This window comes from Crocodylus siamensis, chromosome 1, assembly GCF_052110815.1.
Source record: "Crocodylus siamensis isolate JL-2025a chromosome 1, ASM5211081v1, whole genome shotgun sequence".
Lineage (NCBI taxonomy): Eukaryota > Metazoa > Chordata > Crocodylia > Crocodylidae > Crocodylus > Crocodylus siamensis.
Window position 1 is genome coordinate 321,149,559 of NC_143395.1, and position 576,716 is coordinate 321,726,274.

The 576,716-nt window shown below is 42.8% G+C and overlaps 3 protein-coding genes and 1 long non-coding RNA gene across 15 annotated transcripts; 3 read left to right on the forward strand and 1 right to left on the reverse strand.

Annotated features, from left to right (window-relative positions):
• Positions 1-11,050: 11,050 nt before the first annotated feature.
• DZIP1 (DAZ interacting zinc finger protein 1) lies at positions 11,051-94,035 on the forward strand. Of its 9 annotated transcripts, XM_090023398.1 has the most exons (21): positions 11,051-11,208; positions 13,013-13,084; positions 13,852-13,916; positions 18,465-18,553; positions 18,677-19,171; positions 29,369-29,453; positions 31,710-31,837; positions 41,049-41,210; positions 42,210-42,347; positions 48,465-48,527; positions 49,990-50,130; positions 58,047-58,095; positions 59,540-59,596; positions 74,123-74,268; positions 77,783-77,981; positions 78,385-78,514; positions 78,798-78,851; positions 81,850-82,055; positions 86,579-86,709; positions 91,604-91,778; positions 92,780-94,035. In XM_090023398.1, exons 4-21 carry the CDS (start codon positions 18,551-18,553, stop codon positions 92,860-92,862), a joined length of 2,445 nt encoding a protein of 814 aa, XP_089879524.1. In that variant the 5' UTR covers positions 11,051-11,208; positions 13,013-13,084; positions 13,852-13,916; positions 18,465-18,550; the 3' UTR covers positions 92,863-94,035. The 9 variants fall into 9 exon arrangements, with proteins under 9 accessions (XP_089879524.1, XP_089879542.1, XP_089879533.1 ...); XM_090023416.1 differs by lacking the exon at positions 13,852-13,916; XM_090023407.1 differs by lacking the exon at positions 13,013-13,084.
• Positions 94,036-94,173: 138 nt separating this feature from the next.
• On the reverse strand, positions 94,174-198,477 carry CLDN10 (claudin 10). Of its 2 annotated transcripts, none has more exons than XM_090023487.1 (5): positions 198,221-198,477; positions 100,731-100,892; positions 100,478-100,559; positions 96,361-96,468; positions 94,174-95,566 (listed from the first exon to the last, which is right to left on the reverse strand). In XM_090023487.1, exons 1-5 carry the CDS (start codon positions 198,432-198,434, stop codon positions 95,440-95,442), a joined length of 693 nt encoding a protein of 230 aa, XP_089879613.1. In that variant the 5' UTR covers positions 198,435-198,477; the 3' UTR covers positions 94,174-95,439. The 2 variants fall into 2 exon arrangements, with proteins under 2 accessions (XP_089879613.1, XP_089879602.1); XM_090023476.1 differs by lacking the exon at positions 198,221-198,477 and adding an exon at positions 110,744-111,010.
• A 7,143-nt stretch (positions 198,478-205,620) lies between these two features.
• LOC149874817 (uncharacterized) lies at positions 205,621-219,336 on the forward strand. The gene is made up of 3 exons (XR_016439968.1): positions 205,621-205,717; positions 211,698-211,751; positions 218,912-219,336. It is a non-coding gene; the product is annotated as an uncharacterized LOC149874817 (long non-coding RNA).
• Positions 219,337-251,079: 31,743 nt separating this feature from the next.
• On the forward strand, positions 251,080-471,745 carry ABCC4 (ATP binding cassette subfamily C member 4 (PEL blood group)). Of its 3 annotated transcripts, XM_090023501.1 has the most exons (31): positions 251,080-251,460; positions 275,591-275,701; positions 280,332-280,452; positions 280,856-281,080; positions 284,295-284,384; positions 287,670-287,833; positions 293,718-293,843; positions 296,944-297,193; positions 301,779-301,883; positions 305,920-306,009; positions 306,622-306,813; positions 318,592-318,686; positions 318,826-318,912; positions 326,299-326,395; positions 326,702-326,917; positions 328,419-328,559; positions 330,699-330,736; positions 331,088-331,188; positions 333,079-333,225; positions 365,360-365,439; positions 385,188-385,338; positions 386,457-386,576; positions 388,669-388,779; positions 391,112-391,212; positions 392,121-392,312; positions 397,914-398,069; positions 415,438-415,527; positions 415,981-416,153; positions 425,043-425,148; positions 456,773-456,907; positions 466,841-471,745. In XM_090023501.1, exons 1-31 carry the CDS (start codon positions 251,387-251,389, stop codon positions 466,946-466,948), a joined length of 3,993 nt encoding a protein of 1,330 aa, XP_089879627.1. In that variant the 5' UTR covers positions 251,080-251,386; the 3' UTR covers positions 466,949-471,745. The 3 variants fall into 3 exon arrangements, with proteins under 3 accessions (XP_089879627.1, XP_089879644.1, XP_089879635.1); XM_090023518.1 differs by lacking the exon at positions 306,622-306,813; XM_090023509.1 differs by lacking the exon at positions 275,591-275,701.
• The last annotated feature ends 104,971 nt before the right edge of the window (positions 471,746-576,716 follow it).

Here is a 576,716-nt window from a genome sequence, read left to right on the forward strand (position 1 = left end):
ACAACGTTTCAACTTACGACACGGTTTTCAGGACCCAATTACGCCATAAGTCAGAGGACTGCCTGTATTAAACTTGGCTACAGTTCACAGGGGATGGAGCTGGATGGGGGCAGGGGACAGCTGCTTCTAGCCACCCCTGGGATAGACCACTGCATCCTGGGATACTGGAAGATTTCAATTTGAGTAATACATCTGTGTGGAGTGGCCACACCTTATAGAAGAGGAGCTGGGTTGTGTGGATCAGAGATAATCCCGCCTGGAGTAGCATAACTTTGAGCTGTGTAACGACTGCTTTAAACTACTTCAAGGTGTTAATGTATGGACAATCCAGGGTTAAAAACTCCAGAAGCCACCCGAAATTACTTCCTCTGCTCCCTTCCCTGCCTTCCACTTTGAAGACAACACTGGAGCTGGGAAAGGGGAGGGGCAGGGCTAGGGGAGAGCAGGGGCAGACATGCACTCGCTCCAAACTGGAGCTCAATCCCCCAACCTCCTGGACCCAACAGCCAACTTCTGCAGGGTTCTGGGGAATGCTGTAACTCATAGCACTTCCTGTAAAGTACCATGAGTTATAGCAGGGAGCTGCACATCTGTCAGCATCCTGTGTTCTATTCACTACTGATCCAAACTATGCCACTTACAGAAAACCTTGTAACTTAGACTGATTCTGCCTCGGGCTTTTTGAACATCTGTACCTAGCCTTATAGGGCACCTATACATGTGACTGACCTCTACTCCAACCCATGCTAATTAGCATGCATCAGAGCATACTTGATTAATCAAGTCTGCTACAAGTCTGCTGGCGCATGCCAATTAGTGTGTTCCAGCAGCCATTGCATTGCATGTATTCAGTGTCTCTACTTTCAAAATGGCAGCGGGGGCGCTTTAACTAAAGCTTATCCAATGAGCTTTAGTTAAAGCACCCCTGCCACCATTTTGAAGCACGTGACACTGAATACACGTGATGCTACAGGGACTTTAATTAGAGTGGTTCTCAGAGCCACTCTAATTAAAACACACCCCCTTTCCACCCAGAAACACATGTACAAATGCCCATAGTCAGCAGGAGATGGAACAGGATGGATAAACATCTGGTGAATCACTAAATGACACAAATATTAGACCTACCTTGCTCTTCCTGTTTTAAATTTCTGTCATTTAAAACCACTCTTGCAGATGATGTCAGGAAGTTAACAGGTAGCGATCTCAATATGAAGGTATGCCCAAGAAATCAAAAGGCTTCATAATCAATCTTGCTCTCAGTCCCCACATTCTAGCTGACTTGCAGGGTCCTCATGAGTGAACCTCTTTTACTGCACTCATAATAATTTCTAGATGTAAAGTAAAAAATTAAAACTTATAACTAGGTACCCACCAAACATGGTGAAGAATAAACAGGGACCAAAATGCCTGGAAAAGGGGGAAGGTAACTGAGCTTTACTGTTAAAGCAAAAAGGTTTGTTAGCTGAAGCCTTACAAGAAGATTAGTCTCCTCTGAGGAGCTTATAGCTGGAGAGAAACCTGAATACGAAGCGGCCAATCTAAGAGAATGAAACCGGTTACACTATGTAACATATCTTCTCTTTAAAGAGACTAATTGCTTTGCTATTTGTCTGTAAAGTTTATATAGGTAAATATATCTAAGAATGCATGGAAGCCATTGAGACAAACCCTGAGAGACAAGTTCATCTGTATGTTTTCTCTGGTATAAGTGAAGGAGTTATGCTTCCCTGAGTAGAAAAATATACTGTAGTAGATGCACTCTCCCAATGCAGGTGATAAAGAGACTGAAAGAATAAACTAGTTATAGTTGTTAACAATGCAAAGTGTGTGGTAAGGAAATTGCTGGGAAGAAAAGGATTAAATAAATTGCAGTCTCACTAGACTACTATATCTGTGGTGAGCTATACTGCTTAAACCTGCAACAAAAATTAGTAACTGTTGTTAGAAATCACTAGAATTTCTGTGTTTGAGAGTCCATTTTTTAAAAATGTGCTATTGCTGCACATTCAGTACAGAAACAGCTCAAAATAACTTTCTCAGTCTCCTCCAAGTGAGAATAACACACCATAAGAAAATATCCTCCTCTGCAGTAAAATGTACATTTTTCTTGGTCATCCCCTTGCATTGCAAAAAATACTTTCCATTGCTATCTTCAAAATAAATACTTAGGACGCATCCAGATGAGCGCACACATGAATTTCCCCAAAGACAAACAGCAGCAGCACAACATGTGCCACTACTGCTTGTCCCTGGTGAATGCATGTGCACTCTGGTGTGCGGCAAGTTACCTTGGTTTGGGTACTGGAAGCTGGGGCCAGCACCTGGGCTCACCTCAGTAGCCTTACCTGGGGCTCTGGGTGCCTCCTGGGACTCCAGCAGCAACAATCTGGCAGCAGAGAGCCTGGCTGGCAGCTGGAGCACGGCTGATTTTGGGAAGTGCACTCTGCTGCCATGTGCGCTGCCCTGTTTTTTTTCAGGAGTAGGTGTTTTGACACTAGCATCTGCTGATGTCAAAAAATACCCCCACACTGCAAATTAGCAATGTGGGGGATGCCTGCATGTGTGGCATGTAGCACCATGGATGAGTCTGCAGTGCCACATACTGCACGTGTGCACTTGTTTGGACATGCCCCTAAAGTCCTGAATACCACCACAAACTACCCACAACCCTTACTCACCTTCTTTAGTATCCATCTTTCCCAGTGTTCTCCAGCTGAAAATATCCACTTCAAACCTCACAAATAATTCCTTAATTATTTCCTCACTTAGTTACCCCAGAAAAGCAAACAAACTTCCGCACTCCCACCTACAGAATCAATTATGTGAACCTTCTTTTTATTATATTTCTCCTCCACACAAATGAGCACAAATATTCAACATTTCAAAATTAGAGAATGGGCAAAACCTTTCAGAACAGATAACCCAAAACAATTTAACAAACTGTTAATGCTCTTACTTAGTCACTAGGGGTCACTGAAACCAGCCACATCTGCATAATTTGATACCTTCAATATCAAAATGCTGGTGAGTAGCTTTGCTACATCTGCTCCAAATGGTTGGCTGAGAAATGTAGTGTTGGGGTAAGCAGTGATGACACCTACTAACTAGAGTGCAGAAGCGTACATAGACTATGAAGGGAAAGGTAAGGGAATAAGGGAAAGGAAACAGGTGATGATGGAGCTCAGTACTAGAGCCACAAAAGATCTTATGTGCCTCAGCCCAAAGTTTAGATCAGTGATTCTCAGCCAGGGGGATGCAAGAGGCTTCTAAGAGTGTTGTGGAGTCCTACGTAATACTGGCACCGTTAGATGTGACAACATCTCTACAGAATTCACAAGATAAACCCAGAGATTTCAAAGAGGAATCCAGAGTGTGAAAATATTCTGACCTGCTGTGGTCTTTCTGAGTTCTTTCCAACAAAGAAGTGTCTCTAATGTTTTGTCATAGTCAAGAAACAAGTGAAAGCTAAGAACTGGCACTTCCTGAGTGGCTCCTTGAGTCTAAAAAGGTTGATAACCTCTCAGTTCAATCACAGGTGGCCAACCTGTGGCATAGGTGGCATGGGCAGCCTGCATATGGTGAATTTGGAAGGAGACAGGCAACACAGTGAGAGATGGTGCAAAAAGCAAATGACAGAGCAGTAGATTGGGAAGGGAGCACAGAGCAGAGAACAGATCTAGCAGAGGAGAAAATAAGAGTGGCACTTGGGCAGGGTGCAGAATTTAATTTGTGGCACATCTATCAAAAAAGTTGGCCCACACTAGTTTATATCCTCAACACTCCCCAGTCAACTGCCACCTAACCCTGGAAGTGCTTCATGGCCATTGGTGTCTACATTTTTAATACAGTGGCATCTATAGTTTCATTTTGAGCAGACCCAGAGGTGCCTCAGTTTTGACAGGGCTGGGCAGCTCAGGGTCTGCCTCAGAGCTATCCAATTGATAGCTCACAATGAGTTTAAATTGCAAATCCAGGCCCGTACCCAGCTGCTGCTCCCCGCATTGTTCTGGCTGCAAGAGCAGCCAGGGGCTCCAGGCTTCCCTTCCCTCTGACTTCCCTTCCTGCCTCTGCCCCGGGGACAGCATAGTGCACCCTGCACTGCCAGGGGAGACCAAAGCTAGCAATATGCGAGTAGTATGGTGCAGCAAGGGAACTTATGCCTGGAAAGCTGAGGGTGAGTCAGGGTGCCTGGGTGCATGGTTCAGGAGGGCAGGGATGGGGAAGGAGCACCAGAGTCAAGGAGTGGGGAACAGCAGGGAGGTGGGGGAACCAGCGGCGGGGAGCCATGCAGAGCAGCGCAGGGGGTAGCATGGTACACTGGGTAGGTACCCTGCATGCAGTGGCAGAGGTGCCTGGGCAGGGGATACAGCAACTGAGGCGGGGGGTAAGTTCCACAAAACAGTGTTGTGACCACTTCCTTTTGTAAGGCAGGCAGAGCAGGAGGTGGTGCCAGTGTCCCTGTTCCCCATCTAATCACTAATCACCAGTGGTTAGATACAGGGCACCTGTCAAATTCCTGCCAGTGTCCAGGGGGATTCAAATCCACCATCCCATCTTCCTGAATAATATATTTATTATTTACTTATTGATTACATTTATATGCCCTCCTTCCCAACAAAAGCTCAGGGAGGCTTACTCATTCCTTTCTTGCCAAGCAGTACACCTTCAACAGAAGGAAGGAAGAGTGTTTCCCACCAGGCTGTACACTATGGGCAGCTATACACATGCTGGGTGTCTGCTCCGACACATGATAATTAGCACGTCAGAGTGGACGTGCTAATGAATCGGCTAATTAATATGCTCTGGCAGTCTCTGCATCACATGTATTCAATGTCCCTGTGCTTCAAAATACTGTAGGGGCAGGGGTACTTTAACTAAAGCTGGTCGAACAAACTTTAGTTAAAGTGTCCCCGTTGCCATTTTGAAGTGTGAATACGTGTGATGTTGTGGGCACTTTAATTAGAGCTCCCCTCCCTCCACCCTGGAGCACGTGTAAAAAAGCCCTTTGCAGGCTATGGTACTGAGATTCAGTGGGTCACAGACAGAAAATAAGTGCGAGTGTCTAGCTTAATACTGGTGGCAACTCTCCTAACTCACCCTGCTCAGAGAGGTAGAGACTTGGGTTACAGTCCCCATTCTCTGAAAGTCTCTACCCATTTCATGCAGTGACGGCAGAAAACAAAGCAGCATTGGAACAGGAACCCTAGCTCAGGTCACTTATATGCACCCAAAGTAAGTGCCCTAAGCACACACCTAGAAAGACATGCTCACTCTCCCATTAGTAAATCTTTTATTCTTTTCTGTAAAGTAGGATAACTTCAGCAGGAAAGGTTAAGAAAGCCCACAGTGGAGCTAATAGCCCTGTTAGTGCAATCTTCTGGAGATGTGGGTTTGAGTCTCTTTAGGTATGGAAAAGACTTGAACCCAGATCTGTCACATCTTAATTGGGTGCTCTAAGCACTAAACTACTGCAAGAATTGGGATGTTTTGTAAAGAAGATGTAAATAAGGGGAAAAAAGACTGACCCTGGCTCAGTTTTTGAAAGAAAGGGCAGAAGCTCCTACCTTCAGAAGAAGATTCAGAACTCTGAATCTCAAACAAAGGGCAACATAGGGGAAAGATGTAAGCCCTGGATAGGACTGGTTTAAAGACACATCTGTCTTTGTGGTTTCCTCTTGGCTAGCTGATGCAGTTCTCTCCTTAGCCTCACTGTCCATTCAAAATTCTCATTTCACAAAGATGACAGAGAAATTAACTTGCAGGAAACTACAATTCTCAGCATAGCACTCCAACAATTTTAAGGCTACATAAATGCATCCAGAATGAAAGGGAAAATTAAAGTATACATTTATACAGGGGTGCGGGTTGTGACTGTGTTGGTCTAAGGACATAGGCAGACAAGGCACCTGTAAACAGTCTCCATACAAAATACACTTTGGCAACTGCTGGCAGGATGACTCCGCTAAAAAAGGTCATGAGGGCATTTGCAGGTACTCACGCTGCGTCTGTGCAGATTCCATCCTGACATTTTTGCTTTGGTTGGAGTGACTGATGCTTTTCTTTAGGTTTATCTTCCACTTCGGACTCTGAGTTTTGTTGAATTTTGGTGGAGCCTGGTGTAGTCTGGGGTCTGCCAAACTCTGCCAAAAGTTTGCACTGCAAACAAACCAAAGAGGGAGCAGAGCAGAGTGGGCCAGATTTGGAACCCCATTAATAGCCTTTAGATTTCATTTTGTGAGGGAGTTTGGAGAAAAGGCTCCAGTGGTTGGCCTCTTACTGACTGGGATAGACAAGAAGTACTGTGCACCCAAGCTGCTGGCACAGAAATGGAGTGTGCACTGGTCAGAGCCCTCTGAAGCAAGATGACAAAGATGCTCCGATTATTCATATCATCCAGCTGCAGAGATCAGGCCTGTGGACTGGGCTGTGAATGATTAAATTAGACCTGAGCTTTCAAGAGGCTCCCAGCAGGAAGGGAACGCCACTGGTGCCAGCATCTGCTCCCTGCTGTCATGCAAATTTGCACTGCTATTAGCATTAAGGGATGAGATAGAGGAACTGATTTTGCTTTGCAGACAAAGCTCTTTGGGTAGATGTGATATTTTTTATTAGACCAACTAAATAGTCAGAAAAATTGTTCTTTGCAAGCTTTCAGGCACAAATGCCCTTCTTCAGGCACAGACTTTCCCTATGTCTGAGGGAGGACATTTGTGCCCAATAACTTACAAAGAACAAGTTTTCCAACTCTTTAGTTGGTTTAATAAAAGATATCACATCTACCCAAAGAACCGTGTCTACCTGTGTCCTCAGACCAACACAGTTACAACTAACGCTCTTTGCTTTGCAGGCTCTTGATCTGGGGAGGAGGTTCTTCTCAGCCAGACTGGCTGACCTGCTCCACCGGGCTTTAAACTAAGCCTGCCGGGGGATGTGGGGGCTACTGCCACTGCTGGCCCGCTGAGCAACCCTTGCAAAGCCAGCAGGCCAAGGCACTTAAGGGAACCCACCCCTGCCCCAGCCCTGGAACGAATTGCAGGCAATGCTAGGGCCCCCAAGGGGACACTTGTGTGCCTATACACAAATGCCAGGAGCTTGGGGAACAAACAGGAGGAACTTGTCCTTCTGCTAAACGCAAATAACTGTGATGTCACTGGGATAATGGAGACCTAGTAGGACTCCACCCATGACTGGGCCACAGGTATAGACAGCTATACCCTGTATAGGAAGGATCCAGTGGACAGAAGGGGCAGAGGTGTAGCTCTCTATGTCAAGGAAAGCTACACATCCCTGCAAGCTGACACTGGCACCCATGGCGGACAACTTGAGACCCTCTGGGTTAAAACCTGTGGGGAACACGGCACAGGGGATACTATGGTGGGTGTCTACTACAGATCCTGTATCCAGGGTCAAGACCTTGGAGTTTGCTAGGGAACTGGCTGAGGCTGCACGCTCCTGGTGTATGGTTGTCATGGGAGACTTTAACTACCAAGACATCTCATGGGAGGAGCGCTCAGTCAAATCCGAGCGGTCACAAAGCTTTCTCTCATGTGTGGATAAGCTCTATGTGATGCAGGAAGTGTATGGGCTGACGAGAGGTAAGGCGCTGCTCAACTTGGTACTGGCAACTGGGGACAACCTAATCAGAGACCTATAGATCGATGGGAAGCTGGGTGACAGTGACCACGAGCTGATCATCTTCACCATCCAATGTAAAGCTGGCAAGTCCATCAGTAATTCAAAAGTTCTTGACTTCAGGAAAGCTGACTTTGACAAGCTCAGGAGGCTTGTCAGTGAGGCCCTAAGGGACCACAACTAAAAGGGGGGGGGGGGGGAGGGGAGTTCAAGACGAGTGGTTGCTTCTCAATCCTGGATGCACAAGCAAAGGCTATTCCGTCTCGGAGGAAAGGCAGCAAAAGGGCACAGCAGCCCACTTGGCTCTCCAGGGAACTAGTGGACCTCCTGCGTCTTAAAAGGAAGACCTATAAAGGATGGAGGATTGGAACCACCACCAAGGAGGAATACTCTGCTCTGGTCCAGACCTGCAGAGAGCAAACCAGGAAAGCCAAGGCTGAGACGGAACTCAAGCTAGCTACAAATATCAAAGACAATAAAAAATCCTTTTTCAGATATGTGGGGAGCTGGAGGAAGAGCAAGGGCAACATTGGACCCCTGCTAAACCAGAATGGACAACCGATGCCCATTAAAAAGCAAACTTGCTTAATGGGTACTTTGCATAAGTTTTTCCACCAGGCCCATGGGACAGCCCTGCCCACTGTGGGTCAGAGAGGCCAGGGTGAAGGAGATTCCTTACCCTCCATCAAAGCTGACACCGTGAAGGAACACCTTGACAGCCTGGATACCTTTAGGTCATCTGGCCCTGATGGGTTATACCCCAGGGTACTCAAGGAGCTGGCCAGCATCATAGCTCAGCCCCTGGCATGGATCTTTGGAGCTCTGGTGAAGTGCCTGAACATTGGAAGAAGGCCAATGTGGTGTCTGTCTTCAAGAAAGGGAGGAAAGTAGATCTGGCAAACTACTACAGGCCCATCAGCCTGACTGCTATCCTGGGGAAGGTCTTGGAAAAGATTATCAAAGAGACCATCCTCAACAGACTAGCTGATGGCAATATCCTGAGGGATAGCCAGCAGGGGTTTGTTGTGGGGAGGTCTTGCCTGACCAATCTCATTTCCTTTTACGACCAGGTGATCTATCACCTGGACAAGGGGGAAGAGATTGATGTCATATATCTTGACTTTAAAGAAGCCTTTGATCTGGTATCCCATGATCACCTCTTGGCAAAACTGGCTAACTGCGGCCTTGGCTTCGCCACGATCCACTGGATGGGGAATTGGCTCTGTGGTAGGACCCAGAGGGTGGTAGTTGACGGAAGTCAATTGTCTTGGTGCACTGTGACCAGTGGGGTCCCTCAAGGCTCTGCCCTACGACCTATACTTTTTAACATCTTCATCAATGATGTAGACATTAGTATCAGAAGTGGGCTGGCCAAGTTCGCCAATGACACCAAACTCTGGGGTAAAGCATCCACACCTGAGGACAGGAGGGCGATCCAGACTGACCTGGACAGGCTCAGCAAATGGGCAGATGAGAACCTGATGGTGTTTAACACTGAAAAATGCAAGGTTCTCCACCTTGGGAGGAAAAACCTGCAGCATCCTTATAGGCTTGACAGTGCTACGCTGGTTAGTACTACAGATGAAAGGGACTTGGGGGTCACGACTGACCACAAGATGAACATGAGCCTTCAATGTGATGCTGCAGCTAGTAAAGCAAGCAAAGCGCTGGCTTGCATCCATAGATGCTTCTCAAGCAAATCCCAGGACGTCATTCTCCCATTGTACTTGGCCTTGGTGAGGTCGCAGATTTCATAGACATCATAGACATCAGGGCTGGAAGGGACCTCAGGAGATCATCGAGTCCAGATGAAGTACTGTGTCCAGTTTTGGGGTCCATGATTCAAAAAGGATGTGGAGAAGCTTGAGAAGAGCCACGCGCATGATCAAAGGTCAGGAAAACAGACCTTATGATGACAGACAGGGTGAGAGCCATGGGACTCTAGGCTAAGGGGCGATCTGGTGGCCACCTATAAGTTTATCAGGGAAGTTCACCAGGATCTGAGGTAACGTCTGTTCACCAGAGCACCCCAACGGATGACATGATCAAATGGTCACAAACTCTGCCGTGAACGATTCAGGCTAGACATAAGGAAGAACTTCTTCATGGCCGAAGCCCCCAAGGTTTGGAATAGACTGCTGCCAGAGGTGGTTCAAGCACCTACTTTGAACGCCTTCAAGATACATTTGGATGTTTATCTTGCTGGGATCCTATGATCCCTGCTGACTTCTGCCCCTGGGGCAGGGGGCTGGACTCAATGATCCTTCAGGGTCCCTTCCAGCCCCAATGTCTACGAAAATCTATGATATCTGCAGACTCTGCTTGTCCTCCTTGTATTGCTGCTGCTTTCTCTTTCTACAAGCGCCTTGATCCTTGTTCCTCGGGCACCCATCGGCACCTGTGACAGAAGGGAAGATTGGCCCACAACTCCTGGCTTCCACCACAGGCCAAATGACAGGCGCTCCAGCAACAATAGAGCTCAGCCCAGCTCCTGCGTGAAACCCAAGCAAGGCAGCCCCCCCCCCCCCGGGTCCCACCCTGGCAGCACACATTATTTGGGGTGGGAGTGGGGGGAATTTTTTGTTTTCCAGGTTGGATTAGCCAAATCAGTTCCAAATCCTTTTGACTGAGCAAAACTCAATTATTCAAACACCCATGTGGCACTAAACTAGCAACTATCCTCCATCCCAAACTTTTCAGCCTGGGGTTTCAGATACAGTACTCTCAAATCCACTGGTGATGCGTAGGGGGTGCACATGCACCCCGAGCCTGGCAGTGCACCGCCTGCAAAAAATGCTGTTGATGCTGCCAGCGGTGCTGTTGGCGCTTCCCACCCCCCACCAACATGGCTGCAGCCACCTGCAGGAGCTCTCTGCTAGGCCTGCCCCAGCGACCGGCTGCCTGTGGGAGTTTCCCAGTTGCCGCCAACACATCCCTGCTGCCTGCGGGCAGTCGCCGTGCCCCACCAGCCTCCGGGGGCACGTGGCGTTCATGTCCAAATCCATTGGCGGGCATTGAAGGTGCAGGCCCAAGCCTGGCTGTTTAGGGTTCGGATGCCCCCAAGTCTCACTTGCCCTTACTCAACGGCCACAGGAGCAAGCTAGGGAGTAGCCCACCGCATTTCTATCAAGGAGGCAACGGAAATCCTCCCGCTAATTGCCGGACTTGCAGGGCGCCTCGCCCGCAGTGCATTGCACAGGGGTTCACCCTCCTTTTTTCTTTTTTTTTTCACTGGAAAATGTTTCGTGTCCCAAGTCAAATCAGCCTTATCACTTCCAAACCTGCGTGAATCCGTCAAGAGCCATATGTGGCCCTGAGACCAGCAAGCATCCTCCACCGCGGCTGGGGCTTGGGCAAGAGCCCGAAGGCTGAGGAGCGCTGCCAAGGGCCGCGCCGCTCCGCCCCCTCCCTCCCCCGCCCGGCGGCGGCAGCTCTGCCCGGACGCGTCCCGCGGGCGGGGGCGGGCGCGCGGGAAGGGGCCGCGGGCCCCGCGTGCTTGGCGCAGCCGCAGCGTCCTGGATTCTCGCGGCTGCCGCAGCTGCATCGGAGCCGCTTGGCTGAGGAGAGCCCGAGGTGAGAGCAGCGGGGCCGGGGCTGCATCGCCGCCACCCTGTTGCGCCGCCCCCTTCCCGCTGTAGCCCGGCCGCGGCAGGGGGCCCCGCCCGGCCTGGCTTAGCGCCGGGTCCCCCCTCCCCGGCCCAGGGCGGCCCGGGACATCCTGGGTCGGGGCCCGCTTTGTCCTGCGGCCCTGCAGCCCGGCGCGCGCGTGTGGTGAGGCGTGCGCGCGCCTGCACACGCGTCTGGTTCTGAGCATGGGCGCGCGTGTGTTTGCGAGTGCGTGTCTGGTCCCCTGCGTACCTGGGTCTGGTTTTGTGTGTTTGCATGTGTCAGTGGTTCTGTGGGTGTGGGTGCGTGGGTCTGGTTTTGTGTGCCTGTAGATAGGCGATGCGTAGGGGGTGTGCGCGGGTGCACACGCACCCCCTGAGATTGCCTGCCACCTGCGGGCAGTCACCGCTTGCCACCCCCCTCACAGCCCGCACTGCCGCGGCCACCTGCGGGAGCTCCCTGCCACCAACAGTGCTGCCACCGCCTGCGGGCGGTCACCGTACCCCGCCAGCCTCAGGAGGTACACCATGTTTATGTGTGTATGTGCATTTACATGAGTGTCTGCTTCTCTGTGTGTTTGTGCACCCGTGTCTGGTTCCCTATGTTTGCGCACATCTGGTTATGTCTGTGCACATGAGCGCCTGTGTCTGGTTCTCTGTGCGTGTGTGTGTCTGGCTATGTGAGTCAGGGCACCCATGTGTGTCTTTCTGCCTGGCCCCTCTGCAAAGAGGTGACCACTGTAATAAATCAATTGAGTCCTGAAACGGGGCACACTCAATTCACAGACGTTGTGGAGGGGTGTCCAAGGAAGGGGCACCTCCAGTCTAAGGAGGGTGGGAACTACTGGTCTGTATAAGGTGCAAATCTGCCCAGCCTTCTGTTTGACTTAAGACTATGCCCCTCAGCTTGGCAGCCTGGACAGATACCAAATCAGCTCCTGATGTCATCCTTGGAACATGCTAGACTTTGCCCTAATTCCAAGATGCACTTCTCAAATCCATTTAAAACAGATTTAGTGAAACCAGCACAAAATGCAGCCTGGATATGCCTACTTAAACATGGTTTAATAGCCATTTAACAAATTGAATCATGTCTCTGCAGAGTCTGATTTAACAACAGTTGCTTTAAAATCACACTGTGTGCGTAAGATGAACACTTAGTGACTCAAGCTCTTTCCTGGCCTTTGTATCCTTATTGCAGTGCAGGACAGAAATATGCAGCTCAGAGATCTGCATATTTTCTGTGTAGTAGAGGTCCCATGTTAGATGCGTTGAAGATCAGGAAATAATCTCAAGGATCCTTGAGAGCTGGCTTACTTTCTCATATGTTTTAAGAACATCTTTGAATGAAAAACCTTCCTAACTTATAGCTATTTCATGTTGTTCTAAGGCATTGAAAACATGGACATTTTAGATGTTATTTTTTTATTCAGCTATGATTTCCTTCAGTCTAGTGATCTCTGAGTAGAGTGCATGTTATAAAAATGGAATCAGTCCTCAATACAGCATCAAAAAGAGTACCAGTTTTATAGGAAGTTGGCCTTTTATTTTTGAAATGTTTGAGTTGACAGAATAACATGACGTATGTAGTTCAGTGATACCTAGGAGGAACTTGATTTCATGTTTCTAAAGAGTTAAAGTTTCTATTAGAGGTGCACCGATACATTGGTCCGATATTGCATCGGTACCAATATAAAGAAAATTGACTGTATCAGAAAGTGTCCACATCAGGCAAAAATGACAATAATTTGGCTGATAAATGCCCTGTGCAGGTGTGCAGTAGCAGTGCAGTATGTAGGTGACAAGGAGAACAGCCTGGCAGCTTGGAGAGCTGCATCCAACTGGTAAGTCTGTTGTGATGGAACGGGAAGGAGGGGAAAGGGATGGGGGTGGGGAGCAGAAGGCCCCTGCAGTGAAGGAGGGAGTGGGGCTGGGGCTGGGGCTGGGGCTGGGACAGGCTCTGCCCAGCTGATGCAGGGCACGGGATAAAGCCTCAGCTCATGGCGGGGGCTCCCACTTCTGCACACACCCTGGGAGGGCATGGGGGGGGCATGTGCCCCCAGATCTGTACAGAGGATGTGGGTGGGCTATAGCTGTGGGCAGGGTTCTTTCCAGTAGGGGCTGGGCTGTGCTCAGAGCACATAATGACAGCTCTGGGAAGGGGCTACAGGGGGCTTGCAGCCTCTCCAAAATTCACCGAAGCCCTCCCCAGTGCCCCCTCCTAGCGCCACCGTCCACCCTGCACGCAGCCCTGGCCCCAGCCCACAGGTTGCCGCGTCCTGAGGAGATCCAGGGGCACATGCGCGATGCGCTGTCCCCTCCCACCCCCAGTGCCTGCCAGGGTGTGTGCAGCAGCAGGAGCCACCCCCCCCTTGCCTCTGGAAGAGCTGCAGCTCTGTCCTGCGTCCCGTCCTGCCCCAGCTGGGCAACACCTGCCCCAGCCCCAGCAAGCTTGTGGTCACAAACACCCTTCGAATTGGAACAATCTTTCCAACTGTTTAGTTGGTCTGATAAAAGGTATCACATCTACTGAAGAACACCATAGATAGCAGCATTTGTTGAGGACCTCTTGTTGGGAAATTCAGAAGCAAGACTATCTTTTTTGTTGCAGGCATAGACTGCAGTGTTATGAATATATAGTAGGCAACTATCGATTCTCTGGATCATGGTGTACATGTAAGTGGTCTAATCAAATTCCTGATGAATCCATTTATGGCTGACAAGCCCAGTGTGAGAGCAACGCTGCTTATTGCGAGTCTCACAGATCCATATGTTGTCTCAGTTGGAGTACAAGTTAAGAGCATGCTGCTTTCTTTTTTCTCATTTTGCTTCCATGCTCTGGATGAAAGCTGCTTCATATTAAGCTGCACCCAGTGTCAGGTATTCCCTCTGGATCACATAGGATTTTGCACGCTTCTCCCAGCTTTCCATGTTGATGTTGAATGATTTTATATAATTTTTATGCACATCATGGTACCTCTGTAGAGGGTGACTGGTTTCTAGAGCCACCTCGAATCTCGCTATACAAAATATTCTTGGCGATATAATCCTCTTCCATTATCCTGTCATAGTGAATCCATCACAACCTCCTCCTCTTGGTAGTGGCATCTAAGTGTGTCAGTCCTGTGCGCTTCAGCACCTCTGTGTTTGGTATTCTTTCATCCCACTTTATTTTCAGGCTCTTCTGCAGACAACTCACGTGGAAGCTGTTCAGCCTTTTGATATACTTAGCATATGTAGTCCACGTTTCTGAACTCTAAAGCAGGGATGACGGCTCAAAAGTCCTGTAGATTTGTATCTTCACCTTAGCTGATAGTTTGCTGTTATTCCATGCATGTTTCTGTAATAGCCAAAATTCTTAGGTGCTTTTCTGATTCTGTTAGTTCAGTCTGAAGGTCAAGATTCCTGCTGGTTGTAGAATCCAAGTAGCAAAAACTTTCAATAACACCAAGAGATTTATCTGTCAGAATGATGTCAGGTATCGGTTCTTTCGCCACCAGTACATGATCACAGTTTTCTTGAGACTAATTGCCATCCTGAAGCTCTTGCATGATTCAGAAAATCTGCCCAAGAGATTTTGCGGGGAATATTCACTGTGGACACCCAAGCCCATATCGTAACCAAACAGGAAGTCTCTCAGAACCAGTTTTTTCACCTTGGCTTTCACTCTGAATCTTGTGATATAGAACAAACCGCTATCTAATCTTGTTTGACGATAAATGCTATCGTTACTGCCCTTGAATGCGTGAAGAAGCAGAAATGTAAACGTTATAAAGCATGGGAGCTAAGACATACCCCCGTTTGTTGATGTACTATTGATGTCTTGTCTGTTGACTGTACGAAGGCCATTGTTGGATCAGTGAAGGCTATGTACACTGGTATTTGTTTTTTTCCACACTCCTTGCAGTTGTTTGACCAAAAATATCGTATCAATGGTAGAGCAAAAGCCATGTTACCTTTCAGGATAGATTCTTTCACCTAGAGATTGCAGACTAGAGAGCGTGATGCAAGTGACAATTTTTCTGAGTCTGTTCTACAGGGAGATACCTCTACAGTTGTCATAGGTGGTTTTATCTCCCTTTGTTTATGTATAATTGTACAAACAGAGTATCTTTGAAATCTTGTGGTAGCACTGCCTCTTTCCAACAGAGCAGCATATCTTTATGAAGCCTTTGAAGTAATTCGTCATTGGCACATTTGTAGGTTTCAGTAGGCAAACAGTCATTTCCAGATAGCTTGTTCCCAGGAATTGATTTAATGACTTTTTGCAAATTTGCTAATGTAGGCTTGTCTAAATCCATTGTAACTTCCAACCGTGGTAATCCTCCAAGCTTTTTGTATTGGATTTCATCTCACTAGAGTATATAGTTCTATAATGTGCAATCCAACTCTCAAGTTGTTTGTGTTTATCAGTAAAGACACTTCTATTTAAGTCTTTCAGCAGAGTTGTTTTCTTCTCAATTGGACCACTTGCTCATCTGATGCCTTCGTACATTCTGTGGCTATTGCCTGCATCAGTTACTTCCTGAACATCATCACAGTTTTAGCCAAAAATCTTGGGCACACCTCTTAGCTTCCTTTTGCATTTCTCTTCAAGCCTTTCTCAGATTTTCTAGGGTTATGGTCTTGGGAGATTCCTTATAGTTGGTTAATGCTGTCCTTTTGTTCTCAACCAGTGGTAGAAGGGTTTCAGAGTGCTTTTCAATCCAGTCTGCATTTTTCTTGCACTGTTTTGCCAAATATTGTTATAGGAGCATTGTACATGTTTGCTTTTAAGCCTTCCCAAGCCTCAGTGGCTGAGTTGTTAAGTAAACTTGCGTTTGCAACTTTTTTGTTGAATAGTCTGCATTTTTCTGTCTGGTTTGGCTGATGCCTATCTGAGAGTGACTGGTCGCCTTGCTGTGGTGGATCTTTTTGACATAGTTTGCTTCAAAGTCAGAATCAAAGGCATGGTCAGTGTCATAGTCAGCACTGAGATAAGACCTCATATGTAGAATTTCTTTCAGGTGGCTATACTTGGTCAGTACAAGATCTAACTGATCTTGGATGCTTCCACCATGTCCTTCTTGAGATTTGCCAGCGAAGCAGATGTTAGTAATACGGGTTTTAATTTGCACAAAATTCTAACACTCGTTGTCCATTTTCATTCATACTACCAGTTCTGTAATTGCCCAGAATACCAGGCCAATTCTTAAAATTACATCCAACTCTTGCATTGAAGTTGCCAAGCATTATAATGATCTTATTTCTGTGAGTTTTCTCAATCTCTTCTTCAAGCTGTTGGTAGAAAACATTCTTGTCTTTGTTGCTAGTTTGAAGGATAGGTGCATAGCCACTAAACAGTGTGATTGAAGGTGTTCTGTGTAGGCATGCTGAGTGTGATTAATTGAATAGATATAGCAATGAGGGTTTCACAGAGGGATAGGAAGCTGTTACTAATAGCAGAGTCTACTCCCTGCTCGCTCCTTTCTCCTGCTGGTTTCACAGGCCAGAATATGATGTAATCATTCTCTTGGATAGAACCTGTTTATGAGAGCCAAGTTTCTGATAATGTCAATTCTGAGTGTAACCAATTCATGGTTTAGTAGTGCTGTGTTCTTTAAGTCTGAGTCTGAATCAGACCCAAGGGTCAGAGCCTGAACATTCCAGCATGTGAGTTACGTTATCATTTTTAGCTAGTATAGATCACACCAAGACTTTCAGTGCATATGCCTAGGCAGGAGTATGGATGAGTAGAGGCTGCTCTAGATCTATCATCCCTCCTTTGGCCCGTTAAGATAGTCCAAAGGCCAGACCAAGTTGTTCGGTGTCTTGATGTAGCTCAAAAGTAGGCAAAAATAGAGCTTGTGGGCCAGATCTAGCCTGCCAATGGATTGGATTTGGCCTGCAGGGTACACCTGCCAATTGATTGGATCTGGCCCACAGCTGACCCCATGGTGCTCCATATGGGGCTGAATCCCACCCAGAGCAGTCATCAGTCACCTATCCTCCAGCCCCAGTCCTAGACAGCTGTTCCCAGTGTGGCTACAGCTGTCCTGATGCTGCTCAGCTCCCCTCGTCTCCAGCGGTGACTCCTGCTCCTGCCCCTGCCCCTGCTTTGCTGCTTTGGGCGAGGAGGAAGCGGCAGTGGCTCTTGCTCCAGCAGGTGGGGTTCCAGCTCTCAGCTGCTTTCCATCCACTACACTCGCCCAGAAAAATGAGCACCCACCTGCAGGCAGCTGAGTGGATGGAAAGCAGCTGGGAGCAGTAATGTAGTGGGGGTTCAGTGATGCCATGGGGTAGTGTGTGGAAGTGCAAGCATGTGGTCATGTTAGTACTGCAGTAGGTGAGGCTGGAGAGGTTTGCTGGTGTAGTAAGGGGAGCCTGTGTAGGGAGCAGGCAAGATAAGGCAGTGTTTCTTAACTTTATAAACTTTAGGCGCACTTGGATAGACTTGAGGAACCCCGCAGAAAATTCCAGCTCTTAAGTTTCATTTGTTTTTTTGGCTACAGAAATGTTACGGGGCATTTCTTTTGTTGCAAAGAACTCAAAAAGACCACAACAGGTCAGAATGGTTTTAATGTTATGGATTCCTGCTTTAAAACTCTGGGTTTATGATGTGAATCATGTTTGTACATCTAACAGTGCTAACACTGCATGGTGCCCTACAGCACCCTTGAAAGGATCTCAGGGCACCCCAGGGTTCCTCATCTCCCTGGTTGAGAATCACTGGGCTAGGGCAACATGCATGGAGGTGCCTGGTGAAGCAAGAAGTGTGTTTGTGGGTGAATTACTTGGGGATGAGGTGCTACAGCAATAGGGAGGTACAGAGGTACCCAGTGAGAGCTGTACTGTTAGGGCATGGTGAGGTGAGGAGGGGCTCATTGGTCCTGGGAGACAGCATGTGGATGGATGGGCAAAGCAGGCAGTATAGGGTGGTACTATACCTTGAGGGGGAGGAGTATAAAACCATTGCTAGAAGAGGTGTCTGGAAGGATGCTGGGGGTGGGGGGCTGTAAAGAGGCAGTGAAGTAGGGACGGACTGTATTTGTGGGGTGAGGAGCTTGGTGGCTGGGCTGGGAGCTGCAGTGAGGCCTGGGGTACAACAGCACAGTGGGGAGAGGGGAGGCATGGGGTCAGAGGAGGGCAAAGCAGGGGTATTGCTGCACTCATGGGTTTGTGTGTCTGTGTGTGTGTGATGCTCCCACATGCTCGTTCTCTCTCTCTCTCTTTCTCCCCCACCAGGCACCTCAGCGGCTTTAGCCTGCAGGCAGTGGTAGCTGTAGCAACGTGGGCCCCACATAGCCAGTGAGAGTGGAGGCCAGCTGGGCATGGTAAGAGGCTGCAGCTGGGCAGGGGAATGCAGAGGAGGGCAGTCCCTGTCCTCAGTCCACTCTAAGCCCTTCTCACTCTCTAGACACACTAAACCACGTCTTTCTCTCTCTGTGTGCGTGCAGCCATTTCGGGAGCATGTGTACTACCCACTGGATGCAGCCATGGCCGCCCCAGCCCCAGCGGTGCCGACCTTTGGTTTTCGGGCGCGGCAGGGCAGCCCAGACTGGCGGCGCCTAAGTGCAGTGGACGTGGAGCGGGTGGAGCGTGAGCGGGATGTGGCACTGCTACAGGAGCACCTGGCGCACGTCACCTTCTGCAGCGCGGAGCGGGAGCGCTGCCCACACTGCCGTGGCCCTACTGACCCGCTCCTGCTCAAGCTGCTGCGGCTGGCACAGCTGGCCACGGAGTACCTACTGCACTGCCAGGATGGTCTGGCTGCTCAACTCCACACCCTCGAGCAGGCTCTGGAGGCAGCCCGGACAGAGCGTGACCAGCTGGGTGAGGAGGCGGCACGGCATGGGCGGGAGGCGCAGCGGCTGCAGGAGGAGTGCCGGCGGCGCAAAAGAATGATCAGTGCCCTGCAGAGGATGCTGGAGGCTGGAGCCAGCTGCCACCAGGTAGGCAGGCCCACTTCCCCCTCTATGAGGCATGTGCAAATGCGTGTACAGACACATATACATGCGCAGGTGTGTGCCCTTGTTGCCTGTGCTTGCCAGTCCCATGGCATAGCCCCTGGGCAGCTCACCCAGACAGGCTTTCACACATGCACTCAGGGGTACACATGTACAGATGCACATGTATAGGCATTTGCTTTTGTTGCTGGTGGGGCACACCTTACTTTGAGAGTATGCTTGACTTCCTGCTCCACCAGGTTCACACACACTCAGGAGCATGCATGTACAGACAGACACTCATGTGCAGGTGTTTGCCTTTACTGTCCATGTTTGCCACTCCCCTGGTGCATTCCCTGTGCAGGTAGGGCATACCTTGCTTGATCCCACATCCCTCCCAAATTGACACCTTTTTCCTTGCAAATAACCACTGCTTTTCAGTATGCAGTAGTTTCATACTCAGGCTTTTGGGCAAGAACCTCACACTGCTTGAGAGGAGAAGGAATTATTTAGTTTCCCCACAGATTTCTTTGTTGGCTGATGGACTCTTTCCATACTAGTATCCATTTTACTGTACTGTAGGGCGTATTTGAAGGAGGGAATTAGCACCGGTCACTTTCAAGGCTTCTAAAATAGTCCTTTGACAGCTGTTTCCCTTTCACCATTTCATTTCAGTTATTTTACTAGACCACAACTGCATTACAAAGTAGGCAGTAGGGCTGGAAGATGCTTCACATTGAAATGGCTTATGCATGTGACCAACAGACAGGTAATCAGAGTTTGGTCCATTGTAAACAGGAAGTAGTTGAATGGGGCTGGCGTCCTGTTTTGCAGTTAAGTAAATCATGCACTTACCCAGTAGGCACATAAATGGTGTTCGTATGAAACTAAGGATTACACAAGGTGGAAAGCCAGCAATGAAAAAGTTGGCCCATGAAGTCGTAGAGTAGCAAAGTGCCCAATAAAAAATGGAACTTCAGTACATCTTTCCAAAATTGAAATCTTGAAAATTCTCCTCCAACTTTGAAGCCATCTTGAAATGTCCTGCCCAGCTGCTCCTGGCTACATGCACCTAACCTAGAAATACAATGTTGGTCACTCTCACATACTGAAGATATAGAAGATTTCATAGACGTTAGTGGCTGGGAGAGACCTCGTAAGATCATTGGGTCCAGTTCCCTACCCAAGAGGCAGGAAGTCAGCTAGAGTCAAAGGATCCCAGCAAGATAAGCATCCAAATGTTTCTTGAAAGTGTCCAAAGTAGGTGCTTGCACCACTTCTGGGGGTCGTCTGTTCCAGGCCTTGGGGACTTGGACAGTAAAGAAGTTTTTCCTTATGTCCAGCTTAAAACGTTCTTGCAGGAATTTATGACATTGGACCTTGTCATCCCTCGTGGTGCTCTGGTGAACAGTCACTTCCCCAGATGATAATGCACACCCCTTATGTACTTAAATGGCTGCCATCAAGTCACCCCTGAGCCTGCGCTTTTCCAAGCTGAAGAGTCCCATGGCTCGCAGCCTCTCTTCATAAGGCCTGTTCTCTTGCCCTCTGATCATGCATGTGGCTCTCCTCTGGACTCTTTCAAGCTTCTCCACATCCTTCCTAAATTGTGGAGTCCAGAATTGGATGCAGTACTCCAGCTGTTGTCTCAGCAAGGTCGAGTACAATGGGAGGATGACATCCTGGATCTTGCTCGAGATACATTGGTTGATGGAAGCCAGAGTTTTGTTCGCTTTGCCAGCTGAAATATCACATTTGTGGCTCATGTTCATCTTGTGGTCAATCATGACCCCCAAGTCTCTTTCGGTCATGGTGCTAGTGATTGTAGCACTGCCAAATATACAAGTGTGCTGCGGGTTTTTTTTCTTCCCGAGGTGGAGCACCTTGCATTTCTCCATATTGAATGCCATCAGGTTTTTATATGTCCACCTTGCAAGCCTACTGAGGTCAGCCTGAGTCACCAGCCTATCCTCAAGTGTGGACACTCTTCCCCAAAGTTTGGTGTTCTCAGTGAAGTTAGTCATTCTGTTTCTGACAGCAGTGTCCCAATCATTTATGAAGACATTAAAGAGTACAGGTCTGAGAGCAGAGCCTTGGGAGACACCACTAGTCACTGAGTGCTGTGTTGATTCGGTTCCATCAACTATCACCCTCTAGATTCAACCTCGGAGCTAGTTCCCCAGCCATCAGGCCAAGGCTGTGGTTGCCCAATTCTTCCATGAGGGCATCGTGGGATGCCAGGTCAATGCCTTTTTTAAAGTCCAAATAATTATATCAACTTCTTCCCTTTTGTCCAGGTGATATGTCACCTGATCATAGAAGGAAATGAGGTCGCTCAGGCAAGACCTACCCGCAACAACCTTGTGCTGGCTATCCCTCAGAATGTTACCTTCTGTTAGTCTGTCAAGAATGGTTTCTCTGATAATTTTTTCCAAAGTCTTCCCAGGGATTGAGGTCAAACTGATTTGGCCTGTGGTTTCCCAGGTCTTTGTTCCTTCCTTTCTTGAAGATGGGCACCACATTGGCCCTCTTCCAATCTTTAGGTACTTCGCCTGAGCACCACGAGTTCTCAAATATCCTTGCCAGTGGCCGTGCTATTTCATAGATTTCATAGACATTAGGGCTGGAAGGGACCTTGGAAGATCACAGAGTCCAACCCCCTGTCCAAAGGGCAGGAAGTCAGCTGAGGTCATAGGGTACCAGCAAGATGAGCATCCAATTTTTTCTTGAAGGTGTTCAATGTAGGTGCTTGAACCACCTCCGATGGCAGGCTATTCCAGACCTTGGGGGCTCAGATAGTAAAGAAATTCTTCCGTATGTCCAGCCTGAAATGGTCTTGCAGGAGTTTATAACCATTCGACCTCGTCATCCCTTGGGACACTCTGGTGACCAAATGTTCCTCCAGATACTGGTGGTCACCCCTGATAAACTTATAGGTGGCCATCAGATCACTCCTGAGCCTGCGCTTTTCCAGGCTAAAGAGCTCCATAGCTCTCAGCCTGTCGTTGTAAGGTCTGTTTTCCTGACCTGATCATGCGCGTGGCTCTCCTCTGGACTCTCTCAAGCTTCTCCACATCCTTTTTGAATTGTGGGGCCCAAAACTAGATGCAGTACTCCAATTGCGGCCTCACCAAGGTCAAGTATGAGGGGAGAATGATGTCCTGGGATTTGCTTGAGAAGCATCTATGGATGCAAGCCAGTGTTTTGGTCGCTTTATTAGCTGCAGCATCACATTGCAGGCTCACATTCATCTTGTGGTCAATGATGACCCCCAAGTCTCTTTCTTCCATAGTGCTAGCCAGCGTAGCACTGCAAAGCCTTTAAGGATGCTGCAGGTTTTTCCTCCCAAGCTGGAGAACCTTGCATTTTTCAGTGCTAAACACCATCAGGTTCTCGTCCGCCCATATGCTGAGCCTGTCCAGGTCAGCCTGGATCACCCTCCTGTCTTCAGGAATGGATGATTTGCCCTAAAGTTTGGTGTCATCAGTGAACTTGGCCAGTACGCTCCTGACTCCAATGTTCACATCATTAATGAAGATGTTGAACAATATGGGGGACCCCACTGGTCACAGGGCACCATGATGATTGACTTCTGTCAATTACTACCTTCTGGGTCTGACCATGGAGCCAATTTCCCAGCCAGTGGATCATGGTGGACCCAAGGACACAATTGGCCAGTTTCGCCAAGAGATGATCATGGGATACCAGATCAAAAGCTTTTTTGAAGTCAAGATACATGACGTCAATTTATTCTCCCTTGTCCAGGTGATAGGTCACCTGGTCATAGAAGAAAATGAGATTGGTCAAGCAAGACCTTCCTGCAACAAACCCGTGCTGGCTATCCCTCAGGATGTTGGCGTCGGCCAGTCCATTAAGGATGGCCTTTTTAATTAACTTTTCTAATACCTTCCCCAGGATAGAGGTCAGGCTGATGGGCCTGTAGTTTGCTTGATCCACTTTCCTCCCTTTTCTTGAAGATAGGCACCACGTTGGCCTTCTTCCAGTCTTTGGGTACTACACCAGAGCACCAGGAGTTCTCAAAGATCTGTGCCAGGGGCTGGGCTATGCTCACCAGCTCCTTGAGTACACTGGAGTGTAGATTGTCAGGGCGGGCTGACTTGAAGGTGTTCCTTCACAAGGTCAGCATTGATGGAGGGCAGGGAGTCTGCGTCACCCGGACCTCCCTGTCCTGTAGTGGGCACAGGCATCCCATTGGACTGATGAAAGACCGACGCAGAGTACCCATTTAATAGGTTGACTTTTTCCTGAGTGTCAGTTGTCCCATCTGGTTTAGCAGGGGTCCAATGTTTTACTTGCTTTTCCTCTGGCTCTGCTGATGTCTGCCGGTTGCTTTAGCACTCTTGGGTGCAATCTATCTAGATCAGCTGACTTGTGGGGGTCCAGCCTCTCAGGATGCTTCCTCACAAGATCCACACCAGTGGGCATATATTCACTCCCACCCTGGTCATCCCACATCATGTTAGGCAGGGTGGTCCCTTTGGGCTGGTGAAAAACTGACACAAAGTAATCATTAAGCAGATTGGCTTTTTCCTAGGTGTTAATAGTCAGCTGCCCCAGCTGGTTTAGTAGGGGTTCAATGTTGTCCTTGTTTTTCTTTCAGCTTCCCACATATCTGAAGACTTTTAATTTTCCTTGATTCATGTAGCCAGTTAAAGTTCAGTTGCAGCCTTGGCTTTCCTAGTGTGCTCCCTGCAAGTGTGAACCAACACAGAATATTCCTCCTTAGTGGTGTTTCCTGTCTTGCATCCTTTATAAGCCTCTCTTTAGAGATATTGGAGATCCATGGGTTAGCTCCCTGTTGAGCCAAGGGAGTTGTTGAGCCTTTTTACCACCTTTCCTATGGGTTGGGAATGGACTCCCCTAGTGCTTCTAGGATCTTTTCATCATGAACTCCCTTCCCTGTGAAATCTGTCAGGACCTCAAAACAAGCCCCCTGAGCTTATGAAAGTTAGCTTTCCTGAAGTCGAGGACTGCTATACTGCTGGCTGACTTGCTAGCTTTGCGATGGATACCGAAAGTGATCAACTTGTGGTCACTGTCACGCAGCTTCCCTTCAATTCTTAGTTCACAGATTATATCATCCCCTTTGGCCAGTACCAGATCCAGCAGCATCTTCCTTTTTGTTGGTCCATAAACTTGAGACAGGTAGAGCTCATCAACATGTGTAAGGAAACTTTGAAACCAGTCAGATCTGGCTGAGTGCTCATCCCATGAGATGTCCCAGTACTTGAAGTTTCCTATGACATCCATGCATCAAGAGCATGCAGCCTTGACCAGCTCCATGGCAAATTCTTGGTCAAGTTCTTGTTTCTGGTTTGGAGGTCTGTAGTAGACTCCTACCACTGTATCTCCTTCACATCAGGGCATGCTAGGGGACTATGTATTATCAGGGCATGCTAGGGACTATGTATTTGTGGCAGCAGGTGGAAAGTGGTATAGATATACCCTAACTTTACTAGGGTACTTCCATTTCAGTGTTAAAGTTCTCCAGGTGCCTCAAGTTCTGTTTCTGTACTGGCCCAGAAATACCCCAGCAGCCCATACCTCAGACTGACCATGATACGTAAAACAAGGCATTCTTTCTGACTTGAGGGGCCTGATCTAATGGAGTTCCTAATGCTTAACACTGTGGTGCTTATGTTCCTTTTTGAATCTAGGCCTTAGGGCCCCTCTACACATGCAGGTAAAGGCATGATGGGATCCAATGCGCAAGCTGTGCAGTTGTGCCTGGGAAGAGGCGTGATTTGGCATTGTGAATCGGATCCCATCACACTATTGCCGGTGCAGGGGGAGCTCAAGATAGGGCTCCCCCTGCATCAGCGAGAAACAGGCTCCCGTGGCTAAGGGGTGCGATCTTCAAGCTGCAGATGTGCTCCTGATCAGCTGATGGCACTCCCAGCCACAGGGGCCCCTGGCCACGTGTTAAATTAATAGAGTGATAAGAAGCAGCTGCAGTTATTCCACGTGTGCTTTTTTGTCTTTGTGTGTGTGTAAAGTTCATGTGGAGCATGTCTCCTGATTGGAGTGGGTCCAAGCACATCTCACCCACCCATGCTTTCACACACTCTCCAAACTTGGAAGCACACTTGTGAAGTGGTTCTAGGGTCATCCCTAATAGTGCATTGGAAAGCAAGATCTCGGGACTGGCTACAGAGTGATGTCTCAGAACATCTTCACCAGCACAGTTTTGGGTTTGGAGTGTATGTGCAGCAGTAAGTGGGCAGGGTGTGGTTTGGGCTCTCCTAGCCTCGATACTTGGTCATTATATAGTAGACATGCCCTTTGTTCGAATTAACTTGACAGCCTTGAATGTCAAAGCCCTATGTACAGAATGGATACAGCATAATTAAGAACGGGGTATGCTTTCCCAAATGGTGCCACCAGTGGCTTTTGACCCACATTGCAGTGGCCACCAATGTATCATGGTTGTCATGATGCTAGGGGAAATTTCATTCTAAGGTCTCTTGACTCAGGATAACTTATACCTCCCTTAATCCAATAAATAAACGAATATTTTTCCCAAATTACCTTATTTTTAATGATAAGCCATCGTATTTGTCACGTTTTACATTTGTGTCCCAATTGTTCAGTTATATCCTAGTGGATGGACTTCATTGGAATATAGTGCAGGTGCAAAAGGCTCCCCCGTGGACTCAGCTGAAGAATAAGGGCCTTTAAGGCGAACAGTTTATGTACTTTGCGTTTAGCAGCCTCTGGATGCTTTGATTGACCAAAGTATTTGATTTGGGGTGACACTGAAAACCAATCACTTATATTGCTTTTCTGCAAATGCAGCTGAAAAACAAATAATCCTCCTATTGCATTTAGAATGCAAATATAACTAGATCTGTGCATATAGACTTCAAGTGGCTGAGTGAAACCAGAAAATTATATACTGGACTTGACTTGCAATTGATTACATAATTTTTTATTTTTTATTTAATACTGTAAAGCATAGTTTGAGGAATCTTGTCACACATTTTGTCAGTAACAGGAACAGAGAATTACTATTCTATGTGTTGATCCTGTCTTGAAGTAAGAGCTTGCTTCTGCTATATCCAAGTCGGACTGACATGAGTTTTGTGCTTGAATGAATAATAGTATTTCACAGCCAATTTGATACCATAAATCATGCGTAATCTGTTACAGTGTAAGAGATCCCTGATGGGTCTTTGCTTTGTTATTGTACTATATCTTCTCTATCTAGACTTTATATTAGGACTTGCATTTATGCAACAAAATGTAGCTTAATAATTCATGGCCTTGGTGGGAGTCCCAAGACATTTATATTTAATAGTATACTGGCTATCAGTAAAAGAATTTAAATACTAGATGAGAGCTGGGAATTTGACTAAAATGATGACGTCTTCAATCTGCTGAATGAGTTTTAAATTATCTTTTACTCATCATTGTGATAGTCTAGTTCTGGCTTTTTGAAGGATATTTCTGTGTTTTGAAAAATATGCTGGCCTTCTAGACTGGTCAGTCATCTAGAAATGGGATACTTTGATTCCCAGTGAGTCAGTACACTTCAACACCTGTACATTTCGCTCATGCTGTAGACCACAATATCTTTTTATATTATTCTTAACACAGAATATTCTTTAAAGTTGAATTGGAAAAAAAACCTTATAGAATTGAAATTTAATAAACATTACAAATATGAGTGTAAAGTAGCAACAGTGTTAATAGGCAGAATCAGGTATAAAAAAAAATGAATTTTTTTTCTTTTGTGTGTGTACATATAGACATATATTTACATGCATATGTATGCACAACTTGCACACCCACACGTGTGTGTGTGTGTGTGTGTGTGTGTGTGTGTGTATTATACACACACTTTAAATGAAGCCTGTAATACAACCATTCCTGATTGCCTCTATTGATTCCCCCCCCCCCCCACAAAAGGTGAGAGAGGAGCTAGGTTTTGTGCAGATGAAGTGTGCAGCTTGGTGCTGTACCACTTAGTAGGTTTCTGCTTTACTTTTCATTTATTGTGATTTCTAATACGCAGTGCTTTTATTATTTCTCAGCTCTCCCTTCTTCGTGCTATCTGCCCTCCCAAGAGCTTAAGAGAGAGTGTAAAGATGTTCTTCCTTTTCTTCCATTTATATTTTTCCTTTCTCTCCTGCTTTCTCTTTTTTTTTTTCCTCCTGGATACCTTCCATGCATACCCCAGGAGGTGTGTACCCAAGTTTGAGAAACAATAATCAGTGTGTGACATGGGATACCAGGCAAGATGGATCTATGGGGTCTGACCCAGTAAATGGCAATTCTTATGTCTTTAATGGAGTATGTCTCTTATTAAAAGTGGCAGTAGAAGCTATGGTAAAACAAGACTGAACAACACAGCAATTGACCTGTGCTCCAGGATCCACTAGCTGACCTAAGAGGCTATGTTTAGATTCCACTTTCCATCTCTAGATTTTATAATGTTGCCCCCACCTCCCACCCCCCCAACTGCTGTCTGGCCTTGCCACTTGTCCTTCTATGCCTGTGCCTGCCTCCAGCTGCCTGTTCCCCACCCCTTGTGCTTCTGTGGCTGTCTCTGCCCACCACTCCCTGCTTCCTTCCTGCAGCCTGCCTTCGACCTGCTGCACACTGTGCATGCAACACCTTATCTTCTGATGCAGCTTTACTCTTCTGGGGCAGTCAGCAGCAGCATGGCCCTGGCCTGTCCAGAGAAAAGCAGTGGTAGTTCCAGGCAGGGCCTAGTTGGAGCTGGCGTGACTGAAGCCAGAATAGAAAGTAGTGGGGCAGGGGGACAAAGGGTGGAGAGGAAGACACAGGCAAAGGGGAAGCCTGCAGGTTCCCCCCTTACCCCGTGGTTTCCCCCTACACTACCTCCAGCCGCATGCCACCAAATGAGCCATTCCAGCTCAGGGCAGGCAGTGGTTTAGCTCTGATTTTGGCTCCAAGCTCAAGCTAAAACTGGAGCCTAGCCACTGCTGTTGCTACCTGTCCCAGGCAGGTACTCTAATCCAAGATGAGGCGTTTTATTCCTCTGTGCTGGTTGGGGGGAATAAAACCTCATCTTGGATTCAAGTAAATATGGTGTATATGTATTAATGGAGGGAGAAAAACTGACCATATATTTAAGAATGAAAGAAGCATGCATTTTTCTTTTCAGCCTGTTTTAACTCCAGATGGAGCTTTGTTATGTTTAATTTTATTTTAACCTAAAATAGTAACTTTGAGGCCAGATGGATGTTTTGTTTTAAAAGTGTGATAAATAATAGGGGCTATTATTTGAACTACTTTCCAACTTTCACTGTAATATCCAAAATTATATAGCATGCTACTAAATTCATTTATATTTTCCCACACCATGGGCTTACATTGCCATCACCTCGATGCAGTTGTCAAACATTCGCAAATATCTGTGATCTAGTTACTTGCTACTGATTTCATCTTACAGAGGAATTCATCCTGATGTTTCTATTTTAAAGTTTTAATTAAACGAATGCTTAATTAGTTATCTCTAGTGTGATCTCCTTTGCCATGATTCTTACAAAAATCTTGGCAATGGTTATGACTATTGTTGTGCTGAGACTACAGTTTGCTGATCAGTATTGCCACTTTGCTTCCTTGTCTCCTATTGTCTGTATACATCAGTTGTTTCTTTTTTTATACTTAAATCCTGTCCAAAATAACTTAAAATCTATATTATTGGTCTATTTTGCACAGTGTTGAGCACACTGGAGTTTTTATCTGTGACTGTGGTTCCTAGGTGCCAACACTTTTAGTAATAATTTCAGTAAGATAATATTTGAATTCAGGGGGACAGAATTTGGATGTACTAGAATATAACACTCCTGGCATTAAATGTCTGGATGAAATATAATTACAAATATTACCTTGTAATTGTTTAGGCGCATCTACATGTGCATTAACCCACTTTTGTTAATGTGCATTAAATCTAATACCTCCATTGTGAGGTATGAGGAAAATGCATGTTTGCCTGCCTTAATGTGCATTAACTAAAGAGCATGTTTTTTTAAAATGATGCTTAATGTGCATTAGCCTGTTTTAATGCATATTAACTAAATAGCCTGCTTTTTAGTGATGCTTTAGTATGCATTAAAATAGGTTAACTAACGGGCATTAAAACACACACGTAGACACCCCCAAAAGCTGTTATTGTTGATATGTACATATCAAGTATTTTTCTGTATTTTCTAGTGCCGATTTTGTGAGAAGGCTTTTATGAACTATTCCTTTCTACAAAGTCATATGCAGCGACGCCATCCAGAGGAATCTCACACTGGTATGTACTTTCATGCTGTCAAAAAGTTAAAATAGTATGGAAATGTAGAACATGAATTTAGGCTTGTAACTCAAGATTTTGTGTAATGTAGAAGAAGCTCATTTGACTTAGAGATCCCAGGGCAAGTTTTTATATCTGACCATTAGATTTATTTCTTTGCATGTAAGGATATCAAATGTGATTATATAAATTACTGGACAATAATAAGCATAGATTTTTATGCCGTGTTTAGAGTTACTTTTCAAACCAAAATCTTACAAAACACTTTGCCAGTGGGAGAATTCAGAGCAATGGTTTTCTTTGCGTAAATAAAATTTGCCATATTACAAAAATATGGGTAGCATAAATAGCTGGCATTATGGGCGGAAAAAACTTTACTGATATGCATTGAGTTATCACTAGGACCAGTCCAGTTCCATTGAAGTCAGTGAGAGTTGGATCATGTTTGTAATGAATTACTCCTGAGTATATGATACAACTATAAGAAAGAATTCTATTACTGAGCAACCATTTCATCTAGCTTCCCCTGAGATGGTGTTACATTATTTTCATCTTATTTTAAAATAATGTCTTGTAAACAACATTCCTGACCAGGAAGTAAAGTTATCTCAGGATACGTTAACTTCAAGTAGTTGAAGGTGCTTGGCTTTTGTCTTTGTAACTGTAAACATTCTTAGAACACAGCACAGAACATAGGTGCTGATGCATTGGTAGCATCATTTTTCCTAAAGGACAAGATGCATATATGAAACATGGGTTTTTTTAATTGGTAATATGAACGATAGATTTGTGGAATGTATTATTTGGTGCCTTCCCAGCCATCCTAGAAACAAATATACAGTTTGAAAGACATTCCTCACATATTTGCTTCATTTGCCCCTACAAACATAAATAATAATTTTCACACTGTTAAACTGAGGTTAACAGATGATTCATTTGCTGCTGGGAGCTGGAATCCTTCACCATGGGAGAAATGTCAGTGAAGGACAAGTAGATATGCTGAGCAAGAGAAGCTGATAGCAGTGAAGACAAAGTAGCTTGGGAAGAGTTGGTTAGAAAGGAAGAGCAGCTGGGATCAAAAGAAATGGGAGTAAGGAGGTACAAATAGTGGGTTAGCAGCAGGGTATGAACTGTAGTTTGAGAGACCAGATAAAATAGCAGAAACCGTGAGGAGGGAGTATAAGAAGGCATTGGTAAATCATTGGATGAAAGAAACTCTTTCATGCTTTGTAGCAGGTTGGAAAGAGAAGATAACAGGAGGAACTGCAGAGCCAGGCAGCCAGGACTGATTTTGTACTAGCAACTGCTGTGTGAAAGGGGTTCTCCAACTCTTCAGGGGTAATCCTGGATGGCCTGCTTTGTGCTAAGATACTCCTGTGACAAGCAAGAGAAGGCTGAGAGGGGGTCTTGTGGCTGTTTACAAATTCATCGGTGGGGACAGTAAGGGATAGGAGATGCTCCATTTACCAGGGCACCCTTTGGAGTAACTAGAAATAACAGCCACAAACTAACAGAGAGTAGAGTCAGGTTAGACATTAGAAAGAACTTCTTTACGGTAAGGGTTGTCAGAATCTGGAATAGGCTTCCAAGGGAGGTGGTTCTCTCCCCTACTTTAAGAAGAGACTGGACAAGCACCTGGCTGGGTCATCTGACCCCAGTGCTCTTTCCTGCTGTGATCTCTTCCGACCCCAATATTTATGAACTTTATAAAAATGATATAGGTAGGTAGAGTGGCACATTAAGATTAAAGGCTACACTTTTGAGCGTACATTGTAAACTAATTTTTTGACAGTGATCCTTCAAATGAAACTTGGAAATGGAAGTTCCACCAAACTCTCCCTAAAGAAGCTAGACATTTACTGATAAAAGAATCTGCCTATATTAAATGTTAAATTTACCAAAATAAATCTTACAGAAACCCCACTTCATTCCTTTTTGAACCTGTGCTGTAAGTGAAATTGGATTTTATAACACTTACCAAGTATTTTAAATTCTAAAAGATACTAGAATTTTTACATGTTGCATTTTTGGTAAGATTGTGGTGTTCAATCTGTGGAATGCATCCTACTAGTCGGGAAAATGTTTTATTTCAAGAACTAAGTGTTTGGGGTGGGGTGACATCAGGGAAAGAGCTGGTCTAGGAGAGTTCTGGTCCACAGAATTTAAAGGTGATGAAGCACTGGAGAAAGGCCTTTGCAGGAAGTCACATTTCCCAAAAATATAACTAACATTTTGCAAATGTATGTTTCTTTCAAGCAGAGCAAAAGAAGAAAGCACAGACAGATAAATTACAGGATGAGATCAATAAGTTGAAGGAGCAGTTACAGCTCACCAAGTCTGAGCTAGAGGCCGAGCAACATGCTAATATGGTCAGATTTTCTAAGGTAGTATACACTAAGTATTACCAACCTCTTACAAGAATCTGTATTCTGGGCTGTGATCACAGACCTCGTAACTTTTGTGTAAAATTTAATTTTAGCAGAATTTTAACAGGAAGGATATAGAATGCCCTGCCCTTCCCATTTTATAACCTGGTATTTAAGGCACTATCTTGGAAAGTGGGAAATACAGGTTTGAGCTTCTCTGAGCCAAACTCAGTGTTCCCAGCATGCCTAATGAGTCCCGTCCCTGCTGGGACTTAGAAGCTTCCCTAACTCCAGTGTCAATCACAGTAAATGGTAGGTGGGGGAAAGTGCATAGGGGATCAAACTGCATTGCTCTGAGCATGCTGCTCAGAAGTCTGGGTACCTAGGGAATTCTGTAGTCCAAAATAGATATCATCTTAATTTGAGTATCTGCTGAGTTTTGTGACTGTGAAGTGGGACCAGTCTGGATTGCTCTTTGGGCCTTGGACACCTATATTCTACCTAGGTCCCATTTAGGTGCCTGTGTGGCTAAAATGGGTCTAGGCCTTAATGTATAGATACTGTGCTGATTTGCTATGTAGCTACGGCACTGTAAATGCACGTAGTGGTCAAAAATATTCCTAGTCATGAAAAACTTACTGTCTACCACATGAGATAATGGTTTAGGGAGGAATGACAAGAGGCAAGGGCTATTACTTCAGCTTTTATGTTAGATTTGAACCCTATGTGATCATCAGGGATCCTGGTTTTCTCTGATTTAAAAAAAAAACTCCCCAATTTCCAGATTTATAAAGTAACCCCAAATCCACATTTTTCTTTTCTTTTTTTTATACATATATTATCTATATTAGTGCTTCATTAATGTGGATTTTGGGTCACATTTCTTAATCTGAAAATTGGGTATTTTTTTTTTAATTGGAGAAAACCAGGAGCTCTAGTAACCAGTCTACAAGAGGACTTGAGTGGCCTTAAAGCAGTACGTCGTCTCAGCCACTGGTGAGGTTCAATGAGAGATGAAACAAAAGTTTAGAGTGAAATAATTTAAAAACAATAACAGTGTAATGGTACTGTGATGGCAATTATAGGCAGGGGCTTTACTTTGATTGTTGTTATTATTACAGTAATACAACAATAACAATGTGATTCTTGTTTGTTGTTGTAATAACATTATGATCCTCCTGGTAAGAGAGGATGCAAAACAAAAATAAGGCTTCTGTAGTTATATTAAGCTGCTGCACATCTTGATCATTTTGAATCATAGAATTTTTATTATTATTTAAATACAGTCAACAGTCTTGGAGGTGGATTGTAGGAAAAATTATAGAGGAGAGAGTAGAGGTCTCGGAGATTATTTTGGCAATGAAATTCTACACATAAGAGACATCCTGGAAATATTTTTCTGATCACAAAACAGACAGTCTGTTCCTGTTCTCTGTTTCATTCAGCTTTCCCCAAGCTCTGGTATTTAGTCAAAGAATGGGATGGGGAGGGTGGGAACAGTCTTTTTGTCAGAAAGATATTGTTTGAAACACCTGTCCAGAACATCCCATGGAAAAGAGACAAAAGTATTCATTTAACTGAACCGATTAAAACCAACTAAACACTCAGGAAAGGTGTCTAAAATAGACTGTCTGGCTTTTGGGGAAACATGCTGCCCCCAGTGTTTCCAGATTGCTAACATAACCTTTTTTCTTATAGCAAGTTTCTCTCCACATGCTTGTAAATATCTAGTCATTCAGGCAGCTCTAACTATTCTCTTTCAAGGGACCAGCAGAACTTTTCAAACATCACATTGACTTACTCTGCTGCTGACTGTTAATTTTGAAAGAATCACTCAACATTTATTTTAATCAGAATAAACATAACTCTAGCTGTCTAATCCTCTTCTTCTTTACTGCCAAGGAAAACCCAATTTCACACGAAGCATGCGGTATTTCTGTTTCTGCTTAGCCCCTCTCCTGCTTGAAGTCTACATGTTCCTTTCCTTTCATAACCAACCCACCTGTTTTTCACACTCTCCAATCCATCAGCTATCCAAAAGAGATGGTGATAGTTTATCAGAGTCCACTTAGCAGTAGTTATTCTTTTTGTGTGTAGTCATTACCATATCTGTCTAAACAGTATGCTGTCTTCTCCTTTTATGAATTGAAATACATTTTTAAATTGCTTTGTAATTTTCCCATCTCCTTCAGCTTTTTGATAATTTTCTCGTACAGTCATCGTCATAAACTTCCCTTAACTTTTACTGGTAATCTTACACTAAAAGCCATTGTTTTTTCTGTTAAGAGGCAGCAAAGGAAGGACTTAACCCATGCTTACCTGACAATTATTTTTCTGGCCAGACTGCATGTTTCAGCTGATGCTGAAAAAAGACCTATTGCTAATAGAAGACCCAGGTAGAGTATTACTTGTGGTTCTGAAAGGACTTCAGGAAGCTGTGGAAAGATGCTGCTATGATTGTTTTTAGCATTGATTCACATTACCTGAGCTTCCTGTCCCTGCCTGTTCCTTCATACTGGGGAGTTAATGGCCCTTCTTTCTGTAGCAGCGTAACAGAACCAGTGAAACAGATGCTTGGAAGTTTATTCAGCTGAAGTGGATTTCTCTATGCCTGCTTACATTCCCCATTCATTCATAGCAGCTGTGAGTCCCTTTGGTGTTCTGGGTTTGTGTTGAGTTTTTTTTGCTTAATTCCTTATGCAGGCTCCTTAAGGCTGTGATTATTTCCCTCTGCTCATAGATCTTTGTTTGGGAAGAAATCTTCTAATATCAAGGGCTCCCTTGGTTCTTCAGTGTTCTGTAGCTACGTTTGATCCCATTAAAGGAAACCACATAAAGAGCTACTTTTTGTTATCAGAAGGGGAAAGAAAATCATCCCTGGCAGTGAGGAAAAATCAAGATTAGCCAAATATGTTGTAATATAAGATGATGTTGTAAATAAGACTTCTTAACTATACCCTTAAAATCAGACAAAATGTAGTCTTTAACTATCTCTTAACCTCCAATTTTTAGAAGTAAGATTCAAAATAATCTGTTTCAGAGCAGCTATGATATTTAGTTCTTTTTTACTGAGAAATCTCCTTGGGGACAATACTTATTGTTACCCATCATTTAATATGAATCTCTGGTGCACATCTTCCTGTCTGTACTAGCCTGGGTCTCTAGGTCAAACGCTAATGGAAATGAAAAGCATTGCCTCAGCCTTGCAGCCAGTAGTATGCCAGTGGGAAGCTAAGATATTTTGGAACCTGTTAGCTCTAAAAAAAAAAAATAATGAAAGCTGTGAAAAAACTCTAGTAGAGTGTGGTCCTAGTTCTCAGAAAGGTGACGCTTCGATCCTAAGTTGTTGTTGAAGAAAGAATCTTATGCCAGCCCTTGAAATTCCAGCTGCATGATAGACATCTTTTGAAGCTACACACTGATCTTAGCAGGGGTTTTGCAACTGCTAGGGAGCTCTTGGAAAAATTTGGAAGCTGCTTCGTGGTGTCATGCAACAGAAAGCTTCTGGAGCTTCTGTCTAGTTCTTTCCCCTGCTGGGATTCAATCTGTCTAGGTAAGATCCTAGGGGTGGGGTTGCAAAAGACTGACAGAAATACGAAGAAATTGGCTCTCTGAAACCAGCCTCTTGTGACTGACTGACTCCTGCTATCGTATCAGATCTCCTTTCTTTAGTCAAAGACCAGAGAAGAGTAACTCTCCTTCCCGTCCTTCTGGGAAAACTATTCTTGGCCTCCTGGAGTTGTTTGGGGTCAGGATTCTCATGCTCCCAGTTCCTATCTCATGCAGACAGTCCCATTTTCTTATTACATTCCCAGAGCTCAGTGTTGGGTACAATATAAACAGAATTTAAAGTGAGAGCAGAGACTGAGACAATATGTGTAGTCTGGGCAATAAAGCTGAGAGTGTTAACAATTTAAGAACATGAGAACAGGAGGGCTGGGCAAATGGGTCTGTGTGTATGGAAGTGAGCGAGAATAAGAGTATGCGAATATCAGTTAACCTTTTTCTTATGCAGGTAGATACCTTTAATAAGAGAATGTGAACCTCTTTAGAGCCTGATGTGGGCCTTGCTTTTCCACTTTTCCTCAACCCCACCATTTTTTCCTCATTAGTTCAGTCTGTTGGTAAGATAAATACAAACACCAAACTGAACAAAGAGTATTATTCTAGTAGTAAAACCTGGTATTTACAGGGGAAAAAAAATCAGTATTTAAAAATAAAGGCTAAAGAGAGAAGAAAACTGAGAAGGAAAACAGGAAGGCCTTGCTGAAAAGAAACAGAGTTGGGGCCGCTTTTTCCAGTGTTAGCATTTAAATCCTGACTTTTTCATGCTTAATTTTGCTCATGAAAAGACTATACCAATGATTCTGAACACCTTATGCTACTCGTAATGATGGTAATCCTATGATTCGCCTTTCTTGTCCACTTGGGGTAGGAATATTTCCAGAGGTTACCAAGTATCCAGTGAAGATTTTAGTCAGGAGTACCACTGGTGGACCGAGGACCCTGGCAGACAGTATACTTATCAATTATGTGATTAACATGTTAATCGTGATAAATTGAAACACACCACGCTGTCAGCCAATGTGTGGTATAATAAAATGGCAAACCAGCCACACAGTGGTTTCACATTTAACTTGAAACATCTTTGTGACTGGTTAGTATCCCACTTTAGTTTGAGAGTGTGGCATGCAGCCCAACATCAAGGTGTATGGTATGTTTTAAATGTCTTGGCATGGAGACCTTATGGATTCTCCCTGGGTGGAACAGTTTAAGGCTGTGCCATGTAGTCCAATGCTGAGTTGACAGGACTGCGGAGAGCTCTTTGGTCCTGAGCTGCATGCGCACCCCTTCAGGGTACACGCTTGCATGTGTGCTAGGGATTGGGGAGCTCCCCATCCATAGCTCTTCATGCCCTGGCACACATGCAGCCAGCTGCACACCCTGGCAAACGTGTGATGGGGTCTGAGGAATTTTATCCCAGATCCCAACAATTGCATGTCTTGCCATGTCAGGCCTTCAATGTCTGGCATGGCAGCATATGTGATTGTTGGGATTCAGGTTGAAATTCCTCAATTTTTATGTCTGCTGGGGACCTGAAACAGGTAACCCACATATGAAAGGCTCTCATACCAACTTTTTGAACTATCTATTCTTCAGTAGTTAATTCATATGTTTGCATTTTTAATTGTCTATTTTTTCACAAAGTGTTGGTAATGAATTCATTACTTTTACATTTATGTAATAGGTTACCCTGTACACTTCCAAGATTTTACAGATGCACTGTTTGCTACAAAAGGTCATAAAGACTTTAAGCTTTCAAGTTCTTCCCTGATCCCCTACAAAAAACAACTTTAACCTTTTCATTGCCATTGAACTTTTTAATTTAAGTGTCCAACTGTGGTGGTAAGGCTTCCTGAGCCTGCAGGCTCAAATGATTACTTTTAGAGTGGTGGCAATTGCTTTACTCAGTTCTGAAACCCTATGACAGCTGTCTGAAACAGTCTTATGAACTGTTTCTTACAATCATATATTTATCTCACAATCCCAAACTATTTTCTTTGCCTTGCTGAGTGCCAAAATCACCACGTGTCTTTCTTTAACATTTGTTTTCCTTTGTAACTTCTAGAATGTAGTTTTGTGTGTTTAATACAAACGCTGCATTGTGTAGAAAAATCATTATTTTAGAGCATAACATAAACTCATTTTAATACCAAGTTATACTGATTAGTTGGTTTGGGTATGTTTCCATACTTACTAAAAAAACCCCCCATGTTTTAAAAAAATAATCTACTTGAAGCTGCAGCACAGTAGGTAGTCGGTCATATCAGAATATTTCAGAAGTAAGTAGATTTTTCTGCAGAACTTAGTTCAAGTTTACTGGAGAATACATGGGACTTTGCTTTTAAAAATGCTTCTGATATGCACTGGATTACATGCTGTCATTTGCTTAGATCAATTTTTTCACTAACCATAAGAAACCCCACAAATATTAACTGTTCAGTCCTCTGTGCATTGCTCTGAAGCAATGGCAAGTATGCTGAGTAATCCAATAAAAACATGTTTGTGTGTAAAACACAGGGAAATTGAGTCAAGTAAAGAAAAACCTGATTTGTGAATAACTTCATATCACTGCAAGAAAGTCCATTCAGCTGCATCCACAAAGCACCTGGAAACCTTTCTCTTGACAGAAGCAGTAGGAGTTAAGCCTGCACAAATAGGGAAGTATTCGATTCAGATTTGAATCTGGCCAATTCAGAGGACAGTGATTCAATTGGGAGATTCAGATCACTGCCCTGAATCAATTTGGCCAAATCGTCTTCAGAAGATTCGGCGCTGCTTTGGAGAGAGTTGATGGCTTGGATCAGCCGGGGAGAGGCAGGCACAGCCAGGTGGCTGCAGGTTCTTCCACAGCTCCAGCTGTGTCTGCCTCTCCCCGGGCAGGGGAGCTGCAGGAAAAGCCCCCATGGCTGCCCTACCTGACCCATCCCCTTCCTAGTCCTGGCACTTCCTTTTTCCCTTTTTTTCCTTAAGCCCCATACTCACAGCTGCAGCAGCATCAATTGGAGGCCCTGGGTGTTTGTGGGAGAGCCCCCTGCACAGTGGGGGGCAGCGGGGATTGCCCCCCCAACTGGCACCCATACAACAGCTGCCCCATGGTGCAGGTGCAGCACAGCCCGGCAGGGTGCTGTGCACTGCCTGGAAGCCAGGGCCTCTGGGGCTGAGCTTGCCAGGCTCCAGCTGACACGTGGAGCCACCCCAGCTTCCAGATGGTGCACAGCATCCTGTTGAGCCATGCTGTACCCACGCCATGGGGCAGCTGCTGTGCCGGTGCCTGGGGGGGGTGGATTTCCACCGCCCCGCACAGTGGGAGGGGGACTCTGCCATGAGCCGTCAGAAGCCTGAATGGCCAGTAAGTGCGGGGCCTTTTTTTAAAGTGCCAGAAGGCTGGGCTGTGCAGGGGATGGGGCTGGATAGGGCAGCCATGGGGGCTTCTCCCATGGCTCCTCTGGCTGTGCCTGCCTCTGCCCCGGTGGGGGGAACCACAGTGGCTATGCCTTGCTGCTGCTTGCCAAGCCGGCAGGGGGGGGAGGGGGGTGCAATGGAAGCGCAGCTCACTCCGGGTGGCAGCAGGGCATAGCACTGGCTCCCAGTGCTGTTGCGCCTGCATCAGTGCTGGGAGTGAGAGCTCTGCCCTGTTGCCTCTTGCCAGCTGGCATGGGATGCAGGCATGGCAGCGCTGGGAGCATGGGCTCTGCCCTGCTGCTGCTTGCCCCCTTCCTCCTGGAGCGAGCTTCGCCCGCATCCTGCCCCCTCCCCCTGCCTCAGCTGGGCAAGCAGCAGCAAGGCAGAGCCCCTGCTCCCAGTGCTGCCACACCCATATCCCACAGCCCCCTATGCTCCCCTCCCTGAGTAATGCACCCTGCCCTGGCTGGGCAGCTTGCCCCAGCCCCAACAGGCTTACCAGCTGGAGGCAGCTGTGTCAGCTGCCTGTTTAGTCTATGGCCAAATCTCCAAAGCGGATGAATCTTTTCCGAAACTTTTCCAAATCAATGTGGATGTTTTGAATTGATTCAGAGCTCTTAATTGGTCTCCCAATTTGATTTGGATTTGGAGATTTAGTCCCCAAATTGGGCCGAATCTTCTCCAAATTGAATCGGCTACTGAAGCTTCGCACATCCCTAGTAGGAATAGTCTGTTGTGAGAGGTTCAGCTTTATTTCCTATAGGTGACAGTATCTTTTCTGTGTTGATGTATGTACCCAGCCTGTATCATCTCTGCTGTCAGTTTGGCAGACGAGAACCAATATAGAAGGAAGGTTATGGCTCGGCCAACTCCTGCAAGCTGGCAGTCAGTTTCCCACTCTCTAATGGTGTCATTGCACCTGGCTCCTTTGTTCTTTAATAACAATTAAGTTATTTTGAGACAAGTTATTCTGGCCATTTCAAGGCACCATACTTTACATACAGCAGGACAAGCTGTAGGAAAAGGTTAAAACTGTCAGTGGAGTGAGGCAAGAAGTCTTCCTGGGCAATGCCACTGTTGCCTGCAGGGGAGGGTTATGTCCTGCTTGCTGTCCCTCTCCCACTCTCTGGGTAATCCTGACCAAGTGGCAAAAGAAGTGACTCTGCTGGAGGCTTGTGCGGGGGGGTGGGGGGCTACTAATAGCAAGGGAATAACCTGAGGCCTTCTAGCATCATTCAGATCTCATGAAGGAAGAAGTAGAGGATCTTACTTCTGAGGAGAAGCTCCAGGATGACATCTGCCAGAAGGCAGGGGATGTCCAATCCTTTTGGGGTTTTCCTCCATTTCATCTGGATCTAACAAGTCCTTGGGAGGTGGTACAAAAATATCAGCAGCTGCTCTACTGGCAGGACCCTTGTGCTAACATTGATGCTGATGTGTGCGCCGCAGCCAAGCAAGCAGCACCCAGTTACACGTCTGTTTAGAAGCATGTGTTAAGCACATTTGTTCACTGGCACATACTGGTAGTTGAGCCTGCCAGCTTATTTCAATATATATTAAGCGCTGAACAACAAGTAGATGACAACTACTACTTCCTTGATGCTGTATTCAAAACAATGATACTAACAAGAGTGAACCTTCAAGACCCTTTTTCTTGTCCATTTATATGAGGGGCAGCGTGCCCTGTTTAGCTTAGTCTTTTAAAATTGCTGGGTTTTTTTCCAGAAATTTTTGAGTGACTTGTTGCAGTCCATGCTGGATTGATTACATGCTTCCCTACTTTTTCATTAGGATAGTGGATTGCACTTTGCTTCATTATCACATTAATAATCTGAACTGTGCAGTGTGACCATGTCGTAAGAGTTGTGTATATGATGAAACTTGGTTAGACTTGTTGCCTTACATTGTTCTTTTTTTCTAATTCTTACATGCTGACAGTTTTTAGGTAGAACTTCCCATTACTTTACTCTGATATATTAAAGACAGTAGTAGTAACATATATAAAACAAGAAATTAGAGGTTGAACATTAACAGATGAATATGGTGCAAGCAAAATTTTATTTTTTTGAACAAGCATGTGGGGTTTTTTGTGGGGTTTTTTTAGAAAACAACTGATTCCAGTGGGAAAGTTTTTTGTTTAAAAATGGATGTTGCGGTTAAACAGTAATATTTGGAGAATAAGTATAATTGTTTCCTCTTTCAAGATTTGCATTTGTATTTTATGTGAGACAGTTCTTCAAGTAACATTTTAAAATAATTTCAGGAATGCGAGCAACAAAAATCAAAAGAAGAAGAAATACTGCAAGCGTTTTATAAATGGAAAGAGGAAGAAAAAGAAAAATTGGCTAATGAAATAGAGAAAGTGAAAGAGATGTTTATGCAGGAGTTCAAAGAACTAGCTTCAAGAAATACAAGCTTAGAACACGTAAGTAATTTAAATATGGATTTTTTTGTAAATGTGAACTGGGATGCAGTGATCTTGGTTCATCTGAAACCTACTATATGCCCTAGTTTGCTCTGAAACTTTTAAATTTATTAGGTGACTTAGGTATGGTTATAATCTCTATCAGGGGTCTAATCTCTAAGCAGGTGGGGGCTGCATGCCTGTGAGATACGCCAGTGCAAGCCACTAGCCTTCAAAGGCACACCGCTTCCCCTGCTACGCTGTGCATACAGATAACCTGGGTTTACCTTCAGCTCCCTAGCCTCAGGATTCTCTAGTACACTGTGCTACTTGGGAACCCCACGCCATGCGCTCATATCCATGGCACTATGGGCTGTGGTGCACCATACCATTCTGTCCTCTGGGATCAGGGCGGGAAGAGGAAGTCAGAGGAGAGAGTGGAAGAGCAGAGACCCCTGGTGCTACTGCAGTCGGGTGTGTGGGGGAGGGGCAGGGGGAGGATTGGGTGTGAACCCAAGGCCCTCAAATTAACTCTTAACAAGCTGCATGTGGCCCACAGGCTGCCACTTGGACTGCCAGATCTACAAATAGTATTCCCTTCTGCCCTGACCTCTGAGTTCTTGTTTTGGCATTGGTTAATAACATATTATTTGTGTCTATTTTGGCATCTACCAAAATAAAGAGAGCATAAGCTTCAGTGAAAAGGAATCGCCTTCCTAGGAAAGTCCTAAAGGAGTAGAATGACGGAATGCTTTCCTTAGTATCAAAAGAAGTATTTCCTGGAGTTTTGTCTAGAGGAAAAATTGTGAGAATATAGTTAAATCAGAAAAGTAATGCACATGAAAGAGCTGTTTTCTTTTGCATCCCTACACTCACAGTATATCTGTTATTTAGAAGTGTTTATAAGGAGAATCTGTACAGTTCTTTTTAAAGTAAACTGCATATTAAATAGCAACTTACAGTAACATTTTTTATTATGTACTGGCGCTGGCCTTTAACAGACATTTCCCCCTCTCTTAGCAGCTCTTAGAGTTACAGCAGTCCAATATGCAGCTGAAATCCAATCTAGGCACTTTAAAAGACAGCCAAGAATTTACAGAAGAGAAATCTCAGAATACTCAGGATTATCAAAATATGATGCGACTTCTTGAAAAACAGGTAGCGGTCTAATACTATGAGGTTCGCTAATTATTTAGTCTCTGTTTGTATTTCAACAAGTAAGATTGGAAAATTTCTGTAATTCTTATTTCTAAAGTAGTTGTTTCTTTTCTGATTTACGGCTATCTGCTAAGTACCATTAATAATTTCTGTAATGAAAATGTTTCTTATCATGGCATGAAGAGGGCATTAGACACATCTGATGCGGATACTAAGCTGTGACCAATATACTCTGAAAGAAATGTAGTGGTACAAGCCATATAAAACACTTGCATCTGCCTCTAGAGGCTGGTTTGTTAAAATACATTTAAAAATTGAAAAATGAGAAGTAGCCATAATGATCAAAACATGATGAAAAACGAGTTGTATTCTAACACAGGGGTTTCAACAGTGGGTTACAACATTTTGGCCCCAAAGGCCAGATGAATGGTTTTGCACACCAAGATTGAGCCCTGGGGGCCCTGCACCTTCTCTGCCTGCCAGGATTGGCTCTAAGGTCCCATGCCACCTCTGCCCACTGGGATTGGGTTCTGAGTCCTCATGCTAGCTCCATCTAGCTCTCCATGCTAGAATTGGGAGCCTGTGCTACCCAGTTCCATGTGCTAGGATCAGGGTCTAGAGCCCTGTTACCGTTCCTGCTTGGCCCCGCATGCTATGGTTGGGTTCTGGGGTCCTGCACCTACCCCAGCCAACTCTCCACACTGGGGTCTGGTCCTGTGAATAGGGTATTAGTGCAAGAAGCAGGAGATCCAGGTTTTAGGGTTTGAACCAGAAATGTGGGTTTTCTGGAAAATGTTTAATTCCAATAGAGCGTGATCTGATTTAGCATGTTTATTTGACTTGTATTTAGTAAAAAAACCCCAACTAAATAAGTACACCCATGTTAATTTTGTGTCTCTATAGCCACAAGTATTTGAACTGAAATATATGACTAGGAAAAAAATTAAATACAGCACACTTAATGTGGTTTAAATGTTATATTCAAAGCTTTATGTTGAAAGAAATTATTTTTATTGGAATACTTGTAAAAATTTAAATACAATACACAGTAGCATGTACTTCCCGTACATTGTTTGTTTAAATTTGAGAAAAAAATGAAGGCACTGAAAACTGTTGGTACACTAATTTTAGCACACCCCAAAGGTCTGTGCATGATATGCTGTGGCTGTCCACTCATCTACTTCAACAGAGTTTAACTCCTTTCCACTGAGGTCATTGCACCACCTCCAGTTTCACTGTCGCTATCTGTAGAATCACTTGTACTATTTATGACTTCCGTTCCAGAATCAGACTGAGGCAAATTGAAGCACATTCTCTTTCGCTAAAGGATGGTTTTACCAATGAATCTATGAGAAAGGGCAACTTATCATCACGCTGCATCATCTTCGCTAATTGTGCTTCTTACTGATTCTCCAGAAGCAAGAAATTTTAAGAAACAGAAACAAGCTTAGCAGTGCATTCATTTCTTACTGTATTCCTCCTTTTTGTCTTAATTGAGCTGAAAGCCTTCCAGTTCTGTTTGCAAGAAGTCACTGTTGATGGAATGCTTAGGGTCCTTAGAGCAATCCTGGACAACAGTCGGGTGGGTGTTACAGTATCCCTTCCACCTTGTGAGAGGAAACATATTCTCTGCTGCCCGCCAAATAATGTCTTTGCTCTGAAGTTTTTCTTTTGCGTGGCACTCAACAATGTCTGTCATCACTTGAGAGCGTGCAGAGAAGAGCCACGTGCATGATCAGAGGTCAGGAAAATAGACCTTACGATGAGAGGCTGAGAGCCATGGGACTCTTTAGCCTAGAAAAGTGCAGCCTCAGGGGTGATCTGGTGGCCACCTATAAGTTTATCAGGGGTGCTCATCAGGATCTGGGGGAAAATCTGTTCACCAGAGCACCCCAAAGGATGACAAGATTGAACGGTCACAAACTCTGCCACGTCTGATTCAGGCTGGACATAAGGAAGAACTTCTTTACTGTCTGAGCCCCTAAGGTCTGGAATAGACTGCCACCAGAGGCGGTTCAAGCACCCACTTTGAATGCCTTCAAGACACATTTGGATGCTTATTTTGCTGGGATCCTATGATCCCTGTTGACTTCCTGCCCCTGGGGCACACGGCTGGACTCGATGATCCACCAGGGTCCATTCCAGCCCTAATGGCTATGAAATCTATGAAATCACAGCTATTTTGTCGATATTGTGGACATTCTTAGCTACTTCCATAATTGTATCAAGAGCAGTAGATAATTCATCTTCTGATAAATGTTGTCCTCTGTGTTAAGGTGGAAAAGGTTTTGTTACTAGATGAACTGGATGAGAGCAAAACTCAGATCTCTTAATAAACATTTGTTTTACATCTTCATTTTTGAATAGAGGTAAAGGAGGCAAAAGCTCAAGTATATTTTCATTCATTCATACCCCTGCTTCTCTTTCTGTAATTTCTTCAAAGTCTGATTAACAAAATGATGATTGTTGAATACCTTCACAATCGCTTTGCAGTGTGCCAATATTGTCTTCATTGTATTCACTATGTCCTTTGCCAGACAAGCAACCCATGAGCAAGACAGCCAAATACCATTAAATGAAGATACTTTTCTTTTAATATTTGCCATGCAGCTTTTGTGTTACTCGCATTATCAGTTACAAGGGCTTGTACCCTGGAGGAACCTGCACTTTCAGTCTCTTCACTCAGTAATTTGCTGTGTATTCACTTGTATATGACAAGAAAGTTTTGGTAGCAATTGCTTTCAGGAATATTGGTTCAGGTGTTGCTAACATAATGTTCAATAAAGAGTTTCCTTGTATATCAGTTCATCCATCTGACGTCAGAGTCAGTGATTCTGCTTGACCAATTCTTTGAATAACCATTGTTTGAACTCTGTTGTACTCTCCATCTAAGAGAGAATGTGATAAGTGGTGACGTGACAGTAACTTATATGACGGGCGAATTAGTTTGTAATGTTCCTTCCAGTATTGATTTTCAGTTATGGAAAGAGGTGTATGCCACTTGCAAATATAGATCAAGCTAATGTCTCCTCTGCATTTTCTTTATCTTCTTTTGACATTTTGTCCACAAAGCTTGAGAAAAAGGTTGACTGTCTTGAACAGCTACTCATGGTGGATCACATATCTGGTGACAGTGATCTTGAAAGCAAGGATCCTGCTTCTTCTTCCCCCCAGACCTGGCAGCTCAACATTTTCATTTTCCATTTTTTGCAAATCTGCTATTTCATTTGAGCTATCAAGTTCCTGCAACAAAATGGGGGGGAAAGATTTTTATTTTACCCTATTCTAGTCTGGCCTCATCCATCAGAAGGAGAAGGAGAAGCAGCAGGGAGCTTACTTCTCCCCTCCCTGCCAGAAAGAGTACTTTGCTGCTCAACTTGCTGCTCAGTTCCCCTGGGGCTGCAGAGCCAAAGAGAAGTATAGTCTGGCCTCTGCCATCAGCCAGAGGACTAAGCTCGCTCTGCTGGGTTGAAATAGTTAACTATTTATCTATTATGTAATTTAAAAAATATATATTGTTAAGCTTAAGTCACTTTGGGTGCTTAATGCAAGCAGAAGAACAGGATACAAATATTTTAAATAAATAAATAAATAATAGTTCAGAGTTGCATTATAATTTTAAAAGTTGTTAATGTTTCAAAACAATATAGATGCTAGTCTGTACTGTCTGTTGTTTAACATATTAATTTGTTTACTTCCATAGGATTCCTGAAGTAGACTTTTCTCAGATGTTGTTGCTCCACCAGTTTGTATTAGCTTTCTGTGTATGGCTTCTACTCTTTCAGGACAGTTTCTACATGTTTTTAAATGTTTCTCCTTTCTTGTTACGTTGTTAGCATACTCTTGCCTGCAGTATTTACATCTACCAGCTTTCTTCCTTCCTTCGATAGCTTGAACTTCACTATAATGATGCCATGCACTAGTGTTTTTCTGATTAGACATGACTATGACTCTTTCAAACCAAAAGCACTAAAAAACTAACAGATCTTATACAAACACTTCCAACTTCCCCCAGCTCAAGAAAAGAAATAAGACACTACTCTGTGTGCTTGCTGAACTGAAAGTGAAACAAAAATTAATCACAGGTTTAGTTTTGGTTTTCCTTTCGCTTGCAGCCTGAGATGAAATAAGAATTTTAGCTTTGGTTTTGATTTGACCTGTGCAGCCAATTAGGTGAATTCATACCTTGATTTTTGGTTTGGATTATAATGTGAGTGTATTTACCCTCCTGTTTACAGATCAATAAAAGATATATGTACTCTTTCTCTCTCTCACTTCCTAGGGATAAGTATCTGAAAAACATTACTTACAACTTTGAAACTGCCAAGCTTGCCTAATATTGTATTTGCATCCATTCATTGTTACTAATGAATTCTTTGAAACAATGGCTTTTTTAGAAATGGAAAATTTCCCACAGAAAAATAAAGCACTGGAAAACTTTCTGCCCCACACTTCTGATCTGAACCAGAAAAGATTTGAACCTGTGTCTTTTGTTTCCTAGCTAAGTGGTCTAACCAGGGAGCTATAGGTTAGGCTTTGCTGAGATACCTCTCTCTAACTCTATTCTTGAAGCTGGCCTGATGCACCTTGCATTTATTATTCTTTAGGTAAAATGGCTAAACAGCACTGTGAAAGTTTCTGTTGAATTGGTATCAGGGACCCAGGCGAGAAACCAGTACCCTTTCCCCTCCAAGGCAGCATCTATCTCACTGGGTGCATCTAGATACAGAGCAATAAACTCGGGAGGAATTTGAACAAGAGTAAACTACTCCTGGGTGCAGAACCTACACATGCACCCGGGATGGCACCAATTTGGGCTAGGGCAGAGCAAGAATGGGCTAGCAGGGGGCACAGCACCAGGCTTTGGGTGGCAGTGGTGGAGGGGGTGCCTGAGGCACAAGGGTGCTGAAAATATGAAGCTGTGGCTAGATGGCAGGTAGTAGTCTGGCCTGCTGCTGGCTGGGCTAACCTGGTGCAGTTTATGCCCATGGTCAGCACCTACATATGTGTTTAATTGCACTTTAATTACCTCAGCTAAGACAGTACTGTCCCCAACAGTACTGTCTTGCTGCGGTATAGATTAGTTTACTATGGCCTAATACTATCACATGTATAGACAATAGGCGTGTCTACACGTGCAGTTAATTTGAAGTAGGCTTACTTCACACTAAGCCTACTGGGGAGCACATCTACATGTGCTCCCTCTTGGGAGCAGATTTGCTCCCACCCTGCTCTGCCTCCCTGCAGCAGCCAAAGAGAGCTCCAGGCTTTCCCTGGGTGCTAGCCTTGAGGCTGGCAGGGAGCACAGAGCCAGGAGATGGGGTCCTGATGTGCACAGGTTGAGAGAGCTGCTGCTGCAGAGCTCTCCTGCCCCATGCACATGGGGACAAGCTCTATGCCCAAAGGGCTGGCCAGGACCTGTACCCATCTGAGGCAGGTCCCAGCCAGCTCCAAGCTTTGCCCCTTCCCCTCAGCTCTTTCCCAGCCTCATGACTGGGGCACAGGGCTGAGAAAAGTCCCCTCCCCTGGAAATTCTGCCCTTTGCTGTTTGCTTCCAGTCTGCCGTCTACACGTGCCTTACTGTTCAGTAACTACTCCACAGTTAATTTGCTACCTGCACTTGTAAATAGCAAACTAACCAAGGAGTAGACCAATATACTGTGAAGTAAACATCTGCACATGTAGACGTTGATGCTTATTGCCCAGTAAATTGGTTTACTGTGCAGTAAAGTGTCTCATGTAGACGCATCTGGTAATGCTTTACTCCACAGTCAATAGTCTACTCTGCGGTAAAACACGTGTATATGTGGCCACTGAGACATGCAGCTTCTGGCTTGTTCTCCTCCTGGCTCCACATAGTCTCCCCTTTTTGGCTGCCCAAATATGCAAATCAAGGTTACTATGAACAAATATAATAATACTTCCAGGATGTTTAATAACCTAATGACACTAAAACATGTGAGGCACTTCAGTGCTGTTTTAAGTAATGAATAAGCATTTACTGAATTTTAAAAAATTTTAGTCTTGTTTCAAGCACATTCTCTACTTTAAGGTTGTTATTAACCAATATTTATACAAATACAGTTGTGAAAATTGACATTGATTTCCTTCATATAGGAGAGTAAATGGACTTCTAGAGTCCAAACCCTTCATCAGGAGCATGAAAAGGAAAAGGGCCAGGTAAGAGCACCCCTATTGCTGTACCTAATGGCACAGGAGGACAGTGTAGCAAGCTGTAACTTCCAGCTGCTCGACTCCTCAGCTTGTATGACTAAGTAACCATTTATACGTAGTTTGACTGGGGGAGGTGGAATCCTTTAGCTTAAGTCCACAGCAGGGTTTGAATTCATGCATCTGGAGCCATACCAAAACACCTTAACTGCTCTGCTATCATGCCTTGAGACTGCATAGCAATATTCTTAAAATAACATGCATGTTTTTCACATTTTTAAGCAAACAGAATAAAGGTGTTTCATGGATGGAACGTATGCAGTTAGCTTACAATACCTCCTGGATTAGACAATGCAGATATTTATAATTTATGTTCAGAGTAAGTCCTATGAGTAGGCAGAGTTGTTCACTTTTCTATGTGTTTATTTAGTGGCAGCACCCAGAAGATAACAGTCAAGATCAGGGAACTATTCTAACTGTAAAAGAGTTTGTGTATATACATGCCTGAAGAGTATATAATATTTTCACAAGTGTATAAAGTGGTGGTACACAATATATTTTCATACTTATTATAGATATGATGATTAGTTAAATATAACATCGTCTGAGAATGCAAATGTTCATCTAATTGGGACCTGCAGTAGGAAGCTTCTTCTAGTGCAGGACCCTCAAGCCCTAACCCTTTTTTTTTTTTTAAAGCTGTTCTGACTATTTAGCACAGTATCTTTGAGTCCTAGGAAAAAACACCATCACAGAATGTCAAGTTTGCATTAATTCATGTATTTTACTTTCCATCCTTCTCTTCCTTAACCTTTTTAATATCTGAGGCTTTCTCCGTTATAGTCATATCTCCTTCCTTTTCTGAGTTTCTTTCTCTTTTTCTTTCTCCTTTCATTTCCTCTTGATCTGTATGTCAAAGTAGGAACTGTCAAAATTACAACTGAAATAGATCAGAGGCTACATGGGCAATACCACTCTTCCCTTGGTAAGGGCTGGGAAGAGCCACCGAACCCCCTCAGAAGGCATGTACTTAATTTATCTCATTAATGCTGATCCCCAGTACTCATTAAGCCTAAATGGACAAACAAGCCAATTGTATACATTGGCCAAATTCTGATGCATTTTCCCTAAAATAGTGTCATTTGGCAACAGTGGAAATGTAAATTTTGATATAAATATACGTTTTTCTGTATGTCCTACTCTCAGACTATGTTCACACTCTATATGTACATCTTTTTCTATGTGCTATAATTTTGTATAGTCTCCGTGAAAATGAAAAGTCATCAAGACCAAGGTTCAGGAAGCACTATAGTACGTTCATGTGAAGTGACACATTGCTAAATACTTTTCTGGATTATGTTCCTAGAGAGAAGGATTTAAACCAAAATTCTGTTTATTTGAAAAAATAAAATATTAAAACATTTTATGCACTCTTTTTACCAACCTATTTTTCCCACTACTTGTTTTTTAGCTTCTGTTGCAGCTTGAGAAGCTTAAATCATCGATGACAGAGGATCTGAATAAAAGTAATACCTTTTATAAGAAGAGGATAGAGGAGCTAGGGCAGAGACTTCAGGAACAGAATGAGCTAATTCTTACTCAGAAAAAGCAGGTTTGTTTTTAAAATATATTTTGGGTATGAAGACATAACAAAAGGTTTTTAAAAGCAATTGTTTTTTGATAAAGTTTCAGTCCCATAAAGCATAATGAGATCCAGTGATTGAAGTTACACATTTGTACTAGGAATGAGATGCAACTTACAACTCATTGGGCATGTCTGCATGTAATTTCATAGTACGTAAGGTTGGGGGGGACCTGAGCTGATCATCAAGTCCGACCTCCTGGACAGGAAAGAATGCTGGAGTAAAGTGACCCTGGTTAGGTGATTATCTAACCTCCTTTTCCAAGACCCCCAGGGTAGGAGCAAGCACCACTTTCTTTGGAAATTGGTTCCAGAACCTAGCTGCCCTGACTGTGACGTAGTGCCTCCTGATATCTAGCCTGAATCTACTCTTGGTCAACTTATGGCCATTATTCCTCGTTACTCCTGGTAGCCCTATGGGAACAGGGACTCTCCCATAGCCTGCTGGTCCCCCTTGGTCAGTTTGTAGACAGCCACCAGATCCCCTCTCAGCCTTCTCTTGTGGAGGATGAACAGGTTCAGGTCCTGTAGCCTCTGCTTGTATGGCCTGCCTTGCAGGGCCCTGATCATGCGAGTGGCCCTCCTCTGGACCCTCTCAAGGCTGTCCACATCCCTCCTGAAGTGCGGTGCCCAGAACTGGACACAGTACTCCAACTGCGGCCTGACCAGTGTCGCATAGAGGGGGAGGATCACCTCCTTGGACCTGTCCATGATGCATCTGTAGACACATGACAAGGTGTGGTTAGCCTTCCTGACCGTGTCCCTGCATCAGCGGCCCATGTTCATTTTGGAATCAGTAATGACACCAAGGTCCATTTTTGCCTCTGTGCTGACTAGAAAGGAGTTCCCCAGCCTGTAGGTATGCTGCTGATTCTTCCTTCCTAGGTGCAACCTTGCATCTCGAGCAGGTCCAAGGAGGTGATCCTCCCCCTCTATGCGGCACTGGTCAGGCCGCAGCTGGAGTATTGCGTCCAATTCTGGGCGCCGTACTTCAAGAGTGATGTGGACAGCATGGAGAGGGTCCAGAGGAGGCCACTCGCATGATCAGGGGACAACAGGGCAGGCCCTATGAGGACAGGCTGCGGGACCTGTACCTGTTCAGCCTCGGAAAGAGAAGGCTATGGGGGGATCTTGTGGCCTGTTATAAACTAGTCAGGGGGGGTCAGCAGGCATTGGGAAAGTCACTGTTTCCCCGAGCACCGCCAGAAGTGACCAGGAATAACGGTCACAAGCTGGCAGAGGGTAGATTTAGGTTAGATATCAGGAGGCGCTACTTCAGTCAGGGCGGCTAGGGTCTGGAACCAACTTCCAAGAGAAGTGGTGCAGGCTCCTACCCTGGGGGTGTTTAAGAGGAGGTTAGATGAACATCTTGCTGGGGTCATTTGACCCCAGTATTCTTTCCTGCCATGGCAGGGGGTCGGACTAGATGATCTGCTCAGGTCCCTTCCGACCCTACAAACTATGAAACTATGAAACACGTTGCACTTGTTAGCATTGAATCCCATCCTGTTCTCATCCACCCACCCCTGTAACCTGTCTAGATCTAGTTGCAGCCTGTCCCTCTCCTCCCTCATGCCCACTTCTCTCCACATCTTAGTGTCATCCACAAATTTGAACAGGGTGTTTTTCACCCCCTTGTCCAAGTTGCTGATGAAGATGTTGAACAGTGCGGCCCAAGGACTGAGCCCTGGGGGAGCCCACTGCCCACATCCCTCCAGGTCAAAAAAGACCCATCAACCATCACTTTCTGGGTGCGGCCTTCCAGCCAATTTGTGTCCCATCTGACTGTGTAGGCATCGATGCCACAGTCACCTAATTTCTTAATGAGAATGGGGTGAGAGACGGTGTCAAAGGCCTTCCTAAAGTCCAGAAAGACTACATCCACCATGACACTTGTGTCCAAGGATTTTGTGACCTGGTTGTAGAAAGCCACCAGGTTGGTCTGACAGGACCTGCCTCGAATTAACCCATGTTGGTTGCCCCTAAGCATGATCTTGCCTGCTGGTCCCTCGCAGATGTGCTCCTGGATAATTTTCTCAAAGAGCTTTCCCAGGACTGAGGTAAGACTAATGGGCCTGTAGTTTCCTGGGTCCTCCTTCCTCCCTTTTTTGAAAATGGGGACCACATTGGCCCTTTTCCAGTCCTCTGGCACCTTGCCAGAGCACCATGAGTGCTCATAAAGCTGTGCCAGGAGTCCTGCCGTGACCTCTGCTAATTTCCTCAGGACTCTGGGGTGGAGAGTGTCAGGACCTGTTGACTTGAACACGTCTAGACCCACCAGGAGTTTCCTGACCAGGTTCTCACTGATCCTGGGCCTGGCAGTGCCTCCCTTGGGTCCATCGGGGATCCAAGTGTGGGGGATGCCCTGGTCTCTGCTCAAAAAGATGTAGGCAAAGAAATTGTTAAAGAGATTAGCTTTGTCGTCTGGTATGACCACCAGATTTCCTAGCGTATCCTGCAGAGTCCCTGCGTTACCCAGTACCTTCTTTTTACCCCCTATGTATTTAAAAAAGGACTTTTTGTTATCCTTGATCTGGGTTGCTAGTCCAAGTTCCATCTTTGCCTTTAGCCTCCTAAAACCCCCCCTACAATCTCGGGCAATGGAGGTATAATCCTCCTTAGTGTTGTCCCCTGATCATGCGAGTGGCCTCCTCTGGACCCCTCCCTGCCATTGGGTGTACGCGTCCTTTTTAGCTTTGAGACATTTGTGGATGCTTTTGGTGAGCCATGGGGGCTTTTGAACACTCGTGCCCCCTTTGATCCGTGTGGGAATTGTCACCCTTTGGGCTTGGAGGATTGTCTCCTCATTACATGTACATTAATGTGCTGTAGGTACTGTGTATTAGGTTTAGTACCTGTAATAACAAAAACTAACAGAATGCACAGTAACCAGTGCCACTGCCTAATAGCACTGACACATGCCTTCTTAGTGACACTAATGTGCAGTAGACTAATTCTAATGTGCATTAGCACAATAGCATGGCTTTTGCTGTGACTGCACATTTAACACCTCATATTAACATGCCCAGTATAAAGGTAATTAATTAAATTACCTGGGAAGGTGGTGGATTTTCTGTCACTTGAACTGATCTTCCTAGAAGAGATGATGCTGTTAAAACAAAGTTTGTTATTCAGTAAATCAGATTAGAACATTGTTGTAGTCCTTTCTTTAAAATGTACTGATTTATTGATTTAGTAAATGTTGCACATTTACAACAAAGGTTTGACTTAAAATTTACCACTTGCACATATATATTAAGCATACACATAAGCATTTACAGAATTGAAGCCAAGGTTGGGGAGAGCTGATTAGTAAGTTAGAACTTTTCTGTCTTCCATAAGAAAAGTAGCAGCTGAACCTCAAATTAACTGAGCAGTAAGCAAAAGACAATAAATCTGAGTTTGCTCATGGAACAGAAGAAGCTTAGTCTCAGAAATATTTCTTACAATAAAGTGATACCTATAAAAAAAATTGCATTACTTGAAATGTAAAATAGCTACCAAAGGTTCCCATGTTTACTGTTTGTGAAAGGCAGTTATGAAAGTCGAAGTTTTCAATACTGGACAATATTGGCAATGCATAAGGGGCACACGCAGGTGCATGTTCGCCCCCTGAAATTGGCGGTGCACCTGCTGGGAGAAGCGCCGTTGTCGGCGGTGCCCACGGGCAGTCGTCACTCGCCACTCCACTGCCGCCACCCCTGCCAACACCACCGCTGGCATCTGCCGGTGGTCACTGATCACTGCTGGTCACCGCCAACACTGCTGGCGGCATCTGTGGGTTGTTGCCCCCCTCCCCCCTCGCGCCGCTGGCACCGCTGCAACCCCCTGCAACAGCTCCCCGCTCACCACTGCCATGCTGCCGCCTGCGGGCAGTCACCATGTCACCCCAGCCTCCAGGGGCACGTGTTGTTTGTGCTGGATGAGTTCAAGAGAAAAAATGTTTTTGTCATATGAAGAAGAGTTTGGAAGCCAAAATGGAGAAATCAGAAAAAGTGTTACCACCAGGAGACACACTTCAGTTAGGATATTTGGGCTACTATACACATGCAGGGAGGCTGCTCCAACATGCTGTAATTACACAATGAATGGAGTCTCTTGGAGTGTGGTAATTACCACTTTCCAGCAAACTTTAATGTCACATGTATCAACATCTCCACACTGAAAACTGGTGGCAGGGGTACTTGAAGTTCATTCAACATGCTTTAGTTAGACTACCCCCACCAGTATTTTTCAGTGTGGGGACACTAATGCACGTGACACATGCTTTAGTTAGTGCTTTAATTAGCTCTTGCAGCCATGCTAACCAGAGCTGTTCCCCTCCTCCCCCAACTCCGCCTCCTGGAGCACATTTATAAATGCCCTTTGAGAGAGAGGAATGGACAAAAGTGTCTTCAGAGAAATTAACATTATAATAGCTTATAAGATTTTAAGATATGTCAATATAATTAACAAGTGAAATGCATTAAAATGTCATAGATTTCATACACATTAGGGCTGGAAGGGACCTCGGAAGATCATTGAGTCTAGCCCCCTGCCCCAGGGGCAGGAAGTCAGCTGGGGTCATAGGATCCCAGCAAGATAAGCATCCAGGTTTCTCCTGAAGGCATTCAAAGTAGGTGCTTGAACCACCTCCAGCAGCAGGCTGTTCCAGACCTTGGGGGCTCGGACAGTGAAGAAATTCTTTCTTATGTCCAGCCTGAAACAGTCTCGGAGGAGTTTATAACCTTTCAACCTTGTCATCCCTTGGGGTGCTCTGGTGAACAAACGTTCCCCCAGATCCTGGTGAACACCCCTGATAAACTTATAGGTGGCCATCAGATCACCCCTGAGCCTGCGCTTTTCCAGGCTGCAGAGTCCCATAGCTCTCAGCCCCTCGTCATAAGGTCTGTTTTCCTGACCTCTGATCATGCATGTGGCGCTTCTCTGGACTCTTTCAAACTTCTCCACATCCTTTTTGAATTGTGGAGCCCAAAACTGAACACAGTACTCCAACTACAGCCTCACCAAGGTTGAGTACAATGGGAGAATGATGTCCTGGGATTTGCTTGAAAAGCATCTATGTATGCAAGCCAGGGTTTTGCTTTACTAACTGCAGCATCACATTGAAGGCTCATGTTCATCTTATGGTCAATCCTGACCCCCAAGTCCCTCTCGTCCACAGTGCTAGTCAACATAGCACTGCTGAGCCTATAAACGTGCCGCAGGTTTTTCCTCCCAAGGTGGAGAACCTTGTATTTTTCGGTGTCAAACAACATCATGTTCTCATCCGCCTGTTTCCTGAGCCTGTCCAGATCAGCCTGGATTACCTCTCTGTCCTCAGCGTGGATGCTTTACCCCAAAGTTTGGCATCATTTGCGAATTTGGCCAGTCCACTTCTGACAAACCTGTGCTGGCTGTCCCTCAGGATGTTGTCATTGGCCAGTCTGTTAAGAATGGCCTCTTTGATAATCTTTTCATGGATTTCATAGACTTTCCTTCCTTTCTTGAAGATAGGCACCACATTGGCCTTCTTCCAATCTTTGGGCACTTCACCAGAGCACCGGGAGCTCTCAAAGATCCATGCCAGGGCCTGAGTTATGATGCAGGCCGGCTCTTTAAGTACTCTGGAGTGTAAATTGTCCGGGCCGGCTGACGTGAAGGTATCCAGCCTGTCAAGGCGTTCCTTCACGAGGTCAGCGTATATGGAGAGCAAGGAACCACCCTCACTCAGGCATCCCTGCCCTTTAATGGGCAGAGGCGTCCCATTGGACTTGTGAAAAACTGACACAAGGTACCCATTTACTGAGTTGGCTTTTTCCTGGACGTCAGTCATCAGTTCTCCCATCTGGTTTAGCAGGGGTCCAATGTTGCCCTTGCTTTTCCTCCAGCTTCCCACATATCTAAAAAAGGACTTTTTATTGTCCTTGATACTTGTAACCAATTGGAGTTCCATCGCAGCCTTGGCTTTCCTGGTTCGCTCCCTGCAGGTCCGGACCAGTGCAGTATATTCCTCCATGGAGGTGTGGATCAAGTCCTCCATGCTTTGTAGGTCTGTCTTTTTAGGTGCAGGAGGTCCACTGATTCCTTGTTAAGTCAAGGAGGCTGCTGTGCCCTTTTGCAGCCTTTCCTCCGAAATGCAATAGCCTTAGCTTGTGAAACTAGGATCTCTCCCTTGAGGAACGACCACTCTCCCTGGACTCCCCTCCCCTTGGGACCGTGGTCCCTTAGGGCCTCACTGACAATTCTCCTTAGCTTGTCAAAGTCAGCCCTCCTGAAGTCGAGGAGCTCTGTACTGCTGACTGACCTGACAGCTTTTCAGTGGATGGTGAAGCTGATCAGGTCATGGTCGCTGTCACCCAGCTTCCCTCAGTAAATATAAATATTTATCGATAAATATAATATTTATCGATAAATTTATTTATCGATAAATATGTACATTTATAAGCAATATCTAGAAACCACATTGGGGTGAAGAGAACTGAGTATGATACCAATATCTTAAAAGGATTAAGTAAAATTTTGAGGAACAGCAACATTTAAGTCTGACCCCTCATTTAAAAAGTTTATTAAGGATGTAGTAAAAGCACTGTTTTATATGTACAGATTATTCAAAATAAAAAAGAATTTATATGGGAGTGTAACGACGAATATAACAAATATTTCTGAGGGAATTAAATAGTCTGATTTCAGAAAGAAATGGACATAATATAAATATAGTTAAAAAATTTACTTGTAGTCCTGCTTTGTTGAACAATAAAAGTACAAGCTATTTCTGCTGTCTAGAAATGTATTTTAATTTTTACTTATTTTAGGAACCAAAGAAGCCACTTGCAAATACTATATTGCAAGAATTTCAGGTTGCAGAATTAAGCCATTGAAAGTGAAAAATCACTATATTGAAGCTTCTTTAAGCATTTTTTGCATTTTCCTTTTATAGGGATAAATTAGCAGTGTGAAATATGTTGAATCTATCTTAGAACTCTTGTTACAGCTTTATTGTTTACAACCTTTTTTTTACCTAAGCATTTAAATCTGTCCACTGATACTTATTCATTAAATATGACATATTTTGTATTTATTGAATTGGAGCTGGGGGAACTGAGAGTGAGCCTGGGATTATTCAGGCATTCCGTGCAGTGATAAACAGAGGTGGGGCCTGTGCAGGTGCACAGTGCAGCAGCTGGGGGAGGAGCCAGGGGGTGCAGGTACAAGCTGCTGGTGCAGGGAGACGGGGAGGATAGCATCAGTGTGGATGCAGCCCAAAGGGCCCACAGCTTACTTTAGTATGGGATGCAGTTGTGTGGCCGTGACCCACAAGGTGTTTGGTTTGGCCACCAGCTGCTGACATATTTGTCATTCCCAGTCTGTAGGGTAAGTACTGAGTGAGGCAGAATTGTGTTGAGAATTAGGCGGAGAAGCAGAGAAAGTCAGTGGAATTGCTCACAGACCTGAAATTAAGCAGGAACACAAAATAGTCCAATAGACTGGGGCTAGACTTGCAAGACTGAAGATCCTCTGCTAAGTTGAAAGTACAACCTACAGGAAATGAAGCAGGGCTCATAAGATCACTGACTATTTCTCTGTATATAGACTATATTGTGTTTAATGTGTCAGGCAGGAGATCACACAGAAGACAAGCATAAAAAGCATTTTGAATTTACAGCTTGCTCACTGAAAGATTCAAGGATACAATGAAAACAATATGTCTTTATTTATGAAGAAGCTATAATTTTGCAATGAAGTGTTAGATTTAATATAGTTCAATAATGTTTATCGTTTGAGGCTTCTCAATTTTAAGATCACTCTTTTATCCATTGTATGACTTACTGCATATACATTCTTAGATATTTGTAGTATTCTTATTTAAGTGTCTTCATCTCACTTTATTTTTTCTTTTATTTTAGATAAGGGAATTATCCACAAAATCAGTAGCAAACATCAAACCATATGATGGTAAGTGCAGGAAAAGACTATACATTAATTCCGTTTCAGAATCAAAATCTAACATTCTAATACTAAATATTAAATTTAACACAGTTATCCCAGTACAAATATGGCAGTACATTTAAAAAAACAGAGACATGGAGAATTTAATTTTGAAAGCCAAGGAGTACTTGCAGTTTAACTGTGCTTCCTATTATGATAGTGGCACTGCTTCCTTGTCTGTTTTCTGTTGATTGTCCAAACTGATTTGGTTTGCAGCCATGAGCACTTGCTGGACACACAGCATATTTATCTTGAATAGTAAAGAAATATGAAAGCATTGGTATCTAATAATTTTATAAGTTAAAAAATAGAACTTCTGGCTTGGATTTAAAAAATGAACTATATATGTTTTTATTTTACTGTTGGGTGCCTAAAGGCAGCGTAAATTTCTTCTGAACATTTGCTTTTTGAGTACAGTGAGGGACAGATACTGAGAAAGCAGACAAAATGGAATAATTTATCCAAGTATTAACCATTGTAATACTGCTTTACACTTGCATCGCCTTGCATTGAAGAACTTAAGGACATATACACACAGTTAAATTTCACAACACGTGTAGAACAGGAAAGTGTTGCAAACTACACCTCCCCTCTTTGGCACTGTAGACACATTGCCTGTGGTTCCTACTTCTTTCTCTAGACATCTCATGTGTAGCAAGGATCTCAGGGGCTGATCTATTAAATCTTCACAATATAAAGTATTTATTTGGTACTTCCAGGCTCCAGCCCCTTCTTCCTTTGCCTTTTCAATTTATTCTTTTCCAGGGCTTGAGGCTGTGGCTTTTGCTATGGTGCATAGTTCCCTTTCTGATTTGGAAACCTTGGCAATCCTGTTCCAGCCTCTGGGTCTCTTTGGTGAGACTTTTCCCCAAGTCAGTTTCTGGCCTGGTTCCTGTGCTCCAATTCCTTCTTTCCTTGGGGCAGAATGTGCACCGCTCCCATTTTTGGGGTTGTACTTGAATCCTGACAGGCTTTCCTCCTCATCCAGCAAAGGAAGTCTTCCTTCCAAGTCCCTCCTGATCAACTGGGATCCTGCTTTTCTCTGATCTAAAAAAAAATCCTCAATTTTTGGATTAAAACCCCCCCCATCTACATTTTTCCATGATTAAAATGAAACACCACTAATACATAGATATTATATATCTCCTTATTGCACCAAGATTATGTCCATCCACTGACATCAGCCATTAGATACAATATTGTCCCCATTGTATAATGCAGCTTTCTGCTACTTGGGCAACTCTGTTGTATACAATTTAGTTTGTTCATTAAAGAAACAGATTTTGTATTTTATAAATGTGTTTGAAGAACGTATTTTCTGTGTTGATGTCTGTAACAAGATAAAGTTGCTGTTGTTACCATAAAACATTTGTTGGTATCTTTTTCTTTTTCTTTTTTTTTGCTGTTTTAGTGAACAGTCTGGCACATCAAGTAGTAGAACCTAAATCAAGTCTACCAGGTATGCATGGTAAGTTTCTATAATAGATTCAGTTCCAGTGCCCACAGCTCTAACACTCAGTCTTCACAAATTCATAATCTATGGGATTAGTTCTGTAATAATAAATTAAACAGAATTCAACATGATTAATTTTGCTATAATCCTCACGTGACATGTATATGTAAAACAGCAGTGCAAATGTGAGTATAACAATGTTTTAACAGTGATTCCTACCAGGTGGATGGCTTATTACCTACCTAGTATATTATGTTTTGTAATTCATTTTTCAGCTAAACTTGATAACTAACAGTGGAGAGGAAGCAAAATTGTGAGTTTCTAGTTGACAAATGTTGAACAAACTGGTATATACATAAACAGAGCAAGTGAATAGTTTACTGTGAATCTTGTAGTTTCAATCATTGTCAGGGAAAAGCAACAAAAATTATCTAAACATTATATAGTCATCCAATCTGGATGGTTCTGTATGTACTGTAAATCAGTAGTTAGGGTTCTTAAGCCATAGCTTTGTGATACTATTAGATATTAGCAAAAATATGTTGTCATTGTCTTTAATTATCCCATGTTTGGGATAATACTGCAAAGACACCTTATTCTTTTTTTCTTGTTTATTACTAAAGGCTGGAAAGTATTTTCCCTATTAGGCCTCTAAGTGTGATTGTTTCATCCTGCTCAAGTCCACGAAAAAAAGTTGTTTATTTTGATAATATGCCATCATTTTAAGAGTAAGTCACAAAAAGCAGAAAGCAGGAGGAACACCTATCCATTATTTGGTTTTCAGGTCATGAAAATTTACTTAAAAAGCTGCTCTTTTCATTCAAACACGTTCTAATGGACCAAAATGGTGATGTGGCTGGTAATAAAGAAACCTGCCCTCGAAAGTAGTTTAACTATGAATTCATAGTTCAAGGATCTAGAGTTCATGAAGCAGGTGTGCTTCTTCAGTTACAGCTCTAGGGTGTTCATTCTCCAAATCTGTAAAACATTGCGTGTTCATGTTTTTGTCCTGGTGCGGCAGAAACAGTTTTGTTACTGGTAATCATTTTCACTACCCTGCCTTAGTGAGGTCTGCTTATTTCTGATTTATTTCCTTCATTCTTTGTGTTCCTGCTGTGGATTCTGGGGTGTTTTCTGAGACTGAAAAAAAAAAGATTGCTTTTGCTTATTAGTATACAAAAGTCCAATATTAGTTTATTAATGGTATTTTGCTTGGATGATTTTGCTGATGGTTATTTTACTTATGTCTTCAGGTTTCGTTTTGCCTCTCCCTTTTCTTTCCTCCGTGTAGATATTTTTGCTCCTTAGTTTTCCAAATTTGTGGATATACAAGTTAGCAGAAACAGGAGAGTTGTCCTAAATTGCCAAAGATTTTCATGAGCTTTAGCTGGATCTCCAGTAGGTGGAGTATGAGGGTATCTGACTCTTTGAAAACCTAAGGATTTGTCCATCATTTGAAAAATACCAGTCATCTTTCAGTATTAGTATGTCTGTAAAATAAGAAGGTTTTTAGCTTTTCTGCAAAACAGTTTCCTATGGCAGGAGTATCCAGATTATTCCTTTTTATTTTGGATAGAATTACTTTTGGAAAATATAAACCTGGATGTACTGTCTATGGTACCTAAGCAGGTCTGATATCTCTATGTAGCACTTCATTGTGCCATGGAGACATGTCCTAAGTCTTATTTTCAAAAATGACTTGGGAATGTAGGTGTATAAAGGGCTTGTCTGTACTGCAGTATGTCCACACGCTAGAGGGCATGAGCAAGGCCTGCCTCTTTAAGGCCACTGACTTGTTCCAGATACGGGAGTCCTCTTGCAAGGCTGTTCTTGCCTGTCCCCACACTCATTCTTGAGTCCTTTATTCCTGCAGAGACCCCAGAATCTGTGTGCACAAATCCTGGTCTCTTCCCAGAGGTATGCAAGAGGCAGGGAGCATTTTTTTCATGACTCCATCTGTCCCAGGGAACCCCAGGATGAGTTGAGCCCTTCCACCTTTGCTCTTGCACAACTTCAGGGTGACTAAATGCTCAGAACAAAAGGCAGAGGTGCAGGAGCTCAAATCCTCCTGGGACTCCCCCAGACAGGGGGGAAGAGAGAGGCAAGGGAAAGGGTAGACCCTCAATCATCTGGCCCTCCTACAGGTGGTGGGGAGGGAACTCAAAGCTTAGTGAGCTTGGCAAGGCTGAAGCTGGCCTGCTTTGGATGAAGAGCTTGCCTTTGAGGCATCTGTATAGGTGTTCCAGTCTCCTGGCTAAAGAGCTGTACGCCCCATCCCCAACTTATTTATTCAGCATTAAGAATTTCTTAGCCCTGGAACTGAATGCCAACTCCTAGCTTAAATCTACATGAATTTAGGCATTATTCAAACATGTGCCTTTGACACAATTCAAGAACATTAATTTAAAAATGACCAGCTTATAAGCATGTATGTATATTGTGTAAGTGCATTGCATGATTTTTCCATTAATTTATTGGCAGTGAATTGATATACATCTATTTAAAGTGTTCATGCATCACAGAGCAGCTGATACCTCTTTGAGCGCAAAATCTGGTTTGAATGCATTAAATAGTTGAGACCAAATGTGTTTAGCTTTTCTGTGCACAGTGATAAAATTATATGATAATCCAGAATCAGCACAGAACACAACTAATTGATGTAATAGGTGGTTTATGATTCCTTAATTAACTTTTACTCATTGACATAAGATATAACATTGACATATTTCCTTTCTTACAGATTCCAGAGTATCGATAGATATTAGAAAACATTATAGGGTTGGCTTTTGAATATTTCCTGGGATTGTATTTCAGTTTACAGCAATAGATTTTAGATTTTACACTTCCATTTCATCTTTATTTTGGGTAAAATCAAAAGCTGTCTAGAACAGCTGCTTTCTTAGCATTGTGTTGTATTCAGTGTAGCATAATGGAGACCAGATTCATTACTAAAGGTGTTAGGCACCATCCCAATATAGATAACAAACTAATAGTAAAATGATACCCCTACTCACACTGAAAGTACTTTATTGTTGTGTTTTAAGGCCCCTAGTAGATGTTCAATGAACGGCCCCATTGGATCTGATGTGCAGTCTCAACAGTTGCACTTCCTGCAAGGCAACATGTGTATGGCAGGAGGCACAATTGTAGGATCATGGATCAACTCCCAATCATGCCATCAGTGCAGGGGTAGCCTGGCATCATAGTCAACAGCAAGTAGGAAGCTAGTCAGCTGTTCTGTGCTCCCATCCTTGGGACCATATTGGAGTTAAGGTCTCTGGTACATCTCCAAGGCTAGAAGCTCTGATCAGCTGACTGCTGCTCCCAGCCTCCAGGCCACAGTGGAGTCTTTGACTACAGTATGTCCCTGAAGCTAGGAGTGGCAGTCAGCTGTTCTGTGCTCTCAGCTTCAGAAACACATTGGAGTCAAGGGCTTTGATGTGCTCCTGAGCCTGGGAGACGCAATCAGCTGATGCCTGCCCGCAGGTGCAATTTAAGTTGCATAGGGAACCAGTCAAAAAGTTATTACAAAAATATATGTAATAACTTTGTGGCTTATTCCTTGTTTTATTGCATCATTAATTAGATTAACATCTGGATGGGTTACTACTTAAGGTGTGATTGACTGGTTAATTGTGTCAAAAGTGTAATGTCTGCCAGGGGCCTAACACTCATAAGTCCATGGGACTGCTGGTTTACATTTCAGCAAAAGAATTTCTCTAATGGCACAGGGCCCATTAACACTGTGTTACCATTTGGGCTGTTTGCGGACTCAAATTCAGCATATATTGAATTATCAGCATCTCTTCCTTAATCATTTTGGTTTTTCTCCTTGAAGGATCTCCTTTTCTTTGATCAGATTCTGGCTAGTTATGTTATAAGATCTGATGCTGCCATGGCACAAGATGGTGTAAGTGCAGATCAACTGAAGTTGTTTGATACTGCTAGTTTAAACTGCAAATGTAACTTTTCTTATTATTTTAAATGGAACTACACTCCCAGCTTTGTGGAGCAGAGCCAATGACTGGGAGGCTATGATTCCTAATCATCTGTCACTCCCAACCTTTGCGGCGCCATGAACCAGACTAAGTACTGACTGATGGCCTCCGAACATAAATGTCTTATATTTTACATTGTGTTGATTTGAAGCCTGTTAAACAAAAAATTCATATCCATTTGCATATGATTTTTTTGCATATATTGCTGGAGGTTAGTTATTTTATGAAGCATGATAGGGAAAATGTGTATCCCTTATTTTCTTTAACTAATACAATTCTCCAGTGAAGAGATTTAGGTAATCTACATACCTGGTACACCCTGCCCTGCACATTCCCCTCCAAATTAAGCCTGGAAGAAGGCATTTGGGAGGATGTGAAGAAACAGTTATAATCTAAGGGTGGATTTATTTGTCAATCAGGAAGTTGCTTGGCATGCCCAGTACTTGGCTTCCAGATGGCTGTGAAAGTCCTATGTTGCTCCACAGTGATGGAGGAACTAGAAGTAACTACAAAAACCTAGTTTTGTATTATGGTGCAAATCAAGGTGATATGCAAAGCTCAGAATTCTTGTTTCTATGACATCACCTTTTTCTTCATGTTTCCTCTTGAGCAATGAAAATGTTTTGGAATACTCTTACTGGTAGGCAACACATTTAAAATGCTGGGAAGAATGCCAGAGAGGATGTTTTCAGTAGTGGGGAGGGTTCTTGACTACAGATTCCTTTATCCATGAGTCCTACAGAGACTTCAAGACCATACTTCACAAATGTTACTCATTCTTTTGTCTTAGTGAATGGAGAGGGAGGAGAGAAGGAGAGAGGAGTTTTATTTTTGTTTGGGGGGTTTTTTAGTTCACCTTTAATCTGCTACTTACATTTCACTTGTTTGTGTCTTTAAAGCTGGTGATGTATGCATTTTATAAGTTAGAAAATAACTGTTTCCATCAAGGGATATTATTTCTCTTGCCTTTTTGCTCTTTCTGTGTCCATACGTGCATGCCTATGTGTATGCATATTCATAAAGAGAAAACAAGCCCATCTGAAGTTCTGTAAATTGAGGTACTAGAAGGTGTTCAATTTAAGTTTCAAAACTTGATGCAATAGATTCCTGACAGATCACCTAATGTGCCACTTGCAACTCAGGTAATATAAGAAGGAGAGCAGGTATACAATGGAGGAGAGCAGGTATACAAGATTGTCTATGCAGGTGTTAGTCACAACAGTGTTTTTAGGAATACTGTTGTGAACTCCTTATAGGCATACTATAAGCAGCTCTGGAATTACTCTTTCAGTGCATGTACAAGCATGTGGATACGTTGACAGGCTGTAACATGAAAGGTAACTGCTTTTGGGTAGTGATAGTGCTTCATTCTGCTTCAAATTGTACTTGCCTAACTTCAGGTGATTCAACAAGTACTTACATTAACAGACTATTTTTGTGATTAGTGTATGGAGACAAGGATGGTAAAGAACTAAGTCAGCTACTTCTATGACAAACACTTGTAATTGTTGAGCAAAATATTGAGAGACAAGGGGAGAAACAACACCCAGAAGGTTAATACTGTCTTTAGATTTCACACAGTTGAACAGGGTGTGTAACTTGGAGATGAGAGGTAAGGGGCCCAATCAAGCAGTTAGAGAAAACCTTGGGCACCCCAGGAAACCATTTTCATCCCATAGTTGCCCAGAGGGGAAAGGCTTCTGAGGGGCCCTGTGTGTTGGAACAGGGGTGTCCAACTTCAGAGTGGCCAGGTGGCACATGCTGCAAGAGATCACATCAGCAGGGGTTGCACATGGGGGGCATGGGCCTCCTAAGTTGCATGCATATGTGGGTGAGCATTCCCCCTGCCCTTGCTGTATTATGAGTGCAGGCAGGCAGACACTCTCCCACCCCACTGCACCGCACACAGGTGGGTGGATGCTCCCCTGTGTGGTGCAGCACCCACACCTTCAGCTCCCTGCGGGTTCCCCTGTGGTATTGCACTGAACAGGCGCTTCAGGCTGCTGGCACTGTGACCTGTGTCATGCTGTGCTGCACTGCACCTCCTGCTGGGGCATGGATCTGCAGCAAAACCTGTGGGGATCCCCAAAACCCTGGCTGCTGCTGCTGCAGCTGAAGACACGGGGGCACTGGATGGGAGATCAAGGGCCTCATGTAAACCCCTCACAAACCTGCATTTGGATGGCCCTGTGTTAGAAGCTTGAGCTGTAAACTGAGTGGTGCTTTCTTATATTAGATTCTGTTTCGGGGAAAGAAAATTTTTTTATTCTAGGGGCCAAGAGATGACTAACTCCATTAGAAAGACATTGTTGTTAGTGGTGTTGAGTCTTACCCCACTGCTCATTCCACTACCTTGCCAGGTTTGATATCAGCTGTCACTTATGCATGCACAAGGTTTCTGTGAATGGCACAGTTACTTGTATGGTTTCCACTGCTATTATCATTGCATTGTTTTTAATTCCTAATTTTTCTACTATACTTAAGGGGGAGAAGCATGTGACAATATGATGCATTATCAGATTATTTTAAATCCTGGATTCTGGGTGTTGGGATTTTCCTGTTACCAGAAAACTTCTTAACAAGGACTTTTGTGTGATGACCAAATACACTTAAGTAGATGGTTTTAAGGAACATGTAAACAAGGTTAGGGATAAACTAAATGCAGTTACGTAACAACTGGCTTAGTGATAGATTCCTGCTGATTCTAGCCAGCAAAGCAGTCTCCTGGTCAGTCAGTCTCTGAGTCCTGCTTTTAATTACTCTGTAATAAATGAGATATGGTAAACCATGTTAGCATTCTCTCTGATGATATAGCTTGTAAGAAGCATTCTCAAAGCTTCTCAAAGCTTCTAATGTATTTTAAATTATATGTGAGCCAAATTAAGACTTAATTATTAAGTCAGGGGTTGAGCAATCCTTTAGAGGTGGGCGCGGAGAGAAAGTAACTAACCTTCTGAAGTTTCTGAAGAAGTAGTAGAGAGGTTCTTATTTTTTAATTGAAATAAGAATGTTGTTTATGCAATGTGGATGTTTTTTAAACTTCTAGATAAGCCTCTTCATATCCCCCTTCTTGATCAAAAAATATAATAATTTAAAAATATAGTAAAAGAATGAAAAGAAACCACCATAGTATCAGTCATATAAAACTCTAATGAAGTCAGGTCAATGTGTATTAAACTTGTTGGTCTTTGGAAAAATCATTTGATTGGTTTGCAGAAGCTACATTTTCAGCAGGGGTGATGAGAGCACTTCATACATTTATTGGAGCAGGGACAGTGTAATCCTGACTGCACTGAAATAGGATTTTTTTCATTAATTTTAGTGGGTCTTGGATTTTAACTTCTGTCTTCTTAGTTATTTATAAAGCATGATCCTACAATAAGTGCACAACATCCCAAAATGATAATTCTCCAGTTTAATACCTTCACTTATTTATGGGGTTTACCTTAAGTTTTTGAGATCTTCTGTAGCCTACCATTTCATTTAATTTTTAAACTCTTAATCCCAAACTGCAAATACACTTCAATTTTTTTGCAATATTTTAAATTTTACCTTGAAAATGAAAACTGAGCCCAATAAGAAATTAATATTGCTTATAGATGTTGAAAAAAGACTAAATAAAAAAGGTCGCTTTAAATTCATCACACCCCCACCAAGTGCAGCACATGCCCAGAAGAGGCATTGCATTCTTTGGACCCAGCTCACCCAGCATCTGTATAGATCAGGCATTTCAGTAGGGCTTTTTGGTGCTTTTGTCTAAGCTCTTTGAATCATCAGCTTTAGATAGAAATGCCAAAAAGCCCTGTTGAAGCACCCGATCTATATAGACACTGCAGATCTGGGTCAAACTAATGTGCTATCTCTTCCGATTTAAAGCACTGTTTTGTTTTGTCTTTTTCACATGTGTAAGCAAGCTGCGTGATTACTGTAGTCTTCAGCCTTCTGCTACCAAGTGTGCTTCTGCTTACTACTTCTGCTTGCTACTATGAATAGTTGCCCTGAATTTGGGTTTTTGGATTTGTGCAGTAAGTTAGCAGCAGCGGTGGGTGGGAGAAGAAATACTAGGATGACATCAGTATGTGTTCTTTGGCATAACTTTTCTACTCTGGACCTTGACTTTCTTCTGTCCTGTTTGTCTGCTATTCCTATTTTTCCTCATTAATAGAGCAGACAGTCTTGATACATATGCTGGAGCCCATAGAGGAGCTTTCAGAGGAGGAAAAAGGTAACAGTGGGTTCAGTCCAAAATGTAGTGACATTAAATTTTATTTTATTTGGAAATAAAAATTGAAAACTTTGTTTGATACCTAGGCCATGGACAGGCATTACATCTCACCAAAAATGTATGCCCTTTTAGTGCTGCAGAAAGTGAGCGTGCAGCCATTCAGGCAGAAAAAACATGGTAATTGCACAACAAAATGTTAGCTCTTGCCAGTAGCAACTTCTTAGCCATGCAGTGATTTCCAGCACCATGTGTAATACCTGTACAGTTATGTGTAGCACAGCAAGGTGTGCCTTGGTCCTCTTAGCATCCCAGGAAGCTTTGTTCCTTGCCGTGCCCACCCTACCCCTCCAAGGAGTCTTTCTTGCACCCCATACTCTACTGCCCCAGGGAGGCAGAACTGGACTTACAGGTTGCTGCTCAGCCCTATCTTTGTGAGTAGGATAAACTCCTTCTTGCCCAAAAAAGCACAGCAGGAATATACCTCCCAAATTTTCTGGCCATGCAAAAAATTCCTGCTCCTGTCAAGGACACCAAGCAGGTCCTCATAGGTGGTTGAGCTTCTGATCAGGTACTTCAGAAAAATCAGCTTTTGAAAATGCCAGGGCTGGTGGGAAGAGGAGAATCTTCGGTGCTTTTCCTGAAGGGGAGGAAGTGTCAGAATAGGGGGTGCACGTGTGCTTTGCATAGTGGCTGGGTGCTGTATAATTCGTAAAGGTTGTGACTAGGGCAAACAGGAGACTCTTCATTGTCTCTTCTGAAGCAGAGAAAGCATCAGAGCCCTGTGAGGGATGGTGCCATGGGCAGTGCAGTTGGGAGGTGCATGTATGTTTAGTGCAGTGAGTGGTTGTTGTAATTCACAAAGGCATTGCCCGGGGCAAAGGGGAGTCCCTACTACAACCCTCTTGAAGTAGAACCATGTCAGAGCCCTCTCCTTGCCACCGAACTCATGCAGGTTGACAAAACAGGTGAATTGTAGGGGCAGCACTCACTGGATAGCTAGGGATGCATCCCTCACTGCCTCTCCCACTGTGAACTTGCCTATTCTGAACTAGTTTGGCCATGCGGTCCCTGACTCCCTAAGTCTCAGTCATATCTGCATGGTCATATCTAGCTTGTACAGGAGCTGAGTGAGCTCTCTGGCAAAGCGGTAGCAGGATTTGACTGTGTGCCAGCAGAATGACACATAGAGGATCTGTTGGCCCTGCTAGATCAGAAGCTGCAGAGCATGTAGCTGTCGGGAATCTATTTGAAGCTGGGAGTGAAATTGTGAGCCTTTGGCAGTGGAAACTGAACTGGTGCGCTGTGGCTCTGCACTCCTAGTCTTAAGTACCAGGTAGTACCAGGTTTTAGGTGGTCTTGCCTAATGGTTTGGCCTTTGAGGGAAGACAGGTGCTAGCTCAGAGTTCAGGAGCCAAATTACCAGATCTGGAGGGAAATCTAGGGACTGAGTACACAACACAGGCCAAGGTCAGGGTCCAGGAATCAGATGCTAAGGATAATCCACAGGTTGAAATCTGAGAACAGCTAAGCAAGGTCAGGAAACCAAGAAATAGATCTATGGGGAAACCTGAAGCCGGAATATAGGAACAGAGCCAAATACAGGGAGTGCAGGGACCAAAAGCCACAAAGCAGGCCAGGGTCAAAACTGCTGGCTGGCCTAGAAGTCTACTTACTTCCACAGCAGAGGCTAAATAGATAGACCAGGTAGTTAACCCAGGCTGGGCTGCTTAATTAGAGTCCCCCACCCCAAGGGGGTGTCTTTCAGGCAGTGGCCCACATCTTTTCTATGTTCAAGTATTTTGCCCCCCTCTGATAGGCATGAAACTTCCATTGCTATATTTGGGTGACTTCCAAGGGGCAGGAACAAACCTTCCAGAGTTCTGGGCACGCAACAGGGTCAGGCCTTCAGAGCTCTGAAGGTGGAGCCAAGGTAAAACACTGGACAAATATTTCTGCAGCTCAAAGAGTCATTGCATACAGCCCCCTACCCTGTGGTGGAGCAATGCCAATACAGGCCCTTGCCATGCTCTGGCAAAAGCTTGAAGACCACAGACTTGAATGGCTATATACACATTTCATGCCACATTTTCATAGCACTACAAATTTCCTGGAATTTCTGAGCACTTCTAATGAGTGCCTGTCCATACCCCTAGAGTCTTCTTCAGTAGGATTGAGCATGCTTTGTGTAACTTACCCACGTTGTTCTCTTTTATGTATGAATGTCTGGTTTCTTGTTGGTGCCTGTAAAATATTATGGACAGTATATTCTAATGGAGATCTAAAAATGTGATGCAAGGTAACTTCTTAGGCCTATTAAATAAAGTGATCTATTTACACAAAGAATCTTGTCTGCCTATGTCCTTAAACCAGCACAGCTACAACCTATACCCCTGTTTATCTGGATGTTTTTATTTTACTCAGCAATGTCCAACTGGTGACTCGCAGGCTGCATGCAGCCCACAAACCGTGAACTCATGATACATGGGTTCCAATCCAGGTGCAAACCACACCGCCTGCATCATTCCCGCTGTTGCGACTGGGATCTTCAGGCTCCTGTTCCCTCCTTCAGCATCTGCTTCCTGCTTCTGTCCCGGGGGGCAGAGAACCTGCAGCCCATTTGGCAGGAGGGTCTAGGGTGGCCTGCTTGCACAAGGGGCCCATGGCCCACATTGCATGCAGCCCTTAGCCCTTCAGAAGTTGGATAGCCCTGATGTTACTTATGAGTATATTAGATGAGGCTTTTTTTAATATATCTGTAAAACAGTAATAGTAGCTAACCAGAAAAACAGAGTATCTGATTAGTTAACATAAAAGCATATGGTTAGATTCTTTGGTTTGCTAAGGACATTTTTTTCTGCATAAACTTAAAGGGTCCACGATGGTTCATGGAGAACACCCTTGTGTGGTGGAACTCTTCACAGGTTTAAACTAGGGGAGGTTGGCACCATTGCCACTAATACTTAATGCTCTTCCAACCCTTAGCATTAGAGGATGGAATATGGAGCAGAGCTCTGAAGCATCTAATTCTCTCTTACAATATCTAAGAAATGTTTTGCAAGTAGTTGTAAACTTGGGCTATCCCTAATTTGGATGTACAGAGACTATTATATTTACCACACCACAACAAAGATAATTAAATCACCTATTATGATATCCTGCCCATGTGACAGTGAGTAGTATCCAATATATCAGGTAGTGGCAATACCTGCTGTCCTACATCTATTGCATAGGTGGCTATACAGAATTACATATTGAAGTAAAAGTCCTTTCTGACCTTCATACAAAGTCAATTTAAACCCTAAGGGGAGAGCTGCCGATACCATTTTGAAATCTTAATAGTTCTGCAGACTATTTGAGTAAGAGAAATCTTCCCAAGGAAGAATCAGCTGTCTTAATCTATCTGTAATATAGCTTTCTTGCATTTCTACTCTAGTTCTATCAGTGCTTCTGTTTGCCATCTTCTGCCTTTATAGTTTATCTTCATTTCTCTAGTGTACCCAAAGATCCACTGTGTAGTGCAAAATAGAAATAAAGACTGCACTATATAAGCAGGCCAGAATATTCATTATCCATCACAAGCTGTTGTAAGGGAGAGTATAAATATTTCTGGGTCTGAAGACATCTTTTTGAGAAAACATTGGAATTGAAATACTGGATGAAATCCAAGGTCCATGTAGTCCAGCACCATGGCCAGTGCTAGAGGCTTTAATTCAGCAGTCAGCAACAGCTTCAGCTGGCAGGCTGAAATGAACCTGCTTGGGTCTGAGACAGCCAGCACAAAGACCCAGCTACTGGCACTTTTCCTAGCAATGGTGCAGGTATCTGCTCCCAAACTGCGGAGGTCCCTCACTGTCAAACGCTCCCCAGATCTCTCGGTTCTGGGCCAAGCCATCTCCAGTGGCTTAGTCTGTGGGTTGTTGACTCCTGCTTTAACTCAGTGATAGGCAGAATGGGATCTTCCTCCCATTTAAAGGCTAATCTTGTTCTCTACTAGAGAAAAAAGCTGGCTTAAATGCTATTCCTGTTTTTTAATTAGGATAAGTCTGGAAGTTTTATATATTATATATTTCTATATCTATATAGATATATATTATATCTATATATAGATGTTCAGTCATTTTTCTGTATCTCTGTGGAAGTTGCTGAAGCCAGTAACTCAGTGGCAATGAGGCTACAGAGAGGAAAATACCTGAAAAGGAAGCAGAGAAAAGGTTTAAATGAGAATCTATTTTTTTTCCTCCCCATTTACAGAGGTTTCCCATTCCCCAAATTATGTAGTGCACGTAAAAGATTATTTTAATGGTTTAGGAAAACTGCTTATTTTCTGACATAAAATACAATTCTATACAAATTCTAAATATTGTTAAGAATAGAGAAACAAGAAATTGAAAATCAGACAGCAATATTAATTGGATTATAAAAAAAGATGCAAAATTAAAACAGCAAGGTGTGTATAGGATATGTTGCTCTATCACATTGTAGCTCTTAAAAATTAATTTTCCGTTCTGGTTTTGACATTGGTTAATTCTGAATTTGGTCTTAATATAATAGTATTAAATGCATTGATTTTTTTTTTTTGTGGTCAAGCCTAGCATCTTAAAGCACTGGACTTTCAAAAGTGTTTAGCCCTAGCCTCCTAAAAGTCAGGCTTCTTTAAGGGTTCTCATATTGGGCAGTTACAAAGTACTAGCTGCCTATAAAATTTCAAAACCCAAATAAAGACCCAAACAGATATTGTCCTGTCCAGCGCTTTCTCAGTACTACATAAGAACTGTTTTTAAGATCCTCTCTTCTTTCAAAGTCATTAAAGAGATCTTCTCCCAGGCTTGCTTAGTAATAATCTCAAAACTCAACTAATCCATCATCTACCAACCTGAGGCTTACATTTCTTGTCCCACCTGAACACAATGTTAAGTTCCTTTTTTCTAGCAGATCAGCAACCCCCAATACTACCTCTTGCATCTTGTCCACATTTTTCAGAGCCAGTACCAGAGGGCTGGCTCTCCTTCCTGAACTACTTCTCTGCCTTGGGCTGTCTCCTAACTAAGCCCTATTTTAAAAGAAGGCTTAGTCCTCTATGGTTGTTCTTGCTTCCTCAAATAAATCCAGGTGAAGCCATGAACACTGACTACTCCAATTAAATCCTGCCCACATCTAGGTGAAGCCCTGAATGCTAACTGCTCCGGTTAAATTCTTCTCTGTAGTACTAACAAAACATTAATGCATTGTCACGTACTAATTGTAAAAGCAGAGGTTTTTGCTTGTGACTGTATTAGAAGTCAGTAAGCAAAGAAAACATTAAAGCTGAATTGAACTGCTTTTTAATAAGGCTTATCATGACCACATTTATTTTAAAAATCAGACAGTACTAAATCAGACATTATATAAAGAGCGCAGCCCAGAGCATGGATGGTACGTGGGGATGCTGCTCCAGAAAGAGCACTCGTAAGGATTAGTGCTGTACAGTTCTTTGTTGGCCTTTCAGAGAAAGGAGGTTTGGATTTACCATATCCCTTTCTGGGGTATTACATACTCCCACTCTATGCCCTGGTGATTAGAGAACAGAGGTAGGCATAATGGCCATGACTATTTGGTAAGAATTAAGGCAGATTCTGTAGTTTAGGAAGTGTTAAGAATCTTATCCCTCTTCTGCCCTTGTGTGGCCATGTAAGACCCAAGCCTAATTTATCTTTTATATTTTTACTTACCTATTAAGGATTTTGTATTATCGTGCAAGAGTTGATGATATCACAGATATTTAAAACAAGAAATAGAATTGACGTTACCTTCCCTGCTTTATGCATCTACACTCACACGAGGAAACTAAATCCTGTGGACCCTGGTAAAGCAGAAACTATGTCATTATTTTGGAACACATTTTAAGAGGAGGAGGAAAGTCACTTGCTTGCCATATATCTAATTAGGAGACATGAGCCAGAGTCCAGCTGTCTTGTTCCATACTAAATTAGTTATCACAGATAATTTTCCTTTCCCAAAAGCACACACAGTTCCCTCCATAATTCCATATTTATGCATATAACTTTTTGTTGTTGTAGCATGAAAAAAACATTGACACTCAAGGCAAGTGACTCTTTGGAGGTTATTTAAATGATGGATTCTGAGTGCTCTAATTATTGTAAGGTAGTGCTAGACATTTTTAAGAAAGGAGCAAGACTGAGCAAATACAATCCAACTAAAAAAATATTGACATGTTTATGCTGTTATAAAGAACTGCATGCTTAATTTAACTATAATACGTGTCCCATGTACTATGCATTTTAAATATTTTTTCAATTTGATTTTCATATCTTATTTCAGAAATAGAGAAAGGCGATCACAAAGTAGGCAGAAGTAATCAACATTTAGTAAGTGCTTTGAAGACACATCCTTCATTAACTAAAGAATTACGAGCTGTTTTGGAGCAGGCCCTGGAGGAAAAGTTGGAATCCTTGGGAATTAAAATGGTAAGGTGCTTTTAAATTAATAGAGGGAAATAGTCCTTTCTCCGACCTTTTCCCTTTCCCCTTCAGTTTCCATCACAGCACTCAAAGTTACTGTATCCTACTAAATCTTCTAAGTAGAAGTCCACTGTCATTATAAGCTAGAGAAGCTTGCTCAAGGGGATTGCTGAAACTCCCCAGGCCTTAGGATTTTATCTGTAATTCCCACTGACTAATTCTAATTATCTAATTCCCAAGGTAAGATTTTTCAGTAGTTCCTGCATGAAAAATATAGTGAGTTTTTGATACCCTTTTAATATATGCCTTCATCCATCTTTCCTCAGTACTGCTTCCCACAACCTTTTCCCCCCTAAGGTACAGCAAAATCAGAATCAATAAGTATGGATTAATAGTTTAAATCCATGGATATACAAATGTTATAAGCTGTGAGAGGCAAAGCTTCCAGCACAAACCAGGAAAAAGTCTCATTATAACTACTGTGTTCAAGCAGGCAAGCTGTGTTTGTTCCTGCAAATGGGTGTGCGCCACAAGTTGTGCTAGTAGCAGAAGCAGTTGGTATCAGGCCCCTGGCAGACATTACACTTAAGACGTGATTAACCAATTACTCACATTTTAAGTAGTAATCCAGCCACATGTTCATGCAGTTAATGGCGTGATAAAACATAGAATGTGTACTAACTTTGTGGTTGTTCCCCATCTCACTGGGGTCTTGAAGCATTCCTGTGCACTGTCAGAGCTGGGAGCATCAGTGAGCTGATTGCCACTCTCTGCTTTAGGGTACACCAGAGCCCTGCAAGACCCCAGTATGCTCCTGAGGCTGGGAACATCAGTCAGCTGATCATTGCTGCCAGCCTTGGGAGCACACCAGAGCCTTGAAGGACTTCTCTGAACTCCCTTGGCTGGTAGTACCAGTCAGCTGATTGGCATTTCCAGCCACAGGAGCACACTGGAGCCCTTCAAGACTCTGGTGCGCTCCTGTGGCTGGGAGAACCAGCCAGCTGCTGTATTACCGCTATAAGGGAAGCTCAGGATCAGTATCCTGAGCTCCCCCTGCAACAGGTAGCAGAGTGAGCTGATCAATATTCTCTAGTCACGATTGGCACACTAGTCAGCTGATCAGTATTTGCAGCCATGGGAGTGCATTGTAGCCCTTTGCTTTAGTGTGCTCTTGAGGCTGGAAGCTCAAGTCAGCTGATTGGCATTCCCAGCTACAGGAGTGCACTGATGTGAAGGGCTCCCATCCACCCCCATGGCTGGGAATGCCAATAAGTTGACTTGTGCTCCAGCCACAGCTGTACCGGGCACCTGGCTTGCTACTTGCCAGTATTATAAAGTACCTGCTTCAGCACAATGTGGGACACTTCAAGAAAGGTGCCTGGCTTCTGAGTGACAGCAGTGGAGAAAGTTCTGGGATTTACCTGGCACCTCTTTCTGAGAGCAATACAACACCACTTTCAATCTGTAAGGGCAGCAGCATTAGCGTTCCTTGTTGAAGTCTCCTTAAGCTATTACAAATCAGTTATGCCAGATTATAATGACGTATCTGGCTTCAGTTCCAAGCCTGCATTTTGCAGAGTCTTCAGCTGCAGGAATAAGTAGATGCATATTTTGCTACAGCAGACGTATTGTCAAAGGGTTGAACTGGACAGTTCTGTTATACAGCATGCTGTGGACCATTTTTTAACCTGTTGTGCAGACCTGCCAGAAGACGAGGTAGATGATGAACAAGGATGACTTGCTCTGGGACTATCTCCAGTCTTAGCTGCAGGTTTTAGATTTCGTAGATTTCGTAGACATTAGGGCTGGAAGGGACCTTGGAAGATCATCAGGGGCAGGAAGTCAGCTGGGGTCGTAGGATCCCAGCAAGATAAACATCCAAATTTCTCTTGAAATGTAGGTGCATGAGCCACCTCTGGTAGCAGGCTATTCCAGATCTTGGGGGCTGGGACAGTGAAAAAATTCTTCCTTATGTCTATCCTGAAACAGTCTTGCAGGAGTTTATAACCATTTGACCTTGTCATCCCTTAGGGTGCTCTGGTGAACAATCATTCCCTCAGATCCTGGTGAGCACCCCGATAAACTTATAGGTGGCCATCAGATCGCCCCTGAGCCTGCGCTTTTCCAGGCTAAAGAGTCCCATAGCTCTCAGCCTGTCATTGTAAGGTCTGTTTTCCTGACCTCTGATCGTGTGTGTGGCTCTTCTCTGGACTCTCTTGAGCTTCTCCACATCCTTTTTGAATTTAGGAGCCCAAAACTGGAGACAGCACTCCAGTTGCGGCCTCACCAAGGCCAAGTACAAGGGGAGAATGACGTCCTGGGATTTGCTTGAGAAGTACCTATGGATGCAAGCCAGCGTTTTGCTTGCTTTACTGGCTGCATAATCACATTGAAGGCTCATGTTCATCTTGTGGTCAATCATGATGCCCAAGTCCCTTTCATCCGTGGTGCTAACCAGCGTAGCGCTGCCGAGCCCATAAGGATGCTGCAGGTTTTTCCTCCCAAGGTGGAGGACCTTGCATTTTTCAGTGTTAAATACCATCAGGTTCTCATCCACCCATTTCCTGAGCTTATCAAGGTCAGCCTGGATCACCTTCCTGTCCTCAGGTGTGGATACTTTACTCCAGAGTTTGGTATTATTGGCAAACTTGGCCAGTCCACTTCTGACTCCAATGTCCACATCATTAATGAAGATGTGGAACAATATAGGTCCAAGGACAGAGCTTTGGGTGACCCCACTGGTCACAGGGCACCGCGATGATTGACTTCCATCAACCACCACCCTCTGGGTCTGACCACAGATCCAATTCCCCAGCCAGCAGATCATGGTGGACCCGAAACCGCAGTTGGCCAGTTTTGCCAAGAGGTGATCATGGGATACCAGATTCGAAGGCTTTTTTGAAGTACAGATATATGACATTAATCTCCTCTCCCTTGATACAGGAAAAAATGCAGACTGGTAGGGAGAGGATTGTGCTAGACCCATGGAATGATGAGCAGTGGCAGGAGTACATCAGAATATAGAAGGCCAGTGTCTTGGAAATCCATTCAAAGCTAATCCCAGGTCCCTTTTGTCAGGGGAGAAGCTGCTGGCAATAGCTATGTGGAAGTTGCAACCACTTTGGAGGGCTGAAGGCCAGGGCTGCCTGGTGTCAGGCTAGAGTAGGGCCGGGCAAAATACAGCCCACAGGCCAGATTCGGCCTGCAAGGCCATTCTATTCAGCCTGCTGGATCCCTAAAAAATTTAGAAAATATTTATCTGCTCCTGGCTGCCTGTCAAAAATGACAGGAGCCAGGGGCAGTAGGACCCAGGGGGAGCCTGCAACAGGAGGCAGGAGTCCAGCCCTGCCCCGCCCTTAGGCATGGTCCAGCACTACTCCCCAACCCCTGGAATTCATGCCATTTTGGCTGCCCAGTCTGCATTAAGTCCTTCCCCCAGCTTGCTGCCTCTGTTGATCAAGACAGGCTTAAGTATATTAAAAATGATGTACATGAAACAGCAATGTGTTATTTTCTGCAGGGTGTTCGTGGTATCCCGAGTGACCATTTAAATAGAATTTTACTTGCTATTGAATCTGCTAGAGAAGAGAAAGAGAAACAGATGCCTGACATGCAACTAATCCGGGAAAACCTTGAACGTCAGATCAGCTTCAGAATTGAAGAGAGATCATCATCATCTTGTAGTAGACTTGTTTCCATTCCCCATCGTTCTTCAGAAGGTTAGATAATTTTATTTTACTGCTATCAGGATTTTGTTTTTGTACTTGTTTTTGAAACCCAGTATAATTATAGTGCATATATTTCATTCTCAAAGTAAAGGGTCTATGTTATTAAGTAAGTAAGGGGTGTATAGTTATTTATGGCTACCCCATAAATGACTACCTTTATAATCTTTTATGCAGATCTTTCATGCTGTATTTTTGCTGCCTCTAAATGTCATTGCCTAAACAGTTCTATACTTTTCATTTATTTTCAGAAATGATCCTCTTTCTAAAACTGGGCAAAATTCATGGCTAGTTTTCAGAGAAATTTAATTTTTTCATCTTTTCCATAGGTGTATTCCACTTAAGTTCCTCGCTAACGATGACTTTCTAATGTTGAGATTGATATTTTATTTTGTAGATAAACAGAGGTTGATTCAGTTGGGAACTACCTTATCAACATCATTAGAAAAACCTGTAAAATGGACTTCTAAAACTGTACGCCCGGCTGGACAAAAAATGTCTGTTGCTGAAAACACATCTACACCAAAGTAAGATTTAGCATTTTCTTAGCACTTATGCCACAGATAACTCAAATATCATTCTCCTAAAAATATTACAAATTTGTTCTTTTCATGTACAAAAGAGCTGATATGCCTATTTCTGACTAACATTTATAACAGGCTACGAGATCCCCCCCTCAGCCTTCTCTTTTGGAGGCTGTTATATAGGAATTATCACAGAATGCCCATTCCTATATATAAAGGAATACAGTTCTCACTGCATGTATAGTGGACAAAGGAAGTTAAAAATAATTTGTTTTATTTCTTACAGACCCAGGAAGCATGTTCTTAGAGATGGAGTTTCCAGAAGAACATCTAGCATTGTGTAAGTTTTGCTCACTTCCAGTTTTGAAGAGAATGTTTTTTAGTGATCTGAGCTTGCTTAGATGCTGATAGATCTAGGTCGTGAAAACCTATTACTAAGCTAAAATCACAAGCATTTTATGAACCATATTTTTATAATTTATTCTAAAATACATTTCTTTCTGAGTTTGTTGTCATAATTGCTAATTCAACATTCTCATTTGATCTGGTATATCTATAGTACTTAATCTTTAGTGACAGGGACATAAATATAAGGTTTTTTTAGCCTGCCCAAGATTTTCTCTTGCCTTGTTAAAATCTTTATTTTTCATGACTATACTGCTATATAAATATGCACAGAATTAAACAATATTTCATGTTAGTCATGTGCAACATGTTACACCCATGTTCTATAAATTGTACTTTATGTTTTCCTGGGTGGCATTCAGGATATTAGTTTTATTTGTAAAATCATAAATTACTTGGGTACTCGTTATATTAGTAATGTTTTTTCATTATCACCAGCTGAACAAGTGGGATAGATTAGGAAGCTTCTGCAACTAGTCCCTAGATTTTTTTTTTTTTTTTTTTTAAGTAGCAGAATTTTTTTGTTAGGGTGTCTTGATTCTGGACTCTTGCTTTCCATCCTGATTCACAGAAGCTTACACTTGTTGATCTAAGTGGCTAATTTATTATTTGGCTTCTGTTATATAGGTAGAAGGTATAGTTTCATAGTTTGTAGGGTCAGAAGGGACCTGAGCAGATCATCTAGTCTGACCCCCGTGCCATGGCACGAAAGAGTACTGGGGTCAAACAACCCCAGCAAGATGTTCATCTAACCTCCTCTTAAAAACCCCCAGGGTAGGAGCCTGCACCACTTCTCTTGGAAGTTGGTTCCAGAACCTAGCCACCCTGACCGTGAAGTAGCGCCTCCTGATATCTAACCTAAACCTACCCTCTGCCAGCTTGTGACTGTTATTCCTGGTCACTCCTGACAGTGCTCGTGGGAACAGGGACTCCCCCAATGCCTGCTGATCCCCCCTGACTAGTTTATAACAGGCCACGAGATCCCCCCCTCAGCCTTCTCTTTTGGAGGCTGAACAGGTTCAGGTCCCGTAGCCTCTCCTCGTAGGGCCTGCCCTGCTGTCCCCTGATCATGCGAGTGGCCCTCCTCTGAACTCTTTCCATATCGTCCACGTCCCTCTTGAAGTGTGGCGCCCAGAACTGGACGCCGTACTCCAACTGCGGCCTGACCAGTGCCGCATAGAGGGGGAGGATCACCTCTCTGGACCTACTCGAGATGCATCTGTGGATGCATGACAAGGTGTGGTTGGCCTTCCTTACTGCCTCTCCACACTGCCGGCCCATGTTCATCTTGGAGTCAATTATGACTCCAAGATCCTTTTCCACCTCCGTGCTGACAAGAGGGAAGTTCCCCAACCTGTAGGTATGGTGCTGGTTGTTCCTCCCCAGGTGCATCACCTTGCACTTGTCTGTGTTGAATCCCATCCTATTCTCACCTGCCCACCGTTGTAACCTATCTAGGTCTGATTGTAGCCTGTTGCATCCTTCCAGTATGCCTACGTCCCCCCACATCTTAGTATCATCAGCAAATTTGAACAGGGTGCTTTTTACCCCCTCGTCCAAATCACTGATGAAGATGTTGAACAGTGCGGGCCTGGGGACCGAGCTCTGCGGAACCCCACTGCCCACATCCTTCCAGGTTGAAAAGGACCCATCTACTACCACCCTCTGGCTGCGGCCCTCCGGCCAGTTGGCGACCCATTTGACTGTGTGAGTGTCTACACCACAGCCCCCCAGTTTCTTAATGAGAACGGGATGAGAGACAGTGTTGAATGCCTTCCGGAAGTCCAGGAAGACTATATCCACTGCTGCCTCTGCATCTAATGACCTGGTGATCTGATCGTAAAAGGCCACCAGGTTGGTCTGACAGGACCTGCCACTGATGAACCCATGTTGGTTGCCCCTAAGCATGCAGTCCCCTGCTGGCCCCTCCTGGATGTGTGCCAGAATAATTTTCTCGAAGAGCTTGCCTAGGATCGAGGTAAGACTAACTGGCCTATAGTTTCCCAGGTCCTCCTTCCTCCCTTTTTTGAAGATGGGAACCACATTTGCCCTCTTCCAGTCCTCCAGCACCACACCAGAGCCCCACGAGTGCTCATAAAGCTGTGCCAGGGGTCCTGCAATGACCTCGGCCAATTCCTTTAGAACTCTAGGGTGGAGATCATCTGGGCCGGCTGACTTGAATACGTCCAACCCTTCCAGAAGCTCCCTAACTAAATCCTCGCTAACTCTTGGCCCAGGTGTGCCTCCCCTGGGGCCCGAGGGGGGCCCAGCAGGGAGGTGGCTGTTCTGGTCCCTATTTAGGAAGACGGAGGCAAAGAAATCGTTAAACATGTTAGCTTTGCCGTCTGATGTAATGACCAAATTTCCCAACACATCCTGCAAGGACCCCACATTATCCGGGACCTTCTTTTTTACCCCCTATGTATTTAAAAAAGGACTTCTTATTGTCCTTAATCTGGGAAGCTAGTCCCAGTTCCATCTCTGCCTTGGCCTTCCTAACTACCCCCCTACATCCCCAAGCAACTGCAGAATAGTCCTCCCTGGTGATGACCCCTTCTTTCCATTGGGTATAAGCCTCCTTTTTAGCAAGGAGACATTCCCGGATGCTTTTGGTGAGCCATTTTGTGTGCTCTCCTGCTCCCTTTGATCCTCGTTGGGATTACTTTCCTTTGGGCTTGGAGGATTGTCTCCTTAAGGAGTGACCACTCTCCTTGGACACCTGGCTCCCCTCCTTCAAAAGAGAGTTCATTTGAGATATCAGTTTATTAGTTATTTGAAGTTTCTTTAATATATTGTTTGTGCATTTTTAGGTGATATGATACACCATTATTTTCAAATAAAAAACATACATACATTTCCTAGGGAAAACCCAAAAAGCTCAAGATTTCAAAGTTCTTAAATAACCCATCTGTTGTTTTTTTTTGTTGTTTTAGAACACCTCCATTCAGTTCAGAGGATGAAGTGGATGATGATGATATTAAGCAGTCTTACATATCACCAGAACTTTTACAAACAAAGCCGTCCAGCAGCAGTGTAACTAATTGTGGCATGACCACAGACAAAAGTGCTATAGACTGGACAGAAGACAGTGAAAAGGAGGAGGAGGAGGAGATTGAAACTCCTTTTAAACCCTCCAAAGGTTTTTATTTTCATTATTTATGTGTATACAAGTAATATTCTTGGATAACGTTTTAATTTTAAAAAAAAGCCCTCATAGATGATAACATCAATGTGTTAAAAATGCTTCAAAGCTGAACTTTGTGGTAGAGACATGCCCCAGATCACATTAAACCAGTGGTTCTCAACCTTTTCAGATTCAAAGCCGCCTCGTTAGACTCAAGGTAACCTGTAGTAAATACCAGCTCTTAGCTTTCATTCATTTTTTGGCTACAGAAAATTATAGATCAGTTGTTTTGTTGCAAAGGACTCAGACCACACCAGGTCTGAATGTTTTTGACAGGTATGCGTTCCCATTCATAGTCTCTGGGCTTACATTGTAAGTCATGTATAGGTGCTTGCATACCTAACAGTGCTAGTATTGAGCAGCACCCCGTAGCATGCTTAAAAGGAGCTCATGACACACCAGGATGCCATAGCGTCTTGGTTGAGAATCATTGCGTTTGACACTACCTGTTGTTTTGTACAATCTCATTCTCAGATAGAGATAATCTCTGCCTTGGAGAGACGTCATTTTGAAATGAACAAAGAACTGGGGAGACAAACCAACAAGTACAACAATGAATGAATAAAGTTTACTGAGTTACATGATTGGTTGTTGATGGGGGTTTTGCATTTCGGCAATTGGTTTATAATTTTCAGAAATACATGTTTGAAGTTAGGTTCTTATTTAGGCACCGAAATACCCTTATTGTCAAAAATGGCAGGCACATAGAAGTACACTCAGCTGAACCAGAATTGCTGCTTCAAGTAGTTCAGAATGTCTTAGGCTCTAGTTTAAGCTCTGCAGCTACCTAAATATAGAGGTGGTGGGAAAATATGGGAACATTCTCATGAAGATTTTCCCTTTTAATATTCAGATATTTTTAAAGTTTCAACCATATTGTAAGGTGCTTGACAACATAAATGAAAAACAGTTCTACTAATACAAATTCCTAACTTTATGAACAAGTGTTTACAGGGTCAAGGATAAAATTAAATTTACTCTTTTCCACATTTGGACTATGATCTGTATCCTACAGTCAAAACATAAATGAATGATTCTGTCCAGAAAGTTTGGCTTAGTAACCAAACTTTGCTACATTTATTCTTCACAGTCATAGTGACAAAAACATGTTTTCACTCAGTTTTTATTTTAGTTTTTCTCTAAGGTCAGCTACAAAGAATAGAACTGACCTCTGATACTACTTTTGCATCTGCAGTATTTCAAAGATTTCATAGATTTCTAGAGTTGGAAGATTTCATAGATTTCATTAGGGCTGGAAGGGACCTCAGAAGATCGAGTCCAGCCCTCTGCCCCAGGGGCAGGAAGTCAGCAGGGATCATAGGATTCCAGCAAGATAAACATCCAAATGTGTCGTAAAGGCGTTCAGAGTAGGTGCTTGAACGACCTCCGGCGGCAGTCTATTCCAGACCTTGGAGGCTCGGACTGTAAAGAAGTTCTTCCTTATGTCCAGCCTGAAACAGTCATGGAGGAATTTGTGACTGTTTGACCTTGTCATCCCTTGGGGTGTTCTGGTGAATAGACATTCCCCCAGATCCTGGAGAACACCCCTGATAAACTTATAGGTGGTCACCAGATCACCCCTGAGCCTGCACTTTTCCAGGCTGAAGAGTCCCATGGCTCTCAGCCTCTCTTTGTAAGGTCTGTTTTCCTGACCTCTGATCATGCGTGGCTCTCCTTTGCACCCTCTCAAGCTTTTCCACATCCTTTTTGAATTGTGCAGCCCAAAACTGGATGCAGTACTCCACCTGCAGCCTCACCAAGGCCAAGTACAATGGGAGAATGATATCCTGGGATTTGCTCGAGAAGCATCTATGGATACGTGCCAACATTTTGCTTGCTTTACTAGCTGCAGCACCACATTAAAGGCTCATGTTCATCTTGTCATGACCCCAAGTCCCTTTCGCCCATAGTGCTAGCCAGCATAGCACTGCCGAGCACTACTTCACAGTCAGGGTGGCTAGGATCTGGAACCAACTTCCAATGGAAGTAGTGCTGGCTCCTAGCTTGGGGGTCTTTAGGAGGAGGCTTGATGATTACCTAGCTAGGGTCATTTGAGCCCAGTTTTCTCTTCTGCCAAAGGCAGGGGGTCAGACTAGAAGAACTGCAAGGTCCCTTCCAACCCTACATCTGTGAATCTATGACCCCCAAGTCCTTTTCATCCGTAGTGGTAGCCAGCGTAGCACTGCCAAGCCTATAAGCATGCTGCAGGTTTTTGCTCCCAAGATGGAGAACCTTGCATTTTTCAATATTAAACACCATCAAGTTCTCATCCACCCATTTCGTGAGCCTGTCACGGTCAGCTTGGCTTGCCCTCCTGTCCTCAGGTGTGGAAGCTTTTCCCCAGAGTTTGGTGTCGCCGGTGAATTTGGTCAGTCCACTTCTGACACCAGTGTCCATATCATTAATGAAGATGTTGAGTAGTATATGTCCAAGGACAGAGCCTTGTGGGAACCCACTGGTCACAGAACACCACAACGATTGACATCCATCAGCCATCACCCTCTGGGTCCAACCATGGAACAAATTCCCCAGCCAGCGGATCATGGTGGACCCGAGGCCACATTTGGCCAGTTTTGCCAAGAAGTGATCATGAGATACCAGATCAAAGGCTTTTTTGAAGTCAAGATATATGACATCAATCTCTTCCCCCTTGTCCAGGTGATGGGTCACCTGGTCGTAAAAGGAAATGAGATTGGTCAAGCAAGACCTACCCGCAACAAACCCATGCTGGCTATCCCTCAGGATGTTGCCGTTGGCCAGTCTATTAAGAATGGCCTCTTTGATAATCTTTTCCAAGACCTTCCCCAGGATAGAGGTCAGGCTGATGGGCCTATAGTTTGCTGGATGCACTTTCCTCCCCTTCTTGAAGATAGGCACCACATTGTCCTTCTTCCAATCTTCAGGCACTTCACCAAAGTGCCAGGAGCTCTCGAAGATCTGTGCCAGAGATGCTGGCCAGCTCCTTGAGTACCCTGGGGTGTAAACTGTCAGGGCCAGCTGACTTGAAGGAATCCAGCCTGTCGAGGTGTTCCTTCATGAGGTAAGCATTGATGGAGGGTAAGGAATCTCCCTTACCCGGGCCTCACTGTCCTGTAATGGGCAGGGTCATCCCATGGGACTGGTGAAAGACCGATGCAAAGTACTCATTTAGTAAGTTGGCTTTTTCTTGGATGTCGGTTGTCAGTTGTCCCATCTGGTTTAGCAGGGGTCCAATGTTGGCCTTGCTTTTCCTCCGGCTCCCCATATGTCCGAAAAAGGACTTTTTGTTGTCCTTGATACTTGTAGCCCGTTGGAGTTCCGTCGCAGTCTTGGCTTTTCTGGTTCGCTCCTTGCAGGTCTGGACCAGTGCAATATATTCCTCCTTGGAGGTGGATCCAGTCCTCAATCCTTTGTAGGTCTTTCTTTTTAGACATAAGAGGTCCACTAGTTCCCTGGAGAGCTGGGGTAGGGGGGCTGCTGTGCCCTTTTGCTGCCTTTCCTCCGAGATGGAATAGACTTTGCTTGTGCATCCAGGATTGCTCCTTTGATCATCGGGTCCAACCCCCTGCTCCAGGCAAGAAAGAGCGCTGGGGTTAGGTAACCCCAGCCAGATGCCTGTCTAATCTCCTCTTGAGCATCTCCATGTTGTTTGCTATATTTACTTAAAAACCAAATCATTTAGGGCATTTATACACGTGCTCTGGGGGTTGGGGGTGCACTTTAATTAGAGTGGCTCCAAGTGTTGCTCTAATTAAAGTGTGCAGAGTTTATCATGTATCAGCGTCCCCATGCTTCAAAATGGCGATGGAGGCACTTTATCTAAAGCTCGTTGGATTAGCTCTGGGCACTCTGGACTCATTAAATGAGCCTTAGATAAAGTGCCCCCACTGCCATTTTGAAGTGCAGGGATGCTGATACATGAGATGCTGGAGTGCGGTAATTACCACGCTCCAACAGACCCGATTAATCTGTAATTACAGCACATCCGAGCAGCCTCACTGCTCATGTATAGTCACCCTAAATTACAGGAGCAATTACCTACATTTGTGCAATCTCATAGAACAGAACAAGATCACAGAAAAATCACTGAACATATAATGTATCATATACTATTTTCACTAATTCTGATTAGTGTTTTACTGATTCTGATTTGTTAATCTACTATACTGATTTACTTATACAAATAGGATGGAATTGTTTTGACTTACATGACCCATCTTGAAGTTGCAGGCCAGCAGGCAAAAACAAAAATATTTTGAAACGGTGTGTTTTATATATTTAGAAACAACATATGTGGAACTTCACTTTAATTACCCTTCTGAATAGAAATACTAGTTTTTTTAAGTATGTATAAAATTAAAAAGGAAAACATAACTAATAAAAAGCACACTTACATTTTAATTATTTCATTTTTATTAATTATTAATGTCATAAGAGAAATTTTTTTATACCTTGCTCTGAAATGAACAGCATGTCTACTTTTTATAATGATCTTACAGGTGCAATTATCCAAAAACTGACTGAACAAGTTGAAAAGACTCTTTCTAACCATGGAAATAAAAATAAACCACCTGGAGGGCTTAATGTTGCAGAAGCATTTGTTAAAAAAGATGACATACAAGAACTGAAGGTATTTGTTGTTTTTGTTGTATGAAGTTTAATTAAACATATCTACGCTAGCTATGTTTTGGTTATTTTTGCTGTAATGGTTTGTATTCCAAGCTGAGAATAGTTTAGAAACAATGGAGAATTTATAATAAACCAAAAAATGGCCACAAGCTATGTATAGAAAATAAATTTGGTATACATTTATAATTTTTTGTTTCTTTGTACAATGGGACACCATATTAGGGAGCTGGAAGCAAATCAGATCTAGCTCAATAGTCCCCAGAACACATACTTCAAATTTTTTAAAAATATTTTTCTGTAGTATATTTTACATAAAGGGAATGTGCACAGAAGTGGTATGAAGGCTGTGAATTTGGGATGAGCTGCTTAACTCACTTTGGGCTTTTTTGTATCCTGGCTGTCCAAACAGCATTATACCAAACCATCCCATATTCTGTCTTCCCATATATATGTGAAAGTTTACATACATATGTTTACGTGTGCACAGCTAGTAAAGTTGCATTTTGGCTGAAGGTTTTAAGGTGCCCGTGGGATTTAGCCACCAAAGTGACCCTAACATTTGATTGTATGCCAAACTCCATTAAGGCTCCTCTGAAACTGCCGTTTACCAACACAATTTGGAGAAGGCTGCACTGATTAGGAATGACAAAGGTCATGCCAAGTGTGTGCTATAAAACTTACAAGGAGGTTGCTAGCCAGGTTCGTCTGAAGTCAGGCAGGAGATAGGGCAGGATGGCAGCTTTGACACCAACTGGTTGAGAGGCAACAACCTGTAATCCAATAGAATCTGACAAAGGAGGTTGTTACCTGTAAAATCTCATGCCTCTCTGAACCAGTAAGGTGTGACCATGCTTTTTATACTCTTACGTTATCATGTAATCTACTTGTGTCATATTTTTCAGGAATTATTGTAGAAAAACAATGTTGGCTTGAACTACTTTTATATCTCCCTTTGCCTATAGCTTCCTAACTACTGTGAGTTCAGCTGTGCTAATGTGTTACAGCTTTTGTTCGGTAGTGAATCCTTTAGTTAATATTGTGTAAGAGCTTTGATCATTGTCCTCTCTTTATATTTCATCTTAATTTTATTAAGAATTTTGCTTAGGGTCAGCATTTTTCTCTGCAAAGGTCTATTTCATTGTTAATTTTGTAACACTGTAATATATAATTGTTATTTTGGATATTTGAGGAAAATCCCCTGGCCATTATTTTTAATATATAGAAATATACCTCTCCCATTATTGCCACACCTTGCTTACACGGATAACTGAAAATTGCAAAACATTGAAACATGGAATGTTAATAATACAGCACAGCGAGCAAATCTGTCACTTCCTGACAAATATTGGTTTTCAGTTAACAAAGATATGAACTTTAAAAATGTATGAATGTTGCAATGTATGGCAGTTCCATCAATCTCTGCACTTTAGAAGAGACGTGCTGCGTATGCATACTTGTGGATTTTTATCACTGATGCACATATTGTCCAGTAGCTGCTGACTCTGCCTCCTAGCAAAAGTCACTGACCTCTGTAAGGAACTAAATTCTATGTCTCAGTTATGATAATAAAGTTCTCTCTAGCTAGTGTGAGAAACTCTTTCTCTGTATGCAGGTAATGCTCTCCAGTAACAGATAATTGAACCACAAAATTGCTAAGAAATTGAGAGAGAAGGAAGGTTTTTTTAGATGTTCCTACATATGAGACTGCCTGGCACAAGAAATATGATGATAATGGACTGCATTGTATTCAGATGAGCTCATTATGCAAATCCAACATGCAAATTAAAAAATACTCCTACCAGATGCTTTGAGCAAGAAAAAAATTGAATTCATGTTGTCCATATAGTTCTTGTAATGTTTTGTTTTGCTGTCTTTTTAATGCTTTGGAATTAGGAGTTCTTATCAGGTTGTTACTGATAAACAAGACAAGAGACAGGTGTACAGCCCTTTTTTTTTTTATTGATCACACCTAAATGATAAACTAGGCACTGGGGTAAGTGTGTATTGTGCTGCCAGTTATAGCAGAATACATATGCTTACTCACTTTTACTGGGGAAATTCAAGAAAGAAGAGGAGGAGGGCTTGTGTACTGGCAGTAGACTTTTTTGGATCCAAATGTTTCAACAGTTTGCAATATTTATACCTGCTTTTCCCTAACAACGTTAGTTCAGAAAGTCTTAGTCTTGTTGAGACTCTAGAAACAAGACTCAAGCAATATTTCCCTGGTCGTGCAAGGTGTCAGGTAGTCAAAATGTATTTCTGTGTGGAACTGAAGGGAGGATTTCTTCCTATTAATATTCTTTTTTTCTTTCTTTAATTTATGGTATTCTCTGCAAATCTGCTTTTGCTTTTAGAACTTATAAGAGAAGCTTAACAAAGGTGTACATACTATAGCATACGTTACATCTGACACATTGTGTTATATTGCCCATTATTTATACTAACATTCTCATGGAATTGCAATGTGCTGTATTATGGATTACTTATTTCAAGACTTTCGGGCAGGTTTTGTCTCCTGCCAGGTCTTTCATTAAATGACAGAGGACACATCTACACATGCATTTACTCTAGGGTGGGTTTACTCTAGAGTAAATTACTCTACAGTAAATACACCTATGGCAGGCATCTACCCAAGCAGGGGTGCAGGAGCTCCAGGATTCCCTGCCCAGCTGGGGGCTTGCTGCTAGCTGCCCCATTGGTGGATCAAGGCAGGGGACTGAGACCTGCCCCTCCCCTGCAGCACTTTCCAAGCCTTGTATCTTGATTGCCCAGTCAGGGCACAAAGCTGGGACTTGTCCCTGACCAGGACAGTTCCCAGCCCCCAATCTGTGACTGTGGGGTTGGAGCTAGGGAGCCTGTTCTCAGCCCCCGCTCTGCAATTATGGAGCTGCGGATGGAACAATCTGCCCAGTCCCTGCTCTGATAGTGGTTGGGTGGGAGCTCCCTGATGCCGGGGCATGGTCCCCATCCAGGCTCTGGTTTCCAGTTTGCTGCCCTAGGCTGCCCAGCTGTCCGGGATCAAGTTTGTTCCTGATCGGCCATCTACACATCCCATACGGCACAGTAAGTAATAATGAGTAAATTTGCTCCATGTATTTACAGGTAGCAAATTCATTTGTAATTAGAGCCAATTACTGTGCAGTAAGCATCTGCATGTGTAGACAGTGACCCTTACTACATAGTAATTAGCTCTAATCTTGAGTAAAGCATCTCATGTAGACACTCCCAGATTCCACTGTTTAGTTGTGCAGAGTAATGGCTTTGCACATTCAGCTAAACCTCCCACAAAAACAGTTTTGTGGGCCATAGTTCATGTCACTGTCCTGCAGCTCGGCCCAGTCCTCCTGAAAATGGCCAGTGCTGACAACAGTTACTATAAGGTTGGGTTCCATTTAAATAATTAGATACAGAAAGCTTTTATGATCATTTTGTTCCAAATATTTTCTATTCTTTTTTTTCATTTTCTCAACATACCTTTTTATCCCTTCTTTTATTTTCCCCCTTCATTCAAGGAACCTTACATATTAAAAATGGTTCGTGCAATATTAAAATTGCATAGTTGAAAATACAAGAAGTCGAGGAAAGAAAAAATGTTTTTGCCAGAGAACCTATATGGCCTGTTGTGTGTTAAGCTGTGTACACATATTCAAAGGACCTGGGAAAATTCTCCTGGTTTGAGTCTCCTGTTAGAAAACTTACCCTGAATAGACTCTTGAATAGACATTTCACTGCTGAGACCCTGAAGAGCAGAGAGCTTGCAGTGCAGTGCTGATGCTGCTCAGCCAGGTCTCTGTACACAAATCTCAGTGTACACAGATCTCACTGTGTTCTGTAGGCTCCCTCAGTCTGCCTGGTGACAGATGACAGATGGCTGCAGTGCACAGGACAGCCTTGATGGACTAACCCAAACTGCTCAGGGTCCATCTGTCTCTCCCTGTAGCACAGTATGGAATCATGAAGGGAACATGATCTCTCCCAGAAGTGTTTTAAACCAGGTTATTCCCAGGTTATTTTGCTCCTGGAACTGCTATTTTTGCTCTGGGAAAAAAATCCTGAATGCTTTTACACTCGTTCTCCTGAGAGAAAAGCGACTCTCTCATTAGAAACTGAGGGCACTTTTACACGTGCTCTGGGGGTGGTGTAAGCAGCATTTTAATTAGAGTGGCTCCAAGAGCAGCTCTAATTAAAGTGCCTCTCAGTTTCTCATGTATCAGTGTCCGTGCACTTCAAAATAGTGGTGGGGGCACTTGAACTAAAGCTTGTTTGACACTTATGTACAGACACTGAATGTCATGGCCTATATTCATTTTTTCTTAAACTGGTAATAAACTAATATGTAATCAAATCCTTTATAATACTGTAATGCGTAGAAACACCAGTCAAGGGCTGCAGATACCTTGTTAGGCAAAGTACACTATAACACACACATAGCATGCAGTGTATAGCTACATAAACATCATAGTGTGATCACTGGGTCAGGTCCTCAGCTGGTGTAAACCAATGTAGGGGAACTGCGCTGTTCAGTGGAACTGCACTGATTTCTACCAGCTAAATGTCTGGCTCTAACTTCTGCAGTTCCTGTCACTTTGTGGGGCTTTTTAAGAGTAAGAATCTGGCACTAAAGTAATTTATTGCATTCAGTGTGTGCAAAGGTTAAAAGCACGTAGGTAGTTTTTTAACAAATGAAGCATAAAAGTAAGGTGATATGCCATAGCACCACATAGCCTTCATACGATGTACACCAGAGTATCTTACTTTTTTAAATATTTCACTTCCAAACATTTCTAGTCTTCTCCTGTATGTCTTGTAAATAGATTTTCAAAAGAATCTACCTTTATAAGTTGAAGTCAGAAAATAGTTTTCCTTTTTAAAAGAAAAACTACTTTTTTTATCAGTTCACAGAAGTTGATGATGATGACTGGGATATATCTTCTGTGGAAGAAGAAAGTTTATTGGCAAAAGATGAAAGAGGTCAGAAGGGAACTGCAATTCAAAAAAGTAATGGACCCAGTACTATATCAATGGTTCAGGCCTGGGGTGCTCCTAAGGCGAATATGATAAAGGAGGAAGGTAACATGGAACACTATTCAAACCTTTACAGCATTTGAGGGAAAAATCAGGTGTAAATAGTTGATGATGTAATTAAAGGAGAACTTCAGTGTAATGTAAGATGTTATTATCACAGCATCTAATTAGAAAGAAAAGTCAAATATTTTTTAAAAATTAAGGTGGTTTAACTTTATAAGAACAGATGCTAAATGTATCTACGTTTCCCAAAGCTACAGCCAACCATTTTTTTAAGTAACTTGCCAGGAAAATATTCTTTGATTCCCGCTGAGAATGTTGTTTTTAAATTGCTTGAGCTCCAGAAACCAGAATCATGTTAATATGAGAATAATATTCATCCTTTGACCTGCTGACGTTTAAAATTTCTATCTGATGACTATTAGGCTCATCTAGAACTGTTTATACAGTTAGAAAGGAAACAGTCCCATCTTTCTTGTGAGGGACATACACAATTGCTTTTAGTTCTGAAGTTTCAAGATACTGTCCTTTACAGTGGTTTCATTTTTCTGCATAGAAGAGATACTTTGGGCATATCTGTACTACCTCAAGACCGCGTTGGAGAGCTCCAAAGTGAAGCATGCCATGCTTGCTCCATGTACACTATTCCCTGAAATGGGTATAATATGGCTGCCCTACTGCAGTGCTGGGTGCATTTCAATCCATTTGTGGGCACGGTGTTTGCAGATGGGTATGGCAGCATGCTTCATTTAGTTCTCTAGTATCCTCCTGAGGTAGTGTGGACATGTCCTGCAGGTTCTGGGAGGACTTATGCGCTAGTATCAGTGCCTCATTGTAATGACAAAGGCAAAATTCTTTTATAGATGCTATAATTTCCCTGGTGTAGGGGAACCCTAGCCCCGTTGAAATCAGTAGGGATTTTGTTATTGATTTTTCTTGAGCCAAGATTTCATTGTGTACAATCAATTGCCAGGAAAATAACCTCTCAAAAATAGGATTGAAAGTTGTTTTGGTATGATGTTGTTTTCTTCTTTCTTTATTAACAGGATTTCATGATGCTGATACAACAAGCACGTTAAAAAGCAGTTTAGTCACTGTAACCGACTGGAGCAATTCTTCAGATCTGTAACTATTGCATTCTAAATGGGAGGAGATTCTGTTACTGATTCAATTCGGGTTAAACGTCTTGTCTTAAGCAGGACTGTCCAACTTCTAAGTAGTTGCAGGCCACACTGGTTGGGGCCACCTGAGCCAGGGACGACACTAGTGTGAGCCACAGGCCCCTGGGTAGCACCTCCCACCTGCTGCTGAACCACTCCCCCACATAGACACCAATGAACCACACAGGCAGGCAGCTCCCTCAGCTCCCTTGCTGCATTGCACCAGAGCACTCCCAGCACTTCGGACTGTACCGCCCCACCTTGTCCTATGGGGCAGGAACCAAAGCTGACATATGGAGGGGGAATAGCAGCAGCAACCAGGGTAATAGGGGAAGTGCTGGCTGGGTCTAGGGACCCCTCACAGTTGGACAGTCCTGGTCTAAAGGATTCTGACTCCTGGGTTTTCTTTGTATGATACATTAACAGCCAGGAAGATTTGTTTACGAGAATCTGCTGGTGTTTAACCTTGAATTGTATGGAAGGATGTTTAAATATATGTGACTAGTCCTCACAGTTTAGAAACTTGGGAGAAATTCTTGATCCTGTTGACTCCTGTGCAGAATTTCCTGGGCCAAGCATTCACGTCTAACGTTTGCTTTTAAGACCAGCTGTTAAAGAAGCCCAGAAGTATTAGCCAATAGGCAGAGTTTATTGTAGTGTTACTAGATCAGCATTTTAAAGCATTTCTAAAATGTATTTTTTGTATTTTGTCCCAAGTTTTATATTTAAATGTAAGTATTTTAAATAAAGTTTTTCTTAAAATTAAAATGTTAACATTTTCCAACATGGTTTCCAGTGAGCATCAAAAGCTGAAAAATGACACAGTTTAGAGTTGTTTCTAGAGTATGCCTTAAAACTCAGTATTGGGAAGGTGTTTCTGCTTTAGTTGTTAGAATAGGTTTTTAATGTATATTCACAGTAAAACAAAATTTGCAAAAATATAACAGGCCAACTCAAACTAGAGCAAGAATGGTATGTGTGGCATGGAACACTTCTTTGTTTTTGTATTGTATTCAGTAAATATTTGCTCTTGCAGTTATACCAATTTACTGTTATTAGCTGCCTTCATTTAATAAAGACAACTGTTTATAACTTAAATAGAGAAAAGCACTAAATTAAAAGAAAAACTTTTGTGATCATTACTGTTGTAAAAAGCTTCTTATCTTTTATTTAACTGCAATATTGTATTTGCCTTTCTTTTCCTTTGCTAACTCAATAATGAGTAGAGGATATACTAAGCCAATAACGTGGATAAATTGAGCCAACATTGCATGCTACTTCAGTGAAACTGAGGGCTGCCTGTCCAAACTTCAAGAAGGATTTGGCTTTGATTCTGACCAGAAACTAATCCATTATAATGTCTCAGACCAAAACACATTCTGTGGTTATTCATAGACTCTAAATAAATCTGGATTATTATTTATATTGTAATCCGTGTGACATCCACGCATTTGGCAATCCTTTCAAGCATTCTTGTAGCCTTTCTGGAAATTTATGCAAACAGCAAGACTGCAGCAAGTGGCTAGTTTTTATTTCCTACAATGGCTTCTCCTGTTTGGGGTGTCACATGTCTGATGGCACCCAGCCTATCTGGAACAGGATTGAACAATTGCCAGAATAAGTGATTTGCCAGTTTGGGGTGAAGAGAAAAAGGGCAACCATGTTGTAGAGAGGGTAAGTATGAAAGAGTAGGCTGGAGGAAAACTAGGAGAAGGCTATAAATGGGAGCTTAAGTGGGTTAGAGGCAGAAAGGAGGAACCTATTCAAAACTATTGTGTTGTCCTTCACATAATATCTTCAGGTGAGAGAACTTTATGTGCTCTTACTCTGCTCTTCCTACCCTGACCCATTTTCTCCTCACACTCCCAACGCACTATTCTCCCATAGTCTGTGCCTGACGCAATTAGCCTGACCAGATCTGGTTGATCTAGGTTCCCTAGCCCGTCCCTAGTTCCCCTAGCTTGCTGTACCCAAACCCCTCCCCAGCCTGTTCCAGTGGTATGGGATTCATTATCTTCTTCTTTCTTTTACACCTTAGCCCTTTGCTCCATGGTATCTTAGCTCAAAAATTAAGACCAGATTGTCAGCAGTACAAAGCCCACTCAGCACCTCTTAACCTTCATTGGAGTTTCAAGGTAAGTTAGTAGTTCTGAAGCTGCACAAATGCACAAAACCTGATTGCTTTGTCCAGTACTTGACCTGTTTCAGAATTCATTTCTATGCTGCTACTCCAATGAATTGGAGATTACATACCTGATACCATACAAAGAATCTGACATACACTATCTGTAAATATCTTATTTATTTTTTTTATACAAGGCTACATCAGCAAGTGATTTACAGCTATTAATTTTATATATACCACCAATATAATTCTTAAAACACTGTATAAGAAAATTGATATCGACATGTAAAATCTTGCGAGTTAATATTTTAAAAATTCATTGTTCTGGTGGCGATTGCTTCAATACTCTTCTGGAAATCACTCTGTAAATAAACTATACAAACTGATTTAAAAATTGGCTCTGGTTCTTAGGATAGTACAGTTAAACATAAGCACTTTTATCAAAGTGCCGTGGAGAGTCTTTGTGCAGTTTAAAGTCTGCTGTACTACTGTGGGCCTTTGTCCGAGAGGAAATCACAGATGTGGCTCCTTTGTATGTGTACCCCATCCTGAAAGAGAACTATGCATTTACAACTCATACATAAAAATATGAAGCAGTGTGTGCTGCTGCCACATCCCCTCACCTGTGCTGGTGCCCTGCCCCCTCCCTATTCACTGTTGCCTTATCCCCCGAGCTGCTGTCCATCAAAAATGTGGGCCAGGGCATAGGGAACAGGTTGGGATGCGGCAGCAGTGTATCCGGAGATGGGACTGTAGCATCCATGGGGGATCTAGTCAGGGATGGGACAGCAGCCTGAGTGAGGGTTCAGGCAGCAGCAAGGGTTGGGAACTGAGTCGAGGAGACAGGCAGCAGGGACGCAGAGTGGGGGGTAACTGCCAGAGGGGAAAGGAAACAGGCACTGGGGGGGCAGAGGGGAGGCAAGCAGCAGGGGAGCAAAATGCAAGCTGACCCTGCTGCAGCTGAGGACAAATTTAGATGATCCTCCACTAATTAGATTCTATACCTAGAAAATATAACTTAATTTTCCATGTCTAGAATCTAATTACAGAAGAGGGTGTCTGAAATGTGACATAGTCTTGGATTCTGGTAAATACAGTACAAGTAATAGAAAACAATGGCTTTCTTTAACAATAGTACAGGCACTTTAAAAAAACTTGTTAACTTTAAATCCCAATTCTCTTTCCTTCATGCTGTTTTTTTGCCTAGTTTCATACTTCTTTTGGAGAGTAACTAAACTTCACCTATGTAATTTAAATTTACCTCTCTATGCATTAACAATTTGCCCGTTTGCCAGTAGTGGGGGTTTTTTGGGCAAAATTAGTGCAACCTTTTGTTCTGTACCTTGGGGTTCTGTTGTTTTCAGCTATTGAGAAGCAGAATATACTGCCACCAATTATACAAAGTGATGATCCAGCCCATCCAATGAACAAAGCTGCTCCTAACTCATACCTGTGGGAAAATGATAAATATGCATTTACTGGACTTATCATTTAGCTTCAGATTGGTTGTAATGTTCTTCCTGATGCATTGAGACCAACTAAAGAATTTCACATTTTGCTAAATAATTTTAGACGTGATATGTACATCATCGTAAAACCAACAATAATAAACCCACAAATGCTGTCTCTGTTTGCAGGCTTGAGCATTTTCAAACCTATGGTTTTCTTTTTGCAAGCCAAAATGAGTTGGTGGGGAGGCACGCTCTCTAGTATGCCTGTTGAAGTTGTTTCATTGCACTGCAAAATATATTTAAGATTAATTGTGCCAAAGAGAGGAAGAGAGAGCCTAGAGATTACTGGGTTCCAGTCCCTGCTCCAAAGACGTGGAAAAACTACAGCAAGATGCCTTGCAGCAGGGTTCATAACCTTGGTTTCTCCCCTCCCAGGAGAGTGCCATAAGCAGTTAGACCTGAAATAGTGATGAATACGACTAACCCAAAGTGTATTTTTTCCCAAATGCCATTATCTTTCTATTAAGCCCATTACATACTTTGCTAGCTCTTGGAAAAAAACCTGAAATGTTTCTCTTAGGAGCCCACACTGTGGGCTGAGAAGGGGATGCGTGGCCAGCACAAGGGTCCCAAGGAAAAGGCAGTACACCAGAGTGCCCCCAGCAGTGGTGGTGCCAGGGGAGCCTTGGGGGGCTATAGCCACCCCAGAATTCCCTGTAGCCCCCCCATAGCCACCCCTTCCAGTGCCGTCGCTGCCCACCTCACACAGCTGAGCCTCCCCTGCTCCCAGCCCAACCCCCACATTGAAATGTTTCTTTAAAAACAATTTTCTTCTCTCCTTCCATTTTTATTATTAAGAGTAGTTGCATGAAATAGGATCTAGGATCCTTAGAAACCTGCTCTAAAAAAGCCTTAGGATATTGATACTTGTACATTTGGAGCCATTTCAAAAAGAAGATTTCAAAAGGGAAGCAGCTATCTGTCCATGCCCAGACTCAGCTCCTACTGAAGTGACAGTGTTTCTATTGATTTCAGTGGGAGTCTGTTCAACGCAATGTAATAATGATGCTTGCTAAAAATCTGCAAGGTCAGTGAAAAATGTTAAAATGATTACAAATGTCAAGTCAAAGGTCCACCTGTACCTAACGGCCTATGGGGTTAGTGGGATTAAAGCACACCAGTTTCTGAAGCAAGTAGAGAATGATGTGGCTAACACCACAAGTGGCCGCCTTTGTAACTTGAATGACTAGGTGCTATAGCTGTGTAAACTGGGGATGGCCTTTGATATGAGTCCAGAGCAGGGCATGACCCATACTTACCTGCTCTACCGCCACACCCCCTAATAAAGGATTAGAATAAAAAAAAAGGCACTGCTTGACTCAATGAGTATAAATTATGCACAGTGAACCAAAAACCATCTAGAAGTGTTTGCACAGGATATGTGCCAAAAGAAGTAGATACCATATTTACTGAAACGAGATTCTAAAAATGGAAAAATTATAAATTTGTTATAATTTTCCAGGTATAGAACCTAATTATTGGAGGTTTGCCTTGAATTTGTCCCCCTCCCTGTGCTGCAACAGAGAAAATAAATGGGGGGGGGAGGGAGGGGGACAGGTAGCTCCCTTGCCCTCTGCCTCCTGTGAGCTTTTTCCCCTTGCAGCACTTTCTCTCTCTCCTCTTATTGTCAAGACCTGCTTTCTCAGAATTGGAGTACTTGGAAGAGAGAGGCAAATTTGAAACACTGACCTTGAAACAAACAGAGCGGTAGTAATTTGCATATAGTACCCATAGAATGGATTCACCCAGAATGTATGTATTTTACCCCTTTTTAAAACCACAGCAAGTTTCAACATAGGTACTCCATAAACAGACTTTTAAGCAGCATTGTTGTACCTATTTAAATATAGTACATTTTTTTTGGCTTAATGCTATATTAGTTCTGATTCCAAATCGACTGAGCTGAGCTCAACTGTTCACGTCTGCATGTGGTTCTACCACTGGGCAAGTCTCCTTCCTCCCAGACCCATCAGTCTGGGATTTCAGATACTCCTCAAATCCATGGCAGGCATCCTGTGTGCAGGCCCCACATTGGCGTTCAGATGCCCCCTAGTCATGCTGGCTCCTAGCCAGAAGGCTGAAAGAGCAAGCTAAGGGAAAGCACAAACGCAGTTTCCTGCATTTGAGAAACTCACAGAAGTCAACCTGCCCTGAGTGCAATGGACAGACCTCACCCTAGGAAAAACTGTTGATCATGGTATCTCCCCTGCCAAGTAAGTTCAGAGGCTGGCAAGACAGGTGAGGAAAGGCTCAGAGAACAGTTCATGATTTGTTTAGAGCAAAGAAGGCTGAGGACAGACAGACAGTTCCCTACAAATATGGAAAAAGAAGTTATACAAAGAATTAGATCAATTATTCTCTTTAGTCAATAAGAAGAGCCAAGTGAATACAGCTTACTGTACTGAGGAACAGATAGTGAATCCATCAGAAAAATCTTTATTAGCAGTAGTCATTCAGTAGAATAAGATGCCAGTACAAGTTTTGGAAACATCATTATTGTAGACAGAGAAAGATTGACTAGCTTAGGTACTCTTGTACTAGATATGCCTTAGGAATAGTTTAATCAGTCTTGCCTGCAAGATGATAGTTGCACCATCTTGTTCCAGTTAGTTGACATATATAAGGGGCAGGCTTTTACTGTCCTCTGGAGTTTATTTGGTAATGCAAATCTATCACAGCAGAACATACAACTCAGCATAAGATTAATCTTGAAACCTGCTCCGATGCACTATTACAGCATGTTGGAGCAGGCTTGATTAATCAAGTCTGCTAAAGCATGCTTATTAGTGCACTCCAGTGAGCCTCCACATCTCGTGTATCAGTGTCCCTGTGCTTCAAAATGAGCTTCAGTTCGATGAGTTTTAGTTTAAGCTCCCCTGCCGCCATTTTTGTGTGTGGGGCTGCTGATACACAAGATGCTGCAGGAGCTTTAGTTAGAGTGGTTCTTGGAGCTGCTCTAATTAAAGCATCCTTCCCAACCCAGAGCACATGTAAAAACCCCTGCTCTATCTAGACTGTTACTGCTAGCTCTTCCTATCTTTACTACTAATTTTCAGTGAGAGGCGCTTTATATCCGCCTCTCTGTCCTGGGAGAGTATAATCAATATACAGCAGAGAGAAGTAGGTAAAGGCTTGTCTGCAAAGCCACCTCACTTAAACTGTTGCAGAGGAAGAGGCATGCTATGCCTTTCATTACATGAAACAAATATATTGCTTGAAGTACAGTTCCCTATAATTAAAATCTGAAGTTCAAACTTTATTTTGGATTATTCTTTTGTACAGAGCAACTGGTTTGTGTGTTGACAGGTGTGCTAAGGTGGAATAAATGACAACTGAATCAGTGACAAATGTAGACCTAAAAATCAGCTTAGCTCAATTGAATTTATCCTCTGCAGTTGTTTTAGTACACAAAACATTATGCCTTTATATGGAGATTAAATATTAGTTACTTTATAAGTAATTTGCAAAGATTTTTGTCAGAAGTAATTGCTTTTGTTAGTTCATGAAATTCCTGAAGTATGTACAACTTGGTAGTTTAAGTTTGAATAATATAGTGAAACATAATTACAGACCTCATATTTGTCTCTTGTCCAGAGAAGGGGAGTAAAACACTGGCCTGGAGGCCAGATACAGCCCACAGAGACATTGTATCCTGCCTGCTGGACTACTGGAAATTGAAGGCATTGCCTGCTGCAGAATTCCAAGTCCCTGGACCCTACTGGGCATGATCATTGGCCCTACCACCAGACCTTGGACCCCTGGACCCTTGCTGCTACCACTACTGAACTTGGCACTGTTGCAGCCACTGGCCCTGTGGATCTGGCCACAGGTAAATGTGACAGCCCTGGTCTGGAGCATCCAATTCCTTTACAAATTTACTTCAGTATGTATTCTATGCAATCTACAATCTAATTTGTTTGAAAAATTAATGGGCGTAAAAGTACTTACTTCTGTGCAATAAAAGTAGGATCAAAGAATTCCGATGTGATTCTGTTTGCGTACAGGGAACAACCAGTCATAGAGCACAATCCTAAAACACATCAAATGAACAAGTTATTCATGGGCATCAGTATATTACTTTGCAGCCTGAACCTGCTGGCAGTTAAATCAGAGGGAGTTGTGCTATTGATTTAACTGGAAATAGAATCAGATCTGATAAGGTTTCAGACATGCAGATTTATAGTTATAGTTTCATATTTACCAGAAAGTATGAAAATCAGCCCAGCTAAACAAGCTATTTTAGCTTTAGTCTGATCTGAGCCTCCGACTTTTGTACACTTCATCCCAACCAGTCCAAATACGGAACCAAAGAATCCAAGACTGACAGCAGCTATCATGAGTCCTCTGCAGGCTTGTATATAACCTGTAATCACAATATTGAATGCTGATATTAGAATAGCATTAACTAACAGCTTTCATTGTAGGCTCTTTGATTCTACCCAAGGTGAACAGGAGTAACCCACAAGCAGAACCATGCTCCATACCAAGTGATCAGCTCCTTCATCCCTGTTACTCCTGATTCTATTGGATTAAATGGAAACAGTCTTATTTATTTCAGTGGACTTTTGATTAGGCTTTAAGGTCCTGATTCCACACACATTATATTTTCCAGTAGATAAGACATGTTTTCCTTGCAAAAAGGAGCTCTTAGAAAAAAAGAATAGATTACTGAAATTAGACACAGGCATCTTGAAGAAAAACCTGAAGAGTCCAGGACCAGGCTGGTGGTTGGGTGGACAGGAAGATACTGCCATCCTTCCCTCAGGTGGGTGTGTGGGAGCATGAAGGCACAAATTTATCTTTTGGTGGGTGGCTTCACTTATACACTGATGTATCTTGGACACCAGAAAATACGTGTCTAAATTGAAGCACATGGATATCCTGTTGACTTGAACAGAAGTACTCACATGCTTAAAAGTAAACATAAGGCTGTGATTCAACAAGGAATTTTCTTGCACAGGTGTTGAGGACACTCAAGAGTAGTGTCCTTGAACAAGAAATACTGAATACTTGGCACTTTGCATCTTCTGAAAGTAAAATCCTGTGATAACTGCAGCAAGGCTTATGAGTGAAATGATGCAATCTTTTAAAGCTGAGTTATTACCATAAAAGATTACTCTTCATGACTTGTTTGTTATATGTTAAATGAAAAGGTGCCTCCATTACTTTATTCATTAATTTCACTTTGATCTCTATTGAGCCATTTTCTGGCTGTACCACAATTGGAACGCCATGCTCTATTTTACCCATTCCCTCCCACTGTTAGTTATTTTGAGTAATAGACCTAACAAAGAGGAAAAAGTAGATACTCAGTGGAAAACAAATTAATCAGAATGTTTTAAAACACTAATGATTAAGGATACCACAATAGAGCAAAACGAGAAACAATTTTCATCGCGCAGCACCTGTACCATCTATTCTTCAGCACCATCAACCAGGATTCTATTAACTTGTAACATATCTGTTTTTACAGTGCTCCTGTTATCTCTCTGCTTAAAGCTCAAAATATTAAATTGAATGACTATAGCTGATGATGCATTACTTACATATGTGCAGTCACACCATAGGATTTCTACAGCCATATTTATACACATAGCTAAGGACATGGTAGAAAAAAATCAGTATAGCTGAGACTCTTTAGCTTGCCATCAGAGTTGATACACCAATATTACCAGGAAAGAGCCATGAGCTGGAAAAATATTCTAGCTATTTGAATGTAAATTAAATTTGGTTTAGTTTGCCTGTGTTGTGCAGAACATAATGCGTATTAATATAGAACAAGGTCTTCTGAAAACAAGACCTATATTGTTTTGTCTACCCTAAAAAGAAACCTTTTGGGAAAAACAATTATTGCTTCATGAAGGGGAAGAGGAGATGTTCTCTAAAACCTTGTGAAGCTTGAGGATAAGTGAAACAACTGGTTGCCAATACTGCAGGGGCTGTAACATCTGCAGAGAGAGCCAGCCCCTCTGTGGTGGACTCCAGACTTCCGTCTTTCCAGCAAGACAGCTGATTCAGAAGCCAGAGTACCATAACATCCCATCATTCAATTTTTCTCTATTTGCAGCAGAAGAGGAACACTTGGCTCAAAGTCACCATCTATGTCAAGGAGTTTAATTCTGCTAAGGTACATAAATAAAATGAAGATGAGGTGAACTGCAATTAAATTCCCATACACAACTCCATGTAGAGGAAAAATGTTTCCAGTTCAATCAGTGCTGAAGCACTGTAAAAAGAGCACAAAAGGGCCTTTATTTCTCCGTGTTTGGGAATAACCTAAATGGAAATGAAAAGTACACCTTTAAGGACTTGTGCACCTTAAATTTAAGTACTGCAGCACTCCAGCATGGAATTCATAACCCTGTGTTAGCTACTTAGGCTTTGTATAGACTGCATACATACAGAGAGTGCTAGGTGCCTCCAAATGGGACCCAACATGGCCAGCATACTGAACAGGGAGCTACCTAAAATGAGACAACAGAAAGCACTCTGGAATTCAGGCAACTGATCCGGGATGACAGGGAGATGTCTTGTTCCACTTGGCATCCACAACCTAGAACTCTCTCTTGAAGGTGTGTGTCTACACTCTTGCTTTTGTAGGTCTGAGCAGCACTCACTCTTTTAAAACATGCCTGGAAGAAGAGGGACCAACATGATCTACATTTTATATAGTAGCTTAGCTGTTAGAGCACTGGGTGAGAATGCAAGAGAACTGGTTTTAGTGCCCTTCTCAGCCTGAGCAGATTAAAATCCACAACTCCTACTGCCTAGGACAGTATTCTACCCACTACGTTAGAAGCTGTTCTGAGTTGGAAATAGGCATTCTTCATCCCTCCTGTTAATACTATGCTACTATGCAGAAAAAACTGAGGATAAATTGGGCCAAGAGTGACCTAGGGAGGTTGCTGGTTAAGGCACTCACCTAGGCTGGAGAGTCCTGGGTTGTTTTCTAGACTTTCTGCATTTAACTGAAAATTGCTATTGGATAAAATATAGAAACAAACTAGGGAGCAAGACTCCACCTGCCCAGGTGAGCACCATCGTGGTTCCTACTGCACTCTCCTGGCCCAATGAATAGTTAATTTGAAGACAAAAGTTTGGGTATGCTTACCAGTGAATAATTTCTAGATACTACACTCATGAACTGTAAAAGGTTTGCTCAATTCCAGGACTGCCTGTATAATGAAACTGACTTCACAGGTGATTAGAATAAACTGAAACTTCAGAATTATAGCCTCCAGAATTATAGTCCTCAGCTGACTCAGTTCCTGTTACAGTAATAGGGCATGTCTATATGTGCACATTTAATCTGCATTAGCCCAATTTAAGGCATATTAAGGGCATGCAAATACACGTGCACACCATTAATGCCCCCTAAAAATGATGATTTAAGGTATTTGAGCCTAAATTTGATATCTGCATAAAGATATCAAATTTATGCACTAAATGGCATTACTGGATGCATAAACGCACTAATGTGCATTAATGTGGTGTGTGTCCATTGACTTGGGACTAGCTTTTGTCCCAAATTGGTCCACACACCTGCACTAATGCATATTAGCGCATGTATATGTATACATGTGCCTAAATTGCCTTAATGTGCGTTAGGTTAATGTGCATTAGGCACATGTAAAAGCATGTGTAGACATGCCCATAGTGATCTTTCTATTTCTAGGACAAAAGCTGCACCTCTGCTCAATGTTTACTCAGATAAGCCTCCTAGCTGAGTCAAAAGGAGGGAAGTTTTAATAAGGAAGGATGCCAAAATTTGACCCTGGATTTCTAAGTCTATAATAAGCTATTTTCTTTTTTAATTTTAGCAACATGAATATCAGAACTTACTTCTACTTTCTTTGCTTTGGAAATATATTTGCCATACCATTTTGGTATAGTAGAAGATGAAAACTGGCGGAGGAAGCCATTATTTTTGACAGGTCAATTTACTGGCTCTGTTAGTAGCTAATTAGCACATTAAGGTGCTGAACCATGAACATATTTACCCATGGGTTCTTTAAACTTTATTTATGTCTAAGTTTCATAGGAGAAATAGTAAATATTCACCTCAACAAAAATATTTAGCCTATGCTATAAACAACATGGCTGAGATTTGTTTGTTACTGAAGGTCAAAGCATGCTTGTAAAATAATAGAGGCTAGTGTCACAGGAAGAAATAAATAACTCACTCAACTACAAAATAGTTTCAATTAGCAATACCATGACTTGGAATATCCGTGGCTTCTGTTGAATGAATAACTGTACTTGACCAATGTTTTACCAAGTTCAGTAGGCCAAACAAATTCTAAGCTCAGTTCCGTGTACTAAAAAAATTATCCAGTTAGGGCAGCATTTCCCAAACCTTGTGGGTTTGTGCCCCTCTCTATTAAAAGTTGGCCACTCTTGCACCCCACTTTTTCAGCTTCTACTTCCTCTGCTGCTGATTTCTTCCCTGGTAACAACAGATTGAAGGTGGGGGGGAATCAGTGGGAATAGGTGCCAGGGGAAGCAGTGATGACTGAAACAGGGGTGCACTGGTTCTTACAACTGTGATTCACTTACATCCCTCCCCAGACATGCAAGGGGAGTGAACCATAGTTTGGGGAACACGGCATTAGGCTGTTTTCTAATACAGAATTTAGAAATTAATACATTTATCATTTAAACCAAGAGGAGAAAAGAGCAGAAGGTACTAGGAGTACCTTCTAATTTACCTGAATAGCGCCTGCCTACCTACTATGTTGAGAGGCACTATAAAAATGCAGATGTATTAAGGTTCCTTTAAAAGGGTAATGAATATTTAACCAGATATGACTTTTGTTTGTCTTGAACAGTTAACATTTGTTACCTATGACTATTTTGTTAAATACAGTTTTAAATTTCCTTCCTACCACCTAGCTAATAGAAAAAATACAATAAAAAACAATAAAAGAGGAAAAAGCCAGGAATTCTTCAGTTTCTACTGGTGAATGAAATAAATATACTATTTCCTAACATGTTAAAAACATATTTGGACTGCAAGCTGTAGGAAAGTGGTTAATTGAACTATGCACCAATTGATCATTCCAATAAACAGTCAGAACAACTTAAAGTCACACATTTTAAACAGAGGAGAAAAATAAATTACTGAGAGAAACGAATATGTTTCAGCCACATTATATATGTTCAGCAGCATTCCAATCATGACCTACTTCAGTTTTGGTCTTTTGTTTTTAAACATGTTTTGTGCATTCAAAATAATCCTATTAGGTAATGAATAATACTGCCCTCATGTATGAAAAGTTCTGAGGAGCTGACATCCATTTATTATGATATAAAGAAAAAATGCATAATACTATAAGGACTGTCACTTCCGAAATGCATGTCTTATATGACATTGTCCACATTGCACCATGTGAAACAAATGAGATTGCTCTATAGACAGATTATTTCATAAAACACACACCCAGGATGTAAGCTTCCGTATAGTTTTCTTAACTCTTTTTTCCTTAAATGAACTATTTTTCAGATATCCTCTTAGCAAGTTATTGGATCCATTGGTGAAAAAACGGTGACTGAAATGTGCTAATTTTGTGTGGTGGCTTCATTATTAATATTGTGTCCTCGCGTAGCACTGCACAAAACTCAGAGATAAATTTATGACCTGTTTACTCAGGCAAAGCTCCCACAAATTTCACAAGAGTACTGTAAGCAGTGTGGTATTGGGCCCTGAATCAGAATGGGCTATATGGTGTGTAAGGCTATCAGGAAGTACAGGTTGTGGGAAAATCTCATGAAAATTGCCATGATTTCAAAAATACTGCAGTTCCTCATCGGCTTTTCATTAGGCACAAACCACATGCTTTCAGATATTTTTCACAAAAAACAGGTTGTGGGGAAAGGGGACCCCACCACAAGTACATAGGGAAACTCAGATTAAACCCCATACTTAAGAAGAACTTGAGCAAGGCAAAGCAACAACTTGAACTTGGGATTCTTTTTTTCTACTAAAGTGGCCTGATCTCCAACCTAGATGTATCATGTTGGAGCTGTTCCAGGGCTCAGAGAAACTGATTCTATCCCCTACAAGCCAAATCCATCCCAGAGAATCCCACTATCCAGCCCCCAGTGCTGCCCCTGGGTCTGTAGCTGACCTGCATGCAGCACCACAGGGTCTGAAACACACTGCACATGGCACCTGTTCTGCTGCCCTACTGCACCAGAGGGAATGGGTTGGGAGAGGGAAGGGGCTGGGGGGCCAGATTGAGACTGCGGGGGAGGAGTGTGTCTCTGTGCCTGCTCCTAAGAGCAGGGCCGGGAGTGGGGGTGAGGGCAGCAGTGCCCCTCTACAGGCCACACGCACTACCCGGATGACTGGTGGGGGTGGGGCTCGCATGCGGCAGCTGCCACCGCCCCACACCACCACTGTCGCACCACTTTCCCGTGGCCAGTCGCACGTGGCTCTGCAAGCTACTGAATGGCGGCACATGTGGTGCAAAGTGTGTTAGCGGCCCACAGAGCCACACATGTGACCAGCCGCAGGAAAGCAGCGCGGGGCATGGCAGCGGTGGCATGAGGCAGCAGCAGCCACCGTGTGCAAGCCCAGCTGGGCAGTGCATGTGCGGCCTGCAGAGGGGCACCGCTGCCCTCGGCCCTGCTCCTGGGAGTGGGCACAGAGAGCAAGCTGAAGTGTGGGGTGGGGAGATACTGCAGCGTGCTAAATGGGGCTGGCGGCACCCAGCACATCCTTCCCCCTCCCCTGGGTAAGAAGCAAAATATGGGAAGGTGCCAGGGGAGATGCCACATAAAGTGCCCCAGAGCGTGCTCTGTCCCCACTCATCCACGCGTACCCCCTATGTCCTTTCTAAGTACCCCTGGGGGTACATGTAGCCCCAGTTGAAAAACCCCTACGCTAGACAGTTGGCAACTTTGTTCTCACTTGCTCTTATTCCACACACCTATTCCAGTGGACCTGACCAGTTGTGCTTGCCAGCATATTGTGGTCTGAGTGTCGGGGAGATGGAACAATGGTTCTTGACTTTCCTTGAGGGACCCAATGGGCTAGATCTTATTCTACCTATTAGATGCATAAGTAGACTTTGACATCTAAGCACAATCATATTCCATCCTGCTTGAATTCCTGCAAATCCATTAATGTATCTATTTTTCCAACCTATATACATCTTATCTTTAAGACTAGATCACAAAAAAGCAGCAAGACAGAGGAGGATCCACACACCTTTCGTATTAACAGTTTCTCAGAGACTCAAGTGAAGTGGACCAAGATCTCACATAAACATGCAAATCTACGTATTCATCTAACAAGTAAAGTGGGATCTGGCCCCATATCTTTATTCAGGAGAGTAGTTAGGAAGAAAATTCTCACTACTCTGTATCTTAAAAAAGGGAATTCCCTGAGCCCTTAATACAGCTGGGCAAGAAAGAAGGGGAGGGAAGAGGGAAACTACATAAATGCCACACCGAATTCTTTATGTGCCTTAAGATGAGGGAGGTAGAAACCATCCTGAGCCATGCCCAGCATATCACACTGCAGCACACTTGACATTTATGTTCTGTGGCATCAGGTATGAGACAGGAAATATTCATAACACCATGTGACACAGGTTCATGGTAGGTTCTGCAGCAAGGGGAGTGATAATGTCAGTCTGACCATGGAATGCCTAATGAGACTCATCAGCTGCTAAATCTTAAGCTGATACAGCAGCCGACCAGTCACTCCATATCTTTCCTGTAGTTTTGGGGAACGTGTTACTGCCAACACACTCTGCATCATCTGACTGTGGCCAAGCCTAGTCATTCGGTCCCATATTAGAGATACTGACTGCATATATGCTCACACTGAAATTAGTTTTATGGGACCAAAAAAAAAAAAAAAAGTTAATTTCATAGTGAGGCTGATGAGGGAAGTCCTACCCCTGCTCCTATGTCTGGACCCTGCAGCCACCTGCCAGGTATGTCTTTGGAAAAGCCTGCCTCCCTCCTCCATCAACTCTGTTCTCCAGCATTCAGTCCAACCATCCCACCCACCCTTTTTGGCCCAGGGTGCAAAAAGACCTAGCTGCACCTTTGCTGGTAAGGAACTTTTTCTCTATCCATTATTTTTTCTTGCTGTTCTATTCTTATTCTCTTCAGAGTTCTAAATGCTCCTAATCTTACTAGCCTTATTGTTAACTTTGTTTTCTTTTTCAGAGCAAGTAAATCTTGGAGCCAACAAAAGGAAATGCTGTGATTTTTGAAAGAGGGCAGAGCGGAGCCAGTCACCATTTAGTTATGACTGGCTTTATACATTGCACCTGTTCAAGGGAATGGAAGCTCCTTAGCTGGTGAAATTGGCCTTAGCATCTCACAAGTCATTTGAAGTAGGAGAAATGACACTTTCCTGGGATCTGGCTCAGAGGGATTCCATGTCAATGCATTTGGTTTCCAACCCAGAACAGGCTGTAGATTGGGCAGAGGACTGAATTCTTATCCCCATAGGCACCAACTTTTATTTTTGGGTAGGAGGGGGCAAGGATGATGAATATGTGGAAACTTTTATGCATTTCAGGTGACTGCCCTCTTCCCAAGGGGGGCCAGAGTCCATGAACCCCTACGTACTCAGTACCTTTGCTTATGCTTATTTGTAAAGTGGAAGCAATTAAACAAGAACAATTGAAAGTCACCTACATGACCCTGCCACTGTACCTCTGCTCTGGCAGGCCCCTTGACTGGGATCAGTGAAAGGTTTCATATCTCACTACCACCCCTTTTTAATGATTCAGCTGCTAATTAGTTTTTTGTTTGCCTGTTTTTGGTTTTTTGTAGTCAAAAGTTTTTACACTAGAAATATTATTGCCTCTTGCCTCCTTTTTCAGCCACAGGTTGCAAAAAAAGGATTGCAAATAATATAAATATTATACATCCTATTGCACATCCTGCAGTTCACTCAACTACATCCACAGCTAGAAGTGATAAAAAATATATATTTCCCTTCCTGCCTCCCACATGTAAATGGTTCCTTTTAAAATTAGAAGAAAAACTATTTAGTTCTTTGCAATAACTCAATCTTTAGTTTCAAACACCAGAATAAAATCTCAGTTGCAGCACTGTATTTCTACTTGCTTCAAAACTAAGCAATGCACATCTTATTCGTGCATACCCAACTGTTGCAAATGTTTAAGTTGTCATTTATCAATAAAGTAATTACATCTGAGTTAGTACCACTTGGAAGCAAAAAAACATTCATTAAAATGGAATGATGTAAAGGTTCATTTCCTCCCCCCTCCCTCCAATCCTGGGCACGTTTGGCAAAAACATAAAGAGCTTAATGTCTCAATGGTTTAGAAACAATTAAGAGACAAGAAAAATTAGGTCCTGTTCTTTTCATGTCAGCTCCAAGTGAACTGCTTGGCATTCACATAGGAAATTAGCTACTGACAGCTGGAGAAGGTAGCGTGCAGAGTTACCTCCTGTGAACTGCCGAGTGTGGAATATATATCCCTGTTAATCTTTCAAATAAATTGAGGGTAGGAAGTTCCAAGTTAACTACATAATATTGAAAAACTTGGGAACACAAGAGGAAAAGCCAGCTCACTCATAGTGCCTGAGTGTCCAGGAAAGCAAGAGTGGGAAAGAATCAGTTCAATTTTAAAAAATGTTTCTGACCTGCACCTAAAACCACCCTGGCAAGCAAGTTTTGGATGAGAAGCCGTGTTTCATGCCCTGCTATTTTTGATCAGAAATGGATAAGGGGACAGAATGGAGCCGCTGGCATCTCGCTGCGACCACCTGTCAGCTGGCACATCCCTGCATCTACACAAAGCTGGACCCAAGTGGTGACATTGGATTTAGCCTCCCAAAAGTCGCCAGAGGTGGGAGAAAGCCCACAGTCCTAGGATGTGGCTCGGAGGGGTCCCCCGCCCCTGCCTCTTGTTTGCCCACAAGGCACAGGCTGTGCGTCTGACCTAGGCTTTCACGCGGGCATAGGAGTGGGATTAATGCGCAGCGCTCAGGCTTTGTGGCCAGCGCAAGGCAAGGAGCCTGGTTCGAGGTCTGACACCCGAATGCTTAAGTCTAAATCAGCTGTCGGGGAGACAGGTCCAGCAGCCCCTCTGCCCTCTCCCCCCCCCCCAACCTCGGGAAAAGAGGGGGGATGCCCGAGGAGCCCCGCAGTGCCCCTTCCAGCCCCCTCCCCGCCCCGCGGAGCAGCACAGTCAGGGAGGGGAAGGGGCCGGTGCAGACCGTCCAGGGCCAGCATGGAGGGGAAGTCCTTGCAGTTGGAGACGCCGGTGGAGTCGGTCACGCAGGTCTTCCACAGGTTGGCCCAGAAGGTGGCGGTGGTGATGACGCTGCCGTCGATGGACGAGACCTTCCAGTAGTCGGTGGGCAGCGTGGAGGACACCAGCACCCAGCCCGCCAGCGCCAGCGCCAGTGCCGCGATCTCCGCCGCTGTGCTCGCCATAGCCCCGCCGCCCGGCCTGGGCGACAAGGGACCGGCCCCGGCCCCGGCCCGGGAGGAGCCGCGCGCCCGCCCCGTCCTGCCCCGCCCCCCCCCGCCCCCGCCCCCGGCCCCCCAGGACACCAACGGGCCCGGCCCGGCACTGCCCTGCCCTGCGCCTGCAGCCGGGGCGGCGGGGCGTGTGAGAGACAGCGAGGGGCTGGGTGTTTGCATGAGACACGGGGTGTTTGTGGGAGTGTGTGTGGGAGAGAGAGGAGCCTGCGTGTGTGAGAGTGTGTGTGTGTGTGTAGGGGAGACAGTTTTTGTGAGTGTGTGAGGGAGGAACTGGGAGAGAGTGTGTGTGAGACTGTGTGTTTGCATGTGAGAGAGTATGTGTATGGAAGAGAGGGGCTGTGTTTTAGTGTGTGTGAGAGACACTGTGTGTGTGAGGGTATGCGAGAGAGTTTGTGTGTGACAGAAAGTATGGGTGAGATTTGTGTGCTTGTGAGAGAGTATGTGTGCACGTGTGGCAGACTGGGTGAAAGTATGTGTGAGAGACTGACAGTATGTGAGAGACTGTGGGAGATAGGGTATGTGTGCTTGTGTGTGAGTGTGAGTGTGTGTGAGTGTGAGACTTTGAGTGTGCTTGAGAAAGTGTGAGTGACAGACTGTAAGAGTGTGTGTGTTTTAGATTGTGTGTGAGAGAGAACATGCATGATTGTGTGAGTGTGCATGACTGCGTGTGCACTTTATTGTGTAAGAGAATGTGCGTGACTGTGTGAGAGTGTGTATGTAATTATGTGTATGTGAGAGACCATGTGTGATTTGTGTGGGGAGGGTGAGAGTGTATGATTACCCTCAATTTATGCATGTATACGTGTGAGGGAGAGAGCAGCTGTCCAATTTTGGCCCCAAAACAGCCCAAACCTATGACATGATCTAAAGAGGGAACGAGTGCTGCTTCTGTACACGAGCAGGGACAGTGCCACGAGAGCCTTTTAAAGGTCCCGCGCACGTTAGTGCTGCAAGGTGTGCAAACATTGGCTACAGATTCACTAGATAAGCCCAGAGGAACTCAGCATGCCCAAACCACACTGCCTTGCTGTGGCTTTCTGTGCTCTCTTGTAACAGAAGAATTGCTCTTGTTATGCTCTTGTTGTGGTCATAAATAATACCACATGAAATCAAAGAGCTGGGGTTTTTCAAGAGGTTCCTTGAGTCGACGGAGAGCTACCCAGCTCTGAAAAGGTTGTGAACTACTGCACCAGTGCAAATTGTCTCCTACAAACCGTGGTACAATGTAGCTATCCTTTGGGATCCGTTCCCTTACTTAAGTGTGAATGGGTGGACCCATGCTCCAGTTTACTCCTTAAGTTTGGGATTTATACAGCTTCTGCTGATCCAGCAGAATAAGCCAGATCTCACAGGATCACATTATTTATGGTCTGCACCAGCCTTGGGGCTTCTTAAGCTTTGTACAGTCCTTATCAATAGACAATGAGGGATGGAAGGGACCTCAGGAGGTCATGTAATCCCATTCGTCGGGCTGTTGTCATCCCTCTCCCCCCTGCTCAAAGCAGGACCATCACTTTGTCACTTTGTCTAGCAGGTCTTCAAAGCCTCCAAGGATTTACATATACATCTCTCCTATGAAAAGCAATAACTGGGATAATCTACCTAGCAGTGCCTTGCAGAGATTATTCTGAAATAGCTGTGCCAGTCAACTTTTCAGTGTAGGCAAGGCCTCAGAGGGGTTACACATAGCAGCAGCACTGGAACATTGTTGTCTCTCAAGTCTTTTAAGAGAAGCTCAAGTTAGAAAAAGGATAGGGCTAAAGTGCTATTTAAAACAATAAAAAACAGAACAAACTTTCTATGATTACATTTGGACTTCTTGCTTTTCGGAGAGTTCTTTTGAAGGTGCGGGGAGGAAATTGTCAGTAACAAGCATGCCCAAAAGAGGTCTGCCCAAGCCTGCTTTGGATACGGCAGGCCAGTTCTACAGCCAGTGGCACATGAGGGAAGGATGTAGGTATCATCATGTCTGCTTGCCCTTAATGTCCCATTCTGAATTACTAGGTTCCCAGCTATAGCGGGGTCAATGAGGGGTGGAGCAAAGTTCAGCGCATGCCTTTAGAGCCTAGTGAGATACCTTAACTACTCTACCATACTGCCCCAGCAGACCCAATGCCTGGAGGGGGTCTCCTGAAATTGTCTCAGCAGTAAATTTTCTCTGAGAGCCACTCGAATTCAAGTGCCGCAGCATCTCATGTATCCTTGTCCTCACACTTCGAAATGATGGCGGGGCACTTGAACTAAAACTCATTTGACGAGCTTTAGTTCAAGTGTCCCCCCCATTGCCATTATGAAGTGTGGCGATGCTGATACACGAGACATGGGAGGCTGCTGGAGCACAGTAATTACCATGCTCCAGCAGACTCGATTACATGAAGCAGCCTCTGTGCTCATGTACAGGCACCCCCAGATGCTCTGACCTTCTTCCCTCACTTCTAGTGCATCGAAAATCTTCTGGAAGTCTCAGGGACTTGCGAATGCAAAGACTGAAGACAGAGCACTGTGAATTCTAGAAGACTCAGTGGACCAGAAGTCAGGGAAGATGGCCAGAGCATAGGAATCAGTCACAACCTGAGAGTCTAGGTTAGGGATACTCGACCCCCAGCCTGCAGGATGGATGTGGCCTGTAGATCTGTGTCATCTGGTCCTTTGTCTCCCCTCAGGTTTGAAAATTTGATGGAAAGGAAGAATGGCAGTGTTAACCATTGCTCCTCTGCTGCTAAATTTCTGGCTGTGTGGGGCTGGCGGAGGTGGTGTGCTGCCTGCAGGGCTGGGTGGAGGTAGCGTAGGACCCAACATAGGTGTGCAGGACTGGGGCAGCACAGGGCCTGATCCAAGGAAGAGGGGCCCAATCCAGCCCACAGACCAGCTGCACACCACATATCTGGCCCATGGGACTGAAAGGTTGAATTGAACACCACTCGTCTAGACAGATGAAGCACCTGTACTACTTTAAAAAGCAGTGGGTGGAAGACTTACTTCAATTCAGCTGAATCCATGTTTACTGTTTTACCAGGCTGCTCCAAGCCCATGGTAAGTAGAGGTTAAATCAGACCAATTTACCCTTGAATGAGATAGGGCTGGGTTATTGATTTCACTTGCTGCAGGATAGGAGCAGACACAAAGAACAGTGAAATGGATCAGCTGAGGTGCAGTCACATGGTGTAGACCCCTTTACGTTAAATCAGAATAAATGCATAATTTCATAGATTTCATAGACATTAGGGCTGGAAGGGCCCTCGAAGGTCATCAAGTCCAGCCCCCTGCCCCAGGGGCAGGAAGTCAGCTGGGGTCATAGGATCCCAGCAGGATAAGCATCCAAGTGTTTCCTGAGTGAGTCCAGAGTAGGTGCCTGCACTAGTTCTGGAGGGAGTCTATTCCAGATCTTGGAGCTCGGACAGTAAAGAATTTTTTTCTTATGTCCAGCCTAAAATGGTCTTGGAGGAGTTCTTGTTTTTCCTTGGGGCGCTTTGGTGAACAGACGTTCTTCCAGATCCTGACGCACACCCCTTATGTACTTATAAGCAGCCACCAGGTCTCCCCTGAGCCTACACTTTTTCAGGCTGAAGAGTCCCATGGCTTTCAGCTTCTCTTCATAAGTCCTATTCTCTTGCCCTCTGATCATGCATGTGGCTCTCCTCTGGACTTTCTCAAGCTTCTCAACATCCTTCTTGAATTGTGGAGCCCAGAACTGGATGCGCTACTCCAGCTGCGGCCTCACCAAGTCTGAGTAAAGCAGGAGGATGACATCTTGATATTTACTTGAGAAGCATCTATGAATGCAAGCCAGGGTTTTGTTTGCTTTACCAGCTGCGACATCACATTGGTGGCTCATGTTTATCTTGTGGTCAATCATGTTCTCCAAGTCTCTATCAAGCGTAGCACTACCAAGCCTATAAGTATGCTGCAGGGGTTTTTTTCTGAGGTGGAGTATCTTACATTTATTGGTACTGAACGTCATCAGGTTTGTATCCGCCCGCTTACTGAGTTTATCCAAGTCAGCCTGGATCACTAGCCTCTCCTCAGGTGTGGACGTTATGCCCCAAAGTTTAGTGTCATCGTCGAACTTAGCCGGTACACTTCTGACACCAATGTCCACATAGTTGATAAAGATGTTAAAGAGAACTAGTCCAAGGACAGAGCTTGGGAGATGGCACTGGTCATGGAGCACCATAATGAGGCAACCCCCTTGGCTCAGCAGGGAACTTGAAAACCTCCTATGCCTCAAAAGAGAGACTTATAAAGGATGGAAGTCTCTTTGGTTGACTGCTTCAACCTGTCTCTCCCTCCTCAGCCCATGACCCACAACTGGGAGGAGCAAGGAAAAGACTGTCTATGCCCCCAACCCCCTAAACCCCACTCCCAGAGCCCTGTAGTCTCTCATGACCTGGCTGGGATTGTTTGTGTGTCCTTTACAAAATAAAGAATTTTAAGAAACTTTATTCTTAAATAAAGGGCCAGAATGAAAGACACATTTCTTTTGTGTTATTCTTTTTTCATGTCATGTACACTTGAACTGTTTTGGGAAGTGGATAGCTGGCTTTATGCCAATTACCTTCACTTGGAAATTGAATCACATTTTCCTTCCTCCACCCCTATGCAGGGAGAATGAATGAGATGAGATGGAATTAGCCGATTACTTTGTAGCTGTTAAAATTAATTTGGCATCTCAATCAAAATGCACTGGTTTGGATAATTTTTTTGATCCATGGGTACAAGGCATGCTCTTTCCTGCCAAGGCAGGGGGTCGGACTAGATGATCTACCTAGGTCCCTTCCGACTCTAGCTACTATGAAACTACTATGAAACTGTGAAACTATGAAGGCATGTGAAGGGGGCAAGCACGGGTCATTGTCTGTGTAAGTTTCAGCCTTCTTGTTCACTAGAGATATGAAAACATCTGGGGCCCTAGTGCATTGGGAACGTGTCTCTTCTACTGAAGTGAGGCCTGTAGTGAGAGAGTAGCCCCTTGTCTGGTGGAAGTTATCAGTGCTTCTTTGGACTTCTCTATGCTTACTTGAAGCAGTAGCAGAAAGTTTGGTGCCAGCCAGAAGCTGTCACTACTAAGCTGCCACCTTGGAAGGGGTTGATGGCTGCTGGCCGTAGACCAGAGGCATTTTCACACGCTTTCAGCTGACGGTCTAGGTGCACTTAAAGTTTCCTGGAGTCTCTGTAGACCTGACCTTTGTGTGAAGGTTTGGTTTGTTAGATGTGCTTCAAGGAGCACTAGAGAAACCTCCACCCAACAAATCAATTTTTGTTCCAGATGATCTCACCAACTACAGACTGGTATCAACCCTCCTGGTTTGGGTGGGGGTTAATCATTGTAGAAACAAGGATGAAGCAACTGTGGATATTATTGGCAGGATTTGGATTTCCTTAACTGGTGCAGGGCAGAAATTATAGGTACTGTTATATCCTCTTGTTTATAGATGATGAAGATAATGTGGGCTTGATTCTCATGAGCACTAGGGCAATATTATGTGTCTCTTCTAGAGTAAAGAGGGCTTAACGTGAGTGTAAATACAAGTTGTATACTGCCTTGTTGATTGCTAGAATTTTGTAAAGTGACCTTCATGTAAGTGAGAAGTAGGTCTATGCTGATTGCTCACATAAATGATTCTGAGGTGCTGAGTGCAGAAATGTGGTCCTACGCAGAACTACACCAAAGTAATTTTTGCTCCTGTTCATGTGAATGATTATAAGCAGGGATCCTGGTTTTCTCTGTTAAGTTCCCCCCCCACCAAATTTTCAGATTAAAAAAATAAACCCAAAATCCACATTTTCCATGCTTAAAAGGAAACACCACTACTATATATATATATATATGCATTTCAACTATGGGAAAGTGTGGATTTTGGGTTACTTTTTTTTGATCCGAAAATTAGGGATTTTTTTTATCAGAGAAAACTAGGATCCCTGATTATAAGCAATCTATTTATCTATCTTAAGTACTCTTCTATGGCAGAAAATGCAGTCTCTGCTTTGTTTCCCACCCTGTTTGGTCAGGTTATGTATAAGAGCTGTAGAAAGGCTAATAAAACTTTATAGGTGACATTGTTGTGGATCCCAACCTGCTGTAAATCCCTACTACAGCTGATCCCTTTTTTGCAAGGGAATGGATGACTCAATGTCCACAGAAACCTGGATCCTGAAAGAAGACCGACTGGCTGAGGATCAATTTGGGCAAGGCTGAGATAGCAGCAGTAGATTTTAGAAAGTACCTAAAAATGGACTAGAATTGTGCTGGCATGGCAGATTGACTGTCAGTAGCGTCTGATTATGTAACAATATAATATGGGCAATCTTCTTTGATTCATAGCTAGTAGTAGGTGTTCTGATAGCAGCCCTGAAGAGCATATATTTTTATGTGTGCCTTGTAAGGCATGTGAACTCTTAGTTCAAATGTGGTCCTTCGTGCATTCTTCCATGACTTTTGTCACTTTGTGATTATATTGCTGTTATATTGCCTGGATACAGCTGCTACTGGGGACCATTCAAACCCATATAATATGGTGCCTCAGTTACTGAATTTAATTTATGTTCTTTAGCAATAGTTTTCCCCTCTGTGGATTTATAACACGTGTAATTTATGTGTATTTTGTAAATAAATGTGTACCTTCCTTTTTAAAAATGCAGACCTTGCTACTAGTTTCTTGTCAAAAGTCTCATAGGCATTTAGGAGACCTAACATTATAGTTTTTAGAATTATCATTCTTATTATACACAGGATGCAAATGACCTTGAAACAGTTTGATAATCTTGTATAATATACAAAAATATATTACTTTGCATAAAGGAGTCCTGAAACGTTTTTGTTGCCGAGTCTGAAATACAATATATTATTTGAATATGTAGGGGTAAAATCACAAGCAGTCATCATTGCCTCATAAATTAAATCTTGGATGACAACATTATTTGTTCTTCAGCCAAAATAAATAGAACAGGGTCGTCATGCCTGTGTACTAGGTTCAGATTTCTTTTCATTTTATCATCAGTAGTAGGGCCACCTGAAATTCTTTCCTGGGTCTTTAGCGTCATGATTTTCAGGATGCAAAGAGCACCTGGCCACAGAAAACAGAAATCATTATTTGAGTAGTATTGAAGAATTAACTTCTTTGAGTCATAGAGTATTCCTGATAAATCACATATTGCAAACGGAAGTTAGAAATGGCCATCTCCAGAATAAAATGAAAAAGATGTAAGCAGGACATTCATCTCTGAATAAAATCAAGTAAAATGGATTCTTTCTTGATTTTATCTTTGCTATGCAACTTGGAAAAGATCTTTCACAGTAGGTGCACACTTCTTAATCCATAGTTCTTCTTTGACTTAGGAAATCGCAATTGTTTTTTAAGCTATCAACAATCAAGTTAATCTAAAAAAATGTTAAAGTAATCATCCAAATTAAAAAAAAATGTTAGGACAGGAATTTATAGTTCATGAGAATTATTTGACTTCAAAGGAAATGCTAACATACAAGATTTTTAAAACAGTGAAAAATGACATATCGTTGAAGAAATTTCCTCAGATCAATTCCCTACAGTCTTTTTGAAAATAAAGACCTTGGTTTTTGACACTGAGATTAATGATTTGTTTTCAGCTTTGCCCTATATATAGATATATTTTAAAAAGCCTAGGCTGTTCCTTGGAACATTTAAATACAATGCTTTTAAAAATAGATAACCTGTTTAACACACTGAACAGGAAATCTGCAAAATATATCTCTCACTTTACATTCCACTTGGCAAACAAAACAGGTATAGTTTTCGAAGGTTTTCTGAGCACAGAATTTGGTCTTGCTACACATGAGCAGATCAGAACCTATTTAGCAGAGATTACCATATTTTCTTGCATACAACGCTCCCCCAAATCAAACAAACAGCTTGCTTTTTTGGAAGGCAGAATGTAGAAAAATAAGAGGGTTTTTTCAGTTATACCCAACTGTATGACATATAGGCAAGAATTCTTGTAGGAGATATGTTTTATTTAATCATCTGTATGGTTGGCATAGACATAGGCAAGCTTTTAGATATCACTCTTCTGTGTGTGATACAGAGTGCCCACGAAGTGTCATCAGCTACCAGACTCAGACTGTCTCCTGGGATGCCATACTTCCTGGAGACTGTATTTCCAGGAGGAGTTACTCTGTGTCACACAAAGTTGGGCCCTGGACCCTTGCAAGGAGAATGTTAGTTCTTTACCGTATGTAGGTTTTTAATATAAGTTCCTGTCATGAATGCCGCATGCCCCTGGAAGCTGGGGGGCAGTGGTAGCACTGTCGGCAGCAGGAGCATGGTGGAGGCAAGTGGGGAGCTGCCACAGCACTGTTGGCAGTTTGTGGGGGGAGGGTGGCGAGCGCTGACCAGTGGTTGGCGACCACCTGTGAACACTGCTGGCAGTGGCGGCAGCGGCTGGCATCGAACACAGACCTCCTGCAGATGGTACCAGTGGTGTTGGCAGTGGGGGGCAAGTTGTGGGGGGCAGCGGTCACTGCCTGTGGTGCCTTTTGGCAGGGGTGCACTGCAATGCTCAGGGGATGCACATGCACATGCACCAATGGTTCCTGTAAATAAAGTGTTGTTTCTATATCACAAGCCTTATCAACATACTACCAGTAGCTCAATTGCTGCTTCATGCACAAGCTCCAGTGCACAGCTAATAGCTACAGCTGGGCAAGGGTTAACAAAAGACTTCCCTCATCTTGGCAGCCATCTAGGCAATTGCATGGCAGTTCTCTTTCCAGTGAAGAGAACAGCTTCCTCCAATTTGGGGGACCTGATTTTGGGAGAAAGCTGTGTATTGTATGTATGTGAGAAAATATGGTAAATTTATTCAGGCAAAGATTTTATTTATTGGTTGAGTTCTAAAATGTGTCCTATCTAACAAGGTGGAATGAGTGGACAAAATGTAATAATGCTTTTGCTTCATACAATGGAATAGAATGGAATTGTGCACTTCTGTAAAACAGCAATTGCCCTCAGTATGAAACAGCCTTCAGAATCATGAGATTGTCCTTAAAATGTGCCCTGAAAGTTGAATGATTTAAGCTATGCGTAAACATTACATTCATACTGGTAAATATGCCTGGAGAATTCGCCTTTGAAGCTTAGTAGCTCCCCAGCCAGGAGGCTGGAATGGCTGAATGCCTCACCCTGCCACCCCCACCATAGTGCAATATTTTTGTAGTGCTACAAAGTACCAAGACACTTCATAGCACTACAAATGAATACCTGCTCATACCTTTAGTTGCTGATCAGTACCTAGCTGAATTTCAGAGTCAATCCTAGATTTATTGTCTCGTGTGCCATAGCTAACCTCAACTGCCACTTCAGACTGTGTGCAGCTGTGGGATGCTAATAACCTGGTGCCTTTCCAGAGCTCCAAATTAGCTCTAAAAATTGAAATGATTTGCAAAGCAAAAACTACAGCTGGGAATGCCATTAGAGGTCTATCTTACAGGAATGCAGAACTATAACTCAGAATTCATGGTGCCATTTTAAAGAACTGAACTTCTACCAGATAACTTTTCATTGCTATTGATTCAGGGCAGCAGAATAAAGTAACCACTTGCTTTCATCACAGATGTTCTTCTTCAGACACATACCTAGGGCAATATATTCAAAGATACGTTTCTGTATCAAAAACTGAATTTAGACATGGTTTGATCATTGTTATTCCTTTTAAATTGGGCATAACAGGGGAACAATTCTTTTGAAAGGTAGCCATCCAATCTCCAAACAACACATTATACATCTTACTGCTTATTTTACACTTACCAGCAGTCTGTCACAGCTTTTAACACATGGAACTTTAAATACAGAGCTGCTCTTTAGAGAAAGGTCAGAACCAAATAGTGAAGGCTTTGAACCAAAGGTTGTCCTGAGAAAGATACTGGACCAGTCATCCCTGGTTGATTCAGCTACTTGATTAAACTCAAAGAAGTTGCACAAAGGATTGATTTGCCCCTTTATGTTTATATTTTAACTGGAAGCACACTTCAGGGAACTAATGGCTATAAAAGTAAAATGTGGATGTGCAGACCAGTAGGCATAGCTGCAGTAACACAAGGCTGTCACACTTGTGAGCATCTGGGGGCTGCATGCTGCACAAGTCACGGGCCCCTGAGGCCCACACTGTGCAGGCTGCATGCCGTGGAGGCCACATGCCACATGGGATCCCTACTGTTGCCATTGTGTAAGCAGTACAAACTCCCCCACTGCTGCTGATGCATGAGCAGGAAGATCAATGTGCCCCTTCCAGCTGTGCTGCCCTGTCCCAGAGACCCTAGCTACCAGAGCAACAAGAGCAATGGGGACAATGGTGGCCAGATGCCAGGGGCTTCATGTTAACCCTTCTGGGCTAGATAGAGCCTGCAGGCCACAAGTTGGATGGCCTTGTAGTAACAGATAATCCCAAATTTCCAGTTATTTAAGATATATGTCTATATCTATATAGAGAGATATAGATATATATCTATATATATCTATGTATGTGTGTGTGTGTGTGTGTGTGTGAGTATGTATGTATGTATGTATTTTCAGGTAAGCCTATGCTAATTTATAATAGTTCTAACAGGAATTTTGTACTTTTGGACCTTTCCTCCTTTTTTTGGCAATATTTTGGGATATGTTAAAAACATAAAAGGGACAATGGATCACTAAGGATTTTTGCCCTACAAATAGACTCAGGAAAAGTGTAGAATGGTTTATTTATTTATATATCAGGTGAGCATGAAAGTGTATCTAAAGGCCACCCTTATTTCAGCCATTAGTTTAAAGAGGTGGAAAGAAGGGCTGTGCAAAGCTTTGGTAGCTGATTTGATTTGGAGAAGATGTGGCCCAATTTGGCTGCCAGATCTCCAAATCTGAATCAAATCAGGAGACCCATTAAAAGGTCTGAATCAATTCGGAAGTTTCTGAATCAATTTGGAGATTTGGAAGGCTTGCAGGAAACATAAACTGAGAAGAGGGAGGGAGAAGAGTGGGGAAAGAGGGAAGAAGGAGCTGTGGAAGGCAGGTCTGCAGGTAGCCTTGCACTTCACCTTGGACATCTGGAGCAGCCAGGGTGGAGATCATGACTACCTCTCCCTCACAGGGCACTGGTGTGATCAGTCAAGGTATCAGTGGGCTCTCCTTCAAGCGGAGGTGATGGATGGGTCCCACACGGTGGGCATGAACTGCATGATGCAGGGATGGCTTGCTGGGCAGGGCGAGCTCACCTGTGGGTTCGTGGTCACCAACAACGGGGCTAATACGGTCAAGGCAGTGCATAATACCAATTGCGCTGTCACTATTGGCAAGCTTATTTTCATAGTTTCATAGTTAGTAGGGTCAGAAGGGACCTGAGCATATCATCAAGTCTGACCCCCTGTCATGGCAGGAAAGAATACTGGGGTCAAACGGTGATTGTCAAGCCTTGTCTTAACGACCCCCAGGGTAGGAGCCAGCATCACTTCGCTTGGAAGTTGGTTCCAGATCCTAGCCGCCCTGACAGTGAAGTAGCACCTCCTGATGTCTAGTCTGAATCTACCCTCTGTCAGCTTGTGACCATTATTCCTAGTCACTCCTGGTAGTGCTTGGGGGAACAGGGACTCCCCCAGTGCCTGCTGGTCCCCTCTGACTAGTTTGTAACAGGCCACTAGATCCTGCCTCAGCCTTCTCTTGTGGAGGCTGAACAGGTTCAGGTCCCGTAGCCTCTCCTCGTAGGGCCTGCCCTGCTGTGCCCTGATCATGTGAGTGGCCCTCCTCTGGACCCTCTCCATGCTGTCCACATCCCTCTTGAAGTGCAGCACTCAGAACTGGATGCAGTACTCCAGCTGCAGCCTGACCAGTGCTGCATAGAGGGGGAGGATCACCTCCCTGGACCTGCTTGAGATGCATCTGTGGATGCATGACAAGGTGCAGTTGGCCTTCCTGACTGCCTCCCCACACTGCCGACCCATATTCATCTTGGTATCAATGATGACTCCAAGATCCTTTTCTGCCTCTGTACGGACGAGAAGGGAGTTCCCTAACCTGTAGGTATGATGCTGATTGTTCCTCCCCAGGTGCATCACCTTGCACTTGTCAGTGTTGAATCCCATCCTATTCTCGTCCGCCCACCCCTGTAACCTGTCTAGGTCTGATTGTAGCCTTTTCCTTCCTTCTAACGTGCCCACATCCCCCCACATCTTAGTGTCATCAGCAAATTTGAACAGGGTGCTTTTTACCCCCTTGTCCAAGTCACTGATGAAGATGTTGAACAGTGCGGGCCCAAGGACTGAGCCCTGTGGAGCCCCACTGCCCACATCCCTCCAGGTCGAAAATGACCCAGCCACCACCACTCTCTGGGTGCAGCTCTCCAGCCAGTTAGCGACCCATTTGACTGTGTAGGTGTTGACACCACAGTCCCCCAGTTTCTTAATGAGAACTGGGTGAGAAACAGTGTCAAAGGCCTTCCGAAAGTCCAGAAAGACTAAGTCCACTGCTACCCCTGCATCTAAGGATTTGGTGACCTGGTCATAGAAGGCCACCAGGTTGGTCTGACAGGACCTGCCTCTAATGAACCCATGTTGGTTGCCCTTAAGCATAATCTCCCCTGCTGGCCCCTTGTTGACATGTGCCAGAATAATTCTCTCAAAAAGCTTACACAGGATCGAGGTAAGACTAACTGGCCTATAGTTCCCCAGGTCCTCCTTCCTCCCTTTTTTGAAGATGGGAACCACATTGGCCCTCTTCCAGTCCTCTGGCACCACACCAGAGCACCACGAGTGCTCATACAGCCGTGCCAGGGGTCCCGCAATGACCTCAGCTAATTCTGTCAGCACTCAGGGGTGGAGATCGTCCAGACCAGCTGATTTAAATACATTCAGTCCCTCCAGAAGTTCCCTGATTAGATCCTCCCTGACCCATGGCCTAGGTGCGCCTCCCCTGGGGCCTGAGGGGGGCCCAGTAGGGGGGCTGATCTGGTCCCTGCTCAAGAAAATGGAGGGAAAGAAGTCATTAAATAGGTTAGCTTTGTGATCTGGTGTGACGACCAAATTTCCTTGCGTGTCTTGCAGGGCCCCACGTTACCTGGTACCTTCTTTTTGCCCCCTATGTATTTAAAAAAGGACTTCTTGTTATCCTTGATCTGGGAAGCTAGTCCCATTTCCATCTCTGCCTTGGCCTTCCTGACTGCTCCCCTGCATCCCCAAGCAACTGCAGTATAAACCTCCCTGGCGATGGCCCCTCCCTTCCATTGGGTGTATGCCTCCCTTTTAGCTAGAAGATATTTGACAGCTATTTCCTTTCCCTGCCACACTCCCAAGGAAGAAGCACCTCCGGAAGTGCCCTCCACTGCAGAGTGGCAGACAGTCACCTCCAGAACCAGGGCTGCTCATAACACAGCAGTACGAGTTCCTCCAGTCCAGCTGGAGAACAGGTGTGAGGCCCTGGCAACACTGGAGGAGAAGGAGGGAGAGGAGGCAACCGGACAGGAGGCAACTCCACACCCTCCATGCTCCGAACAGGCTGAAGGAGCTAAGCAGTCCCGGAAGAGAAAGCATTGAGTGATTGTCATAGGTTGCTCCATCCTGAGAGGTACAGAGGGCCCCATCTGTCACCAGGACCCCTCAACATGCAAGGTCTACTGCCCACCCGGAGCAAAAGATTCATGACGTGATGGGGATGATCCAGGCTGTGATCCAGCCCACCGATTACCACCCCATGGTCCTAATCCATGTGGGTACTTATGATGCGGCCAGGAGAAGCCCTGATCACCTGATGGCAGACTACCACGCTCTGGGGGGCGTGCTGAAGGAGATAGGTGCACAGGTGGTATTCTCTTCTGTTCTACCAGTGAGCAAACGTGGAAGACGGCATGAGACGTGCATCGCAGAGACCAACTGATGGCTTTGGGAATTGTGTCTTGAGGTGTGCTTTGGCTTCCTTGAAAACGACCTGCACATCATGATGAGAGACATGCTTGGGTGGGTTGGGCTCCACCTTTCCCCTAAAGGTAAGCACGTGCTCTCTTCTAGGTTGGCGGATCTCTTCTGGTGGGCTTTAAACTAGGCTCTTTGGGGGAAGGGGAAGATGAGGGAGGAGGAAGCATTGGACCACTAAACCAAGCAGCACTCACAAGTACAGCCCAGCCTAGACCGATGAGCAGAACATATACAGAGGTAAGCAACAGGGGCCAGGGCAATGTGCCCTCCTGCTCCCTTTGATTCGTGTTGGGATTATCTCCCTTTGGGCTTGGAGGATCGTCTCCTTAAGGAGTGACCGCTCTCCTTGGACACCTGGCTCCCCTCCTCTCCCTTCTGGGACCTCAGTGCTTCCCTGACTATTCTCCTTAGCTCATTGAAGTCCGCCCTCCTGAAATCTACGGTTGCTGCTTTGCTGCAGGCCCTTGCCACCTTGTGCTGGATGGTGCAGGTGATGATCACTGTCACCCAGGTGGTCGAGCACCCACAGCCCCCTCACCAGGTCGTCACCCATGGCCAGCACCAGGTCCAACAAGGTATCTCCCTTGGTGCGGCTGTGCACCTCCTGGGTTACATGGGGGTCCTGCTTTTGGGCTAGGAACCTATGTGAGTGGTCAGACCTGACTGACTGCTCTTCCCAGCAGATGTATGGAAAGTTTAGGTCACCCATGATGACCACGTCCTTTGACCTAACTACCTCCGTGAGCTGACTTAAGAATTCCTGGTCTAGCTCTTCCCCTTGGTTGGGTGATCTGTAGTAGACCCCCACCGTTAAGTCTCTTTCCCCTCAACTGCCTTGTATTCTAACCCAGAGCACTTCCGTGTGCTCCTCCTATGACTCTGTGCTACCTGATGAGGATGTGTATTCCTCCTTAATGTAGAGCACCACACCCACGCCTTTCCCCCCGGTCTGTCCCTCCTGTAAAGCCTATAGCCCTTGACATTCACCGCCCAGTCATGCGTTGAGTCCAACCACTTTTCAGTGAGCCCCACTATGTCTGGGTTGGTGTCAGCTAGCAGGAGGGTAAGTTCCTCCTGCTTGTTTCCCATACTACGAGCATTTGTGTAGAGGCATTTGAGGCCTCCTGTGGATGTGTGCATTGGCCCCCTAATCACAGCATTGCCCTGGTCCCTGTTGCTTACCTGTGTATATGTTTCACTTGTCGGTCTAGGCTGTATTTGTGGGTGTTGCTTGGTTTGGCAGTCCTAGACTTCCTCCTCCCTCATCTTCCCCTTCCCCCAAAGAGCCTAGTTTAAAGCCCACTGGAGGAGATGCACCAACCTAGAAGAGAACACATGCTTACCTTTAGGGGAAAGGTGGAGTCCATCCCACCCAAGCATGTCTCTCGTTGTGATGTGCAGGTTGTTGTCAAGGAAGCCAAAGCCCGCCTCAAGACACCATTCCCAAAGCCACAAGTTGGTCTCTGCGATGCATGTCTCATGCTGTCTACCATGTCCACTCACTGGTAGAACAGAAGAGAATACCACCTGTGCACTTATCTCCTTCAGCATACCCCCCAGAGTGTGGTAGTTCACCATCAGGTGATTTTGAAATGCAGGAAGGTGAAAGGGTACTTCTAGTGGAGCAACAAGGGGGGCAAGATGCTGAGGGACAAACAGGCAGAGCTGAGCATCCTGCTGCATAAAATTATGCAGGATGTGGAGACTTGGTGGAACTCCACATACCTGATGCTTGAAAGGCTGGTCAAGCAACAGAAGGCCACTCATGAGATGACCTTGGTCGGGGATATTGGGATCAGTGGCCCCCTTAACAAAACAGAGTGGGATCCTACCCCTCAGATCTTGGTGGTCCTCAAGCTATTCCTCGTGGCAACTGAGAGCCTCAGCACTGGCAATACCCTCTTTAGCCAGGTCATCCTGTAGTGAAGGAGCTTGAGAATGAAATGGAGAAGTTCCAGGGGATCAGTGTCCCTGGCTGGGGCATGCTGCTTTCATTATAGGTGCAGGCACTGGTGAAGCAGCTGTCCACCAACCAGTGTTCCAAGTAAGAGGATGTTCAGCATTGCTGGGGATGTTGTAACACCCCCCGCACCTCCTTAGATCCTAGTTGGTGGAGCAGCTGGTCTTCCTGAAGGTGAATCTCCTGCTGCTGGGGTTCCCCAAGCTCCACGTGTAGACAGAGTGAGTGCCAGCCTCCTCACTCCGCACCTACTTGCTTTTTAAATTTGTTTTCAGAAACTTGAGGTGCACTTTCATGGAAACCCCTGCACCACTCTGCGTGAAACCAGGTGGGCCTCATACCTGCATGAGGGGCTACCATCCCTGCTGTTTTGATCCTGCTTTGCCTTAACACACTCAAGTGATACGAGTTTTGCTTTCAACAGTTTGCGGTGCACTTTCACAGTAACCCCTAAACCCATCTCCTTGAAACTTTGTAGGCCTCATGCCCTCAGAAGGGACTACCATTCCTTCTGTTTTCATCTTCATCTGCAAAAAAATGACAAATTTATAGGCATTTTAGTGATTCCCCTTTATAGTCTATGGCCAAATCTTTGAATCGGTGCCAAATCTCCAAATCCAAATCAAAGCAGGACAGTCATTTGAATCACCGAATCGAATTGCTGTCCCTCTGAATCAGCTGAATCTGAATCCAATCAAATACTTGCTGCTTCACACAGGCCTAGTGGAAAGGGTAAGTCATGGTGCCTGACATCCGACTCCCCAGGTACCTCTCCACTATTCAACCCCCTTCTCTCCCTCTGACCCAGCCTGTTTCTCACTCACTGACTCCTCAATTTACATCTTCACTGACTAACTATCTTGTATACATACCAACCCAGCCTCTGGCTTCTTTACTTTTCATTCCATCCAGGAAGAGTACACACCAACTGCAGAAATTTCCTCAGCCTGACAAAAGGTTTTTGAACCCGAAAGCTTGCTTAACATTTTTTTCCAACTAGTTAAGCTGGTCTAATAAAAGATATCAGATTCACCCATATAACCTCGTGTGCCCAATGGAGACTCACACCAGGGAACAGGAGTTTTATGGTCTGTCTGTCTAGGCTTACATGGGAGTGCTATGGGTATAGGCTGCTTGGGAAAGTGGCAGAATCAACATGTCCCCTGCCCATTCCTAAGCTGTCTGCTCCACTCTTGATGCCATCACATAAAGCAGCAATATCAAACTCAGATACTGCCCTAGGCTGGATCTGGGCTGAGGGGCTCTTTGCAAGCTGGATCCAGCCCAGGGCACAGGTTGGCATCTCCAGCTCCCGCCTGATGTGTGCAGTGGTGGTGGTGCAGCTGGTGCCACATGCTGCTTGCCAGAGCTGGAGCTGCTGAAGCTGGCATGCATTTCATGCTGGAGTAGCAGCTCTGGCTCTGAGACAGAGCACACAGCAGTGAAACCTCTAGCTGTAGCTGCAGGCTCAGTACAGGGCATATGGCAGCAGTGGCAGCAGCAGGGCTGGCAGCCGAGGTGCTGGGGCCACCACTGTGGTCATGAATGGCAGCTGGAGGGCCAGGGAGGCTGTGTCAACCTGCTGCCAATCACCATGTCCAGTAAGGCCCAAATGCCCTGGAGTCTGTGGAAAGCCACACCCCCTAACTTCCTGTGTTCTGCTGGTAGCCTGGTGGTTCAGATCCTGTGGCTCCCCAGGCATTATGTTTGACACTCGTCATCAGTTGTATAACTAGGGTGGAGCATATGGGGCAACTTCCCTGGGTGCTGACTGAGGGGGTAGCGACAAAAAATGCCTGCTGCTGGCAGACACTATCACAATCCAGGCCATGTAATCATTATCATGGCTGCAGTGTCAACCAGACATCACCACTGCCTCTGTGCCCTGGGGGCCTGGCTGCATTCCTATGCCGTTGCCTGTCATAAAGATTCAGATTTCCCCCCACAAGCAACAAAGTAAGGATATAAGCAGTTAGTGATGCTGCTCTCCCTCTTCAGATGACTTAGTGTTAGTGGATGCTGTCATTGTGACAGTGGGAACTGTAGCAGCTTTGAAATGAAATTGAGGCTAATCTATTTAATAAATAATTATGGTTAATATCAGTGAAGAATTAAAACGGCATCAAAGTTCAAGGAGTCAGGCTTTTTACCTGATTTTGTTCTCTATCACAATTTTATGATTCCTGGCCCCAGAAGCCTTTCTAAGAATATCAGGCTATGCAGATATTACCTATTCAACTAAACAGAGTACTTTGTAGACACTCTTCATTAGACATCTAATCCATCTATTATTTTTCTAAAGGAAACACAGCACCATTAGTGCATAATTGCGAGATCTGTATGACTTTGTAAGAGCAATTACTAAAAACTGGTTCAAGCTAGTCAAAAACTGCATTGATTTATAACCTATTGTTTTGCATTCTTTGAAAAACAGGAAAAGGCTGATAAACAAACTTGAACTAAATCAAATCTAAATTGATGAGCCAACAAAACTACATCTAAAAGACAAACTAAACAAATTACTGTACTGCCTATGATTTCTTTCAGCTTCTGGATGGGTTCTAAATGACCATATTTACTAAGCCCAGATCAAAATTTTCAAATAATTATGGAAGTGAAAAATAAATCTAAGTTCAGGCATTGTAAAAATGATAATGAAACCTATATATATAATAGTTTTTCAATGGGTTTCAAATACTGGCCCAGGCTCTGAAGTGGTTATCATGGTCCCATGTAGTCAACAATTCACCATTAGGAGCTAAGGCTCATCAGCAACATCATAATTCTATAAAGGTAATAATGTACTGCCCTGGTGGTACCACTTGCTGCCAATAGGAGCACCTGGGGGGACTTTGGCTAGCTCTCAGCCTTTGCAGAACACCAAGGGGATATACTGGTCCTGTGAATTTGTATGTAATTGGGAGCATGGCATATAGGAAGCTTCAAAGCCAAGCAGTGGAAGATTTCTAGTTGGAAGAAGACTGATTATGAACTTGGACAGTAGTGGGAATAAGGGTGGGACAATGGTTCCAAGCCTAAAGCTGTTGGGTGGGAGAGGATTCTGAGGCAGGTGGATCTGTGAAAAAGCAGAGTATGAAGAGAAGCAAGGATTTTTTGGAGTGATATATTTTATTGGGGATAAAGTTAAACAAGCTTTCAAATACAAGGCATTCTTCCTTGGATCTGAGGAAAAAAGCAGGAGGTGATACTCAAATCTTTGGACATGAATGGTAGGAATTTTTGAATAACTGGTGGCTGGGATGGACTTAGGATGGTTTTGAGTTGGGAAGATGGATGGGTCAGCTGGGCTCAATACAAGGTGGAGCATGGAGCTGATCAGTGCACAAGTTTGCGGGTGAATTGGTTGTTTGGATTGTGATAGAATGGGAGGACAAGAAGCAGCCTGAGGAAAAGGTCAGGGACAAAGCAGTGGGGTGATAAAGAGAAGAATGCTATTCTATGAAGCTCTACCTCTCATCATGTGCTCCACTGTTTCATTCTAAAGGGGAGAAGTAGAAGAAGCAAAAGCCTGAAGGGATGGAGTTTTTCTTCCTTCTTCACCACTGACCTTCCACATTTCCAAAAACTCTCTTCCCCATGGTCCCCTCCTTCACTAGCTTGACCACCAAGTCCTCATTTTTCATGCTCGTGGGCAGGGGTCTTACAGATGGCTTTCTTTTGCCCCACTTCTTGTTTGGGGCAGAGCCTGTCACAGTCTTTGATATAGGATGCTATTAAATCCAAGGCATTAAAACTAAAACTTTAAGCAGAATAGTTTCTGTAGTGTGACTTAATCTGAGTGTGGTCCAGCCGGGATCAGAAAAGGTCAGGGTGACAAATGAAAGTTAAAGCTTAAATCAACATGGGCAAGTAAAATAGAAACAAAAGAGAATAAGGAAATGCTGCAAAACAAAAGCATTAGTCATATGAGTCCAACATGGACTTCTAAAAAATAAATAACTAAGATTCCTTTGCAAGATAATGTACGTTTGGCCTTCAGCAATAAATGCTTTCTTGATCCTAGTATGTATTTAAATTTGATGAGTGTTTGTTAGAAACATAAGCAACTGATAGAGTAGATTTGTAGGTAAAACGGTAAAGATAGCACCAACAAAAGTTCTTTGATAAGGAAGGTAGGTTTAAAATCAGACTTGACGTAACAGGATGCAGGAAGTAGCAAGTTAATTTTGACCACAGGAATATGTGTGTTTAGACAAATGTGACGTCTGCAGTGCCACATACTGCACATTCAGCTGCTCTCTCTGCTGCAAGGTAGCAGTGTGGGGGTTTTTTTTTACTCTGGGAGATCCTGGAGTAAAAAAAAACTGTGCAAAAACAAAAGTGGAGTGGTGTGAATGGGGCAGCATGTATTGCCCAAAACCAGAGCCTGGGTGGCCAGAGCCAGCTGCCAACGAGACTCCAAAAGTCAGGATCACTGCTGCTGCAGCCCCAGGGGGCCCCCAGGAAGCCAGGTAAGGTTCCTGGGGTCAGCCTAGTGCTAGGCCCAGCCTCCCCTCCCCCACCTGGGGTAACCTGCTGTGCAGCCAAGGGCGCGTGCCACAGGCATTTCCCAGGGATAAGTAGCAGCGGCACAAGGTGTGTTGCTGCTTCTTGTCCCCAGGGAAACAAATATCCATGCTCATGTGGACGCAACCCTTTGGAGCAAGAACCAGAGAAAAACTCAGAAAAAGAGATGTGATTTGGGAGCATATGAGTTCTGAAAGGCACCTTCTCTTTCTTCTTCCCTTTGTCTTTATCAGGTTTTGACATTTTAAAGTGAGCATCACTTCAGTATACACACAACTCTTAATTGCTGCTTTTTATTCTTTTCAACTGCTGAAGTAGTAACTGGAATCACACCCCAGCAGAAGAATGCCCGGGGACTCCTGAAAATGGTTTTCTAGCATTGAGTTTGGTTAATTAAATACAATTTTATTTTAGAGGTAATTCATTTAAAACATTCTTTATTATCACAGTTACTTAGGTATAAGACATGTTTTTCCCCCCAGTCAACATAGGGAAAAAAGCTCCTTATCTTACATTTACATGCAAGGAAACCTCAGTAAATACATGTTTTATCATTAAACGCCTGCGAAAAGCAACATGTGCTCAGTAATGGAAACCAACCATGAAGCTGATTAAATATAGTTAACACTGAGCATGACTACAAAATACATGACCCACGTTGCAAACATAGGCAAACATATTGAGCTGTTCTCTCTACTGAAAGCCAGCAGTCTGCGCGCGTGTGTGTGTGTGGGGGGGTTGACTCTGGGAGATTCTGGGGTCAAAAAACCTGCACCAAAAAAGTGGCATCCTACATGCAAGCCCCTAACTAGGAAGTCTTGGGTTTCAGATGCCCCCTAGTCTCACTTGCTCCCTAAAATTGTGTAGTCAAGTTTGCTGCATTTGTGGAAACTTGCAGTGGTCAATCTGCATGGAGTACAATGGACAGATCTCACCCTGGGAGAGTGACCTTGGGGAAATCACAGGGGTCAGCTTTTCCAGACTGCAAGGGACAGGCCTCACCCTGAGAAACCCATTTTGGTGATCACAAGGGATCCTGATTTTCTCTGATTAAAAAAATCCCCAATTTTCAGATTATTTTTCTGTGATTAAGTTGAAACACCACTAATCAAGATCTCTCTCTCTCTCTCTCTCTCTTTCTCTCTCTCTATATATTAATGGTGTGTCATTACTCCAAGCAGGTTGAGTCCATTGTACTCCAGGCAGATATATATATAATTCTGATCATGGAAAAATGAAGATTTGGGGTTACTTTTTTAATTAAAAAATTGGGATTTTTTTATCAGAGAAAACCAGGATCCCTGCTGATGATCAAACATGCTGATGGAAACCTTTTTTTCCCTTTTTTTTGGCTCTTAAAAAAACAAACAACCAGGTGGGTGTTCCTGCTAGGGAACTAGCACTGGGCCTGGAGATACTGCAATACTAGACTGGCAATGGGAGGTCCAGAGCTAGCCCTGACATTCTCCCCTTGGTGACAAATATTCTGCTACAGTTGCTCTTAACCCAAAGGACAAGCTACTGTAGCCCATATGAATAAATTTCATAGATTTCATAGATTTCATAGACATTAGGACTGGAAGGGACCTCGGGAGATCATCGAGTCCAGCCCCCTGCCCAAAGGGCAGGAAGTCACCTGGGGTCATAGTTTCATAGTTTCATAGTAGCTAGAGTCGGAAGGGACCTAGGTAGATCATCTAGTCCGACCCCCTGCCTTGGCAGGAAAGAGCACCGGGGTCAGATGACCCCGGCAAGGTGCTCATCTAACTTCCTTTTAAAAATCCCCAGGCTAGGAGCCTGCACCACTTCCCCTGGAAGCTGGTTCCAGGCCCTAGCAGCCCTGACTGTGAAGTAGCGCCTCCTAATATCTAATCTAAACTTACCCTCCGCCAGCTTGTGACCGTTATTCCTGGTCACTCCTGGCAGCGCACGGGGGAACAGGGACTCCCCCAATACCTGCTGATCCCCCCTGACCAGTTTGTAGCAGGCCACAAGGTCCCCCCATAGGATCCCAGTAAGATAAGCATCCAATTTACTCTTGAAGGTGTTCAATGTAGGTGCTTGAACCACCTCCGCTGGCAGACTGTTCCAGACCTTGGGGGCTCAGACAATAAAGAAATTCTTCCTTATGTCCAGCCTGAAACGGTCTTGCAGGAGTTTGTGACCATTCGACCTCATCATCCCTTGGGGTGCTCTGGTGAACAGACATTCCCCCAGATCCTGGTGGTCACTCTTGATAAATTTATAGGTGGCCATCAGATCACCCCTGAGCCTACGCTTTTCCAGGCTAAAGAGTCCCATGGCTCTCAGCCTGTCATCGTAAGATCTGTTTTCCTGACCTCTGATCATGCGCGTGGCTCTCCTCTGGACTCTCTCAAGATTCTCCACATCCTTTTTGAATTGTGGAGCCCAAAACTGGACGCAGTACTCCAGCTGCGGCCTCACCAAGGCCGAGTACAAGGGGAGAATGACGTCCCGGGATTTGCTCGAGAAGCATCTATGGATGCAAGCCAGCATTTTGGTCACTTTACTAGCCGCAGCATCGCATTGGAGGCTCATGTTCATCTTGTGGTCAATGATGACCCCCAAGTCTCTTTCTTCTGTAGTGCTAACCAACGTAGCACTGCCGAGCCTATAAGGGTGCTGCAGGTTTTTCCTCCCAAGGTGGAGAACCTTGCATTTTTCGGTGTTAAACACCATGAGGTTCTCATCTGCCCATTTGCTGAGCTTGTCCAGGTCAGCCTGGATCACCCGCCTGTCCTCTGGCGTGGATGCTTTGCCCCAAAGTTTGGTGTCATCGGCGAACTTGGCCAGTCCACTCCTGACTCCAATGTCCACATCGTTAATGAAGATGTTGAACAGTATAGGTCCCAGGATAGAGCCTTGAGGGACCCCACTGCCATCAATCACAACCCTCTGGGTCCGACCACGGAGCCAATTTCCCAGCCAGCAGATCGTTGTGGAGCCAAGGCCACAACTGGACAGTCTGGCCAAGAGGTGATCATGGGATACCAGATCAAAAGCTTTTTTGAAGTCAAGATATATGACTTCAACCTCTTCTCCCTTGTCCAGGTGATAGGTCACCTGGTCATAGAAGGAAATGAGATTGGTCAAACAAGACCTACCCGCAACAAACCCGTACTGGCTATCCCTTAGAATGTTAGCCTGGGCCAGTCCATCAAGGATGGCCTCCTTAATAAACTTTTCTAAGCTCTTCCCCAGGATAGAAGTCAGGCTAATGGGCCTGTAGTTAGTCGGATCCACTCTCCTCCCTTTCTTCAAGATCGGCACCACATTGGCCTTCTTCCAGTCTTCAGGCACTACACCAGAGTGCCAGGAGTTTTCAAAGATCCGTGCCAGGGGCTGGGCTATGACGCTCGCCAGCTCCTTGAGTACCCTGGGGTGCAGATTGTCAGGACCGGCTGACTTGAAGGTATCCAGCTTCTCAAGGTGTTCCTTCACGAGGTCAGCATTTATGGAGGGTAGGGGATCCCCCTCACCCAGATTTCCCTGTCCCATAGCAGGCATGGGCATCCCATGTGACTGATGAAAGACTGACGCAAAGTACCTATTTAATAGGTTGGCTTTTTCCTGGGCGTCAGTTGTCAGTTGCCCCATCTGGTTTAGCAGGGGTCCAACATTGCCCTTGCTTTTCCTCCGGCTCCCCACATATCTGAAAAAGGACTTTTTGTTGTCCTTGATGCCTGAAGCTAGTTGGAGTTCAGTTGCAGCCTTGGCTTTCCTGGTTTGCTCCCTGCAGGACCGGACCAGCGTGGAGTAATCCTCCTTGGAGGTGAATCCCGTCCTCCATCCTTTGTAGGCTTTCCTTTTTAGCCACAGAAGCTCCGCTAGGTCCCTGGAGAGCCAGGGGGGCTGCTGTGCCTTCTTGCTGCCTTTCCTCCGTGTTGGGATAGATTTAGCTTGTGCATTGAGGATCGCTTCCTTGAGAAGCAACCACTCTTCTTGAACTCCCATCTCCCTGGGGTCATGGTCCCTGAGGGTGTGGTACTGCCCATTATATTCAGTCCCCCTCAGTGCTGACTCATTTCCAGGTCATGGTGAGCCACTACATTGAATACTGTTCAACTTCGGCCCCTCTAACAGCTCAGCTGCACCTTTCTTTTCCATTGTCAATGAGTCCTGTTTTTAAACTAGCCTTAAATGTCTGGCAAACATCACCAAATGGGGCCCCAAACAATTCACGCAGAATTCTTTTGTTGCCTTGTCTCGCAGCCTGCTGTGTATGATTAGTGTAGCCTTGACCTTCATGGGGTGGAGCCTGGCCTGTTTGTTCTGAGTCTCATCTCAAATCGTGAAATGGTGTACACAAGGGCTGTGTGAAATTTTGCCAGCTGTTTCATTTCAACGCTATTTGGACTCGTTTCGAGCTCAAAACAGCGAAATCAAAATGAATCGAAGGGCTTTGAAATGGCCTCAAAATGAAATGAGTCAAAGTGTTTCAAGACTTTTTTAACATTTCAAGTTTCAAAGCTGAATCTGGGCTTGCCTGTAGGGAAACAGAAAGTAAGGAGGGGGAGGGGGAAGAGGTGGGAAGGACTGTTCTGATATTGACTGTGACAGTTTGGCTGCATGAGATGCTGCTGGTGCTACTGTGCTACTTTCTAATTTATTACCTGTTGTCATTTAAAGTGGTGGACCGGGCTGAGGATGTAGGGTAGGAGAAGGCTTCATTGGAAAACACTACCATGTCACCTTAACACACACACAGTCACACATCACGAGTTTTGCTTCTTGGTAGTTTGAGGTACAGTTTCCCAGAAACCCCTGAACCTATCTCCTTGAAATCTGGGATTCATGGCCTCAGCAGGGGCTACCATCTCTGCAGTTTTCACTTCACTGCACCTTACACACACAGTCACACATGTCATGAGTTTTGCTTCTCAGCAGCCTAAGGTGCAGTTTCACAGAACCCCCTGCACTTACCTCCTTGAAAGCTGACAGGCTTCATGGCCTCATCAGGGGCTAGCATGCCTGCAGTTTTCACCCTGCTTCACCTTAACACACACACGTGACACAAGTTTTGTTTGTCAGCAGCTTGAGGTTCAGATTCCCAGAAACCCTACACCTATCTCCTTAAAATGTGGAAGGCTTCGTGGTCTCAGAAGGGGCTACCATCCCTGCAAGTTTCATTCAATCAGGCAAGAAATGACAAAGTTATAGGCAGTTTCATGCTCCCCCATTATAGCCTAAGCAGGAATTTAACTCTGAGTACAGAGAGTTGTGCCATAAACCTTCAATTAAAAAGTTACCATTGCACTATAATTTTCATGTACTGCTGATAATAATCTTTTATTGTTATAACAATGTTATTTTGCTAATATTCTTGAAAAGGAGCAAAAGCCTTTGTCATCCACAATAGATTTTCAGAACCATGCTTCATTTTTGCTCTTTTTGCCCTGATTCCTGACTGATAAAGTGTCATTCCTCAGATGAAAATTACTTTGAATGCAGATTTTCATTACTGGTTGGACTGATCATTCTGGAATGAGTTCTGACTTTCAAATTAAATTTAAGTGCAGATTTTGAAGAGACAGCCTGACATAGTAACACTTTCAGTGGATTTTGAAGTAATAGCAACTAAAACTTAACATATTTTTTGTGACTAAAATAGGCATCACAACTTATAAGGAAAACCTGCTTCATTAGTTTCTTCTCTATTTCAGGTTTGTAAAAAAGGGAGTAAAAATTTACAATATGACATGTATCTTCTAAATTTTTATGTGGTAACAGTCTTTCACTTGATTTTAAACATTTGATTATCATGCAATTTTTTAATGCAGCACTGGGCCTGAAATCAAGGAAGTAAAAAAATGCATTTACTTGTTAACAAACCTCTCTGTCAAGCTATTTCTACTTGTTTTCATCAGTAACAAATGTTACATATCCTTTCTTTTTTAGGAATTTTGAGTGTAGCAAGAAAGAATCTTGATACTGTTTGATAGATTACAGGAATCTTACAGTGTGCCCACATTGTGCAGGTTACAGACTTAGTAAAAGATGCAAATGTCAGTAGTTACCAAACAGTGAGATCTGAGGTGCCAATAGGTGTGTCTACATGAGATGCTACATTGCCATAGCAATGAGCTATGGCGACGTAGCATTGGCAGGCAAAAACCATGATGCCGCAGCTATGTCACCTAGATTGGTTTAGTGCATCACTATGGTGACATAGCAGCTAAAAATAACTGTGTGCCACTGGCATGGTGCAGAATGGGCTGTTACTGCACTCAGTAATAATGTTGCTGTAGGGGAATGTGTAGATGAACCCAGTGTTTCCCTTATACTTACCATAGTGCTTACCCTAGTCTCTAATAGCACCATGTGGTAAAATTGACATTTTCAATTATATCTGGTGTAGACTACTAGATATAAATTGAAAGCAGAGGTAAATCTGAGGACTGTTCTAAACTGTTGTTGGTCCTTAGGATGGGCCCATAACATTTCAGTAAGTTATTTATCATAGAATCATAGAGAAGTAGGAATGGAAGGAACCTCCATAGGTGATCTAGTCCAAAGGTGAAGCAGGATTGTCCCTATCCAAATCATCCTATACAAATCCATTGTCTAACCTCTTAGCAAGTCAATCCTGACACAACATAAGACATAACATGCTAATTTGCCACAGGTAACGTAGGGGGACCAAAGCTGCCAATGTCCTGTTGCTATAAAATTTTTCATACCAATCTGATTATGGGGTAAAATTCCTTTCTGACCCTAAATATGACAATCAACCTAACCGTGAGCAAAGGGGCAAGACCTCTAGTCAGGAATCCCAGGCTTTAAGTTCCAGCAGGAGCACTGGTACACCCTAGTCAAAATTCCCAGCCTTGGCTGCAGCCAACCCCCAATGCCTCAGAGGAAGGCTTAAAAACACCTTGGGCATGTTTATATGAGATGCTTAACTGCACAGTAGTATAGTTTACTGCGAAGTAAGCATGTGCATTGACACATGCACATGCTTACGAGGCAGTAAATCTCTCTAATCTCAAGTAAATTTGCTACCTGCAAATGCAAGTAGCAAATTTACTTTCAATTAGTAATGGTGCAGTAGTGCTCTTGTAGATGACTGACCAGGAGCAAATCTGTTCCTGGTCAGCCATTCACCAGGGGGTGGAAGATTGCTCCCTTCCCCTGGAAGCTGCCTGTTGCCAGGTTGGGCTCTGCCGCTGAAGCCTGGTCATGGACTACATCTCCTTGCCCCAGCAGCAGGAAGCTCCAAGCTCCCTGGTCCAAGATAGCAATTGGGGGGTGGGGGCTGAGACATCCTTATCTCCCAGCCCTCCCTCTGCCATTGTAATTAAGGAGCAGGAAGCTGGGATATCCATATCTCCAAGTGCTGGCCACGCAGTCACAGAGCTGGCGCTGAGAGGCAAGGATCTCCCAATGTCAGCCCCGCCACTGTGGAGCTGGCACTGGGAGTTAAGGGTATCCCAGCCCAAGTCCCACAACTGTGGAGCTCAGGCTGGGAGATAAGGATCTCCTAATGCTAACCCCACAATGCAGAGCTGGAGCTGGGAGCTTCCTGCTGGTGGAGGCTGGGGACCCTGTTCCCAGTTTGTTCATAACCCAGCTCCACACTTGCAGAGCTGAACAGGAAACAGGCTCCACCACACTTACGAGTTGGGGGATGGGAACTGTCCTGGTTAGGAGCAGGTCCTAGCCTTGTGCCCTGATCAGGTGATTGAGGCACAGGGCTTGGAAAAAGCTCCAGGGATGTGGTAGGTCCCAGCCCCCTACCCTGATCTGCTGGTGGGGCAGCTAGCAGCAAGTTAGCTGCTCACTGCCCTATTGGTGCATCAGGGCAGGGGGCTGGGACCTGACCCTCCCCTGCAGCTCTTTCCAAGTCCCTTGCCCCTGATCAGGGAGCCAGGGCCATGAGCTCCCTGCTGCTGGGGAAGGAGGACATTGTCCCCAACCTGGCAGCAGGCAGCCGCCGAGGACAGGGTGTTATGTCTCAGCCTCAGCCAGGAGACAGCTGTCTCCTGCCCAGTGCTTCCTGCCAGCTCCTGAACTAGCAACCAGGGGAAGCCTAGAGCTCCCCTTGGTGGTGGTAGGGGCCCATTGCAGGGCCCCAGGAAGCAGGACCCTTCCTTGCATGTGTAGACACCTGTCCAGGAGCATTTACTCGCAAGTCGTTTACTCATGAGTAAACTGATCCCAGATCAAATGCATGTGTAGATGTTCCCCTTCACATGCAGGAGTAGAAAAAATTCCTTCCCAGCCCCATGCAATGGCCAGTAAAGCCCAGAAACACAGAAAATATCCATAGTAGTACAGTAGCATAGCTACACCTATATTGTCCCTGATTAGTGGCTGTCCAAGTTTTTCTTGAACATCTCCAGTGATGAAAAGTCCACAACTTCCCTAGGCAGTCTAGTCCACTGCTTCACTGTTCTAACAGTGAATAAACTTTTCCTGATATCCAGTCTAAACCTACTTAGTTGTAGCTTCAAGCCATTGGTTCACGTCCTGCTCTCTTCAACAAGAAAGGAAAACTTTTTTTCTTGTTCTCTATGTCAGCCCTTCATGATTTGAAGACTGCTATCATGTCTTCTCTTTTCTGTAAGGTGCCTTTTCTGTAAGGTGAACACACTTATTTCCTTCAACCTCTCCTCATATGGTTTGCCTTCCAGACTCTTTACCATCTTTATCACCTGCCTCTGGACCCTCTCTAATTTTTCCATGTCCTTTTTAAAAGGTGAAGTTCCAAACTACCACAATATTCATTATGCATTCATGCTATACTATAGACAAAATGATTGTCTAAGTGTTTACTTTTACATTAGTTTCTCCAGTAAAAAAACCCTTAATTTGTAGGGCTAAATATTTGATGGAAAAGGAAGTACTTTAGGTCTCTCCTAGACTTATTCAGACTCTCATGGAAGGCACTGGAAATTCTCATGTTGACTGACTTCAAGTACATCAGTTTTACCATGTCACAATTAATTTCTTGTAAGAACTGCCTCTGAACTTCTGAACTTTAAGCTTACTGAGCTAAGCAACAGGGAAGATTTCTTTATATTAAAACCTAAAACCATGCCTAATGAGATGATTCATGCTAACATACTGATCATACCAAATACTTGTCCTGTGGGGCATGCATAATTAAATTTATTGAGCTAAATTATGGTCTTAAATGCAAGCATATTTGCTAAGAGTCATTAGGAGAGCATGTCTGTCACTTGGAGCAGGGTTTGGTTTGCAGACAATCAAAGAGCACGAAAAACAAATGACCAATTCTTTTTGAAAAACTCTCTAAACAGCCTTAGACCAAAACCCCATGGCTTCATCATATGACAAAGTTCTGGTAAGAGACTGATCTTTATTTCTCATGTTATGGGGTATAGATTGTAGCCATGTTGGTCTAAGGTTGCAGGCAGATAAGGTTCTTTGGGTAAATCTGAAGAATCTGAATAATTTTTCCAACTATTTGAGTTGGTCTAATAAAAGATATCAGATTTACCCAAAGAACCTTGTCTGTCTTTATTTCCTGCACACATTCAAGTGATCTAAACAAATGTTACGAGAAGGTTATTGGGTTTTTGGTTGTAGCCAAAGGACATAGGCAGACTAGTTTCTTTGGGTAGATGTGACATCTTTTATTAGACCAACTGAGTGGTTGGAAAAAAGTTCTTTGCAAGCTTTCGGGTATAATCACCCTACTTGAAGCATAGGGAGTCTCTGCTGTTCTGAGATCTCCAAGGAATGAAAGAAGCTAAAAGTGTGACAGGAGGTCAGGGAAAATGTAAATAGGTGGAAATTAGGAAAACAAAAGGTAGAAAAGGGAAGGGGGAAGAGTACGAGGGGGGGAAAAAGCTAAAGGTAAGTAAGGGAGACTCTATTGTAATAGTTTTCCAAGGTAGAAAAGAGACTGTCTGTGAAAAAGTAAATAGCTGGAAATTAGGAAGACAAAATGTGAAAAGGAGGGGATGGGAGGCAGGTGGGGGAAAGAGAAGTGTAAAAGTTCAGGTCTGGTAGGTACCTGGTGAATCAGATGTCAGGCAGGTTGTAATGTGTCATAAATCCACTGTCTATATTTCATGATTTCATCACAACACAGAGTCATGATCCACTCACTCCAGTGTCTGTTATTATAGTTTCCCTTTTAAAAAAAGGAAAATCAAATATGAATAAAGCACAATAACCAAGAACATCCACCATAAAGTGATATGTCTAATTAAAGTGGATTGAGAAAAAAAAGAGAGTGACACTTATGGATAGAGGAGGGAGATGAAACTTGACATGCCAAACCCCCTTGACAAGTGGAAAAAAGTGTCAATCTATAAGGCCATGTCCATATGGTCATTTTTTCTTCTCAGAATCTTTACTTTTGCAGTTACATTCACCAGCTGATGCTGGTCTGTCACTTAGCTCCCCTGTTTGCTGCCACTAGTGTATTTATTGTCTTTAAGTGGTAGGCTAGGTGTTACATGTGTCAGTATATAAGTGACGTAAGGAGCAGTCTGAAAGCCCTTACCAACAGAGAGATCATACTGTTTCTCCTGAAGGACTGCCACTAGATGTGGTTAAAGAACACGATCCTGATATGGTTAGGAGGTCTTATGCCAACTACTATGAAATCTGGCATTCTCTCTCACTAGCAAGAAGAAACCAAGATGTAACTGGTTAGTATTTTTATCATAGCATTTGTCTCTTCTATTGTCTCTTTTAATCTATTTTTTGTGATTGCTTAAGGGTTAATTGTCCATACGCTACATAGTTTCATAGTTTCTAGGGTGGGAAGGGACCTGAGCAGATCATCTAGTCCGACCCCCTGCCATGGCAGGAAAGAGTACTGGGGTCAAACGACCCCAGCAAGATGTTCATCTAACCTCCTCTTAAACACCCCCAGGGTAGGAGCCTGCACCACTTCTCTTGGAAGCTGGTTCCAGACTGTGAAGTAGCGCCTCCTGATATCTAACCTAAACCTACCCTCTGCCAGCTTGTGACCATTATTCCTGGTCACTCCTGGCGGTGCTCTGGGGAACACGGACTCCCCCAGTGCCTGCTGATCCCCCCTGACTAGTTTATAACAGGCCACAAGATCCCCCCTCAGCCTTCTCTTTTGGAGGCTGGACAGGTTCAGGTCCCGCAGCCTGTCCTCATAGGGCCTGCCCTGCTGCCCCCTGATCATACGAGTGGCCCTCCTCTGGATCCTCTCCATGCTGTTGACATGTATTGAGAAATTTTAACAATGCTAAATATGGACTGCTTCAATCCATAAGAGCTTTGATTTTATCAAGGTCTTTGCTATTTGCACTGACTTTTCTGTTAGTCTACTTGATTGTACATAATAAGAGATTGATGTAGTGTGCTTTATGTATCAAATCGTATTGTCAAAACAAGTCATTAGTGAATTGTGGGCTATTATGAGTTACTAAGTCATTTGGAATCCTTGAATTGCAGTTTATAATGTATTATTACATTTCTACTTACTTCAATTTTATAAAAAATGGAGTAGCAATCCACTAATAAGAGGTAATTTTTCCCACTTCGTTCCAATAAAACATCATCAGCCTTGACCCAAGAGGAATTTCACGTTGTTTCAGTAGGTTGTTAGCATTCTGTTACCAAAGTTTGCTTATGATTTCACATCTGGATATTTATCTTTGATGTCAATATTCATGGCTGACCAGAATAAGATATCTCAGGCTCTATTCTTACATTTCTCTATGTCCCAATGTACATTGTGAACTACGCTTAGCATTTCTGGATTTATAATGGGTTTGTTCTTTGTACAAAATTCCATGTATGCTGTCATTTATATCTGTTGTCTCAATACATTCTTATGCCTGGGCCTATTTGGTTTGGTCATCTAGAATTGTGCTCCTATAAGTTTAAGTAGTTTTGTTTTTTGTTTGAGTTTGTCAGAATTTGTTTTAGATATGGGCAGATGCCATATTTATTGTGTCTCAGAATATCTAGTGTTTGTTTAAATTCAAGTTACCAAAGTTATGGTATATTATGAGAATCTCAGGTCTCCTTTCTAAAAGCAGGGTTTTCATCCTCATGCCTATGAAGTGAAGCTTGAAAACATGGCCCAAATTTTACCCTGAATGCTCAACTACCAAAAGGGAAATAAAAATAACCTTGCAATTGTTTTTAATACAATTAATTTTAAACCAGTCTCAGGATTTCTTGTTCTGAGTCAATATGTTTGAATGCTTGATGTTGACAATAAAGTGGGGACTACTTAAGTTACATTTATTTCAAAACCCTCTTTCAGAAATGCCTACTTTCTCTATTTACTGGTGATTTTGAAATCATGCTTGCTGTTAAGAAGCTCTTTAGAAGATTTGTCTTTCACACAGGATAAGTAATTTTGCAAGTTAATTTTGGGTCTGGACTCGAAGATCTTCTGAGGTCCCTTCTAGCCCTGATGTCTATGAAATCTATGAAGTTGATTATCCCCTCTTGAAATCTAAATGTTGGTTTGTATACAGTCATTTTTATAATATGACTCCCAGCACATGCCCCCCCGAGATTGGCCCTCGCCAGGCGGGGAGTGGGGAGCACTGGCTGGTGCTCAGAAGTGCCAGCAGCATTTCCAGATTTGCTGCCAGTGCTTTTGGGGTCAACCCCCACCCACCCGCCCAGTCAGTGATTGGATGCTGGTGCCCCCCAAAGTCAAAAGGCATCAGAGACAAAAGGCAACTGGTGTTGCCTTAGTCAGGGGGGCACATGCCCCCCCCAGCAACCAGTCAGCGACTGGAAGGGATCCCCCAATTTCACTGACTGGGGGGTCCCCCCACGGCAGATCCTACCGATGGGCAGGGTGTTCTCCCACAGCCAATCACGAGGCAGCTGATTGCTGCGGCAGCTTCCAGTGCTTGTGGCGGGGGGGTACTGGATGTCTCACCTGCCCCCCCGCCCATCGCCTAAGGAGCGAGCATGGCCAGTCAGGGGGTGCACTGGTGCTCTCAGGGAGGCATGTGCACCCCCTACGCATTGCCACTGGCACCAGACACCCATGCTATGAGTGCTTCAATTGAAGCCTGGGCCTAAATCTGGGCCTCAGTGTGCCATCCTGAACCCCAAAGGAGTTTGGCATACCACACCTAGGCTTGCACCTTTCCACCCTGGAGCCTTGCCACTAGTCTGATTGGTCATGGAGCCCATGCCTGCTTCCATGTGTTGCGGTGAAAAAAAACATTTCTGGCACACCACTGTACAGGGGAGGATCTGGGCCCACACTCACACTTGAACTTACAACCTTCTGACTGTACCCAAAAGGGAAACCCCCAAGCCAGGGAGCAAGGGCAACTGCAGTAGCTTGCCACTGTTAGAAATATTATTAAAAATGCTTTATGAATAGTGTTGTTAGAACAGCACAGCTGGCAGCTCTCCCTGGCGGGAGGAGGAGGTAGAGGAGAAGCTACCAAGGGCTCTTTGTATTAAGGTATCACTCTCTTTGTTTTGCAAATTTACTATCTCTTTGTTACAGTAAAGCATATACTCCTTAGTTTTCTCATGCAGATAAGAGTAATTGCAATTTTTAATGATCCTGTCCTTGGGACAGAGAAAGTTTGAACTTTTGGTAACCTAAAGAGCTTTCTAAGCATGCGTAATCAGCTAATACATATAAGCCTATCCGCCCCGCATACTTAAGTAGTTAATTATAATGCACATGGGACGTATGAAGTGACGTATTTACATATATGTTTGTATGAACCGGAAATGAGTTGTAAGAGTTCCTGCTTCTGCACACGTGCTCAGGAGAGAGGGGATAAAGCCTGCTGAGAAGTTTTCCCCGCGGGCAGAGTGTGGTCTTTTGTCTTCGCTCTGACCCTATTTGCAAATATACCTTTTGTGTTGCTAATAGCGTGTGTCTGAGAGTTCTTTGCCTCCCGAGAAAACGAACTGCAGCAATTTCTGCAACACCACAGTCCCTGCCTACACCAGCACCACACTCACATGCAGATGTTTGCCCAACACCACGCCATACTAAAAAAAAAAAAAATTCAAACCCTTGATGGATGGCCCTGCCCCTTGCAAAAAGAGGGCAGAGGCAGCAACAAACATCCCCTTTTCCATGCCTGCATCATGCACAACCCCAAAGACACAACAAAAGCCTTGAGGGTTGATGGCTTCTTCGTTGTTGGGCATCAACTTTCTCAGCTGCTTCAAAATTCAAAAACAATAAAAAATGCCATTTTGTCACCACTATCTTCCCCTTCCTCAGAGACACTCCAAATGCTCTGACTGAAGCACAGGCCTAAATGTGGGCCTCAGTGTGGCATGCTGAACCTAAAGCGGGTTTGGCATGCCACTCCAAGGCCTGCACCTTTCCACCCCGGAGCCTGCCACTTTACCAATTGGTTCTGGGGTCCATGTGTCATGGTGAAAAAATACATAACCTTACATGCCCCTGTGCAAGACAGGCTTTGCGGCTGTACCCAGACTTGAGCTTACCACCTGTGTACTTTGTATACAATAGACAGCCCCCTAAACCAGAGAGCCAGGGCACATAGGAAAGCTTGCCACAGTCCCTGCCTACACTAGCACCACAGTCACATGCAGACATTTGCCCAACACCACCCCACACTAAAAAATAAAAAAAATAATCAAACCCTTGATGGATGGCCCTGTGCCCTGCAAGAAGAGGGTAGAGGCAGCCACAAACATCCCCCTTGTCCCTGTCTGTATCATGCACAGTGCCAGAGACACAACAAGAGCCTCCAGGGCTGGCTTCTTTGTGCTCAGGCCAAACTGTCTCAGCTGCCCCAAAATTCAAAAAGCCATTTTGCCCCCACCATCTTCCCCTTGCTCAGAGACACTCTTGAGTCATAGGTGATGGGGCAGGGGGCCCTTGCCATGGAGTGGGGAGCATTCGCCAGTGCCCGCCCTGAGAAGTGCCTGCAGCACTTCCAGTTTTCCCACAGGCACTTCTGCATTTACGTGCCTATGTACGGCTTAGGTGCCTCACAGGTAAAAGAGGATTTGGGCCTGAATGGGCATATCTACATGAGATGCCCACTGTGCAGTTGTTACTGAGCAGTTATTTAGTACTTGCATAACCAAGTACTAAATGACTGTGCAGTAACTGGCATTACTGAGCAGTATCATCTTGGCACAGTAGGTTGTTACTACTGCACTGTAGCACTGCATCACGGTTTGTGCCCGGTGACGCTACTGCAGAATAATAATGAGTGACTGCACAGTAAGTGTCTCATGTAGAAATGGCCAATGTTACCTTATTGCTCTGGTGTCGAAAATTAACCTTTGAGGCTTTATGTGGACACCAGAAAGAGACTGACTGGAGAAGACTGACAGTTTATAAAAATATTCATCACAATCATTCTTCAGTCAAAGAACAACTGAACCATAAGAACAAAATCTTCAAAAATCTGTCAGCATCTGTGGTTGAGGACTAGCTTTCGAAAATTACTGATGTTTTTATTTAGGTGCTGAAAGAAAGTGGCTAGAATTCTTTAAACTGCCCACGAATTTGAGAATGATGGTGATTTTCCATGCTTCATTCAAAAAACTGTTCTTGAAAATCTGCCTCTAAAGCTATAGTAGGTATTCAATGATAGTTTAGTAAACTGTCATTAATGTACCCTTTTGTGGCAGTAATTAAAATCAGTTTTTATAAATCAAAAAAGGCAGAGGACATATGATGTTTAATTTTCACTCCAGGATTTAAAAACAAAGCAGCAAACTGTTCTTCATGCTGTTTGCTAAATTCGAACATTTGCTGGTAGCAGTATCTTTCTTCAATATTAACACACATGAAATCTGCGCCCTCTCCTGGAAAAAATGGTTGGAACAGGTAAATACTTTGGAAACATTTAAACTCTTTTCTGTATTAGTATAACATAAATGTGGTTCCATCTTCATTTTACTGAAAAGTCTGTCACAATTAATTCCATATTAAATGTTTAGGGTCTTTATTAGCATTATGATGCTTTATGATTACTAGTGTTTTGCAAGCTTCAAACTAGCTATTTAACTGCTAATGATGTTGGCACTTTGTTTAGGATCTTAATGAGATTATCTATCTTGAGAGGAAATAATTGAAGCACAATCAACACAGACCTAAGGAAAAGGTAAATCATCTCCTACTTGCTTTGCAAGAAGAACAAAAGTAAAGATTTAAAGAAACAAATGACCAGAGGGGATTGGGATTAACACCACTGTTTTACAGGGATGAAACTCAATTGGCTTCTGCAATGTTAGTTTTAATTGCATAGGTGTGGGTTGATAATCAAAGCCTATACCTAATTAAAAGCAAATAAAAGGGCAATAATTTATTTCTATTGTTAGAGTAACTGTCACCTGTTGGTGTTATATATGTATTTATCTCTGAGAAACCAGCTGAAATATTGTAGCCATGGTCACTTTCTATAGAGCAATGCCAGGCAAAAAAAGTTGCTTGTTTTAATGATTCTGATTGCACGGTGGAATACTTTTGCAGTCAAGATGGAGAAGCTCCTGTGCTATCAAAACACTCAAGAGGGATGCCGTCTGGAGTTTTTTACTCTTGGTAAGGTCACTCATGGCAAAAAGGTCAAGAGTGAGGTTTCCAGACTAAAAGCAAGCCAAAAATAAAAATGGAAGTCCTCAGTGATAGAGCAGCCAGATGAAGAAGGAATACTTCACAGTGGCTGAAAAGGCAGATAAACGCTGCAGCAGAAGAGAAACCTAGGCTTTCCTTGCCATCAGATTAAGGTTTCTTTCTGTGAAGTAGCGTGAAGTTGCTGATGTGCAGTCTTATATTAAACAAACACACATGCAGGAGTCTTCTACCAAGAACAAGTCCTGCAGTGATGGGCAAGTGGTGATGGGGGGCAGGTGCTTGTGATTACCAGAAGCCCTTAGTCATTTATCTATACAGAGGCAATGATTGTATGATAGTCACTGTACCAGACAGGCCTGACCTCCCTGTAACTGAGTGGGAAAGCAGCCTAGCCAGGGAGATCTGCAAGCAGGCAGGCAGAGGGCAGCAGCTGCAGGTCGCCAGGGCAACTGGCTAATAAGATAATTAGCCAGCACCTGCAGGCAGTCAGATGATTGGATGCAGGCAAGGCCCGGTCTGCATATAAGGTCAGGGCTGAGGCTAGCAGGGTAGTCTTCCCCTGGCTGTCACCAGGAAAGGAGGGTTTGTCCAGGGGAGTCAAAGAAACTGGGTGAGTAAGTGTTTACATTCTTGCATGGATGGAAGGCTGCTACACTGGTGCTTGTTATAGCCCAGGGTGCTTGTATTTGTGTTATGTTGACCAGTGGTTTGCAGATAAGGCTATAGGGGAGGTGGAGACCTCATTATTGTCTGGGGTGGGGTGGGGACTTGACTGGGGCAGGCTCAGGGCTTGGGCACTTAGGGAGCCACAAAAGGGCTAGGGGCTTGGTGCCTAGAAAGGATAATAGAAGCTAGTGCCTTGAAGTCAGGTCCTATTCAGTGGGCCTAGGCTAGAAGGCCTAGCTAGATTAAAGGGGCAGAGGCCAGGGAGGCCAAAGCCCCTACAGAGTAGGGTGGCCATCATAGAGGACATTCTAGTTTTCTGCTACTCTATCCTCTATTGATATGAAAGCTGATATCTTTATGTCCTCTATTTTTCCCTTTAAGAAAAAAATGGAGGATGTCCTGTATTGATATGAAATCAAACACCTTGATAACTGGACTGTCATTTATGATAGCCACTTTACCACAGGGGCATCATACTGTAACACCCATTGGGCATGGTAAAAGGGTAATTTGGAGCTGCATAACTAGCCCATAAGGCTTTGGGTGCCCTGCTGGGCACAGTTGATCACTGAAGTCCAGCCAGGGGCCTCAGACCAGTGGAACCAAGGCCTACTAAAGTCTGGGAACAGCCTCCCTATTCACTTATAGTTCATCACGGCATGGCAGGTGAGACAGCGGGAGTGCACTAGGGGCAGAGCAGAGGATAGTTGCAGAGCTATCAAGGGTGATCACGGCCACACCTGGGACCCCAATGTGTTACAGTCCCTTTGTAGTTGGAACTGAGACAGGTGTGCAAGTTGGCAGCTGCAGTCATGACTGAGCAAACTTATTTAGGATCCATTCTACTCATCTCATATGGGAAGGGGGCTAGGAAAGATGTTCTAAACATAGTCTGTCTAACTTCACCTGACTAGAAGAGTGCGTCCAGTGGGATCACACTTTGTGGTGCAATATGGGCAGTTACTGTGCCGTGCTTTAGTATTTCCGAAAGGAAGTACTAAAGCACGGCACAGTATTAATGTCATTGTAGGTTAACATGTGATGTGCCCAGTGAGACTAGATGTGCAGGGGACTGGAAGTTTAGAGAGCCCAGTAATGACTACCTTTCTTTTGGAAAGGAAAAACTGAATAAAATGGGCACATCAAGACCAAGATTGTTATTCAGATGGTGGCATGTGTAATTGGCATCAACAAACATCTCATGATTCTTTATCTGCCCTGACCAACAGACAATCATTGGTGCTTATACCCCAATCCTTGATGCAGAATGATGAGAACAGAATTCTTCCTTTGGTTCAACTCAATCTGTCATCTCTCCCCAAAGAAGATTAGGTAATTCTTCTTGGTGATTTCAGTGCTAGAGTGGACAGGGACTCTGAGCGATGGGAAGGAACACTTAGAAAGAAAGCGATGTGAAAAGTTCATTCAAATAGAATTTTCTCCTGACCAAGTATTCAGAACATGATTTGACCATCACAAACTCCCTATTTCATCAAATGGAAGATATAGATATACCCCTACTCAAAACACAGACACCTGATTGATCTGACTGTCATAGTGCATGCCTGGGACTGTTGCAACACTTGTATTGCAAGCTATGGCCAGTGCAGATGATTGCTGGACTGATCATCACTTGATACCTTCTACCATGTCTATTTGTATTGCCCCACAATGGTGTAAGCAAAAAAAAAAAAAGCATTCAAGGAGGAGGCTCAGTATGGAGTGTCTGAAAGACTGCTAAAAGTGATAATTTCCAGAACTATATTAATGAGATTTTTTTTTTTTTTTAAACTTCCATTGATCACTGGGAAAGCCTCAAGAAAGGCATCCATAAGGTATGTGAAGAATCTCTAGGACTGGCTTGATAAGAATTATAAGGAAATTCAAGCTCTCATTGACAGAAAAAAGACAGTTTCCAAGTTTGGCAGAATGACATAACTCCAAAGAGAAGCAAAACACTTATTGCCACATTAAAGCAGAGACCCAGCAGCAAATTCAAGAGCAGAAGAACGGGGCTGGGATGACAAAGAAAAAGGTATTTGGTAGTTTGCTGACAGACAGGTAGCTTTGGTTGTGTTGAAGAAACTACCTGTGGGCCAGCACACAAGGAGCCATCCCTCTGGGCTAGGTATAGACATTCAAAAAGACTGAAGCAGAATTGATCCAAGTTACACACTTTTTCTGTAAGTGGCATAGTTTCACTTGGTAGTGAATAGAACACACATTCACAATCACCACCAGCACTGAAGCCATATTTATACAGCACCAGCTCCATAGGACCAGGATGTGTCTTAAGGATGTCTGACAACCAGCTCCCAAAGCGGGTCCTATAATCCCAACTCGCCAGTAGTCGCCACTCTAGAGGTGGGCAAAAGAAGAGGCTCAAGGACACTTTGAAGGCCAGTCTGAAGGAATGCTATATTAACATCACTACCTGGGGGACTTGAGCACTGAATAGTCCCCAGTGGTTCTGTGAAATGACAAGGCATCAACCATTTCAAACACACTTGCTTAACTATACAGGTGAATAGGCAAGAGTAAAAGAGGCTGATCTATAACTTGACATCACCAGCTTGACATCATCCCTTCTTCTGGAACTATATGCCATGTGTGGCAAGGTACCTTTGGTTCCTGACACTTTAAAGGCTTAAGCAGGCTGCAGATCCATCTGAAGATGGGAGCAGACCCAATTTGGGGGGGGGGGGCCGGTTTTACATAGCACCCAGAAGGCTGCCTGATTGGTGTAGGGCTAGGCAGTCAGGGTATAAGATGGGTCTTGAGAGCAGAGCCTGGCAGTTGCAACTGGAGAGTCAAAGGGTGAACATCTCCCTGGTAGAGTACTGCTGCTCCCTGAACACCTGGAGGGTTAAGGGTAGGAACTATGGGTATATGGGAAGTTCCTGGTCCCGGGGCATGTCCTGAAGCTACATCCTGCTGGGGCTGGATGGTGTGTTGGGGCTGTTTCCAGGTAATGCCACACCTGTGGCTGTTTAGTTAAAGGTGAGTCTGGGACACTGGAGAGCCTCAGCCCCCACTGCCTTGTGGGTAACCCCATGGCGGGGGGGGGGGGGGGGGAGGGTTGTGTGGAAGGCTAGGGGAGCACACCTCAGCAGAAAAGCATGGAACCAAGGCCCAGAGAGTGGGGCCTGAGGCCCATGGGCCATAAGGCCCCAAAGTCCTGGTGATGGGGTGGAGTGATGGCCCCAGTGAGGGGGTGGAGTGAGAGCTGAAGGTCGTGTAGAATAAATGGGGTCTACCCCATGGGGGGGACCTGAAGGACTAGGCATAAGCTGCTCAGAATGGAGGCCCAGTGAGGGGCAGAGAGCAAATGAGCCCTGTGAGGGCAGAAGAACAGGCCCAGGAGGGGTCCAGAGTAACTATATGGTCCACAAGCTCACAGAGCGAGAGAAGTATTTGGAGGGGCCCAAGTAGGCAGACCTGTATGGAAGAGAGGGCTTGCTGCTCAAGGTCCTACCCCGAGAACCTCAATTGGTCAATGCTGGGGCCAGGACCATGAGGGTCAAAGGGCCATAGTGCCCACCACGAGGGATGGCCAGAGCCAGCCAGCCACCTAGAATCCCAAGTGGCCTAGAGGTGAGGCCAGGGCCTGTGAAGCCAAAGGTCCTGGAGGGGGCCACTGCTCAGAAAGAAAGGGGTTTGCAGCCCGGACTGATGGTGGCGTTCAGGCTGCCTGAGTAGAAGGGATCCAGGGTAGGGTCTGAATGTCAGACTGGAATATAGTGAGGCCCAGTGTTGGGTTGGAGCTATATAGTGATGCCATCTGTGAGGCATGGGACATGATGTAGGGATGGCATGGACCTGTGTATTATGCCCTTGGCATCAGGGCATTAAATGGGCAGCCTCCTACCTAGGAACAAGTATTTAACTTGATTACAACCAAAATGTGGCAGGAGAGTTAGGTGGGTGGGCCAATGTTTGGACTGGCCTTGAGAGAGCCCCTTGTCACACCATGTGTGCAGCTGAACATGCAAATTTTGGATTATCATTAAGTCTGGAGATGACTGAAGAGGCTGACTTCTCTATCCACAGGAAGATTGTCATCCTCATATCAAAGGACTGCCAAAAATGGTGGTAATTTCAGCTATAAGAACTATTAAAATAGAACTTCCCCCAACCATTTTTTTTTTTTTTTTTTACAAGTGGCAAGGGGGTGGGGAGGACAGGGTTTGACTGTTTCCAGTAGCAATCTAAAAAGTCTTATTTTCAAAATTGACTTTGTCCTAATTATAGTTGCATGTTATCACTTTGTTAGAATCCATATTTAGATGGCAAACAATTGCAAATATTCATCGGAGCTGCTAGTTTGCATGACATCAAGTTTTTTATGGGTACTTTGTTTTCCCTACTGCTACTTAACCACTTATTGAAAGTGTTTGATCATTCAAATGCTTCACATGGCTAAGGAAATGGTCAACAAGTGAACTTATTGTACTTAAAAAAGCAAAGATGCCAAGCTACTCTTTGTATGTCTTATGGACCAGCAATATATATTGACACTAACTACTTGGCCAGAATCTTAGCTAATGGCCTGTAAAAGGTCACTGAAGTAATCAATCTATTCCTAGTCAATTTATATTTCAGTATGAAGAGAAACTTTTGCAGAAATAACTGAGATCTGTTTTGTGATGTTAACTCTTTCTTTACCTTTTTGTTTCCGTTTCTACCTTTTATACCAGTTAAGTGATAGGGATTTAGATGGATTTGCTTGTAAGTTTGGAATCTCTACACTAAAGCACTGAGTGAGAGATTCAACCACTGGATAAGGGAAGCATCAATGACCCAGTGCTGCATGAGTGGTCTTCCCAAGTGCAACAAAAATTGTTTGGCTTAGTTTGCCTATTGAAGCTATTGTAAACTTTCTACACATGCAAACATTGTGTTCAACAGTGATTTCACAGTGGTGTAACAGCCTGACTTTCCAGTGATGTGAAATGCATGCTCTGGGGAACTGAATTTTGTATAGTAATGTTGAGTCTGAAGAACTGACTGACTTAGTAAAGGGACTATAGTAAAAGTAGGTGGTAGATTCTTTTTTTTTTTTTTTTTTCCCCCCCCATGCTGCATAATTCTACATAGTAGCATATGGAAGAAGTAGAGGGATACAGAATTTCTTGCTGGGAGAGTCCAAATTCAGAGTGAAGGGGGAAGAGACATGGGGGGGAGAGAGGGTTGCAGTGGACAATGTATTAGGCCATAGAGAAATCTGAGATAAGGCCTTCCCCTATGGATCATATTGTGGACTGTAGTCTGGCTAGAGATGACATGAACATGAGACACAGAAATGAGCACCAAGAGAGTCGCATTCCTGGGAAAAGATTGTGCAAAAGAGAAATGATGCACTGTGCAGCAGCAGATATCTAGAGGGAGTATATTTACCCTGACTGGTCATCAAAAGGGCGGAATAGTAAATAAGTGCAGTTTAGTAGTATTGATATCGCATTTTAAATACATGTGTACCAAGAGAGTCTCAGCAAGTCCTGTGCTGGCATTTGGCTCCTTATTGCCCAATATTGCCATTATTGGCAATTTGAACAGTATTTACTATAAATTGTCCGCTTTAGGGAACTTCACTGTCCAGGTGACACTTCTGCCCATTGTTATGTGCAACCAGAATAATACAATGGAAATGGGATGCATAGTAATCTTGTAGCATAATCATATTTGCGCAGGTGTGTGCCACAGGTCTAGCAGCCTCAGATGTTTAAGGCAATAGTCTTCTCTTCTCAGTCACGCCTTACTCCAGAAATAGTGCTATTGGAATCAGTGGCAGTACTTGAAAAATAAGATGGAATATGGATAGGAGGAAATGACTTTCAGCAAATTTTTAGCAAAAAGGTATCATGCAGTGCTGGCCTCATCTCCCTGCTCTCTGGCACAATATAGATTTTAATGCAGTGGCTCTCGAGCTTTCTACTATCATGGCACCCCTTCATAATTTTTTCTGAATTTAGTGGCACCGCCATGGAGAACCGTAAGCATAATTGGCTATTTCTGCACCTTGGGCATGGAGTAGGATGGGGAAGGAATTGTGCTGACCCCAAAGTTGGGGGTCAGGGGCAGGCAGTTTTGTATGTTACAGTGTAGACTCATCCAGGGCTGCAGGGTCACAGTGGGGACCCAGAGCAGAGTCTCCTTGTTGGCTTCACTTACTCTCTCCCCTGTTAATCCTCTTACAAATGCCGGTGATCTATATGTAGATCATGGCTGTGAAAGCCTGAATTTGGTTGTGAGAGAGGGTTAACAACATAGCTGATGCTATGCAGTGCAAAGGGTATCTTGACTAGCCAGGCAGACCTCCATGGCCAGCACCTGTGGCTTATGTCCCAGTTGCCTTGCTACACGCAGGCAGCACAGTCTCTTGCACCTCTATTTTCAGGAGGGGGCATGCTGGGCAGACTAGGTAGGGCTGTGGCAGAGGAGCTCCTACTGCAGCTGGTTTTTGGTCTGCCTGGTGAGCCCCTCCTAGACGCAAAGCTATGTGGACAACTACATCTAGTAGTGGCAGCTCTGCAGCGCACCTCAATGTCTCGCAGCACTCCAGTTGAGAATTGCTGTCTTAATGAAATAATCATCCCACCCTCAGGATAGGTAGAATTTGTACCAGCTCCTATTCCACTACTGGATATCTAAGTGAACTTAGGTACCCAAGTGCAATTTTTTTGCATCCTGTTCAAGTCCTTTAAAATTCTACTAATGCATCTACTTTTTTAACACCCCATCACCTTACTGTTAAGACTGAACCACAAGAAAGGTTCAAGGAAGAGGGAGGATCTGCCTGCATACCTTTTTGTATTAATAGTTTTTCAGGGACTCAAGCAGGGCAAATCACAAGTGGATTTAGGCACCTACATGTTTCTAATAGGTAAAATAGGACTTGGCCTCTTCTGTGAACAGCAGTGGTTGTTCAGTCACCCTTAGCTTTTAGTAGTTTATGAAAATTTATGTTTAGGGTTTCCATGCATTGTTTGCCTTCTTACATGCTGGCTTTTTCCACACAGACCGTGCACAGAGCACTGGATAATCCCTTCATCCTTTAAGGCAGGTATCTTACAGACCTGCACTTCTCTGCAGAGGAACATTCTTGTCTGAGAGACACTTGGTCTCTGTGACAAGATGTGCTTTACTGGACCTCATAAAGTGACATACAAATCTACTGTGCTTGGTGATTTTATAATAATGAAAACGTACATCTAAGGGTAAAATTTTTGCTCTGCATTGCAGACTATGCTGTATGTTTCCCATGGCGGTGGAGCTGGTGAGACAGAAGATGGTGATTGACAGCAGTGACTAAAAGGACTGGGGAAGAGAAGGAGGGAGGGGGAATGGTAGGGTCAAGGTTGCATTGTTGTGATGGGCAAGGTTGGTAATAGACATGTAGGCTTGTGGACACATGGGTGAGCGGGTGTACAGTGCAGATATTGTGATGGGTATGCATACTGTGTAATTATAACTATGTGCTTTAGACTGTCATGTGAGCCACAGCAGCAACAGGACCGCATGGTAGCGGGGGGGGGGGGTGTGTGTCTATACACAGAGATGGGAATATGCTTCCCATGGCACTGCCACTCTGCTGCAGGTGTGGTTCTGTCTCATACTGCCAAGACCCTCTTCCCCCAAAATCTGGTTGTGAAAGCTCTTCCTTTCCCTGCTTATGGAGAGGGAGGGAAGGAGGAAATGATGAGAGGCTCCTTAAGATGGGAGCTAATTGGCACACTAAGCTACACACCTGGAATAGTTCTATTATTAGATCATTATACTGTAGCTTTAATTCTCCCTTAAATCTTATTAATACACTGCTATATTTATTTCAATTAAAGTACAGAAAGAAATACCAGAGTTACTTAAGCAGGTGGGTTCAGTGCATTTAAAGTCAGGCTTATGGATGTGTCTGGTTTGTTCTATTGTTGTTTTGAGGTTTAGCTAATGTAAAACTGTCAGTATATCATGCACAATTTTGTACTTGTAGGCTCCTCTCTTGCTGGCTTCCCTCAGGTATGACAGCCTTACCAAGGTAGGTGAAAGCCATGAAGGTATTCATGGCTGTTGTATTACCATATATGGAACATGCCATCATAATACCTTTTTGCCTGAAGTACCTCACTGTCTTTCACAAATGTTCATTTATTAAACCTCACAGCCTTTCTGGGGGAAGGTAAGAAATAGGCTGCTGACACTTGTTTTTATTGCAGTTTTTCAATTGTTTGATTTCCTTACTGATGTCTTTGCTCCTGTCCAGGATGCTTTTTATTTTCATGTAGATCTTTTTGCTTTTCCTAAGTAGCTTCCCTTCCTCTATTCTTAGCTTCAAGCCATTAAAAAGGATCTGTCTCCACCCCTGCTCTTATTGCTAGCTTGTTAAATTTGGTTTCACAACCTGATATTCCATTTCAAATCTAATAATCCACTTCTAATTCCATTTTCCACCCTAAACCATTCACCTTTCTTGTCTTGGGCCTTGTTACCCCTTATGCTGTGAGCTGCACAAATGTTGATTTGTGTTGGTGCTAGTTTGGAGCAGTCACACACTTAGTCTAGAAACCTTCTCTGACTGTCCCCAACCTGCATAGCTGTGACTTGCCACTAGAGGCCTGGTGAGCAGGGGCAGGACTAGGAGCTAGAGGGCTGGTGTGCCAAGACAAACTTGTATCCCTCCTCTACCAACAGGGGTGTGAGACCCCGGGATACTTGAGGATTTCAACTTGAGTGACACATCTGTGGGCAGTGGCTACATTTTAACGGAACAGGAGCTGAGTAGTGCAGATCAGAGATAATCTTGCCCTGGAGTAGTGTAACTTTGAGTTGCGTAATGAGTGCTTAAAATTAATTTAAGATGTTAATGTGCAGACAATCCAGGGATTAAGAGCTCCAGAAGCCACCCTTGGACTGCTATGTAACAAGGTCCTTGGACTGCAAATGTTGAAGTGTGTTATAGGCCTCAGATGTATTCTACTTGTCAGAGGGTTTCTGGAAGCCAAGATTCACATTCTTTAGGACTTATTTTGGGACCCATAGCCATAGTATCTAGCTACCTTTCATCACTAAAATCAGTAGCAGGACCTAATTCTCTAGTCAGAGGCTGGCAGCCTACAGCCCTCGGGCCAGATCCAGTCTGCAAAACCTAGACACCTGTGGCAATTCAGCAGCTGGGGGTGTCTCTGGCACTTCTGTGGGAGGTTGGAGCTATGGGGGCAACAGTCTGAGTAGGAGGGAGAAGTGTGTTACTATGGTGGAAAGGGAAAGCAACAGTGGCAGCACCAGGTAGGTCAGAAGTGGTGGCCTGCCTTTAGAGTTGGGTCCATTAAAGTGACCCACCTCTTCAAAAGGTTATGGACACCTGCCCTAGGTGGGTTTTTTCCTGAAGCCTCTAGCCATTCTCCTTATGAGATCTGAGCTCTGCTTGGTGCACATATCACTGCTGGTTTTTCTCCATTCATCATGAAATGCATAATCTGAGTGTCTGTATTTTAAAATCCCCAATTGGGCAGAAGGTAAGTTGGAGTGGCACCTGATACCCTATATTCTGCCTGACTTCAGACTAACATGGCTGACTACTTCTCTGCTTTTGGATACCCCTGACTGGCTACATCTTGCATTATCTTGCAAACTGCCTGCTTGTCAAATTCTCTAACACTCAATTCTAGGAGCCCATCTTTTAATTTTTTTTTATTCATAAAGTAATGAAGAGATAAAATTCAGCTCCATTCTCCAATGACCAGCCGTCCAAGAAGCAGTTCCCTAGAGGTTGTTGTTTTCAGAACAATTCAAAAATATTTCCGAGGAAGTTGCTGAGTCTGCAGCTTTTTCTGCACAGCAGATAAACATTTTCTTTCCTTCCTACCCTATTCTCCCATTCCTTTTTTTTTTTTTCCATATCTGAACCATAGTTGAAGCACACTTCAAAAACTTTTAATTTAAAAAAAAAAAAAAAAAAAAAAAAAGCATCTTTCAAATGAATTGCTTTCTATCAATTCACCTGCTTCTTTGTGTCCACAGTCAACAATATCTCCCACTTACTAGATTTTTATCAGGTCTCATCTGACCAAAAAACCTCATAGGTGCATCCAAGCCTTCATGGTTATGGCTACCAGTTTCAGTAGCCACTGGTATACAAGGGAGCAGGGATGCTAGGACTGGGCCCTGCTGCCTTTGACTCCCCTGCCCAAATGACTACCTACTTGCTCACAGCTGGGTTAACAGGGGTTGGGGTTGCTTTTGGTGAGGGGCTTGACTTCACACCTTAACAGCTCTGTTTAATGCAAAGGTGGGTGGGTTCTCATATTCCTTGCTGCACTTGCTGTTTGACTTGGGCCATGTGTAGGCATTATGTTTTCCCTGGGACAATCGCCACTGTTCTTGTAGAGATTACAAGTGTATGAATATTCTTTCAATTTCTCCCAGGAGAAACTTGACCCCAAATGAGATGAAACCTGTCATGAGAGAATGCTTGTACACTCATTTCCTAGTCTGGTATGAGGAAGTGAAGCAGTGGGCTAAAGCATCTCTACCCATTCCCCAGACCAGGGATCCCCATTCTGGGGACTGGGTAAGGAGTTGTCAACTGTGCCCTTGCTCTGCTCCCAGCAGTGGGAACAGAGCAGAGAAGCAGCCACTGCTTTCCCACTCCCCTCTCTTCCCCCTGGTCCCCAGACTGGGGTTTCTCTTCTGGGAAGAAGAGGGGCTTGTTTCGCTGTTCCAGTTCCCTCCTGGACCACTCTGGGTGGAGAGAGAGCCACTGTTTCCCCCACACCTTCCCCAGACCAGGGCATGTGTGTACTTCCTTCCATCCCAAAAAGACTTCTAGCGGTAGAAACTTTTTAACTGTTCTCAAAAATTTCCATTGCTAGATATGAATGCCTGTGCGTGTCCTTAGTTTTAAAGCTAAGATCATGGCATATTGCAAAAGTAGAAGAATTAATAGTTTTTTGTAGGGACTTGAAAAGGAGATTTGAATCATGCTTAGGCACATAAGTCTCCTGACAGATAAAATAGTATCTAGCTCAGGGTTTTGAAATTCTTTCTCCAAGCTACATATGCAGGAACCCCCATGTTTCAATAAAACCAGTTTATAACTCATTTGTCTATTTTCTTTTCCAAGATGGAATCCAATTGAAATTGTTTTATATATATATTCCTATGAATGACTTCTTCACCCAAAAAAAGTTCTTTTTCCATTGAAATATAAAGTTTCTCCATCATCTGCAGAAAGCACATAATGGTTTTGTTTTTTTTTTAAATAATACTTACCCTTATTCAGGAGATATCACATTACCCTGTATTGTTTTCTGTTCTAACAGAAGGTTATGTTGTTGGTTTTTTATGAATAGGTTGGACAGAGTTCTTGCAAAACTGGTTGTGTCTTACATGTTGAAGCTGTTCCAAAATACCTTTTGGCAAAAAATGCTGTATCACCCATATTGTACACTTTCTTTTCTATAAATTTAGGATGGTGTGTTACTTGCATGGCCCTTCTACCTTTGGACTATATCAAAAAGTGAGGGTGAATGAAGCAATACCCTCTAACAGGAGAGGCAGGTGCAGAAAGCTGCATTTATTTCTACTTGTGTAGGAGAGGTAGGGAGGCGAAGGAGGTCTTCCAGAAAAAGGGGCTCATGATTTAGGGATTCTGGTTTTCTGAGGTGTGTGGTGGTTTTAAATCTTCAATGTTTAAAAAGGTAACCCAAAATCCACACTTTTAAGATGAAACGCCACAAATAAATAAGCAAGCAGTGTTTCATTTTTGACCACAGAAAAATGTGGGGGGGGAACTGGGAATTTTTTTTTTTTTTTTTTATCAGAGATGACTAGGATCCCTGATAATGACTCTTAGCTAAAGCAAGAGAAAACTGTAAAATTGCAGGGGTGGTTCTTATTTGCTTTGGGTAACTGTAGAGTTACAAAGGACTTGTTCTCAGAAAATATATTGGGAATAGTCCTCAACAAAGCAATCATCACTAAACAAAAAGACAAAGTTTTAAGTCAGTTAACATACTGGATTAATTTAGCACTGTGTACTAAATTAAAGAATGTAATCTCCCTAGAACACTATGCTTGTGATAGCAAAGGGACCCACAAGCTGCCAGCAGTGATGTTCAGCCCCTGCTTTCGTGCAGCTCCAGAACCCAGGGGCTGCACAGCACTTCTGTTTTTCCCCCTCCTTTCCTCTGCTGCACTCAGGCAGGAGAGGAAGTGTGAAGAGCAGGTAAGTCTGGACTCCATAGCTGTTTGACGATGGGGACTCTGAGCACCCCATACCAGTCAACTGGTGAGAGCCCATAGTACCTGTGGGCTGTCCACAGCTAAAAGGAGGTGTGATCATGCTGCCTCACTCCCTCTTGCATCTGTCCAACCCCCATGCTAGGGTAATGCTTGGGGTGAGAGCACGTTGTTGTGTGCTCTGTTACCCTGGAGTAATGCATTAAAGACACTTGCTCTTCTACACATCAGCTATGGTGGAAATGAGGATTTGTCCTTAGCTTTGCAATGAGCTCCAGACCCAGCCTGGATTTTTGCTGGTATCCCTAGCTTACATGCAAGCTGTATGACATCACCTTGCTGTCTTGTCTCCTGCTTGCATGCTGGTGTGCTACAGAAAACCACCACTAGGGGCTAAGCCCTATTACTGTAGACCAGGGGTCAGCAATCCCTGGCACACATGTCAAGTGTGGTACGCAAGGCCATTTTGCTTGGCACACCACCACCAGCCCAGGCTCTAAGCAGCTGCTGCCAGCCAAGAGCCCAGGCTGCTTCCCAGTAGGCAGTTGGAAGGCTGCAAGCCCTGCTGTAAGCAGACTGGGCTCTCTGGGCCTGCTGCAGCCAGGAGGCTGCAAACAGCTGCTCTGGGCTCCGGCATGTTGGCACTCCAGCATCTTCCAAGACAGACACTGTAGTTTTTTTCTGGCACTCCAGACAAAAAAACACTGCCTACCTCTGCTGTAGACTGACACAGCTGCGTGAAAGATGAATATGACTTTATCAATAGGAGAATTATGTGCAAGACATGGAAACTGATAGTGTCTCTCTTTGGTTGGCATTGATTAGACCTCATCTAGAGCAGTTTTGGGCTCTATTTCTGGCACACTTTGAAGAGGACATTGGAGAAGGTCCAGAAGCAGGCAACAAAAAATAAAGGGCTCAGAAGGCATCACAGCATCTGATGAAGTGATCCTGGGCTTGTGAAGGCTTGTGTATCTTTCCTTCAGTTGATCAATAAGATGCATCTTTATCTTGCTTTCTGCCTGACTGCAGACTAAATCTCTCTGCTCTACAAGGCAAGCTCAACAAGGAGAGGTTGAAAGAAATGGAAAAGGTAATTAAGGGGGGATATGATAGAAGTCTTCAAATATTTGAAGGGCTGCCATAAAGTAGAGAAGAAATACCTCTTTTCCTTTGCAGAGACCAGGATATGGACCAGTTGGATATGAGGAGAAACTTTTTTTCACTGTTACAGCAGTGAGGAAGTGGATTATACTGCCTAATGAGGCTATGTAATCTCTGTTAGGCTTTCAAGAAAAGATCACAAACATTGAATAGGGATGATCTATGAGTAGCTGTGCCTGGAGCATGCTGTAAAGAGCAACACTTGGAAGTTGAGGAAGCCCCCTCCCCACTACAGGTCTTTGAGAGATCAAAAGAGCTCTGCAGCCTGGAGCAGGTGGCTGCCAGAGAGGACCATGATCAGCGGCAGGAGAGTGACGTAGAGCTCCAGAGCCAGCTTCATTACAAAAGAAGATTGAAGAAGTGGGGAATAAGTTTTATGGAGCGGATACAGAATGAGGAGTTCTAGCTGCCTAGCTAGAGGATGTGACATGTGGAGTTGTGCTTGCTGTCCTCGGGTTGCAGGGTATAATAAAGGGTGTCTGTTTTTTCTGTGCTTTGCTGATTTGCCATGTGGGGCTGGGGAGAAATTGTTTCCTTCTCCTCTTGCTACAGGTATTTGTTTTTTATTTTGCTTTCCTCAGAAACATTGGCTGTTGGCTGCAGCCAAGGCTGAGGATTGTGACCTGGGGAATTAGGGCATTTGCTGGGTCTAAAACCTGGAGGTTCAAAGTAAGAGGGTCTTCCTCCTCTGCTCAGGGTCAGCCTGATCACCACATTTGGCATCCTGAAATAATTTTACCCCATGGTCAGATTGGTATGGATGCTGAGGGATTTTACCTTCCTTGGTATCGGGGTGCACACTCTCATTCTTGGATCCCTCAAGTGCATTTTAACAATCCTTGCAGCTGTGAGATGCTGGTGGGCCTCATCCCCCTGCTTTACCTGTGGCAGGTTATGGTGCTCTTAGTATCTTTCAGCAATATTCTTTGTAGCTGTGTAACAGGGTTCAGTTTGTAGTTTTAGGTTAGACAATGACAGTTTGCATAGGGATGGTCCACCTTCAAGCAGGGGGAGGTGGACTAGATGACCTTTGGAGGTCTCTTGCGGCCCTGTCTATTCCCTCCCAGTACAAAGGACAAGTGAAGGGATAGAGAGGAATGTAAGAAAAGGACCAGGACCCCCCCAAAAACCATTAGACGGAGGCAACCAAAATGCTGAGAAGGATGCCCTTGAAGATGTCATTGAGGGCTCTGGCAGAAATTCCCTGAGATGTAGGTCTGTCCAAGCATTGGCAACCTGCTGCTGTGGTTCTTTTGACTAGTACAGGGAACAAGAGCAGGCCTACCTGTGATTGGGGGGGGGGGGGGGAGAATCGGAGGAAATTGCTCAAATGTGTTTGTTCTAAAATATGAAAAGCTTTATATAGATTACATTCTTGCTTTGGATGTATTGGGTAACATACATTTATTACCATATTTCCTAGCATACAATACATATCTTTCTCCTGCCTCCCATCATCAAAACAGATCTTACGATGACAGGCTGAGAGCCATGGGACTGTTTAGCCTGGAAAAACTCAGGCTCAGGGGTGATCTGATGGCCACCTCTAAGTTTATCAGGGGTGACCACCAGGATCTGGGGGAACGTTTGTTCACCAGAGTGCCCCAAGGGATGACGAGGTCAAACGGTCACAAACTCCTGCAAGACCGTTTCAGGCTGGACATGAGGAAGAATTTCTTTACTGTCCGAGCCCCCAAGGTCTGGAACAGTCTGCCAGCGGAGGTGGTTCAAGCACCTACATTTTACACCTTCAAGAGTAAATTGGATGCTTATCTTGCTGGGATCCTATGACCCCAGCTGACTTCCTGCCCTTTGGGCAGGGGGCTGGACTCGATCTCCCGAGGTCCCTTCCAGCCCTAATGTCTATGAAATCTCTCCAAAATTTGGGTGGATGTCTTAACTGGACACTAAAACAGAAACGGGGAGCTGCTGTGCTCTTATGGCTGCCAAAACCAGCTTCATTACAAAACGGTTCTCACTTTTTCTGGCTGAACAAACAGCAGGGACAGGATCCAGTGTTAACCCTTTCATAACCACTAATGACCTGAGCATTGTAGTTTGTGCCTGAAGCAGCAATTGAGCTGGCTCAGGGCAAGTGAGTTGCTATAATACAGACTAAATATCTTGATGAGACTTGTGGTATGGAAACAACTCTTAAAAAAAAATATTTAGAGGAACTTATATAAATAACTATTTACGGTAAAGAAGTAACAGTTGTTCTGGGGCCTAGTTTTATTGCTGTCCTTCCAGACCAGCTCCTAGACTGGTTCCTGGGGTGTCATGCTTCCTGGACACATGGTGTTTTCAAGAGGACTTGGTCTGTCACAATTGGCCATAACCACAGATGCTGGTTTTCTCCAATAAAAAATCCCAACTTTCTGTTTTAAAAAAAAAAAGTAGCCCCAGATCCACATTTTTCTGTGATCACAATGAAACACCACTATATATTTTAGCGGTGCTTCATTTTAATCGCAGAAAAATGTGGATGTTGGGTTACTTTTTTAATCTGAAAATTGTGGATTTTTTTGATCAGAAAAAACCAGGATCACCTGGTCATGACTCTGGAAAAACCTTTTTCTACATTCTGCTTTCCAAAAGCAAGGTGCATGCCTTATTTGGGGGGCATGTGGAATGCAAGGAAATATGGCACTATTAAAAATAGCACTAATGAATTTCAGAAAAATTAATTAATTACTGACCTTCTTAAAAATAAATTGTTTCCTCCACCTTCGCTCATGAAACTTAAGCAGATCATATTCTTAACTCTAGAATGGGATATAGCAAACATACAATTCTTGGTTTCATCTGCTAAATATATAACTGAGGAAATCTTTTTCCTTTAATGGGTGTAGGTGACTCCAATTGCTATTAGTGGAAAAAATGTGTTTTAAACAGAGCCTGATGTTTTGCTGTTGTAGGGTGTGACAGGAATGTGAGGTGAGCAGGAGGTTACTCTGAAGACTATTGTGTTTTGCTGATGATGAGGTTGCTGTAACAAGAGTCAGAAAGATCATCTAACTCAGCATAGCTACTTTAATGTAGCTATATACTCTAACTATCTTGTTGCAGGTCTTCTTTTTATGGGACTTCTGCTGAATGGGCTTTTCAACTACTTTTTTCCCTGTCCAACATGAACAGGTAGACAAATATGAGAGAAAGTTATCCAGCTTTCAGATTTTTCTTTTTCATTGAAAGAATTCAAAATTTTATTAAAACCCCTCATTAAAAAGAGTGACAACGGGACATCCATGAACTCGGTGTGTATGTGACAAACTTCATCTTCATCTGCCAAGCGGCTATGTGAAGAAACAAATTGTGTGCACATCTCCTAGTTTGCTTCTGCAAGTGATAACATAAAAATATCACAGCAGACAGTTGATCAAATTTTATAATAAAATGTGAGGTTGGTGCTTGGCAGTAAGTGTGCACAAAGCTTGTGTGGCTCATAAGGGGTTTTTGAAAAAAATGGCCCTTTAATTTATATATTCTTTTATTAATTCCATATAAAGTGTTTACTTCAGGTAGATCACTTATTTATGGGTAGTATTTGCAAAAGCACGTAATGGCTGGAGTTAGGTACTACACTCTACTTGCACTCGGAGTGGCTTCCTGAATTGTGTGGTAGGCACCTGTACACAGCACAGGGAGAGTCAGGTGCCCCAGGATGATACCCAGCACCAGTAAGAGCCACCATAGTCAGCATGCAGCTGCCTAGAGCAGGGGTGCTCAGTCCCTGGGACATATGGGCCACATCCAGGCCTGGCACCAGGTGATCTACCTTGTGTAATTTCCCATGAGTATGTGGGGAACCCTGTGGACTGTGGCTCTGCACACTAGATCAGGTATGCAGGACAGCACCAGACAAATCCTGGCATGGGGGACCAAGCAGAAGCAGTATGGGGCCCTGATCCCAATGTGTTGGGCCAGGCAGAGGTGATGTGGCATCCTGGGACCATGATCCTGGCATATGGGATCCATTCTGGCCTGTAGACTGTCCCTGTATTATTTATGTGACTTGTGGGGCCAAAATGTTGAGCACCCCTGGCGCAGGGGAAGCACTGGAGATACAGATGTGTCTGAAATCTTGTCCTCACTGGACTTTGCTCAGCTTGCTCCACAACAGGCAGACCCATCTGTCCTATTGGGATCCAGAGCACACTTTGTAAGATACTCGATAGGGATCACCCTCTCCTTCTGAAATCTATACTAAAAGAGGAGGAGAAGGAAGAGCTGATCCCATATGTAAGTGTCAGATGGTTAGGACACTTGCCTGGAAAAGTGGACCTCCATGGTTTGTTCCCTTTCCTGAAGGCTTTTTCTGTTTTTTATCCAATGACTGCTTAATATTAAATCCAGACAGTCCTGGGATCAGCGGCAAAGGCCCTGGACTCCGCTTTCCTGTTAGAGGTAGTGCCTAGATAACCTGGTAATTAGGCACTCAATCTCATTGCATCTTTTTGGGATTAATGAATGTGGATTTTTTTTTTTTTTTCTACCCAGTAGCCTGACTTCAACAAGAGGAGCGGAGTGCCTCCTACCCCAGAACAGCTTATAGTCTAGTGCTTAGGGCTGTCTTTGGAGAGAAATGCTGAAGGCATAAGAAGGGTACTTCCTAGTTTGAATACAAGACTGAGAATTAGGAGTACCTTAATTTCAAGACCAGTTCTGAAAAGGATTTCTTCCACCTTAGACAAATCAATTACTCATTTTGACCCAGTGTCATATTTATACATGCATGTCACCAAGAAAATTACTATTCTCTGCTAAACTCTATCAAAATCTATTACTTTAATGAACCTTCCTTCCTTTAATCTTGCTTAGAATAAATATTGGCATTTAAACCATCTATTTCTGTATTTGCCAGATCACATTTTAAAATTGATTTTAATCTTCCCCCCAACACCTCCACAAACAATACCCTGAAGGGTGAGACTTAATCAGCATTACCAGTTCCCAGACATGCATAGTACACAAAATGGCCTTTAGAGGGAAGCAGATCCAAAGGATCTATCTACCTACAGGGCAGAAAGAACATTATTTAAGAGGAAACTTCAGATCTTAAAAAACCTGAACAACAATAGCTGGCTTTTTTTGCTCCTTTACTATTTTGGTCGAACATGAGCACCTTCCTTACTCTCCTAGAATAAAAACCCTCATACAACAAAAGGATTTATTTTCTTTCTTCTTATTCTTTTATCTTAATTTGCAGGTGTAGGAAAAGCCGGTTGCATTATGTTTCAGGAAGTTTTCCTCCTCGCATCAAAACCTCTCAGGGAGGATTTTGGAGTAGTAAGCATGAATGCCACATGCCCCTGGAGGCTGGGGAGGCATGGTGCCTACCCACAGGCAGTGGTGGGGGTATAGCAGCAGGGAGCTCCTGCAGGCAGCCACGGCGGTGTTGGCAGCAGGCTGAGCAGGGAGTTCCCACAGGCAGCCACAGTGGTGTCAGCGAGGAGGGGGGGTGGCAACTGGCCAGCTCTGACTGGCAGCTAATGACCATTCACAGATGATGCTGGCAGTGGTGGCAACATTGGCAGGCTTCCTGAATTGTAGGAGGTGCACTGCCAATCTCAGGGGGTGCATGTACACCTGTGTGCAATCCCTATGCATCGCCAATGGTAGTAAGCCATGGGTTCATGTTTCTGGAGGATGATGGAGAATGTCGGGAAGCAGTGGAGACGCGTAGGACCACTGGTCTATTGCCAGTGGTTGATACTCTGAGATGGTGATTCTCAACTAGGGTCCCAAAGCACCCTGAGATCCCTTGAGATCACTGCAAGAGTGCCAGGCAATGTTGGTCCTGTTAGATGTGCAAACATGATTCATAAGATAAACTTGCAGATTTCAAACAGGGATTCACGGTGAAAACTAGGAGCTGGCATTTTCTAAGTGATGACTTTCATCTAAGAAGGTTGAGAATCACTGGTCTAAGACCTGTATAATTTACTTCCTGCAGCCAGCTAAGAAGGGGCAATTTGAAAGATAATCTACTAGTTGAAACATCCTGGCTATTTCTCATTCTCACAGGAAAAATCTTGTGAACGAGATTTTCTGTCCTGCTCATTATTTTATGCACTGCCCTTTGGCACAAAAACATGGCATCCAACTCCCCAGGAAATCACTCCCAGTCCAAAAGTAGTGGGCTACTGTGCTGTTTTCCTCACAGGTATTGTAGGAAGGCCTGGTCCTGCAGTAGCTTTTATAGTGCTCCTGCTTTGTCAATAAATTTGTGGAAGTAAAGATTTCAGCAGCATATCCCTAAGGCTGTGAAGGCTTTGGGATTGTTTGGGATGGAAAACACCATAAATGTATTCTAGTATAACAGCAGCATTTATCAGAGATTTTATGAGCAACTTGTTACAGGGAGACCCTGGCTGTGTGATAATGAAAGTGCCCATTATTCTTTTAGCTCTGGGTTATCTCCACTACCTCCATTCACCTTAGCATCCAAAGGAACACTTGGAATTCCCCCTAAGAACTCTCAACTTTTCATTTCAGGTTTTATAAATAACTAGCAAATTGAAAGTACTTTGACACTGGCAAGCCTGTCAAAAAGCTATTGCCACTATGCTGTGTTGAAATTCTTATAATTCTGCTTCATATCTTGGAATCCCTCCTAGAAAGGCCAAGGTCCTTTCTTAATGCAGCTCCTGTCTTTAGAGCAGTTTGATAGCACATGAAGTTTACTCTACCTTAGGGCTTTCAGGTTTATGAAAATAATTGCTAGTCTTAAGCAGCAGATTGAATGAGAGATCTTCTTGTCCAGAATTGCATAGAAATGGTTTCTTCATCATCAAGCACTATTTCAAGTTCAAGGAAGAGTGGTGCTTCAAAACGCTTTGCAATCCTAACCAGGGTTTCATTTTTTGTTTGGTTTTTCTTTGCTTTTGTACTGGACTTAGCATCTCATGCAAATAAAATTCTCACTGCAAACACCATTATCAGTGGTGCCAAATTAACTATTTCTTCTTGGAGAAACCTGCCTATATTTCATATTAGCCTTTTTTTTTTATCTTGATAGCTGTACTTGGTAAGAATGACACAGCATTATGTGGTTTGCTGGCTTTTCAATATTGCCAGCACCTCTTTGCATGGATTCACTGTTGCTTATATCAGTGCTCTGTACCTAGCTGAAGTGCAAACAGAGAAATAAATAAGGACAATTAAACTGTCTGATTGTGATGCAGGGATCACAAAGTGGTTACTTCTATAGATTAAAATCACATTTTTAACTCTGCCACTAAAGCAAACCCTGAGTTTGTCTCTGTTTGTTCTCCAGGTTACATGTTGTTTCCATGGCCCCTTTGCTCAGGTGTAACCAGCTGTAACAATAACTTCTGCCTCAGCACAGGTTAATGCATTTTATAACTACAAATGCAAGGCACAAGGGCTAGGGACAGACATTCAAAAAGCCTGAGCCTGAATTGATACAATCTTTGTAGGTTAGTCTAACCTGCAAAGCTTGAACCAATTTGGAAGTGGCTAGACATTCCCTATTCATTCCAGAAATGCAAGTACATGCCTGCAATGGCTTAGGCTAGAAGCCAGAGGGATGGGGTGCTATAGCAGCCCTCCTTCCCCTTCTACAGTACTGAGCGGAGGGGGGCTTGGCCAGGTCCCTGGAGGATACTCTGATTAGGGACCTCACCCCCCTTGCTAGTCAGAGGAGCAGCGAAGGGAGCCAGTATGGAGTTACACAGCATTTACTTACACAGCAGGGGGGTTGCACAGTGTTTATCACCCATCAGGAAAACAAAAGGCTCTCATTAGTTCAAGCTCTTCTTAAACAACTTTTTCCAAGAAAGAAATGGAGGAACATTACTGTCTATTTGTTGATTAGCTCCAAAGAGCTTTAAGATGACACTGTCCTGTCTACCTTTGTCCCATCTCCCAAAGCATGGATTGTAGCCAGTGTGGTATGCTAGCTAATAGTGAGAGGTCTGTGTAAAGCAGAGGGGAGGGAGGGGGGGAAACTCTGGTTGAGCAGGGAGCAGTGAGGGGATGGTAGGGAGCAGGAGGAAGGCCAGGCAGACCCTGTTGTACCTGCAGTCTCTGCTGCTAGGGACCAGAGGGCAGGGGCCAACCCTGATGTTCTGGAGCAGAGCCCTGCCCAGAGTTGCAAAGCATCTGGGATGCCGGAGGACTCTGATTTAACCAGGAAAGGGTCTGGGACAGACATTGCAGAAACCTGTTTGAGCCAAATCAGTTGTCTGATGCTACATTCAACCAGGTTTATCTCAAACTTGTTTCAGGCATTTTCAAACTGGTTTATGTGTACTGAACATCTGTCCTGTTACAGATTTAAACCAGTTTCTGATTGCTTAAACCAGTTTATGTGTAATGTCTGTCTCTAGCCAAGGCAAAGGAAATTCAGATCATACTTATTCTGAGTTCCAATACTTAGGACTGCAAATTACCTGGGTAAAATTTCCTATTGTATGGAAAGCGCAGATAAAACTTATGCATAGCTGAAGTTCCACTTAAATTGTGCATAGGTAAAGGTCTCTGAGTATAAATAGCAATGAGAAATGATAATGAAACAAGACTGGACTTGTATGCACTGTAACAGAGTAGTCTGGCAGCAAGCCCTGTTAAAGATGTTCAGCAATGGGGCATTCTGCTAATGAGACAGTGTCCCATTGGGAGCTTAAAACCTCAAAGGAGAGAGCAGGAGGCAGAATGTGAGGGAGTAGTTTGCAAGGAGAAGTCAGGCTACTGTGCTGGAAAAAAGCCAGAGTAGAAAGTGGCTTTTTTTTTTTTCTCCCCCTAATGTCCAGAGAGACAGAAGATTTGTTTGTTCTGTTTGTGTTGTTAGGAACTGAAATTTGTTTCATGGGAACTGAACTGCCTGAAAGGCTATCAGCAGAGCTAACTGGCCTCCAAAGGGCAGCAAAGTAAAGGACTGACTTACATGTATATTTTGCTGAAGGAAAGAAATTAATATATGAGAAATATTTCAAATTGTTCATCTTAAACAGAAGGGGTGCCAAATGTGGCCTGCTGGCTGCAAAGCTATGTTATCCAGCCTACAAGACTCCTGGAAGGACTACAAATTTGGGAGCAGGGCCCGTTGCCAAATTGGGGCTATAGAACACTGTTGGGGATGTACTTCAGCAGCAGTTGGGCAAAGCAACAGCTGTATGTAGTTCAGGCTAATGCCACTGCTGCTCACCTCATAGTCAATGGTGAGTCTGGATTTGGCCTGTGAGGAGCACTGGGGCTTAGATCCAGCCCAGGGGGCCAAATGAGTTTGATACCCCCTTTACAGAGTAAAATTTAAAATATTATTAAATATTTCATAGATTTCATTGACATCAGGGTTGGAAGGGACCTTGGGAGATCATCGAGTCCAGCCCCCTGCCCAAAGGGCAGGAAGTCAGCTGGGGTCATAGGATCCCAGTAAGATAAGCATCCAATCTACTCTTGAAGGTGTTCAATGTAGGTGTTTGAACCACCTCCGCTGGCAGACTGTTCCAGACCTTGGGGGCTCGGACAGTAAAGAAATTCTTCCTTATGTCCAGCCTGAAACGGTCTTGCAGGAGTTTGTGATCATTCGACCTAGTCATCCCTTGGGGTGCTCTGGTGAACAAACGTTTCCCCAGATCCTGGTGGTCACCCCTGATAAACTTATAGGTGGCCATCAGATAATTTAAATTTCTGTCTAAGAGAAATCAACCGAGAAGTTTTTGAACATCTATGAGGAATCTTTGCAGTCTTTACCCATAATATAAAGGCTCCCCTGTACAAACAGATGCTCTCTACACACAGTGAAACAACTTGGTCTTGATTACAGTATTCAAGCGACACACACTAAAGCCAACCTTCTTCCAACAACTTCTGCAAGATTACTGTTCTACCCCCAAGATTAGTTGGCCAGATTTTATTAATTTAAAAGCCAGTGTGAAAAGCATTAAGTCTCTACCTGCACCAGACCTGTTTCAACTGAAACAGGTTAATTTACATAGGTTGTATATTCAAATTGTTCTTTCTTTGAAGAACAGATAAAATGAGACAAAATAATAGGAATTGGTTTGTGGTGTGGAAGAAAAAGGCTACGTGATTTTAAAAAAAACCAAAAAACTTTTATGATTTTTTTTCACATATGGTTAGAACCAGGAAGTATTAAAAAGTTCACAAGAATTTCAGGATCAAATGTTGGATAAGCATCTGAAAGATGACTAACAGTATAGGTTTTTCCCTCACTATAATGCACTGGAATTATGTGTGTTCATTAGAACCTTGCAGTTAACTGAGACAACAACTACCAATACAATCCAGCCCTTCCATATGGCGGTATAAAGCCCTACTACTACATCATGACAGCCTTCACAGGCAAGTGACCTGTCAAAACCAAGGCTGGGCAGCATATCCTCTGTGACAGCGAACTGTTAATCCCCTGGATATGTTACTGTGCATATAGTTTCCTGTGTGGCAGTATTGATATTGCTAAAACCCCTGGCTCTCATCTGAGTGCGTCTCCTTCTCTAATCATATTTAGAGCACACTGACCAAATATGTAGGAACCCACTCCCTTTTGCTCTACCTTCTCTTCTCTGTGCTATTTATGAACTTTATTACTTAGAATTAGGGTCCATCATTTTTTTTTCTTTTTTTTCCATCTTTGTTTACTCAGTGCCTAGAATAATGGTAATAATCATGAGTCTCTGTCTTGGGTTTCTATGAACCATAATAATACTATTAAGTAATAACAAAAGTTCCAGTTTCAGTGCTGCAGTTCCCAATAAGTGCATTTTTGCTGTGTATGGAAAAGCATGTTTTTTTTGCTTCTCCTACAGAGCACTGCAAGAGAGAGATGTCATTGTCACTATAAAAGCGCCTCATCAACAAAAAGAGTGAAAATCCTTATACATCATGATGCCAAATGCACAAGAAACAAACTAAAGTAAGAGAGCTATTTCCTAAATTAATTGTTATTGATAAAAAGGTGCAGCATTTTCAGATGGTCAGGTTCAGATGGAAATATGCTTTCAACTTAACTTGCTCTCTTTAAGAAAAAGATGAGGAATGGTACAATTAGATAGAATTAAAATGTAGGAAAAATGGGTGATTGTGAAGAAGAATATGGCTATACAGAGTGATTTGTAAAGTAAACTGAATTTTTTTATGTATGCTGGTCAGTTTTTCAATATAGCTTATGAACAAATGTAGCTTGTGGTTCTTGTGCTTTTCCAACCCCCCCCCCCACCAAAATCAAAACAGATTTAGGGTTAAATATATTGCCCTTACTCATGATTTTAACAGGACTACCTGTGGAGATAAGGTACTGTTCAGCTGGTATATGCAGAGGTGACAATCTATTCCTTGAGCCTAGAACTGCCCTAGTTGTATTGCTTTGTTACTTTCATTTGATCCTATTGGACACAACTCCTGTGCATCCGCTCAGCATCAGCAGTGGAAAGGGAAAGCTAATGGGGCTTAGCTCCCACAAATGCGGGGGTAGCGGTAGGGCCACAAGGCAGCCCAGCTACAGGCTTCCAGCAGCTGCAGCAGGGGTGGGAAGGGAGCGAGTCTGGAGCTGAGGCAGGCATTGTGCAGCTGGCAGGGCACAGGACTGAGCCGCAAGCAGTTCACCCAGGGGGCACAGCTCCTGCTGCTACATGCACTCTGGGAGGAATGGTGGGGCATGTGCCTCATCTGGGCAGGGCAGGGCAGGGCAGGGCAGGCTGCTGCTCATTGTGGGCTGGGGCTGGAGTGGCACTGGGCTCTTCCCAGCAGGGGGAACTGGGCCAGGCTGTGCTCAGGGTACACGGCAGTGGTGTTGGGAGTGGAGCTATGGGAGGAGTTGAAGCCACCCCAATATTCACTATAGTCCCTGCTCCCAGCACCACCACCGCCTGGCCCACTCCCCTCTTTGGGAAGACCTGGTGCCACCCCAACCCCAGCCACAGCCTGCAGCTGCAGCCCACCCTGCCCCACGCCTCCTGGGGTGTGTGCAGTTGTGGGAGCCACCACCCCCTCCCCATGCCGGATGCCCCCTGGACCAGCCACTTGCAACTCCGTCCTGCGTCCCGCCCTGGTTGTGCAGAGCATGGCCTTGATCTGCCCCTCCCAGCCCTTTCCCCTCCCCCCATCCCTTCCTCTATAGACTTACCTGATGGGGGTGGGGGCATGCGTGTGTGCTCTGCCCCCTCTCAATTTTTTTTCTTCTTTGCCTATGTTGCTCAGTGATTTAAGTAAAAAAAGGTACAATAAGATACAATCTTATTCCTAGAAACTAATATCCATTGTACCCATCATGAGGACCTTTGAAAGATCAGTGAAATTGTGACAAAGCTCAAATGTATAGACATCTAGCTGCAAGATACAGATGCACATATAAATCAAGGTAGTCAGTGCAGAAATTCACAGGACCAGTTTGACAAAATTTAAATATGAAAAAATATTCCCTATATGCTTCAAAATGAAGGTACTCTATCCCCAGTTTCCTTTCAGGCCACTTTGCTTAAGGTCACAAGTTCTACTGCTATTGTTAAGTTGGAAGTTACTTGTTTTCATTTGCCGAATCACTGATCTAAGTGAATTTGAAGTCTAGTTGTACTTTAAAAGCATAAGGTTCAGTAACCTTACAAGGCAATTAGTACATTAACATTTCCAGAAGTTTTGGATAAAAGAGACTTTTGCTTCAAGTATGTTCTGGGTTAACGAGTGACAGTGACTTAGAGTGGCAGTACTCTCGCAAGCAAAATGCCCTTCAATTGAATTAATTTTGATAGTTCTTCTCCATTTTTCTGACTAACTTATTGCTCTTTTCTTTCTGCAGCTGGGGAAATAAAGAACTGGAATTGTTCTTCCTGAATAGGTGAGATTTGGGGTTTTTTTAGTTTCCTAAATTACTTTTCTGTTGGAGTTAAAAGTCAGAAGTCAGAGCTCATTCCTGAGGGGAGAAACATTTGTTCATGCTGGGAAACTGGTAGTCTTTTACTAAGTGATTAACTTCTGAGCAGTAGGGAGGTTCACAGTTAGATTTCATTGCAGACAGAGAATAGAAAGAGCCATGAGAAGATAAACAAGCTACCTAAGGAGGTAGTGAAATGTTAACTGGAAATTTTCAAGAAGAGTCAGAATTTTTCTGGTCTGATAACAGATCCTGCATTTGTGTAGATTGGGCTAGATGATCGATGAGGTCCTTCTAACCTTATGATTCTACAGGGTATGACTGATTCTACAGTAGATATTATCCTCAATAGTTTTACAGCACCACGTTTCCAGCATTGCTATTAGAAACACAATTCATTTATGGCAGCAACGGTCAGAATGCTTACTTAAGATAAGAGATTGAACACACTGTGGCAATTTTTTCTCACTAGAAAATGCTCTTTGGATGAAATTTGAAATGTTTTGTGAACTGCATTACCTGTGACAAAGCAGGACAGGGACTTGACCACGAGTGTGCCTAATGCTTGGCCTGGTCACTGCTCTAGACTTGCATTTTCTGCTGTCTGTCTGTTACCTTCTCCTGGACTTGAGAAATGTTGTTAAAAGTGATACAGTTCTACTAATCATTTCAACATAACAGCATTTTAAACAAGATTTTTTTCTGGATCACCTCCAAGGCGATTTTGCATGCTGGCTTAGAGCCAGGATTTGAACCTGGTTTTCACATCTCCCAGGCATGTGCCTTAAGCACTGGGTATTGACTATGCTGAGGGACATGCCTTCTTTTCTTCCTTGCTTCCCCCCTTTATTTGTCATAAACTTTCAAAATATATTGCCTTTGTTCTGCATCAGAATGGAAACAAACTCTAAAGCCACGAAAATTTCCATGAAACAGAACTATTGTTTTCTGAACAACCTTTGGAGGTGTACAGGTGGCCATTAATATTTTAATGGCTCTGCTATCTAACTCTACACGGAGCAAGTAAAAGTGACATGGTGGTTAAAATACGGATGCCTGCCAGCACTTTATCTATGCTATCACTCCCTTCATTGCCACTCCTAGAGACCTGGAAATTGTAATGGACAATTCAGTGGGCATGTAACAGGAATGCTAGTAAGGATGGTACAGTGATAAAAAGTGAATTGGTAGAAATAATGATAATGTAAAAAGGCTGAAAACTTAAATTTGATTAACAGTAGAAATGGAAGAAAATATCAGAGCCAGTATAAAAATCAACTAGACCTCAACAGGGAAACAATATTTTTAGAGCCAGTAGAAAATATTTATTTGTTCTTGGGAACATTGTTCAAGACTAGCTAACCAGTACATAGGCCTATATCTATGGGCAGGAGGGCTTAAAGCACTTAGCTAGAAAGGCTCTAAGGCCTTGTACCTGAGCAGAAAAATGGTACACGGACTACTCTGTGATCATACAATGCTGAGGGGTAGCTTGTTTGGCTAGCAAAAATTTCAAGACCCTTTCCTAATACCTGCTGTTAAATTTTATATCAAGGAGAAATATTCTAGCATGCATGGCAGGTGGTATTCAGCCCCAAAGTTTGCTGATGCACCATATAGATGAGGCTTCCTACTCTCTTGTCAGTATAGCAATGCTAAATAAGCCACGATATTGTCAAAGACAGTGAGATTTTATGCCAAAGTTTCTAAGTCAAGAGCCTGAAGTTAGGCAACTAGGACATGATTGTTACATAAACTAATACCACTTTGCAGCAAGCAAAGGACCTAAAGTAAGTATAAAGCACATTTATATCTATTTTACACTGCTACAGAAAGGTAAAGGCCTCAGTGGGCACATCCACATGTGCATTAAGTTTAATACCGGTAATAACTTAATGTGCCATCATTGTGGCTGTCTTTTAAGTTGTGCTAATGTGCAGTAGACTAAATCTACTGTAGATTAGCATGGCTTTCACTGTGACATGCTGTTGTGCCATAGAATTAGTCTACTGTGCTTCTAGTGACTCATGTAGATGTGCTCAGTGTCAATAACGTTGAGGCGTCTAATAAAGCCACCTTTAAATATCATCTGTGATAAGGTATCAGTTCTCAGAGGTGCCAAGCACTGAAGTCAATGGGAGCTATGGATTCTCTACACCTCTAGGGTCAGGCTGCTTGTAGATTTATGTATCTAACTGTAGGCACCTACAAATCTTGCAAATCTTGGCCTGAGTTTATGGACCCCAAAAAGTAAATACTATGTAAACAAGTGAAAAAATGACTAACCAAGAATTAGTTTGCCCAATTTCCTGCTTCTGGCCTGCAAACTGCAGATTCGTCAGATCATTACATCTTTTAGCAATGTTCTCACCCCCTATTGCTCTCCTCTTTGAACTTGTGGTCTCTTCCAGGCCATTTAAAGTGTATCACAAAGTGTACTGAAATCATTATTCTCACAAGTAGACTTTTAAATGTCACAAAGAATAGAAAAACAAAAATCTATAACTTATGCTCCAGAGCTGCTCTAATTAAAGCACCTGGAGCATTACACATACCAGTTTCCCTGCGCTGACAAATGGCACCCCTGTTGCCATTTGTCAGTGCAGGGAAACTGATACATATGATGCTGAAGTCTGCTGGAACGTGATAATTACCATGCTCCAGCAGACTTGATTAATCAAATCTGCTCTGACACATTGTAATTACAGTACGTCAGAGCAGCCTTGATGCACATGTATAAGCACTCTTAATAAGTAGTAAAATAGGCTACTGCACATTAAAGTGGACTTGTAGACATGCCCAGAGTGAAGTAGCTTTATATCTCGAAAGCCTGATTCACTCTCAGGAGTCAGCTGGTGTAACTTCCACAACATCAATAATGTTGATGTTTAGAATTGGCTTTAGAATTGGCTTAATTTAATGGTGACACAGCCCTGAATCTTTAAGAATGTCCATTCTCTACGAATGTGCCATGGGTTATGCAGAGGGAGCACTTAGAACCAGCAGTTCAGAAATTATCACATTATTAGATCCTTTTTTCTTTCTAAGATGGCAGTTTATCGTTGTGTATTCTTTCACTGCACACTCATATTAATATTAAAATTAAAATCATGCTTCAGTCGCATCAAGACATCTAAAATATTTGCTGATACTTTAGCTTTGCAACCTGGCCAAAAAAATCTGTTCATCTTGGTATCAATATTGTACAGGCCATCCTCAATTTACCACGTTTTGAGTTACAAACTTCCTTGGACACATTCTTGAAGAAAGCAGCCAAGACTCTAGAAGAGCCTGCAGCCAAGACTCCTGAGAAGACTCCAGCCAAGAACCCTTCAAAAGTCCAACCAAGAGCCTTTCAAAAAGTCCAGCAAAGTCACCTCAAAGAAGTCCTTCCTAATCAATATGATTGGTATTTACAATATAAATACATTAATGTAGCTATATTACTCATCTATAATTGATCAAGTACAAAATTCTGGAGTATTTTTAGTGAAAATAGGGTGTCAGGCCTTGGTTCAGAAATGAATCCCCCATTTATAACGTTGTTTCTTATGAGAAAATTGGTTCCAAGTTGCAATGTTTTGACTTAATTGGTTCCTGAAAACTGTGTCTTGTGTTGTAAGTCTGATGACTGCCTGTATCTACTATGGACAATGGACTCCTTTAGAAAAATTGTGTCAGGTTGTGGTATGCTTAAATGTTCCACCAAGAAGTCCACCCATTCTATACCCATATGTAGCAGGTTCATGGCCACAGGGATGGCTGTGATACCCCCTTGGTAGCCATAAGGGACCTGCCTGGCTCTCACTCTCATGTTGCCCTCTCTTGATTACTTGCCCACCACACCATGTTCTTGAAAGCTGAGTAAGGAAGGCTGCCTTAAAGAGTGAGCCTTAATTTCGGTTTTTCCCAAAAGGTGTCTCTCCTGGATCTCACCAGTCTAAGTCCCGCCCTCAGGTCTGATAGGTCCCTGTAAGCCTGTCTATGCCCCTGCAGGGTACTTGTAGCCTTAGGGCCAAATTGTGTGGCTCTGTTCTGCCTCTACACCATAACCCAAGCCTCAGAGGTATTATCACTTACGATGTTACCTTCATACACTCAGCCTCTTTGGGCCTTTGGACCCGTTGGTCCCTCACTCAGCCTTTCCTCTGAGCTCTTGGACCCTTGGTTCCACACACAGCACTTCTCTCAGGGCTCCTGGACTCCTGGTCCAGCTTGCATCCCCTCTTGGACTTGTGGACCTTAGTCCAGCTCTTGTCCCATCCCTGTGCCTATGGACCCTCTAGTCTGACTCTTAGCCAGTCACTAGCTCCTGAATCTTCAGGTCCCACATGCAGGCAATCTTCCTGTCTTTGGACCTTCTTTGGTCTCAATCTCTCAGCTCTGCTTTGTGCTCCTGAACCCGCTGATCGCCCTCCAAGCCCTTTTCTGGGCCTGGGGGTCATGGATCTCTGGATCCGTTACCCTCTAAGGATCTCTAAAGTCCTTGCAGTCTTTGCTGGATCAGCCACTCTTGGGCTGCCAGCCCTCTGACTAGGCCTTACCTGGCCTTTTAGGGCTCCAGGCTAAACAGCTAGTACAACATCACAATGAGCACCTGCACTCTGGCAGACGTTCAAACCTTCCTTAGGCTTAACATAAACCAGGGCCACCTGCCCATATAACTAAGCCCCTCTCTACCCCAGGTACCTTCCCTTGTTTTCTGCATTGGAGGGTGGCTTTCTTTCGGTACTCAGGAGCCCTGCTGCTAGGAACTCCTCATTTCATAGCTCCCAGAGCTGGACTGCCTGGCTGGCTCAGGCTCAGGCCTTTTATAGCTCCAGCCCAGCCTGCTGGTGGTCAGGTGAATCCTTAATTATCCCCTGCTCTCCCCCAACCTTTTTGCCCCTGCATGCAGCCCCTCAGGTTGCTTGCTCCCTTAAGGGAGGAGGCACACACCACAGTGCCCTCTACACCATAACTATGTCTACCCATCTTTAACCATCTATACTGCATCTAGTACTTCCTTCCATTACCTGCCTCTCCTGGTCAGTCTTTTTCCCCACTGTTCAGTACCATGACTACTACATGGTTCTCCTACTGGTCAGATGTTCTACACGAGGAGCTGTGAGGCGGTCATCAGCAGGGATCCTGGTTTTCTGTGATTTAAAAAAAAAAAATTCCCAATTTTTGAATTTTAAAAAAGTAACCAAAAAACCACATTTTTTCCATGATCAAAAATGAAAACACCTATTTATGTACTGATGAAATCAATATATAGCTATAGATAGTGGCCTTTTATTTTGATCATGGAAAAATGTGGATTTTGGGTTACTTTTTTTAACCTGAAAATTTGGAGATTTTTTTTTTTATCAGAGAAAACCAGGATCCTTGGTCATCAGCAGTTGCATAAATTGTCCTGTGACATTTGGCTATGAGAGGAGTTGGTCAGGTAGGCAACAAGTCCCACTCTGGTGTGTTTTGGATGGTGAAGCTAGTCAGAGAGAGCTTCAGCTTTGTGGTTCCCACTCTAATGCTACAACAGTTTGTCATACTGTACTACCATTTCCTCCTTCATGTGTGTTCCTGGAGTGGGAGGTAATAAAAAAAAAAAGGGAAAAAAGGTCCGACTGTGTGTCACCACAGTATTGGAATACCTCCCAGGAATAGAAATAGCAATAACAATTTCTTCCTTCTTGGCTTGTTTAAGAATCCATTTGATTAGTCTGTAGGGATTTGTATGCTTGTTTATGGCAAATGTGTTTGTGGAAAAGAAGTGTCACAGAAATGACCTTTGCATTTAGTCCTGGCAGAAGGTAGCATTATATCTTGCAGAAGTGAGCTACATAGTCTCTTCAATTCCTATCAAAAGATCTCTCCCCCACATTCATGGTCTTTGCCCTCCACTCTTGGTTGCTCATTTTGTTGTTACAGTGGATATACCCATCATGGGATGTGCGGAGAGGTAATCTCCTGGGTGTATAGTCCCAGTTCTTTTCAATGGAAATGCTCATCCATGATGAGATAATTCAGAGAGGGCAGCCCTATGGTGATAACCCATGTTGTTGAGCAGACAGGCTGTGGTGCTCTGTCCCAGGTGAAGCACCACAAAGGGAAGTCACTTATGTTCTAGATACAAGCTGTGACATTCAAGCATAAGGCTATTACTAGAGACCTACTGAAATTGAGATTTTTGCAGATTTCGTGCAACCTGGCATTACCTGTGGAATTGGACAAGGCCTGCAAAATCCATGGAAAAAAATACTTACTGAAAAGAAAATGTGGGCTCCCCAGAGGGAGCCTGCATTCTTCAGGGTGTTGCTGCAGCCTGCCAGGGAAGAGGGGAGGGAGGTCTGCCTGCTTGAAGGGCTGCTGCCCCACCTCTCACCACTGATTGGCTGTGAGGGCTGCCTGTCATGTGGCCCCACCCCTCTCCTCCAATCTGAGGCAAGGGGTGGAGCTTCATGATGGGCAGCCCTTGCAGCCTATCAGTGCTAGGGACAGAGTTCTAATAGAGGTTCTGCAAGGAGCCAGAGCTGGAATTGGAATAATCCCTGGGATGTTCCAGGCTACTGTATTCTGTTTATGATTGTCTGGAGTTAGTAAAACAAAGCAAAAAGATGTGTGAAGCAGCAAGTGTTATATATAAAACATATTGGGCTGTACCATATTTCACAATCACTAGGATGCTGCTCCCATTGCACTTTGAGAGTGTGGACATGGATTTCAACAGAGCAAGATTTCACTAACAGTTTTATCTAAAATCTTAAGGTTAAGTGAGAAGTTAGATCATTTTTAAAAGCTTCTGACATTTTCATTTATGAAGGAAATTCTAAAATTACTTGCAGAAATCAATCAAGGTATTTTTAGCATTTTTTCCCAAAATTGAGTCACTCTAGAAAGTTCCAAATAAAAATCTTGTTTCCAGCCCCTGAACTCCATGTTACCCACCTCCTAACATAGCACTTCAAGGCCATAGCATTTTTATTTTTTTTTGCCAGAAAAGTACACATCAAGGGTACGAGCTTGCAAATGAAAGAAATCATTTCAGGGCCTTGCTGGTGTCCCTTTAAAAGAGAGGAATTTGAAGAGCCTGTTTTCAAATGAGAATAATTTCTGCTATGTGTGAGTCACCCAAAGCTACTTCCTGAGCCAGAGAAATTACTGGCAAATTTCACTTCTCTCCATTAAGGAAAAGAAATAGTATTGTTCACCAAGAAGAAACAAAAGATGCACTTTCAGGTCTTTAAGTGCTTTGGTTCTTATTTCCTTTAATTTCCGTGATTAGCTATATTTTTTATTGGGGTATATACCTTATTTTCATTTCCTTTGATCCATGAAGCTGCGCACTAGCTACTACTATGCAGCTGGGTCCTCTATTGCTTAACCTATGCTAAAAGTTCCAAAAGCTAGTCCATGATGCCAAACTTCCCTTTTCTAAGTAAGGTAATCACTCAGACCTATAGCAAAAATTACTCCCCAGAGTGACTTGTTAGCTGCCACTGCCCTGGTGTCCATCAGACCAGCCACAAGCCTGTCCCACAAACAGCACAGCACAGCACAGCAGCATGGCACACAAAGAGCACTTAGTTGCTCTAATCTCCTCTTAATAGAGAAGGGGGAAGCATCAATATTCATCTTGTTGGGCCATTCTGTTCCCTTTGATGCTCCCTATTACCCTGACCCTCTTCCCTTACCTTCTTCCTTTATTATACCTTTACCCTCTCTGAGCATGTCTACATGAGATGTTTATTGCAGTTACCTAATTAGCTCTGCAATATGTGTCTCGGCTTCTATGTGTGTGGCCCTATGAGGTCTCAGGAAACTAATAAACCCTGCAGCAGGGTAATGCTCGTAAACATAAGTACTATCCTGCTGTGGATTTTTTTTCTCCACAACACCAGACGTGTAGATGCAGATGTGGCTGACTGGGGCACAAGTGTGCTTCATTGTGTGGGCTACCTGCTGGGTAGCTCCACCCTGGAGCACCCTCTTGCCCAGCCAACCCCTCTGCAACATGTTGAGCTGAGCTGGAACAGCCCCAAGGTGACAGGCTGACTTCCTTGGCCCCCTGCCAGCCACGGCTGCTCCAACCTGGCTCAATATTCTGTGATCCCGGGTGCACATTCAAACCACACCCCAAAGAGCAATACACTCCAGCATGATATACACTGGAATTTATTGCTGTGCATTAATTGCATGTGTAGATGCACCCTCTGACCCTCTGAGTCTTAATTCTGGGTTGATGCAGAGACCCACAAGCCCCCTGTCTGGACCTGCTCTATGCACTGTTCCCTACTTACTCCTATAATGGCTGAACTAATTTTCTCAGAAGCTCCATTTGTCTCTTTTTTTTTTTCCTAGTTTCTTAACGTCACCTCTTTACAAAGCTAGCCCAGTTTGCTTTGGTGTAGTTTCAGTGTCCATGCTCTTCTTGTTTCCTCTCAGTTTATTTTCTTCTGCACCTCTCACAAGGGAGAAACCTTCCTTGGATGGCAGTTCTACATCTTCCCAAAGATCCTATCCTGGGTTCCAGGCAAAGAGGAACAGAGTTAATGCTATCTTCTCCTTAAGTCCACTTCTGTCAGACCTAATTTCTACTGACAACAGCATTGGTAACTTGTACAGTATATGTAAGTGTATGGAAATGTGATCTGCGACTGACCTACACCTCACTCCTGCTCCCTACTTTTGGTTTTTCAGGCAACTTGGGAGGGAGAAATATTTCCACAATAACTCTACTGGGTCTCTGCAATCCATCATACATTGACCAGTGACCCTAAAGCCAGTATATTAACATTTGCTTAATTTTGCTGACATTCAAAACAAGAATATGTGAGGTAAATGGATGGTGCGATATCATTCTTTTCCTCACCAGCTCCCATAAATTTCCCCCTTAACTAATAGTGAATTGTGTAACAAGAGTGCAGGGATTTGCAGACAGGAAGGGTGAGGGAATGGGAAGTCTAGCCACTTATTTTCCCATTTGAACAAAACCACACATCTTAACACTAACTCAAGAAGGATGCAAAGCCTCTTGGCAAACAAACTTGTATTCGGTACCTTTGCTGGAAATGTTTATAGCTTTTCCTGTAAAACTTACCAAGAGTGTTGATAGGACAGCCTCGTGTTCAGATTGCACAAACTGAAGTGGGGGAGGAACAGGAAGATCTCTAGGAGGCTGTTGTGGAAAAATATCTGCTAGATGATGTATACTAGGGCATTGCTAAAGCAAAAAAAATAAATTCTTTAGAGGTCATTTATGAACCTTAGAGCCAGGGTAAGTTTGTCAGGGAAGAGATTATCTTCTATAGCTAAGCTAGGAAGCATCTTCTCTTTCCAGCATGCTCTTCTGAAAACTATCTATCTGATTTTAAGTTAATTCTTTCCATCTTAGACTCATTTGAAGCTGATACTGCCTCGTCTGGGAAGAAGGTCACTCAAAAAAAATGTTGTGTAGTCAAAGAGGGCAACAGGGTAGTGGTGTGAAAGTGCTAACCTCCCAGGCATTTGAACCACACCTAGGAGAGCTAAAGCCCAGTGAGAACACATGGTCATGTTTTGAACTCTTGTGTAAGCAGTGTCTCATTTTGGCTTTGCAAGTGGGTAGAAATTACTTTGAGAGTAAAGCTTGGAAGAGGTATTACTTTTTCCCTCCTATTGGGCCCTTCATGGAAATGAATCTTCATAGAATTGTGACAGTGCGTAAGAAATACATTGTCCTTAAAATAAGTGTATTATATTGTTTCCAGGGGGCAGATCTAGACCATATAACTTTAGGTGTTGTCAGTTGCCAAAGGGAGAGGCTTAATTTTAAGTTGCTTAAGTTTTGTGAACATTGGACAGAAGAAATTGTGGTGTTGGAGAGTGTTATATAATCTGAATACATTTAGTAGCTACTGAGCAGGGCCAGCCATATTTTGCTCCAAGATAAAGTGCTTACAGACACTAGCAGGACAGGAACAAAGGAACGAGACAAAGAGTGTGCAGCTCCCCCATTTGGCTGTACTGTGCATACACAGTGGGTACATACAGATGTTTGGGGAAGCTAGGAAGGGGTTAGATTATGATGTTTATCTGGTTGCTCATCTAGAGGGGAATCAGGGGGGCTAAAAAATAGCCCCTGGTTGAGGGGGAGAGTTCCTCCCATTCCCCCAATCCTCCCTAAGGACTCTGCTATCCCTTGTGATCCTGTCAAACCCTCCTAGTCCCTACCAATGCTCCTGCTAGTCTCCCCCGCCCCCTGCTCCACAATACTTCAACTCCCTGAAGACCCCACTTGCACCCCCAATCTCCTTTGTGGACACTGTTTGCCCCCCTGATTTCCCCAAGCCCCCCACAGACTCCGCTTGCTCCTCCTTGATCCACATCCCCAGCCACCCACAGACCCTGGTTGCTCCTGCTGATAACCCCAAGCTTCCCCACTAGGTTCCCCATCCTGACTTATCTTAGATCAGGTGGCCATTTTTAACTCAATCTAACCTCCCTACACCCCCAACTTCCCTGAATGTCTGTATGTATCCAGTGAGCTCTGACCTCACCAGTTTATTGGGGCAGGGTCTGGGAGAAGAACCTGCTTTTATATGGCTCTGGAGCTCAGGGAGCTCCAGCCAGACCCTGCACCAAGCTTATGTGCAGCCCAGCCAAAGATGGGTGGAACTGTGCTGATATATTCTCTCTAGATCCACCCCGGCTTAGAGATCTCTGGGTATGTGGAAATCTCTGTATATAATTGTAATTTATTAAACTGTTTCTCTCTGCACTTTGTACTGTATCTACAGTTGCAAATAGGGCTGACATTTTGATGTGTTAGCATGGGGTACCAGCCATAACTTGCTATTTGCTTGCCTAGTGCACATGTCTGGCCCTGAAATTGAGAAGGCTTATATCTCTTAGCAGACCCAGTCAGTCTAGTTAGTAGGCCAATTAATCAGGATGCTAAAATGTGTTCACTGAGTCACATTTCTTCGTGCCTACTATTTCTTGGTGCCTGGGTTTTGTTTTCCTGTAATTACTGTATACAGGATATGATATTAGTAAATGGGCTTTTATAATTTTCATTGTTTTATTATTTATGATTTCATTTACAGAGAGGAAAGGCAGTCTCCAAATGTCAGAATATTTTGGAACATTTCCATCTGCGAAAGGAAATCTGAAACTCCTGAGTTGTCATTTCCTTTGGAAATATGTATCACTTCACTACTTTGAACAAATGTACTATATAAAAAAGTAAGATTTAAAGTACATCTTATATCTTGTACTCATTTAGTATGAGGATATTCTTTTACAACTTAGCAATCAGATACATCATAGTTGGTCTTCCTTGAATATGAAAATACCTGTAAGCAGAGAGGTTGGTATCAGTGATGCCAGCAGAACAATAATATGTAATACTTCATCATGCTTTGCTGGAAACATTCATAGGATGCCTTTAGGATTAGAAGCATGAACATTTTGAGATTGAAAATGATGGATTAGAAATTAAATTCCAGCAGAAGAATTAAAAAGGTTATTATATAAATTGGATAAAATATCCCCTTTATTGCATAAAATAGTACGCCATGTGGAATGAAATCATAGGGAAGCTAGCAGGCTGTGGAGTGGATGTCTACACAGTCAGGTGGGTGGCCAGCTGGCTTAGGGACTGCACCCGGAGAGTGGTCGTTCTTGGCCTGGAAGGAGGTGGGCAATGGGGTCCTGCAGGGTTCGGTCCTTGGACCAGTGTTACTTAATATCTTCATCAGTGATTTGGACGAGGGTGTGGAGAGCACCCCTCCAAGTTTGAAGATGATACCAAGTTATGGGCAAAGTTAACACACTGGAGGACAGGGAGCAGATACAGGCCGACGTGGACAGGTTGGATCAATGGGTGGAACAAAATAGGATGCAATTCAACAAAGATAAATGTAAGGTACTCCACCTAGGATGGAGGAATCCCCAGAACACCTATAGGTTGGGGGATGACCTCCTCAGCAGCTCAGAGGCTGAGAGAGATCTTGGAGTCATAGTTGACTCCAAGATGAACATGAGCCTGCAGTATAATGAGGCCATCAACAAGGCCAATTGCACCTTGTCGTGTATTAGCAGATGCATGACCAACAGATCAAGGGAGGTGATGTTCCCCTTCTATGCAGCATTGGTCAGGCCGCAGCTGGAGTACTGTCTCCAGTTTTGGGCGTTGCACTTCAAGAGGGACACAGAATCTGGAGAGGGTTCAGAGGAGGACCACTCTCATGATTAGTGGCCTCCGTGAAAAATCCTACAAGGGGAGGTTGAGAGATCTGGATCTCTTCAGCCTTCACGAGAGACGGCTGAGGGGTGACCTTGTAGCCACCTATAAGTTTATCAAGGGAGGACAACAGGAATTGGTGATTCGCTATTTTCCAGAGCACCCCAGAGTGTAAATAGGAATAATGGGTGCAAACTAGTGGATAGTAGATTTAGGTTAGACATTAGGAAGAAATTTTTTACAGTAAGGGTGGCCAGAATCTGGAATGGGCTTCCAAGACGGGTAGTACTATCACCTAACTTGGAGGTCTTCAAGAGGAGGCTTGATAGTCACTTGGCTGGGGTCATTTGACCTCGGTCCTTTTTTCTGACAGGGGCAGGGGGTCGGACACGATGATGCATTGTGGTCTCTTCCAACACTACAATTTATGAATCTGTGAAAGACATACCAAGAGAATTTGCCATAGAAAAAGAATCATTGTTGCAAGTACTGTCTATGGAGTTTAGTATGGTACTTTTTAAAAAAAGGAACAAACCTTTTGGTTAGGGACAAATGACATCTAAGCCAGTATAAGTGATCAGAAACCAGTTCAAATCTGTAAGAACAGAAATTTGGTGCACATACATCACTTTCAAAATGGCCCAAACCAGTTTAAGATAAACCTGGATGGATGTATTATCAGACTTAACTGATTTAGGTTAAATTGGTTTATTGAACTTCTGTCCCAGATCCCCTCCAAATTCAATTCAATGCACAGTCCCCCAGCATCCCAGAATGCTTTGCAACTCCCCTGCAAACTCCCCTCACAGGGTGGGCAGGATAGCCTTGGCCCAACCTATCTGCTTCAGCCAACCAGGGAGGCATGCTTTGACATCCCTCGGCTTCTGGCCTTGGCCACTGCAGGCATTTCATTGCATTTCCAGAATCAAAAGTGAATGTCTATTTACTTGCTTATTGGTTTACTTGCTTATTGCTTATACTAACCTGCAAAGATTGAATTGATTCAGCCTCTGGCTTTTTGACTGTCTGTACTTAGCCTTTATCAAAAGCAAATTAAAGTTGCAAGCCTGTTATACCAAAAACCGGCTAATGCCCCAAACTAGGTACCAAACTTTGGAAAAAAAGGTATCCTTAAAAAGTGAACAAAAGGACAAATTTACATATGTAGAAAGTTAATGATACTTAGCAATATTCTATTAATTTGTTATTCTGACCATATACTTTTACAAATACTAAGGAACAAATATTTGGGTAAGCAGTGTAAACTGGGCAGGATGAAAAATGATTGGAGTAGCTTCCATGAGACTACTCACACGCTTAAAGGTAAGCATGTGCTTTGTGGACCGAGGGCCTAATTTGTTAATTTCCAGACTTTCTAGTACTTGGGTATGGTAGGATCTTGTCAAAGAATTCTTCCAGTTCTCTGTCGCAGGCACCACTATTGTTCTGAACGGTATGAAGGAGCCCCATTAAAGGAAAAATATGCTAAAAGAATATGCTAATACTTGCACAGAAAGGGATAAATTAGGGTGTGAGTGCGTCACATTGCAGCTTTAATATTATTTAAACATAAGTTTTAAAGGAAGCAAATTAATAAAAAACCCAGAAGCCTTGTCATCCTGTGTGTAATATGTGTAATGTCTGCACTGGGCACTTGATTAACTGTATTCTCTTTAATTAATTTATAACCAGGGATCCTGGTTTTCTCTGATTTTAAAAAAACCCTCAATTTTTGGATTAAAAAAGTAACCCAAAATCCACATTTTTTCCACAATGAAAATGAAACGCCACTAATATATAGATGTATCTATAGTGATGTTTCATTTTAATCATGGGAAAATGTGGATTTTTGAGATACTTTTTTGATCCCCAAAGTGGGGATTTTTTTTGAGAAAAAACCAGGATCCCTGCTTATAACACTTATATCCATCCATAAATGACTAGTTTAGTCCACATGGCTCTCTATTTTTGTCTCCATTCTCCTCCAGCCTCCCCATAAAATGTTCTGATAACTTTGATTCCCACTCCAAATTCCTTACTATCATTATATTACCCTTTTTCACAGAGATTTATTGTCCCAGAATCATGATAATTAGTTTCTGTCCCCAGCAGGTTTTCTTATCCGTTATCTCTAGAGGTCTGATTAGGAGACACATTAATAAGTTGGTCATGAGCTGTCAAATTCAGTGATGTGGACAGTTGAGAAGAACCCCATTTGCACAGCCATACTGAACTTATCAGGATGGAGAACTTTACCAAGGCCTGTCCAAAATTGCTGCTGAGAGGAGCTCTGCCATTATATATTAGGTGATGTAATATGCCAGTAATACAGCAGTATCAGGAGCTTTATATTACTCTTCCTGAGTACTGGCTGTCTGGTGTCATGTTGGTAAAAGCTTTCTTCACATGCTTGGAGATCAATACTGTCTTGCCTAACATTCCTTCAGATGTTTGCATCAGAAACTTAACACTTTATAGTTTTGTTTCTCTATAGTATCTATTGCCATTGCAGCAGCTTCTCACTCAAGCTGGCAGTTATGATAGAGAGAGAACATTTTAAAACTTTATTTCTTTACTGTGTGAAACCCTGTGACAATTGGCTTCACTTGCCATCCTCCTTCCCTGAACCTTTTGCTTCTCATTTTCCTTTCTTTCCCCCTTCCCCCCCACCCCCAAATGGACATTCCTTGCCTATTTCCCCATTCCCACTAGCAAAGGAGGATTAAAATTAAAACGCATTTCTAAGAAATATTTTTCTTAGAAATAATGAGAGAAGGTGCATTGCTTTCTAGTTATGTTAGTGCCCTCACTTTTAAGAACTCTAGAAGTGTTCAGGCTACAAACACATGCACAGCACACTAGCATTTTCAGGCACTATGATGCATTTGCATTGATACCAATTACTGCTGAATTCTACTAGTTTATCATTGCACTCTGTGATGAGATATGTTCATACTTAAGTTTATGAACACTAAGGTAAAACAGCCCTTTTACCATATTTATTCAAATAGAAGATGACCCTGATTACAAGATGACCCCCAATAATTAGCTTCTATATATGGGAAATTTATAAATTTGTTACAGTTTTCCAGGTATAGAATCTAATTTTTTGAGGTTTGCCTTGAATTTGTCCCCCTCCCACTGCTACAGCAAGGAAAGTAAATAGTGGGGAGGGGGGATGCAGTTAGCCCTTTCCCCTGGCAGTCCCTTTTTTTCCCCTCTCCTTACTGTCAGACCCTGCTCTCTCTGAGCACAGGGAAGTGAGGACTAACCTTGAAAACAATAACCGTGAAATTAAACATGGCTATAGCAATTTACATGTAGTACCTATGCACTTAGCTTATCTAGAATAGATGCCCCATACCTATTTTTCCCCCCTCCATGCTAATTAGGGAAAAATAACTCCTTCTGCATTCAAGTAAATATGATGATATTACTGAGGTAGTTTGTTTTCTTTATCACCAGCTGGAAGGTATTGTCTGGACAAATAGCAGTTGTTTCAAACCTTTCCAATATGCCCAGTGACATGGCCTGGAGTAGCATTCTTTGAAGTAAGGACTGCTTTCAGAGCTGCACATTCAGTTACTACCCTCTCCCCTTAAGAAAGTGAGAAGGACTTCTCCCTTCAAGCCCTCCACTCCACTCAAAGGGAAGGAGGATCCAAATGCCCATATTACAATCCCCAACTCATACCAGTGAAATTAAGTCACAATCAGTCATACAACCTCAATATTCCTTCATTTCTCCAAAATACATCAGGCCTATGAGAGAGTCTTCTGCATTGGACATGTCCAACCTTCAAATGGAACCACAGGGTGACATTTGGCATTCCAAACTCATGGGAAAATAAAACATTTTATAGTGGTTGGTATGGAGTCTAGGAGGAGTGGGACAATACTTAGAAATATTTTGTCTGATTTCTCTTCATACTTGTAACCATGCACAGAGAGGCATTATCAGACACAGACAACCTGTCAAACCTCAAGAAAGTTACAAGAGCAAAGGAAGTTCTGTTCCATGCGGCATTCAATCATCCCAGACTCAGTGAGCAACTGTTCACCAGGGTACCCAAGGGGAAAATCGGGAGCAATGGCCACAGACTCCTGAAAGATCAATTCAGACTCAACATTAGGAAAAACTTCTTCACAGTCAGGGTGTCTAGACTGTGACATAAGCGTCCTCCAGAGGTGGTGTAATCACCTACCCTGGAAACATTCAAGAGGAGACTAGACAGTCACCTTGCTGGGGTCACCTGACTCCCCATTATCTTTCCTGCTTGGTGCAAGGGGCTGGACACAATGATCTTCCAAGGTCCCTTCCAGCCTTACAATCTATGAATCCCCGAAGGACACAAAAACTTCAGTGTTACAGTGAAGGCTACTTGGAGCATTCTCCAAAGCTCAAGGCAGAGCACATTGCCCTGGTAAAGGACATGATACGGGCACTGCAGAGAAAAATGGGGGTGAAGTTATAGAGGTTTAATACTTTACTCCAACACTCCAGTGTCCTGCAAAATGTATAGAACACATGATGATGGTGCCACCATTTCAATCAGCCTTTCTAGAGGTCCTTCTCGCCACATTCTACCCTAAAGGAGAGGGGGGAAAAAAGAAAATCTTCGGAGTATGTCAACTTCAGGAGTTTGGGTGAGCACTCCTGACTGGGCCTAACTACTTAACTACTAGGGCTGTGTGAAATTTCAATAAGTGTTTTGTTTTAAAGCTGTTTCGATGCATTTTGAGCTCGAAACAGCAAAATTGAAATGAAACAAAAGGCTTTGGAACTGCTTCAAAAGTTCTGAAAATTCAAAGTTTTGAAGCAGCCTGGTGGCAGGAGGCAGGGGAAAGCCAGGGCTGCACTCTGCCTCCCACTGCTGGGCAGAGCTCTGTGGAGCTGGCAGAGCCAGTCGGAGTGCAGCCCTGGCTCTCCCCTGCTTCCGCCTCCTGCCACCGGGCTGCACTCCAACTGGCTTTGCCAGCCCCACAAAGCTCAGGCCAGCAGTGGGAGGCGGGGGAGAGCCAGGGCTGTGCTCTGCCTCCTGCTGCCATGATGAGCTCTGTGGGGCTGACAGAGCTGGTTGGAGCACAGCCCTGGCTCTCTCCCGCCTCTCCCACTGGGCAGCAGTGGAACTGCTGCCCCACAGAGCTGAGCCTGGAGGCAGGAAGCAGGGGAGAGCCATTGGCTAGGGCTGCACTCCAAGTGGCTCCACCACTGGCTGTCTTGCCACTTCCCACTGCCAGGCTGAGCTCCATGGGGCTGGCAGAGCTGCTTGGAGTGCAGCCTGTCAGTGGGAGGCAGGAAGAGCCAGGGCTGCACTCTGAGCAGCTCCGCCAGCCCCACGGAGCTTAACCTACCCGCCCAGAACTGCTGGACTTCTCCTGGGGGCACACGCCCCCAGATCTGCACACGGGATGACAGGAGGATGCTGCTGCTGCCTGAGGCCAGTGACAGTACCAGTCTTCCCAGTGCTGGGTGGAGGCTCCACTCAGTACCAGTCTCAGGTGGCAGGGGCAGCCTCCTGTCATCCAGAGTGCAGATCTGAGGGCCTGCACCCCCAGGAGGGGTCCAGCACATCCCCACAGCCCTCCCAGGGATGTCAGCCCCAAGAGCTGCAAACAGGATGACAAGAGGCTGTCGTGGCTACTTTGGGCCAGCAGCAGCAGTCTTCCCAGAGCTGGGCGCAGGCTGCGCCCAGTGCCGGTCCTAGGTGCCAGCGGCAGCCTCCTGTCATGCCAAACCCACACTCCCAGGAGGTGACCAGCACAACCCCACAGCTCTTCTGGGGGTGCGGGCCCCCAGATCAGCGCACAGGATGACAGGAGGCTGCCACTGCTGGCAAGTGACACAAGTTTTGCTTGTCAGCAACTTGGGGTGCAGTTCCCCAGAAACCCCAGTACCTATATCCTTGAAACTTGGCAGGCTTCATGCCCTCTGAAGGGGCTGTCATCTCTCCAATTTTCATCCAAATCAGGCAAGAAATGACAAAGGTATAAGCATTTTTATGATTCCCCATTATAGCGTATGGGCAAAACGTTGAAACGCGTCGAAGCAGCGAAACGGTTTTGACGCGAAACAAAGCAAACAATGCTTCAAAACGAAATGACAACATGAAACTCTGTCCCTTCGAAATGGTGAAACAGAAGTCAAAACAAAATGCTGCTGTTTTGCACAGCTCTATTAACTACCTATGTTTTTCAGTTAGTTCGGTATTCTCCTACATTTATCAGAGAAACATTGTTAGGAATGCTTTTTTAAAATCTATAAATGCATTTTCTATTAACTTGTTTATTCAGGTCCAGTTAAGCCCATAAACCAAAGAACACCAGTTACTCCAGGCTATTTACTTCTAATAAAAATAAACTAGAACACATTTGTCTGTTGATGGATCATTCATTGGCCAGCTACACTGTGGCTTTAAAGTCATAGACAATGCATATGTAACCCTGTTCCCCTGACCACTTGGGCCACTTTATGGTGCCCTCTCTGGGCATCCACCATTTTGAGAGAATCTCCTCCAGGACTTTTTACTTGGTCTCATAAAATTCAGCATGCATTGATCACACGAGGCACCATTGTGCTGAGAATCATTCCAGTCTTTTCAAAAGGCATTACTTTGCCTCTCCTTTCAGCTTTCCAGAAGCACAGTGTGCTGACATTCTGCAGCTGCCCAGAAAAATGTTAAACTCTTCTCATTTCTCAGTCCAACTGTCCAACAAAGCAGGGGCTTAGAGCACACAGTGTTTGAGTGCCCTTAATCATTCCAGCAAACAGACACGTTTCTGAAAATTCATAGCAGGACTTTCCCTGATCACTCCTAATTAGCATGTGTGTTTCTTCCACAGCGACCAGGTAAACTTTGTATTGTGATATGGATAGGCCTTTGGCTGTGCACCAGGGGTAAAGAATACACATTTTTGGCCATAGCTACAGGTCCAAAATGGCATAATTACAGTAAAGTGAATGGAGGCCAGGAAGGGATTTTTGGGATGTTTGACCACAAGTACAAGAATTCCTGTAGTTTCTGGTATGTATCCCACATGCACTGCATGAAAGACAAATCAAATCACAGAGCATAGAATGGAGTGGTGGAACTGGGTGGAACCAAATCCCAGTGCATTGTGGGATACCTGCCCAGAGTACTGAAGAGTTAATCTGCACAAACACAGAAATGTGGAGATGCAATTATTAACTGCTGTAACAGAGATCAGGGACTGATTTCAGTTCATTACAGTTAAATCTGGCACTCAAAGTGAACAAAGTGGATTGCTATAACATCACCAAGCAAACAAGGCCTGAATAAGTGAAACGTTCATGTGAAATCTAAAGTAGACCCTTGTGAAATTCCAAGGGTTCTAGGACTGTTAGAGTTTAAGAATGGCACTAAAGTAATTCATTTATCTGAGGGTTTCGGGCCCTGTAAATAAGAGCCATAAATTCCCTGCAAGATGTAGACTAAATTGTTTAGACCTCTCCCAGTACTGACAGAGATGTCCACAGTAGTTTCTAAGACTCATACAGGCTTTTCTAAAAGTAGATTTAGCAGACCAGGGCTGTGAAACAAAGGTACATCCACACTGCAGCTCACCTAAATAGTAGTATAATTAAGGGGTCCACCTGCCCTAGGTGCCAACTTTGGGGGAGAAGGAGAAGTCGCAAAAATAGCTGCCACTGCTGATGCTGGCCTGGTACTGTTATTGGTGGCAGTGACCTGGATACTGTCACTGCTTTGTGCACAGCTTGCCCCACAGGGAGCGCGTCTATACGAGATGCTAACTGTGCAGTAGGCGAATAATATTGTGCAGTAGCATGCCACAGCACAAACAGTGCTAGCACGTTACTGCGCATTATTATTAGGCTACTGTGCAGTAGCGTCACTGAAAAGGCATTTGCCAGTGCTACTGCACAGTAACTCTGTTTATTGCACTTTTATTTAGTATTTGACTATATAAATACTAAATAATACACAGTAAACACTGCACATAGCATCTCATATAGACATGCACGCAGGGTGTAGAACTGCCCAGCTTTGCCCCTGCATATGGATATACCTAAGGTAGCCTTAAATTAGCTGGCTTAGTTGCTGGTAGCAGAGGAACCATGCTAGAAAATACCACAGAACCGGGTGATCCTTTGAATTATTTAACCTTGTTTCTGGGCTGGGTATCACAGCCTGCTCTGAGGTTGGTGCTGCCGTAGGTACACAACTAACAGCACCTGAGCTTCTTAAATGAAAGCTAATTTGGGACTGTCCACAGGAACTGTAGACACTGTCATGACAGCAGTATAAATATACCCAAATCCTATACTTTACATTCAAAACAGACCTATCTCCTGTGTTATTGTTTCATGCAATTTCTGAAGTAGGAAAAAGCATCTGAAATTGTGATATATTCTGACATAGCTCCTTTCCACACAAAAGTCTAAACTGCATGAAAACATTAATACTCTAACCAGCCTTGATGCAAAAGAAATAATATCTCCCTATTATTCTTCATATTTTTGTAGGGGAGTTTAAAGACTAACAGTTACGCAGGAAGCAAAGAGCTGATGCAAGGAGGTTGTGATAAATTGCAAGAAGTTGTTACTGAATAAGTGGGCAATATTGAAGCTGTTTTCCTATCCTGGCCTACAGTCAGTAATAATGATGATATACTGAGGTTCCAGAAAACAAATAGACAACTTTGTTACTTTTTGAATAGCAGTGGTTTAATGTTTTACAAAAGACGACCCTGTGCTAGTTTTGTTTTGTTTTTTAAGATTAAGATGATGTATTCTGTAGTTTTTCAAAACAAAGCGTTAACACTTTTTTTAATGCTTGCTTCCCCCTGCATGTAACACTACACTGTGTTTGCACTGTTTGGTTAAAATTAGATTTCCTAAATGTCAGTTCAGCATATTGCTGCCATCTCATTTTAACAGGAGCATGTAGCTTGAAGCGTTTGTCAATTTCTTATCTGTGTTGTTATAGACCTCTAGTAAGCAAAAGCTAATTGGAATGTGCATACATTTGAGGATTTATGCATATTCATGGTAAATTTACTATTGTTGTGCCAAATTTAGTTAATCATTGATTAAATAGTTCTAAATAATACTAAAAAAAAGTTAGAGGACAAATGGAGCTATAATTTCATTCATTTTCACAGTACTATTTTGTTGGTCAATTTTATCTGTGTGGCTTTTAAATTTTCACACAGGTAAATTCTCTTTGCTGGAAAGGACAACACTTGCAGAAGTGTATTTAAGCCATAGGGTGTGTCTACACGTTGCCGTACGGCGACATAGCTATGTGCTACATCACTGTATGATGCTATGTAGCAATCGTTTGAGTCTACACATGATTGGTAGCTATGTTGTTGTAGTGGTGCACTCCCCTGGTATAGCATGCCACTATGGCGACATAGTGGTGAAACATAACCATGAGCTGTGCGCATGGTGCAGTATTGGTGGTTACTATGCTGTGCTTTAATATTTCCGAAAGGAAGTACTAAAGCATAGTGCTGTAACACATTGCTGTACAGCAACATTGACAAATTCCTCTTTTGTTAAACCTACAAAAACATTTCCAGTTTATTCAGTGGGACTATGATTTGACCTATCTAAAGGCCCCTTGTGAATTCTCCCCTAATTAACTTCTTTGCAGTTCTCCTGGAAGGTAGGAGCATAAGTAGAGGGGTGGATGAATGGCACTCGGGGCTGGTGCCCCAGCTTAGGAGGAGCTCCAAAATCACCCCTCACCATGTGGAGTCTAGTGCTGGTAGCAAAAACAGCCCGATGTTGCTCTTGCAGCACCAGCAGCTGGGTGCCTAGATGCCATGCTGTTGCTGTAAGAGCTACAGCTAGGGTTGGCAGACCACGTGGCAGTGGCTGCATCAGCAGCCACAGCCAGGGACTGTTTTAGAGTCCCCAACTCCACTTGTTACACCTCTTGCTGGAAAGCTTTGAGATGTTGGCTCTGGCCTGGATTTTTCCCCTGACTCCGTAACAAGACTTCTTAGGCAGAATCCTATTTCACGTTATGACCCAAAATGGCAGTGATCCATCTGTGTAAGTACTATTTTTGGCACTTACACACACTTGGTGATTGCATGTTACTGGTAGTGTGGATATGCAGCATGCTCTGTAGCCGAATGTTTGCCTATTCACACAACACATGGAACAGGATCAACAGCTGTGCACGAGTGCCAGAAATGGATTTATGTGGCTTATGGACAAAGCAGTATTCTGGTGTGTAAAGTGAAACAGGGTTTTGTCCATAAGTTCTCTTTGTACCTCAGTGCACCCCTTGGTGGGCTGCTCCCCTCTGTTTATTTGCCCCAGCCATGCAGGGGGGGTGCGGCTTTAGCGAGGTCTGTTGCCCCTAGGGTAGGAAGGAACACTGTTGCTTGCAGCTGAATAGTGCTGCTATGTAAATTAACATTTTAAAGAGCATCTTTTTTAGTATCTCAAAATATATCAGCAAGATACTTCTCTATACATACATAGGAAAAAAAAAACCTCATCACCGAAAAGACCTGAATCTAGTAGAAATTCCTGGTCAAAGGTAAACTGCTCACATTTCTTTTTTTACAGTTTTACAGATTACTCATGCATACTTACTCTATCTCGAACTCATACCATATATATTTAAATGTTAGTGCATACACCAGTGTTTAACTGATGCTGGCAAATTGCTTTATTGTACCGGTAAGCTTAAATTAAGCATTTGCTTCCCCTCCTTAGTTGTTGCAAGTGTTCTAAATCTTGTCATTGTTATTTACCTTTGTCATCCTGATGTATATGTAGTTTCATACTGAAAAGTAGACAGGAACAAGATGTAGGTCATCCAGCCCTCTGCCAGTCAGCAAAGCTTTGCTAGTGACAGTAATTTTGTCAAAGGTTTGATCAAGACACCTCTAATTGTCTTATAGTTCTGCTTTCACGTCCTTCAATGAGAGGCCCGCACATACAGCTATCAGGTAGTTATTTCTAATATTCTGTTGTTTTACATTCATACCATTACTTCTAGTCATATACACAAAAATGGTGACCTTCCTCCTTAGGCTTGCACCTTGAATTGCAGGTATTTGAAGACAGTACTTAAATGTCCTCCACTGATTGTTGTTGCTTGTGCCCTTAAGTTATAATAAGATCACATTTACTTACCTTCTAATTTGAAGATGGTGAAATGTGGTCTGCAGTGAAAAGCCCCCAGAGCGTTCCCTGCACAGTTCATCCAAAGACCCTGGAAAACCCAAGTTGCAGTGATAACTGAGGATGCTCTGCTAGTTACTTTCCACTCGTTTGATGCAGTGGCAGCAATAATAGCACCAATTCCACCAAAACAAAATATAAAAGCTACAATCTGTATTCCTAACATGCTTCTTGAATCTCACTGTATTCTGAGCAACTAGCAATGTCACTGTGTGGGCAGGGAGGTAGTATGTCAGTCATCTGGGCAAGCAAAAAAAAGGTACAACATAAGCAAATTACACTTAAGTGTAACAGAAAGTTAATGTGGATGCAAAACACTTTTTAAGCTTGAGTGATTAAGAATGATGCAGGTCCTAAAGAGATTTAGAAAGAAAAGATACTATTTTTAGAGGTCATTATCCATAGATACAAAAATGCATTAATGTGTAATGTAATTCTAAAAATTATTTTAATTGTTTTCATATTTTTCTCCTTTTTAGTATTCCAGTTAATGCTTAATTTTTAGTTAATTGGAAACTTAACAAACTTTGCATCTTGGAAAAAAAGTGCAGAGTCCAAATTGTAGAGTGCCATTTAATAGATTTAGAAACACATTTTTAGAAGATCAAATATGATTTGGAATGTATGATTTAAAAGCAGCTTTGAATTTAGCTGTAAATAGTTCAGCTGGTAGTTCTTTCTCCAGGGCTTTAATCTCTTAGGAACAGGGGCTGGAAAGATTTATGATTCTCTATTATTGTCTATGATTCTATGATTAAAGTCCATATGGCTGTGGTATAGCTGGAATGATGTATAGAAAAGGACCTCCATTATGAATAGGACCTTACTAGTCTTCTTCCTTGGTCAAGAGTCAGGATAGAAGCATTTCAGCTTATAAATTCTCTTAGGATCTCACTTTCCAGCCTCTCTCTTGGCTGGCCTTGTGCTCTAGTTTCTTTCTCCTCAGTTCTGTCAACCTTCTATGAAAGCATACCTTCTTCTGCACAATGAACACTTTCCACCCTTGCCCTACCTGCCTCCTCACCCCGCCGTAGCAGTCGCCTTGCTTTCCATTGAGCCAAGACCACAACCTGCTGGGATTTCTGACATAGTCATATCAGGAGATGGTAACAACACACTGTGACATTTGAACTTGAAATCTGTCTAATATCTGCTCCACAGGTGTTCTAATGTTTTTATTCCACTGAGCAGAGATGTCATTGCCACCACACTGCATGCTCATATCTCAGTCATCACACTCATGTGCCAATATCTCAAAGGAGGCTATAAAAGTTGCTGAAACACTACTGAAGTATTTTGCGAGGATGGCTTTCCCATGTTAGCTGGGCCTGGCACTGGTGCAATGGCTCTGAGAGGCAAAGTTATACAGAACCTACATTAAACTATGAGAAGGATTTCTTTTTTGGTCAATTAATTGATTCATCTACCACACTCCAAGTACAAATGGGAAGTATCTATTAATATACTTAAGACATGACAAACTGCTTTGCCAAAAAACATTGAACAGATATCACCATATGAAAGATTCTACAACCAGAATGATTATATTTAGGAAGCATCCAATTCCTCCCTATTGTCAGATACTACAGTAAGGTGCCTATGGCAAATAATCTTTCTTTCCATTAGCATTTTAATAGGATAGAAGAGAATAATTACAGTCTGGATAAAAGTAGCATAAAATGGATACATAACTTGTTGGATGATCATGATCCAAAAAGGCACAATTGAACTGGAGCTCTAAACAGCTCAATGTTTATTTGGGAGGAGGTATGTAGTGAGATTCCCCAGGGGTGCGCCCTGGGTCTGGTACTGTTTAGTGCCTTCATTAATGATTGAAGGATGGAATTGATACACACTTAGCAAATTTGCAGATGACAACAAACTGGGTATATTTGCAGACACTTTGGAGGATAGGATTAGGATTCAGAATAACCTTGTTAACCTGGAAAATAGTCTGCAACTAATACAATGAGATTCAGTAAAGAAAGAATAAAGTCCTACATTTATTGGATGGAACAATCACATGCAAAAATACAGATTGGGGAATAGCTTGCTAGGCTACAGTATTGCAGAGGGGATTTGGGAGTTATAGTGCAGTACAAACTGGATGTGAGTTGATAGTGTGTTCTTGCAAAAAAGGCTAAGAGCGTACTGGGTTGTATTCACAGAAGTGCCACTTGGGAGTCCAAAGAAGTGATTCTTCTGCTCTATTCAGCACTGAGACCTTATCTGGAGTACTGTGTCCAGTTTAAGGTATGAAACTTCATGAAAAATATGAGAAAATTGGAAGGAGCCCTGGGGAGAGAAACAAAAATGAATAAAGATCTAGAAAACATGACTTACAAGGAAAGGTTGGAGAATATTAGATTATTTATCCTGAATGAGAAAAAAATGAGAAGGGATTCAATAACAGTCTTCAAATTTTAGAGCAGTGATTATAAAGAGCATGGTGATAAACCATTTTCTTTGGCTGTAGACAAGACAAGAAATTAATTATCTTAGACTGTGACAAGGGAAATTTATGTTGGATATTAGGAAGAACTATGAAGATGGTTAGGCATTAAAATAGATTATCTAGAGAAGTTGTGGAATCTTCTTCCTCACACACTTATCTGTAGGGACCTACTCAAATCACGATTTCATGGATTTTGCGGAAGTTGCAAAATTGGGCAATGTCTGTAAAATCTTCAGAAAAAAACTTACTAAAAATAAAATGATGGCTTCCCAGTGGGAGCCAGCAGTCCTCCTGGTCATGCAGCTTGCTGGGAACAAGAGAGAAATAGGATAGGAGGGCACAAAAGGGAGTGGCCAAGATGGCTGTCACCCCTGTGCCTTGCTGCTGAGAAGGCTGCCTGTCATGCAGCTCTGCCCCTCTCTACCAATCAGCAACAAGGGGTGGGGCTGCATGAAAGAAAGACCTCTCTGCTAATCAGTGGTGGGGGGCCGGGCCATTGGGCCCTCTTGGCCAATTAGAGGCATAGGGATCCCCACTGTGATAAGCCTGTAAAAATGGCGGCCAGCCTCCTTGAACTGGGTAGATCCCTACTTATCTAGAATAGTTTAGACAGCAATGACAGTGCCTTGTGAAGGTTCCATCCCTATGATTGTATGTATGCCAACATTTAATAGGTTTGAAGGGGCAAGCATTACCTTTTTTGTTCTACCTATGCCAAATAAAATGGTTGGTGCTTTCCTTTTCCTTCAGAGCTACATTAATCTGTTCAGGAAGACCAGTGAGAAAATAAGGAGGAGCTAGGCAGCATATAGCTCCCGGATCTTACAGATCCTTTTCCTACTAAGCTAGCTATTTCATACTAATAGCTTCCTGCTTTTTAGTGAAGTAGGCTGTTGTCCTACATTATTTTAACTAGTAAAAAAGGCACAAATATGGATTTACTGTTGTAGTGGCAGTGATTCCTCATGGTTGAGGATGATCATTCTCACAGGTGAAGTTGAGGGTTATCAAAGAGTCAGTTGACAGCTAAGAAGGCCAATCCTAGAGCTGCAGATTCTCTGGCAAATGGCACAGATTGTGGTTAAAGGGCAGGATGGACCACAGATTTCTCCATCTTGTTTCCTTTCCTTCCATTTCTGTAACTTTTCTGCCTCCAGGGAGAGATAGTATTCCTCAAAGCAAGATGTACTTTGAGGAAAACCTTTCTGACAAGGCATCACTATGTATCCCAGTCCCATGCTAGTTTGTCCCAATTTATGGTGTCAGTGCCACATTTCTTAATGTTTGCATTGTGGGTGTCCTTGAAGCATTTCTTCTGGCCTCTGCGTGTCCTTTGTCCTTGGTGGAGTTGAGAGTAAAGCAGCTTTTTTGGTAAAATTACATCAGGCATGCTCACAAAATGTTGTGTCCACCACAGCTGATGAATAATCAATGGTTTCATAGTGGTGTTAGTGCTGGTGAGGACACTGGGAATTGTCCAATGATCCTCCCATTTTATGCCAAGGATCTTCCGGAGATAGTGCTGGTGATGGCATTCCAGGCTTTTCAGGTGGTCTCTGTAGGTTACCCAAGCTTCACAGCCATAAAGAAAAGTAGGAATTACCACAGCCTTAAATAGTAGGAGCTTTGTTTGAATCTGACGTCATGATTGTTGAACACATGATGATTCAGTCCAAAGGCTGAGCTGGCACATCAAATCCTATCCTGATCTTCAAATCATTGTTGGCCTTCTTTGAGAGATGGTTACTGAGGTATGCAAAATGTTCAATATTCTCCAGCTCCTGTTTGTTAATGAGGCTCTTTGATGGGCGAGTTGATTGGCTTGGAGCAGGCTGGTGTAGCATCTTTGTTTTTCTGATGTTAAGGGTTAGTCCCAGGCACTGAGAAGCAGTTAATGGCCATTTGTAGGTCTTCCTCCGTATGTGCAATTACAGCACAAGCATTGGCATACTGAAGTTTCACAATCGAGGGTGAAGTAACTTTGGTTTTGGCACATAGGCAGGAGAAATTTCATAGATTTCATAGACATTTGGGCTGGAAGGGACCCCAATGGATCATCGAGTCCAGCCCCCAGGGGCAGGAAGTCAGCAGAGATCATAGGATCCCAGCAAGATAAGCATCCAAATGCATTTTGAAGACGTTCAAATTGGGTGCTTGAACCTCCTCAGGTGGCAGTCTGCTCCAAACCTTGGGGGCTCAGACAGTGAAGAAGTTCTTTCTTATGTCCAGCCTGAAATGGTCACAGTGGAGTTTGTGACCGTTCGATCTTGTCATCCCTTGGGGGGTTCTGGTAAACAGTCATTCCCCCAGATCCTGATAAGCACCCCTGATAAGCTTATAGGTGGCCACCAGATCACCCCAAAGCCTGCCCTTTTCCAGGCTGAATAGCTCCATTGCTCTCAGCCTCTCATCATAAGGTTTGTTTTCCTGACCTCTGATCATGCGTGTGGCTCTCCTTTGCACTCTCTCAAGCTTCTCCACATCCTTTTCGAATTGCGGAGCCCAAAACTGGATGCAGTACTTCAGCTGCGGCCTCACCAAGGCCGAGTACAGTGAGAGAATGACGTCCTGGGATCTGCTTGAGAAGCATTTATGGTTGCAAGCCAGTGTTTTACCAGCTTTACTAGCCGCGGCATCACACTGAAGGCTCATGTTCATTTTCTGGTCAACAATTGAAATGGTTTCTATCCAACCTGTACTCAGTGTTGATGACATTTGGCAGACAGTCATGGATGAACATCTTGATGACCACAAGAAAGATGGGAAACAAAATTGGCATGATCATGCAGCTCTGCTTGATGCCAGTTCAAATGGCAAAGGGCTCCATAGTGGAGCCACTGTATAGGATGGAGGCAGTCATCTGGTTATAAAGGAGTCTTAGGATGCTGATAAATTTCCTTGGACAGCCAAACTTTGGTAAGATCTTCCACATAGCCTCATGGTTAACAGGGTCAAGGATTTTGGTTAAATCAATAAAGGCCATATACACTTCCTGGTGTTGTTCTCAGCATTTTTCCTTGATCTGTTGCACCGTAGAAATCATATCTATGGTGCCTCTCAATGGTCTGAAGCTACATTGAGACTCAGGAAGGATTTTCTTGGCAAGAGGGAGCAGTCAGTTCAGCAGAATTCAAGCAAGGATCTTCACAGTGATAGAGATAAGGGTGATACCTTGATAATTTCTGCAGTCAGACTTATCTTCCTTTTTAAAAATGGGGACAATATAAGTATTCGTTAGGTCAGTGGGAATTTTCGCTGTTCCAGATTTTGAGAAACAGTGTATGGGGCTTTTTAGTCATAGTTTCCCTGCCAGCTTTGAAGATCTCAGCTGGTATGCCATCAGAGCCAGATGCTTTGTGGTTCTTCATCTGTCTTATCACCTGGTAGACTTCTTCAGAGATTGGTGGACTGGCAAGTGCTTCCCCTACTGGATGCTCTGGAATGGATTCAGTGGTTTCATCAGCAGGGGTTCTGGTTTTCTATGATTAAAAAAAAATCCCCAATTTTCAGACCAGGAAAAATAACCCCAAATCCACACTTTCCCGTGATTAAAATGAAACTTGACTGTATAGATCTACATATTAGGGATGTTTCATTTTGATCACGGAAAAATGTGAATTTTGGGTTACTTTTTTACATCTGAAAACTGGGATTTTTTTTTTTATCAGAGAAAACCAGGATCCCTGTTCATCAGTCACTGCCAAGTCTTAGTTCAAGAGCTTTTGGTGTAGTGCTCCACTGTGCTTCCACTGATTCCTTCTTTGTCTTTGAGAAGTATATTGCCATCTTCAGGTCTAAGCTGGGTCAATCCACAAAAGCTTGGTTGCACACAGCCTTGATTGCACAGAAGAATGTCTTGACTGCATGTCTTGACTGTCAACAAATTCTTGGATTTCTTTTGCCTTCTCTTCCCACCATTTGTTTTTGATTTCTCAGATCTTCTTCTGGGCTTCAGCTTTAAGCCATCAAAAAGTTCTCTGCTTCTGACTGGATGTTGGATGGTTTTGCTAGTCACAGAAAACTTTTCTCTTCCAATTGAGAAGGGCTTTGATTTCAACATTGTTTTTGTCAGGTGATAAAGTCAAGGTGAACTGAAAAACCTTTGAGAATGATTTACTGTCCTTTTTATAGCCAGTTAATAGCATATCGGGGCTCTGTAAATACTTATTGATGAGTAAAAAGCTTGCTGTCTGATGAACTTGACCTACCTTAGTGGACCCAGCCCAAAACACATCTTATGCACCACTTAAATCTCAACTTGTAATCTAAGGGTGTCTTTACTTGTGCTCTAGGATGTGGGGGAGGGTACTTTAAATAGAGTAGCTCTCAGGAGCTGCTCTAATTAAAGTGCCCACAGTGTCTTTAGTGTCCTGTGCTTTAAAATGGTGGTAGGGGTGCTTTAACTAAAGCGTGTTCAATAAGCTTTAGTTAAAGTGCCCCTGCTGGCATTTTGATGCACAGGGATGCTGAATACATGTGACGCTGAGCCTGCTGGAACTTGCTAATTAACACGCTCCAGAAGACTCAATTAATTGAGTCTGTTGAAATGTTTAGTAATTAGCATGAGTTTGGAGCTGGTGTCTGGCATGTGTGAAGGTGTCCTAAGGGCTTAAGTAGTTTATAAGTGGTTTATAAGCCTAAAGCTAGTGGCAAACTTTACCCTTTTGTGAGTAATTCCATTGCATTCATTGAACTTCCCCTTGATTATGGGGTTCAGTTCTTTATTTGTGAGTTCTCAATAAATTAAACAGACACATAAGTGGTAAGAAATAAATAATCTTGTTTTGAGCCTTCATGTTTGAAGTCATAAACCATGAAGAAAAAAAGTTAATCAGTTGTGTAAGAAGGTCAAGGCCAAGTTAAAAGTTAATTTGACAGCAACGTATTTCACAATATTGAAGCTTCTTTTCTTTGTTACTGAACGGACAAAGGAGTGCTGGATAACAACTTTGTCCTGACAAGTTATAAGTTTTCAGGTGCTAAGGGAAGAAAAGGTAGGCATTGATTTGAACTTTTATTAAACTATCCATCCCAAACATCCCAATGTGATCTTATCCAATTTAACTGAAAAACATATGAACAACATGGGATAGACTGTTACTACTCTTACACTTTTATGAAATCTTTTCAGTGCTGGTTTCTAAAATATACTTGGCAATAGAAGCTGCTCTGCAGAAAATGATACAAGTTGGTATTGGCTAGTAGTACTTTCACTTTTACACTTCATGTTTTGCTTTAAACTAACCTATAAAATGGTTCAGTGAAACTTCCTATTGACTGTGCTGTGAGATGCACGGTCCAGATATTGGCAGTATTTGGTTACCTCATAAACGTGGATCCTAGTTTTCCCCGATTTAAAAAAATCTCCAATTTTTGGTCAAAAAAGTAACCTCAAATCCACATTTTTATGTGACTTCAATAAAACACCTCTAATATATAGATAGACATATAGCGGTGTTTCATTTTAATCATGAAAAATGTGGATTTGGGGTTACGTTTTTTTAACCAAAAATTGGTGATTTTTTTTAGTTAGAGAAAACCCAGATCCCTGCTCATAAAGATACCTACAACTTTGCAAGCAACTACCAGATGTTCAGACCTTATCAGCAGTACAATGCATAGATGGCCACTGTTGCACTAGAGCAGGGGTTGGCAATGTTTTTGGCCAGTGCCAAAAACACCCCAACCCTGACCTATGCTTTGATTTGGCATGCCAGGAGCGGACAGCAGGGAAGCCATAAGGGGCCTGATTCTTGACTGCAACCAGCTGCACAGGGATCTGGAGCCCTTGTCTGGGTTCTGTGGCAGTGTGGCTACATGAACACTTCTGGGAGGATGGCAGGGGAGGAGCTGGGGTTATGCTGCCCAGGTCATAGATTTAATAGATTTCATCATAGACATTAGGGCTGGAAGGGACCTCGCAAGATCATCGGGTCCAGCCCCCTACCCAAGAGGCAGGAAGTCAGCTGGAGTCAGATCACCCCAGCAAGATAAGCATCCAAGGTACCCTTCCACTGTTCACATGGAGGTGTACGTGCGTCTGCTGCTGTCATGGAGCCAGTGTTCGGGCTCCAGAGCCCTGTGCAACTGTTTGTAACATCCTGACTGCTGCTGGCCATGGGGCCCAGGCTGCTCAAAGTAGGTGGCTGGGAGACTGCAAACCCTGTGCCCCATGGTCAGCAGCAACTGAGAGTCGGGTGGCTGTGGCATACTGAGCAAAGTAGACTCACGTACCATGCTCTGGCATGTGTGCTGGGGGTTTCCAACCCCTGCACTAGAGTTTAAAAAGGCTTTGTGTGACAGTGACTATGAGACAGATTAGGTTAATGTCCAAGGAAAAGTTGGTTGAAACAGAAGCCAAATTGGATCTGAAGAAGTTAAAGAACAGCTCCGGGAAGGAAGAATACAAGATGACGCTTGAAGACACGGGAGACCGGTGCCGCCTTAGTCAGGGGGAACACATGCCCCCCCCCCCCCCCGCGGTGACTGGGGGATTCCCCCGTGGCCAATCCTGCCAACTGGGGCGGAGTCCCCCCATGATCTCACTGACTGGGGGGATTCCCCCATGGCTGGTCATGAGATGGCCAATCATTGCGACCAATTTCTGAAGCTGCTTCCGGCCAGCGCTTGTAGGGGGGACACCAGCACTCCCGCCTGCCCCCCCCGCCCACTGCCTAAGCAGTGAGTGCGACTGGTCAGGGGGTGCATTGGTGCTCTCAGGGGGTGCACATGCACCCCCTATGAGTCACCACTGCTTGAAGAGTTTTTCTGCACATTGATGTGTGAAAATGAAGATCTCTCCCTACAGACCAGATGGCAAATGCAAAGTGATACTAAGCACAGCAGAGGATGTTATTGGAAGGCATAAACAAACAAGGAAAAGCTGGAGGAATGGTGAGGCAAGGGAATTTACAGGACAAGCTAAGGCTGCCAGGAAAGTGGAAGAAATAAATGTGTTACATAAAGCAGTGCAGAAATCACTAAGACTAACCACACACAACCTTTGGAAAGAAGTTGTTGGCTTAACAAGTAGAAGGGGCATCAGAAGAACAACACAGGGAAACAATACACAAGAAGGACATGTCACATGGAAGTACAATAAGGCCAGCAATACAAGCGGGAAGAAATGGTACTGGTGACCCAGTAACTAATGCCAAAGAGTTAGAAGTATGAAAGAAGCACTTGGACAAATGCTGAACTCTGCTAATGCTGAACTCTGCTAAACATACTGGACGAACAGGGCAACTTACAAAACAACAAGTGTCAACTCTTCACCACCACAAGAAGAAATAGACCTGTGAAGCAAGTAAAATGGGAAAAGCTGTAGGAATGGACAGTAAGATGAACTGCTAAGAGCTATCTGGAAAAATGTGTCCAAACATTAAAAAACTTTATAAAGTCAGGGGATTAGATAAGCACCAATTGACTGGATAAAGACAGTGGATGTGCTGGTCCTATACAATGTAGATCCTCTCAATCCAAATATTGCAGCTTTTTATCAGTAATGGGAACAATCTTGATGAAAGTAATTGTCCACATTATAAGGTCAGTTTTAGAGGAAGTCATTCATAAAGAACAGTGTATCTTCAGACCAAAGCTACATCAATCAGTCAAGCTGACATTTGATAGGAAAAAATGTGCATTAAAACTATCTGCTGTTTTCAGTGGCCTTCAAAAACATTTGATTTGGTTTGGAGAAAAGCATTATGGAAAGCAGAGAAATCATACAGTGTCAGATAATTATCAGTTGGAAAACTCTGTATGAATATTCCTGCAGAGCAATAAGAATCATCATCATTACCAATCCTTCACAGTCGAGGATGATTGTCTCTTTCAAAGTCATCTTATCTGTGGGTCCAAAGATGGCTGACAAGGCCAATACAGGATTGACAGGCTCTCCTGCAACTTGGGTGTATGGCTAGGTGCAGGGTGGGTGGCTCTGGATTCCTGATTCAGTCCACAGTATGCTGTTTCTGCCACTTCCACTTTTCTGACTCCTATTGTTGTTGTGAGGTTTCAAAGTATAGGCCATCCTCGACTGACAATGTTTTGAGGTACAACATTTCGCACTTACAACGTTTCTAAATTGACACCCTGTTTTAATTGACACCCTGTTTTAACTTTCTGACATCAGTTTCGACTTCACAATGCTTGATCTGATGTGATGCCTGAGAAGACTCCAGCCAAGAACCCTTCAAAAAGTCCAGCCAAGAGCCCTTCAAAAAGTCCAGCAAAGTCACCTCAAAGAAATCCTCCCAAATCAATATGATTGCTATTTACAATATAAATATATTAATGTAGCTATATTACTCATGTATAGTTGATTGAGTACAAAATTCTGGGTTATTTTTGGTGAAAACAGGGTATTGGGCCTTGGTTCAGGAACCAATCCCCCATTTATAACATTGTTTCCTATGGGAAAATTGGTTCTAAGTTACAATGTTTCGACCTAAGATGCAATTTTCAGGAACCAATTGTATTGCATGTCCAAGGACTGTCTGTACTGAGATCCATCCAGGAAACTCTTCCTCTATTTGGGGTGATTCTGGATAGTAAGAATAGATGGGAAATTAGGGAACTGGTTCAAAATAAAAGGGTACAGAATCAATGTTATTCTTCATCATGTCCTTAAGATGGATTTGACGGATGTTAAATGGGTTGGGCAGTGTGATCTAGAGTTAGGCTTGTACCTACAAACGAATCTATATGTAGTGACCCTGAGCATTGCTAGGCCTATATGTTAGGCACTTGGCTCTAGAAGTCCAATCAACAGCCCCAAATTAGGTGCCTGAGTTCTCTGAACAATGAATGGGGAGAGTTTGGCCTAAGAACAGGATTCAGAGAAGCCAGCATATGGGGTGGCCACTAAGAACCCCAAAGAGAGGGATGCCTCTATCCTGCCTCCATCCTGCCATCATGAGTCAGGTGCTGATGTGAGACTGGGATTCACAGAGCCAAACCTCCTGCTAGACTAAAGTGCTAGACAAAATTCAGATGCATAAATTAGTCCCAAAACTGGTACGGAGGTAGAATTTAGGTTTCTATGTCCCCAAAAGTGATCCAGATCAACTCTCTCTGCCTGTGAACAGAAAATGCCTTAGGTGCCCAAATCCATTCTGTTTGTACATCTTGATCCTTAAAGAGGCTTAAATACCTAAACTTATGCTTATGCATGTGTATGGAAGCACCCCTTTCTGAAGACTGATGTGTCTAGCTCTCATTTAAACCTCATTGTGAATCAGGTGGGGGAAAATGGCACTCATTCCACCTAAGTATGAAAAAAAAACCCCAATCTGCAAGGCATTCTCAGAGCACACCTAATGGTCATTGAAGGGACAGTTCAGTACAAAGCACAGTATAAGTCACAGTCATTTTAACTTAAAACTATGGTGACAGCAGCAAGTAATACCCCTGCCTTTTGTATAATAGTTTTGGAGTCATAGTACTTGCCAAGGAAGTCGAAGAAGTTCAAGGCCCTCCTCGGCCTGAGAGGATTATAATGGAGCCTCTGCCCCATTACTGAGAGGGCAGGGAGCTCAGGGCCTGCTGGCCAGCCTAGCCCCTTGAATACAGTAAATGGGAAAAGGGGACCTTAAATAAGATATCCTCCCACCCCAGATGTAGGCTGTGATTGGCAGGCTTGGGGCAGAAGTAGAGGGTCAGGTGACCCAGGGAGAGCCTCAAAAGCCCAGGGCTTGGCCTAGAAAGGGCGGTCCACAGGAGGCAGAGCTCCAGGAAAGAGCCAGTCTGGACTGCCTGGAGGAAAGGACTTTACCACAGAGACTCTGCACTGTGAGCAGCATGAGATAAGTATTTTGAATCTTTTTTGTTTGTGCTACTGTACTTTTGATTTACATTTGAACCAGAGGGCTGGAGTGGATTGGAGGCCACTAGGGTGCAGCAGGAGCACCCAGCTCAGAGCGCTCTTGGGGCCCAGAACCCTGGGGTGTTGAGCACAAGCTGGAGTCCAAATATATTCAGAGGGAAGATTGTGGCATGTTAGAGGACTGCGTATCTGACAGCAAAGACTGGAGAGTGCAACTCTTTTGCCCACAAGGGGCCTACTTAGGGGTCAAATGGCCCAGATCCAGCTAGAGCTAGAGCCTGATGACCCATGGTCCTGGTATAATGGACCAGGCAGTGGGACCCAGGCAGATTAAAAGTGAGTCTAAGCTAGGAAAGGCATAAGTTCAGACAAAGGCCTATGCCAAAACCCACATTTGCCTCCTGGGGGTCACCTCCCTATGACACTACAATATCAAGTCATGGCAGATGATAGAACCATGGTGGGGGAGGAACCAGACAGTCCAGAAACAAGGGTGAAGAGGCTGGAGTCCAGTGGCAAGCTAGGCTGGGAGCTTGGTCATGCTAGCTTTGAACATTTGGCTATAAGGATTCAAACTCATGCTTCCCAGGAGACTGCCTAACCTCTAGCCTGGAGGTCAGAGTGGGGTGTATGCACTCTCCACCCACTCTGTTGAAGGCAGGCCATCATAAAGCCAAAAAATCAAGAGCCACAGGGCCTGAAGGAGAGCAAGCAACAGCCAGTCAGTCTCTGAATCCTGGTAAGAGGGTATTCCTGGAAGCAGGAGTCCTGGGTTCTGGTCTCTGCTTCCTGAGCTGCTTATGCACTTTACATTAGACCAATGATGCTCAACCAGGGAGCTGCAAGATCTTTTTAAGAGTCCAGTGGGGCATTGCACACTATTAGCACTTAGATATGCAAATATAGGAAAGAGAGAGACTTGATGGGGGAGGCACCTACAGATGATCACAAGAAAACACAGCAATTTTAATAACAATAAGTCAGAATGTTTTCACACTATGAATTTACGTTATGAATCCCAGTGTGGATTATGACCTGATTTTTACTTCAGTACCACCTCTCTTGATTCTGACCTCATCCCCACATTCACTATCACTAGAACAGGAGAAAAGTGCCAGACGATCATGTCCTTTATTATTGCATTTCAGATTCAATCAGTGTGGCTTGCCTTGATGGACATCCCAGACCTGTTTCCTGACCATGTATGTAGCTTAGTATTCAGGCCCTACTGACATTTAGTCTTACTTTTAAAGGGAACCCTGTTGCAATACTCAAAAAAACCTCTGTCTTGAGTACCTGTAATAATTTCCCTGTAATTTTAATATAATAAAAGGCTCTGTCTGTCCGTAACACTTCTAGCCAAGTGTGCATGCACCACTGAGAGGGTGGGCAGCCTGGGCTGCGTGGGCCCAAGTTTGCACTGCTGCTGGGGAAGTTTGGCAGTGGGAAACATGCCTCAGCCATCCCAGCTTCCCCCCTACCTCCCTGCCTCAGGGTAAAGGGGGGGATCACGGTAGCAGCACCCCCCAGAACATCAGTCAGGGAGGGGGAGGCAGCGGGCAGGAAGGGAGGGAGGGGACTGGGGAGGCAGGAGAATGTGAGCCAGGTGGATCCAAAGTGGTGGTGGGGGTGGAATAGGGTCAGACCCAAAATGGTGGGGGGCTAGGGGGAGCGGTGTTGGACCTGAAGTGGCAGGGGGGAGTAGGGGTGCAGCGGGGTCAGACCTGAAGCTGTGGGTAGGTGAGGGGGAGGAATGGGGTTGGACCTGATTTGTCGACGGGTTGGGGATGCATTGGGGTTGGAGCCAAATCAGTGAGGAGGAGAGGGGGTGCAGCAGGGCCAGACCCAAAGCTGTGGCGGGGAGGAAGGGAGTGGGTCTGAACCTGAAGCTGTGGGGGGGGGGAAGGGGGGTTGCAGCAGGGTCAAAACTGAAGGCCAGGGGAAGGCAGCGGGCATTCTTGATGGTCAATTTGCTAGTAATAATAATATGGATCTGGCCATGACTGGAGAAAGCAAGGTAGATTTGAACCTTAAAGACTAACCAAAGTAGATATATATAGTGCAAGCTTTTCATGAAGTTTACTTAATCAGAGGGTGTGAAATGATGGGCAGAAAGCCAAATATAAGAAGGAGAGAGCTTTGACTGGGGGAGCAGCTGGCTGCCAAATAAAACACCCATTCTGAAGGCACCACCCTGGGTATGCAGTTGAAGATAGCTATGTAGTTTATGCAAACTAATCTTCTTTGCTTCTGCTGTCCTTGCCAATTCCCACCAGCCTGCCAGATTTTTAGCAGTTAGTAGAAATACCTGTCTCTGGATCTAACTCAGTCTGCAAACAGACCTTCCTGGGTGCAGAAAAGTATGTGGGAAAGCCCTGTTTTTATTTTGCCAGGAAAAGTACTCTTGATCTGCTAGACAATCTGACATGAGGTCAGCAGGCATGCGTCCTCACTTCTGTCTACCTTGCTGTAAATAAAAATTCACATGGGGGTCCCACTACCCATGACTCATACAGCTGGTCTGGGAACTATTGATGGATCTAAAATTCTCTGAACTCCTATGAGTTAGAAAAGAGTCATCCAGGGACTTGGCTTCCCAATATAGCTTAGCCCTTGTGATTAAAAAAAAAAAATCAGCAGTTTCAGTAGTGCCTGAAGGGGTATCATGGCTAGAAGACTGCTTACTATGAACCGTGCTTTTAATTAGCAATTCTAATATTGTTTATAGCAGGGACAAAGAAGAATAACAGAAAGATCATTATTCTGTGCCCATCATTCACTAACTTCCTCGTATGAAGATACCGGCTCAAGTTATATTTATAAATTCAAAGGCCAGCAAGAACCATGGGACATTTTCCTAACTTCATACAGTGGAAGTATTCACATCAGTTGATAGCTTCCTGACTTTTCCAAATCTACATAGATGATTGTTTCCATTATTTCTGTTTCCTAGATTCAGCAATGGTTTTAGCAAGATGGCTTTTTTCATAAGGTTGCTTAGATGTGGAATAAGGGTTTAGAGTCTGACATGTACAGAAGCAGGGGTAGATATAGATGAGATGTAGTGGCATGGTTGCATCTTTTTTAACAGTGTAGTATACTTGCCAGTGGCTCCATTTCCTTGTGGCTACAAATGCCCAGATCTGCTGTGGAGACCAAAGCACAACTGGAGCCTGGAGCTGGTGGGGGATATCTGGTGAACCATGCAGGGAGCAGCTAAGGAACGGAGAGCTCACCCACTGCTGCTTCTGTCTCTTATCTGCCCAGAGGTCAGCTAGGGGACAGCTCTGCGCTGTGCTCCGGCTGGGGTGGGGGGAGGATTTCCACGAGTGGTTGTATGTGGTGCTAGACTTGGTGGCAGCAGGTCAGTGGGCAGATCTCAACTCCCTGTCCCCTCTCTTGAGTAACCCTTGATGCCCATGCCTGTTTCAGGCCAGCAGGGGACACCTGTGGGGGACTGGACATGTGCTGGGGTTAAGGACCACCCATCACCACTGAAGTCCCCAGCTGAGCCCAGAACCCCCACACAGCCACTCAGCAAAGCCCCAGGTGGAGCCGGGCAGTAGTGCCCCTGGGGGTCTCCCTGCCCCAGGTCAGCCAGGGACAGTGGTGGACAGATCTCACTCCTTCCTATGCCTGGGAGCAACACCTGGGTACTCCCTGCTGGAGAGGGGGAGGAGAGATCCCACTGAGCACTGGAGAGGAGGTAGTGCCCAAAACAAGGGTGGGGGAGTCATACCTGCTTCAGGGACTTAAAAGAGTCTTTAACAGCTGCTGCCATGGCACAGTCTGCCCACGGGTGGGGGGGAGGTAGGGTAGGAGAAGATAGTTGCAGTCACCCATGTGGTGCCAGTGGTATCTCCCACACCCTCCTTTTCAGAATCCTAAATCAGCCAGTGTATCCAAGTAGAGAAATAGGAAGTGCTCTACTGCCAGCTGTATGTCACAGTGGTTTCTGCTGAGCTATCGCATTTGAGACTGTTGTAAATTACTCAGGGACTAAACTTGTAAATCATAGAACCATAAGGGACCTGTAGGATCATCAAGTCCAGTCCCTGCCAAGGGCAGGAAGTTATTGGGCTCAGACAAGCTCAACAAGGTGCCTGTTCAGCCTCCTCTTGAATACCTCCAAGGATGGTGACTGCATCACCTCTGCTGGGAGTGTGTTCCAGATTCTGGCGACCCTTAGAGAGAAAGTTCTTTCTTATATTTAGCCTGAAATTACCCTCTATAAATGTATGCCCATTGGTTCTTGTCTTCCCTTGAGATGCCTTCCTGAAGAGTTGCTCGCCTAGATCTTGGTGTTCACCCCGATGTAGTTGTAGGTGGCTATCAAGTTACCTCTCAGCCTTCTCTTACTCAGACTGAATAGGCCCAATCATCAGAGTCTCTCCTCATAGGGCCTGTCCTCCATGCACTTGACTATGCGGTTGGCCCTTCTTTGTACCCTCTTGAGCTTATCCATGTCCTTCTTGAAGTGCAGTGCCCAGAACTGGACAGTACTTCAGCTGAGGCCTCACCAGTGCCGAATAGAGAGGGAGGAGCACTTCTCTGGATCTCTTGGCCATACATTGACTGATGCATACCAGAGTTCTATTTGGTTTCCTGGCAACCTCATGACACTGCTGACTCATATTCATTTTCCAGTTGATCATAACCCCCAGGTCTTATTTAGATTCTGAACCAGCCAGTGGACCACCACCCATCCTGTAGTTGTGGTTCTTCCTACCCAGACGAAGGACTTTGCACTTAATCCCTGTTAAACCTCATCTGATTCTGTTATGCCCATGAGTTCAGTCTCTCGAGTTCATCCTGGATCCTGATCCTATACTCCACAAACTTAATAATTGAAGTTTCCACCCCATCATCCAAGTAGTTAATGAATATATTAAAGAGCATGGGTTCAAGCACTGATACCTGGGGAACATCACTGGAGATGGCCCTCCAGGATGAGGCCATCCCATTAGTTTACCACCCTCTGGGAGCAGCCTTTAAGCCAATTGTCCACCCACCTCACTGTCAAGTCCTGCACCCTCAAGTTTGTTTGAGAGAATCCCATGGGGAAACAGAATCAAAGGCTTTACTCAAGTCTAAATAAATCATGTCCACCTCATGGCCGTCATCCAAATGGCTGGTTACCTGGTCATAGAAGAACACCAGGTTTGTCAGGCACGATCTACTCTTGACAAAGCCGTGCTGATTGCTTCTTAACATCCTGTCCTTTTCCAGCTTGCAAATGATGGCTTCCTTAATAAATTTATCAAAGATTTTACCCAGGACCAAGGTCAGACTCACCAGCCTGTAGTTTGCAGGGTCATCCTTCTTCCTTTTCTTGAAGATAGGCACCAGACTGGCCCTCTTCCAGTCATCTGGAACCACTCCCAAGTTCCGCTTAGCCAGATAGTTTGGGGTTGAGTGGTTTAATTTGAGTGGCTCCAAGAGCATGATTTTTTGTATCATCATGCCAATGCTTAAAAATGGTGGCGGGGGCACTTGAACTAAAGCTCATTCAAAGAGCTTTAGTTCAAGTGTCACCACAGCCATTTTTAACTGCGGGAACACTGATACACAAGCCACAGGAGGCTGCTGGAATGTGGCGATTGCCATGCTCCAGCAGATTCAATTAATCGTGCTGGAATTCCAGCACAGCAGCCTTCGTGCTTGTATATAGGCGCCCCGCAACACCAGGCCCCATTTGCAGCAAGCTCATCTCAAGGTGCTTATCATGGCGCAGTCTGTATCAAACAGGAAAATTTGCAACTTTCACAAATTGTAATTGGTGTCTGTCGTTGCTGCCTGGTGTACAGATGCGACTCTTGTTCCAACAAAGCCTCCAGGCAGCAAACCTGATTAACAGAAAGTGGTCACATGTTCTCTGCTAAAGAAGATGATTGTAACTCTGCTTTTTCTTCCATCTGCTCCTACAATCTACAAACTAATTTGGGTTTTTTACATTGAGTTTCAGCCAGTGAATTCTAAACCCATCCCCAGATCCTCTGCTCTTGATGGCTAAGATGATAAGCAGCATCAGCTGAGTCTCATGGAAAAGAGACATGGAGATGGAAAAACTGGAAAGACAGGCTGTGCTGAAGCCCTCACCCCCTTATCTCAGTCATCTTGCAGATAAATATAAATTTCCCTGATTTCCCTCATTAATATTATTTGATTTGTTGACAATTAAAAAGTTACATTGAGTGGATTTGCACTTTCATGAAATGATTGCAGATTTAATAATATTTTTGTACTTGTAAAACAGGAGCAAGACATCTATCCTGACTTGAATCAGTTTAGAACAGTGATTCTCAACCTGCTGTGGTCTTTCTGAGTTATAATTGCTCTATTTTTAATTTTTTTGTCATCAAAAAACAAGTGAAAACTAAGAGCTGGCATTTTCTGAGAGGTGTCTTGAGTCAAATGAGGAATGCCCTGAGTCTAAAAAAAAGTTGGAAGCCACTAGTTTAGAATTCATAGATTGTGAGGCCAGAAGGGACCAAAAAAGGTCACTGGGTCCAGCCCCCTGCACCAAGCAGGAAATATTTCTTTTTGTTCTTGCTGTCGGCAATGATCTTTCCCATAGTTCTGTATCTTCTGGGCATCGACAGATCTGTTAGCCATCATTTGCTTTCTGGCATTGCTTCTACCCTTTTAGCAGTTCTGTCTTTCATATGGCATAGACAGCTAATCAGGGAGATCAGAAAGTGTTTCCTGGAATGGTTATTTTACAACATGTTGGATAATCCCCCACTAAAGCCATTATTATTTTGTGCACAAATTCCAAGCATTCCTGAATCCCTCTAATGTGGCTTTAAACAGATTTACAATTAGCTCAGAGGCTGCTTGTTTTATATATGTAACCAGATATCCGTCAGATCCTGTTTTATACTAGTAAGAGGTATAATTCAGAAAATTACACAAATGCACAACGTATGGTCTTTACAAAGGAACATCGTTTGGTTTTAACTTCCATTTTTTGGTGTTTGGAGTTGTCCTTGTATTCTCTAAATTGACTAGTTCATGCTTAAAAGAAAAAAAATATCTGGCACATTCCCAGCTGTCTGACACCTTTTTCATGATTTATAATCTGCTTAAATGGCTAGTCTACTATGGTTGCACTGGAGTAAAACATGCAGATTTATAAAGAAGGATAATTAGTGTGTGATATAAGTAACTGCCACCTGATCAATACAATTTCAGTTATAACAGGAAAAAATATTCAATTTTTAAGGGTGGAATCACTTGTTATCATTTTCAATCCAGCAGAAGGCTGGGCAGGGTGGCATAGGAGTCTGTTGTTGGTCATCAGATTTCTCCTGAGACGACATTTTTTATTCTGGGATCCTACAGACAGACAAATCAAATTGTCTACTTTAAGTACCTGGGAAGTTTTCGAGATGGTATGTTTTGCTGTGACAACTGGGGCTTATTCGAGGTAACTGCCATCCAGGTTGCACATATAATTGCCATTGAAGCTCCTCTTTATGCCCCACTTCCTCTTCCTCTCACCTCCAGACCTTTTCACCCATTTTGATGGGAATCAAAGCCTGGAACAGTCAGACCTGAGAGAAACCCAACATCTGTTTTTACCTTAAGAGATTAAGTGGTTCAGAGGCAACACCCTCATAACATCTGATGTTGCTGATCATGATAGGGACCAGATATTCTTGGACACGGTGGCTGACATTTAAATAATCACTGACCCAACAAGGTTTGAAGCTATTTTAGGCACAATTTTGGCAAAAGAGCAGGATAGTACTGAGGAGAGCTGGTCACAGAAAGTAACTTTATGTCTAGTGATCATCAGTCACTTTGGTTTGTATAAGATTAATAGATAAATAATTCTAAGTTTATAGTTAAAGTTCTCTGTAACTTTAGAGCACAAACATTGTTAAATTAAGAGAAATAGTTACAGGCATACCTTGGAGATATTGCGGGTTTGGTTCCAGACCATCGCAATAAAGCAAATATCGCAATAAAGCGAATCACACGAATTTTTTGGTTTCCCAGTGCATATAAAAGTTATGTTTACACTATACTGTAGTCTATTAAGTGTGCAATAGCATTATGTCTAAAAAAAAATGTACATACCTTAATTAAAAAATACTTTATTGCTAAAAAATGCTAATCATCATCTGAGCCTTCAAGCGAGTCGTAATCTTTTTGCATTCACAACTTGGCTAACTGTTTGGCACAAGAGGCCTAGCTTTCGGCCTATCTCAGCTTTCGACATGCCTTCCTCACTAAGCTTAATCATTTCTAGCTTTTGATTTAAAGTGAGAGACGTGCGACTCTTCCTTTCACTTGAACACTTAGAGGCCATTGTAGGGTTATTAATTGGCCTAATTTCAATATTGTTGTGTCTCAGGGAACAGGGAGGCCCGAGGAGATGGAGAGAGACGGCGGAACGGACGGTCGGTGGAGCAGTCAGAACACACACAACTTTTATCGATTAAGTTCGCCGTCTTATATGGGCGCGGTTCGTGGCACCCCAAAACAATTACAATAGTAACATCAAAGATTACTGATCACAGATCACCATAACAAATAAATAATAATGAAAAAATTTGAAATATTGCGAGAATTACCAAAATGTGACACAGAGACACAAAGTGAGCAAGTGCTGTTGGAAAAATGGTACCGCTAGACTTGCTCAACGCAGGGTTGCCACAAACCTTCAATTTGTAAAAATGCAATATCTGCCAAGCGCAATAAAGTGAAGCACAATAAAACGAGGTATGCCTGTATTTAAGTCAGTAGGACTGAGGAGCTCAGAGATTGAATGTGGAGGAATGCTGGAATTTCTTTAAGTCAAAAAAGTGACAAAGCTATCACCAATTTATTCTATTATTATAAAAGCCTATGTTAGTCTGTTGGTCTATCTGTCTGTGACTCTTTATTCGTGCTCGTGATAAACAGCCAATCAGAATGCGAAGAAGCATTTTGACAGAAGGCAGCCTGTCACTGTGATGGTGGGGACACAGGGGATGAACCAGTGAGGGGGGCCCTGCTTCCTGGAGGCAGCAGCAGCAGAGTGGATGGAAGAGGGGGGTCTCCCTCTGCCCTGCTCCCTGCAGGTAATTGCAAGGGATGACAAAGTCAAATGGTCACAGACTCCTCCAAGACCATTTCAGGCTGGACATAAGGAAGAACTTCTTTACGTTCCAAGCCCCTAGGGCCTGGAACAGACTGGCGCCAGAGGTGGTGCAAGCACATGGGTGCAGCAGCAGCTGGGGGAGGGAAGGAGTGGGCCTCTTCCACACCTTGGGTCCTGGCCCATTCCTCCCCCTCCACACATCAGCCCCGAGCCTGATCTTTCCATCCCCGAATGGGCCCAACATGGGGGGGGGGGGGGGGGAGTAGCCATGCCGTGGCATCAGCGCTGACAGTGGGGCCAGGAGAGAACTGGGCCTGGGCCTCACATGGGGGAGGGGGAGCGAGCACAAGCTGGGGGAAAAGCTGGCCTGATGCAGCAGTTGGGGGTGGGGGGGGAAGGGGAAGTGGGCCCGGCCCAGCCCAGCCCAACACAGCAGCTGTGAGGGGAGGGGAGGAGCAAGGCTCCTCCTTCCATTGGGCCCAGTCCCACTCCTCCCTTATACCCGCTCCCCTGCGTTGGCTCTGAGCCTGCTCTTCTCATCCCCGTGCCACTGTTGAGTCAGTCTGGGCCTGCTGCTCCAGAGGGCAGCAGGCCCAGACCCCAAACAGCAGGAAGGAAGGGGGTGCAGCCCCAGATGCGTGGGGGGGCCAGGGCTCCGTCCTCGCCCACTCCCCTCCCCTCATCATTATTGATGGGCAACTGGCTAGTATATCAAAAAAGGCAAAAGAACTTGAAAGAGCTCCAAGGTAATGGAATGTGTACCACTTTAATAAGATTAATAGGAATAAGCAAAAAGTTTAAAAGGAATGGGAAAAAGAGCTTACCAGTGGAGAAAGCTGTGTGAGATGCCAGGAAGTGTAGGGATAAAGTGAGATTTGCCAAAGTCAAGTTGAGTTAGACTTTACAAGTGGCATTAAAACAAACAGTAAAAGGTTTCTCAGTTATATAAAAGGGTACCCAAAAAGCAGGCTTCTTAGTGAAGAAGGCTAGAGGCAGACATTCAAAAAGCCTAAGCCTGAATTGATTCAGTCTTTGCAGGTTAGTCTAACTTGGCTAGGCTAAACCAGTTTGTAATCACAGAGACATCCACTCTAGACTGAAAAAATGTAGGCAGATGCCTGCAGTGGCTCAGGTTAGAAGCCAGGGGGTGCTAGAGAAGCCCTCCTCTGCCCTCTCTTCTCTTCTGGAGTGCTGAGTTGAGGGGAGCATGGCCTGGTCCTGGTAGGATGCTCTGATTAGGGAGGGAGGGGTTCCCTCCCCCGCCACACTCCTGACCAGCCCAGCAGGGAATTGATAGCACAGTGTTTATCACCCATAACTCAGTATTTATCACCCCATTAAGAAAACAAAAGAGGGAAATTACCAGCTACGTGCTGGTTCTGCCTTTGTCCTGTCTGCCACAGCACCAACTGTAGCCAGCATGTGGCTAATGCCATGTGTCTGTAGAAGGCAGAGGGGACAGCGGGAGGGAGGGAAGCAGAAGCCGGGCAGACACCTACAGTCTCTGCTGATCTTGAGCCAGGGAGCAGAGGGGAGGAGCCAGCCCAGCCCAGAGAGCATGTCAGGATTCTGGGGGAGTCTGATTTAACTAGGACAGACATTGCATCAACTGGTTTGAGCCAAATCAGTTAAGTCTGATAGTTTTTTAAACCAGGTTTATCTCAAACCAGTTTCAGCCATTTTCAAGCTGGTTTATGTGCACTGAATATTTGTTCTTTTACAGGTTTAAACCAGTTTCTGATCACTTAAATCAGTTTATATGTAATGTCTGTTCCTAACTGAAAGGACAGACAGTAAGGATAATTTGTGTAGCTCTGAAACCAGAATACTTTGCCTTAATATCAACAAAGATAATGATGTTGATGAAATGGGCAAAAGCAAGATGGATGATAAGAATGAGGGTATGAAAAGAAATTATTACAAACATGGTGAAACCCAAACTCAAAAATCTTAAAGTGTTCAAGTTAGGGGGACTAGAGAATCTATCTAAGAATTCTGAAAGAACAGGCACGTAAGATAGTGGGTCTGACAGCAGATATTTTTAATAGATCTAGCAAGCTAAGGATTAGTGCCACTTAATAAGAAAATGGCAAAGCTACTACAGTACTTATATTTAAAGAAAGGGGGAAAGCAATCCATGCAACTTTTGGCCCATTATTTTGTCTTCAGAAGTCTGCAAGCCTTTTGAACAAATTTAAAAAAAAAGAATAGTTAATGATATAGTATGAGACAAAATCCAATGTGGGTTTACCAAAGATAGGTCATTCTGGACTAACTTGGTGGTTTCTTTTGATAAGATCAATTATTTTTAAATGGAAACAATGTAAAATATCTTGTCTGTGTTGACTTAAAGTATTTGATATGGAAGTATCTTGGAAGCTATTAGCGAAGCTGTTGAAGATGAATATTACTAGAGGGATTGCAAATTGGGAAGGAACCTGGCTTATAGGGGCAATTGTAAAGGGAAGTGTGAGGCTGGAAAGATGTTAATAGGAGAGTTCCCTGAGGATCAGACCTAGGATCTTTTGGTGAGTCTTCCTTGATGACTTTGGCTCAAAGTGTTAATGTATTGTTGAAATTTGTTGATGACACAAGGTCCTGGTAAGATTTCATCTGAAATACTGTATATAATTCTGAATAACTCAGGGTGTAACTCATGATCAAATAAGTTTTGCTCAACCTGCAGAGAGAGGCTACTCGGATGATCATTGGAATGAACAGTCTGTCACAGGAGAGGAGAAAACTACCAACGTTGGCCTGCTTAGTCTAGCAAAATAGGAAAGACTAAGACATTATATGATTCCTTTTCATAAATACACAGAAGGAAGATAAACACCGAGGGGGAAGATGTAATACTGGCAAAGAACAATGAATATAAAAATTCAATTAATAAATTTATACTGGAAATTGGAAGCAGGTTCCTAAATATTTGGAACATGGTGGTCTACCCCCTTAAAAGAGGGCAGCCAGCTTTGTTGAGTAGCTGTAGCTCTGGTGAAGCTGCTAATAAGGAAGTGATTCACTGTCAACTTAATAATCCAATATGGTTAGAAGGGAGAGCACAGGGAGATTGTGAAAGAAAAGTTTGGAGAGAAGGAGCCAAATATGAATAATCCGAATGGTCACAAAGTTTTCTCACATGCGTGGATGACCTCTATCTGACCCAAAAAGTCTATAGGCTGATGAGAGGTAAAGCACTGCTCGACCTGGTACTTGCAATGGGGGATGACCTTATCAGCGACCTAATGATAGAAGGGAACCTGGGTGACAGTGACCATGAGCTGATCACCTTCACCATCCACCATAAAGCTGGCAAATCAGTCAGCAATATAGAAGTCCTTGACTTCAGGAAAGCTAACTTTGACAAGCTCAGGAAGCTTGTCAGTGAGGCCAGGGCCTCAGCCAAAAGAGGAGGGGAGTTCAGGATGAGTGGTTGCTCCTCGAGAGAGCGATCCTCGATTCACAAGCAAAGCCTATCCCATCTTGGAGGAAAGGGAGCAAAAGGGCAAAGCAGCCCCGTTGGCTCTCCAGGGAACTAGCAGACCTCCTGCGTCTAAAAAAAAAAAAAAAGGCCTACAAAGGATGGAGGATGGGATCCACCTTCAAGGAGGAATATTCTGCACTGTAGAGACCAAACCAGGAAATCCAAGGCTGCAATGGAACTCCAACTGGTTACTAGTATCAGGGACATAAAGAGTTATTTTATAGGTTTGTTGGGAGCTGGAGAAAAAGCAAGGGCAACATTGGACCCCTGCTAAACCAGATGGGACAACTGACAACTGACACCCAGGAAAAAGACAACTTGCTAAATGGGTACTTTGCATCAGTCTTTCACCAGTCCCAAGGGACGCCCTTGCCCATTACAGGACAGGGAGGCCCAGGTGAGGGAGATTCCTTACCCTCCATCAATGTTGACCTTGTGAAGGAACACCTTGAGAGTCTGGACACCTTCAAGTCAGTGGGCCCTGACAGTTTACACCCCAGGGTACTCCAGGAGCTGGTGAGCATCATAGCTCAGCCCCTGGCATGGATCTTCGAGAACTCCTGGTGCTCTGGTGAAGTGCCTGAAGATTGGAAGAAGGCCAATGTGGTACCTATCTTCAAGAAGGGGAGGAAAGTGGATCCAGCAAACTACAGGCCCATCAGCCTGACCTCTGTCTTGGGGAAGGTCCTAGAAAAGATTATCAAAGAGACCATTCTCAACTGACTGGCTGATGGCAAAATCCTGAGGGGATAGACAGCATGGGTTTGTTGCAGGTAGGTCTTGCTTGACCAATCTTCTTTCCTTTTATGACCAGGTGACCTATCACCTGGACAAGGGGGAAGAGATTGATGTCATATATCTTGACTTTAAAAAAAGCTTTCGATCTGGTATTCCATGATCACCTTTTGGCAAAACTGGCCAACTGCGGCCTTGGCTTCTCCATGATCCACTGGCTGGGGAATTGGCTATGTGGTCAGACCCAGAGGGTGGTGATTGATGGAAGTCAATCATTGTGGTGCCCTGTGACCAGTGGGGTCCCTCAAGCCTCTGTCCTTGGGCCTATATTATTCAACATCTTCATTAATGATGTGGACATTGGCGTCAGAAGTGGAGTGGCCAAGTTTGCTGATGACACCAATCTTTGGTGTAAAGTATCCACACCTGAGGACAGGAGGGCTATCCAGGTTGCCCTTGACAGGCTCGAGAAATGGACAGATAAGAACCTGATGGTATTTAACACTGAAAAATACAAGGTTCTCCACCCATGGGAGGAAAAACCTTATAGGCTTGGCAGTGCTACACTGGCTAGCACTTCTGATGAAAGGGACTTGGGGGTCATGATTGACCACACGATGAACATGAGCCTTCAGTGTGATGCTGTGGCTAGTAAAGCCAGCAAAATGCTGGCTTGCATCCATAGATGCTTCTCAAGCAAATCCCGGGACGTCATTCTCCCCTTGAACTTGGCCTTGGTGAGGCCGCAGCTGGAGTACTGCATCCAGTTTTGGGCTCCGCAATTCACAAAGGATGTGGAGAAGCTTGAGAGAGTGCAGAGGAGAGCCACGTGCATGATCAGAGGTCAGGGAAACAGACCTTATGATGAGAGGCTGAGAGCCATGGGACTCTTCAGCCTGGAAAAGCGCAAGCTCAGGGGTGATCTGGTGGCCACCTATAAGTTTATCAGGGATGCTCATCAGGATCTGGGGGAATGTCTGTTCACCAGAGGGCCCCAAGGGATGACAAGATTGAATGGTCACAAACTCCTCTGTGACCGTTTCAGGCTGGACATAATGAAGAACTTCTTTACTGTCTGAGCCCCCAAGGTTTCGAATAGACTGCTGCTGAACTAAATTCAAGCACCTACCTTAAATGCCTTCAAGAGACATTTGGATGTCTATCTTGCTGGGATCCTATGACCCCAGCTGACTTCCTGCCCTGGGGCAGGGGGCTAGACTCGATGACCTTCTGAGGTCCCTTTCAGCCCTAATGTCTATGAAATCTACAAAATAAAACTGTTTCCTACAGTGACTGGTGTATCTTCTGTGCTAGGGGCCAGGGCCGAACAGGTTCTCTTTTGAGTGCCTGTAATGGGGCATCAGGGTTTGGTTTTGATGGCTTATTTGCCTATTGGTTTAAAGACTGTGTGAGAGTTTGGAGGAGTGGCTGAAAATCTCCTGAGGGTGCCAACCTGCCTGCCAGAGCCAGCAGGCTAAGCAACCTGTTGTACACCATAAGAATAATGAGGTTCTGGAACAGCCTTTCTATAGGGAAAGTGGGAGCAAAAGCAATAAGTGGTCCTATGATAGAAATGGATAAGTATATGAAGAGGATTATATGAAAAGCACATAAAATAGAAGGGACACATGAGGCCCTGTCCAGTTCTATATCCTGATGGATTTCTGGTCTTATTCTGATCCTATTACTGCTAAGTATATTGGACTTCTGGGTGCTTAATCTCTTTTATCTTTCTCCTCAACTATTGGAACATGTTCCAGGAAGGAGAACTGCTGAGAAAAGGAGTCCATCTGATGAAGACAAGGAAGAGCATTTTGTGATGCTAACTTACCAGCCTTGTAAGGTAGTTTTAAATGAGATTTGAAGGAAGTCAGTTATAAAAGCCATCGTACATTGGAACAAGAATAACAGTGACCTGGTCAAACATCTGAAGTCTGGGAGGTGAGGGGGAAATGTGCAACTGCAATAAGGCTAGAGGAGGGAGAATAATGGACCAATATGCCAAATATCTGAGTTGTCCGTGGGAAATTGCCCAGAGAAAGGGGGAAATAAACCAGAGGTCCTAGTACAAAACCTAAACTATAACAAACCTGGCATCAAAGAGATTTAGAAAGATAAATAACAGAACTGGAATACAGTCAAAGTAGCCCACAATGAATTTATTTAGTGGCCAGGAAGCTGACCAATATCCTGTGGTTGGATAATTGTAGAAGCCCACCAGCTGGCTGCCAGCTGGTAGCAGAAGCCTTGCTCTGCTCTGCAGAGGTGGAGTAACCTGGATAGAGAAGATTATGCTGCTTTTGAGGAGCTCTGAGTGTTCAAGTCTTTGCCAGCAGAATTTTGTGTGTAGCAGTGCTTAGTTGACAGCACAAACAGGAGTTAAGTGCCTTGTAGAGCTTCCAACTTTCAGTTTTAATAGTAGGTGCTCAGAATTTTAGCAAATCAGGCCTAAAGTTTAAAGGTATGCCCATGGGAAATGTGGAGAGCAGAAGTGACCATAAAAGAACCCTGTGGCAGAAAGAGTTAACAATTCTGTAGTGTTGTATTCAACTTTCTTAGTTATGAGACTGTACTTTTTCCTCCTACAGTTTTCATAAGGGTTTTTTTTTTAAATTATTGGGCTAGGGACAAACAGAAAAAAAAAACCGGAGCCTGAATTGATTAAATCTTTGCAGGTTAGCCTAACCTGCAAAGATTGAACTGATTTGCAAGTGCACAGACATTCATGTTTTATTCTGGAAATGGAGGCACCTGCCTGCAGTGTCTTAGGCTAGAAGTGGGGGGGCGGGGGAAAGGTAGCCTCCTGTCCCTTTGCAGAAGCCACAAGGCTGGAGGGAAACTGCTGGGGGTGTGGCCAGGCCCCCTGCAGGAGCTAATTATGATTGGGGAGGGGTTTAAACCTCCACCCTGGCCTGTAGGGACCCCAGCCAGGCTGTGCCTGGAGGGATAGGAGGGATGCAGCCCTTGCCAAGCTTGTCCCCAAGGACAGACATGGGCCAGGGCAGCACCTCAGGCAAAGTGGGGCAGGGGGTGGGGAATAAACTTCCCTGTCTCCAGACATGGTACCGCAGTTGGGGTCTGCCCAGCTTTCCCTCCTGTTCTTGCTTGGGCGGGGTGGGGGCCTGGCCAAAGCCAGCCAGCATTGCCCTGCTATGGCCCTACCCAGGGCTGGGGCTGAAGCTGTAGCTGGGGCTGCAGGCCTGAACCCAGCTAGCCTGTGGGTGTTGCTGATGGCAGAGGCAGGGGGCAGCCCAGGCTATGTAGCCAGATTGCTCCTGGTTCCCTGAGCCCAAGCCAGGTGGGGCTGTCACTGAGCCCCAGCCAACTGGGTAAGGCCCCATGGGGCTGGCCCTTGGGGACAGGACACTTCACAACCTGCTGCAGCTGCATGATGGCCCCATCTGGCAGTACAGGCAGGAGCTGGCTGGGGAGTGGGTTTCTCGGGCCAGCTCAGAGGTACCAGCAGGCCCTGAGCCTGGCAGTTGCTGTTGCTGCACTCCCTGTCTCATGCAGCACCTGGGACTACAGTCGGACAAACAGCTGTGGGCTGGCTGGCCTGACAGGGGGCAGGGCTGTTCTGCCCTCCTTGCCTTAGCTGCCACTTCCGTGACAGTGCCACGCCACTCTGGGTGGGGGGATGGGGGATGAGAAATTTCAGCCACATGGCTTCTGCCCAGCACGTGGAGCTCCAGCTCCAGCTCCAGCTGCTAGATGCCTTAGAAGGTGGAAGGTATCTGGGTGGAAGACATATGGGGGCTGCACCTGGAGCTCCATGCATGGGGCAGAAGCCACCAGGCTGAAGGTGCCCCCTGCTACCCCTCCCACCTCACCATCTCTCAGAGCAGCGCAGTAGTGGCAGGATTGGCATGGGGAGTAGCTGCTGAAGGCACATGGAAACTGGCTTGGCACAGCAGGGCTGTTTTTCTGCCCTTGCCTCCAGCTGTGGCTTCTGCTCCTATTGCACTGCGCAGTGCTGCTTCCTTCAGCCCGGCTGCTTCAGCCCAGCTCGTGGAGCTCTGACTCTAGCTCTTAGACATTTTCCATGCTCTCTGCCCACAGGGGCTGCTCATTACACCATGTGGCAGAGCAGATGGAAAGCAGCTGGAGCTGGAGCAAGAGCTCTATAAACTGGGCTGAAACCATGGGGCTGAAGCTCCCTCTGCCCTAAGCAGTGCTGCACGGTGCAGCAGGAGCAGCAGCCGCAGCTGTAGGTGAGTGGCGAAAAACAGCCCTGCTGAGCCAAGTCAGCTTCCCTTTATCTTCAGCAGCTAATCCTCTTTCCACTTCTGTCACTGCTGCACCACTCAGGGAGGTGGTGGGGTGGGGGGTGGGGAGAGCTTCAGTCCAGTGGCTTCTGCCCCACATGTGGAGCTCTAACTTCAGCCCGCACCTTCCACCTGGATGTCTTCCACCTTCCAAGATATCTGAGAGCTGTGCACAGAGCTGGAGATCCACATGCTGGACCATGGGCCCGAGTCTGGGGGGGGAAACAGATTGCCAACTGGTGACTGGTGAGGGAGGATACCCCAGGAGCCAATCATTGATGGGGGACTGTTCCTCAGCAGCCAATCGCCGAGCCCAAAATCACCAGCAGCAAAACCAGAAGTACACTTCCGGTTTTGCAGCTGGTGTTTCCAAGGGGTGCATGTGCACCCCCTATGCATTGCCGATGTGCTGGGTAGAGGCTGTGGGGCTGAAGCTTCCTAATTTTTCTCCCACCCAGAGTGGCACAGTCATGGCAGTAGCAGTTGGAGTTGAGGGGGCAGAACAGACCCCCCTCACTCCACCTCCCAGAGCAGGCAGCCCCTGCTGGTTATGCAGCTGCAGCCCCAGGTGCTGCAGAGGACAGGGTGTGCAGCGACAGTGGCTGCTGGACTTGGGGCCTGCTGGCACCTCCAAGCTAGCCCAGGAAGCCTACTACCCAGTCAGCCCCTGCCTGTGCTGCTTGGCTAGGATCCCATGCAGGGCCCTGGCCCCATAGGCTGGCCCTGTGGGGCCCTTCCATGCTGGCTGGGGCTCTATGACAGCCCCAATCAGCTTGGGTGCAGGGAGCTGCACAGGCCTCATGGCTCTGGCCCAAGCTGCAGCCTGCTGGGGTGGACCCGGACTCAATGGCCCAGCCCAGGCTGGCCCCTCTGCCTCCACCTTCAGCAGCACTAGTAGGCTGGCTGGGCTCAGGCCTGCAGCCCCAGCCACTGGTGAGGCAGGTGGATGGTGAGAGCCATGCTAACTGGCTCTAGCCATGGTCCCTTCCCTGCTGCTGGATTCCAGGAGGGGAGAAGAATAGCTGACAGGACCTGCAGTCCCCTGGTAGAGGACTGGGGGAGGAATAAACCCCTCCCTTGCTCCCTTTGCCTCAGGCCATACCCCCATCCTTGCTTGGGCTAGAGAGCAGAGGGCCAGGGCCAGTCCTGCTCTCCGGAGCGGAGAGCACAGCCCTGCCCAGGGCTGCAAAGCATCTGGGTTGCTGGGGGACTCTGATTTAACTTGTCAGGAAGGGGTCTGGGACAGAAGTTGCATAAACTGGTTTGACCCAAGTCAGTTAAGTCTGATAAGAACAGATTGACTTTTATTAGTAAATGTTTAGGACTGGGAATCCAAAAAAGATGACAAAGCTGGTAGGGAAATACAGATCGCCCGAGTGAGGGACTAACAATAGAGGGATGGGGGTGAGGACAGGAACGCAACTAGGTTACAAGAGGTACAAAGTTAGCCAACTAATCCTGGGGGTGGGGGATGGAGGAAGGGGAGGGAGGGGGTTCGCGACACTGAGAGAGAAAGGAGATTGATACACACAAACTCGTTACAATGGTCCACAATGGTGGAGGAAGTGGTTCAAAGGAAGTGTCTCAGTCTATATAGAGTCTTATTGCGGGAGTCCTCTTCGGGTGGAGTGGGGTCATCCGTGGTTGAAGAATCCTCTCAGAGTGAAGTGAAGGTCCATCTGGTGCAGAGGAGGGGCGGTTCAGGTGGTCCCCTCTGGGTCCGGTCTGGCAGTGGCTTGTCTGGTGGGGTTGGAGTACTGGCAGTGGCCTGTGATGTGTTCCACGTAGATGTTGCGGGGCCAACAGATGGTGTCAGACACCATGAGGCAGCACATCAGCTTGGCGTAGCGGCAGCAGATGCGGCAGGCACGCAGGATGCTCTCATTGCTGGGGTCCCAGGCTCCGAGTGTTCCCACGATGAGCGCATCGACTGTCATGTCATGGCCAGAGCCCCTCAGGGTGTCAGCCATTGGGGCGTACTTCTCCCGCTTGCGAGCCTGGGCGTCGGTGAAGGCTTGCCGCCAGTTCTCAAAGGGGATGGTGATGTCCACAATCACAACCTTCTTGGCCTCTTCGTTGGTGTTGACTATGTCAGGTCGCATCTGGCTTTCGCAGCCAGGGATGGTGCAGTTCACGGAGATCTCCCCTGCTGCGGCTGGGATGGCCTTCACCGCTTGATCTGAGCCTTCAAGAGGCTACTACATCCAATCAAGTTTATCTTAAACCAAGTTTATCTTAAACCAGTTTCGGCCATTTTGAAATTGAGTTATGTGCCCTGAAACTTATGTTGTGTTTCAAGCTTAAACCAGTTTCTGATCACTTAAATCAGTTTATGTGAAACTTCTGTCCCTAGCCTTGTAGTGAGGCTATGTTTATTTTGCTCTCTCCTGATGAGAAGATCAGAAGTACTCATCCCTGTGTGACAGGCCTTATATGAACAATGACAAGAGCTAATAGCAATTTCTCTTTTTTGTGTGTGTTTCTGACTTTAGAGATTAGCCCACCAACAGCATAGCTGGACTACAAGCACATCTATAGATAACTACTTTTATGCAGACTAGGGTCTGTCAGCCATGCTTCTGATGGCTGATCCAGCACCACTTGCTTTCCTGAGCAGCATTAGATAAATGAAAACAAAATGGAAGTTTTTATATTATATTTCTGTACGTTGAGGTACATCCCATTTTCAATTGTTATTGCTTTCTAAATGTAACATTATTTGGCAATTGTATGCTTACTCTGTCACATCATTAATCCTCAAAAACACTGAAGTGGAAAGAACACCACACCCTTTCGCCCTTTAGTCATAACTGATATCAGCCCTTCCTGGGGAAAACCGTTTTTTGCAGTTGGTAATACTTGCTGAGGTTTTTCAGGGCAATTTTAAAGGGAGAATGATAGAACATCTTTATAATTTCCACATGAGTGAAGAAATCAATACTTCTAGCCACATGGTGCAGAGGCAATCTGTGCAGAGTTCAGTGCCTAGATACAGATTTGGGCTCTTTCTGTTGTAGTCATGCTTCAATAACTCTGCATCCTTTAGATTCCAAAAGGTGACTGTAGTGTGATCACTTTGCTGGAACCACTTTTTCTCCTTAGGCCTTAGGGGAGTCATTGTCACTGGGCCAACTTTGCAAATTAAATTCTTGCATTGCTATTGATGAGATCATCTGCAATGTCTTTGATTCTAATTTCCAACTGGTCCAAAGTAACAGCAGCCCCTTTCTTTGCTTCCAAAAGAACAGCAGGTCTACCAGTTCCCTTATTTTCTAAAAAGTTTCAATAGGATCAGAGATTTTGTCTTTCCCTGGAGAGAAGCTTAATTCATCTGTACTGCAATGTGGCATCCATCACAGATATATTGGTATCTCAAAGGAGCAGAAATATCACACTTTTTCTGAAATGCTTAACATAACCAAAATTGGAACATTACAGTTTGGGGAGATAAACCGACAATACCTGCTTAAAACATGTCTACCTAAATTTCCCCCCAATTTTCCCCTAGATAGAATGCTCTTAACTGTCATGTACTATCGTGTTTTAAAACAGGTCTCTGGGTTTTTTTTGCCTACTAGTAATATTGCAGTGACACATTAAAGGTGATCTGTTATATAGCTCACTACTGAAAAATATCATTTGTCATGTCTTATCTTCCATCATGTTAGAAAATTTTCACCAAAACCGATCTGTTACCATGATTTTATTGTAACTATTTTAAAAGTGAAAGTGCAGCTATACATCTAGTAGATATGTAACAAATATGCCACACTTGGGGTTGGTGAGGATAATTAAATATTGGCTAGCACTTTTGTTAAGTGTACTTAACAAAATCATTCAGTCACCCAGTAGAAGACAACATATGCACGAACAGCTTTTCATATGTGAATTCTCCCCCTGAGGCTAATTGGATCATTTTATGAACCTAAGTCCACACACCTGTAGATGCCTTAAAGTTCAGGGCCTAAATATTGTATATACGTGGAAGGCATGGGATCTTGTTTCGGACAATAACTTATATATATAAGTTACCACATCTAAATCAACATAAAATGTAATTGCAATACATCAAAACTGAACAGGAAGACATAAGCTTACTCTAGATGCATTTAATTTGTGATATAAATATATTTGGTATGTATTTGGCATTATATATGAGTTATCATATATAGAAAACCCACTGAAATGGAACTGAATGATCTATTAGCACCAGCCTACTGAATTTAACTGCTCTCTCTGCATTCTGTTTAAGAATTATCGCCTCAAAGAACTTTTTTTAAATATTACATATATGTCTGTAGAGAGACCATGTTTTTATGGTGGTTTGTAAACAAAATATGGCCTCAGTTCTCTTCTGGATCTCTGGAGACTACTTCAGTATAAACAGATGTTAGATAAAAGGCATTAACTGATCAGGAAGCTGTGACTGGTGCTCTACATCCCAGGTGAACATCTTAACTGTAGCATCAGGATCCTCCCCTCTTTCTTTCTGTGGTCCAATGATTCTTGAATTCTTTGTTCAGTGGCCCAGCTTCTGCAGGAGGGCTGGGGAGTACCTCCACTCAATCTGGCTTGTAGTGTGCTGGAAGTGGTCACAATGGGTTTGAACCCCTTCAGGCCAGTTTGGGGTGAGAAATTAGAGTGAGGGCTGGGATTTTTCTTCAAATGGATATTTTGTTATAATTAAACTCAGGTCTTTCACTTGCTGGAGGAATGCTCCAACCACTAGGCTAGGGTGCTCCAACCACTAGGCTAGGGTGGACAATATCACCCTGGCATGTGGCCTTCTGAGATCATATCAAGGGCTCAGTGATTTGGGAAGTCAGCCTGGGCATGTCTACACATGCATTTACTGCACAGTAAGTCGTTTTTACAATAGCATCTACACGTACAGGTATTACAGTGGAGTAACTCTGTGTGTGGACTTATTTTTTTGGGACCCAAGTCAGTCCTAAATCAGTCCACACACACAAGGTTACTGTGCAGCAAGGCATCTACACATGCATTGCCATGCAGGTGGCAAATTTACGCCAAAGTTGGCATAAGTTGCCATACTTACTGTTCAGTATGGGTGTGCATGTGTAGACACACACCCATACTGAACAGTAATTGTTGGTTACCTAAGTAATTGTGCAGTAACTGTGCATGTGTAGACATGCCCCCTGTGTGGCAATTTAGTAAGGTGGCAAGACTGTTCATGAGCACAGGACTCCATTGGAAAATGTAGCTTGCAATAGGTTGTCAGTAGATTGTGAGTTATATACCATTATATACAAGGGTTGAGGCAGCAGAGAGCATTTTTTTTTTGGCTTTTTTAAAAAGAAATTTGTGATGGGTTCCATCCTGTCAGCATGTGTTAGTAGGCCTTCTGAGCATGCTTCACGGGGCTATATCAGTCATTCTTGAGTTTCTGTATCCTGATATGCTTGAGCTAGTTATGGAGTTGGCCAGACTTAGGACTAAATGCTTAGGAGCATAGGCACATACAGAACTCTAATTGGACAGGGAATTTTAAAATGAAAAAAATTAAAGGTCCATATAGAGCGTAGGCACGTTAGGTGAGAACTGAATAGTGATTTTGGATGTAGGTACCTAAGTTCCACTTAAGTCCTGCTCTGCAAACCCAAAAGCTTGTCTAAATCTACCTCAACCATGCAGTTGGTCCAATAAAAGATGTCACCCACAAAAACTCCTTGCTTCTAGGCACTTAAGTACTTTATTGGATCTATCCCCCAGAAATGGGATATAATTAAGATAGATAGTCATATTATTTCCTCAAATCAAATTGTGAAGCATTTTGATTGGGTAGTCTGGTAGAAAAATTTGCACTCCCTATGTTTATTAATACAGAAAACACATTGTTCAGAGTTAGTTATACTGATGTTCCAAATCTGTGTGGATCAAGGAAACACAATTCATGTATTTAAAGTTGCAAGCAGCTCTGTTGTGTTAATTTTGTTTTCAAACTGAACTTTTGTGATTTCCCCATTTATGGTGTGATGAATATAAGAAATCAGCCAGTGATTAGTAGTGGCTTGTTTGAGGGTAGTTAGCAAAGTTGACACTTTGTTTCTGGAAAACTTAAAAAAAAATGCATTTTTATATAGTGATATTCAATGGTACATACTGCATTGTTTCTTTTTGTTGTTCTGGGTCTTGTTAGTCTTCAACCCTTCAGTTACCTCTGTGTAGATATAAGGTTTACCTGACTAGAGGCAGTTGTAGAATCATGTTCTTGGACTGGGAGCTGTACATAGCAGCTACTATGTCTACGTATGCATTCTTACAGTGCATGCGATCCATCTTCACTATTGCCTCTGTACAATACTGCAGTATGTATTTAATAATAAAAACTCTATTGATGATTTGACTACCTCAATTTCCAGTATTGTTCGTTATTATATCTGCTCTGGTGCTATTGATGATGCTTTTTATATAAAGAAGAAAATAAACAAAGCAGAGCAGTGTTGTCTGTGCTTCACAGTAAACATGAGAGTGGGAAAAATATCTATCTTATGCCAAATGTACTGCAGGAAAAGAAAAGGTAAAAAACATTTTGTGCAGCATGGGCGCTGTGGAATAGAACGTATACATTAAAATGATGGAAAAATTCTTGACATTGCCACCTTCATTCCAAACAAACAAAAATCCATTCTAGGTACTCTAATAAATGTATCAGAGCTTTTTATTCCCACAATGAACAAACAACATAAATATAACCATGAATACTGAATTGCATTGCATCTAGCTTTACTTAAGTTTCTAGGCTGTCCCCTAAAGCTGGTGAAGCTTTACTGACTGTATGAATGCTGTTTTGTGTTGAGGTCAGAAGAAGAAAAAATCCTAAGGACAGACATAACTTTGCTAAATAAATTACTCATGAAATATTTTAAATGTGGAAACAAAGAAGTGTAATGAGAGATGGTGTGCCAGGGCCCAATAAAAGCTAGCTTAAATTAAAGCTTAGTAGGAATCTCAGGTGGGTATTATGCCTGCAGCAGATTCAAGATGAAGGGGAGAAGTAGGGAAGGAGAGTGTGAGGGATAAGACACGCCAAGGAGAGAAAGTGTGGGGCATCTGAGATCCTTCTTCAAAATGAAATACTATTACAGTCTGGAATAGAACAGTAAAGATACAGATTCAGTGACTCAGAAAGAGTTTGTTAATTTGCACAGCATACCTAGGGTTGGCCGAGACAGGCACCTGCCCTGTGTGCCAAGTTAGGAGGGGCTGCAATCATCCCCCACCCAGCAGAGTCTGCACCCCAGTAGCATACCTGTGCTGGGAACTCCAAAACACCCTTGGCTGCTGCTGCTGTTTTTAGAGCAACAGCTGGGGTGGACACAGCATAGGCAGTGGTGACAGCAGCAGCTCAGCCAATGACTCTTTCAGAGTTGCTGTCAGGGGTAAGAGTGCTGGGCCCTGCTCCCCCCAGCTCCTCTTTGCCCTCCCCAGAACTGTGTGTTCTGTCTGGGAGCAAGCATGGGTGGGGGAACCACTCCAACCATCACCACTGCCACAGTTCCCTACTGAGCCCAGTCCGCCCAGTCCCCAAGCCAGCCCAACTGGAGTGGGCAGGAATGGATAGCCCTGGAGCTTGGACTACCCATGGGAAAGCAGTAGGGGGAAGGAAGGAGAGGGATGTGTCTCTGAGCAATGGGGGGGGGGGGGGAGTGCAGACACCCCTGCAGTGCTGGTTGCTGCTCCTATATCCCTTGTTATGAAATCTTGGATCCCCCTCTCAGGGTCGATCTATGTAGTCTTTGAACTATCTTTTGAAAGTTAGTGAAACTCATGACAAAGGGCAGCTGTCATTCTATATATTCTTCACTCAGGTCCTTAGTATGAATATTTGCAATATCTCTTGGACCTGAAACCATTCTGTTCTCCTCTACACTTTGTATCTGTTCCTTTTTTTCATCTTGTGTAATACCACAGTGCAGAAGACCTTCCCTGTAAGACAGAGTAATTCAGTTCTTCTCCTGTTGTCACTGTCACCCTTTTTGGATATACCAGCAGTGATTCTGTTTCCAGACTTCATTAAAGATCTGTCAGTCTTATTGGGGCTCTGGTGTTCAGTATTTTTTACATTTCTATTCTGGTCTGTTCTTTGAGGGAATATCCAAAGTGTTGCATGTCTGCAACTGAATATTCAGAAAGATCATCTATTAAGCAGCAGCCGTGGCAGGAGAGTTTGCTTCTGGAACCAGTCATTATAGGAATATCATTGACTGCTGTACATTTTGAAACATGTACACAGGGGAAAAAACAGGGCAGTCTCAAGCAGTCTCCCCCTGGCCCTGCATCCCCCTCCTCTGCCGTTCTTACCCAGGCACACAGGGGCTTGCAGAAGGGTCTTCCCAGGCTTGGAGTCTCCTCCCAGGCAGCCCCTCTCTTGTGCCTACTCGGGCAGGGCTTGGAGGGGGAAAAGAGGGAGAATGGACACACTGTAGCACTCTCTTCTGCAAGGCTCTGCCAGGTGGTCTCAGAAGGATTGTTGTGGGCATTGGCGATGCCTGGGGGTACACATGAGTGCATGTGCACCCCCTGAACATGGCAGTGCACCCCCTGTGAAAAGGCACCACTGACACTGCCAGTGGCACCTGTGGGTGGTCACCGCTCATCATGCCCTCCCCCACACCGCCGACACCACTGGTGGTGTCTGCAGGTGGTTCACTATCACCGCTGGCTGCCACCACTGCTGCTGCCAGCAGCGTCTGCGAGTGGTTGCCAACTGCGAGTCGGCGCTCACTGCCCTCACCCCCCCCCATGCCAACAGCACCACGGCTGCCTGCAGGAGGGCTACCTCCAAAACAGCTTCACTTGCACTCAGGGCATATAGTGTCCCTACTGGGACAAACTCTGTCTCTTGGCACTCTGTCCCTCTGCAGGGCAACTCTTCCTATTCCTTCAGGTGGGTCCATTTTTAATGCTGATACATGTATATAGAGCAGAGGTGTATCTGGGTAGTGCCATACCCAGGGAGGTGGCAGAGCACAGGGGCTGGAGCTGCAACCAGGCTGCAGGTAGCAGCTGCAGTGACTGGGTCAGCAGTATAGGCCTGGTTTGTCTATGGAGGCCTTGCTGGTGGGTGGTGGACTGGATAAGGATACCTTCCAGAAACCCCAATCCACATCATGGATTCTGCCAGGTAATTCTGGGTCCTTAAGGAGAGAAACGTTGGTGAGCTGCTTATACAATTGCATTTTTTTTCTCTTGGCAAATTTTCTATTTCCATGTTTGATCGATTGGCATGTGGCTGCCCCACATTTTTTCTTCTCAAATGAATAAATCATGAAATAACAATAATAAAATTTAAGTATTTTGTATTAATAGTAGTATTAGGACAAAGACATTAAAATGTAGAAATGCTGTATATTCTGCTGTATGAGTCCATGATCACTAGATCAGTTTAAAAAGCATTGTTTTAATAACAATTGGTGTTATATCGCAACTGAATATAAATACATCCATAGAGTTTTTCTTTCCTGTTAAAACAGTGAAACTGGGAAATCCGTGTACCTTTCTGTGTCAAATAATATTCACCCACTTTCAGAGCTGTCATTGCTTTTAGTCATCTCTGGAGCATTTTGGGCTAGGTCTGGACTGCAAGGATTCCATGTTGCTTTCAGTACAACTGAGAGCTGCAGAGATGCCTTAATTTTCTCTTCTACCACTGGATTAACCCAGAGATACAGTATGACAAGCGGAAAGGATGTCTGTGGTTACAATAGGCCTGTCAAGTTTTTATGTTTGGCGGTTTTTGTTTTAGACATACAGAAGGAAGTTGTAAGAGAGGTGGCAGCAGGTTTGAAAATCAGTTAAGTTTCAAGACTCTAGTTTTGATATGAATGTTTCGGCTGCCCTACTAACGGATGTTGGGGCATATTGAATAAAGTAAGTAGGTGTAACAAGTCTGAGTAAAAACATTTTATATAAGATTTTAGTATATCTGATGTAGTCTGCACCACTTGTCCAGTTCACTTCTCACAAACAATGGGACACAAACTATTAAGGCTCCAGGCTTTTTGTTCTGGATGGATCTTCCTGCAGAGAATGACCTTCCTATAAGGAAACATTAGACTCTTAAGATTTCTAAAGAAAAACCTCTAGAGAATTGAAATACTGAATGACTCATGCTCAGCACAGACAACAAAAGCCAGTAAGATGACTGTTATTATTACTATGTATTTGTATGGCTGTAATGTCTGGCAGCCCCAGTTATGGACCAGAATCAGTTCTACAAACAAAAGCATGGCTCCTACCCCTAAGATGAAGGTTGCCTATCATATTTAGATGCCTAATGAAAAGTTCTGATTATACTGTTCACTTAATAAAAGAGGTACATTTAAATTTATAGCTTATCTATTTCACATACTTGTAACAGTCTGAAAAAAATGTACCTGTACTTTTTTTTACTCTGAAATGTGAGAGTCTTTTGCTCTTTTTAACTGCTTTGCTTTTGTTGTGTGATGGGGCATACAAATCCCACACAAGTCAGGAAAGAGTTAATGAGTTCCTGGGCCTGACTCAGCTCTGCTCTATAACACCTGAAGCAGATGTCAGGTTTTGAAGGAAGAGCAATAAGGAGAGTGAGTGTTCAGTTCAGTAGTTGGTAGGTTGACTGGTCAGGTGAAGTTAGCTCATAGGAGAAGATTCTTGTGGAAAGGTGTTTTGGCTATTTTCCAAAGACTGAGCTTAAAAAGATAGAAGATGCTAAGGCTTTTTTTTTTTTTTTTTTTTTTTTGCATTTCATGGCTTTGTTGACATGGATTAGTGTATTTCAGCCATCTTCCCTTTGTATCTCTTGCCACTGACACCTTCTATATCAGGGATGTCCAACTTCTAAGCAGCCTAGGGCACCAGGGGGCAGCATGCCTGCAGGTCACAACATGCTGAGCCACAGCCCCTCTGAGCTGCATGGTATGCAGAGACACATTGCTGCGTTGCTTTACCACACTTCTCATGCCTGTCTCCCTCTCCCACCCCCCACACACTTTTTTCTGCTAAAATGCTCCCTTTCTAAAACGATTGCACTCAGACCTGACTCCTGTTTTAAATGTTGTTCCCTCCAGCTATGGTCTCTGAAACCTGGAACTCTTTGCCTGACAAGCTGCCCTCTCTTAGGGAGGTCTCTCTTGCTCTCCATCAGATTGTCAGTGGTGGGCTTTTACTCTACTGTTCTTGCTGCTTTCAAATGTCTTCCCATTTCAAACTGTCCTAAATCTGTTTTCTCTCCTGCCCTTCCATAGTGATGTGATCTGTCTTCCCAGTTCTGCCTCATCAGCCTTCCTCTTTCCCACTCCTTACTCTTGCTTGTTTTCCATGACTTTAAGCTTCCATGTTGATGTCCTATCTGACTCATTACATGTATCCTTACCCTCACATCTTCATTTAATGTGACAATGATTCAACTCATTCATTTGCCCAGTCCCTGTCTCTCCACTGAGTTTCTCCTTAACTTCACTCATTGCTTCCTACACCATCCTGTCACGAGGTTGCTCTGTGACTTTAATTTATCAACTAAATGATAACTTCCCAACTGCTTCTGACAAGGGTTCTCTGCCCTTTTGTTTATTCATGCCTCACTTTTTGCCCTTTCTACCATTGCAAAGCAGTCCTTCCAGCCCTGAATAACTAGCATATGCTTACTTCACTCCTTGCTCTCAACCTGCAGAGCATCTTGGGAAGCCCTGATATGAGGCTGATTGAATCTCCTTTTGCTCTACCATGTCCCTAGTAGAACAACTCTAATGCCACAACTTAATGGAGTCCTGTATCTATAGTCAAACCAACCTTTTCCTTCTTTGACTCTTCATGTTCTTCACTTCTTTCTGTGAAGGATCTTGCCAGTTACTTCCAAAAGAAAACTGACAAAGTGACCTTTGCTTGTCTTCCACAAGCACCTCCTTTCTCATTAAAGACACAGAGGATGACAGCAGACAAACTTCTGACTCCTGCACTTGCTTCAGTGACCCCATTACAACCTGTCTTTTAATCTCACTCATGTTCACTCTCATTCCATACTTTCTTAATTCTTCTCTCCTCTCTTTTGCCTAAGCTCTTACTTTCTATATTACCTTCTATATTTTACTTTATTTCATCTTAAGGAAACCATCTTCTACTGCATTGGCTTCCAGATATGTTGCAATCTCCTTTTCATCTCTAAATTTCATTTGAACATGCTGTTAATTGTAGCTATCCAGAGTAAACCAGATAGGAAATTTTTTCCCATCTTGCAAAACCTCTTGAGATTTCAACATTTTCTCACTCTGTATTGCAAACAAGGAAATGCAATGCAGGAAAGCCAGTAGCTTGATGGGCAGGGTACTTGCTGGCAGTCCCACATCTAAGGTGCCTAACCACAAATGCATGGTTTCTATTTTGGAATAGGGCTCTCAATATCACTGGAGCTGTTAATATAAAAGTGCCAGTATTAATTAGTGCTGGAAGAGAAAGAGTGCATCTTGGTGGTTAAGACATTGTATATCACAGTCTTTGTGGGTTTATGTTTCACCACAGCAGAATGGGCACTCTCACACTCCTCCCCCTACTTCATCTGCCACCGTTATGGCTTCCTCCACCACAGAGGGGCATCAGCAGGAGTCAGCAGTGGGTGGGGGGAATTGGTCCCTGATACCAATTCCTGACTGTCACCAATTCTGAGGACCTGGCAGCAATCAATGGTCATTATTCACTTGTGCTCCCACCCAGGAAATGTGTTCTCCCCAGGGCTGTGTGCCCCACACTTTGGGAATCTCTGGGTTAAGACATTCACCTGGGATACAGGAGACATAGGTTCAAGTTTCTGCTTCAAGAAATATTTAATTAAACAAAAAGGAGCAGTTTTAACAGAAGACAATGAGAAAGGAAAATGCCTGAACAGTTCACAACCACAGTGCTGTCCCCTTTAGTTGAAGGGACATGCTCTGAAGTAGCCATTTCTTTCCATGGCTTAGCATTGCTCCTGGATTCCTTCCAGATGCCAGGCTCTTGCATAGCAGCACCTTTTGCATACTTTTCCCCCCTCAATCTACAATTGACTAGGGGACTCCATTCCAGCTTTGTGGAGTATAACCAAGGCCAGGTCACACACAGGCATCTTTGTTATCTCTAAAGTGAACTATAGCAATGCAGTTTAGTTGAACAATACCACATAGCATAGAACACTGCAGCATGTCTCTTCAGCTACACTGACTACTGTAAACATATCATGCCTATTTTCTGCTCTATGCACTAATTTCCCTTAAAGTATTAAATCAAATTCAAGGCCTAAATTCTTATCTTCAGGACCAGCCACAGGCTATTTTTTTAAACCCTCTAGGATGGAGACTGTTGTTAACAGGTCTACACCTGGGAAGAATAGAACTTTTTTATTCCAAGGGCACAATGTGCCAGGGTAAAAAAAGGAAAGCTTTTCAGAGTAGCTTGTTTGATGATATGGAATTAAATTCTAATGGAATCTGAGAACCATAAAAAACTTCACCTCTGTTTGTTCCAAGCAAAAAGTGTTCTTCAACCTTAGTTTCTTTTACATAAACATAGGCATGTCAATGCATGTATTAAACACACACGCACAAAAACCTTTATGAGAACAAACGGTATGTCACACACAATCATCTTCCCTTGGAAAGTAGGAGAGACTGCACACAACACTTGATATAGAGTAATTGACATTTAATATACTGTTAGAAGGTACTTAGCTCCTGCAGTGACTTGATTGAAGTAGTATAAGAAGTGATACACAACAGAGTAAAATGAAGCATGTAAATTCTTTAGTCTGTCTACTCATATGCAAAGTTATGCTTATGAATAACTTAGCAATACCAGGGCCTACATTTATTTTTAAAAAATAGCAAATTAAGAAATGTCACGGCAATTAAATACCAATTTTTATTGGGTGGGATATATAAATTCTATACATTAGGAAATAGTTAGTGGTCTGCTGGCATCTCAGTTGGACCTGCTCTGTGATGCATGAAGCAGACAAGCTAGGAGTGAAGAACTAAAAAGGAAGATCCCCTTAGTTCATTTGATGATTGTATTGGTGAGCTAAAGTTGATCATCAGCAAGGATCCTGGTTTTCTCTTATTTAAAAAAATCCATGATTTTTGGTTAAAAAAAAAGTAACCCCAAATCCACATTTTTCTGTGACTTAAATGAAGTGGCACTAATATATAGATCTACATATAGTAGTGTTTCATTTTAATCATGGAAAAATGTGTATTTGGGGTTACTTTTTTTTTAACTAAAAATTGGGTATTTTTTTTAATTTGGAGAAAACCAGGATCCCCAATCATCAGATCTTTCTATGGGAGACTAGGCTGGTTTGAGCCAGGACATGAAGAGTACTTCCTTTTAGAAAGGTAGGTCTGGTAGTCTGCTGAGGCTCGAGCCCAGAAAGTAGACAAGAGTTGGTGTGTTTATCTTGAATTTTAGGTACCTCTGAGGTGCAACTTTTTACTTTATGAGCCAAAAAGCTAGGCCACTGAAACCCAGAAGGTGTTGGAGGCTGAGTGGGTCAACTGAAGACTAGGAGTCACGCAGAGGTGCAGGCACTGCCATGTCAGCTGTAGGTGTCCAGGGTGGAGGAGTCTACACTCTTGCTAACTGAAAATTAAGTGTATTACTTTAGAACATCAAAGATGGAAAAAAAAGCATTATTTCTCACAGAGGCATAACACGTGTTTAACCAGTAGATTTATTGTGTCCAACAGACTTCTGGGTGCTGCTCGTAGTTTAGTTCTGCTGCTTGGCCCAGTGGATAAGAGAAGACACTGTTGATCCACAGCAGAAAGAAAATGGCAACAGATATTACACTCGTTAAATTTAATATGCCACTGGATAAGTGGCATATTAATTGAAAAACTTTGCAAGGCAACAAGATCTGCAGTTCTACTTGATAGCCAGAGGGGATATTATTTAATAAATGAGGAACGTTTGCTTTCTTTTTGTACCAAAGAAAACAGCGCAAACTCAAATCCCTAGGGCCAAATCTGGGTTCTGCCTTTATGAAGGATATTAGTTCTCCCATTCCTTTGCTGTTATTAAAATAACCACGGGTTACTCAGACTTGCTTAATAAATTTTCAATCTGGTTATCAGGTGCTCCTTCCCTCAGTTATATGTAAGGGTCTATATTTTAAAAGTTACTTAGTATTGTTTCACTCGGTGTTGCAAAATCTACATAACTACATCAAGTTCTGCTGCCAGAATATAAGCCATTTTCAAAAGTGACTCAGGTTTCTCATGGATTTTTGAAAAAATGGGCCTTCTTTTTCTAAATCTCTTAAGTTTTACTTTACTAACATTGCAAAGGTTTAAAGCTCACAAAAATCTAGATTAGAATCCATAGAGAAAGATGCTCAGTTTGGATAAATCTTTGTAGCACTGCTAAAATAAAAGATTTGAACAGCTGAGGTAAAGACTGTTAACTCATATTTAGGTTTAGATAAGAAGTCTTTTAAAAATGTGACTATTATCTATCTTCTTCCCTTCGGGGGAAAGTTTGAGTTCTGAGTTTTTTAAACGGAGAAAGTTAGATAATTAAATCATGGTAAAAATCGAGTTATCTTTCCCGGAAAACTCATGATTCAGATGACCCCTAGAAAGCAGCACTGCCAAAACAATGCCATTTTTGTTCAATTTTTTAATGTCTTAGGGATTTTTTACTGTTTGCTTCTGTTTTGTACTTGAGACCAAAAAAAATCAGGTGCAGGTAGCACACTTTATTCTCTACTGCTTTGGAAGATAGGATAAGCATTCAAAATGACATTCATAAATTGGAGAAATGGTCCAAAATTACTCATGACAAGTGATATAAATTTTGTATAAATAAACATTACTGATAGAGCTATAGGAATGAATTGAAAGAACACCACTTAGCTCTATGATCATCTAATCATTCCTCAAATTATTAACTTCTTTACTGTCTATTCATTCAATTGTCATTGTGCCATTTGAACAGATTAAAACAAATGCAGAATCAATTAATTATTTTGAAAAGAAATAGTTTTAAAAAGTTCCAAGACCTACATGAAGAATCACCTCTACCCATGTGAACTGCCAGAGCAGTGGTTAGCAGAGATATCTAACCTGGATTGCTGTAGAGGAGAGGGGGGCACAGTTAGGGAATTCTCTGTGAAGGTTCTGGGACAGTTTCCACTTTCCCATTTTGGGGGAGAGAGGGCTACATAGGTAAAGAATCTATCCTTATGAATTTAGCTAAGAGTGGTACTCTGAAAGTTGCTTTTCCCTTTGGTCCAAAATAAACTGAATATGGTGACCTCTTGGTCACCATGAAGGAAAGGAAACCTGTAAAGGAAACCTGTTTGGTAGGATTTTTGAAGCAGCTGTTGCCTCCATAGCGGTAGGAAGGAGCTGTCTTGTCAACCTTCCTATTTCAACAACTATGTTAATGCTTCTGGTGTTTTGTCATGATACTGTTTTAAGGTAACTTGAGTTTTGTATAGCCATGTGATTCATTGAAAGAGAATCAATTAAAAAGATGGAGAGCAAAAAATAAAACTCACTGGGGTAGGATACCAAGCTAATGAGTCTATGAACAAAGACAGAAGATGGAAAAAATGGAGTTTGGGTGAATTCAGCCCAAAAGAGTATTGGGTCAGAAATGTGTGATACTTCATACTGTATGTATTAAAATCTGTTTCTGATATTTCTCTTTGTCAGGTCAGGAATTGATTTATCAGTGGTTTCAAAGTATGCTGAGGTAAGGTAGAGCAAATGCTAGCTAAGGATAGAAAAAAAAACTTCTATGAATTTCTAAATCCTCAGCCTCCAAATAAATCCTTTTTTCTGTGCTGACTAACCTAAGATACCAGGAATAGAATGAAGATGGACTTCACTAAACTCTATAATGATGATTGGCTGATTCAATTTTTATCTCCATAATTTGGGTTCCTGGACTCTTAAAACAAGTAATTAATGCTTTCTAAATCCACTGTGACAGCTCTTTCAGAAGCCCTTCACTCTAGGACAAGCATAGTAACACACAACTTTCTCATGTGCTACCTACTGTAGGTCACTTACAAAGAAATAACCCTAAATATTAGTATTCTTTCTTACTTAGAAAACTCATTTCTAGTCAGAGAAGGGATAGAAGCAGGATGGAATGAAGACTGCAAAGATAGTGGACAGTCAAATTCAGTGTGTTGTGAATATATTGAATTAATATGGCAGAGAAGGGGAGGAAAAGGTTTTACCCATAGAATCCCCAAAACTGCCACTTCAGACCTCCACACACAATTGAGGCACAAAACCAGAAACACCAAGAACATCCCATAATGTAACATAAGTAGACATGGATGAGATGCTGCCATTGCTCTGGCACTGCAGTGACAGAGAATTAACTGGTTAATACATGCTGAGAGGATGCTATGAAGAGGATCATGCCCCATGTTGCAGAGGAAAGCAGAGTCCTTGCTAATCTGATGTAGAGAACACACTCCTCCTTTCTGATTCCAGACTTGGCATTTGTTATGACCCAGAGCAAGACCTTTGAGAGTTTCCCAAGTGCCAGCAGGAGCATTAGCACACCCCAGGCAAAAACCTCCAGCCATAAATGGCCGTGCCCAGATAAGCGTGGACATGTGGTATGTGGCACTGCAGACCCATCTGTGGGACAAACACCACGCATGCAGACATTTGCCACACTGCTTCCTGGCAGCGTGGTGGGTTTTTTGATCCCAGGAGATCCCATGGCAGCAGCGTTCATCGCCCAAAACCAGAGCCTGTCTGGCCAGTGCCATGCTCTAGCTGCTGGCTGGGCTCCCAGTTGCAGGAGCACTGTGGCTGCAGCTCTCCGAGGCCCCCAGGGCCCCAGGTAAGGCTTCTGGGGCCAGCATGGGGCATGTGGCATGGGTATTCCCTGGAAACAAGTAGCAGTGGCACAAGGTGTGCCGCTGCTACTTGTCCCAAGGGAAGCAAATGTTCACGGTCATGTGGACGTGGCCTATGTGGCCAACATCCCAGTGCTTAGAGGAAGCCTCCAAAAAAACCCCAGAAGGTAGTAGACTTTATGGACTCTTTCCTATCTCCTGCAGGCAAACAAAAGCCATGAGGAATTGAATTACCAGACATGTGCCACATTTAAAGAAAGTTAGACCTGTACCTCAACATAGGGATTGTACATACTTGACCCGGTATATAACCGGGGTGGATCCAGTGAGGTGCAATGGTGCAGCTGCACTCCCCTTTGATTCTGGCTGTGCCCAAACTTTAAAACTAACTGCCTTCATAGCTCATTGTCATCTCCCTGATTCCTTCTAATCTCTCTCCACTCTGCTGGTGATAAAGACCCTTTGTCTTTTGAATGGTCTTGCTAACCTACTGTTCAAACTATCCTTTCTTCTGCAATTTTGTTGTCTGTTAGCCATTCCTGGTAATGTCTCTCTTCTATTTTGTAGCCTGAAGACTGTTTTTAGTTCTAGGAAAAACCTTAACTCAGGTATAGAAATGGCTGACAGGAAGTATTGGCGGTACTATCAAGACGCTCGAGAAGACTAGATTTTGCTTTATGAATCTGAATAAGAGATGTACATTTAATTATAATGACTACTGGACTTAATGATACAATATATTTTGATCATTTTGACTATTTTGCCTAGTTTATTGTGTTTTTTAAACTTTATAGATGATCTAGCAAGTTAGCCCACATTCAGCTAGTTATATTGGTTTTCCCTTTGACCTTAAATGCATAATATGGTGCTAGCATATTAGCAAAGCATCTGGTTTCCCTTTAAGTAGATAAAAATGTGTTGTGTATATGTGATGATGTGCCACACAATCTGCACCTGTCTTTTCAAAATCCTAGCTTTGTCTATGCATATAACACAAGGTAATAGTTGACCCAAAACCTTTTTAATCCCATAATATTATGCTTTCAATAACTTATCTAGTTCAATTTAAAAACAGTTCCAGTTCTTTGTCCCCATGTGAGGAAACACTTTTTAGTCAATAAATCAGAAAACTGGATAACAAGTTGGACACAAACTGAACAGGTGGGTCATAAGCCAGTAGACTACCAGACTGTTTTTGCCTATAGGATGAAAGGAAACCAGGCAAGTCAGTTGGCTGGTTAGTCCAGCAGCCTACTTGCCTGTCTGCCTTTGTATCTTGTTTTGAACAAAAGCTTTGACAGAAACGTGTTCATCGGAATGTTTTGATTCCATCAAATCATCATTTTCCTATGGACAATTGTTCCGCTGGAAAGATTTCAACCTCTCTAAACTGTTTTCTATGCTTCCTTTGCCAGAAAGTTGCTATGTAATGCTAGGCAAATCACTTAAGACAAACTTTTGTTCCTGGTTACTCATTTTGTGACACCCCCCCATCATTTCCTCATACCCATCTTGGGCCCCTGGGAGTGATTTGCAGAAGTGCTGAATGCTCATAGCTTCAACAGGTTTCATTGGGAGTTGTCCTTTGAAAATGCATGATTGTGTTGAATATCCTGGAAAAGTAGGTTCTAGATGTACCTAATTGAGTAGACATGTTTTATTTCTTTGGAAATTTTTAATTTAAATCTCCTTCATTGGAAGTTTTTTTTAATTTTTAAAGTATAAGTCAGATAAGCATTTGTTAGGGATGGTTTAGGAATAGACAGCTTGCATGTGTGCAGGCAGGTGGACTAGATGATTCTTGAGGTCCCTTCCAATGACTTTAATAACTATTTGCTTCAGTTTCCCATCCGGAAATTGGAGGTAATACCACACTATTGGGAGATGTAGGGTGAAAAATGTTTGTAAAGCACTGGGTGATAAATACACAGAAATGCTCATGGGGAAGTTAGTAATTCTATATTCAGACCAAGGTATGAATAGAGCAGTAAATAAGGCTTATTGCCATATATTGAGAAATGAGGATAAAATGAATATTTTATGAACAGCTGCCCATTCAGTGACAACCAGTTTTCCTGTACACCAAATGAGAAAGGAAATCTGTCTTTTTTTTTAAATGTAATTGAAGGCTGTAACATAATGCATATGTATAAGAGGTTGAATAGTGTTGCACAACCTTTTCTTAGGCATTTCCTAATCATGAGTGCTTGATCTTACAACCTTAATGTTCTTTTAAGGTAGCTGTATGTAATTATTAATAAAGTTGTACTTTCTAGAAATGGCTACAGTTGCTCTGTCTGTTTATATATGTGTGTGTCTATATGTGTATATATCTGTGTATCAATAAGCATAGAACTCCATATATGACTGTAAGTGCAATGTCAAGCCAGTGGTTTTGTCCCTCCTCTCTTTACATTATTTCCTATGAGTTTGTTCACTTTTTATTTTCCCATTTTCTTTTGCACGTAGCCTTAAATTTTCAGAGGACAAAACAATTCCATGGCTTGTTTTGTGTTTTATTACCTTTTATAATGATGCAATGTTCTATTTCTGGTTCTTGCTGGGTAGTGGCATTTTCCCAATGGTAGACAACTCTGTAACAGCTCCTCCTGCAAATTTATCTAGCCTACTGGCTTTTAAAAAAATATTTTCTGTTTAATATGATTTTTTTTCCCCTTCTGCTTTGCTTTCCTCCCTCCATCCGATTATCTTTTAAGAGCATTTTGTTTTGGAAATTAAGTTATTGGAATACTTAAATGAGTGTAAATGTTTACAAGGCTGGAGCCCTAGTTGGTATCATTTACAGTATCAGTGTCATTCATAATAATGGGGGTGGAATGTAGGGAGAGAGAGGACTTAAGACACTAATCCAGGAAGTAAATTATTTATTCTTTTTTCCAAAGCCAATGTCCCTGGGGAAAAAAAATTCTCTGTGTTATAACAACAAAGTGGCCATTGCAGTATGACTAAAATTAACCAGGGATTATAGACTTAATTTTGCTGCTTTATCCAAAGAAAGAATCCTAATTCACAGGCAGCCCAACTTTACTATTTTATCCCAGGAAGGTAATGGTGCTTATCTTAAGATCTCCATGTTAATATCTTTTCACTCTTTTCTTTTTCAATTTTTTTTCCCCTGTGAGTGATATAAAGACCTTCTACAGGTTTTTCTGAAGTTCTGGCATGGGTGACTGGTGCCTTCTGAGTCAGAGGGTCAGTGACTGGAGGGGGTAGGGGGTCCCCCTGCAACTGATTGCACTGACACAGAAGTGCCAGCGGTGCTTCTCCTGGTGCCCCCACTCCCCAGCTGGCGCTTTCAGGGGGAGCACCAGTGCTCCCACCTGCCCCCCCCCACATCGCTTAAGTGGGGAACGCTGGCTGGCAGGGGGTGCAGCAGCGCTCTCAGGGGGTGGATGTGCACCCCCATGCACCCCCTACGCGTTGCCACTGAGTCCTAGCTTTAACTTTTTTATTAAAAACTGCATGTGCAGATCCAGAGAAGCTGTAATGGGGCAGTTGTACCCCCTCTTTTGGATTGCACTGCACCGGGGAGCTTTGGGGGACTTTTTAAACCCTTTAACAAGAAGTGAAAACCTTCCTCCCCTCCTTTTCCCCACTTCCTCTGCTTTCTCACTGTCCCAGGGGTAGGGGAAGCACCAGAGCTGCTCCTGTCTGGTGCTGCCAGGTTGCATGTGGGCTGATTTCAGTTGGGGACAGCAGCAGTGGGGATGGGTTTAGGGGAATCCCCTTCCGCCTGCCTGCTCCCAGGGGATGGAGGACACAGCGGGGAACTACTCTCCAGCCCTGATGTTGCCCCTGTCCCCTCCCCTGGCTGGGTGGGGAGGAACAGCTCTGGTGCTCTCCCAGCCCCCAAAACATCAGGGAAAGCAACAGTGGCAGCTGTGGAATGGGGAGGGAAGGGAAAGGTGGGAATTGTCACCTGCTAGAGACCTAAAGTCCCCGTGGGCTCTCAAGGACGGTCTGTTTGCGTAGGTGGGGAAGGAAGCAGGGAGCTAGTCCTAGATCCACCCCTGAATAAAAGATTGGCCACATTTGATCTTGGGGTAACCATGGTTTGGCTGATTTTAAGTGAGTGCTAGATTTCAGTGAGAGTGGTGTTAGAAATGGAATATTGTTAGAAATGCGCAGCTTGCATCTTGCACCTGATAAGAAAGAAATACTGCCCAAGGCTCCTTTCTCCCCCTCACCCGCCGTAGCCTTTCTCATGCTGATACAGAAGCTGGAATTCAATTGACTGTGGCCTTGGGGTATGAACTTTTGGCGAACTGTTGTAGTTTCTGGGCATGCTTAATGAGCTGATGCATATTTACCTCTCCGCCCTGCATACTTAAGTAGCTAATTATACTATACATGCGATGTATGTAATGATGTAACTACATGTATGCTTGTATGAAACGGAAGTAGCTGTAAGAGTTCCGGTGTCTGCACACATGCTCAGGAGAGAGAAGATAAATTCCGCTTGCAAACACAATTAGTTTGTCAGAAGCTGATTTGGGCATCAATGCCCCACTCTGACCTTGTTTGCAAACAAATACATCCTTTTGTACCGGCTGATGACTGTGTGTCTGTGATTTTTGTGAGCCTCCAGAGAAACGAACCCCTTTTTGCAACAGTGGGATGTGTGTGTTTGAGCATGTGTCGAAGGGTGTGAGCATGTGTCTAAATGAGCATGTCTACACGTGCACTGTTACTTGGCAGTAACTTAAGTGCCCTCTCAGTGGCCAAAAATCACTGCGCAGTCCACACACTGCACGCTGTGCAGTAATTCTAGTGATGTGCACTGAGGGTGGAAATTTGCTACCTGCATGAGGCAGGTAACAAATTCCTGCCTGAGTGTTTCCTGCACAGTGAGGCATGTGTATCCCTATTTATGTACCCAAGTCCGTCCATACACAGTATTACTGCGCTGTAATGCCTGCATGTGTAAACCCAACCCTCCCCATAAAAGCCCGGTAAACGCACGTGTCGACACGCCCAATGTGTGCGTGTAGCTGTGTCCCTAAATGCGATTCGAGAAGGGACACTCATTGGGTGCTATGAGGTGGGCTGCAACCTGCTCTTCCCCTAGCACCAACGAGTCAAGCTCTGTGCCGGGCAGGGGCAGGGCAGGGGCCGCCCCGTAGCTGGTGGCTCAGGGCCGTGAAGGAAGGGACCTCGGAGGAGAGCAGGGCACCTGGGCAGTTTCCGCGTCAGGCTTTGAAGGCAGGGAGCTCGAACTGGGCCGGGCAGCCCTCTCCTTCGGGGCGGCCCCGCCCCGCCCCGCCTCACCCGCCGCCTCCCGGCCTCACCCGCCTCCCGCCGCCGGTTTGAGGCGCAGAGGCAGGGCCCGGGGCGGCCCTGGAAGCGGCGGCAGCCCGTGCCCGTGCCCCAGGGCTGGCGGCGGCATGGAGGCGCTGCCCCGCGCGCAGAAGCCCAACCCGCTGCAGGGCGCCAATCTCTGCTCGCGGCTCTTCTTCTGGTGAGTGCGGCCCGCGGGGAGCCGGGCTCCTCTCGGCCTCTCCCTGCGCCTCCTCTCGCAGCCTCGGCTGGAGGCAGCCTCAGCTCGGGCAAGCCTGTGGCGGGGCGCACTCTCTCCCTCTCTGCCCGCACCCGTGTATCCAGCTGCCCTCTGCCGGTATCTGGCATCTCTCTCGCTCTTTCATATCCCTCGAGAGCTGTTTCTTTCTATCTCTCCTGCTGTATCTATCACCGTATCACTCACGCCATCGCTATCTCACTGGTGCTGTATTGCTTGCTCGCTCTTTATCGCATCTTACTGCTTGCTCTGTCGCTCATATCTGTCTCTGTATCACTGTCTTGCTCCCACTCACTCTATCATATATTGCTCTATCACATCACTATCATTCGCTCTATCGCTTGTCTCTATCACCATGTCACTGTCTATTGCTGGCTCTTTTTATCACATTCTATCGCTTGCTCTGTCACTTGCTCTGTCACTCATATCCATCACTATATCACTGTTTTGGTCTATCACTCGCTCTCATTATCATCTTGTATTGGTTGCTCTATCACTGTTTCTGTCACTTGCTCTGTTGCTCTACCGTATTGCTCTCTCACTGTGTTGCTCTATCATATCTATCATTATATCACTGTCTGCTGCTCTTTTGCTCTCTCTCTATAAGATTGTATCGCTTACTCTATCACTGGTTCTATCACTCAATCACTGTATCACTGTCTTGCGCTATCACTCACTATCATATTGTATCTTTTGCTCTATAACTAGAATGGTAACATCATTCACTCTATCAATTATATCTATCACTATATCACTGCAGTTCATTCTGTCATATTGTAGTGCTCACTTTATCACTCGCTCTGTCTATCGCTTTATAGCTATAGATCTACTTTAAGGTAGATATCGCTCTGGTGATATAGTTATAGATCTACTCTGCATAGACAGATCTAGGATTTTGAAAAGGGAGCTGGTCACATAGTGTGTGGTATGTCATCATGTATAACACAGCACATATTTATCCAGTTAAAGAGAAAGCAGATGCTTTGCTAACCTTTGGTTAGTCTGTAAGGTGCAGATCTACCCTGCTTTCCACTTGACTTCAGATTAACAGAGTTAAAACTCCATGCTCTGTACAGAGGTGGCATCACCCATGGCTCATCCCTGCTTTCTACAGTGGTTGCTCACAGCAGGGGGAGAGTCTTGCTTCTTGTTTTCCGTAGACTTCTTGGAGAGAGAGATGAAGAGGATCCCACCCACCCGTCTTCTCCCACCCTCTTCATCTGGATACCAGCTTTATTCCTCCCTTGGCCAGATATGCAGTGTGAAGACTTTGCAGGAGCTGGGCAGCATGCCAGAAACCTCTTTGAACACTTTGGAAACCCAGATGGTGTTTGAATTATCTATCTTGACCCTACAACCAGATCTGAGCAGGTGCAAGAATCCTTTCTGGAGGGTGGGGAGAGACCCTCCCCTCCTCCAGAAAGACAAAAAGCAAGTGACCAAGCAGATTTCCTCTTATTTAGGGTATATGGTCAGAGGTCCTAAATTTTAAGAGGTACAAAAACAAAACATCCCCGATAGCCTTGGTAGGGTTCCCTCTGCTGGGCACTCACCAGGCTGCTGTGTTTGAGTCTCAAGATGCTAAAGCCAGGATTTTCTTATGTTTTCCTTGGATGGAAGGGACTGCAGCACACTCTCTTTCCTTGGCCTCTCTAGCCCTTTAGCACAGAGGTGTTGTTAGCTGTGTTAGTCTGAAGTTAAATAGAAGGCATGGTACATCTGCACCTTATAGACTAACCAGACCAACTCTATTTTGGTTAGTCTATGAGGTGCAAATCTATCCGGCCTTCCTCTCTAGCCTCTTTCTGGGCTGTTTCTGCTAAGCTGAAATGAGACCGTATGAGCCAGCTGCCCAGCACATTAGGACATCTGTAGCTTGTGTGCACCTGTTTGCAGGACTGACCTTGTTGGTGTTTTGCATTTTCAGCTCTCCTTGAATGGTTACACTATACGCGTACAGCTGTAAAGTGGACTTCATTGCTGAGCTGTATTACAAAAATAAAGCTAGTGTTTGCAACACCACTAATACACCATTTTGCTAGAGCTGGGGAATACGGAAAGCCTAAAGGCCTCGTTCAATGAGTACTTTAAGAAGTGTGATTTTTAACAGTTTAGTTCTTAATCATTATTCTTAGGGAAAACAAAAGTTATAACTTTGTGAACTAATCCAAAGAAAGTAAAGAATGTATCTTAGATTCCAGAACTACAGTGCACAGAGAAGAAGAGAGAGGAAGCAGACAAATGTGCCGACTCATGTGTTTTGTAGTGAGTCCTGTCTGAAATGGCATCCCTGTTAGGGAACTCCTATGTTCTGCATTAAGTAAGAAGTATGCAACATTTGCATAGTTATTCCTTGGTTGCTCTCATTTTCCTTTGTAAACCCTTGAAGTCCCAGTACTGTGGACCTTATGATGAGTAGTAGCCTCACTTGTTCTTTGAGGCAGGTGGAAAATGTTGAAAAGGCACAGGTTCCTTTTTGCTGTGGATATAGAAGCTTTTCTCATTCCTCTGCACATGCTGAGGGGAAAGAATTCAGTCTATCATTTTTAACCTGACTGTAACAAACAGTAATTTTTAAAGTGCTCACTTAAAACTTGAATCCTATTCTTGAGGATGCAGTGTGGTGTGGATTGATAGATAAGCTATTCATGTGCGGGTGAAATCAAGGGGGTTCAGGAGGTCCTCCCATATGTATTGCAAGGCAAGTGAGTTCATAGCCATTTTTAATCACTTTTAATTAGTTTTTATATAGTAGCACAACACTCATATTCATTCATATACATTAATATGAAATTTTTCTTTTTTTCCAGTGAACTAAAAACATTTCCTTATATACTGTGCCTAGCAAAACTTTCTCCCCCAAAGTCTTAATGTCTTAAGACTTTTCTATTTGTTGCCTTTTAACATCTCATATATTACTGGAGTTTCATTTTAATCATGGAAGAATGTGGATTTTGGGTTACTTTTTGTAATTCGAAAATTGGAGATTGTTTTATCAGAGAAAACCAGGTTCCCTGGTGATAAATCCTTTTTGTTTGCTTTTTTCTCAATTTTTATTTTTATTTTTTTTTGTATCTTAAAAAAACCTGACTGTGTTTCTTCAGTGAAAAGTTAAACTGAGCATTTAGGGTTCCTTACTAGAAGTTACAAACACTGTTCCCATGCAAGAATGCCAATAAAAGGTTAAATACGTTTCACAGATGAATGTAGTCTACAAGTTAAAGTTCGTTTCTTGAATTTTATAGCATTTCTGCAAGATGCATGAATGTGTGAGCTTCAGAAGTTCCCCATAGGTCATATGAACAGCACTGACTGCATTGTATCAGTTGTTTTAAACAGACTGAGGGGCTTGCAATGGAAATCATTAGAAATGGAGTGTAATGAGAGAAACTTATGGGAAGAGCTGCAGGTGAATAGAGTCCTTTAAAACTACGTGTATGTTGTCCCACAGAAACTTGGTCTTGCACAGTGAATAACGTTTAATCACATTTTCACTGAATAAGATAATAGGCATTTATATTGAATATATAACATTCTCTATTATTTAAAGCCTCAGAACTATTTTATTTCACTCATGTGGGGTGTTGTGAATTTGAAAAATATGTGCTTGGGAACTAAAGAAATGTTTTAGTGATGCATCCGTGGGAAAGAGCAGTGTCTTGATTATATTTGATCATTGTTGCAGAATGAAGTCCTTGGTATAATGTAAATCATCTGATATTTTGTCTACCCAGATGTTATTGTAAAAACCAGACTTTATTCATGTCAGTTATGAAGATCAGAACAACAGTAGAAGTCTTGTTTATCAGCATCTTTCATTGGAATGATTTATTCTAAGATAGGATTAACAAAGTCCAAAAGTAGTTTCTGTGCTTCCTGGCATTCCAGGTTTCCAGATACTACTTGTATGTTCTGACCCTTATGCAACCAATTGTCAGTGTCTCATATTCCCCTCTATTTGGCATTGGTGAGGCCACATCTGGAGTACTGTGTCTAATTTTGGGATCCCATCTACAGAAAGGATGTGGACAAACTAGAGTCCAACAGAGTGCAGTGAAAATGGTTAGGGGGCTGGAGCACATAACTTCTGAGGAGAGGCTGAGGGAACTGGGCTTTTTTAGTCTGGAGAAGAGAAGACTGAGAGGGCATTTTAACTACAGCCTTCAGCTACCTGAAGGGGGGTTCAAAAGAGGATGGAACTGGACTGTTCTCAGTGGTGGCAGGTGACAGAACAAAAAGCAATGGTCTGAAGCTGCAGCAAGGGAAGTTTAGGTTAGATCAGGGGTCAGCATGCCGGGGGCAGATGGCAGGGGAGCTGCGAGGGGCCCTATTCTTGTTGTGGCAGTGCAGCCCTGGCCCCTTCCCTGCCATCTGCCCTGAGGCACATGTGCCTGTTACAGAGCCCGTGGTGCTTGTAGCAGGTGGTGGGGAGGCTGCAAGCAGCTTCATGGGGGCTGTGTAGCCCTGGCCCAGTTCCTTGTCAATGGTGGGTACACACATCCCTCAAAGTGGATGGTGGGGAAGGGGCTGCACTGCCACAACAAGGATAAGGTCCCTTGCAGCTCTCCCACCGTCTGGCCTGAGGCATGCATGCCAAGTAAAATGCCTCTGCTTGCCATGCTCTGGCATGCATCCCGAGGGTTGCCTACCCCCAGGTTAGATATTAGGAAGAACTTTCTTATCAGGAGGGCCGTAAAGCACTGGAACAGGTTACCCAGAGAGATTGTGGAATCTTCATTGTTGCAGGCTTTTAAGACCTGCCTTGACAAAGCCTTGGTTCAATGATCTATTTGGGGATGGCCTTACTTTAAGCAGGGGCTTGCACTGAATGTGAGGAAGCCGGTGGTGGATTCGGTGGTGAGGGATGGTGGGGGGTGCCAGTGGCAGCACGGAGTCACTGCGGCCGCTCTGCCCAGCTCTGTGGGGCCCACCAAAGTGTGAGGCCTGGGGTGACCTCCCTGATTCACCCCCCCCCAGGGATGGCCCTGGGTAAGGGTATAATATTCTGTTACAGAGGTGTATTTATTTGGCTCCCTTACTCTCACTGCATGAGTGCTTGTTGTTTGCTTGTCTTAACAAAATGCATGAGGGCTCTGATAGATTGAAATAAGTGTCTAGGTTGTCTTTAATTGTAGGACAACTGAGTTTATTATTTGTCTGTTCTCTTCAAAACTTAAGTTAGTGTTAAATCAGTTTAATGTTTTGCCCTTCAGATCAGCATTTCTTATGCCTTGCCTTAAGTAGGGAACAAAGTACGTTCTTAACTTGAGCTTTTTACATAAGGTAAAAACCCTTTTTTCTTAGTGAAGACATTTCCTCAAAATTTAGAAAATATATTACTGTGTGCTATATATTATGTAGCTCATCAGAACACTGATTGAATTGTCAAAGGGATATTTTAGCTGTGCAATTAAACCTATTAAAATTGACTTTTCATGTTATCTGTATTCAAGATAGGATGTTCATTTCTGCAAGATGTGTACTATACAGTATTTAAAAAATCCTGTTGTTATTTATTGTGACCATCGAGAAAACTACTGGTTATGTTAGCTAGAACACCCTGTCAAGGAAAATGGAATTTTTTGTTTAGAACATCAAATGATTATCTGCAGAAAGAAAAAAAGAACAGTCCTTCTAAGTGTCTTTCTACTCATCTCATTGCAATGTTGAAAAATGGGGTATCCCATCTATCCAAGGGCCCCTTGGATAGGTACCATCCTAGGTCATCCACTGAAGAAAGGCAATATGGTAATTCCCATTGTGACCTGCTGAGTTTAAATTTACTGGCAGGTGAATTTTATGATGGATAACGTATTCAACTTGTGTATAGCATACTTTATCTAATGATGCTGCTCTTGGCCTACCATGGAAATGTATAGACAGTGAGTCACTACTCACTTCTGTACTTTGATAATCCTTTTCAATAGTGTGATGCACACCATAGTGGGAAGAGAACTGCCCTTGGACCTGTTCCTAACGTGTTGATCCTTTGGTGCTTGGTTAAAACATGTCTTCCAAAAAAGCAGTGTTGATTTTAAGATATCAAGAAACAAATCCACCACTATTCTTGGCAGTTTGTTCCAGTGGCTGATTTCCCTCAGCGTTAAAATTTAATGATGACTTTCTAATCTGAGTGTCTGGCTTTGGCTTCTAGCCATTGGTTCTGGTTATGCCTTTCTTTACTAGATTAAGAAGCCCTCGTGAAGGCAATTACATACGCTGTAACAGAGTCATTTTTCAATTTTTTTCTCTTAGCTAAACAGACTGAGATCATTCATTCTCACGGGAAGGCTTTTTTTTGTCTCTTCGTACATTGTCTCTGTTTTTCAACACCCCTTTAAAATCTACTATTGGTGTCCACAGTGTCTTATGCAGAAGTAAAACTGCCTTCTTAATCACCAGGAATCCTGGTTTTCTCTGATTTAAAAAAAAATCCCCAATTTTCAGATTTAAAAAAGTAACCCCAAATCCACATTTTTCCATGATTAAAATGAAACACCACTATATATAGGTATAAAATGTGAATGAATTTTATATAGAGGTGTTTCATTTTAATCATGGAAAAATGTGGATTTGGGGTTACTCTTTTAAATCTGAAAATTGGGGATTTTTTTTATTCAGAGAAAACCAGGATCCCTGTTAATCACCATTCCTCTCTTCATACATCCAAGTTTTACATTAGACTCATTCACATTCAGCTACTTGCCCTCCTTTGGCATTCATCATTTTCAGAATTATTCCACCACAGTGTAGGGGTGGCCTGTGTTTCTTGCTTCTAAATATGTAACCTCACTTTGTGTTTGAATGGGATCAGCTCAGCAAGCTGGCCAGACTACTCTTTATGCATGTGCCAATCTGTCATCCACACATTTATCAGCAGTGATTTTTATGGCTACTTTCAGATCAGATTATCGATGAATACTATTTGAGGTTTTGTAGAATCATAGGGTCAGGAGGGTATACACATCGTCCATCTGGTCAAATCCCTGAACAAATGAGGGTTTTTTCACTCCATATAAATGCTTTATCCATTCTCTGCGTGGAAACATCTATTGAGATTATAGAATAGCCTTTTCCTTTTTCCTACAGTTCTTACAGTTTTCCCTGAAAGTTAATCCCTGGGGCGAGTGGAGCAGTAGAGAAAGACTCCCCATGCCTTTCCCACACTGGGATCTCCTCTGCTCTGCTCCTGGTTTCTGGGAATAGAGTGGAGGTAGCAACGGGGCAGAAGTCTTCAGCCCCTTTCCCAAACTGGGCTTTGCCTGATTTGGGAAAGAGGTAGAGGGCAGTGGCTGCTGCTTTCTTCTGGGTAAAGCACAGGGCACATTTCTTAAAGGAAAGAGGGAAATCTTTCTTCTTCAGGAAGCATTTTTTCCTGCAGGAGAAACTTGATGAATGCCTGTAGGCTTGTGGTTTCTATTGTGAGAAAAGTAGTGCCTGTATGTGGCCTAAACCTGCCTTCTTGCTGTTTAGACTCATTGCCTTGTGATTTGCCCACTGCAGCAAGGAAAAACAGTTATTCTCCATTTTGGCAGCATTTAAGATATTTCAGACTTGCTATTATATCCTCCTGTTAACGTCTTTTCTCCTACCTAAACATGTCTAGTTCTTTCAAGCTCTTTTCATATGCCTTGCCTTCCAACCCCTTTATCATCTTTATCACTTGCTTCTGGATTCTTTCTGGGATCTCTAGATCCTTAAAATACTTCCAGCACTGTTCACAGCACTCCAGCTGAGGCCTAACCAGTATCAAATAGAGTGGTTCTGTCATCTCCCCTATCATACACACAGTACTTATGTTAATGCAGTCCAAAATTGCTACATTCTTGCTATCAATGCCCTATCCTGCATTCATAGTTTCATAGTTTCATAGTAGCTAGAGTCGGAAGGGACCTAGGTAGATCATCTAGTCCGACCCCCTGCCTTGGCAGGAAAGAGCACCGGGGTCAGATGACCCCGGCAAGGTGCTCATCTAACTTCCTTTTAAAAATCCCCAGGCTAGGAGCCTGCACCACTTCCCCTGGAAGCTGGTTCCAGGCCCTAGCAGCCCTGACTGTGAAGTAGCGCCTCCTAATATCTAATCTAAACTTACCCTCCGCCAGCTTGTGACCGTTATTCCTGGTCACTCCTGGCAGCGCACGGGGGAACAGGGACTCCCCCAATACCTGCTGATCTCCCCTGACCAGTTTGTAGCAGGCCACAAGGTCCCCCCTTAACCTTCTCTTGTGGAGGCTAAACAGGTTCAGGTCCCGTAGCCTCTCCTCATAAGGCCTGCCCTGCTGACCCTTGATCATACTAGTGGCCCTCCTCTGAACTCTTTCCATATCGTCCACGTCCCTCTTGAAGTGTGGCGCCCAGAACTGGACGCAGTACTCCAGCTGCGGCCTGACCAGTGCCGCATAGAGGGGGAGGATCACCTCCCTGGACCTGCTCGAGATGCATCTGTGGATGCATGACAGGGTACGGTTGGCCTTCTTGACTGCCTCCCCACACTGCCGGCCCATGTTCATCGTGGAGTCAATGACGACTCCAAGATCCTTTTCCGTCTCCGTGCTGGCAAGAGGGGAGTTCCCCAACCTGTAAGTGTGGTGCCGGTTCTTCCTCCCCATGTGCAACACCTTGCACTTATCAGTGTTAAACCCCATCCTATTCTCATCCGCCCACCGTTGCAACCTGTCAAGGTCAGCTTGTAGCCTATTGCACCCTTCTAGTGCACCCACATCCCCCCACATCTTAGTGTCATCAGCAAACTTGAACAGGGTGCTTTCTACCCCGTCATCCAAGTCACTGATGAAGATGTTGAACAGTGCGGGCCTGAGGACCGAGCCCTGCGGAACCCCACTGCCCACGTCCTTCCAGGTCGAGAAGAACCCATCCACTACCACCCTCTGGGTGCGGCCCTCCAACCAGTTGGCGACCCATTTGACCGTGTGGGCATCGACACCACAGTCTCCCAGCTTTTTGATGAGGACATTAGTACATTTGTTTTTCTTCCCAACATGTAGCACCTTATATTTGTCTTTGTTGAATTTCATTTTGTTTTCTGGTGCCCAGATCTCTAGTTTATCAAGATCACTTTGAATTCTAATCCTACCTTGTGAAGCTTTTGCAAACAGTTCCCGGTTTTATGTCGCACACCAGCATGATCAGGGAGAGCTTTGTTTCTACATCTAAACAATTAATAAAAATGGTAAACAGCCCTGCATTCAGGCAGTTCTTTGAAAAACCACTTGAAATTTCCTGCCATTCTGACATCAATGAAGGCATAGTTATTCTTTGCTTGTTTATTTAGCCAGTTATGTCTTTACTTAACATCAATTCTATCTGGCCTGTATTTCTCCAGGTTTTTTTTAAAAACAAGGATGTATGGGATTGTATCAAAAGCCTTACTAATATTGAGGTTTTCATATTTACTGAATGTTCTTCATCCATCAAGCTACAGTAATTACTCTGTCAAAGAAGGGAATCAAATTGGTTTGGCTTGATTTTTTTGGCTTCTAACAATCACTGCTTCCTCTGTTATGTATTTACTAATTGATTGTTTTATAATCAGGGATCCTAGTTTTCCCTGATTAAAAAAAAAATCCCCTATTTTTGGATTAAAAATAACCCCAATCCACATTTTCCCTGATTTTTAAAATGAAACACCACATATATCTATATATTAGTGGTGTTTCATTTTAATCAAGGAAAAATGCAGATTTTGGGTTACATTTTTTTTAATCAAAAAATTGGGGATATTTTTTATCAGAAGACCAGAATCCCTTGTAATGAGGCCTGATATTTGTCCCCATGATGATGATTTCTGATTGACAACACATTTTAGAGATTTTCAGTTAGGTATCTCTTTTACGTTTTAAATAATGGTGCCCGATGATTGGGAGAGGGCCAATGTCATGCCTATCTTCAAGAAACAGAGGAAAGTAGATCCAGCAAACTACAGGCCCATCACCCTGATCTCTATCCTGGGGAAGGTCCTGGAAAAGATTATTAAGGAGGCCATCTTTAACAGACTAGCTGAAGGCAATATCCTGAGGGATACCCAGCATGGGTTTGTTGTGGGTAGGTGTTGCTTGACCAATCTCATTTCCTTTTATGACCAGGTGACTTATCACAAACTGGCTAACTGCGGCCTTGATGTTGCCACGATCTGCTGGCTGGGGAGCTGGCTCTGCGGTAGGATGCAGAGGGTGGTGGTCGATGGGAGTCAATCGTCTTAGTGCGCTGTGACCAGTGGGGTCCCACAAGGCTCTGTCTTAGGGCCTATACTGTTTAACATCTTCATCAATGATGTGGACATTGGTGTGAGAAGCGGACTGGCCAAGTTCGCTGATGACACCAAAATCTGGGGTAAAGCATCTACACCTGAGGACAGGAGGGTGATCCAGGCAGATCTGGACAGACTTATGAAATGGTCTGTTTCGGTGTTCAACACCAAAAAATGCTAGGTTCTCCACCTTGGGAGGAAAAACCTGCAACATGCTTATAGGCTTGGCAGTGCTACGTTGGTTAGCACTACAGATGAAAGGGACTTGGGGGTCATGGTTGACCACAAGATGACCATGAGCCTTCAGCATGATGCTGCGGCTAGTAAAGTGAGCAAAACGCTGGCTTTCATCTGTAGATGCTTCTCAAGCAGATCCCGGGACATCATTCTCCCACTGTACTTGGCCTTGGTGAGGCTGCAGCTGGAGTACTGCATCCAGTTTTGGGCTCCGCAATTCAAAAAGGATGTGGAGAAGCTTGAGAGGGTGCCGAGGAGAGCCACACGCATGATCAGAGGTCAGGAAAACAGACCTTATGATGAGAGGCTGAGAGCAATGGGGCTCTTCAGCCTGGAAAAGTGCAGGCTCAGGGGTGATCTGATGGCCACCTATAAGTTTATCAGGGGTGCTCATCAGGATCTGGGGGAACGACTGTTCACTAGAGCCCCCCAAGGGATGACAAGATCAAACAGTCACAAACTCCACTGTGACCGGTTTAGGCTGGACATAAGAAAGGACTTCTTCACTGTCCGAGCCCCCAAAGTTTGGAACAGACTGCCACCTGAGGCGGTTCAAGCACCCACTTTGAATGTTTTCAAAACACATTTGGATGCTTATCTTGCTGGGATCCTATGATCCCTGCTGACTCCCTGCCCCCTGGGGCAGGGGGCTGGACTCGATGATCCTCTGGGGTCCCTTCCAACCCAAATGTCTATGAAATCTATGAAAATCAGAATTGTCGAACTTCTTTGCAGGGACATGTTGCACCAGTGGGAGCTGCACAGGAGTATACCAGGGTTCCTCTGGGTCACGAGTTTCCAATGTTGAACTGCCCCCTATGCTGCATTGTGTCATGTGGTTACTCTGGGTTGCAGGTTCCCAAGCCCCACAGGCTGTGCCATGACACCCCATCTCCAGGGGTGGGTGCAAAAAGAGGAAGACAGAGATGGGAGAAGGGGCATGGATACTGTAGCTGCTGCTGTAGCTGGAATGATGTGGGGAGTGGTGGCCTGGTGGGAGCTCAGGGGCAGCAAATTAACGTCTCATGAGTGGGCTGCAGGTCGGACAGCCCTGGTTTAAATGGTTAATCATTAAACTGCTGATGTCTTGTGATACTTCTTCTATAGTGTTTGATCTAGTATTATGGGTAGTCATTTATATCTAACACATTTTATCAACAGAATTTCTAATAACAAAAAAAGATTGTGCTTATTTGATGGCATCTGTTTTCCCTAAAATCATGTTGACTGGCATTATATTCCTGTCCTTTCATGTCTTGATCACTTGAACCCCATGTCAGTTTCTCCATTATTTTGCCCAGAATTTGCCAGGCTTGTAGAAGGCAGTGGGAAAACAAGTTCTAGGGGCAAGTACCTATGATATTGGAGTATTTACTGTCACAAATAAGCATGTCTGAGGTCTGGAGGCTCAGTTCAGTTGCGAGCAACTTAAGAAGGGTTCCCCTACAAATTTAAGTGGGTGTGAGTATTGTTTGGAATGTAGCAGTATTTTTCTGGAAATTATTATTTTTAATGCATTTGAGCCTTAAACAATTTTGAAATACAATTTTTATGATAATTGTTCAAATGACCAAGTCCCCAGTCCCTGGTTTTAGTAGGGGAGAGTCTGGTGGAACTCTTTGTGGGAGTGGAGCCTCTTTTCTTTTTGTCCCTTTCCTGTTTTCTATCACACCAACTTTTGTGCATATGCATCCTGATTTTTTTTTAAGCAATCATTTTAAATCTTTCCCTAGATTAACGTATTTAATAGTCTACTTTGAAACAAATGAGAAAATGTTGTATTTTTCAGGCAGTTGGTAGTTTCAAGCATATAACATTTTTTTTTTTACAAATGAGAACTATAATTCAAGAACACAAGCTGAGGAGGCTTGGTTTGTAGCTGTTACAGAACTGCTGCAAGAACACTTCCTGTTCCTTCTCCCAGGTCACATGAGGCTAAGCGGAGGGTGTCGGGGTTGGGGGATGTGACAGTCTCTGAGGTTTTAGTGAAGTATAATCTGCTTGCAACAGATAATTCCTAAATTTTAATTGGCACTTGAGCCCTTCTGGTCTTCTGTTCTTTCCTACCTGCCTTGAGCATCAGAAGCCTTGTTAGAGCAACTATGCACTGCAAAATTGATAGGGCAGCATGGGATTCACTGGTTGCATGAGGCCATCTGTGAGAAATGAGACCGCTCAGCACTTTAGGGCTAGGGACAGACATTACACGCAAACCGGTTTAAGTGATCAGAAACTGGTTTAAACCTGTAACAGAACAGACATTCAGTGCACATAAACGAGTGTGAAAATGGCTTAACCCAGTCTGAGATAAACCTGGTTGAATGTAGTATCAGACTTAACTGATTTGGGTCAAACTGATGTATGCATTGTTTGTCCCAGACCCCTTGCTGGTTTAAGATAAAGCAGATACCCCCAGCATCCTGGCATGCTCTCTGAGCTGGGCAGTGGTCTCTGCTCCACAGCAGGGCTAGCCCCTCCCCTCTGCTCCGTGGCTGCAGCTCCACCACAGTGTGGGCTGCTCCCTTCCTCCCACTTGCCACTCCCTGATAAGCAGGAATTCCTCCCCCCCGATTTTTTTTTTTAAGCAATCATTTTATATCTTTCCCTAGATTAACATATTTAATAGCCTATTTTGAAACAAATGAGAAAATATTGTATTTTTCAGGCGATTGGTAGTTTTTAAGGGGTGCTTACCAGGATCTGGGGGAACGTCTGTTCAACAGAGCGCCCCAAGGGATGACAAGGTCGAATGGTCACAAACTCCTCCATGACTGTTTCAGGCTGGACATAGGGAAGAACTTCTTCACTGTCTGAGCCCCCAAGGTTTGGAACAGACTGCCACCTGAGGCGGTTCAAGCATCCACTTTGAATGCCTTCAAGAGATATTTGGATGTCTATCTTGCTGGGATCCTACGACTCCTGCTGACTTCCTGCCCCTGGGGCAGGGGCCTGGACTCGAAGATCTTCTGAGGTCCCTTCCAGCCCTAATGTCTATGAAATTTATAAAATCTATGAAATGTGATCCATCTAGTCTAGTATCTTATAGCAATAAACAACAAAGGGTGAAACCAGCCATATTGCAATCAGTGAGAGCAAGATTTTGTTTCAGATGACTGAGAGAGAAATCTTTGTCTTGGGCAGCTGGAGTTGCCAGCCTATAGGAGAAGCTTCTTCCTAATCTCAGGCAATGAGAATGTTTGGACTGTTCTTTTTTTTTTAAACAGTTGAATGTAGTGAAGCCCTGGGATTCTGAAATTGGTGGTTATGAGCAGGGATTCTGGTTTTCTCTCATTTAACCCCCCCCCAATTTTTGCTTAAAGGAGCCTAAAATCCATATTTTTCCATGCTGAAAATGAAACACCACTAGTATGTAGATATACTTATTAGTAGTGTTTCATTCATGCAAAAATGTGGCTTTTGAGTTGCTTTTTAAAACTAAAAATTGGGATTCTTTTTATCAGGCAAAACCAAGATCCCTGGTAATGAGTTCTGCAGGTGAGGTATGCCTGTAAGAAGTCTTTCAAGCAGTTTTCAAAAACTTTACAAACTTCTTTGAAGAAGTTTTCATTTTGTAAAATGTCAGTTATTGTAATATATTCAGCATCAGAGTGACATACTGATTTGTCATCTTTGGATGGATGAATTGTTCATGTGGTCTGCTGCCACTCTAGTTTGTCTGTCAGTAAATCTTTTCTTTCCAGCCAGGAGAGAAATAACTTAAGATGCTAGCAGACATGACTAAAAAGACTTCCTGGTTTTTAGGAGATGTGATCCTTAGTCTGCTACATAGAGAACATAGACGGATTGTCTTGATTTAAAATATATCTTCAAGATAGGAGAGGCCTAACATGCTTCTGTGTTGGACCACAACAAGAAGCAATAAGACAAGATCAACTGGCCCATTCTTACTCTCACCCAAAGGCAGCTCTCATTTAAGTTGGTATGTATTTCACCCATGTGTGTTCAAGATCAAGTCCTATAGAATCAATGAGAAGAGATTCAGGGCCTAAACAGAACCTTGACAGGTTATTTCCCATTCTGTCACACTGAATTTTTACTTCTGTGGTTGCTGTAATTACTATGATTAGAGCTGGTAGAAATCAAATATCCTGCCATAGTTATGAAGCTAGAAAGCTACAGAACATCAACTGTATGTGATACTGGAAATCTTTATGTCTTGTTAATATCGGTATCTTAGGATCCATCGTGTGTGACACTGGAGTACAGTGACTGCTGTGGTGTCCATCAAGTCCAGATTTGTAGCAGTCTCCTGTGACACCAACTGGCCCTAATAAGACACCAACTAGCTCTCTTCTCTTTCCAAAGTTGTTGGATGCTGCCTTTGAGGTAGAACAGTTTCTGCATTGCTGTTTTGTAATTAAGTATCCCAGGAGCTTGTGCCAGACTTGTGAGTGAGAGTTATCTTGAACCCAAGTGACATTAGTACTTTGGCATTGACATGGATTAAGTCTTGGACTCTTTCCAGAATGGTGGCCTTGATTAATTATTCACCTATGTAGGGGAAGAGAGACATTTTCTGCTAGGACAGGGTGCTTAGAGTCTTGTTTGATAGTACTCCCATTTGGATGTAGCTCACGTCAGTTTGACTTATTCCCTAGATCTAAATTGAAGGGACGAGTCTTTACTGCTTGCAGCATACTCCCTCTGTTTCTATGAGACTTTCTGATAATCTTTTCAGCGTGTCAGCATTTTTAGGTGATACAGCCTGGACAGCCTCTTTCATCTTGCTCATAACCTGGATCCCTTTCTTTATTTTTCTGAACTGATTAGTATCTCTTGATATAAATCTGGACAAGACAGCTACTTGTCATATCTGGGAAATGAAGAAGTCCTTTGGGCTATAAACTTGGTGGCTGTGATGGAGGGGATGTTATTTAGCTAGGCTATCCCCTCCCCTCCCCCCACCTTTTTCCTTTATTTTAAAAAACATTTTTACAGCCTCCTTTGATTTTAAGTATGCCTTCATGCGGGCAGCTGTGTAAAACTGAATAGGAAAGATCATACTATCATTTTAAAGAAACAAAAGAAACAAAACAAACAAAACAACCCAACCAAACCAGACATTTTGCCAATGGATTGCAGTAGCCTATATGGAAAAAAAAATGTTAATAATTTCTTGGGTGCTAGAGTTCATACTGTACAATCTAGTTTTGCATTTGGTATCTCCATAGATTTTCATATTAAATAAATGAAAGTTTTCTAGAATAACAGCTGAAATCTCTTTAGCCTCTCGAAGTGATGCCTCCAGGCCTAAGTTCAGGATGAACTGAGGGGGAGGGGAAGCATGTACAGCTGTTTTGCTCTATTGAACTAGTGTTTTGAACAGAAAGAGGACTTCAGTCTTTAGATGCCTCAAGCCAGGTTTTTCAAAGGACTAAATTCCATTAGAAAGGAAATGAGAAAATGTTGACTGACTCTTTCTTGGTCTATAAATTTGCTTAATAATCTAAAAAAAAAATCTCATCTCAAGAGTTAAGCATTTACTAGGACAAACTGGAACATCTTAGATTTACTGCCTTAACAGATATTTAGCTTCTTAAATCTTTTGTGGCAACAGGTCTTAAAGATTCATTTTTAGAGAGAGAGAGATCACTGGTATCTAAACTCTTTATGGTGTCTGTGATACCATGAATATTTAACTTCTGGTAGATGTTTAAAGGCACATACTCCTGTTTTGTCATAGCAGATTCATTTATAACTGTGCCTTGGGCTTCTTCCTAGTGATAAGCAGTTTGGTTTTCAGAAAGTTTTTTAGTTTTGGTTTTATTCATATTAAGGAATCTGTGAACTATGAGAACAAAACTCATAATCCTCAGTAAATTATTGGACTTTGGGAACATGGTGAATTTTAACCAAGATTGACACAAGAATCAAAGCAGGACCACAAATACACAAGATTGATGAAGACTTTTCTAGAATTCTGTCTGTCTTCAAGATCTGAATTTGCTTATTAGTATTTAATCACTTAGCAAATTCTGAGCGGTCGCAAAGCTTCCTATCGTGCGTGGATGACCTCTACCTGACTTGAGAAGTCTACGGGCCAACAAGAGGTAAAGCGCTGCTCCACCTGGTACTGGCTACTGGGGATGACCTAACTGGCGACCTAGTGATTGATGGGAAGCTGGGTGACCTTCACCATCCACTGTAAATCTGGTAAGTCAGTCAGCAACACGGAAGTCCTTGACTTCAGGAAAGCCGACTTTGACAAGCTCAGAAGGCTTGTCAGTGAGGCCCTAAGGGACCACGACCCCAAGGGGAGGGGAGTTCAGGAAGAGTGGTTACTCCTCAAGGGAGCAATCCTCAATGCACAAGCTAATTCTATTCCATGTTGGAGGAAAGGCAGAAAGAGGACACAGCAGCCTCCTTGGCTCTCCAGGGATCTAGCAGACCTCCTGAGGCTAAAAAGAAAGGCCTACAAAGGATGGAGGATGGGATTCACCTCCAAGGAGGAATATTCTGCACTGGTCCGGTCCTACAGGGAGCAAACCAGGAAAGCCAAGGCTGCAACTGAACTCCAGCTAGCGTCAAGCGTCAAGGACAATAAAAAGTCCTTTTTCAGATATGTGGGGAGCCGGAGGAAAAGCAAGCCAGCATTGGATCCCTGCTGAACCAGATGGGGCAACTGACAACTGACGCCCAGAAAAAAGTCAACCTATTAAATGGGTACTTTGCATCGGTCTTTCATCAGTCCCATGGGATGCCCATGCCCGCTATGGGACAGGGAGGTCCAGGTGAAGGAGATCCCCTGCTCCCCATCAATGCTGACCTTGTGAAGGAACACCTTGAGATGCTGGATACCATCAAGTCAGCCAGCCCTGACAATCTACACCTCAGGGTGCTCAAGGAGCTGGTGAGCATCATAGCCCAGCCTCTGGCACGGACCTTTGAAAACTCCTGGCACTCTGGTGTAGTGCCCAAAGACTGGAAGAAGGTCAATGTGGTGCCTAGCTTCAAGAAATGGAGGAAAGTGGGTCTGGCTAACTATAGGCCCTTCAGCCTGACTTCTATCCCGGGAAAGATCTTAGAAAAGTTTATTGAAGAGGCCATCCTTAATGGACTGGCCGATGCCAACATCCTGAGGGATAGCCAGCATGGGTTTGTTGCGGGTTGGTCTCGCTTAACCAATCTCATTTCCTTCTATGACCAGGTGACCTATCACCTGGACAAGGGGGAAAAGATTGATGTCGTATATCTTGACTTCAGAAAAGCCTTTGATCTAGTATCCCATGATCACCTCTTGGCAAAACTGGCCAATTGTGACCGTCAGTCCACCACAATCCTCTGGCTGGGAAATTGGCTCTGTGGTCAGACCCAGAGGGTAGTAATTGATGGAAGTCAATCATCATGGTGCCCTGTGACCAGTAGGGTCCTCCAAGGCTCTGTCCTTGGACCCATATTGTTCAACATTTTCATTATTGATGTGGACATTGGAGTCAGAAGCGGACTGGCCAAGTTCGCCAATGACACCAAACTTTGGGGCAAAGGATCCTCACCAGAAGACAGGCAGGTGATCCAGGCCGACCTAGACACACTCAGCAAATGGGCAGATGAGAACCTGATGGTGTTTAACACTGAAAAATAGAAGGTTCTCCACCTTGGGAAGAAAAACCTGCAGCATCCTTATAGGCTCGGCAGTGCTACGCTGGCTAGCACTATGGAAGAAAGAGACTTGGGGGTCATCATTGACCACAAGATGAATGTGAGCCTTCAATGTGATGCTGTGGCTAGTAAAGTGACCAGAATGCTGGCTTGCATCCATAGATGCTTCTCAAGCAAATCCCGGGAGGTCATTCTCCCCTTGTACTCGGCCATGGTGAGGCCGCAGGTGGAGTACTGCATCCAGTTTTGGGGTCCAGTATTTAAAAAGTATGTGGAGAAGCTTGAGAGAGTCCAGAGAAGAGCCATGCGCATGATCAGAGGTCAGGAAAACAGACCTTACGACGACAGGCTGAGAGCCATGGGGCTCTTTAGCCTGGAAGAGTGCAGGCTCAGGGGTGACCTGATGGCTACCTATAAGTTTATCAGGGGTGACCACCATTTCTGCGGGAATGCTTGTTCACCAGAGTGCCCCAAGGGATTATGAGGTTGAATGGTTATAAACTACTGCAAGACCATTTCAGGCTGGACATAAGGAAGAATTTCTTTACTGTCCGAGCCCCCAGGGTCTGGAATAGCTTGCTATCGGAGGTGGTTCAAGCACCTACATTGAACGCCTTCAAGAGTAAATTGGATGCTTATCTTGCTGGGATCCTATGACCCCAGCAGACTTCCTGTCCTTCGGGCGGGAGGCTGGACTTGATGATCTTCTGAGGTCCCTTCCAGCCCTAATGTCTATGGAATCTATGAAAGTGCTGGCAACACACTCAGTACACTGCAAAATGTAAAGTATAGGCTGTTTCTGCTGGAAGAGCTTAAGTGCAGAACTAGATAAAGACAGAGGAGCTATTGTGTACTAGAGAACCTGTAAAAATAAATTATTAGGATTTTTAAAGTTGTTATACATGGAATATTTTTACTTAACAGCATGAAAGCATGAAAAATTTCTAGGAGTTGGTCTTGAACTGCATATCGTTACTATCATTTTGTATGCTGTAAAACTGGTTTGCAATTGAAGTGCACCCAGTACTTGTTCCCTTGAACTATTGTTCACCCTACACTTTACATTAACTATGTACTTAAACATTAAGCCTTATTACAGTATGTGATTATTAAGTGTAGCCTAATTTAAGGGTGCCTGTGGGCCATATCTGGCCTTCAGAGCTGTATCATCTGGCCTGTGATGCTGTCTGTAGTCCACATGTCTTGAACCAGCCCACACCAGCTCTTACCCTGGCCCCACATGTTGCTTGAGTTTTTAGTAGAGGTGAGAGAGTCTTGTTCCACAGAATATAAAACCAGAGGGGATTTCGTTTCTGTTTTGTTTCTCTTGGATTTACACTGTAAAGATCACTGTTGTTTATTGTATATACTACCTAAATTAATCTCTGGTTTACTAATGTTACAAATAACATAATTCTGTGTAGTGTTTATGGGACACAAGATTCGGAACAAATGCTCTTAGTAATGTTAGGGTCCATGCATGTTTTGATGTAATATCTTCAACCAGAGGTGATGCTTATTTTAAGTACAGTGTTGGTAAGTAATGAGGACGTTATCTAAGTGCTGGCCACAGGAAATGGCAATTTAAATGGAAGAATGTACAAAAAGTAGGTCTGTGACTGATGTTCTTCATTTCAAAGGGTAAATATTGACATCCCTAGCTGTCGGCAGCTGTAAAGAACTAGTTAATAAGGTCCGAGGGATGGAGGAGCCCAGGGTCTTGAATGTGGAGTAGGACTGGAATTTCATTAAGTCAAATATGCTAGAACAATCTGGGTTGTGTGTCCCGAGGATGGTTCTTCAGATCTATGTGGATGAAGGATATCAGAGAAGAAAGAATTAGAAAAAAGGACTGATAGTAAAGAAAACTTTCCTTGAAGTCAAAAAATGTGGGGATAAAGTAACAGATGTCAAAAGCCCGTAGCTTTTAATGGATGTTTAAAATACAGCAAATGTTTCTTGTACTAAAGAGGAAACAAGGACAGAATCATAGACAAATAGGGCTGGAAGGCACCTCCAGAGGTCATCTAGTCTGGTCCCTTGCCTGAGAATTACTAAAGGTAGATCGTGTCAGACTAGCCTGCTAACTTTCCTTGGGAGCGCTGATTTTTATTAATGCAGCTGGAGAGGATGAGGATTAGTGGAGGAACCAGGAAATGGGTCAATACGTGGATGAAGGTGAGACAATGGTGGTAATGTTGCAAGGAGACCGATCAGGATGAAGGGGGAGTCACTTAGTAGAGTGTTCAGGTTGGTGCCAATCTTGTTTCCAGAATATTTTAATTAAGGACCTTAGTCAAAAGTATGGGACTATAGTGATATAACAAATATGAGACAAAGTTGGGAGGCATCACTGATGCAGAGGAAGATCAGCATGCTTCAGTGAAAGAACTGGATGACTTTGAGGAAAAGAGTGTTTGAAATAGGATGAATTTCAATTGTATAAAGCCCAAGGTTTTGCACTTGGGGTATTCGAACCGATAAGTAACTTATTTCATAAGGTGGGAACTTATCCTTCAGAATGTGAGAAGGACCAATTTGCACTAACTCACGATGCTATGACTATGAGCAGCCAATGTTATACAGCAAGGGTGCCAAGGATACGGCCTCTGGAGCCCTATCATTTGGCCTACAGTGCTACCTGTGGGTCATGGAATAGGGTGCTGAATGCAACACGTGCTAGCTTTGACCCTGACATCCAGCATTGTATGCAGTGTGCAGCTCATCTGGCACAGGCTGTACGTGGCATGGAGTCTGAAGCTGGCACAAACGCTGCACATGGCATGCAGGGCCAGTCTGGACCATGTGCTGCATACAGCGTCTCTTCTAGACCGGCCAGTTGGACCTGTGCTAGATCCAGCATACAGGGACAAGGCAAGGGTACCATGTGCAGCATGCTTCTTGGAGTGTGCCATGTGAGAGAACTGGCCCAGTGCCTTGCTTAGCTTATGTCCCAGGAAAGGGGCTAATGCATGCTGTATGTGGTACATGGGGCTGGAGCCTGCAGGTGCATTGTGGGTAGCACATGGGCTAGCTCAAGGCCTGTACTGCAGGCAGTGCCTGCACTGTAATTGTCCCTGTGTGCTGGATTTGGCTTATGATGTCACTCTGTAGGTCTGATGCAGCCTGCAGATTGGCTCCCTTATCTGACACTACAGGATAGAGGATTTTGACATTCTTGTTATACAGCATGAAAAAGATATGATTGTGGGTTGACAGGTCATCTTATTTGTTGTTTCCATTAGAGAGAAACAATTAATGATACTGCCTCAGTGCTGGTGAGACCTTAGATGGAATATTAAGTACAACTCTGGTCATCTGTCTTTAAGAAAGATGAACATAAGCTAGAACAAGTGTTTAGAACTGCTAGGGTAGTCAAGAGAATGAGGAGCCTATTTTGAGAAGTCTAGAAGAGTATAGTTTCAATAGAAAGGTTAAAAGGAGTTACAATCATTGGCCTTTATAAACAGTACAATGGTATGTCATAATCAGGGGTCCTGGTTTTTCTCTGATTAAAAAAAAAAACAAGCCAATTTTCAGATTAAAAAAAGTAATCCCAGTGCACATCTTTCTGTGATTTAAAATGAAACACCACTAATATATAGAATTGTGTTTCATTTTAAATCACAGAAAAATCTGAAAATTGGGTTTGTTTTTTTTATCAGAGAAAACCAGGATCCCTGGTCACAAGTATCAGTTTAAGCTCTTGCTACTGAAAATGTTAGTTAGCTGGCTTTCATATCTATACAAATTAGGTCAACTCTGTAGGTCAAGCTGAAACAGTAGATCAAAATCACACTCTTGCTTCAAAACAGTGCTCCTAAAAGTAGTCACAAAAACAGAGGTACTAACTTGCTTGCTCATCTCAAATCAGGCAACAGTCCTTTGAAAACTGTTTTTAACCGCTTATTGTGTTGGTAGGAAGTTTTGATATAGGTCATGCTACTGTCTATAGTCTTTTTTAAATAAGTCCTATGATTGTATATCCATAAATCTAAAGAATGAAGTGTCAAGGGGAATGTGAGAAACCTTTGCAAAGAGCTGATTTGGCATAATAAAATCTGTTTTCAGAGGTCTCATATGAACCAATTAAAACATATAGAAAATGTAATGTCTCTTTCAGATGTGCTCCAAGTTACATCTGGACACTTGAAGCCTATTAACTTTTTAAAGAGTTATTTAGGTTGTAGTACGGAGCACTGGAAATGCAGTAAAGCTAGATTTATGGCTGTACCTTAATTCTGCGCTCTCGTGCATTTATTGTGTCTGCTTTCATGGGGAACTCAGGGCAAGGTCCTTCCAATTATTGTAGGGTGGGAGCATGCATATAGGTAGTCACCACTGGGCATGTATACACAGCCATTACAGTGCATTTATTTAGTACTTGTATTAGTAAGTACTAAATAAATGTGCAATAACTGCATTTATTGTGCCATAGCACCAGAGAACTTCTTTTAGGTGATGCTACTGTACAGTAGCTTAATAATACTGTGCAGTAACGTATAGTACTGTCCATGCTGTGATGCGTTACTGCGCAGTATTTTTCAGTTACTGCACAGTCAGCTTCTCATGGAGATGCACCCACTGAGTAGCTAAACACTGAAAGGTCAAACCCAAATGACATGTTTGTGTGGACATCCCTTTTGGACAGATTCTTAGGTATTTAGATATCAATCTGTCTCTTTAGGTGCCCAACACCTCCATTTTGATACATCTGAAAGCACTGTTTGGTGGTAGCATTGCAAGTACTTGGGTCTGTGAGTCAGGGGTTGGCAATCTATGGCCCATGGGCTATATTTGCTCCATGGAGCCATTATATCTGGCCTGTAAAGCTGGGACTTCAGTGGCATTTGACAGAGGGTTCTTCACTTTCCTGTGTTGTGCCCCAGCTAGGCAGCAGGAAGAAGTGACATTGATGGTTACTGGGTCCTAGCACCAGCTTTCCTTAAATCTGAGCTGGACCATTCTGGCCTGCCACTTCTGATCTAGGTTTCAGAATTTTAGCTAGTGAACATGTGCAAAGCCTTGTAAAAGGTGATGCCTCCCCCTGTCGAAGAAAACTGAAGCCCTGGAGGTTCCAAAGCAGGGTTTGAAGTAAGTGCTCCCTTGAATGCCTATCAGCAAGGTACTAGATGCGTTTGGAGCACCCCTAGGTTATGCAGTCTTTTTATATAGCAGATAGTTTGGTCGTTAGAGTGTTCATTTAGGTTGTGGCAGATCTGGGTTGCATTCCTTTTTTACCCAGTTCAGCCCAGAAAATTGAACTTTAGATTCACACATTCCAGATAAGTGACTTGATAGCCAGGGTGGTAGTTATTCTGAGAAGTGTCTTTCTTGGTTTCTCCTCGTGGAGATGCTGTTTGTTTGGGGTTTTTGTATATGTCTAGATCTGGGTCCAAGGTGTTGATCCCACCTCTCAGGTAAGTGGCTTAGCTGAAGTTAGGGCTGAAGCTAGCCCAGTAAATAATTAGTTATACAGAGTGAAACATCCTCCTTAGTAGAGATTGAAGCATCTGCTCTGGAATTGGTAATAGTTTAGGGCACTCCCTTGATATGCAGGAGATGCTGGTTCAAATCCTGTTTCGGCCCCTTTTTATAGCAATGGGTAGTTTGGACAGCTGTTTTTTGAGGAGCCTGTGCATTGTATGGAAGCCTGGGCACTTCTGTCAGGATTGTGTTAAATGGCAGAGTGGTTGGACATTCTAGCTCACTAATAAGTGTCCTTAATCTCTTCGTGCTTCCATCTGTAAATCTGGGTAACTTTGTACCTCTGATGTTCTGGGAGAGTAAATAGATTAAAGACTGAGGGGTTATTGCTCCCCCCTTCATCATTGATGAGAGAACATTATAATGAAGTGATCTACCAAATATATGAGTAAACTTATTTCCTGTTCTATTGATTTGAATGTAATAGTCTATATTTGAATATAATAGTCTATATTTGAACAGGTGGCTGAATCCTTTATTTATTATTGGTCATAAACGGAAGCTTGAAGAAGATGATATGTACAAAGTGCTGCCTGAAGATTCATCAGAAAGGCTTGGAGAGGAGTTGCAATGGTAAGGAAAAAAAAATCAATATTCTGGTAAACTGCATCTTCACCTGTGAAGATTAATGCTGCATTAAGGTTTTGCCATGAAAGCAGTCTACTAAGCAATCTGGAAGGTCTGCTCAGCCATCTTGCTAGTGATGGCTCTGTTTTGTTTTCCTTGTCCTTGAAGCACTTATTTTCTATGCAAGCATCAACTTTTTATTAATGAGAACCTATGAAAGGACTCGTATTTATATCAACTACACTTCATTTGAATGGCACCCCATGAAATTCTTAGAATTTAAGACATTTTTTCCTCTGTCATTCCCTAATAGACCAAATGATTTCCTATGCTGTAGTAAAGCTGGATAATATTACTTATCTATTGTCTTAGTGCAAAGATGTGGAAATATCTTTATGCTTTGTCTTTTTTTCTCCATCCCACTATCGCTGAATTAGCATTGGCAGCTATATAACCTTAATAGGGTGGGGCACTGGTGGATAGGTTAGATGGACCAAACATAGTTTCATAGTTTCATAGTCGGTAGGGTCAGAGGGGACCTAAGCAGATCATCTAGTCTGACCCCTGCCATGGGCAGGAAAGGATGCTGGGATCAAATGACCCCAGCTAGGTGACTATCTAGCCTCCTTTTGAAGACCCCCAGTGTAGGGGCAAGCACCACTTCCCTTGGAAGTTGGTTCCAGCTCCTAGCTGCCCTGACAGTGAAGTAGTGCCTCCTGATATCTAACTTGAATCTACTCTCAGTCAACTTATGGCCATTGTTCCTTGTTACCCCTGGTAGTGCTTGGGTGAACAGGGACTCTCCCATTGCCTGCTGGTCCCCCTTGGCAAGTTTATAGGCAGCCACCAGATCTGAACAGGTTCATGTCCCATAGCCTCTTCTCATAGGGCCTGCCATTCTGCCCCCTAATCATGTGAGTGGCCCTCTTGTGGACCCTCTCAATGCTTTCCACATCCCTCCTGAAGTGCACCGCCCAGAACTGGACGCAGTACTCCAACTGCGGCCTGACCATTGTCGCATAGAGGGGGAGGATCACCTCCTTGGACCTGCCTGTGATGCATCTGTGGATGCATGACAAATCCCGGTTAGCCTTCCTGACCACGTCCCCACACTGGCGGCCCATGTTCGTCTTGGAATCAATAATGACACCAAGATCCTTTTCTGCCCCTGTGCTGATGAGAAGGGAGTTCTCCAGCCTATAGGTATGCTGCTGGTTCTTCCTCCCCAGGTGCAGTCCGTATTGAAATTCATCCTGTTCTCATCTGCCTACCTGTGTAACCTGTTGAGATCTAGTTGTAGCCTGTCCCTATCTTCTAGCATGCTCATTTCTCCTGTCAACTTAGTGTCATCTGCTAACTTGAACAAGGTGCTTTTCACCCCCTTGTCCAAATCGCCGGTGAAGAACATATAGGCTAGGAACAGAAATTACAGATAGACTGGTTTTATCTGTAGTGATAAGAAACTGGTTCAAATCTGTAATACAACAGAAGTTCAGTGTATGTAAATTGCTTGCAAAATGGCTAAAACTGGTATAAGATTAATCTGGATGGATGTAGTATTAGACTTAAGTGATTTAGGTTAAATCAGTTTATTGAACTTCTGTCCCAGATCCCCTCCAGATTCAAGTTTAACTCAGTCCCCCAGCATCCTAGGATGCTGTACCTCTCCCCCAACATCCCACCCCCCCTCCGTGCCTTGCAGGGTGGGCCGGCAGGCTAGCTTTGGCCCAAGCTGTCTGTTCTAGTGGAGCAGGGAGGTGTGCTCTAGTGCCCCCTGGCATTTGGCTTGGGCCATTGAAGGCAAGTGAATATCTGTTCACTTGCTTATCAGTTCAATCTACGAAGCTTAGACCAACCTGTGAAGACTGAATTGATTCTGCCTTGAGCTTTTTGGCTGTCTGTACTTAGCTTTAAAGGCTTGTCTTTAACAGGAATTTTTGCACTGGTATAGTACAGCAATAAAAATATTATTTTTGTGTACATTCAAAGGTTGCATTCTTCCTGGTGTTTTTTGCAGTCTTGGGCCTAAGAGTTGGGCTTTACTATAGCAATACAGCTTTTAATGAGAATCAGTTTGGCAAGGTGTGTGTGTTTGGTTTTTTTGCTCTCTTGGGTCTCCTGAAGAAGATCTGATGATTAAAAAATGTGTCTTGAAAATCTCTAATAGGTTTTTAGGAAAAACTAATCTGATACAGGCAGTTTTTTCAGTCAAATTGGAGTAGGCTGCTAGAAAAGTTCTATTTTGTGCCATAAGAATGGCAGCATGGTCACTTAACCTCCTGCACCTTACATGAGGGGGTTATGAAAGGTCTGATCTTCACTACTAGATTGGGAGCAGGAACTTCTCTGTGGAGGAGAAAGGAGTGGAAGGATCTTTCACTGTCTTGCTGTGACTGAGTCAGGGTGGATATGCACCTTTATAGATTAACTAAATAAGATCTGTATATCGAGCACAGACTTTCATGAACCTAAAGCCAGTTGGGTTCACAAAACCCTGTGCTTTATATATACATAGATCTTGTTTAGTTGGTCTATAAAGGTGCATATCTAGCCTGCTTTCTGACTGACTTCAGACTAACACAGCTAACTACCTCTTTCTGGCTGACTTAGCCACAGCTGAAGAAGAAGAGAAGGCAATAATCCCTTTGGAATTCAGCATTTAACAACTTTCCAGCGGGAGATTATTGCCAAATTCCAAGACTATTAGCATAGCAGAACGTAACTGTACAAGTGGGTGGGGAGAACTTTATGAGTTGATGAGTCTTCATTATGATCAAAGTGAATATCCACTGATGTGCCCTAAAGCGATTCAGGTCTTTCATTATGGAGGAGGACAGACTCTTTCTGATCGCTCTTTTAATAATTGCTCTCTTTTCCAGGGGAGTAACTGTAGGGGAGGGACTGAGGCAGCAGCCACAGGTGCCATCTTTTGGCAGAGGAAGGAGTGGGGGGTCCAAATATACCCACGGCTGCAGCTGGAGGCTGGCCATGCTGCTGACACTGCCCTGTGCACTGGTGCTGCCCATGGAATGAAGTTGCTTTTTTTTATACCTCTGTTCTTTTGCTATGTGTTTATGTGAAACACAAACTAGAAAAGTTGCCTGTGCATGTGTATATGTTTGTTTTTTTTCAGTCTTGTTCAGCACAGAGAGAGCCATTCATACACTGTTACTGAAGTAAACGGCCTTCTCCACTGCTAGACTAAGGTTTACAGAAGCACCACAAAACCTAGCCAGTTGTGGCTTCAAACTTGATGCTTTCAGCTGACCATATTTGTAAACTCTTTTATCTATAGAAAAGATTGTGAAGACTGGAGTAAAAATGGAGTTCCTTAATAACAGAGTGGTCACTAGAACAAAATTTTCTATCTGCTTGGTGTTTGTGTGCAACACAAATCCATTGTTAGATATGGATTTGACCCCTTGACCTAATCTCAGTCCTCAGAGTTTACTGAAATTTAGCCCCTAGAAACCAAGTGGAACCTAGGAACCAAGTAAAATCCTATGATTTAAGAACTGTTTTGTGGTGTGTTGTAGAAAGTGGACAAAACCACCCTTCTTCCCCCTCCCCCATTGCTTTTTCCCTGATCTTTTGTTTGAATGTGAAAAGAAAGTGTCCTGCTTGTGAACTATTGCACAGCAACACAGGAGGACCTACCACTCTGGATAGGTCAGGGAAAATTCCATTCCCTGTCTTTGGCAGCCTGTGGAGTGCTGCTTTCATTGCTATAATGATGCAATCTACCCCATTACCATGGTTGTGCTTCCTTTCCACCTAATGGAGGTAAGAGAACCAGAGGCCAGATGCAGGTAAGCTAACGCTGTGGTAGACTGGAATGTGCCTACTTCCCATGTACTGCTGCCACCCTTCCTTGATACAGGCTAGAACCAGGAAAGAATATAACTTAGCTTGCCTTAACTAACATAGCTGGCTCAGTCTGAACTGGGTCAAGAACAGCTAAATGATGCCTTAGGAGTTCTGCCTTTTGTAGTATCTATGTATTAAGTTAGCAGCCAATCCAAGTTTTTGTGATATAAGTTGCTTGCTTTCAATACAGAGGAACAAATAAGTCTATAATATTAAATGCAAGCCTTTCATGAGACAGAAACAAAAATCTGCTTTTCCTATAATGTTTATTTTAAAAACAGTCTGTGTGATGTTAGAGCAGTGGTGCTCAACATTCATGCGCATGCCAGATGAATGGCATGGGGTTGATCTCCAGGCCTGATCTTGTGCATGGGGTTGGTCTACAGATGCAGTTTGATCTGTTGGGTCATGTTATCTGGCCTATAGGACTCCCCACAGGTCTGGAAATTTGGCAGTAGGATGAATGACATGGCAGTGTTAATTGACATGGCCCTGGGAGCTGTGGCAATTAAAGCTGCCACTTCTTCCCTCAGTGCCAAATTTCCAGACCTGTGGGGAACCCTGTGAGCTGCATGACATGGCTCTGCAGGCCAGATCTGGCCCTCAGGCTGGATCTTGGTGAACTGTGGTGTACAGTGGTCAGAAAACACTGAAATTCAACAGCATGTCTAACTCTGTTTCACTCCTTTAGCAAATTATCTTCTGTTTTTCTTTATTTTTTTAAGTCATACGTCTCTGTCCTTCACTTTCATTTTACTTTGTATTCTAGGTACTGGGAAAAGGAGGTCCAAAAAGCAAAAAAAGCAGCAAGAACACCACATTTAACCAAAGCAATTATACTGTGTTACTGGAAATCCTATCTAGTCTTTGGGATCTTCACGTTAATTGAGGTAAATGATGACAATATGGTAAAATATAACTTTTTCCCTTATAGCAATGTGAGATGGTGTTTCGTGAACACTGGCAACTTTGTTCTGGGACCTGCTTTTTCCCTACTTGATTTTTACCTGTTACAAAATAGCAGCTCTAATGTGATTTAAAAAAAAAAATTTGATGGCTTAGAGTATTTTTCAAAAGTTTGTGTTGGTATATTTTTAATATCAAAGGTACCTCTTCTGGAGTACATCAGTAAACAAACAGTCATCTGGTTTCTTGTAATGTTGTAAAACAGATTAACAAGGTGAGCTACAGTGCTGGTAGTTCAAGTTCTTATTTGGCTTGATACACACTTGAACAGGACACCTACAATATAAAATCTCTCTCTCTTTCTCTTCCTTTTTTTCTTTCTTTCAGGAAACCCTCAAGATAATACAGCCAATATTTTTGGGAAAAATTATTAATTATTTTGAAAATTTTGATCCCCTTGACACTGTTGCTTTGAATTTTGCCTATGGCTATGCAGCTGCTTTGTCTGTGTGTACACTCATTCTAGCTATAATGCACCACTTGTACTTTTATCATGTGCAACGGGCTGGCATGAAGTTGAGAGTAGCTATGTGCCATATGATTTATCGGAAGGTAAGCAACTTTTTATGTTTTAAAATGTATATAATATGTTGGCTATTTGATTCTAGTAGCTGGTCATAATAAATATTTGCATTCCTTAGTTATTATCCTTTATTCCTTATTTATTATTATTTTTGCAGTAGTATTGATGTTACTACATTTGACAGAATATAATGCATATTAATATTGTCTTAGAATGAACTACTGGGTTCAGAAGATTCCCTGTGCTTGAACAAATGACTTACTCAAAGTTGTTTTCACTTTTTGCAAAGCTTTGTTTAAGGATACTCGCAGAGGCAGTCAATAGAACAGAGCAGAGAGGACGGTCACTTCACATTGGATTTAGGCGGCAGCCGCCACCCCACATGGTTCTCTTGGCTCTAGAGTGTTCTGATCCCGGGGATGCGATAGCCTGTGCCGGGGCTCTGCGCAAGTCGGAACTCTTGCTAGAACTGAGGAACTCATTGTAACTTAAGAATGTAGAGCTTATATAGCCTGGAGTAAACAACGTTATCTTGAGCTAAGGATTTGGTTATCTCAGGCTAGGAATTTGGGGATGAGTCATGATCTAACACATTCTACTGTATTACAACATTTTACTATCTAGGTTCATGGTTCTGTTACGCTCACAGAGCAGGAGGCTACGTGCCACTTCACCGGCTTACTATGGAATCAGCATGCAAAACTCTTGCTATTAGCAAAGCTCTTACTATTACAAATATAAATTAGGGTTACCATTCAACTGAGTGTCCTTCATACCATGCTGAATATGGAATCTACTTGTGGTAGGAAAGGAACCTAAAGACTGGGGAGAATCTGCCGATTGTTGTCTGACCATGTTGTTGTGATCTAGAGGTGTAGTGGGACAGAGCACCAAGCTCTGGAATGGGGGAAATAAAGCTCATGACTGGATATACTGGAGCCTAGCTGTTCCCGATGCCTCAAATTGCGTGTTGGGGGTGTTCATGGGAAGGGGCTTGCCTGCCTCCCGGTATTCAGAAGGGAAGGGCAGTAGGGGAACTGTTGGGCACTCTCAACCTTGTCTCAGTTTAAAGCCTTTCTGGGCTCTTAGGGGCTGCTTTGCCATAGGCCTGTCCTGCCCTTGATGTAACTGTGCTCTTTTCGGAACAGAGTAGGTCTGATCAATGCCTGCCTCTCAAATCTGGACGATTTCTGGAGATTTTTTTTTTCCCTTTTAGACCAATTTGTGGATCAGTAGTCCATAAGCTGTTTTTCCTTCCTTTCAGCACTGGAGGCATAGCTTTTGTTAAAAGGTGCAAGAATGAGCAATCTAATTTTAAGAGCAGTGCAGAGGTGTCTGAGACCACTTGTAGATAAAGGCTAGAAAGACCAGCTCCCTGAGTTAGGAGACATGGGATATGGCTGGTGGACCTTTCACTAGCAGACTGATGTCCCCCTTGGGTACTCTCTGCTCTCCTGATTGTGGGAGGATGAGACACTTCAGAAGAGGTCGAGTCCGTGGAAAATCTTGTCAGTTGAATGATGGGAGTGGTGACATGCTTCACTGGTCCCAATTTAAATGCTTAGTATTTGAGAAGGAGAAGAGCATCGTATGCCTACCCTATTGTTAAGGCATGGGCCTGCTGCTTAAATGTTGCCCTTGTGTTTGTTTGCCTTTACTTGTTCGTCTTTATCCAACGTGAAGCAACCTGCATCTGAAAACTCCCCCAGCATTGTTAGGTAATAACCAGTGGGGCAGAAAGAACAGGTGTTATTACTGTAGGGCTGCAGATGGAGGAAGCTGCTTTTGCCTACCCTGTGTAGCTCTTGAAGCAGCAGCCTTATGGCTTCTCTCCCTTTATCTGTGATTTGAGGGCACACCCAAGTCTTCAGGTCTGTTTTTACTTCTGCGTCCCAGGCAGAAATCCTATAGGGAGGTATCAGAGGGGAGAATGATCTGTCCATCTAGTTAGGGGCTCTGGAGAGAGCCAATTTAATTTTCATCCTCCCAAGTTATTGGAGTGGTGCCTGTTCAGTATTTGATTAGTAAAGGAATTTGCCAAGGGTTAGGTATTTCAACTTGAACATAAACTAATCTTTTTTTTTCATTTAAGAATTATAAAATGGGTACTGTTCCTACTTCAAGGAAAAAAGTTAGAGTACATATTTACAACACACACAAATAAGGATGTGCAGGGAGTTTGGGGGACAGCGGTATAGTACAGAAAGGGAATATGCTAGGGAATAGTGTACAAGGCCATCTTGAACTGTTGGATTGTCTTTCCTGCACATATTTATTCTCTTCCCTCTTATGATACCTTGGAAATTATCCTCTGGGAACTCAGCTCTAACATGGCACACTGCTTTCTTGTACATAAACATATCTCGGAGGTATTAATTTACTATACTGATTATCATAACAGTTTGAATTTCATGAAATATTTATGTGGCAAATGCTGTTTGTTGCACTGTTGAAATTAGCTTACAGGGCTGAAAGCTTGGAAAGGCAAAGTGTTCATAGTGTGCACCCTTATTTCAAGAGATGTGATTAAATGGAAAATTAATCTCCTCTCATCTCATAAATGTTTATTCCTCAGGGTGAAGGCTGAGGTCATGGCAGAACATTGATAAACCTTACTAATCAGTTGTCTTCATTATTTAAGGTGTACAGATAGATCAGACCTTCTATTTATCCTGTATATATGCTTTTGAGAGAAGCTGAATGCTAATTTACCAGTACTTTTGTCATGTTCATTAATGTCTGTAGTAAAAGTATGTACCTTTTGAAATGCTAATTTTTGGTGAGTGCTGAATGTCTGTCATTAATGTGCTAGCTGTATTTAATTCACTGACACCCCTGGCAGACGTTACACTTAAGATACGATTAACTGGTTAATCTTGTCACCTCTTAAAGTGTAACCTGATCACAATTCAGGCATCTAAAGGCATTACAAAAAGTAAAATAAGCCACAAAATGGGTAATAGTTTTTTTTAGCTGGTTTCATTTGTGCCTTAAAATGAATGTGTGGTTAGATTGACTGCACAGGGGTTCTATTGCATGCCATTAAAGTCTCTGATGGCCCCAATCAGATGATTGGTGGCAGAGTGGGGACCATCCCAGGGCTTGGGGGGCTGGCGAGGTTCATAATCCTTTTTTCAGTGCTAGATTTGTGGATAGACTCCTCTAAAGCATGAAAAAATTATATCAATACAACACAATTTATGAAAGCCTGAGGTTTGGGGGTTTTTTCCTTCTCTTTTTTAGGCACTTCGTCTCAGTAACTCAGCTATGGCAAAAACTACCACTGGCCAAATAGTAAATCTTCTATCAAATGATGTGAACAAATTTGACCAAGTAAGAATCATTATTGATCATCTTAAATGGTTTTAAAGTGCAGATTTTAATGAGTTTGGAATATGAGGTCACAGTTAGTGGCCACAAATTTCTTTTGCTGGTTTACCAAGCATTGTGAAATTAGGGGTGGGGAGAAGATGATTTCTTTTTTCTAAGTGGGGGGAGGGAGGAGGCATGGCAGCTCTGCTTACAAATGTATTAACGTACATATTGTAAAAACAACTTGGTGTTTCACTTTTACTTTAGAATTTTTCCAATTATTTGATTTGGTCTAATAAAAGATACCCAGTTTACCCAGAAAAACCTTGTGTGCCAAAGATGGAATGGGCATGAGTCGCTGGGGTGGGGGTAGGTTGCAAGCAACAGCTCCATTAACCCTGTGTTGCTAGTGCTGTTCCAACTGCCTGCATCTGGCCTGGGAGGCTCTTTGCAGTCTGGGTCAAGCCTGTGGAGAGCTCTATGGTCTGGATGCAGCCTAGGGGCACAGATGTGTTTGACACTCCTGCTTAAAACAATTATACACTAGGTTAAGTTGATAAAACAGCGTCATGTTATTGAACTAATTGATAGCTTCCTAAGCAGTTTTATTATGCTAAAGAAGCATTTAACCTAAATTTTGTTACATACAAATGATCATCAACACGTGCTTTCAGCAATTAGGGCATTCTAGAAATGCATATGTGTTTGAGAGATTATAACTTTCCACAGGCTCCCTGCCTTATTCTCTGCTCAGGAAAGATAGGGTACAGAGTGGTGTTTTACCTGTGATGGTTCAGGAATCATACAAGAGGCAAGGCTTTTTTATGATCTCTTTTATTGGACCAGTTATAAAGTTGGGAAAGCTGTTGGGGAAGATTTCCTGCAGTCCTCCCAACTATACAGTTGGCCCTATAAGATATCACAAAAAATCCTTGCCACAGGAAAGATGGTATTTACTGAATGGGTAGGTGCTCAATATCTGGTTTTATCCTCATTGTTCAGTGTTTGGCTCAGTTTGTTTATTGCAAAGTATTCAAACTCTGCTCTAAATACAGAAGTATTACTGCTATTTACACCCTATTTTAGGACGCTCATCACTAAAATATGTAAGAGATATGTTCATGTTTGTGGAGCAATAGTCATGATGTCCTGGAATGGTGAAATGCAGAGGTGATGTTCATTAGTATGCAGTGGGGGTGCCCAAATTTAAATACAAAGCAGCTAATTTTTTTCCAGATATAATGTGGAAGATATAATGTGTCAATGGGAGATGGGCTTTGACCTTAAGCTGCAGCTATGAGAGCTCAACATTTCTGCAAGGCAGACCCCATGGTTCAGTTCTTCAAGGTAGCTCCAACTGTCTAAACCCCAAGACCCTTCTTTTTTTTACTGTGGTCCTGTGTTATTCACTTTCCAGCTTTTGCAGCAGAAAAGGGATGAGTTCTGTAGAAGACAGCTTCCTGTGCTACATAATCCTGATTCTTTCTCAGAGCAGGTCCATCCTGTGAAGTGAACAAGGTAGTTAGTGCCAAGGAAGAAAAGTAGCAGTGGTCCTGACCCTGACCCAACTTGTTCTCAGTCCTCCCTGATTTTCTTCACTGACATCTAGTCCCAGTCTCTTTTTTCTAAGCAGTCTTTCTTGTCTTACTTCCCATGATTTTTGGTTCATAGCCACAGTCTTCTGAGACTCCGTATTTCAATTTCTCCTTTTCCTTCTTCCTTTCTCTTGCCTCTTTCATTTCTGAATTTGAATCAGATGTCTGCTGTTTACACACAGCAGCAAAGTCATTCTGAGCGAAGATGAGAGACTAGTTCCCAGATCTCATTTCTGGTGTCCTGCCTTGGCTTAGGTAGCCGTTACAAGGAATGCCCTTCTGGATCTCATTGTCCTGTATTGGGGCATGTCGTCAATCAGAGAGGTTGAGCACACTCAATGCAGACAGAGCCTTGGGAGATTTTTTTTTAAGCTGCTAAGCTCTGCTGAGTGTGAAGACTGCCATTTTTCAGAATTTTCTTTCTTGGCTTAATTTTGGGAAAACATGGAAGTGGCTAGATCACTAGAATTTCACATTGGCAACACTACATGATTTTGTCTGTCTTTGTTCAAGATGAATTCTTAAAAAATAAAATCCTAAAGTAGTCAATTGGCATAGAGAACTTTGATTAGCAAAGTTTTATAGTCAGCTAAAGGCAAGGGCTCATAGGGAAGTGCTGGAAAACCGTAGTATTACTTTTTGCTGGTCCTACTTAAAATATGAATGAGAGAGAAAAAGAAAGCTACAAGAATACTTGAAAACAAAATAGGCTGACAAACTGCTGAGGGATTACTCTTTAGAAATGCTTTCAGGCTCTTCTTCCAGTAACTGCTTATGTTCTTTTTTCTCTCTTGTTCCCCTTTTCTTCCTTTTAATGTTTTTTTTCCTTTTTTCATTCAGAAGAAATATTTTTGATACAGGTCAGAAAGGGTTTTTTGTTCTCAATAATTGTAATTTATTTTTCTTTAATTATATCTCACAGCTGAATTGTGAAGAGCTGAGATTTTTCCCAACAAAAACATTATTTGCATAAACTTACTTAGGTTTTCTGACATTTTCATTGTTTGTACTTATGAAGGAAAGGAGGAATGAAAAGTTGGATCGAAAAGAGAAAAATAAACTTTCAGATTTTTTAAAATTGTTTCTGTTTTAACAAGTTTAACATCCTCAGTCTTTTTCTTTTCCCCTTTGTTGTTTGTGGTAAATTTTTGCATTTTTTTAATCTTCAGCTCAAGGGAATGTAAAGTTCACATGACATGTTTGCTGTTTCCTGACATTTTGAAAAGTGAGTCAGCAGGATTGTGGTCTCCACATAGACTAGAGAAAGGCAGAGATGCACATACAAATACTACTCAGTTAGTTGTAAGCTTTGTAAATGAGCTGAGAAAATGACAGATCCTGTAATGCAGTTTTTCAAGTCAGAATGAAGAAATGATTTAAGGTTCCCAATGCAATTTCCTGTGGTATAGCAAGCGGATGATCCTGATTTTAAAATACACCTTTTAGTTTTCTCCCAGTAACTGTACTGTGAGTATCCATTTCTCTTTGTGTTGACTAGGAGCCATAATCTGCTGCTTCTTGGCTCCCTTTCCAGGTCTGCCAGCAACAAAGTTGCCACCTCAACTTCACATTCCCTTGAGTTGAAGCAGGAAAATGAATGGAAGTTTCCCTTTTAGAAATACAAAATGACTTTTAATTTCTGCTGCTGGGTGTGTTGTGCATGTGCGAATTAATACTAAAGCCTATTTTTGTGTCTTAACCATTTGTTCAGGTAACAATTTTCTTACACTTTTTATGGGCGGGACCACTTCAAGCCATAGCAGTAACCGTTCTTCTCTGGATTGAAATAGGGCCATCGTGCCTTGCAGGAATGGCTGTTCTGATTATTCTTCTTCCTTTGCAAACCTGTATTGGGAGGCTGTTTTCTTCATTCAGGTAAAGTAGCTTTTGGGGCATATGTCCTCTGTACAAGTTTTGAAAATTCGTGTGTGTGGGCTGGCTTGATGCAAGAGCTGTGCATTGTCATGAGTTAGGCCCCCCAGTTCAATTTTTCAGGCTTGTGTCCTTTTTTTCCCCAAAAGTAGCCATTGATGTATGCTTACTAGGCCCATATATAGCTTGGGTGTGTGACAAAAAAACGTTAATAGTCCATTTGCTTAGGTGCCTTATTTTGGGGTTAAATTTTAAAGCACTTGACTTTAGCATCTTGCTGCATGGGCTTTAGGGACTGGCAGGGCAGTGCTGCTGGCCCTTGTATTACAACCCCTCCCTCCCAAACAAAATAAACCAAAAAAGGCACTGTGTTTATTCCTGCTCCTGCTGCAGGTTTGACATGAGGATGAGAAAGGAGTTCCAGCAAAAAGTGCTAATGATTGCTGTTTGAGACTTCTTATCAGCAAAAATGCTATGTGTAATACAGGGTCTTTAAGATGTAGAAGGACTATGACGGAACAAGAATTAAAATTGTAGCTCCAATAATGCAGGTAAAATTTCTAACAGGAAGCGTTTTAGTTTTCTGTTATAAAACAATTTCATACCTCCCCCTTTTGCAACTTTTCTCCCCAGATTCATTAATTTTAGACTCAATTCTGATGAATTAGAGTGGGGGTTAGCAGTGTTTCATAACAGTGAACTGAATTATGTGAGCTTGGTCCTGAGGTGAGCTGGAGACAGTGGTTGTGAGATATTCCACCATTAGATGGCTCATAGTGATGGAATATCTCTACCTCTGTGTTGATATCTTTTTTTGTTACGCTTGACAGTCCAGTTAAAATTTCTTTATGTGGATCTGGCATTCGGAACAGACATTACACGTAAACTGGCTTAAGTGATCAGAAACTAGTTTAAACCTGTAACAGGACAGACATTCAGTGCACATAAACTAGTTTGAAAATGGCCGGAATCAGTTTGTGATAAACCTGGTTGAATGTAGTATCAGACTTAACTGATTTAGCTCAAACCAGTTTATGCAATGTCTGTCCCAGAACCCTTGCTGGTTTAAGTTAAATCAGAGATCCCCAGCATCCCTTGTCAGAGCCTTGGCCTTCTCAGCCTCCACCCCTTTTCTTTAGCTGGGCCTTCTAGCCTGGGCTCGTTGTACTGGACCTGGCTTCTAGGCACCAGCTCTTACCTTGATTACATTCATTCTGGGCTCTCTGGCCTCGTTTCAGCCCTTCTCGCGGCTCCAAGCTTGCTTCGGCTCTCTCTGGGCCCCTGGCCATATCTGGCTGGAGTTGTGCTCAGCTGCAGCCCTTCCCTGGACTGCCACCCTATAAGGCTCAAGCCCACACCATGTCCAGGGGCCCCTCAGCCCTAGGTGGGCTCAGGACACTATTGGGACCTCCATAGCACCCCTACTAGTCCCAGACCCAAACCACCAGTATAAATTATGACAAAGGCATAATTAGTTATAACACCAACTAACTCACTCTGGGTCTGAATGTAAATAGCAGGATCACATGTTATCTTGGGTCACATTCCCCTGCAAAGTGGCACCAGTACCTGCTAGGAGCTTTCCTGGGCCCTCCTGCTTTGGAGCTTCTTCCATTGTAGCCTCTAGGGCCAGAATAGCTGTGTAGACTCAGGCCCTGAGCATATATACACATTAAGCCCTGCCCACTTCCAGTCAGGTGACCCAGCAGCCATCACAGGTGTGTTCATCCTGACCCTGCTTAGCTGCTGGTTGCAGCTCTTAGCCCTGAGTAGCTTGGCTTGTCTGTTCCTTTTGTCTGCTACTGCTGGCTTTTGACTACACCTCAGCTAGCAAGTAGCTAGCTTTTTAGCTGCTAGCTTTCCTTGAGCTAGCTCACCCTGCTGCAGTTTCCTCTTAACAGTAACAGGAGCCTTCTGGCTTCCTGAATTAAAACATTTTAGCTAACCCCCCCAACCCCTCCCCCACCCACAACCAGTCAAACAAATTCCCAACACCCAAAAAACAAAAAAAACCCCACCCTGCTTTCAGAATTTATAACTTTTCTTTTTATGGGTGCAAACTCTTTGATACCTAATTTTGTCTTACTGAAATGTTTATTTTCCATCTGTTCATTCTTATTTCTGTTTTGAACACACCTTTTTGCTATAGACCATCTCGGGGGTGTACTCTCTCTGCGAATGTTTTCATCACTTGTCTTTATTACGAATAAAACTGTGTTGTGAAGTATTAGCTTTCATTTCTTTTTAAAATTGATTTGAAGGTAGAATATTGGGAACATAGCCAAACTGGCATGGCTACTGGGTGGCTAAACCTTCAGAAGTCTGGAAGAATCAATATTGGAGTTACTCACAGAACTGTTTCTTATATGTAGTCTTCATGATACAGTCTTCATTTTACATGATCAAATAGAATTTCTAAAAGTATGATTTTCCCCAACAACTTTAGATATGTAATGCAGATACATTGTGATAAAACTATATTAAATAATTGCTTTAGGCTTTTTATATTCATACCAATAATACTTAGCACTTAAATAGTGCTCACGTCCATAGATATCAAAGTGCTAAGCATTATTATCCCCATTTTACAGATGGGAAAACTGAGGCTCAGAGAGATAAAGTGACTTGCCCAGGGTCATACAACGAAGTGAGACTGTCTTCTGTTTAAGGTATGTATTTTAATAATTAGTCAGTGGCCACATACTATTACATTTTTTTCCCCAGTTGACAGGAGCCATTTCCTTGGGTGCAATGTAGCTAAGTTAAAAGTAGCCTGTTAACTAGGAAGAATGCTTGCCTGCACACGTGTGTGGCTCTTTTTATTTATAGTTCTAAGAATGAAGCAACCAACTGAGTAGATAATATAGGCTTCTCTTGCAAGTGCCTATGAAAGCATGGAAGTCATTATGGAACTGTGTGGGCAAAACTAATTGTAGGATTAGGGCTTTCAGAGCAGTCTTAGCTGTGCTACGCATGCCAGCTATATTTTATTCCACTATTTCTCAGCATTATGCTCATGTCCCCAAAGTGGCAAATACCTGTGTATGTGACTGGACTCATTTAAAAGTACTGCTGTCTTCAGTATGTAATTTCAAGTGTGTGGATGTTTGCAGGATTTGGACTGTTAATCTGGAGCATTTTGAGTAGGAATAAGACCAGTGTAATTTTCACATAAATGACTTATATACCCTTTGGTTATACAATATTATGCAGTAGTGCAGATAGTGGTACATAATACGAAGTTGTACGAAAGGTATGGCATATACTGTGTTATTTAAAAAGTTTGTTTATGAAACTGAAGACTGTATAATAAAAACAATGAAAAACCTCAAGGTTGTATGAGTAACCTTTAATATTGATTTCCTGACTTCTTATTTCTTAACTGTGCAATTGTAGCATTCCCATTAAAGGTTCTTTGAAAGCGTAACTTTGTAGTTGTTTGTAAAAGAAAAATTGAAGATGAATTCTATTATATGGGATCGTTGGGCTAGCCATCATCAGAATACGCTGTCATGTTTTGATATGTAGGAGCAGCACAAAATACAAATGGGAAGTCTTCCGTCTTGCATAATTTAGGTGTTTTTAAGAAAATTCTCCATACATTTTCCACTGCCAGCAACATTGCCACCTAGACTGTGCATGTTTTATGATTACAGCTGTCATCTTTTTCTTTTTTTTGTGGCCCAATCTTCTGTTAAAAACAGGGATAACTCCACCACAGCTCATGGAACAATATTTTTATAGGCCCCCTGGCCAAATGGTACATTTGCCCCCAGGACTACATGCCATGTAGGCTGTGTGTCACTGGCCCTTCCCACCCCCTGCACTGTGTTGAGGCCATTGTGCCCTGCATGCTGTGCCATGTGTGTACTCCCTCCATGGTGTGTGCAGTAGGTGCTTCTCCATTCTTGCACCATACCATGTGCATGCCCTTTATGCTGTGCCATGTGCCCCTCCTCTTCCTTTCCCTCTCCCCTGCCAATGCACTGCATGGGGGAGTGTTATCTTATACTATGCTGGCATGCTGCACCACAGTGGCTTTCCTGTGTTCCCACAAGCCATGGATTCTCTCAGCTGTTCACTCTTCTCTGCTACTAGTGCAATGCCTATAATAGCCACAACAGTTGGAGCACTACTATGGACAAAGCAACAGGATATCTGGGCTGAATGACACATACCAGCAATTTCTTTTAGTGCCTTCTGTGCCAGTGCTCCAACCAGTGCTGCCAGGCTTTTGTTTTGATTTTAATAAAAGCTGAGTTTAGAAATTATACCAAATTACTTAGTAATAAAATGTATGAGATGTCAAAACAAAGTCTGGTGTAATAACTAAGTAGGCACACTCTTTTACCTCTCTACCTAAATGAATTTAGTGTGTTTTTAGCACACTTAAACCACATTTTAAAAATTTATTAAAATAGACATTGGCAGGATTTTTCTGTCGTGGGCTGGGGTGTGCAACCTTGCCGTGGCCATGGGCTGGATGTCCTTATATCATATCATACTATTGTTTTTCAAGGAACTGGCCTTTTTACCTTGCTGACATGCCAGCTACTCTGAGCATAGGCTGTTTTTTATTTGGATAGGGTCTGAAAACTGAAAAAATCCCCCTTGAAATTCTCTTTTGTTTGTCAAACGTTATTTTTGATGTGAGTTTCCTCAACAGGTCTAATTATAACAAACATGTTAGTATTAAAAGGAATGTTGAGATTCACAAAGAGATTGTAGCAGCAGGAATTTAACTTAATTCTGTTCTGTGATACCTTCAAAAGTCTCTGTTTTCCTGCTCTGTATTTACAGAAAGATGTTGCCTCAGCATGTGATCCTGGATGTCTCTTGATATTTTGAAACCAAATTGTTTTGCTACTTGAATGCCCAGTATATTTTTAAAATCTTGTCTATTAAAGCATGGGAAAAATTCTTCTGTATGTCATGCTTTGAGGCCTGTTTTCATTATTAGCTTAACTTTTCTTGGCCATTGTTCATACGGTGGCTAAAATGAAATTTTCTTTTCTGTGCAGAAATATTGTGTTTCTTTAATAGAGCATAAAATCACACATGAAGGTGAACAGTAACACATGTGATTGGTCTTGTACAAAGAATTCTGGAACATGCAAATGCTAGTCAGTTCCCTGGCAGCTTAGGTAATATTGGGCTATTTGTAATATAGCCTTACAGTATAGGAGTCCTTTTTTTTAAGTAAATAGGGAGAAACCTGGTTTAATTTGTAAACTATTGCTTCTTTCAGATGTTAAAAAAACCCCAAAAATTCCCTCCAAAAACACACTTTACCAGAAGAACTGGTGTGTTACTTTGACTCAGCTCCATAGCATCTGTTTAGATTGGGTGCTTCAGCAGCGCCTTATGGTGCTTTTATCTAATAGCAGATTCAGTCAGGTATTCGATAAAAGAGCCGAAAAAGCCCCACTAATGTGCTGACAAGGTCTTTTGGGTAGATTTGATATCTTTTATTAGACCAACTAAATAGTTGGAAAAATTGTTCTTTTCAAGTTTTTTGGTACGAACAACCTATGCCTGAAGAAGGGGGTTTATGCCTGGAAGCTTGCAAAGAACAATTTTTCCAGCAATTCAGTTGGTCTAATAAAAGATATCACATCTGTCCAAAGAACCTTGTCTGCCTGTGTCCTTAGACCAACATGGTTACTGTCAACGACCACTAATGTATCCAGTCTATACAGATGTTGGGCAAGCTGGTTCAACTAATGGACTGCCTCTTCTGAGCATGCACTGGCCTATACGCAGGAGCACACCGAGTTTAAAATAAAACACTGTGTTGTTTGTTTGTTTTGTTTTTAAATGCCCACATGCAGCCTAAGGTAACACAGTCATTTTAATTAAGAATCTGCAATTTTTCTATCAATTTCAGGAGCAGAACGGCAGCCTTTACAGATGTCAGGATAAGGACCATGAATGAAGTCATAACTGGTATAAAGATAATAAAGATGTATGCCTGGGAAAAAGCATTTGCAGATCTTGTGAACACTATAAGAAGGTAATCAGCGTTGCACTGAAAGTTAGGTTTGGATATTTGATCTATGTGCATTTTTGGGTGTTAAATACTTTCTTTGCTGCTTTAAAATGCAAGGATTTAATTTAAAAAACCCTTGTATAGCTTTGTAGTTTTTTACTTCATCTGTACATAAAGAGGGAAGTTTCTCTTAAGGGCAGAAAAAACAATTCCTTTGATATTTATGAATCCTGTTTCACCTAAGTGTGACTATACATTGGGTCTCTCTATTCCTAAAGAATTTCATCCCCTCAGCCATCTCAGCTAGATCTCCATACCTTAATTTGCAGAATTCCTTTCACCACAAGTATGTGGAAGCAGTTTTTTTTTCTCTTAGCTATAAATTTAGAACCTGCAGATGCTATATTTTGATTCCTTTTTGTATCTCTTGCATGAACTCCTTAAGTGATATGCATGGCTTTCAGATTTTTCTGAAGTGTGTAGCCACGGGGTTCAGTTATTCTGGGTCTATATTTCTCAGCCACAGTGCTCTTTTTCCCCACCATGGCAACCTGATAGGCCAGCTGAATGTGGCACTCTTAAAGCAGACTCTATGAGCCTGACAGAGACTGACTAATATGATTCAAAACAGAGCATTATTTATTTTTTTGCCCAAGGTACAGAGCACCTGGAGCATACTTTGATCCAGCAGTTGGGAACCTATGGGCCAGATCTGGCCTGTGGAGTTGGGGCTTTGGTAGTGTTTGGCAGAGAGGTACAGGGATTTGCCTTCATTGGGTGGGAGAGAGTTTCATTCATGCGTGCTATGGCTGGGTGGGGTGGAGAAGTTCTGGGTCTTAGCACTGACCCCGCTTAGACCTGAGCTGGGTCATGCTACCCAGAAAATGTTGCCAACACCTGTCTTACTCCTTCATTGCAATCTCCCAGCTACCACCATCTCTAGGATGGAAGAAGCAAATTGCCTGTTTGCTGTAGTATCTGGATCCCTTTCTCTTCGTTTCTCAGTAACACTCCCTGAACAGCTTCTCCCAACTTGCTGAATCCCCACCCCTTTCCAGCGCTTGCAGTCCTGTAGTATAATAAATCAATAGGAAGGATACTTAGCTTAGCCTTGAAAAGAGTAAGCTGTTCTAGCTTGAATGGAAGTAGAAAGGGGTTTTCCCAGTCTGGAGCTTCACCATTCATTCTTCAAGGGTCCTTGGCATTTCTTAAGATAGCATTTTATCCTTGCCATTGTTTTGCTGGTTTCGCTCACGAAGCCAACATTTTGATTTAACTTTGTACTTTCAGGCAGTTTAATACAGATAATCTGAGAATCGTACTATCTTTTTAAGGACTAACACACAAAACTCCATCATTTTCTATGGCTTTCAAAAAGGATTATTAAGGATTAATGAAGGATGGGAAACCATTTCATTTAGGAATTTAGAAACTAATTGGATTAGGCCTAGCTCTAGTAGTCTGTATATGAATGTTGTTGACAGTGTACTTTGGATTATAGGTCAGCAGTTGCGAGCTCATAAATTGGTGGGAGGGGGGTCGAACTCTTTCAAAGTCTGTCAATACAGCCAGTTTGGCAACTATAGTGGGAAAGTTGCTTAACTTCTGTAGAAGAACATCCTTCTTCTAAGTGAGAGATTCATTAGATTTATGTGGTATGATCTACATCTTGACTTCCTAACCCTGAAATGGAGGTTCCAAAGGAAAGCAATCTGATTAGAATTTCACTAATTAGTAGAAAATAAACTGGAAGAAATAGCAATAGGTATGAATAAATTTAAGCAGAATCTTGCTGGAATTAGAAAATGCAGAACAAAGTAACTATCACCCTTGTCATACACTAATTGTTTATACTGCCTGAATAATTGTTGGTATTCATATCCCATATTGTGAACTCTGGTAGAGTAGCTAGGATCAGACTGGGTGACTAATCTTACAATTGGCAATTAAAGTTAAACTTTTAGAGCTTTCAAGTTTGAAAAAGTATTTGTTCCAAAAACCTTCAAGTTATTACAGGGAGGCACATTAGCTGAACAGGCTAAATCTACCTACCAAATTCCAGTTAGGTGGCATAGTGGCTGGCAAAATAACTGGTATAGAGGTCACAGAACCAGCCTGCCAGTAGGGGAAACTACATCTCTTAGAGGGAAAAGCTAGAAAAAGGGGTCTAAGCCTATAGAGATGGAAAATCTAGAATAAAAATAGGGAATATTGAAGGTGCTATGATTTAGCTAGCAACTGATTAGACAGTTAACCAACTACATGGTTATTTTGAACCAGCACTTCATAGGTGAGCTTATCTTCATAGGTGAGAGCACTGATGAGCTCAAGGCTGCATCATTTTTAAACTTTTTTATTTCTTAATAGGCATTATATGATTAACTTTACTTGATATTGCAAATGGTGAGAGAGAGTATCTCTGGATATTCAGACTGTGTAACTGAATATATTTGTCTTTACTCCTGGAAGAAAACCCACAAAAAAAAAACTAAGAACAAGTAAAGAATTTATTAAAATTGTTGGCAAATAGAACAGTTCATAGTGATGCTTAAATGATAATACTTAATTTTATGTTACCTTTTAATAAAATAGTCTTTGATTTGGCACTTTACTTTTCTATAGCTCAGAGCTTCCCAACTTCAGAGTGGCCAGAGGCTACATGCTACACAAGTTATGGGCCCAGGCCTCTTATTGCTTGCAACTCTCCTACCATGCGAGTACCATAAACCCCCCCACCGTTGCTGCCATGTGAGCCTCTCCCCCTGGTGCCACAAGCATGTGGATGATTTGCTTCCCCTGTGGTTCTGTGAGCTGCCAGGTGCATTACCCTGCTATAGCTCAAACTAAAGAATCTTGTATTTAACTATTATTCTCATCTTTGTCTGAAAGTCTCTGTTCTTGTTATATTTCCCATGCGCAACGTTTTCTTTCAGTCAGTGCTTGTCCATTTTTTACCTGCATCACAAAGGATTTAAAACAAATTCTAGTACGTAATAATAAAATGCTGCTACTGATACTGAGGTGTTTTGTGTTGTTGAAACCAGTAGTCATGAGAAAGAAGCCTTATGAATGATGTAGTATACCAATGGTTTTGAATCTGGTGAATTTTGTTTTGCATTTTTAGGAAGGAAATTTCCATGGTTCTTAAAAGCTCCTACCTTCGAGGACTGAACTTGGCATCTTTCTTTGTTGCAAGCAAAATAACAGTTTTTATGACTTTCATGACATATGTTCTACTTGGCAATGTTATCTCTGCAAGTCGGGTGTTTGTTGCGGTGTCACTGTATGGTGCAGTAAGACTGACAGTAACTCTCTTCTTCCCTGCGGCTATTGAGAGAGCATCTGAAGCAGTGGTTAGCATACGGCGAATCAAGGTACAGTCTTTAGATTTAATTTGTTATGGAAATATTTACTACTTTACTTTCCATCATATACTTTAGCTTTTCCAACAAAAGTGATTTCTTAATGTGGTTTGAAATTCTGTAATGTAGCTGATGTCCAGAATGGAATACCTTTATATATGGTACCATCTGGGAAAAAAAAACAGTGCATGGAAGATATGGAACAAAGAAGAATTTGATTGTGTGCAAAGGAATGTGGTGAAGTAGAGTTGTGTACTCCATATACTTTGTATTGCCATGGCAATCATGGAAAGCAGCTGGGATTAATTACCTTGTAGTAGTTTTGTCAACAACTTAGGGTGCAAACACAAGACAAAGGCCATTTGCACATGCCACAAAATTGGCCTTTAAAATGGCTTAATGCCCTTTTGCACCGCTTTAATGGTGCTGCTGTTTGCACGTGTTGGTGTTGTAATACGCTTTAATGGCAGGCTGTTTGCACATGTCAGCTGTGTAATGCACGTTAAATGACTTGGGGACAAAGCAAAATAGAATATCTCTGCCTTTTATTTATCTGGTTCAGTTTGGCATCGAGGGAAGCACCAGGCCTTGTGCATCTCAGGGGCTGAGCAGGTAACCTGTGCAGGCAGCCTGGAGGCAGCCTGTGCAAGCAGGCTTTACTGAAGGGGAAAAAAAAGCGGTGAGCCTGATCTTTTTTCCCTCCCTCCTTCCCCCCAAAGCCGGCCTCCCTGAGCTGCATGGGAGCCTGGTGCTTTCCTTCGCAGCTGCGGTGTCCTCTGGGACTGCTCAGGCTGGGTGCTGGTGGGTGGGTGCTGTCGGGGGGTGCCGCAGCTGCCACGAAGGGAAGCACCAGCTCCCCCTCTCCCCTCACCCCAGGGACCACTTGGTCTGCCAGCAGCTTGCCCTCCCCTCCCTGCTGCCAGAGAGGCAGGTAAGGGTCAGGCCTGACCCTTGTGTACACCCATGAGGATTTACTTCACCCTAAATTGAAGTGGTGTTTTTAAAGACCCAGCGCTTCAGTTTATAGTTTCATAGTTTGTAGGGTTGGAAGGGACCTGAGCAGATCGAGTCTGACCCCCTGCCATGGCAGGAAAGAATACTGGAGTCAAACAACCCCAGCAAGGGGTTCATCTAGCTTCCTCTTAAAGACCCAAGGGTAGGAGCCAGCAACACTTCTCTTGGAAGTTGGTTCCAGATCCTAGCCACCCTGACCGTGAAGTAGCGCCTCCTGATGTCTGGTCTGAATCTACCATCTGCCCGCTTGTGATGGTTATTCCTAGTCACTCCTGGTAGTGCTTGGGGGAACAGCAACTCCCCCAGTGCCTGTTGGTTCCCTCTGACTAGTTTGTAACAGGCCACTAGATCCCCCCTCAGCCTTCTCTTGTGGAGGCTGAACAGGTTCAGGTCACATAGCCTCTCCTCGTAGGGCCTGCCCTGCTGCCCCCTGATCATGCGAGTGGCCCTTCTCTGGACCCTCTCCATATTGTCCATATCCCTATTGAAGTGTGATGCCCAGAACTGGACACAGTACTCCAGCTGTGTCCTGACCAGTGTCGCATAGAAGGGGAGTATTACCTCCTTGGATCTGCTTGAGATGCATCTGTGGATTCATGACAAGGTGCAGTTGGCCTTCCTAACTGCATCCCCACACTGCCGACCCATATTCATCTTGGCATCAATGATGATTCCAAGATCCTTTTCTGTCTCTGTACTGACAAGAAGGGAGTTCCCCAGCCTGTAGGTATGGTGCTGGTTGTTTCTCCCCAGGTGCATCACCTTGCACTTGTCAGTGTTGAATCCCATCCTATTCTCATCTGCCCACCCCTGTAACCTATCTAGGTCTGATTGTAGCCTATTCCTTCCTTCTAGCCACATCCCCCCACATTTTAGTGTCATCAGCAAATTTAACAGGGTGCTTTTTACCCCCTTGTCCAAGTCATTGATGAAAATGTTGAACAGCGTGGGCCCAAGGACCGAGCCCTGTGGAACCCCACTGCCCACATCCCTCTAGGTCGAAAATGACCCGTCCACTACCACTTTCTGGGTGTGACTCTCCAGCCAGTTAGCGACCCATTTGACTGTGTAGGTATTGACACCACAGTCCTCCAGTTCCTTAATGAGACTGGGGTGAGAGACAGTGTCGAAGGCCTTCCAAAAGTTCAGGAAGACTATGTCCACTGCTACCCCTGCATCCAAGGCAGTATAATTTAGGAAGGATTATATCAAAGTAAACCCCTGTGGCATGTATGAACGTCCAAAAGTAACAATTTATTTCTTCTAAGAGAAGAAAATGATTTATATATAGATACTTGATTGCCATGTTAGCTGATTACAGTAGAAGCTCCCATATGTTGTTGTGCATACATACATTTTTATAATTTAAGTAGGTGATAGTTTATGCATATAGATTAAGAAACATATTAGAACTAGCACAAGTAGGCTCAGAACAGACGGTTAAAAAGCCCGAGGCTGAATTGATTTAATTTTTGCAGGTTAGTTTAAGCTGCATAGATTGAATTGATAAGTAAGTAGACAGACTGTTGCAGAGCACTCAGGTGCCCTGTGCCTGAGAGCAGAAAACAGCTTGGGAGAGACCCCTAGTGGCAAGAAGGGGGAGGCCCAGCTGTCAGTTACCAGGGCAGCCAGGGTAGCAGGTGCTGGTTGCCAGGACAACCGCTGGGGAGCCAGCTGACAGAAAGGGGCAGGGCCTGGCCCCTTTAAGCTCAGGCAGGAGGCCAGGAGGGCAGTTCCCCTCTGGTGACAGAGGGGGAGGAGGAGCTCAGGTAGTACAGATGGAGGGGAGGACTCTGACTGTGTGAGCGTCCCCTGGTCGCTGCTGGGGTTGGAGTGTTTTCCTGGTAGGGATAGAACATTGTTTGGCCGGATGGCTGAGCTTTTTATGTTATAGCCCAGGGGCTCTGTGTTTTTTGGTTTGCTCTTTCAACCAGAGGACCAGGTGAAGCTATTAGGGGTTGGAGGAGGCCTCATAGTGGCTCCACGGGAGCATGGGGACCTTGGCGCCAGAGAGGGCGTAGTATTTGGGGTGCATTGACCCCAGCCCCAGAGCGAGGGGGCAGTGAGGAGCCCAGAGAGAGGGCCACAAGGAGCGAGAGGCCCCAGAGCAAGGGGGCAGTGGGAAGCCCCAGAGCAAGGGGGCAGCGAGTAGCCCCAAGGGGGTAAAGGAGAGGGCCAAGTTGCAACAGGGCCCAAGTCAAAACCACGTCAGTACCATCTACGAGGCTTGGACTGCTGTGTAGGGGAGGAAAAGGAGCCGCAGATAGCGCCCCCTGGCACCGGGGTGCATAAAGTGGGGCTGCCTCCTGCTAATTACATCAACCAATTAATCAATTAAGATCAAGGCATGGCAGGCGAGTAAGCAGGCAGTTGGCCCATAACAGGAGGGCGGAGTCATCACTAGAAGGGCTCCAGTAGCGATACTCCTGCCACACAGACGTACACTTTTGATTCTCGAAATGCAGCCACATGCCTGCAGTGGCCCAGGCAGAAGCCGGGAGGGGTGGGGGTGAGGAGCACTACAGTACACCTCCCTGCTCTGCTGGAGCAGACAGTTTGGGCCAAGGCTAGCCCATCTGCCCTGTGAGGGGAGTGGTTGTGGGGGAGATGCAGAGCATCCTGGGATGCTGGAGGAATGTGAATTAACTTGAATTTGGAAGGTAGAGTTAGCAAGTTTGTTAAACATTTAGGCCTCAAGCTAGAGGGACTGCTGGACTTAGATAGTGGATAGGACTAGTCCTGGGGGTGTTGGTTTCCCCTGCCAGCCTTGCATGTTTTTTGGCTCTGGACAGTACTGTTTGAAGCCTTATTTTCTCTGCCCTGAACTCTAGTGCCAAGCATGTTGAAATGTAGATGGCTAAGAAGGTGCATTAGCAAAGACTAGAACAAGAGTTGAGCTGAGTGGAAGTGATCTGTTCGTCTTCACTCCTGTCCTGTTTTTGACTAGATCAAAGATGCATCAGAATATTAAACTGTCAAGGCCCGAAGGAAGAAGAAAAAACAACAGAAGACTTGTGAACAGTGACTTAGTTTAATGTAGATAGAAGATACATATCTGTCTCTTTGTATGTTTTAGGGGATTGGATATATCTTTAAATGTTAAATTTATTATAAAATTTGATAAGTTGAATTCATTAATAAACCAAATAGAAAAAAACAAAAAACCTCCAAGAAAAATATGCTATTTTATTTGATTAAATGATGGTCCACCCAATGTAGAGGAGAGTGCAAGGTGAAGATGTTACAGTTGTGGAAGAGCCTCCTTTTTTCATGGAAGGTGAGGGTTTATTGTGATACAGACTTTCTCATGAGAGAGAAATCCAGAAACAAAACAAGTGTGTTTTTTCCCCCCAAACTATGAAAAATGCACTTATGGATGAACCTGTAAGTAAAATAGGTACAGATGCAGTTAATTTAATATGAAATCCTTGGACTTGGTTTCAGTAACATGATATTGAGGTTGGAGTATTTTTCTCACAGATAACATGGATTTGTATACCCTATGCTCAGAAACCATTCATTTTTCCTTTCCTTTCCTTTCCTTTCCTTTCCTTTCCTTTCCTTGTGTTTTCTTTTACTACAGAACTTTCTGGTCCTTGATGAGATTTCAACTTTAAGGTCACAGCTGCAGAGTAACAATGGGAATATTTTGCTTCATGTTCAAGACTTGACTTGTTATTGGGATAAGGTAATTTTCTCTCCACAAAACTCCATTTAAGTATCTGTGTATATAAATCTATATTGTACTTGGTGCTACAAGTATTCTTCATCTAAATAATTCTTTGTGGAAGCATTTGTATTAGTTCTCATGTACAGGCAGTCCTTGCATTTACAGTGGGTTACGTTCCTGGAAAGGGCGCTGTAAGTCGAATCTGATTTTCCCATAGAAATAATATTATAATAGGGGGTTATGTTCCTGAGCAAGGGCCTGATGCCCAACTTTTTATAGAAATGACCATAAACACCATATTTAAATCAACTATTTAATTTTATTTAATCAACTGTTCAATTTTACTATAGACCATGTTGATTCTGACTGTATAAATAATTACTCACACTGGGATGAAAAGCCAAGAGACAGCAACTGCTATAGCCCCCCATAACCCTGTGTTGACAGGAATGGTGAGCAAGTAGAGGAGAGCAAGCTAAGGCAGGATGTCAATGGGGATGGAGCCAGTGTAGGAACCAGCATGGCCCTAGTGCAGTGGAGGAGTAGCAGAGCAGCTGGGGCCAGGGTAGTGCATGAGGCAGTGTTGGCTGGAGCACCCGACTGCCAGCTGCAGCAACAGCTATTTCTAGGCCCCGCCCCACATGAGGCACTTGCTGCCTGACTTACACTGCTGAGTAGAAGGGAGGAAGCCTTTCTCCATGGAGCTTGGAGCTCTGCCTAGGAGCCCCACATGCTGCCGCCCTGCCAGGAGGTGAGGCACCTCCCCCATCCAGGCCCCAAGACAGGTTGGTGCTCTTGCCTCACTCTGTGCTCATGGGAGCGCCATGTGTCCCCAGCTAGACAGGGGCATCCTGCTGCAGTGCCCCACCTTCCTGGGGAGCAGCACAGAGGGGGCAGGAAGTTTGAGGGCACTTGCCGCCACCACTTTCTTTCCGCCACAGCCACCCCCACCAGGCAGCGGTGTCCAGGGACCCCCAGGGCTGGGCCTCATGAAGCTGCTGCCCACCCACAGGTTGCTGCGGCTCCGCAGCCGGGCACAGGTGGGCACCAGTCCTAGGGGTGCTGCGCCCCGCTGTGGCTTGGCCCCGGCCCTGGCCCCAGGTGGCTTCACAGCCACACGGGCCCCTGCTCGGCTGGGCACAGATCCTGGGGCAGGTGAAGGTGACCTCGGCAGTGTGGGGCTCACCTAGGTACCACAGCTATGAGTCCCAGAGCAGGTTGCGGGCTGTGGGCTGGATGACATGCAATGCTGGAAGTGCAAGGATCACTGCTGTAAGTAATAACATGTAAAATGTGGAGCACTGCAAGTGTGGATCACCACTAGTTGAGCCACTGGAAGATGAGAACTGCCTGTATATATAAACTTTTCAGTAGGTAAAGCCAAAATTATATGGCAGTTATTAAAATGCTATGAATTTAACTGAATCATAACTTTAAGACACAGCTGTATTTTAAAAGTGGTTAACTAAAATGCTTCTTTTATTTCTAGTTACTTTTTCTCATGATTGAATAGCATTTCTCTTGTAGCTCAGATATGTTTTGTTGCTCATCAAGAATATAACATTTTGCAGTATGGACTATAGTGAACTGATTATAGCATGTTTTCAGGTTTTACTTTTTTGTGCATTTTAATGAAATGACTAGCTGTGGATCATCTTATTAGTCTGGAGGCAGCTCAGTGCTCTTGCATATATCAGTGTTGAGACTGGAAGTTCACAGCAGCTAATGGGAAAAGATTATCTTTTCTTTTTTTTTCTTTAAATTATGATAGTAGCTATACTGCTCAGTTATAGATTACTCTTTTAAAATGTACTCAGACCATTGTAAGCTCAAAATTGCTTTTGAAGAAAAAAGGAAGAAAATACATGAAAGATAAATCAAAAATGTATTAAAACAATTCGAATAAAAGTAAAGTTGCACAACTGAAATATAACTTGAGTCTGTAGAGGATGTCTGCATTCAACAAATATTATTTAAACATTTAAAAATTCTTCATGTATATGAAAGGCTATATAAATGTTGCCAGAACACTTAGACTTCACAATTCCATCTACATTGGTTTGTGTCAGCATTTTCTTAGGACACAGATGGTGCGTCTACATGACATGCTTTAATGCTCATTAGATTAATGTAATGTGCACCAAATGCAGCAGGTTAATGCGTGTAAGATTAGTCTAACCCGCTTTTCTCTATTACCAAAAAATACAGGGTGCTTGTAGATGTGCTGGGAGGCTGCTCTGACATGCTGTAAATTATAGTATGCCAGAGCAGGCTCGATTAATCGAGTCTGTTGGAGTGTGCTAATTAATGTGCTCCAGCCAGCCTCTGCATTTTGTGTCAGCATCCCCTTCCTTCAAAATGGCTTTAATGAGCTTTAGTTCAAGTGCCTTTGCCGCACAGGGACACTGATACACGAGACGCTGTGGCACTTTAATTAGAGCTACTCTAATTAAAGCACGCCCCTCCCCACCCCTGAAGCACATGGAGAAGTGTCCATGGATACGTGTAGATGTTAACCAGGAGCAGATTTGTTCCTGGTCAGCCAATCCGCTGGGCCCCAAACTCCAGCCAGGGACAGAACACCATGGCTGAGATCCCCTTCAGCCATGGGGTAAGGAGTGGCTCCTCAGCAGCCCCTGTCTGGCATTTATCCTGCTCTCTGGGGCTTGAGGCCAGCTGTTGCCTGCTCCTGGCCACTGTGAATTTCTTTGGTGGGCCTATCTGGGCATCAGCAGTGCTGCACAGCCCTGGTCTGAGCCATAGGGCTCTGCTGCCTGCTCCTGGCCACTAGGCATTGTGTTCCTGCGGCATGGGCATGTGCCAGTTCTGGCACTTCAGCAAACCCTTGACTTTGCTCTTGGAACCTCACGGTGCACATACCTGCAGTCCCTGGCAGTGGCAGCCTATGGACATGGCAACCTCCCTGATCCTGGCACTCTCAACTGGATGGCAGGAAAAACTGAGGACCTTGGGGCCATTTGAGGCAATGTCAAAGTGCAGCAGCAGGTCAGCTGAGGCATAAGGACCAATGCCCACATCTGCAAGTCAATGCCCACATTTTCCTCTTTAAAATAAACATATATGTTAGCTAGAGATCTGGCCCAGATTGGGGTAACTACAGTGAAATCATTATCAGCTGATAATGTTTGTCTGCTTGAGAAATCAACATGTAACATACTGTCAAAAATGTCCCATTGCTGCCACCTAGTGGAGGATAATACAACTAAAAATGTTTTTTTTTTAATTCTGCACACCAAGAGAGTTCAAGATCAGCAAGGAATGTATTTTGCTTTTTGGATACTATCTTGATCTGGAAATAATGTAGAGATCTACTATCCTTATGTGAACTTTGAGAGACAGGATTGGCTTCCACGTTACATTCTTAAAAAACAAAAATGGAATGATTTGGCCCCTGTAAATATTTGCAAAGAAACTAAACTGATTTTATTTGATTTACATTTTCAGAAGTGGCTAATGATTGGGACTGGGGTTAAAAATGTTAGATTTTGGGCATAATCACCTTCTATACTGAAAGTGCTGACCTCTTATTTCACTCCACTTCTCTTACACTGGCTGGATGTAGTTTGTCTTTTCTCACTATTGTAACACCATCTATTTTTATTTATACTTCTTATTATTTGAATTGTTGTAATTAAATTATTATTTGATGTACGTAGTGCTGTGGAAGTACAGATTAGAGGCATGCCTTGATTCAAAAGCCACTGACATCAATAGTAGCTGCATCAGGTTTTTAGAATTTATTGTTTAGAAAAACTTATAGGTTAAGGTATGCTTTCCATTTCTAGTAAAACAGGCAATATTACAGTTATAGTTAGGGTGCAGAGATTCAAAGCATGTCCAGAGATCCTTATGTATAAACGATATAAGGTAAAGTAGATATATACTAGAAATAGATAAAACTTAAGGAATTTTAAATAATCTTTTTAAGTTGAGATGTATTTCCTAATTTATATGCATCATTCATTGTATTAAAGAGTATATGTGTTTTCCAGACAATTAAAAAGTGGGTTTTTTCTCTTTAACAAACTTTTAGAGCGCGGGAGTCCCAACACTTGCACAGCTTTCGTTTACTGTCAGACCAGGAGAATTACTGGCTGTGATTGGCCCTGTAGGAGCTGGGAAAGTAAGTCTTAATGCATTGCTGTGTTTTGCATTGTTGCTTTACAGTTATATTGACTGTATACATTGTAGACTTATGAACTTGAAAATACACAAACACAGTTCTTATGTTTTGTGGTGTTAGAAATTATATGTGCATACCAGCTTGCAAAGTCTGCTTACAGTGAGGAATAAAGTTTGAAATGTACATTCCCAGATATTCTACTTTCTGGATGTATTTGAAATGTATTATATTGAATTTGTACTTATTTGAATAAACAAGTTAAATTTTAAAAATTTTAAATTCATTGCATTATTAAATTTGGCCTGGTATGCGCTAATTTAAGTGACACTTTTAGTACAATAAAATTTTTTTTAGTAAATTGTCAAAATTATATTCTTAAATGCAATCAGTAATTCAGGTAAAGGACAAAAGTTCAACAATACTTGGTGGACTTTGAAACCTAAGTCCCGTTTATAGAAGTTTGGATGCCTTTGAAATTTTTTATCAAGACTTTTTTGCATAAAGTGCAGAATTTATTTTCTGAACACACAAGTAGTGCATGAGGAGTCTTTCTGAATTTTGTCTACTGCCTTCATAAGAAATAGTTTTAACTCTTTAAAAAATATCTTTCAGTCTTCTCTACTAAGTGCTGTACTTGGTGAAGTGCCTAAAGATGAAGGTTTAATAAATGTTAGAGGAAGAATTGCCTATGTTTCTCAGCAGCCCTGGGTTTTTTCTGGCACAGTGCGGAGTAACATTCTATTTGACAAAGAATATGTAAAAGAAAAATATGAAAAAGTTCTAAAAGTTTGTGCTCTCAAAAAAGTAAGTTGTTTTCCTTTGCATTCTGATTTAATTTTAGCAAGAGCCCTGCTTATTTTCACCCTAATGTTGCTATAAGTATTGGCATTTACTGTAGTGTATTGAATGGGTTTTTAATAATGAGATGAATGAATTGCATTTAATATTATGCAGCACTTGTTTTTTGACTCGGGTATAGAACAAATGTCTGTAATTTGAAATAAGCTCGCTAGAGGGATATCTGTTTTTGGGAAGCTAAGACAAATTTGGAAAGCACTAGGGGAGAATCCTGTTTTGTCAAGTTGAGGGATGAAATGCCACTTAATTGCCTCTTGCATACCTGCCCATCTCAGTGGTATTTTCCCATATTTCAGTCATGCTTTGAGGGTTTAAGTGCACTGTGTGGATACAGTTTACCCAGTAACTTGTCTGCATGGCCACTGAGCTTGCCTTGTATAGTGTCCTGTGATCTTTGGAGGCAACAGTGGTCACTTACACCCTGGAGAAAGTCTCTTTTGCCTATGCACAGTCTGCCTGGGCTGTACACTGGCTGAAAACCATTGTTATGCCAAAACAATGCCTAGCAGGGTTTTGCTGCTTCCAGGAGGTATATTTGCTGCATCCCTTTGCAGCCAATTCGCACGTATATAAAGGGCCCTGTGGGAAGTATGACATGCAGACAGAGCAGAGCCAGGTAGTATGACAGATGCAACTGAGAGGAATCCTAGGCAGAGCAGGCAGATGGTTGCAGAGCAAGCAGGATAGCTGTATGGATCAGGGGTGAGAGTAGATAAGTCCTTAGGGGGATACGGAAACAGTTTAGGTATGGTTGGGATAGCCAACCAAGGACTGAGAATGGGTGCACTTAAACAGGCTGGGGACCCCTTGGCTAGGGACAGACATTCAAAAAGCTTGAGCCTGACTTGATTCAATTTTTGCTGGTTAGTCTAACCTGGCTAGACTGAACCACTTTGTAACTGTACAGACATCGCCTCTGGACTGAAGAAATGCAGGCACATGCCTGCTGTGGCTTAGACTAGAAACCAGGAGGGTGCTACAGCAACCCTCCCTTTCCTTTCCTTTCCTTGCTGAGCTGATGGGGGGCATGGCCAGGCCCTAGCAGGATACACTGATTAGGGAGGGGTTCCCTCCCTCGGTGCTCCTGACCAGCGGGGAAACTATCAGGGAATTGCACAGCATTTGGTTAAACAGCAGACCTACACAGGGAGTTGATAACAGAGCATTTAGCATCCCATCAAGAAAACAAAAGTCTCTCTCATTAGTTCAAGCTCCTAAACAGCTTTTTCCAAGGAAGGAATGGAGGGACATTACCAGCTAACCTGTTGATTAGCTCCAAAAAGCCCTAAGTGGACACTGTTCTGTCTGCCTTTGTCCTGCCTGCTTTACACAGACACCTCTCAGCATTAGCTAGTATACCACCTGCTAGCTATGATCTATGCTGTGGGAGGGGGCTGGGGGGAATCTGTGCATGAGCAGTGAGTGGTACGGAGATGGCGGGGGAGGGGGAAGCCAGGCAGACCATGCTGTGCCTGTGGTCTCTGCCAGAGCTCCAGCCAGGGAGCAGAGGGGTGGAGCCTTGCTTTGGCGCAGAGAACACAGCCCAGGGCTGCAAAGCATCTGGGATGCTGGGGGACTCTGGTTTAAGTTAAACAGGAGGTCTGAAACAGATTGCATAAACCAGTTTGACTCAAATTAGTTAAGTCTGATACTACATTCAACTAAGTTTATCGCAGACCAGTTTCAGCCATTTTCAAATTGGTTATGTGCACTGAACATTTGTTCTATAACAGGTTTAAATCAGTTTCTGATCACTTAAAGTGGTTTATGTGTAGTGTCTGTCCCTAGCTCTTGGGATGGCAGTGGATGCCTGGTCACTGGGATAGGGAAGAGGGTAGAACTTTTGTGGAAGGAGTGGGTGAGGGTGGCTGAAGATCAAATGACATGCTCTTGTACCCCGTGGTCTTGACCATTTGGATGTGGCTTCAGGCCCAGAGAGCCCTGGCCATGAGGCTGTCTGTAGCTCATGGCAGCAAAAAGCAGTTGTGCAGGGCCTGTAGTGCAGCAGCAAGCTGTCACAGTCCTGTTTGTACCAGCCTTGCCTGACCTTTGAGGGCTTATGTGATTGGGATTGCTGTTGACCTGAGGTTATGTTTATTAGCTGGCTGTGTAAGCTTGTGATGGTAGCAAGGCAGACTGGTGAGGCATTTCTCTCTTAGTGTGTCCTCCCCTGCCCCCCTAAGGTGTAGTATCCACCTCCAACCCCCAAGACTCACCTGTGGAGTGGCTGATCTGCTGAGCTCTGGGTGGCCTTATGTAATTTCCCTTGTGTGAGCCACAACTGTAGCAGATCTTTTTGGGCTTTGTCACCCAGATCCAAGAGTGACCCAGTCTCCTGGAGTCAGTGTGGCTGGGTGCTCTGTGGGGCTAAAGGAGTGTCCAGGACTACCTTGGATGGCTAGATGGAAGTAGCTAGATGGACTACCTTGGATGCCAGGAGGAAGACAGGCATGGGAGGCACAGGGCTTTGGCACGTCAGGGGGCAGGAGCATGGCAGGTATGGCTTAGTTGTAAGAATCCTCTAGCAGGATGAGTTAGTGCAAAACTTGCATAAGTCTCAGTGGGAGAGCTGCCTTGCCTGTCCCCCAGTGACAGGAGATAGAGCTTTTCTGCTTCTTGAGGAGCTGAGCCCCCATGAACTCTTTGAAAAACTTTGGGGCATATACCTACATTTGGTCTTTAGCCATTAGAAGAGGGCTTGTGGATATGTTCTGGGATGGGGGCTGAACCTCCTCTAAAATGTTCCTTGCTCAGAGAGTGCTTGTTAAAAAGCAAAAGGTAGCCCTGGGCTGTGGTAGTTGGTGAAGCTTGTGTGAGGCTGTCCACCTACCTGCTGCCTGGCAGTATTCCCCCTAAACTTGGCAGTGGCTGAGCTCTGCTTCTTCTGCTGTGCTGGCAGTTATGTGGGTTTAACTGTGAAGTGCTGTGGCAGCTTGGCCAATGTCCTGTGCTGGGAGGTGTACAGTTGTCCTGCCTGCTACAGCACCAGGGTGAGAGTGTTGAGATCCCCCTGCATGGGGCAGCAATGAGGTTCTTTTACATTGGTGGGTATTCTAGACCCTACAATAATTAAAATAATAAATTAAAGCCATATTACTTAGTACACTGTATAACAGTAGGTCTAGAAAATTTGTAGAATAACATTACAGTAATTGTTAAGGACATTGACAGAAAGTAGTCTGCTTTGCACAAAATACTGGAAATAGTTGAAATAGTGGAATAATTCATGTTTAAAAAAATCAAGCTATTAGAAGCAAGAATCTGCTAGGTGGACTCATTGTTTTAGATTTGATAACTATGAGTAAGTCTTATAGGGCTGTGCAAAGGTTCGGTAGCCGATTCGTTTTGGAGGAGATTCGGCTCAATTTGGTGGCTGAATCTCCAAACCAAACTGAATCAAGAGGCCCATTAAAAGGTCTGAACTGAATCAGAGCCTCTGAATCAATTCAGAAAAGATTTGAAGATTCGGAAGGCAGACATGCAGGAAACAGAAACTGAGAAAGGCAGGGGAACTGCTCTGATATTGACATCTGTAGCTGGCCAGTGACTGTGATCTTTCTCTGAGTTACCTTCCAATCACAGTGCTATAGGGGAGGGACGTAGAAACAACCTGTAAGGCTGTGTGAATTCATCTGTGTGCCTTTGTGAGCTGTCTGTCTCTTTGTTGCAGCAGCAGTGTCTGAAGGGTTCTGACTTGGTAGTAGGTAGTCTCTTGCCACCAAGTTCTATCCAGTCCTTTCCTATTTACCCTTGCCTGTCATCCCTATTGCTATCCATTCCTTTCAGGGTATTCTTCCCCCAGAATCCTCTTATGTTCTTGTTATCCTGTCTTCCCACCCCTCCCTGCCCCCGCAAAATAAGAAATCTTTGTTTTCCCTGACAGTGTGTCATCGCTGTGCTGGAGAGCACAACATATATTACATTTATTGCACATAGACACACACACATTTTGCAGCACACCAAACATCATGAAGTGTGCTGGAAAGGCAGGTGCCAGGTCTTCTGGCAGGCGTGGGAGAGCTGCAAGTTCCGCCCCTCCCCCCCCAACATAGACACATTCTCTTTCCTGTCAGCGAGGTGTCTAATACTGCTAGTGGGAGCAAGGAGGTGGGAGCTGTGTCTGTACCTGCAGCACCACCAGTAACCACAACCAGCAGCAGCATGATGGTCGCCAGTCCTATTTCAGTTGCCAGCATGAGCCTTCCAGTGGCAGAAGAGGAGCTGGATCTGGAAGCAGGGGAGCTGCGTGCCATAGCCAAGGAAATTCTGGGGAAGAAGGGGGAATCTGAGTTTGTGCCCCATGCCCCTCAGAGTTCTCCTAGAGGCAGGTTTCCTTCTCCAGAAAGCATCTTGGAGGAGGTTGTGGGAGCAGGTGGCTCAGCTTCTCATATTGTTGTGCCTCTGCCTGCTGAGGAGGGGATAAGGTGGTATCCCCACCCAAAAATGGGTGGGTAGTGTAGTGTGGAATCATTTGGAAGTGGCAGATTATCCCAGGTATGCTACCTACCAGCACTGCTGAAAACAAATCAGCTGGGGCAAGGAGGTGAAACACTTGCCACCACTGCAATGCTGCTGCATCTCAGGAGGCAGGATCCCTTTGCTTTTGTTCCTCCTCAGCCTGGCACCAGTGGGACCGTGCCCAAAAAGAAGTCCCCTTCTAGCTCTAGAGCCCCCATCCCCCCAACGCAGAGGCAGGCCACCCTGGACCAGTGGGGGAAAAGGCGGAGACAAAGTGGGGTGCATTCCCAAGGCGAGCAAGGTCATCCAGAGCATTGGGGAGATGCTTGTTCTGGATGGCCAGCCCTTTTCCTTTGTTGAGCGTCCAGGGTTCAGGTGGTTCATGCTGCATGTGGCCTCATCCTACCAAGTGCCTGCATGCACCACCTTTAGCAGGACAGTGATGCCCTCCCTGTATGAGGCCTGCAGGGAGTACGTGAAGGAGGAGCTGTGGAAGGCGGGGCGGCAGGTAGCCTTGCACTTCACCTTGAACATCTGGAGCAGCCGGGGTGGAGATTATGCCTACCTCTCCCTCACAGGGCACTGGTGCCATCAGTCAAGGCGTTGGTGGGCTCCTCTTGAAGTGAGGTGATGGATGGGTCCCACATGGCGAGGGAGATCATGGTGGTCATGAACTGCATGGTACAGGCCGGAAGGAAGGAATAGGCTCCATTCGGACCTAGACAGGTTACAGGGGTGGGTGGACGAGAATAGGATGGGGTTCAACACTGACAAGTGCAAGGTGATGCACCTGGGGAGGAAGAACCAGCACCATACCTACAGGCTGGGGAACTCCCTTCTCGTCAGTGCAGAGGCAGAAAAGGATCTTGGAGTCATCATTGATTCCAAGATGAACATGGGCTGTCAGTGTGGGGATGCAGTTAGGAAGGCCAACTGCACCTTTTCATGCATCCACAGATGCATCTCAAGGAGGTCCAAGGAGGTGATACTCCCCCTGTATGCGGTACTGGTCAGGCCGCAGCTGGAGTACTGCATCCAGTTCTGGGCGCCGCACTTCAAGAGGGATGAGGACAACATGGAGAGGGTCCAGAGGAGGGCCACTTGCATGATCAGGGGGCAGCAGGGCAGGCCCTATGAGTAGAGGTTACGGGACCTGAACCTGTTCAGCCTCTGCAAGAGAAGGCTGAGGGGAGATCTAGTGGCCTGTTACAACTAGTCAGAGGGGACCAGCAGGCATTGGGAGAGTCCCTGTTCCCCTGAGCACTACCAGGAATGACTAGAAATAATGGTCGCAAGCTGGCAGAGGGTAAATTCAGACTAGACATCAGGAGGCGCTACTTCTCAGGGTGGCTAGGATCTGGAACTTCTAAGTGAAGTGGTGCTGGCTGCTACCCTGGGGGTTTTTAAGACAAGGCTAGACAGTCACCTTGCTGGAGTTGTTTGACTCCAGTACTCTTTCTTGCCATGGCAGGGGGTTGGACTTGATGATCTGCTCAGGTCCCTTCTCACCCTACTAACTATGAAACTATGATGCCAATTTTGTTGGCGTCCACTGTGTGTCACACAAGTTCCACCTCATAGGGATGCTTTGGAAGGGGACAGGGCTCCCAGGTGGTGGTAGTGATGGCGCCATGACTAGCCAGCTCATGTCAAAATGCAGGAGGGTGGTGGGATATTCCAGTGGAGCATTAAGGGAGGCAAAATGCTGTGGGAGAAACAGGCAGAGCTGAGCATTCTGCAGCACAAAATCCACATACCTGATGCTCAAAAGGCTGGTCGAGCAACAGAAGGGCATCCACGAGGTGGCCTTGTTCGGGGAGATTAGGATTGGCGATCCCCTTAACGAAGTGTGGGATACCATCTCCTAGATCTTGGTGGTCCTCCTTGAGGACACCGAGGCAAGCCATTTTCACCAAAGGTGCAGATACAGGTAAAGCAGCTGAAGAAGAGCATCAAAAAATGGCTGGAGCCATTGCAATCCAGTATGGTCCACATGCTGGCTAATGTGTGACTAGAGGGTGAAGGGGAGCATCTGCAGCAGCAAAACCCTCGATCACTGGAAGGAGGTGCTGGTAAATAGGGTTAGGGAGGCAGAAGGGCAGAGGCAGGGGGATGTGGAAGAGGGGGATCCACTGTTCTGTGCCAGCACTCCAAGCACCAGCCGATCTCCTCCACCACAGCTACTGCCAATGTGGGCCAAGGGCATGGTATCAGTGTTGGGGTCCAGAGGCACCAGACCCCATCATCTGGCAGGTAGCATGGAGGCCTTGGTGGCTACTTATCTCACCGAGGACATGGAGCCGCTGGAATGTGACCCCTTGGTCTATTGCACAACTTGCAGCCAGATGTGGCAGTATCTGGCCACAGTTGCCTGGGAACACCTGTCTTGTTGGCAACAACCAGCGTTCCTAGTGAATGGGTGTTGAGCATTGCTGAGGATGTTGTGACATCCCACTGCACCTCCTTGGATCCTGGTTTGGTGGAGCAGCTGATGTTCTTGAAGATGAACCTCCCGCTGCTGGGGTTTCCCATGCTCTACATGCAGATGGAGTGAGTGCCACCCTCCTCACTCTGTGCCTATTTCCTTTCTTTAGTTGCTTTCACAAGCATTTAATGCCCCACTCTCAGAGCTGGATGTGGCAGTTTAGCTTTTTCCAGCCAGCAGGGGAAGAACGTCTCCCTGCCAAGCTCCCATGCCAGGATGAACTCGGAGGTATGGGTTGGAAGGAAGAGGCCCCAGTTCCTGGGTATGACCTAAAACTGTACCCTGCCAGGGTAGGGAGGCCTGGTGGGACTGCCAGTGGCATGACATTCCCAGGAAGTGTCATGACCATGAACCTCCATGGTGAAAAGCGGGTAGGGGTGCCTGATAACCTCCAGCCACCACACGCACACATACACAGTCCTGGCTGCAGAAAGCCAAGACCTGTTAGATCTTTGAGAGGCCTGAGGCCTACTGGTTGCAGTGGAGTTTTGTGGGTGAGAACAGGCAGGTGATTCAGATCTGACCTGAGGTACCCTTGACTGATTCATGCTGGGGCCAGGACCCAAAGGCGGGGTCTAAGGGCCAGGGGTCCACCACGAGGAATGCCCAGAGCAAGAGACCTGGGATTCCAAGTGGCCTGAAAGTGGGGCCAGGGCCTAAGGTGGAGCCAAAGATCCCAGGGGGGGGACTACACCTGGAGGGGGTGAAGGATGCCATCTGTGAGGCATGGAACCACAGTGTAGGGAAGTTCTGGAGCTGCAGAACGGATGTCACCCCTAGACATCAGGGGTCTAAATGGGCAGCATTCTTGCCTGGGTAACATCTGAATCAGTTTTCCATCAAGGCATGGGAGGCGACAGAAGGGCAGAGAGATGGGTGGGCCAAGATCTAATCAGCACTGGGAAGGCACCCTGTTACAGGCTACCATCCCTGCTGCATTCATCCTGCTCTGCCTTCACACATACAAGGCAGACAAGGTTCTTTGGGTCAGTCTGATATCTTTTAGTAGACCAACTGAATAGCTGGAGAAATATATCTTGGCAAGCTTTTGTGTTTAAAAACCCTCCATCAGGCTGAGATGAAGTACACAATTGGTGTACTCTTCCTGGGTGGAATGAATAGTAAAGAAGTCAGAGGCTGTTCTGCATGCAAGAAAGGCAGTTAAAGTGTAAATTGAGGCATCAGGGGTTGAGAGACAGGCTGGGAGGGAGAGGGGAAGGGGGATGTATCAGGTAAAAGTAGAGAGGTACCTGGGGAGTCAGATGTCAGGCAGGTTATGGTGTGTCATAAATCCAATGTCTATATTGAGTCCATGAGTTTTTGAATTGAGGAGGTTGAAGAACTGAAGTTCATAGACTTGTATGTGAAAAGTATTTTGTAAATTCCCTTTGAGGGTCAGGACTGAGAGATTGGAGAGAGAGTGGTTTTCTTGTGAGAAATGTGCCCCCACTGGTAGTTGGGTGTTCTTCTCTTTAATAGATGTCTGATGTGCATTCTTTCTGGTGCACAGTGGTTGTTTTGTCTCTCGCATATTTTCCATCAGGGCATTTGGTACACTGGATGAGATAATGCTTCTGGAGGTGCAGCTGTAAGATCCAGGAATGGTGATGGTTCTGTTGTGGGGGAACTAGAGATGTTGGCAGGTTTTGCATTTTTTGTCATGGCATGGTCTGGATGCATTTGGTATGTTTTGGGCTGTAGGAAGTTTTCTTCCAGTGATGAGGCTAGTGAGGTTTGGTGCTTGATTGAATTTACAAAACACCTTTAACAGACGAGCCTATGAACTTCACTTCTTCAACGTCCGAGGTACAAAAACTCATGGACTCAATATAGACATTGGATTTATGGCACACACTGACATCTGACTTCCCAAGTACCTCTCCACTTTTACCTGCTATATCCCACTTCCCCCTCCTCCCCCTCCAGCCTGTCCCTCACCCCCTGATGCCTCAATTTACATTTTCACTGACTGGCTTTCTTGCCTGCATACCATCCTCTGGCTTCTTTACTAGTCATTCCATCCAGGAGTAGTGCACACACCAACTACAGATGCTTCCTCAGCCTGACAAAGGGGGTTTTAAACCCAAAAGCTTGCTAAGCTCTGTTTCTCCAACTATTCAGTTGGTCTAATAAAAGATATCACATCTACTCAAAGAACCTTTTCTGCCTGTTTCTTACACTAACATGGCTACTACCAGAAACCCAGTTAACACACACAAGTGACACGAGTTTTGCTTTTAACAGTTTTTTTTTCATAGATGCTAGGGTCAGAAGGGACCTCAACAGATCATTGCGTCTGACTCCCTGCCTAGGCAAGAAAGAGTGCTGGGGTCAGATGACCCCAGCCAGATGCCTATGCAGCCTTCTCTTAAAGACCCCCGAGGTAGGGAAGAGCATCACCACCCTTGGAAGCCCATTCCAAATTTTGGCCACCCTTATCATGATGAAGTTTTTCCTGATATCTAGCCTAAATCTGCTGTTTGTCACCATTGTTCCTTATTACCCCAAGAGGTGCCCTGGTGAACAGAGCATCTCTGATCCTTTGCTGTGTCCCCCTAATGAATTTGTAGGCGGCTGTCTCTTGTGGAGGCTGAAGAGGTCCAGGTCCCTCAGTTTCTCCTCATAGGGCTTGTCCTGTAAGCCCCTAACCATACAAGTGGCCCTTCTCTGGACCCTCTTGAGTCTATCAACATCTTTCTTGAAGTACAGTGCTCCAAACTGGACGGAGTACTCCAACTGTGGTTTGACCAATGCCGCATAGAGGGGAAGTATCACCTCCTTGGTTCTATTTGTCATGCATCTGCTGATGCATGCTAAAGTGTGGTTAGCTTTGCTGATGATTTTGTCACACTGACAACTCATGTTCATCTTGAAGTCCACTATGACTCTGAGATCCTTTTCCGCTTCTGTGCTGCTGAGAGGGTCACTTCCCAGCCAGTAGGTGTGCTGGATATTTCTTTGCACCCTAGGTACAGCACTTTGCGCTTGTCCTTGTTGTACTGCATCCTATTGTGTACTTTCCACTTTTCTAACCTGTCCAGGTCTGCCTGCAATTGCTCCCTACCCTCCAGAGTGTGCAACTATACCCTATAATTTAGTATAGCAGTTTGAGGTGCATTTTCACAGAAACTCTGCACCTAACTCATTGAAACTGGGCAGGCTTTATGCTCTCAGAAGCAGCTACCATGCCTCCTGTTTTCATTGAAATGTGCAAAAAAAAATGACCAAGTTATAGGTATTTTAGTAATTCCCTATTATAGTCTATCGCCAAATCACCAAATTGGCTGATTCAGCGGCCAAATCCCCAAATTCAGTTTGGCCGAATTGAATCAGGAAAGTGACTTGAATCACTGTCCTTCTGAATCAGCTGAATCTGAATTGAATATTTACCGCTTTGTACTGGGCTTATATCTTGTGGTAACCTGAGTCAGTATCACAGCAATTATTGGCATGGTGCTCTTTGTGGTGGCACAGTAGGGGGTGCTACTGCACAGAACCACCTGCCTCACTGTGCCAGACCCAAAAACCTCACTTTGGGAGTCTTCCACAGGGAGCCTACAGCTGGCAGTCCCACTTCCTGGAGAACACCCGCAAGCCGGAGGTATCGCTGCTACCACCTGGGCACTGTGTAGCCAGGGGCACACAGACCCTGCGAACCTTGGGGTTGCTTTGCCCACAGGTAATATTTCTGGAAGCCTCTTTCAGCCCAAAGCATCTCAAGATAACCTCAGGCAGGGAACATAAACAGACAATCTCCGCTGGCCCATCTGGAAGCAAGAAGGCCTGCCTCTTCCCCCCGCCCCCACAGTAATACAGCAAGGCACACTGTAACCAGATACCTTTATTGATTGGGGAGAGGAGGGGAGATAAAACAAGGAAGTCAGGTACACTTTGAGTAAACAATCAGTCAGAGTCTTATACAGTCTTGGACATCATAATCCTTTTAAAACGTGACTGGTCTAGACATAAATCCTAACTTCTGACTAGTTTCCAGGTCTTTGTTTACAGATAATCACCTAGGCAGCAGCCTAGGGGCACGTTGCTTGTTGCTTTCAAAATGCCTGCCGCTAGGAAGATAGTGTTTCCTCAGGATTTTATCTATCCAGGTTACCTGATTCAGAGGTTCCTAACCACTGGGCCACAGCCTGGTACTGGGCCATGGCGGGTTGGCTGCTGGGTTGTGGTACAAGCCCCCCGCTTGGTGCCCTGTCTGTCCTCCTGGGTAAGTGGTTTCCAGGGTTAAAGCTGAGTTTCCTGGGTTAAAGCAGCATGGGCAGCCCTGGGAGGGAGTGAGCCAGCTCTGTATGCCCCAGGCTGCGGTATAAGAAAGGTTGGGAACCACTGACCTGATTGACCATCCTGAACCAAAAAGAGAGGGAGGGGGACAGGTCCACCTGGAATGACCCAAGTGAGGGGCAGAGCGAGGGGGATTTCTTCATAGTCTTTATCTATGCAAAGTTTCTACATGTCCAGAAGTAACCATGCTTTCCTTCCAGCAGCAGACCTGGAGGAGAAATATACTGCTTACAAAATGTTTTATTTTTTTTTCCTATTGCTCCCCCATTTCTTCTGTCTCTTTCTTGGAGGTTCAGTCTTGATACATTGTTCACATTATTTTCTTACATAAATATATTGAGATAGGATTAACATTTTTCAACAGAACGCAACTGTTTTTATTAAACACTTCATCTATAACGAAGTATTTTGATAAAGTAACTTAGTATACAGATGTAGATATCTTTTCATAAATTGTTTTTACCATTGCCTACTCTCTGTCACAGGATATGGAATTATTAGAAGATGGGGACCTAACTGTTATAGGGGATCGTGGAGCTACACTGAGTGGGGGCCAGAAGGCCCGTGTAAATCTTGCCAGGTAAATATTTTTGTATTCTGTTGGTACCTCAGGCTAATAGATATTATGATAAATAGCCGCTGTTGGGAAATATAAGGTAATTAATTAATTAAAAATTGTTTGGCAAGAACTTGACTGACACTTCTTTTAAATATTGTAGAGCAGTGTATCAAGATGCAGACATCTACCTTCTGGATGATCCGCTGAGTGCAGTCGATGCAGAAGTTGGCAGGCACTTGTTTGAAAAGTATGTTGGTAGTCTTTTTTGTTTTTCATTTGAATTCACGTTTGCTGATTTGTCAAGGGGAAATTTAGAAAACTAGCATTGTTTTTAGATATAATTATACTTAATATAGCTCACCTTATGAGAGTTCTCTTCCTGAATTTAGTATTTAAGATACCAATGTGCAGCCAGGACGAGGGAGACTATCTGTGTCCATGGACAGATGTTACATTTGTTGCACTGCAAAAGTCAAGTGGACAGACATGTATGCTTCATGAAGCACTGGAGAAACGTTGTTGGATCAAACAGCATCTTCTCTGTAGTATTACATTTGGTAGCAGTGGTGTTGCTGGTAGGTGCGGTAAGGTTTTGGCCTCCTCTTTGTCGGTGTCTTGCCCTTCAGTGATATCAGGGTGAGCTCCAATATCGGTGCCACCTAGATGGTCCAGGCATCGCCCCTTCTCACCTGCCATGTCTTTGATGTTGTTTTTGGGGAGGCAGTTCCCTGTCGGTGACCTGAAGGGGTCTCGGCTCTGGGGTGTCTCCATGGGGCTCCAAACCTCCCCTTTATCCCACACTTACTATGTCCTCAGCCTGGGTAAATGCTGCTCCCTGCAGGTCTTCCCATGCTGCCCACCTTGAAAGGGATGGGTCTTCCTGGCCCTGAATCTTCAGGGGTCCTCCCCTTGTCTCTGGGTTGGCTTTCCCTCTCCTGGGAAATTAAACCTGGTCCTTCCAACTGGCATCATCTACTTCCCCCTTCTGGGGGCTCGGAATCCCCCATGCTCTGCCCACTACAGGGCTGTCTGGGATGCCTGTGGGCTTGAGGAGTTGTCCCCAACCATGGTGCCCAGAGTCTTGCTGCTCCCTGACAGCGTTTCTTGTGGCTGCTGCCCCTCAGTGGGGCTCCCTTGCCCCTGTCAGACCCCGAGGTTTCCCTCTGCCTCACCGGTTGGGGTTTTCCGTAGGCTTGCGTCAACATCTCCTTCCAGCTGCCACTCATCCTGGCTCTTAAAGTTAGTGCAAAATGTAAAGCTTTGCAATATGTATAATGTGCAGTGGTCATTAAAGTCTTTTTAGTACCTTTCTGATCTAAATAGGCACTATTTTTTAGGGATTCCCTAGAGTATATCTAAAGTAGTTCATGGAATGTAAATTACATCCTCTAATGAAGAGGCAAAACTGAAGAGAGCTTTTAAGGGCAAGTTATCTGTAGTGTAAAAAGCCACTGACCCAACCCCTTGCATGCTGGTCTCCTACATAAGGGAAATTCTGTGACTGATGTAGGTACTAGTACATAATGTAGCATCTCATGAAATGGTGGCTACATATGTTACAAAACAAGTTTACAAACAGAAATAGCATACAAGAAGTTTGTGCATTTAGCATTTCCAGTCAATGTACAATATATTTAGTTCTTTAGGAAATATATTAAGTACTTTCATTTAATTCGCAAAATATTTTGTTTCTTGGTTCAGAGATATGGTTTTAGAATCTAAGTTCAATGAAACTTTTAGAAATATTTTGTAGAAAAATAATCGCAAATCTCTTAAACCAGGGGAAATTGAGGAGAAAACCTGAGTGAAGAAACGAATCAAATATACAATAATAATAACAATAGAGATCCCAGTTCATATTTTGCTTTATTGCAGATGGACATTCTTATTGATTTTAGTGGAAATCACTGTAAGAAAGTGGTTGCTGTAATAAAGTTAATCATGTGCACTATCATCCAAAAAGAGACGTCAAAAAGAATGCAAAGGAAAAAAAGTCATTAAAGAAAAAGGGAAAAAATTCAGATATGAAAGAAAGCTGGTTCTTGGAGATAAAAACTTAAAAACAATCTCTCTCTCTCTTACACACACACACACACGCACACACACACACTCTCTGTCTCTCTCTGTCTCTCTCTCCCCTCACTACTGTTGGAGGAAAAACGGAACTGGATTTAGAAGGAAGAACAAACAAGGATTATGTGCTAAGGTGCCAAGCTAGCACTTGACTGTGCACAGATCAGTGGTACAGATCCTGTGGAGGCAAGTGCATTTTCTACAGTACGCTTGACAGGATTGAAGCCTGCAAGCTATTGGATAGTTTTTAGGTGCCAAAATGGAACATTATAGATAGAAACAAATAGTGCAAATTCCTGGACATCCACAGTGCTCATTGGATGTTGAAGGGGATCAGCAGTGTTCAGGAGGTCTTTTGCACTTTATTGGGTGCATCCTTCTAAATCCAACTTGTCAACTGGGGGTATGCGTACTCCCAAGGGTATTTGGAAAGGGGCTAGGGGGTAAATGCAGGTGGGCAGCTATCACCCACCACCCCATGCCACCACCTCCCAAGAGCAGGGCTGGGGGTGGGGCAAGGGCTCCACAGGTGCCCCCTGCCCCACTGGACATGGTGGGGGTGGAGTTTGCACACAGTGGTCGCTACCGCCATCCACCACCCCATGCCACCACTGCCACGTGCAAGCCTCCTCACCGCTCCGGATCTGGCCACCGTCACACAGAAGGGGTACACTCCTTAAAAAAAAATATTGAAAACTGCTATAAATCCATTACAAACAAACTGGTGCTGATGGAATGTAACATATGGAATGTATATGTAGCAAGTATGTAGCATACTTAATATACCTCTCACTTCTCACTGCATACAGATTTTTCACCTGCTTTTAGTTATCATGGATTTATAATTCCTTGGCTCTGTTTGGGGAATTCCAGTCTTCTTAAATAACATTTATCCCTATAAATAGCTTCTTACTAATGTCTTCTCACCTATGCTGCTCTCTTCCATTTCCTTCATTCTTTTAAAGTACTTTACCTTTAATGTCTCATTCCCTAGGAAAGCTTTTTAACATGCATTTTGCTTGTTAAAATATTAAAAATTAAGGAATATTGTTTCCAATACTTATCAGTATAAGACTGTCCCTGATGTGGTCTGTGTGGGAACCTGATCATCTTCATAGAGTTTGAGGCCTTGGTTTGAAATCTGTCACCTATGGTCATGATGGTACAGGAGCATTTTTATGTGTGTGTAATCTGTGTACAGTTCATTATAAGACTGCTAAGTATAGACTTGCAGGTGGCCAAGTAAGATGATATATTGCCACATTCTTTTTTAGCTATGTATTAAGTTACAGTTCTTATCCCATGTGGGGATGCACAAGGGGGTGCAGTGGCATGGTTATACCTCCTCTCCCCTTCCCCTTTTTGAAACATGCTGCTGTAGGAGCAGCAGCCAGAGACTTTTTTAAAATCTTTAAATTAGGTAAGAATTTTCTTTCTCCCAGTGGTGTAACAAGCAGAGTTGGTGCCTAGGGCAGTCCGTGGACGAGAGTGGGGGGATGAGGCACGTGGTTCCAAGAGTGTGTGGGGGGGGAAGGGTGTACCCTCTTGCCCACCCCTACTTACACTATTGTAATGTCTAGTTACACCCACCCCTCCCTTCCCTTCCATGTTCAGCAGCATGCCCTTTTTCCTTTCTGTCTACTTCCCTGCCCACAACTCTCTCAGGATGATCTGGAGTGATGGATAGCTCCAGAACCCCTCCTACCCAGCTCCACCAATTCTGCACAGGGAGCTGGACATAACTGGGGACAGCAGCAGCAGTGGATGGGTTCTTCCTCTGCCCAATCAGCTGGGTGTTCCCCACCATCCTGGGTGCAGGCATGTGGAGGGGAAATCCATGTACTACTGCTGCCTCTGTTCCCAGTCAAACCTGGCTCCTTGTACAACCTCTCTGCAGTCCCTGCTGGAGTGGAGCAGGAGCAGCTGGGACAGTAGCAGCAGTGGGAGGGTCCAGAGGTGTAAGTAGAGGGCTCTGGGGCTCCCTTCTGCTGCTAAGTTAACCAGGGACATACTGCTAAGCATGAAGGTAATGAGGGTAGGTGCCAAGAGTTGGGGAGGGGATTTTTGTTTCAAGAACTTAAAGTTTCCTGGTTGCTGCTTCCATGGCATGTTCCACCTGCCCCGGGTGGGGTGGAGATCCAATGAGCAAGTGAGTGCAGCCTCCCCTGCAGTGCTGGTTACTGCTGTCACACACCCTTTTTTAGAATTCTGGTCAATGGGAATATAATTCTTCTGAAGTAAAACATACCAGGAAGGAACTACTTAGATGGCTTGGTAGTAGTACTGTGTTCAGTTTGGGATTCCACACTTCAAGAAAGTTGTGGGTAGGTTAGAAAGAGTTCAGCAGAGAGTGACCAAAATAATTAGAAACCTGAAAAGCATGAGGAAAGGCCAAAATAATTAGGGTTATTTAGTCTGGAGAAGAGAAGACTGAAGGGGGATTTGATAACAGTCTTCAAATACTTGAAGGACAGTTATAGAGGTGATGGAGATGGGCAATTATCTGTAGTTGTAAAGACAGATCTAGGGGCAATGGACTGAAGTCACAGCAAAGGAAATTTAGGTTAGGGATTAAGAGTAACTTTCTGACTACAGGGCTGGCCAAGCATTGGAACAGACTACCTAGAAAAGTTCCGGAATTTCCATCCCTAGATATTTTCAAGAGCAGGTCAGACAAATACTTGTCTGGGATGACAGTCTTATAAATCAGTTGAACAGGGATTTGGACTACATGACCTTGTGAGGTCCTTTACAGCCATAGGCTGTGTGTAGACAAAATGAAGGGCATGTGTGCATAACACTTTAAAGTGGGTTAAATGGGGGTCATGATTGACCACAAGATGAAAATGAGCCTTCAGTGTGATGCTGTGGCTAGTAAAGTGAGCAAAGCATTGGCTTGCATCCATAGATGCTTCTCAAGCAAATCCCAGTACATCATTTTCCTGTTGTACTCGGCCCTGGTGAAGCCACAACTGGAGTACTGCGTCCAGTTTTGTGCTCCACAATTCAAAAGGATGTGGATAAGCTTGAAAGAATCCAGAGGAGAGTTGCGTCCATGATCAGAGGTCAGGAAAACAGATCTTACCATGAGAGGCTGAGAGCCATGGGACTCTTCAGCCTGGAAAAGTGCAGGCTTAGAGGTGGTGGCCACCTATAAGTTTATAAGGGGTGCTTACCAGGAATGTCTGTTCACCAGAGCACCCCAGGGGATGGTCAAATGGTCACAAACTCCTCCATGACTGTTTCAGGCTGGACATAAGGAAAAACTTTCTTTACTGTCCAAGCCACCAAGGTCTGGAATAGACTGCTGCTGGAGGTGGTTCAAGCACCTACTTTAAACGCCTTCACAAGACATTTGGATGTCTGTCTTGCTGGGATCCTATAACTCCTGCTGACTTCCTGCCCTTTGGGCAGGGGGCTGGACTTGATGATTTTCCGAGGTCCCTTCCAGCCCTGATGTCTATGAAATCTATGAAAATGCTTTTACACTGCTTTAATAGTGGTATTTGCATGCGTCAGTGGCATATTGCACAATAATTCTAGCCAGTGTAGGAAATTTGGTGGCATAATGTGCCTTAAATGACTTGGGGTGCAGCAAACTAAAACTCCTCTGAGGAGTTTTAGTTTGCTGCACCCCAAGTCATTTAACTCCTCAGAGGAGTTTTAGTTTGCTGCCCTACAGCTGTGGAGCAAAGCACCATGCAAGAAGCTCATGCAGGCAGCCTGGCAAGAGCCCAGGAAGGCAGGCTCTGCTCAAGTTCTTTTTTTTTCCTTCTGGAACCTGCCTTCCTGCCTGAGCTGCACGGGGACCTGGTGCTTCCCTCCACAGCTGCAGTGTCCCCCGGGACTGCCTGAGCCGGGTGCCTGCGGGCAGGTGCCACCTGGGTGAGGGCTGCTGCTGCCATGGAGCACCAGCTCCCTGCCCCCCCCAGCAGCCCAGGGACTGCTCTGCCTGCCAACAGCTCACCCTCCTCTCCCCGCCACTGGATAAAAGGATAAAGGATAAGAGGATAAAACTGCTCACTGCAGGTAAGTTCAGATGTGTGCACAACATGGGAGTTTAAAGGGCTATAAATTGAAGCAGTGTTTTTAAAAACCCGCTGCTTCAATTTAGGGACCCAGTTTCATCTACATCCCCCCCTAATTTCCTGTGATTCTGTGATCATATTCTCTGATGCATACAAACTGAGTTAGGGTTAGGGTGCTCTTCTCAGTCATTTCATTAAGTGTCAGGGCAAAAGGTGTCAAACAGGAGAGCATTGTGGAAAAATGTGTACTTTTGGTTAAACTTGGCTTTCAGTATGGTCAATATTTGATTTAAATAATCTTGCTCATGTTTTGAAAATGAAACTGTTTTTCAGCATGTATTATCATCTCAGTTTAATATTTATAGTTAAAACAAAATGTATTAGGTATTCATTATGGCCCTACAGGATGCAACCATTTATCAGTTTTGCCACATGGTAATTTGCATATAAACATTGTCAGAGTAGAAAAGGTAGTTAAGTTGTTGTTTTTTCTTGTTACCTAAGAATTTACTATGATAAATAATTTAAAATTGCTATTTTCCTGTAAGATACAAAATAATCTGCATATAAGACCACTTCTTTCCCTTTTCCCCAAGGATAAAACTGCTCACAGTTCTTTTACCCAGGGGGGTAACAGGACTGTTACTCACATCCCTTTCCCCCTGCCACTGATTTTTACTAACAGTGACTAAAACCCTCAAATTACCACCAGGTAAGGGGCATGGGAAAGTGTGAGTGGGTTGCAGCAGTTTTAATCCCTGGCTTCCAGAGCCACCCTAACCCTGCAGGCCAATGTGGTGACAAGGCCTGACACACACAGAGGTTTTGCCCAGTCCACAAGAAGTCCTGAAGGCTGGATGACCCTCCTTTGCAGGCTGGATACTGGCTGCATGTTTGACACCCCTACCCTCAAAACTTTTGCATTCCTTTTTTTCTCTGTGATACTGCTTTAACAGGAGGTTGGAGAGGCCACGCTTAGATTTCACTACCGAGTGCTGGGAGAAGTATGTTTGAAACTCTCCAGTCTAAGCAGGGTCAGGTCTCCCACTTAATGGACTAATATTTAGCCACTGTAGGAAAAGCCAAGTCCCCTGTCACAACACTGTGCTTTAGAATGGCCATGGTTATTGTTTTTGTGCTGAAATAAACTCTCTGTGTGTGAGCAATGCTCGAAGCATGCTTTGTGAATTCAGGAGACCTGGAAACCAGGTGGAGGAATGGGAATTTAGGTGGGAGTTTTGGACTGAGTAGCTCAGACAGGGGCAGTATGGGGGATATGCGGAAAGAAAACTTTCAGGTAAAAAAAAAGGCAGATGCCTCTTGGGTTAAATTGGCTCCGGGATTTAAATGATTGCAAAGCAGGTGGGTTTTTTTGTAGATCACCAAGTGTGACTGAGACGCATAAGACCATTCAAGTCCTTTTTTGGCTCTGGTCCAAATTGAAAATGTAAATTTAATAACTGGCTACAGAAATGTGCAAAACAGGCTTATGGACATTAATGTATGTTTAATTTCTTTCCATCTTTTTGTAGGTGTATTTGTCAAGCCTTGCACCAAAAGCTCCGTGTTTTAGTGACTCATCAGTTGCAATACCTCCATGCTGTAAACCAGATTCTAATCCTAAAAGATGTAAGTCATGGCATTGAGGAGCTCCAGACCTTCACCTGTGTCCTACTAACTGTTTATATTCTAAGGAGGGAGGAGTGAAGAATTTAAAGAAAGTTCTTTTCTGTTAATTATTCTATACTATAAATAAGAGATGAGGGTTTCTAGGAATCTTTCAAGGTTTTTATTTGTTAATGGTGCCTGGGCCAAAAATCATGGGAGTCAAGAAGATTTATGCAATAGATATATAGATGGGAAAATTCAAATGCACCCTTTTCAGGATGTGTACACTGACTATGAACAGCATTAAAAAATATATTTCAATTTTAGGGTAGAATGGTGGGGAAAGGGACCTATTCCGAGTTTCTGAAATCTGGAATCGACTTTGCTTCCCTTTTGAAAAAAAATGGTGAAGATGAGCAGTTGGCAGTCCCAGGGACCCCCAAATTCAAGTCATCAAGGAATCGTGCTTTTTCACAGTCCTCAGTCTGGTCAGAGGATTCCTCTGTGCAGTCGCAGAAAGATGGAGCAGTAGAACAGTTGTGTGTGAGTACCCACTATAAGCATTAGGCCACATATTATTTTTTTTTCAACTTATGCTATTGCTGTGGTAAGGGTTTGATGTGCTTGAATTTTAGTAATATTAAAATAGGTGCCTTTGGGATGAATGAAGATGAGCGCAGAAAGAGATCACAAAAGGAGTTTATTTCTTGGTGCTCCACAGCTTACCAAGCAAAAGCATAAAGGGGTGATATACAGACAACTAAATGAAAGCTAAGGTTGCAAAATTAGGCACTCGGCAATTAGAAAATAATACAATTAAGGTTGCCTCTGAGCACTCCTTTTACCCCTCTCCCAACCCTGTAGCCCCCTGGGAAGGATTCAGTAGGGGGGAAGTGGCATGGGAGCCTCTGGAGATTTTTTAAAAAGTCCTGAAAGCTGGTAAGAATCCAACTCCTACCCTCTGTGCTCAAAGGCAGTTTCCCTTCCTTACCTTTTCCCTGTTTGCCTGCCTGCCACTGCTGCTTCCCCTGTTGTTCTGGGGGTTGAGTAAGCTTCAAAGCTGCTCCTGCCCACTACAGCCAGTCTGCACTGAGGGCTGGGCTCAGCTTGGAACAGCAATAGTTGCAGCACTGAGGGGGTGAGGATGGGGATTCCCCCTCCTTGGGGATTGGGCAGGGTGGGAGACCACATTCTCCCACCCATCAGTCCTGCTGCTCTCTTTGAGCCCAGCTCTCATGTAATACAGCTGGAGTGGGCATGAGTGGCTTTGAGGCTTTCCCCAGGCCCAGGAAAGTTGGGAAAGTGGCAGCAGTCTGGGGAGTGGCAGAAGGGGAGGTGACGTGCCGTGAGTACAGGGGGAAAGTGGGGATACTCCTGTTTTGCTGATTTAAAAAAAAGTCCCCAGAGGCTCCTGCAGTGGCGTCTGTTCACACTAGTGAGTTGTGAAGAAGGAGACTGGGATCATGAGTGCAGATTACCCCCAAGTGGGATGCATACTATAATATCACACCCCGCTTGCCAAATCCTGCGGCTGACCCTACTTGTTTCGCAAATCTTTTTAGATCTTGATTCAGAAAACCAGTCCTATTAATGAGAAATGTTTTCAAGCATATTTTCTTTCTGTTTATCAATACCTTCCCAAACCAAGGATGTGGTCTCCAGGACTTCTTTAACACTGGTGATAATGATATATGAAAGAGAAAGCACATTTTTGTTCTGGGATGGGAATTATTTTTGCAGCACTGGCAGTTGCAACAATTTTTTTACTTGTCTGCTGAGACAGTTAACTTATGGTCATTTGAAACCACCAAAATTGTGTTTTGTGGAGTCAAATTTTTAAAGCATCTTATATTGTAAAATTGAATTTCTTCTTTTTCTCATCTTTTTAATATCAATTTTAAACTAAAAATATTTTAGTGCAGTCATTTTAGCTCCATATTTAGGTTTGGTTTTTTTGTGTTTTGGTAATTCTTAACTATGCTGTGTTACTGAATTTTATGAATCCATATAACTTTAGCTTTCCTATTCATTATATTCTGTTCAGACTGAACCTGTGCTGACTGCAGTGCCAGAAGAGAGCCGGTTGGAGGGAAAAATAAACTTTAAAATTTACAGGAAATACTTTTCTGCTGGAGCAAACTATTTTATCATTTTTATACTACTGTTTTTAAATGTTTTGGCACAGGTAATTCCATCTCTTGGTGTTACAAATAATAAATAATGCATCTTGTTTTGTGTTTACGGTAGCAGTAGCATTTTTATACTTGTCATTCAGTTGAAGGCTGTGTTCTTATGTTTCAGCAGAAAGGATTTTGGTCTATGATGCTGTCTTACAATTTTTATGGTTTATTGGAATGTGGTTAAATTAGTTCAAATTTTGTTTCCTAGTGGGACATTTAGTTAGTAGCCCATTGTTCAAAAGACCTGGTGCTTCGAGTAATTTTGTACTGGTTAAATTTGTCTGATTGTGTTATTCAAACAAATTTTATCCCATTACAGTTTTCAGAGATGCATACTACAGCTACCCAAAGTTATCTAAAAATAAGCCACACAGCACATTTTAAGAGGTAGCAGTTAAGAAGAAAATGCTTTTCATGGTAAAGGAAGGCTGCTCTGGTATGCTAACACTGCAGAGGAAAGAGATTCCCGAGCCCCAGGCAGTAATTTATGACAGTGGTCAGCAACCTTCTTAGGCTATGGCCTGGAATGACCCAACTTGGGTCAGAGGCAGGCAGATAGGTGGAAAGACCCAGTGGCTGCCACCATTTCTCTCACTGCTGAAGCCCCATGTCTGCAAGCCAGATCAAGTGGCTCAACAGGCAAAATCTGGCCTGTGGTATGTAAATTGCTGACCCCTGGGTTATAGAAAGAGGTAGAGGTGATTATTTAGTTGGTGGGGACAGTGTAACTAGTGAAGTTTGTACACTGGGAAGAGATTAGGGTGGTAGGGAGTGCTGTGCCAAGTACTTGAAAGCAGTGGGAGTGAGAAGAAGGTGCAAGTGTGGACAATCATGGAAGGGTCTTACCTGGCAGCAGATGCAGTTGCTGTCAGGGATGGCTCCCTGCATACTGCCTCACAAGGGCTGAGAGTGAGATTGGGATTGGGATCAGGGCTGGGGCAAGGTTTAAGGCCAGCTTCTTGCATAATGCGTTGCTGGTTCCATGCCTGGGGTTGATTCTGTGCACTGTCTGGCTGCAGCTGCTGGGGGTGCAGACTGGCACGGCCTCCAAATTGGCATCCATGGTTGGTGCTCCCTGTTGCTACATCCTAGTTACACTACTGGATGGGGACAGTAGAACAAAATATTGTGTTAGGAAGTGGCTGTAGCAAATTCATGAAGTTTTAAACAAGCAGGACCACTTTGAATGTTTCTTGGGGAAAAAAAGAATCAGTAAAGCCGTTAGTATAAGGAATATGACTATAATTCTTTGTCCTGATGGGAATGCTTAAAGTAGTTTCATGGAAATAATTGGTCTTGGTTGGAAAGATAATTTTAAAAAATGCACCAGTTACTACTTTTCTTCAATTAAGTTTCTATGTTTGGAAAGATGGTAATTTATAATCAGATTTTTCTGAGGTAGACCTACAGTATTTACTGTACATCTGCAGTGTGTGTGTGCATGCGTGCATGAGCGTAATGTACCCATTTTAATTTAAGGGAACAGAGGCACAATTTAAGATTAATAAGCACTAGTCCTTAGTTTATTAGTTTATCCTTATCTCTTGGCAAGAAGGGAAGCAGAAATCCTTTGACTATGTGTTTCTAATTTAATTATCTCCCTCCAAAATAAATACACTTATAGACAGGTGACATCAGGGGTTGGCTCTTCTGCTGGGAACAAATGAGCCAAGCAAGATTCCTTTTGGGACATAGGAGAAAATGTAGGAATTGATAAACCTAACCATTTGATGTTCAATTTAAAATGTATTGGAGAGTGGTCAACAGTATTGCTTACCCTTTTTTTCACCATCAAGTAGTTCACAGAGCAGGGTTATTTTTTGTTTTCTAAAGACAGATGATTACACCTCTTTCAAGGTGTTTTGCACTTGGAGAATCAGAGGCGGTACTTTTCCTTGGATGCCTCCCATCTGATTTTTTTTCTAGATATGCGATGACAATTATATTAACTGATGATGAGAAAGGGCCCACCTTCTGGTATAGTACTCTAGAAAGGAACTGTGTTGTGTGTATTTTTGTTTGTGGGTTTGTTTTTGTTTGCTTATTTAATGAGATTTTATCAGAGGACAAAAAAACAATTCAGGAAGCTTACCTTTTGAGTACTTTTTACTGTATGTATATTAATTTGACTTTGCTTGTTTAAGGTTGCTTATGTGCTCCAGGACTGGTGGCTTTCCTACTGGTGAGTTCTGCCTTTTGCACAGAAGTGTTGTACAATCAACGGAAATCTAGTAGTGAGTGGAGGGAGGGTGTGAAGTCTGTTCTAAGGAAAACTTAAAACTCATTCAGTCATCCCTGTCTTCTAAACCTCACTTATTTTACCTATTGAAACAATGTAAAGTTCTTACAATATAGTGTGACCAGAAGTCTTCATCCAGGTGTGACTCATGATAGCATAATCTCAAGTTGATGTGAAAAAGCAGTACATTGTTTGTTTGCATATTAATAAAAGGTACACAGCTTAGTTAAGGCCTTGCTTATGCAATATTTCTTTTATATTGTTTATTCCTTTTTTTTGCATATATTTCTACAGGGCAAATCAGCAAAAAAATCTGAATGTCACCACAAATGGAAATGGAGGAGTAAATGAGACTACGCATCTAGATCTAACCTTGTATTTAGGCATTTATGCAGGTAAAATATATATTTGAATTATTTGCAACGTTATAGTATAAGGTTTTGAAAGTATCTGCTAAGCACTAGTGTGCGAAAATAGGATTTCAACAGTGATTCAGTAATGTCTTAACAGATTAGCATACTGAGACTTGTTTCCTGACTAAATTAATTGTAATAATTAAAAAAAAGAAAAAATCTAGCAGAAGAAATAGGTTGAATAGAGATTCTTAATTTGCTCTGTCTGGATTTTGGAAGGTAAACTAAGAATTGAGTATTCAAAAAGTCAGTCACCGTAAACTTGTGGTTATTGTCTATACTAATATGTTCCGCTAAATCTTCAGTCATTATATGGATGGGCAAGAGGGATTAGACATTGATCCTCATCCTGAAACTCAGTATTCCAGTTTTTGTTTCTACAAAATGCTGGCTTTTTAAGACTCATCATGGATATTCATCTTTGGTTCCTTTGCTATTGTACTTCAGTGGTAGGGAAAAAAAAAGACTTTTTTAATATATTTCAATGGGCTTTAGATATCTAAATAGTAAGTGGGGTTTCCAAAAATATCTATCTACATATCTTCTAGAGATCTGATCAATACTATTAAAGTTTGCATACCATTCCATAATGTAAAGATTATGTGTTTTAATTAGTCAGAAAGGGGAATAAATATGTAAAGTCAAGCATGCCAAAAGAAGTTGTCCCTAAATATGAATTAGTTATTACTTGCTTCAGTTTATTTTGGTCCACAACATTTTGAATACCCTACACTCCCTTTTATGACAGGAAACACTCTTTTATATTGTGATCCTGAGGGACACCAAGGAAACAAGCAAACAAAATGTATTCTGGTACACTTCTGTCTTTTTATCTAATCTAGATGCACTTAAAACACAGTCCCTATCCAGGTTACATCACTCTTTCTCTATTTGGTATGTCATTTTGTGATATATAGGACTGTAGACTTCCATATAGGACTGTAGAGTATGGCTAAGGGTAAGAAAATCAACATTTTTATGATTGTACAACTGTAGATTATTTTTACAAACAAACAGATTTTTATACAAGCTTTGTTTAAAGTGACCGAACAGTATAGGTAAATTATGATATTGAAATTTTAAGAAAGCTCCAAGACAGAGTTAATGAACAGAAAATAAGTTGATCCAGTGTTCTTTTATAGGAAGCAAGTCTAAATAAACTTGAAAATCAATTGTGAAAATACATATTTTTATGGGATAATATGATCTATATGTTTTACCACTTTTCCAAGAGTGTGCAGTGTTTTGTTTCAGGTACCAGGTAATTGAAAATTGTATACTACTTTCTTTCTAATCCTTTTGGTTGTATAAAACAAAGATTAAAAAAATATTGTAAGAATATAGAACCCTAAGCTAGCAGAAACTCACCCACAAACAGTATAGTACATCTGACTGACCTAACTTACAAGTGGATGCCATTTAAAAGCTCGCTGTTTCTCATTTTTTCCATATGCTGATATCTGAACAAAGTCGGTTTCCCCTATTCTTAGAATGAGAAATAATTGGGGACTAATGTACAGTGTTACAGTTAAGTGTGGTGTCTGATGAATAAGAGCAGATATGCAGGGATAGTATACAAGACTAACTAACAACTTTTTCTGTTTTAATAAAATAATTTATTACCATTAACAACAGCAAAATAGAAATTTTCTTTCAAATGACATTGTGAGGGTAATTCGAGGTATTAGCAAGTTTATAGTAACTCATCATGTTATATTCATCTGGAATCCTGTCTTCACCTTGAGTTCTTTCTCTTTATGCAAATTATTTTGAACCCAGCAGTGAACAAAATATATATAACTTTGTCTTAACTAAATTGTTCTTTTCAGCTCTTTTAAAAAAATTATATGTGATTATTTCTTTCATGTTTAGGTTTAACAGTGGTTACAATACTGTTTGGCATAATAAGAAGTCTTTTGGTTTTTCAAATTCTCGTTAATGCTGGCCAGATTTTGCACAACAAAATGTTTCAGTCAATTTTGGAAGCTCCAGTCTTGTTTTTCGACAGGAACCCTATTGGTAAGCTGAATATTTTAAAATTATCATATAATATACATTGACAATTATGATAAGTAATGTAAAAGAAAAATTAGGCAAATATATGGTAATCCAAATTAATTCACCTAATTCTGCTTTTGCACTCGCAGACAAACTACTACATTGGTACTGCATACTAACTTACCAGTTGAGCTATTAATTACATGATTTAGCTGCATGAGTTTGCTAGCACTGGGACAACAAATATATTTGCATTTTATGGGGCACCTGTTATGTTCATATTTTTTTTTTATTTTTTGGAAACTAGTTCTAATAAGTATTGGAGTAGTCCAAGGCTTGTTAGATATGTAGGTATCTCTATCTATCTCTTTAATAACGTGGTTTAAAATATGCTATGGTAATGCATGATTGTAAAAATGGTAATTTAGCTTTTTTTAAAGAACAATTCATTCATTCACTCAGAGTTGATAGAAAACCCAAACTACACAGGTTAAAAGTTATCATCTGAAATAATGAAGAGAAAAGGGTTTGGATTCCAAGTAGACCTGATCAATTGGTGTGAAATTAGATAATGAGATTTGAGGAGGGAGAGCAAGAAAAGAATAGGTGGTTAAGGCAGTGGAAGGAAAGGAAATAAGACATTGAAATGTAGTGAGGAGGGATGAAGAAATAGAATGCCAACTAGGTCATCACTGGTTTATGGGAAATGGAAGGGTGATGGCCTTTCTACCTTTAATTATCTCAAAAAGAAAAATGAGTAGACTTGTTCTTACAATTCAGAAAGTTGTTTTCTAATGAAAAAATCTAACAGGAATACATATTTTTATACATTCATAGAATTTCTTTTTCCTTCCAGAAAAGTTTTGTGTAAAGAGTCAGTTCAAGTCAGATCATGATAGTATATATGCACATAGTTCCCTTTCTTTAAACATACCATTGTGCATGCCTAAACTTGTATTGTTTGTGGGCTATTATTATGTGTATGCAGTAGCTTAGGTTTGAAGATCACAGGAATGGTTGGAAAGGAAAATATAAGCTCAGCTATAGGGTGGTGACCAGAGAGTGGATCTCTGTGGGGCAGGATCTCTGTTCCTGTAATACCTGTTTAGAATTGGTGATGAGCAATGACAGGACTGACCACCCTATGTTAGGGTAGGCAATATTTAAGCTGGAGGGCTGCTAAATGAGTTTTGGTGAGCTATTGAGGTCTGCAAGGGTAGCCTCGCCCCTTGACAGGTGCCCTGCCCCCTGGTTGCCATTTTGGGATTGGAAGTCCCTCTCCTAACCCCTGACCTTGGCCACTGGAAGTCCCTCCCCTTGTTGCTGCTGGCCCTCCCTTCCCCACCCCAAGTTCTCCTTTTGGAAGGGGTAGGGGTGCAATCTTGGAACCGAAAAAAACGGAATCATATACTAAAAATTGAACATCTACTCTGAAATATTTAAATTTTATTTCAAAAAATATTTTGTCCTGACTTGTGTGTTTGTGTAGTGTATGCAGAGGTGATTGTGTTATAGTATACAAGAGTAAGATTTTATTTTGAGCTGTGTGTGGGGTGTAGTTGGGGTATTTGTGTGTGGGGTGGGAGGGTGAGTTTGTGGGGGAGTTTTGTGGGGTATGGGTGTGTATAGGAGCCCCCTCACAGGCCCCCCCCTTGGTACACAGGCCCTGTGACCAATGGCAGCAGCATAAGCAACAGGTAGTGGGCCTTTGAGACAATCATGACCTGTGGCAGGTGGAGCCCTCTGGTGTGAGGCTCTGGCCGTGTCCTGGGAGCTGCACATGAGCTGTGGGGAGCCGGCTGCTGCTGACCTGGGCCCCATGCTCCCACTGACCTGCCTTGGCCCTGTGAGACCCAGCCCTGGTGCGGGCCCTGTGCTCCTGCCCATCTGCAGTTTTCCTCCTTCCCATTGCTGCTTCCCTACCTGCTTCCCAGAGTGCTGCAGTAGGAACAGGAGCAGGTGCTGCCGGAGGCTGGGGAAGAAAAGCAGTGGCAACAGCAGCCCCATCTGGAAGCTGTGTGTGTTGGCTGGGGCCAGGGCTGCGGTCCTCCTTCAGTCAAGGGTGGTAACACAGTGCACTGTCCTGGTGTGGGTGAGTGGGGCTCAGCCCCATGTGGTATACAGCAGGGGCAGCTGTGGGTCTGGCCAGATGTAATAAATTTCTGGGGCCCTGCCCATGGGCTGGATGAAATCACCTGGCAGGCCAGATCTAGACCCTGGGCCATATTTTGGCTGCCTCTGCCATATGTGCATTCCCTTCCCACCTTCCCCCTCATTTGAAGTATATAGAACATAGGGAGAGGTATAGTAATGTCAACACTCTTTTAGTGTATAAGGATATTTTGTTTGTTACCTCACAGCAAAGATGCGTTTGAGCTATACTACTAGATTTTGAATTGGAGTATGGTTTGCCCAAGCTAATAAATATCTCTATTTATTGATAGCAATTCCTTTAAAGAAATGTAGCACACAATCATTGCAAATGTGATTCTCTTGTTAGGGGTCTACCCAACTTAAGTACTTGGTCAATTTCATGGGCAGATCAGGGAGCTGGCTACAATTTTTGTGGGCTTATCATGGTGGGCCCCCCCCACAACTCTGGCTGAGGGGCCCCAGTGACCTGTCTCCCACCATTGATTGGTGGAGGTGGCTGTCAATCATGTAGCCCCACCTCTCACTTCTGATTGGCTGAAGGCTGTCCATCCTGTGGCCCTACACCTTGCTGCTGATTGGTGGAGAGGAGCAGGAACAGCAACCATCTTGTCTGCTTACCTTCCCCCAGGAGACTGTGTGGCTGGGGAGGACTCTTGGCTCCCACTGGGGGAGTCAGCATTTTAGTAAGTTTTTATTTCCTGTGGATTTCACAGAAACGGACCAATTTTTGTGCTTTCCACAAAATCACAATTTGAGTAGGTCCCTATTTTATATAACATTTATACTACCATTTTATGCACTAGTAAAGATGAAACTGTACCTGCACGTAAGTTAAGAAATTCATTTTGATGTTCCTGCAGTCTTAGCAGTCTTCTTACTTCCCTGTCCTGCATCACGGTCTTATGTTACATGATCTCTCAAAACATAAGCAACAATGCTAAATGTCAAGGCTGAGTTGTTTATAATAGACTCCTAAAATCCACTAAGCCTAATTTTTCAAAAGTGCCTAATACTGGAAATTTCCTGTCAGGGAAACAGGTGTATAAGGAGAATCACTGAGAAATAGGTTTTGAGAATCAGGATGTCTGTTAACTCCCAAGGGCACAGATCAAGTCAACTATGATGAACAATGGAAATAATTTCTGTTCTAAATTCTGTGTTTCACTAGTTGGCTTTGGTTGGAGAGACAGGATCCTATCTGACTTGCTGAGAGATCTCTTAATAGTACTCTGGCAATTCCAGAAGAATGAAAATGAGTTTTGGTGTAGGAGAATTTGCGACAAAATTGAGATTGGTTAAAGGAATCTAGAAGCATTTGTAGAATTGTGATATTCTAGAAAATAAAAGAAACAATATAAATTATTTTGTGAATAGTGGTTTTAAGTGATCAGATTTCATGCTTTATTTAGTATAATACACAAGTAAAAAATTAAAATTCGGATTCATTCTTTAAGTGAAACTTTATCTGACTTTCTGAGTTTCTGAAACATTTGAATGTGACAGATGAACAATTTTCTTGTGTCAGCTGCTTCATGATAATTGTTTCATGCATCCACTCTGTCTCACAAAAAGTGGAAGGTAAATGTGGGAGTTTACCTATGAATGAAACAACACCTAAATTACGGTAGTTTTGTTTCCACTTACCACAGGATAGAAAAGACACACAGGGCAGTTAAAGCAAAACAACTTGATGCATGGTGATTACTGCCTCACTTTTAACTGTGTTCCTGAAGATCTAATAAACTCTGGATCTTAAATATCTAAAGTTTTAAAATATATATATTTCTGTCCTATACTAAGAAGCAGATTGAAAGTTACATGCTTAAAAGTCAGTTTTAGGTATGGATCCCAACATAATCTTAATTATGGATTCATAATGATGATTGGTGTGATGTGATGAATCACATCATTGGGTTTCAGGGATTATCTATATTTGTTAATAGAATTTACATTCTTTTTGGGAATGTACAAGTTGTCCTTTTCTTTTCAAACTTACCTCTGCTTCTTCATCCAAATTGCAATATGGGAGCCACATGCATGTCGAGTTATCTGTTAGGAGAAAAATATGGACATTTTCCACTTCATAGTGAATGCTTCATATGTTCCACTTCATCTGTTCACTGACATGAATAAAGGCTATTTTTGCAAGTCTAGCACAAGAGGGCAGCATGATCTATTTAATCATGCTGTAGTATTACAACAATATATCAGAAAAAATAACAGATTTATCTGGTCTGGTTTTAGAGACAATTTTTTGGATTTAATTTTCAACCTATGTATTGAACACTAATAATATGATGCTATAGTATTATCTTCCTTGCAATATTTTATATATCTTAATTTTTGTTATAAGTTTTCTGTCTGCCTACTAAGAGAGATGGTGTTTTGGAACTTGGGTGGCTTTATAACTAGGTAACCTTACGGAGTTTATTTTTGTTTTGGCCTCCTGTTGGGAGGATTCAGGTTTTCATCAGTGTCTCTTTCCAAATGTCTGAAAAGTGCCATTTATCATCAGTTCGACTAGGTTGTGGGTTAATGGGACCTCAGTAAGAATGATTGCTTAAATGGGAGTTCCTACTTTGAAACTAGTTCATTATTGTTTATCTGACAGATCCCAGTTTTGGCCGGCTGCAGGATTAGACATGAGTTTCTTATTTTCTTAGTTTTTAAATAATTCTGTTTCTCAGATTTTGGGGGCAGAAATCTTGTCACTTAGGGAAGGGATTCTAGTGTTTGTTGGCATTGTTCAATAAAGTGTAGTTTTAGTGGGTTGCATATGTAATTTTTTCTGTTAGATATAGGAAGCCAAACCATGCTAGTAAGTGCTATAGGAATGATGAATGATACAAGTGAGTTTGTTCTGATGAAATAGAAACTTGTGCCCCTCCAAAGCTCTGTCTAAAATTCAAAATGAACCAGAACCACCACTGAAATGTGAACAGAATTCTAACTTAAATTTGTACTTCTGAGCACTTATGCATTCTGGTTGGTGATCAAATAACAGGCTGAGATACCAAGTAGTGCAGCGCTTGCAGCATTTCTTGCTTGCCGAGAAGCCAAAAAGTACTGACCGAGAATTTCATAAGTAATGTTTTATTGTTAAATTTTCAGCCTACTTATGCAAGAGCCTTACCTTCTAGTTCTATTTTCGTATGATCCTAAGAGGTTTGGCTAAGCATTCCCTCCTCAGAATGCTTAGAACAGAGATCTGTCCAGTCTGAACGTCCCGAGGGTCAGCCATTGTGATGGGAATTCTTCTCTACTTTTATAGCCAGAAACGAGATACCAAATTGACAACTAATAGAAATAGAGTTGCTTGGTAAATGCATACCCTAATCATAGAAAGCAATCTAAAAATGTAAAAAAGCAAAGAAGAGGCAGCATTATGATACAAAGTTTGTTTTTTCTCTGAGGTAGAGAGAATGTAATTATGATTTTTATAACTGAAATGTTGAACCACCTATAATTTGAGAGTGAAAGTTCCTTTATGGGATTAAAACCTTGTTCATCAATGCACAAGTGTCTATCTATGTTCTTTCTGAAAGTAGTTTCAAATGGCAATGCTGTTATAAGTATTTAAACATATAATATTTTCTATAAGTTTGATATTTCAGCAGTCTGAAAATTACAGTGCTGATAATGAGGTTGTTAAATTATAGCTCTATCAGTTGACTAGTAAGACTGCTCTAGCTAGTGTACATTAATCTTAGCTTGTTCACACAAGTGATTCTGCTGATCAAGTAGCATGTTTAAACAAGAAATACTGGTCTTAAACTCTATGATTTGTGGTAGGTGGTGTCTTGACACATCAGACAGTTTACAAGGGAAAGCTTCATGTTAAAATATTTTGCTAGTGTTATCATTCATTGCTGATATGAATATTCAGCAGCGGTGCCATAAAATTGCTTGTACTTAGATTCAATTACTTAAATGTTTCCTTTTAAAAAGAAGATATTATATGCTGGGTTTTTTTTAAAAAGGGTTAGGTTTTTTTGGTTTGTTTGTTTCCTAGTGGTCAAGAAGAATTTTAAGAAACTTTGAAGAAGGGTAAGAGCTATTTGACAGCTTTCATGTTCTCTTAAGTAGATTGGTTTTTGTATTAGCTCAAGTACTGAAGGCTTTGTTTTTGACTCTTTGTGCCAACTTCTGAAACATATTCACATGTACACAGCTTTTGTTAGTTTATGCTCAAAAGAAGTTAGTCACTATAGGGCAGCCTTTGTTGTAAAATAAAAACATACATTCCTTCTTCTGTGTTAATAACAAATGCAAGTGATTATAAAGACAACACCACAATAGATTCCATCAATCATAGAGATCCTTAACAACCACATAACACTCCAAATATTATTTTTGGGTGTTAGAGTGGAGTAGCTTGTAGCTAAAGTAGGTGTGGCTGTTAAAACCTGTTTGGTTGCTACACACATTTAAAAGAAATCTTTAATATTTTTTCATATAACAATGGTTATATTTACGTAACACCTTATCAGCGTGTGATATTAAATTTGATTTTGTGGGAGTTTCTCATTTACTGCTAATAGTATCATAGCTTTTGTTATCCATTTAAATATATTTGATCATTATTTGTTCCCTATTGTGATTCTATCAGTTACCTTTATAAAGTTGATGATTGTAGGAATTGTCTAACGTTAGTAAATATTACATTAGAATTGAGTTTATGTGGGAGCATGGGAGTTAGGACTACAGCTTTTGAATCAGAACTTCTTATACCCTAAGTGTTGGAGGCTTCAAATTGGAGAGGAACAGGGGGAAAAAACCCTGGTCATACCCTGCTTACTTTGCCTTTCAGCATCCACTCAGTTACTGCATAGCACAGGATAGATACTGTGCAAGATGGACCTACGGTCTTGCCCAGTAAATGGCAGATCTTTTATTCATACTTAGTATTTATTATCAAAAAAACCTAATTCAACTTTATCTTAATTTTCTTTGCCATAATTATTGAATGAAATTCAGGCAGAATCTAAGACAAGTCTACGGTGTTTGTAGTTTACTAAGTAGCTGTTCACCCTAAAATAAAATCATAATTGTTTATAAAAGCTGTTTACGGAAAGACCATACATAATTTTGAAAAAGAAAACTGTGACAGTTGTGTGTACAGCCACTTGCAAGTGGCAGTCTCCAGCTTTCCAAGCACAAGATTTCAAGTCCCTTTACAGAGGTTTTCTATCTTCCTAACATTAAAGTCCCCTGCAGGGAAAATGCTCTGCTTCGAAACTCATTTCTGGCCATACACTGACGTGCCCAGATACTGCAGTTCTCTGTTTCCATTTGCTAAAGCAGCTACAAAAGAAGTTGCCCCACTTCACTTCAACCTTATGGAAAGGAGCAGAAAGAGTTGACAAAAGATAAAGGAACCTAATTAAGAATGTTGAATTTGTAAGACCTGAATGAAAATCATTCATGGACCTGGTAAGGATAGTGGGAAAATAGAGGAAAAGTTGCAGGAGACTTTAAGAAAATTTGTCACAAGTGGAAAAGAAGCATTTATGGTCTGAGATCTCTTTAAACAAAGAGAAATGGAAATTGATACAATCAATGAATCATGGTATGAGTGGTTAAAAATAGTGACATTGAGTAATGGCTTTGGATGACACCACTGCATTGTGATTCTACAAATAATGATTTGGAGGCCAGAAAAACAGGAGAAATGTATTACTTCAAATAATTATCTGAATGATGGAGAAAGTATCACTCTGCTTAAAATTATGGGAAGCTGCTATGAGATCTGTAAATTGTTAATGGCAGACTGAATACACAAAAGCATTCTGTCTTCCTATTTGTGGCCAATCAAGTTGAGAAGGAGATGAAAACTTATGTGGGACCAAAAAATGTTCCTTTTATACACTGGGATAATTTGAAATTTAATCTTTGGAACTTTTGTTTGTGGGTAGAGGGAGACTAGATAGCAAGTGGCTCATGATTAGGGTACTCACTTGGGCTATGGGGAAATCAGGTTCAAATCCCCTTTCTGTCTGGTTTGAGCTAGGACTTGAAGGCAGGGGTCCTGCATTCCAGGCAAGTGTGTGAACTACTGAGCTATTGGTTTCCCTGGTCTCTCTCTCTTTCTATTTTCCATCAACACTTCTATTTTTTTTGGAATGAATAAAATAGACGCACACATTCCATTGTGCTAGATAAACCAACCTGTTAAGCTGCTGTATGGTGAACACAACTGAAGACCATTACAATTCAAAATGTTTCATTAATAGTGTTTTTCTATTTTTAATGCACAGAAGTCCCTGAAGGTGATCCTAGGTAAACTGCATTGCAAAATTTGAATGAATTAATTATACCAGATTGCAAGCATCTTGCAAATTATGCAACAGGCAAAGAAACGTTTTTTCTGCATGTGGTGATCTTCAGGGAAATTTGGGAACAGAAGACACTTAATTCAGAAAGAATATTTGGTAAAGAGATGAATGAAGTGGATGATGATGTGTCGAAGAAACTACCCACTCCAGGAATCAAGAGAGAAATATGAATTATGAAAATCAGTAATTTGGGGAGCAAGGAAATCTCTGTATTGAATGATATTTAAGAGATCTGTACTGTGCTTACAACTGATTTGTTTATTATGATGGATGTCACTGCACCTTCTAATGTAACAGCAATCCAGAGTTAACTTTTTTCCTCCTGTAAGGATTTTTTTTGTGAGAAATGGTGTAGGTGCTTTCACGTGTCCTAAGTCATGTTTCCATTTTTAAATGAGTAAAATTGTGGGAAGCTTACAATGTATCAAAGCTTGATTTCTGGCATTATTTTTTTACAGTATGAATATCACCTAAATCAGGATGTTACTTCATATTTAGGTTTGTACGTTATACAATTACTTGATGTGCTAGATCCATTACCAGCCATCAGTCTTTACAGAAATTCTGTATTAGTAAATGTATTGTGTTTGTATGGTGTTCTTTTATTCTTCCTCTGGAAGAGTCAGGAAGAGTCAACAAATGAGATATACCTATTTCTGTGTCAACAGACAACAGCTCCACAAGTATGGAGTATTCTAAACTGGTAGTATAGAAGTAGCTCACCCAAACTTGAAAATGTTTTTAAAAACTAACTTTCAATACCTTGCTGAACTTTTCTGTGCATGTTAGGTTTATCTTCATGTGTTTAATGGGAAGCCTTTGGAGGTGTTTCTGGCTGCTTTTTCTTTGAAATTGTGTTTGTTATATATCTCTTTAAAAACGTAGTTTTCATACACAGAATGTGGACTCGAGGTGGCCCATAAGCAGGAGATATAGACTAGGAAAGTTTTTTTTCCTACATAAAATAACAGCTGGTGTGAAAGATGTAATGAGTTCCTTCACCACGCTGGAGTAGGTTTAGAGTGGGGGATGGGGGATGGGGGTTGGTTTATGCCAACCATTGGAGATGGGGAGTGGGGTGTAATAGGAGAAGAAGTGAGGTGAAGACAGTGAGAGCAAAGTCTTGCCGCTGTTGCTCTCTGCACTGTGTAGGCAGCTGCTATAACAGCATCAGCTCAGATAGCAGCAGCCCTGGGAGTCTCCCTGAGCCTTCCCTGGTGCCCTGTTCATTCTCCCCCTCTCCCACAGTATGCTATTGGGTTCAGGGCTATACCTGCTGAGGGTGGGGTGGGGAGCAGTGCCGGGTCCAGTAAGGCAGGATTTGGGGTGGTGTGGAATCCAGCAGTGGAGGGGGGTGGTGCAGGGCCTGCCAGAGGCAAGGAGTGATACCTTGTCTGGCAGTGGCAGGAATAGCAGAAGTATGAGATCTGACATTGGTGATCTTGGCTTAGTGCCGATGGCCTTACCTACTGGGACCGAGGGGTTCAACTTCCAGTGCCCTCCAGTGAGCTGGATAGAGAGGCTCTGTGGACTAAATCTGGCCCACAGGCTGCATATTTGATACCTCTACTCTATATTTTTCCATCCTCATACATCAGTATTAGCCCAGCTACTGTACACTACAAACACTTCAACCTCTCCTTTCTCCACCTGGAATTCCATCCTACCATTTAGTCCTTTAAAATTCCTTCTGCACATGCCGATTTACTGAACCAATACATCCCAACAACTACTTGTGTTAAGGGGGGAAAATAGTTTGGCAGAGGAGCGCACGTAAAATGGTAGAATGAAGTTGTGGGGAAGACTTTTATGTACCTGGCCCCTTCACTCCTCCACCGGGGTTTTTGATGTGTGCTAGTCATGCTGGTTATTGTGTGTCAGTGGATGGATGGGTAGGAACAGAAAAGAAGCCGACTAACTTCTTTCTTTATCTTTATTTTTATCCCAGGGCTGAGATCTCACATTAGTCTGCCCACCTGTTTATATGGGGCAGTCTGACCAGTCTCGCTTGCCATGACTTTGCTGGCATAACAAACTGGTGGTAGATGTGGGAGGCTGCCCATTATATGTCCCGATGCCAGGGGGCGCTATCCATGGCTCCGTACCTTCCTTATATCATGGTCCATGCCTCGCAGATGGCATCTGAACAAGTTCTTATATTTCGACCCAAACTCGACCTCTCAGTGTCTGATGACTTACTGGGGCCTCAACATGCCTGAGGACTACTGGGGCCATGACTCACCCTGACTCCTTGGCTGTCCCATGCACTCAGCCTCTGGACCAACTGTGGCCTCAGGCATCCGTTGATGTACCTTGGCCTATCCACCCCCTATCTGGGGCTTCAACTTGTACCCTACAACTTGGGCCCTCCAACTATGCCCTCTCACTAGGGCCTTCAGTGTACCATGAACATTACTACTCAGGGACTGGCCTGTGTGCTGCCCTTCAAGTCATCCCTTCAGCCCTACTCAACACCTAGATTACGCACAATCCTTTGGGTTGTAAAGACTCCCCGTACTCTGTGCTGGCCACCTCTGCTGTCATGCCCTCTCCCTTGGGCTACACAGCTGCCCCCTCCCTGGGGCCTCTGGGGTCTTACACCTCTTTGGGACTCAGGTGGCTGCAGCCATGCCTAGACCCTTCACTCCTCCACTGGGGTCTTACACCCCTGGGGTTCAGGTGGCTGCAGCCATGCCTGGCCCTCTTACCCACAGTGTTGTGGGGGCTGGGGTTATTGAGTGCCTCTATCCACTTTTCCCTGGGGAGGTGAGCAGTCCTGGTATTTGAATGGGACTGCCCTACCACAGGCAGTCCCACCAGGCCCCCCTACCCCAGCAGGGTGCAGTTTCAGTTCATACCTAGGACCAGGAGCTGCAGCCAACTGCTGCTTCTGCCTGACTTGCCTAAGTTTGAAAATGGCCGCCTTAATCAGGCACTTGCTGTCTGTCTGTTCCAGCCCTTAAAGTGGCAGGCACCAAAGGTGTACTGCCACAGTCAGATTTACTGTTTATGATGATGGTGTTATTTGGAGATTTGATACAACATGGAACTTTAGTGAATGTCCCTTCATTAAAGAAAGCTGGCTGTGGTTCGCTTTCTCATGGTTCTAGCTTATCAGTGTTATTACCTTAGTTGACTGAAAGGGCAACACATAAACAATGTTCTCCTTTCCTTGGTTATAGCATTCTCATACATATTTCAGCCAGCAGTTGAGAACACTGTTTAGATCCCGAAGTTTGATTCATCATGTTTACATTTTAGCCATATTGTGATCAAACCATTATGGGCCCCTAAATTAGCACTGTTTTATCACTAGATATTGCACCCTTAAAGCTACTGAAGAAGTACTGTATTTTACAAATTAGTTGCTTGATATAGCTATAAGGGATGCACTTCTCTAAAAAATAAATGTGGTATCATCATAAGACCACTGAATGTTCTTAATCTCTTGTACTAATACAACAAAACAGTCCATGGTATGAATCTTACATCTTCAAATCAAGCAATTACAAATGTACAGGTCAAATAATTCCTTTAACTACAGTTGCAGTGTGGAAGGGATGGTGAAAGAGTAGAAAGTGTAGTGATAAGCATTTATGCTTACATTATGTAGGAGCAGGAGTGGTGCCTCAGGTGATACTGGGGCTGATCGTGCTTTATAGTGTAAGTTTTGTACAACCTTTTGAAAAGATGTAGTAGAGGTTTCTATAAATGGTTCTACAGGTTTCCAAAGCACACAGTATAGCCTGTGGCCTATCTGGAGTGCCCAATGCATCTCTTTTCTTTCTCTACCATAATAATTATGAACACATCCTCCTGTACAGGATCACATAGTAAGTGGGCAACATAGGAATGTTAAAAACTTCTCCCCAGTTACCGCAGTGTCTGTAATGAAGGAGCCATTATTTGGCCTATAACTTTTCTACAAGAAAACATTTTTTCTCCCTTTAAGATCAGTTAAGAACACTTTTAATTAAACAGAGTACATTTCTCTAAAGATATCTGATATCGGGTCACACAAAGGAGACTTATAAATATCAAATTCTTTAATTTGATATTTAATGTGAAATAGCTAGACAAAGGATTGTGAAGTTCTGACTCAGTAAGGGTTTTTTTCAGTATGGCGAGGAAAAATATATCAAAAAAAATTCTTACCTGTTGCATGAATTACTGTTCTGCCATCTGTTGTTAGTAGGGACAGAAATTCTTTATAACAGAGAGATCCTAGATTAATGAAAGCATTTTGGTGATTATTTCAGCCAGAAAATAAGATCAGTTGCCTAAGGTGATCTCTCTTACCTTTGTTTTTATTGTATTCCCCTTCCTCAAGTTCTTGACTTACATTTTCTCAGAGAAACTGAAACTATTTAGGGTAAGAGATCCAGTTCCCTTTTAATCTTCTATTTAATTTTTTTACCGTAAGTCCCCAAATGCTTTAAGTGTAAATGTCTTCTATTCATTTTGCATTTTGCACATAGACCCAGAATGAAGGTAAGCGAGCTTTTTTCTGTGCTTCTTGGAAAGCCAGAAAAGTCTTTCCGTCAATGGTTAGAATGCAATATTCCCATATTTTTGTACCTATATGGAATCTAAACTATTATTTTTCAGTAGTCAAAAAACAAGAGAAAACTAAAAGCTGGCATTCTTCCAAGGAGTGCCTTGAGTCTTAAAAAGGTTGAGAACCACTGTTCTAAGGGCATACCAATGCCCTGAAGGTAAACATGACAGTTTTAATATGTTAAGTATGTTGGGAGAAAAAAACATTGAATTGCTTTAAAAAATCTTTCATATATCCTAGATGGTATACAGAATTAAGTCATACCTCACTGCTTCTCAATTTAAAGGGAACATAGGTTCTGTTGGAATAGACTTGTGACAATGAAACAGATGACCTAAGCATGCTGTTCATTTGAGAGGTCTGATGGGTCTGATGTTTGCTCTTCAAACTACACTTTGCATCTTCTGGTATGTTTGTTTGTTTGTTTTGTTATACCTGTTTTTATTATTATTTGAAAACCATTTGGAAAGAAAATAGAGTGAAGCAGCAGGTTATTTTAATTATCAAATTCTAGACCCCCTTCAAAGGCTTTGATATTTCCATCTAATTCGCTCTGCAGTAGATTTCTGTTGAGTCTTTTAAATACTCTGAAGTTAGTAAGACAAAGCCCCTTTCTTCACAATTGTCAAATTTTATTGAATCTCAAGTCTGGGTGATAGAGCTTAGTTGTCAGCAAAATAAGTCTTGGTTTCTGTAAATTGTTTGATCCTCAATTGGTTTAGAAGCACAAATATATTTCCTTTTACAGAGTATAGATATTGTTTGCATGTAGCATGTGCAGCAAGGTTTGGATCTACTAAATAAGTTAGTTGAATTGTTTTCTGCCAGAAAGACTTAGACAAAGAGCTTAGTTTCAGTTCCTTTAAAGTTCAAGCATCTGCCACTAGGGGCAAGAATTATTTTCCTGTAGGCATTTACCCTTTGTGAGAGATGATAGTGATGCTTCTCTTAATAGATAATCTAATTTAGAAATCAGAAATGAGTCGTATCTCCTTAATGGGATTCAAATCTATCCTAAATACTCTTAGAGTCAGATCTCTCAGTTCTTCATGGATTTCTTTTCTGGTCTTTTGGTCACCTTTCTGGGCTAAGGAGAATAGATGAGCTGTGTAAATACTAGCAACTATGTGACGTTATCTACATTATGTTTTTGTTGTGTTTTAGAAACCCAAGGTGCACCTACATGTGAAATTAAGGTGATGCAGTATATTCCAGAGCAGTTTGCACTGGAATCAACTGGTCCTGGGTCCAATATCTACACGTGCTGTTGTTCTACAGCAGCAATTTGAGCCAGCATGGCACATCAGGCCTCAAATTAAGCAAGGCAGGACCTGGCCAGTGCTTGGATAGGAGACTGTCTGAGCCCCTGGCTGGCTGGACTGACTAGGCACAACCCAGTTGCCATCTACATGTGGGTTTTGGTACAGTAAAGTATTCTGCCATAAGATGGTACTGTCCATGCTACAGTGGAGTTAATTAGTTCACTGCATCCTAATACTGGTGCATGTATAGACTATGACACTTTACTGTGGAGCTAATTGGTCAACTTCATAGTAAAGCGCACATGTAGATGTACCCCCAAAGTATGTTCTTTTGAGCCATTGTCTGAAATTGTCCCAAAATTCCTAATCTAGGCCCAGGTCTTACAAGTTGGTCTGTATTCTTCTACTTACTTTGAAATCCCATTAAATCAGATGGGGCTCCATGCCCAGCTGAACTGATGAAATTTTAGTTCTGTGGCATTATTTCATCTGTCTAAACCAGTGGTTCCCAACCTTTTGCTGCGCAGTCTAGATGGATGGTGCCAGGTCCCTCTGTAGGCCAGATGCAGCCAGTGGGCCCAATTTGGCTACAGATGGTTATGAAACGTGACCCTGAGTTGTCTGCAAAGTGGCTCTGATCCAGACACATGGGGGTGGGCAGGAAACAGCATGGTGCCTGTGTTGGCTACAAAGCACCAACTCACAGGATCATCATAAAATTCTAGTTTATTGGATGAATGCAAAAGTCAGACCATAAACCTTGTTGCTGATCCCCTCAAACACGCACACATTCACACACGCACACATGCACACTCACAGTAGCTAGCTCTGAACACTAAGCACTGGTGTCAAGATATACTTATCCCCAAGAGCTGGAGTCTGCCATCAATGGCCATTCGAAGTGGCAAATACTAAAAGAGGGGCTTGTGCCATATGGAGGAGCTTCACATTTGAGAGGGGGGCAGACAAAAAGGTTTCTTGCTACACCAGTCCCTGTCTGGAAGCATGGGAAGGGGATGGGATGGGGCATCACCAGTCCAGACAGATGGGGAGGGGGGTGGAGGATGGAGTGGTTCCATTCTAGATGCACATGAGGTGGGGCAGGGAGCAGCCTGGCCCTAATCAGGACGTCTGGGGGTGGGGGACACAGAGTGACCCCGATCTGGAAACGTAGGGGTAGGGGAGCAGCCTGACCCCAATCTAGATGTGTGGGGCTATGGGACAGAGCAGCCTTGATCTAGATGTGTTGGGGTTGGGTCTGGCCCTGATCCCTCTTCACTGCAATAGTCTGTCTGAGGCTAGAACCAGCTCTGCAGAGCTAGAGGCCCTAGAGGCCCACAAGCTGGATTTGCCCCATGGGCTGGAGGTTGAGCATTCCTGGCTAAACTGCAGCTGATGTAGTATTTTCCAAACAAGGGCTTATACCCCTAAATGGTGTTTCAGGATTTTACAGATTGTGGGCGGGGGGTCCCAAGTCTCCAGAAATTCAGTTGTTAGTAGTTGGGTTCAGACCAAAACTGTTGTTGCTGTGGAAAAATTTGGAAATTTACTGGATTGATCATACATTTTTGTGGGATAAACGTTATGAAATAATATAATATTTAGGTGTTGGTGACCACATTAACAATAAAAGCCTTCTATGAATATATAGTGCCACATCACAGACCTGATACAGACTATTTAAGGCTGAAATATAATGGAGAACTAGGTATCCAAATGATAGAAATCCCAGTAGAAATCAGCAATTCACAACAGTCTAACCTTGACAACTGATCTTAGACTTCATCTTATACAACAAAGGATATTTTTTGTCTGCACTGGGTTCCTTTTAAACTGGGGGGGAGGAAAAAAAAATATATATATATATATTGCCAGTGGCGATATGTTAGAAATGTGATGCATTGCAGGTGATGCTCAGTTACATATTTTGTTCATGCACTATTACCAATTTTTTTTGGAAAGCAATTATTGCTAGAATTAACATGGTTCTGCACTCAGCACTGATACCTTGGTCAAATATGTGTGTCCTTGGGTGTATCTCAAGGAATTCAGACTGAATCCGTCCCAAACTGCATTCTTACAGAGGGCCTTATTGGTAACAGGCAGGATTATCAGGCTTTTGATATGGTCTCCCACAGACGTCCTGAGGTGCCTTCTAGCCTTAATTTTTTATAATTCTATTATACTGATGCACTGGAAAAGTAGGACATCTCTAATGATCAAAATTTGGTACAACGAGTTGGTACAGGTAGCATCTATGAAGACAGTCATGTTTAGCAGGTTTGACTGTTTAAAAAAGTTTAGTGGAAAACATTCTTGGAATATTTTGTTAGCTGGATTGTTGGTCATTGTATACTTCTCTTTTTTTTTCCTTTCTTTTTCTATCCCTTCCTCTTCCTTCCTTCCTCTTTTTTTTGTCTTTAATGACAATGAAACTTTTTGCTTCTGGTTGGTGTTGAACTTGTAAATTTGAGCCCAAACCTTGTCTGAGCCCTGCCAGAAGGGTTACATTTACATTATGTAATACATGTTAGTAAAAGAGTTTGGCTGTAAGTAAAAAAAAAAAAAAAAAGAAAAAAAAGTTGGTAACCCTGGCTAAATTGTCATTGCTAATTTTTTTTAGAGTTGCAATGATCCTCAACTATTGTTTCATGTACATGTGTATTTCCTACAGGTCTTCAGTGGGCTGTACTTTTCTTTATACTTTATGCTGCTAACCTTTCCCTCCCTTTTTTATGCTGCTGCCTTTGTTTTGTTGTTTGTTACTTGTTGATCTTTAGAGTGAAGCCTACAGAAACATTTTCAAGGTGGGGACTTTGGTTTAGGTTTTTTTATATTTATTGCAGTAATAAATCAATGATAATATAAACAAACTAATCATTGCAGGGCTTGTTAATAACAAAGTTACTTATGATTAAGGTAGGGTGTGGATTTAAAGTGCAATGACTATTCCAGAAGAGCTGGACAATATTATCCTACAGTTATTGTACAATAGCTATGCTGGTTGCTCTCCCCAGGTGGAAAACTATAAGAGATTATTCTTTTCTACTCATCTGCCATAATAGCTTTTTCTTTTGCAAGTATCTTATGTAGACACATGCATTTTTGCATTATACATCTATCTTATTTTTATACTTAAAATTAAGGAAGCTATATAAAAGCCTTAGTCAGTAATGCATTATTTGCACTCTGACTGGCTGTCTCAGCAGCTAGTCAGAGTGTGAATACAGCATTATGGACAGCAGGCAGCAGAGCACTGCTATGATGGTAGGGACAGAGGGGACATGGGAGGGGCTAGGCTTTGTGGAGGAGGTGACGGTGGCGCAAGTGGGGTAGAACATGGTCAGGGCCGTGGTGGCAATGGGGGGACAGTGGGAATGGTCCCAAACCCAAACCACTCGGGGGGAGCAGGGTTGGGCCTGAAGCAACGGGGAAGGGTGGAGGGAACAGGGTCAGGGCCGAATTTGGAGTGGGGGCTGGGCCAGATGAGGGGAGCAGGGGTGCAGGGCTGGATGCTGGACTCTGTCTGTGCTGACCCCACCAGATGGGGTAGGGGGAGTGGCCTCAGCACCAAAATGGTGGAGGTGAGGGTGGGGGAAAGCTAGCCTGGCCCTGTGCCTCTGTCCCTGCGCAACCCCCTGGCAGGTGGCAGTGGTGGAGTGGTTGGGCCAGCAGTACTGGCTCTGCCCCTCCCATGGTAAGGCCAGCGACACTTGTCCTGCGTCCCCCTGCGGCAAGGCAAGCACTGCTGGCCCCTGCCCTCCATCCCTGCAGGCAGTGGTGATGGAGCTGATGGAGGGGTGGGGCCAGCACCCAAAGTGGCGGGTGGAGAGGGGGAGTGGGTGTGGCCCCGAAGGTGGGGGGGCTGGGCCGTACGCAGGCCTCCGTCCCTTGCTGCCCCCCCCGCCCATTATTTTTATCCATAGATTGATTCATAGATCAATCTTGATGGGCAAATGGCTAGTCTTCTACATAAATTTTCTATAATTTGTTGAGCTATGCAGTATTAAAGTTGCATCATGATAAATTACCTTTCTTAATTGTATAAGAATGTAACATTCTTTACTGTCTGGAAGACAGTAAATAACTTTTTCTCGTTACTCTACATCAGCAACATTATACACAACAAACAGTTGAGGCCTGGTAGTGAATGTATTTAGGTTTATTGCCTGGAAACAATGGTATGTCCTGTGTAGGACTTATTTGCAAGATAATTTCCATGAAAAGCATCTGCAGTATAACTGCATTCATTCAGATGACAGGAGTTTTGCAGATTTCTTAAAATACAGTTTATGGGGGTCATGTTGTCATCATATTAACCACATAGAAACCACATTAATTTGATATCTTGAGCAGTTTGGTATCATAAGCTAATTTCTATACAAGTTTGAGACTGATGCTGTCATTTAGCTTAGTAAATGAGTATGCCATTCCATGCCATTTCATTAGCTGAGGCTACTTTATACCATGCATAAAATTATAGTGTGCAGTGAGCTGAGTCTAAACCAGCTCCTTACTGTATGGAGAGTTCGTATTTGTCTATTTCTGCATTAAATATTCAAATGTAACCTTAAAATGAAACTGATCTAAAAGTCAGAGCCAATGGAAGGGTTCCTTCATGCATGTGTCATGTCCTCCGGAATAACATACAGTTGTACAAAGTGTTCATTAAAAATACTTACTTGCTTATGGCAGATATTTTAAGGTGAGTAATTAAATTTTATTTTATAGATAATTTATGTATTATTTGTGTTTTTATATGATTAATAAGCTCTTCATTGTTTTTCACACAAAGAAAAGTATGTTTTCACCAGGGATCCTGGTTTTCTCTGATTTAAACAAAAAAATCCCCAATTCTGGGATTTAAAAAAGTAAACCCAAATCCACATTTAAACCAGGATCCCTAGTATTCACTAAAATAGTTTTAATTTTTTTTTTGATGAGATGGATCAGACTTGGTATTGATTGATCTAGAGAAAAAAAAACAGTTTGTTCCCATAATGCCTCGTTGTCAGATTCTGAATTCTTAGGTAGCCAAGGTTTCAGAGCAATTGTAAGGTATTTAGTGAGACTAGGACCTGCCCTGTGCTATAGAAGTTATTCTATATAAATCTATTACTTTGTCCAATTTTTCTAGTATGTGTTTCTTGAAATGTATTTATCATACACAGCAGTACACCATTTTTAATTACCTGCAGGTACATACTATAAAAATAAAATATTAGTTCCCCATTTATCTTAATATCTCATAGACAGTACCTAAATATGACTTACATTGCAATATTGCAAAGATATGAGAGCAGTGAAGTGGTTAACTATCACAGAATTGTAGAAAATATTCATGAAACAAACTGAGTGTCCTTTTGTCAATGACAAATTGTTATTTGTTATATTTTTATGTATTCTGAAACATCATTTTAAATAATTAGTAATCGGGCTTCTATCACTTCAATTTGGAAAAATATTTCTCAGTCTAACCAATTTTTACCATTTTAGAATTTTTGTGCTGTTTTCTTTCTCTAATGTACCTAATATACAGGGATCCTGGTTTTCTCTGATAATCTGCCCCCTCCCCCAATTTTCAGATTAAAAAAAGTAACCCAAAATCCACATTTTTCCATGATTAAAATGAAACACCCACCACTAATATATACCTATATTTTAGTGGTGTTTCATTTTAATCACAGGAAACTGTGGATTTTGAGTTACTTGCTTTAATCCAAAAATGAGGATTTTTTTTTAGCAGAGAAAAGATTTGCTGCTGATGTATTTTCTAGAGTATAATTTCTCATTAATTAGCCATAGGAATAAGAATCTAAATGAATATGCATTTGATTACTACTTTTTGTTCTTAAACTAGTTATGGAATTTACCATATCTAGCTAAAAACAGTTTGGAGACATAAGGAGACAATCTTGTTAAATGTAATTTTCTGCATGTATTTCCAGGTGAGTAACAAAGGAAGTGTTTGTATTTCTTTTGAAGAGCAAAAACCTAATAAGCTGTAAATATCAGCTCTTTTTTCAGGGCTGGCAGCTCAGGCAGATATTCAGGATGGCTTCCTGCCTTGAGGTTCCTCTGGAAAGGAGGATAGATACTTCCTCAAAGGTGTACTCTTTGACACTGCCCTTTCCCTGCATATCCAGGGTCCTTTTAAAACTTCCTGCTGCTGTTGCTAGTTTTCCAGTGTATTCAGTGTTGGGCCCTGTGTGTCTACTATTCTAAAACTGTCATCCAGACCTTCTTTTTCTGTTTTGATTCCTGGCTCCTCTTCAGGCTTCCTTACATGTGTCTTGTCCCACTTACGTGAATCCAAAAAGTTGCTGCCAAGAACATATTCCTGGTTCATTGTTTTAATGTGGCCAGCTCTCTCTACCAGCTGCCCTTTCTTGATTTATTAGACATGATCTTCCATTTGTTTCATGACTATTTTGCTCCTGTTTTACTAGACTAGGGCTCACTTCTGGTTGTGATAGAGGTGGTATCCTTTCTTGTAGTTAATACATACTACTGTTCATTTTTGTAGTATGTATAAACTAACCAGGAGAAGCATTGTACAAATGCAGAGTAGTAAAGGTCTCCTGCATCAAAATGCTGGTGATCAAAATCAACAGGAAATAGGCCGGGAGAAAAGGGGAACAGGCATGATAACCAGGGATCCTGGTTTTCTCTGATTTAAAAATAAAAATCCTAATTTTTGGATTAAAAAAAACGTACATTTTTCCATAACTAAAATGAAACACCACTAAAATATATATATCTATATCTATCTACAGATCTATCTATCTATATCTATCTATATCTATATATATCTATCTATATATTGATAGATCTGTAGATAGATATAGATATAATGTATTTTACTGGTGTTTCATTTTAATTATGGATTTTGGGTTACTTTTTTAATCTGAAAATTGGGAATTCTTTAATAAGAGAAAACCAGCATCCCTGATGTTAACACTAAAGGCACAAGTGGCAGGGGCTAAATATATTGCTTGAGGAGAGTTACTAATTTCTCTTTCTTTCTATCCCTAAAAGCATATAGTTGTCCTGCAACCCTGTATTTCTATTCCTGTTACCTCTGCTGCTTGTCCCAATACCTCCCCTTGTTGGTCTGCCAGAATTAATTGTTTGGGTTTCTTTCAAATGAAATATTTTGATGGCCTCTTACTATATGTACCTAGTACAGTGGGAGTTTGATCCTCATTAGAGTCTCCTACCATAGTCTAAATAACCAACACTTGTAAAGATTGACCTTTTGCCAGGTGTTTTTTTTAAATTTTCACCTTAAGGCATTTGTCATTGTAAATCTATCAATTTTTTAAATTAAAAAAAATTCTTTATAATTCATCCACTTTTTCTAAGTTATGTTTAACACATACCATTCAGTGATCCTTTCAATTTGAAGTGCTGTGAAGCCAAGCAAGTATACTAATTTCTTCCTCAAATGACTCATGAGAGCATACTCATTCTCCGAGTGCTAAGAAAAGAGGAAGAATGTAAAATAAATTTGGCTGCTGTAATTTTTTTTATTTTTTCTGTTTATCTCTTTTCAAGTCTGCGCATAATTATGTAACTATTTTGGAATAACTATTTTGGAAGCCCAAGAAACTGTCCAGTTGATCTTGTTCATAAAACACAATACATTCTGCCTTTTACACAGGATGTTCAAAGTTGTTTTTACATCATTTTTTAATAAACACTTGGGTAATGAAGCAGAGACCTTGTACATTTTGAAGGGGAGGAGGTGTTGTCAGTCAGTAAAGAAAATGCATAATAGACTATTAATTAAAATGTTCAAATGAAGAGCTAAATTGACAAAGGCCCAAAGACGTAAAAGACTGTCCTGTCTTATATCACGATTCTTCTATCAAAAGAAAAGTTGTTTATTTTTATAGGTTAATGTAGATTAATAGAACTACGATAAGATTACTCTTCATGCTGCTCCGACAATAGCACTATACAATAACAAAGTATTGCTGTATTTTGGCAATCCATTAAAAATAATACAGTAAAATCCCTGTTATACAGCATGAGTGGGGAATGCTGGGTGCCAGTTATGTAAAAATTCTGATTAGCTGAGGCAGATAACATGGAGCAGAGGCAGGGGTGAGCGGGGGGGGGGGGGGTGCAATGGCCACACACAGAGTGGCAGCAGCACAAGGTGGTGGGTGGTGGCGGTGGTGGCTGTGTGCAAGCTCCCCCCGCTACACACCTGCATCACCAGCCGGCCAGAAATTGCAGTTAATAGAGTATTCTGGTCTGTAGAATGCCAGATAAAAGGGATTTTACTGTAGGATGTTTTACTTCTTGATTTTTTTTTCCATTCATTTTCTTGTATTAAGTGCTTTTCTAAAGCACAGAAAGATTTTAAAGTTTTAAATAGCCACATTCCGAAATGTGAGTAGGGAAAAAAGCATTTTGAGGCATGATGGTAACAACATAATATGGAGGTAATGGGAGAAAATAATAAAACAATATTTATATGAAAAAATATTCTTATAAAAATATTCTTATAAAACAGAGAAAATATAGCTGTTTATTTAGGTTAATGGGTAAAACTGATTTTTAGATAGGCAAACTGAATAATTCTGATGTTTTTATTTACTATGAAGGAAAACAAATGATTTAAGAAAATATTGCTAAATGAATCATGAGGCTGTAAACTAGTTCAGTGATCAATAATTGGAAAATTGCTTGCAAACGTTATGAAAGAAGACTAAATTTTTTGTAAAAGTGTATTTTGCTGCTGATTTTATTAAGAATGCTAAATATTATGCTATATTTAGAATCCTGGTAAGACTGAACATTCTGGAAAAAGTGCTTAACTGGCAGTGCTTTATTTTAGGAGGTGGATTACAGTGAATAAGTATTTTGATCATTCAAATGAAGACAATTTAGGAGACAAGAAATGTACTATATGAGAAGGAATCAAGTGGTTTTTTTACATGTAGTTATTTTTACTGAGTTGCATCGGGTGCCTGTGGATGAGAATTGAGGTTGCTCTGATGTGGTGTAATTACAGTGCAATTACCGCACTCCAGCAGCCTCCTGCATCTCATATATCAGTATCCCCATGCTTCAAAATGGCGGCGGGGGTGCTTGAACTAAAGCTGATCGAATGAGCTTTAGTTCAAGTGTCTCTGCCGCCATTTTGAAGTGCGGGGACGCTGATACATGAGACACTGTGGCACTTCAATTATAGTGGCTCTCTGACCTGCTCTAATTAAAGCACTGCTCCCCACACCCGCTCCTGGAGTATGTGTTAAAGTACCCATTGTTTTGTGCTACTGAAATTCAGTGCAGGAGTTCTTTTGTTGGATGGGAATTGAAGTTGGTGCATGTGCTTTACTAACCACAACCACATGACAAGGCAAGAGGAAAGATCTTTAAATGTACCACTTAAATCCCCAAAATGAGTTTTCAGCTAGGGTTGAATGATGCACAAGCTTTGTGTGGTGCTTCTGCAAACAGGTGAAATTTAAACAAGAATTCATGAAAAAGATGTGGTTGGAGTTATAAGCAGCAGCTCAGGAAACATCAGTAAGGTTTCTGGAGCAATAAATCACACCAGGTGTATACACAAGTCTTGTCATGGGTAAGAGTGCTAGGGAAGTCAAAATGCAGTCTATTCCTAATAATAAGACACTTGGTTAAAAACCACTGGTCAGTTTTGCAAAGTATGTGTTGTTGTTTTCCTTTCGTCATCTTGCTTTTTTAAAAAAAATCTTCTGCTTGAAAATTAAACACAAATTGTGTACAGATTTTTCTTAGAATTTCTTTTTCTTGTTTTTTCCCTGCTTTTGACAGCATTGATATAAGAAGTCTTTTTCAAGTAGTAAATGAATTTAGGTAGCAAATACCCACCTGAATTTATTACATGCTGGCAGTTTAGATAAATGGATATTCTGATCTCAGCATATTTCTGCCCAGCACAACTCTGCCCCTTTGCAAAAGTCTGAGACGTTGATAATATTCCTGTCAGTTTCAGACCGCTGGAGAAAAAAACGGGGCAGAATTTCTTATTTGTATTTATGGGATGCCTTTAGGGAAGCTAGTTGTGCTCTCTATGGCAGTTTACATGCACATGTAGTGCTAACTGAATTTAAAAAAATATTTGAGAGACAAATAGGCATTTCTTTATAAGATCATGGAAAAAAATCCAGATTACGTAATTGACAGATACACAGAAAATAGATACATTTCTAGATTTCTCTGTAGATAAATTTATTTCACAAGCTTACGGTTGTTTCATTGTCTGTGGTCCCGTCTAAATTTTAGTTGATTTAATGATTCCATTTTTAGTTGAGTTTTACCCTCTGTACCTACCCGAGGGGAGGGAGACAGTGGAAAGGAGCTATGCTAGTAGTTCTTCAGCTATTGGGGGTGGGGCAGCTCTGTATAGCAGCACAAAAATTAATTTCTGCATCATTATTGCTTTTTTGTCACATATTGTATAAACTGAATTTAATATAAAACATAAATATAAATGACTTGTGATTAGCTTTATGATTAATGTTTTGTGACTGCTAATGTGTTTATCATTTATGTATGGTAAGCAGGTTTCTCTGATTTTTAAAAAGAACAAATCCAATTTTTGGTTGAAAAAAGTAACCCCAAACCCACATTTCTCCATGATTAAAATGAAATGTTATTAATATAAAGAGCTGGGTTTTTGATTGTAGCGATGTTGGTCTAAGGAGATAGGAAAGGAAGGTTCTTTGAGTAGATGTGATATCTTTTATTAAACCAATTGAGTAGTTGGAAAAAAGTTCTTATCAAGCTTTTGGGTGCAATCATCCTTCTTCCCCCCCCCCAAATCAGCCCTGCGAAATTGGATTGTATCTTGTGTGGAATAGAAGCATGAAGATGTGCTCTGATGGTTGCAGCTTGTCTCTGAGCCAACAAGCAGAAGGGGTGGAGTCCAGTATTAACCCTTTCCCAACCACTGCCGACTTGGCAGTAGCTTTTGGCTGCTACCAATTTGGCACAGGAGTGAAAAGTTTAGCATTATAGATTTTGTCTGAAGTAGCTATTAAGTTTGAGGAGAGTGATTCAGTTGGTCATCTCTCTGCCATGGCTTTAGAATCATGTTTTTTTTCCTACTTTGTTTTGCAAAAGCAAGGTGTGTGTCGCATTTGGGGCATGTAGCATGCAAGACAATACATGAGGTATCAAGACCCATTTGTATGAAATTGTTCAAGTTACAAAGGAAAGCTGTTTATCTTTAGAAAGTAGTATCACCAGACCAAAGAGATAGTCACAAAGTAATTCTGAAATATACATTGACTTGGCCTTATAAATTATACACAAGACTTTAAAGTTAGCCTGTCCATTTTGTCCTGTTGTAAAGGATTATTTTGGTTTATCCACCAGCCAGCCAGCAAATCATGACAGCTAGGTTTTTTTAAAATTTCTTTTAAATACTAAATTTCTTGGTGTTTAGAATTTGGATTGTGTAATTTTAAACACTGAGGGTAGCACATGGACATACCTGCCAAAGATCTTAGTTAACTCCAAACTTGCCTTTTATGGTGCTTAGATCATAACTGTTGGTTTGGTCTGGATTATATCCCTTTCATCGTGAAGTATGTATAAACATTTTGGATAGGTGCAGTGCGTTAAGTATTTTCATTATTTCAGTGAAAAGATTTGAACACCTATTTCGAAGAACCAACAAACACCTGCAGAAGAAAAGTGGATATAGAGCACCTGAAAACATTCTGATTCATGCAATTAAAGCAGTTTACAAAGTTAGTAGGAAAAGAATATCACACTCTGAGGTTTGATGTCTTTTTCAAGCAGAACAAAAGAGTTTCGATTCTTTCACTTCAAGTTTAGCCTAACCATTGTGTATTGAAGGAGGTTTAATGAATCATTGTTTAACTGAGATACTGCCAAGTATTTGACCATTAAATAGTCTCAAATGTGTACATAGCACTTTGGTGACAGACCCTTATTTAACTGTGATTAATTGGCATTGAATAGTTATTTAATTACGTTGGAAGAAATCTAAGAACAGTGTGTGTTCTGATTAAGTTATTTAATGTAATAACATACATGGAACTACTGAAGTGAGCACATTCCCCATTGCAGCTTGCTACTGACATTACACAAAGCACACAGAAATTTTCAAGTAGCAAAAATAGGTATTTTTTTGCAGATTCAAGCACTTTTGCAGCACTGGTATGTTCAAAGATTTCTGAATTGATTTATAAAGAGACTCTTCGTCAGTATTTTTTATGCATCTCATTGCTGTACAAGTAGTAGATTGTTAGAGTATATGTTTTGCCTTTAAGGAACTGTTTAAATACTGTTTGTATAATTGCAAGTTGCATGTAGGTAAGTGCAAAAATCCCATAGCTAGAAAATGTGTGAGAATTCTTAGCTGGGATTTTGCTACAAATATACTCACATGTCTGAGATACCAGACATAGACCAGGCATACTCTCAGTCATATGAGGAACCTGGGGATTTTTGAAACATAAGGAAGTATCTGGAAATACCAGTAGAATAGAAGCCAGTCTTAAGTTTTAGAGAAAAGTTATTTGGTAGGATAATTTTGTAGTCTATCCTGTTCAAATTTATTTAGCAAATGCTGATATGCATGTAAGGTATATCCATGTAAAAATGTTTAGACTTTACTAGCTTTGCTTTCTTATCTAGAATCTTTTTCTTTTGCATGGCTAATAAGGCATTTGCTTAGTGATGCACCATTTGTTTCCAGAAAGTAGTTTCTTAATACATTATGAAATGTTATATTTTTTAACTTACAAACATACTGCAGTCTCTCTCAGTACAACATCATAAGAGTTAAGGTTTTGGGGTGCTTGTTATTTTGTTTTATAGTTTTTTGAAGGGGGAAGGGTTAACAGAGAGGCTGTTTGCAGACATGGAAAAAACCCCAAATGGCACTTGGCATGTTCCAGCACCGAGCCCAGCGCATGCCCAAAAGAGGCATTTGATCAAGTGGATCCAGCTTTCCCAATGTCTGTACAGATTGGGGACTTTATTGGTGCTTTTTTGGTTCTGTTATCTAATAGCTGATTGAATCAGGTCTAGATAAAAGCCCCACTGAAGTGCCCAATCTATACAGGCACTGCAGAGGTAGGTCTCAGTAATGCGCTTTTTCTTCCAGTAAAGCATGTTCCACCCCACTCCCCCCACCATGTCTGTCAGTGCCCATAATTCATGCGTTTGGCCTTAATGTTTGAAAGGAGATTGCTGTCTATAACTGCTCCTTCTGGTAGGCCGTTGCTTATAGCATCAGTATTTTACTGTTCAGAAAGTAGTAAAAGAGGTGTTATAAAGGTGTAACTTCCTGAACAGGGTCTAATACAGGGGTGGGCAAAATGCGGCCTGGGGGCTGGATGCAGCCCACCAGGCCATTCTGTCCGACCCACAGGGCCCCTAAAAAATTTAGAAAATTAATATTTATCTGCCCTGGGCTGCCTGTTATATGTCCATTGATGGCTTGCCAAACCTCAGTAAGTGGCCCTCTGCCCAAAATAATTGCCCACTCCTGGTGTAATATGAGCTCTTGGCTTCATTTTGATCTCATGGAGTAAAAGTAAGATAAAAGCAACACGCACAGAATTGAAGCAGCATTGCCTTGTTGCTTGTCATCTTTTTAATTTATTGATGCAACTAGGAAAAGAAAACATGAAACTTTCGGTAGAAAGCAATTGACTTTTGTGATCTTAATGTCCCCATATACATGTTACACTTAAGGTGTGAATAAGCAGTTAATCATGTCTTAAGTGGTCACTTGGCCATACATTCAATCAGTTTGTGGTGTGATAAAATGAGGAATAAGCTACAATGTTAGTCCACAAATGTGTGTAATAGCTTTGTAGCTGCTTCCTATCATTCCATAAATTTAATGTGTGGCTAGGGGCCCCTATGACTGCAGACTTATGTGAGCCCCTCGGCCTGGGGTAGAGGGCCTTGCACCCCGCTGGCTGGGCGATGACTGTTGCTGGGGGGTCTCCCAGCTGTGGGGGTGCCCCTGTGGCTGAGAGCCCTGTTAACAGAGGAGGCTCCCAGGTGCCTGCTGCCTGCTTGTAGAGGGGGAGCATGTGTGCCACAGCAAAAGATGTGATTGTGTGGATCATACGTTAGATCCCACCTTACCTTTACCTGCATGTGTAGAGGGTCCCAATGAAAGGTCACATGTATAAAAGGACAGGAATAGTGAATAGGCAATTAACAATTTTGTGCAATAGTTTTGGACGTTTCCAAAAATATTTAAATCCTATCATCTCACAGAGACCCGAATATTGTATTTGAGAGTAAGGTGATCCATCTCCAGGATATTAAAATTACTCTGCTTTTTATAGGAAGGGTTGTCAAAGGCCTATTGCTTTCAAGTTCAATCTTGTTCATAAACTGAGTGTTTTCTTGCTTAGTTATAATTTATTCTTGTCATTCTACAGAATTACTGTATTTACATTTGAAAGAGGATTAGGCAGATTAAAAGATGTTTTTACACTTTATTGATAATGTCAGATTAATTTCTTCTTTCATACCAGCAGCTCTGTCAAAAGCATTCTGTAGAAGTAGTGCTATACTTAACAGTTTTACAGGGCAATCACCAAAATACAATTTTGGCAATTAATTAGCAACTTACTTACATATGAGACTGAAATAGCTGAAATAGCAGGTATTTGGAGGAAATATTCTAACTAGTGGAATCATTAGAATGGTTCAAGCCAGCTTGGTTTTATCTTGGCTTTATACTCATCAAATACCTTTAGCTAAAAAGAGATTTTACTGTTAATGAGAACGTTCTCATTAGTTTCTGGAAGTTGTTGTGAACTTTAGCGTGGTATGCCCTAAGAGACTTCCATGTGTATCTGTGGCACTGAATTTTTTTGAGAGAAGGGATATTGTCAAAAGCCTCTCCATAGTCAAACAAACCTCTTCAAATTCTGCATATTTAACTTGTATATTGCTATATAAACCTCTGAGAACTGAAATTTCAGATGCTGTTGGTATTGAAACTTCAAAGGGATAAAGTGTTTTTACAATTTGTTACTAATTTGTCTATGCCCTCTAGCCTTTAAGACCTCATCATAAAAAGTACAAAGTTAAATTACAGTATTCTGTTTTTTTTTCCTCCAAAAGAACCATAAAGTTCATGCTTGACTTATACACTGAGTTAACCTATATTTTGGGCCCCCAGCAGTCTTGATTTTTTGTGTCTACAATAAAAATACTATATCAGGATTTTTTTACAAGTAGATTTTATTTTAGTATTTTTACTGCATTTAATCTTTTGGGTCTTTCTGGATTACTTGATTCTAAGTCAGTAGATAAAGCTGTCATCTTAAACAACCGGAAACTGTGAGGCTGATGTGTAATTGGAACAATGTATTATTTTCTCATCTGTCAGAGTGACCACAGTATTTTATTGACTGTGTTTTCCAGTTTGCAGAATCATGTGGTAAGGGTATCCTATGCTCCTTGTTACTGCTAGCCTTAACCTTCGTTGTATTGCTGGTATCAAAAGTTTGATACTCCTTTGCCTTCCGGGTGTATTGCTTTTGATTTATGGGAGTCATTTCTCAAAGACCAGGCTCTGCCATCAGCTCTGTCATTATTATAAATAAAGTTAGTGTATGTTTAATGGCAAAGGGAAGTTTAAAATGGAATTAAGCTCAGTTTTCTGGGCTCTTGTAACAGCAGGATCTTACACAGAGACTGTCATAATGAGCTCACAAAGCAATTTTATAAAGAGGTTCAGCATCTCTGTCCCCATTTTTTACAGGAAGTGAGATGCCTTTCATAGGAAGGAGAAATGAGGTTACACAAGTCCTCAAGTGGTTGAGCTGTGACTGTAACCTGTATCTCCCCAAGTTTCCGGTCCACTGAGCTGTCAATTATGCTCAGTTTCTTCTCAATATATTACTTTTATTCAGGTCATTGTGGAATTTTCCTGTGAAATACAGGTTAAATTTTAATCCTTGCCCCTTCTTCCTTCCCTACCCACCCTTAAAATTGCTGAAGATATCCTGGAATGTGATTTGAGATCAGTGGCTCCCAACTTCATTGGCCCATAGTAATGAGTAATAAGATGTAGCGCACTGTGGGCAATATCACCCCTGACTTTCCCTGTTAATGTGAAAAAATACGTATCCACTGAAGGTCAAATCTCTTGTGGTTGTAAACAGTGCCGGAGGGTCTTAAAGGCAATGGATTGCCTCCAAGCCACAACCAAACTTCAAGAACTAAACTGCAGTGCAAAGGCTTTACAGAGTGAGCTGTTTCTTCTGCATCAAAACCTTCAAGGGGCCGGGGGGATGGAAGAGGGAGGATGGTGTCAAGAAGAAAGAGACTTTAATGAGGGTTTCTTTGTGGTGTTGTTTTCTTTCTGTCCATTCCAATGTGAAATAGATAGCAGAGTAAATCCGTAGGACCATCTTTATGGAGGTCTTGGTGGTAGCCCTGTACTTGCAGTTCATCCTTCCTCTGTGTTCTCGCTGGATTTGTGTAACAAGGTCACCACCTGCTGGGAGCTGCCTCAGAGATCCCCATAGATCCCCATGAAGAAAGAACATGGCAGAATAGATAATACAGAATATTAATCTTTGCAAGCATGTCAGAAGGTAAAAAATGGCATAGGGATAACTTGTCCAGGTTTCTTCTTGTCTGTCAGCCCCACCCACTGTCAGTCTTGAGCGTTTGAACAAGTAACACTAGCATGCGCTGTACTCTTCAGATACATACAAATAATTTTTCATTATGCATTACATTATTAAGTCATCCTTTAACTGAGATGTTTGTATGAAGGCTACTTTTATTGCTTATTCAGTCCTCAGCTTAGGGCTCCAGCACACTTTGAAAATATGAAATTTATTTACTCTCAGTTCAGTGAATTGGTTTGATTTTTTTTTTAATTTAATTTTATTATTTCTTGAAGAATTATTTTTTCTATTGTTGCCACTATTCTCGCTGGTAGAAACAATTCTTTGCAATAATTAAGCCAAAATATGTGCAAGTAAAGAAGCATAAATGCATGCTCAAGCCTGAATACCTTGTAAAAGGCTAGTCCTGCTCCTATGGTTCTTGTTCTTTCCCTGTGAGTTTAATCAACACGCTATGGAGTTTGGTACTTATCCATGTACAGGTGATAGAGATTCAGTTTTCATTATTAAAGGTCTTTTGCTCTCTCTGAATATTTTCAGTCAAGTAGAACTCAAGAAAACAGGAGAGTGTCGATGCTTTTTAATCTGTCCGTGATAACAGATTAAAAATAGTGTTATAAGTTTTAATAAAGATCAGCATTGTCAAGGTTTTGAATAAATATGAATACAATGATACATTCATATAAAACAAACTCAGATTCGATTTCAGTAACATTTACAACTCAAACTTATGTTTACTAAGATTTTACTGTATTTTTATGGGAAATCCGAGTTGTTTTAAAAAGCAAGACAGTACTATAGTTGCTAAAGTAGTCCTCATGGTAGGCTTCCAATACCTGCATACAGTGTTAATGCCAGTGGAATTTTCAACCAGAATAAGAGGACCAGAAAAATATTGTTTGACATGCATCACTGTTAAGATGCCACCTGGTAAACATTACCCTGTATACATAAAATTATGCTTTACCATGCAGATTAGCAGAATTGGGGCTTTAGGTGCCATCTGGACGCTCACTAAACATGTATGGGCATAACCATACAACAGCAGTTAAAGAATCATTTCATGTTGTATATAAATGTTGCACTAGTGGGTATCACGATGATGTCATAGCATAATTAGTCTTTATTTTGGTGACATTTTAGAAAGGAACTACGTTAGAAAAAAAACCAACATATTTTTACTTGAATCCTGTTTTATAGGGAGAATCCTAAACCGTTTCTCTAAAGATATTGGCCATCTGGATGATTTGCTTCCGTTAACATTTTTGGACTTCATGCAGGTAATACAGTCACTACTTTTATGAAGAGTATTATATTGCATTAGGAGTTTATATTCTGTTGACATATAAAACTGAATAAATATATCTTTGAAATAACTAGCTGAGTTTAATGAAAGTGCTTACTTGAGAAAGAAGGGTGTGGTCAAGATTTACTGTGTAAATAAAAAGCTAACATGAGTAATAACTGACAGGTAGGAGTGGCTATACAAAGCTTGCTATTATGTCAAGATTTCAGTTCATAGTAGCTACATGCTTGGTAAATTGCTCCTGATTTGCCTCCAAGCAATCTGGCAAGCCTTTTGCTGTTATGAGAAATATGTCCACAGTAAAGAAACAATCAACTCAGTTGAAAAGATCGCACAGATTAACCTAATTATGTGTGTACTTCCACAAAGAATCAAATGTTTACCACACCATTTTTGGATTCAAACAGGTGTGGCTATTTACAAAGAAAAGATTAGTGTAATAGGGTGAAAATAATAGTCTTAATAAGAACAAGAGGGAGAAGTTACTGCTTATATCAAAATGGACAAAGCAGAGCAGATTTTGGTAATGAAGAAAAGGGTAATTCTTCTAGCATTAAAGTGATTCTGTTTTACTGGGGGCCCTCGTGGTCATTTCTTTTCATGAAATACTGTAGAAAGCAAAAAGTTTCTACAAACAAACACATTATATTATTGCCTTTAATATTTTGAATTTAGTATCATAAAAATTAGACATGGAAAAGATGTATTGGGTCATCTGTAGGTTCACCACTACCAATTCAAGAATGTATTCTATAGTACATTTACTGGGCATTTTATTTTCTCTGTTTATAGGACACTTTATGAAGATTTCACCTGTGTGTTTAATTTTTTTCCCTTTACATTCATTAAAAGAAAATAAATAATCTTTTAAAGTATTAATACTCAAACTTTGCTGAAAAACTAATTTAGGCTATTATTAGTCAAAACATGCTTTAACACGATATCTTTTTATTCTACTGCATACATAGCTTAAGGGTGATGGAGCTTCCTGTCCTGTTTTTCAAAACGCACTACAGTAGATCATTTGGGAGAGGAAAAAAGAAGGAATGTGTTTGTTTATGTCCTTGGAGAAGTTCCATTAGTTTAAATACTTTGTGTTTGCTGATATTTTCTTGATTCTAGTTGTCAAAATTTTGAATTTTACAGGTTTCTAAAAATATATGAAGAATCTATATTTTGGCTATATATTTCCATCAGTTTTATATGGATTTAGATATGTGTTTCTTCAGAGTTATTAACTGTTCTTCATTGGACAGAAAATCTGACTTCATTTCAGCTGGTTTAAGGCAATGCTTTTGCATGCTTTTATGCTACAACATGGCTGCCTACTCACTGGCTTCCTTTATTCTACTTAGTACTTACTGCCTACTCAGTGGCCTCCTGGGCATACTGTGCTTATTGCTACCCCTGCTGTGCACAGGGCTGGCTAAGTTCAGGCAGAGTGGACTATTAGACAGTGTGGCTCTATTTTTACTGCTGTTTCTGAGACTCGATTGGCTCCACTTATCAGCAAGCATTTCTCTTCTCCTTCCTCTGCCATACCTCTAACTCTCCACTCCACTCTGCTCAATTCCCAAGGGTTGCTGCAAAAGCTGATACTGTTCCCAGCACATCAAAGAGAAGAGTAGTTTGTGGGTAGAGGGGTAGAACTGGGAGAACAATTGGGGAGAAAAGAAAGTAGAGATGGTGTGAAGTTTAGTGTGGGAAGGGAACAGAGGGAAACAGTTGTTGGGCATTTTTTTTATATTGTGTCTGACAGGGTTGAGTATCCTGTGTTGTCACTCAAGTCGGGAGATGGACCCATGCCCTATTGTGCAGTGCTGGAGGTTGTTAGGCACAGGTCTTTCCAACTAGTGGGGGTAATGTATTACATTCGTCTTCAAGCAGCCACAACCGTTGCTAGTAGGAACCCAGATGCTGTAGTCTAATAGAGGCAATGCCAGTGGCTTGCACACGTACCAAAACCAAACTGATCTGAGATGAAAGAGTAAAGCATTTCATAATGCGAATATAATATTCTTTTAACCACTATCAAGTTTTTTATCCATATTGTGAAACCTGTGATTTAGAAAGGTTTCCCATGCAAAGCTTAATGTTCATGAGTGCTTAATCTCTTGCAAATAGGTCATTTGAATAAATTGTGGCACATATTCTCAAGTTTGCCTTGCAAGTGAAAAACAGGTTTCTGAAATTGTACAGTAATAGAAACCATAAGGAGCTTGTTAAAATAGAATATATATGCATATCCAATCTATTACAATGACATTTTTTTCAACACTTAAATATTTCTGTTGGGCATAAAAAGAAGCGTTGTTAGTTAGAACTTCACTATAGGGTTTTTTGCATTTAACTTTTTTTGTCTCAGAGCATGAGGGGAAAAATGTTTCCTCTTCAGCATAGTCTTCTTTGGTAAAACTTTCTACTCTAGACTATCAGCTGGGCTGATTAATCAGTGCATCTTGGATACAATACCAACAGTATATGACATTATTTATTTCTAAGGAAGCATCAATTTGTAGGAAGGATGACTGTTATCAATTATGATAAAGATCTTTTGTCACTTGTTTTGTTTGCAGGTGTCTTTTATAAGACTTCCCATAATCCTTTCAGGAAGAAATATTTTCTCCTCTTTAAAAACAGCATTAGCTAAATATAAAAGCTCTGATCCCTACCATTGTTGTTGATTCTTTGAGGGACATTTCCCAACATTCATTGTTTAAATGGTTGTCAGGAGGAATCAAGTGAAACTTAATAAACAATGCAGTAACTGGTTCATCTTACTTTGTGTGCAGAAGCTTTTCTTGAGAGGATTTGCATTGAAGAATTTGTCTTTTTTTCTGAGTTATCGTAAGGGTCATTTTGAAACATTCTAGACTGTTACTATATTAGCAAGTGGCTGTTTCATTCCTGTGCAAATAAACCAAATGTGGCTGGGCACTCGAGTACTACAAGGATGAACATAATAGAAATACATAGCAATAAATAAATAAATCCAGTGGCTTCAGGGATTTTGTAACATTGGTAATTGCTAACAGTCTCATAAAATCATATTATAATCACAGGGCTAAAATTATTCTGAGTATGATTAATCTAATAAAACTAGTATTTTAAAACAACTTACATTATCTTTTCTGCATTTTTTATGGTTTTATTTTTAAAGTGAATGGAAATGTGTTATATATATTTTTAGGGTTGGCAAAACAAAAGTGGAACGGGCACATGAGAAGCACAAAAATGCATCTTTTTGTGTTTAGGCTGTAGTACAGATAATGTTTTGCTAAACCATCAGTCTGAAATTGCATCCAAAGTAGTACTTTACTCTCAGACATATGAGAGTTAAAGAGCAGGAGTTCCAGGTAAGTTCTGCTTTCCTTGTTTTGCCAAAATTCAGCATGCAGGTCTTCACCAGAGAAGATTTTATCTTTTACAATATGAGGAAACTATTTTCTTGTGCTGCTCTATAAATGTTTAATGGGATATGAAACGGGTCTTATTAGTGCCCATGACTAACTATTGGAATTATATCTTCCATCAGCATATGAAAAAATCTTTTCTTTTTTTTTTTGAGAAAACATTTAAGATTCTGTCCTCCTATACAGATACAAGTTGGGTCTCTATGTGCAAAGTTTGATTGTGATAGTTAACTAATGTGCTGGAGCCTGATTCAAAGCCCATTATAGTCAATGGGAGTCTTTTAATTGTCTTTAGTAGATTCTGGAGCTGGCCATTAATGTTAAAGACTGTTTCTACAGAAAGGTAAATAGGTCTGGGTCCTTAAGCCTGGGATGGACTCTGTAGGGATGGAGTTCTAGGCCAGCTTTTCTCTGTTGAAAGATAACAGGTACCATGTTTACTGTTTTTGCCATTGATCATTTATGTTTACATTTTAATGCTATATTTATATATTTAGGTAATTTTTAAAACAATCCCTTAAATAACTATGTTAATGCAAATATTTGAAAAACAAAATTATATTAGCAGTGTTTTGACAAAATCTTGCATATTTTTATCATAGCTGTGTTCCTCTCACTCTTCATTCTTCTTTTTCCTATGGTGGATTACATTAATTTGAATCTGGTTTCAACTGTTGTAAGCTCTTCAGGGCAGGGACCATGGACAAGATGTTTCAAAGCACATTAATGACTTTCAATAGGATTTAAGCATCAGTGTCACATAGTTGCTTCTTTTTCATCCCTCATCTAGTTATATATTTGTGCTGTGTCTGGCATGATGAGATGTTAGTCGTGACTTTGTTCTTGAGATACTACTAGATTATATAAAGAATATATAAATTATCACCAGGGATCCTGGCTTTCTCTGATTTTAAAAAAATCCCCAATTTTCAGATTTAAAAAAGGAACCTAAAATCCACATTTTTCCACGATTAAAATGAAACACCACTTATTTATATAAATGAGAGAGAGAGAGAGTGGTGTTTCATTTTGATCATGAAAAAATGTGGATTTTAGGTTACTTTTTGTAATCTGAAAATTTGGGATTTTTTTTCAGACAGAACCAGGTTCCCTGATTATCACAAATGTTCTTCCTTTAGCTAACAGATCTGTGTGGTTGACCATGAAAAAGGTGGAATTTTTAAAGGGGCTTGGGAGAGTTAGGTGGCCAACCCCTTTGAAAGTGAATGGGATTTAGGCACTTTTGGGTGCCTATACATGTGCAGTGAGGTAACTGCAGCACGTCGGAACAGACTTGATTAATCGAAAGTAATTACCATGCTTCAGTAGGCTTCAGTGTCATATGTATCAGCATCCCCAAGCTGGAAAATGGCAGTGGGGTCCTTTAAACTAAAGTTCATTCAAGCAACTTTAGTTAAAATGCCCCCACCATCATTTTCAGCATGGGGACTCTGATACACGTGATGTTCCAGGTGATTTAATTAGAGAGGTTCTTAGAGCCGCTGTAATTAAAGCACTCCCCACCACAACTCCCAGAGCACTTGTATAGATGCCCTTTAGGTTTCTCTAGAAATTCCAGACAATTTTCCTTAATGTCTGAGCCAACAGAGTATCCTAACTCTGCCTAAGCACTGCTGGGTCACAAGCTTCTCTCCAGGTAGAGTGGGTTGAGGGACTTGAACCTTCAGTTTAGATATGGTGTGATTAAAATGTCCATTTGTGTCCAGCATAAACTAATATATTGGCTTTATTCATTGAAGAAAAAAATCTTTTGCAGAATAGTATAACATTTAGTGTTTCAGAAGACCATCTATGGTATAAACTCATATCAAATAACTTTGTATTTTAAATATCCCTGATTTTTATAAGTGGCCACTGACTTTTGATGCCTAAATCTTTGACTATCCATTTTGAAGCACTTCAGGAACTTATTCCTACATGTTACAGTCTTCAAATAGACTTGAAGGACTTAGCATCCTTGAAATTAACTTTGAGGTATTTCAGGTTGGCTACCTAATATTAGTTGCACTTGACATTTTTGGCTAATATGATCATCACCATAAAATTAACTCATTTTTCCATCTCTTCTGGTTTCCTATTTTGTCCTGTTTTTATATCACCTTTCTCTTATTTTATCCTAATTATTGTGGATCCTTTGTTGCTTTTACAGTTACAAGGTGGAACTTTTCTACAACAAATGAAACTAGCAAATATAAAAAGTTCATATAAAATGACTTATTTTGGCTTTTCCCTCCCCATTGTTGGACTGAAAGAAAAAAATCAAGACATGTTTTGTTTCTGGAGAACATTGTGAACATGTGAGCTATCTGCAGCTGCCCTTGGAAAAGGGCAGTGATTTATTGAGGAAAACTGAATTGCAAAACCTCTTTCCTCCCCAAAATCAACAGCTTGACTGAGTTTAAATAACTGACTTTTCATATCTTTTCATTACACACAAAGACCTAATCCTGAGACTACTTGAGCCACCAATGAAGGCTGTGGCTGAGACCACCACTGAATGTGTCATTCCCTTCTCACCACACACAAAACACATTGACTGCAGCTTTATGAAGTGAAAATGCTGAAGAAAAGGAAAATGTGAAGGAGGTGTCCGCAGTCATTTCTTTTAAAAAAAATAGCTCCTGCATCTGGATATTAAGAACAAAAAGTGCCTAAGACTGGAATAATAGCTTGGGTCACTCGCTTTCATAAGTGCAAAAGAGTGGAACTGCCTTTGCTTGTTTCAGTACCACTGACCCTTGCATTTTATTGTGTGGAGATGTCAGGGAAAGTGTGTAGAAGGAATTCCAGCATCTTTTAGCCTAACAATGACTTTTGTCATTTTACGATTTCAATGTTTTTGGAGTTTTTTTCAGGTTAGTCAGGTTTTGTATGTGTTCGTGTATGAGATAATATTAAGAGATACTTGTGTTAACTATTTAAAGAATAGTTTTTATTGCCTGCAAAAAATGATGTTTAAATATGTCATGAGAGGGGGAGGTATTAAATATCAGTCTGTCCCTTTTTTTTGTAAAGCAGATGGTAGAAACCTCCATCTTGAAATACCTTTCTCTGTTGACTTTTCTAGCTTTTCTAGTCTCTGATTTTTTTATAGGTGCTACTGAAGTCCAAAGATTTTGTGATTGTCATGTTTGGTAGGAGGTTTAGCTAAGGGAGTATAATGAACATTGACATGTTGGCATTTAATTCTTGGCACTTGTTGAACCTTTCCTCTTCATAGCTGTAATGTTCCAATTTCTCTTTCCCAACATGCATGCTGCAGCACATCATTTAATATACAAGAAATGGCTAACTAAGAGAAATGTGAATGTATTTATTTTTAATTTGGCGCTACTTTTAGTTTCGAATTATGGAGAAATTGATACGCCCATTACAAAGAAGGCAGTTACTTATTCTGTACTCAGTATTTTGTCTGCGTTTTCAGTGTTGAATTAGAATGACTATTTATACTGATGTCAGAAAAAAAGAGAGAAGGGGATTCAGATGGGTTTCTGTCTGGAAAACCAAAATGATACAGGTATGAGATTTGAATTGGTTTGTCTAGCTAATGCAACCCTTCATTTGACCTCTTATTTATTTATTTATTTTTGAGTGCTCCAGTTTTTAAATCTCTGCTGGTCATCATCAACTCAAAATGTCTACTGAGGAGTAATATATGCCAAACCTATAGCTAACATCCACTTTCCTTTATTTCTTTTTTTTTAAAAACAACGTCTTGCACTTGATCTGAATGAGAGGGTCTTCCATATTGAGGATAAAGTATCCAAGGCTGAGTAGTCTCCAATTCACCCATTTTATATATGCTATATATCCTCAGGATTTTTCATGCTGATGAAGCCCTATTATTATAATATCAAACATTTAAAAAGTAAGGTAGAAGGGGAGAAAAATGTGTGTCAGTCTTTCAATAGCAAGGCCAAGGCAAATAGACTCTTGGAAAAGATCTGGGCAAGGACAAGCAGTAGCATAAGAAAATGCATGTGAAAATATAACAAACACAGATACCAATTTCAATATTTTTGGGCTTCTCTTGTTTTACAATGGTTCTATTTGTATAAAATATAAAGTACCTCCTAATTTTACTACTGTGGAAATAAAAGTCTATGTACATGTATATGTTCCTCTTCAGTTAATTTGCTATTACCTTTTGCCTCTGCTTTCACCCCTTTTTTCTTTTTCTTTTACCTTAGTGTGATGCTTATTTTACAAGACCTTCTTATTGTAACATGGTTATTCTTCCCATTTTTTCAATGAATTGGGGAAAATGTATGTTTGGAATTTACTACTAAATTCATAGAAACAAGCTCTGCATAAAGGATTAGGTTGGTTCTGTTGTTCTCCAAATTGCTGTTGAATTACTATTTTCCTTTCCAGTTTACTTTGGGTGAGACATTCACCTGGTACAGATGAATATCAATTGAAGTCCATTCATTTGCACCAATTACACCGCAGCTGAGGATCTAACCTGTTGAGCACACTAGTTTTTAGAGATCTTTCAAGAGGCATTTTCTTGAATTAAATCTTCTTAAAACTAAACAGTGGGTTCTGACATTTGCCAGTATGAAAGGCAGCAAAGAGATGCTAAAATGAAAATACTTTCTCCAGTTTATTTTTGGTCTTTTGTTAAATACAAAATTTAATTTGGTACCATTTTGGAACCCTTATTTATGTAACTTCTAAAGCAGTTTTCATAACTATTCACATTTGTAGCATAGCCTGATTATTTAGAAAGAGACATATCAAGGTCATTAACATTTCTAACACTTCACAGCAAATAGAAATCTTTTAATTCTTCTGTCAGTCACAGAGTGTAACAATCCTGTTCCAAATGGTGATAAGTACAAATCTTCTACATTGCCTTAAACTATTGATATACTATAGATATGACTTGTGTGCTTACAAACAAAGTAGGATTTCACTCTTTGGCAAAAGGACTGTAGATTTCTCTTTTGATTCATAGAAAAAAAAAACTTAGAGCATAATTTGAATTACTAAAATATGTTTACTGGTGTGGGTGTTGGATAATGATGCATATTTATGCCCCAAATGCAAATCTAGGGACAAATTATCTTTTAAAAAAATAAAGAAAGAGAAAAGATGGTATTTCATACAAATATGCTGCTAGGGTTATGTATGCATCTCATGCATATATAAGATTTTTTCTTCCTTTTTTCATGAGATCTGAAACTGATACAGTGCTGGATGAGGGAACACTGCAGAAAACTAAGGAGCGTACTGAGGAGTCCAAGGAGAGTTTGTCCTTCTTGGATACAAAAATAATAGCTGCAGTATGGATCAGTTTAGTACTGAAGAAAATGCAGCCTTTCTGTGCGCATCCAGATGAGTGTGCACATCCTGTATGTGGTGCTGCAGACTTGTCTGTGGCACAGCACATGCTGCATGTCCCGGTGTTCCCTGTGTTGCTAATTTGCAGCTCTGGGAGTGGGGTGTTGACATTGGGAGATCCCAGTGTTGAAAAAACCATGCTAGAAAAAACTGGGGTGGTGCATCTGGTGGCAGTGTATCTTGCCCAAAACCGGAGCCTGGCTGGCCAGAGCCACTCTTTGGCTGCTGGCCAGGCTCCCTGCTGCTGGATTGCTGCTGCTGGAGCCCTGGGCAGCCCCCAGGATCCCAGGTAAGGCTGCTGGGGTTAACCTAGGTGCTGGCCTCAGCCTCCCCTACCCCACCCAGGGCAACTTGTCAACAGAGATGTGGGCTTTCTGGAAAATTTTGAATTGGAAAATTTTCCAGAAAAAATGCCCAATGCCCTAAATAGAGCGTGATCTGAGTTAGTATGTTTATGTGGCTTATATTTAGTAAACAAAACTAAAAAAGTACCCCATGTTAATTTTATGTCCCAATAGCCACAAGTATTTGAACTGAAATATTTGATTAGGAAAAAAAATAAATACAGCACACTTAATGTGGTTTAAATGTTATATTCAAACAAATTCAAAACTTTATGTGGAAAGAAATTATTTTTATTGAAATACTTGTAAAAATGTAAAGACAATGCACAGTAACGTGTACTTCCCTTACATTGTTTGTTTAAATTTTAAGGAAAAAAAAAAAGACACCGAAAATTGTTGACACACTAATTTTAGCACATTGAAAGGACTGTGCGTGATACACTATTCATCTACTTCAACAGAGTTTAACTCTCTTCCACCTGAGGTTATTGCAGCACCTCCAGTTTCACTGTCACCATCTGTAGAATCACTTGCACTAATTATTAGTTCCATTCCAGAATCAGATTGAGGCAAGTTTGATTCAGAACTACTTGAACCATGTTCTCTTTCTCTAAGTATGGTTTTACCAATGAGTCTATGGGCAAAGGCAACCTATCATCGTGCTGCATCTTGTTCACTAATTGTGCTTCTGACTGATTCTCCAGAAGCAAGAGATTTTGCATTCATTTGTTAGTCTGTTTCTCTTTTTTGTCTTGATTGAGTTAAAAGCCCTTCCAGTTCCATTCACAAGACGCTGCTGTTGGTGAAATGCTTAGGATTCTTAGAGCAATCCTGGACAACAGTCGGGTGTTACAGTATCCCTTCCACCATGTGAGTGGAGACATATTCTTTGCTGCCTGCCAAATGATGTCCTTGCTCCAAAGTTTTTCTTTTGCACGGTACTCGGCAATGTCTGTCATCACGGCTATTTCATCGATGTTGGGGATATTCTTACCTACTCCCATAATTGTATTGAGAGCAGTAGATAATTTATCTTTTGATAAATGTTGTCATCCATATTGAGGATCTAAAAGGTTTGCTGCCAGATGAACTGGTGGGCGTGTCCACACGAACACGCACGTGTCTCTTGCCCCGCCTCAAACCTGTTTGAGGTGAGGCAACAGGCATGTGTGGGAACAAAAAATGTTTATCCAGGGATATCCAGGGGTCTAAAAAAAATGGGGTCTAAAAAAAACGAAGTATAAAAAAGTGAGGCAACCAAAGGCTGGGTCCTCCATGGAGATGATCTGGCTGCCAGAGTGTCTCTATAGTTGCCCCTCGCCCTGGTGCTGAAACGCATGGCCGGCCAGGCCATATGTTTCAGCACCAGGGCTCCGGTGCCAGTGAGTAAGGGGTCGGGGGCTGGAGGAGGGGGGAAGGGACTGTGGGGGAGACCCCCGATGACCCTGCCAGCCCCCCCCATGCCCTGTCAGGACTGGTCCCACCCCCAGTCTCCCTGAGCCCTGCTACAGCCAGCTCCTCCCCCTGCCAACCCCCCCAACCCCTGCCCTGTCTGGCCCCATTCCCCCAAACGCCCTCATCCCTGCCCCCCACCCCATACTTAAAAAAAACAATCCCCCCAGCACTCACTAGCTGTTGAAGCTACCGTCTGGCTGCCTCAGGCCCCACCTGCACAGTGTGGGGCAGGCTGACAACTCCAGCAGCCCCAGCCTGGGCCCTCTTGCCCCTGCACTGTCCTGTGCTGCCTGAGGGGCTTTGCCAGGAGGCCCTAGAAACTCCTCACCCCTGCTTCTCAGGTAAGCAGAGGATTTTTAATTTCCATTTTTTTTCTTCATAGTTTCATAGTTTCTAGGGTCTGAAGGGACCTGAGCAGATCATCGAGTCAGACCCCCTGCCATGGCAGGAAAGAGTACTGGGGTCAAACGACCCGGGCAAGGTGTACATCTAGCCTCCTCTTAAAGACCCCCAGAGTAGGAGCCAGCACCACTTCTCTTGGAAGTTGGTTCCAGATCCTAGCCACCCTGAAGTAGCGCCAGTGAAGTAGCGCCTCCTGATATCTAGCCTAAATCTACCCTCTGCCAGCTTGTGACCGTTATTCCTGGTCACTCCTGGTAGTGCTCGGGGGAACAGGGACTTCCCCAGTGCCTGCTGGTCTCCTCTGACTAGTTCGTAACAGGCCACAAGATCCCCCCTCAGCCTTCTCTTTTGGAGGCTGAGCAGGTTCAGGTCCTGTAGCCTCTCCTCGTAGGGCCTGCCCTGCTACCCCCTGATCATGTGAGTGGCCCTCCTCTGGACCCTCTCCATGTTGTCCACATCCCTCTTGAAGTGTGGTGCCCAGAACTGGACGCAGTACTCCAGCTGCGGCCTGACCAGTGTCGCATAGAGGGGGAGTATCACCCCCTTGGACCTCCTTGAGATGCATCTGTGGATGCATGATAAGGTGCTGTTGGCCCCACACTGCCGGCCCATGTTCATCTTGGAATCAGTGCTGACTCCAAGATCCTTTTCTGCCTCTGTACTGACAAGAAGGGAGTTCCCCAACCTGTAGGTATGCTGCCGGTTGCTCCTTCCCAGGTGCATCACTTTGCACTTGTTGGTGTTGAATTCCATCCTATTCTCATCCGCCCACCCCTGTAACCTGTCTAGGTCCGATTTCAGCCTATTCCTCTCTTCTAGCATACCCACATCCCCCCACATCTTAGCGTCATCAGCAAATTTGAACAGGGTGCTTATTACCCCCTCATCCAAGTCACTGGTGAAGATGTTGAACAGTGCGGGCCCGAGGACCGAGCCCTGCGGAACCCCACAGCCCACATCCCTCCAAGTCGAAAATGACCCTTCTACCACCACTCTCTGGGTGAAGGCCTACAGCCAGTTGGCAACCCAATTAACTGTGTGGGTGTCAACACCACAGTCCTGGTGGTGTCCTTTGACACAGGACAAAAGTTCTGTTCTTTTTCTGTTGTTTTTTTTTTAAGTGATGGTGCCTGGGGTTGGGGGGGTAGCCTTGGGGGCTTGGTGTTGCAAGTTGGGGGGTGGGACTGAGTGGGAAAGCCATTGGGGGGGTCTGGGGGAATGGGGGGTGGGGCTGGGTAGGGCACCAGACTGCAGCAGCTGGTGGGGGATGGGGCCAGATGGGACACCAATCAGGGTGCTGGGGTGGGGCATGTGGGCCTTGCGGGGGATTAGCCCCTGCGGTGCCCATGGGGGCTGAACCCCTTCTGTGGGGGCTTAACCCTGTGTTGGGGGGGCTGTAGCCCTTGTGTGGTGGACCAACCCCTTGTGTGGGGGCCATCGCCCTGTGGGAGGGCAGCAAAATATGTATTCATGAATTCATGAAACCTGTATTTAGAGTTCACTTTATTATTATGATAAGAGACTTGCTTTACCACTGTAGATATGTCAGTAAAACATTGTCCAACTGATTGCTGTCTCTATCTCACTCTCTCTCTCTCTCTTTATAGTGGTCTTTTGTTTTACTTGTGGAGGAACATGGATTTGGAGGTATTTTAGAGAGTGATTTTGGGGAATTTTTTTTATCAGGGATTTTTCAGTTTTCCAGTAGGAAACGCCAGGATTCCTGCTAGGGAGGCCAGTGGCAGGACCCTGCCTGCTCAGAGATGGCACCTTGGACCCATCTGGCTATGGCTGACCTCCTGGCCAGATGGGGCCAGGAGGACATGCTTTGATAGTTCAAGCAGGCCACCACACCCGGAACATCTTCCGGGTGATAGCTGCTCAGATGGCCGGGCAGGGGGCACAAATGGCAATAGAGTGCCGCACAGAGGCCAACCCTGCAACCTTACTCCACTGGCAGCTGGCCCAGCGGGGCAGATGCCTCTACTGGCTCTGCAGTTCCCGTCTGAGTCTGGCAAGTGCACAGGAGGTCACAGCCAGGCAGCAGCCCACACTGCCAGACTGCTGCAGTGGGTAGAGAGTGCAGGGAACTCTCAGGGCTGTTTCAGCAATCCAGCTGGCACAAGAGGTAGTGTCCATAGGCTGCAATTGGCTGGGCCCCAGAAGCTCTTGACAGCTAGTAGCCTTGAGCTACTTGCCAGGGTGGCTTTTTATACTGCTGGGGACAGCACAGATGCTTGCCCAGGGCTCTAGCTCCCCCTGGCTGAAGATCCGGGAGGAGCCAGGCAGGGTTATTTTGCTTGTAGTGACACAGTTTGCTCCACAATAAAGTGCATGTCCAAGCACATGCACTGAGGCAAAAAGCCCTGGCTCAAATTTGCACTGCTTCTATTTGAGCTGCTGCAAGCGCACATGCTTGCGTGTGTGGATGTGCCCAATGAGAGCAAAACTCAAATCTCTTATTAAACATTTGTTTTACATCTTCTTTTTTGGATAGAGATAAAAAAGGCAAAAGCTCAATTAGATTTTCATGATCCAATGAGGATACTTTTCCTTTAATATTTGCCATGCAGCTTTCATGTTTCTTGCCTTATAAGTTACAAGGGTGGCTTGTACCCTGGAGGGACCTGTGCTTACAAGCTCTTCACTCAGTAATTTGCTGTGTATTCACTTGTATGACAAGAAGGTTGTTGGTAGCAATTGTGTTCAGGAATATTGGTTCAGGTGTTGCTAACATAATGTTCAATAAAGGATTTCCTTGTATATCAGTCCATTCATCTGACATTGGAGTCAGTGATTCTGCTTGACCAATCCTTTGAATAACCATTGTTTGAACTCTGTCATACTCTCTGTCTAAGAGAATGTGATGATAAGTGATAATGTGACAGTAATGTATGGACGAATGAGTTTGTAATGTTCCTTCCAGTAATGATTTTCAGTTATGGAAAGAGGTATGCCATTTGCAAATATAGCTTGAGCTAATGTCTCATCTGCTTTTTCTTTATCTTCTTTTGACATTTTGTCCACAAAGCTTGATTAAAAGTTTGACTGTCTTGAACAGCTACTCATGGTGGATTGCATATCTGGTGACAGTGATCTTGAAAGTGAGGATCCTGTTGCTTCTTTCCCCAGATCTGACAGCTCACCATTTTCATTTTCCACTTTTTGCAAATCTGCTATTTCACTTGAGCTACTAAGTTCCTGCAACAAATGGGGGGAAATATTTTTATTTTAGCCTATTCTAGTCCGGCCTCATCCATCAGAAAGAGAAGGAGAAGCGGCAGGGAGCTTGCTTCTCCCCTCCCTGCCAGAAAGAGTACTTTGCTGCTCAACTTACTGCTCAGTTGCCCTGGAGCTGCAAAGCCAAAGAGAAGTATAGTCTGGCCTCTGCCATCAGCCAGAGGACTAAGCTCGCTCTGCTGGGTTGAAATAGTTAACTATTTATCTATTACATAATTTTAAAAAAATATTGTTAAGCTTATGTCACTTTGGGTGCTTAGTGCAAGCAGAAAAACAGGATACAAATATTATAAATAAATAACTAAATAAAAGTCCAGAGTTGCATTAACAACTTTTAAAATCATAATGTTGCAAAACAATATAGATGCTCATCTATACTGTGTGTTGTTTAACATATTAATTTGTTTACTTCCATAGGATTCCTGAAGTAGACTTTTCTTCGATGATGTTGCTCCACTACTTCATTGTATTAACTTTCTGTATATGGCTTCTGCTCTTTCAGGACAATTTCTACATGTTTTTAAATGTTTCTTCATTCTTGTTGCATTGTTAGCATACTCCTGCCCACAATATTTACATCTACCAACTTTCTTCCTTCCTTCAGTGGCTTGAACTTCACTATAATGATTATGACTATCATTATTATGACTACTTCAAACCAAAAACATGAAAAACTAACAGATCTTATACAAACACTTCCAACTTCCCCCAGCTCAAGAAAAGAAACGAGACACTGCTCTGTGCACTTGCTGAACTGAAAGTGAAACAAAAATTAATCACAGGTTTAGTTTAATCACAGCTTTTGGTTTTGCTTTCACTTGCAGCCGGAGATGAAATAAGAATTTTAGCTTTAGTTTTGATTTGATGTGCACAGCCAATTAGGTGAATAATAACTTGATAACTTGATTTTTAGTTTGGATTATTATGTGAATGTATTTATCCTCCTGTTTACAAATCAATAAAACATACGTACTCTCTCACACACTTTCTAGGGATAATTATCTGAAAAACATTACTTACGACTTTGAAACTGCCAAGCTTGCCTAATATTGTATTGGCATCCATTTATTGTTACTGATGAATTTTATGAAACAATGAATTTTTAGAAATTGAAAATTTCCCATGGAAAAATAGAGCACTTGAAAATTTTCTGCCCCACATCTCTGCTTGCCACATGCCAGAGTGTGGATGCGCAGGCATTCACTGGGGACGGGTAGCAGTGGCACAACTGTATACCACTGCTATTTGTTCCTGGGGAAATGCACGTGTGTGCTCATCTGGATGTGCCCTCTAAGATTGAAAAAGGATGTAAAATTTCTTGCTTGTAACCTGGCTGTTGCTACTTTTCCCTGGCTCCAAATTGCTTTTGCTAACCTTCACAGAATTTCCTTGCTGCTGAACTGCCACTAATATCTGGGCTTCGTAAGCTGAATGAAATTGTTTGTCAGGCTGGATCAGGCCACATAAGGCCATTGGTTGCCAGCCCCTGCCCTAATGCATAGGGTACTTACCCAGAAAGCAGGAAACCCAGAATTGGTTTAAATCTTCTTTCTCACTTCCTAAGAACCAGGTCATGGGTTAAGCAGGGCCAAGATCACCTTTTGCTGAAGCTGTTCCACTGGACGATCAACATTGAAATAGTCACGGAGTCAGTAGGAAAATAAGTCAGAAAGAGCTTGATTCTGTGACTCAGGAAAGTGAGAAGATGCTTTGAAGGGAGGGCTCTAAATCCTTCTCCTGTTCCTAAGGGTGTTTCTGAATTTTCTTGGAAACGTCATAAAAAATGATAGATTTGAGGCACTTTTTAAAATAGTTCCCTCCTCTGCTTGAATTACTGAAAAGTAATTGTGAAATTCTCCAACAAATTTGAGGAGTAATGAAACATATGAGGAGAGAGAGAGAGAGAGAGCTAATTCTTGACTGAGCACCTAGAACTGGCAAAAAGAGTAACATTAGGTCATGGAGGATGGACTCTGCCACCTGCCTCAGAGGCTTGCAGAAATCAAAGCTGCAGCCAATATCATATACAGCTTTATGTACTCTATTACATAAGCTAAGACCATGGCCAACATTTGGCAAAAAGCAGTGGGTTCCATCACTTCGCAAGAGTTTGCAAGTACCAGGAGAGTGTGTAGTAGAGCGAAGAAAACAAGTAGCTCAGAGGACCTTGGTGTTGGACTAGTAGACAAAAATTGTAGTCCCAGCTGACTGCAGTGTCATCCTCAAAGGAAATGGGTGTTTATTTGCTTTAAGTAGGATGCAGGTGCACAATCAGTGTGCTGCCAGAAAGTTATATCAGCACTGAAAGATAAGCCATGGTTAAAGATAAATGAGTGATCTCAGGACATACTGTGCTGAGCTAATCCGCACTAAAGGAATGTATGGGTAAACAACAAACAGTACTGGGGAAAATAGTGATTGAATTAAAAATGCATCTGACATTTGGAGTCAAAAGGCTTCATTCAGTTGAAGGCATGACATCAAAACAACTGAAGAGCCTTCCAGGGGGTAGGTGAAATAAAGATTTAAGCACAGAATAAAGCTGAAAGCTCAACCCACCCATAATTCATGCCCTTCAGAAAACTGTTCTTGCTCTAAGATGGAGGGGCTTTGAGGAGCTGGTAGGCTCATTTTGGGAATCAAACCACAAACAGATATTGCCAAATGAAGCAGGTCAGCTTTGCTGAGATGTGTCCTGGTGCAGTTGATATGCTTCATTGAGCTAAACAGATGTTACCTGTTGTCCTGCAGGGTTGGACCCCTGTTCCTTTGGGAGTGCCTCTGCAAACAAGGGGATCTTGGGGATTGCCACTTGCAGAGGTTTGCTCAGGGATTCTGACTTGGGGCACACCTCTGCAAACAGTGAAACCTGGGCAGATGCTCCTAGATTTGAGAGCTTGATCCTGCATGCCCCAGGAATTCCCTGGGCACCGAAGATCAAGCCTTAGATGCATATGGATGACACAGTTGTGTTAATGTAAATTACAACTTTCTCATTTGCAGTTTTGCAGTTTTAAATATTCAACCCCAACTTTACACTACCTTAGGATTTTACATTTAGTTTTTTGGCTTTTTGTTTAAAAATAATGGGGACAGAATGTTGTTGTGCACAATAATATCAATATTCAAATATTCCAATTTTTGTTTTATATTTTATACCTCTCTGAGATGACTGCAGCTGGGAAGGATTATATTCTCTCCTTAAAACCACTTTCCGGCCCCCCGGGAATAGGCTTTTGGAAAACCTTGGGGAAATGGCATGAATCAGTTTGAACAACATTGTTCAATCTATCCAGCCCGCAGGGTCATCTACACAGGGCAGTTCCTGCATGTAGGTTCCCCAAGGTTCCAGAAATTTGGTGATACAGAAGTGGAGGCAGTGTTAATTCCCATAACAAGCTGCAATTAACACTGCCACTATTCCCTGCTGTCAAATTTTATGGCCCTCTGATCAACCTTGTGTGATGGATCTGGTCTGCAAGCCATAAATTGAGTACCCCTGGTTTAGAAGAACTATTCAGGGTATGTACACAAGTGCAGGCAGTCTGTTGGGGTGGCACTCTATTTCATGATGCTGTACATAAAGCACCATGAGTTAGGCCCCTATTGAATCTAACACGGGTTCCCCTGTTGGATGTGGGGGCTCAGAGCCCACCTGCACTGCCCCAGGCCAGCAGGTGGGAGTGCTCCAGCAGCCTCCCTCTTCCCTCCTCTCCCCCCATGCACACCTAGCCTGGCTACCCCTGCTGGGCTTTTGGGGGGAGCTAGGCTGGGCCTGTGAGGTGGCAGGGAGGGCTCTGTTCCCAGCTCCAGGCACAGCAGTCAGGAGGGTGATGCTGTCAGGATGCTTGTGGGGTGGGGGGAAGAGACAAAGGGAGCCCCCCACAGTATATGCCTGGCTCCCCCCAACTCTGCAGTGGGGTAGCTGGGGGGGGCATGTGGCAAAGGGGGGCTCCCTTCTTCCCCCACCCCATGTAAGGTCTTGACAGTGGCAGAGGCTGCCACGCCTGGAGCTGGGGCAGAGTGGGGGAAATAGAACCTGCTCTGGAGCCATGAATGTTTGTTATGTTACTGCTGTCGAGCACTTTTGTGCAGAAAAGATAACTTCTGTAAATGCCCACAAACTGTGAATCTCAGTAGCACATAGCTAGACTTTTGAGAAGAAGTCTAATAATCAGCCTATTAGTCTTATCCAAAATGTTATCTCAGGTTCTCCTACCCTCTTTCAAGGAGTCTACTAGAAGTTCATGACGTCTTTAACCAAAGCGGTTAGTTGTCAGTTGTGAACCTAAGTAATTAGAACCTTTCACTTGCCTTATACAATAACTACTTGATTATAATCTAAGAGCAGTTGTCTGGCTTTCAGACTACCTCATTAAGAGTTAATTTATATGCAGGTTTTGTTTTTCCAAAAAAGCACATTTGACTGATCCACCCTATCATAAATTTTGTAATGATAAGGTGGTGCTGGCTCATCTAAAATTCCATCCAAAGGTGGTGTCAGATTTTTACTTTAGTCATCTTAACAATCTTTTCCTTCCCCTTATTTTCATTGTTGTAAGACATTGTTATATGAGCTTAATCTCAATAGTGCTGCTCCTGTCCCCGGGGCAGTTTGCAACATATCGTAGATTGTCATTGCTAAAGCTCCCATATGAATTTATTATTACTTTTTTTTAAAGTTCAGATTACCTCCTAATTCATTCCTTGAGCAGTTTTCTGTGCTTCCTTTTACGTGTCTGACTGATGGTGTCTGGCAGATGTCCTGCATCCTGCAGAGGCCTCTGGTTTGTGACTGTCTAGGAATTAGGGCAAATGGTGAGGGTAAGAAACTTGCAAATTTGGGCATAAGCAATCTGGAGCGGGGGATGTCTTTCAGATATTGTCATTCTTGTGGAAGGCCAGTGTGGGCATGGTGAGACTCTTTAGCCCTGTCTAAACTTAAGACAGCTTGCAGATATGGAAGAGCAGAATAGTTGGTTGCATTTTGGAAGAGAATGGTTTTGGAGTCTTTTTACTGAGTTCATCATCCACTAGTGTCAGAGTACAAATGAAATGTGAGCTGCTCTATGCTAACATTTCTGTCTTGCTCCTTTTCCTGATGATATAGGAAGGGGTTTGACAGTGGTGCTGGGATAAATTTAGAAATGTGACTTCAGGGACTCCTGAACCATTTAGTCCAGTCCTTTGCCTTTATAGACAAGCATTTAGTAATTATTTGCACAAAATGGTCCTTCAGAACATCCTTTCTGGCCTCTCACATTCACTTACATCAGAACAGTAAACAAAGCAGGCTAGTACAATTAAGGCAGAAAATAGAATAAACTGTTCTATCAGTCGTCTTACAGTTTGAAAATAAATGCAATCCAAATAATGTAAGAGTTGTTGATATTAATTGATGGTAATTCTTACATCTCTCCATCCAGTTGCACTTTGTGATTATTTTAAGTACAATTCTATTTGATATGGAATTTTACTTTTTTCCCCCTTTGTTGTTGCAGAGTCTCCTACAGATTTTTGGTGTGGTGGGTGTGGCAGTGGCAGTGATTCCTTGGATACTCATCCCTTTAGTTCCACTTTTTATTCTTTTCATTTTTCTCCGACGGTATTTCTTAGCCACATCGAGAGATATTAAACGCCTGGAATCCACAAGTATGTCACTTGTATAAAGCTGGTTTAAGTTTGAACTACATTTCATTTCATGGAATGCTAAAATTCTGTACACTATCTGTTGATCAAGATTTTTTTCTTTTGTTCCTGTCTACCCACACCCCCCTCCCAGCACTTTGGGTTCAATGCCGTTCCCCCCCACCCACCGCATTGGGTCCAACCCCACTCCTCCCACTCCCCCCCCGGCTACTTCAGGTCCACCCTGCTCCCCCCTAAGCCTTTTACTATGTTAGAACTAGCAAATTGCCCATCAAGAATGATGGGGAGGCGGGGCTGAAGCCCTGAGTCTGGGCCTACACCCCTCCCCCCTGCCACTCGTTGCCTGGGTCTGCTCTACCTCCCACCACCACTTCAGGTCTGGCCCCGCTGCTTCCCTTCCCCCCCCCCCCCCGGAACCACTTTGGGTCCAACCCTGTTCCCCCCTCCCTCACTCCCCCACTGCTTCAGGTCTGCCTGGCTCGTGGTCATGCTCCCCCCACTCCTTCCCTGCACACTGCCTCCCCCTCCCTGACGGCTGTTCTGCAGGGTGCTGCTACTGTGATCCTCCCCTTCACCCTTAGGCAGGGAGACGGGGGAAGCCCTGTTGCTTGGGCGGCCGGGGCATGTTCCCCACTGCCAAACTTCCCTGGCAGTGGGGCAAACTTGGGCCTGCCCAGCCCAGGCCACCAAGCCAATCACCCCCCGTCATCTCAGCAGCGCATGCATAGTTGACTAGAAGCGTTATGGACAGACAAACAGACAGACAGACAGACTAAGCCTTTTATTAGATTAGAATTGTTTGTTACCTAGCCTCACAAAGAACTCTATATATCATTTGAGTAATAAAAGACACAAAACAGGAAAATTTTGAACTTAAATACTTGAATTTCAACTATTGTTGAAGAAAATTGTGTGTAAATTATCACTCATATCCAAATGGTTGTAGTGAGCAACAGGAATTTTTAATTAAAGATACTATATATTTACGGTAAAGATTCAACAAAGTAGCTTGCATCAGTAAATACACAGTAGTAGTAGGATTAGAGATTACTCTAGCACAAACATAAAAAATTAAATACTGCCCTTCAGCTAAAGTGGGATTCTCCTTTTTTACTTTGCAGCTCGAAGTCCGGTATTTTCCCACCTGTCATCCTCTCTCCAGGGACTTTGGACTATTAGGGCTTTGAAGGCAGAGCAAAGGTTTCAAAAATTATTTGATGCTCACCAAGACCTTCACTCAGGTTTGTAATGAATCAGCATGAACAACCAAGTTCTTAGCTCTGTAGGAGGGATATATCTTTTGCCCCCAGATGCACATATTCCACTTACATTTAATTCAGTAGGAGTTGTGCATGTGTCTCTAGGGCAAAATCTCCCTATTATTTTCCCTGGTTTGATAATTCATTTTAGGCTGTAGTACAATTTGAGATACCCAAGCTTGTATCTTTAATCATCTATAAAATAAATGTTTTAAAATATGCCTGATAAGGCTATTTAGGGAATCCTTTTTCTTCCTGTATATATCATTTTGGGGAGAAAAACAATTTGTACTTTATTTTATAAAGCATATCTAATAATAATGATGTGCTTTTAAAGAGTTTCAAATCGGCAAATAAGTTTTTTAATTCTTTGAACAGTTTTCATAGTTCATTGCCATATAAATACAGATTTGATTACAGTTATTAATTTGATTAAAGTCATCTTGGCTATAATATTAATACTTTCTAAAAAAAAAAATCTGAATTAGATTTATATCATGACCTTTAGCAATGAAATTAACCAAACTAAGTAACAGGAAAGGTTACTGACCTTTTAGTAAATTATTCAAGTTCCTGTAAATATCTCTTGTAGGAATTTGAATAATTTACAGGTGAATAAGGAAGAAGAATTAATATCTTATGATTGTTAGATGAGATGTTCAACTTTTATCTGTCTTAAGGTATGCAACTATACCCTAAAACACTTTACCTATCATTTTTTAATTAAAAAAATCTAAGACCCAAATTTACTGTTAGATCACCTAGCCTGAGCTGTCAAAGGGCATGGAATCTCAGCCTGCTCCCACCCCCAGGTAAAACTGTTGCTTGATCTGAGGACCTCATCCCACTGCTTTCCTTACTCCTATGTTCCAGAAAAATAGTGTGAGCATCAAAGCAGCTTTTCAGATTTCTGTGTGGATATTTCATGTTTACTGTGGCAGCTGTGGGTGGTAGACCCAATAAAGATTTCAGCTCCTCTAAAGCCCCCTTTTGTAGTTCATTTTCCTCCCCAGTGGATCTGACTCCTTACGGTCTTTCAGCTCTTTCTGTCCTAGAGCCAGCTCTAGACCGACCAGTCAGAATCTGCAAGGCTGCCAGTCTAAGAATCAGCCTGCGAAAGCAAAGCAAGTAATCGGGGAACATTCTAGTGTACCTAAGAACAAGCATAATAGTAAGACTGTGCATAAAAACTCCACTGTGTAAACAACGATTGGATTAGCCCTTGTGTCATGGCTTCACACGGAGACCTCATGTTCAGTTGCATATCCTTTGACTCCTGAGTTCTTTTTAGAGTCATCACATTCCTGAGTATGGTCCCCCTATCTGCATGTATATTATTAGTGCACTGGACTATATTAAGTTGCATTTTGTTTGAATAATCCCAGTTTACCACATGATACCCTACTGTGAAATTTTAATTTTTACATGTATAACCTCTGTTCCTGGAAGAAGGCGGGATAGAGATGCACCTTATAGACTAAATCAGAGATGTATAAACTTCATCAGAGCTCACTTCATCAGGTGCTGTTGTAACTGGTCCTGTGTTTGAGTGCTTCGGTTTCTATTAGTGTTTTTATACTGCTTTTTGCTTCAGCCTTATACTAAATTACATATATTATGTTAAAAATGTTCAACTAAGTTAACATTTATTGTGACACATTTTATCTGAAACTTAAATGAAAGAAAAGCTGTAGTATTTTTCATCACATAGTTCGCCCCTCACCTGAAGTCTGCTAAAGTCCATGAGAATATTTTTCCATTGACATTAGTAGATTTTGGTCCTTTTCTTTCTGCACTCATTACTATTAAATATGTTAACTTCAGCTGTGTTGAGCAGTACAAAGATTAATATCTGAAGACTGGTCAGCCTTCTCTAGCAAAGCAAAGCAAAGCAAAGTAAAGCAAAGCAAAGCATGTTTATCACCAGGGGCACTGCCCCCCACCCCCCAGTCTCCAAGAAAGGTTTTTTTTTTTAATTTATTGAATTAATTCACGCTGAATTTTGTGGGATTTGCCATGGAACTTATTTCCCCTGTAACTCATTGTTCTTTATGACTTTCACAACACTCTTTAGAGGCTTGGTTTCTATTTTTGACAACCTCACGATGGTTTGCTGTGCGTTTGGATGCCATCTGTGCCATCTTTGTTATAGTGGTTGCCTTCGGTTCCCTCCTTCTTGCGAAGAGTAAGTATGCATGTTAGAAATGTTTGCACTGTAATTAATATTCATAGCAATGTCTAGTTCATTTTCAAAGATTGCTTCTTCTACTAGTTTAAGGATTGCAGTTAAGTTTTTCTTTCTAGATCCTAATCACAGGGTTGGACTGCATCTCTTTAAAAAATGAATAAATCCTGAAGATGATTCAGACTTATCACTTATTATCTTCTTCCAAAAGGAAAATGATATCTTGTCTACATTATTTAAATCTAGCAGCAGGTTGAAAGATGCAGCTCAAGTGAGTTGGGTCAGTAAGAGATGTCTATCCCAGAAGGGAAATTGCCCTGTAATAATTTTTGTGTTCATTGTTATTCTCATGCAGTCATTATTTTATTCATCATCCTACATGTAATTGAGGTAGATATACTAACTTTAAAACTGGATGGTTACTAAAAAAAAAAAGGAATTGGACATGAAGATTAGTGTAATTTCCTATTTTCTTTCCTTTGGTTTTCCTTTAGATACATTTTATATGCATAATCCATATTACACATTAGAAAATTAGGAAATCTCATCCTTGGTAGACAAAGTCTTGGCTGGGATGATATAATTGCGAACAGTTTTGTGTGGGCAAAGGGTAGGACTAGATCAGTGGTTCTCAGCCTTTTTCGTACCAGTACTCATTTGCCAAGATAGATGGCTTGTCCTGACCCACAGCCCCCTGACCCTGTTGGTGCCTGACCCACAGTCCCCTGGCCTCCCAGGCCATGCTGGGCCCCTCGCTCCCAACCTGCAGCCTTCTTCCCCCTCAGCCCTGCTGAAGGGGGCCTCCAGCTGCCCCCGTCCCACTTGGGTCACAACATGGTGGCTGCAGTGGCTCTGGCTCATGCAGGTGGCAGCAGAGTGAGTTGGCCTGGCACAGGCTGGAAGGAGGAGGGGGAGGGGAGGCCTGTGGCACACCTGCTCTAGGCTGGCATACATCATGCCAGACAGCCTGGTCACGGCCCCTCCCACCTTCCAAGCAGCGTTTCCCAGCTGCCCTGCCCCTATGAACACAGGCCCAGTCCTGGTGTCGCCAGTCTGGCCATGCAGCTCTCCTCTACCACTTCCCCCATTGAAGGGGTAGGTGCCTTCCCCCTGCCCTCCTGTCCTGCCACAGCCTTGGTGCCTGGCCATCTTCCCCCAGTGTTAGCAGGCACCCACCCCCTGCTACACACCCATCCCCTCCCCACACACACACATGCATGCACTCATGTACATACCACTCTCTCCAGCCCCCAACAGTCCCCAAGCCCTGGCCCTCCAACCCCCACTCAGCATGAACTTATCTGCGTCTGGTAGCTGGGGCTGCTCCCACAACCCTCCCTGACTGTGTGCTGATCATGCCCCAAGCAGCCACTTGGAGGCTGGAGTGCTGCCAGCCTGAAAAGGGAAACCTGCACTTTGCAAATTTTTCTGGCACTTACTAATGACCCTTTGAAATATTCTTGCGACCCACTTTTGGGTTGCAGCCCATGGGTTGATTAGCACTAGTGTAGATGATGCCCTGAGGTCCCTTCCAACCCTAATTTTCTACAATTCTATGATTCTATGTTAGATAGTATGTTGTCATTATATATTATATAGTATATTGAATGCATTATATAAAAATATATATCAGCTATATTATTTCTATAATGAAATTATGTACATTGCATCACAGTGAAGATTTCCTACTAGAACTGAAGTTACTAGATTGGAATAAAGAGCACTCAAAACCATGGCCTGAGTCTCCTCTTAGCTCAGGATAAGGAAAATAGGGGCATCTTTACACATGCTCCGGGGTAGGGGACTCTTTAATTAGAGCGGCTCTAAAAACCATCCTGGCCCTCTAGCTCTCTACCCGCCATCCCTCCAGTGTGGCCAAACTACTCCCGATCCCATAAATTACTCCTGGCGCTGTTTGACCAGTGTTCACTGGTCCCGGGAGCCAGATTGATGTAAGTCAGGGTGGGCAGATTGTGGGGCTAGTGGCTCCATGGGGAGTTTGACAGGATCTGGGGGTCAGTTTCTCCCTACCCTAGAACCAGGGGCTATTTTTAGATGAACAATCCCTTTGTCTACCCCAACTTACTTCAGACCAGAGGCCTGAGTAGCGAATGAAGACTGTTTTTTCTAACAGATTTTTGAAAACTTAAGAAAATATTTGTTGTGGTATTTTTATTTGGCACTTTTGTTTATACGGGTATAAAACTGAGGTGAAAGAAAATACTCTGTCCCTACCACTTCAATCATACATTAGGTTCAGAAAGGAGGTTACTGGAGTATTGTGGTGTTCTATAAATTCTTTTTTGTGTTTTGTTTTTAATTTATGCTCCAGCTCTGGATGCAGGACAAGTTGGCTTGGCATTGTCCTATGCAATCACTCTCATGGGAATGTTCCAGTGGGGTGTTAGACAAAGTGCTGAAGTTGAAAATCTGGTAACATTTATTTCATTTTAGTCTTTTCAAATTGCTGTTAAGTGAAACAATATACATTAGAAATGTTATTTTTGCATTGGGGCTAATGGAATTTGTAGGAGCCTGTCACTTACGCCTAAAAGTTTATGCCTGTTAATTTGTTTAGAGTTGATGCATATTTAAAAAGTATTAATTTTTTATTGAATTCACTACTTTGCTATATAAAATAAGTTGATTTTTGGTGTTTCCCAAATATATGTAGTAGAACATCCTAAAACAATTTATGCGATTTATGAGGAAAATATATGCTGGATATTAAGCTTTTTAAATTAATGTGGAAGCAAACAAATACTGTAAAGAGAACACATTGCATCAGAAAAAATCTACTTGTCCATTTGTAGTGACACTTGAAATTTACTTGTAATTATGATGATTTGTTGCAACATAGTGTAGTATATACACCTAGTATATTAGATAAAAAGTAACACATCCTTATGTAGCAATAAATAATGCTAATAATAGTCTTCTGTTGTATTTATACTGTATAGCACATTTGCATTTTCAAAGCACTTTCCAAACATCAGTTAATAACACTGATAACACTTACCTGAGGAGAGACTGCCAAATATTTTTGTATGAATTAGTGGAGTTCACTCATTATGAGTTTGAAGAGCAAATCAAATCAGGTGCTAAAAATATGTATACACTTAAATATTATGCTGGATTGGAACCTATGTTAGGAGGAAAAGGCAAACCCTTCCACTTTTTTATTTCTAGTCCATAAATACAGGACATTGCCAAGATCTCTCCTTTGCAGAATCTGTGATTGAAAGAAAAGTTCTGTAATCATTTTGCATGCAATGTTATAATCAAAAATATTTTTCAAGATTGTAAATAAACAGGGGTCTGTTGCTTTTATGACTTTCCAGATGATATCAGTAGAAAGAGTAATGGAATACACAGCTCTTGAAAAAGAAGCTTCTTGGGAGTCCACTAGGCGCCCACCACCTGACTGGCCAGCTCAAGGGATGATTGCTTTTGAAAATGTTAACTTCACTTACAGCTTAGATGGACCTTTGGTGTTAAGGCACTTTTCTGCCTTAATCAGATCAAAAGAAAAGGTATGCATTTGCTGCTTGCTTCAACTGGGCCCATCATGTTGTTAAATATTAACTGATATAAAATATGATATTGTGAATAAATAAGCCATAGTCTTAAAAATGTAATTATGTTAGTAATAACAAAGAAAGAAACACTTCTTTTGGGAATACAAGTAGCTTTCTGGGGTTAATAACCTACCTTGTGGTTTGAGAAACTAAGGAGTTGAGAGGGTTGAAAAGTGCCATTTCATTGAGCCTAAATGTTGCTTTGGAAACTCCTTGGATGTGACCAACTTTCAGAGAATTCAAGGCAAATAGGGCCAGAGCTGTTGAGGAAGAGGGGTAAAGATGCAAAGAAATGGCATCTCTGCTTTTGTGCTGCTGGTAGTTGGCCCTGGGGAATGCCCCTTCACATGCGATCTGGCGTCTGCCAAGTTGTCCTGGGTGTGGTAGGGGAGTCTAGGGCCAGCACCTGGACTCGACCCAGCAGCCTTACCTGGAGTCCTGGGCACCTCCTGGGGCTCCAGCAACAGTGATCTAGGTGTGTGGAGCACGGTTGGCAGCTGGAGTATGGCTCTAGCTGACAAGGCTCTGGTTTCAGGCAATGTGCTCTGTTGCCACTTGCACCACCTTGCTTCTTTCTGGAGCAGGTTTTTTTGATACCAGGATCTCCCATTGTCAAAATAACCCACTGTGCTGCAAATTAGCAGTGTGGTGAACACCTGCATACGTAGTGCATGCAGTTTGCACTGCTGCAGATGGGTCTGCAGCGCCACAAACCACACGTGCATGCTTGTGGGAACGTGCGTAGAGTGTGGGAGGTAATCCATTTTCATAGATGGATAAGGATAATTAAGAGGAAGATGCATGCATGTACATGATGAAGAAGAGAAGATATTTTATGATTGAGGATTTTATTTCAGTTCCTTTAACCTACCATGATTAAATTGGTAGTTGACAGAAATGTAGAAACAAAATCTTCCTTGTCCAATCTTCCTCTTTCTTATTCTGAGACTACCCCAACTTAAAAAGTATTGTTACAGAGGGAGGTCTCCATTATAGAAAAAAAAAAGAAATTACAGGAACTCAGTGTCAGTTCAGGCTCTGCTGCATTTCAAATGTACACACACTTTTTTAAAATTAAGATTCCTTACTTGGGAGCTTTGTCCTACTCTGCCCATCACTGCCCTGCCCTATTTGAAACTCATCTTCCATTCAGCCTCAACTCATTCCATGAATGCCACGTGCCCCTAGAAGCTGAGGGGTTATGGCAAGCTCCCACAGGTGGCAGTGCTGCTGTCGGTGCCAGGAGCGTGATGGCACTAAGTGGAGAACCACTGCAGGCAGCCCCAGCGCTGTTGGCAGTGGAGGGAGGGGGACAAGCGCTGACCAGTGGTTGGTAACCACCCGCAGATGCTGCCGGCAGCATTGGCAATGGCCAGTGGCGATCACGAACCGCCCGCAGATGCCACTGGCAGTGTTGGTGGTGCCTTTTCACAGGGGGTGCACCTGCACCCGTGTGCACCCTCTACCTGTCGCCAATAACCCATTCCATTCCTCAAGCAAACCATTTTAGTAATATGTATGTTACAAGAATTGGACTTTCAGTGCTTCACAGAAGCAATCTGGTGGTAATAAGTAGTTAGGAACTCAGGGCAGGATGTTTGCAAAGTGTAGTAAAAAGGATTATTTTTCTTTCCTGTGCTTTTCTCACCTTTCGGCTAGCTCTGTAGCAGTTATAAGCTACCTAGTATAATGGTGGATAAGAAGATGTAATTTTTTTAGTAGGAGGTTGGTGACACCAGAGAAAGAAATAGAAATAAAATAAAAGAGCAGATGAAAAAGAAAAGAACAGATGCTAACAATGTGTAGCTAAATACTTGTTGGGGTTTTTTGATCTATGTGACTGCTGTGGGTTTGCCTTTCTAAAAGAATTTTGCCCAGTTTGAACCAGTTGCCACCTCTGGAGAGAAATTTGGTGTTTTTTCCTTCCTTTTTGAAACTGTTGTTTTTGGTAATGCTTTGCAAAGTATTACAGCAAACTGCCACTGCTAAAAAATAATAGGCTCCCAAGCAACTAATGTACCTTTCCTAGTTTTTAATGATGGAGAAACATACATTTCATTGTCCTTTAACACCCTGTGTAGACTACATGTTCATCTGTACTAGGAGTGTCACACTGGTATACTGTACTGGAAGAGTGCTTTTATTGTCAATGCAGCTATACCAGCAGATCTGTGTCTCTAGTAAAAATCACCAGTGTAACAAGCTTTAGTGATACAAAAAGCTTTCTCATTTGGGGTTACTTCCTACATGATTAGCTCTGTCAGATGGTCTGTGACCAACATAGCTAGTCCAGCAGACACCTGTAGTGTGGACTGAAGGAAGAACTTGTTCCATTTTTTATTAAATGAGTACTCCATTCCTGCCTAGTCCCTAGTATAGACAGGGCCAGTTCTGGCACTGTAGGCAATAAAAGTGGTATTTAAAAGCTTAAGGTAGTTGCTAAATGGTATTCAAAACCGTGTTAGTATATGCTGGCTACAACAATGATTTTAGGTTGGCTAATAATTTGACAAAGAGTAAAATGATTAGCCCACTTAGTACCACACAGGAAAAGCAAATTGAATGAGATATTTATTGAACATGGTATCCATCCTTCACATAGACTCTGGTGCATATAAGGTCCCCTGCCAGGACAAAGCCCTGCCCGCCATTATTGTTCAAGTTATGGGGCTAGGGCTCATTTGTAAGATAGAGTTGATTATTTTGTATGAACATAAGCATCCAAAGAAAATAATTCATAAAGGAATTTTGTCCCTTAAAAGCTGTTTCAAATTCATGTTGATTTTTTAGAAGTTGTCAGCATTTTGACTGAAAATACAAATAGATTTAACAACTCAAACACAGTCCTTTCATTTGATGCCAGCCTGAAAGAGGGATTTTAACAATTTTCAGAGCAGCTGCACTTTTATTTTAAGTATCACTTTATTTGTTTAATGTTTTTCTGTATGCTGCTAATACAATATAGTGTATCACTGACATTTCAGAGGAAACAAATGAATTCTTGTTCTTATAACTCTTTGTGTGTGTTTTTTCCCTTCTGCTTTTTCTTTTTTATTTATACTTTGAAAGAAAAAGGAGTTTGAGTATAATTGGGCACAATTTCCCTTTTTTCTTTTTTTAAGTGATCTAAATTCCAACCAAAATGGTAGAATTTATTTTCTTCTATATCATGTCTTTGAACACATGTATATAAATGATTCCATATTACGTAATAAAATGACAGTAAGCACCTGCATATATTAGTGTGTATATGTATATGCACACACACACACGTATTTAGATTAATTGTTTAATAAAGTTATTGAATTAGGATTATTAAACTGGATAATATGAAAGGATTTTTTTTACATTTATCTCCCAAGTCACTCCTTACATTTTATTTCATAGTGCATTGTATGGTTTTGTTTAAACAGAGGTTTATTCCAGTTTCTGGAGAACCCATTCCAGAGCTTAATCTATCATGGAGTTTTTTTATTTCCTGGTGTTTGTTGTTAAGTTTCCCTTTCTTTACTTTCATTCCAGTACTCCTTGTTATTCTCTAAATTTGCATACCATATTAATGTATACTATATAATTGCCCTCCCATGTTTGTACTCTTAATATACTCATAAATTATAGTCATATTCCTTTCTAGTCATTTAGGGAAGCTGTATTGTACATATTTAACCCTATTATTTCGTTTAAAATCAGTATCTCCATCCCATATTAATTTTTGTTCCTCTTCTCTGAACTCCCTGTAGCTTACCAGTAGCTTTCTGAGAATGTGGTCCCTAGAACTGAATGTAATATATAACAGATGGTGCCAGATCAGATCTGTTACAACAAGTTATGCCCTCCTGTACTCTGTGATATAGTTTATTGGAATATGCTCAGGTTTCCTAAGTAATCCCTTACATATTTCTTGCTGAAGATAGAATTTTTTTTTAAAGAAGTTTCTTTTCTGGGTCATATTTAGTTACCATTACTTGTCATCCCTTTTCATTCGTATTAATGGACCTACTTTCTCTCCAGCATTTTACCATTTCATGTATTGGTAAAAGTCTTCTCAATTGTATGACTTTAGGCTTCTTAGCATTTCCATATGTTGTATTTTTCTTGTCTTTTGTTTTCACTGAAATTCTTTACTGAGTGACTATATTTGTCTGGTGGCTTCTTCATTCTTTTCGTTTCCTGTAGAGACTTGGCATAATTTGAGTTTTATTTTTTATAAATTCGCTGTCTAAAATCAATGGCCATTTTAAACATTTGTTTCAATTTTTATCGATTTTTAAATTTTTCAGGGTTGCGTGAAATTTGGGGTGTGGAAATAGACACTCTCTCTCTCTTTCCCATGGGGGAAGTTGCCAGTGGCTTGCTATGCCTGCTTGCTCCTACCCAAGTTTGCAAGGGAGGACCTGGCTGGCTAGTACCCTGCAGGCACTGAGCTAGGGATGCATGGGCAGGGGTGGGGGCAGACACAGGCAGGTAAGCAGAGCCCAGCCTTCCCCCCCTGCCTTTTACTGTTGCTCAGCAGGATCTTGCCCAGGCACTACAGCAGCTGCCTATTCTTATGTCCCCTTTCTATAAATGTTGATGATTAACTGTGATTGTGAGATGAAATCAACATTTACTGATAAAAGTCAAATCCTGCCAAGCCTAAATATATGGTACAAAATGCACTGCTTCTACCAACCTTAATTCCTCATTTGCTGCAACTAACCATGAGCACTGATAACATCTGTATTTCTATACCGGTTGTGATCCTTTTGTTAGCTTTAATCTTATTAGGGATACTCATTGATTAACCTCATATTTGACATGAGAAAGGTTACCAGATGATGGCTTAGCTAGCTTGATTTCTGTTAGGTAATGGTTATTTAATAGTAAAGCGGTTAATAAGCTGACCTCCGAGTGCTTTACAGAGGTCAGTACCATTCTCCTCTTTTTGCTAATGGGATAATGAAGCACAGAAAGCTGAAGTGACTTGCACATGGTCACTCAGTAGGAAAATAGAGAAGCTTAGAATAGGACCTGTCTTGGACAAGTTGCAGGCTAGCATTCTCCCTGCCAGGCTACATTGCTTCCGATGTATTCCACAGCACATATTAAGGGAAACCTTCAGTTTTTTTGTCAAATGTTTTCTTATTTCACCTTTGATCTAATTTAGATTATTTTGAGGCTTAAAATGGCATGTGATCCTAGGCTGAGGTTCTTTTAGAGCTATATCCTATTCAACCTCTTAGGTGTTTAAGTGTGACCCATTCCACCCTTCTCCAGTGCCTGAAAAACCATTAACACCAAAGCAGGGGAAGTCCTACTCCTCCTCACCACTTTTGTGATTCAAGGCTAAGATAATGGCATGTCACAAAAGTAGATGTTTCTAGTTTTTCAGGGACTTGGGCAGAATGGAATAAGATTACACATAGGTGGAACGGGAGCGTGTACTTTAACAAAAATATATCCTGTTGTCTTGCTTATCAGTCGATTCAAAATTTCATTTTTCCATATGGAAGAGCACTACAAATACAGTCTCAGAAGCTGCTGGATTTTGTCATATTGGTTTGGTTGGTTTTGCAGGTTGGAATAGTGGGAAGAACAGGAGCTGGAAAGAGCTCTTTGATAGCAGCCCTCTTTCGGCTGGCTGAACCTGAAGGAAGAATTTGGATTGATAAGTACCTGACAACAGAACTAGGACTCCATGACTTGCGGAAGAAAATTTCAATTATACCTCAGGTATGAAGTGGATTTTTGTCTGCTCCACATGTTTCTGCTTTAGGAATCTAATCTTGTAGAATCCCAAAATGCAACCTTTATCAGGGAAGGGGCTGGACTAAGAGTGGTTCCCTGGTACCTTCCATGCTACTGCTCTGTTGGGCTAACTAGAAACTAGTACAGCCAAGAATGGGCTTATAGGGATTCCTTTAGTATTCTTGTTGGCTTTTTTTCAAAGAAAAAAAGAAGATTCAGAAAACCCTAAAGGTTCCTCTTACATACATACATACAGCAAAACAAAGTCTTGAGGTTTGTGTATGTGAGGTTTTTTAATTTTCCAGGTATTTGTACTCAACTCTGAATGAAAATGGGGCATTTTAAAAATCAATATTCAGTCACCTAAATAAAATCAATATTTGAAAAATGTGGTTATTTTCACTGTGAAATACTTACCAAATCATCTGTGTGCAAGCATAAAAAATAATATATGCATTATCAATGGCCTTAAAATAAGGCCTCACCTCCACTTTTCAGAAACATCTGGAAACATTTATATTAATTTAAACTACCTTAACCTTCATTCCAGAACTGATAACATACCTCCCAGCTAAAAACAAAGTCTGAAAGCAAGGTTATATCCTAAATATTATCTTCTGCTTTTGTGGACTTAATAAAGGGATGACAATTCAAAACTGGACGCATTTTTGGAGAAAGGTCTTGCTTCTTCCCTGTCCTTAAGAGACCAGCCTTTGTGGCAAGTGGATAGAATAATTAACCTATGGTATTGCAAGTAACTTTTCTTTTGGACATCTTCTGTAAAGGAGGTATAAAAGGCAAAACGGAAAATTGAATGATGGGACTACAGCAGCAAAACCAGAACTTTGTCTTTGCTAAAGTTGACAAAGGAGGAGCAAGCCCAGGCAATGACCTATCGGGAATTGCAGCCTGTTTCTTCAGGAGCATCTGAAGGCTCCAGAAGTCCAGGACAACCATTAGATAGTCAAGCCATTAGATACCAGCCCTTCACCTGCCAAGATGGGACTGGGTGGTAGCTTCTGTGGCTCACCTTTGAGAAAGGATCAGTGGTATTTATTGGAAGAAGTATTAAGCTATCTGTTTTTTAACAGAAAAGGCACAAGTCACATATTATTTATGGGTGAAGCTGTTGAGAGTTACAAAAGCATCCATATTACCATCCTAGAGCTGGTTGTAAAAAGTACCTGCAATAGTTCTGGAAGGAGCCTTTATTCTTCAAGGGAGTAGGCATTTACCATATTCCCCCTCTAAAAAAACCCCAAAACCCAACCCCAGCAGCTGGAAACTGGGGTTTTCATAATGAGTTCAGGAAATATAGTAACAGAAGTTTCTGCCACTTAAGCTTCTGCTGGGCAAAAACAAAAATAAGATTGCATATGATCTGCAGGGAACAAAACAATGAGCAGGCTTGGAACCCTAACACCTGTTACTCAGTTACTTAGTACAAGGAACATTTTGTATGGTACTTTCCTCCTGCCAGTGACTTATAGGCAAAGTGTAGTGCAGTTGGTTCTGGGACAAATGATGGGCTTAATTTTAGACAGGGTTGAATACCTGGTCTAGGAAGGTGCAAGCTTGATCATGACCATCAGCTGTCTGGTAGTAGAGAATATGTGACATGTAGAGGAGGCCCACAGAATTGGACCACTGTGTGCCATCTCTCTCTGAAAGTCACCATCATTTATAGGCTGTGGAACTGTTGAAAGAAACCCAAATGGACTTGAGGACAGATGGGATGGAGTGGGGTGGACTGTTTAAAAATAATAATTTAATAATAATAATAATAATAATGAATAACTCATTTCCTAAAGACTGAGTACCTACCTCTTGTATTGTATGTCGTATTTTGATGAAGCCAGGCATAGACATGACTTTGAGGAGATGCCAGTTCACTATGGTGCTGACTGGGAATAAGATCACTAAAACTGTAACTGTGAACTCTCAGTTCCTCCCATGGGCAGATTCAGGATTTTGAAAAGGAGGGTGCAGATGATGTGCTGTGTCATCACATATAATACACACTTTTTTCCAGGTAAAAAGAAATTGGAAGCTTTACTAATGTACTAGGAGCCTAGGGCTATATTCAGTTTAAGATCAAAGCGAAAGCAAGTATAACTTTTTTGGAGTGTGCATTCATTTGCTATATTATTTATAATGTATAAAAATACAACTAGATAAAAATAATCAATAGATGTTTCTTTAGTGCTGGGCACATCTACACATGCATTTACTCCAGCCTAGATTTACTGCACTGTGCAGTAAGCTATTTTGGTTAAGTGTCTACATGTGCGGGGACCTGGCAGAAAATGTGCTGCCAGGTCCCTCCAACCCTGCTACACACTCCTGTGGCCACCGGGAGGAGCGCCAAGCTCCAGCTCCAGCTGCCACCAGGCTAGCAATCTTCTTTAAGACCCAACCCTGCTCTTTGCTGTCTGGGCAGCTAGCTCCTGTGCTCAGATGAGCACCATGGCATGCTCAGGGGCAGCACGCAGCAGCTCTGTTCACGTCCACTGTACCTCCTTGCACTATGGCTGCCCCAGACCCTGGCCCTGGCAACCAGAAACAGGGTCCCAGCATCCTGCTGGCTGTCTTGGTCACCCTGCTGGCATGCTACGCTGACCATCACCATGGCTACCCCACACATAGCGACCACCTACCTGACTGCAGCATGCCCTCCCAGGGCCCCCACTATTGTGCACTTGCTGCCACCAGGGACACAGACAAGGGGCTTCATGAGGCTACCATTGCCCTCCTGGGCCTCCAGCCCTGCTAACTCTGGGCCCGCCGCCTCAGCCAACACTGGTGGCAGCCCTTGCTGCAGAAGAACTGGGACAATGAGCAGTGGGTGGACGCCTTCCATATAACCCAGGCTGTCTTCAGGGACCTGCTCTACCAGCTCTGGCCCCACCTACAGTGCCAGGATACTGGCATGTGCCTGGCCCAAGCTGCCAACACCTACCTCGCCCTGGTGCTGCTCAAGCGGCCACATCTGCCAGCTTCCAGTATGTGGGCCACCTGTTTGGTGTGGACACAACCATCGCAACGGAGGCCATCCTGGATGTGTGCAGTGCCCTTTAAGACATGCTGGCGGACACCATCCTCTGTGCCCATGACCCCCAGGCAGTGGTGGCAGGCTTCTGTGCACTGGGGTTGCCCCAGTGTATCAGGGCCCTGGACGGGATCCACAGACTGGCTACTTGCCCACCCCATGGAGGCTGCCTTTATTAGAGCTACAGGGGGCTCCACTCTGTAGTCCTGTGGGCTGTTGTAGACCACCAGGTGACATTCATGCATATGAGCACCGGCTGGATGGGTAGTGTGCATGATGCCCATATTTTTAGGAACTCCAGCCTGGCCGCAGAGGTGGAGAGTGGGCGTTTTGTGCCGAGGGTGGTGGACCTGCAGCTGAGCACTGTCGTTGTTGTCTCACCCCTGCTCATCAGGGATCCTGTGTGCTCACTCCTGCTCTGGCTGATGCCCTGCACCAGGCATCTGGACCCCTGCCAGGCCCATTTTAACCTGTACCAGACCTGCACCCTGATCAAGTGAGCCTTCAGCTGCCTCAAGGCTCTCTCAGTGCCCACTTCAGTGTCACTGAGGAGAAACTTCCCTGAGTCACTGTTGCAGCCTGTGTGCTGCATAATGTATGGAAGGCCTGGGAAAAGTTGTCCCGCGAAGCCTGGTAGAAGAGGTCTGGCACATGGAGGTGGCCTGACAATGGGAGCACCGGCTGCAGCAGCAGCTGGGGGTCCCCCCTGCTGAGACCCTAGGAGAGCCACATACCTGCCAGCAAAGGCCAGAGCACCAGGTGTGGGAGGCTTTTGTGGACCACTTACTGGAGCACTCCCCTCTCTAGCCCGCCTGCCTCACTGCCCACAGACCCCTACTCCTTACCCCACCCCCAGCACCACTGTTATGCCAGACACAGATCCAAAACAGAAATCTTTATTCCTCTCACAGTACACAACCCCCATCTCTCTTGCCTCCCTTTCCAACAAACAGCCCCTTCACCACCCACCAACAATAAAAAAATGCTCTTCCCGGTTTGAAAACTGTACAGAGTCTGTGTTTTTGTGTCCCAGGCTAAGGGGCTGTGGGGGGGGGCACCTAGGGGGAAGAGCCTGGGGGCAGGTGGCTAGCACCCTGGCCTTGGGCTGTTCCCCTGTGGGTGCACACACTGTGGCACTTGCAGCAGGTGGAGGGCTCACCCAGGGATGATGACAGTCTGTGCTCCTCCAGGGTGGGCAGCTCCCCCTCCAGCTGTCAGAGTCCAGGCCCAGCAGTGCCAATGTCAAGTCCTTGTGCCACTACAGGTTACTTTGGCTCTACACCTGTATGGAGCCAGGGTGAATGGTGGGCTGGGCCCAGGCAGGTGGTGATGGACCTAGGGAAGGAGCCAGGCTAGGGGTTTCTGCAGGCGGGAGGCGGTGGAGGACCTCCCTGGCCCAGATGGGGCAGCAGGCAACAGTGGGCATGCATGAAACTGTCAGGCCCGGGACGGTGTCCAGGGTCTGGTGGTCATTGTCCAGGACCCCCATGGCCAAGCTCAGGATCTTATTTTGGCCCTACAGGATTTGGAGGTGCTCCTGGTCCAGGGCTAGGAGCTTATCCCGGTGCTCTCAGTCTGCCTAGTCCTGCACTTTCTCCCAGGTGATATCCTTCTGGTGCCACCTCTCCTTATGGCCTAGGTCCTTCTCCCACCACCTCACCTGCCAGGCCAGGTCCTCCTGCTGCCAGGCCCAGGTATCATCTGGCCTCTCCTCTTCCACAGCCACCAGCCACTGGAGGAGGAGAGTTCATTCCTGCATGCACTTTTGGTGAGGCCACCACATCTAGAGGGCTCCAGTACTGGATGGCAGTGTCCCTGAGCTTCCATTCCCTCTGGGCCGTGGCCTCTCCCTTATGTTCAAATGCAGGCCCTGCTGAACCAAAAGGCAAAAGCTTTTTGTCAGAGTTTGCAATATTTCAGAGATAAGAAGCTCTGCACCAGGTGCTGTGCACTGCCTGGCCTCAGATCAGGGGCTGGCTGTACACTTGTGCCCAGGAACCACGGTAAGTCAGGCCAGGCAGGCCTGGCTCAGATGGCTGGCAGCTGAGCCCCCACATCCCCGTGTACTCCCTTGAGCCAGGTGGCTCACTGGCTGCTTGCCTTAGCACATCCCCAGGGCAGAACAGGCCAGACTTGTGACAGCACTTGCTGCCATGGCTCCAGACCTTGCATCCCGCCTCTCCCCTTACTGGCCACCCACCTTACTGTTCTGCCACCCAGCCCATGGCACGCAGGCTTTGGGCCCACAGGGCTCTCAGATAACTGGGACAAGGAGCTAGCTGTGCCCCTGCCCTCCCCACAGGGGTCTTCTCCAAGGAGGCACCCCAACATTAACCCCCCCCACACACACCTCTGCTGCATCTGAGTGTGCCTATACTGTGTGTGCCCCATGAGCTGTTTGTGCAGCCTGCGGGGTGCCTGACCCACTATGCCCTGCTGCTTCTGATCCTTATGGTGCCCCAGGTGAACCTGTGCACCTGGTATGGGATCATGAGCTACAATGGTGTGGGGGGCAAGCCCAGGCTGCCCTGCAACCTGTGCTGCTGCCCAGAGGACTACCTGTGGCAGTGCTATACCACTGCCCTCAGCTGTTAAGGAGGACATTGTTGCCAATATTGATGCCTTCCCTGGGGCATAGGATACTCAAAACTTTATTGAGCATCCCATGTCCCTTCAGCTGTGCCTGCCCAGCTGAAGGGACATGGGATGCTCAGTAAAGTCTTGAACACCCCCACGTGTGCTGTGAGGAGGAACCTGGGACCAGGGGAGTGCAAGTAGGCTAGGCAGGGAGGGAAGGCAGGGGCCAGGGGCAGGAGTAGGGGCTGGGAGTATCCTCCCCCCAGTGCAGGGATTACCACGTTTGGGTCTGGCAAGGCTGGTGGCTTGGTATGGTCCTCTCCGTCAGTGATGGTGTCCAGCTCTGCTTGGGGTCCTAAGCCCACAGTATGCAGCATGCAGCACCTGGCTGCCCCCGGCCCCCCAACCCAGGGAGAAGCTTGTGCTGCTGACAGCCTACAATTGTGGTCAGTTACAGCCACCCCCTGTGCCTGCAAGCACTGCTTCACTGACCAGGAATGCCCACTCTCCCACATCACTCCTGACAAGGCCTCATAAATGTGGGTGTTGGAGCGCTCACCCCACTTGAGCTGCCTCTTCACCTCTGTGTCATTGCAGAGTGCCATGAGGTTACCTACCTTCTTCTGGTTCTAGTTGGGGCCCTGGGTGCAGGGCACGGGCATGTGCACATGAGTGGTGCCAGGCCTGACGGGAGAGGTTCCTAGGCTGCAGCCCTGAGGGTGGCCTCAGGCTAGCCCCCTAGTGGCTGAGCAGACCTGGAAGCAAATTTGCTGCTGGGTCACATCTACATGTTCATCACTGCACAGTAACTAATCATGATTAAATTTGCTATCTGCAAATTTAATCATGATTAGCCATGTGCAGTAAGGGCATGCACATGTAGAAGCTCGTCTGCACTGAGCAGTAAACTAGGCTATTGCTTAGTAATGTATCTCGTATACATGTGCCCACTTTTGTTTTTAAGATTAAATATACATCTTTCCTAGATTCATAAATCAGCTGGTCCAAATAGGTTGCACCCAAAAGTGCTAAAGGAACTGGCAGACATAGCACATCTACTGGTGAGGATATTCAAGAACTTGTGGCGCTCAGGTGAAGTACCTGAAGATTGGAAGAGGGCCAATGTGGTGCCCATCTTTAAGAAAGGGAGGAAAGAAGACCCAGGAAACTACAGGCCAATTGGTTTGACCTCATTCCCTGGGAAGATTTTGGAAAAAAATTATCAAAAACCATTCTTGGCAGGCTAATGGAAAGCAGTGTTCTAAGGGATAGCCAGCATGGGTTTGTTGCAGGTAGGCCTTGCTTGACCAATCCCATTTCCTTCTATGACCAGCTGATGTATCACCTGGACAAAAGGGAAGAGGTTGGTGTCATATATTTGGATTTTAAAAAAGCCTTTGACTTGGTATCCCACAATGTCCTCATGAACAATTGGGCAATTGCAGCCTTGACTACTCCATTCTTCAGTGGCTGGGGAACTGGCTCCGAGGTCAGACCCAGAGAGTAGTAGATGACCAAACCAAATCAACATGGCACTCAGTGACTAGTGGCGTCCCCCACAGCTCTGTTCTTGGACCTGTACTCTTTAATGTCTTCATAAATGATCTGGACACTGGTGTCAAAAACAGACTGGCCAAGTTCGCTGACACCAAACTTTGGGGAAGCGTGTCCACACTTGAGGATAGCCTGCTGATCCAGGCTGACTTCAGTAGGCTTGCAAGCTGAGACACTTATATGCTCGGCAATGCTACACTCATTAGCGCCATGACCAAAAGAGACTTGGGGATCATGATTGACAATAAGATGAATATAAGCCACCAATGCAATACTGCAACAAAACTCTGGCTTGCATCTACTGATGCATCTCAAGCAAAACCCAAGATGTCATCCTCCCGCTGTACTCAGCCTTGATGAGACGGCAGCTGGAGTACTGCATCCAATTTTGGGCTCCACAATTCAGGAAGGACATGGATAAGTTTGAAAGAGTTTGGAGGAGAGCCATATTCACGATTGAAGGGCAAGAGAATAGGCCTTACAAAGAGACGCTGCAAGCTATGGGACTCTTCAGCCTGGAGAAGTGCAGGCTCAGGGGTGACTTGGTGCCCATAAGTACATAAGGAGTGTGCATCAGGATTTGGGGGAACACCTGTTCACCAGAGCAATGCAAGGGATGACAAGATGTAATGGTCATAAACTCTTGCAAGACCATTTTAGGCTGGACATAAGGAAAAAATTCTTTACTGTCCAAGCCCCCAAGGCCTGGAACAGACTCCCCCAGAGGTGGTGCAAACACCTACTCCGGACACTTTAAATAAACTTTTGGATGCTTATCTTTCTGGAATCCTTTGACCCTAGCTGACTTTCTGCCCCTTGGGTAAGGGGCTGGACCCGATGATCTTACGTGAGATCCCTTCCAGCCCTAATGTCTACGAAATCTAGGAAACTAAATCAAACCTTGAGCATCTTGAGAATGCGTCTGATGCTTCACTGAAAGTTATTTTCACACCTGTATTGATATTAACCCAATTTAATGTTTCCATACCTGAATTAATGTTTTTACCTAGAGATAAAACAGTCTACCGGGGTCTGAAATAGGAACTACATTAAGAGGAGCAGCTAACAGCAGAATTGCAGAAGAAAGGATAGTTAAATTAATGGAATATCAAGACCATTAAAAAAGGAGAGAGGGTTGTTAACACTTGTGGAATGAAGAGTTTAGAAGGCATCAGGTAGTTTATAATGACCCATGAAGTCAAATGAATCCTTTCCCTGCTGCCTGAATAGAAATGCTGCTGTCACTCTCAGGCAGTTGGTTTTAAATTGTGGGTGGACCAGGAATAAAAGGGGGCTGCGACTGCACCACTGCACCTTCCCTGGATCCACCCATGGCCCCTCCTCTTCTATGCTTTATTGTTGTTTATGTTTGTATGATACAAAAATGTAGTCTGTTTTTAGAAATAAGATCATAAGAGGATGTGAAGCGATAGTGGTGGTTGGTTTTGTGAGCTTAGGCTCCTAGACATCGGTGCAAGAGAAGGATTTGGAATGACTGATAGCTTGCCTAGTAGGTTCAGTATCCCATTCTGCTTTGCTGCATCATGCTACTAAGAAAACATTGGTGCAAGATAATGGTTTTGATATGAACTAAGAGTTTCCTGCAGGCAGAGTCTGTGCACGGGGAATCTGATCTCTCTTTTCTGGAAAGGAATATGACTTCAGACACTACAAACAGAGGAGGCTCCCTCTTTGACACCTTATTTTGTTGTTGAAGGTGTGGCCCCACAGCCATGTGGTTTTCAGGAATCTCATCCTACTTGTTTGGTGGTGGGGAAGGTGAAAGAGACACTGGACTGGAAACCAGAGGAATTTTTTTACTGGGAAACAGGTTAATTTAAATTTTCCAGATTTCATTCTCTTACCCTTGTTCCTCCAAGCTAAGAGGATTTCAGAGGCCTTTGGCCCTGTTTGTGTCTAAATGTTTGCTGATACTCTAAATGGGGTAGAGACATCAGGGTGGCATCCTGTAATGTAGTGTTTTTTATATTTCATTATCTTTTTTTTTCTTCTTTAACTAATTGTGAGTGTGATTAAGAAGGTTAACAATGGCTTTCTAAAGCATCTCTTCATTACCTAGCTTTCTTTTTTCTTTCTCAAGAATGGAAGCCAAACAGAAAGAGGTAGGTATGCTATTACTAGCAAAGAAATACAACTGGATTGCAGCCTAATGCAGGCTGCCTTTTGTTTCTGCACACTGAAGGCTTCATTAATGCACAGTGGTGCTACTCACTAGAGTTAGTGACCTCTTTGTATTTAAAGAGGACTTTACATGGACTTAAATTCTTTTTCTTTTGTTTGTACACAATGTTCTTTTCTTCGAAAATGGATGATGATCAGTTCATTCAAGGGCTAGAGAGTTTCTTGAAAACTTAGTCTAAGACCATCTCAGGTGATTTCCACATTTGAAACAGAACGTAGTTGAACAAAATATAGCTTTACAGAAGGAAAAATGCTGATCAAATGCAGTCTCCAGGTCTTGAGTCCTGCAGGTGCTTGTAATTAACTATATATTCATGCGGGCATTTCCTGACATAGTCTTAAAATTATTTGACTACAGTGAAATGTTATGACTTCTATCTTGCTGGTTATATAGAATGTTTTTCATCATGTTCCCTTGGGGTTTTAAGTGTCTGAAGGTTACCAGGTAGGATTTCTTTTTCAGATAAAGAGAGGCTTGTTTTCTACTAAATATATGCAAAGGTCTATGGCCAAGGAATGACTCTCTTTTGTGGGGCAAAGGAGTGGAATGGAGAAGAAAGAATAATGATTATACACGAGGCAACTGTTTTGTTGTATAAACCCTTACAATTTTACAGGGATGTGAAAAACCGGGGAAGACTTAGTAAAATATATAACACAGGCTGATAAACTGAACCACTCCCAGAAAGCAATGAGTGAAGATTCCAGTTTTTTAAAAAGAAGTTTAAATACATACCCAGAGAAATAAAAATGTGCTTAGTCTTCTAATTGCTTGCTTGGATGGAGCTATGTGAAGGCTGTGTTGGTCTGTAAATCTTCTCTCTGCAAATATTGTCTGCTCCCCTGACTGCAAGCATTTTTACAACAGTTATTTACAAGTTTGTCTTATTAACTTCCACTCGTAAAATAGGTTATTTTAAATAATAATCTGTGTCAGAAATGATAATTAAAAATTATTCTTATCTACTGTTGCAGTACAGTACATGTCTGCTGTTAGGACTTTTATAATAGTTGTGAGCATTTTATAAATTCACCTTCTTCTTTTGCCAGCCTATAAAAATAGATTGAAATGGAAAATAAACTTAATAATACCTTCAAGACGCATCAACTACTGTATTAAAATATGTACTGTTAAACAAATTACTTGCTTTGTTTTCTTAAAATGATGTTCTTTTAATCTGTTAATGTTTTGTTTAACTCTTCACTCATTCAACAGGTTTTCATTGAAGCTTTGTGAGTTTAACAAATATTTTCAAGTAGCTAATGTTATAAGAAAAAAAAATTCACATTCTGTGCATGGTCTGTTTATTGTACCATGTTCTCCCTTCATTGATTCCCTTGCATCAATCCAGGAAAAACTGGGGCATTAACATATTGTAAATCAGTACAGAGTTTAAACTTTATGACCTCCGCAGTTTAAAAAATATCAGAGAGAAGCAAATATATATAATATACTTTTTTTAAATGTAGACTTTCTTTAGGCGCTCCAGTAACTCAATAGATAGTTTACAATTCTTGACAGCATTATTTTTTACTTGAGTTGTGCTTTCATATTATACCCAGAGGCATAAAAGAGCATGTGGGAGAGGGGTCTGAGGGCCAGAGGAATAGGGTGGAACAGGGAGGGAGGGATGTTGCACTGGTGTGAGTTTTATGCCAGACTTGAAAGAACCTAGTGGTTGCTGCCATGGCTGCTACTGCTGCCCCACAGTCTCCTGCATACCAGCGCATGCTGCCACTATAACACTGCCTCCCCAGTGACTGTCCTTTTGGTACCCCCTCTAAATTGGCACCCGGGGATGGTGTCCCGCTTGTCCACTCATAGGTATGCTAGTGATGGTACCAAATATTATTTTCCTCTAATGTCTCCCCCTATGATGCTTAGATATTTGCAAGGTGTGTGTGGATACTGAAGGTCTTTCAGGCTATTAGTGGGGTTTCTGTGGCAAAATCCTACTTCTCTGTCCCCACCTCCATTGACCAGATGATCAGTGCCTGGTTGTGGAACAAAACTTGGTTCAGCTGTCTCTCACTTTTGCAACTTTTGCATCTTATTTTTTCTTTGGGGGCAGATGCAAGCTTATTTTCATGTCTATTGTTCTCTTCGGAGCTTTGAAACCATTTGACTCCTGGATTTTCCAATTAATTTCCTTCCTAGAAAGCTACTTACCCCCTTTTTTTCATAGTAGAGGATGCCAAGAAATGCCAGCCAAAGGCCAAAACAGTGCTTTACCTGTGAGGAAGTTCTGAAGGAACTTGGGAAACTCTACAGTCATTGGGCCATTGCTTTGAGATGGGAAATGCCCCAGAACTAGATTAGTTCACTTCCCATTAAACTACATTGTCTCAAACACTGAAAGGAACTAATCACTCAGCACACTAACAGGAGGAGCTGTCTGGGCCTGTTAAGCCTGCTCCAAGGCCCTCCAGAGCTGCTTCAACTTTGCCTCAGTCAGGAATTACCCTACCTTGGGAGACCTGCTCCCAGCTGCCTTGGAGATCAGATCATCTGACCATTCCATATGCAGAAGTATCTTACACTGCTGTAAACATTCAGTCTGTCCACAACCTAAGATGATCTTTTATTTCAAACCTCTTCTCAAGATCTCCTGCTGCTGCTCTGACACCAACTAGCAACAAATCTGCCAGCAATTTCTGAATTAAGAAAAAAGAAATAACTTGGAGCCATCAATTTGTGTACCCATTTGTTGGCACTGAATGTATGACCTATATACCTTGTTCTGGGTGGACCCAACCCCTCAGACCGATCATGATTTCTTCATTGAATAACAGGAACATTTTATTGATACACAGTGATAGCAGATAAAAATAATGCAAACAATTCTATATCTACCAGTTCTAAAGCTGTCACAGATGGAAGGTACATCTGGACAGTATGCAAGCTTCACCCTGAGGTTCTCTCTTGTATGTCAGATGTCAGCAGGCTGGAGGTCGAAGGCCGAGGCCCACCCTCCCTCAGTTGGATGGGTGAGATGTGCCCTCTATCTGTGGTGGCCTTGGGTTCCCCTCTCAGGGACCTTTTGCTACTCTGAAATTCCTCCTTTCGTAATCTTTCTCTCATCTGACTCTTCATCTCTGGGCATCGTTGATTAGTCTCCCTGTAGCAGTTATACTGTCCACATTATGTTCTTTCAGCATATTCTTTTTGTTTCTCCAACTCATCACATGCACATACATCTTAATTTGGGCATTCACTGAAACTGGAATGCCAAGGGCTCTGCAGTTGGGCACTTTAACCTGGCCCTAATGCTGTGAAGCCCCTTATTTCTGTTATAGAACAATGTTCATGTCTTCAGTTTCCCAGCCTGTGTATGCCCACTTATTCATTCTCCTCAGACACAGTGTCTGCTGGTTCCAGACACAGTGGGTCTTGAAGGAAACTTTGTCACAGTCAGAAGCCAATTAACACTTCCCTTTTCATAGAATCATAGAATCAATGAGTTGGAATGGACCTAGACAGATCATCGAGTCCGACCCCCTGCCATGGGCAGGAAGGAGCACTGGGGGTGGCAGGGGTCATAAGACTCCAGCCAGGTGCCTATCCAGTCTCCTCTTGAAGATTTCCAGGGAAGGTGAGAGCACTACCTCTCTGGGAAGCCTATTCCAGGCTCTGGCCACCCTTACAGTGAAGTAGTTCTTCCTAATATCTAACCTAAACCTATCCTCCCTCAGCTTGTGGCCATTGTTCCTGGTGACTCCAAGGGGGGCCCTGGTGAACAGACTTTCCTCGAGTCCCTGCTGCTGGCCCCTGATAAAGTTGTAGACAGCCACAAAATTCCCCCTCAGTCTCCTCTTGCGGAGACTGAAGAAATTCAGGTCCCTCAGCCTCTTCTCATAGGGCTGGCCACAGAGGCTCCCAACCATACGAGTGGCCCTCCTCTGGACCCTCTCCAGGTTCTCCACATCCCTCTTGAAGTGCGGCACCCAGAACTGGACACACTATTCCAGCTGCGGCCAGTTTTTCCCTGGACAATTTTTCTAATGCAATATTTGCTTTACCTACAAGCCAGTTTCCAAAAGCAAACCTCTAAATATCATTTTCTAGCCATCAACGTTAGCTCATGTAACCATATAATCTTTGTTTTGTGTTTTTGTCTCACTCTTCTGTTCTCTCCTTTTGTATGTCACAACTGTATTTGTTTGCTTCTTTTCTCACAGTTGGGAGTTAGACTTCATGGAACGATAACTTATGTCAAGCAGACACTGCCCTAGTTTTGAATGACACTGCTTTGGTGGCTATAGAAGTCTAAATGATGGGTATTAATAAAGGTCATAAACTAAGTATCTAGGTTTAAACGTTGCAAAGAAGTTTGTGAAATCCATTTAATATTATATCTGAAGAGCTACTGCAGTATGATTCTTTAAAAAAGCTTTGCTCAACTTTTTGAGTTACTAAATTCAGAGTTTCAGAGTTTCTAGGGTTGGAAGGGACCTGAGTAGATCATCTAGTCCGACCCCCTGCCATGGCAGGAAACAATACTGGGGTCATACAACCCCAGCAAAATGTTCATCCAACCTCCTCTTAAAGACCCCCATGGTAGGAGCCAGCACCACCTCTCTTGGAAGTTGGTTCCAGATCCTAGCTGCCCTGACCATGAAGTAGTGCTTCCTGATATCTAGCCTAAACCTGCCCTCTGCCAGCTTGTGACCGATATTCCTGGTCACTTCTACCAGCACACGGGGGAACAGTGACTCCCCCAATGCCCGCTGATCCCCCCTGACTAGTTTATAACAGGCCACAAGATCCCCCCTCAGCCTTCTCTTTTGGAGGATGAACAGGTTCAGGTCCCGTAGCCTCTCCTCATAGGGCCTGCCCTGCTGTCCCCTGATCGTGCGAGTGGCCCTCCTCTGGACCCTCTCCATGCTGTCCACATCCCTCTTGAAGTGTGGCGCCCAGAACTGGATGCAGTACTCCAGTTGCGGCCTGACCAGTGCCGCATAGAGGGGGAGGATCACCTCTTTGGACCTGCTTGAGATGAATCTGTGGATGCATGACAAGGTGCGGTTGGCCTTCCTGATTGCCTCCCCACACTGCCGGCCCATGTTCATCTTCGAGTCAGTTATGACTCCAAGATCCTTTTCCGCCTCCGTGCTGACAAGAGGGGAGTTCCCCAACCTGTAGGTATGGTGCCGGTTGTTCCTCCCGAGGTGCATCACCTTGCACTTGTCTGTGTTGAATCCCATCCTATTCACATCCGCCCACCCTTGTAGCCTGTCTAGGTCTGATTGAAGCCTGATGCTACCTTCTAGTGTGCCCACATCCCCCCACATCTTAGTGTCATCAGCAAATTTGAACAGGGTGCTTTTTACCCCCTCGTCCAAGTCACTGATGAAGATGTTGAACAGTGCGGGCCCAAGGACCGAGCCCTGCGGAACCCCACTGCCCACATCCTTCCAAGTTGAGAAGGACCCATCCACTACCACCCTCTGGGTGTGGCCCTCCAGCCAGTTGGAGACCCAATTGACTGTGTGGGCATAGACACCACAGTCCCCCAGTTTCTTAATGAGAACGGGGTTGAATGCCTTCCGGAAGTCCAGGAAGACTATGTCCCCTGCTACCTCCGCATCTAATGATCTGGTAACCTGATCGTAGAAGGCCACCAGGTTGGTCTGACAGGACCTGCCACTGATGAACCCATGTTGGTTGCCCCTAAGCATGCAATCCCCTGCTGGCCCCTCATGGATGTGTGCCAGCATAATTTTCTCAAATGGCTTGCCTAGGATCAAGGTAAGACTGACTGGCCTATAGTTTCCCAGGTCCTCCTTCCTCCCCTTTTTGAAGATTGAAACCACGTTGTCCCTCTTCCAGTCCTCTGGGACCACACCAGAGCACCACGAGTGCTCATAGAGCCGTGCCAGGGGTCCTGCAATGACCTCGGCCAATTCCTTAAGGACTCTAGGGTGGAGATCATCTGGGCCGGCTGACTTGAATACGTCCAGCCCCTCCAGAAGCCCCCTAACTAGTTCCATGCTAACCTTTGGCCCAGGTGTGCCTCCCCTGGGGCCCGTGGGGGGCCCAGCAGGGAGGTGGCTGCTCTGGTCCCTACTTAGGATAAGACAGAGGCAAAGAAATCATTAAACATGTTAGCTTTGTCGTCTGGTGTGACAACCAAATTTCCCAACGCGTCCTGCAAGGGCCCCACGTTACCCGGGACCTTCTTTTTGCCCCCTATGTATTTAAAAAAGGACTTGTTATTGTCCTTAATCTGCGAAGCTAGTCCTAATTCGATCTTAGCCTTGACCTTCCTAACTGCCCCCCTACATCCCCGAGCAACTACAGAATAGTCCTCCCTGGTGATGACCCCTTCTTTCCATTGGGTGTAGGCCTCCTTTTTAGCAAGGAGACATTCCTGGATGCTTTTGGTGAGCCATGGAGGCTTGTGTCCTCTCCTGCTCCCTTTGATCCTCGTTGGGATTACCTTCCTTTGTGCTTGGAGGATCGCCCCCTTGAGGAGCAACCACTCTCCTTGGACATCTGGCTCCCCTCCCCTCTGGGACCTCAGTGCATCCCCAACTATCCTCCTTAGCTCGCTGAAGTTTGCCCTTCTAAAGTCTAGGGCTGCTGCCTTACTGCATGACCTTGCCAACATCTCTCGTCATGATGTGCCGGTCATGGCTGAGGAAGCCAAAGCCCACCTCGAAGCACCAATCCTGTAGCCGCCAGTTGGTCTCCGCGATACACATTTCATGCCGTCTGCCTCGTCCACTCACTGGCAGGATAGAAGAGAAAACCACCTGTGCACCCATCTCTCTCAGCACACTCCCCAGAGCGTGGTAGTCCTCCATCAGGTGATCGGGGTGCTCCTGGCCGCATCATTAGTGCCCACATGGACTAGGACGATGGGGTAATAATCGGTGGGCCGGATTACAGTCTGCAGCATCCGCTTCACATCCTGAATCCTCGCTCCGGGTAGGCAATAGACCTCAGATGCCAAGGAGTCCCGGTGACAGATGGGGCCCTCCGTACCTCTTAGGATGGAGTCGCCAATGACGATCATGCAACAGTTCCTCCTCCTGGCCTGCTTGTCTCCTTCAGCTCGCTTGGGACATGGTGAGCATGGAGTTGCCTCCACCCCGGTTTCGTTCTCTCCTTCCTCCTCCTCCAGGGCTGCCAGTGCCTCGTACCTGTTTTCCAGCCAGACTGGAACTGGTGCTGCCGTTGTACAAGCAGCCCTGGCACAGGAGGTGACCGTCTGCCACTTAACAGTGGAGGGCACGTCTCGAAGTGCATTTTCCTTGGTCGTACAACCCTGGAGGGAGAGAAAATACCTGTCAATTTCCTCCTCTGCCTCTCGGATTCCCCTCAGCCTGCTAACCTCCTCCTGGAGCTCCCTCACCCACGCCTCCAGGGCCCTAAGGCGGGTGCCTGCAGGACAGGTGTGGGGATCCCCAGGCCCTCCCCCCCAAGGCCCTTCCTCTCTATGTACTTATGCAGGTAGGGCATTTAAAAATTTAATGCCTGTTGAGTTCGGAGTGGGCATTCATTGACCTTTATTGCAGCTTTCTTCCACTAGCAGTGTCAGAAAAATAGCAATTATTTTATGGTGGCTTCATTACGTGTCTTGTAAATATACAGTGAAAAGTGTGTGGTGTCTAAAGCAGCCAAATTATGCCATTTCAAGTACAGACAGAATAAATTGTTGTTGCATATGCCAATTTTCAAAGATACCTGTAGCTTGGTTTTTCATGTTTGTTTAAATATCTTCAGGCAGATTTGTTATGCCTTTATCTTTTTTTTCCTCCTTGAATACCTATGAGATATTTCTTTCTTCTGTTATATGAAAAGAACAGCAACATGTTCTCCTTGCATCTCACTAAAGATAATTTGCTGTAATATATGTATGTGTCATATCTGTTTTAACATAATATTTAATATATTTACATTCTCTACTGTAGTATAAAAAGCCAGTATGTCTGTATAAAGTATGTAAATGTTTCATTTGTTTCTAGGAGCCTGTTTTGTTCACGGGAACTATGAGGAAAAACCTGGACCCTTTCAATGAATACACTGATGCAGAACTGTGGAATGTCTTGGAAGAGGTAACTTAAAATCTAGACCCACACACTTATATATAGTTTGCTTTACTTGAGGAGTAACATAGCGTAATAGTGGTTATGCATACGACGTTTGACTTAGTTTCATCATTCCTTTAAGGATATGCCATTTGAATGAAAAAAAGGTAACATGTTTGGTATATTGTATCTCCATCTTCAAACTGTCTGCTTTTTGTATAGTGTCTTTCTATCATCTGTAGTGCTTTTTTGGTTAATTTTGATTCATATAATCTTAATTTGAATGAAATTTTAAAATATATATTGTAATGATTTTTGTTAACCTTCATTACTCTAGAATTGAAGTACATAGTGTATGCATACAAACATGATAGGTAAATATTACATGTTTACTGTTGTATAAAGCACCTATCCTGATCAAACCAACAATATTTTGTTCAGAAATGAGCTCCTTATCCTCTAATGTTCTGACATGCATAGGTGCAACTGAAGGAGGCTGTGGAAGAACTACCTGATAAAATGGAGACACAATTAGCAGAATCTGGATCTAATTTCAGTGTTGGTCAGAGACAACTTGTGTGCCTTGCCAGGGCAATTCTCAGAAAAAATCAAATACTAATTATTGATGAAGCAACAGCAAATGTAGACCCAAGGTAAGACACAAATAGCCATATTGAAAGTAATGATCCTTTCCAAATATATTTGGTTTTAACGTAACTTAGAAATGAAAAAAGCCTTCGTATCTCCTGTAGCCTGTGTTAGGATTTGTTTTTTATTAGTAATGCTAGTCAAAAATAGGGACCCCTCCTGATGTTCGGGTTAAGGTGTGATAGGATGCAATGTGCGATCCACACTGTCACGCTTTTGTGGGATCCAATCAGCATCCAATCCAATCACATTTTTACCTGAACATCTAGAGTGGGACCCCTCGTTATGATAAGAGGACACTGCCATGGCTGAGAGTCCCACCATTTGGCAGGGTGGAATGCTACTGCAGCTGGGAGCTCCACCAGCTGTGGGGACATACTTTGCTACACATGCAAATTTTAAAGCTGGATGGAAACCAGTTAAAAAGTTATTACACATTTTCCAGCTCTAACTTTATAGCTAGCTAAACCTTTTCATGGTGTGACAGCTAATTTGCACATGTCGCTAGTCTAAATTGTGCAATTAATCAGGTAATTGCATAATACATGTAACATGTAGAAGAGTCCTAAGAACTGTGAGTGCTGTCCTGATTTCAGAGGGCCAGTGAGTTACACCAGTGAGGGCCATTGGATACAGCTGACACTGTTTTTAGGTTAATGGTTTTGGCTGTTGTGATACACTTGGACCTTTTGGCTCCATATGTTTGTCTCCAGATAGAGGTACAAGCCATGATGGAAGGTTTACCATTTAAAGACATAGACAAATCATTACATGACGTAAAGAACCTTACTCCAGCACTTCACTGAACTTTTTCAGTCTATTTTCCTTTGTGCAAACAAGCACAAACATTTCAGCCTCACACTTCACACAGAAGGGTCTCTCAATAATCTGTACCCTTTCAAGATCTACTGTTTGAAACAACACAGTCATTGTTTAAGCTGCTTAGGAAGCATCAAAGAACACGAACACAAGGCCATCTACTTCCCCATCTTGCAGGACCCCTTCCTCACAAATAAAAAATTTGTTGTAGTCAAGGAAAGTAATATACTATATTTTCACACATATAACACACATTCCAAATATAATACACTCTTGTTTTTGAAAGGCATTATGAACAAATTTGTTTTTCAGAGTCAGTACTGCAGAGAGCAGGGACAGAGTCTACTCTTCATCTAATTCAACCTTCCTTCTTTCTTAACTAAAATCCCAGCTATTGCTGAAGCCTGGTCTCCATGGGTTCATCTATGACCAGGGATCGTGGTCTTCTCTGATTTAAAAGAAAAATCCCTAATTTTTGGATAAAAATATAACATAAAATCCACATTTTTCTGTGATTAAAATGAAATGCCACTAATATGGGATATGTAAATTGGGGATTTTTTAAATCAGAAATAACAGGATCCCTGGCTATGAACTTGAAAAGAGCTAAAGAGCTGTGAAATAGGAGAAGAGACCAGAAGCCCTCACAGACAGCAAAATACCCTAAGAAAGGTTAGTTTCATTAGTGGTATGTCTGTTAAAAAGGAGAGAGAATTTTTAACAACTGTGAAGTGAAGAGCAGTGAGCCATTAAATCAATACCCCATTAATGGGCTATTGACTCCCTCAGATGTCTGAATAGTAATACCGGAGCTCATGCGTTGTGAAGCAGGAATTAAAACAGGGTGCTTCTGTCTTTGGCACAACATCAGCTTTCCAACTGAATACACATACCTCGATTGGGGTGTGGGGTGGGAAGGTACATACTGTATGCAAGAAAATGTGGTCTCTTCAGGCCTCTTATCTTAATGTTTCATCTGCTTTTATAAGTTATTTTGTCTTTTACTGTAAGCCATCATAAGCTCTTCTTGGAAAGGATGGCATATAAATTAATCATATAAATACATAAAGTGTGTGGACCATTATATTAACACCTGTCCCAATAACACTTTGGACTGTTCAGTCCTCAAAGTGATAGTGCATAGATAGCCCATACACTTTACGTTGCTCCCAGTTCCAAAACACATTTCTCCATCTCTTTAAATGGAACATTCTTGCAAGAAGTCATTACAGAAAGAAATGTCTTCCCTTTTAGAAAAGGAACCCCAGTACCTCAAGGGAAAGGGGTTGTACAGCACTTATTTTCTGATCCCAAAGGGAAATCAATGATGATGATCCAGGTGAACCTAAAAAAGATCTAAATGATCAACTTCAAGATGGTGATGGGGCTCATGTCATTCCCTTTATTAAGGAGATTGGTTTTCACTTCTTGACTTACAGGATATATATATTTATGTTGCCTTAAAGCGTTTGCACTGAAATTCCTTCAGTTTGCAGTGGGACAGGACTATTACCAGTAAAAGGTCTTCTCAAGTTTTCTGCAGCTCTGGGAATCTTCACCTCTTGATTATACCCACAAATCTTGGGAAACAAAAGTCTGCAACATTTTTCTTACCTAGATGACTGCTTGTTTGCAAAAATGACCTCAAAATTTGGGTGTAACAGGGGGCTTCTCTAGGGACCAGGTCTCATGCTGGCTTGCCTGTCTGTCTCTCTGGGACAGTCTGCCCAGTCTCACTAGCCACAACTTTGTTGTTCCCATAAACTGATGATATAATGCAGGAAGATGTCCATTCCCTGCCCCAATGCCAGGGGGAGTTATCTGCAGTTCCGAACCTGTCCTACACTGCAGCCCATGCCTGCAGATGGCATCCAGATTAATATCGTTCCCTGGTCTGAGACCAGAGCAAACCCAGTCCAAAGTCAGGCTCCACACATCTGGTCATTCATAGAATCATAGAAGTAGGGTCGGAAGGGACCTTATAAATCTTCAAGTCTGACCCCCCATTATTCGTACCACCTCCTCTCTCACAGGAGGCCTTTTCCACTCCACCCCACTCTCAACAGGGCCCCTGGCATACTGCCCATTACTGGGCCATACTCAACTGCTATTGCTCCTCATTGAGCAGCCCCTCTTGGACCATCAGACTTCGTTACTCACTTGCAGGCCTCGCCACACAGTCCTTTGGTTCCCGTGATTTTCTCTACTCTAGGTGGACTGGCCTTGTGCCAAACCTTTTTTTGAGAAGAAAAACCTGCAGCATCCTTATAGGCTTGGCAGTGCTACGCTGGCTAGCACTACAGAAGAAAGAGACTTGGGGGTCATCATTGACCACAAGATGAACATGAGCCTGCAGTGTGGTGCTGCGACTAGTAAAGTAAACCAAAATGCTGGCTTGCATCCATAGATGCTTCTCAAGCAAATCCTGGGACGTCATTCTCCCCTTGTACTTGGCCTTGGTGGGGCCGCAGCTAGAGTACTGCATCCAGTTTTGGGCTTCACAATTCAAAAAGGATGTGGAGAAGCTTGAGAGAGTCCAGAGAAGAACCACGCGTATCATCAGAGATCAGGAAAACAGACCTTATGATGACAGGCTTAGAGCTATGGGGCTCTTTGGCCTGGAAAAGCGTAGGCTCAGGGCTGATCTGATGGCCACCTATAAGTTTATCAGGGGTGACCACCAGGATCTGGGGGAACATTTGTTCACCAGAGCGCCCCAAGGAATGACGAGGTTGAATGGTCATAAACTACTGCGAGACTGTTTCAGGCTGGACGTAAGGAAGAATTTCTTTACTGTCCAAGCCCCCAAGGTCTGGAACAGCCTGTCATCGGAGGTGGTTCAAGCACCTACTCTGAACACCTTCAAGAGTAAATTGGATGCTTATCTTGCTGGGATCCTATGACCCTAGCCGACTTCCTGCCCTTTGGGTGGGGGGCTGGACTCAATGATCTTCCAAGGTCCCTTCCAGCCCTAATGTCTATGAAATCTATGAAACCCTGAGCTAATTCTGACTCAGACCCTTCATCAGGCAACTTTACACTATACCCCACCCTGGGGTCTCTATCTCATGCTTGCAACCAACTTCTCATGGGGCTGACCTTTGCGCTGGCCTTCAGGCCTACTCCCACTTTAGCCCTACTCATCCCCATCACATGCACAGCCCTTCGGGCCTACTCTGAGTTTAGCCCTACTCTGTATGGGGCCTCCCAGTGCTCTACACATTACCCACTTTGGGGTCTCCAGGATCTGCATCCCTGCTGGTTCTCAGGTGCCTACACATGGGCATACCTGACCCCCACTATTCGTCCAGCACTCAGAATTACCCACCAGATGGTGAGGGCTGGATTTAAGGCACCCCTACCCACCTTTCACCAGGGAGGTAACTGCCCTGGCATTTCCTGGGGGCTCCCACACCACTAGAAGCCCCACCAGTCTACCCTTCCCCGGCGCGGTGCAGTTTTAGGTCAGCCAAAGACCAAGAGCCTCCTACTCTCACATCTAGATGTTCCATGCCTCTCAGCCAGGCAATGTATCTGCCGGGGCCTTATATACCTAGTGTTCCCAAAATGGCTGCCCTCATCAGGCATCTGGTAGCTGCCTGCCTCTGCTTTTAAAGTGGTAGGCACCCAAAGGTGCTCTGCCATATTGGGTCAAATAATACTTGGAGAGTGCTTTACCTCTTTCAGTGTCTTAGTAACGAAAGAATGACTATAAAAAAAAATAGCAACATGTACCATTTTTATTAGGTGCCATCTGTTTAAAATACTTAGCATATCATACCATATATACTAGAAATTACAGATAAAACCTATTAAATATATTTGTCAAATACAACTTATTCTGAAACACCTCAGGAACTAAAAAATAAAGTGAAAATGGAATTTATTTTAAAAAAAACTGAAAATGTCCTGCATCAGTTAGTTTGAGCTGAATATATATAGTTCTACCAAGCTATGGCTTGAAGAACACAAAAGTCCTAAAAGAACAATAAAACTATGAGTCCCTCATGTTAAATGCATTATGTTTGTCATCTGGCCATGACTCATTTTTATAACTTCATCCTTGGAAGGAAGTGGTGCCAGCTTTGCAGTTAAGTGTCCATTTTATGTGTAAGACCTTTAAAGTAGTGCCATTCCCTCTCCAAAGATTTTGGGCTTGTTTACTTTTGCATAAGGAGTGATAATAACTGATTAATAAGCACAATGGAAATGTAATACTTTTTACTCATCCTCCCTATTTTGAATCTTGATTTTTTTTAACTTATACCCTGCATTTAATTAATCTTGCTTAATGTGTCCTGCAGTATATATTAGGGTAAATGTTTACCTTGTGTCAGCTGTAAGCCTAATGCTACAAAAATGTGGATATGTAGTTTAGAGGTATGTAGTTTAACTTGGAATTTATTTTGTTAAGTTTATTTGCAACTGTGTAAGTACTTTTTCTTTTCTTTCTGCTTATTTGTGAGATAAATTCGCAGTAGTTTTTGCATATTTTAGTTTAAAGAAATTCCAAACCACCTCCATATTTAACTTCCTGAACATTTCAGTGTGGTTAACTTCACTAACTAGTTCCATTCATTTCTCAAAATTTGCTTGTTTGAAATCAATAATCTTAGTTACAGATTTTCTTTCTTTAATTTTGTCATTTAATTTAAGCTGAATCAATTGTATTATTTGATCCAAGCCTTTCTATGATCAGTTCTCTAATGTCCTAGTTACCAAATCCCAATACAGTGGAGTCCCATATTACACGGGGGTTAGGTTCTAAAGTCAGCACGTAAGGCGAAAATCGCATATAGTCAAAATTACAGAGAGTGAGTTGTAGCCGAAGTGGTTGGCTCTGGTGCAGCTCGAGAAGGTGATTGCGTAGGCTCATCTGCTGCTGGTTGTTTTTTCTTGAAAAACATGTTAATCGGCAACTGTCGCGTTTGTCTGTTGAGCTGCTCAAACATTTCTTGGTACGGTCTCAAATCGTCCATCATATGTGATTTTGAGGCTTCATTCCATAGAGGGATCGTATTCAGAAACTACATCATTCAAGTGTTTCACTGCTTGGAACACTTCAGCAAATTTATGATTCCAACTTGCTGGCTCTTGCTGTTCGTTATCATCATCTTCATCTTCTGTAGATGATTTTATCAGTTCCTCTAACTCTTCGTTAGTCCATGTTTCTCTGCGGCCCTCAAGTAATTCTTCAATTTCTTCCTCGAGGATGTCAAGGAGGCCATTTGCCTGGCCACCTGAACAATGTGTTTCACTTCTTTGTCAGTGGTCAGAAAACCCTTAAAATCATTCACACATTCTTTCCATAGGTTTTGCCAACATGCATTGACTGTTTTAGGCTTGATTGCATCCGTTGCCTGTTTAATGTAAGTGATGCAATCAGCAATATTGAAGGACTTCCAACACTCCATCACATTACGATTGAGATCAGCATCCATAGCACTAGGTATCCATGAGAACATAAGCCTTGTGTACTTGGCCTTGAAACAGCGAAGCATGCCTTGGTTGAGAGGTTGGAGGATGGAGGTGATATTGCAGGGGAGAAAGACAACTTCAACGTTGTTATGCGCAAATTGGAGTGCCTCAGGGTGGCCAGGAGCATTGGCTACAATCAGCAACACTTTAAAGTCAAGTCCTTTCTCTTCGAGGTACCGCTTGACCTTTGGAATGAAACACTTGTGGAACCAATCCAGAAATAAGGCTGCCATCACCCAAGCCTTTTTATTTGATTGCCAGAACCCAGGCAGGAGATTTTTGTTCTTGCCTTTTAGGGCACGGGGATTTGCAGCCCTGTAGAGCAAGCCCGGCTTTATTAAATGCCCAGCTGCATTGCCACAAAACAATACAGTCACACGGTCTTTAGCTGTTTTGAAGCCAGGGGCTTTCTGATTTCGAAATGTAAGTGCGGTTGGGCATTTTTTTCCAGAAGAGCCCAGTCTCATGAGCATTAAAACCTTGTTCCGGAAGCTAGCCCTTTTCTTCTATGATTTTCTTCAATTGTTTGGGGTAGGGTTTTGCTGCCTCTTCATCGGCAGATGTAGCTTCACCAGTAGTCTGCACATTTTTGAAGTTGAAGCAGTTCCTAAAACTGTTAAGCCAACCTTGGCTAGCTTTGAATTCCTTCTCATCAGAAGGCTGTCCTTCTTCGGTGGGAGGTTTGAACAGCGCATAGAGGCTAAGAGCCTTTTCTTGCAATGTGTTGCCATCGATAGGTACACATTTATGGTTCATGTCTTCCAGCCATAAGTTTAATGCCTTTTCAGTCTTAACTAAAGTCTTATCACACACTTGGCTCATCACCTTAGCAGTTATTGGAGCACTTGATGCCACGGCTTGACGAATTTCTCTCAAATCTTGATGGCACGGATGCTAGATTTGTTGCGGCCATATTTATGTGCCACATTGGAGACCAACATACTGTCTCTCACTAAGTCCAACACAGCCAGTTTTTCCTCCAGAGTTGGAACAGATCACTGTTTCTTCAGTTGAGCACCAGATGAAGTAGTTGGCTTGCATTTAGGGGCCATGTTGTACGAAAAATATGTATCTTTAAATGCTAGAATCACACTCAGCGCGGCAAGATGCTCACACTATGAGAGGCACGTGGGAACTAAGACCAAACATCTCGCGCTCCCTCCAGGGCATACTCTTATTGAGTGGAATGGCGGACAGAATCGCCCACACTATTTAAATTGTTTTTCTGTCTTTTTTTCCCTTTTTTCTGCTGAGCACATATAGTTGAATTCACTTAAGTTAAATGCACATATGATACGACTTCACTGTATAAAATAACATCATGTTTTGTTGGTTAGTGACTTTGAAGGAATCTGCTATCACATCCAGCAATAACTGGGTCCAACCATTATTATTAGCACTTATTCTCCATTTTTTATCTAGGAAGAAAAATCTCTGATTGACACACTATAGTACAAGTATTTTTTTCCCCCAAAAAGAAGCATTTCGTAGATTTCATAGATATTAGGCCTGGAAGGGACCTCGTAAGATCATCAGGTCCAGGGGGCAGGAAGTTGGCAAGAGTCAAAGGATCCCAGCAAGATAAGCATCCAAATGTTTCTTAAAAGTGTCCAGAGTAGCTGCTTGCACCACCTCTGGTGGAGTCTGTTCCAGTCCTTGGGGGCTTGGACAGTAAAGAAGTTGTTCCTCACGTCCAGCTTAAAATGGTCTTGCAGGAGTTTGTGACTGTTGGACCTTGTCATTATGTGGGGTTCACTGGTGAAAAGGCATCCCCCAGATCCTAATGCACACCCCTTGTGTACTTATAAGGTGCCACCAAGTCACCCCTGAGCCTGCACTTCTCCAGGCTAAAGAGTCCCATAGTTTGTAGCCTTTCATTTCCAGTGTTTACCTATTGCATCCTCCTTGTGTGTATGCAGAGGCAGATCCAGGAAGGGTGCTCTTGCACCCCACATCAATTCGATGTCCAGTCAAAGTTTAAAGGCAGCCTGCCTAGCAGTGGCAGCAGCATTTCTATTAAGGCAGTGCTGAGGAAGTCATTTGACTTCAGGGCTCATTATAGTCTACCTGATCCATTCTAAACTCTTCATTCCATATTTGTTAATGACCTTCTCTTCTTTTAAATGGTCTTGATGTTCTACCAATCAAGCTATCCTTTGTTCTGCAGTTCTGCTGTCCTGGTAATGAATTAGCTGTTCCTGGTGATGAAGCTCCTATTTCACAACCTGCAGATTGTTTTTAACTTATTCCAATTAAGTTATATTTGTCTTTGCTTCAATCTTAAATTGAATAATACAGCTCCAACCCCAACCCCCTTGCATATTAGTAAAACTTCTAGTTTAACTGGAGAAAAATGTGTGTTGTTTTATATGTAATGTCTGCACCACCCCCCATTCCAAAATTTTAGAACTGCCCGTGTGTGTGCTCATAATTCTGCAAGTTTAAAACCTAATGAAGAAAAATAGATGCTCTGTAAGCTTACATTTCTTGATCTTTTTTATAGGGGTTTACAAGAAAATAATAAAGCTTCTCTGCAGTCTGATTAGTCACGTAAATGTCTAATTATGTCTATTTGTGTTGCTCTTTCTGTGTTTCAGAACAGACGAATTGATTCAGAAGACAATTCGTGAAAAGTTTGCCCAGTGCACTGTGCTGACAATTGCACACAGGTTGAACACAATTATTGACAGTGACAAGATTATGGTAAGAGTGCAAACAGCATCTGTCCAAGTCTCTTTTTTCAATAAGATTGAATGGGATTTTTTTTTTACACTGAATTTTACTTAGACCTAGAAATAGGAAGATGATAATGTTCTTCTATATGTTTATACCTAACAAAACCACATTTACTGCCAGATTATAAAATCACAGAATGTAAGGATGGAGGGAAGGCCTGTTAAAACACCCAGTGCCTTCCATGTTGGTGCTGTTACATCATTGTACCCTAAAGTCAGGGTTCCATGTATTCTTCAGTGATATTAATTTATTTGTTGCTGTGAAATGTCCACCATGCACCCTCAAAAAGTGTTATTACATACAGTTGAAAAATATATTCTGCTGTGCCATACTCTGATTATTTGCAAAGAATGGGGGGGGGGTTGGGTGTGTTCTATAGGCAGCGTAGGTACAAGCCCTAAATCTTGGCTTCTGCAGTGTTGTTTAGCCTAGCTCATTAACATGTTCTACCCATATGTGCTTAGGCAAAGACTCTCTTGAATCTGGCTGCAGTAGGTCATATCCTCCACTCCACAGGGCTCAACTGCCTTGTGGCTTTCTAAGCATAAGCTTCCCACCTTAAACTTTTGCTTTCCCTCCCTCACTCCCAACCTTTTGAACTCCACAAGAAGTTTCCTGGTTTCATAGTGGCATCCATTTCTAGCTGTAGGGCTCAAAGAAACAATACTTAGTGGGGAGCTTGGTGGAGAAACAAATAGGGTAGTACAAAAACAAAATATCACCAGCAAAAAACTAAAAGCAAAAGCTTAGCTACTGTAAAAAATTGAATTACCCAGCAAAAATGTATTAATATTCATACATACATGTATTTGATTTGTATACATAGTAACTTTCTATACACAGATATAAATAGATATGTATGTATATATGAAACATATAAACACACATAATATATCTACATCTATACCTATGTCTATTTATGTAGATATAGATATATATTCACGTTACCTTTCTCTAGATATGGATATATTAATTTGATTATAAAAATTAATATGTAGTGTGACTGTATAATATTTAGCATTTTGGAAATATAAAAGCTGTAAATGTAGAACTGCAGGCGTTGATTTAAGATTTTTATGCAGCTTGAGCCAAGTTGTGTGAAGACTCAGGCAGGGATTATTACATTGACTTTGGCTCAGTTCATATTTTCAAGGTAATTTTTGCAAACTTAAAGACTAGCAACTTAATGTGTCTTAAAAATATTATCAATAAAGGAACATATAATTAATAAAAGTTTTCAAAGTATAACCTGAGGGGGTTCCCATCCCACAAGAACGTCCCCCCCCCATCCCATTAATCAGCTGATTGACAGGACTGGAGCATTCTCCCACAGTCTCTCCAAGTTCTCCCCTGCAGAGAATAGCCTCACTCTTCTTCTGGGCTGGTCTTCTTTTGCTTAAATGAAAATTGGATCAGCAGTTGTGACTTACATGGAATGAGCTATGTTTGCGTTCCTTTCAGAGAGTCAGGACTATTTCATCTGTACCAAATGTAAGCCTGTGTCTTGTCTTGGAGGAAAAGATTAAAAGGTTGGTATCATGAGTATCCATGTTGCATACTAGTAAGGAAAATGAAGATATCTTGGATAGAAATCATGGGAGCCTGGTACTGAAGAGGCTAAAGGGAAAAGAAGAGAAGTGGCACCATGTGACCACTAGAGGAAGAATGGCCCCCAGAATTCAAGAGGAACAGATTCAAGTTAGCAGCTGCTTCCAAGCACTGCAGTGGAACAGCTGAGAAAGAAGCAGAGGTGAAGACATTGGCAGGAAAGACCCGGAAGACTCAGCAGTCCAGAAAGTGGGAAGTGCAGGGCCCAGTGATGGTACCTTTAAAACAGGGATGAACAAAATACGGCCTGTGGGCCGGATTCAGATGGCCAGAAGATTCAGTCTGGCCAATGGGTGGACAACTGCCAACTCTCTGGATCTGGCCTATGGGTGCTGGCAGCTCTGGCCACTGTGTGGTGCTGGGTGGGTGGGTGGGTGGGACTGCTTTCACCCAGCAGCATCAGACATCAGCTGTGCACCCAGGTGGGACTTTCACCAAACCAACCACTGGCAGTGTCAGCTGTGGATGCTGTGGGCAGGTTCAGGAGCCTGAATGCACAACCTGCCAATGCCATCCACAGCTAATACCACTGCTCTCCTAGTGCAGTGAAAGCTCCCACCCGGAGCCCTAACCCAGAAGCTGCCACCAGCATCACCTTTGGATCCAGGCAGGAGCTGCTGTTGTGCTGGGTAGACAGCAGTGTCTCTCTCTGTCTCTCTCCCACTCCTTCCCTCCCTCCAGAACCTGGCTGAAGCTTCAGTTCACCAGGAGTCCTGACACTCAGCTATGGACCCAGATGGAAAGGCCCATCTGGGTCTAGAGCTGAGCCTTGGGGCTGCTGATGAACTACAGCTTCAGCCAGGTTCTGGAGGGAGGGAAGGAGCAGGAGACAGTGAGGAGAGAAAGGAGAGAGACAGTGAGGAGAGGAGAAAAGATGGGGAGGGGAAGATGTGGGGGAGTGAGACAGAGACAAGAGATGGATGTGGCCCTCAATAGGTTCCAAGGACTCATTAAGTGGACCTCCAGCTGAAATAATTGCCTACCCCTTCCCTAAAACCATTATACCGTGAAGAAAAGTGCTGGTGATTGGAAACTCCCTTCTGCAGGGAACAGAAACACCAATTTGACATCCAGATTTGGGGTCCCAGGAGGTGTGCTGTCTGCTTGGAATCTGTATTCAGGGTGTTACAGAAAGTCTGCCAAAGCTCATCGTCCCTCAGACCACTACCTTTTACTCTTGTCTGTGTAGGCACCAGCAATACTGCCAGGAATGTTGTTGCTGGCAGTCCCTCAATACGAGGATGACAGTCTTCCATAAAATAAGGAAACCATTAGTGAGTCAACATGACTAAAGAGGCAGATCCAAGGTCTTCATGGTCAATTGCGGATGTGGCAAATAGTTTTAGGAGGAAAGAGTGGAGTGGAACTTGAGGATGTCAGGACACATTTATTTCCCTTCATCTTTTATCTATCCATCTCCATAGTGAGGCAATGATCAGCTCAGAATGATTGCTGCGTTGTCATACATTACTGTGCCATTTGGGGAGTTCAATACTCCGTTTCCCAGGTATATTTACTTTCTCTTCACCACTTAATATTTTGTAAACCCTATTCTTTTCCCCCTTCAAGCATCTCTTTTCTAAACTTGAATAGGCCTATCCCCTTTACTCTCTCCCCATAAGGAAGCCCTTATGGGGAGAGAGAAAAGATGGGGAGGGGAAGATGGGGGGGAGGAGGGAAGAGAAGAGTGAGACAGAGACAAGAGATGGATGTGGCCCTCAATAGGTTCCAAGGACTCATTAAGTGGACCTCCAGCTGAAATAATTGCCCACCCCTTCCCTAAAACCATTACACCATGAAGAAAAGTGCTGGTGATTGGAAACTCCCTTCTGCAGGGAACAGAAACACCAATTTGACATCCAGATTTGGGGTCCCAGGAGGTGTGCTGTCTGCTTGGAATCTGCACACTATGGGACATCGTCCCATAACACTAATGATTTTTGTTGCCCTTATCTAGTTCTTCTATCTACTTTTTAAAGTATGGGGACCAAAACAGTGCATAGTATTCAAGCTGTGGACACACTATGGATTTACAAAGAAGCATAACTATATATATATATAGTTGTTATTCATAATTTCCATAATAATCCCTAATACATTGCCTTTTGGATGGCTGCTGAGCACTGAGCTGATGCTTTCAGCGAACTGTCCACAATGATTCTCAGATCTCCTTCGTTTGTAGTGACAGTTAATACAGAGCCCTTCATAGTGTAGGTATATGCATTTATTTTTGCCCAGATGCATTACTTTACACTTATCTACATCGGGCAAATTAATAGCAGATGAAATTCATTCACTCAATTACGCCATATCCTTTTGTAGTTCCTCACAGTCTGCTTTGTTCTTTACCGCCTTGAATAATTTTGTCGATTCTTCAAATCTGGCTGTCTCACTAATTCAGCCACCCTTTTTCAGATCATTTAAGAATATGTTAAACAGCACCAGTCCCAATGTGGATCTCTGCAGGACTTTCTATTTACTTCTTTCCATCCTACTTATATTCACTTTTTGTTTTCTATCTGTAAACCAATTTTTAATCCATGACCATGGGCAGATCTAGGATTTTGAAAAGTGGGGTGCAACTAGCATGGTGCATCATCCCATAAAGTTTCATAGTTGGTAGGGTCAGAAGGGACCTGAGCACATCATCAAGTACGACTCCCTGCCACGGCAGGACAGAGTACTGGGGTCAAATGATCCCAGCAAGGTGTTCATCTAGCCTCCTCCCAGGGTAGGAGCCAGCACCACTTCTCTTGGAAGTTGGTTCCAGATCCTAGCTGCCTTGACAGTGAAGTAGCACCTCCTGATGTCTAATCTCAATTTACCCTCTGCCAGCTTCTGACCATTATTTCTAGTCACTCCTGGTAGTGCTCGAGGGAACAAGGACTCTCCCAATGCCTGCTGGTCCCCTCTAACTAGCTTGTAAATGGCCACTAGATCCCCCCTCAGCCTTCTCTTGTGGAGACTGAACAGATTCAGGTAAGCAGGGTTTTATCCAATTTAAAAAAAAAATCCCCAATTTTCTTTTTTTTAAAAGGAACCTGAAATCCAGAATTTTTCCATGATTAAAATGAAATATATGTCTAGATATAGATATAGATATAGATCGTCAGGGGAAGGGGAAGATGAGGGTGGAGAAAACATCAGACTGCCAGACCAAACAGCACCCACAACTACAGCCCAGCCCAGACCAACGAGCGAAGCAAATAAACAGGTAAGAGATAGGGGCCAGGGTAACGCTGGGACTAGGGGGTCAGTACACACACCCACAGGAGGCCTCAAATGCCTCTACACAAACGCTTGTAGTATGGGAAACAAGCAGAAGGAACTCACCCTCCTGCTGGCTGACACCAGCCCAGACATAGTGGGGATTACGGAAACGTGGTGGGACGCAACGCGTGATTGGGCGGTGAATGTCAAGGGCTATAGGCTGTACAGGAGGAGCAGGATAGGAAAGAGAGGTGGGGGCGTGGCGCTCCATATTAAGGAGGAATACACATCCTCGTTAATTAGCAAGGAGTCGGCAGGGGCACTTTGGGTTAGAGTACAAGGCAGTCGAGGGGAAAGGGACTTAACGGTGGGAGTCTACTACAGACCTCCCAACCAGGGAGAAGAGCTTGACCAGGAATTCTTGGGTCAGCTCACAGAGGTCATGAAGGCTATGGATGTGGTTGTCATGGGGGACCTGAATTTCCCGGACATCTGCTGGGAAGAACAGTCAGCCAGGTCTGAACACTCACGTAGGTACTTGGCCAGAGTGCAGGACCTCCATCTAACCCAGGAGGTGCACAGCCCCACCAGGGAAGACGCCTTGTTGGACCTAGTGCTGGCCACGGGTGATGACCTGGTGAGGGGTATGTGGGTGCTCGACCACCTGGGCGACAGCAGTTATCGCCTGCTGGAATTCACTATCCAGCGCAAGGTGGCAAAGGCATGCAGTAAGGCAGCGGCCCTAGATTTTAGGAGGGCAGACTTCAACGAGCTAAGGAGGATAGTTGGAGAAACGCTGAGATCCCGGAAGGGAGGGGAGCCAGGTGTCCAAGGAGAGTGGTCGCTCCTTAAGGAGACGATCCTCCAAGCCCAAAGGAAGGTAATCCGAACGAGGATCAAAGGGAGCAGGAGAGCACACAAGCCTCCGTGGCTCACCAAAAGCATCCAGGAATGTCTCCTTGCTAAAAAGGAGGCCTACACCCAATGGAAAGAAGGGGTCATCACCAGGGAGGACTATTCTGTAGTTGCTCGGGGATGTAGGGGGGTAGTTAGGAAGGCCAAGGCAGAGATGGAACTGGGACTAGCTTCCCAGATTAAGGACAATAAGAAGTCCTTTTTTAAATACGTAGGGGGTAAAAAGAAGGTCCCGGGTAATGTGGGGCCCTTGCAGGATGCAATGGGAAACTTGGTCGTCACACCAGACGGCAAAGCTAACATGTTTAACGATTTCTTTGCCTCCGTCTTCCTGAGTAGGGACCAGAACAGCCACCTCCCTGCTGGGCCCCCCTCGGGCCCCAGGGGAAGCACACCTGGGCCACGGGTTAGCGAGGATTTACTTAGGGAGCTTCTGGAGGGGTTGGACATATTCAAGTCAGCCGGTCCAGATGATCTCCACCCTAGAGTTCTAAAGGAACTGGCAGAGGTCATTGCAAGTCCCCTGGCACAACTTTACGAGCACTCGTGGTGCTCTGGTGAGGTATGGGAGGACTGGAAGAGGGCCAACGTGGTCCCCATCTTCAAAAAAGGGAGGAAGGAGGACCCAGGAAACTATAGGCCAGTTAGTCTTACCTCGATCCTAGGCAAGCTGTTCAAGAAAATTATTCTGGCACACATCCAGGAGGGGCCAGCAGGGGACTGCATGCTTAGGGGCAACCAACATGGGTTCATCAGTGGCAGGTCCTGTCAGACCAAGCTGGTGGCCTTTTATGATCAGATCACCAGATCATTAGATGCAGGGGTAGCAGTGGATATAGTCTTCCTGGACTTCCGGAAGGCTTTTGACACTGTCTCTCACCCCGTTCTCATTAAAAAACTGGGGGGCTGTGGTGTTGACACCCACACAGTCAAATGGGTCGCCAACTGGCTGGTGGGCCGCACCCAGAGGGTGGTAGTGGATGGGTCCTTCTCAACCTGGAAGCACGTGGGCAGTGGGGTTCCCCAGGGGTCGGTCCTCGGGCCCGCACTGTTCAACATCTTTGTCAGTGATTTGGACGAGGGGGTAAAAAGCACCCTGTTCAAATTTGCTGATGACACTAAGATGTGGGGGGGACGTGGGCACACTGGAAGGATGCAACAGGCTACAATCAGACCTAGACAGGTTACAAGGCTGGGCGGACGAGAATAGGATGGGTTTCAACACAGACAAGTGCAAGGTGATGCACCTGGGGAGGAACAACCGGCACCATACCTACAGGTTGGGGAACTCCCCTCTTATCAGCACAGAGGTGGAAAAGGATCTGGGGGTCATCATTGACTCCAAGATGAACATGGGCCGGCAGTGTGGGGAGGCAGTCAGGAAGGCCAACCGCACCTTGTCATGCATCCACAGATGCATCTCGAGCAGGTCCAAAGAGGTGATCCTCCCCCTCTATGCGGCACTGGTCAGGCCGCAGCTGGAGTATTGTGTCCAGTTCTGGGCACCGCACTTCAAGAGGGATGTGGACAGCATGGAGAGGGTCCAGAGGAGGGCCACTCGTATGATCAGGGGACAACAGGGCAGGGCCTATGAGGAGAAGCTACGGCACCTGAACCTGTTCAGCCTCCAAAAGAGAATGCTGAGGGGGGATCTAGTGGCCTGTTATAAACTAGTCAGGGGGGATCAGCAGTCACTGTTCCCCCAAGCACCGCCAGGAGTGACCTGGAATAACAGTCACAAGTTGGCAGAGGGTGGGTTTAGGTTACATATCAGGAGGCGCTACTTCACGGTCAGGGCGGCTAGGGTCTGGAACCAACTTCCAAGAGAAGTGGTGCAGGCTCCTACCCTGGGGGTGTTTAAGAGGAGGTTAGATGCACATCTTGCTGGGGTCATTTGACCCCAGTATTCTTTCCTGCCATGGCAGGGGGTCAGACTAGATGATCTGCTCAGGTCCCTTCTGACTCTAGAAACTATGAAACTGAGATATAAGCGGTGTTTCATTTTAATCGTGGAAAAATGTGGATTTTGGGTTACTTTTTAAAAACTAAAAATAGGGGATTTTTTTTTTTTCAGAGAAAAGCAGGATCCCTGTATATAACACAGTACTTATTTTTCTACATGTAAAAAGAAACTAATAGTTTTATTAGGGGCCTTGTGCTATATTATTCCATTTAACATTGAAGAAAAAACAAACCTAGATATACTATGACAACATGATCCCCCCTAATATAACTGCTTATTTACATCCTGAAAAACCCTATTAGATTGGTAAGCCATGATCTCCCTTTGACAAAACCATGCTGATTTCTCTCCAGCAAGTCTTGGCCATTCACGTGCTAAACCATTTTTTGTTGTTATTTCTACCAGTTTTCCAGGAATGGAAGTTAGACTCACTGGCCTGTAGTTCCCCAAGTCCCTTCTAGAGCCCTTTTAAAATATTAGAGTCATTGGCAGCCCTTCAGTCATAGAACCATAGAATCAATGAGTGGGAAGGGATCTTGACAGATCATCTAGTCCGACCCCCTGCCATGGGCAGGAAGGAGCACTGGAGGTGGCAGGGGTCATAAGACCCCAGCCAGGTGCCTGTCCAGTCTCCTCTTGAAGATTTCCAGGGAAGGTGAGAGTATCACCTCTCTGGGAAGCCTATTCCAGGCTCTGGCCACCCTTACAGTGAAGTAGCTCTTCCTAATATCTAACCTAAACCTATCCTCCCTCAGCTTGTGGCCATTGTTCCTGGTGTCTCCAAGGGGGGCCCTGGTGAACAGACTTTCTCTGAGTCCCTGCTGCTGGCCCCTGATAAGGTTGTAGGCAGCCACAAGATCCCCCCTCAGTCTCCTCTTGCGGAGACTGAAGAAATTCAGGTCCCTTAGCCTCTCATAGGGCTGGCCACGGAGGCCCTCAACCATATGAGTAGCCCTCTTCTGGACCCTCTCCAGGTTCTCCATGTCCTTCTTGAAGTGCGGCGCCCAGAACTGGACATAGTACTCCAGCTGCGGCCTGACCAGCGCCACATAGAGGGGGAGCAAGACCTCTCTGGACCTGTTAGTGATGCCCCTGTTGATGTATGACAAGGTGCGGTTGGCTCTGCCTATTGCTTCTTCACATTGGCAACTCATATTCATCCTGGAGTCAATCATGACTCCAAGATCCCTCTCTGCCTCTGTGCTGCTGAGATGGTCAGCCCCTAACCTATAACCATCATGCTGGTTCCCTCTCCCCAGGTGCAGCACCCTGCACTTGTCCTTGTTGAACCGTAGCCTGTTCAGATCCACCCACTTCTCTAACCTATCCAGGTCTGCCTGGATGCGGTCCCTGCCTGCCGATGTATTCACTTTACCCCACAGCTTGGTGTCATCAGAGAACTTGAATAGGGTGCTCTCCACACCCTCATCCAGGTCGCTAATGAAGATGTTGAACAGCACTGGTCCAAGGACTGAGCCCTGGGGGACTCCGCTGCCCACAACCTCCCAGGTCAACATTGACCTGTCTGCTACCACCTTCTGGGTTTGCCTCTGAAGCCAGTTTGCCACCCATGTGACTGTGAATTCGTCAGTGCCTCATTCCCTCAGCTTGCCCACCAGAATTGGGTGGGACACTGTGTTGAAGGCCTTCTGGAAGTCCAAGAAGATGACATCAACTTCCTCCTTCCCATCTAAGCTTTTTGTTACCTGGTCATAGAAGGAGACCAGGTTAGTTAGGCAGGATCAGCCTTGCACAAACTCCTGCTGGTTACCCCTCAACATCACTTCCCCTGCAGGGCTCTCACAAATGTGGCCCTTGATAATTTTTTCAAAGACCTTCCCCAGGATAGAAGTGAGGCTGACTGGCCTGTAGTTGCCAGGCTCTTCCTTCCTCCCCTTCTTGAACATAGGGACCACATTGGCCCTTTTCCAGTCCTCAGGGACTTGGCCCGAGCACCAGGAGTCCTCAAACAGCCGTGCCAATGGCTCCATGATAACACCAGCCAGTTCCCTCAGTACCTGCGGATGAAGGTCATCCGGGCCCGCTGACTTGGACACATCTAAGCCCTCCAGGTAATTCTTAACTAGGTCTGAACTAACAGTCAGGGGACTCGCATCCTTCCTGGGCCTCTCTATGCTATCACCCAAGAGCACCCCATTGTCAGCAGACAGGAACACGGAGGCAAAGAACTTGTAGAAGAGTTCTGCCTTTTCTCACCTGTCCGTCACCAGCTGCCCTGCCCTGCCTCGTAGGGATTCAATGTTACCCCGAGACTTCTTCTTGCTATCTATATACTTGAAGGAGTTTTTGTTATCCTTAATCCCAGAAGCTAATCTAAGCTCTAGTGCTGCTTTTGCCTTCCTCACCAAAACCCTACAAGCTCTGGTCAAGGAGGTGTACTCCTCCTTTGTCCCTGCCCCCTGCTTCCACCAACAGTACACTTTTTTCTTTGCCCTCAGGCCAGCCTGGATATCCGCACTCAGCCATGAAGGTTTCTTGGACCCTTTTCCCACCTTCCTGCGCAGAGGAATTGCATCCTGCTGCGCCCCAAGGATAGCCTCCTTGAGGAAAGACCACCTTTCCTGGACCTCCACACTAGCTACCCCCTGGGCTCTGAGTGCCTCCCTGACTACTGCCCTGAGCACATCGTAGTTGGCTCTACTAAAGTCAAGCACCACTGTGCTAGTCCTCTGGTATCAAAGCTAGTTTTAGTGTAATAGGTTGTGTACTACATTTGGGAGTTTGGCAATTTCAAATCTGAGCTCCTTCAGGACCCAAAGGTGAATGCCATCAGGTCTTGGTGATTTGCTGCTGTTTAGTTTATCAGTTTCCAATTTGACCAGCTACTGAAACTTCAGTTAGGGTCACTTCCACTGACGTGTCCCTCTAGAGGAGTAGGTCTGGTAAGGGAATCTTCCTAACATATTCCACAGTAAAGGCAGATGCAAAAAATGCATTTTATTCACAATGGCCTGTTTTCCTTTAGCCTTTATGCCAGGGCGGGCAATTATTTTAGGCAGAGGGCCGCTTACTGAGTTTCAGCAAGCCATCGAGGGCTGCATGACGGGCAGCTGTGAGCAAATTAATATTAATTTTCTAAATTTTTTAGGGACCCCACAGGCCAGATAGAATGGCTTGGTGGGCTGCATCCAGCCCTTGGGCTGCATTTTGCCCACCCCTGCTTTATGCCCTGATCATCCCTTACAGTAGTAGGCAACTGTCAATCTTCTGGATCATGGTGTACACATAAAAGTCTAGTCAGATGCCTGAGGAGACTAGACTTACAATCCATTGTGGCTGACAAACCCAATTCGAGAGTGACACAGCTTGATACAAGTTTCATAGATCCATGTATTGTCTGACTTGCGGTCCAAGTTTATACCAAGTTTATGCTGCTTTCTTCTTTCTCATTTTGCTTTTATCCTCTGGCTCAAAGCTGCTTCATGTTGAGCTGCACCCACTGCCAAATGTTCTCTCCAGATTGGGTGGGATTTTATGCACTCCTCCCAGCGTTCTACACTGATGTTTGAATGACTTAATAAAATTTTTGTATGCATCATGGTACTGCCATAGAGGACAACCCTGCTTTCTAGAATCATCTCAAATCTCTCTGTACAAAATATTCTCAGGTATACAATCTCCATTCTCCTGACATGGTTGATGGATTGCAACCTCTTCTTCATGATAGTGGCTTCTAAGTGTGTCAGTCCTGCATGCTCCAGTATCTCTGTGTTTGGTATTCTGTCTTCCCACTTTATTTTCAGGATCTTACTTAACCATCTTCCACATGAGATGCTTAGTCTCCTGATGTGCCTAGCAAATGTAATCCACATTTCTGAACCATAAAGCAGGGATAGATGACAGCACACAAGTCTCGTAAATTCGCATAGTCACCTTAGCTGATAGTTTGCTCTTATTCCATGCATAGTTCTCTAATAGCCCAAAATTCTTAGCTGCTTTTCTGATTCAGCTCAGTCTGAAGGTAAAGATTCCTACTGATTGTCAAACCCAAGTAGCAAAAACTGTCAATGACACCAAAAGATTTATCCTCCACAGCGATGGATGATTCTTCCACCCTTTGGTACATGATCACAGTCTTCTTGAGACTAATTGTCATCCTGAAGCTCTTGAATGACTCAGAAAATCTGCCCAAGCCCTTGGATTTCTTCGGCTTCTAATGTACTTAAGGAAATTTATATCTCTAGCAAGTTTCTCCTCAATTTTTTTCTTAGCTTGTCTTGTGTTTTTACATTTAATTCGCCAGTCTGGTCTCTCTTATTTTCCTCTTTAGGACTTGATTTCCACCTTTTGAAAGAAGCCTTTTTTCCATGGGTGACTGGTGCTGCCTTAGTTGGGGGGGGGGCATGTGCCTCCCCCCCCGCGGCCAGTCTTGCTGACCTGGTGGTGGGGGGACCCGCGGGCAATCCCATGATGGCCAATTGCTGCAGCCACTTCTGGCAGCAAGCGCCGGCCAATCGCTGCAGCTGCTCCCAGAAGCAGCTGCAGCGATCGCAGTGATCAGTGATTAACTTCAGTCTAACTAGCTTCTTCATTGTTGTATAGTCAACTTTTTTAAAATTAAAAGATATTGTGGTAGATTTTTCTTCTCATCTCCCCTCCTATATGGATATCAAACCCTACTGCATTGTGATGGGGTTTTCTGCACTTCCCTTGAACAACTTATTATTCAATAGCAATGTTGTGAGATTTCTGTTTTAGTGATATTAAACCCTTAAAATAACTTTCTATAAATACTGTGACTAGCTTTCTTACTTCCTTGTGACTTTCTGTCCTTGTTTACAGAATTTAAGTGTGTGTATCTTTCTCTATCAATAAACTGAGCATGTAGCACTGAGACATTTGCATCTGCCCTCATAAGCAAGATCCTCAAAAATCCTGATAAATGTTTGTTATTCTAAATTTCTTCAATTTTGTTTTCTGGAGCTTTCTGGCACTAACGTGTTCAGAACTGAGTGTATTTCACGGAAGGTTGACTCAGCACTATATAGCAAAAAAATTACTGTTGGTGCAGCCTAACTTTACGCTGGCTTTTGTAATCCCATAGGGCATGTCTATACATGTAATTAGTGCACCTTAAGGATACTGCATATTAAAATAAGGTGTAGTAAACTGTGCTCAGGAATGTGTCTACACCTTCGCCTGCGTTGGGAACAGATTTGCTCCCAACAAGAGCAGTTCAGTCCAGGGCTGCTCCAGCCCCCCTGCTGTTTTCTGCCTCCCTCCAGCAGCTAGGGGAAGTGCCAGGATCCCTCTGGTGCTAACCCCAGGGTGGCAGGGGGCACAGGGGTCAGACCTAAGCTTTGGGAAGCAGGGGGAAGGAAGCTTGTCCCAGAGTTGGGGAGGGTTCCCAGCCATGTGGAGCTTGGGATCACAGCCTGGCTCAGTAGCGATGGCTTGAGTCAGTGCCCCATGGCCAAGCACAGCAGCACCCTAAAGTTTTCCTTAGTGTGCTTGCTGAGGGAATGAGGGAGTTTTCAGGAGCTGGGAACTGAGCAGCACTGGGATGGAGGAGCACTCTGTCCCCACAGCACCAGGCCATAGACAGGGGGCTTCCACATCCCCTCAGCCTGGCTGCTGCCCTCACAGTACATGCTTCAGTTGGCTCCATCTCCCACCTTCGTGCCTGGGGGAAGCTGGGAACTGAGCAGTGATGGGACTTGGGTGGGGGGAGATATGTGGGGTAAGCAGTGCCAAGACCAGGGGGAAACATGTGAGGGTCAGCAGTACTGGGACTGGTGACAGACAGCTCCCCCATCTCATCAGCAAGCAAGGGGAGAGCTCAGAGTGCTGCTGCTGCTGCTTGGCCATGGGGTATTGCCCTAAGGCAGTGCCACCAAGCTGGGCTGCAATCCCAAGCTCTGCACTGGAGCTGCAGACAGCTCTCTCCCCGACTACTGTCGCCCCTTGGTGCCTAGCCTGACTGGCAGTAAATTGGTCCTGGTCAGCATCTACACATGCGCTACTGCGCCATTAATCTAGTGTCCATGTTTGTTGGTACTAGCAAATGGTGCATTAGCTTAATTTCCTGCACAGTAAGTCCCACACCTGTGTAGATGTTGATACTTTACTGCACATTAGATAAGTCTAATGTGCAATAAAATGCCTCATATAGATGCACCCATGTTGTATTGAAGACTTATCTCATTTGTTTTCCAGCTCTACTGGTTTGGTTGGGTTTTTTTTGAATTACTACATTCCAATGTTATTTTCTTCCATTAGATATCTATAAATTGTATTGCATTTTCTTGTTTGCTCCTCATGTTTTTTCAATCACTTGCATTGAATTACTGTAACAAACTTGAAAATGGGGCAGTTTTTAGGAAGAGCACTGTATGTCAATATAGAGTTGTATAGCTTGTTAAGGGGATTGTTTTAATGGCATGTGGAACCTTTTCTCTTTTGCTTTTGTGAACTTACCTTTCATACAAGCTAACAAAAATAATTTGCAGCTCTAACTAATATACTAGATGTGGATTTGTGGCACAAGCTAATATATTAGGTCCCAGGCATTCAACTGATAGTTCACATAAGGCTGCTCTTCCTTCAGAGAGTGCAGATGAGATTAATTTGGCTCAGTGTATAGATTGATGGTTGCAACCATGCAGTTAGTTGTTGTAAGATCCTGGCTGTTTTCTGCATTGAAAAAAAACAACAAGGTGAATGATTCTGGAGGTCACTGTTGTTTGTGAACAGAAAGGCCAAGATTTAACTGGCCCTGAAGAGTCAAGTATACTTATCTCTAGTGACAGTGCTGTTAATATACACGGTTACATAAAGTATGCAAAAATCAAGCACACTTCTTGTGTTCTGAAGAATGGAAAAGTATAGTTTAGGTATGAAGCATTGTTGTTATGCTAAGTCATGTAATTGTAAGTATTTAAGGTGTAAAAATTAATTTCTTCAGTGGTGAATACTTCCTTGTAAAGACTGATGTATATGGTTCCGTTTACTACAACTAAATTGAATAAAGGGCTTGTTAAGAAACAACTGTGACCTAATTAATAATAGCTGTGTTTGTATGTTAGCTGTCCAAAGGGATTTCCACAGGTTTTGGTTCATTAAGCACTATTAGCATGTCAAGCTGTGAATGCTGCTTTTATAAAGATGTTTTCTTAATTTTGCCTTTCTTAAACATGGTGCAGACCTAATGATAGCTAATGCATACTTTGCTCTTGCTGTAAAATGAAGGAGCAGTGTAGCCAAATTAAAATTCTTTTTTGTTCCTGCACAACATGCTGCTATTACTCAAGATAATTCCTCTAGTATGGTTTTAGAACTGTCTCCTTGACCTTAAAACCCTTTTCCAATAGCTTCCTTTATGTCCACATACTATTCAGTCTGAATTCTCTGGACATGCCCAGAAGTGCGTGGACATTTTTTTCCCTGGGGATAAGTGGCAATGGCGCACCTTGCACCACTGCTGCTTGTCCCCGGGGAAGACCCATGCCACACGCGCTTTGGCATGCAGCAGGTTGCCCTGGGTGGGGTAAGGGAGGCTGGGGCCAGCACTGGGCTGACCCCAGCAGCCTTACCTGAGGTCCTGAGGGGCTCCCAGGGCTGCAGCCTCAGCAACTCTGCCGCGCAGAGCCTAGCCGGCAGCTGCAGTGCAACTCTGGTCAGCCCAGCTCCACTTTTCAGCAATGCGTGCTGGCTGAGTATGCATTGCACCAGGGTTTTCTTCTGTGGTTTCTTTTTTGACCCCTGGATATCCAGGGATCAAAAAACCTGCAGAACCCCTCCCCCCCGCGTGCAGTGTACACTCAGGCAGCATGCCCTTGTAGTGCAGAGAACACTGGATTGTGTGGTATGTGGCACTGCAAAGTGTTTGAAGTGCCACATACCGCACGACTGCGTTTGTCTGGATGTGCCCCGTTAGCAGATTTGTTGTCCTCTCTAGAGTATATTAAGAAAAGGGCTTACAAGATGTACCTTGCCCAGTCAGTTGTATAGCTCATAAATATTTATAATTGTGGTAGTTTAGGTGGTTTTTCTCATTATGGGCTTGAATTCTGAACATATTTTTAGGGTAAGGCATAACACAGAAAGAATGATAAAACTCATACTGATCTGTGTTATGTTAAGAAATCTGTTTAATTCAAGATCTAGTGTAGATTTTTTCCTGCTTGAGATCTGCTTAAAGCTTCAGTGGTTTAGGTCTGAGCATTGGGTGTCACTCAGTCTTCTCCCACTGTACTAGCAGCATGATACTATTAACTCTGTCTCCATAAAGGTCAGACGTATTGCACAACACTGAGAGTGACAGTGTCTGTAGCAAGGATATTTCCAAGTGATGCAGTATCTTTTTCTAAAAGAAAAAATTGTGTATGCAACATCCATGCACTTTTGAGCGGTCACCTAGTAAGAGAGGCTTAGCAAGATCATGGGAATGTATGTAAAAACCAGAACCAAAAAAGTGTTGTTAAAAAATCAGCAGGACCTTCCCTCTAAAAGCAGGACATTTGGCAATCCAACCAAATGGTTAATAAGCCAGTTATGCAAAAGTCCAACACTGTGCTTATGTTTCAGTATCACCATATAGGCTTTCAGTATCACCATTTTAAATTGTACACATTTATTATTATAATACACATGACAAAATTGGTTGAAAAATAAAAATGCAAAACATGAAATGCCCACCCCCCCAGCCACTGAATTTATTTCCAAGCCATTTTAGGTTTTACATCTGTTTATCTGAAGCTTGTAAAAACAAAACAGCCTTCATTTCTGACCATCCAAAATCAATGCTATCTCAAGTTCTGATCTGTTAAAAACTTTTCAGGATTCATAGATCTGACTTATACCAGAATTTTAAATCTACTGGTGATTTTCTTCAAACTTAGCTTGTTTTTATAAATTTCACCAAGGCATAAAAGAAACAAATTTTTTTTAACATCTCAATAAGCTTCAAGGTATGAATACTGGCATTCAGTGCATACATGCTGAACTTATAGTAATTGTAGCAATTATAGTTATTAGCAGTTTTATAAAAAGAAAATTGATGACCCCATATACTTTAATAGTAGTGGTCTACCTTTAGTGAAATCCCTTCTGACCCAAATGGGTATTATCTAACCAGTGACCTTCCATGCCTGTAGCTGAAGGCTTATTTAACATGTGCTGTAGAGTCTTTACTAGCACTAGTAAGTTTTAAGAAAAAGGAACCAAAGCTAACTGTCAAGAGTCTGGGTGAATTGCAGGGTTGGCACTTAGAGAAGAAAAATCTTTATTTAATCTTGGTAAATTTGATGTGAGAAATCAGTAATATATACAATAGTGATAGAATCCTATTGTTGTCTGTACTGTTGTTTTTTGAATAAAATTGCACTTCAAGCTCCCACAAAAACACTTTGGTTTAAACTTTAGCGCTAAATGTAATCTGCAAAATAAGTTGAAATTTCAAATGTAAGTAAAGTCTGCAAGATCTTTAATCTGAATATATTTTGAAGACTGAAATACCTAAATATTCCACTGATTATGTTAATTTTTTTAATGTATTAATGTTTTGGCTATGTCCAATGATAAAAAAGTTTAGACCAAAAGGAATATTTTAAGCAATTGTGAAAAAAGCAGTACAGTTACATTTGTATGCATATTGGAACTGAACTTGAGTGATACCAACCATGTGTACTCATACTCACTACCATAGTCAGTTCTATTTTAGAAAAGGAAGAAACCTACTGAAAGATATGGAGGAACTGACTGGTTTCTCTAAGTGCAGCCAGGTCTTTCTTTAGGAGTTGTTTTAATTCAAGTTTGTTCCATCCCCAAACCCATACTTTTGGATTCATAATCCAGGTCACATCTTAAGAGTATCTCCGCTGTATCAATCGTAATTATAAAAGTGTGTCTAAACTTCAAACACTTGAAGTCATTGAAACAAAAACTGTATTGTGTAAGCGATGCTCTTCTAACACAGTGACATCAATGAGTAATAATATTTTGCGTTTGTATAGCACCTTTCATCTGAAAATTTCAAAGCTCCTCATAAACATTAATTAATTAAACCTCAACACTTGGCTAAAGCAGGAAAGTACTCATGGAGTTATTGAAAGTAGAGTTGAAAGAGACTTGTCAGGTAGGTTATCAAAAAAAACCCCTACAATAATGCCACCATAATATTATAATTCCCATTTAACAGATCAGAAAAATGAGTGATGAAGGGATTAAGAGATTCGCCCAAGGCCATAGTGCATTAGTAGCAGAACTAAAAATAATCAAGTCCTTGTGCTTTGTTTTCTCTGCTTCTGTTTTTTTCTTGGGAAACCTTATAAGAACCTTTGAATTGCTGAGAGATCTGTGCAGAGATTCACAAGGATTGGGGGTGCCTCCTCCCAAACATTTTTTCCTATCAAGGCAATGTTTGTTTAAAATGGAAACTCTGTATGTGAACAAAATGTAGTATTTTTAACAATGTAATTAAAGGGGGAAATGCTAGAGCAAAAGAATCTTGAGAGAAGGGTTGCTTATTTTATGCAAATCCTGTTGTAATTACATTGTGAAATGACTAATATCTAGAGTGACTATGAGATGTCACAGTCAGACCCAGAGTTCAAGCAACAACTAGCCAATATTAATTTTTCTGTTAGGAAATGCTTAAACACAATCTGATCCACTCTATCGGGAGCTTTTATAGCAACTTGGCTTCAATTCCACATGTAAATATTAAGCAGAAGTAACATAATGTCTTTTTTAACAAAAGCCCTGGAGTTTTCAGAAGCATGCCAACCAGGAAGTGATGCACTTGCTATAGACGCACCCAGTATTACACATTCTTTATTGTATCCTTTTTCTCTTGAAGAAAATCTGGATCTCATATATAGGATTTTTGTTTGTTTGTTTTTTAAATTTAAAGTATCTATTGGTTTATATTGAGGGAATACTGAAACTTCTCACTCTATTATTGGTTTTCTTTTATCTTTGGACATCACTGGATGTCAGCATTACAAGTTACAGTTTCTCTTTAGCTGACTGTGTGGGCAGTTTGATGTTGCAGAAATGTATGATCTTAGTTGCAATGCAGTTCTACATAGAAAATGAACATTCATCAGTAAAATTGATTCTCTCTGCCTGAGTGGATGTGTCTAGAGTCATTTCTTAAGTGGAGAACTACTGACTATAGGACATACTGAGTCATTCAAGCACCACTTTGTGTCAGGAGCTCTGCTTATGCAACAGGTAGCAAGATAAGTCAGCTGACAAGATGCAGGAGAATACAGTAAGTGGGAAAAGCCTGAAGTATCTTGAAAAGTCAGGGCAGTTTTAGAGTTGCAAGCAGACCTATGTTCACTTTAAAATCAAGAAGTGGGCAAAATTGCAAGAAGAGTCTAAACCGTATGGAGTTTTATGTTGTAAAACACAGAATCTATCCCCAGGTTGTGAACTAATTAAATATCAGTAGGCAATATACTGTAGTGTCATTGATATCTGCTAAAACAGATTATTTAATGAAAGACTGCAAATATGTGTGCAATGGATTACACCAATGTCCGTCAACTAAGAGACGTTGAGACCCAGAAATTTGCAAGTAATTGTCACGTGTAGCTGATTCTGCTAAGTAGGTGATGAGATGCCACAGGGACAAAAAAGAAACATCATTTAGGGGGGCTTATCAGTAAAAAATGGAAACAAGTTGGAAGCACTATTGTGTTCTTCCATTCAGTAAAATCACAAGTAAATTATTTGCATGTCCAGACTTCATGTATCCTGAAGGTCAGATTTGAAAGTCTGGGAAAGAAGGCCAATAATAATTACTTCAGTTAAATGAAAATACTTCATGGAGGATATTTAGATTTTGGTAAAACTTCACTAGAGACCAGTCATGGTTCCTGCTGCTTGCCTGTCCAGCTCTTTGGGATTCCAGAGGTTAGATTCACTTGTACCACATCTAATATGCTGAAAGAAAGCTGAGAACTTGAAAGGTTCAGTTTCTTGGCTGGCTGTGCTTTCAAGGGCCCTAGGAAAGAGTTGGGCATGTGGGAGAGAATTCTGTAACTTTGCTTTTGCTGCCAGTCAGCATTAGACCAAATTTTACAATCTCAAATTCCTCTGATGTTGAGTTGCAATTTAATTTCCCCGAGAGAGAAGTGCATTCATCCACTTACTCTTTGGTATTCTCTTAGCTCAAGAAGCATTTTTAATAATAGAATCATAGAAAAGTAGGGCTAGAAGGGACCTTGAGAGCTCATGTAGTCCAGTTCCCTGTCTGAACGAGGATCACCCCTATTCAAACCATTCTATAAAAATGCATTGTTTAACCTATTCGAAAAAAGTATAAAGTCAATACTAATACAACCACAATACATAACACCCTAGCCTGTCCCAGGTAAAACAGTGGGACCATGGTGGCTAACATCCTGCTGCTGCAAAAGTAATTAAAATATGCTGGAGACAGCCAAGGAAAAGGGCCACCCCTCCTTCCCCACCCTTCTACCTACCTCCTGCTACAGAAGAAGACAAAAAAAACCCCCAGACTGTACAAATCTAAACAAATTTGGTGTCAGACTTCTTCCTAAACCCAAAATGTGGTGATCGGGCTACCTGTGAGCAGGAGGAGGCAGATAAGGGGATGGTGCAAGACCCTCCAGTCAGGAATCTTCAGGTTTGTCCTAGGAGGAACATTGGCACATCACAGTCAAAACCAATGTAATTGTTCTATTCAGGACTTGGTACAGCTCCCATCATTTGATGGCATCTTGAAGTTTGTGCCTGGTGTTGATGGACGTGTCAAGTGTATGTGGCATGCCCCAGATATCTAACAAATACCATTAAAGTCACTGATAACATACTTTCAGCTGAAAAATGTGGCAGACCATATGAAGCCAAAGAAAATTAGCAGTAGTCTCTAAGGCAAAACTGTCAAAATCCTGCTGATCTTGAAAAGAGATTAAGATTGTTGAATTTACCTTGCCAAGTGTAAAACCATACCTCAAAGAAATTGATACTGCTAAATAGTTATGCTAGAGAACAAGTCAGACTCAGAGTTTCCATGGGGGGCACAGGAAGTTGCTGTTTCTTGAGCAATATGTTCACTTAAAAGCATCTGGCTGTGGTCTTGGGTTTGAATTACAAGAAGAAAGGCCAGTGTTCAGTGCATCCAGGGGTTATGTCTACATGGTGTTTCTAGCATGACCTGGCAGGGATTGTCTGAAGCATACCCTATCCATCGTTTCCTGCTTGCACCCACCAAACTTAGACAAAGAATTGTGGAAACATTCCAAGGGCATCCCTTCCACATTGGCTCTCAAGCATGGTGGATACTGAAGTCTTGAGAGCAGCCCCAGAGGAGACGTGTTTGGAAGTGCTAGCAGGAGTGGGGTGTGTCCAGGCGTACCCTACCAGGATATATCTGAGCATGGTATAGACAAATTCCAGATAGACAAATTCTTCTTTCTTATTTATAGCATAGAATTCTGGTAACTGTGAGTCTGTAATGTGTAGTCATATCACATTCCTCTGTAGGCAATAATATATATCCCCATGTCATCACACCACCAAATCTACAAAAAGTTTTACTTTTTCAGAAATTATGCTTACATTTAATAGTTGTCCAGAATAGGACATAGTAGCCACTGCTACCTTAAGCAAATAGATTCTGGTTGGTTATGGCAAGTTTCAGGAAACAGAAGAAATTGACAGAGTTAAGGTTTGCCCCAAAGCCGTTTTGTCTACACTAATGAAAACTATCATTGCTAAAAGAAAGAATGTATGCCACAGTTGTGAGGAAGTTGAACATTCTTTGAGGAACTAGCAGGTTTACATATCTGATTTTAAAAGGCGAAAAATGTATGAACACGAAATTATAGGAACTGGAAAACAGAAGGATCACTGGTTCAGTGCACTTTAGTGAAGGAGCAGAGGACCAAATCACTGCTGCTTTGGCATTGGACAAATAGAAGAATAGGCCCTAAATATTTAGTGTTCTTAGGGCATGACAAGCCACACTTTTAAGGACCTCAACATACCATCATACCTGCAGCACTAGACCTTTGTATATTGCATAATAGAAATTGTGTGTTATAGTGGTATGTTACATATATTTTAGGTTGGGGGAAACTGAAGAATGCAAAGATATCCACCATGACTACTAAGTGGATACTTTGTCCACATAGAATATATGGGGAGTTGTTTTAGACAGTGAGTACTAGTACAGAAATTCTACATAGCTATAACTTTTGTGCCATTATAACAGCTAGCTGTAGTTACATACAATCAAATGAAGAGACCAGAAAAAGAGTAGACTTAAGCACCTACTGGTAAAGCCTACAAAGAAGGGAGCCCCTACTTTGAGCATTTCATCCACTAAGGCTAGTAGGTCAACTTCTGATGAGTTGCATGTCAGAAACAAGTTGAGACTAATAGATTTCCTGTCCAGATGGACATTTTCTGAGGCACAGAGAAAGTGTATGCAGAAAGCCAATGGAAAATAGCAGCCCTGACTCATCACCTAGCACTGTCCTTCCTACCTGGTTGGTGGAGAAATATTAAGACAATTAAAAACAGGTATTCAAAATAACGGCCTTGTTATACTGAACACTGTACAGTGACTACAGAATCTGCAGACAAAAACTGAAATCTTAACACTGTTTGATATCAAATTTGGCTGTTCTTAGCAGTGGCATAATTGACCTTGATCCCTGAAAGGTTTTAGGGAGCGTTCAGATTAAATGTAGGTGAATGTACAGTTGTTGCACTGCACAGGGCTGCAGGCATCTCCACCTCATTGTGTTTGGGTGGTGTCCCTCTTTCCCCTGCACCATACGTTCAGGTGGCCCCCACATCTCACTGTACCATGGGTTCTGTTGGTATCATGGGCTTAGCTGTGGATTGAATAATATGAGGAGTAACTGGGTAGAAGCCCAGGAGCCATATTAACTGTCAGTTGGACAGCCCTGGCATAGATGTTTGTAAACATGTGCTAGTTGGAATGAAATGCATGGACATTTCTCATAAGAATTATTTTGACTATTTATAATCAGTCCTGGCAAACCATGAGGAGGAGGAAAAGACTGAACATACTTAAATCTGAATATATTCAAAATAGAAGACAAGCTACTGACTGATTTCTCACAAAGCTATATACTGTCTTGGGTAAATTATTTCTTATAATTATGATGGAGCCAAAAGTGGGTGCCATAGCAACACAGTATAGCAACATAGCATCCACAGGTGTCTACATGTGACCAGCAGCTACTTTGCTGTAGCAGCGCACTACCCAGTTATAGTGTGCAGCTATGGTGAAGTAGGTGCTAAAAATAACCATGTACCATGTGTATGGTGCAGTTACTAAAGCACAGTGGTAACAATGTCGCCATAGGGCAATGTATAGACATTGTGTGTCCAGTGTGTCCTAAATACACGCCTCTCCTAGGATTTTGTGGAAGATCACTTTGCCCTGTCCTTTGAAGAAAACATCGGTTAACAATTATTTCCTGTTAGAGTTTTGAACTTCATAATTATTTGTTTGGAGATGCCTTATCTAAGTTTAAAATAAGACCTATTTAGTAGAGATAATTTCCTTGAATTATTTCCCTTTTGAGGAGGAAATAAAAGCATTTAGGTCAGTCCTTAATGGTCTGGTTTTCTCTCTGGCTATGAAGTGAGGATGAATGTGAATGAGAATAATATTTTTTCCTTAATTGGAACACACTTGCATGCCATCTCATCTTTCTTTTGCTGAACACTTTTATCCTATACTCTGACTTCGTTCAATGTTTTATTACTGTTTATTCTTTCTGTATGATTTTGCCACTGAAAGTTAGAAAATAAACTTAAAACTCTATTGTTATCTTTTGGACCATTTTTATACAATATTTATTAGATCACTGTCAATATCTGTATGGTTTCTTTTTTTTCCTTTCAATAGTGATGTTTCTCTTATGTGATCTGCGCTAACTGCATTACTTCAATGAGAAAATTCATTTTCAAAATTAGTATTAACATAATGGTATGCAAAAGGAAGAGTAAATACTGTGCCTAAAGATATACTTTCCTTTATGTTTTGATTCATGAATCCAGTCTTGTTCTATATAAAATTGACTTTCTTGACCTTCAGTGTGTTGCTTTCCACTTCTTCACTTTACCAAAGAGACCTTTGATAACTTTTCCTTTAATATAGTTTTTCTTTATGTGGTATTTTAGGTTTTCAGATTTCTTTTCTACTTGTTAAGTGGATGGCAAATGTAAATATGAAACCAGTTGTCCATGAAGATATACTTAAAGCTCAAACTAACCAGGTTTGTGAGGGTATGTGTGTGCGTGTATGTATAAATAAAAGTTGTAATGAAAACGTTTTTAGCTTCCTAAAAAAATAATTTGGAAGCATTTTTGTTGATAAAACTCTGCTTTCACATTTTTTTTCTTTACTTTGTTTTTTTTTGCGGAGCACTGCAAACTTAAATAGCTGCTTTCTCTTTTAACTTTTTATTTAAAACCTAGTTTTTTTCAGTGTTAATCTTCTGTCAAACAAGAGTTGGATGTAAAAACTGCTTTCCTGCCTTATATCCAATACCATTAGCCCTCTTGGCAAAAATAAGAAGAGTGATGAGGCTGATGATAGGTATCAGAATACTTTTATAACTGAGTTAAAACATTATGTGGATGAAGAGTATTTGGAAAGCTTTATTCCAGAGCTGGCATACATTTTTACACGTCTTTAAAAAATTGTAAAGTATCTGGCCAATGCTGCCTCAGTACAAATATCATTCAGAATAGATCTCAGTAATAATTGGTTGTACTTCGGATATGAAGGTGAATGGATGTCTTCCATTAAATTAAAGTTTATTTAGTCTTCTATGTGATAATTGAAGTTCTCTCCTATAAACTTTTACTCATGAGACTAGAACTCTAGTCTCTGAACTCTAGTACTGTATTGACAGTACTAGCCCAAAGATTTGTCTCCCTTCAGGTTTGTCTCTAGTATACTTGTGTACACAGAACTAGAACAAGCTTTTTAAAAAAGCAAGTAAAAATGATGCCAAATCAAAATGGCTCCTTGTAGTGTTGCTCTGCCCAAATGTAATTGGCTGCCCAAGGCACAAAGCAAGGGAAAATCAGGTCATAATGTGCTTGCCACTGGGTGCGTCTACACGTTCATTAATGCATCTTTGCTACTGGGGTGTTGATCTAAGGACATAGGCAGACAAAGTTCTTTGGGTAAATCCAATCTCTTTTATTAGATCAACTCAAATAGTTGCAAAATTCTTCTTTGCAAGCTTTTGGATACAAATACCCTTCATCAGGCTGAGGAAGCGTCTGCAGATGGTCTGTGCTCTTCCTGGATGGAGTAGTAAAGCAGCCAGAGGCCAGTATGTATGCAAGAAAGCCAGTCAGCTAAAATGTAAATTGAGGTAGTCAGTAGGTGAGAAACAGCTGGGAGGTGGGCAGGGAAAGGGGAATGAATGTAGCTGTAGTCAATGCATGAGAGATGGGGAGGGAATGAGAACAGCTGGTAAAAAGTGGAGGGTTTACTTGGGGAGCCAGATGTTAAACAGGTTATAAGTGTCGTAAATCCAGTGTCTATACAAAAATCATGGACTAAATATCCAGTAAATTGATGAAGTGACGTTTTTGCTATGATGTAATGAAGTGCAATAGAACAGTCCACCGTGTGTCCTGTAAACACACCCAGTGTTTTGGGCTTATGCATTGTTTTTTAGTCTAGGATCTCAAAATATGTTGTGGGCAGTTAATCCTTCCAGCATCTCCATGAGGGATTATTTTCTGTATCTGACTACTTGTGAAACTCAGGTACTGAGAAATGTGATTTGTCCAAGATGCCACAAATAACTTTCATGTCAGTTTCTGGAAAAAGTTGAGGTCAGACTTCGAGTTCAGAGAAAGAACTATTCTCTTCTGTACCTGAATTACTGTTGTCTGATCTTACTTACTACAAGTCTGTCTCACTTTCCTACACTTAATTCAGCAGGTGCAGCTACTTTAGAATCTGTCTAGGCCAATTTAGTGATAGAAATTGTGCTTCTTATGAAATTTGATCAAAAATATTGTAATCAGTAATTAAGGATCAGATTCTGCCTCTCTTTGCAATGTAGTATCATGCAAGTTCATACATAGTCCTTATTATGCTAATAAGCCTATAAATTGAAGTATATGAAATTTGAAATAAGCATAACAGAACCATAGCAAAAGCATTTTATTTATTTGATTTTTATATGAGCATCCACACAAAAATGAGTACCTTCCCCTTACCCTAGACATGACTTGATGATTCCTAAATATTTAACTACCAAATAACCCCCTCCTGTAACCTCCATCTTTCAACTATCAATCACTGTTCACACTGGTGAATGATAACCCAGCAGCAAAAAACATATATGAAAACTTCAGTAATTCTACTGAAATATTCCCATTACCTCACAGCCAGAAAAAAAAACTAATGACTGATAAACAGGGATTAAGGTGAAACACTACTATATAATAATTAGTTCTGTATATATGTGATGTTTTATATTAATACCTGTATATAAGTGGTGTTTCATTTTAATCACAGAAAAATGTGGATTTGGGGTTACTTTTCTTAAGCCAAAAATTGGGGATTTTTTTAATCAGAGAAAAATAGAATTCCTGCTCATAAACTAAAGCTGATCTGGACCAAAGCGAGGGAAACAAGGCTCAAGCTGAGGAGTACTTGCTTGGGGACACTGGCTAACTGTTTCCATGGCTAGGGACAGACATTACACACATACTGGTTTAAGTAATCCGAAACTAGTTTAAACCTGTAACAGAACAGATGTTCAGTGCACATAAACCAGTTTGAAAATGCCTAAACCAGTCTGAGATAAACCTGGTTGAATGTTGTATCAGAGTTAACTGATTTGGCTAAACCGGTTTATGCTATATCTGTCCCAGACCCCTTGCTGAGTTTGAGATAAACCAGACTCCCCCAGCATCCTGGCATGCTCTTTGGGCTGGGCAGGGCTCTCTGCTCCACAGCAGAGCTGGCCCCTCCACTCTGCTCCCTGGCTGCAGCTCTGGCAGAGACATGCAGGCTGCTCCCACCCCCCTCCACACACTCCCTGCTGAGCAGGAATCCCCCTCTTCCCTCTGTCTTGCTGAGAGGTATGTGTGTATTAGCTAGCAGACCACATGCTGGCTACAGTCCACGCTGTGACAAAGGCAGAATCAGCAGGTAGCTGGTAATGTCCCTCTGTTGTTTTCTTAATGAGGTGATGAACACTGAGTTATGGGTGATAAACACTGTTATCAGTTCCCTGCTGGGATAATCAGAGCATCCTGCCCCCCTCGCCTTCAGCTCAGCTCTGTGGAAGGGAAAGGAGGGCTGCTCTAGTACCACCTGGAGTCTAGTCTGAGCCACTGCAGGCATGTGCCTGCATTTCTGGAATGAAAAAGGAATGTTTATCCATCTCCAAATCGCTTCAAACTTTGCAGGTTAGACTGACTGGCAAATATTGTCTGTCCCTAGCTCATTTGTTTATATCAACAGGGCTTCACCAATAACTGATGAATACAATTACATCAATAGTATGGTATTCAAGGAAAGGTGGTCTTTTCAAATGAGTACATCTCAGGCATACTTGTAAGCCAAAACCACTACCATAAGCTCTACCCACTACTTCATCAATCAGAGCAACTGACAGGGGGTCCCCCACATTAATAAACAAAGAATAATGGACCCTCTGAAAATAACTTAAAATATTGCCTTATCTGTAGTATTGCCTTGGTTTTTTCCTTTGTGATTGTTTAAAAAGTTACACATTTTTCTATTCCATTGACCTTGTCTTCCATTTTGTACTATAGTCAGGTGCTTTTTCCTCAAGATTGGAGGAGAATGTGTACTTAAAATTGTATATGTTAAATACAAACATTGCTTTTCAAGTTAGTCATGCACATGTTCTCCCCTTCTCTGCTGATATTCTGCTAATTTGCCCAGTTAAAATTTATAAAAGAAAAATGGAGTAGGCTTCTCCCCTCCCGTTGGAGGAGATACTTTGCTTCCAGTTACTGTTGATTGGTTGGTTTTCTGCATTTTTCAAAGTTCTGTGCCTCATTAGCAAAATCTGAATTTAATAATAGTAAAAAGCAGTTTTACGTAGGTATAGCATTACACAAAGTCAAAATATGCTACCTCTCCAGGCTTCAGTTGTTCTCAGGCACACTTGACTCTCTGAACCAGTTAGTCTATAAGGTGCTACCCTGCCCTACCTTCTGCTTAACTTCAAACTAACGTGGCTAAACACCTCCCTGCATAATTTAAATACTTATAAAGTACAAATGCAATTTACATTACAATATTTTATTAATATACTATAATATGAAACAATATTAAAATTATAGTTAAAAATAGCATTAGGAGTAGTAAACCAGGGACCTTTCTTTTCTCTGTCGCATTCCACATGAAGGATGCATATTTAGAGAATGCGCTTTTTCTTTAATTTCACAAGGGATGTTTACATGCTGCAATACTATACTTAGTGAAAAAACCCACATCGTGTTCAAGATGCCTAATATGGAATGCAAAATTATATGATATTTTAATGATTATGTAGGTAGTGCGTATAATAGTTACCTTTGAATCCTAAAGAAAGCTGTTCTTAACTATGACTTGCTCTCTGTGTTCATATGTAATATAAATAATATATAAATAAAATATTTGAAAGATTGCAAAGACAATTACATGTGCAATTTATCCTTAAATAGGATAGTGCTAAGTATACTGAGATGTCTCCATATGTGCCCTTAAATGGCATAGGTGGCATTCTTTGAATATTTAGTATATATTAAGACCCATTTGTATATTATATAATACCAACATTTTTCCATTTACACTTTGTAGCCACTCTTGGGCATATGTATGCATTTGATGTATTCTCATGTGGGAAGGGTGTATAACAATCTTGGGTTTAAAAAAAATATCCACATACATTTTTCCAAGCCCCCCAATCATTCTTATTGCCTGTTCCTGTGCCTCTTCTGTTTCAGCCATATCAATGCTGATTTTAGTGTATGTTTCTGTATTTTAAGTAAGAAACCATATAGCCTTGTTGTGGATTTAAAGTAAAAAGAAAAAAAATAAGTTTTATGTAAAGGCCATTATTATATGACCCATTTTAAAAAATACCTAGTCTGGTTCTGTAGAAATGCTTCATCTCAAGAAAATGTTTCTGATTGTTTTTCCTGGTGCTGGCCATACCAAGGGCTTATTGTATGAAAAAAATATTTTCTGCATGGTTCTGTCTCATTCCTTATGTATCTGAACATATGGGCCAGGTACAGACATTACATATAAACCAGTATTAGTGATCAGAAATCAATCTAAACCTGTAATACAACAGAAGTTAACCAAACTTAGACTGGTTTAAAAATGGCAGAACCCAGTCCAGGATAGACCTAGATGGAAGTAGCATCAGACTTAAGCAGTTTAGTTTAGAATGGTCTATTGAACTTCTGTACTAGATCCCCTCCCAACTCAAATTACAGTCTACTAGCATGTGAGGCATTTGCGGCCCACCACTAGCCTCCCACTCTTAGGGAGGTGCCATTGCAGCCCACCCTTGGCTGCTCTGTCCCCAAGCTCTCTCAGAGCCAAGTCAGCACAGTGGCTGAAGCTGATGGGGGAGTGGTAAGGGTGCTCCTCTGTGCCCTGCAGCCTAGTCAAGCTTCTTGGCTCTGTGCCCACTCACAGGGCATGTAGGTCCCTGGGTGGATGTGCAGGAACCCACTCTGGCCCCCCCCATGCACCCATGATCAGGCACAGTGCCAGGGAGCAGACTGGCTGCAGATGCCTAAGGCTGTTGCTGATGGGCAGAGATCCTGGTTTTCTCTGATTAAAAAAAAATCCCCAATTTTCGGGTTAAAAAAGTGACCCAAAATTCACATTTTTCCATGATCAGAATGAAATACCACTATACATATATCTATGTATTAGTGGTGTTTCATTTTGATCCTGGAAAAATGTGGGTTTGGGGTTACTTTTTGTAACCTGAAAATTGGGGATTTTTTTTAATCAGAGAAAACCAGGATCCCTGCTAATGGGGGAAGGGTGCTTTTCTGTGCCCCACAGCCTAGTTGGGCTCTCTGGTGCTGCGCCCACTCATGGGTGCATGGGGAGGCCCTGGATCAGTATGCAGGAGCCCACTCAGAGCCTCCCCATGCACCCATGAGCAGGTGCAGTGCCAGGTAGCAAACTTGGCTGCAGGGTATGGGAGCCCAGTTGCCTCCATAGCTTGCCTGCAGTTGACAGATGCCAGTAGTGGGAGAAGGTGTGCTTGGCCCTGCCCAGCAGCCAATCAGGGGTGGCCCTGTAACTGGGCTGCACTTGGCTATACTCAGCAGGGGGACCCCCCAACCTGCTGGCCTCAGCCAGTGCATGTAGCCTGTGTTGCCCTCTTCACTGAAGGCCAAGCATCCATTCTATTTGGTAGCAATCTAACCTAGAGTGATTAGAGTAAAACACGTAAGTTAGATCACTTCCACCTCAGGCTTTTTGAATGTCTGTGCCTAGCCTTGGTTTGACCGGGACTGCTCTGCACTTAAAACAGTGTTCAGATTTCCCACTATGATGCCTGTGTTTCTTTCCTAAGTCTGTTAATTGCTGTTAACTGCTGTTAATTTAGAATCCCATAAAGTGTATGATTAATTAAAATAATGCATGTTGTCACATTTGTTAGTTTTGGCTTTCATTTACCATTGTATTGCTCATTTATTTTAGCTTGGGTAGGTTTATCTGAAGTCTTCCTTGGTCTAATCTTAAATACTTTTCCGTCATCTGTTGGTTTTGCCACCTTGCTATTTAATGCCTTTTCCTGAAGATTAATACTTATGGTCCTAGTATTTGTGGCTCCCAGCTGTTAGACTTTTGCCAGTGTGAAAATTGTCCATTTAAGTTTTCTGTCTTAGTTTCTTATTCATTTAGATTTTTTTTCTTTTGTACCATAGCTATTTTTGTTACTTCAGTTGCCTTTTCAAAGTCCAAAAACATTATTAAATTGTTCTTTTCTTGTTGGCTGTCCCATTCACTTATTTTGGTAAACTTGTGAGGTATAATTTTCTTTCACAAAATTGAATTGTGAGTAAATGTTATCATATCAGGTTCTACCACATATTTAATATTTCTGTTATAATTTTAACCAAATTGCAGGTAACGGATTGAGATTTATTGATCTGTAAATTTCCCAAATCACCTCGTACACCTTTTTATTTAAATATAGGTACAGTTTTTTATATACTTTGATATTCTCCAGTTCTTCAACAGACTGACTGATTTAAACGCGAGAATGAACATCTTTCCCAACAGCTCAGTCACTTTATTATTGCATTTTTTAGAACTCATGAGCCTGTATCATCTAGTCCTAGTGATTTACAATATTATGTAGTGAAGACTAATGAAAGAGATAATTTACTTTTTCAGCAATGTCTTTTTTTAATTGCACTTCTACCCTGAAGCCCAAAAGGCCCAGCTGTTCTGTTGCAGCTTCCCTGTTCCTAATGCACTTAAACCAAGCAACAAGGGTTTTTTTTAAATACCTTCAGTATTGACTCTTTGGTTCACTTTCAGTATGCCATCCTAATTTTCTTATTACAAAATTAATGCTACAGTTTGTTAGCCACTTAATTTGCTTCATTAATGAATTACCATATTCTGAAGAATTTCTGATTGCATTCATATAACCAATAATGTGACTGTAGGACCCTAGAAAATAGTACAAATAGTCTAGAAAAGAAAATATACTACCACCCCAATAAAGGGCCTTCAGGTATTCAATTTTCTGTCCTTTTTTAACAATAAATCAGAGTATATATTTAAAAAAATCCAGTCACCATCCTTTGTATTGTAATATTTAGGGTAATGTATGTTTCAGAATTTCATGTGTTCATAGATTTGTTTCTGCTGATTAACAGGTTTTGGATGCAGGAAGACTGAAAGAATACGATGAGCCATACATTCTGTTACAAGAGAGAGAGAGCCTGTTTTACAAGATGGTGCAACAAGTGGGCAAGGCAGAAGCTGCTGCTCTGTTTGAAACAGCAGAACGGGTAATTTGAAGATGTGCTAATTAAGTTTAAATTTATCTCTACAGGTTATTTTTCACAAGTTAGCATAGTCAGCATTGGAGCCAGCCCAATACACTCTGCTTTAGTTAAAGATCCGTCAGCTTTTCACTTCTAAATCCTTATGTTCAGTGTTTTATTACTTGGGATTTAAAATAATATATATCTAGAGTTTTAAATGATAAATATCTTGAGCTGCCAGATTAGTCTGCATGGTGTGCACTTACACGTATGTATAAATCAGCTGGCATACATTGGTCTTTGTTAATCATCTATGACTTTGCAAACTTAAATTCTTTTAATTTTTTTTTTTTAAGTCAAGCACTAAGAAGTTAGTTATCCAAACTAAGGATGCATATACAACCTTAAATCTAAGACCCTGTGTGCACTAAGACATTATGGAACAGTCTTTAATTATGTATTTCATGTTTGCCTGTCCAAAAGGTCCCATGCTCCATTTTGTGCACAGCTTGGGTGGTGCTCAGTTAAGGACCAGTGTTCATGTTTTGTTAGCCCCTTATTGTTCTATGCGTGTCTCCTTATATGTTCTGCTCCCTTCGGACCTTCTCTGAATGAAGAATTATCAATTTCCTTAATTCTCTTGAACTCCTTGCTATAGAAACTTGGTGTTTAACCAACACAGACTAAATTATTTTCGCAAGACAGAGGTGGGGTCAGAGAAGTGTGAAGATGAGACAGAGATACAAAACATTCAGTAAGTTGAGAGCCCTGATTTAATTAGCCTGTGGCCTATTTTTTCAGAGAATTTAGCACCTTTTAGATACCAGAGCACAGTTTCATTATCTCTAGTGGTTTTTCAAAGTGCTCAGAGTTTCTGCTAATATGATGTGAGATCTCAAGTTGGGAACTCAGTGGGTGTGTTTACACATGACACTACATTGCTGTAGTGATGCACTATGGCAACGTAGCATCTGATGCCTACATGTGGCCAGCAGTTACTTTGCTGTAGTGGCAGGCTCTCCCATTATAACATGCCACTATGGTGAAGTAGCTGCTAAAAATAACTGTGCACCACTTGTATGGTGCAATATGAACAGTTACTGTGCTGTGCTTTTGGAAGTTCTAAAGCATGGGACAGTAGCAACATTGCCATAGGGCAATGTCTGAACATGCCTAGTGACTACTGTTTCTCCCAGCATAACATCTGTGGGGCAGTAGGACGAAAAAATACAAGGAATTCTACAAGGCAGCATTCCGCATGTTGAACCATAAGACCTTCCTGTTTCTTCATGGAGCTCCCTTGCATTATTCACTTGTAATGCTCCCAATTATCCAAGGGTGGGTTTTTCTTGAGTCCCCACCAAGATAGGCCTCCCCTCAACTCTCCTGTCATGACTTTGACAATACACAATTTGATAGGAGGGGTTCAATGTTGTTCAACACAGGGGTCCCACTTGGGGTTACTCACAGATCTGAGAGCTTCTGATGAAGGGACTCCACCTCCCCTACACCCCCAGCCACAAGCTAGCTATTGGTGTTGAGACAATGGACTGATGCGGGACCTTGGCATGATCTGGGTTTTGACCTAAGGGGAAATTCTGAAGGCATTTCCTAGTCTTGTCTGGATTACTCTGTTGCTTCCTTGCTGACAAGAGGTTGATCTTGAGCTTAAGGCCAGATCTTAGAACTCCACCGGTCCTAGGTGGCCTTCTCTCAAAAAAAAAAAGAAAAGAAAAAAGCCAAAAAAAAGAAAGGAATGAAGAGGAACCTAATTCCTATGATGGTTGCCTACAATGGTCTTAGCCTGCCGGCAACACACCCAGCTCGCTTAAGCTGCTAGGTTTTGTTTAGTAAATGAGGCTTCACTCCCTAGCCTTGGGAGCATGGAGCCTATACTGCTCAGTATACATTGAGCCCCAGGGCTCCAACATTTCTCTGCCTCGGTGTCCTGTGCCTGCCTCTGCCTTAACTGGCACAGGGGCAGGCTCTGCACTCACCTCTCTGGCACTCCGGGTGTCTTTTCAATCTCCTGCGGCAGCACTGGGGGCTGACATCATCACCCCAGTGCCACCCAGCTTGTTAACAGTTGCCTCGCCACTTCCTGCTCCCAGGGTCAGTTTTGTGTTTTACTGGGGGCTTGTTCAGCCCCTGTGAGATTCTGGGTCTTGCTTGTGGGGTCTTTTAGACCCCTTTCGTTACATCACTATAAATTTTCTAACTTATGCAGCAAAAGATAAAGGGATCCTTTAGACCAGAGGTCAGCGCCCTATAACAGCAGACCAGATTAACAAAACTTGGTTCTAAGGTGGGCTGGACTATAGCTCCCAGGGTGCAGTGCTTTGGTGGGGTGTAGTTCCCCATCCAATGGGAAGTGAGGGAAGCAAGACTGTGCAAATGTCACCAGTAATTCCATTTGTCTTGGAAATGTTGGGCAGGGTAGGGGAGCTGTAAGAGCACTGATGGGTCAGCAGGGTCTGAGCAGCTCTGACTCACCCGATCTAAAACTGTGAGGACACTCCTGGCCATTCACACCACTGGGCCTGGTTTGGAGCCACAGGTGAGAGTGGCTAAGGGGAGGCTCTGGGGGCTCCATGCATGGTAGCAAGACCAAGGTGACACCTGGGGGCCCAGGATTTTTTGGCATGCCTGAAGTGATGCAAAAAATTTCTTTGCAGACTGGATGAATCCTGCCGGGTGTAGGTTACAGATACCTACTCTGTACAGCAGCCTCTTCTACTATACAGTTCTGGTTCATTCCCTCATCATTGGCTCTCTCATGTATTGAATGATTACCAAGGATCCTGGTTTTCTGTGATTTAAAACCCACCCCCAATTTTCATATTAAAAAAGTAACCCAAAATCCACATTTTTCCATGATTAAAATGAAACACCACTAATATATATAAATAATATTAAGGCTGTTCAAAGCTTTCAGTGGCTGAATCTCCAAATCCAAATTGAATCAGGACCATCCAAATCAATTCAGGGAGATTCAGAAAGATTCAGAGATTCGGACATAGGCATAGACACAGCTTTAAGTGCTTTTTCTACATACTTCAAAGTAACTGGCAGTTCGTGAATGCTGCAATGCTGGGGCACATGGAGCATCCCACAGAAGTGCAGGAGAGGTGGGTCCCCAGCACACTTGGCAACAGACCTGGAAACACTTTCAGATCTGCCAGGGAGCACACTGCCCCACCTCCGCGCTCCCCTGGCTTGGTGACTGGTGCCTCCTGGGTTGGGGGGGGCACTTGGGATCTCCCTGTAGCTGATTGCCAAGCCAGCAAGGTGTGTGGGGGGCCCCCACCATGCTCCCCAGCAGACCCCCACACTCCTGTGGGATGCTCCATCTGCACCAGCATTGCAGCAATAACAAGCCACGCCTGCTACCTCAAGGTATGTAGAAAAAAGTTCTTAAGCTGTATCTATAGCTGAATCACTGATTCTACAAAGCAGCATTGAATCATCAGATTTGGATTCGGCTGAATCGAATCAGGGACAGTGATCTGAATCAACTAATCGAATTGCTATCCCTGATTTGGGCCGAACCTGAATCCGAATCAAATAGGGCCCAACAAAGTTGGCATCATGCACCACCTTCACCAGATTGGCCCCTTTGTGGGGTGACCCTGAACCCACAGGTGAGCTTGCCCTGTCCAATGAGCCCTCTCTGCACCATGAAGTTCATGGCCACCATGATCTCCCTTGCTGTGTGGGACTCATCCATCACCTCTGCTTGAAGAAGAGTCCACCTATGGCCTGACTGGAGGGAGAGAGAGGCATGATTTCCACCCTGGCCGCTCCAGATGTCCGAAGTGAAGTGGAAAGCTACCTGCAGCCCTGTCTTGTGTTGCTCCTCCCTCAGGTATTCCCTGCATGCCTCATACAGAGAGTGCACCACCATCCTGCTAAAGGTGGTACGTGCAGGCAGTTGGTTGGATGGAGCCTTGAGTGCCATGAGCCACCTGAATCCTGGACGCTCAACAAAGGAGAAGGGCTGGCCATACAGAACAAGCATCTCTCCAGTGCTCTGGGTGACTTTGCTTGCCTTGAGAATGCGCACCTCCACTTCGTCTCTGCCTTTTCCCCACTGGTTTCTTGGGGACAGGGGCTTTGGAGCAAGAGGGGGACTTCTGTTTGGGCACACCCCCACCAGTACCAGGCCGAGGAGGAAGAAGGGCAAAGGGGTGGCGCCTCCAGAAATGCAGCAGCATTGCCATGATGGTGAAGTGTTTCACCTCCTCACCCCGGCTGATCCACTTTTGGCAGTGTTGGCAGGTAGCGTACCTGGGATCATCTGCCACCTCACAATGATCCCACACTACACTACCCACCTGCTTCTCGGTTGAGAGTAGGGATCCTGCCTGATCCCTCTCCTTCCCTGGAAGAGGAGCTGAGCCACCTGCCCCCACAACCTCCTTTGAAGTGCCTTCTAGAGAAGGAGACCTACCTCTAGGGGAACTCTGAGAGGTGTGGAGTACAAATGCAGATTTCCCCTCCTTCCCCAGAATTTCCTTTGCTATGGCCCTGAGCTCCTCTGCTTGCAGATCCAGCTCTTTCTCTGGCACTGGAAGGCTCGTGCTGAGAACTGAAATTGGGGTAGAGACTGTCATGCTGGTGCTGGTGGTTATTACTGGTGTTAGTGGACACTGCTCCCACCTCCTTGCTCCCACTAGCAGCAGAAAACTCATTGCTACTAGGAAAGAGGGTGTGTCTTTGTTTGGTGGGGTTTGGGATTGCAGCTGTCCTTCTGTTCCCTCTCCCTTCCCTGCCAGAAGACCTGGCACCTGCCTTTCCAGCACACTTCATGTTTGGTGTGCTGCAACGTGTGTGTGTGTTGTGCTTTCCTGCACAGTGATGACACACTGTCAGGGAAAACACAGATTTCTTTTTGTGTGTGGGGGAAAAAAAGACAGATTAAGAAGAACAAATAAGAGGATTTTGGGGGAAGAATAAGTTGAAAGGGATAACAATAGGGATGGCACGCAAGGGTAAGTAGGAAAGGATTGGTTACAACTTCTAGCAAGAGACTAGCTAGTGCTACCAAGCCAGAACCTTTCAGATGCTGCTGCTGCTGCTGCTGCTGCTCACAAAAGGAACAGATCATTTCACACACAGCCTTATATCTTGTTTCTATGTTCCTCCCCCAGAGGACTGACTGGAAGGGAACTCAGGGAAAGATCACAGTCGCTGGCCAGCTACAGATGTCAATATCAGAGCAGTCTTTCCTCCCTCTTCTTAGTTTCTGTTTCCTGCAAGCCTGCTTTCTGAATCTTCGAATCTTTTCTGGATCAATTTGGATGCTTCTGATTTGATTCAGACCTTTTAATGAGTCTTTTGATTCTATTCGGATTTGGAGGTTCAGCTGCTGAATCGGGCCAAATCTCCTCCGAATCAAATTGGCTACTGAAGCTTTGCACAGCCCAAATATATGTATAGATCTACATTTTTCCATGATTTAAATTAAATACCACTAATATATAGATATGTATATAGATCCACATTTTCCTTTATTAACATGAAACACCACTAATATAAAAATATATATAGTGGTGTTTCATGTTGATCATGGAAAAATGTGAATTTTGGGTTACTTTAAACTGGGGATTTTTTTTATCAGAAAACCAGGATCCATGATGATCAGAGGGTCCTGAGTGTTGGGAGAAGTTATATGAATTTGTTAGTAAAAAGAGTGTATTGTGATTTATAGGCACATCTCCTTCCCTCCTGCCTGGCTTCATGAAACAAGGTTGGTGGGCATGTATTACAATTCAGTTCACTGTCCTTATGGAGAAAACTGGCCAGCAGTAGGTGGGCAGCAGGGCAGAGGACCAGAAACGAAAAGGGCAGAAGCCTGGCTGCTACAAAATGGTGAATTCCATGGCTAAAATGGGCAAGTCTCTGGTACCTTTGAAAAACGTGAAATTCTGCAGGTATGGCATCATGAACTTCACAGGCTCCTGGGTTTGATGAATGGAGCATATCATGCTTTTCAAGGCTGTTTTTTCATGTCTATGTAGATACAGGAAGAGACTACTACATCATACTTTGTGGATGTTCTTTACAGAAATGAAGACTGTTCTTTCTTCTTTTTGTTAAATAAATGGAAAGATTCTGACAGTTGTGCATATGGGAATTTTTTTGTGGCAAATTCCAGAGCTGTAGAGTGTATAGGTCCTTATTCAAAATTATGCATGCTAGCGAACAAGTTTATCAAATGTTGAAAGCAAAGTAGATCTTACAGTGCAATTCATGTGTAGCACTAATTGTAGAAATGTGGAACTGGCTTTTTGTTGTCTTACAACCAGAACATGCTCCTGGTCCTGCTGTTTTGCCCAGGATGTTGCATTGAAACTCCTAGTGTATTATTAGAGAGAGGGATTAGTCATGTGAAAGGTAGGTTTATAGAAAAGTAAGTTTAATTTAACATGATTATCTCTGGAGCTTACATAAATTATGTTAAAATAAACCTATTTATATGTAGAGAACAGCACTTATCTACAAAAATAAGAACCACATTGAGTAAAATATAGAATCAGTCTTGTAGGATCTGGAAGAGTTAAAGCTCCTGAGATATCTGCAGAGAGTTAAACTTTGTAGTGCAACCTCTCTTTTTTCCAGTTAGAAAACTGCATGTGTGGATAGCTCTATATATAACATGCCTGGATGGCTAATATTGCTTGCTGCATAGTCATTTTCTACTCCTATATGCTTGTTGTTTGATTGTGTACAGGAAGCAGAGAGGTCTCTGAATCAGTCTCTTAAGATATTTACAGCATTAGAAAGTTTTCTAACTCCTGAGCTAGAGGGCAGGTACACGCTTAATCATATTTAAAGTATGTAGAGCCATGGGGCTTACCTCTCCCCAGCCCAGAAAATGGGAGAACAGAGAATCTCTTATTTAGCAGCTAATCAGAATTGTGGTTAATATAGCCTTCTCATTAAAGGGGTAGGAAACATTACTCAAGAATTTGCTGATTAGTGTTTTCTGTGCTTCATGTATATTACAGAAATTGTTTAGTCACAAGTGCTCATCTTAATGACTCCTCTACAGTTATATGTTTGTTACAGTATATTATGGGTGGTTTTCCACATTCCTGCTTTAATTTCTAATACGAAATTTAAAAAACTGCAACTTAATAAATGGCAATAATCAGACTGTCAAATATGAGCGCATTTTCAAAAGCCATACCAGTATGTTCACTAACCAGAGTGGTTCAGAATGCAACCAGGCTTGCCAACAACATCCTTTTCTAAGTTGTGCATCAAGGTTGCCTAAATTGAGCATGCAGAAAATAATTCAACATACAAAGAATAATTATCTATATAAGTTGAGACTTAAAGTAAATTCTATAAAGCAGTATGGTTGTTGCAATTCTAACTTATATAAAGAGCAGGTAAATCTTTATAACCAGAACCAGTATTATCTCAGGTGACTTGGAAGTGTGTGCCCTAAATGCTGGGTGCCTAACTTGAAACATAAAACAAAGGGGCCTGATTTTTAGAAAATGACACTTTACAGATGTTCCATATTAAGAATCCAAGGATTCAGAAATTTGTGTTCTCTAGATACTTTTACAAATCTTGTCCTGGGCTTCTAAATTCCTTCAACTCTGCACACTCTTACAACCATTTTAGTCATTCAGTATCCCTCGTACAGCATGGAATGCAACTACTTATTCTCTGGATTATGGTCTACACCTAAGAGGTCTACTCAGATGAGTCTGTTTATGGCTGACAAGCCCAGTTCAAGGGTGACACTGCTTGTAACAAGTTTCATAGATCTCTGTGTTGTCTGAGTTAGAGTCCAGATTGGAGTACAGTATAATGCAGCTCTAAATGTACCCTGCTAAGCACATGCTGAGTAGCTTATGAGTCTGAAAGCTATATAGTAATAATCAATGCTGACAAACTTCTCTGCGTGGCTGAGCTCCATGTAAAGATTTGGTCACTGTTCATTTTTACAAGAAGCTATTAAAAAAAAATTCTAAGAAAGTGAGAAAGAATCATTAGTGTATTCAGTTGTCTGGATAAGTAAATTCACCATTTGGATCTTTCATCTGCCTCTACTGAATGACCCTTGCTGTTTTAATGGCTTTTGGAGACATGGGAGAAAAGTTGGGGGTGAGGGAAGGGGAATGGTTGGTTTTTCCAATGAGAGAGAGATAATTTTTAAAATATCAATTATCAATCAATTGTTGCACATGGATAGCATTTACCCTTTTGAAGTTGTTATGAAGTTACAGCTCTTTTGCTAGGGGAAGAATCATATTATAGGACTAGTCTTCTATGAAGTGCCATGTACCATTCCTTCTCAAATTGTGGGAATTCAGTATTATGCAGAATCAGGTCCATTGAAAAGAGTCCTATATATTTGCATTGAGATGGTTGAAAAGTTTGTGCTGTTTCATTATATCTGTGGTACTATGGTATGATTTTCTATTAACTTTCTTAAAGAAAATTCACTTTTAAAAGCTTCAGTTAAAGTATGTTAAAGTTGTGTCTTAAACTAGTAAAAGGATGGAAATATACAGTGAAGATTGGAGTCTTAGTAATGTTATATGCAGCCAGGCACCAAATTAACTTTCCTCTGTTGCTCCCTGTCGTTGCTGGTTACTGGAGAATGCTTTGCAACAGGACTTCGAGTCCTGTTCTTGATTCAAATCATAACCTTAATATTCTCTGAAAATTGTGGAACTACATAGACACTATGTCAACGTGTATGCACAAAGGAAGACTGTGATACTTATAGGAGTTCTTATATAATATAACCATTTCTTTTTTGTACTGCATGTCTTATACATTTATTCATGTATGAAAAGAACATTATTATCAAACAAACCTAACTTTGTTGACAGTGCCCCCAAATATAAATTGGAGAAATGTTTCATAAGCCGTATTCAGAACAGTGTGAGTATAAGCCGTAAGTCATGACATATGTCAGCCTTGGAAAGATAGTGTATTTTCTGTTTTTAAAGACTCAAACAAAACTTTTCACATTCTTCTTTTAAAAAATTACATTTGAAGTCCTTTTTCACCCAAACACATTTTTAGATAAGAGCACACAAGTCTTGACATTATTTCATTTTGTTATGCGCATCTGTCAAGGAACAGAGATATGATACAGCTACTAAAAACTGATGATTGTGGAACACTGAAACTTGACAGCATTTCATTTTCTTTATGTTCTGATTATACATTTATCAGGAAACCTGTATCTCTTCTAGTTCAGCTAGAAATTGGTAGAATTCAAGAACTCAAAGGCTTGGCAAAGAACTGTCCTATTATTTGGTATCATCTTACATTTTAGAGAAGTTGCTTGGTTGAGTCATTGTTAAAGCTTTTGCTTCTCCTTTCATTATTGTGGTGCACTATCCAGAGATCACATTTCTATAGGCCCTATAACTGCTCTGCAGCACAAATTAAACGCTGGGATATTTCATACATATACCGCGAACTTTCAATGGTTGTCAATCATAGTTTGTAAAATATAGGGATTACAACCTGATATTAACATCCAAATCCATTGTGTTCATTTTATGTGTGAAAATGAGAAACCCTTGTGCAGACGCAAGATTTCACAGCTTCTTTGTCACACTGTTTTTAATTTATCTTCATGTTTTGAGCCAGTAAAATGATTTTACTTATCAGTTTAATGTAAAGTGATAAAATATATCTATGGATCTGATTTATTGGAACTTGAGTGGATCTACAGGTCATGTGAGGATTCATTCACTCTTTGCTGCGGTGATTGTAAGACCAGGTAGTAATTTTACTAATTCCTCAATTAATAGAGTTATTTATTGAATTCTGCTAAACTAAAGTTCTTGTTCAGTTTCCTTAAGGAAATTAATTTCTATACTTACATTACATTAATCTCTGTAACTGTCTTTTGAAACTAAATGATGTGTAATAGTGAATTTAATTACTGACTCGTATATAATTTTGCATCCCTAGGTCTACTTCAGCAAGAATTACCCAGAAGTGATTCAAAATGGTCAAGTTGTTGCGGACTCTTCACCAGATTCCTCCTCAGGATTCATCATTTCTGAGACTGCACTGTGATCCCAATTAAACACCGTTATTTTCTATACATTTGCAATCCTGAAACTATGAATCTGAAACAAGTAAACCCTAGGTGACTGGTGCTTAAAGGAGGGTGGTTTCTTGCACTGGACATCTATACCATTTATTAGTGAGAAAATATATCATGTCCTGGTTATGTTAATTTCAGTGCAATAACTTTCTTTTTTTTTATTATTTCTGTTTCTAAAGGAGTTACAGACACAGATCCTCTTTGAAAGCTAATCTAGAGACTTTTCTTATTAAAATAAGTGCAGGACACTTAACAAAACTAGGATGCTTTTTGGAGGTTTTTAAGAAACTAGAATTCCCTTATGTCTTTTGGAAACATGCAAAAACATTTTTGAGTTTGAATTAAAATGTTAACTTTCCTACAGCAATTTTGATAATCTATAACTCAGTTGTCTAAGGCAGCATTTTATATATACATATATATTCTTACTTCATATTTTTACACACCTTTGTGAATAGGCAAAAACAAGAACTGAAAAAGCCAAAAGTACATTTAATAGAGGAAATAAATATCCATGTATTGGCATGTTAAATTAATTTTTTAATTAAATGTAGCAATGTGCATTCATTGTCCAAAAATGAATGTAAAAATTGCCATTTTCTTTCCTAAGATCAAAATGCAAAAGAAGCTATGTTAACTTACTGAACTATAATGAAAATGGTCACATTTTGCATATTTGCACTACACAAATATTTAAATAATTAACTTGCATTCCACTTTATCCAGGTAATCAAGGAAAAAAGTATTAAAATAACTTGAAACATTTGAACTAGTAGTCATAAGCAAATATTTTGTAATAGAAAGTTATCTTCAGCACAGCACATTGAAATGTATACATTATTTGCATCTATTGTGCCTTAATATTTGTGCCTTCAAGCCAAAACTCTAACTGCAGTTAATGCAGCAAATTGATTCAATATACTTTTTAATGTTTAAAATGAGTATATTTAATTATCTTGTATCAGGGATTATACCTATTTAATTGAAGCTCTTGAAATTGTCATTTCGGTGCACATGCATAGAAGGGTAAAAACAGCTAGAATTGTTGAATGGCCCCTGCTAACGTTTAAGAAGAATTTTATGAAAGAGAGATCTGTTATGCCCTGATTCAGCAAGTTACTTTAACTCATAGCACTATGTGCACAACTAATAAAAATAAGTAAGTGAATTATGTTCTTTGCATTTCAGAAAGATGCCTGCAATTTGATATTCAATGCAGTCTAAGCCTATTTGTCTTATAGTTAGAGTGCACCTATATACAAGCACAGAGGCTGCTCAAACGAGCTTTAGTTCAAGTACCCCCACTGCCATTTTAAAGTTTAGGGATGTTGATCTACAAGATGTGGTGGCACTTGAATTAGAGCAGCTCTTGGAGCGGTTCTAATTAAAGTGTTGGCTCCCCACCCCTAGAGCACTTATAAAAGTGCCGTTAAAGGGCATTTACTGCTATTAAAGTGTAGAGATGGAAAAACACAAATCACACTGAAAATATTGTTGGGAGAAAAGGTGTTGTTTTTTAAAATGCTGCAAAAAATTGATATTGCACTGTGTTGCACATGCTGTTTTCCTATGGGTCCCTTCGGCAAGTATCCCAAGGACACTGGCCTAAAGCAAAGCAATCCATTTCTGCTACATTTGGTTCCAATTTGTCTGTCCACCTAGTTCTGGTATTATGGTTCCTTGTAATGTTTTTTTAAGTTAGCCAGAAGTCCCAAAATGAATAAAAATAAGGCAAACACATGCCTATCTCGTTTCAAACCTTTCTACCAGGGATTATCTATTGAAAATACAAAACTACTCTCTGTAATAAATTCAAGGCAGACCCCACGCCACAGAAGCAAGGCTGATTTCAAAGAGCTTTGTCCCATAGACACCTAACAAAGTTTGTCCTATCCAACACTGGCAAAGTTAAGGGACAGAATCTTCATTCCTTTCCTGCAGTAGTTTTCTATATAACAGGGCTTGCTGCACTGCTGTAGGAAAAGGAGATAAAAGAGCAAATAGTCAACAGGGTATACTCCTGTATACTACATATGTTTAAAGCAGAAAGTCACTCCTGGAGAACTGTGCTTTGTGACATGCAAAAGGTGCAGCACTCCCTCTGTAGGGTTTTCTGTGGCTTGGGACATTTGCCTAAACTAAAGCACTACATTTCTGCTACTTTTGATTCCGATTTGTCCATCTGCCTAGTTGTGGTATTACGGTTTCTTGTAATGTTTCACAGTTAATAGCAAGTTCCAAAATGAAACTCCATCCTTTTAATGAATAGCAGCTCATTCCATAGTAATTATCACTGAAGTCAGTGGGGCTACATTTTATATGATGCTAGTCCTAATATGAGGGTCTCATATTCTGGTCTGTAAGTTTGGCTGGAGTCTAGTCTTACCCAACCTTGTTCTGCAATCATGTAATTGTATCACAATCATGTAACTGCCATGTAGTTACTTCTGGACTTACAACATAGCAAGTTTTAAATGTCTGAGAGGTCACATCTGCACAGAAAACTTACTGCTCCAAGCAGCGGTGCATTCAAATATGAGCTGACTTCTGAACTGAGAAAGTGTAGCCCTGTTTCCACCATGCTGTGAGGAGGCTTATTAGCATAGCAGCATCATGCAGCCATGCTGTTTAGCTTTTCTTCAATGCCATGTGACTATAGCCACAATGCTGCTGGTTCAAGCAGCAGCCTATATGAAGCATGTTTGAAAGCTCTGCTGCTTGACATGGTAAGTTTGCTTTGCCTTAACAGTGCTCATGAGACAAAGGTGCAATTACACTGCTTCTGATTCAGGAAACAGCCCTTTCAGAGCAACACAGTGTGTTTTAAGGGTGCCACTGCCAGGTCTATTAAGCTGGCAGTCTAGACATGGCTGAAGAAAAGTGTTGTGCTTGCTCTGTGTTGTATGTTGTAGATTTTTGTAAATGAAATAAGCAAGTGCCAGCTCTTTGGCCACAATTTGCATCACTTTCAAGGAGAATTATGTGTATGGATCAAGGATATAAGGTGGTGCTAGGTCACTTCAGCTAAAAATACATCTGTGGCAATAACACTTGAGTAGAACCAAAAGTTTTTGTCTTCCTCAGGTTTTCTGGGTTGAAAACTAGAGAAATCCTAATATATCAGGCAATGAACTAGCATAGTCTACTTAACAGAATTAACTTGATATTGTAGTTTTTTGAATGTACACAGAATCTTAGGCATCTTTGAGAATGCTGATTTTTCTGCTTAACATGTTTTGACAGGACATGGCTGACTGTATATATGAAATCTCAATGTAACACAAACTGAAAAACAATGTAACCTGTAAAAAAGCACAATTGGTACTAGTACTTTCATAGTCTGGTAACCTCTTGCAATTTGTTACATCTATATTTCACTCTTTCTTTACAAAAAGATAAGCTACATTGTCGTAAGTTAGATTTCACCAAGAAATTGTTATTCAGTTTGTTCCTTAATGTCTGTTGCAGTTGTATTTAAATGATTATTGATAGTAACAGTGGTTGATCCATATATCTTCAGGCAAGCAAAATATTTGTTATTGCACTGCACTATTAACAGCGTAATTAAACCTGGTAGTTATTTAAGATGTAGGATGGACTTTGTCTTTCATTCAGTGAGCCTCTTGATTGCTTAATGTATGAAATCTCTCCCCAGGCCAGCCTTTTTCATTTCCTCTTCAGGTAGGATTCAAACACACCGTGGTATCCACATTTGAAAATGCATTTAATTTATTTGCAACAACAAAACTGCACAAAATTTACATGCCTAAACAGGGATTTCATGGGAATGAACTCAGTCATGTAAGTTAGTAAAGCCTTTAGCGTATTTCTTCAACAACAATTCCTTAAAATTCACTAGAGTCTTCATTCGAATATATTACTGGAAGTAACTGGTCTTTTTTAAGAGAAGAGACATCAAAACAGACATCACAAGGTCAGATTTTTGTATTATATTATAATAATATGCTGAAAATCACCACTATATAACTCTTTTTTGTCATTGTTGAGTGTAAGAGACTGGGAAATGCCCCCATTTATGCTTTAAAAAATTGTACTTCAGATGAAATACCTGTGCATTTTTGTTATAACTTAGATCTTTGTGTAAAAGAGAGAAAAATTCTATACCAACACACAGTCTTCTTTAAAACAGTGTTTTTCTCTGGCCCAGTAAGTCTATAAGCAAAGTTCTGTCAAATCCATTCCTTTTGAAGATACCAAGTCACTTTTCAGATGTAGGCTGACATACTGCCACTAACATTGTTCCCCATCCTTAGAAGAGACAGGTGCTTAATTTGGCCAAAATCAGTTATTCTGGTTATCTGAGTGATGTTGACTGATTCTAACAACTTTCCCAGTCTGTGCTTAAAATGGTAGTAATATTATGCTTGTGGGTAAACATAGGCTGGAAATAGAGGAGCCAAGTAAGGTACAAACCTTCCTGCCAGTCTTGCTTTTCACATCACCCTCTCTCTCTCCCCAACAAGAACCTGATTTTGTGATGTCTGTTTTGATGTCTCTTCTCTTAAAAAAGACCAGTTACTTCCAGTAATAATGATGATGTGCTTCTGACATCATAGCAGAAGAATGGAGTTTTACGTACACTTTAGTATCTGTAATGTAACACTCTTTGACCATTCAAACTCTGTTTTCTGTGGTGAACATTTTTGTGTAATGATTTCCTTACGATGTTGTCATGGAAGGTTTTTTAGTTGGCTATTTACAATGAAGCTCTTACACAATAAAATATGATTATAAAATCCTCAAAAGCATAGACTCCTGTTGCAATGATTACACAAAGTGGAACATCCTGAATTTCTGCTTTTGCTGCTTTTGAAATGGTTTGGTTTATGGCAGCATCTTGAGCCCCAACCCAACACCTTTTGCTGCATTGCCAATTCCAGGTCTTGAAAGTGCACTTGTTAGGATGCAAAAAAGCATTATAATAGTGAATTTTGTGTTGCTAGTATTTGTCCTTTGGTTCCTGAGCCTTCCTAGATCACACTTTTAAGCATTTTCCCCAAACAAGAAGGCTACAAACTAAGTTTAGAAAGAGCAAGCAAGCAAAAGTTGGAAACAGATTTTCACAAATTAATAAATTGAGACTGTTAAGGGATTGTCTACACCATTCAATAGCCTGCCCATTCATGGCTGAAGGCACATCCAAATTGAGAACTATGTACATGAAACTGGTCCAGGCTTGTCCAGAGCAGTCACTGTCAAGGACACCAGAGATCAAGAACTGGAGAACAGGCTTTGAGGGATGCTTTCAAGCAGTGTCACCAGCAGACTTCTGACTTGAGGTACGCCTACAGGTATGGATGGGTGGGTCCAATCTGGCCAGAACAGCTGCTGCCTTAGTGTAGGCAAGCCCTATAAAAATTTACCATTACTGTCCTATATGTTACACCAGTGCACAATAAAAAATAGCTCACAACCTGAACACACCAGATAAAGGGAAGAAAGAAAACCATGCAGAAGGTTACCTAAAATTATGTTGCAGGTTAGTGATAAAGCTCCAATCCTGTTCTTTGGACTTCCAGTCCTCTTCCTAGCATTGACTGCATTGCCTCATTAACTGCCTCATACTCTGTTATATGTCATATACAATACATAGTTTTGCTTAAGAATGGGTTTAAGGCCCTTTCTTAAGCATCTAAATTTGAACCTTGTTCAAAGTTCAGGCCATAGCATGTTAATTATATTTGATAAAGAAGGCTCAACTCAGTTTCTAGGCCTGGTGCAGCAGGTATGTTACACATCCTCCCACAAGATATGGCTCTGGTCTTTATGGTAAACCTATTTTTCCTATCTTCCTCAAAAGTCTTCCAGCCAAGATAATAGATTAACTATTTTATGTTCCCCAAAACTAGTTTGGCTTGATACTAATATGTTGTCCCAATGTAATAGGCAAAATAATTAGATATAAAATATCCTCTTGGAGCATGTGTTTCCAAATTTGCATCAGTAACCTGGTTGTTGATCATAAAAGTTCTCCTGCTGTTCTTCGCCTTGGTGAGGCCACAGCTGGAGTACTATGTCCAGTTTTGGGGTCCACAATTCAAAAGGGATATGGAGAAGCTTGAGAGGGTGCAGAGGAGAGCTATGCTCATGATCAGAGGTTAGGAAAACAGACCTTATGATGAGAGGCTGAGAGCAATGGGGCTATTCACCCTGGAAAAACGCAGGCTTGGGTGATTGGGTGGCCACCTATGAGTTTATCAGGGGTGCTCATCAGGATCTGGGGGGAACATCTGTTCACCAGAGCGCCCCAAGGGATGACAAGATCAAACGGTCACAAACTCCACTGTGACCAATTCAGGCTAGACATAAGGAAGAACTTCTTCACTGTCCGAGCCCCCAAGGTTTGAAATAGACTGCTACCTGAGGCAGTTCAAGCACCCACTTTGAATGCCTTCAAGACACATTTGGATGTTTATCTTGCTGGGATCCTATGATCCCTGCTGACTTCCTATCCCCAGGGCAGGGGGCTGGACTCAATGATCCTCCAGGGTCCCTTCCAGCCCAAATGTCTACGAAATCTATGAAATCCAGTAATATTGTCAAGATAGGGATTTTTTTTTCTCTCTAGAAAACAACAGCAGATAAGTAGAAGATCAAAGTATGTGTGTTCCTGCTTTCATCCCCAAACAACCTATGTGGGTAAGAAATTCATAACTTTAATATCTTAGATTGACGCAAAAGTTCAGAGAAATATTGAGGTGTAATGCAAAGGAATGATTATAATTCACAGCAGACAGGCTAGAAATGCCCTAATGTGGTATGTCATGCATCTTTTTCATTTGTGTAATTTCAGTAAGTGTTTAGGTACCTTATGTTTCAATTATATGATGGCAAAGAAAGAAAAAGTTGAGGTATTCAGAAAGAAATCTGAAGTAAGAATAGCAAGGTAATTTTCAACATGACAGCAGCCAATATTCCTAAAATTATATAAATGACAATTACTATCCTTTATGGCTGTAGGTTGGAATGCGTGAAGGAAGAGTACACACCTTGGACTTCCAGTCAGGATCTTGATGTCAGTAAATACTACCAGTTTCTTCCCATCAGTGCATGTCCTGAGTGTGAACAAGACAAGGAAAGGCTAGGGAATGAGTTTTTGAGTAAGCTTGTGTCCGCCTTGCAGGTTATGAGCACAGTGTGATTTTTCTCAGGGCTAGCAATGGTGATTTGCAACCATATTTCATAGTGTGTTCCAAAAACGGGAACCCTACATTAAACACAAGGGCTTCAAAGACACGTGATTGCTGCAAGTAGAGTTATGCAAGTAAATCATAATCTGTCACTTAATCACCAAATTATTTGCCTCTTTCCACAAGTGTGACTTCCTCACATTCTTTCTTTATTTAAAATACAGTACTCTGAACCTTTATGCAGGGTTTTTTATGTCTATTGCAAACAGTTCCCTGGGAACACTTGATTAAGAATTACCATTGTTAGAGGTGGTATTTATAATTGATCAAAGAAGTCACCTGGGAATTGCTTCAGTTTCGTTCATTTGGTATGAATACCTGTTCCTATAAATTTCAATTTGGTTAGTGTGACTGCCTGGGCATGTAGCTTCTGAATTTCAGTATCTGGGATCACTGATGTCAGGAATGCTCAATCTACTGGAACAAACATGGCAAGTCAAAGCAATGGGAAGCACAAACATGGATGTTGCAAAGCTGTTTAGAAGTTCAAATGGTTGTTTATAGGAAAGACTGTTCTTGTTCTAGAAGCAAGTATGTCAGGAGGGATGAAAACTCTTGTTGAACCCAGAAGAAGCTGTGAAAGTTTCTTAGCAAATTATGTGATTTGGAGCAGGGACATCCAATTCAAATTGGTTGGTGGGCCCTATTCTTTGCCTTGCAGGTACCGATGCACTGCACCCCTATTTTTTTTCCTAAAACTTGTTTATTAGCTCAACTTACATGTTGTGTAAGCTCTCTGTGCATGTGTGCATGCATGTGCGTGTGTGTGTGTCACAAAATGTTGAGAGGCAGAAGTCAAGGTAGATGTCATCTACTTGGATTTTAAGAAGGCCTTTGTTACGGTATCTCATCCTGTTCTCATAAACAAACTTAGCAGCTGTGATGTAGCTGATTACATGGTCAGGTGGGTGACAAATTGGCTTAAGGGTGGACCTGGACAGGCTGCAAAAGTGGTGGTTGACAGGTTGATAGCAACCTGGAAAGATGTGGGCAGTGGGGTCTCCCAAAGCTCAGTCCTTGGACCTGTGCTATTCAATGTCTTTATCAGTGACTTGAATGAGGGTGTGGAGAGCACTCTATCCAAATTTGCAGATGACAAGAAATTATGGGGTAAGTAAACACACTAGTAGGAAGGGATTGAATCCAGGTGGACCTGGACAGGCTGGAAAAGTGGGCAGAAAACAATAAGATGCAGTTCAACAAAGACAAGTGCAAAGTGTTACATCTAGGGAGAAGGAATCACCAACACACCTATAGGCTAGCAGCAGCACAGCGGCAGAAAGGGATCTCAAAGTCATAGTTGACTCCAAGATGAATATGAGCCATCAATGTGATGAAGTAATCAGTAAAACTGACTGCACTCTATCATACATTAGCAGGTGCATCACAAACAGGTCCAGGGAGGTGATACTTCCTTTCTATGCAGCAGTGATCAGGCCGCATTTGTAGTACTGTGTTCAGTTCTGGGTGCCGCACTTAAAGAGGTATGTGGACAACCTTGAGAGGGTCCAGAGGAGGGCAACTCAAGTGGTTAGGGGCCTGCAAGTAAGGCCCTACGAGGAGAGACAGAGGGACCTGGATCTCTTCAGCCTCTGCAAGAGAAGGTCTGAGAAGTGATCTTGTGGCCATTTACAAATTCATTGGGGTTCAGCAAAAAATAGGAGATGTTCTGTTTACCAGAACACACTTGGAATAACCAGGAACAACAGCCACAAACTGACAGAGAGCAGATTTAGGTTGGACATGAGGAAGAATTTCTTTACAGTAAGGGTTGCCAGCATCTGAAATGGGCTTCCAAGAGTGGTGGTGCTCTCTTCTACCTTGGGGATCTTTAAGAGGAGACTGGACAAGCACCTGGCTGGGGTCATATGACTCCAACACTCTTTCCTGCCCAAGGCAAGGGGCCAGACTCAGTGATCTTTTGAAGTCCCATCCAACCCTAACAACTATGGATACCCCCCCCACAAACACGTATGTGTGTGTGTGTGTGTGCTTGTATCAATAGCAGTTTTCAGCATACATCTTATTTTAACTTGTGGATGTATAAAAAATTATTACAAAGTGTGAAGAACTGGATTTATTTTCAAAAAGTATTTGCAACATCTCTTATAGGGAAAATGAAGGGAACATATGATGAATTAAAAACACAAAAAATCTTCTGCATACACTAACATCTTACTACAAGTTCTGCTTCTGGACACCTGGCACCCCTTCACTGAAACTAGTTCCTTGATGTTTGGCCGGAAGGTCTGTGCTAAGGCCACTTCCAGGATGGCATTCAAGTTTTTGTCACTTGACTCTTGCGTGCAGTTTTGCACTGTTGATATTCATCACTGAGATCTACTAGCACACACACACACTTATGAACATGGATAACATCTTTGAAGCAAAAGATTCTATTGCTGAATAGTTTTCTCCTAAGTATCAATAGAATTAATTTCTTTTAATGGATGAAAACTAATCTTTCAAGGTAGTGTTACACTGAATACCAATGAGTTCCATTTGCAGTTCCTCAAGGACAACTTCCGAAGGAACAGAGAAAAGTATGAACTCTGGTCCATGACTCTAAGTCAGAGAACCTGTCTTAGAAGTAATTCCTGAGATCTGCCATTGTGACTACATACTGCTTGCTCCAAGCCATCACCACCTTCAGTTCCAGTGGCACTGAACAGTGACTTCAAGGTGGGGAAATGTACTCCGTTGCAATAGGAGCACTGTTCTCCCAAAGAGACTGCTTCTTTTCAAAAGCACATTCAGCATCGTAAAACCTGATCACAACTTGGTTCTGTGACCCTACATTCTCATGTTGAGAGTATTGAGATGACCTGTTATGTCCATCAAGAAGGCAGGTCCTACAACCATTCTTCATCTTGTAATTCAGCCACAGGTTTCTCTTTCTAGCTCTTAAACACTTCTGTCTTGCATCATAGTTCAAAAAAGTTCTTTAAGAAAGGCCCACAACTCTGCCAGGGCACTTCAGCGTAAAACAGAAATCTTCCTCCAAGACCTGGATGAATTGTCATTGATTGAAATCCCTGGTTCAGATAAAATTGAGAGTTTTTGCCACAACAACCATCACATGGTCCATACAGCTCATGTCATGGATCCACATCTATGCACGTTGTTCTTGAGTTCCACCACGAATGTTGCCTGCCTCCCATGGAATGAGCCTCATCTGTTGCAACACTCACTGTCTTTTTCACACCTGATTTGTCCAAAACTGTGGTCAGTTTGTTGGAAATGTCCTAACCCATAGTTGTGTCTTTCATCAGCAGTAACTCCATGAACTTGTTTCATTCATATCTAGATCAGCACCCCAAACCAGTGTTTCCCACCCTTTTCCAGCTCAAGGCACACTTACATTAATAACAATTTTCTGCGGCACACCAGTTAAGGCATTCCCCATCCTCATACCTATTGTAGTTCCTTGCCATGGCAAAATTCCATGGCATACCTGTTCCTTTCTGACGGCACACTTTTGCACTGCGGCACACTGGTTGGGAAACACTACCCCAAACAAGTACAGCTAGTTGTGCAGTGTTGCTTATATCTCTACTTTTGTCAAATGCTATTTTAAAAAATACCTTTGTTTTTTTCTGGAGGCCGATATTTCCAGAATCTTGCTGAATGTCTTTGTCATGTCTGAGTTTTACCTGTCGGTTAGAGTGCCGATGCCAGCAAAGCAAAAGACCATAATAACTTAGAAAGGACGCAGGCCATAAAGACCCCTCAGCACTAGTAGCCTTTATTTCTTTGCTAAAAGAAGCATTGCAGTTGGAGTTTGTTAAAAGTTTGTTCTCCACACTTAAGGAGCTTGTTGTCTGCAATAATAAGTATTGCAGGTGCCAATCATAAGGTTGACCTTTTGAACCCACTGAGGGCAGCCAGATGTATAATGTATCTAGGTCAAATGAATAGGTATCTAGGTCAGATGAATATGTATCTAGGTCACTGTGTAAGAACGTAATTGGCGGTCAGTAAATATTCACAATTGGCATGAAGTGATTGGTCACTGCTGACTATAACTAAGAGCAGATTCCCGCCATTAAGCAGAGAACTCTGAGCACACGAAGGAGACACAGTCAGCAGATTGGCCACCTGTAGACATCTCCCCGCCACCGACCTTCATTTTGGCGTATTCGTTTCTCACCGGTTCATCTGTCCTTCTCGTCAAAGAGCTCTCGGAAGTTTAGTGATCGAAAGTGCATTATAATTTTTCCCTGTGCATGAGCTGTTGACCAGTTCTGGGACTATTGAGTCGGGCAGCCTCACCTAGCCTCCGGGTTAGAAAGCAAGGGCTCGGCTCAGGAACCCTGTGAACCAACAGACCCCTTTAGACAGTTCTGTTTTATGCACTGTAACTGAAAAAGTCAGCTATCCTGCCTACGCTGTGACCATCGGTAGCATAAGTACAATAAATATTTTTGTAACTAATATGCTTAAGTAGCCTGACTCCTCCTCGCCGTTAATCCCCACCTGTCCGCTTATCGATCCCTTCTGCGCCAAGCTGGTCATGCCAACCCAGGCTCGCAGGCCAAGGGTACACTGGTTACGTGGTGCAACAGTCTTCAGCCTCCATCATATGTTTCTTGCAGAATTCTCCCTTAGAGAAGGCATTTGCAGAAGCAGCTGTTTTTTTGAGAAAGGACATAGCTAGCTCTCACTGCTTTCTCCACCACAAATGTGAAGTGCTTTTGGGAAGATAAATTGTTACTTTTTCAATGGCTTTTAGAATTCACTCAATTTATCTTTGGAAGATAGCTCTGATCACACTTGATTCTATAGCTTGTCATACTTGACACCATGATGGTTTCAATGTTTCTTAACCTTGTGTTCTTTAGAAGCAGCCCCTGCTTGCTTACAAATCAGATGTATGGGCTTTCCATTCACTTCTGTGAAGAAGTATGAGAGCTCCCATTTCTCCTGAAAAACATGTACCTTAAATATCCTCTTTATGTGATAGCTACAGTTAACACAAATATATAAGCATGACATGGTGCACTTCATGTGGCTTATACAAAAATTGCTAATGATATTGTTACAAACATGGGTATAAGTCTTAGAAATAACACCACTGTTGTATTTTCAAATTCTTTTTATTCCAGATATTGTGTTTCTACAGTGTCACCCTACACATACAGATTCAACTCTTCTCTCATGACTACTGCTTGTCAACAACAACAGCCTTCTGAACTTTGTCACTTATATCATGCTTAAATATTTCTCAAAATGTCTGAGATGTTCCAGCACTCTTTCTTTGAGAAAGACTTAGGTTACCATGAGTTCATTGGTATTTTCTTTTCCATCTGTGTTACCATTGGATACAGAATGGATGGAGATAAGGAGTAGAGAGAGATGGGTGGGCTAATATGGAGATAAGCCATACTTATTGGGATGTACTAATGCAAAAAAAAAAAAAAGAAACTGAGGAAAGAAAGATGAACACAAGGAACTGGCACATAGGTGATCTAAATAATGCTGGGGTAGATCAACCAGAGAGCAATATCATTTGATTTACAGTGGTGAAAGAAAGCAAGGCCACCTCCAACTCTTTTTTCAATATAAAGTTTGCAATATGTGCTAAGAATCCCAAGTGGAAATTTCAGGAAAAAATGGAGGGTCACTTCGTATGTTTGACATCTCTAATCTAGAGCGAAGAAGATGGTCAGTGCCCTCTTTCACAGTTCCTTGCATTAGTGCTATTTGAATATATACCGTAGATTTGGCGTGATTATATATATAGCTACCATTTTCTCTCATTGGGCAGATTTTGAATAAGTCTGTATGCTTATAAGTAGTTGTGACAGTGACTAGGGCTTTGTAGAATTAGTTGCAATGGTTGAAAGCAGAAAGTGAAAGATTAAATCACCTCTGTAGAGCAATCACAGCCATATTACTTCATTGAGTCCAGAGAAGGAGACAGGATTCAAGCATGCTCCCAGAGTGGAATTAGTGTCATTTTCACAAGAGCACCAAAGTGTAGAGACCAAGGAGCTCCCTGTGCTCCTTGGAGAAAAATCAGACTCATTCCTACAAAGCCCTGGAAGAGAAAAAGGACCTAGAGCCCTTTTAGAATTCAGTGGTTCATTCTCATGAACCCCATAGAATTAGAGCCCCTCTAGGGAAAGTGAGTGGGTTTGTAGAGGGAGTGGCAGAAGTTACAGCATGAAGATTTTCCTGCAGCGGGCCTCAGTGGTTTGAACAAAGAACTGTTATCTTACTACTTTTAATAGAGGGATTAGACTTTTTAGAGAAAGGTGTGGTGTGACCAGCCATTGTGAAGCTTCAGGGTGCCTGGTGTGGGATGTTTAGTGTCTAACAATGGCTACAAAACCTTCTCGTGATATGCTTAATTGGCTGATGGAGGAACCTAAGCTATAGCCCAATGAATATGAATGCTTGTTAGTTGAACTCCACTGATTAACAGAGAGATTTTTACAGCCTTGAGAGGTGCCTTTCATGGGTTGCCAACACTGTAACTAATGATAAACTAGTCCAAGTTGCTGATGCTTTTGTCAAGGATCCACCCAAAAGGTTGCTTTTTTCCCTCCATCATCATCTTCCAAGAGGAGAATATCAGTCACCCAATAATTATTGAGGTAAACTTCTATTGTTGTGTATTAATATTTATTGGTTACATTTTTCCCCATCTGTAATGAAGGTTTTCCAAAGGTGAAAACATTTTAACCAAGTAATATTAAATATTTGCTTCGTGTGACTCTTTGGCTACGTGTTTGCTACTTATCAGTGCTTCATCTTGTCCATCTTGAGGGGTTTGTACTTCTAACAGAGACCTTGTTAAACCAGTTGCACTACTCTTTGTTCTTCTTTCATTTGAGGAGCCTGATCTAAGATTTGAAGGAACATAAACTGAGCACAAGCTCATCAACCCAACCAATACAGAAATGAAGACAGGGGAAATGGTACTGTTATAAGCTTTTATTTGGAGAGAGCTTGCTTCTTCCATTGCAATTAAGAATCACCTGGGATGACTTCAGTAACGTTACTTATTATCTGAGGCGTTTAGTGGGGTTTTTTTGTTGTTCATCTGTTATATAACATCTCATAAAGTGTATTATGTCCCTCAATGCCACTCGGTACCAATCCCCAGAAAAGTAACAACTCCAGTTTTGCATATACTGGAGACTAGTATTTTTTGGACCTGATCCCCAAAAAAGTGACACCCTCAATGAAATTTAAGTGTCTAAATCCAAAATTGCAATTCTGAATACCCCCCTGTTTGGCTGCTCCCTAAGCCTGAAGATGTCCAGGTGGTTCCTTTTCAACCTTAAAATTCAGTAAGTGCCTAGAGTTGTGCCTTTGGACATGTCCAGGTCAGCTCCAACTTTGACATCAAAGTTTGATTGGGATCCAAAAAACTAAGTGTTCAAATCTACATCTCCTGCATTCCTAGAAAGTGATGTAACCACCAGCCTAATGCACTGCTTAGCCTTCTGGATCATACTAAAGCCAAGAATGCAAGAATCTTTCTAGACAGGTAAAGAGAAACATGAGGAATCCTGACTCAGAAACCTGGATTTAGGTCTCTGTTCCCCAGGACTGTTTGCATTGTAACAGTCACTGGATAAAAATTTTTTAAAAAAGCATTCTGGGAACAAGGACCAGAACCCAGGACTACCTACTCTTAGTTGAGTGTCCTAGGCTACAGAGTCAGATTCTTCTTGTACTTCCTTTCTGAGGTCATGACTATTGCACTCTTGGCTGCACCATATCCCACTCTCCTGGATGGTGTAAGATGTGAGTTTTAATTTCCTCGGGCTGTCAAGGGAACTCAGCCTGAGTCTAACCACTAGATAGTCACATATGGGCACCTTCTTCTTCCTCCTCTTTTCCCTGCTGTGTCTTAAAAGAAAAGTTGAGTCCTTTCTTTTGAAACAAAACACACAGATGCCTACCCTCAGGAGATGGTTTTAGGTTTGGATACTGAGTGAACAAAAATACCTTTCTTTAAAGAGGAGCCTCTTTCTTCAGCGTCTCCTGTTGGCTGTACCTCGTGACTTTAGGTGGTCCCCTGCTCAGTGTGACGGGTCTTAGATCCCATGCTGAGCTGTTTTATCCCCTCCGTACATGGTGGGCACTCAGGGTTCTACAATCTGCTCTGGGACCAGCACCTAAGGGCATGTCCATACCAGGACAGCTGTCCTATCACATCTGGACCATTCTTAAGCATTCCCTGACAACCTGTTTTTTCACACACCTGATCCACTTAGGGGTATCTCTCCTGCAGCTACTTGCAAGACCTTAGTCTTTGACATGCTTGAAAGAACATGACCCTCAGGCAGCGTCACTGGTATTTTTCCAGTTTTGAACTGTGCAGGCTGGAGAAGACTAGTGGGTGTCAAGGTTATCCCAACCAGGACAGACCATTTGCAATGCTGTAGATACACCCAAAAAATTAGGTGTTTAACATCCAAGTTGATTATTTGTTCTAACCCTAATTTCCTTAATAAATTCAAATCAAATCCAGGCAAGAACTCTAAAAGGACAACTTAAAAATACTATCTGGAGATTTAATAAGTTGAAGTACCATCAAAAGAGGATTTTTTTATTTGTTTTTTTAAAAAGAGATCACACCAAGAATTTAGTCTTTGTTAATTTTAAAGGGTTTGTACTGAGAGCAAGTTAACACCTCCCTTGCCCTCCACCCCCCAGAAATTTCTGCCAGTGCATTCCATGAAAGCTCAATTGAAATAAAAGTCAGCCTGGTTTGTCAATACTGACACACTTTAGGTAACTTTGCACAATTGTCAGTACTTTGGCTGCATGCAGCAGAGAGTCAGGGAGGCTCTTCATGTGCTTGCAATCACCAAAACAGCTGAATTCAAATCACTTTGATCAGCACCATTTGGGCAAGCAACATGTATTCTGCTGCTAACCGAGGGAAAAAGCCACTGCTTTCTATACCATGGATATGACATAACTACCACAAAAATTGTGCCTGTAAATCAGTATTGAATTAATGTAACTTAATTTTGTATATTCATTTCCAAGTTTTTCTTTGTTAAATGCAAAAACTATTTTGGTTTATTTTTACCAGGGGAAAGTCCAGGGTTGGAGGGGGGCTGTCAAGACAACCTATTGATTCCTGGTCCACCCAAAGTTTAAAAACAATTGCTTGGCATTAGAAGCAGCGTTTCCAGTCAGGCAGTCAGGCAGCCAAGGGAGTCAGCTGACATGACGGCTCATGATAATCTACCTGATCCTTGTCAGCTCTTTATTTCCCAGTGCTAATTACCCTCTCTTCTTATGAACAGTCTTGATGTTCCACCAATCAGACTATCCTTTGTTCTGCAATTCTGCTGCCTATTAGCCGCTACTGGTAGTGAAGGTCCTATTTTACAACCCTGTGGATTGTTTTTACTCATTCCAATGAAGTTGTATTTGCTTTTGCTTCAATCTTAAACTGAATAATACAGTCCTAAGCCCCTACCATATTAGTAAAGTTTTAACTGGAGAAAAATATGGGTTGTTTTATTCATGATGATGCGCTTCCCCTCTCCACCTCTCTATTCAAAATTCTAGATCCACCCATGATTTTTACCTTAAAAAAATTACGCAGCCTGTTTACAAAGCTCCATATATATACATTGACTAATTCTTTCATTGTATCTTGGCTGAAGCCCTGCCTCATTCCCAAACAATGTCCAAATCCAGCTGCTTAACAAATGGTTTTTTGCAAGAGATGCTGCAACCAAAATGAGGAAAGACACGCATTTCAACTTCCTGTAGCCGCCCACTCCTTTCACACTCCTGCCAACAGATGTAATTCAGTCCTATGGATATGAAAAGGTTTAATTAAAATCAAATTCCTTCCCATAATCACTGCTCATTAGAGAACGTACATGATCTTACAAATAGCTGGACTAGTCCATATTTCAGAAACATTCATTCTTCATATTGCTTCTCTAAGCAATTTCCATCATCACTGCTAACGCTCACTGCATGAAGTGGCAACACTATCACTACCATCAAGTATATCTTGGGGAGAGAGAGAGAGAAAGCGAGAGAGGTTGTCACTACCTGCCCGCCCTTTCCTTCTCTTGGGAGAAAATGTGAATGAAAGCACTGAGAGATGTATGGAGCTAAAATACAGACTCTTGCTAGGCAGTTCCTTGCAAGAAGAATCACCAGAATATGCTACTCCCAGAAACAAGGAAGATGGCATTTACTAGGACATTTTAATATGGCATTCTTAAGCCTAGTTCATTGTTTTTGTATTTTTAAGATAGGGATCAGCATTTGGCTTCCTATATGTGTAAGGAGGCTTTCCCAGTACATTGGCATTTGCAAAAGAAAGGCCTATTAAGAATATAGAAAAAGGCATGTCATACATTGCATCATGGCTTCTGTAATAACAGGCAGAAGGCAGGGTAGATTTGTATCTTATAGATGAACTATAGCATAAGCTGTCATGAGCTTGAGCTCACTTCATCAGATAGTGTGAAAGGACATGCACAGAGCAGTGAATAAAATAAAATATTTTGAATACAAAATACAGGCAAGGGTGTATAAACTTCTCTTAAACTTCATAAGCTGTACAGAGTTTCTGTCACAAACACCCAACTAGCCCGTCATGCATGCCTACATGTACAGCTCTAAATTCTGGGTTTCACATCTTCCTTTATTTTCTTGGTCCTGCTGAGAGTGCTCACTTTCTCAACATGTGAAAATTTCAGCAAAAGTTACTTGTCTGAACAATTGGATTCCTTCGATGGTTGAAGAAGAGAGTTTCTAAAACTGTATTCCTAATGATATACTCATTCTGTGTTGATAAGTCACAAAAGCTGATACTTCGTTTTACTTTGGGTGGTACTTAGGAGTCATCTTATTTTCAATAGAAACACAGGCACTGAAGTGTAACTATTAGATGGTGGGTGGGTATTCAGCTCAATATCAGATGTTTTGACTGTCCCTTTAGCTTTTCTTGTAATATTAAGGGCATGGGGGTCCAATCATGTAGGAGCTGTTAGATGGAGCCTTTCGTGCTAAGGGAAGCTCAACCATGACATCATCTTGAAATAAGGAGCAAGGAATGTTATGCAGGATCCTATAGATAAAGTACACAAATGAGATAATTTAAAGTTAGCTATCTTTGGCCTGTTGGCCACTAGTTAGGCATCTGTGGCCTAGAAGAATAAACAGGTGATATAGAAGGTGATATTTGGAATGACCTCCCATTATTAGAGATAGTCCTACTTTTCACTTGCCACATGGTGAAGTTATTATTCACATGGGGGAAGACAAAATATGGACTACAAAAGTCTCAGCAGAAATGTTCTGCTTTTCAGACATTTTACACTCAGACATGCTCTAGAACAGTGATTTTCAACCTGTAGTCTGTGGACCCCTGGGGGTCCGTATACTATGTCTAAGAAGCCTGAGAAAGATGACCATGATCAATCAGTAGGTATGTGAATACCCAGACTTACAATTCAAATGAGTCCACACCTCCATTTGAAATTTCCAAAGGGGTTTGCACCTCCATTCAAAATTTTTTAGGGATCTGCAATATGGAATAAGGTTGAAAACCACTACTCTAGAAGATTTGTCATTATCTGAGACTTTCCCAGATTTTTTGCAATGGAAGATCACATTTTAAACCAGATTTTCATGTTGACTTCACTCTTCCTATTCATACCTTTATGGACAAATATCTGTCCCATTTGTAATCATATTACATGCTGGTGGCATCTACAACAGCTGGTTACATGAAAACCATTAGTAATGTGTTTACTGTATGTCTAGCTGTCTTTTAATGCAACTTGGCAGCTGGAACTAGGAGGATGCGGAAGTATCAAGTATTACACAGTAAATGGAATTTGCACACACACTGGCACATAATAAACTGACATTGAGCATGTCCCTCTGATTACACAAATCAGCTAATATCTGTGAATAAAAGACCTGTAAAATACGCTGACATCCTAATAACTTTTGTAATTCAATGTATCCAGCATTTCTGTGGGAGACTCCTCACAGTTAAACTGGGTTTATAAATGTTACAGTCCTGTTCCAGTACCCTTACTTACAATAAGTAATCATCAATCTCAAGAAATCTCACCAAAGTCACATTTGAGTCAATTTGAGTAAGGTGATGGGATCAGAATCCAGCCCTTAGGCTATAGACATGCAAAAGACAAAATAGAGGACTCGTATCTAAACATGCTTTCATGAAAAATGATTAATTTAAAAAGTGAAACCCTGGCCTCAATGAAGAAAAGGACACCTCATAAAGTCAAACATATGACCCAAAATTTAGCTGTTGTAGAGACTTATATTATCACTAATGGTATGTATTGTGTTTTATGTAATGTACAATTTGAATAGTTCTACAACTTATGTAACTGCATTACTCTAGGCTAGGGGTTGTGTCCTTTCATTCTTTTGTTTCTATATGTCTTTGTAAAGCTATTGTGAAAAGGAGATATTCTAGAAGAAGGTATGTTATCGATGATTTGAAAGGGTCCCTTTTCTGAACTTTAATTGACAGTCTTCCTGTAACTTCTCCCTTACATGGTGACATTAGCAGGAACTGATTCTTTTTCCCAAAGGCTGACTACATTTCACCTCCCCAAATTCCTCTGCTATTTTTTCTGAACAGTGTAGCATATTCCTCACTTCAGTTTTCATCTTAATCACCCAATTATGTCACCTGTCCTTTGTACAACTCCGTTTTCTTTTTCAAAACAGACTCACTGACATAGGAAGAATGTTAACATCACATTTGTCTAAATTTACGTGTGTGAGAAAATTAAGCCCTCCCTTCCCCGTTTAGTTGTTGCCATGGTCACAGGAAGGGAATTAAATCATCAAAGCCTTCTATCTTTCCTGATGAAGGATTAAGGAAATTATTAATTTGTCTTACAAAAAGGCAGGTTGTGTCTCTCCAATTAATGTTAGAAGGCCCTTCATGAGGGGAATTTCAGCCTCCTGGGGGGAGGAGGCTAAAGCATCTGCTTATTCAACAGCTAGATATATGGACTGCTCTGGGGTCTATTTTATACCTCTGCTTTCCATTAGGCAGTGCAGATAGTATTTGTCTGCTTAGTAGTTTCTTTGGGGCACAAGATTAAAAAATCAAGCTCCCCTATAAAACAAGCCCTATGCCTTATCCATATGGCATCTCACATCCATTTTCTCTTAGGATTTTCTATTGTGGATCAGGAAGAGAAAACAGGAAAAGTTACTCAGCTGTTTCTGTCTTTGTCCTCCTCTTGCTCTTCCCACAAAATGCTTCTCTCCTTCTTTGACACCCCATGCCTGTGTTGCATATACACTTTATTTATGTTGATGAAGAACTGAATGCAGTAAAATACCTTGCTTGCAGATGCATGTATTTTCACTGCTGCTTGCTGCTTGCACTATTCTTTGCAAATGGGTGGGATGCCACCTCCTTAAGTGGCCTCAGTAAAAAAGTACATTGTAACCTTTCTGGGAATGGCACAGTTACCACACTGCTCCCTGGAGATCTAAAACCATTGTCCAGAGAGTATCTTTTGCTGCAACAATGCCTTCATAGTACTACTTCTGGTTTTTTCATTGCTTTTCAACCCTTCTTCATTATGCCAACTACTTCAGTTTGCATGGTGGACTGACTTTTCCTACATCATCTCCCTTTTGTTAGGCCATCATTAGTCCAGCTGAATCATTGGATTAGTTTATAAATCTAGGATGCTGTTTATCTCACAAAATTTCAACAACCCCTGAGTGCCAAGTTCTTCTCCACCAATGTGCAACCACTATAAATCATATCATCCTTGATGGGTTTTTTTCTAAAACAATAATAAAAAATAATGGAGGAAAAGGAGGTAAACAGGAAGAGATAAACTATGGCAAGTGTCATTGCTAGTTCTGTTGTCATAAGCAGAAGTGTTGGTATCCAGAGGGTAGAAGAGTGATGGGAGGGTGGGGGGCAGGGATTAGGCACAGGAAGATGCAGGGATGGGGCATTACAAGAAGCATTAGTAGTGCTTTGGCCAGCCCAGTGTTTCCTGTGAGGAAAAACCATTAAATTTAACATTGCATTTCTTAAGTCAAACAACATTGAAAGAAAGAATTTACAAATGGCAAAGCACAGTACTCCCAGGTATTCTGCAGATGCTCCTGCTTTCCTTCTAAAATAAGGACCCTGTTCATGATCACTGACCTAAAGACCCTTTGAATGTCTACTAGTCCATGATAATCCTGACACAAACAGCACGCCTGCCCAGGAAAGCCTGCATGTGTTCCTGCTCAGTTTCATACAGAAATTACCTTTTGCTTCTTCTCCCACTACAATAACATCCAATGGGCTTGTGGCTCTACTTGTAAATCATAGAATCATAGAAAATTAGGGTTGGATGGGATCTCAGGAGGTCATCCTATCCAACCCCCTACTCAAAGCAGGACCATCCCCAACTAGATCGTCCCAGCCAGGGCTTAGTCAAACCGAGCCTTAAAAACCTCCAAAGATGGAGAGTCCACCTCCTCTCAAAATAACCCATTCCAGTGTTTCACCACCTTCCCAGTGAGGAAGTTTTTCCTAATATCCAACCTAAATCTCCCTTGTTGCAACATGAGACCATTCCTCTCTGTTCTGTCATCTGCCACCACTGAGAGCAGTTTAGCTCCATGCTCTTTGGAACCACCTTTCAGGCAGTTGAAAGTTGCTATTCAACCCCCCTCAGTCTTCTCTTTTGCAGGCTAAATAAGCCCAGTTCCCTCAGCCTCTCCTCATGAGTCATGTGCCCCAGCCACCCAGCCATTTACTAATGCAGTCCAGTATGTTGTTAGCCTTCTTGGCAACAAGGTCACACTGTTGACTCATGTCCAGTTTATTGTCCACTGTAACCCCCAGGTTCTTTTCTGCAGAGCTGTTGCTTAGCCAGTTGGTCCCCAGCCTGTAATGGTACATTCTACTGTCCTAAGTGCATGACTTCGCACTTGTCTTTGTTGAACCTCATGAGATTTTTTTTGTCCCAATCCTCCAATTTGTCTAGGTCACTCTGAATTGTAGCCCTACCCTCAAGTATATCTATTACTCTCCCCAGCTTGATGTCATCTGCAAACTTGCTAAGGATTCAATCCATCCCATCTTCCAGATCATTAATGAAGAAATTGAACAAAACTGGCCCCAGGAGCGGCCGCTGGGGCACTCCACTTGATATATTGGCTGCCAACTAGACCTCGAGCTATCAGTTGCTACCCATTAAGCCCAAAATGGAGCTAGCTTTCTATCTATGTTACAATCCATTCATCCAACTCATTCTTCCTTAGCTTGCTTGCAAGAATGCTGTGGGAGACCGTATATCACACCTACTGCTTTCCCTGCATCTTCAGAGCCACTTGTCTCATTATAGAAGGCAATCAGGTAGGTTATGGGTATTGGTTGCAGCTGTGTTGGCCTAAGGACATAGGCTCTTTGGGTGAATCTAATATCTTTTATTAGACCAACTAATAAATGATGGCCAATGCAGTAGTTTGGGAACTGACCTTGCCTGTGAAGACTGAGGTAAAAAAGCATTGACTACTTGAGCCTCTTCCTCATCCTTTGTCATTAGATTGTCTCCCTTATTCAGTAAGGGACCCACACTTTCTCAGGCCTTCCTTTTATTGCTAGCATACCTGTAGAGACCCTTCATGTTACCCCTCACATCCCTTGCTAACTGCAACCTCTATTGTACTCTGACCTTCCTGATTTCATGCTGGCATATCCAAGCAATACTGTTATACTCCTCCCTAGTCATCTGTCCTAGCTTCCACTTGTAAACTTCTTTTTTGTGTTTAAGCTCTCTGAAGAGTTTTCTGCTAAGCCAAGCTAGTCACTTGCCATATTTGCTGTTCTTCCTGCACATCAGGATGTTTTTTTCTTCAGTAAGATTTCTTTAAAATAAAACCAGTTCTCCTGGATTCCTTTCCCACTCAGACTGGCCTCCCAGGGGATCTTGCCCATCGGTTCCCTGGGTGAGTCAAAGTGCTTTTCTGAAGTCCAGGGTCCATAATCTGCTGCTCTCCTTTCTTCCTTTTGTCAGGATCCTGAACTCGATCATCTCGTGGTCACTGCGCCTCAAGTTGCCATCCATTTCTCCACCCCTCACAAATTATTCCCTGTTTGTGAGCAACAGGTCAGGAAGAGCACAGTCCCTAGTTGGTCCCTCCAACACTTACACCAGGAGGTTATCTCCAACATTTTCCAAAACCTTCCTAGATTGCCTGTGCCTAGGCATCCATAGCTGAGAAGGGAGAAGCCTAGGGGGATATGCATCATCGTCCTTGAGATCCTTTGGGTGGAGAAAGAAGGCAGCTAAACACAGCTCCTCCATGACATGGAAACCTTCTAAAGATGATCTGGGTGGAATTCCTGATAGGACAGCAAACTGAAACCAGGCTGACAGATGTTTAAAGGGCTGATGTGGTTGAAAGCCAACATTCCTGAAGCCAGTGGGGGACAGAAAGGGCTTACTGTCAAGCTTAATGAACCTGGTGGCTTTGAGGGAGGGGCCATTGTCCTTATTCTGCAAGCATTCTATAGAATAATTTGGAGAAACTCCACAGGAGATGTTTGGAGCCATTCAGATTTTGTTGCAACTGTTGAATAATATCCTGCTCCCTCATAATGATCCCAGAATTAAAATCTGATCGTATGTATTTCATTTTTATTTAATGCAGGGCTGTCCAACTGGAGGCCTACAGGCCACATGTGGTTCACCAGGGTTAAGTTGTGGCCCCCAGTGAGGGCGTATCCAGGCATGTGGTACAACAGTGGGAAGGGAGGCATGGAATTGCCTTTGCAGGCACATGGTGCAGTACAGGGAGGCCCACATGGTATGCAGCTCAGGGGGGTCATGACTTACCCTGGTGTATCCCCTGGGCATGCAGCCTCTGCTGGTGTGGCCTATGAGCTGTTCAGCCCATGACCACTTAGAAGTTGGACAGCCCTGAATTAACAAATTGCATTTACCTGGACAGTGCCTGAAATGTCTTCTCTGATCCCATTGCTCTACATAAATAAGACTCTTCCATTATTGAATAAAATCCATAATGCTTATTCCTCCCCACCTTTAGGCAAAATGCTGAACAAGGTTTGGCTGGTTTCATTGCTGTAAGGTATAGTAGCGATCACTGATGTGCATTACCTCAGCTACTGGTTGTTTAAATCTGTTGCTGAGACATGGCTGTTGTATTTCAGGTTTTTGTAGTAAAGAAAAACCCATTTCTCCCCTATCAGGTTTATATTGCTTGCTTGTATTTAAATGTCTACTTCCTGCTTAGCAAAGACACAAGATATGGCGATGAGGAATTTTTACCTTTGCGGAGACAGAGACAGAAAGAAAGAAAGTAGGAAGGATTATCCATTTATTTTTCAGCTTAACTGCACCTGGGCCTCAAGTGCAAATATTATAACTTGTAAATAGTCTTATGGGGAAAACGACAGGTTACATGAGAAAACCAGTACCTGCAGTTGCTGTGTAGATAGCTGGCCAACATATATAGCAAGGGTAGTATTTCTAAGTTAATGATATAGAGCCAGAAAAAAGAGTTGATGCTCAGTGAAAATTTAGTGGAAGGGGAAAGAATAAACCATGCCATCTCATGCTCAGTTTGTCTGCTCCAGAGAAAGGCAGCTGATAAAATAATGGCAAAATTATAAAAAATCTGCAAGAACCTTTATCACCTATGCCACTAGTTATAAAGGCTCAGGTTTCATAAATGGAATCAACGGGAGGGCAAATCTGTTTCCTCTCCTGCACCCTTGAAGAATTAAGGTAATTGTCAGAAAACTGCCGGTTTCATGATCATTTGAATGAAGCATTGAAAGACAGATTAGGATATGGAATCTATCCTGAAAATATACAGCCAAGGATTTTGACTAAGGCAGACCTCAAATTTTACTGTGCCATTGAAACTGCTGTGTCTATGGAAACTGCAGTAAGAGATGCAATAGAGTTTCAGCCTAGTGTTAAGACAGAAGGCAAGCAGCATAAAATAATCACACCACCAAACAGTAAGTGGAAGAATTCTAAGCAGGCAGAAACATGTTACCATTCTAGGCAAGCTTTCCATAACCCTTCTGAATGTAGATTTAAAGGTTAGGGTTTGAGTAGGTGTAATAAAAAAGGGCACATCCAAAGAGTTTGCTGCTTAGGGAAGGGTAAAGAAAAATCATTCTTGAAGGATGGGAGACTAAATAAAAATATGCATGCTGTGGATAAAGATAGCGATTCAGACTGTGAGACTGGGGGAGCCAGTTTAGAAATATTCAGCTTGCACAAGATTGATAGAAATATAATCTGGTTAACACCCTGGGTAGTGGGAGAGAGGCTGAAGATGAAGCTGGATACGGAGTCAGCAGAGGCTGCCATCTCACATTGGGAGTATTAAAAATCCTTCCTAAGTGCTAAATTGATGCAGATGCCACCCCTGCTGAAGACTCAGAGAGAGTTCCTCCATTGGTGAACTCAGGAAGTGGCAACAGCAGGAATGTCTGTGTACCTATATACCTGTGTACCCATTGAGAAGGGAGGCCCAGAAATGGTTCAGTACAATTTTACGAAACTGATATTTGATTAACATCCCTCAGGCCCTGTCAGTGACCCCCACCAAAAAACTGAGCAGCTGAGCATGCTGTCTGATGAAATATTGAAGAGGAGAGTGCAGGCCTCTTAAATACGAGGGTGGTTCTTTCACACGCATTCCTTGGCTAATTAGAAGAACATCTCACCATGTGGAATGGAAGTTTTCAGGCTGACTGAAGTTTCATGGCAGATGGCTGTAAAAGACTGTAGCGAAAGTTACTTTACTACCTGTCTACACCAAGGTTGTTGGTATCTAAAATGAGTATTGTAGTAACTTCCTCTGCTACTTGATAGCTTTTTCAGCACTGAAATTGTTCAGAGCAGAATTGAAATATGGTAACTCATGTACTGTTAAACAAGAAAGCTTTCTGAGATAAATTTTATAGCATGTAGTCTATGGGGTTACAAAAGCAGAGGAGGAAAACAAGTAATTTATTTATGTACATCAACCCAAATACAGGCAGCCTTCAGACACAGCTGGTTCCTGAAAACTGTGTCTTAAGTCGGAATGTCGTGAGTCAGAACCAATTTTCCCGTAGGAACAATGTTATGAATGGAGGATTGGTTCTTTTACAATGCTGGATACAGCTGCATCCATCTGGTAAGTCTGTTGTGGTGGAAGGAGAGCAGAAAGGCCTGGGGAGGGGGGCATATCAAGGCCCCCTGCAGTGAGGGAGGGACTGGGACAGGGGCTGGGGCAAGCAGGTAAGGGATGGAGCCGCAGTGAGGGGAGGCTTGTGGCTCCTGCTGTGGGTGCAGCTTGTCCAGTGGCTGCAGTGGCTGCTCCCACTGCTCATCCAGGAAGGCATGGGGGGGGTTGACCCCAGATCTGCACAGGGCAAGGCCAGGGCTGCACCAGGCTGAGCTTGGAGTGGTGGCTATGTCCTCCTACCATTCACCCAGCTGGGGTAGGGCAGGACAGGCAGGTGTGGGGCTGAGCCCCTGCACTGCCTCCAAATGAGCAGCAGCAGGAGCTGCCCTCCTCTCCCCCCCCACAGATGAGTTGCAGCTCCATTCCACATCTGCCCTGGCTGGGTGAGCTGTGGGAGGCCATAGCCCCTGCTCCCAGTGCTGCTGCTGCTTGCTGGGAAAGCATGGGTGGGGCGTGTGCCCCCAGATCTGCATGGGCCCCCTCGCCGGGGTTGCTGGGCTCCATGCAGCTCCCATGGAGATCTGGGGGCACACGCCCAGGCTGTACTCTGGGTGGGTGGTGGGAGCTATATGGGGGCTATAGCAAATTTTCAGGTGGCTGCAGCCCCCTATAGCCTCTGTTCTGCTGCCTGCCTCTCCCCAGTCTGGGGGCACACCCACCCCCATGCCCTCCTGTTGCTTGCCCAGCAAGGGCAGGGTGGGCACAGGACAGAGTCATGGCTTGTACACAGAGGGTGGGGGGTGGCTCCTGCCACTGTGCACCACTCGTCCAGAGGCAGCACAGTAGTTCATTACCATGCCTGCTCTGCCCTGTCCTGGGAGGGCAAGCAGTAGGAGGGCATAGCCCCACTCTGAGCGCCACTGCCCACCAGAGCGCAGCCCTGGCCCCACCTGCCCCAACCCACCCTGTGCAGATCCAGGGGCACATGCCCCTTCTATGCCCTCCCGGAGGAGCGGTGGGAGCAGTGAGTGGAGCCACTGAGAAAGCCATGGCCACGGCAGGAGCCGCTGCCCCTGCCTCCCTGCGACCCTGTCCTGTGTCTGCCCTGCACTGGCTGGGCAGTGCTTGCCCCAGCCCCTGTCCCAGTCCCTCCCTCACCACAGAGGGCCTTGATCTCCCCGCCTACACCTCTTCCGTTCCCTTCCCCCTTCCCTTCCACCACAACAGATTTATCATCTGGACACAGCTGTATACATCCAGCATCATAAAATCAAAACCTGTTGGAACCTTGAAACACGGTGTCAATTTATAAATGTAAGTGCCATTTGTTGTAACTCAAAGATGAAAGTCAAGGACTGCCTGTATAAAGAACAAAAAAAAATTTTTTTTCTAAATGGAAAACCCAGGAACACTGTTCATTTAACAGAATAAGAATAGCAATAGTATGGTATTCCATGTTGTCTCCACAAAAATGGTATGAACTAAAATAAATACAAAATTTGTTTTATAAAAGGAATAAACATTTGCTTCAGGCCTTATCTTCCTACCATCCTTTACCTTAATTGGTTTTGGTCTTTGTTGCATGTGACAGCTGAAGAAAATCAGGCTATTTCTCCTGTTAGTGAACTTGAATTAGTTCTTATATTTGGGTGCAATGACATTTTTCAATATAGTTCCTAAATGGTTAGAATGCATACCTCAGAGGGCCCATTCATTGAGAAATTACACTACCTTCCATGTCCCAAACAACAATCTCATCATATTAAGCGAGTGCCCAATTAACTCAGTTGTTTAGAGCATGGTCCTATTAACAACAAGGTCATGGTACATGAGACCTTCCTGCCTCAGGAACAGGTTGGACTAGATGATCCAGATGATCTCTGCCTCGCCTCAGCACCCACTTGCCCCCCCACTTGCCCCCTGCCCAGCCCCAGCCCCTGCTTGCTCCCCCAATCATTCCCCCAGTCACTCCCCCAGCTGACCCATCTTCCAGCTGACCTCTACTCCCTTTCCCCCTTCCCATTCTGAAAATAGTGACAGGCTGGGAGCTCCACAGGCACACATTACAAAAGACAGTACATTTTGAAATGTCTTTATCTGATAACTCATGCAATGAGGGGTCAAATTTTCACCCATTCAGCAATTTTTTAAGCTGTTTGCAGCCATGTGCTTGTTTGGTCACAGCTATAAACTGCTTTCTGTGACCAGACTGGGTGAAAATTGCCACTTCCGTTTGCACATTTATTTCCCAAACTTTGTTGTATACTTTCATTCTGAAAAGTGACACTGTAAGCCTGACATTGGAGGGTTCTGCTGTCATTTTTTTGTCATGGGCCCCATACGAGATCTGCTGTGATCACAAAGATTTTTGTCCCGCCTCTGAAGATCTCTTTTCATTTAACCAAACATTGGTTGAGTTCTGAACATCAAATCCTGTCCCATCAGTAAAACAGATTCTGCAATTGGAAGTGGGCAGTTCTGTTGCTGACACATAAGCCAGAACGGAATGATACTGATACTGTACATATATATATGGTAAACTTTTGAGCCAATACAGTTTGGAAAATACACAATGGAAGCTGATCTTTTCAATAAATGTGTTCCATCTTTGCATTCCTAGCTTTCTTTGTTTGACAGAGTTTGTGATACTACACAATAAAATTTAAAACAGCACTCTAGTTTTTGAAGCATTCCAGAGGTTGATGATAAAGAAGAGCAATAGACACTTATTGTGAGCAATGAATGATTTGGCTAAAGTTTTATACATATTCTTAAATAAATCATATCAACTGTGATAAAAGAGACGATAACTGTGTTGTTTAGGTCGCTGAAATTCTACGCCGTATATCAAACTCCAGTTCATTCCATAACAAGCCAGACACTTACAGTGGATTCTTCATTGGATTCTCCCGGTTTGGTTATCCTCATAGGCAAAACAACTTCCAATATGTATGTAAGTGTACAGTAAAAGCTGTGTTATTTGGCACCCATGGGGTATGGGGGTGCTGGATAACAAAATACATTGGTTATTTGAGAGGCCCAAACAGGCGTGTTTGGCTGTTCGGGCTGCTGCTTCTCCCAGGGCATTGCCGCCCCTCCCACAGCATCGCCACCCCTCCTGTGGACCAAGGGACAGGGAGGTCAACCCCATGCAGCCTGCTATGCCCTGGGCCATGGGGGCTCAGCAGCACAGGCTGCTTTGCCCTGGGCTGTAGGGGCTCGGTGAAACCCGAAGTGCCATGGTGGGCACTTCCAGTTTCACTTTACCTTTACAGGCTTGCGTGCCAGTTAATAGAACATGCTGGCTTGTAAGGTGCCGGTTAACGGAGCTTTTACTGTAAATAGAGTTGTTGGTTGTACCCAGGTTGGTCCAAGGATATAAGCAGACAAGGCAAATCATTAGGCATTTTTAACAGCTAAGTGCTATCAAAGAGGATATATTTTTTATAATGTAGTGTCAGATCTTCCCCCCCACCCCGGTCAAATAGTTACACTTCTATTTACTTCAACAGAGACATTACTTTTCATCAAAACACAATCTGGCCCGTAATTTAAAGGGAGAAAATAGACTACATATTTAACCTAGTCAGTGAATCTGCTTGTATATGTAATTGACTAAAACCCACTGTTTGTGTTGAATGTGTTGTTTGAAATTGTCTATTATATCTTGATTGCTGCTAGATACTGCAAGGCTGGTAATTTCCTCAACTTGAAGAGGGTAACTTTTAGTCTGAATGTTATTCTTTAGTAAATACATTACAATCTCAATGTGTTTTTTGCATGTCTCCTGAATCAGTAACTTCTAGTTTAGTCTTGAACTGCTCTTGAAACTTCTGGACTGGCCATTTTCCCTCTATAGCAGCTAGTTTTAAAATCTCTGTCTCACCCCATGTAGACACATTTCATTGTAATTAAAAATTCTTCAGTGACATGACAAGCTATACAAGTTTTGCTAACATCATACATAAAAAGAGATCTTAACTCTCAGGTCTGTCATAAGTAAATATAATATATCAAACATATGTCCTGAATAGATGCTAGTAGAGTTGTAACAGTTGGAGTGTTAATGCCTTCCATGTATAATTGTGGTGGTATTTTTCTGATCCGATGGCAGATTCCTCCGTAGCATGATGGTAAGCCATCTTTTTCTTTCTTCCTGTGTTTCCAAAAAAAAATTATCAACAATTTTGTTATAGGTAAGCCTTTTATTTTTAAATTCTTTTTAGAAAAGTATTTCTTAGATTTGCACCCTGTTTGGGTTATTTATATAAGATATGTCTCTCTCCATTTCAATTTCTACTCTATTACAATGGTCACTTCGTAATTTCTTTCTGGTTCCGCACTATGCTTTGCCTCTTCTGATTTTCCACCCTTAGTTTATAGTCATTGATTTAAAATATTTGAAAGATTACCATAAAGAAAATGGAGAACACTGTTCTCCCTTGCCATGGAGATGGGGCCATGGCTTTAAATGATAGCAATGCAAATTTAGATCAAATCTCAGAGAAAACTTGCTAACTGTAAGGACACTAGGACAATAAAACAAACAGCCTAGGGAAGTTGTGGAATTGTCTTTGCTAGGGGTTTTCAAGAAGAGGCTGGATAGGCATCTCTTGGAGATAATCGAGGAATAGTGAATCCTGCAGGGACTGGATTAAATGAAACCTGAGGTCACTTCCTAGCTCTACAATTCTTTATTTTCTGAGGGTCTATTTAAGATTGGCATACTTTTACTGTAGTGAAAAAAATCTATTAGTGTGAAGATTCTGGGTAAGGATCTTCAGCTAACTACCTTGTTAGGTTTTTAATTTATTTTCCTGGTGATTGATATATTGTTGTAAGTCTTTAACTTGGGCTTGATCCACAGAGGGACCCAGACATCCACTGGACACCAAGCTCCTGATACAAAGTGTGAGGAGAGTTCAGTGACTGACAATAAGCTTCACAACAACCAGCACACTGAGTTTGGAGCTACCAAAGGTGCTCCAAGTAAGGCATACTGAGAGAGGGGCAAGGCCTTAAGCACCTCTCCTCAAAGGTAGATACCTAACTCTGCTCTGGGTACAGGTTCCCTTGCTTTATGCTGTCCATGCGTTCCTGGAAAATGGCGCATAACTTGAATTTTCATAAAGGGAACCCATTTTGCAATGTCACAAATAGGGATGTATTCCAAGGCCTCAACTGTACAGATCCCCAGGCGCATTTCTACCACTTTTACAAGACAATTTTGATACTCTCCAACAGCAGATAGTACACACAAGCACAGGGTACTATCATAATGGGGATAGCAACTACAGAAACATATGTTGCAGACAATGAGTGAGATGCACACAGGAGACTATATTTTGGTGCACGTCACTCCTACAATACACTGCACAAAGCAGCTGACTGCAGGCTTCGACCACACCAATCACATAAGAGTGAATTTACCTTGCATATAACACATTTTTAGTATAAAAAGGGTCATCACACAAACCCCTATGCCAAATAGCTCAGCTAAGTGCTCAGATACAAGACCTGTCTTTTGGACAGGTCCTCACCCCACTCATTTGGAGCAGTGACTTATACTCCCAAAGGATTCCCCAGTCACCAGGCTCTTGGATACTCTGTATGGAGGCTTTCTGAAGTTCTTCTCTTGGATTTATTTCACTTTGCATAAATTTCCCAGCAGCCCCTGCCCACCTCGCTGCAGCTGATTTCCATGGAGATCCTGGGAGTGGTGGGGCTGTGACAGCTTGGGATCAGGGTTTCCACGTACAACAGCCTAAGTGGCACAGGCAGAGTGTATGGCTGTGTGGGGAGGTATGCTGGGACCAGGGCCAGGGCTAGCGCTGGGATTTTACAGCAGTGTCAGCATGGTCCAGAGCCAGGGCAGAGCTGTGATCCACTGCCTGTATGGCCCTACCCAGGGTGTGCAGGCAGCGGACTGCAGGTCTGCCCCAACTCTGGCTTGTGCTGTCACTGCTGCAAGATCCTGGCCCTTGAGCAGCTCCTCCCCCAGCTGTGCACCCTGCCAGGACTACTCAACCTGGTGTTCATGGAAAACCTGGCACTGTGCTGTCATGGCCAGCTGCTCCTGGAGTCTCTATGGAAATCAGCCACAGCGAGGCAGGCAGGGGCTGCTGGGAGATGGAGTCTGGCCACTGGTCTGGTCCACCATTTTCCTCACCCCTGAACCAGAGCATCTTGGTGTCATCAAGACATGAACAGATTTCCACCTAAATGTTGGACATTAGTATTCAGAGAGATCTTTATTTGCCTAAGTCCCTTTGTGGTTTTTGGGTTGTATCCAAAAAAAAGTGACTGAAGGAGAACTTAAGTGGAATTAAGGCATCAAAGGTTTGAATCAGTATTAACACCACTTCATGCACTTAACTTCATCCATTTTACTTAACTAGGTGCCTAGAGTTCTCCACCAACTCAAGCTCAATTGAGATCCAGAACTAAGGGTTCCTCTTCTTAGCCTGTCAAAGAGGCTAATTTGGTAGCTGTTCTCAGAGCACGTCTTACACATCTACAGAATCAGGTGACAGGAGAGCCCACATTTTAAATAATATCCTAATGGTTAGAAAAGCATGCTTCCAGGAAGTTAGAGACATAGCTCAGTGCTCTCCTCACCCTGAGGAAGTGCAAACCTAAATCTCTCACCTCCCAGAAGAGTACCAGAACCAGTTGCTAGGCTGAGATGGGAGGCACTCTTCATCCATCACCCAAATTGGGCAACTATGCCAAAGAAGCTGAGTAGGAAGGGCCATAACAAAACACTTATTAAGCGATGATGTTTAGGATTTGCCTTGTAGTAAAGAAAATGCGCATAGGAACAGCTGCACTGGATCCTTCATGAGGCATCCAGTATCCAGCCACCAACAATAGCCACTATTGGATGTTTCAGAGGAAGATGTAAAAGCTCCATCATGGAGAATTGCAGAAAGTTTCTTCTGTAGTCCCTAACGGGTGGACATTATCATACAAGTTTTATCCCATTGAATGTAACATTGATGGATGGCCTCATTATATAAGCAGCCAGTCCTTTTTGAATCATGGCATTTTGGCCTCAGTGGTATCTGTAACAATGCATCCATAGGTTAATCATACCTTTTGTAATAAACAATTTCTTTTTAGCAGCTTAATTTCTTTATAGCAGCTTAAATGTGCTGTTTCAATGTAACTCAGTGTTCCATTGGTCTTACGATATGAGAGCTGCACCTGGGTTGAGGATTGCTACTCTAGAGGCTATGGAGATCACAATCCTTTTGTGCTTCTTCCTAGAAAAACCGCTGGTAAATTTCTCCAGCCTTCTCTCTGGATTCTGGATGGTGTCAATCTTTCCCTGCCTCTTTAGGTATTACTTAGAGAAATCTCCACTGTGCAATTCTTTCCTTTGCCATCATTTCCCAACACTTTTCCTTACCATTCTGGAGACAGCCATTACCATACACACATTTCTAACCTTCCTAATCCATGTTTTCCATGAGACAGAACTTTTATCACCACGGAACTGTGAAACTCATTTTAAATTGAAATGAAGGCAACTCACCCCAATAACAGATTTTGATATGATATTATCAAACTTTGTTTTTCCTCTATTTCCAGCCTTTAGGGCTTGCATAATTGTGGAAAGTATGATGATTTCTATTTCATGTCATTGTATGACAAAGATTTTTAAAAAGAGGATGGGAGAACACCAGCTTATAAATATTTCTAGATAGACATGATTATTTTTGCTCCATTTAAGAGCATAACACTCCTGTTGCAAGAAGAAAAGTTATCATCATATTAATAGCTGATGGCTGAAATTGTGCTATACATATGGTAGGATCAACCTTTACACTGAGGCTTTGACAAGTGGATGGGATAAGTACAGAACAGAGGGCTTGAATCTGACTGAGATCATACACTGGTTTTACATCTGCATAAAGACGCATCAGTATAGTTTTTGTATTTGGTAAGAGTGTTGTTCATTGTATTACAGGTAAAGGTTTATAAAGGTATCCATTTCGAACAAATTATTCAGAGATCTGTAACAGCCATAAAAGATGTTTATTCTATTGAAACTTAAACTACAAAGCCCCTGCCCACAAATTATATTTTTGTAATTGAATGTTGTAAAAGTCCATTCAGGGATTTTTAAATTATTAGAAAGTGTCATTTTTTTTTCTTTTTTCTGTGATCTCCTGCAATTTGAACATGTCCCAGCTTTTACATGATGATGTCTACAACTGATTTCCAGAAAATTTCTTGAGAAATGAAAATTATCACACCTTTCTTTTTCATTTAGAAATGCATCTATGCAGATATGCCCTTTTTTTTGTTGAGGAATCCTCCCCACTACAAAAACTCCTATACATGTCTCAGGGTAAAGATCAACTAAGAGGTACACTCCGAACTTGGATTTGTGTGACTGAAGCTAGCTCCGTGCACTGAGCTGAGCATAATCCCCTTCAGTGCATATGTATGGCATCTGAGCAGTTTGTGGATTTAAAAGGCCCTAAGTGCTCATTGACATGATGGCTCATAACAGCTCCAAGACAGTTATCACAGCCAATAAGATAAATAACATTCATTAAAAATTTTTCACTAAATATGTAAATTTCTTTCATCCACCATAGACCAGAAAAAATGACCAGCACCCTGTCCTAGGTTAAGTACTATCCTTATGCTTCCATAAGATTTTGAAACATGTAAAATCTACGTGCACACATGTACCGGTATACATACGCACATGCCATATTCCATGTTATAGAGATAGTCTCATAAACTGAAATAAGATGAGAAAAAGGTAGAAAACAGAGTAGCTTTCCCAAGCTAACAAAAAAATTACAGTATGCAAATTTTCAGTGAAAAGGGTTGCCTCTTTGCAGTTTATATAAATAGAATTTACACTAAGATGGAAGTTTTCATATACCTCTTATTATTAGAGGGGGATCTCTGGACCTGCTGATATAAGAGGAGCATATAGTACAAAAAGATTTTATACTATATAATGTGCAATACATAAGAACAAGGGATAATTTAAGAAAGGAAATTTATTTATTGGATTTTCAGTGTGGCCTCAAAATCTGTGCAAGGACTGCGCATACAGAGGTTGTATGTGTGGTTGCCACACTGAAATGCACACACAGCTGTCACTGTGTGCCTGCTGTCATCACACTCGTGTGATCAAAACTTAAACAACATGTAGAATAACTTGTCCTGAATTTTTGTTAGGAACATGCTTTTTGTTTAAGTTGCTAAAAGTTACTGCAGAAGAACATTGTGAAAATCAATATTTTGGATGGGGGAAGGGGTGGAGATTGAGTGGATTTATGGCATTCAGTAGTCTTAGTTATATTAGTTTTATAACAAATTTGCCAGCCAGATAATACTATGGGGGGAGCACAGGAAAAAAAATATGCAAAACTGCAAGCTGCTGCTGCTGCTGAGTGATCACAGTTTGCTGAAGGCTTTGCTCAGAGGATCTCGCTGCTTCTTTCCTAGACAAGCTTTGCTAAATCAGATGGTGATTAGATATACACAGAAAGCATAAATCTAATCGTATTTCTGGACACTCAGAAAAGTAGCAGCAGCAGCAGGACAGGTAAGCAAAGGGGTGATGAAGGAGGCATGAAATCCAAGCGACTAAGAAACAAACCCTGCTGGAAGAAGCATCTGCTTTTCAAAAGCACCGTTTACCATACACACAATCCAGAGAAGAAGAAATAACTTGCAGGGGCTGTTCAGCAATGTGTTTCCCTAGCAAAACAGGTCTCCTTGTGGATTCGTCAAAGCTGATTAAAACCCTAAACTTCCCCCACAGTGGGGCGTCTTTCAATGTAACATATAATGTTAAACACATTGAAGTGATGAGCTTCATTTTCCATTCACAAAATTTCTTCTAGCTTTTAATACATGTATGGGCTACACATTAAACTGCATAATACATTAATGTGTATATGTAATGGGTGTTCAACCACCTCCATGTCAGGTATGATAGTAAATAGGCAGATATCTATATATGTATATTTACAATATATGATATTTTTAATGTGTGCATATGCATTAGATATGTATATATCTGTCTTATATGAAGTCTGTAGTTTTATGTATCCTCTTGTGTATGTATATGGCTTTCTACAATTGTACTAAATTCATGTATTTTATACTGTGTGTTTATGAGAATAGTATGAGCAAAGGGACAGAATTTTATTTGGGATAAATCTACAGTTTTTCAGATTGAATATATATTTAATATAAAATATTAAATCTCGAGTGTTTAAGTGGTGTTGGAAAATGGGACTTCTAAATAGTCATCTAAATCTTTTAAACACTTAATTTTTTCTTATGGTCTCTTCAGTTTTAATGATCTGGGTTTTGGTGTATCCAAACTATGCGTCTTTAGTAGTCATGTTAACATATTCTATGCTAGATGAATGAAAAAGCTGTATTCAATAAACTTGATTCAAATGCGAATTCATTAATTCAACTCAGTTCTCATGTAACTGCAGGATATATATATATATACACATATATTATAAACTGAAATATTTGCCTTTGTTTTAAAGTGCTTTGTGATCAGTTCATTATAAAATGTTATTGAAGAGCTAGATATTATTAAAATGTATGTACACAAAGGAAGAATGCAAAACACATGATGGTGTGGTGTGGTGTGGTATAATTATCCACTTGGGTCACAACCCACAGGTTATGCATATCATCCCAAACAAATGCCAGCGAAGAGAGGACTAACCAGGCTGCTGGGTGCCCCAGGCAGCTGAAGTTTATGCAACAGCAGCATCACAATTGACCTGGAGGCCTATAAATATTTGCACCCTTGAATAATTTTATTCCTGTGAATAGTCCCACTGAATTTGGCTCTATATAGTATCTGAAACAAAATAGAGGAGTATAACTCATCACAGTAAAAAACACTAAAATTGATTTTTGGGGGGGGGGGATCATACAGTCTCAATTTTATGGTGTAAAAATTTCAGGATTTTCCAAGGAACTTGTGTAATTTGTGGGAGTCAGATCTCTTCTTCATTTCTGTGGAGCTACCATTTCTAATTGTAAGCATTGTGCAACAGCAAACTTTAAAGCTGTCACTGGCCCTGGCCCTGCTCTATCTTGGACCTTGGACCAAAGTAATTTGGAGAGGTGAGAGTGATTCCATATTAATCCTCAACCCTAAAAATTTGTAAGCCTTTGAGGAACTTGAGTCACATTGTTTCTGACTGAATGGCCACTGAGGTCAAAAGGAGTGCCACTGAGTATTGAGTCAGTCTCAGTGAACTTGTTGTAAGACTAGTCGTGTCTATTATTTCCAAATATATATGTCTTCAGAATCAGGACCATAGTAGGAAAGAAAGAAACATTTATTTAGTAGGATTTTTAAAAAATAGTAGCTGTTTGAAATTTCTCAGAGGTTAGGAATCTTAGGAGTAACTTACTGCAGAAGAAGAAGAGAGGTAGAGAGTACAGGTGAACATATCTAAAGGCCATGAAAATCCAGTTTGTCACAGGGCTCTGTCATTTCTCATGTGCTTATCATTTCCCCCCTGCCCCCCTTGTCATACACAAGTATGCGCATGTGTATGAGTAGTGTGTATATATAGTGTGTATAGGCATATATTAAGATGTGCATGCACACAGATTATATGTACTGACATGGTAATGTGTTTTATATATCTTGTGCTTGATATTTCATGGTTAGATCTGGCTTTTACAGACACAGCATGCCTGCTAGCGACAAAATCCTTCTTGAGGTCTTCTGCTATTTCTGCAATAGATGCAACATGTTCTCTTAACCCTGTGCTCAGTGGGCTTTGGCAGCCTGAGTACAGAGAACAACATATTTGTTCTCGAATAGGTTAGATGTGGTAGGGCCCTGCATAAAAGAACAAGGAAGAACTTTCTTGCAGCCATGTCTTCCTTTCCTCCGTGCATACCCAAAACTGGTAGCAATCCAACCTGCTGTACTTATACATAGTGTTACATACATAGGCTGGAGGAGGAGGATGTCTGATCTGCTGCTTCTCTTCGTGAAACAGAGAAAATACTGCTGCACATGTAGAAAATCGATGTGTTGAAAACCTGAGGCCCAGATTCCCAGCTGTTGTAAATTGGTGAAGCTCTACTGATTTCAGTTCAACTCCAGCTGAAGACAGTAGAAGGCTGGTGATGATTACCAGGGACCCTGGTTTTCTCTGATTAAAAAAAAAAATCCCCAAGTTTCAGATTAAAAACAGTAACCCCAAATCCAGATATTTTCATGATTAAAATGAAATGCCACTAAGACATAGACATAGACATAGATAGTGGTGTTTCATTTTAATCACAGAAAATATGGATTGTGGGTAACTTTCTTTAATCTGAAAATTGGGGATTTTTTTTTTTATCAGAGAAAATCATCAGGGATCCTGGTTATGGTGCAGAAAAGCCTGTCACCAGATCATAGTGGTTTTGTCCTAATTTTTCAAAAGGGCATGGGGTTCAAAAGAAAACATACTGTAGACTGTTAATGAGTTTCCAAAAAGACACAACACCTTAGTGAGAGGCATAACTACTAACCTGCTGTTTTGTGCCCTCACTAATGAGTGCCTCCTGCCTCTTGTCCAGCGTGCTGAGTAAGCACCACCTGGCTGCTGCTGCCACTCCTGCAGCAAGGGAGAAAGTCTTCCAAGTCTTGTGTAGACTCAGGAGAAAGAGGTGGAGGAGGCTCAGGCTGATGGTGTGTGCTCTCCAAGTGCCTATTAAATGATAATTAGAGAGGTTCTGGCCTGCTTTAATAACAGGCTTACTCTTTGTTCAGCTCATTCATAATAAAAGGCGATGTCATCAGTCTGAAGTGAAAACGTCTAAAAGGAGTTGGCTAAATAACAGATCTCGGCCTCTCACACCCTCTTTGAGGAAAACAAAACACAACTACACCTCCGTGTATGTGCGTGTGTGCATGTCATTGTATTGTAACAGGACAGGATCCCTCAGGCAAAGCTGCCTCTCTTTCACTTGCCCTAGTAGGGATTTCAGGAAGCAGCTTTTGAAATCCTAATTGTAAACAACCACCTGAGCATTTTTCTGGAGTGAGTCACTTCTTGACTTTCCTTTCTACTGTCAAAGTTTAGAAAGCTAAGCTAAGCCTAGTCCTCCTTCCTTGGCAAGCCCTGTTGTAATGGGGCTTGGGAAGAAAATCTGTCAACGTTTAAGAAGAGAAAGTCCCTGCTGGATAACAAACTTGAACTGCAATTCAAGTTGAATACCATGGCCAAACAGATAAATAAAAGATTAAAAATAATGACATGGATCAGTATCCTTGATGCATTCTTAAAAGTGCCAATAATTTCCATATACAAAGAATTTATTTTAGCCTGGAATTTCAGTGCAAAGTGATTCGAATAGGGTAAGTAGGGCCACTTTATTGCTGTTCAAAAATTCACATGCATTTATTCTGCTTAAAATTTGATATAGGGCATTTTTTGTATTCCCATTTATCGCTTGCCAAGAAATAATTAAGAATAGGAGCTAGAAGATTAATTTTAAATAAAAAATCTTCTCAAATGAAAATGTCAGGTCATAAAAATTCCTTTTAAATCATAACAGCATATAAATCTTTGAAATTAACCATGTAATTACAATGTCTATCAACTTTTACCTTGAGCTTTGAGCCTCTCTTTTTAATCTTCCATTCTTTTTTAATGAATAGCTATTTTGAAATTAAAAAGTACTGTTCATTACACATGCCCCACTATAATAGGGTTTTTATCATATTTGCTCTATTTAAAAATACTTGCTACTTTGTAATTATTCACACGCCGATCCCTTCCTATATTGAGTAGAAAATAAAAAATGAAATAGAAGTCAAAGGTGCTTTAGAGCTGAATGATTTACACAATTCATTAAGGACGGTGATTTTTCAGTTAGCATCAGATTAAATGGTTACTTACTCTCAAATAGCCCTTGGGGAGTTGAATTGCTGGGTAGCAAACAGATTAAAGTTTGCATTGAAAGAAAAATTGAATTCAGAGGTAATCAATAGCATAATAGGGGCAGTGAGTGGTGCCTGCTGCCTGAAATGAAATTACCATATTTTTAATCTTAATTTTCCACTCTGTTTATCTGACAGTGTGGATGTGCAATCCAAACAGATAATGAGAGAGTGGGATATTGACACTGCTGTCCTCTGGAGTGCTTGTTTTCAGTGATTAAATGCTGTGATCTGTGATTACTTTGTGCAGGGATGTCAGAGCTGCTGGCCAGAACTATGGGAGGGACACTAACTCAGCAGCTGTAGCTTTCTGGTCTCTCAGGTCCTAATGTCTGAAATTCATTTTCTACTGGCAATATTGGGGGGAAAATTACCTATTTATGTATATGCTTCTGCTGCACAAATTACAATAATTAATCCTATTATTATTGTTGTCCTGAATCAAAAACATTTAATTAGATCAATATGTAGTGCACCTTCACTGTAAGTACTGTATTAATGAGCCACCAAACTTGCAAACGATAGTAAAGCATGAGTTGTTATACAATGAATGTCTACCAAAGTTTGGAAGTAAAGTGAGTTATGTTTGTAGCAGAATTAGGAAGAGAATAAAAGGTCTTTAAAGCAGAGATATCCAGCAAAGCCAGTTGCCGTAGATATACGGAAATCTGGAATGTAAGTAAATAGCTACTGTAAGCATAATGTCCATATTCTTTTACAATGTAAATGTAACAATGAAGACATTAGCATTCAAAATATAAATGGGTATTGGCACAAAACATGACTTCAAAAAATTACAATATGTTAATATTGCTAGGACAATTGGAACATAGAGATATATCCTGACAAACATAAAAGCTTTATTGAGAAGTTAAAAGAAGAATCTTTACATAGTTTGGTAGAATTAGAAGACAATTTAGACTGCTATGATGTTATTTAACCACAGAATGTGACAACTCATATAAAATATCCTCAGTGCCACTGCATTAACACAAATGCTACGTATGGTCAGCATCAGAACCTGGTTCTGCAAAGACAAACAATGAGAATATGGCAGGCGGACAAGTTCTTCACTTTTGTAAGTCTTTTAGGAATGGGCCCAGGAAACAATTTACAAAGGTCTGTAGCGTGCCTGTGTGCTTCCTGGATATACCAGAATGCACCTGTCCTTGGTGGCAGCTACCATCTACCTCTGGAGAATTGGCATCCATGTGTAATACAGTATCCACCTTATACTATAATAATAATAGATTTTTATTTTATCTAATAGCACCAATGAGGATTAATATGAACCTTTCTAAAATGAATATATTAAAACTTATAACAATCATTTGAGGGAGGTAAGTATTGTTTCCTGTTTTATTATGTCATCCCATCTTACCAGTGGGGAAACCAGTGATAGAATTTCAAAGATGCTGAGCTCCCACTGCTGCAATGGAAATCGTTAGTTGATGACAATGATTGCCTCCTACTTGTATCAAAAGTTGAGGCACTCAAACAGGGATTAAGTGATCTTGTCAAGAGATTCCACAGCAGAATCGGCAGTAAAACCAGGGTCTCCTGATTCCATTCATGCACCTTTAGGCCGTGTGTAGACGAATACAAAACTATTCTGCATTAGTCTGTTATTCTTCATCAGAATATCCTCCTCAATGCTCCTCTGTATTGTGTATGTGGGCATGCACTCACACACAAACACCTAGCCCACATGCTCACACATAAGTTAAACATGCCAAATAGTTAAATTCCTACATGGTCACGTACACTGAAAAATGGAGATGATAATGAGGAGAAAAAAATATGAATTCACAGGGCTAAACTTGGCAGTCCTTGAGTACATTGGGAATTTGTTCTGTAGCAGTTATTCCTGCTAGTGTGCAGCTCATTTATAACTTAACAAGTGTAACGATCCTCCAGCTGAAGCTGATATATATTTATTTTATAATTTTATAATAATATTTTGTTATATTTATTTTTTGCCTTCCTTGCCACACTCTAAAACACTGAAAGAAGAGGATAGTTGCTTGAATACTCAGGAAAAAGTAACCCAAACTGTCTTCCCAAAATAGAAGAGTGAAGACTCAGAAAACTGGGTAAATTAAACCCCTGAACATTTTTTGACATCTCCACAGCACTCCTGTTGAGCATTAAAGTGATAAAATAAGGGCTGCTTTAGGGGTTCATAAGCAATATGAAAAGAATGATTTAACCCTTGAGTATCCTTAGACATGTACTGAACTCACTGAAAAGCCTGAATGAGAAAAGAAAAAGGAATATCTGTAAATATAAAATATATGTCAGATATCTTGCTGTGATTTATGAAACAGAATTTCTTCTTCCCCCTCCCCCACTTAAGAAAAAAACCTTGGGAGAGGAAAGGTGCACTCCCATTGAAGTCAACAACACAAGTCCTCTTAACTTCAAAGGTTGCAGATTTTGCTTAGTGTTACCTTTTGTTAGGACACAAACTCTCATGGGAGTACAGTATATCTCCAATTACTCAATGCAACATAGAAATGGTTAAGCTATAAGTCTCAAATAGAGCAATGATAATTTCATATACAAGGGTAAAAACTAAAACTGAGTGAATCAATTGCAGTGAATGACTGATCTGATCAGCTGGTTGTCATCTTATTCATGAAAGAGCCATGATCCTGAAATTACCTTGCAATTATTAGATGTTACTATAACGTTGTAACCTAGTGATTGATTGCTAATAGCTCTCTGCCAGTGTTCCTATCTGGTCTTTGAGCTGTGTTAATTAATTGTTATTAGTCATGTAAGTTATATGGTATTGTTTCTGTTTCTTGACTGGATTGTCAGCAAATAGAAGCTGTGGTTCTGAACCACTAAAATCAACGGTGATGCTGCAGCTGTCACCAGGAGCTATGGTCACTGCAGTGGCAGCACATGATGGGCGGTGCAGGGGTCACAGGGGTCCTAGGTGGAGGGTACCTGTGGGGGGTGGGGCAGGAGGACAGGAGGGTACATGCACGGGGGCAGGAAGACATATACCATAGGTGGCAGGGGGGGGCCTGGAAAATTAGGAGGGGGTAGATACTTAAAGGATTACTTCTCTCCCCCATTTTAAAATAATAATAATAATAATAATAGGTTTGAGCAGACCCATCCTGACCTGCCTGAATTGTGTGCTGTGAGGGAGGAGGGAGGAGTGAAGGAGCGTACAAAAGAACACACAGTTGCACCTCCTGGCTAGAGGCCAGAGCACAGCACTCCCTCGTGGAGAAGGGGATTAATTACAAGTCTTTGGAGTCTCTGGCTATTTGCACAAACAAAATCCACAGTTGGAGTAGCGTAACTGGAAAGCAACATAAATTAAAACATCTCTGAGTAGTGTTAGTTTAAGGTGTTAAATGGACTTTAAAGCAGTGGGGAATCCCAGGTTGTGCAAACACAAACGCAGTTGCATTGACGTACACGGGAAATTTTGTTTCATCTACATGCGCCCAATGGTAGCAGGCTTGTGGTGAAATGCATCCTAGGACTGTGAAAGTATACAGTCCTGTTTAGCGGCTCATTCAATTTAAGAAAATCTGAAACCAATACACCTGCCACATAAGTTGTTCTTAAGTGGTTCAAGGTCCAGAAGAGTTTGCTTTTAGCACTTACTGTGCTTGGTTTAAACCCTGATGTTGGCTCTAGAAGGATAATTGTACAAGCACTTCTGGCATGAGGGTAGCAATGCATATTCATTTAAAGTACTTGAGCATATGCGTATGCCCTTGAAATTTACTTTCTGCAAACTTTTGTATCAGTAATAGTCAAAGGTACAAAAATGCCTGGAAATGAGCACAAAAGGGAGTACAAGTGTGGCTGTACCAAATCCAGTTAAGTGTATGATCAAATATAATATGTTTCATGAAATATTTTTGCAGTATTTGTCCACCTGTAATAAGAATACAGAACAAAATGGTTACATACTATAGTAATAGCATGCTTTCAATTGTCTTTTAAATGACACTATTTTTCTTATTAATTTCACACTTTCATACAGCATACTGACCTCCCCTCAGATTGGTCAGTATCTTCCTGAGGCATTTGTTTTATCATAGTTTTTTAATGTTTTCACTTTTGAATTTGCCATATCAAGAAAAATAAAATATAGTCAATTTAATATTGGAAAGGTACCACATTTGATTTTATTCCTAAAATATATGGACATGAGATACACCCTTGATTCAGGGAACATTAATCTACTCCATTTATTTAGTAAATTATTGTAGATAAATGTGGCATTACACAAAAAAATTCCAAAATTATAATGGATTGCTGATACTACTGAAGTTCAGAAGCTTTATTAAATAACTTGTCTAGAACACCCAGAATTCTAGATCATTCAATTACAGAACCTAGAATTGAAGCTATAAATGAAGTATTAATAATGTCAATTTGTTCTACACATAAATGCATAAATTTATTTGCCACTCTGACAAATTATTCAGCATTCAGAAAATTATAAACTCATATATAAACTACACACAACCTTCTATCCTCCTTTACAACACATACATCTATATTCATTATAAGTACTTGTACTGTGCTATTTGTAAGTTCTTCAAACTTTTTATCAGTACTTAAAATGCTGATCTTTAAAACCTTGGAATATTGTTGATAACCACCCATTGAAATGGAAAGTGACTAAAGGACTATTTCCTGTCTTGTCACTGCCTCTATAGTCCAACTGAAAGTTGGGGTTTATAAGAACACAAAAGGTTTCTTCTGCCCATGTACCTGCAGTCACCACTTTAAGTATATTGAGCTTTAGGACACACAAAGAAAGGAGAGAAAATCCAAACCAATCTCTTTCCTTTCACTCTTCAAATCCCGACATGCTCCATCACCTTTTTAAAATAGTAAGCTGCCCGTCCCCAAAATGGAGAAAAGAAACAAAATCAAATGCAAAACAATGAAGGAAGGATAATCTGATCTTTAAATAAGGAGACATGTTGCTTGGAGCTTAAAGCAGGGTAAAGTTTCACAGTGATGTCACCTTTTTCTGAGAATGTGACCCCCACAGGGGAGGTTAGGGGTAAACTATAAATTCCACTAATCCATTGTATTTGTATATCTTTTAAATATGTGGAGTGTTTGGTTTGGTTGACTCCACCAACTGTCTGGCAGACTAGTAAGTCTTCACTTCAGGCATCAAATGGGAGGTATTCATTTAAAGTAAATGTCTGCTCTTTGCTTTCTCTATTGACATAAAGCTCACTGGTGCCTTTTCATTAAATATAACCATGTTTTTGTCTTATTTCAGACAAAACTGGGTTTTCACATGCAAAACCAGCAAAGCCATTGCTTTTTCCATACACATAATCCCCATCTTGTTCTAAGTGAAAATTCATGCATGCAAGGCTAACTATTTTTCTAAAACACATGTTCTAGTTCAAACAAGAATTAATTCAGAGACTTTCTGTGTCCTGAGATTTATAGGAGGTCAATCAAGATGGTTAAAATAGTCCTTTCTGGCCTTATGATTTTTGAATATCTGAAATGATGTACAATTTAGTTATAGGGGGCTGTCACCTAAGTTTAGACCCAACATTTTGGGTTTGTGTTTTTGAAAAAAGGAATTTTGACCAAATCTATTGAGTCAAATAGATTGAGAATATTTTAACAATTGTAATAATTTTAATGGATTCTTTTGTTTGATATAATAAATATACCTGGATTCCTGTGAACCCAAAATGGATATCTGAGAACCAAAAAGTAACACTTACTAGAAAACAAAAACAAAATTATCCAATATAGTTTCATTGTCCAGGTGAAAGTTGAGAAAAAAGCAGACTTAATGTTTAAAAACAATTTAGAGTCCTAAAATATGATATTTGAAAAAAACAAACAAAAACATCTGGTGCCAATGTAGCAAGCATCTACCGGGGGAATCAGAAGACACAGCCACCTGCTGTAAGACAGGGATATAACTTTTTATAAATCAGATCCATATCATATGACAAGACCAAGAAATAAAGATTAGTTTCTCCCTACCATACTGTGTATCACAGATGTGCTATATGTACCAGTATCTGGAAGCTAAACTGTTAAAAATGTTCTGTCCCAATATGTCTTTCAGTGGCCTTTTCTCTGACCTTACATATGCTTTCTATCCATCTTCATATCCATTCAGAAAGGTGCTACAAAGATTGTGTTCTCAGCCCATTGCTTTTGTGTCCCCCTACTTGATCTCTTTTCTCTTTTGTGTCACCCTAGCTACTTTTAAGGCCTTTCCAAGCCTACCTCTACCTTGCTGATCTGTTCTGATTCAGAGAACTCAATACCCACCTCCAAATGACTAATGATTAGGGATCCTGGTTTTCTCTGATTAAAAAAAAATCCCCAATATTCACTTTTTTTTGCAATTTAAATGAAACACCACTATATGTAGGTCTATATGTTAGTCGTGTTTCATTTTAGTCATGGAAAAATGTGGATTTGGGGTTACTTTTTTAAATCCAAAAACTGGGGATTTTCTTAAATCAGAGAAAACCTGGATCCCTTCTAATGATACTAGCTTCCCCCTTCTATATGTTAGATTTTCAAATAAGCAGCTCTGTGCATTTTCTCTTCCTGTCTCTCTCACTTAGGAGGAGCTCCCTAAAAGTATCTGCAAAACTACCTCGTTGTTCACCCTCAAATCCATCCTCGAACCTCTCGTTTTCCTGGATGCCTGAAAAAAAACCCCTTGACAATGGGTAGTTTGAGACCACAGCTTGGCATGCTGACCAAGGTTCTCAGCATCTCCTTGTAGTCCTCTGTCTGACTGTCTGTTAATCCCCTTTGGAGAAGGGATTGTCTTTTTGTTATTTATTTGTACAGCATATGCCATGATGGGGTCCTGGTCCAAGCCTGAGGCTCCTATGGTCTTTGGTAATTTAATATTAAATATAATGTATTTGTCACAGCATGGCATCCCTAGGGATGGCTGTGACGCCCCTCAGGCTCCATGACTGTGCCAGCTTCGCCCTGCGGGTGCCATCTACTCTCACCTGCCACATCTTGTTGGTATAAATAATAAGTAGGAAGGCTACCCACAAGTTTCTATGCAGTTACAGTTCTGTTGAACCCTACAAAACCCTGTGGGTTCCTGGACCCCTTGTTGGGTTCTGCTCCAAGTTGGTGCCTCACGGGACACCCTAAGCTTTATGGGCTAGATGCGTGGCTCCAAAACCTTCCCTTTACCATGCCCCATGCCTCACAGGTGGTATATAAATATTATATCCCCAATAAGGTCTTGGCCTAACTTGGCCTCCTGTGGTCACTGGGCTCTATGGCCCCTGTTGCTGTACCCCTCTGGTGGTAGACTCTCTACAGCCCTGTAGTAGTGCTCTCTCTGGCGGTCTACAGAATAGTGTGCCCCAATGAGGCCTCCTCCTCCCCTATTAGCCTTATCCTGGTCCACCGGTGCAAATAACAACATAAATATAAGCCCCTGGGCTATAACATAATAATAACAATGTAGGTCACACTTTGTCTCTTTAAGAAGACAAACTTCTCCCCAAGTATTGAGTGCCTCCTAGCCCTGGGTATCTTATGAGCTCCTGGAGCCCCATTAGTCTTACAAGCATCAGATCAGGCAGCACCCAAAATTCTCTGAGTAGTTCTTTCCTGCAAGAGCTCCTTCCAGAGAACTAACCCTAGCCAGTCCCAGCCCTGTGGCTTATATGTGTTCAGGTCCCTGCCTACTTCTGGTCAGCTGACCAGGTGCAGGTGCTAGCTAATTCCCTCATCAGCCTGCTGCCAAGGCAACCTGCAGCGGTGGAGCTCTGCCTAGTTCCCAGTGCTTTATATCTAGGCTGCTTTTGCCTTTAAAGGAGTAGACACACCTTAGTCCCCTGCAACAATATTATTAGCAGATGGAACTCAGAAGAATCTGAATGGTGTTTAAGGAACTAAGCATTAAGCATGTATTGTATTACACTGATCCAAGTTCAGCACCAACAGTACATGCCAACCACGACTGTTGAGGTTGGAACCTATCTCGTGCTATGCCTATGCCTACCTATTACAAAGAAACCCTGATGCCAGTTGAGCCCTCTAGGAAATACTCATAAAAATAATGGCAACAAAATCTCATTAGCACTGTGAAATTAAGGATAATTTGAATTTAACCAAATAGTGAAATAAGATGTTAGTCAGTAATTATAGACATTAACTGGCTGGAAAAACAGAATGATTGCAGCAAAACCAAACAAATTAAGAATCCACGAGAGATTAATAGGACTATCAAACATGATTGCTTTCCATGAAAAACTCTGAGGACCTCAGATCTGAAGTGATCACCAGTTTCAACAAACACAAGCGTACATGAATGAGAAGAACTTAACAATAAGCTTTAGTTGTGGAGCAGCAGGCAACCTCTGCAGACCCTTTTTCTCTCTTAACTCACTCTCCTAACTGAGGGACCATCTCCAGTTCCAGCTTCTGTAGTAGTCCAAGTAAGGAAATGTCTCTGAATTTATAGCTTCTATCACTACATATTCCCTATTAACAATAACTACAAAAATAAATTAACACACAATTCTGTTAATACTTATCTACATAGGAAAGGTTACTCACATGTCACTCTGGCTGGAATCTTCACTTTCCTATTCCCCTTTTCTGCAGTTCCTCTAAGAAATCTCTGTGAGTCTTTCAGGAAGTTTCACTTTCTTCTCAGGTCAGCAAAGTATCAGATCCAACTTCTGATTTGTTTTTGGTGGGAAGCTTTTTCTCCAAGTCTTGATAAACTTTAGTCCTTATCATGGAATCTAATCGACTTTTACTTTTGGCAGCTGTGCTTCTACACATAGCACAAAGCTGAGTAGCTACAGAGCACTGAGGCTGCCTTCCTTTGTCTTCATGATAGTCTTTGCATTTTTGTCCCTAGGTACATTTCTTCCCATAAGGACATAGTTTCATAGTTGGTAGGGTCGGAAAGGACCTGAGCAGATCATCAAGTCCAACCCCCTGCCATGGCAGGAAAGAATGCTGGGGTCAAATGAACCCCGCAAGGTGTTCATCCAGCCTCCTCTTAAAGACCCGCAGAGTAGAAACCAGCACCATTTCTCTAGGAAGTTGGTTCCAGATTCTAGCCGCCTTGACAGTGAAGTAGAGCCTCCTCATACCTAGCTTAAATCTACCCTCTGCCAGCTTGTGACCGTTATTTCTTGTCACTCCTAGGAGTGCTCATGGGAGCAGGGACTCTCCCAATGTCTGCTGGTCCCCTCTCACTAGTTTATAAACAGCCACTAGATCCCCCCTCAGCCTTCTCTTGTGGAGGCTGAACAGGTTCAGATCCCGTAGACTCTCCTCAGAGTCAGCCTGCCCTGCTGACTCCTGATCATGTGAATGGCCCTCCTCTGGACCCTCTCCATGTTGTCCACATCCCTCTTGAAGTGCGGCATTCAGAACTGGATGCAATACTCCAACTGCAGCCTGACCAGTGTAGCATAGAGGGGGAGGATCACCTCCTTGAACCTGCTTGAGATGCATCTGTGGATGCATGACAAGGTGCGGTTGGCCTTCCTGACCACATCCCCACACGGTTGGCCCATGTTCATTTTGGCATCAATGATGACTCCAAGATCCTTTTCAGCCTCTGCACTGACGAGAAGGGAGTTCCCCAGCCTGTAGGTATGGTGCTGGTTCTTCCTCCCCAGGCGCATCACCTTGCACTTGTCAGTGTTGAAACCCATCCCGTTCTCATCTTCCCACCCCTGTAACCTGTCTTCCCCCACCTTAGTGTCATCTGTGGATTTGAACAGGGTGCTTTTTACATCCCTGTCCAAGTCACTGATGAACTTGTTGAACAGTGCAGGCCCAAAGACCAAGCCCTGGGGAACCCCACTGCCCACATCTCTCCAGGTCGAATAAGACCCATCCACCACCACTCTCTGGGTGTGGCCCTCCAGCCAATTAGCAACCCATTTGACTGTGTACGTGTCAATGCCACAGTCTCCTAGTTTTTCAATGAAAATGGGGTGAGAGACAGTGTCGAAGGCCTTCCAAAAGTCGAGAAAGACTACATCCACTGCTATATCTGCATCTAAGGATTTTGTGACCTGGTTATAGAAAGCCACCAGGTTGGTCTGACAGGACCTACCTCTAATGAAACCATGTTGGTTGCCCCTAAGCATAATCTCCCCTGCTGGCCCCTCGCGGACATGTGCCAAGATAATACTTTCAAAAAGTTTACCCAGGATCAAGGTAGGACTAACTGGCCTATAGTTTCCTGGACCCTCTTTCCTCCCTTTTTGGAAAATGGGGACCACATTGTCCCTTTTCCAGTCCTCTGGCACCACACCAGAGCACAATGGTTCTCATAAAGCCATGCCAGGGGTCATGCAATGATCTCTGCTAATTCCCTCAGCACCCTGGGGTGGAGATTGTCAGGACCTGCTGATTTAAATACATCCAGTCCCTCCAGAAGTTCCCTGACTAAGTCCTCACTGACCCAAGGCCTGGGTGAGCCTCCCCTGGGTCCTACGGGGGTCCCGGTGGGGGGGTGACCTGGTCCCTGCTCAGAAAAATGGAGGCAAAGAAATTGTTAAATAGGTTAGCTTTGCTGTTTGGTGCAATAATCAGATTTCCTAGCGTGTCCTGCAGAGGCCCCACGTTACCCGGTACCTTCTTTTTGTCCCCTATGTATTTAAAAAAGGACTTCCTGTTGTCCTTGATCCAGATCACTAGTCCCAGTTCCACCTCCGCCTTGGTCTTCCTGACCATGCCCCTACAGCTGCAAGCAACCGAGGTATAGTCCTACCTGGTGATAGCCCCTCCCTTCCATTGGGTGTACGCTTCCTTTTTAGCTAGGAGACATTCCCATATGCTTTTGGTGAGCCACGGGGGCTTTTGTGTGTGATCCACATAATCACTCATTGTGTTCTAGAACAATTGATGCCTTCCTAAGAAGTCCAGGTTTGGGCAGTGAAGGCCAAGAGGATCAGGAGGCACGGATCTTGTGTCATCTTGTACTGCAAGCACATACTTAACTAGATTCAGTTTCTAACAAACAATCAGACCCAAAACTGGTTTTCACCTCCTTAAATACCACAAAGAATGGAAGTTTGTATACTCTACTTTTATATTGGATGCTAGCAGTGCATCTCACTTGCACTGGTAGGTTTGTTCCTGAACACAGTTATTTTGATATTTGTTGGACTCATCTTTGGTGACCATTTAAAATTTCTATATTCATACTCTGGTAAAATATTAATGTGAACTTTGGTGTCCAGTTTAAATGAAAGCATTGTTTCTTGCACTTCCCTGAGCTACATCCAGTTCCTCTGATTGATTTTTCTTGATTCTACTACAAATGCAAAAATTCTTCTGGTATGCTCTCAACTATATGCACCTGAAGTTTTGTGTTTGGGATCTGTAGCACCTGGCAAAATGATGCCTTTGGATATATTAAATAAGATCTTTCCAAATGCACAGACTTTTGGTGGCATGTTGCTTTCCATGTTTGCTGCATGCTACGCCTTTTGCCCTCTCTCTCTTGTTAATGGAAAAATCCTCTCTGTGAAGTAGATTCTTACCAGTGGAAAATTCCACCCAGTGAGGTGTCTTCTGACCACATTCTTTCATGTCTATTGCATGAACCACCCCTTTTGGTGTATCCAGCTCTGCAGTCTGGGCCTCCATAGTTCTGGCTGCTCTCCACATTTGGACAGTCTTTTCTAGGGACAAGTCTCCCTTATGCAGTAGCCTTTTTGGAATGAATTGTCTGTAATGCTGCAAATAATCCTCTCTCTCATCAGAGATTCTGGCAAGTTCCCAAAAGCACAGTTCTTGCTCAGTCTTTTTAGTTCAATAACTTGCTGTTATTTGTCTCTACATAAAAATCAGTGTTTTTCAAGGGTCTCACTTATTTTTTTTGGCTTGTAGTGCTCCTCATTTTTTTGGACAGTATTACACTTACCTGCATATTTTGGCCTCCTTTGAAGATTAAGATGTTATAAAAATGACATTGTCATTTTTTCTCTTCTGCCCCTGCAGCTGCTAGGTAACACTCAAACTTTTCCCTGTATACCCTCCAGTTGTTCCATGTTGCCCAACAGCAGAAGGGTAGGTGGAGGTTGTAAAACTTCCATGGCTAACTGTCCTTTTACTTCAGCTATCACTCTGCAGGAAGATCATGTACAGTGGTTCTTGTCCTTACACATAGCTCCAACTGCTCTCAGATTCCAACTTCTATTTCAGTTTGAATGTCAAATTCTTTCAAGTTTTTTCTCATTTGCCACTTCTGATACCATGTAGTAATCACCAGGTTCAGTAAAGACAGGCATACATGAATGAAAAAAAAAGCAAGCTTTAATTGTGGAGCAGTAGGCAACCTTTCTAGACCCTTTGTCTCTCTATAAATCCCCAAATTGAGGAGCCATCTCCCAATTCCTAATTTCTGTAGTCTTTTATGTAACAGAGTTTCTCTAAATAATAACTTACATCACTATAAGGTCTATACTTTAAAGGCAAGACCATCTTCAGGTTTTCTTTCAAGCTAAGCATTTGGGGGTTTTTTATTTTTAAAATGCTAAGGAAATTGCAAAACTGTCCCTCATTCCCTTTTAGCTTGATTTACATTCATGTGATTTCTCTTCAGAATGGCTTCAGCATGTAAGGTAAAGAAAGCATTGTATCCTAAGGTAGCTTAAGGAATACAAAGCAAAATGCTCTTGAGGGCATATGTTTCCAAAGTTTTTACTAATACACAAGAAATATACCATTCTTAAAATAGTTACTCTTGAAGAGGTTTGCATATCAAGACACACGTTTCAAACCAGACATAAGTATTCAGCAGCAAGGCTGAGGTGGACAACACAACACCTTTGTAGTACAGTGACCAGAGTTGCTAAGTAAATTGGTTGCTGCCTTTGTACCACTGGCACTTTTTCAAGATTCACCTTCTTTTCATTCTTAAAAGAAAAATGGCTCACAGTAAGCAAACTGGTAGCTCCAGGATGCTGAACCACTAACCCCACTGCATGTGGAAGGAATGTTTGGCAGCAACATGCCTGTTGTTGCCTGGCAACTTAGCAGAGTTAAAGCTATAGCCTCTATACTAAGATCAAATATTTGAACATCTCTTAAGGATCAGTTCTACCTAAAGAACAGAAGACATAAACAGGAGCTAGCAGGACACCAACTAGCTGTTTTTCAAGGATTTCCAAACAGTTTCCATCTCAGTGGCCAAACTGCATATTTAGGAAAACCTGTTCTAAGAAGAAATAGTTAGAGGGTCACTGAGGTTCAAAGAGTCCTGTTACAAACTGATATCCAGTGATGAGTTTGTAGGTATTTTTTGCCTCTTTCCCAAGGCAGTAGCATCTGTGGAGGGCCTTTCAGGTCAGCTTCCCTATGGAAGAGAAATGAACAATACAGTCTGGTATATTCTAAGTGCAGCTTGTTTTATTTACACACAGAGACTCTATACACATACACACAGTGATATCCAGTTCCCAGGGGCAAACCCTGTATCAAGAACTGACCCTTACAAAAACGATTTGGAACAGCACCATCTGGAGACACCTGCTGTGACATTATTTTCGTACATTATGGTTTATTTCAATTTGATTTGAAAAAAGGGGGAGCATAAGAAAAAAATAGATATAATTGCAGTAACTGGAGTTAGTGGTTACTAGCTTTTGCCAAGTGGTAGAAAGATAATTTTGTAACTCTCAGCCAGGCTATATAGCAGGGATCAGAGAAGGAAATAAAGATCAGCCTTTTGTGTAACATCTTCATTACAGAAAGCTCTATCCTGAAAGTTCTCAGTGCACCCATGTTGGCGATGTTCCTTAAAAAGGAATAATTTTCAGAAAGCTGGGCATTCAGGCTTATTGCATATATTGAGGATCGGGACACAAGGCTGACCTTGGAAAGTGATGCGTACCAGCACCTGACATAGATACCAAATAGAGTTGTGGGTACTCAGTACCCCTCAGGATCAGTTCAGCACACAGCACCAGTTCATATGCATTTTACCACACTAAGACCATGCCTGGTCTGAATAGTAAAATATTACTAGTTATCCTAGTTCATTCCCTGTGGGGACATGTCTAGTCAGGTATAATAATGGCTGTTGTTACTTGGGAAGCTGTTTAAACTAAACATCTAAAAAGCTAAATCAAAAAAGGTTATTATACTGTGCCAACACAAGGGAAATTATATTGGAATCAGTTCTCACAGTTCTCTCAGTAGTACTGGCTTTTCCATTTAGGCAAGGCCGTAATGTCCTAAGCCTACATAGGAGTTTTAATTTCAGTACCAGAAGGAGAAGGCTTTGTAATAAATAACTTTAATGTGTCATGACATTTCCTGGACTACAGTGTTTGTTGCATCAGACATAGCCACTAGCCCAAAGATTATTAATAGTAGTTGTAGAAAATATTTGTATTATATTATAGTAGTGTCCAAAGGTTCCAGTCTTGACTGGGGTCCCACTGGGCTTAAGGCTGTACAGCAAAAGAGATGATATAATTCCTTCTTCTCAGGGCTTACCATCCAATGGGCACGAGTAAACAAAAAGCAGGGGAAGGGGAATGCAACATACATGCAAATGCAAAAGACTTGGCACGGCTTTGTGAGTTGCTAAACGGGGTGTTGGTGGTGCTTCAAACAGGAGGTAAAAATATGTACCAGCTTGCCAGTAAGTAGCAGGAATTTTCTGATCCCCAGACTGTCAGGGAACAGAAAAGTGTGTGTGTTTCAACTGATTGGATTTTAAAAAGAATTCTATTGTTATTTTAATTTTGTTTTCCCCTGAGATAAATGCTTCCTGCTTATGGACCAAGCAGCCAACTTAAGTCTGTTAGTTAGTAGTCTAGCTAGCTATTACTACCTATTAATAATTATTGGTACCAGTCAGAATGATCACATATTTTGGGTACAAGTCTCATATAACTGCACGTTGACTAGGAACTTTAGGAACAAGGCAGCTCGCATGCAGGCATGCACATGCCTTTTAAAAGCACTGCCTGCTTCCTAAAAATCATAATGTAACATTAGCCATGCACCCCATAGGAGCATTATCATGAGGACAGATTACAGGAATAGAAGTTGCTACACCATGGCCCCTCACTATCACTGTTGAAGAGATAACAATGATTCGTTGCCTGACACTAAAGCTTCAAGCCTCTTACCCAAGGCAGCCTCTGAGAAGATAAATAGCATAGGTTGTCTCTGTATCAAGAATGTCTCTGTCTTTGATGGGACCATCACCATGGTAATGGGTGTGGTATATGAACCTAAATAGAACAAAACATTCAGATTTGGTATGAAGTGTTATTTTGCCTCCTGGGTGTTATTCACTGACTTGTTGATTGTTTTCCAGTAAAACTGGAGCTCTTTGCATGGATTTTAACACAGAAGAACTCTATTAGGCAGGTTTAGTAAACCTACAAATAAAGCTCCGATCTACCCATAGAAGCAGAGGCAAAATCTTTCCCATTCTACATATTTTCCAGGTAGGAGTGAAGACAAGGAAGAAGGTAGCCTTTTGGAAGCTACCTCACTGTAACCTAGTGAAGGAGTCAGGTAAAACAGCATTTTCTCATATTTTACTAATATAATACCTTTGAATTACTCTGTAGTCATAACAGCTGTTATCCCACGAGCCCTAGAGTAGCCTTAGTTTGCATACCTGTGTGTCTAATGACATGTGTTCCATATCAGTTTCTGGGGTTAAGGCATAGCTTGAACATGTTTGGGGGCAAAGTGAGGTTTTGAATAATGCACTAACAATTCTTTTTCAAAACCCGACATAATAAGGTTTTTAAAAAAATGAAAATGAAAAGACTTGTGTTTATCCATTTTTCTGGCGAGTTTACATTGGAGTACCAAGATTTTCCTAGTTAGGATTCAATACATGAAATAGTTTCTAGCCTACAGTGCTTTTGGCACTGGATAATGTCTGTCTGTCATATCCTTGGGGTACCAGGTAAAAAAGGTATTTTTGAATGTGTTGATCTCTTAAGATTCAGGCTTTGTCCGTTGTTTCTTATTAGCCCAAACCAGCCTTCTTCCCCTCTCCTACCCACCAATGCAGGCAGACTGTACCATGGTAGCCTTGGGGGACTTTTTAAAGTCCACAAAGCACATAAGAATCCCCTCTGCTTCCCTTCCATGCTCTAAGGTAGGGGTAGGTAACCCCCGGCACAGGTGCCAGAGCGTGGTACGTGAAGGTATTTTGGTTGGCACGTGCACCTCGGGGCAGACGGCAGGGAAGGGGCAGGGGCACACTGCCACAACAAGGATCGGGTCTCTTACAGCTCCCCTGCCATCTGTCCTGGCACACCAATACCCTACAAGCTGAGTTTGCGAGCATTTTTGGCATTCTGTCCTACAACATTGCTGACCTCTCCTTCCCTGTCCGCTGCTGCTGTTTTCCCCACTGTCCTGAGGGTGGGAAAAGTATCAAAGCCATTTCTGCCAGCTCCTGCCATGCTCATGGGGGCTGGGCTAGCTGGAACAGTGGCAACAGCAACAGCAGTGATGAGAAGGGTGGTGGGTTTCCTTACCCAACCCAATCACCTGGGAGCAGGCATGAGGAGGGAGAACCCATCTGAGTCTAGCCCCCACACAGCTTGCCTGGAGCTGGCAGGGGAAGGGAATACACCTTTGAATATGGAGGGAAAGTGGAAGGATTTTACTTGTTTTGGGGACTATAAAAAAGTTCCCAGAAGTTGTGGTGGTGGTGCAATCCAGTCCAAAAATGGAGATGTAGCTGCACCACTGCACTTCCTTTGGATCTACTCTTGAGTATCAGCCCTTGGCTGCCTTTCTTCCCTGGGGTCTTATGAATCTCTGCTCTCCTGATTTTCCTGCTACTGTTCAGGAGCATCTCCTTTAGTAGCAGCTCCTCCTCTCTTCTGCTGATATGTATTGGATAACACATTTTGTTCTTTATTTTCTTCCATGGGTTCACTTACTTCTTCCTCTGCTCTTGACTTTCAGATGTATCCACCTGCTTGTAATCTGTTCACCATTTCGATTTCCATGATCATTTCCAACTCAGTAGGTCTTACCCAAACTTCTTTACTTTCCTTATGATTCCTTTTTACTACCTTCCTACCCTTACAGCCTTCATAATTCACTTCTACACTTCTTCAGGCTCAGCTTTGGTGACCTCTTTGACACCTCACTTTTTTCCTCCTGATATCCAACTTCTACATCCTATAACTTCTTTCTTTTAATCAAGGCAAATTTGACTATGCCCCAGGACATTGACTGCTAAATATTGTATCTGTATCTTAGTCATCTTTTGTCTTGTGTTCTGTACCCTCTTCCTCACTAACTTCTCACATCTCCACTGGCGATACATAGGGGATGCACATGGGTGCATATACACCCCCCCCGAGTGTGGCAGTGCACCCCCTACAAAAAGCCGCTGCCAACACTGTTGGCAGCACCTGCAGGCAGTCACCGCTCGCCCCTGCTACTGCTGCTGCCACTGCTGGCATCATCTGCAGAAGGTCAGCGATCGCTGCTGCCTGCCGCTGCCACTGCCAGCAGCGTCTGTGGGTGGTTGCCAACCCCTGGTCAGTGCTCACCATCCCTCCCCACCCTGCCACCAGTGGTGTCTGCAGGAGCTCCCCACTTATGGCCGCCATGCTCCCCCCCACTGCTGCCGTGCTCCTGCCATTGCTGCACCGCCCCAGCCAGGGGCACTCCTTGTTCATGCACATCTCAGTTCTATTCTCCATCCATGCTACTTCTACAAAAGATATTTTCCTCCTCTTCCTTCTGTGTTCCAACCATGTCATTCTCTCTACTCAGAACCTTCCATGGGCGTTCTTTTGTATGACACTAAATTCTTGCTTCTTATCCTCACCTGAAAGTCCTATACAATCTCACTCTCGCAGGCCACTGCTGCTTCCCCCCACATTCCAAATTCCTCTTCCATATTCTATTTACAACTGAGTTGTTTTTGAAATCCTGTCTACTCATAGTTTCATAGCTGGTAGGCTTGGAAGGGACCTGAGCAGATCATCAACTCTGACCCCCTGCCAGGGGCAGGAAAGAATGCTGGGGCCAAATGACCCTGGCTAGGTGTCCATCTAGCCTCTTTTTGAAGGCCCCCAGGGTAGGAGTGAGCACCACTTCCCTTGGAAGTTGGTTCCAGATCCTAGCCGCCCTGACAGTGAAGTAGTGCCTCCTGATAGCTAGCCTGAATCTACTCTCCATCAGCTTATGGCTGTTATTCCTTGTTACTACTGGTAGTGCTCGGGGGAACAGGGACTCTCCCATTGCCTGCTGGTCCCCCTTGGCCAGTTTATAGATGGTCACCAGATCCCCTCTCAGCCTTCTCTTGTAGAGGCTGAACAGGTTCAGGTCCCGTAGCCTCCCGTCATAGGGCCTGCCTTGCTGCCCCCGATCATGCAAGTGACCCTCTCAATGCTGTCCACATCCCTCCTGAAGTGCAGCACCCAGAACTGGACACAGTACTCCAACTGCAGCAATGTCACATAGAGGGGGAGGATCACCTCCTTGGATCTGCTCGTGATGTATCTATGGATGCATGACAAGGTGTGGTTAGCTTTCCTACACCGCATCCCCACACTGCCAGCCCATATTCATCTTGGCATCAATGATGACTCCAAGATCCTTTTCTGCCTCTGCACTGACGAGAAGGGAGTTCCCCAGCCTGTAGGTATGGTGCTGGTTCTTCCTCCCCAGGTGTAATACCTTGCACTTGTCCATATTGAAACCCATCCTGTTCTCATCTACCCACCCCTGTAACCTGTCCAGATCTAATTACAGCCTATCCCTCTCTTGTAGTGTGCCCAAATCTCCCCACATCTTAGTGTCATCTGCGAATTTGAACAAGGTGCTTTTCAGACCCTCATCCAAGTTGCTGATGAAGATGTTGAACAGTGCAGACCCAAGGACCGAGCCCTGGGGAACCCCACTGCCCACATCCCTCCAGGTCGAAAATGACCCAGCCACCACCACTCTCTGGGTGTGGCCCTCCAGCCAGTTAGCAGCCCATCTGACCGTGTAGGCATCAACACCACAGACAGTACCCAAGTTATTTGGGTATTGTCTATACAGATGTCTCCTGTGATTGTATTATAACATATTTGGGTGTTTTTTGCCTTAGAGTATGTATACTTGTGCACTGGTGGGTTGGAGGGAGCAGGATGTGTGTTTTAATTAGAGAGGCTCTTGGACAGCCACTGTAATTAAAACAATGCAGCATCACGTGTATTCAGGATCCTTCATTTTAAAAAGGCCACAGGGGTGGTTTAACTAAAGTTCATTTGATGAGTTTTAGTTAAAGTGGCCCTGTCAGGATTTTTAAACATCAGATGCTGAATACACATGACATTTCATCACACTAGAGTGTTATAATTAGAATACTCCAGCAGACTCAACTAATCAAGACTACTCTGATGCAGTAAGAAGGTATTTCATCAATGCATCTCATTTTGTTGATAAAGTGTTATGTACACTTTCGTTGTTAAAAAAAGTAAATACTAATGTTTTTAAAATGAGAAATACAGTCTAATCACCTTTACATTTGGATCCTTTCAGACATGAGTTGTTTGCCTACTCTTCTGTTTGCTGTCTATGAAGCCACCATCTGCCACATACATCAGTTTAAGATAGATTAGATTTTACTATATACTTACTTACTGAAAATTAAAATCACAATAAGCCAACGGGGAAGGGCACAATTTTATAACAGGAAGATATAATTACAGATGTGTGGGTGTAGGACTATGTGGGTGCCTAGAGAATATTTCTTCCATAGTTTTTTTTTATTGTGGACAAGAGTAAAATGTTTTGAAACTCTGGATTTAGATTTAGATTTAGGTTTTGACAGTCCAACTGAATTAGACTTCTGCTAATATTAATATAACAGCTATGCGCATTAACAAATGATATATGTGCCCTGTGCTTTACATTAGCTAATGAACTAAGTGCCATAGATATCCCTATGTGACATTCAGTATGAAATAATCCACTAGTTTAGGGTAATATTTATCTCATCAGTCAAACTACATATTCCTTCCGTATTGTGGCTAACAAAATCTTAAGAATGAAGCCCACCGATTTTGTATATAGTAAAAACAATAAAGAGGTCTTACTATGGCATTTAAATATTCATTATTCTCCTAGGATTCCTGCATCATTTCAACACAGACTTTAATACAGACATTTGTTCTAGGAATATTTTATAGTTCCTATTGATTTCTAACCCAGCTGTATTTTTTTAACATAAATAAAATTCGAATTGGTGTAACTGATTGAGATTATGCCTACATGCAGGAACTAACTGTTGTAGTTATTGTATTACTTTTCTTAAGAGTTTTTTGTTTTCAATCAACTTGATTACTGATCTCTTCACCTGTATAAGTTTTGAATAAAGATAAGGATTTACACTTGATTTATATTTGTATAGCTCAAACCTGTGACCTTTTTTCTTTAAACTGATTAAATAGCCAGGGGGAATTCTTAACAGAAGAGGCAAAGATGCCAGAGCTACTCTACAGCAACTTCCCCTTGGTCTTCTGAAAAAAATTAAGCTGCAGCTAGACACCAAAGTATTTGGATAAGGAAGGGAACAAGTTGAGGGATGAGATAACAACACAGACAAAGAGCTTTTGATCAGTTTGAATGAATTCAAGTCATTGGGGCCTGATGAACTTCATCCCGGGATACTGAAAGGAACTGACAGAGGAGATCTTGGAACTCTTGGCAATAATCTTCAGGAAGTTGTAAGAGATGGGTGAGGCACCAGAGGACTGGAAAAGGGCCAATGTAATGCCCTTCTTTAAAAAAGGTGAAAAGGAGGACCCAGGGAATGTTGGCACTGGATTTATGACCCCGATACCTTGTTCTGGGTGAACCCAAACAGTCAGACCCAAACCCTCAACTTCTCCATTTTATAATTGGCAAATTTTATTGATACACAGTCATAGCAAATAAGAATAATGCAAGCAAGGCAAACAAAATAACTTCCACAATTCTATATCTACCAGTCCTAGGGCTGTCACTGAGGGAAGGTATGTTTGGCTAGTACACGAGCTTCACTCTGTGGTTTTTTCTTGAATGTCAGATGTCATCAGCCAGGAGGTTGAAGACAAAGTTCGTACCCCCGCCCTTAATTGGATCATAAATCCAGTGCCAACATTCCCTGGGTCCTCCTTTTTGCCTTTTTTTAAAGAAGGGCACTACATTGGCCCTTTTCCAGTCCTCTGGTCCCTCACCCATCTCTAACAACTTAATGAAGACTATTGCCACGGGTTCAAAGATCTCCTCTGCCAGTTCCTTCTGTCCCTGGTGGCTTCAGGTTCCCCCCCTTGGGGACCCTTTGATACTCTGAAATCCCTTCTTTTGTATCCTTTTTCTCCTCTGATTCATTTCCAGGCACCATTGATTGGTTTCCCTATAGTCATCACACTGTCCATGTTCTGTTCTGTCAGCATATTCCTTTGTTTCACAAACCCATCACATGCACATATATCTTAATTTGGGCATTTACTCATCCCCTAATTTGGTCTGTCTACCAAAACCATAAATTCCAAGGGCTCTGCAGTTGGGCACTGTGACCTGGTGCCAATGCTGCAGAGTCCCTTATCTCTGTTTGAGTACGCTATTCATATTATGGAACAGTAAGGTACATGCCTTCAGTTTCCCAGTCTGTGTCTGGAGGCTTTTGACACAGTGGGCCTTGAAGGAAACTTTGTCACAAATACGCTTTTAACCAATTAACCTTGCCATTCCCCTGGACCATTGTTCTAATCCAATATCTACTTTATTTACAAGCCAGTTCCCAAAAGCAAACCTCTAAATATCATTTGCTAGCTATCAGGAACTACAGACCAGTTAGCCATGCCTCAGGATCCAGGAAGTTACTGAAGCATATACTAAGAAAGACTATTTGAAAGCATCTGGAGGAGGAAAGCCTGATCACCAGGGATCCTGGTTTTCTCTGATGAAAAAAAATCCCCAAATACCACTAATACATAGGCATATACATTGATCACAGAAAAATGTGGATTTTGGGTTACTTTTTTTAATCAGAAAATTGGGGATTTTTTAAAATCAGAGAAAACCAGGATCCCTGCTGATCATAAGCAGCCAGCATGGATACCTTTATGGAAGAACAAATCATGTGAAACAAACTTGATCTTCTTTGACAAAGTACTTGGGTGGATGAAGGGAATGCTGTGCATATAGTGTATCTGGACTTTAGTAAGGCTTTGATAAGGTCCTGCATTAACTTCTCATAAACAAATTGTCAGCAGGACTGGATGAACTTCATCCAAGGTTGCTGAATGAACTAGCCAAAGCCGTTGCAGGACTGCTGGTGAAACTCTTTGAGCATTTTTGGTGCTCAGGAGAGGTCCCAGAAGACTGGAAGGGGCCAATGTTGTGCCCATTTTCAAGAAGGGGCAGAGAGAGGGCCCAGGGAACTATAGGCCAATCAGCCTAACATCTATCCCAGGAAAAATCCTCAAAAAATTTCTCAGAGTCCATATGCGATAAGCTAGTAGAAGGCAAAATCCTGAATAACAGCCAGCATGGTTTTGTCGTGGGTAGGTCCTGTCTGATTAACCTCAGGGATCTGTCCTGGGACCAGTGCTGTTTAACATGTTTATTAATTCTTTGGATGCTGGCACTGAGATCTTGAGCAAGTTTGCAGATGACACAAATTGGGAAGGATTGTGAACAGGATCTTTACAGATTGGAAGGCTGTTCTGAAGCTAACAGGATAAAGTTTAATGCTGTCAAATGTTATGCCTAGGGAAGAATGATCAAAAATACAAATACAAAATGGGTAACACCTGGTAGGATCTGGGACTCTTGGTAAATCACAGACTTAGCATGAGTCTGAAGTATGATGAAGCTGCATAAAAGGTAAATCCAGTTTTAGGCTGTATCAACAGAAGCTTTAGGTACAAGATATGGGAGATGATAATGCCTCTTTATTTAGCACTGGCTAGAACTCATCTAGAGTACTGTGTGCAGTTCCTGGCTTCACATTTTAGAAAAGATGTGGAGAAGTTAGAGAGGGTCCAGAAGTGGGAAACAAGAGCTTGGAAAGTAAATCATATGAGGAGAGGCTGAAGGAGCTACATAAGTAGCGGTGTGCAAAGCAGGTGCGAAGTAGGGGTGTGCGAAGTGGGCCCTATTGAATGCGGATTTGGCCCGAATCAGGGACAGTGATTCAATTAGGTGATTCAGATCACTGTCCCTGATTCAATTCAGCCAAATCTGAATCTGAAGATTTGATGCTGATTTGGAGAATCAGCGATTCGGACATAGACACAGCTTTAAATGTTTTTTCTACATATCTTGATGTACCAGTGTGGCTTATGAATGCTGTGATGCTGGGGCAGATGGAGCATCCCATTGGAGTGTGGGGGAGCCCTCCATGTGCTCTGTGGTGAACCCAGAAGTGGACCAGAAGTATTTCTGTTCCATTTTCAGGTCCACCAGGAAACACCCCTGTGCCCCCTCCTCCCGCTCAGTGATTGGCCATGGGGGGGACCACGGGTGCTCTCCCAGACCCCGTGGGATGCTCCCTCTGCCCCAGCATCACAGCATTCACAAGCTGCCTGCTACCTAGAGGTATGTAATAAAAACATTTAAAGCTGTGTCTGTCTGAATCACCTAATCTTTCCGAATCTCTGTGAATCGATTTAGAGGGTTTTGATTTGATTTGGAGAGATTAAAAGGTCTTCTGATTCAATTCAGAATTGGAGATTTGGCCACCGAATCAGGCCACGTTTCCACCAAATTGAATCAGCAACAGAAGCTACACACTGCCCTAATGCCCTAATGTTCAGCTTGAACAAAAGGTGCTTAAGAGGGGACATGATAGCAGTCTTCACATACTTGAAGGGCCACTATAATGAAGAGGGAAAGCACCTTTTCTCTCTTGCTTCAGGGATTAGGATGCAGACCAATGGCTTGAATTTTCTGTAAATAGGTTTAGATTGGATATCAGGAAAAAACTTTTTCACTGTTAGAACAGTAAGACAGTGGAATAGACTGCTTAGGGAAGCTGTGGACTCTCCATCAACCAGTTCAAGAAACTGGTTGGGAATGATCTAGGTGTAGCTATGCCTATGTTCTAATATGGGTATTTCCCATGCTTCTGGGCTTTGTTGGTTGCTGCATGGGCTGGGAGGGAATTATGTGCCCCCCGTTCCCCACACTGTCTTGCTGCTACGTATGTTGCGGGGAAGGGGAGAAGGCGGGAAGCAGAAGGAGGTTAAGGCTTCCTCAGAGGCATTGGGTTTTGGGTGCAGCCAAGGTTCGGGATTTTAACTGGGGTGTGCAAGTACTCTTGCTAGGACTTCAGCCCAGAGATTCCTGGCTAGAGACTTTTGGACCTCAGGAGGTCAGGAGCTCAAGAGCCATATTTGGGGACAAGAAGGAATTTTACCCTGTGATCAGATTGGTGGACTGTGTGGGGTTTTGCCTTTCTCTCTAGCAGGGGGCATGGCTCTCTTACTGGGGTCTCTTAAGCATACATTAACATTTTACAGAAGTAGGACTTTAGCCACTGTGGTCCCCCTGATTTACCTGTGGGAGGTTAGGATGTTATGTCTTGTGTTTTTTCAGGGTTGACTGCAATACAGGGCTGACTGTTGGCAATAACTCAGTGTTCACATTGCACCAACTCACTGTATCTGGTCCATACCAGGGAAACTAATGATCCTCCTATCAAAATGAATCCTGCAAACTTTTTGAGGAAGCCCGGTGTCATAGCCACCAACCACCCAGGGTTAACTACGCTTTACTTATGGATTTGTATAAGATAGTTTGGATAGGGATAATTCTGCCTCAGGCATGGGTTTGGACTAAATAACCTAGAGGTCCCTTCCAGCCTTACTTCTCTATGGTTTTATGAGGCTAAGATTTAATGGTGAAAAGGCAAGAAGGACAAACAAAAGTCAACTTTGTCAGAAATATTCTGGGTGTTTCATAGATTTCATAGACATTAGGGCTGGAAGGGACCTCGGGAGATCATCGAGTCCAGCCCCCTGCCCAAAGGGCAGGAAGTCAGCTGGGGTCATAAGATCCCAGTAAGATAAGCATCCAATTTACTCTTGAAGGTGTTCAATGTAGGCGCTTGAACCACCTCCGCTGGCAGACTGTTCCAGACCTTGGGGGCTCGGACAGTAAAGAAATTCGTCCTTATGTCCAGCCTGAAACGGTCTTGCAGGAGTTTGTGACCGTTCGACCTCGTCATCCCTTGGGGCGCTCTGGTGAACAGATGTTCCCCCAGATCCTGGTGGTCACCCCTGATAAACTTGTAGGTGGCCATCAGATCACCCCTGAGCCTGCGCTTTTCCAGGCTAAAGAGTCCCATGGCGCTCAGCCTGTCATCGTAAGATCTGTTTTCCTGACCTCTGATCATGCGCGTGGCTCTCCTCTGGACTCTCTCAAGCTTCTCCACATCCTTTTTGAATTGTGGAGCCCAAAACTGGACGCAGTACTCCAGCTGCGGCCTCACTAAGGCCGAGTACAAGGGGAGAATGACGTCCCGGGATTTGCTCGAGAAGCATCTATGGATGCACGCCAGCATTTTGGTCGCTTTACTAGCCGCAGCATCGCATTGGAGGCTCATGTTCATCTTGTGGTCAATGTTGACCCCCAAGTCTTTTTCTTCTGTAGTGCTAACCAACGTAGCACTGCCGAGCCTATAAGGGTGCTGCAGGTTTTTCCTCCCAAGGTGGAGAACCTTGCATTTTTCGGTGTTAAACACCATGAGGTTCTCATCTGCCCATTTGCTGAGCTTGTCCAGGTCACCTATCTTCTGGCGTGGATGCTTTGCCCTAAAGTTTGGTGTCACGGGCGAACTTGGCCAGTCCACTCCTGACTCCAATGTCCACATCGTTAATGAATATGTTGAACAGTATGGGTCCCAGGACAGAGCCTTGAGGGACCCCACTGGTCACAGGGCACCACGATGAGTGACTGCCATCAATCACAACCCTCTGGGTCCGACCACGAAGCCAATTTCCCAGCCAGTGGATCGTGGTGGAACCAAAGCCACAACTGGCCAGTTTGGCCAAGAGATGATCATGGCATACCAGATCAAAAGCTTTTTTGAAGTCAAGATATACGACATCAATCTCTTCTCCCTTGTCCAGGTGATAGGTCACCTGGTCATAGAAGGAAATGAGATTGGTCAAACAAGACCTACCCGCAACAAACCCATGCTGGCTGTCCCTTAGAATGTTAGCCTGGGCCTCAAGGAAATAAACTTTTCTAGGATCTTCCCCAGGATAGAAGTCAGGCTAATGGGCCTGTAGTTAGCCAGATCCATTCTCCTCCCTTTCTTGAAGATCGGCACCACATTGGCCTTCTTCCAGTCTTTGGGCACTACACCAGAGCGCCAGGAGTTTTCAAAGATCCGTGCCAGGGGCTGGGCTATGACGCTCGCCAGCTCCTTGAGTACCCTGGGGTGCAGATTGTCAGGGCCGGCTGACTTGAAGGTATCCAGCTTCTCAAGGTGTTCCTTCACGAGGTCAGCATTGATGGAGGGTAGGGGATCCCCCTCACCCAGATTTCCCTGTCCCATAGCAGGCATGGGCATCCTGTGTGACTGATGAAAGACTGACGCAAAGTACCTATTTAATAGGTTGGCTTTTTCCTGGGCGTCAGTTGTCAGTTGCCCCATCTGGTTTAGCAGGGGTCCAACATTGCCCTTGCTTTTCCTTCGGCTCCCCACATATCTGAAAAAGGACTTTTTGTGTCCTTGATGCCTGTTGGAGCTGGGCATGACACTTTTTGAGGAAAGAGCTCCCACAGAAAGAACTCTGTACCCTTGCCATATTTTTTGTATTGACATATCTTAACTGAGATATGAACATAGGCTCTAGTATCCTCAGGAGGAGACTCTAGTTTGTTGTGACAGATCATCTCATTAATAAAAATGTATATTATGCTTAAGGATCTGAAAGTTGAAATTGTTCTTTATGGTCCTTGGCTTACTGATTTGGAGGAAAGAGTGAAAGTGCAGAAAAGTAGAAAATTGCCAGGTAAAATACAGGGCTGAGGCAGCTAGTTCTGAAGCTCTGAACTGAGTTCTAATTAAAAGAAAGTACGTTTAGAACAGAGGTGCTTGTAAGCATTGTCAAATTACAGGGCTCTAAAAGAAGGAAAGGTCTGTAACAGCTTGATAGACTTTATGTAAGGATCTTCTGCTGTCCTGATTTTAGAGATTTCAGCTCTGCATAGAGATGTAGAAGTAATTTTCCTGAGTTATGTTCTAATTAGGCAGCAAAGAGGATTGGAGCCTTTTTGAGGTGAAGGAAAACAGAAGTTGAAACAGACATGACATGGTATTACAAAAAATCGTGGAAACAGTCAATCAAGAATGGGCTGATGTTTCTGTTTAGTTTAATTACATTTGGTTGAGTTAATAATAAAATCAAACACCAGGAATTGAAAAGTATCCAATATTTTTGTCTTCTTGTCAAAGCAGAGCTTCAGCTGTTTAGATTGCTATCCTTAATTGAAGCAATTTTGAAGTGCAAATTTAAACCTGCTATGAAAGTGGTTGAAGCTTTTCTAATTCCCCTTCAATTTGTGAGTACTCAGAAAGCTCTTAGTATTTGCAGGTAGTAGAGTAGTTCTTTCTCATCATTTAATCAGGCCTTTTTTTTGCTGAAAGATCAGGATTGAATTATTATTACTGTATGGAAGAGAAAATTAATTAATTTCTAGGAAAAGGAAAAACTTACCCTTACTAGTATCACCTAAGTTACATGATCCCAAAGACAAGACTGATCTCTTTTTAGACTGTTTTTAGAGACACTGCAAAGTATCACTGGGGCCCCTGGCAGATGTTACACTTAAGATGTCATTAACCAGTTAATCACGTCTTAAGTAGTAACAACATGTTCAAGCAATTAATGGTGCAATAAAACAGGGAATAAGCCACAAATTCATGTAATAAATTTGTGTAATAACTTTGTGGCTAGTTCCTATCATGCTTTATATTGAATATGTGGCTGTTCCTACCTGTGGGAGTGTACTGGAGCCCTTCCAGTTTCTGTTGTGCTCCCAAGACTCGGAGTCCCGATCAGCTGACTTGACATTTTAAGCCAGGACAGCACCGGGCACCCAACTTGCTACTTGCCGGTGAAGCAGGGGTCCCAGAATCTTAATCACACACATGTGGCATGGCAGGAGGCGCAATTGTTGGAATAATGAATCAGATCCCATCTCACCTTTATTGAACATCTGCATTGGGCTTCAGTCTGCTTAAATAAGTTGCTCTGCGGCATTTGGTGCAACAGAACAATCTGAAATCTCTAATATAAAGGTATCAAAGATCAAGGCTGTGGGCCATATCCGGCCCACAAAGCCATGTCGTTTGATCCAAAGAACATCCCATGTAGCCAGAAATTTGGCAGTGTGGTGAGTGGTGACAGTGTTAATAGCCAGGGTTCCAGAGACAACAGCAATTAACATTGCCACTGCTTGTTCCACTGATTTCCACCCCATAGGGAGCCCTCTGAGCCCTGCAGACCTGTGACATCTGGTTTGTAGGGCTGCCTGCAGGGCAGGAAATTTGGCAGTGGGTAGAGTAGCAACTAACACTTCCACCACCAGATTTCCAGCCTTGTGAGCCAGATGAGTTTGACACGCCTGCTCTACTACAATGCATTGTTTTAATACATTCTGGTGCACTCTAGTGCAAGCAACTTAATTTAGCCAACTTTCACAGGAAAACATGATATTGCTCTTTTCTCCTCTTCACCCACCTCCTCTCTTTCTCCCCCTTCCTCTGCTTCTGCACCCGCTATGAGGATCCATATGGTATTAAATGGGCCAAAATACATCCTTTTGAGTACAGTGAAGAGAGACATCTTATGTTCCACCCTTCAGGCTTTCTTAGGAAGAGGTAGATACAAAACACCAAATTCTGAAAAGGATTTAATTAATATGTCTATTTTGCCAGACTTTTCTAGCACAGCATTTACTTAGCTTATGGACTATAACTCCAAAAGGAACTATTGATATGTTAATTGTATATGATTATGAATGGTTATTTATGGCATTGGATCTCGCTTCTAAACCAATTATGCTCTATTTGTGAGATTTGCATTATACTGCATTTAATTAAACTTCTATTTCTCATCTTTTTCTTTTTGTTGGGCTCTTCCAGCCTTAAATTTATCATAGACTGCACTACCACTCTATAGTTATGAATTAAACTAGCTTCTCAATAGATCAGCTTGACTGGCCTCACTCATGTTGCCTAGTTTATGCTGTTCACACAGTCTGAATTTTGTCCCCTAAAATTTAGAATAATGCAAGCTAAGATAAGAATAATATATTAATTGATTAGGATAGCTCAGTTCTTGCTCAGTGGATCCATTTCTAATAATTACAGGTCAAAACACTGTTTGTCTCTGGTCACCAACATCCATCCACCCACCTGCAATCAGCCTCACCCTAGCTGGCCCATTCAGCAAGACCAATGTTTCCCAATCTGTGGTACGGGTACCACACAGCCAACCTGTCAGTGGTATGCATTAACAGATTTATTATAATTATTTTATATGACAAAAATTTGCTGGTGGCTCTTAAGGTTATATCGTTTTAAATTGGTGGTGTGCAATATGTTAATCTGGGAACCGTTGAGCTAGACTACTTATGGCTGTAGCCAGTAGCACACAGGGAAATGACATGTTTAGCATCATGTCCAGCTGTCTTTGCTTCCAAGCTCAAACAGCCAGGTACCCATTTACAGCTGTGGGCAATCTTTGAAATGAACTCATGTCTTTGAAGCTGCGTCTAACCACTCTGCTACTGTATACTGTATCCTGTGTTTGCTGTTAAACAATACAAACTTGCAGTCTTCACACAAAACATGATGTGTTTACAACATGATATAATCACTATGTTTTCTGATGCCAAATGAATCACTCTGTTGATTAAAATAATATTCTTCACCAACTCATAACACAATGAAAAATGTAGTTGTGTGGCACGGGCTATACTATTTTGGAGATCTATCTGGCAGTTAATAAACAACACTTAAAATCAAGAATATGTTATATGGTTTGGTTCAGAACACATAAAAAATATGTGTTTGTAAGTAATGTAAATCTGGGATGACAGCGAGTGATAAAGGATTTCTCAGTCCTTGCTAATTCCCACTATTTTTTTTATGTATGGGTTATTTGCACATAGTACACATTTTGCAAACAAAGTGAAATATTTTGGAGAGATCTTAGCTGAAGTCCACTGAAATGCATGTTCAACCTGAACTGGGAAACTGATTTTACATTTTACCTCTATAAAAGAGTTTTATAGTAGAGAAAGGGCTTACATTAATAAGCAAGATAGTCTCCTTTGTTCCTTAAAACTTACCAGGTAGCATGCTTTAGATTTATACTAAATGGTCATCTGCATCTTTGTATGAATGAAAAATGCAGGAGTAGGGGTGAAGAGAAATGTTCTCTCACCTCTGTAGCTACTATTGCATGCCATGGGCCAAAATAGTTTGCATGAACCACTGCATTGCTTTGGATGGATTTCTAAGACCACCAGACGTGAGAAATTGTGAATACAGTAGCCCTTTCTCCTACCCATATGTGGTTCCCTCTTTCTTGCTGGCTTGGGCTGGTATAGAGAACTTACTCCTCCATCACAGGAAATCATAATATTCTCTTATGGCCCCTCCAGTGATCGTCACAACTTTGACATAATGAGGAGGTTAAATAGCATGGAAGCCATTGAATAGAGGACTCCTGAACATACTTCACCCATCATATGTAGAGACAGGCAAATTCTGAAGTACTTCCTCTGGCAAACTCCCACTGATAACATTTAGCTCTTTAGGCTCTCTTCTGCTATGTCTTGCAAGGATACTTAGAGGCAATGGACATGGAAGATGCTCAGTGCCTAGAGAGATTAAATCCTAAATGCATAATTGAACAGTTTAAAAAATCAATGAAAAGGCATTTGCCACGTTCTCTTACTGGGATGAGGGCATATACTTTGAAAAACTGTATCATCAGGGGATTGATTTAATTATATTCTCTGCACTATTATTCGTTAACAAATAAAGGGTCAGCCCTGCTAGCATTCATCTATCTAGTCTGTCTTAGAAGGCAAGTCCAAAAATGTTGATAGTAATGGTAGTTGAGGGATCTCTGAAGGTGATCTAATTTGAGCTAGCTAGAAAAAAATAGGTCTTTGTATTAAAAATAACACTAACAATTTACAAGGATCTGAAATCTCACATTGTTAAAAAGGTTTATTTTATGACAGGGAACCTCTAGTTAGCACCCCCCTCCCAAAATGTTCTTTTTCATAATTATCTAAAGCACAGACGAATCTTGAAAAGACAATTGTCTACTTTCTTGTGTTGCTTCATGGGCTTTAAGTGCCTACAAAAAAGGATTCCTTATGCTTTAATTTCTCTTTATTTTTCTGACTGTAAAGACCCATGGGGTAAATGCCAGTCCCACAATCCTGCAGTTATATGGTTACTGTCAGCCTGCTCAAATGATGCTTCCTGTTCATTAGGCGTCCTTTCATCTGACAACAATGTACTGGCTTTGCTGCAATTCTTAGTCAACGCCCATCTCTTCAATAGCTTGTGAATAGTATTAAATAGTGTTTATGCTAGCTATTGTTGCCTTTTGTGTGGTTTGCCTAATTCACAGAGAAAAGTCTGCTTTTGTGGTCTAAGACTGGCTACGTCATGGCACACCATGTGCCTTCTGATGGGATCCATTCCTGCTGAGTGATAACATTACAGCCCTGAACTTCTTTGCAATACAATCCAGCATTCTTAACACAGTCAATACACTCAGAGGCAATCTAGTTTACTCTTTATAGTAAGAGGTTTAGGGAGATAAAGTTCATATAAATACCCAGTCATGAAATAAATGCGATGGATTCAACTGATTTGCAATTTATTCCTACACTCCCACACTCCAAACAAACAAACAAAAACAAACAAAAAAGAGCCTCAAATTGCATTAAAAGCATCCAAGGCTCCCAGGTGTGGTGATTTTTGAGAGCGAACACTGTCTTTTTCACAAATGTCACCTTATTTGTTACTAGGTATTGTTCCAGATGAGACTTAATACTCAATTCAGTACTGCCTCTTTTCTTTGCCTAAAGTACTTGCAGAAGAGAAAGGATATTGTAGTGATGATTACATTATCCTCTAAATTCAGGAGTCTTTGTAGGGCAGGTATGTTGCTGTGTCTTGAAAAGCCTTTTGATATAAGAAGATCATTAGAGGCTCAGTGTGTAACAGATCCTTAGCCATCCCTGGCTTTTGGTGCTTACAGGTAATTTTAGTCTAACCCTATGCTCCCTGTTCTAGATATCTACAATCTCTCCCTTCCCCCTTGTTGCACAATTAATGCAGGAAGAATGGAGCATCTAATACAAAGACTCCAATGCAAATGGAGAGCCATTCATGCTGCTAACTGTATTTATGCTGCCATGTATTTGTACTGAGATTTGTTGTCATCAGTTTGTTCCCTTTTGGACAGAATTAAGAGTGGCACTGAAAAAATAAAACAATAACAATAACCACAAAGCATTATTTTTACTTTCTTGCTACTCAAGCAATACTTCTCTGCAAGGCCAGACGCAAGTAGGTGAAGGGAGCAGTGACTTGTCTCAGGGAGAGCTCTCTGTTGTGTGTCACAGACGGATGTTGCAAATCATTGTTCTGCTCAGGACAGCAGGGGAGCCCCAGGAGGGAACTGCTCCTTCCTGAGACAAAATGTCTTTTACCATCCCCAGAGCGTTGTGGCTACACTCTGATCCTTAGCACGGGCAACATAAAAAGAGCATACATAAGTCCGTCCTCTTTTTTTTTATTTAAATGTTTGAAACTCTAAATACAGGACAGTGGTAGTCATTTAGCCTCAGTCTTTGAGAGAAAAATTAATTCAGCAATACCCCATTGTTGTATCGACATAAAAATATTTTCTAAATTGCACATTCCACTTCTGAATGCGGTATCAGAATGAGATGCAAAAATGTAAATTGTGGTATTACAAGGACAATGATGATTATGGATAGCTGGAGGAACTAACCAATATGGTTTTCTCACCTGTATTTATAGTACATTAATTTAAAAAAAAAATCAGAGCACAAGCTCACCTAAAACAATCAGGTAGACAACATTACTTTGTCAGAGTAGGTGAAATGGAGCCCAAGCCCTGCACAAAGTTGTTGTCTTATTTTGAGCCCAAGAATGAGCAAGGAGAGATCTGATTACTGCTTTTACCAGGAGTCATGGAAATGAACTAGACTTGTCAGAAAAGCTCATTGATTTTATAGGATCTCTCCAAGTTGTACATTATAGTTTGGAGAAATAGGACTATCTCTTAAAAACATAATTTTTCAATGTACTAATATTTATGCTTTTGTGCAACTGATAATGGTTTCATAAACATTTTTTGTAATCAGCATTTAGCAATACCTAGGAAGTTGGCAATTCTGACTAGATTTTAAAGATACCAACTTTTTTGCCATTAATACTTTTTCTTTTCTGTTTATATCTCTAAATTGATTTCCAATAGTTAAAATTTGAACAATAAAGGCAACCTGAGTTTTCAAGTCTGCAGATAAGAGACACAATGTATGCAACCTCCTCATTGATTGACTCTTCTGTTTTTATAGATTCATCCTCTTGAAAGAATCATTAAACAGCAGAGAAAATGATTTGTTGCCATTGATTACATGACATACTGCTCTGACATACAGAGTTTTTAGATCTAAGTTATTAATTATGTCGTTAATGTAATTTGCAGGCTGAAAGATAAATCATTCAGGATTTGACTGGATATTACTAGATATGTTGCATATATAAATGCATCTTTAGGTAGGAAAGGATCTGCTACCAAGAATAATAGATTAAAAGGCCACTAGCTCAGCTTATAAATCGTTATGAGCAAAGGAAAACTTCCTCTGCCCATTTATTTTATTATCTTTGAAAAGCTGAATTTTTCACATCTCTGTTATTTTTCTTGTTGCAACAAAACACATAATCACTAAGTGGTAGCATAGAGGGAATCCTTACTATTGTATTATTTAAATTCTATTCCCATCCTCTCTAGAATTTCAGAGCTTAAGGTTAATAAACTACAGGGCATAGGAAAGCCAAGCTTAATTTCGGTCTCCCCAAAGGCTTCACTGAACTTTGTTTTTTGTACTGATGCAAGGTACCGTGTGCTAGCTTAATTCTCTATAACTTCCTTTTTTTCCAGCAGCGATTGCCAAGAAATTAATTATGACAGCCGTTGTGGTGAATGTGTGCCTCTGTAGTCATCTGCTGCTGACTGAGGGACTGCAAACCTCCTGCTTCAAAGTGAAGGTCTGTACATTCCTACCAAGAAATTAGTTAAAAAAGTTCTTCCTTGTTTATGCTTTGTTTCAACAGGTATAACTCTTCCCAGAGTTTTTGAGGGGTTTAATAGCAACTATACAACTGTTACCCTGGGAGCACACTGCAGATTATTCATGCTTGCCTGACATTTGACAGATGCCCTTAAAAGGCTCAGCTTCCTTTTCATAGGGGCCAGGGGGTTGAGGAGAGTGGAGAGCTAGACACATTTCTCAAGTGAGTGACATATGTTTAAATGTCAAAGTGGTCCTACTGAATCCACAAGCACAGCCCTTATATATTGTAAAAGAGTCTAGGTATGAAATCTCTTTTTTTAGCTATAGCTGAAAATTCACGTCCTTTAATATTGTTGAACCCTAAAAGGACATAGTCTATAATTTGGAGGGGTTATTGAATGCTGAATATTAAATTTGGTTGGGGGCATATGCCAAAGCTTCTTAGGAAGTCTCCCCTTCTAAAAATGGTGAATAAAACATTTTTAATATTTGCTGCTGAATATGTGAAAGTAGGTGTATTTTCTCCCTTTACATGCCAGAAATCATGCATTGGTATAGTTATTGTTGGCATGGCTTGAGATGCAGCTTGGATAAAGCCTTAAGTGGGCAGAGAGAAGAAGAAAGGGGGGTGTCTGTATGCACACATGCATGCATCTACTAAAAGAACTCAAGATTCTTGAAACTAAAGGTGAATCTGGAATTTTACATCTTGTATTTTGGTAATCTCATTTGAGAAAATATTCAACTTATAAACACTGTTAACCATATTGTAAATAGTTTATTTTAGCACTTGAGAGTTAAGATACAGACATTATGGGTACATTTTCCAAAGTGCCTCAATTTTGGATAACCCAGCTTGAAAAACACAGATAGACAGATACTGAGGCATTCAGTATTATCGGCCCTTTTGAAAATGGTTGGTCCAAATACAGACTTCAATAGATATTAAGATTCCCGTTAAAGTCGATAAGGAAATTCCTACTGACTAGAAGAGTGCCGGGTCAGCCTGCAATTCAGACATTGATCCTATCCCCCCCTTTTTTTTTATTGGAGGTATTATGCATGAAGTTAGTGTTCATGAGGGACTAATAGCCCCAGCCAGAGTAAAGAACATGGGAAGTAGATTTTGTTCAAGCTTCATTACGCAGCAATCCCAATAGACCTCAAACCTGATCTGCAACCCCTTAGCTATTCTAGACCTTAGTCTTGGCTAAGAAAAAACTGCCAATTATATCAGGGTGTCTAGAAGTAGATAACTATCTATGTGGGAGAAAAATAAAGCCACGGTCATTTTTACTTGTCAATTAAATTGAATTTGAACTCCGCTCTCTGGAGAAACACTTCTAGTGAATTAACCCACTGTGGAAATTGATACCATCATTGATCCTATTCATCATACAAGGCATGTGCTCTTCATATATTGCATCCCACTTGTACAAGTAGGAGACATGAGTATAAACTAACGGGGGCAGATTCTGTTTTCCACTTCATTTGTGTAAATTTTGAATGTCTTTATTGCTGGCGCTCCTTTTACTCTAGATTTACACCAGGGCAGATACAAGAAAGCAGAATTTGGGTCAAGAACAATCAAAGTTCCTGCTTATTAGTTCAAATACTTTTTTCAGCAGTTAAAAGGGAGAATTAACTCTGTTACATTACGTTAAATATGCAAGGATTTAATAACAATAGCAGATATAAAGTACATAACTTGCTGATATGGCATAGGGTTTCTTGGGGCTGTGCAAATCAAAGGTATAGCTAATGCCTTAAATCAGATGACTGTATATTATATAATGACAGTAGTTACCTGATCATTAAAACTGACCCTGGTTAACACCCATCTCCATAAAATATGTATAAACTGATCTTCCTCACATTTTACATAGTGCATCTCATGCCCAGTAGAGAGTTTTTGGGGGACATTTCATAAATAAACAAAGATTTTGTCTAAACTGAAGCCAAATACATTGACTTTAATGGATATCACCCATAGTATTTTGGTAAATTTAGTCCAAATTGGTTTTAAAATACATTTTAATGAAGTTTGGCCTGTCATATTTAAACAAGAATCAGATTTAAATCTCTTCAATTACTTGGGTTTCCCAGCTCCAAAAGGGAGAAGGATCTTAGTATTTGTGAGAGGGTTATGGTTAGTGTGGGCTAAAATGTTCTAAAGTGTATTCTTAAAGATACATTATAATATAAGTTTTTATAAGAATGAACTGACCTCTGATTTGAAAAGATGGCAGGAGGCAGGTGACCATGGGAAATGGGATGAAGGAGGAGTCCAAGAATGGAGACAGAAAGAAATTGGTTTGTAGGCCATTATACAAGGGTGTTGAGCTTGGTGTGAAAAGGTGCTTCTAAGTCTCAAACTAGTGTGCAGGTACAGGTGGAGGCAGCGAATGAAGTGAAAGGGCATAATATTACCAGGGCATGAAAGGAGGGATGAAGCATAGGAACCTAGGAGCACTGAGGAGGAGAGGTCCTGCTTGTCTCAGTAAACATCGTAAAATCCCCTTCATAAATTTATCAAACTCCATCTTAAAACTAAATAGTTTGCTCCCACTACTCCTACAGGCAGAAACCTAAGTTCCAGCCTAAATTTATTCATGGCCAGTTTCTAATCCATCTTGAATTTGAAATTTTAGAAATTAATAGATCAGGCATACAGCCAATGTTCAACTCTCATGTCATCTCTCTTCTCACTGTGTAACATCCCTCCATTGTAGCCAAACAAACAGCAGGTTGACTCCAAATAGAGTTTGGAGCATACACAAAGATAAAACTACTATATTCTTAAATTATAACATCCCATTACTGATTCTTAATCTCCATGTAATTTATTATTTGGACATATATTTTTGCAGTATGTCATGTGGTTCCATACTCCCATCTCCACATTGGTTACACAATTACATACAAAGACAATGTTAAATAACATTAAAGTTGTAAATAAAGCACTCAGAGGTTATGAAATGCTGAAGATAACGTTTCTTGTGCAATGGTAAGATGACTTATTTGAATACTTCAAGAGCCAGTCTTGCCCAACATCACATACAAAGTTTGAACTACAGCCAGAAGAACCTGGTTTAATGGCCTACAATCTATTGGCTTTAGACCAAACCAACCTCTCAGCCATTCTCTGCTAGATCACTTTCCATCTAATGAATAGAATGAGGCATGGTCTTCTGCAGAACAAAGAGTACCTTCTCAGATAATTAGGCTGAATCATAATGCAAATGCAAAGAGATCAAATTAAAGTTGCATAGGCAGTCTTAATTTTGGCCTTTCAGCATTTGGCTTTATAATCCTAACATTCTTTTCTTATACTGTTTTGGGTTTAAACTCTTGGGTTTGATTTTCAAATTCTCTTTGAAGAACCATGTTGATTCCCACATGGGTCATCATCAGAATCTAAATCCAGAACTTATATATCTACGAAAGAGATTTTTAACATTTGTGGTAGTAGTAAGCTCTTATCTCCTATGTGGATGAGCCACCAGAGGGAGATGGAACACACATTTTGTAAACATCCTACAGATTGATATTGTAGACCTGGGGTAACCAACCTACAGCACAAGTGGCTTGGGAAGGCTCCACGAGTGGCATGTGGCAGATTAGGGAGGGGACAGGCAGCACAGAAGCAGACAGGGCAGAAAGTAGAGAAGGAGATGAGACTGGGTGCACAAAGAAATGAGCAGAAAGCAGAGCAGCAGAGGAAGGAGATCAGAGTGGAACTCGGGGGGTGGGCGGTGTACATAGTTAATTTGTGGCATGCCTGCCCCCATAGCCCCATATATTAGATCACAAAGAATGTTGTATTGAAGATTTCTGAGTTTAATTCCTGGCTCTAGAGGCAGAAGGCAGGGCCTCTTAGGCTTCATACAGACATTACAGCTAGAAGTTCAAGGGGTTATACTGGGATAAAAAAGGTCCCCCAGTCTGACTCAGTAATTAGATAGGTACTGGAAGCCTGATTGAAGGTAAGTCACAGGAGGAAGAGGGGAAGAGGTGTGCAGAATGGAGTGGCTAGTGGGGGGTCTATGGGATTGGGGGACTAGCAGGGTCTACAGAAGGTTTTGAGGGGGTTGTATAGCTAAAGGGGCCCATGAGGGCACTTGGAGGGTTGCGGGGGTTGGCAGGATCTAAGGGACTCTCCAATCCAAGAAACACCCCCAGCTCTACCCCCCCAGCATGGCTGAACCATGCCATATCCCACAATTCACTCCTAGGGCTGTTTTTGCTGGCATTCATGTATCCTGGGAGTCTGATTAAAGTAAATCAGGGTGAGGAGAAGGGGGATTGGTGGTTCTCCAGGGGAGGGGGTTGGTGGGATCAGGGAGGGTTCTCTATTCACCCTAACCAGGGGCTTTTTGTTTTGCTCCCTGGCCCTCTGCCATTCCCAGATGAACAACTCCCCTGCAATGAACCAACCTCCCTATCATCCTGCCCTTGACTTACTTCAATCAGCAGCCAGCACCAGCAAATGCTGGTGAAATGGGAGTGGCTTAAAAGATCACAGGATTTAGCAGACTCAGGATGGCAGGGGGCAGCTGGCTGGTATGCTGGGGGGGTTGTCAGTCTGGGGGTAGAGGAAGGGATTGGGAAGGCTAAAAATAGCCTGGTGCCAGGGAGGGGTAGGAAAAGTAGTGCCTTGGGGCTGGGGTTAGTGGCTTGGCATTCCCAGCTCCAGGGCTGTGCTTGAAATGTGTACAGAAGTTCAATTAGATCAGTCTATATATACCCAATCTAACTTAGTGCATCTCTGAAATATAGTAAAATTAGATTGGGTTAGCCAGTCTTTGACTGATCCAACCTCCCTGAAACTTCTGTACAGTTCATACTTAGATTGACCTAACTAGGGATCTAAAAAAAGTCCTTGTGTGGGTGAACAAAGATAGACTGAGCAGCCATTTTTAACATGGTCTAACCTCCCCAAACATCCGTATGTACCCTTAGGATAAAGACAGAAGTGACAATTCTCACCCAATCTGGCCACAGAAAGCAGTTTATAGCAGTGACGAAACATAAGTGAACTGGTGCAAATGGCTGGCTGAAAATCTGACTCCTCATTGCATGAGGTATCAGACAAAAATGTCCCAAAATGTAACACCTTCTGTAACTTGTGCCTGCAAAGCTCCCAGCTTGTCACTGTTTTCAGAATGGGAAGAAGAAAGGGAAAAGAGGGAGTTTAGTTTGGGGGGTTTTCAGCCTCCCCTGAAGGGTGAAGTGGCTGTATTGGAGCCCTCCCTGGGTTGGGGGGCAGGGGGGACTTCAATTCACCCACCTCACCCTTCAGCACCAGGTCAGGAGCCCCAAGAATGAGCTCCCTCCACTGCCTTTCCCCCTCCCAATCTGAAAACAGCGAGCATGGGCAGAGAGCCTGGCCACTGCTATGGGAACCCGGCTGCAGGCTCCCAGCCCCCAGGGAGATTCCCCTTCCCCTGGAGCCAACAGTGAACATCTGTTTGGTCTGGGGTAATGCTGCAACTCAGAGCACTTTGCAAAAATCATTCTGAGTTACAGCTGACAGATGCAATTCTGTCTGTAGCCTTAGAGACTAATTGGTTAAAAGGCATGATATTTTGTAGGTAACAACCTACTTCCTTAGATGCAATTTGAAAAGACAGGTTATCACGTCCATTTTCAGATTGGCTATAGACAGAGTGTTGCCTAATGGTTGCAGACTAAGCCAGTCATGTCTGTTGAGCACATTTTCCGAAAAGCAACATTGTTGAGTGAGTGAAACTTGGATCTGTCATACCAGAGACAAAAATCTCTTCCCCAGGGCTTCCAGGAGTGAATCTGTGTAGTATCCACATACCTTTCCAAAGGACCCTCTTGTGATGAGGCACTGATACGGAGGGAAAAAATAGGAACAACTGGAAAAGAAATGAATATTGCAAAATGTTTTTAAGCTATGCCAATTCTGAGATGTAGCTTCAGCTTTTTCTGGGCCTTCTAGTTCAGTAGAATCAGAGCAACCCATGGGCTTGCCATGGAGGGAACAGCTCCACAGATCCATGCCAGAACCAGCAGAATGAATGAAAAGCTATGGTAGGGCCAGCAGAAAGAATGCAGAACATTTGTAAGTCTCAATTTTGGAAATCACCCCCTGGTTTGTTTCCTGTGAATTTTGGTTTACTGTAAAGACTACGTAAAGATATTTAGGCACCTAAAGATACAGGTAAGCACCTACATTCCTCTTGCCTCCAGGCTGTGTGGAAATGTTTCTCCTCTCCAGATGTTTAGCCTTTTCATCTACCTTTTAAAAAGCACACAGACTAGGTCCACTACATCCCAAACTGCAGCTCTTTGAGGAACTGTTGACATCGCCAATGTTTATGGATAAGAAAATGTTAGTTTCATGCAAATTATACTTAATTACTGTTGTAGGATAATAATTATTTTTCATTAATAGTGTCCTAAATCCTTAAAAGCCTTAAATACTGTATATCTCATTATGTTACACAGAACAAAACAGTGAAAACCTTTCATTAATTCATTAATGATTACTTGGAAAAGCAATGTGTCAGATTATTCTACATGCAACCAAGTACTATTAGTACACTGATATACACAGTTTAATTTAGAACTTTAATATTAGAGTTTTAGTTCTTCAACCATGGAAATTGAATAGAAAATAACTATGAAGATAAATGTTCATTTGATTTTTTCCCTCAACCAATTTTTCCAGTAAGTACTCATTCTTTTTTCAAATCAAAACAATAAGAACAAAAAATAAAGCATGCATGTGTAATGGGGGGTTATATTTTCAAAGAGTTGTGCAGTGTTTTACCTATATGTCTCCCACAAGATGTAATGAACAAAATTCTACAATAATGTAAATTATAGTTTAAGTGAAAGTGGTAAAGTTGAAAAGGTCCAGGTAATCTATAAGCTCACTGAATCTGGCATGGAAGCATTCTTTGGGGTTTTACCTACTCCTCAAAATGGCCCAGTGGGTTTCATGCAACCATGCATGCCAGAGCATGGCACATGAGGCTATTTTGCTTGGCAAGCCACATCCAGCCCTGGCTCTAGGCAGCTGCTGCCAGCCATGGAGCCTGGGCTGCTCGTAGCAGGCAGAGAGGAGGCTGCAATCCCTGCTGCAAGTAGCCTGGGCTCAATGGCAGGCGGCTGAAGCCCAGAGCCAGGGCTGCATGTGGCAGGCAGCTGGGAGGCATCTCTGATCCCAACTCATCCTTCCCATCCATTTAGCAGAGCCAGGAACCCACCATGCCAGCAGGCCTTGCTGGCAGCACCTGGGAGTATGGGGGGAGTAGCTTGGGGCCAGGCAGGCTGGGCTGTGGGCTTCCCCAGCTGTAGAAACCAAAGGACTGGCTCCCTCTGTACCTGCCATCCCTGGGGCCAGGGGCCAAGGCGCAGAGCCTCCCGCACCCTCGCCTGGGCCGTAAAATGAAGCAAGTGGCATAGACGGCTGGTAGCCCCATTGAGAAGCAACAGGTATTGCTGAGCCGGGCTGCGGGCTGGTGGCCATGGCTTGGTGTTCTCAAGGATGAGCCCTGCTGTGAGCAGCCGTTGCCTGCCCTGACCCTGCCACCTGTCCCATGGAGCTACGTGCAGCCCAGCTACCCTGTAGGATGGAGCCATGGGCTGGTAGTGGCTGCCAGCATAAGCAGGAAGCCAAGTGCAGCGCTCCCCTTACCTGCCTATGTGGACCCTGGTCCATGGTAAGTGCCAGTCTCTGCTGCCTACTTGACTCTACTTGCTATGCCCCCTAGCCCTGATGCCCACATCAGCTGTGCCATCCATGGGGCAGGGGAACCTGGGCTCTGTGCTCTGCTCTGCTGCAGCAGCCACTGCCTCCCACAGGTAGCAGCCGGGTCTCAGTTGCCACTACAGGGGGCTGTGCACCCATGTCCTTGGCCCTGTGGCCCTTGCAGCTGGGGGCCCCTCCAGCAAATCTGGGGAAGGTGGGGGGCTGTAGGTCTGGAGTGAGAGGCTCCAGCAGGGCCGGGGGCTGTGAGTGCAGAGTGAAGGGCACCAGCAGAGCCCAGGGGGCTGTGGTTGGGGAGTGGGGGGGCTGTGGGTCAAGAATGAGGGGTACCAGCAGGTGTGGTTGGGGAGTGAGGGGCACTAGCAGGGGTGGGGGGCTGTGGCTTGGGAGCGAGGGGCAATGGTGTGGGCAGGGCACTTGCATATCGGGGCTGCTCAGTGTCACCACAAAGCAGGGGGGGAGGGGGGGGATAGCAAGAGCTGGACCTATATCCTGGTCAGTGAAGGGGACAGGGGGAGCTCTGATTATCCATGATAAAAAAACCCAAATCAAATGTCAAAATTTACAGGTATTTAGAATTTATTTTATTATAATGACTGAGGCACTGGTAGGCTTCCAAATTGCTTCAAAATTGTAAATATATCACTAAAACATTGTTCTGAACTGATACCTATATATATCATATCAGTTAATTTTAATCAAGGAAATACAGGACTTTGGGGCTTCTAAAATCAGAGAATCTTTTTTAAACAGAGAAAACCAGGATCTCTGGTCACCAGGCTCTTCTAAGGGTGGGGGATAAGGGGTAGCAGAAAGACATGGAGCTCTCCCCATGCCTAGAGAGCTTGCTTTTAAGGCATCTGTGTAGTGCTCCAGTCAGAGCTGGAACACCTGTATGCTCCATCCCAGACCTATTTTTCCATGGTTAAGAATTTCTTAGTGGTGAAACTGATTGCCTGTCCATGGCCTTAATGGATGTCCAGCATTCTTTCTCCATTGTGTATGCAGCTCTAGCCCCAATAACTTGATGTATAACGTATTGCATTAATTTCCCCAGTCAAGTCTTCGGGAGACAGTAATGCAGAGTATAAAATTATTAGTGCCCTATAATGTCTGTGGATGGAAAAGGAAATCTGTGCTTAAATCAGGACTTAAATGTTACTGACAGGCTGTACATTGTCTTCTGCCCTAGATAAACCTAAGTTCCAAACACTGGTAGAAAAGTATGGGGAGATCAACAAAGGGCAATTTAAGGGCAATTTGAAGCTCACTGTATCCATCCCAAAGATATCCAGAAACCTTCAGTTTCCTTGCTGATATACATACCTTTCCCCACCAAGAGGTATTTAACATATCAAAAAAAAGGGGAAAAAAAAAAGAAAAGAAACAAACCCGCTGCTGTCATCTCTGTTGATTTTTTCACTTAGTAGACTTCTTTATGGATTAAAAAACTTTTTTTTCTTCTTCTTGTAAGGCACTGTTCACTGAAGCTTGGCCAATAGATGGTATCATCCTTTCCAGAGTCTATGCTATGGGAGGCCTATGGAAGCATATCTGCTCAAGGCATTCATGCAAATTATTACTTACTGCCCTATATGCTCATAAATTAATAGCTTCTCTGTGGAAGAAAAACAGAAATTAGACAACCATTAAGGTTGAACAATGTATAAAGAATATTAAATATTAATATATGAAATGAAAAAGTATTGCAAGAGATATGAATAGATATGCCAAGAGCATAACAAGCCAAACCTAAGAAAGTAAATAATAAAAACATGTTTTCAGCTAGATATTCTGGATGGTTTAGTATTCAAATTAAAGTTTGTTTTCCCCATTCAATAAAAACAAAACAAAGTATTTACTGTTGTCATATTTGCATGAGAGAGAGAGAGTTCATTTTCAAATACAGAACAAAAGCTAATTTGAGCTGGAGAAAATCAGAATGTCAAGGCCACTTTTTGGTTTGTGTACTCTTAAAGAGTATTTCTGTGCAGCTACTGGAAGTTTGACAGAGAGAATACTCTTTGCTAGTTTAAATGTTATTTGAATGAATAATTGTGAAGCTAGCTTGTGCATTTTAATGACATGTATCAGCACTAGCTATAAAATTGAAATGGAAATTGGATGAAGAGTTTACTTAATAATAGGATAAGGTTGCCTGTTGCTACAGTATACCGGCTCACTGCATGTGTCACTTGTCTCTGGCAATGATGACTTTGGTTAGAACCCCTTATAACTACAGGGCATGTAATTTCACATGGAGCAGCAGTGTAAAGGACAAAGTTAAAAAGAGCTTATTTCTTTGCAGACCTAAGTCCACTTCCCAAAACTATTATACTCTAGTCACCTGCAGCATAATTTCTACCAATTCTGAATTGAGCAGTATTATTTATTCCCTATTGAGTTTTATTATGAGGAATATAGTACTTGTACACATATATCTATCCATCTTGAATGTGGATTTCTTGAGACTAAAGTGGTCCTTGATTGATTCTGTCTGCTCTTAGGTATGTAAAGGTAACAAATGCATATATTCTAAATGCACACATATATAAAGCCATGTTTTCCAAAGCTGTTGGTTCAACTTTATTGTGTATCACTTGCTGATTATCAAGGATCCTTGTTTTCTCTGATTTAAAATAATCCCCAATTTTTGGTTTTTAAAAAAAAGTAATCCCATATCCACATTTTTTCCATTATTAAAATTAAACATCATTTTACACACACACACACACACACACACACAAAGGTGTTTCAATGTTTATATATATACACCTTATGCATACATTGTAAATGCACACATATAAAGCCATGTTTCCAAAGCTGTTGATTCAACTTTATTGTGTATAGTATTGTGTACCAGTCCAATGTAGCCACCAGAATTCTCCCAAGGCCTTTAGATCAGGTAGTATATAACACCTGGGCTAGGGACAGAAGTTACACACAAACCAGTTTAAGTGATCAGAAACTGGTTTAAACCTGTAATGGAACAGAAATTCAGTATACTTAAACCAGTTTTAAAATGGCCGAAACTGGTTTAAAGTAAACCTAGTTGAATGTAGTATCAGGCTTAACTGATTTAGGTCAAACAGTTTATGAAACTTCTGTTCCAGATCTTTTCCTGGTTCAGGTAAATCACAGTTCCCCCAGCATCCCAGGATGCTTTGCAGCCTTGAGCTGGGCTGGGCTTCAGAGAGGGGGTTGGTCCTGCCCCTTTGCTGTCTAGCTGGAGCAGTGAGGACTGGATGGCAAAGGGGTGGGAAACCCTGCTGGGGACTGCAGCTGGGTCTCCTGGGAGGGCAGCTTGTGCCAGGCTATTCCCTGCTTGCCACTGGAGTGGAGGGGGCAGGGGCATGGGGCAGGGCACAGGGTGGGAGGGAAGCCTGGGAGGGACTGTCCCCTCCAGATACATCCTGGCTTGGATCTGGGGCCAAAAAGGGGGTTTAAACCTCCTCTTCCCCACCTCAGTGTGGTGGCCCCAGGCCAGGGCATGCCCATGCCCCCTGCTCTCCACTTGAGCAGGGTGTGGTGGTGGGGGACAACAAAACGCACAGGCACTAATGCACGTACACACATTCACACATGCACACACTCACCCATTCTCACACTCACGCACACATGCACACAGGCAGTCATTCAGTCTCCTGCTCCTTCTGCAGGCAGAGGGAGACCCTGATGCACATGACCCTCGAGTGCACCAGGCTGCAGCCCCTCCACCTCTACTTCCAGAGCCTCCTCTTGAGGTTGTGGTTGAATTTCATCCCCCACCTTTTAGTTTTTGGTCATCCCATCCATGGCCCCATCAAGTCCCGGGACCTCCTGGTCAACCCCCTCCTGGCCCTGGCCCTGGCCCTGGCCCTGGCCAAGTGAGCCCTGTATTTGACCAGGAAGGAGGCTCTGGCTGGGAAGGTGTCCAGAGACTGCAGGGCCGCTTTCCTTTCACTTGTCCATACATGTCTCCAGGCAGAGCATCAGTGGGTGGTGTCTACTGGCTCTTTGGATGCCTTTGAGGACTGGTGTGTGTTGCTTGGGGGCTGTGATCAGTGTCCCCCTCAGACACTTATTTTCACATTTTGACCCTTCAACCCACACGACACTCCTATCCTGGTTTTTTCATTAGTTGTCCCAAGTATTTTGATGCGTCATCCATTCATTGGCCCCATACATTAGCAGCTATTAGTTAGCTGCGTGGGCCTCAGAGCCCATGGTAAATGGATGACACAAATAGGCAGTCACTCAAACACACACTCTCACACATGCACAGGCACCCTCATGCATACACACACGCACACATATTCCAGCCAGGGGTTCCAGACAGAGGAAAGAGCAAAACCACAAGGGGGTGAGAAGTGCTTCCCAGCTTTTTGTACAACTGTCCACTGCACAACTTTTCTAAATTATGTAGATAATATGCAAGATGCAGCACAGTTTGCAGGGCTGCAGGTCTCCTCCTCCTCCTCCTCCAAAATAAATGAGTTAAGATAGAGGGTGTCTCAGAGATTCAGCCCTTAAGCCCCTCAGGATATATTAAACAAAGCAGTGCAATATGTAAACAGGAATCTGCTACATTTGGAAGCAAGATGTGTTTCTTAGCACCACCCAAAAATATAATGGTGAACTGTGACACCTGACACTGTTCAGACCCAGACCTTTGCTGGAACCTACATGTGCACATGCATTTACATATTTAATACGACCTCTCTAAGAGCAAACATATATTTCCTACATTTATTCATTGGTTAAAGCTTTTGATTAGTGGCTGTCACAACCAAAACCTCCAGTAGACATATGATTTGAAAACATGCTTTGTTTTCCATAACCACTATATTTTTGATGGGTTAGAGTGACGAGAACCAAAGCAAACTACGACTCCTCACATATTTCCATTACAACAAAATCTAAACTGTAGAAGCAGTTAGTTGTGTATCCAACTTGAGATTATACGGTGTAATGTTATGTAAATGTCCTATCAGACATGAGGTCAATCAGGCCCAGATCCTTCATTTTAAGGGAGGTAGCAGCTGTTACCTAACTCATGTTTTGGTGAAGAGTCTGGTTTTTATATGACAAGTGAAAACACAGATACAAATTAATGGAAAAAGAAAAGCCCCAATTGTCCATTTGTGTTGCATCACAAACTGCTGAGTAAAAGCAGCCCAGCATGGTTTAATCATCTTGTTTTCCCTTTCCTTTTTTACTCATTACATTCATTATTGGTCACAAAAGACTGCTCACAAAACAGCTCGTGATTTTAATTTAATGCATCCTTTCTAAAACCTGCAGGGAAATTAAAGGAGGGAGCAACCTGGAGAGAGTTGGGGAGCAAGGGGGTGGGGGGAATGGGGCTTGGCACATCTGAAGCTTTAAATAGTCAAACATTTCCCAAATAGATCAGAGCTGACCCTAAACACATTGGGAAGGCTTAACTCATTAGTTTGCAAATTGAGTCAAATTGACACAAGGAGTTTCCTAGCAGTGCCTTTAAATCTCTGATCAAGGCTGGGGAGTGACCTCTCAATCTGACCGGCCAATAGCTGCCAAACCGTATAAGAAAAACCAATAAAGCTGAAACATCCAGTCAGATCATGAGAGGCTGGTTTATTCCCTTATTTTGCAAAAATGTTTACCATTTCCACCCACATACCCATTTGCCAACATTACTGTTTTATAAAGAATAATTAATGAAGAATGCAGTAACCAAAAATCCAATCAGAACCTGCCATAATATCTGTTAAGATGTGGTGCGAGTCAAAGAGATCACAGAGAAAGTGAAGCCCTCCCCTCTGATGGGGTGCTGCTCTAGCAAAAAGGCCCCCTCACATTGTTTCAGATGAACATTATGTGGTTTACAGATACAAATCAGCAGTCCTAGGGCCTGGTCCACAGCCGATAGAAATTAGTATGAAAGACCCCTTTGACTTTTATGTCAGGTTTCTATTGTGGGCTTCTTGCTTCTAAGGCCAGCAGATAGTGATATGCATGAATGCTGAAGTAAATTAGGTTCTTAGCTCTCAGTTCCATGGCATAGCCATTCATTTGCCTCATACCTACCTTTTAAAGCAAAGGTAGCCAACCTGTAGCACCTGTGCCACAAGTGGCCTGGGATCAGTACGTATAGCTCACAGTCAAATCTGCCCATGGAACCACTGGATCCAGCCCATGGAGCTGGAGAGATTTGCTTGTGCCTGTGCCCCGCACAGGCACAAAGCAAATATAACAAAATGTGCCAGGCAGCTGGAAGCAGCACCTGCACCCCCACCACTTCCCTCAGTCCCTGCTTCCGTGGCTGCAGCTTGGACCCAGCTTCTGGCCAGTGGAAAGATGCACTGCAGCTGGGATGGTGGGCAGTGTGGTGGTAGTGAGGACACAGCTTCCAGCTGTCTGGCCCCAGTGCAGTTCCTAAATGGCTGTGCACAGCTGGGGCTGGGGGAAGTAGCAAAGGCATGAGTACAGATCCCAGCTGCTTAGCTCAGGCACAGGCACAGGCAAGGCCCCTGCCAGTGCACCACTGAAGTCACCCACCCTGGATCAGACCAGAGCTGGATTGTTCTGGTGTGTTGCCTGGTTGTATTCCAGAATGGAGGCCCGGAGTCCAGGCAGGAAGAAGACTGGGGCTCTAAATCAATGTGCAGAGAGAAATTGCACTGGCCCTCAGCTCAGCCAGGGGAGAAAGAAAAATCTGCCTGGGGGCCTCCAGCATTGATGCGCTTATCGCAACCAACATGAAATTGCTGCAACTAAGCTTTAAAAATCAAAAAGTGAACTAGAAAAAAGACCACATGTCAAACTGCTTGGGGAAAAATAGTGTACAGATAGACTTTTATAAAGTAACTATAACAGGGACCAAGTTGAACTAAATGTTTAGACCAAAGTCACCTGCCAGATGGAAGGAGGCTATTTAACATTTAGACAATAAGTCAGGACAGACAAAATAATTATACAGGCTTCAAAATGGGAAAGGGGATGCTCTATCACTGTTTTTCATGTAAATGGAAGCTGAAGTGGAGCTGTACACTTCCAAAGGAAACAATTGCTAAATTACCAGAGTTTACTTTCCACTTCCTATGGGTTGGAATAGACACGGGAAGCAGTTGGAGCAATCACCTTGATACATGATAGCTTCCCTGCCACTACCTTTAACTTGGAATAATTATTTCATTTATTCATGCCCCACGTTTGTGCATTGGACTGTATTTTTTCCCCCTTTGAGCATGATCCAAAGCCCATTGAAACAACTGCAAAGCCTCCCACTTGGAATCACTGGGGTTTGAATATGGCCTTCAGCAGTTGCTTTTCCCCCTTTTTGTAACAAAATGTGCTGCTGTTATTTCTTTTAGGCCCTTCCACAAAAGAGTCTATTCTTTAGCCTCTTAACCTCCCTCTGCCAGAACTGAGTGTGCTGCAGAGAGAGACTGTGACAGGTGGGTCATATGTTTCACATTTAAACAATAATGTTTTCTTCAAGTATAATCAAAGAAAAAACAAATGCTTTTGGGAGACATGTTCTGTCCGCACAATGTTTTTGTGCTTGGGGGCAGGCATTGTCAGTCTGCTGCACTCAAAAGGAAAAAAAAATGTTCTTCCAAAGTATTTCTATATACTTCAACTCCCATTCTGGTAGGGCTAATTCAGTAGCATTCATACCTTATTCAGTAGGAAAAACACAAGCTTCCCCTCAATTTGGTAGGAGAATTTTGATGAGGCATTTCCAGGAGCTCTTCTTAGCCCCTTCTGCTAATACAGCAAATCACTGCCTTGTAAACACACTCATGATTGCATGAGTATTGAGGATGATTACATGTTTCACACTAATCACCTTCTGCAAAACAAAAATGAAAAACCTTGCCCCTTCTTTACTTAAGTTTGTGTTATTTTGTTTTCAAGAATATCACCCTAATTTTCTTGGCAATTGTTTTATATACCTTAGAATTTTGCACATTACACACATCCTTTCTCTGTCTCCTCTTTTCTAATGAACACAATGCTAATTTTCCCAAGCTCTCCACATGGTTGTAACACCTGAGACCCCTTCTCATCTTTGTTGCTCTTTGCTGTGCTGTTTCTCAAGCTCCAGTACTCCAATATCCTCCCGGCAAAACAGCACCTGGTATAATATACAATGTTTCAGGTGTGGTTTGTTGCTTTTCCAGATGCTGCCAGATAAAAACTTTTACTTCCAAGTTCAAAAATGTTTCATTGCTACACTTGGATCATGTGCAGGAGCCTAATCCTGGCCTGTGTCATGTCCTTAAGGGTAAGCTCAAGGGAAAACGTTCCAGTCTGCCCAAACTTGATCAATCATCACTTCGTTTGCATGCTGTACCCCCTTCCACACCCTTTGTCTGTCTGTGTTTGTAGACTAGGCTTTTCAGGACAGGGACTGTTCATCCTATGGGTAAGTACAGATGTTCAAAGAGCCTGAGGTGGAATTGATATAAGTTACACAGGGTTTTGGAAGTGGCATAGGTTATACTGGTAGTGAACAGCACACATATTCTCCCTTTTGTGGGGGGGCACACAGGCTGCCTGCCTTGGCCGAGGCCTGCAAATTGGGGGCAGTTCTGCACACCTCCCACTGTGCCCCCCTGGAGACTGCAGAGTGCAACTGAGCACCCAGGCCACCCTGGGTTGGCTGCCAGGTACAAGCAACCATGCCCCCATGCCCCCTCACACCCTAGTACTCTGGTACCCTGTAGCTGAGGGCCAAAGAAGCCTTGCAGCACCGCAGGTGCCCACAGCCTGGGTACTTGCTGGCAATGGCCAAGCTGCAGAGGTCACAGGGTTGCCAGCATGTAGGCCTTGTCTTGATGTTCAGTCCCCTGCCACCCTGACCCACCAGAGTCAAGCTACTTGGCGAGGAGGGGCATGAACATGCTGGGCTGTGCTCACAGGAACCAGAGGCAGGCTCTGTGGGGCTCTGCCTGAGCACAGGGTCATAGGGGTCACTGGCTAGGTATAGGGGAACCATGGTTGGACTCTGTGGAGCTGTGCTCAATTGCGGGGAGTGTGGGGGCTCTCCTGGGCTCAGTGTCAGGGGTGTATCTACATTGTGGGGTGCTTTGTGACAGTGTGGGGGCACAACCAGGGGGGCACAGGTGCCCAAATCCTGGTGACTGTGCAGGGAACACAGATGCTTCCCTTCCCCTGCCCACTCTACCACTGACATTTGGCCTTCAGCTGACAAAGAGCCAGAGCCATGGTGTGGGGCTGGGGAGAGGTTCAGTGCTGGCTTGGATCTGGGAGAGCCGAGGGGCAGGGCCTGTTGAATGCTCAGCCAGAGCAGCCAAGTGTGGGCTGAGTGCTAGCACACCTCCCTGTGGGTGGAGGGTTGTGGGAGGCTGGAAAGGAGGCTGGGATGCTGGAGAACAGTGATCTAACTCAGGGGTGATGCACCCCCTGAGCGTGACAGTGCACCCCCTGCAAAACACCTCCGGCACCATCTGCAGGTAGTCAGTGATCCCTGCTGGCTGCTGTTGATGCTGCTGGCGGCGTCTGTGGGTGGTTGCTGCCCCCTGGCTGGCACTTGCCACCCCCCGCAAACAGCACCAGTGGCGGCATCTGCGGGAGCTCCTGCTTACCACTGCCGCGCTCCCACCACCACTGCACCCCCCCCCAGCCACCAGGGGCATGTGTCGCTCATGATCTAACTTGAATCGATAGGGGATCTGGTACAGAAGTTCGACACCAGTCTAATCTAATTTGATTAGAGTGCACATTGAACCCACCCCACCGCGAGCTGCGACAGGTCTATCTTAGACTGGGTTCCACCATTTTTAGAGTGGTCTACATGCACCAAACGTATGCATGGTTATGGATTTCTGATCACTGAGGCTGGTTTATGTGTAATGTCTGTACCTGCTCTATGTGTCTGTGACAACATCTAGCACATTTTCAGTACTGCTGTAATTTATGCCATTAAGCTGCTGAGCATGTGGCTCAGTTCCTGGGACTCTTGATGTTTCAAAAATCTTCAGTAGATATGCATAAAATGAGAGCAATGGTAACATATTTTGTATCAGTTTTTAAAATTTCAGACCTCTGAGATGAATAAAGGCGCAGTCCTGGAGTCCTGAAGGAGATCGACCCCTGTTGACTTTGCTAGAAATGAACCAAACCTGAGTTCCAATCTAGGTTTGCACCTTGAGTCTCTGTTTATAATAGGATGAACGAAAGCAGTGAATCTGAACCATGGAAAAGTTGTTATTGGCTCCTGAATTTGAATCCTAAAGTCTGGGAGCATTCAGCTTCAGGGTCTCATATTTGCCTGTTAGAGAAATATATAAGCTTCATATTTTATCTGGTTTGAAGCAGGAATGCTTTTTGTTCATCCTATCTTTAATGTCATTGGTAGTTTTGTCTGAGTAAAGACTGCCGGATTGGGTCCAGCTGCAACAAAATTTTCTTATCACTATTTTATAGCCTGGGGTCTGTGAGCATGCAAGAGAGTGGAAACTGTTGATACAAAACACAAGAGGTGGGGATTCAATGTTTTGTGATTTGTGGCAGGTATTTAAAATTAAACATCACTTTAAAAAATAGCTCTACACATTTAACAGCCATTGTCTCATTGCTAAGCCTTTACATCTCTTCATTTTAATCCCAAATTTAAATTGTTATCAACTTCTTTTGGGGGACTACACATTTTAATCATAAATATATGACAAAAAAGTGAAGATATAGTATATATTTGGCAGTTACTCAGCAATCAAATGATAATACCAAACTAGAGTTTTCATATGATCACAGAGGCTAAGGGATTAGAAATTAGATTTAAGTGGGGCCAAGGGGCAAATTCAAAGACTTCAAACATCTTTTTAAAAACAAAATGCTCTGGTTTAAAAAAAAAGATTTAGAAAAAGGAATTTGCCAGCAATCTCTCCTCCAGAAAAATTCTATCACTTCATCAGGCTTATTTATTTATTTAAACTGACTTTGAAGCTTTTTCATTACAAAAATGAGCTCAAATGCATACATTACAGAGGGACAAAATAAACACCCAAATAAAAAAAATCAGTAGGAACACTGTCCCTTAGCACATGAAAAAGTGTACATCTATCCCCAAGGCTGCATTTGGGGTCTACAGAAACATGAACCCTTATCTAGACCCAGCTTAGAATTAAGTCCTGAGGAATATTACACTTAATCATAAGGAGACAATAACAAATAATTCAGTGCAGATGCATAAAAAGGAATCAGGTATCTGAAATGGAACTTAAGGGGAATGTAGTTTATAGGGAATCCCTGTGCAGAGATGCTCTGTGCCCACCCTGTGTCTACAGTAGACTCCTGACTTACACGAGTATTGCGTTCCGGGGGAATTTCGCGTAAGTCAAATTGTGTAAATTGGCATGACTTTCCCCATTGGAAATAACAGAAAAGTGAGGGGTTGTGTACTCCAGACATACCTTAGTCATAACATTTTTCCCCCTTTTCTCGGCAGAATTGCCTTTTGGAGGCATCTCTAGCATCTCACCTATGCATCTTGAGATACAACTAACACAGTGGCGGCACAATGGCAGCACAGCTCTGCTTGATTCCACCTGCAAATCTTGTGAGGCGTTGGCGTATATACATGAATCTCATGGGCATTCGTGTATATACATGAATGACGTGCATCTTGATGGGCATTTTCCAGTCCGGACCCTAATAAAAATTTTCATAAACACAAGACACGCATAAGTCAGAATTGCGTAAATCGGGAGTCTACTGTATTAGCTCCAGAAGTAGTATAGCCACATTAGAGCAGTGTTGTACCCGCACTGTAGAGCACAGCTGGTCAGCTTGCAAGGTTCTAGAGTTTCTGGTTCTAGAGCTCCTCTATACAGAGCTACTGCTGCAGCTTTCCACCCTTTTGGATCAGACGGCACAACAGGAGCCTGAGGGCACATTTTAAGCCCTTAAAAGGAAGAGAAAATCCCCCTATCCTCCATTCCCCCCACTTCCCCACCTGCTGCTGTTGCTTTCCTGCTGTCCGGTGGGTGGGGGGAGCACCAGAGTTGTTCCTGTCCACCCCAACCAGGCTGCATGTGGGCTGGTCTCAGCTTGGGGTGGGGACAATGGCAGTGTGTGTGCATGTGTGCGTGCGTGCGTGTGTGTGGCGGGGAGAGGGTGGTGCATAATCACTTTCCTAGAGCCTGCTCCCAGGGGACCAGGCCAGGAAGTGGGGAATTACTCTCCTGCTCTGCTGTTGCCTTTTCCTGTCCCCAGTTGAGCCCAGCCTGTCTGGGTAGGCAGTAACAGCTCTGGTACTCTCCCACCCCCAGAGCAGGAAGAAAAGCAACAGTGGCAGGCTAGGGAGCAGGGAGGGAAAAGGAAGGAGAGGGGAGATTTTTACCTGCTTTAGGGACTATAAAAAAGTCCCTGGAGGCTCTTGAGTATGTTCTGCCTACACTGGTGTAGAAGGAGGCAGGGAGCTTTGGGTGCAACCAGCCCTGCAGTGTGGGTTGATGCTCCTACATCCCGCTTTGGGAAATACTGGATCTGCCTCTGTGCACTAGTATTGCTGCATGGTGCTGCCTTGTGTCATGTAGATGGAGCTTAGGTGCCTCAAAATTCATGTGTAATCTCTGAAGTGCTCTCTGTCCCTATTATATAATGATCTTGTAGTAGGGGCACCTGTCCAGGATTCAATTCCATTCTCAGCTTGAAGGGGTTCCAGCTTACATATTACAGGATACTAGCTTAGATGTATTGCTTTCTGGCAAGGTCCATGCTCTGTTAACATTTCATATATTCATATGCCATGAATAAGATGTATGCTGTTCTGTGTACGTGGCCCACACAGCAGGATGGATTCACTCAAAAATCCAGTTTGTTTCTAAATCAGAAGTAGTTTTCATTAATTCAAGGCTAAAAGATGAAAGAAAAATAGAATCTGGTGAGCCAGTGTCACCTGTTCTTCAGATTACTTTATTCCTTTTCACAGGTGGTTGGGCTTGATCCTGTGGGCTTGATCCATGTCTCCAAAGAGGTACTGAATGTTTTCAATCCCACTGGGTGCATCTACACCTGCACTTTACTGTGGAGTTAACTAATTAGCTCTGCAGCAAAGAGTCATTGTCTACACGTGCACTGCCGGTATTAGGGCACAGTAAATTAATTAACTCCACTGTAAGACCATGCTATCTTAAGGCAGTTATTAACTGTAGTGAAACACACATGTAGACACTGACCCAGGTGTAAATTGTGCCTGGTCAGCCCAGGTAGCAGGGAGCCAATCCTGGCCTGCCACCTAGCCACACGGCTCCACATGTTCTGCACTCTCATCATGACCCAGCCAGCCCCTCTGCTGCCACCCAGAGCCTGAGGCTGATCCCCCAAGTCTGCTGCTAGCTCAGCCCTGCTCCACCCCAGCTCAAAGTGCTTCTGGCCCAGGTGTACTTGGAGACACTTGAGTGTACTCCAGCTCAAAGTGCTCTGGAATTTATTGCTTCACATTAATTTCCCATGTAGATGCACCCAGTGGTTTCACTACGAATAAAGAGTACCATCATCTTGTAGGATTCCTGTCTTTACAACTCATTTTTTTCTTTTCACCTATCTCAAAATGAATACACTTGACAAAGCTGAGACTCTTGACATAGAACCAAGCAATCCTGTCCACTGAACATCCTAAGAAAGAGGGAAAATGCCAGGAAAAGCCCTGTACAGTCAGGGAACCCCGTGCTTCTTCTGACAAGAATTAGCTTCCTCACAGGGGCAAAGATCACATCCCTCGAGCTTGAAAACGGACTAAGAAATTAGGTCCAATACTGTAGATTCCTGGATATGTGTGCAATATATCAGGCCTCTGTGCTGACCCCCTCCCTTCCCCTCTGCAGCATGTCTGACTGTAGAGTCAAGCTACTGTTGCCTCCCAAAGAGTAGTGCACTACCCTCTATAATGGAATTAGAAACCTCCGAGGGAGAGTTAATGCTCCCGCTAGCAGCAAAAATTTACATGTGGAGTTGTATTTGGAAATGTACTGAGTTTTGAGTGGCGTATGTTGTAGGGATCCCTGGCTTCTCCCCTCAGTGACCCTACTGTAGCTCACCATACCAGTTCTGCAATCCACAAAGCCTTAACAAGGTGATGTTCATATGAAGGAGTTTAAATGGACATCTCAGAGACATGTAACATGTAGTTACTACTCATTGTGTTTTTTTGTTGGGGGGCTCTTTTTTACTTGCTTTTTATTTTAATCTCCCTGCATAAAATACTTCGGGGAAGAGTCCTTAGTTAATAAGAGCTCAAATATCCAACTATACGAGACAAAGGTTGACACAAGTGGGCTTGCATTTAAATACATTGAAATGAATGTTTAAATATAATTTAAAATACAATTCTACAGTGGTAAGTCAGTCTTTGGTGGATGTGTGCAATGATCTTCCTAGGAAAGACTGGAGGCGTGTTGATTTTAATGATTCTGTTGTTAGTATTTTGACTGACATTTAAGAAAATGTTTCTAAAAATATCGTTAAGAAAAAGGATTGTTTGGTTTTCCTTTCCATTCTGCACAGCTTCTGCCTTGTGAAAGTAAACTCAAGAGCGGTGACCTGGACAACTAAAAACTTCAGAGGCAAAGTTTAAGAAGCAGTTGGATTCAAAAGTGTTTGTGTTGTCAGCTCCAGGAGTAAAAATGTTATCATCTGTTTAAGCACTGCTGACTGATGTATATTCAAAAGCAACTCAACACAGTCGCACCCACTCTCCAAGCATCAAGGAAACCAGATGAGACCAGTGTCTCAGAGATATGGTGTCAATGGATTTTTTTTTGAAAGCGGATGGAAGGGGAGAATCGCATTAAAATGTAATGTTTGTCAATGGCAGTGATAAAAAAAGAAAACTTCCCTGGCCAATACTGGCAATCTGAATACATTGGTAATGTGAGGGACTGATTAGTCCTGTGAGGCTGCCTACAGGTTAGCAGGCCTCATTTCAAATCTCTGACAGCAATATGTGTCGTTTCATGCTTCATCCTCATTCCCCATGTTCAACACAAACCGGGGTCACTCTATATATGGAAATCACTGTCTTCAGGGCAAAAAAATTAAAAAAGGTGAGATTGCCGCTTTAACCTCACTGGCCTCAGAAAATATGTTTTAGTCTGATACATTATACTAGTAGGAATTATTTATCAAGAAGATACAAGCTTGATATTTCAGAAATAATGAGATGTTCTGGTTTTGCAGCTGAAATTTTATGGTCCAGAGAGCATCAGCTATGAATCCAGAGGAATGAAGTAAACTTGCAATGAATGATACACATCATGCTGCTGAAGTAAAATGGCTGTGCAAAGGGTAATATGAAAGTTATAACACAGTACAAAGCTCTGTGTGGCTAAAGTGCCTTTGTTGCAAGAAGGAACAAGGTATTTTGAAATAGGGCCAGGCATGAGATGCTCACAGCATTTACTTATGGAGGTTTTGCTTGGGAAAGCTCAGCTTTTGTGCTGAAAAACTATAGCCATTAAATCTTACATCCTGTATTTTATGAAAAATATATTTAAAATTCATGGGAAAATAGTCTAACAGCAGAAATATGGGGAAAGAGACTAGTTGTTCTGAAGTGAAGGCTGGAGCTTCACTTCCATTGTATTAAAATAAATGTTATCTCAGCCCTTTTATCTCAGCCCACAGCAAAACCAAACCGGAAAGAGCTACAAGTGTCAGCATATGCCGTGGTAGTTTGTTTTCCCCTAGAAAGTCTGCGGTGAATTGAATAAGGTGTTTAGAGCTTTAGTAAGGTTTAACTAAATGAACATTTCTCTACATTTTTTGGTTTTGCCTCATCATAGCTCAAGCATTGAATATGGTAGCTAGGGGTGCAGCCTCTGAATCGGAACTTCCTAACCCTCTGAATGCTGGTAGCTGATGGGGGAAAGGAGCAGGACATGCAAAATTCAGGACATGCCCTGTTCACTCACCCCCTCAGCACCCACTGTCTGCTACTGTGAGAGACAGGATGCTGGACTAAATGGACCTATGTTCTCTGGTCCAACCCAAATTAGTATTCAGACTAAATTATTTAGAGTAGGGTTGTCCAACTGGTGACTCATAAACCCTTGTTATGCTCAAACAGTGCAACTAAATGTTCCAGTTTTCATTTTACTCTCACCTATTAGTTTTGGGCTGTCAGGGGTGGGCAAAATGGCAGCACTAGCCTGGGGCTGGGCTCCATTTCCATGCAGCCATAGCAGCGCTGCTGCTACCAGCCTCAACCCCACTGCCCAGCACCTTGGCCTGTCCATCCTGCACCTGCTGCCAGAGGTGGGACCCATGTGGGCAGGTCACACAGCTGGGCAGCTGGGATGGGCCTGTGGCCAGGAGCGAGATGGATGGGTAGAGCCAGGAAGACCCCAGGATCTTGGGTTGGTGACAACTTGGGGCTGGGGCCATCAGAGGCCATCTTAGCCTCTGTGTAAACTCTTTTATATGTCTCTCACCCAAAACCAAAGGCCAAATACTTTGCACCCTTTGGTCATTAAGGAGGAAATCCCCACCCCGCCCCCACTTTTTACATAAAACGTAGATCAAAACACTAATAGAAATGGCAGGCAGCACTTACAGGGCTGAAGCTCTAGTTTCTCAGGATCTTTCATGGTGGAGGCTGAATATCTCCTCATAAAATTCTGCCAGGTTGTCCAGAACCTACTGAGAAGGCTGTTCTGGAGTCACCGTGTTAGAAGTAACATAATCACCATTACAACTGGGTCTCTGCTTTGACAGATTCTTCTCTTCCTTCCTCCCCGGAAACTAAGGCCCCTAAGAGAAAATTAAACTATGGTGTTAGGCTTGGTGCACAGAGCACAGACAAACTTTATGCAGCAGGGGCCTGAAGATGAAGTATGGCGGGGCCTCTGATTTGTGTCTTTTGCCTTTAAGTAGAGCTGCTTCAGATGTTTGTTAGGCACCTGGCACTGCAACGTAGTGAAAAACCAGCCATGCAAGCTGATTCAAAATGAACTTTGTGGACTCTGGATTCTTACCGCATTACCTGGACTAGCTTTTATAACCCACATGCCCCTCAATAGCTTAAGTGCTTTGCTTTTCCCTTTTGAACTCTTCAGTCTACTTTGGCCTCTCTCACCATTGCCCCTGCATTCTTTCCTCCCCCTCTCCCTGTCCCTTGAATTTTAATGACTTTTTTTCCTTTCTACTTGGTACTCCTGCTCTCTGGAAGTCCATTCGTAGCATGTGATGAAGTTGGCTATCACCTACAGAAGCGTATGTCTCTATGAACAGGTTAGCTGTTAATGTACCACTCTGTCCTGCCTTCTGCTTGACTTTTAATATCTAAATCAGCGGAGGGCAAAATACAGCCTGTGGGCCGGATCCCGGCTGCAGTGGATTCCATTCTGCAGCAGCCCCAGTGATGCTGCTGCTGCTGGACCCAGCCCCTCTGCCCAGGTACCCTAGCCCATCTGCCCTGCACCCGCTGCTAAGGGCAGGCCTCTTGCAGGCAGGGCATGGCTCCAAGATCCTGGTGTCTCCATAGAGACTGGCTGGGAGCTGCACAGGCAGGGTGCTCGGCTGGGCAGGGAGCTGGGATCTTGGGGTGGTGACAGCACAGGGTGGGGGGCAGAGCTGTGATACCCCTTCATACCCCTGCCCACAGAACCTGTCCCTGTTGCAAGGGCATACAAACAGCAGATGCTGGCCCCAGCCCTGGACAGAGCTCCTCTCTGGGCTGTATGCTCTGCCATGTGGCTCCCGGCCAGCCTCCATAGAAACCCTGGGAACTTGGGGCCATAACAGTGTGGGGCTGGGGCTGGGGCTAGGGCAGAGCCCTGGTTCTGTGGGCAGGAGCATGCAGGGACCACATTGTGGCTCTGCCCCAAACCTGTGCTGTCATGGCCCCAAGATCCTGGGGTCTCCCTGGAGACCAGATGGGAGCTGCGCAAGCAAGATATGTTGCTAGGCAGGGAGCTGTGTCCAGGACCAGGATCTTGGGGAGGTGAGAGCACAGGGCTGGGGACAGGGTTGGGACAGAGCTGTGGTGCACCCCCAGCACACCCCTGCCCACAGAACCCGTGCCTGTCATGGGGGCCTGCAAGCAGTGGACCCTGTCCATTTTGCCCTGATTTTAGCTACCGGCTGCCTGGCCGCTCACCCTGCCTGTGAGGGTCCCATCCCCGGAGGTGAGTGCAGGGTGCCCAGGTAGTGGGGCTGGGTCCAGCAGTGGCAGTGTCAGTGGGGCCAGCAAATGGAGTCTGCTGCAGGTTGGATCTGGTCTGCAGGCTGTATTTTTGCCCACCCCTGTCTTATAGGGTCACACAGCTCCTCCTATATGTTGTTACAGAAGATTAAAGACTTTTTCCCCTAATATATTATTACATTCTGCGTAAGTACAATGGATATTGGCTTATAAGTTAAGAAAATGTTTACAGAAATGAAGCTGTGAGCAGCCTGTGAATTATATAGTCTCTTTACATTTGTTTAATGTTAAAAAGTCTTCTGTAGTCCTTCCTAGCTTCTTTCTATTGAAGATGCCCTTGGGTGTGAAGAAAGCCAATGTTTTTTGGCAAAAGTTCCCTTGGACATTCATTGTGAGGGCTTCATCACAGAAATCTTTAATGGCAAAATCTAATAAATTTATTTCTCCTCTCCCTCCCATATAGATGTGGTTATCTATTTAAGGAACATGATCAGCTCCACAGCTGGAAAGTGCATACACTGCAGTCAGTGGCCTGAGTTAGTTAGGGACATGTACTGTTTTTGGCTGCAGTAAAATATGCCTTGCCCTGCATCCATTAAGCCTTTCCTCTTGAATACTGTTCTGTTTGGCAAGATTTCTACAGCAAAGTGCACACACATTCATATCCCTTCTTTTATTCATTGTGCAACTCAGGGTAGGATCAGACCCTATGTAAATAGTATTGAACATACCTATTCACTTCAATGAAACTGTGTTGAGTTACCCTGGCTGAAGATCTGGACAACAGTAAATCTTAATATATAAAAATACCCATAGTATGTAATAATTTTACAACAATAGACCTTCACTTCAGTTTTTGTCATAATAATATGTGCTACGTTCAAATCAGACTCTGTGCATACCTTATTGTTGGTGTGAACACTTCTATTGCCTCACCTGCAACTCTAAAGCTGTGATTTGAAGGTTTTAATTGATTTATTAAAAAAAAAAACCCAACCCCCACCCAAAAATGTAAAAGTGGAATGAGTATTTCCCTTGAAAAAGCAATTTCAGAATCAAGTTGTTAGTAGTTTGAATCCTATTTTCTCACTTATACAATGGCAGAATAAATCCCTAGAAATATATCTGTTGGTGGTCTAAATTACTCAAATTCAGGTATAAGTAAAGTGGGAAATTCCTGGTTAAAACTCCATAAGCATTTTAACAAAACATGTTTTTTCAGCCCAAAATAATATATTATGCAAAACTTTTATTTTGATGTCAATTGGCATGTGTATGTGTATGTAGGGGCGGGCAGTCATTGACAAAAAAACTAAACATTTTTCTTTTTTCATGTTCATTTTTTAAGTTTGGTTTTCAGAAAAACGTTCTAGGTTAAGTTTCAAAACAAGAATATTTTTACAGAAACGTGAATATCTTTTACTAAAAACACTTTCTGAAAACTGAAAAATGCTCGGTATTTTGGCTTTGCTTTTTGAATGCAAAAATGTCATTGAACAATTGATGGAAACCAATTTAATTTTTTGAAATTTTCCACGCTAAGTCATGGCCACCACTATGTATGACCTTTCTCCAAACTTTTTATATGAGGGAAGGCTCTGCTTGCTGCCTCCAACAGGGATCATAGGATCATGGAATCAATGAGTGGGAAGGGACCTAGACAGATCATTGAGTCCAACCCCCCTGCCATGGGCAGGAAGGAGCACTGGGGCGGTGGGAGGGGTCATAAGACCACAACCAGGTGCCTATCCAGTCTCCTATTGCAGATTTCCAGGGCAGGTGAGAGCACCACCTCTCTGGAGAGCCTATTCCAGGCTCTGGCCACCCTTACAGTGAAGTAGTTCTTCCTAATATCTAACCTAAACTTATCCTCCCTCAGCTTGTGGCCATTGTGGATCTAGGAGAAGTTCAGCTTCTGAACTCCACTGATCTTCTCTATGTCTACGGCAGCTCTGAAATTAATTATCCTAATGCAATTCTGCTTCAGCACTTGACAAAAAGTAGGACTTCCCCTTTGGGTGTCTCCTTCTTGGAATCTCCCAAAAGTGCGGCTTCTGCCTACAGGAACTTAAGGGTTTATTTAAAGATGGTGAACCATCTTCATCTCCCGTGGGAGGAGAAAATGGTCACTTGTGCACATGCACTCCTTTCTAAACTTTGTGATTCTTTCAAATTTCTATACTGTGAGTCATTTTCTCAAGAATGCTGGGGTGACCAGGGACTGTCAAGTGAATGAATCAAGTAGGCTAAATATTTTGATGGGATGCAAAACTAAGGCAATATGACACTTTAAACTTGTTTACCAATCCAGAGAGGGTCCCTCCAGCCCAAGCAGACTCTTCCTATAACATAAAGTTGACTAAGAGATTCCAGAATGACTTCTTGCTATCAGCATACAGGGTGAAGAGGACATGCTACAGGTAACTCTTAATTTGCATTTCAGTCTCTTTAGGCAACATAAATCAGAGGTTACTTTAAGGGTAAGGGAATTGCAATGCAGAATTTTAACTTCTCCTTTCCCCCTTCTGGTCAGCCCTTTATTATACAGGTAAGCTATACTCTTTTGCCTGGCTGTATCTGCCTAAGAAATGCCCATATAGACTGGTTTAAAAATATTCCTACCTACCTGAGTTGCATTTAGCTCTAAAAATACCAGCTTACCAGTTCCTCCATATGATGTGTTGGATCTGAGTGGACATCCTTAGTATTCTCAAAATGATACTCCCTTCACATTTGACAATTCAGCTAAGTGAAACCCTGGGAAGAAGGTCTAGACTCATGAGGAAGATTTTCAAAAGATCTCAATGCACTGGGAGCTGAACATTTTTTTTTAACAGACCATTGTTTAAATGCCAGAAGGGGAGGTGAACCCATAAAAATTGCCCCAGATACCTATCGTAGCATTACACTTGCCACTGAAAGGACATAGTTCCTTTGAAACTTGTGTAGTGTGTATACACCATCAAATGTAAATGCTTTTTTAATTTACACAGCTCAGAGTTGGATATACAACTAGAAAGAGCATAATGTTACCCAATGGTAAATTATTCTAAGATGTAATTTAAAGTTGCATGATAGTTTTGTGCAATTTATTCTAAATTGGGTAAGATCTGAAACAAGAAGTCCATGTCCATTGTGTTTGCACTTTGAATGTATTTGAAGTAAGCAGAAGTGTAAATCTTAGATGACTACTGAAACTTTAATTAAATCTATATGATAGGTTAAAGACATACTTTTGAATACAATTAAAAAAGAACATTCACAAATGTATCTCCTCTTATTCAGTGGCCACAACTAGTTCTATTTTATACTGTATAAATTAATGAATTGAATAGCAGGCCAATATCATTCAACATGGAGTAATTTATCTTAGAGGACAGGCCACTGTACACTGCTGATTCTGTACAATACATAGATTTCTACATCAGCTGTTCCAGCTGTGGTAAAAAAAGGTTGTGTTACTGCTATGACTTTCACACTAATGACTTGTATAAGGCTTGTCTGTTCCTCTAGAAAAGGAGGCTTTAACTAAATATCAGATATTTAAAGCTATTAATGGCCATATCCAGATCGGTAAATTAGTTAACTAAGTGCATTGTAGGTGAAATTTAGGTGCTTACATCACAAGCAACAAAATAACCCCTCTCCAATGGCCACAAAACACTGTAGATGCCTTAATTCAGTCACTGCCTACATTTAGGACACTAGACACCCAAATTTGGCTTGAGCATATGCAGAAACAACCCCACCTCCTGGCTAGATGCCTAAACCCTGCCTAAACACTTGCAATTCAAAATGGAGATAGCTGGTGCCTTATATTCTGTTTGAATCCATGGCAAGGGGGAGGAGGAAAGAGGCTGATCCATTAGGCCAGTGGTTGTTGTCAGAGATTTGTAAGATCCTTTTAAGGGTGCAACAGGGTGCCGTGCAATTTCAGCACTGTGAAGTATGCAAGCACCTGCACATGGTTCACAGGATAAACCCAGAGATTGCAAATAAGAATCTATTAGTGTCAAAAATAGTCTGCGATTGTTCTGAATTCTTTGCAGCAGAAGTATTGCTCTATTATTTTTTTCCTGTCAAAATGAGTGAAAGCTAAGAGCTGGCATTTCTGAGGGGTGCCTCGAGTCTAATGAGGGGGGTCTTGAGTCTAAAAAGGTTGAGAAACCCTGTATGAGCCATTAGTGATTTCATAGATTTCATAGATATTTAGGGTCAGAAAGGACCTATTAGATCATCAAGTCTGACCCCCTGCTCTGGGCAGGAAAGAGTGCTGGGGCCAAGTAACCCCAGCCAGGGGTGCTTGTCTAATCTCCTTTTGAACACCTCCAAGGTAGGGGAAAGTACCACTTCCCTTGGAAGCCCATTCCATATTTTGGCAATCCTCACCATAAAGCATTTCTTCCTGATGTCCAATCTAAAGCAACTCTCCTTCAGTTTATGGCCCTTGTTTCTAGTAACACCAAGGCGCGTCATGGTAAACAGAGTATCCCCTATTCCCTGCTGACCTCCCCTGATGAGTTTGTAGACAGCTACATGATCACCTCTCAGCCTTCTCTTGCAGAGGCTGAAGAGATTCAGGTCCCTCAATCTGTCTTCATAGGATCTTACTTGCAGGCACCTAACCATAAGAGCAGGCCTCGTCTGAACCTTTTCCAGGTTATCCACATCCCTCTTGAAGTGCGGCACTCAAAACTGGACACAGTACTCCAGTTGCAGCCTCACCAATGCCACACAGAGGGGAAGTATCACCTCCCTAGTCCTCCTCATGATGCACTTACTAATGCAGGACAGAGTGCAGTTAGTCTTACTTATTACCTTGTCACACTGGCGACTCATGTTCATTTTCATGTCAGCTGTGACTCTGTGGTCCCTTTCCACTGCTGTGCTACTTAGAATGGTACTTCCCAGTCTGTAGGTGTATTGGTGATTCTTTCTCCCCAGCTGCAGCACTTTGCACTTGTGGTGTGGGCACTTGTGGGAAGATAGACTCCTGGGTTTCAGTATGTATTCCCAGGGCTGCCAATACATTTTACATTAAACTCACATTCAATAAAACTAGAAGCAGAGAGTGCTCTCACCACTGGGCAACAAAGTCAGGCTCTCTCTTGCTTGCTCTCTTCCGGCCCTGTGACTCTGGCATTCTTAACTGCACAGTAGCCCCGCTTCAACATAACCAGTCACGTGCATACTGTTTGACAAACCAGAGGTTACATCACTACTTGGAAGTGGGAACTGTGGGTTTTAATGCCCTGGTACTGAGTGGAGCCTAAAACCCAGTCTCTCCCTTGCTGGGTGAGTTCTTTAACCCATATGCTATTCTATAAGAGGTGCACAGTGGCAGCACTTCTTTCTCTGTTTGGTGCCTATCTGACCCATGGCTAGGTGGCACTCTGGGTTCTCAGTAGACAGAGGAGCCTAACTTACAGCACTGAATCAGGTGCCTTGGCTCCAGAGATAAATAGGAGTTTGCTCAGCACCTGTAGTTAGTATTTCCTATTATCTAGTTTTAGAAACCTCTCATGCAGCATCTGGGCTCTGAATTACCCTTCAGAGGTATCTAACACTGCCCATTCACTTGATAGTAAGCCTTAGCTCTTACCCGTATTTCAATGAGATTGGGCTTCTATGTTTAGTACTTCTATTGGATACACCTAGCAGGCCAATCTGGATTTTTTTCTTTAGGCTTGAAAGACCCAATGAAAAAGTAGCCTAATATAGGTCAATATCTATACAGAAAATGCTTTGACAAACAAGCCTGTGTCCCCCATATAGGAACTAAATTGTTTCCTGATTCAGCAGATTTGGCAGATCTATACTAGTTATCCAGTATGTACTTTTTACTCTTTCTATATCACCTGGGTTGCTGGAATATAATTGTGAACAGGATTTGTCTTGGGTATCTCTTGAACCAAAGGGCCTCACTCCTGCACCACTGACTGGTGGGAGAAGGATGAAGCCCTCTATGATTATCTTGACTGAGGAAACTTGGTTGTTCGAAGTGAACAGTACTGAGCAGAACTCAGAGAGGATTTCAAACTGGAGTGGACTACCATACCAACACCTCTCTCTCTCAAAAAAAAAGAAACCAAAAAAAGCAAAAAAAAGCACATATTCTTATGGTCAAATCCTGGCTTTGTTGAAATGAATGACCATGTTCCTATTGCTGTCAAGAGGACCAGGATTTTTTACTATTTTATTTGAATATGTGAAAAAAGATATGCAAACCCAGGTAAAAAAATGAAGGGTAAAACAAAGGAAAACAACAAGAAAACAAGAAAAGAAAAGTTAATTTGAGGATGTGATTGGACACAGTATCAGCACTGCTCACTGTTCCCTGCCTCAGACCTGTGCTTTAGTCTTACATGATTTTCCTGACTTTCTACATTTTATTCTCATTCTGATCCCTGAGTCTATGCAACGTTTCTGCAATAAAAAAAGCATTTGCGAAATACTGATTTTCTTCAACTAGTTTCTGATTTTTTCAAATTTGTCCTTCACTCCAGGGCTTTTGAGTCTCCATCAAGCCACATTTTTGAGAGACGATGGGAAAAAAAATCCCCACAAAACAAAAACAGTATTTTCAGAATTCCACTCTACTGCTTTCAGACTATTTCCATCAACCCTCTTATTCATTTTGATTTATTTCCATCCATAAGCAGACTAACGCTTTTCTATGCTTTTATTGTTCTTCAAGAATAGGCCTTCTATTGGAGAAAAATAATGTCTCTACGACCACCACTTTGCTCAATGCAGATCTTCATTAATCTGCAGCCACAGTACAGGCTTTTAGCAGCAAGCACTTTTGATGGGAATTGAATTTGATACTGCATTATGGTTGTAGGGCTTCTCACAATAGACTGTGTTCTTTTCTGTGTCTGTGCACAATCAGAGAGACCCAATTAAATAATTTGGTGCAATAATGGAGAACAAAAGAGTATGAGGGCTTAAAGTGAGGGCTTCAGCATTTGTATTCTCCCTTTTCTGTATCATGTTAATTAATTTGCCTCAAAACCAAAAGAAAGAACATAATGTGAAACAGCATAGCTCATCTACAACATGGAGACACTTTAAATGCAGATACCATACCAAATCAACATTTAACAAAAGGACATTCTTTGCATTTCCATAAGAAAAAAAATAAACTTGCCAGCAATGCTAATGTTGAATGATCCTGGTACTGGTCATTGGGGATAACTGTTGTTTGGAAGAAAGGTAGTTAGCCCAGAAGAATATTATGTGCCTCTGATAACATCTAAAAATAAATAACCTAGTTTTGAAGTCTAATTGGTGGCTATAAAATGACTAATCTCTATAGCCAAAGAGATCTCTTTTTTTTTTTTAATCTTCAGGCCCAGATAGCTCAAAGCAGGCAGCCCCTGGGACCTCCATCCTCACTCAACCCCAACAGCATCTCCATAGGTAAGAAGGTAATCTATGCTCCACTGCCACGTGGGTCTAGGGCTGTGTGTGTCAGGTCAGATCATTTCTCCCAACATGGATACTGTGACCCAATACTTATAGTCCTTACTGTCTTTCTGAAGCTGGGTATTCGTGGAAGTTAAGGTCAGTTTACCAGCTGAGATCATTTGCCACCTGAAGTGTAGAAACACTCTTTCACCCTACAGTACGTTTTTTCCTGTAGCCTTCCTGCAAAGATGAGCATTCTCATTGTAACTGCTGAATTCTGTAAAATGGACATTTATTTTGTCCTGTAATAAATGTGACTACTAAGTGCTTGCATTCCTAAAAGATGCAAACCCTGTGATTACTCTCATGCCTCTTTTCTTAGCAAATGATCATTAATGATGAAGGTGAATAACTACCTTCATTATAATTATTACCTGTAAAGTATTATTTTATGGATATTATGAAGAACAATTTACCTAAAGGTTACAAATCTTATTTCACAGCGTATTAATCAAAAACATCCATGACTGAGAGGAAAATATGATCATAAATTGTAACATCCATATGCCTTAAAAGCAAATGCAATTACATTTTAAAAAATTGGAGTAGGTTCGTTTTTATCATCAAAGTACGTTTTGACCCCAAAGAAAACCGTCAGTTTAGTTTTGTCTTTGAGCCATTTGGTAACTTCATAATAGCAGTTGTCAGGATGTGTGTGCCTATCACACCTCATTTTTCATATCTCACCACAGGTACTAAAACTGACTACCAAATCACCTCTCATTACATACGTTTATTGCCAAAGCTTCCTGCATTCCTCAGCATGCCTTTTGAAGGCCTATCCTTCTGAATGTTATTTGTGTTGCTAAAATGAAACTTGGGTGGGAGAAACCAGGGATATCACAAATGGCTAAGATAGTTGTGGCTTTTAAATTATGATTATCTGCAAAGATCCAACCATCCTTCCTTGCAGAAACCAGGGAACTGTCTCTCCCTCCTCTTTACTATTACTGTAATAGTTTGTTGTTTTGTTAACTCTAATTCATTCTTTGATATCAACTTTCCTGCCATGCACTGGTAAACATCACCAACAGCAACGCGGATAAACCACAGCATGGAAGGATGCATTTGGTAGTATTTGCAAGCTATCGTGATAAGTGCTGTCCATTTTGGTAGGTCTTCAGCCCATAATTACAATACGTGAAGCATACAATCATTATATTTTTCTGTTCCTTGGGAGGATTTGAAAACAGAATGGCTGCTTGGATCTTGTATGTCTACAAGTTTCTCTGATAAAAAAAGGGTGGGGGGAGGCAAAAATATGCATATTCTTCATATTCTCAGTTAATTCAGTCTAAAAGTATCATACTTATTCAGCAGCAGTTAAAATAGGCTGTGATGAGAGCATGACAATTTCCAGCTAAACTAGAGGATAATTAGAAATGCCCCGTAGCAGGCAAGTCAGTGCTTCAATTTATTTGCTGTTTATTACCAAGTCCCTGCCCCTTGGGTGTAATGACTGTAAAGCAGCACCTGCAGCTTCCCAGTGTTTGATTTAGTGCTGTAAATGGTGCTCAGAGAGTAGATTAAGCTGGAATGTGATCAAACCTTATTTGCAATCCGATTATACAAACTGCTCCTTGCACTGACCAGATTGAAGTAATTTCCCTATAGAAACGTTACACTCACTTTGGTGTAAAAATGATTAACATTTGCTGACTGTAGGTCAGCCTTTCACTTCCAGTGTAATTCT

Bases quoted from the DNA above. Each gene is read 5' to 3' on its own strand.
- CLDN10 (XM_090023476.1), bottom strand. From the start codon at position 110,963: ATGGCGAGCACAGCGGCGGAGATCGCGGCACTGGCGCTGGCGCTGGCG. The intron at 100,893-110,743 runs GTCTGCACCGGC...TTGTGATTACAG, and splicing joins CTCCATGCTGGCCCTGGACG to GTTATATACAAGCCTGCAGA. The intron at 95,567-96,360 runs GTACAGAACAAA...GTTCTCTTTCAG, and splicing joins GAAAACAACAGAACCCCAAG to GATGGGGTACACATACAAAG.
- ABCC4 (XM_090023501.1), top strand. From the start codon at position 251,387: ATGGAGGCGCTGCCCCGCGCGCAGAAGCCCAACCCGCTGCAGGGCGCC. The intron at 284,385-287,669 runs GTAAGAATCATT...CCATTTGTTCAG, and splicing joins ATGTGAACAAATTTGACCAA to GTAACAATTTTCTTACACTT. The intron at 306,010-306,621 runs GTAAGTCTTAAT...AATATCTTTCAG, and splicing joins GCCCTGTAGGAGCTGGGAAA to TCTTCTCTACTAAGTGCTGT.
- DZIP1 (XM_090023398.1), top strand. The intron at 19,172-29,368 runs GTAGGCAGGCCC...TGTATTTTCTAG, and splicing joins CTGGAGCCAGCTGCCACCAG to TGCCGATTTTGTGAGAAGGC. The intron at 58,096-59,539 runs GTAAGTGCAGGA...TTGCTGTTTTAG, and splicing joins AAACATCAAACCATATGATG to TGAACAGTCTGGCACATCAA.